This window comes from Eschrichtius robustus, chromosome 5 (genome assembly GCF_028021215.1).
Source record: "Eschrichtius robustus isolate mEscRob2 chromosome 5, mEscRob2.pri, whole genome shotgun sequence".
NCBI classification, from domain to species: domain Eukaryota; kingdom Metazoa; phylum Chordata; class Mammalia; order Artiodactyla; family Eschrichtiidae; genus Eschrichtius; species Eschrichtius robustus.
In genome coordinates, this window is record NC_090828.1 from 10138663 (window position 1) to 10715378 (window position 576716).

At 39.0% G+C, this 576716-nt stretch overlaps 1 protein-coding gene, 1 long non-coding RNA gene, 1 other non-coding gene and 1 pseudogene across 5 annotated transcripts; 2 read left to right on the plus strand and 2 right to left on the minus strand.

The window, feature by feature from the left end:
• Positions 1-433: 433 nt before the first annotated feature.
• Positions 434-240848, plus strand: PID1 (phosphotyrosine interaction domain containing 1). Of its 2 annotated transcripts, XM_068544297.1 has the most exons (4): positions 434-651; positions 100768-100914; positions 129140-129292; positions 238680-240848. In XM_068544297.1, exons 1-4 carry the CDS (start codon positions 622-624, stop codon positions 239154-239156), a joined length of 807 nt encoding a protein of 268 aa, XP_068400398.1. In that variant the 5' UTR covers positions 434-621; the 3' UTR covers positions 239157-240848. The 2 variants fall into 2 exon arrangements, with proteins under 2 accessions (XP_068400398.1, XP_068400399.1); XM_068544298.1 differs by lacking the exon at positions 129140-129292.
• Positions 240849-262739: 21891 nt separating this feature from the next.
• On the minus strand, positions 262740-279871 carry LOC137765071 (uncharacterized). Of its 2 annotated transcripts, XR_011074121.1 has the most exons (3): positions 279812-279871; positions 279525-279723; positions 262740-263182 (listed from the first exon to the last, which is right to left on the minus strand). It is a non-coding gene; the product is annotated as an uncharacterized lncRNA (long non-coding RNA). The 2 variants fall into 2 exon arrangements; XR_011074120.1 differs by lacking the exon at positions 279812-279871 and having other exon boundaries at positions 279525-279797.
• Positions 279872-303958: 24087 nt separating this feature from the next.
• On the plus strand, positions 303959-368451 carry LOC137764588 (large ribosomal subunit protein eL8 pseudogene; annotated as a pseudogene).
• On the minus strand, positions 318574-318647 carry TRNAK-UUU (transfer RNA lysine (anticodon UUU)). The gene has a single exon. It is a non-coding gene; the product is annotated as a tRNA-Lys (tRNA).
• Positions 368452-576716: the final 208265 nt, after the last annotated feature.

Genomic DNA, 576716 nt, shown 5'->3' on the forward strand with positions numbered 1-576716 from the left:
CCCAGGCGATTCAGAGATCCCTGTTGACAGGAAGACTGAGACCCCAGAGGGCTATGGGCTCTGGCTTCAGGAAGTCCCCCCTCTCCAGGCTCTTCCCTCTCCCAGACCCCATCCCAGCCGGGGCTCCCCGGGGGAGCAGGGCCGCCGGTTCTGGCCTCCGCACACTCCCCTCGCCGGGATTCGGCGGCCCCCGCGGCCGGGATGCGGGCTCCCGGGCGGGCGGGCGGGGGCCGGCCCCGGGCATGCTCAGAGCGCGCAGGTCCGGGCGGCGGTGGCGGGGGAGGAGGAGGGAGCGGCCGCCGCCGCCGCCGCCGCCGCCGCCGCCGCCGCGCGCTCGTGGGCCCGGGCGGAGCTGCGCAGTCTTCTCGCAGCTGCGCCAGGACAGCCGGCTCGCGGCCGTGCCCACAAGTTGCCGGCAGCTGAGCGCCGCGCCGCCTCCTCCCGCTCGCAGCCCCCCAGCGCCCACCCCGCGGCGGTCGCCGGCCCCTGGACGCACATCCCGCGGACGCCCACCCCAGATGTGAAGCGGCACCGCAGCCCCTCGCCCCCCAGCCCCTCGCCCCCCGGCGCCATCGACAGAGTCTCGCCAGCGTCTCCTCTGCCAGACCCCGCGGCTGGAAGATGTGGCAGCCGGCCACGGAGCGCCTGCAGGTAAGGGGCACCGGGTGACCGGGGGCCAGCCTGGAGGAGAAGGTGCTCGGACCCGGGGAGCAGAGGTGGCGCGTCTGACCACTGCCAAGGATTTGCCCAGAGCGATCGTGTATGAACGCAAGGATTAGAACCTGATGCTGTCGGCTTAACCCAGCGCCGGGCACCCGGCCGGGGTGAGGGGGGGTGATGAAATTGACGAACGCATTGCTTCGGGCAGCGCAACTTTTGCCTTGGGGGTTAGTTGCCTGTAGGTATATATAACGTTGGACTTTCTGACCAGCAATTTTAGATTGCATTCCACTGACACAATTTACTGGTCTGGGGTTAGGAATTTTGCATCCAGATTTTTTTTTTTTTTTTTTTCCTTTTTGTCTCCAGGAAAGACAGAACAAATGATTTGAGAAAGCATTCGTTTGCCAATATAATTTGGAAATATCAAGCTTGGTTTGGCTTGGTCACGGTATGCTGCTTATTCTATTTTACTTTTTCCTATTTGTTGGAGCTCTCCCCTTCATCTCCCCTGAACCCAAGCTCCCCTACATATTTGAAAATCAAAAGTTAAATTCAGCCAGGAATAGTTATGCCCTGGGTCATCCCATCAAAAGTTTTTCATTGCTGTCTACTGAAATGCCAAACTGCTTTTACTTTGGATTCTGAAGCCAGGGAGATGGGAAGGCGGTCAGAGTGAGAAAGAGGGGCGTTTTCAGAGAGGAGCTCATTCGGTGACACTCGGGACCCCGAAATCACCCTGACTGCAGGGTTTGATTGACTGCCTTCTCTGGAAAATATTCTCAGGAGGAAGGGCAGCTACTCTGCCAGATAAAATCCACTGAATCCTGCAGTTAAACTTTTGGCAGGCTTAGAGCCACACTGTTTCATAGTAAACTTTGAAGAAGTGTTTAAGTGGTAAAATACAGCACCGTTGGAAGCTGAATGCATCTGAAGACTTAGGACAGTGGAGGCCAGGAGGCTTCACTGGCTTTGGAGGTTTCTCAATGAAAATTCAAAGGGCCAAACACAGACTGTCTCTCAGATGCTAGGAGAGTCTAACCTTTGCCTGTGAGTTCTCATACTGAGGATTAACCTGCAGAGGGCATTGCTTTTAGCAGAAATAGATGCCTCACAACCCCTTTCCAAGCCTCCCTGGGCCTGCAGTCTTGTGGGAGTGGGTTCACAGTAAGAGCTTGAGACACCAGGCCAATCCCCTCGGGTCTCAAACAGACTGAACAAGAAAAGAGATCTTGAGCCTTGAAGATAGGGAGGTGGGTGACCAGCCTCCTAACTCTCTCCTTCTCTTATTAAGAGAGTCAATATTGGGCTCTGAATGATTGGCCAAAGGTGATGTACATGTATTTCAGCACTGGCATCAGTTACCAGTTGTACGTGTGCATTTTTCCCTCAGTTCAGGGTGGTGAATTTATTCTAAAGGGAGGAGTGACTGAGCGGGGGTGGAGGGTTTCCCATCCAAGTGAGGAGAGAAGCTCTTGGAGGTCCTTAGAGAGATGAGGTCAGAATTCCTGGGGGTGGCTTTTATGGGCTGGGGATCCGTGCCTCTGCAGAGTTTGTAGATTTTTGTCTCTTGAAGTTATTTCTACCGGCCCGTTTCATGTAGGGACTCCTGTGTGCTCCACAGCACGTGACCCTTGGCAGGAGCTAGCTCTGGCTTGCGTTCCGCATGGCGATCATTCCTCGCTAGAAATGTCCTGGCTCTTCTGTGAAATGTACACATGTGCCTTTGGCATGAGCCTGGTGTATTACAGTGTGCATTTGCAATGCATTTGTTTCATTTTGAAGTGTCAGATTGAAAGAGCAGGGGTTTTTGGCTTTTGAAGGCTCAAGTAAACATGCCTAGTCACTGACTAAGATCAAGTCACCGTTGGAAGATACTTATCGACACAGGGCTTAACTTCATGCTGCCCTAATTTAAATTAGCAACCAGACCTGGTTCTCTTTTAAAAGTATATCTCAAGCCTTGCAATTATAAAAGTGAGCCACATGGAGGAAAAATCTTCGTATTCATGGCTTCTTCCCCAATAGCAGCTTGGCTCTTCTTTACAACACGATTTGTATGTTTTTATTTTTTGCTTCTGGGGAAGGGAGCTGTTGAGGGTGAGGTGGTGAGTGAGTTGCTTGTAATGATATTTTATTTACATTCCTTGGTTATCTTTGTCACTTGGGCTCTGTTTGCTGTCTGGGATTTTTTCTTCCCTTTTTTACCCTCAAGGCACCACCGTATAGGAACATTGGTTTCCGATTCCTCAGTGAATGGGATGCTTAACGTGCCCAGATGTTGTGGCCATGGAAATGGCAATGGAAAGCCTGTTCGATGGGGAAATAATCATGAATCCCAGTCTGTAACGGAGTCAAAGCCCCACCCTCCTTACACAAATCTGTTTAACTTTCTCATACCACCTCATTAGTTTTTTTCCTCATTCATTTTTAATGCAAACATTCTAATTTTGATGAGCTTGAGTGAAGAGAATGCTTCAAGGAAGTGTTCCCAGAGCTTCCTAACAGGACTAAGGAGTCAATTTCTTGTACAAATACCTAGAAACAAAAGAGGTGAGGGAAGAAAAGGACATCTTTCCTTAACTGACTTTATTAGGTCCTATTAGGTGATGCCGTTCAAAAGGTCTGTGGCCCAGGGAGTGTGGCTGAACTTTGTTTAGGCTAGACAGTCACCCTCTAACTAATGTGAGTCCAATATCCAGCTCTCTTGCTCTGGAAATGGCATCTTTGGCCAGGGTGGATTATTGTTATCAAACCCCACTTCTTTGCCAAACGAACGAATGCTGATACTTTCTGATCTGAGGCTTTGCTGTTTGACCCAAATCCAGTACAGGCAAAGTGACCTGTTGCCCCGAGCAGGGCTGAGCTGGGGAATTTCTCATTCAGTCACACAGACTGCGGCAAGTTCACCTGCTCCCCTGAATGTTAAAACTTCTGTTACATCCCACTCGAGCCCTCGCTGGGAGCTTCTGCCATTAAAAATATAATAGGATCAAAGGGGATGTGAAGATTTAAATTACCACCCCAGCTTTTAAAATGGAATAAATATGAATTCTTCCCTTTTTACCTTCTCCTTTGCACAGCAGACTTTTTTCCTTAGAGGGACTCGGGAGAGTTATAAATTTTTTAAGAAGCAGATTTGAAACAGGCTTTTTTCAGAAAAGTGAAAGGGGACTTTCCAGTAAAAAAGGCTAAGTATTGGTTTTTCAAAATAGAGATGAGATTACTTCTGGCCTCGATATTTTACAATTTGCATGGGTTGCCTGATTGTCTTGATTGTTGGGCTGGGCAGAGGCGTTAGAAGTGACAGACTCAAAAACTCAGCAGTGTGGACTCGGCCATAAGGAGCGTGCGTTTCCCAAGAGCGTCTGTCTTCAGGCTGCTGGCAGATACATTTTTTGGAAGCCTAGAAAGGTGGAGAGCAGGAGAAAGATGACTGGAGACTGAGTTTGGAACAAAGGAGATCAATGCCTCCTTGCCTGTCGTGTAGTTATTACAAGGACGGAATGGAGAGTGGTAGTAGAAAGGTATGGAAATAAGTTCTAGCAAATTCTACTTGTGGAGTAGATCTATGTGTGACCATCTTCTCATGAGGCGTTCTATAAAGGTCCTAGTAATTTGCCTGTTTTTCCTGAAATTAAAATGTCTTCATGGCAGCTCCGGAAAATACAGAACTTTTATCGATAAAGCTGGCTTTTGGCTTCTCAGCCTGGACCGTGTTTCCCCCTCACCATTTTTTCTTTTTTTTTCATTCACGTTTTGGTCGATGGCTGTACATTAGAACCTCCAAGAGGGTGAAATGAGGAAGGGTAAGGAGGAAACCAGATCCTGAAGAACCTTTCTTTTAGTTTCTTGTTAAACGTTTGGCTGATAAAAAGGTTTACATTTGTGACTAAATACTATTGAGTTGGCCAAAGAGTTCACTGGGTTTTGAGTAAAACTAAAAGACATTTTTCATTCTCACCAAGAACCTTCTCGAACAACGTATTCATTAACCGAACGAACTTTTTGGCCAACCCAGTATTTGGAGATTTGAGGAGGTAAGAGCACTTCTTCCCCAGGATCATCTTGCCCTTTCTCTGCCTTGTCATATCGGGCAGATCTTGCCTTGGCCTGGAGCGTCGATTGTTCTTGATTTATTTCTCTATCATTACCCCCTTCCACTTTTCCCCTGAGAAGGGAGATGGAAGAACCTTCTAAAAGATCAGCTGGAGACCATTAGACTGGGCCCATCAGGCAGAGAGAAGACCTTGGCAAATCTGACACTTCTCCTGGCAGACCAAGTTGACAGGAGGAAAACAGAGTGAGGCAGATCATGACAACACCAGCTTTTACGGAGCACGCGCTGTGTGTGTGGCACGACGCTAAGGGGTTTTATTTGAATTATCTAGCTCATTTACCTTCCATGACCGCTTTTATCCCCATGTTATAGATAAAGAAACTGAAAGCCAGAGAGTTTAAATGATCCGGCCAGGGTTGGGCAGCCAGACGTGAACTGAGCTGGAATTCGAAGCAGGAGGTTTGCTCCAGATCTCCATCTCCGCTTTTCTGTGATTTAGAAGGATGCGGGTGCTGTTGTTATTAATAAATAGAATGGCAACGGTGGTGGCCTCATGGGCTCTGAGAGGCTACTTTCATATCTCTTGTTGAAGCCGTGTGGTTGCCTGCGTGGACCAAGGGCTACCCTCTTTTTGGTGGCCCAGATCTCTGGGGGAAGTAAACTGCTGTGTCGTCCTCAGGCTGAAATTCCCAAGTGCCATTTAAGAGTCTCTTGAGCTGGAGCACATGGCATTTGTCTGAACTAGAGACCTTGAAACTGCAGTAAAGCCTGATCACGTCTGCAGTCGCTCCCCATTTAGGCCAAAAATGGGAGGAAGGGAGGGAGGAGGTCGGAGAGTTCAAGAGCAATTGCTTAGAAATGAGCAAGAGCTGCTCTTACAGACGCACAGGTTTCTCACTAAATCGATCCTACGTCTTGCTGTTCTTTTCAGCCCTCATAGTTGAGTAAGCACAGAGCATTGGGCCTTATCCTTCCTAAAGAAAACTTGGACTTATCATTAATTTGAGGTCTCGCAGAAGTAACATGCTATCTTCTATCATTGGGTCTTTCCTGGAGTTTTGACAAACTAGAGACCTTAAAAGCTGTCAATAACCCCGATCACTTCTGCAGTCATTCCCCATTTAGACCAAAACTGGGGGGGAAGGGAGGGAGGAGGTCGGAGAGTTCAAGAGCAAAATCTCTACTAAGTGACTTGCAAAATGCTAGTCTTGGGAAAAAAACTCTCTGTCCCTTGGTTACCCATTGCCTAATGTTGACTGTTCTGGGTTATCTCGGAGCGTTAGGCAACGTTTTGCATTTTGTTTGATGTTCCAGATTATCTCTCTCTTCCCGCCTTCCCTCGAACTGACTCCCTTCCACTGTATGAATTTGTCCCGTAAATTGGAGCCTGGAGCGGCTGACACTGGACAGCCCCACGGCTATTGGCCATCAGGCTCCCTTGCACAGGGCTATTTGACTCCTCGAGTTAGCCGCAGTTTAGGGACTCGTTAGTGGTCAGCAAATAAAACCAGTCCAGAAGCACTCAATGGCTGCAGTGTGCTTTGTTCAGCCACCTTTGGGCACAAATCCAAATGGAGGCTTTATCTAAGGAGAGCAAGACGAAATTTTTGAGATATTTGTCCAAAGACCTCCTTAGAGTCTCGTGGAATTTGTTACTATCATTTTATGTTAACTTAAAAAAAAAAAAAAAAGGTTGTGATCCCAATGTAGCTGCTCTCCAGTGATAAAGCATCAGAATATTCACCAGGTCCAAACCCCCAGGGCGAGAACTGGAATAGGATGGTGTCAAGGATAAAGCACAGACTTGCTTTGTGCCTTTGGCAGATTTCAATGCTACCAAAGTCACAGTAGGCTGTCTCACTTAGTACTGATGCCACTTGGTATTTGCCGAGGTATCTTTCCCATGTAAGACAGCCCAAGCCGCCTCCTTCTCCCCTCATGTGTTGTGACTGAGGTCTTAATTTGATAAGGGAGGTTTCAGTAGTGAGAAAAATACCACCTCCTTCTGCTTTTTGAAGCCTATGTATTAGTTGGGTCTTTTATGACTTGCACCCTTGGCTTTCCTAACTGACATGGCTACAAAGGGACCAAGATTCAGATTCAGAGCCTGGTCTCTATGTCTTACTCATTGTTATGGGTTGAGCTGTCTCTCCACAACCCCCACCCCCCACCCCGCCCCACCGACACAGATATGTTGAAATCCTAACCCTGGGACCTGTGAGTGTAGCCTTATTTGGAAATCGGGTCTGTGCAGATGTAATTGAGTGAAGGTGATGTCATACTGGATTAGGGTGAGCCCTAATCTCAATGACTAATGTCCTTATAAGGAGAGATTTGAAGACACAGGGAAGAGGGCCATGCGAAGAGGGAGACAGAGTGTGGAGTTATGCTACCACAAGCCAAGGAAAGCCAAGCATGGCTGGCAACCACCCGAGGCTAAAAGAGTCAAGGAACAATTCCTCCCTAGGGCTTTTGGAGGGAAATGGCCCTACCAACATCATGGTTTTGGATTTCCAGCCTCCAGAATTGTCAGAGAGTACATTTCTGTGGTTTTAAGCCATCCAGTCTGTGGTGGTGTGTTATAGCAGCCCTAGGAAACTAACACGCTAGTACATTCATGAAACCTGCTGCCTTTGTCTGTGTTCTGTCACTGTACTTCCGAAGGCTAAGGTGTGCCTGGCTTTCATATACTGGGACTAAATCAGTGTTTCTGTATAGCATGCTTTTTGTGCTGAGTGTGAATTTGTTTATGGTGGATTTGAAAAATAATGAAAACGGACATTAGAGAACAATTAAATGCTGCTTCTTTCTCTCTCATCTACTTCTGCTCAACATCCTGGGAAAATGAAGCAAAAACTGAGAGGAATGTGTGCCCTGTTGCCAAGGGAGGGCCTCTGGAAGTAAATGTGCTTCAAGAGATAGTTCACGCTGGTACTTAAAATTATGGGCTGGGGTGTGGAAGACAGTCACTTCAAGGAGGATCTCAGTGACACTTTTCCAGACAGGCAGGACCGAGGGAGGCCCAGGGTTTTATTCTCAAACAATCTGGGTTGTCCGTCTCTGCAGGGCCCCGGGTAGCCAGCCTCTGGGACTTGCCTCTTCCCAGCAAGGACAACTGTAGACTGATGTTAGGATCCGTTTCCAGTCAACCTCCAGGACAGCTCCAGAGTATGTCTGGTTGATTATTCGTATCTGGTTGGACATTTTGTTTTGTTTTTGTTTTTCACTTGGTGACCGCATAAATTATTTTAATGAACTATCCATGCCTATGCTGGAACTCACTTTTAAGATAAAATAAACGTCATTAGGAGTCATAGTACTCACTTTTCTGGTTTTTTCATACAGTAGCCACGATGGCACAGACGTTTCCAGCCCTGACGAGGGTAAGGAGCCTGGATCACTGCACAGCTGCTCGTTGGATTTGCATTTCTTAGAGTGAAGAGCCACTCAAGTTTTGTGTTTTTTTAAAAATTTGTTTTATTACCGTATGGTTGATTTACAATGTTGTGTTAATTTCTGCTGTACAGCAAAGTGATTCAGTTATACGTATATATATACGCGCACACACACACACACACACACACACACACACACACACATTCTTTTTCATCATGGTTTATCGCAGGATACTGAGAGTCACTCAAGTTTTGAAAGGCTGCTTTACTTTCCACTCTCTTCCTCAGTAGGGAAGGATGCTACACATGTGAAAGGGAGGGAGAGGTGCCAGGAGAAAGGGGCTCCTTAATCGTTATGCTTTCTTAATAGTAGATCCACCCTGGTCCTTTCATGACAAGCCCTTCCCCATGGTTTCTGTGTAATTGTGGGTCTGGGGATAAACACGCAGATTCTGTAGCCCCTTCTGCCCACCGCATGCTTTGATGTCTTTACATCAGGAGCCGGCTTTCCCTCAGGTGTGTACGGCATCCTGGTGTACAAGCCACCTGTAATGTGGGACAGTAGACACTGCTGTTTACTTTCTGTGTCTTCTGAGAATGCTCCCTCGGCACGGAGCTGGGGGCTGTGGGACCGTGGTACTGATGAGTGGCTGTTGCTATTTTTTTTTTTTTTGCTTTAGGTTTAACTGCTTGGGAACTTAGTGTATTAGTTTCCCAGGGCTGCTCTAATGAAGTACCACAAGCTGGGTGGCTTAAGCAACAGAAATGTACTGTTTCATAGTTCAGGAGGATGGATGTCTCCAATCAAGTTGCGTGAAGGGTCGATAGCTTCCGAGGGCCGTGAGGGAGAATCTTTTCCATGCCTCCCTCCCAGGTTCCGGTAGTTTGCTGCAAATCTTCGGCATTCCTTGGCTTGTGGCGGCTTCACTCCAGCTGAAGCTTTGCATGGTGTTCTCCTCATGTGTTTTTCTCTGTGTCCAAATTTCCCTTCTTATAAGGACACGGGTCATAGCGGATTAGGGGCCCACCCTAATCCACTATGATCTCATTTTAACATAACTAATTATATCTGCAATGATCCTATTTCCAAATAAGGTCACATTCTGAGGTACTAGGGGTTAGGGCTTTTACATAGGAAATTTTTGGGGACACAATTCAACCTATAATACTTAGTGTGGAATTTTTTTGCGGGGGGGGTTATCCCTCATGTACCAAAATATTTCTCCCTACTAGAGCCGACCACCAAACAAACCCACTTTTTTTCCGAGTGGTGGTACAGATGTGTAATGGAGTAAGGTGCACATCCGATACGTGGCAAAGTCATGGCTACTATTTTAGACTTGATTTGATTCAAGAATTACAAAATAATATCTGCTTAGGGTACCAAGAAGTTGATAATCTTGTTCCTTCCCTCATTCTCAATTCTGCCCATGAAGGAAACTCATGAGATCTGTCTGGTAGTTTTTTTCCCGTAATTCTCCCTAGGTTTTTGCAAACACATACAAATTTATAGATACATATTCAGGTTTTTCTCATTTGTTTAAATAATATAATCATTATATATATAAAACTCTGTAATTTTTTTCACTTTACAGAATGTTTCTTGGGTATCTCTTCTGGCCGGTACATGTAGCCCCAACTCATTCCTTTTACTCCCTACATAAAATTTTGTGGTGCAGCTGGACTGTAATTTATTCAGTCCTTCCTGTATCAGGGAATATTTGGGTTGCACCCATTTTTTTCGTTGTTGTTTTCCTCCCGTAAATAATACTGTTATAAGGATCTGCACACTATCATTGTGCTTGTATTTCTTTAGATGGAACTGATAAAATCGGAGTTGCTGAATCAAAGAGGATGCATGTTTTAAATTTTAGCAGCTGTCAGCAAGGGCCTTTTTTGAGAGTTCTGCTTTTTGATCAGAAGTTAATGTGATTTTGACAAAAGTGTAAAGAAATAGTTTGCTGGAGAAAGGATAGTCTTTTCAACAAAACGATGTGGAAACAATCCATATACAAAACAACAAAATCAATAACATCAACAGCAAACCCAAGACTTCAGTCTGTACCTCATACATATTCTATACGAACATTCACCTAAAATGAATCATAGACCCAGGTGTACCATAAAACCATAAAACTTCTAGACAGAAACAGCAGAAAATCTTTGTATGCATCTGTGTAAACATTACTACAGTCAAGGTAATGAACAGATCCACTACACCCAAAAGTTTCTCTGGGTTGGGCAAAGATTTCCTAGAACAATAACAAAAACACATTGAATAAAAGAAAACTTGTGTAAATTGGGCTTCATCAAAATTCTGCTCTTTAAAGATATTTATAAGAGAATGAAAAGAAGACACAGACTGGGAGAAAATACTTGCAAATCGTATATTTATAATAAAGGGCTTGTATCCAGGATATATAAAGAACTCTGAAAACTCAATACTGTAACAAGATAAACAACCCAATTAAAGAAAATGAGCAAATGATTTGAACAAAAAAGTTATATGGATAGGAAATCAACACATGAAAAGACATCATTAGTCATTAGGAAAATGCAAATTAAAAGCACAGTGAGATAACACTGCCCAACTGTAGAACAGCGAAAATTAAAAAGGCTTCAACCGTACCAATTGTTGGCGAGGACGTGGAGGAACCGGACCTCTCATGCACTGCTGGTGGGGATGTAAAATGATTGAAGTCAGAATTACAGCTGCCTGAGCCTGGGATGGGAGGAACTTTTGGGGGTGATGGATGTGTTCAGTGTCTTGATTATGGTGATGGTTTCGTGGGCTTGTACATCTGTCAAAACTTACAAACTTGTGCAGTGTACTACACGTCATTTATACCTAAAGCTGTTAAAGTGTACGTGAAATTTTCACTGTATGCCAGGCACAGTGCCAGGTGTTGGGGAACTAAACAATAATACTAGTTCCTGCTCTCACTTCTGCGAATTCCCTGTAGTTTTTGTGTTCTTTTAACTGGATATTAAAATTCTAGCCCAGAATGTAAATAATGAACTCTATATTTTTCTCAGAGTTCCATTCTCTCCTTTTCAAACACTTCTTTGTTTACTTCCTGAAATGACATTTTCCATCGATCTCAGTTTGCCCAAGGATCTGAGAGAAACTAGTAGTTGAGCAAGAGAAGAAATCCAGGGCAAAGGATGGAACGTTCAAGGCGATGCCTTGGTGGATCTTCCTCATTCAGGATGGCCCCTTTATCCTCCATCCTCCCAGGGATGCATTTCTCACTTCTTTCTAACGTGTTGGTTTTCCAGCTGACTTTTCCAGCTGCCCCAGTCCTCTGGGCCCTTTTTAGCCCTGTATCTTAGCATCTGATTCCTCCCCTAGTGGCCAGTAGACCCAGGAGATTTTGCTCTCCAAAGGGTGAATTTCTGGGATTGTGATCCCTGCAGCTGGTCGGGCCACCTTCTTGCCATTCTTCCTCCTGTGATAGAAAACACAGAGAGGATACATTCTGCAAAACCATTTGTGGGTCTTGAGTCTAGTTTGCGGATGTAATATGCCTAGCAAATATAGGGTCTGGATTTCTTGTGGAACAATTCTTTTTCTCAAGAAGATAGCAACTAAAAAAATTTAGATAAGATGCAACAACTTTACCAATGGCCATTGAACTTTAGTAAAAAGCTATTGAGAAGCATATGAAAATAACTTTAGTTTAGAAAACATTTTTCCCCTCAGGGAGGAAAATTTGAGGAATTTGATTTCATCTCTTTTAAAGGGCAAGGAATAGAAGCCCTTGTTTAATAAATATATAATGAGGTCATGTGGCCTCTTGTCCCATCTGAGGTCCTGTTGAGGTGATGGGGCGCTATTAATACCTAATGGGAAGAGCAGGCATGAACGGTGAGTCTGTCTCCTGGCAAACCAGAAAGTGTGGTCACTCCTGAGTGTGGCGCAGAAAATGCTAGACTTCTGTTCCTTTGTTTACTTCAGGGGTGAAGGAAAGAAATGAAATGGGTCGAGGTGAGGGATGGCAGATGGGTGAGAAAGTCAAGCAGAGGGGAGATTGGGGAGTTGAGGGGGTAAAGGATGGGCAGATGCAAAATTAGGAAGAAAGGGAAGGGGGAGGAGGCGAGCACCATGCCTGGCATGTCTGTGTGCGCCACAATGCAGGTGTACCCATAGCTGTCTGTCACGCCTTCAATGCAGCTGTCGGCTTTGATACCTTATTCCTCTGAGCAAAGGCATCAGATGCTCACACCTGCTCAGTGATGCCGAATGTTTTGGTGGATTATCTGGCTTTCTTGGAAAAACAGTTCTTTTCAGATGAAGAGCCTGGGAACTTTGAGGGGAAAACAAAGGTAGATCCAAAGCCACAGGGGTGAGCAGTAAGGGAGAAATGGGAGGTGATGGGAGAATAAGGTTGTCCCTCGGTATCTGAGGGGGCGTTTGTTCCAGGACCCCCGTGGGTACCAAAATCCGTGGATGCTCAAGTCCCTTATATAAAATGATGCAGTACAGTTGGCCCTGCGTGTCTGTGGATGCTGAACCCGCAGATACGGATGGTGACTGTTATTTCTTTAAGGTACAGATCAGGCTGCCTGTGGCCCCTACAAGCTACTGAATAGTGGAAAGACCATGGGATTTTTAATCACCCACGGATCCAAATCTTGGCTGCTTCACTTATTGGGGGTTACCTCAGGGCCTCTGATTTATATTTTTTCAACTTTAAGATGGGGGTAATAACATTTAGCTCCTGACTGTCAGTTGAGATGTGGGATACATGGTATCTGGCACGTTATTGGGAGTTGGTAAATACTAATTTCTTCCCCTACTTCAGATCCAAGAGTGAACTAGGAATAGCAGTGTAGCATTTTGGAACCAAGCAGATAAGTTTTGTGTTTCCCAAAGTCTGTTCCATGAAGCACAAGCTCAGCGAGCTGTTCTTAATGAGTCTTGCCACAAAGCGTTCAGTCTTTGGATAGGTTTGGGAAGCACCAGGTGAAGCACAGGACTTCTTGTAGCCTTTAAGGTGCCAATGCCCTGTGAGTTTCCACAGGAGGGGAGAAGATAATCCCTATGTAAAAGACCGCCCACTATCCAGGGCACTTCAATATAGAACCTGAACTTAAAGTTGACAAACTGTGGGCCTGAGGTTTGGCTCTAGCTTACAGAAATGTTTCCTTTGGCCCCTTCAGTGTATATAAAAACATCACAAATTAGCCTACAGGATTGAAAAATCAGAGGAATTTCTAAAGAAAGCTGGTCTTTCTGATTCTCTCAAAAACTCGGACAGTCCAACCACCGTGGGCCCAGGTTCTCCTGTAGTGACCACTGACCAGATGGTGCCCCCCTGGGGTAGGGTGTGGCCTCCAGCTCCACCCGGGCCTTACGGAGCACGTCTCATTTATCACATTGCCTGCTGGGCCCTGCAGGTACTGGGGTTGGGGACCCCCATCCAGCTTAGCAACTTCATTTGGCTGGTGAGAGAATTGAATGCCAAGTTCATGTTCTGTTGGAATCAGGACCAGATCCTTGGTCTCATGACTCTTTTTTTTTTTTTTATTTAATTAATTTATTTTTGGCTGCGTTGGGTCTTCGTTGCTGCGCGCGGGCTTTCTTTAGTTGCGTCGAGTGGGGGCTACTCTTCGTTGCTGTGTGCGGGCTTCTCATTGCGGTGGCTTCTCTTGTTGCGGAGCATGGGGCCCTAGGTGCGCGGGCTTCAGTAGTTGCAGCACGTGGGCTCAGTAGTTGTGGCTCACGGGCTCTAGAGCACAGGCTCAGTAGTTGTGGCGCACGGGCTTAGTTACTCCACGGCATGTGGGATCTTCCTGGACCAGGGCTCGAACCCATGTCCCTGCATTGGCAGGCGGATTCTTAACCACTGCGTCACCAGGGAAGTCCCGGTCTCCTGACTCTTAAAGGCCAGTGTGATAAATAATTGTGTGACTAAGTTTATTTGTTTAGCACCATCCATAGTTCTCCCGGCACCACTCTGGGAGCCCACCCTCAGCTCCAGAAGTGGGGTTCCTCCTCCCATTTTCTGCCCTTGAGCACATTGTGGGGGGGGGGGGCCCTCCCACTTCTCACTAAACACCGGTCACCCGGTTCCTACATCTCCCACACCAGGCAACTAAAATTCCTCACTGTTAATGGTATTGGCTCTTTGGGAGCATTTTTACTGCCAAACATTGGAACAGATTGCTTGCAAAAAAGGGGGTAAATTTAGAGGGTGGAGAGTAGTTTTAAATTGAATGGATCTCCACCTTTTCGCCACAGGTTATCAACCTATGAAGAACCATTCAAATGCTATTTTAGGAAACCCAAACTGAAAGACATCTGTAAGGGTGGCAACACCTTTAATAATTAAGAATCCCCTTTTCACCAAAAACACACCCAAAAGCACCTTGCAAATGTTTTCTGATCATCCTGGGGGCAGATCTGCTGCTGCTTTCATTTACCTTCCCAGGTTGCCCCTGTTCTACTTAACTCTGCCCATTTCCTGCAGCATTAGGGGATTCTGATTATTTTTGGTATTAAAAGTACTTGGAATTAACTCAGACAGTGGCTTGAGCTATAAAACAATGAATTAGACCCTCAACCTTCAACCATCTACTCGGTTCATTGAAAGCACAAGTGCTGAGCACTTCCTGGTTCCTTAGTTTTCGGTCATCCCTCTGGGTGAGGCTCTCTAACTATAGGTTTGAGACAGTTCCCTATTGATCTTCCAATAAAGGTTTATGAACTTTATTGATAACTATCCTAAAAATTATTGCACACTCTAATCAGACCCAGAGTTAGATCTGTCTATCATCTATCTATCTGTCTATCTATCTATCTATTCTTCTAATTTAATCTATTCTAATTGAATCTAGCAAAAAAGGAAAGGGATGATTCTGGCTGCAGAATACGAAAGTCCTGGTCAATCTACAAGCTCAGAAAATATAATTACACCTTAAATACTTAACAGAGTTATGAAAAGGTTGACTTTTGGTTAGGAAGGAAAAAATTCAAATGCTTTTGAAGTACTTTTCAATAAAAGATAGTTATGCCTTTGAAACGTTAAAATAAGACTGAAGTAAAGCTCCTCAAATACTAGTCATATCATGAAGGTAGAGATTTAGTTGTACTTGAAAACCTAGACTAAGGACAGGTGCTACCACTGAGCCTAAAACTCCTAGCTCCGAGCTTCCTGGCAGCCTAAGTAAGAAGAGAAACATGATCAGTTACTTGGCCCTCATTACCTAATAGAAGAATACCACTGAGCCTAAAACTCCTAGCTCTGAGCTTCCTGGCAGCCTAAGTAAGGAGAGAAACATGATGAGTTTACTTGGCCCTCATTACCTAATAGAAGAATAGGATGTACATCAGCTCATCTGGAGCCCCAGACATTTTCCTAAATTGAAGACCCTGGAAATTACATGTGGGACATCATAACACCGACTATTGGGCAATAACATTATTTGTAGTTTTTGCCAAAGTTGTCCTTAGAAGTTGAAAAAATAAACAATTCAGTAGGAATGCTAAGACTGTTTATGCAGAATTGGACATCTGTGTTTTTTTCTGCCTGTCTTCATTTCCCATGTTCTGCTAACAGCACCCTGATTTTGCTTTTGGGAACTGTTCTTCCCCTGGTCCAGTGGGGTGACCTCATTCAGAGGGGCCTGGCAATCAGTGTGCCCTCCTTTAGCTGTGGGGTCGATGTGTACCCCAAATGTCTAGATTAGTCAGACAATTTCTCCCAAAAGTGGGAATCCTGAGCAGGGTGGCAGAAAGGCTGAAAGTAGCCAAAACCTGGTAATTCTACTCACCGTGATCTGTAGAAACTCTGTAGTCCTCCTGCGTGGACCCTGGGAGCAACTTGATACCTGTCCTTTCTGAGCTTGGTCCTTCTACCCTCCTTTTAATCCAGTGTCACTCCAATTATTTATTTATTTATTTTTCTGCCCCCATGAGCCAGAGTTGGTACCAATTGCTTGTAACTACAAAACTCTGACTGATATACAGGTAGATTTTTTTTTTTTTGAACCGATTAACGTTCAGTCTTCAAATTCTGTTTCACAGAAGGTGATATGTAGAACAGAACGTATGTGTGGAGGAAAGTGAGGGAGCCATGCTTGAAGGATCGCCAAGATGCCAACCAGAAACCCAGGGATGCACAGATGCCCCTCCTTATGGGTACACCTTCTTTGTAAAATTTGTACATGCTTACTGAAGAATGGATGCAAATATTCCCCCCACCCTGGAATTTCTTATGCATATACCCTTACTTTAGTAAGTGCCACTGAACAAAAATAATCCTAATTATCCTATAGTCCTGGCCCACAGCTTCCAAGTTCTGGCCTGTCACTGGAGAAAGATTTCTGTCTTCGTTGTTTATAAGGGTGTAGCCCTGCTATTGGCATCTGCTACAAATCTTAAGGTTTTTATAACTTGGATGTCATTTTCACCTTCCTGCCAAATCTCTGCACTGAAAAAGCAGAGGGTCATGTTAAGTAATGATGATTTTACTGCATCCAAAACAAAGTATTTTGGTACACATAGTCAAGTGAACCCCTCTTGTCTCTTGTCTCTGGAGCCTGGGGTAGAAATGGTGTCGGGGACACAAACAGCTGTTTTGGCCAAAATAGCTGAAAAGGCATGGTCTCAGGCTGTCTGAGCCTCAGTTCTTGAGAAACATTTGTAATTATTGGTTAAAAATGTGAATGGCTCTGTAAGTTCACTCTAGGACAATGTGGATTCTTGAGCCCAGAAAGTTAAATACCTGCAACTTCGGCAGTCTTGACCTTCTGGGTAGAGAATGTAGTTCCCTAGTTTTCAAGACCTGCTTTGCCACTTTGATTTAATACAAGGCGGAAATCTTCAAAACAAAGTTCTCTGGATCCAGGAAAAGTTCATCTGGCATCAGTTGGCTTGGGCATCTCCCGCCCCCTTCCCCACCCCACCCCCTTGTCTTTTCTCTAGGAGCTCGATGCTTTGTAGAAAATGAATGGCTTTGCAAAAGTGCAAATTTGGGAGAGTGTTGTACAACCAAAGAAAATTCAAATCAGCATTCCCCCTGTGGGAATCCTCTTGGGGAAATTGAAATTATATTTAAATATTCATTAAACAGCCAATATCTGTTTTAGGATGTTGACAGACTGTCTGAATGGTACAGCTCAGTGGTTCTCTGGAAGTAAAGCGGTCTAGAGAATGAAGAATACAGAGTCTAAAAAGCCTGCTAATTGATGTGTCCTGCTCTCTGCTGTGTTAATGGTAAATAGCACAGGCTCAAGGCTGATTTCTTTACTCCTTGGCCCAGAGAACTGGCGTTTTTCTTCATAATGTAGTTGAATGCCCTTGTTGAACAGAGCTGACCCGGGAGATACGTGTGTGCTCTGAACAGGAGGGCCTGTGTGCTGGCAGGGTACCTACGAGCAGGGCAAGCATTCAATGAAAACTTGGAGGGAGTCTTTTGGAAATAAAACTTCATTTGCAGGGACCTCAACTTTACACATGAGGTAGACTTGCTCTGCGATTTGGGGCCACATCTGTGTTTTCTCTCTTTTTTTTTTTTTGACCCTCTTCCTTTCTTGCTTCTCTCCTCCTCCTTTTCCTCACAATTAATGGGAGTGGAGTTCTTTCCATTCCTGAATTTCTTCGAACTCTTTTGCTAACTGCTGAGTCTTTAGACACTTTTTATAGCTTTCCCAAGGGGTGATCATCACCTCTCTTTTCTCCCATCTTCCTGTTTCAGTGACTGTAGGCTCCTGATGAGCTGGAAGTCACAGCTAAATTGGACAAAAACAAATTTGGCTGTGGCTCAAAGCCATTGCTTATTTGGAGGGATTTTCTTTCTTTTTTTCTTACCTTTCTTTCTTTTTTGGCTTATGGTTAACAGGGTATTATCTTTGCATTAGATAGTCATCAAAACTCATTTCTTGGATTGTGGATAAAGAGAACAAATGGGTTCATTTTGCTCTGAGGACTGGAAGAAATTGATACACTGTTGATTTCTTGTAAAATGCACTAAAAAGTCTATCTTGGAACTCAGCAGATGCCTGCTTTTGTCATGTTAAAGGACTGAGGCTATTTATCTTTTTAATTTCAATTATTGGCCCCTCTAGATAGGACATTTAAGTTTGATTTGAAGCTGTTAATGCATCACGGTAAATAAAAATGTGTGCTAGGGAAAATTATTCTTCATCTCTCGCATTTCTGTGGGCATGTCAGACTCAGGAGAATTTTTATGTAGCATAACAATTTCTTAAGTGTTAGCATGTTTTTTTAACTTCACATTATAAATAGGAGCAGAAGTCTGCTTCAGAAATTTAAAACTAGATTAAGGTTGGCCAAAGCAGAAGGCAAAGCCATGGCGCTGTTACGGCTCACATCCTTGGGGTTCTGGGTAGTGGACTGACAGTGGAATAGACTCAACTAAAATGCTCTTATTATGGATGAATAATTCTTGACCTGTGGACCTTGGAACTCACGAGGGTCATGGAATTATTTTAAGATATCTATGAACCTGATGTGCATTATACATTTTCTATAGACTACAAAAGTATACCTTGCCAAAAATCAACTACTTTTCAAATCCTATGTGCTTTATTTAAAGAAATATTTATCTGAAAACATGATTGATTCATAGTGGCTCTTGGATTTTATGCACCTTTTCCATCAGTGGGTACCAAACTCCTCTGTGTGAGTCAGCAGCATTTTGGATTTAAAAAAGATTTTTGAAAGAGTCAAGCACTGTAGATTTCATGAATGCCAGATACGCGGGAAGAATATCCTGACTGGCTGAGACTTGCCACAGTGCTTCTCTTCATGTCCCTTTCTTACAGGCTTTACTTTCAGCAAGTGTTTATTGACCTTTTATTCTTGGCTGAGGGAGCTGCATTAATTTCTAAGGTGGGTCTAAAAAGCGGTCCTGTGCTCAAGGAGGTTGCAATCAGTTAAATACGAAGTTATCATCATGGGGGAGACTTCCATCCTAAGATGCTGTGAAAGGCAAAAGATGAGGGCCTTTGTAATCTGTCCCTTTTTATTAGAAACACGAGTGCTTTCCCTCAAGTCCCACCCAGGAGGATTCTAATATCTCAGGGGTGGGGACTATGGCACACGATCGTCCGTTGCTTGGGAGAGCAGATATTTTCACTGGGCACTTTGCCCTGAACTGAGCTGAGGTTCTGTTACTTTGGCCAGAGGGAATTAGGGCAGGCGATGCACCCTCCCTACCACAGGTGCTAAATTTAAAGTAATAGCAGACGTGGACGATATGGTATCCCCAGATTCTGTTCCCTTTTTAATTTCCCTTAGAACCTTCATGCTTTTCCTCCCCGTGGTTTGGATTAATCACACTGAAATCGACATAGTGCTCTGATTTCAACAGTCAGTTGATGCTCGTCTAATATGGTATCAGATGGTTTTCTAGCCCATCTTTCAATAAAAGCATTTTGTCCAATGGCATGTGTTGAGAATTACAAGAGTGCTAAGAAAGGATGACTTTCTTTGTGATTAAAATAAAAATCGCCATCTGAGGGTTTCGAAGTTTAAGTTTCATGTTTGTTTGGACAGATGCTATTTGGCTAATTTCTTATTTGGGAAAATGTCATTTGGTCAATATTGCATATCCTTTTTTCCCCCTCTTTCTACACGTTGGATGTGAAAAACTTGTATGGAATGAGGCGAAGTGAACTAAAGTGTTAGTGATTAGGCAGAACCTTTTCCTCCTTCCCTCCTGTGGTTGGTGCTTGTAAAGAAGCATCCTTATCAGATTCTAAGGAGCTGCTTTGATTCTTTGGTTCAAGTCATGTACCATCTTCATCTGTCTCCACATCTTTTAATGTGCTGTGGACTATTTTCCACACTTCTGTGTGTTTTGATATCTGATGCCTTTGCCAGTGTCGTTTCCTTAGTTTGAAATACCCTTCTGCATCACCTTCATGCTCTGCCTGGGAGATTACGCTCCTCCCGTACAGATGGGACTGCCTCTCTTCTGCCTTTCCTGATCTCCAGTTGCAATGAATCATCCCCTTGTTTTGGATGTCCACAGTTTGTTCTTATGTCTCACTGATACCCCTTACCTCATTCTAGTTTTTCTTTTTATTAGAATTATTGGTGGATTTCCATCTCCTAAAAGCCTCTAAGCCTTAGAGGTTAGGGACTAGGTCTTTGTTCCTCATCGTATGTCTGATCGCACCTGGCATAATGCTTGGGATATAAGTCTGAGAACACGATACAAGCCCAGTAAATATATTTATTGAACAGTGTTTCAGTGAATTAATGGTATTTTACAATTTGTTTGCCATCTCTTAATTTCTGTGGAAGGAGAATAGAGAGGTAGAACGGTATGCATGCCGTTGTAAGTTGGGGAGGATGGTAAGAGTAGAGCTTGACTTTTGTATTGAAAGAAGGAGGGAGGTAGGGAGCAAGGGAGCAAGGTGGGGAGAGAGAGAGAGAGAGAAAGAGAGGCTTTCTTGTATTTCTCTTTACAGCCAGCTATTAATGGGGAAGCACACAACTGTGTGCCTATATTAAGCTCTTTGGAAAATGTCCTGATCTCCTTGACATTTAAGTCAACGTATCATACATTGTATCTATTTTGTACATAAATTATTGCCTGCTTACTTGCTTATTTTAGGGATATTATCTTTGTTATATTTAATCTCTGGAATGAAAGAGATGTCAACAGTCAGGGCTATTTATAATAGATGATAATCAGTTGAAAATATAAAGTGTAGAAACTGCCTTGTTTAGAATTACTTCTGTTTCTTGGTCATTGATTATAGTGGAGTTTTAAATGGGGGGAATCTGCAGCTTGCTTTTCCTTATGGAAGATACAATGAACTCCAGTTTGGCATCATCAAGAAATCTGGAGGCCTCCAGGATTGCTAAATACATTATTTGTTGTGATAGATAGGAATTTCTCAAAAAAAAAAAAAAAAAAAAAAAGGAAAAAGATATCTCCAAAGGATACAGAAGCACAGGATCCAGCTTGGCTTCCATTGGCCAAATACAGTACATGTTGAGCCTCAAAATAAATAACTATTGTCGTGGATCATATCCCTAAATAAAATTAGAATCTATGAGGGCATACTGACGCAAACAAACAAATAAATAAATAGGTGAGGAAGGAAAGTTCTTCCTTAAAGTAGAAGATCAACTAATAAATAAAGCAGGAAATGGGCTTCCCTGGTGGCGCAGTGGTTGAGAATCCGCCTGCCAATGCAGGGGACACGGGTTCGAACCCTGGCCTGGGAGGATCCCACATGCCGCGGAGCAACCGGGCCCGTGAGCCACAACTACTGAGCCTGCGCGTCTGGAGCCTGTGCTCCGCAACGAGAGAGGCCGCGATAGTGAGAGGCCCGCGCACCGCGATGAAGAGCGGCCCCCGCTTGCCGCAACTAGAGAGAGCCCTCGCACAGAAACGAAGACCCAACACAGCCAAAAATAAATAAATAATCTTTAAAAAAAAAAATAAATAAATAAAGCAGGAATGATAGAGTTAGAAAATCACCATTTTGCAACCATCATAGTAATCATCGGTCCAGGCAGCTATCATTAGTGAATACTAAAACTAGTTGATGGATGTTTGATGTGGAACAGGATGTTTACATAATCTCAAAGCTTCTCCCTACAAATTATCAATTGGAAAAAAGAGAAAATGTCCAAGTTCCAATTATCAATTGGAAAAAAGAGAAAATGTAACTTTTCAGCAGAGAAATCAGGAGGGCATCACCCACCTTAAACAAATAATCAAAGTTTACATCACCCAGAATGGGGCAAACCATTATCATGTGCTTCTTGATACGGTGCTCTGAGAAGGACCACTTGCACACTATTTCTGTCCCAGGAGTGCATGTTCTCCAGAATAACTGCTTGTACTCTTCAAAACTCTCAGTGCTAAGACAGACAAAGAAAGGCCAAGGCACGGTTCCAGATGAGACAACCAAATGCAGTGTGATCTTGAATTGAATCTTAGACCAGGAAAAAAAAAATTTGCATAAAGAATTTCATTGAGATGGTTGGTGATATATAATTTTCCTACGGTTATGCAAGAGAATGTTGTTGTTCTTGGGAAATACATACTGAAGTTTTTAGGGGTGAAGGGGGAATGACTTCTGTGGTCTGTATCTTATTTTCAAATACACAGGAGGGAAGGATGGAGAGAGGGAGGAGGAAGGGGAAGGAGTGAGAGAGAGAAAAGAAGGGAGGGGGAAATAGGAGGGAAAGGAAGAGGGGGAGAGAGGAAGGGAGGAAGAGAGGGAGAAATGGCAAAGGGGAAAAAAGAAAGACAGGAGGAAGTAAATGAAGGAGAATGGGAACATATTATAAAGCAAATGTGGTTCAGTGTTGATGGCTGGGAGAGCTGGTAAAAGGTATAACTATCCTTTTTTCCCCAGCTTTATTATTATTATTATTATTATTATTATTTTATAAATTTATTTATTTATTTGTTTTTACTTTTGGCTGCATTGGGTCTTCGTTGCTGCACCGGGCTTTCTCTAGTTGCGGCGAGTGGTGGCTTCTCTTGTTGGGAGCATGGGCTCTGGGCACACGGGCTCAGTAGTTGTGGCACGTGGGCTCAGTAGTTGTGGCGCACGGGCTTAGTTGCTCCCGCGGCATGTGGGATCTTCCTGGACCAAGGCTCCAGCCCGTGTCCCCTGCATTGGCAGGCGGATTCTTAACCACTGCGCCACCAGGGAAGCCCCCAGCTTTATTATTGAGATATAACTGACACATAAACATTGTGTATGTTTAAGGTGGTAAAAATGTTGATTTGAAACATTTATAAATTGCAAAATTGTACTAGCTACTGCCTCCATCCCATTGTATAGTTGCCATTTCTTTTTTGTGGTGAGACAGGTCTACTCTCTTAGCAACATTCAAATATGTGATACAGTCTTATTAGCTATAATCACAGTGTATAATTAGATCCCCAAACTTGTTAATCTTACAACTGGAAGTTTGTGACCTTTGACCAATCTCTCCCATTTCCCACACCCCCCAGCACCTGGTAACCACCACTCTACTCTCTGAAGGCATAGCTATTCTTGCTATGTTTAGTAAATTTGAAATTATTTTAATATAAAATGTTGAAGAAAAACTCCTATGTATATGTGTCCACGAATGTGGTTTCTAGTGGTTTTGGGGAGCAGTGGTCCCTGAATGTCTGAAGAATGAGGGCAGGGGCTATTCTACTTTGCTTCTCACCAGACACCCAGTACAGAGCCTGGTAGAAAGAAGTAGGCAGTTAAGAAATAATTGTTTGACGGTTGCATGAGCCCCAGGGCCCGGAAGCCCGTCGAGCTGTGGAATATTGATTTTGGCACAGTTGCAAATGCCAATTATAAAGACATATTTTTAGGTTCCTTTGCAGCTAGTTATGGCCATGTAACAAGTTAGTTGTAGCCAGTGGGCTGGACTTACCTGGCAGTCCAGTGGTTAAGACTCCTCGAGTCCAGTGCAGGGGGTGCAGCTTGGCTCCCTGGTCAGGGAGCTAAGATCCCGCATGCATTGTGGCACGGCTCAACAACAACAACAAAAAGCACACAAAAAAACACCCAAAGTTGTAGCCAGTGGGATGTAAGCAGAAGGGATCTTAAAGGGAGGACACCTGCTTCTCTGCCCCTTCTTCCTCTGTTCTGGTGGGAATATGGATGTAATGGTTGGGTGTTGAGAGGCCCTTTTAAACCATCTGCGGGGAGCCCTATGCTAAGAATGGTAGAACAGAAAGAGAAGTGGCTGGCATCCCTGATGCCACGGAGCTGCCGTGCTCACCCGGGGCTGCTTCCTCCAGACCTCATTTATGTGAGAGAGAGAAGTAAACGTCTGTCTTTAAACCACTGCTCTTTTGCTTTTTCTTTCATTTGCAGCTGGAGTGAATCCTAAATGATACACTATACTTTCTAAAAATCATCGCTATTGAATTTTTGCCCCTCTGTGGAGATTTGTATTCAGTTTGTCCCATATACACATTAACTATAGAAATTCTCTGGCCTTTTTTTCTTCTTCTCCTTTCTGTTTTCCCTGAGTGGGGTTTTTCTTATTGTGATAGGGATTCTCTTTCTGTCTTTGAGTGGGTGGGTTAGTGTCTGTGGTTTGGGGTGCTTTTCATGCTGAGGGTGCCCCCCTTTTTCCTCTGTCATGACAAACCTCCGTTTTGCAAATTGCTAAATTGATCTGCAAAGATTGTGAGGACTGGCTTTCCTAGGAGATTTCTTGTCCTGACAGACCAAGTTGGAGACTGGATGTGCAGAGGTAAGCACTTGCAATAAGGAGAAAAAAAGGGAATTTTAACTATTTCCAGTTGCCAAAAACATTTTACTTCAGTGGAAGGATTCGGAGCAGATTTTTAAAGTGCTCCTTGTGCTTGGTGAGTTTCGTTTAGCAAATCTTTGTACTTTTTGGAATCCACTCGTGTTTTTACTTGTTCACTGGACAGTTCTTCCTTTGGAGCTATTGATTGCCACTAAGGTTTGTGGTGCCTTCATTCCCACAGATAATAGATGGGTGTGTGTGCCCACAGGACAACATAAATAGAGAAACTGACTTTCAGCTTGTTTATTGTTAGACTGGTATGTAAGCAATGGGGCTCAACTCCGCAATTACATTGTAGGTGTGTTTCTGTGCATTGAAATTCAGGAACTTGAAAATGAACCCTGTAGGGATGTTGAATGGTGTTCAGTTATTTCCTTTAAAGCATTTATTTTTAAAATGTTGCATGGATGCAGATTGTATTTACTTGCATAATTCCCATAATAATGTTATTTCATGACCTGGCGGCTCTGTAGTTTGAAGCATACTTTCCTTCTGGTGGGCGGGATTGACTCCCGTTGCCCTGGCTAATATAAATCTGAAAGATAAGTGATAATCACCTGAATGTAAAGGATGATATTTGGCATTGCCATGAGCGAGGTCTTCCAGCTCTTTGATTGCAACTAGCCTTGACAAGAATCAGTGATTGCTATTGTATGTAAATTTGTATTTTATTCCTACAGAAAAAAGAGAACAACTAACTTATTTCTATCACATTTTGGTCTGCAAAACAAAACAAAGGAAACACCAAAGGAAACAACAACTAAACAAATGAAAACCAAAACTGAAATGTAGAGGGATGCATGATAGAAATGATTTAAATATCCTCCTGGCTTAAGTGAACCTGGTATGATGGGAACAGGGCAGGACTAGGAATTTTCATGTAAATTTCAGCCCCCCCACTGAGTACTCTCTATATGACCTTGCGGAGGTACATAAACTTCTGGGTCTCAGTTTCCCTATTCAGTAAAATGAGTCTAATAATAGAGTTCTTCTGAAGGTGAAACGAGATCGTATATGTAAACGTGCTTTGTGACCTGTAAAATATGTTCAAGTACTTTTTAGCAGTCGGCTAATTAAAGCAGTGGTTTGTCCTCCCCCAGACCTCCAATACTGATTTTCCTGGCGTGGAGCACCGTAGTTTGTGCTCTAGGTAACAGTAATTATTAAGAATTTGTCAGAATTTGTATGTGATGTGCAAAAATATACTCTGATTAAAACGAGTAGCGTTTCCATATCTTCAGGATTACTACTGTTAGTGGAAACATTATGAGAGGGAAGTTTGGCGAAGTAAAACAAACCTCCTTTTTCCCTGGCACTTAACTATGTAGAGACAACTGTGGCATTCACCAGGAGGCTTGGGGTGTTACAAGAAGCATCGTTTTCACCTTGGCCTCGGTTGGAATAGAGAGGCACTTGTCCAAGAGAGAAGCTTTACGAATTTGTGTGTTCAGACAACACAGAGAAAGAGTAGTGCACAAGACTTGGTCATGCAGAAGAGTTTTGAACAACAGGTGGATTTTTAAGTGCGTCCAGGAGAAGATGCAAATGCCGTAATTAGTTTGGACACCTCTTTTAAGTGTAAAGAAAAACACGCCTATTGGCACAGATGGGCTTGGTTACACGACAGACCTATGTGTGGGATTTTGATCTTAGGCAATTGAAAAGCAAGTAACGCTCCATTTAAATTAACTGAAGCTTCTGGTTTTGGAGCTTTGAAATTTGACAGGATGGTTTCCCTATTTCTCTAAGCACCAAAGTGACTAATGCAACACCAGATGTCATACCTAATATTGCCAGAAGCAAAGCATGGATTGAGGAGGATTTTGTAGGAAACTTCTGATGGGAATTCAGAAAGCAAAGTCTGGGAAATGAGACTCTTCTGAGGAAGTGAGAAAGGAAGAGTACATAGTTTTACATTTAAAAGAGTGGAAATTGCTTTTGCTGATTAGATAATACGTCAAGATTACGAGGATGGAAAGAGATATTTTGTGTTTGCAATAAACACATTGTTTGGGGAATAGAAACTACAAACCAAAAGGGGAAGAGAACTGGTTTTCTTAGAAGAGGTTACATAATTTTGATTGAGTTAAAATAATTTTGAAGGATTGAGTCTTTTTTTTCTTTTTTTTAATGAGGTGGTCTGCAAAGTTAGGATTTCAGGAAAGAGGGTCATGAATATTTGTTGATGAAACAGTCACGCTTGGTAGTTTTGAGGGGCTCCCTACAGGCAGACTTCATCCCCAGTTCTAGTTTTTGCAGTTGTTTGGATGACGATGAGAATCAGGGCTACTTGGTTCTGTATTTGGAAAAAAAGGATGCCAGACTACTTACAAGTGCGACTGGAAGAAGACTACCAAGACTGAGGTTCCTTTGGACTTTGCCGAATGCTTGACGAGGAGTCCTGGGTTCCCTACCCTACATTAAAATCCCAAGTTGCATTGAAATAGTGGTTAAATAAAGGTACGCTAATTTTCTGTTGAGAACTAAAAAGTGACATGTTTTGTTTACACAGTGCTGGTTTTTGCTTTATTTTTCTGTTTGTATTAGAAATGAGCAATTTAGTCCCAGAGAAAGTACACGTGAGGCTTTCTGCCAAGTTCCAATGCCAAACATGAGTCCTGTGATTCAAATATCCACTGTTAACCTCTGCTTGACAAACACCAAGTTAAGGTTTTTTTAACTTTACAAGATCTGAAAAGAAAGCATTAAAATTAAAATGTATCAGAGCTTGGAAAAGTTGAGTGTTACTAAACTGGGCTTTGACCAGTATAGATAGAACTTCGAACTTATACAAGAAAAGATTTTCTTTCCTCTTGGTATTGGAAGAATGCAGATAACAGTGATTGCGATTAATCTAAGTCTCCCTGTTTCTTGTTTTTCTGATTGTTGTCCTTGGGTGACGGGATGTACTGTGAGCAAAATATATCGTTCCGTTCTTGTTTTTCATCTCTCGGCTTTAATATTCCAATGCCACATATCTGTAGAATGCTAGCTACAGAAATGAAAAGATGATATTCACTTATTAGTTCAACAGACGTTTATTGAGCACCTACTATGAGCCAGATACTATGCTGAGCTCATAGTCTTTTTTTAAAATTTATTTATTTATTTATTTATGGCTGTGTTGGGTCTTTGTTTCTGTGCGAGGGCTTTCTCTAGTTGTGGCAAGCGGGGGCCACTCTTCATCGCGGTACGCGGGCCTCTCACTATCGCAGCTTCTCTTGTTGCGGAGCACAGGCTCCAGACGCGCAGGCTCAGTAATTGTGGCTCACGGGCCCAGTTGCTCCGAGGCATGTGGGATCTTCCCAGACCAGGGCTCGAACCCGTGTCCCCTGCCTTGGCAGGCGGATTCTTAATCACTGCGCCACCAGGGAAGCCCCCGAGCTCATAGTCTTGAGAACGCAATAGACATACAAACGTGTCAATCACAGTACATACGTGCTGTAGTACAAACAGAGAGGGGGCAGCTATGAACCCTGTCCTAGATGGGAATGCTCGGTCGAGAAGGTTACCCTAGGCATAGGGAAGAATGTGTTCAGAGCTGCGAACTCAGGCTTGTCCAGACAAGAGTGAGCACATCTCTTGAGGCTGGGGAGTAGGAGAGGGACTGGCGTAAAAGAATGAAAAAGCCAAAGTGCAGCTGAGGCACAATTGGGAAAGGCCTTGTGTGGGTTATTTATGAGCATAGACTTCATCTTTTAGGCATTGGGGAACCACTGGTGGCTTTTAGGAGACAAAGAACTCAGATATATTGGTTTTAGGAAGCTCATTCTGGTTGTGGCTTAGAAAATGAATTAAAAGCAGGGAAATGAGGACGCTGTTGGAAATGGTGCAGAAAAAGAGGGGATGAAAATATCATGTAAAGCAGTGACTGTTGGGGGTGAGGGGGTGGCAGAGGGTTTGAGTGAGAGTTAAGAGGCAGAATAGATTGATAGCAGATTGGGGAGGGAGGAAATGTGGAGGGTGATATTCAGGTCCCTAGCCTGGGCGGTTGAGTGAAAGGTCATGCTGCATATGGGGTCAGCCAGGTTTTCTAGTAGAAGGAGCAGATTTCAGGTGGCAGTGGGATAGGGTGGGGTCAGAATCATGACTTTTCCTTTCCCACCTGTAACTAAATATCTTAGCTTGTGGGCGTGCAGTTTTCAGTTGTTATGTGGAGTGTTCTGAGTCATAGCAAGTGGTGTGAGTTTTGATTTGAGCTGGTCTCTAATTAGGCAGAACAGGAAAACTGTATTTTAGTTGTTGGATTACATTTTTTTTCCACCTCATGATCTAAAGGCAGAAGTCTCTGCCTTTAAACATAAGTGTTTACTGAACAATAGCTCTGTACCTGCCGTTGTGCTTAAGAGGTACCTGTTATGAATTTTTGCAGGTGAGGAAACATGCTTTATAGAGGTTAAGAAATTTACCAAAACTAGTGAAGATGGTATCAAATTGGGTGTGTATTACATGCAAGCATATTCTTATATTTGATTCCTGAAAAATTGTTCAAAAAATAAAAAAGACCCTATTTTAACTGCAGCAGATAAATTGTAAAGTATTTTGGTTCTTATTTGGTCATTAAGTCTGGTCATTTAATCTTTTTTGCCCATATAGGGAAGATAAAGCTTGATTTATGCATTCTGTGATTTTTGTACTACTTAAAAGCTCACCAACTCTTTAGAATGAGACATAGTTTGAGTATCTTTCAGGATTATAATGGAAGAATTGGACACCTTGAAAACCTGTGTTCACGTGAAGAATGCTTTCTTTCTGTTTTATTTGTGCAACACTCAGATTTCCTATGACTAGGTAAACAGTATTTTGTAGGCTTTTTATATCCTGGGTAAAATAAAAATTTTGCCCTTGAATTGAGGGCAACACTAAAACAGACCCAACCTGCCAAGGTGTGAAAAACCGAACCTCCACAAGTTCAAGGCTATTAGTTAGTAATGTAACTGCTTTTTAAAGCAGAAATCAACATTCTTGTTATGATAGAATGACAACAGAGTCCAGAGTCTTAAAATGTGTCATCCACCGTGTTCAGTGTAAAATAAAAAAAATTTTGGCAGGAAAATGCAACATATAGCCAAGAGAAATGGGAGTCAAAACAGACGCTAAGAAGACACAGATGTTGGAATAGCAGAAAAAGACTTTAAAGCAGTTACTAAAATATGTCTAAGGAACTGAAGTTTTTGTTACAAGGAGTGAACAAATGGAATATATCAATAGAGAAATGGAAACCATACAAAGCAAAATGAAAACTCTAGCACTGAAAAGCAAAATATCTAAGACGGAAAATTTTGCTACATGGACTTAACAGCAGATAGAAGAAGGAAGAAGAAAGGGCTAGTGGCCCTGAAAACAGATCAATAAAAGTTAATCCAGTTGAAGAACACAAAAGACAACAAGTGATTGAAAAAAATTAACAGAGCCTCAGCAAATTGTGAGACACATCAAGCAATAAAAGAAACATGTAATTGCAGTCCCCAAAAGAATGAAGAAAGAGGCTGGGGCAGAAAAAGAATTTAACAAATCATGTTTTAAAATTTCCTAATTTTAATGAAAAATATCAACTTATGGGTCCAAGAATCTTAGCAAACCCCAACTAGGAGAAACCCCCAAAAAACTACACTAGAGGCAAATTGTAGTCAAAATGCTGAAAATAAAAAAAATAATGACAACAGTCACAAAAAACAGAGGAAAAGAATCCATTACATGCAAGGGAACAGTGATATGACTCATCATGGACTTCTCATCAGAAATATTGGAGAGCACGAGACAATGAGAATGACTTCATTGGAAGAAAAGAACAGTCTGTCAAACCACAACTCTGTATCTGGGGAAGATCATACTATGTGCCTGAAAACAGAACTTTATGCTTACTTAGTTTGAGAAGCTCTGAATCAGACAAAGTTAGACAGATTTCTGTGTTACATGACTTCTCAGTAAATCGGGAATTCCTACAAAAAGGATATCACGTTTGCCAATTTCTGAACTTTTTTTTTAAAAACATAAATTGTTAATTCACAGAATGTCTCAGGGGATTAGTTTTATTTGTAAAACATTTCTAGAAATGCTAAACTTTGGGAATGGAATTTGATATTATTTATTCTTCATTTTTATGTTCGTGATATTTCCAGGATAAAGTGATTTGGGGATGCAAATCTGTTTATGTCTGTAATAATGAAAATGTGAGGTTTTACCTACCTTGCAATTTCTTCCTTCTAACAGCACATTTTTGGGGGGTTGAATGGCCTTTGGGTTGTTGCCAGGTGAAATATCTTCCAGCAGGGCTAAATTGTTCAATGTTGCCTCTTTAGACTGTTTATCTATAGATGAAAATAGAACTGCCACCTAGAGTTCTCAATGCATATCTTAAGAGTGTAATAGTGCCCGGAATATAGGTTGAGTTGGATTACAATGAAACCATTATCTTTTTGTCTCTGTCTTATGAGTATTTATATGTAGTCTTATGTGGAGTTTAAACATGAAATGTTGTAACTTAATGCTACAAAAAAGCAAGTTGTAAAGGTAGTCCAGAGCTGCATTGTAATTGACTTAAGCCTTCTAGTTAAAATAAAATTTCAACTTCTTGAAAAATTTCATTGCTACTCAGTGACGTGAACCTCTTTTAAGTATACTAGAAAATGGAGCTGAAGAGACCATCATTCAAAAGGTTTGTTTTGAACTTGGTTGTTTTCCTTATTTCCTCTTCCTAAGTCCAGTCACCGCATCCCCAGAAATCTAACATATTCCCTTTCCGTGGCTGACTTTGAGATCTCCATGTGGACCGCATGGAGGCTCCCATTGCATTAACATTGACTGATATGTGAGCTTGTGCTTGTCTTCTTGCTTGTGGCTATTAAGGATATGATGGAAATTTGTCTCTCTCTGTCTCTCTTTCTCTCATTTCCCCCAGAAATTTGTGAATCTCAGTCTCTTTTCTTCCTAAACCAAAGATTCCTAACCAAAGACTCTAAACTTCTTCTCTAGCGGTTCTCTAATTGGTGATCCCCAGATCTTTAGCTTCAATCACTTGGAAACTTGTTAGAAATTCAAGTTCTTGACCCCTCCCACCAATATACTAAATCTCTGGGAGTGGAGCCCAGCAATCTGTGCTTTGATAAGCTCTTCTGGTGATTCTAGGGATTCTGAGGCTCACTCAGGTTTGAGAAGCACTGCCCTACAATAAGGAAGCGTTTTTGAATAGTTTTTCCATCCTGTTTTTTTGCTATCCAACAACAAAGGTAAAGCAGAACTCAAAAGTTCTTAGCGATGGTTGTGGCAGGGTGTTGACTGATCCCCTTTCAAATCAAGTGAAATATTTTAAATAATAGCAATAACAACAATTAGTAGTATTCACAAAGAAATAATAGAACCTAATATTTACTGAATATTTTTCTGTAGGTCAAACCCTCTGCATGCCTTATCTCCATTAATTCTCACAATATTCCTGGGGTCAGTATGAATGTGATTGCTTTTATAGTGAGGAATCAGTTTAGGGAAAAAATTGGCCAAGGTCAAGGTATTTAGTTGGACAGTCAGGATTATGATGCTGGCCAGACTAGTCCTAGAAACAATGTCATGACCCGCTTGGTAATGTTATCTGAGACTTCAGACAGTGTCTATCTCCTCCCATCCCTGCCCCGTATGTCCCCTGTGAGGCTAGAGATCTATTTGTAAATGCAAAAAGTGGAGCCAAAGTTCATGTCTCTGCAAGCTCGTGTGGGTCTTACTCATTTGTGACTTACCCCCTCTCCCAAGTTAATATCCAAAGCTACTTTGATCAAGTAGAGTGAATGTTATACTTTATGCCCTGTGCAAACAAACTTTTATAGCCTGTTTTCTTTCAAAAATTTATCTCATTCTGGAAGTAACCAATTCACTGACCTTTTATCTTTGGGCTCTAGTTTGTGGTTTTTGAAGCTTTCCAAGATCAACTGAGCAATGATGTGGTTTGGCAATTTAAACAGTTAATGCAAGTATTAAGCTGGATGATTCTGAAAGCAATTAATGCTTGAATGAAGCCCTTATCCTGACGAGTTATGCACCCCCTACCTTTAAAAAAACTTTATTGGATGATTAGAGACAGGTTTTCAAATTCCATTCCTGGTAATTGAGGGATTTATTTTACCTCCAAGATATTTTTGCTTTCTGGACCAGCAAGGAAATAGAGAGTTTTAAAGAAGTAAGACAAACCATATTAAATAGAGAGAAAAGCGCTCTCTAAATTGAAATTTAATGTCACCATTTTTAAACATGAAAGTAGAAACTTAAATGAACCTTCAAAGTTACTAATTAATTTGATGCTAGCTCCCACCCCTCCCACTGTGTAGATTCCATTTGGTTGAGGAGTCTAAAAGAAGGACATTAATTAAAATTGGAATGACTAATTTTATTATGTGTAAGTCAGAATAAATTAATTCCAATGTGAGCATAAATTAACTCCACTGTTAATAATTCTGTAGACCTCCTTTCCATGGTTTGCTTCAGTAATGGAGAGTTTATCAGACGTTCCTAAGAATTCAGAAACACTTTTGTGTATGTGGGGAGGGGGTGGGTATTGAAGGGCATAGGAATGTAGAGTGACTTAAGAAATGTCACTTAACTCCAAATTTTACTTATACTAGGGTAGCCTTTAATTTTAAGCAATATATCTGTTGAGAATGGTAAAGTTTCTCCTCATCCTCTTCCTGTGTACCTACATCCGTTCCCCTCTATTTCTCATATCACATACAGGTCAAAACAAATGGCCAGCGTTGCACTTGCCTGAGATTCAAAGACTTTTCCTCTCTTTCTATTGCACAGCAGGTCACTGCAAATTATTGCTACCTCTCCAATCAAAACTGTGTGCTATCTAGAGGATAATGCTTGTTAGGGCAGTTTGCTATGCCAGTATTTTTATGGGACACTCTTAAATGAAATAAATGGTAAGTGGAAGTGTTCACACAACATTTGTTTACTTTTCTTCTTTTCCATCCAAGTCATTCAGACCTGTAGTGCTCTTTTAATGGGTCAACTACCCATTCTGCAATGCTGACTACTGTTGATGACTGCATATTTTCTCCTGAGCCCTTTCACATATTCACTGAATGAGTAGAAGTTTGGATTGGGTTTCCATTTTTGCTCTCTGGATGTAAAGGGGTTCCTAAGTTCCCACAGTGGGTAATTTTCTTCCTTACACATGACCTACCAGTGAGTTCTTCTGTGTGTTTTAATTTATTCATATTAGGGTGAGATTTTATAATATTTCAAAAGCATTTAGATCATCATCTATACTGGGGGTCAGCAACTTGTGTGTGTGTTTGCAAAGGGCCGGGCAGTAAGTATTTGGGGCTTTGTGGACCATAATCTGCCGTAACTACTCTGAGGTTGCAGTATGAAAACAGCCGTAGACAGTAGGGTTGGTTTGTTCTGGACTGTAGTTTGCTGACCCCTGCTCTATAGTAGTAATAGCTTTAGATTTATCTGCCCTGTGACTTGCCTTCCTCCCTTGCAGCCTATTCACCCTTTCCTTCTACTCGAAGAGGATCCTGTGTTTTCCTTCTTCCCTGTCTTTGTTCAAGCTGTCTCCCTCATCTTAGAATGCTTTCTTATCTGTTCAAGGAGAACGCTACTCCTTGAAGGTTCTTAGGATGTGATGGTGACCTGGCTGCAGCCTCTCTTCCTCCCTGATAACCAGGGTGTATTCAGTTGCTCTGACCATCAGCTTCCCCGTCCTCCTTTACCATTCCAGGAGGGTCCCTCCTGAAGCTGCACTCAGAGTAGAAAAGAATAGCCTTCTTAGATAAAGGAGGCTGTTTCTTGGTAAGGGGGGAAGCAGAGGTTTTGCTCCTTGAAACAACTGGGCTTATGAGAGAACCATTTCCAGGAAGCTCTGACTGACTGCTCCGTCTGGAATGGCCTCCCCTGCCCCTCCGGATGCCCTAGAAGTTTTTGGACCTCCCGTCATGAGGTGCCTCCTCCTTCTGTTACTTGCTTTTCTTTGGGGTGCGTTTATGTTAGAGAGACCTCTGTTCATAAAAGAGGGCCTCTTTCTTCAAAGTTTACACCTGAAATGACCCCTTCAGTGACTATTTACATGTACATGGTTTTCTTAAAAGCTGACACAAACTAATATATCCATAGAGCAAATCGTTTGCAGCCTTGTACAGGTCATCTTTGGGGTGATGTATTGCCACCAGCTCTCACGGAATCTTGTTTTAAGATGATATTCAGACTCTTTCCTCCAAAATGCAGGCTTCAGTTTCCACTCCATTGAAGAACTACTGAAGAAGAAATGTCTTCATGTACTTTTCCAAGTTTGCCGTGTAGTGCTTTTTGTGTCCAGCTCACCACGAGCCCCCTTTTCTCTTGCCCTCCAGATACTTGTACACCATCACATTGACTCTCTTTTCATGGAGGCCCTTTTGGTCTAGGTTTCCTCACTGCAGTGACTGTCAGCCAGTTTCCTTGAATGATTTTAACCCCTCATCCCTCTGGCCCATCCATTTGAAGTGCCTGATGGTATTACCGTGTCACTGTCATGAGCTTACCTTGCTCAAGAACAATGCTAATATGGGTCAGCTATTGAAACAGTGGGGGAAGATGATAATGCCAGGGTTCCAGTGGCTATTTCAAGGATTGATGTCAGCATTTAAAAAAAGAAGTGTTCAAAAGTCAGGAACAGTCAGTGAAAATAAATCTTAAACGTCAAATGAAAAAAATTATGAACTTACTAGAAAACATCCGTCTGGCTGCTGTTGGCTAAATTGCATCTTTCCCTCCTACCAAACCTCCATGGAAGCTGCCATCTTCAGACGTCTTGGACTGCAGACTTCAGGGCTTCCCGTCGTGTTGCTCCCCTGAGTGTAACTTTCAGGACCGCAGCCTCTGGGCAGCTCCTCTGCTCTGCCTGCGGCTACTATGAGTAGGGTTGGCGGCAGTTTTGATTTATTTCTCCTCCTGAACTTGTTCTTTTAATTCAGTGGACAGATTCCCTGCTCTCGAGGGCTCCTGCTGCCACCAGGGTCAACCTTTTGATGACGAGGGGTTGGGGGTGGAGAAATGCACCCACGAGCTGAGTGGTAAAGGGGAGCAGAGAAAGCTTGAGGGGAGGGTGTTGAGGTTGGGAGGGAAGAGAAAAGCCTGGGGGAGGGTCAGGCATGTGCGGGGTTGGGGTGGAGGGAAGCTGTTGATTAGAGTATGAAATAACAGTATCACGACAGGTACTTCAGCACTTATAATAAAGCATGGTGTACTGGACCACCAGGATGCAGAAAACTGGACTTGCAACCACTAATAACGTAAAAATAACTGTTAATATTTATTGAGGGTTGTTATGGGTTAGACCCCACGCTAGGTACTCAAAAATACCCAAATCTGTTACAATAAAATGACCTTTCAAAATAGGTCCAATAACATGGCCATCAGAAATTCCAGGGTTGCCTACCTGGTCCTGTTAGTTTGCTATTCAGTAAAAGAGATGAGCACACACCTGTAGTAGACCAACGAAATGTCTACACCTTAATACCTGGAAGTTGAGAATGTTACATGTGTTAGTTTCCTCTTACTGCTGTAATAGGTTATCACACGTTTAGCGGCTTAAAACAACACAGGGTTATTATCTTACTGTCCAAAATGGGTCTCCCTGGGTTCAAATTAATGTGTAGGGCTGACTTCCCACTGGAGGCTCAAGGGGAGAATCTGTTGCCTTGCCTTTTCCAGCATCTTGAGACAGCCCACATCCCTTGGCTCATGGCTCCTTTCTGTCTTCAAAGCTGGTCAAGACCTTCTCATATTGCATCCCTCCGACACTGACTCTTCTTCCTCTCTCTTCCTCATTTAAAAGACCCTTGTAATTACATTGAGCCCACCTGGATAATCCAGGATACTCTTTCTATTTTAAGATCAGCTGATTAGCAACCTTAATTCCATCTGCAAATTTAATTCCCCCTTGCATTGTAATATAACATATCCACAGGTTCCAGGGATTAGGTAGGATCTTGCAGGGGTTGGGGGCATTATTCTGCCTACATCTGCATTACATAGCAAAGGGAACTTTTGCTATGTAATGAATAAGTTTATGAATCTTAAAACAGGGAGGTAATCCTGGATCATCCAGATGGGGCCCACTGAACCAAATGAAACCTTAAAAGCAGAGGACTTTCTCAAGCTGCAGTCAGAAAGAGGTGGTGGAAGGGAAGGTGTTAAATGACAAACATGGCTTTTGATTCAACATACACAATGCTGTTGGATGCATCTTTCTGAGTAATTTTTATTTCATCTCTCTTTTTTGTTTTTCTTTTTTGCCCAAGGACTACAGTGGCTTTCTTTCATCCCTCTTACAAGCCCAAAGTTCAGCTTCAAAATCTAGCAGTCAGAGCTCACCCATCCAACTTTGGATTCTGTACCTGTAGTCCAGCCAATTCCTTGTTGTGTTTCTTTGACGACCCTCAAGGCTGTGTGCACTTGCTGTGTTCTCTTGATTACCTATAAGATTACCTGTCTTGTCTCAAGGTCTCGAATTTTTCCTCAACTTTCAAAGTTAAATTCAAGTTACACCTTTTCTAGGAAGCTCTGGCAACTCTGGGCAGTATGCTGATTTCTCCCCATAGCATTTATAATCTTTGACATACAGTGTTCAGCTTATTAATTAGGCATCATGCCTTATTTTCTGGGTATTTCTTGCATAAGTCTTAGCCCTCCAAGATATACACTTCTTGAGAGTAAAGACATTTTTCTGGATCTTCCAATACCATGTGCCATAGTTAATGTTAAATTCATGTTTGCTGATTGACTAACTGAAAGTGATTCTTTAAAAATAATGGAGACATATACTTGGTGGTAGAGGTTTCCTCATTGCACAGTAGCCATCAAAAATCTCGCGCAAGGGGTACTTTTGGTTACCAAGACTTCAAGACCTTCCATTTCTGTAACTCTTTCCCATCTTGGTCCCCATCTCCATTACCCCCACACCCACCCTGCCCATGTATACATCTTGAACCCATAAGTGATTTAAAAACCCTTGTGATGGCTTGCCGGCTGGCCTGTCACCCTCTGAATGTTCCCATATTACACAATTTATTATTCTCATCCCCTCACTCTTCCTGCATATATAAAATCTCTCCTTCCAGCTTTGAACAAGTAATCTGATTAGAATAATTTGTATTATATTATGAAAAACTGATAGGCCATTTTAAATATTCTGGTTTCTTTTTTGGTGACAAAAATTGTATTTTAAAAATTTAAACTGAGGGACTGTGGTTTGTGAAGAAATCCACTGTCTCCTCTTGCCCTTCTTGTTCATAAGTGTATCTTGGCATTTCTCATCTGAACTCTTACAACTTGGCCTTGTGGATACGTAGAGCACACATTTGTTTTAGTGGCCATGTGATGCTATTAAAAAGTGGACTTCATAAACATATCCTCCAGACCCAATTCAGAGTGATTTTCTGCTGCTTTAGTTTGCATTTCATATTTCACATACTTTTTCCAGCAGTTTCTCTCCTATAAGCATGAGTGTGAGTAGATGCATACACACGTATGTGTATAAATATATATATGCACACTTACATATTTTTGGTGGAGTGTGGATGAGAGAGGATGGGAGGGACTAAGTTGTGACTTCCGTCCCCACGTGCATGGTTAAAGGGGGAGGTTAAACAAGAGATGTGGGAAGTGGGTTATGTAAAATGGCACCCCATGTCTGGAACATTGAGACACATCAGTGGCAACTCACATTATGAAAACATGATTATGTTACCGAGTCCAAGCTCCTACTGCTTGCCGCACAATAGACCAGTAAGTCAAGAGACAAGATGTTGGGGCAAAGAATAGTGATTTTATTCAGAAAGCCAGCAAACTGAGATGGTGGACTAGTGTCCTAAAGAACCATCTTAACTAGGAATGAAATTCAGGCTTCTTTTATGTTAAGGGAAAGGGGAAGCAGGAGGGTTCAAGATTAAAGGGTAAAGGTGGAGTGCAGACTTCTTGGAGCCACCTGGCCTTCAAGGGAAGCACAACACATTTCTTTGTTCTTCTGCTTGCTTACGTAGGCTGGATTCTAAATCTCGTGCAAAAACTTCAAATTATTAGCAGTTATTTTTACTCTACCATTCTTTTCTCTGCTTATTAGCAAGGTTTCTGGGCCAAAATCAAACTCATCTATAACAAGTAGTAGCCATAACTAGCTCGGGACCATGGGATGGGAACTCTTTCAGGGAACTTAATGAGCTATTTGGGCACAAGCAACATTTCTCTAATATTTAACTCTTTATGTGCAGGCCTAGAGTAATAGAGTACATAAGCTAAAGAATGAGGGGGGCAGTTCCAACGTGGTGTTAGTTCTGCTTTTCCTCTGTTACGTTTATGGGAGAGAACTGATGCAAGTTTGGGAACTCACCTGACAGTGTGCGGTTTTGGAGCCACACACATTTGGGTTCATTTATGTCTCTGCTGTTGATCAGCTGAGTGACCTCGGGCAGGTTTTGCAGAGCGCCTGAGCTCCATTGCCTTCACCTGTAAAGTGGGGCTGCTAATGCTTGCCTTGAAGGGTTAGAGAGACCACAGATTAAATACCTGCTCCATGGTGGATGTTAAGTAATTGGCAGCCATTGTTTGGTCTTGAAAGCCAGTGAGTCATATTTTTTGTGATGGTACATCCCAGGATGACTTAATGAGCAAAGGGGTCTGCTTTAAGGAGGACAGGAACATTGGACTGTGAAAATTACAGAAGGAGGCCACATACGGGGCTTGGAGAACAGTTCCCTGTAGACCAAAGGGACAGCTTGGATCTGTTTACTGGGTTCAAGAGCCTGTGTGGTTTATTTGAATAGACCTGGGCCTTTCACGGTTTGGCCTCCTTGGCTGCCTGTGAACTGTGGGCATTTGCCATGATCTCCAAAGTCCTCAAATCCTCTTTCTAGCCACGTGGGTGAACTAAGGTGCGGATATCCTGTGTTGTTCTTGACACTGGGGGTTGGGTTTCTGCTGGGACACTGGCTGGGGTGAGAACACAATGCCTCACACGGCTGGGGTCTCCCCATCACTGGGCAGCCCTCATAGTTAAAAAGATAAGAGGAGTTTACTCGTTTCGATGATTGTCTTACGAGGAGGTGCTGATGAGACTTTTCAGCTTAATAAACATTGCTGAGTGTTACACACAAAAAAAGAGAAGCAAATCAAGAGGATTGATAGCATAATATATATATGTATATGTGCACAAGGGGGCCTGCATATATATTTATTTATGTTTCTAGAGTGTATATGTTTGTGCATGTAAAATATATCCCTTTAGAAATTACAGTGTGCTCTATTTTGAAAAGGAGACTGTGATTTGATATAAAAAAATGAAAAAAAAATTAACTTTTTTCATCCCCAGTAACTCACACAAGGCTTCACAAGCAGATATTACCAAAGCCCCAAAGGTAGCAATAAATTCCTCTTGTTGATTTAAATCCCATTAGGGTCCAAGCTCGTGAAACAAATGTTGAAATCGTACAGCTGACACACCAAACAACTTAGGGGGGCTTTATACCAAAGAGGCTTAAAGAAGTTATTCACAGAAAAACTTCCAATTGTAAAAGAGATAAACAAGCTTTGGATCTGAGTGGTGTTTAATCGGAGTGTGTGGTGAGGGCCAAGAAGGGTTCGTATTGCAAAACACAGGACTTAACTGCAGAATTTCAGCACTTTAAAACCCTAGTGGTCTCTGCTTCACTGACCAAGGTTTATTATTTTTGTCTTTCTTTTCTTTCTTCCCTCCCTCCCTCGCCTCTTCTCTCTCCTCCTTTCTTTCTGATGGTGGAGTGCAATATAGTACCTGCTTCTAGCACCAAATTACAATTCCAAGCACCTTTAATTTACCTGCAGATCTAAAACTCCCTTACCATGTATTAGAAATGATTACTCTCTTTTAGACTGGCACCCTTTCCCAGGCCAAGGTTAAACATTGCAATTACTCAGAGCATTGTATAAGCAATGAATTAAAGTGTCAGAAAAATATCAAATAGTTGGGTGCATGGAGACAGTTGTTTTACTTCATAAAGTCCTAGCAGAGCCTTCTCCCAGCATGCCTCGTGTCTTTATAAAAGTCTTAATATGTACCATATGTGTAAATAGAAGAGCTAAATAAAACTAATAGATCACCTGGGTGAGGTTATTGAATAAAACATCTGCTTTAAGCCAAGTTCAGACGTGCTCTTTGTAGGATCAGCGTGTCATGCTATAGGGCACCTGAAGCAAAGAGGGCTTCTTGCTTTTGAAATTTTGAAGACAAGGTGTAGCTCCGCCAGGAAAGAAGGCACGTATGGGAGAAGTCAGATGGAAGATAAGAGATGCCCACCTGAAAATCTGTGGACATCCTGTATTTGAGTTGTCTGCATGGTGGAACATTTTGATATGAGGAAAATTATACAATAATTTATTTATCACCGTCATTTGGCCATAACGTCGCTTTTAAACATTCCTTGTGTTTAGGACAACGCAAGGATATCCCATCAACTTTCAGCTGGGGTGAAAATAAACATGATGCAAAGCTGCAGAAAATGCAGTGTGACGTCTAGGAGACCACAGTGCCTTCAAGGTTAGCTTGCTGACAGCCTTCTGAGAGCAGGGGGTATTGGAGAAATTTTGTGTTCCAGGGCAAAGGGTGGGTTTTATTGCTGGTCATTCATTCATTCACTGACCAATCATTACTCAGCTCCCACCGTGAGTCTCAGTTTTACTACCCACAGAAACTTGTGATGGCCCTAGGCTGTCCCAGATGACACTGGGACTAGGTTGACAAAGGGAGGTGTCATTTCTCCGTTATTCCACTTTGATGAGACCCCAAGCCACTGCCCCCAGAGCAACAGTCTAGTGTTTCTTTGAGATAAGGTGTATTTCCTGTACCATGTAAGGTAAACAACCAACAAGGGATATGTTCTCTCCTAAAGGAAAATTATATTTTTAACAGGCTTCAAAACTCCTGTTTTGCTTAAGCCAAAGATATTTATGATGATGAGATTTAAGGCACCAACACATGGTATTTCTGTTTATAAAGGGATCTTTCCGTTAATCTCTAAAATTGTCTCAGGAAAACACTACCAGCATGGTTTTAACAGATCCCTTTTTGTTTAAATATGAGAGTGAAAATCTCTATCCACATATGTTTCCTGGGTGTTTATGAATTGCACATATATACACAGAAAGGGAGTACGTGCTCATTAAAGAATATTTTTAAAACAGAAAACTTATCCATATACTTGCACTCAAAGATATTTGTTAAAACTCTTCAGTGTATTGCTATTTGATCTTTAATTCCTCATCATACTCTAAAAATATTTTTCCATATTTGCAATATATAAATGCACATATTAAATAGTAAGTGTAGAATTTAATTAATCATTTTTTGGTGATTATGTTATCTGCTTAAATCTGTGTGAGCCTTAGCATGAAAGTAAATATAAATACAAATTGTTATTAGCAGTTGGATTATTTTGGACTTAATGATTCCAATGACATGAATGATCTTAGAGCTCAGGAAACTCAGGTTTACGGAACCTCACCATTGTAGATTGATGATTGTATCAAGACCATGACTGCTTCTAATAGAAATGCTTCTAACAGTGGCTTAAATAGGATACAGTTCCTCATGTAACAAGAGATGAGTGACTGGTGGTATTGGTTTGCTTAGTTCCTCAACTATGCCATCATAATTGCAGGTTCTTTCTGTCTTCTGTGCTATTGAATTGGGTGTTTCGCCCTTCATCTTAGTGCATTCACCTCTGGGTTGCAAGATGGCTTCTGCAACTCCAGTCATCATATTTATGTTCAGAGATGAAGAAGGAGCAGTACCTTTATGAGGAAAATACAAGGTTTCCCAGGAGTCCCCAGTAGACTCCTGTTTATATCTTATTGGCTGGCATTGTATCCCAAGCCTACCAAGCCTATTAAGCATTTCCAGCCTCTGAAGAGGAAGGCTGAGGCAGAGGGGGATGGATAATTGCTGCCACCCACAGGGTCTGCAACCTCAATAAGTTGTAATTGCTGCTACTGATCTGCCATCAATGAAAATGTAACTGTGCATAGCGCATAGAATGAAGTAGTTTGACTTAATGCTCTCCAGTAGAACTTCCTGGGGTGATGAAAATGTTTAATAATCTGTGCTAGCCAATATGGTGGCTTTTGTCCACATGTGACTATTGAGCACTTGAAATGTGTCAATATTGTGACAGAGACACTGGTTTTTAAATTGTATTGAACTCTAATAAATTTAAATAGTCATATGTGGCTCGGCTAGCGGCTGCCATGTTAGGTAACACAGTTTGTTCATTAAAGTTATTTGAATAATTTTGAGCAGCAATGCTGACATTTGAAAAATCAAGCCCTTCTGTGGTTAAGTGTGATTTTGTAAAATTGATATTGCAAAATGATTATCTCCCTGTGTGTCTGTCTTTATTTTGTACTTAATTATTTTTGCTTTGTAAAGTTAGCCCAAAGATCAGTTTCTCTGACTTAGCACAGATTTCTTTGAAAGAAAATTTCTATTCTGGAGATTGCTCTTTTGTAGCTAAAAAAAAAATGATGCCGCTGCAAATTAAAAAAAAAAAAACTAAACACCTCATTTTTGTCCACGTCAGCACTATGGCAGTAATACTGGGACAAAATGATCCTGAGAGGCAGTTGTTCTAACAATTTGGTTCCTTGCTGTCTGTTGTTGTATTACCTGAAAATGTGTTCCCCCCCCCCATGAAATGGTCCCAATTTCTGAAATGTGTGAGTTTATTTTGGATTTAATTTTATTCCTGGCAAGTTTCATGAGAAAGAAATATTAGAGGAGACCAGGGAGTTTTCAGTATTGGGAGTCCTCCCAGCTCTGATTTCCTTGTATATGTGGGTGTTGGTGGAGGTTCTGGCAGTACTCTTTGGCCAAAGCTCTGATGGAGTGAACATGTCCAAGCTGGAAGGGTACAGACCTCAGATGTGCTAATGGGAAACATCGCTGGAGCTCAGAGTTCTGGAATCTTGGTCAAGTCACGCGGATGGGGGCGGTGTCATCCCTGTTCAGTCTTGTCGGGAAATATGACAGCAACACATCAGCTTAGCCTCCAGGTTAGAATGTTCATGTGCCTTGTAGGTTCAATAACAACGCATCCTTCTCTTTCTGTGATATTCAGAACAAAAGTGATGACTTTCTCTGACATGAAATTCTATACCCTTAAACGAACCATTAAACTAATTCTAGAAAGTTGGGAAGCGTGAGAAGTGCTTGCTTTTTGACTGAGACACACTTCTTGCTGGGATATGGGCCCTGACGTTGTCAGACCTACAGTACTTGAAGGACGATGGCAAACTTGCCCAACAATTAAAACAAGGACTAAGATTCGTATCAGTGTCCCAGCTGAACAGAAGATGAAGTACTGGAGGATGAGTTGCGGTGACTTTAGGAATAGACTGTCTACACAAGGGCGCACAGGGTTAAGGAGAGGCAGAGGAGATAGATAATGAAGCACCAGACGCCAGCATCCATGGGGTGCTCGTATGGCCTCTAGGCCTGAAAAGGGCCCAGTGGAGCCTTGGCCTCGGGAGAGGGGCTGCTGAATAGGACGTATGGCCCTGGATCGAGGCAAGTGGCCGCTGTGAAAACCCCAGCCCTGGAAGAAGAGTGAGAGAATAAACACTGTATCTTTCTCCAGCTGCTTCTCATTTCCCTCCTATGCTTCCCTTTGCCTGGCACCTCTCAGAAGCCTGGGGGCAAGTGAAGAACACAATCCACAGAGGATGGACCGTGGCTCTTCAGGGTCAACAAGAATAACCAACACGTGAGTGTCATGTGGCCAGTGCTGCTGTGTGTGTACAAGCTGCTAAATACTTGCACCTACATTAGCCAACCCCATCCCCTGCAGTCTCCACCTTACTAATGAGAAGATTGAAGCTCAGGGAAGTGATGCAAATTTCCCCAAATCCAACAGTTGGTTAATGACCAAGTCAGGAGTCCAAGCTCTTAACTTCCGTGTTGTGAGAGGGGCCAGGAAGACGTATCAGAAGGTGAAGAAATATGGTAACCAAACCTTATGGAGACAATCATAATCATAATAGTGGGAAGAATGCCCCTGCCTTATGTTTCCAGACGTCATTGCATTTGACCCTCACAGTATTCTCGGGGGTTTAAAAGGTTAGGTATTATTATCCTCACTTTACTAATGAAAAGAGCAAAGGTTCAGGCGAAATGACTTGCTACAAAACTATCTCAGAGCTGGCATGTGAATGTAGGTTTTTTGATTCTGAGTCAGTTGTTGAGGCAAGTTATACCCTATTGCTAATTAGAAGATGCTGGCAACAGGGCAGTTTAATTAAATCAAGCCAAGCAAAACCAAACCAAACCAAACAAAAAACATGTCATACAGACATTCTGCTTAAATAGTAGTGTCCATTTTGCCTTAGGGATCACTGTTTCATTTTGCTCATATTGAAAAGCCCACAGGGACTTCCCTGGTGGCGCAGTGGATAAGACCCTGCACTCCCAATGCAGGGGGCCTGGGTTCGATCCCTGGTCAGAGAACTAGATCCCACATGCCTGCCGCAACTAAGAGTTTGCATGCCACAACTAAGGAGCCCATGTGCTGCAACTGAGGAGCCTGCCTGCTGCCACTAAGACATGGCACAACCAAATAAATAAAAATTAAAAAAAAACAAAAAAGAAAAGAAAAGCCCACAAACCGTGATGGTCCGTTATAAAAGCAGTGAATAGTGTGTGAATCAAAAACAAGAGGAAGGAAAACAATATTTGAATAAATGAGTAGCAATTTCTGAAAAAATAATTTGAAACTTATATGATATACTGAATACCAAAATTCATTCCAGAGTTTGATATAAATGCTTAATGTATGGAGTGATGACCGGGAGATGACACTGTGGAGGTGATACTGTTGTCGGGTATTACAGTTAGTGGATGCCAGGTGCAGTGAAGGGGCTTTAAAAGGGTTACTCCCCACTTCACAGATGTGGAAACTGAGGCCCAGAAACCTGCCTGTGGCCCGTGGCAGACAATACTGCAGCCCAGAGCCTTTGTCTTTGTCATACTAACTCCAGATTCAGTGCTGTTAACCACCCTGGGGTCTTAGGATCACTTCCATCCTGAACTTTAGGACACCATGAAGAAAGGAATTAGCAGTTCCTTTTCTAGAAAACCTGTTGATCTCTATGAAATGAACAACCATGTAGCTGCAAGCCAACAGTAAACCAACTAGGAAAATATTTGCATCACATATGACAGTCAAAGGGTTACATTTTACAGCAAATATTTTAACTGATGCATAAGAAACGGCATGCAGATAAATGGACAAGGGATATGAATTAGAATTAGCGCATTAGAATGTGCTTAGTAAACAAATTGGCAAAATTTTAAGCTTATTAATAATAAAAGAAATGCAAATTAAAATAATAATGAGGTGGTATTTTACATGCCTCAAATGAATAATAGTTTTTGTTTGTTTGTTTTTGGTTTTGAAGACCAAAGCTAGGGAAATTATGAGATCATTGGTGTAGTGGCCATGGAGTTTGCATGGCCTCTTTGAAAAAGCAATTTGGCAACAGTTATGAAGAATCATAAAATTTCCACACCCTTTGACCCAGCAATCCCACTCCTGGGAATTTATCTTGAGGCAATTATTAAAAAGGCAATGAAAGTCATGTGTAAAAAAATATTCATTGCAGTAATGTTTATAATAGCAAACTATTGGAAGCCACCTAAAGGTCCCAAAACAGGGAAAAGATTCAATGAATTATGGGTCTGTATAGTCATCAAATTAATTATGGAAGCTACACAGTAATATAAAGATACTAATGATGTCAATTGAAAAAGGAATGAAAAAATTTATTTATTCTGTGCCTTTAACTGCAATAAAGTCCATATAGAGATTAACATTGAGAGTAAATACAGAACAATAAAAATAATGGATGTAACACGATGGGAAGGTTAGGGGTTCACCTGAGACCTGTGAACACATGAGATGTTTACACTGGCACATGGAGTTCTAGGTGTGTGAAATGGAGTGTCCCAAGATCAGGCTGATCTTGGAAGCCAAGTTGCGGAAAATTTCAGATACCATCATAAAAAGTTTGAACTTTGTCCCTAGGGGCATTGGAAAAACCATTGGAAATGTCATAACTAAATCTGTGTTTGGGGAACTCTGACGGCACCGAGAGCTTCAGAATGGGAGGGATGCACTTAGGAGGCCTTTTAATGGCCTGGGCAGGAGGTAATGAGAGCCTTGAGCAGGCAGGGCAGGGTGGGGATGGAGAGGAGTGGAGAGAGCCACCTGAGAGCCCTTGTCAAGTGCTCAGACGTGGGAATGTGGGAGAGAGAGAAGAGAGAGAGGAGGCTGCCTTCTTAGCGTGGGTGGGCTTGCTATTTAGAAGAGTGGGAAGAGAGGCAAGATTCTGGCTCCATTTTGAATGTGTTGGGAGTATGGTGTCCTGCAGTGCAGTCCTTAGATGGCGGGGATACAGGTCTTGTCCTTGGGAGACAGGGAAGTGGTGGTGGCGGAACTTGGGTGTCTTGGCTTGCGGGCATGGTTGCATATGGAAGAGTGGAGGACGTCCAGGGAATGTTTGCCTCAGGAGAGAAGATGACGGCTGCGGGCAGAACCCTGGGAAGGTCTGAGACCTAGAGATGGGTGGAAAGAGGAAGCAGTTGAAGAAGGAGCAGTTGGAGGTACGTGTGGAAATGGAACGGGGATAGAGTCTCAAGAAAGAGCAAGTGGATAGTGGGGCTGAACAAGGCTGCGGGTCCAGAAGGCTGAAGCCTCACTGGTGGCCTTTGGTTAGGTCATTGGACCTTGGACCGAACAGGTTACAGTGGAGCATGGAGAGGGGAAGGATGGGAGCAGAACCCAGATGACTGAGAGGGAAGAACAAAATGGAGGTGATGAGGCAGATACATGACTCTAAAGTATGCAGGACTTTAAAAGGCTCAGAGATAGAGTTTGCCTGGGACTTGGGGCGTTCCCAGGACGCAGAACTTTCAATGCTCCAATCGGGAAAGTCCCGGACCAATGAGGGCAAGTTGGCAACCCAACCTATACAAAATGTGTCAGCTAAAATATCCGTTCTCTAAGAGCAATTAAACCTGGGTGAGGATACCAGATGTATATACATAATGCAGTTAAGTAGCAACACAAGGGAACAGGCTAAGCTGAGCTGCCAATTTAGTGGGACGGAGAGTTTGGGAATATTTTTGAAAGTATTTTTGGGTTGAAGCAATCTGGTGAAATTCAGGGAAAAAGAAGTTGTTTTTCTTTTAAATTTTTAGTTAAAAAAATCAAGTCAGAGTGGCACAATAAAACCGTAGAAAGGAAAGCACTGGTGTCAACATTGACAGTTTTACACTAAATGGCTTCCCCATTTGAGTTTTCCAGTTACTGTTTTATTTATTTAGTTTTAATTTGACACAATGGGGAATAAAAATCCTATAACCACACCTCATTAATTTGCAGTAACGGGGAAGTGGTGTGCTGTTTGATAAGTGAAAGCACTGAGTTTAAAGACAGAGGGCTCATAGACCCTTGGTCCTAGAAAAGACCCAAGTCATCTAGTGGAGCTGACGGTACCTATGGAATCATTGTTCCCCTGGGTGGGCTCTGACTCCTGCCACCTCCTGGGTACTGGAGTTCCAGACCCCCAATCTCACCAGGGTTTCCCAACCTCACTGCCTATTGGTTCCCTGGAGAGCGTGGGCCACTGGACTCCTGGTTTCCAAGCCCTGTGGGCTTGGGACCAACCTCTGATTCTCTGTGACTCTTTTCCCTCATTCCTTGTACAGTCCTTTTGTTAGCATTCAGGACAAGGTTTGTGAAGCAAAGATGCCCTTCTGTCTGGGGCCTTTCACTTGGCTCCTTGCCACTGGCTAGGTCTGTACAATCCACCCAACATTGCTGGGCCTCAGCTCTCTCTGGAAAAGAGGTTGCAAGATGCCACGTGTGTGGTTTAGTCGATCACGTGAATATAGTGATAAGCGCAGTGTCTGTGCTAATTATTATTATTAGTTGTGTCCCAATTGCTTATTAACCACATGACCTTCAATTCCCTCACCCTCCATTTCCTTACCTACAAAAAGAAAGGTCTGAATTGGTCGATCCCTAGGGTCCTGTCCAGTTCTTGAATTAATGCATTTTTCCTAGTGCTGTTTGAAGCTTGGACCAAGGTGAATAATTGTGTGTTTATGCAGTGACTTGAGAGAATGACTTCAAGGGAAGGTTTCAGTTTAATATATCCTGACATTTGAAAATGAGAATTTAGTTGAGGAAAAAAGACTTCAAGAAGGCTACAAAGAAGGGGATGTGGATCAGATACGTTAATCAAACTCTGGGAAGGTCTGTACAGAGAGCTTCTGTTCAGCAAATCAATAAATTAGGCAAAATTTGGGCTTTTTGCCTGCATCCCCACTACCCATCTTTCTATTTGTTACTGTAGCTCCTTCTCCCCCACTTCTGAGTCTGGCCTGTGCTTTGGACCTTGGCTATCCATCCACTCCTGTCCTCTCCCCTGAATCTCAGGGCTCCGAACGTGGAGTCTGGTTCTGGACGGGGCCCATCCACTCTATCCCAAATCCTGGATCTGTCCTCCAAGACCTGTCTGCACTATCCCACTTTTAGGTAACCATTCTGCCCTCTAGGTAATTACTGACCCTGACCTTGGCCTCTGCTCTGCCCAGTTCTGTCACTGCCCAGGCTTTGTCTTGTTTCTGTTATTGATTTCTAAAGTACCCTGTGATTATAATTCATACAGCTTGACCTTGTGTGGACCTGGGATGAATGAGAACAAAAGGAAATGAAACAGGAGAAGATTGTCAGTGATTATTCTTTTTTATATTTCTTTTATTGTTATGATTCTCCCCCCTCCCACCCCACCCGAAAACAAAATTGTGGAGAAGGTCGTTGAAGGAAAAGCATTTCAGGAGAGAATCTATACAAGTGTATGCCATGAAGTCTTAATTCATCTCTAATCATATGTTTTTCAACCATCTGCTATATTGCAGGCACTGTCTCAGGCCCCTTTTTGGCCATGGAGAGGGAATTAGTACTTTAGTGGAGGAGAGAATAATCAGGTATTGAAAATAAAGGGCTATCAGAGAGGCATGTACACAGGTTTTGGGGTGCACAGCAGAGGAGACAGCCAACTGCCTGCAGTGGGGCTTGGGGAGTATTCTCTGAGCGAGTGACATTTAGGCTGAATCTTGAGGGACATTCTAGGGAGAGGAAACGCTATTGCCAAAGCTTGGAGGAGTGAAGGACTGCCTGGCATGTTTACAAAATGGACATGTTTGGCGTGACTGGAGGGTTCATGAGAGGAAGTAGAAGATGAAGCTGTGAGAAGAGCTGGACCAGGTTTAGAAGTGCCTTAGAATGCTGGGATAAGGGGATTGTCCCGTGGTGAAGGAATTATTGCAAAATCGGAATGAGTTAAGTCTAAATTGATGAGATTTGACTGTGAGGAACTTGGGAAGTAACTACTGATAGTTTCATGTTGGGTATCTCAGTACTGTTTGAAGCTTTTGGAGGTCTCGTTGATAAGACCAGTCATGGTCATCCTGGCTCCTCTCCACAAGCCGCCAGCCATGCCTTGACCTTCTTCCACTGGCCTGGTGCTTGAGCTGGGTCTCATATTTTCTCTCGTAGCCTCCCTGTCTACAGGTGGAAACACCTGTTGCCTTTGCCCCCGCTTCTCTGACTCCGAGGGAGATTAACGAATCTTGTTCCCTTCAGGGCCACAGCCAAAGGAGAGGCTTTGGAGAGATCAGTTCCGACTGTATTTCTTCTCGGTGCTGGTTTCCTCTCCAGAAAGGCACTATCATTAATTAGAGCAAAACGAACAAAGCAAATCCTAAATGGCTGAGCTTCATATTTTCAAAGACCTGTAAGCCTCATCAGCATAAAATAAATTAAATTTGGAGCTTACCTAGTGCAGATGTTCATTTTGATGGAGTGTTCCACGCTTTGCATTTCTATCTGGAATAGAGTTTTCTGAGGTCTTTGCAGAGCTCTGATGGGTCGCCCTGTAGATCCTGGATAGAAATGGGCTCTGTCCCCAGAAGGCTGCTCCAGCAGAGGGGCCAATGGAAAGTGAGCCTGTCCCAGGAGATTGGGATATGGACCTCTGGGCTGTGGTCATATAGTGGTGTTATCTGTTTGCCTATTTAAAAGTTCAGTCTCTTTGTACTTGAGATCTGTACCTTTCACTGTATGTAAATTGTACCTCAATACCAATTCTAAGTAAAAAAAGGTATCTGTTTATTTAAAAAATAACAACTTTCTTCTTTATTTTTAATAAGAAAGTTGAGGTATCTTTTTCAGGAGAGGACCTTGAAAATCAAAGGGACAATGCAATAATAATATCCTTTGTGGCTTTGGGTCAATTTCTTCTATTTTTTTGTGTATCAGTTTCCTCCTTTGAATTGTGGCATGCTAGGTTTTTGGTTTTTACATCTGGGTCTTGTTTCTGGTTTATTTTTTCCTCCATAGTGGAATACTATTTAATGAATACTTTGTAAAAAAAAAAACTGTTTAACGTGTCACAGCAGCAAGAGTCATTAATGTTTAAGAACTTGACAACTTGAGGATTACCCACACATTTTTTGAAAGATCATAATCGAAGACCTTCATCTTTAATTGAAAGCGTCTCCATCAGCTTCCTGATCTTTTCTCTGGGTCGTGTGGTTATTCAGATGCTGGCCATCTTGGTGGTGGGATAGTCTCCTCCCTTGAGGCCCTGTGTTGCTTTCTCATCCCATCGTTTTGGAGCTAAAGCCATAGAAACCCACAAGGGACAGGGATGCTGGCGGCTGGAGTTGAGAAGCAGACTGGCAGTATCACGACTTGAACTTGGAGGAGAAACCATCAGGTGAATATGCGTGTCTCCTGCTCCCACACAGGTGCTTACGGGCGTGACCCCTGGGAGTGGCACCGCATGACAGGCAGTGCATTTGCTGTTAGCCATTTTTACAAGTTGTCTTCGTATTTTGTTCTTCTGCTGCCTCAGATCCTACAAGCCAGGTCACAGGGCCAAGTTTTAACGATTTCACCTTTTGGGAGCTCTTGTTCTCAAAGCCACGTGCCTGGCTGTCAAAACTGAGAAAAGCCTGGTACTGAGGGGCACATCCTCTTCCACAGGAAAAGGGATGTTCTGCTGGCCTCTTCCTGGTGCCCAGTGATTTCCAAACCACCTCAGCAGAGGTGACTCAGGATATATTTTCACTGCTTAGAAACCGTAGTAACGAGGCAGTACAAATGGTCGGCTGTGTTATGGATTACATTTTAACAGGTTGGAGACCACCAGTATGTTACTTGGAGACCGCAGGTTCAACTTTTTAATTTAAGCTTTTCTGATTTTACAATAAAATTTCTCCTGTCATGTCTATGCACATGTTTGGACTTCAGATAAGATGCGTCGCTGGTTAGAAGTCAGCTCTACATGATTTGTTCTGGAATTCAAGCCTGCACCTGTCCATACACATGACCTTGTCATGAGAACACCTGACGGTGGCATGATTGAATGCTCGGTTACATGCCAGGAGGGCCCAGGTGCCCCTGCATAGTCCCTTCCCTGCTCATGGTCAAGTGGTTTTGTGAGAATGAAGAGGCGTTCTGTAATCTAGTCTATTGATTAAATACGCATTTCAGACTCTAAGGCAGAATTACCCTGAACACCACCACAAGTTAAATAAGTCATTCGGGAAAATCTAGTGCAAAACGTTTGACCAGCAGTCTGTTGTGTTCAGTTCAATTCACTTTCACACTTCATAAGGAAAAGACAAGCAATCCAGTAGAGAAGTGGTCAAAAGATTGAAATAAATAGGGTCACAGAAAGAAAGTACAGTTTCCGGTAAACATGCGAGAAGGTGGTCAGCTCATTCCATGGTCAGCTCATTCCATGGTCAGCTCATTCCATGGTCAGCTCGTTCCGTTAAAGAAGTGGACAATGTAGCAGTAGTCAGCCTTCCCCACCGCAGTCTTTCCCCCCAGGTGTCAGTAGGAGGAAGGGATACTCATCACTTTCAGACCTCATTGCTCTTTGTACAACTGTAAATTGCTGCTGTGATTTTTGTTTTTTTTTGGAGGCTTTAGGTGATGTGCCCAGAAAAAGCAGTTTCCCTCCTATAAATTGATTTCACAGTTGCCCCCAACACCTGTACTTTTCTACATTGTTTGTAATAGTAACAACAATGTACCCAAACTGCAAGAAACGACCTCAATATCCTTATGTGATTAGTGAAAGTATGTAGCCATGATTTAATGGAACACTATAGAACTTAGAGAAATGAAAGGGGGTGGAGGGAGTGAGAGGGAGGGAGGGAGGGAGAGAGGGAGGGGGAAGGAAGGAGGGAGGGAGGGAAGGAGGGAGAGGAGAGTGGGAGAGAATGACAGAGAGAGTGATTAGATGTGCTGTGTGTTGCTGTTAGGGGAATATATTCAATATATAGTACGAGAAAAAAGTAAGCTATAAAATAGTAATATGGTATTATCACATTGATAAAAAAAAAAGGAAACAGAAAAGAAAAATCTTCTTATTCTTTAACTGCCCTGAACATTTCTGGAAAGAGCTGCAAAAGAAACACAACAAGTAAAACAACAATAAACACCCTGCTGATAGTGATTGACTCTGGGATTTGACATTAACGTTCAGAGAAGGAGGAGGGGTCTTTTATATTTCACTATCTGCCCTTCTGTGTTAATTCCATTTCCTTTTTTATACTGAGCATGTGGATATCTTTAGTGATAGTAAAACTAATAAAAAGTCCTCCATTCTTTCTCAATCATTCTCTAATAATGCCCTAATCCTTCCCCATATTTGGTTCTAGAATTCTATTTTTTTAAGCATCTAAATACTTGTAGTTTTTTTAATTGACCAAGGCTTCCATAGCCTTCAGATATACTTATTTCTTTTCTCTTTACTTTTTTTTTTTTTTTAACTTATTTCTTAAGAAGTGATTATGTTTTGACTGACCCGTCCTGACGGCTCCCTGGACCCTCCACGGCGGGGTTGGTGGGGCTGTGAGAACACCCGGCTTATTCCCTGGTGGGAGAATCCCCGCTGTGGGTTCTCAGCTGAGAGCAATGGTCGTGAATGTACTCTGAGTCAGATGAGGTGGGTTTGACTTGGCTCTACCAGCTGCTAGAGATATGCCGTTGGGCAGATTATTTAGCCTCTTTCAACCTCTGCTCTGCATCTGTGAAATGGGGCTGTTAATTATATCTCAATAAAGTTGGAAAAAAAATACCAACCGCATAGGGTTATATGAATGACAAGGCATACTACTTACAAAACACTTAGAAGGGACCCCGGAACGTAGTCCTAATCACATCAGATATTATTCTTTCATTTTATGTTTATAGGCAAGTCCACCTCACCTCTACGTTTCAGTTTTCTTACCTTTAAGATGGTTGGATAGAATAAAATGGAACACCTTTTTCAGTTCAAAATTTGATATTTAAAACCCGCATTTCTGGTACACTCTTTTTTTAAAAATTTTATTTAATTTTTAAAAATTTAATTTATTATTTATAAATTTATTTATTTATTTATTTTTGGCTGTGTTGGGTCTTCGTTGCTGCACGTGGGCTTTCTCTAGTTGTGGCGAGCAGGGGCTACTCTTGTTGCGGAGCCTGGGCTCAAGGCGCGCCGGCTCAGTCGTTGTGACACGCGGGCTTAGTTGCTCCGTGGCATGTGGGATCTTCCCGGACCGGGGATCGAAACCGTGTTCGATCCCTGCAGTGGCAGGCGGATTCTTAACCACTACGCCACCAGGGAAGTCCTTCTGGTGCACTCTTCTTTATTAAGTCCTACATGGCTTAAGGTTGTATATAGTTGTTGTGGTGTTTGACAATAAATTTACTGACTTGGTTTTTTGATCAAGGGTCTTTGGCTAGCTTAAGTGATGGCACATTACATGATTTATGGGTTTTTTTTTTCACTGATAAAAATCATACATGCTCTGTACCTAGTCGTGTCAAGAATTTGTTGTGCTGAGGACCAAGAATGGAAAGAAGATGTAATGTCCACCTCTGAGAAGTGTGTCTACCTCTGCCATATGACTTGTAGAATTTGGGGTCAGGGGCTGCCCATAAAATGGACTATGTCAGTGAACATGTTATTGACTGAGAAGGTGGTCGGAGGAAAATTGTGAGTGATTTGTTATTCTCTCGAGGGGCCCTAGAGCTTAAGATGGGAAATTGCCCTTCCCCGAGTCAACATTTTCTCTACCTTTCTGGTCTCTAAGTTTTGCCTTTGTGTTTGGCTGAGATCCTCTGAATTTAACTTTCCTAACTGAAAAAAGCCAACCCTGGAGGCGGATGGATGCTGTGGACAGGTGCATCCCGTGAGAGACATGACCCTTGAAACGGCCGGGGAGCCTGATGAGTTGAACGAAGGCTGTGTTTGGGTCCGGTGTTGAGGATGGGGAGGAGGCTGGCCCCTGCACGCTGGGCCCCCTGGCTTGGCTTATTCATCTCACTCAATTCTCACAGATACCCTGGAAGCTGGGCATTTACCCATGAAGAGTGGAGGCTTAGAGGGGTTCATTTACTTGCCTAAAGTTACAAAATTGGAAAGTCACAGAGCCCGGATCGGATGGAGTCCAGGTCTCACCTGCTGCTTAACTCATATATTTTTTTCTCTCTCCCTCTGGTCTCCTTGGTTAACTTCTTTATTTCAAGAACCCGGAGTAGGTACTTAATCTCTTCCCCTGGTGTCGTTAATTTCTGTTGTTGGTTACAAAGGGGATTAGAGTTGAGAGTGAGTTTGGAAAAGGAGCTCAGGGTCATGGGGCAGGGGGGAGGGGAGATGTGTATTTCCTGGTGGGTCAGCTGGGGTGCACAGGCAAGGAGGTGACTGTGATCTGGGGCTCAGTTGCCCTGCTTCTGATTCTGTCTCACTTGCCTTGCTGTGCTTTGGGTAAGTAACTAAGTCTCAGTTTTCTCATATGTAAAAGGAAATTATATGACCTGTCTAGCAGGGTTTATGTGAAAAGTAAATGGCAAAAGCCTATAAAATGCCCCACGTAGTTTTTGGCGGAAGGCACATGCCCCTACTCTGCTCAAAAAACCTTCAATGGCAGCAATAACTGTGAGGTCCAGCCCTTGGAAGAGAAAACCCTCTGGAATATCTTTGTGGCCTATTCCTATTTGCATTTTTACAAGGTTATCTTTGCATGGAAATAGATTTAAAATAGCACGTTGGAAAGCACACTTCTCCAAATTTAGCCCCCTTTCCAGCTACAGGTAGAACGCAGAGAGCTGCTTAGGGCTTGCCTCCAATTCTTAGTGACATTCTCAGAGGAGTTTCCTCTTTGCCACATGGGAACCTGGGCTGTGTTTCTTTTGACAGAGGAGGAAAAAACAAAGAAGTCACATAACATGTGACAGCTATAAAACATCTCTCTGTGATGGCTTACTGCTTAATCTCTAGGTGAACTTCAAAAAGTTGTCCTTTGAAAGGGAATTATAAATTTCTCCAGAAGAAACTTTTGGACACCTGATTCAAGGGCATTGAGGACAAATCTATTTTAAACTTAACTTACGAAGCACATTGGTATAGGAAAAAAGAAACTAAATAGGTAGAACCCTTAACCAGGTATTTTCTCTTTGTTTTCTATTTTTTTTCCCCTGTAAAATGCAAATTCTAAGAAAAAGAGGCCACAATAAAGGCCTGGCTTTAAAACACAGACTTAGAGGGTCTGGGGTTGTTACACACTAGACTAGTAGGACACCTTCTATATTTGAGAAACTATAAAATTAAAACTGATTTCCAAAGAGTGACCTTGAAACCTACTAAGTTTCATATACGTTAGAGAAATCTTCAGTTATTTTCAGAATTGTTTTCAGCCTCAAGTTGACGAAGATATTCATTTATTAGAATGTATAATTTTCTTAAAATTCTGATTAACCAAAATGTGGTAGTAGTGTCAAACATTTCATTACGATGCTGTTGGAAGGTATGTATAAAGCTGCATTGTGATGCTGTCTTTCTTAAAAAGTTACTTTTCTGACCACCTCATCCATCCCGAACACTACCAGGGTCTGGACAGAAGCATTTGAGAAAGCCCCATGGTCCTCATACCACAAAGCCCGTGCTTCGTACTCTGTGGAGGTGATAGAGAGCTTAGACACATAAATCGAAAATGTAATGTGGTACCATGTGGCTTAGGAACAGAGAAGCATACCTTTCTCAATGACCCATGAGAGCATTTCTCCACTTAAGCTGAGTAGTATAATTTATGTCCATACCAGAAGTAAATGTGATCAATAAACCACTATATTTTACTTACACACTTTAAGAAAATGACAACTATGCAAATAAAGATGTTTTGTTCATCAGTCATCTGAAGGTTTGGCACTTGGAAACATCAGCTTGCCATTTAGACTACTGTTTCCAGAACAGTTCTTGTCCGTGAATGTACTGAATGAATAAATGAGTGAAGGGCAGAAAGAATACAGACATTAGATTATGCAGAAACCTCATTTCTCAGTACTTACATAGACAAAGTGTTACTCTAATTTTGAATCTAGCAAATGCTCCTTTGCTTAATCCTCTGATTTATGGATCAATTTTTTCCCCCCAAACCAGCCTCCCATGTTTGTTCACACATTTTTGTGGTATAATCTCTTTTATATAATCATGTCACTGTCCCCCCACCTCAACTCCTTCCCCCACTTTTGAGGAGAGAATACAACATCACCACAATAAATATTTCTTCATTATTAGGCAGATTGGGAAAGGAGTTTTAGAAAACACTAGTTAATGAAATTTTCAGCAGAGGCTGTCTGTAGCCACAAAAAGCATGATTAAATTTTAATTAAAATATACTTAATGAAATCTTATTGGCTAAAAGTAAATGGAAAAAGTTATTAACCCTCTTTAACTGATTTCACCAAGCTTTTAGATGCCTTGCCTGGAGGGGACTGCCTGACACATATAAAGCCTGTCTGTAGGGATGGATCTTATTTCCGGAGCTGCCATGGTTCACTGCTGGCTTCTAGCGCCATATTGGCATGTGGCATTCAGCCTTTTTTCTCACTTTCTCAACAAATTATCTGCATGTAAATAAACAAAATTATAAGACAAAAAGCTACATTCTTTGAATTTTATTTTTACCTATGCAGCAAGGCGTATTGGAAAAAGTGCCTTGAAGCCTTCTCACTTTCCCACTCTAAGTCTTTTTTGGCAAACTCTTCCTTTTAATCTAGAATGCCCATCTTCCCAATGTCTTTCCATATTTTAACCATTTTTTAAAAGATCATTTATTTCCTTCGGTTTCACTGCCCTTAGGGCTTGTTGTTGTTTGTAGAAGTGGAAAGACAGCACGCGGAGGCACAGCTGCTTCTTTGTAGTCTTTGCTCATAAGAAGGCACGTGTCCTTTCTGCTCATATTCTATTGGCTAGAACTCAACCATCAGTTCATTCCTAATTCCAAGGAATGTGAAGAGACATGGTTCAACCGAGTACCCAGGAAGGAGGGGAAACAGATTCTGGTGACCAGCCAGCATCCCTGCCACAGAGACTATCTAGGCGAAGGTTTGCAAGTGGTTGGCCAGTGAGCCACCTTGACCTTGCTGTTGTATTTCCTTTGGCCAACACAGGGCTTGTAGAAGTTTTAAATTGTAGCAAACACCAAAAATCAGGAGAATTTATATAAATATCTGGCCTCTTGGCTTCTCTTGAAAAATGTGACTCTCTGGCAGTGTTTACTTCTATTCTTGCTTCATTTTTGTTTAGAGTTGAGTGGGGGGCTCTGCCTTTTGAGTGGGCATGCATTCTTTTGTTTGCCATAGCATTTCCTGTTGTCCCTCAAGAAAGCCAAGCATCGGTTGCCCTTATCATCTTATACCAGACCTGCTTCTCTTAATTCCTTCATGACTCCAAGATTGGAAACCAGAACACTGATACACACTCCCAATCTCTGTCTCTATCTCTCTCTCTCGGTCTCTCTCTCTCTCTCTTCTATCATCTATTTGTCTATCTATCTATCTATCTATCATCTATCTGTATTTCTCTATTTTTCTCTCTTTCTCTATCTCATTATACCAGATGGATTATAGGAGACACTCACCTATAACCTAGATAGGTCTAAGATATAATATTCTGTTTGGTTAGGAATGGTTTCAGTGAGTTTATAGAATTGCAATTACTGTTGAGAGGAAGGAAGAAAGGGAGGGAGAAGGGGGAGGAAGAGAAATGAAGGAAACAGTGAAGGGAGTGCATTCTATGATTTTGGAAAAAAAAAAAAGAAAAAACTCTTCTAGGTCTCTGCATAAAAACCTAGCTGCATTCTGCATAAATATGTTTTATAAGCCCCATTTTATTCTATCTAAGATTTGTAATTGGAAATGGGATCTTAATCCTATAAAACTAGAGTGGAGAAATATATGTTTCTTTTTGTGATAATTGTTACTAGGACCAATTGTATGTCCAGAAGGGAAGTGGTAAAAGAGATGAGACATAGCAGTGAGCTGAGAGAAAATCCTTCCCTTCTGACTGAAAAGTGTTTTCATGGGGATTTACGAAGCCCTTGCTCTAGAGATGCGACTGATTGGGTAGTGGTGGGGTGCTTGTCTTTCTACTTTGCGAAGTCATGGTAGAGAAAGCCGGAGTCCGGAGGTCACCTGGCAGACCTCACTCACTGAACTCACAGGCAGAAAGACACAACGAAGCCATCTCCATCAGGAGCCAGATTGTGGTGGTGATTAAAAAAGAAGAACACCGGGAACTGAAGCTTGCAGTTGCTTTTGATCCAGATATGGCTAGAGCTGTGAAGTGAGGGGTGCATTTAGGCACATGATACTCAGAGCCAAGGGGAGTTACTGTGAGTTAATCCTCTGAGCCTATAGATGAGGGTAGTAATGACAACTCAGTCTTAAACGCTGTAGCAGCTTGCTGTTTACTAAGTAAGCCCTGTTTTAAAAACCCGTCGATAAGGGGTAAGGCATCATAATCAAGGTATCCGAGGCTCTAAATATGAAGACTGTTTTCCAGTCCTTGCTGTAGATCAGAATCACTATAGAAGTATTTAATAATTCAGACTCCAAGGTTTTATCTCAGACTTGTATGAAAACAGTTCTGCCTAGCTGGCAGGCAGAGGACTCTGAATTTTTATCAAGTGATTATTATACAACCGGCTTGGTGCGGGTCTGACAATCCACATCTGAGAACCACTGGGTGAAGTGATTTGCCTAAGGATGAATGGCTCATAAATAGCAGATCCAGGTCCAAATCCAGCTGCATCTTTTACTGCAGATTGAGTTCATCTACTGGAGCCAGGGTTAAAGTGTTTGATATGTTTGGTAAGGTTTGATAATAATCAAAGACAGAAAAAAAAGAAACTCATTGTTGAGCATCTCCTATGCTAAAGCAGTATTCATATGTTTTTATTTCATCCTATGCTAACACCGCGAGGTGAGTGTTTTCCATTCACAATTTCCAGATCAGGATACTGAGGCCAGGAGAAGTTCAGGGCCACATTTATGGCCCCATGGTTTTGTTTAATGGAAGAGTAGAATAAAATTCAAATCCAGGTCATCAGTAGGGTGACCCTATAACAATGCCATACAAGTATTTCTCTAGATTTCTGCCCTTTAAATCTTACGTTGACTCATATAAAACATGGTTTTAAATTTTTTATTTATTAAAGTTAATAACTACATTAGTAATAGGAAAAACAAAATTAAATAGAAGAGTTTCTATTTCATGCCTAAGGAGAACCAAGCTATGGATCTCCCAAGCCATTATCAAAACGTGGTCATCTCCTACCTTGCTTCTCAAAGGATGGGCCAAGGATGCAGTATCAGTGTCACCTGGGAGCTTGCTAGAGAGGCAGACTATTGTCAGGTGCCACCCCACACATGTTGACCCAGCATCTGCATCTTAACAAAATCCCCAGTGACGCCTATGCACATAAAGTTTGAGAAATACTGAACAGTTGCTGGAAACCAGATACCTTATGGAGAAATAAACAGGCTTATCGTCTTGTCCCTGCCAATGCAAATGTGAGAAGTGATGGTTGACAGAGCAGAAGCCTGGAGTTAAGCCCAGGAGATGGTTTGTAGGTCAGACTAAGGGTACTGATATAGCAAATAAAAAATTTGATTTGATTGCTTTTGTCGAGTTGTCAGCATATTTATTTAACTTATCATGTCAGGGTTAAAGAGCTAGAATTGGATCCATTTACCTTGGAACATAAAAAAAAAAAAAACAAACATACAGCAGAGTACTTCTTATGTATGAGTGCATAACCAATGCCTTTTGATTGTGAAGAGGTTTATTGTTGAAGTTCTGCTGGGAGAATCTATAAACTGAATTTAAGAGACTTGTCAGGACACAGAATCTATTTAACTGAAATAAGGTTTTTTTGCCCTGATTATTGTTTCTCTATTACTTATATCCCTTTCCTGATGACTCTTAGGCAAAATATAATGAACATTGAGTTGCTAAAAGGCCATATTAATCATCTCTTATTATAGTTGTTAGGACCTTGGTATTTTTTGGTAGTTATGCAAGCAACCACAATCACTTATTAGCAATATTTATTTCTTTAGGCAATAATTTTTAATTTGTTTTTATGAGGAATATCCCCAGACTGTGGCTTGCAGAAGAATCCGAGCAATGGAAATGACTTTGGCAAATAGTTTTTTGTATATACTTGTATTTTTGGTCTGAGTAAGAAAAATCTACATTTCACCCAAAGCACACAGGATCTATTTCGGCATCAGCCTGATAATGAGACAGTAATTGGTGTGTAAGCCGTTCATTCTCCAAGTTTTCTCATGGGGCATAATTTGTCTCTTATTTGTCAGGGATGGGTTCTGGGAAACAACACTCCCTTTCATGATGGGCAGAGCAAATGTTCTAAAACATTATCATAGCTGGGATTAATGGTCCACTATGGATTTATGTCAAGAATGTTAATGATTTGTTTATGAATAAGTGGGCCTGTCGCATGGTGAAACAGTAGCCTGCAGAATTGCTGAATGGACAGTTTGCCTGCAGAGGATTCTTGGAGGAAATAAATACTCTTGCCAGGCCTTTTGCTTCTCTTAAATCGCTACTGTGAATTGACTTTGGGATTTGAAATGGTGGCATTTACCTTACAAAATCCTGGCCTCGCTATTACTGATCTTGTAGCTAAATTCTCTTGGTATAGCACGAAGAAAGAATATCTTTTTAGGATTGAAAGTAATTTGTTTCTGGTAAAATATTGTGAGAAAATAATGATTTAATTAAAACTCTAATTGAGCAAAATCTCTCCACCCCCCTGTCACCAGATTACATGTTCTTTTTTGAAAAGCATGTCAGTCTGTGGAAGACATGAATTTGCCGTAGATTTTAATTGGTAGATGAAAGTCAGTTATTGCCAGGCAGAGTTTAGGAAATGAAAAGTAAATGAAGGTTATATGATGATTTATACACACACATATAGATTGATATAAAAATATATGTGTGTGTGTATGTGTATAGTATGTACGTGTGACGGGTGTGTGTGTCAGTGGCTGGCTTGCGGTATAAATGTTTATGATGTAATTTAATGATGTTTACGTGAGTCACTTTTTAAACATCCACCTTTTTATGAATGATGATGTTGGCTTTCTCTTAAGGAGAAATTTATACAACTGTTATTCTATTTATGTAAAGAAGATAAATTTCTTCTTTTTGCTTTGGGATAGAACTGGTATAGTCAAATTTTTCTTGACTTGTGTTCAAAGGGCCTTAATAACTTAAATAAGGTAACTTTATAAACTTCTGATTGCAGTCTGGGAAGTTTCATACCATAAGTATGACCTAAAAGATATTAACATCTAGGATCCTATATAATAAAAAATGTATAATATTTGTTTAATGAAAGTGACATCTGCATTTACTAGCCAGAGAGTACCTATCAGCTTAACTTGCTTTATCCTTACAGCAGTCCTGGTTTTTCTGTGGTTATAAAGCCATGGAGTCAAGTCTCAAGGCAGGATTATTTGAGTCCAGATCTCATGTTCTTTCTGTTGTATCGTATCACAGGATCAAAATCCATGTAACCTCTCTCCTCGTGTCCCTCTTTCCCCTCTGTACTGCTGTCATGACTGTCATGGACAAACTTACCAAATGCTGTTGAAACAAAACTGTAGGCACTGATGGGCTTCCAGGGATCAGAGAACTCCTTGACACAAAGTGAAAATTTTGTGTAAATCTTGTGCTCCTTGGCACAAATCTAGTTTATGTGATTCTTTAAGCGGTCCGTGATTTCCCCAAAGGTCATTTTTCCTTATACCAAATCATTAACTTAGTGCATGTCTAATCATACTGGAGTGGATGAACACGTGCTGTTTTTCATCATCATCGTTATTACATTTGTATAGTAAACATGATTCTGAAGTTAAGAAACTGATATTCCTAAGTACTCGCTTGTAAGTTGCTCTCATTCCTCTCTAATAATTTACCCTCTATGTAAATTATACTCCACCCCTAACTGGCAGCTTTGGCAATCAGCAACAGATATATAGCCTTGACCTCTTCTGACCGTTGTAAAGTTCACCATCTTAGAAGGGACTGAGTATGGGCAAGTGTGTATTGATCAGGGCACTTCTAGAATTAAGAGAAGAACACGTATGATTTGTCAAATTTTCAGCTTTATTCAATTCCATTTTAATACTGTAATGGACCTTAATACAGTCTATTATCATGAGCCACATGGTTGGATTTGGAATGGAGTTGTTAGCAGAGACATAGTAAACAAATCCAAAGGGTTATGTGTTGAGCATCCACGGTAAACAGGCATTATTTTCCATGCTTGGGGATGAGAGGATGTATGAGGCTTGGGCTGGATGCTCAGGCAGCTGGGTACATCCCTCCATGTGTAGATTGCGAGCAGGGTTCACCTGTGTGCAGGCTTCTTCATATTCCACTGCTCACATTTGCATCCATTGAATGTTAGCAGGTTAACCACTTCAAGGGAAGAACCCTTCACTAGAAATGCTAAATTATAGTAGTATAGTACAATACCTCTGGTATAGAAAGCATATGTACTTATATGATTTATTTCTACTATATTCATATATCTTAGATTTGGGATTTCCTTCCCCCATCCCTTCCACAGGTGTGATTATAATAAAACTGATTCTGCAGAGAGCTACCAACCCATCCCATTACCTTGTAGCCCTACGTTCTTTATCAGGAATTTTTCACCTGGCCCCATCAACCTCAAGGTCTGTCATCTTCTAAGACACTGGCTCTCAAGTATTGGTGTTCATTAGAATCAACAGGAGCTTTTGTTAAAAGTGGAGATGCCTTTCTCCTACTCAGAAATCTTCTATTGTAACCGGCATCCCAAAGGATGCTGATGTAGAATAGCCTCTGTACATGGAGTTTATAGAGGGATGATCAACAGACCTCTGAAACTGGTTTCTGGGTTTGGATTCTGTCAGTTTTCTGGGGACAGGATCCAAAGTTTTATTTAGATTTTCAAAGGGGTCTGAAATCCAAAAAGAGTTTATGAGCCATTGTTCTTGTGACTGAAATGAAGGACATTAATTGTAACCATACACTTGTTACCTTTTGAGCTTGGGAGGTAAATGGATTGAATTCATAGGCAGTGTGATGAAATCATATTCTAATGGGAAAACTATTCGCATAAACCATTTTTTACTTTCAGACTAAAAAATGGACTACTTTGGGAATACGATTTTAGGTACTTTGCCAATAGCCCTTAAAACATTATAATAGTTAATGGCCAGGTGACATTTACAGAAAGATTAAGCTGATGTTATAGATGCAGAAGTACATTACTTATACCTTACCTGAGATGGACTGTGCAGACACCTTATGTTCTTTTAGTAGAACAGGCAACCTGAAAACCCCTTCAGACAATTAGTCATCCCATCCCAATACCCCTGGAAGTTTTGCGCTCATGGCAAACACCTCATTCATTTTCATAGGGATAAAGCGGTAAGAAGGCATTAATAACTCAGAGCAGACATGGGGTTAGTATAGATGAAATAATCATGTTATCAAAGTAATTGACTCGAATTCTAAGAAAAATTCCACTTTGAGGTTCAAAGAGAGAAGCAAATAAAAGCCAAATGGATGCCTGCCCTGGATTCATGGCTTCATCAGTTTTCTAAAACTTGTTGGTAATGAGGACTTTTTGCAGAGTAGTGATAAGAACCTCATATTCTTCAGACATGTTTTCTGTGCTTCCAGACAGTCAAATTAATAAGTAGTTTTTCTTTAGGGATTAGGTGCACTTTTCTCTTTAAGAAATATTTGACAATTGTTCCCTGGAGCTGTCAGGGTGCTCTCTGTGGGTGAAGATACAAATATTTTAACTACCAGCTTCCCTTCGATGTCTCTTCATGTGATAGCAGGTGGCAGAGAGGAAGCACAGGCCTAAAAGTACTGTGGGAGCTGTAGTAATGTGGCTTTGGCTGGTTAAGACAGGAAAGATCTTTCATCTTCAGAGACAGGAAAAAAATGCTATTGAAGCAAACATGAATATGGTTTATCTTTAGGCAAATGCAAATCAAAACTCTGAGATACCTACCACCTAACACCCGTTAGGCTGGTTACTATCAAAAAGAAAAGGAGAGAACAAGTATTGGTGAGGATGTGGAGAAATTGCAACACGTGCACTCTTGGTGGGAATGTAAAATGATATAGCTGCTGTGGATGACAGGATGGCAGTTCCTCAAAAAATTAAAAATAGGATTACCATATTATCCAGCAGTTCCACTTCTGGGTTCATACCCAAAAGAATGAAAGGGAGTCTTTTTTTTTCTTAACATCTTTATTGGAGTATAATTACTTTACAGTGGTGTGTTAGTTTCTGCTTTATAACATAGTGAATCAGCTATACATATACATATATCCCCATATCTCCTCCCTCTTGCATCTCCCTCCCTCCCACCCTCCCTATCCCACCTCTCTAGGTGGTCACAAAGCACCGAGCTGATCTCCCTGTGCTATGTGGGTGCTTCCCACTAGCTATCGATTTTACATTTGGTAGTGTATATATGTCCATGCCATTCTCTCACTTCGTCCCAGCTTACCCTTCCCCCTCCCCGTGTCCTCAAGTCCATTCTCTAGTAGGTCTGCCTCTTTATTCCCATCCTGCCCCTAGTTCTTCAGAACCATTTATTTTTTTTAGATTCCATATATATGTGTTAGCATACTGTATTTGTTTTTCTCTTTCTGACTTACTTCACTCTGTATGACAGACTCTAGGTCCATCCACCTCACTACAAATAACTCAGTTTCATTTCTTTTTATGGCTGAGTAATATTCCATTGTATATATGTGCCACATCTTCTTTATCCATTCATCTGTCAAAGGACACTTAGGTTGCTTCCATGTCCTGGCTATTGTAAATGGAGCTGCAATGAACATTGGGTACATGACTCTTTTTGAATTATGGATTTCTCAGGGTATATGCCCAGTAGTGGGATTGCTGAGTCATATGGTAATTCTATTTTTAGTTTTTTAAGGAACCTCCATACTGTTCTCCATAGTGGCTGTATCAATTTACATTCCCACCAACAGTGCAAGAGGGTTCCCTTTTCTCCACACCCTCTCCAGCATTTATTGTTTGTAGATTTTTTGATGATGGCCTCTCTGACTGGTGTGAGGTGATACCTCATTGTAGTTTTGATTTGCATTTCTCTAATGATTAGTGATGTTGAGCATCCTTTCATGTGTTTGTTGGCAATCTGTATATCTTCTTTGGAGAAATGTCTATGTAGGTCTTCTGCCCATTTTTGGATTGGGTTGTTTGGTTGTTTTTGATATTGAGCTGCATGAGCTGCTTGTAAATTTTGGAGATTAATCCTTTGCCAGTTGCTTCGCTTGCAAATATTTTCTCCCATCGTGAGGGTTGTCTTTTCGTCTTGTTTATGGTTTCCTTTGCTGTGCAAAAGCTTTTAAGTTTCATTAGGTCCCATTTATTTATTTTTGTTTTTATTTCCATTTCTCTAAAAGGTGGGTCAAAAAGGATCTTGCTGTGATTTATGTCATAGAGTGTTCTGCCTATGTTTGAGAGTCTTAGAGATATTTGTGCACCCATTTTTGTTGCAGTATAGTTTACAGTACCTAAAATGTCGAATCAACCCAAGTGTCCATCGATGGATGGGGAGATAAACCAAATGTGGCAAATACATATGGAATGTCATTCAGCGTTAAACAGGAAGGAAATTCTGACACATGGTACAATAGGGACGGACCTTGAGGACATTCTATGAGGTGACGTAAGTCAGTTACAAAAAGGCAAATACTGTATGATTCCACTTACATGAGGTACTTGGAGTAGTTGAAATCATAGAGACGGAAAGTAGAAATGTGGTTGCTAGGGGCTGGGGAGAGGGAAAAATGGGGGAGTTATTGTTTAATGGGTACAGAGTTTCAGTTTTGCAAGATGGAGACAGTTCTGGAGACGGATGGTGGTGATGGTTACACAGCAACATGAATGTACTTAACACCACTGAACTGAACGTGGCTAAGAGAGTACATTTTATGTCACTATATGTGTCATTTGCCACAATTTAAAGAATTGGAGAAAAAAAATTATTTAAGGATGTTTTCACACAATTAAATAATGTCTTTCTTAGTTATCTGTCTCTTGTGGGCCGGAGACACCTTTAATTTTTTTATTTTGTAGTTAAAACTTTTTTTAAATTGAAGTATAGTTGATTTACAATATTGTGTTAGTTTCAGGTGTACAGCAAAGTAATTCCCATACACACACACACACACACACACACACACACACACACATATATTCTTTTTTCAGATTCTTTTCCATTGTAGGTTATTACGAGATATTGAATATAGTTCCCTGTGCTATACAGTAGGTCCTTGTTGTTTACCTACTTTATATGTAGTAGTGTGTGTCTGCTAATCCCAGGCTCCTAATTCTTCCCTCCCGCACCCTTTTCCCTTTGGTAACCATAAGATTGTCATACTAAGTGAAGTAAGTCAGACGAAGACAAATATCATCTAATATCACTTATTTTTGGAATCTAAAAAAATGATACAAATGGACTTATTCACAAAACAGAAACAGACTCACAGACATGGAAAACAACAGTCTTACCGAGACTCCTTTTAAATGAGAATGCAGAGTGCAGCGACTCGGGCCAGGCTGAGGCCTGCCAATGGAGACGCCTCAGTGAGCATTCAACACAGGGAAATAGCCCATTTATTTAACAAATATTTGTTCATTGTCCCTCTATGCTGGGTGTTGGCAAAGGTGTGGAGGATGGAGTAGAGCTCAAAACAAGATTTATCTTTTTCTCTTTGAACCTGATGGTTCTACCAGGTTAAGGATACTTTTTTGTCCAAATAATTGAAATAGTCTAAACTTTTTTGTTTTGTTGGGGTTTGTTTTGCTTTATTTTGTTTTGTTTTTGGTTTGACAGCAGTGTATTTTTATAGTAAGAAATTTATTTCATGGTATAGAAAGGTATGAAAAAGAAAGCAAAATTCATTAAAACTCTGCTGTTAATGCTTTGGGGTCTATGCTACATTCCGTTTTCTATATGTACATATATATAGGCACACGCATGTGCTTACAATACAAGAAACAGGTGATGCATTCTGCTTTGTGATCCACCCACTCATTTGACATATTATCATGGAATTATGTCAAATGCTATAATTCCACAATAATATGATAAGTTTTATGTTTGTATTTTTAACAGCTAGGAAGAAATTTAAGAGCTTGTTAGATGTTTCAGTAAACATCATGCCATTCTAATGGTGGAAGTAAATCAATTCATAAAAAAAAGCAATGTGGTTGAAAGTCCTAGCAGAATGGGAGCTGCGTGATGGGCATTGGAGCTCAGGCTGGTGGCAGAGGCAGCGGCAACTGATAAGCATGGGAAGTTTGGGGCCAGGAGAACATCTAGCAGAGGCCTTGTGTTCTTCTTAGATGCTGAGCCTGTCAGAGTCTGGTTCCGAGTTGTTTATTCATCCCACAAGCATGCCTTGAGTGCTTACCATGTGCTAAAATGTATCCTGGTTTCTGGTGATACTGGGTTGAAAAGACTTTTTCCTTTTCTCAGAGGAGCTGCTGGTGGAGTGGGGGAGGCAGATACAGTCACTCACAGACATGCTACAGTGAGATATACAACAGATAGAGATTTGGACCAGCTTCTCAACAGATACCATTATAGCGTCTATATGTACGGACCCCATACTGATGTTAGTTCAACCATCAACTATTTTCTCAGAGACTGTTTGGTAAAAAGAAAAAAAAAAAAACCCAAGCTTTGGGATACGCTTCCTGGGAACAGCTCTCCATAGGTCTTCACTTGATTGGCCCCAGTAAAGAAGGGAAGGGCAGGTTGATTTGCTTACTTGAGAAGGAATTATAATAGCTTCATAGATGGCCAGGGCCTCTGTTCCCACTGGACCCAGCATGAGTTGGGGGAGTGAAGCAGCAGAGCTACCACTCAGTTCAGTAGCTTCACAAATGAATCAAGTTCCCTTCTCCAAGTTCTCCCCAGTGGTGGAATCTGTGCCTCCTGCCAGAATGAGGAAAAGCAGCATGAGTTTCAAGTTGACCTCCTAAAAGTGTTGATGATAGAAATTATATTTGGGTGTGTGTGTGTGTATAGCGTATGTAGGAACATTTTGTTATTTGATTGCAAAATTAAATTTCTTTGATTATGATATGTGTTTCATTATACAGGCAAGCTCTGATTTGCAAGATACTAAAATACTGTTGATTTTCTTTGATAGAAAGATATCCTTATTTTTTACATTAATTTTTTAAATTCGAAATTTCCTATTTATCTTAAAGAGATATATTCCATGGAACATTAAGCAGCTTCTTTCCAACTCAGTCATGGAGATGGTTTATAGATTTCATAAATTCAAAACTTCCTGTGGAAGCATACCCTAATTAACCTCAGTTGTACTTTATTTTATTATCTGTGTCTTTGTTATTTGAAAAAATTAATTTCATTGTTTTATAGTCAACCGCAAAAATGTGTATTTATTAAAAGTCAACCATGAGCCAGGCAGTGTTCTAGGTACCAGAACAATGGTACCAATACAACTGTGATGGAAAACAAGAGAGTTCATGCTTTCCAGGGGCTGCTATTACCATGGTGGTAGACGTACAGTATACATACCAACAAAAAATGAAAATGTAAAATAACATAGTACAGTAACATACTATAACCTAACATTAGGCAGTGCTGGTACTGCATAGAAGATAAAATGTAGGTAATGTGATACTTAGCTCAGGAAGAGATGGGAGGCCTCTCTGAGAAGGTGCTCTTTGAAACTTGAGTAATGAAAAGGCGGTCGTCTCATGAATATATGGGGGAGGTACATTGCAGGCGGAAGGGACAGAATCTGCAAGGGCTTTGGGTTGGGAACAACCTTGGTCACAGTGTCTAGCACATTGTGAGGGGGCAGGACAGAAGAGGACAATGAGGTTGGAAAAGTAGTCAGGAGTTAGACCTTGTATGCTGCGGCAGGCAGTTTGGAATTTCATCCCGTGAGTGATGGGAAGCTGGTGATGGACCTTAAACAGCAAGCTGACAGATGATCTATTTTTGCAGAAAGAACATGTCTGATTGTTGTTTTGGAGGATGGGTTGTAGCAAACAAACGTGGAGGCGGGGAGGCCAGTTATGAAGCTGCTATACTAAATCTAGAGAAGAGATGGTGCTCTGTCAGGGGGAGATGGTGAGCAATGGTTGGATTTGGGATCTATTTTGAGTATAGATACAATAGAATTATCAATCGATAAGGAGTAGACTCTTGGAGACAGAGAGAACTCAGGAGTGTCTCCTAGGGTTTTAGCTTAAACAAAGAGGCGAATTCACTGAGTTGGGAGGGGGAGATGGTGGCAAGTTTCTCTTTGGGGAAAGAACTGTGTATTCTGTTTTGGCCATATTAATTTCGAGATACTCGTTCAGACACCAAAGATGCTGAGAAGGCAAGTGTATATACACATCTAGATCACAGGGGAGAGGTCTTGTCTAGGCATATATGTTTGAGAGTTATTGGAATATAGCTGGGGTTTCAAACCATTGCGCAGAGTGAGATTTCCTGAGAGAGATTCTGGACAGAGAGATGGTCTGAGAACAGAGCTTCTTTGCTGGATTCTCCTAAACTAGACCCTGAAATGTTGTGCTACCATATCAACTGCTGCCGAGGACAGATGCTGAGAACAGATTATTGTCTTACACTCTGTGAATGTTTGAAAGCTATTTATGCTGCATAAATAATTCCCTAATAAATTATGAAATTTTCAGGCAAAAGCCTCAAGTGTCTTATTTTTGTATCTTCCTAGTACCTTGGGAAGGATAATAAATTTGGAGAGGATTTGTGCCTATAGTTTCCAAAAAATGTTTGTTTGAAAAGTTGAGATTGCTTTCTTAGTGTGCCAACATTTTATAGCCTCCTATTACTTTAAACCTGAAAGCTATCAGGATTTTTATTTGTCATAGGTTGGATTTGCACCAAGAACTCAGAAAAATTTCATTTCAGCTGTTCAGTGCTACCACCACTTTATAACCTTGGCTTTTGAGCCAGAATACTAGATGTTGAATTGATTGAGTTTTTCAGAGTTTTTGTTTTTTTAATAAAAGAAGGAAATGAATTTGAAATGGTAGTACAACAGTCATAAAAGGAAAAATGATTCAATAAATATCAATATTTCATTATTTGAAGAATTACAAAGAAAATGTACAGCTTAGGCTGTAGGCAAGGCATTGGTGTCCTCATACTGCCACTTTATGAATCTCAGAAATAAAGGCAAGATGAATTATATTAGCTGTACTCCGTTATGATAAGAAATTTTTAGTTTGTCATGGTACTGGGTTGTAATTGTTTACCATTCAACACAATGTATTTAACATTAAATGTACATTGTTTCTATAATCTAATTATATTTATTTGACATGTATAATAGCAAATTTTGATTCATCTGTTCCTAATAAAAGAAACATGATTTATAGTGTACACTTACATAAGACAGGTTAAAGCATAACTCCTAATTACTGTTGTTAAGTGGTGCCACATTCTTATAATGTATCTTTTTTTTGTTTGTCTATCCTTGGATTCTTAATTTTGGTGCTTCTCTCAGTTTGCATCTTTTGGTACATTTATAAGAAAAGAAGGAAATGTCGATGCAATATATTCTAAGCACTTGCGATCTATATAAATGACCTCTTGAATGGATTCTTCATTGTTTTTATCAAAATTCTATATTGCTCTGGCTGAAAATAGAAAAAGACATAATCCTGGGGCTATTCATTACAACACTGTGTTAGCAAAAGCCTGGAAATATCTCAAAATCCATAAGGCGGGGACCAGTTTAATAAACTATGGAATACCCGTGCTCTGAGTACTATTCAGTTATGAGAAGAAATTAAAAATTATCTCTAGTACATACTGCTAAGCTAAAAAAACCCACCAATGTGGGGAAGATTGTGTATAGTATCCTATTGTTTAAGGAAGGAATGGAGAAATATGAATATATGTGTGTATATGTATGTATAGCATGCATGTGTTTATATATGTACGTGTTGTGTGTGTACAACAAACAAAACCAAGTTCTTTGTATAAACCAAAGAACTAAAAAAATTGGGTAACTATAGAGGAAGGAGGGACAGGATAGAAGGGCCAGGGATAGAAACTAGAATTTTCTAAATATAGAAAAAATTTGCAAAACTATATAAATATTTTACATAATTATAGATAAAATTAAAGCAGAGTAAAATGTGTATTTTCTAAAAACTGAAGGCAAAATTTAAACAGGTAACTGTTTAAATAAATGTAAATGAGGTAAATGAGGTAACTTTGTATCAAGTTGGTGATTTAACTTCATGGCGAAGAATTATGTCAAATGACTAAAACATTTTCATCTGTTTGTCCATTACTAGTGAGATATAACCAAAAAAAAAAATCTGCAAAGATATATTGAAATGTTTTTATTAATCATTTGTTTTACTAATCTTTTTATAGTAGTTATATTGGCATTGTTATTCTGAGCTGATTCCATGTATATATGTGTATGTGTGTATGTATAATATACACATGTATTTTTACATATATATGTATATGCATATATTCATAATACTTGTATAAGTAATCATTTTATCTAATGTTTCTTATTGTACAATATCGTATACTTTATTACTCATTACTTTATTACTTTATCTTGTGTGTTCATACACTCACACTCACATATACTAACACACACATAGTAGGATATATATTATATATTTCTGTATACATCATAAAATAAACCAAATTAGTGATTATGTTCATGTCACTAAGGAAACAAGATTTTAGTAAATATATGTTTGAAGGATTAAATGTAAACCCTATAATCCTGAATTTGAATTAGAAATATCTCTGTATTTAATGTAATCCTATTTTCATTTCATTTCAAAATTCATATTTTTTTTAGTTTTTAAATTCCTTGTCTCTTAGAGGTGATGACATCTTATATGCCAGTGAACTTGCAAAATGGTTTTCTAAAATTTTCTTCAAATTTTTATAGTAAGCAATATGTGAAAGCCTACGTCCTTCGTCTAAGTTTTTAGAATGACATTCTCTTTCTCTCGTTCTAGGATATCTTTGAAAGGCTCTGTGTGGGTTTCTTTTCTTTTTAAGGGAAATGCCTAAATCATAAAGATTGAGTTAGTAATAAATCATCTTAGGTCTTCTGTTGCTTTAATTCAATTACTTAGTTTGTGTGTATGTCCTTTATTTTTTTTACTTCTTCTGACCTTAACTAGCCATTTTGAAATTACGTTTTGAAAACTCAGAAAGTACAGTATACCCTTGGAATAGCTGTGGGTCTTCCTGAAGCCCAGAACAACAAATTAAATTTAATTCCCTCTTAGAATTTTTCATTAGGCTTTCTGGACCATAGCTCAGTGGCAAGGGACTGGAGATTATTCTTATTATGCATGGAGGTAATAAGTCCTCTTTGACAGTGTCTTTCCATTTCACAACTGCAGTGCCTCTTCACAATATTACCTGCCCTCTTGGGAGGCCATTTTGAAAGTAACATATGGCTTTCCTTTCATTGTGTGAAACGAGTGTTTAATTTGGCTGGGAGAGCAAATTGTACTTGACATCAATTTTACCTGTTTTTATTTCTGGAAAAACCACTCTGAAAGGTCATTTTCCAGTAAGGTTATAATATCATTTTATTAAGTGCATTGTATTTATTTATTACATGTTAATTAAGTTCTTCACACACACACACACACACACACATTCACACACGACATGAGACATAACAAAACAAAGCCCTTGTTTGTAATACTCCAGAGACCTGACTCACAAGAGCAGTAACATTATCATTTGTGTTCACATGGAGTCTGTGAGGTAGACTGACAATGGCTGCAGATTTGTTGCTGTTTCTCCCATTGGGAGATGGGGAGATGAAATCTAAGTCCACCCTCCTTGAATCTGAATTGGCTTTACTGACTTCACCAATAGAACGTGGCAGAAGTGACTTTCTGAGACTTTTGAGGCTGGCTCAGAAGAAGTTCTCCAGCAGCAGATTCTGCCCAGGCCTTTCGGAACATGCTCTCTGGGAGCTCTGAGCCACCAGGTAAGACGTCTGGCTACCTTGAGTTCATCCTGGAGAAACCATGTGCAAGACTTCTAGCCAGCAGTCCCACTTGAACCCAGACTTCTAGCCGTGCCAGCCACGGCATCAGACAAGTGAATGAAGCCTTTCTGACCAGCTTGTCCACAGCTGAATATCACTGAGCCCTGTTACTCAACATCCTGTGGAACAGAAGAATCACCCCACTGAGCCCCTACCAGATTCCCGATTGACCGAATTATAAGATTTAGTTAAAAAAAAAAAAAAAGGATGTTGGTTTTTTTGGTAACTTTTTAAAAAAAAATTAATTAATTAATTTATTTATTTTTGGCTGTGTTGGGTCTTCGTTTCTGTGCGAGGACTTCCCCTAGTTGCGGCAAGCGGGGGCCACTCTTCATCACGGTGCGCGGGCCTCTCACTATCGCGGCCTCTCTTGTTGCGGAGCACAGGCTCCAGACGCGCAGGCTCAGTAGTTGTGGCTCACGGGCCCAGTTGCTCCGCGGCATGTGGGATCTTCCCAGACCAGGGCCTGAACCCGTGTCCCCTGCATTGGCAGGCAGATTCTCAACCACTGCGCCACCAGGGAAGCCCAAGGATGTTGTTTTAAGCAACTAAATGTTGGAGTAATTTGTTATGCAGTAAAAGATAACCTGAATAGAGTATGTACACTGATCTCTTAAATGCAGTTTGAATATGATAAATAAATAGTATATTGAGGAAGCAGCATGGAAGGACCTGGGACATGAAAGTCTAAGTTGCAGTTTCGTTCCTACTAACTTGTGTAACTATGAGCAAATTGACTGATCTCTTTGAACTTTATTTTTTTTCAAATATAAAAAAAGAGAATTGTATTATAATAATAATAATAAGAAGAAGAAGAATGTCTCAGTATAATAAAAGAAAGCACTTACTGAATGGTATTGTACAAGGCACTGAACTAGGTGTTTTAATACATTATTTAATTTAATTTCCACACCAATTCTGTAAATTATAGCTATTATTATTATTATTTCATTATTAATACCAGTTTACAGATGGGAAAATAAGCTTCGAGAAATCAGGAAACTGCTCACATATGCTCTATAAAATATATTTTTCTAACCTCTAGTTTTCTATTATTCTGTTTCTAAGACCCTTTGAATCATCACTTGTGATTTAGTGTCCTATTTGTGAAAGCTCAAGAATTTTTTTTACTGTACCAAAAGAAATTTCAAAGTTGTAGAGTAAAATCAGTTATGTAAAGAGAATGTCAGAGTCTTTAGTGCAGTTTATCCCAATACTGTTTATATATTGGGACAACAGAAAGAACTAGAAACATCAAAAGGTTCCTCTTTTGGTCTTCAGTCATGTTGTAAGGGAGCCACACTTGAAAGTGAGGGGTACACCTTACAAGTAGAAACATACTGGTTACAGCAGTTGCCACATAACGTAGTCCATCAAAATGGATCTTGGCAGAGAGGGGAAAAAGGTACTTCAGTGCCAATTGGTGAGCTGTCTTGTGTATAAAAGAACTATGTCTTCATCTTAATTATTAGTAAAGTATGAATTGCCCCTACATTCTTTGTATTTTTGTGTGTTTTTTTTTGTCCCCTATTTTCTTCTAATAATTTTTTCTTTATCTTTGTACTTACAGTTATAAAGAGCATGTGTTCATGCTCACTGAAAGAAGGAAGGAAGGAAGGAAGGAAGGAAGGAAAACCGCTAATATTCATTGGGTAACTTTAACCCTGTCAGACATTCTGCTAGGTGCTAGCAACCTGTGCTATTAGCATAGCACATATGCTATTTCAGGTTTAAATTTTAAAACACATAACATTTAAATTTTGGAGATTATTTTGGTTTCCTAAAGCCACATGGTAGTAAAAGGTGGAATTGGATTTTGGATCCATCTTCTAAATCCTTGTTTCTGATGTGTAAAATGCCTCACTCTCTCTTGTAAGCCTGCTCTTTTGTTGACGAGATTGATTTTTCTTAGGTTTGATTTACCAATTCTTTTAAAAATCTTAATTCAATTTAAGAGTGCTGATTCACATATTGCATGGCTTCCCTGGTGCTCTGAACCTATTACTTTTGGTTGAAATATTAAGAGTGTCTACATATAAGCTCGTGAATGAACTTGCTGAGTGGGTTGAAAAATACCCCTAAGCCTTTTAGGCCTTAGGTTGCAGGGTGTGCATTAGCGGTTGGACTCACATTTATTCGTGGTGAAGATCTGTTTGAGGCACTGATGGACGTATCATTTTGTGTGATTTAGTGAGGATTGCTGGGCTCTGCACCATGCCAAATGAGCCCTGGGAGAGGAACCTGGATACAGAAGAATTTCCTTCCATTCTTTTGAGGGAGGACGTTCACATCCTTGGGAGGTCCCTCTTCTCAGGGCCCTGGGCCAGGTGTCTGAGTCACTGCCTACCTGCATTTGATACCTGCTAGCAGTTTCCTCTAGCCCAGCTGTTCTGTAGTGGGGGCAATTTTGCCCTCCTTGCAGGAGATATTTGACAACGTCTGAAAACAACTGGGAGATGCAACAATTATCGAGTGGGTAGAGGCCAGGGTTGCTGCTAAACACCCAGCAACTCCAGGACAGCCCCACAAAGAATTATGTGGTCCACATGTCAGCAGTGCCGAAGTTGAGAAAGTGGAGTAGGTTTTCTCAACCCCAATTTTTCATTATTGCCCCCTAAGGAGCCTCTTTAGACATTTTCCGCTAATGATACCCTCCCCATTGAATTTTAATATATTATACAGTAAGTCCCCTACATACGCACCTTCAAGTTGTGAAATATTTATGTCATTGCCTTACATGGGAAACCAATAGCACTGCCATAAATACATGGGGCCAATAAAAATAAAGTGGGAAAAATTAATGAGCAGTTATTGCTTTCTGAAGGCTCTGAGCTGGGAGCCAGTACACTTTGGGCTAAAAAGGAAGATTAGCGTGGAAGAAAGGTATTCAGGATACATGGGCACCAAACCGAGACTTTCTCCTTGATATTGTTTGAAAGAGAATTGAAGTGGGCATAATGCCTCACAAGGTGACTGAATGCTGTATAATGCTGTATCTGTGTACTAACCAAAACCCATCTCATCTCATGTACCCCAGGGGTCTCTCCTACATTTTAGAAACACTGGTCAGGCAAGCCCAGGTAATTTTGTGCCCTTCCCTTTTCTGCCCCTTGACTGTCTACCCAGGCAGTGTCGTCAGTAGTCAACTAGAACCATTTGAGGTTTCTTATTTCCTTTTGTGTTCCTAGTGCCAAGCACCGTGCCTGGTGCACACAGAGCAGCGGCTCCATGTTTACCTGTCACTGGAATGATTGCATGAAGATGTGTCCTCACTGACCGTGCATGGCCCCAGGTAGTCCATAGGTCAAGTTTGTGTGAAGTAGGGTTGGGTCCAGCTCCCTGGGTGTGTGCTGGGAGCAAATGTTCATCTCCTTCAGAAACACCCTCACAGAAACATCCAGAATATTGTTGGGCCAAATATCTGGGCGCCTCATGGTCCAGTCATGTTGATACATAAAATTAACCACCACAGAGTCTTAAAACAGTAGAAATGTATTCTCTCACAGTTCTGGAGGCCAGAAATCTGTAATCCTGGTGTTAGTAGGGTTGGTTTCTTCCGGTGGTTCTGAGGGAGAGTCCACTCCACGCCTCTTTGTTCCCTGGCTTTGGGTGGTTGCTGGCAGTCCTTGGCATTCCTTGGCTTGTACATGTCACTCTAAACTCTGCCTTCATTGTCACATGGCATAGACCCATGTGTGTCTGGGTCCGAATTTCCCTCTTCTTAGAAGGACACCGGTCACTGGCTTAGGGATCACCCTAATCCAGAATAACCTCATTTTAATTTGATTATATATGCAAAGGCTCTATTTCCAAATAAGGTCACATCTGCAGGTTCCAGGGGTTAGGACTTCAAGCATATCTTTTGAAGGACACAATTCAACTCATAGTAGGAAGCAGGACACTCAGCTGGGGATGAGGATGGAGAAGAGGAGAGGTTAACAGTCATATAAGAGAGGGGGAAAGTTGATGATTAAAGAATTGCAGAGAATGCTGAGCAACCTGAACTGTCTGCTTGTGGTTCATGGTCATGAGCTGCATGTGAGGCCAGCCAGCATGGATGTGTGGGTTTTCCAGCCATGTGCATCTCTGTGTGTGCAGCCTTGGCTTGAGCAGAAAGTTGGTATTTTACCAGGGTTGGTTTTCCAAGGGAATTTGATGAAGTGGTCATTAAAGGTGTATGGAGGGGAATTGTTATGATGAGTGACCTTGGATGTTAAGTTGGGTAAGGAAGGCTGAGAGGACATGAGAGGGTGGGTCACAGGGAACGGGTGACAGATGAGTGGGTTGAAGTTCCTGTCTAGTCGAAGATGCTGAGGGTCACAGGTACTAATAAGAGATCACGGTCAGAGACTCGGATGCTTAAAACGGAGCTGTGGACTAGTGGTCTTTAAGTACCTAAGATTTTAAGTACGTTTCCTAAAATCACCTAACTCTTGTTCTAGGGAGGCTCTTTTATTACTTTTAATTATGGTGTTCAGCCTCCTCACCCTAGGCACATTCAGAGGGTTATTCATTTTCATTATAAAAAGTAATCTGTTCATACAGCTGATGCTTGCTATATTTCTCGTCTTCATCATTTAGGGGAGAAATATCTCTGGTAATGTCTGCAAAGATAAATAAAGCAGAGTGTCATTTCCAAGCTGACCTATTGCAGTTCAATGGTTCCGGACTTCTAAATGTAAAATTAAGATGCTAAGGATATTGTAATCTATGAATTGGAATCTTTTGATTATCAGTGGAGATGTCTTCCTCAGAGGAATATTTGGAGATAAGGCATCAGTGTAAGTTCTTGGCTTCACTGTTGTCATTTGTTATTTTATAATGTGGTAGCAAATCTGACTCCCAAGAATACTTCCTGATGGGTAGCTTTGATCTTCTTAGACCCTCCCATCAGGTTCTCATTGACTCCGCATGGATGGCAGAATATAGTATAGTCTTTCCTCACCTGACCCATATCTATTTTTTGAAGCATCATCTTTTGCTGTGCATCTTTTTGTACCACATATTCCAGCCAAACTAGAGCACCTACTGGTTCCTAGACATAAGATTTCCTTCCTGCCCCTGGGTTCTTTCTCTTCCTGTCCTTGGGTCTGTTAACATCCTGTTAGCTCACCTGACCTTCAAGGCCCTGATCAGAAGATGTCTCTTTAATGAGGCTTCCCTTTAGTCTTGTGATTCTCAAACATTAGTGCATATCAGAATCACCTGGAGAAGTTGCTAGAAGGCAGATTACCAGGCTCCATCCCCAGAGTTAGGGCATGAGAACCTGCAATTCCACTGAGTTCCCAAGTGATGCTCATGCTGGGCCTGGAATCTATATTTTGAGAACCACCATGCCAAAGGTTTAAAGTCTTTTTCTTAGTTACATTGACATTTATTTCTGCTAAAGCTTTGTTCTGTCACACTGCAAACATAATATTAGCACATATTTACTGAGCAATAATTATTTATCTAATGTCTTCTCGGTGCACACAGATTATGCACGTTGAAAGATTACTCATTTCCAATAAACCGCAATGTTTACAATACTCAAAATCACACTGAAGAGAATTTAATCTTGGATGAATCAGTCGGCACCTCTGTTTCATGCATTGCCTAAGGTGTATCCTTATAAACGTCAATCATAATTTTATGGTACTCCAGAAAAAATTAGATCATTTGAACTTTCTGTAAAAGCTGATAAAGCAGAGATTTAAAAGAGGAAGGAGACTTTGTATTTGGAACTTGTATACTAAGTGCATGTGGATGTAATTACGGCACTTATTTAGAACTACAGGAGACTTAGCCAGACCCTTTGACCTGGGTCTTGTATTTGGTGCCTATTTGGGCTTGTGCTGGGCAGAGAGGTGAGCGGGGCATGTCCTCTGAAGGGCTATCTTGAGGAGAAGAGGGACAAGGTGAGTCTGGGCAGATTGGGCTGTTTCTGAGCAAAGGTCCTTGTGGTCAAGAAGGGGTCAGCCTTTTCTGTAGCTTTGTGCTGCTCCATTCAGGGCTAAGTCCAGGACAAACAAATGACATACACACAGCTGCCTTTGCTTAAATCAGCTCAACAGACTGTGTTCTCATACAGCCAGATAAAATCTGGCATTTACTTTGTATCTAGCAACCTTTGCTTTTAGGAGAATTAAAAAACAAAAGAAGCTGGGAATCTTGCATGGTTGAGTTTTATAATAACGTTGCATTAAAGGGAAAATATCATTTTAATAGATTAGTAATGAGAATGGTTAGGTTTTTTAAAAGGGGTGCTATCATCTGTATATAAATGGTATAAAAATTTAAGGGTGTCTTGTTCTTTCATCCTCCTTTTGAGTCATGTGTCTCTCCCAACTTACCTTTGGTACTTCCTGTTTATCACTCCATTTGAACGGTTTGACTTTGTAGCTTTGAGTGAGAAGCATTTTCCTCATGGGGCATAAGATCAGGGGCATGAGGAGCCCAGATTTCTGCTCATGTCATAGAAGAGATGGAAGTGAATTAGTTCTGTTTCTCAAGACCAGGTGTGGGCTGATCAGAGCTATGAGGGTCCCCAGTTTGCAGGTTCTGTCTTTGAGGACCAACCAATCTTGGGTCAGTTTTCCACCCCACGCCCCACTTTTGCGTAGGGTTGTCGGAAGCTCTGGACTGGTGTTCCTTCCTTGTGTGAATAGGGTGGGGGCTGAGAACCTTAGGTTGAGGAGAAGCAGAATTGCGCTCAGGGGTGGCAAGAGTTACTGAAGGTCTTGGGACCAAGTGGGGAGTGAATTTTCACCCTCCTTTCCAAGCAGTGCAGACCAGAGGGGTGAGTGTGTGAATGAGCCAGTGGTTAAGAAGGTGACATGCAATTTCTTTGGACGGAGTTTTTGTATCTGATCTTTACAGAGAGGGTCTGGCTTCAGCTTGGGGCCTTAGTCTGTGTAAAGTCTAACTGAGCCTCACCCTGAGTTGGCTTGGCTCTTGGCGTGGTCAGTGCACATGTCCTGCCGTCCCTCCCTCTCCTCACTCATGCCCAGTGTACAGGGATGGGTCCACTTCTCTTTCGAATCTTTCTCTGATGCCTCCAGACCATAAGAGAGTCTTCCCTCCTCTGAATTTTTAGAGCATGTATAGCCTCGACCACATAGTTTGGCTCTATTTGAAACCGAAGTGGTAAAAATTAATTTCCATTTGGGCAATTCAAAATGTCTTTATAAGTGATAAAATACATTTACTTGAGTGTAATGAACAAACATATACGCAAAATGAATGGGATGTTTTCATCCTGGCCACTTCTAGAAAATGAACCATGGAGTTTAAGGCATGATTTCAAGGAGGATTTGAGTAACTGAAAAAGATGGGTAAACAATAAAAGTTAACTGTGAGAAAATAGGATAATCACCAACAAAAGAATTACCTTTATTTTTTTCTTAAAAAATGAATTGAAGCAAATATGCTAAAACCTTTATATACCACTGTTAATCAAGATGACTTTTGAGATCACAGCTCACTGGTTTAGGCTAGACAAGAGCTAATGACTTCCAGGAGGGACAGGACACAGGAGATGGCCTGTCATGAGCAGCCACATGCCTGGCCTTCCCCGCTGTGATATTGTCATTCTCCTGAGGGTAGAGAATCCGAGGGGGAAATCACAACATAAACTCAGGACCACCTCAAGTAGGGGAAGTTCTTCCTTTTCCCCTTAGCTTCTGATAATATAAAAACATACTAGTGGAGGGATTTGATAAAAAGAACTGGTTGGGTAGTCTGATTCAGTGGATGTGTAGTTTAAGAAAGAAAGAGAAGTAAAATGCAGTCCTAATCTCTTTCTTTGACCTCTTTGTTGATGCTGGGGCTGAGATAGGTACCGTGGAGAGAGGAGAAGTTTCCTGGAGGGGACCTGGAGAAGACAAGTAGCCCAGTTTTGGGCATTTTGACTTTTGGGTACACGTGGGCTAAGTTATCAAACTTCTTTGTTCCTCAGTTGTGAGTTCTGCAAAGTTGGTTTAAGCATTTCCTGAGTCATTACGCCTCAAATAGCACCTGAAATACAGTTCAGTAGATGTTAGGCAAGATGATGATGACGATGATGATGATGATGTAAGATGTCAGGGCTTTAATTGGGTAGTCATTCTCCCTGACCCGTCCAATCAGCATCTTTTCTTGTTAATCCTTTTTTTATCAGAGGGCAAAACCAGCAATCTGCAGAATTCACCCGTCAATAAATAGGTCACTAATGCAAATAGGTTACTTGGTGTTTCAGAGAGATGAAAAGAAGAAATGTTGAAATCAGTGCAATAAGGAAAGGAAAGTAACATGATGAAGAACTGAGAAATGAGAAATGAGAAATGAGAAAAGCGAAAACCAAACCCAGAGGAAGGAAAGAAGAAAATAAGCCTAGTAATGAATGACATTAATTATGTAATGATTTGCATTGCAATTATGACTAACTTCCCAGCTCTTGCCCTGAGTCAGGACCTGTGCCCAGTGAAGTGTAAGCACTATAAATGTCCCCATCTACAGATGAGCAGCCTGCAGCTTGGAAGGTTATGTGAACTTCCAAGTTCATGCATCTAGTAAGAGGTGGAACCAACATTTAAATTCAAGTGACCCTCACTGTCGTGGAAGAAGTGAAGCTTCTTAAATGTATTCTTGACCCACTGGCGCATTCCTCCTGGCCCACAGTAGTTTATTTTGCTTCCTTTTGCTAATTGCATGATTAGGAAAAAAGCACGTGAAAATGTCTGTCATACAAAAGAAATATTTAGGTATTTAGGGCTTCTACAGTTCCTTTCTCTTTTTCATGGTAGGGTTGAGTAAAACATTAACAGATGACATAGTAGATGCAGACATCATTCAAGAATTATTGAAGCCAGCCATGGCTTATCTGCAGAATGAATGCTATAGGAAAAGATCTTGTGTTAGTATCATCAGTGTGATCAGTGTCAACTAAAGTTTTTGAAACTTGCCAGAATGTAGGCTTTTGAATTTGAGAACCTGGTTACCTAATAGAAACAACAAATAGCAAAAGCTGTATTGGGAATGTGCGCTGAATCCAGGAACTAAAAATCATATGTCCCCAGGCCAGAGTCTGCTGGGTGTGTGACTCTGAGCTGAGGGGACCTCTGAGCCAAATGGAACCAATTAATGTATGCTTAGATGTGGACCTAAGGTTGTTTACCAAGCCAGTTCACTGGTGGGAGTCAAGTTTTTTTTATCCTTCTTGATTTTAATTTAATTTGCTAATTGTCTTTAAGAAAAAAAACGTTGTAGGAACTTTGGACGAAACTGCAAAAATCCAGATTTTACGAGCATGCTGAACGCAACTTTATAAGGAAATATAAAGTTGTTCTAAAATTATATGCTAAATATGCACCTGCTTTGAATTTGTAGCTTTGATAGATATTATTTTTTGGAACAAGTGCAGGGAGCTGTGTTGTACTTGAGGGGCATGATGGAAGGCAGTGAGCACGGGGTAGTAAAAGCCATCTTAGGCAATCGCAGAATTTCCCTCTCCCCTTAAAAGTCCAGCTGGCATTAGCAGGAGATTTTATGGAAGAAAAAATCTTTCCCAAATGCTCCTTTTGGTTGCAAAAAATTGGAAAGTCCACTTGGGTCTGTTTCCTGAGAGAGGAGATGAATGAAATGTGTGTCATTTGTATCATGCAGTTGTGATACCATGATTATTCATGTTAGTCCTGCAAAAATACCTTTTTAAATAACTCTGAATCATAATATTGAGTGGCCCATGTTTAGGTCAATATTTGATTGAAGGTGGTGAATGGAAGCAATGATAAGAAATGGTCTTATTTGTTTTAGATCAAAAGATAATTTAAGACCAGGAGCCCTCAGAGAGGGATTAGGGTAACATGAGGGTGAGAGTGTATTAGAATCACTTATTTACTCCTTTGCTTTATCCCTCATTCTGTTGTCCTCCAGGATGAAGGTGGAAAAGGTTTGCCCACCGTGTGTAATTGAAAATATTTTCCACTTGATTCTGTCTTGTTTTGAACTACTCTTTCAGGGCTGGTGGCTTATTTTCTTTATTACTTGAAAATATTTATTATCTTCCTGGTTTTTGGAAATACAAAAATGTTGTTCACAAAGACTTGTGATAGTTTTTACTGACAAGCTAATTGACTCATAAACAAGAACAGCCTTACTTAAAATTGAAAAAAATATATATTTAACAAGCAAAGTACGACCTGTAACCATATTAATGAGTCAGTCACTTAAGCTTGTTTACCCAACTTGTTTACCCAGCATTTGCTTGAGTTTCTCAGTATGCAGCCCAGTCAAAAGCAATGAATAAAGCCTGGTTAAGATTGTGGTGTGTGAATGTGTAGTGACTTTGCTGTGAGATTTGGTAGCTTTGAGTAGTGGTTACAAGCACCATGTTCCAGTTATGTATTGCTCTATAACATGTCATTTCCAAAATTAGATGTGTAGATCAATAATGACCAATTATTTTGGTCACAAATCTGCAGTTTGGACAGAGCTCTGTGGGGTCAGCTGAGGCAGTTCAACAAGGGCTAAAGGATCTACTTCAAGATGGCTTGTTTGCGTGGCGGCAAGTTGGTGCTGGTTGTTGGCTAGGAGCACAGCTGGGTTGTGCTGTTTCCTGTCTGCATGTTTCTCTCCTTGGGGCTGTTTGAGCTTCCTCATAGCATGGTGGCTAGATTCCAAGACCTACTGTTGAAGAGACAATAGCTGGAAGCTGCCAGTCTCTTAAAGGTTGAACCAGAAGGACGTAGACCCTTCCTCTTGAGGTGAGGGGTGTCAAAGAATTTGCAGCCATTTTTAATTTATCACAGACCAAATTGGACTACTTATCTCTGCCTCTGTAAGCTATTCACATTCATATCTTTTGGCACTTCTCAAGGTATTGCTTTACCTCTATCATCCTCCCCTCCTTTTTACTTCATGCATTTTCAATGGTGGCAAAAATTGGTTCTTGGAATGGGAAAAAACTTAGATGTTATAATGGGAATATCTCTGCCACAGAATGTAAACAGATTCACAATATACCTATGCTATTAAAATTTCAGGGGGGTGAGGGAGGCAATTAGAGACAAAAAAAGTCTGACAAGGGCTCCTTAAGTGGCTGATTATGTAAGAAACTTTGAGAGACACGGCTTTACTTTCAGTCCAGATCTGTTGTTCTTTCTTCCATAAAGCCTATCCTAACCCAATTCCAGCAAACTTAGTTATTATATACTTATAGACATTTCATTTGTATGTCTGCAGTGTATTTAAACTGGTTGTATTTCAGCTTTTTCTCCCTTATCTGACTATGAACTTCATAATATTATCAAGTACCAATAGAATGCCTGTAATCAATAGTTAGTGAATTGAATAAAACTGAATTAAAGGGAAATTAGGTTTTATAATAGTTTGGGTTCTTCCAGAAATAGACCCTGAGATTTAAGTGCAAGTAGCCTTTTGTTCAGGAAGTTCAGGAAACATTGGTGAGGAGCAGGGAGGTGGGGCAGGGAAGGAGAGGAGGCAGTGAGCTGTGTCATCAAGCTTAATCCTGCGGGAAGTTCTCGGAAATGTGAAAAACCAAGCCTAAAACCGAACCGAAACAAAAAAGTACCCCCAACTCAGAGTTAAACCACTTGTAGGGATGGGGAGCTGGGGTATTTATACTCTGACTCTCTGTCATTCACTGACTGAGGACTCCCAACGATGTTCATCCACTGCACTTGCTTCTGTGGCTTTGGGAAAGGCCCCTGGCAGAGAGAAGCAGGTACTGATGGTGAAGTCACAGGGCAGCCAGACATGGGAAGGCCTTAGGGCTAAAGGCAGGGTACCAGGAGTGTCAGCTGTAGGCTTTCTTAGCACTTTGTGACTAGAATAATAGGAAGAAAGGTGACGAATGGTTTTTATTTGGAATGGGGGAACTCTTACTTTCTCAACGTCAGTCTCCCTGGTTGAAGTTCAGCTCCATGAATACAGGAAGCATGCTTGTCTTATTCAACACTGTATACCCAGCAGAGTCTCTGATTTAAAAAATGAGAGGATTAATGAATAAGTGTCAGAATAAACCAGCACAGGTTTGAGATGTGTTCTTTATTGTGTTCCAGTTCCAGCAAGGTCAGGGCAGGTAGGGCACAAGGTGGTAATGAAAGCTGACAAGTATCAGGTGCAGTTTGCCTTCAACAACTCTTAGAAGATAGAGTAACCACAGGGTAGAATTGCTTCTGCAGGGGGCCAGGGCTGCTTATTGAACCACTGGCATTTTCATGACTGTGCAGCTTAGACTCAGATTCAGATCCACTGAACTCAGACGAGCCCAGGGCAAGTCTTGCCCACTTTCTTTGTCTGGTCCTGAGGCATTTAGCATTACCTTGGGTTCAGGTGCAGTGAAAACAAGTAATACTGACTGGCAGTGGCCAGTGAAATATCTGTGCCCAGATAAGCTTGAAACCATGAAGAGTCCACATGGTGAGTACCTTCTCTTTCTGTTATGGGCTGCATTGTACGTGCTCCTCCCTCAAAAAAGACATGTGGAAGTCCTAATCCCTGTTGCTTCAGAATGTGACCTTATTTAGAAATAGGGTCTTTGCAGAGGTCATCAAGTTAAACTGAGGTCATTAGGATGGGACCTAATCCACTATGGTGTCCTTATAAAAAAGGGAAATTTGGACTCAGAGACAGACATGCACAGAGGGAACGTGACGTGAAGACACACAGAGGAGACAGCCATGTGCCTGGAGTGATGCATCTACTAGCCAAGGGATGCCAGGGCTCCCCAGCAGACTCCAGAAGCTAGAAGAAGGAGGGAAGGATTCTCCCCCCGAGCTGCCAAAGAGACCATGGCCCTGTTGACACCTTGATTTGGGGCTTCTTGACTCCAGAACTGTTAGACAATACATTTCTGTTGTTTCGAGTCACCCAGTTTTCACCCAGCCCTAGGGAAGTAGTACACTTTCTTTTCTTTTTTCCTTTATTTTATTTTATTTTATTTTATTTTATTTATTTTACTTTATTTTTTTTTGAATTTTTTTTTTAAATTTATTTTATTTATGGCTGTGTTGGTTCTTCGCTCCTGTGCGAGGACTCTCTCCAGCTGCGGCAAGTGGGGGCCACTCCTCACCGCGGTGCGCGGGCCTCCCACCACCACGGCGCCCCCCCCCCCCCCCCCCCCCGTTGCGGAGCACAGGCTCCAGACGCGCAGGCCCAGCAATTGTGGCTCACGGGCCCAGCCACTCCGTGGCATGCGGGATCCTCCCAGACCAGGGCCGGAACCCGTGTCCCCTGCATTGGCAGGCAGATTCTCAACCACTGTGCCACTGGGGAAGCCCCTATTTTATTTTTTTGATCAAGACTTTCCTAAGTAATTGTCCTCTCCCTCCCTCTCTTCCTCCTGCTCTTTCCTTGTTTTCTTACATATGCTGCGTTGATAACATAGTTGACATTTGCTTGTGGGTTCCCTGGAGTAAGAAAGGAAATTCCATTCTTTTTTTTTTTTTATTAATTTATTTTATTTATTCGTTTTTTTTGGCTGCGTTGGGTCTTCGTTGCTGCGCATGGGCTTTCTCTAGTTGAGGTGAGCGGGGCTCCTCTTCTTGTGGTGCACGGATTTATTGCGGTGGCTTCTCTTGTTGTGGAGCACGGGCTCTAGGCAAGTGGGCTTCAGTAGTTGTGGTACGTGGGCTCAGTAGTTGTGGCTCACAGGCTCTAGAGCACAGGCTCAGTAGTTGTGGCACACGGGCTTAGTTGCTCCGCGGCATGTGGGATCTTCCTGGACCAGGGCTCGAACCCATGCCTCCTGCATTGGCAGGCCGATTCTTAACCACTGTGCTACCAGGGAAGCCCGGAAATTCCATTCTTAAACCATTTGGAGAATAGCAGAAAACCCCTCTTCAGATGTTTGGACCTTTTGGCTCTTACTCAAGAGGGAGTCGTTTTCCTCATTGAAATGGTTTGCCATCTCTGCCAGGACTGGGTGGAGATGAGCCTTTTCTGCTGTTGTAGTTTGGTGAGACTGGCCTGAGAGATGGCCTACATCTCCTACATGTTGGATCTTGAGGGGCTGCAGGCATGGAGCCCTCCCTTTCCAAGGGAATTTGTGTGATTTCTGTGAACCAAGTATGGCCATTAGTAATGGTTCCTTTGGCCGAGAGCTGTCAGCCTCCTACACGTGAGGCTGGATTGTTATCTGGTTGTGGACTTGGACCAGAGATCATTACCAAGGTGATTTTCAGAACGCAACAGTCTAGTTGATGGTAGTGAGCTCTGGTGTAGAGTCAAGAAATGGAAGGAAGTGAAGGAAGATGAGAACAGGGTGATTTGGGCGTGTGTGTAGTTTGATGGCTTTGTTTTTAAATCCCAATTATGTTGTTTTTCTTTACTCACTTAATCATTCGTTTATTCATTAAATATTTACTTCGTGACTGCTCTGTGTCAGGTGCTTTGTGAGGGACGAGGGTTACAAAGAAAAGACAACCTTGTAAACGGTACATTCAGGTGTTATAGGTGGTATGCACATACTCACTATTGTACAGGTATGGTTCAGGCATAAAGCAGACAGAGAGGTTAATTCTACCTGGGCTGAGAGGTGAGGAGTTTCAGAAAAGCCTTTATAGATGTGATCATAATTGAGAGGACAGTCAACAAAATATTAAAGTTGCTGTCTCCCTCAATGTGGATTAATTTTTGCTCTTTTTAAAAAACTCTCCTAAAGGTATCATGTATAGCAAATGAATTCTCGGTCCTCTGTAGATGACTCTGCAGCGTAGCGCTCTCCACTGACCCCTGATCAAAGCAAACTCTGGTCTTGCCAAAGCTCTGGCATGTCACCTTCCTGACCATTTGAAGCCTGGGCACAAAATTATTTTAAGTTTCCTTCCAACCTGCCAAGATAGTGTTCAATCCTGCATCAACCAAAACATTGTCCTATAGAGGAATTTTGTCTAGCAAAAATGAAGTGAAAATAAAACCAAATGCGTGTAGACATAAATGTCTGTGTGTTCAGAAAATTTATCTGCCAGGTCCTGAGGAGCAAGGTATTTACTGACACCATAGAGCCAAGCATTTCAAATGGGAATGTTTAGGTGCCCCTGGGGCCACACTCAGGGCCTGAATGAAGTCCCTTGGGGGAATGTGAGAAACAGTCTTCGGAATCTTACATAATCTTCACTTCTCTGGGCTTTGTTTTCTTCATCATTGAAATGAGGGAGTTGGTCTAGTTCATCTGGAAGGTGTAGCCTGTATTGCTGGCTAGTTCCTCCCACAGAGTTTCATGGCTTATGTTTCTACATTTATTTATGAGGGAGGATAGGACCAATATATCTCTAAGAAGAAGTATCTGAGAAGGGAGATAGGAAACTGACCACAATCAGATAGTAGTCAGCATTGGTGAAACCGTAAATATCTGAGATGGAAAGAAATAGGGTCTGGAGGAAAGGACCTTTGGAAATGATAGATAATGCTAATATGCACTTCACAACATTATATGTGTATCTCCCAAACACAAAGCATTCTTCAGTGCACTTAGTTTTTAACTGATTAAAAATATGAATTGACTTATGCCTTTGCCTAGGATGCATCACTTTCATCCTACCAACAAGAAAAAGTCAGCTAGTTTATAAAATCATAGCTTCTCTTGAATCCATCAAAGAGCCAGGGTCATAGTACATCCAACCAGCCTGCAATATACAGAAAATAAGGCCTCCAAAAAGCGACTATACATGAGTTATGGCTCACGTGTGGAAGAGGATGGGAGGAAGATGGCCTGCGATACAAGAAGGCAAGAAAAATTCAGCTAAAATTATTAACAATTTTCTAAAGGTCAGTTATGGGCTAGCACAAGAGTATAGAACCCAAGGTGGCTGTATACCCATGGGGGAGTCACACCGTCTTGCAGGCTTCTCTAAACTGACCGCCACTGGGGCTCAGGAGAGGGATTGAGAGGCAGGCTAGAGGCCAGAGCAAGGTTCCCTTGATGTGTGGTTATCAGGCACAAAGCCTCACCTCAGTCTTATCCCTAAGAAGCATAAGATTTCACAGCTAAGGTAGGATGGCAAATCCTACCTGAGGTGAAGGTATAGGTGAAGGAGTCAAGAAATGGTGGTTGAAGGTGAAGACCCATTGTAAACTGTGGAGAGGAAAAGAAAAGATCCTCTACATCTAGGGGAAAGGTGGGAAACCAGCCTGGATCCAGAACAGTAGAGGCCCCTTGCAGCAAAGTCAAGATCATTGAGAGCATGATTTCCAAGACTAAAGGACACAGGACATGCCCTAGAAAGCACCTAGTGTCAAGAAATTTCAGTCAACCTTTAGGGGCAGGGAAGAAGTGTCAAGAGAGACTCTCTCGCTCAGGTGTACAGAGGAGCCTGAAAGCTGAGGGTGGAGCAGCAATATTGAGACATTCTTCCCAGCAAACCAGACCCCACCCTGAAGACAAAGAAACGCTGGTGGAATTGAAGTCTGTACTACAGCAATAAAGCCCAAACCCAGACTATTTCCAGGCTAGACTGACTTGACACACTGCACTAATGCTCACTAAGCTGTAGAAGGAATGTGGTCCATTTCCAGTATAAATGCATTTACTACACACTCTACTGAAATGATGTCTAGAATTCAGTAAAAAATATAAGATGTACAAAAAATCAAGAGAAAAAACAATTTGTCTTCTCCATTGTGAGGAGACAAAGCTATTAGTAAAACCAGACTCAGTGGCGACTTGAGTATGGAGTGTAAAATAACTGTCATTAGTATATCAAAGGCTCTAGAGAAAAAAGTGGAGGGCATACATGAACATATGGGGAATTTCAGCAAAGAGAAACTGTAAGAAAGAATCAAATGAAACTGCTAGAGAAAACAAGAACAAAAAACAGCAACAACAGAATCACAGAGATGAAGACAGACTTTAATGAACTCATCAGTAGACTCGACACAACCAAAGGAAAAATAAGTGAACTTGAAGATAGGCCACTGTGTTGATTGTATTGATTTTCTGTGTCATATTTCATTGATTTCTCCTTTGTCTTTATTATTTGGTTTCTTTTACTCACTTTTGGGTTTCATTTATTTTTCCCTTTTTTTTTCTTAAGTTTGAAGCTGAGTTTATTGAATAGAGAACTTTCTTCTACATTTCTAATCTATTTCTAATATTTCTAATACTAGCATTTATGCTATAAAATTTCCGTTAAGTACCATTTTAGTGGCATCCTAGAATTTTTGATGTATTATGTTTTCATTTTCATTCAGTTCAAACTAATTTCTATTTTACCTCTTGATTTATTCTTTCATCCATGGGTTATTTAGAAGTGTGCTATTTAGTTTCCATATATTTGGAAAATTTACAGGTATTTTTCTGTTATTACTTTGTATAGCTTGAATCCTAAATTTACTTTTTTCGTGGCTCAGCATTTTGTCTGTCTTGGTAAATGTTTTATGTACACTTGAATTCTGTCTTTTGGTAAAGTGGTTTATAATTATCAGTCATGTTAGGTTGATTGATGGTGCTATTGAAATCTTCTATATCCTTACAGCTTTTCTGTCTACTCATTCTATCAATTTTGGAGAGAGCAGTATTGAAATTGCCAACCGTATTTGTGTTTTTTGTCTACTTACCCTTGTGGTCTATCATATTTATTTGCTTCTTCATATTTAGAGTGAATTTCTTATAGGCAGCGTAGAGTTGGGTTTTGTTTTTGATTTAATCTCACTATATCTTTCTTTTATTTGGGATATTTAGGCCATTTACATTTTATATAATTGTTGACACATTTAATTTTAAATCTGTTATCTTATTTGTTTTCTATTTGTCTTATCGTTGTTTTGGTTAACTTTTTCCTCTATTTCTGCCTTCTTTTTTTATTATTCCATTTTATCTTCTTTGTACTTATATATAACTCTTTGGTTTGTTATTTTAGACATTGCTTTATGGTTTATAGTATACACCTTTAACTTATTACAACCTACCTTCAAATGATATTAAACCACGTCATGTATACTGTTAGATCCTTACAATAGTATACTTCCGTTTTTACCTTTTCTGACCATTGTACTAGTGTGGCAATACATCTTACTTTTATATCTGGTAAAATCCCATACCACATTGTTATTATTTTTAGTAATTTTGAATAGTCAAAATTATCTGATAATTATTATAAATTATAGATAATTATTCATTATCTTTGAATGAATTTTAAATTATAAGAAAGAAACTTATTAGTCCATATAGTTACCCTCTTCTCTGCTCTTCATTCCCTTTTATAGATCTATATTTTCATCTTTTCTTTTGCCCAACTGACTTTCTTTAACATTTCTCATAGAAAAGGTCCACTGGCAATGAATTGTTTCAATTTTATTTTACCTTCATTCTATACTCAGAATTCTTGATGTGCTGTGCTGTAATTTTCTTCTATTTTTTCTGCTTGGGGCTTATTGAGATTCTTGTATTTGTGGGTTTATAATTTCCTCAAATTTAGAAAATTTCTAGCTGTTTCCTCATTTTTTCTCTTGTTTTTCCTTATTTCTCCTCTGGGACTCCAATTATACATATATCAGGATATTTGAAGTTGTCCCTTAGCTCCTTGATGCATTTTTTTTCTTCTTTTCTCTCTGTTTCATTTTGAATAGTTTCTATTGTTATGTCTCCAAGTTCACCAATTTTTTTTTCTGTAATGGCATCTGTTAGTAGCACCCACTGTGCTTTTCCCCTTTACCATTATAGTTTTTATCTTTAGAAGTTAAATTTGTATCTTTTTATATCTTCAGTATCTCTACTTACCTTTTGGAATATATGAAATACAGTTTTAATGTCTTTACCTGCTCATTATTACATCTGTGTCATTTTTGGTTGGTTTTTATTAATTGATTTGTCTCTATTATGGGTTCTATTTTCCTGCCTTTTTGCATGCCTGGTGATTTTTGATTGGATGTTAGACATTTTGAATTTTACCTTGTTGGTTGCTGGATATTTTTGTAATCCTACAAATATTTTTCAACAATTTTTGTGGAATTCAGGTAAATTACTCTGAAGTACTTTGATTATTTTGGATCATCTTTTAAAGATTTGCAGGTGGAATCAGAGTGGCGTTTAGTCTAGTGCTAATTATTTCCTACTACTGTGACTAGACATTGAGTACTCTACCCAGCGCCCTATGACTCATGAGTTTTTCCATTCATTGGTGGAAACAGACAATATTGCTGGTTCTGTGTGAGCACCAGCACGTTCATCTCTAGTTCCTTCCAATGGTTCTTTTCCTTTGGTTAGTTTCGTTTCATGTATACTCTGATTAGTACACAACTGAATATTTAAGGGGACACTCTGCAGATTTCCAGAGTTCTCTCTGTGTGCAGATATCTCCTTTTATTTGTCTCCCTGGGCTTTCATCTCTGTCACCTTAGCTCAGGGACTCTGCTGGGCCCTGTTTTTCTCCTCCCTTCATGGCAGCCTGCAAACTCGCTCAAGGTAGTAAGCCAGACAATTGTATAACTTATCTCATTTGTGTCACATCTTTCAGAGATCACTCTCCTTCATTGCCTGATATCCAGTGTCTCACAAACTGTTGCTTCATATTTTTTTTTTCTAGTTTATTTGGTTGTTTTAGGTGGCAGGATCTATTTGGTTCCTGTTACTCCATCTGGATTGAAAATGAAGTAAAAAATATTGATCTTTAGCAGTTTCATTGAATTCAGTGCAATAAGACACTCATACCACCAGGGGCATGTGGGAATAACTTAGAGAACAGATTTCTAAATGCTTATTCCTATCCCATACTTAGTATGTGGAATGACCAGACAATTGGCCCATTTTATTATTACTTCTCTCTATCATTCACTCACACTCTGTTAGTTGAATATTCATAATTTAAATATAGGTATGAGTTAATTCAGCTGTACTTGAATTTTTTTCATGAGTGGGTGGAATTTTTTTTCTATGCTCCTAGCATTTGTCATTTTCCATCAGGGGCTGCAAATTCAAATGCCTGTAAGGGTCAAGCAAGTATAGGAGTGAAGTTGTTAAGGCATAAATAGTCACTGGTCTTTATTTATTTTTTATTTTTGGTGGCGTTGGGTCTTCGTTGCTGCGTGTGGGCTATCTCTAGTTGTGGCGAGTGGGGGCTACTCTTCATTGCAGTGTGCAGGCTTCTCGTGGTGGCTTCTCTTGTTGTGGAGCATGGGCTCTAGGCATGCAGGCAGCACGCGGGCTTGGTAGTTGCGGCGCATGGGCTCAGTAGTTGCAGTGCGCAGGCTCTAGGGCTCGAGGGCTTCAATAGTTGTGGCTCGTGGGTTCTAGAGCGCAGGCTCAGTCGTTGTGGCGCACGGGCTTAGTTGCTCTGCGGCATGTGGGATCTTCCCGGACCAGGGATTGAACCCGTGTCCCCTGCATTGGCAGGCGGATTCTTAACCATTGAGCCACCAGGGTAGTCCCACTGGTCTTTAGTATAGAAGGGAAATCTGGCACTGGGGGAAGGAGGGACCATGGTGATTTGCAGAGGAAAACGCCTAAGTAAATAAGGGCGTTTGCAACAACCAGCTGGAGCTCATTGTTGCCCTGAGGGAATACAAGTTGCTTTTGTAGATATTCTGATCTTTCAAGAGAAGTAGAAATGCAAATTTTAATATGTATCTCAGTTTTTGAATATACTTCAAATTTTGATCATAAAGCAGTCTGTGAATCAAATAAAACTTATTTATAGGCTAAGTATGCCTTCAGGCTGTGAGCTTGCAACCTGTGTTCAACAATAAATTGTTTAACTGTTAACATATACAAAAATAGTTTAGAAAATTACAGAAACCACTGAAGCTAGGGATACAGCACATAGGTATTTTTTGTGTGTGCATGTGCATATGTATGTATTTCAGATCAGTAACAAAAAATAAATAAGTAGATACACACACACAAACACACATACACACACTCCCCTGAGTGAGTCTTTCACAAGCCTTGGGGGCTTTTTGCATACTCTGTGGGCGTGGAGTTATTTTTATGCTTCTCCCACATAATCTCTTGAGAGAATCTGTGATGTTCAAAAGAAATTCTTCCATAATTAAAACTGCATGAATAAATATGGGTGGGTGAACATGAGTATTTTCAGTTAGTTTAATAATAACTATCAGTTTAATAGATATAGACAGACTTTTAAATTTATGAATATCTGGATGTAGGCCTTTAAGCTGTAACTTTTTTGAATATGGCAGTTACTAGGATAATTTGCAGCAAGAAGCTTCATGCCAAATTGGTGTATGTCTTTCTTTTCTTGAAATACCAGATCAACACAAATTGCATTAAAAATTTAATTCTTGAAATAAAATAGTGCAATTTTGTATACGCCTACTAGATTTGGGGAGATTATCCAACCCTGCTTTACTTTTAAAAAGGACAAAAACTAACAAACAAAACCTTTGCACTAAAATGTGTTTAAATGAAAGTTGAATTTAAGTAAAATTTTCTTTTATTCACTCATGTAATTACTCCTAATCATCTAACAAATCATTTGCTGTTTATTTAACAAAATATTTTTCTCATTTGTATGGTTTTTTTTTTGGTAAAAGTGCTAGAATAAATATTTAAAAGCAGAAATCTGAGAATATACATTAAATATAAGCAAAAGATTATTAGATCTAATTTATTAAAGGACACAAAAGTCATCACACCTGTTTCTTTATTCATATGTGGGACCTGAATATACTTGTTTCTTTAAGAGACAAGTGGTATACAATGTAAGGAAACTACAACTGAGTTCCACTAATTCTTACAGAACCCTAAAGTAATAAAATAATTATGCGTAGAATGTCAAAGCCCTACTGATTTTTGTACACTTGTACAAATTAACATTTGTTTGGGGTACTGAGTTTTTTTCCATTAATTCCATTCACCCACTTGTTCCTTGTGGTTCTCTTGAGAACATTTGCAATATTTCTGAAGCTTGATTAGGGCATTACTGAATCAGTAATTTGCAAGTTAAAACTGACCATTTTAGTCAGCCTTCAAAATGCAAAGATGAGCCAGGGATTAAAACCTTTAATGCCTTCCCTCTAATTTCTGTGAAGACAGTGTTCCAGTTATCTTAGAAAAAGAGGAGGCAGGATTTGCCTTCCAAAGAAGTTTTGTATTTTGGATACAGAATCAATACAAAGGTGAGATACACTGGATTTGAATTGGTAAAATATGTAAATCCCTGCCTGCTAAACTGTCAGAGATTAATGTCTGAATAGGAGTAGGAAGCGCCAACTGTAAAATTATACAGGGCATGGCGATTACCCCATCTGCATAATGGGGCTTGATTTAGAGGCTCTATTTTAGGATCGCACATAAAGCACCAAATGTAGAAAGCAGAGCTTTGTTTAATTTGTCCTAGGCAGTGCCCTAATTTTCTACAACACTATTCACGTCCCTTCTTTAAGAATGAATAACACATTTTCTTTATGGAACCCTGTACATCCGTCATTTGGGGACTGTAGCTTTTCCAAGCTACTCTATTAGATTGCTCTTGTGTTGCCTTTTTATGATGCTACTGGATTATGTTATTTGAGGTTGCATTATCTTTATTGCACTTGTATGTCCATGCAAAGAACAAGTGATATTATTTTTGACTGGTCATAACAAGCATTTTAAAGTTGACAGATGAGAAAACTGAGGCCCAGGAAGTATAAGGCCATGCAGTTCTGACAGAGTTGGTTATAGCAAATGGGTCTTGGCTACTCAGCAAGAATTGGGTATTATCGCAGGTATAGTATTCGACTGTCTCTTGAGACTTGGGATTCATCTTATTTTGGCAGTAGCTCAGAGAGCTTTGTCTTAAATATTAATAACCTAGGAACTATAATACTTTCTTTGGATTATTATTTGGTGCTTGGTCATTAAGGCTCAGCCTATTCAAATAACTAAGTGCAAGATTCACTATTTTTTTTTAAAGATAATGTTGCTATTCATTTATGCAGATTAACATTTATGAGCTCCTTTTAAAATTTTTGTCTCCGTTTTATTTTTACAGATGATTTTTTATTAAAAAGTAATTTTGCATTGGTGAGACTGAATTTTGAGGATCATCCAACTCAAGCTCACTTAAGCATAAAAGGCACTGTATTGGTTCATTCTGTCAGTAAGTCTGTGGATAGATCTGAGTCAGATGCAGCTGGATCCAGGGGCTCAGCTTTGTCGTCTGTGACTTTCCATTTCTAAGCTCTCCTGTTGTCTCTGTGTGGTATTATCATTCACAGACGGACCTTGGCGGGAGAGAAGGTCAGCAGCAGCTCTGAACTCTTTACCCCCATTTAGCAAACCTACATATCAACCTCCCAGGTGATTCTGTTCAGCCAATCTTGAGTTTCATCTGAACCAATTCCTTTGGCCAGGTACCTGGGGGTACTCAGATGGTCAGCCTGTGTCCCGTATTCTTTCCCAATGTTAGCGGGTGGGGAATTATGAATGACAGCCCCATTTCACAAAGCAGCATATGGTAGTGGAGAAGTTTCCCTAAGGAAGGGGCAGAAGAGTGTTCTTATCAGAAGCAGCTTTAGCTATTACACTTCGACCACTGAAGGTTTACAAGACAGACTCAGAGTTACATAAAAATGTTAATTTTCTGTAAAAGTGTGTATTGTTGTAGACTCAATGATTCATCACATAACCTACATTTTATTTCCCTCTTTACTTTCATCCTTTCACAGTGGACAAAAAAGACAATGCCATTAAAGAAAAAAACACTTTTTTTCTTTAATGTTTTAAAGACATTAAAAAAAAAACATTTTCTCTATTTCACTTTCAAATATTGTCTTAGCCTTTTTCTTTAGCTCTTCTAAGGAACTTCTCATGTAGAATTGTAGTTGTCATTTGATTGAACAGTCTCTACTGATTGTGAGAAATCTTTCAAGCAGAGGTTCACATTTTATTTCTGTTCCAGCTGTGCCTCTCACAGTGCTGGCTGAGTGGGGGTGTTGAGTAAAGGTGGATGGTTGGATTGGTGAGTGATTACAGGGCAGCTGTCTACCTGGCTGGAGATGCCCAAACTCTGAAGAATTATGTAGTTGAGGTTACACAACACATTGTGTTGAAGTTGGAATTTGAACTCCCTTATTTTCCTATCCCTAATTTAGAGTTAAAGAAAAAAGCTTATTTCTTTTACTTAGCTCCCAGGCAAGGGGGCCTTATATGTGCCCATCTGTAACTTCCAGTCTCTCTGTGTGCCTAGTAATTGAACCATTTGGTTCTGACAGGAATTACAATGGGGACAGGAAGACAGTCTCAGAACTTCTGGGCAGTTTGATTGTCCAACCCGCATGAGGACAGGGCCACTTATAGTGCCATCTTCGGGACCTTCCTGTGTGGCACGAGTCAGGCTGAGTTGAGCTTCAATTTCATGTACCTCTCGTAGAGCGCCAGCAAAATGGCAGCCGAGGGAGAGTGTCCCCACTTGCTTATTACTTTGTCTTCTGAGCCCCTCTCCCTTTATCATCTTCATCCCATAGCTCCAGATAGTTGCTCACAGAGGCAAACCAACTTCAGCTGTCCCTCCCAGTGATCTCTGTTGCTGTTCCCAGACCACTTTGCAACCCTAAACCTGCACCCTCTTGGACTGGAATCAATTAAGAGCAAAGACAGAAACTTCCAGATTAACATGAAGACTTGCATTTATGCAATTAATATGAAGATTTCCTTACATTTAAAAAACTGCAAATCACTACTCCTTGGGAGACCTAAGTGCAAGTCTCTCTCTCATTTGAAAAATATCAGAGCTGGCAACTTTGTATTCTAAAAAGTGGCTTTATCAGTTAGGGTTAAGTCAGAAAGACAGAAGTACTAGGAGATACATATTAAGAGGTTTATTCAAGGAGTTGGTTTATGTGATTGTAGGGGCTGGCTAGGCAAGTTTGAAATCCTTAGGGCAGGCTGTCAGGAAGGGTGGGCTGGAACTCTGACATAGACTGAAATAGCTATTCACAGGTGGAATTTCTTCTTCAGGGAAGCCTCAGCTCACCTGTTAAGGCCTTTAAATTGATTTAATCAGGCCCACCCAGATTATCTAAAATAATCTCCCTTACTTCCATTCAACTGATTATGGACTTTAACCACATTCACAAAGTACCTTCATGGCAGTACCTAGATTAGTATTTGATTGAATATCTGAGCATGGTAGCCTAGCCAAGTTAACATGTAAAACTGATCATCAAAGTGGTCATTTGGAGTTCTAGTAGATTCTGTGTGGACTTGTGAAATGCAGGCCTTGTCCTGATACAGATTTCAAAACCTCTACTGCCTTCATATTGAATTGTATGGGAACTGTTTTTGGTGATTTATATTTAGGTGAATGTACTTGTGTATATATGTCATCATTCACTTCTTTCAGTACTGTGTTTGTTTCACAAACCATAGCAGGTCCAGAAGATCAAGTTGGATGAAGTAGTGAGCAGGTATACTTTATGAACCCTGGTTTACAGATCATTATTTTTACATTTGTGCTGTGTATTTTTCTTTCACTTTATTACCTGCATTACCTTCCACAAATACTCGTTGGACATCTGTGAGGTCTCAGGTGATGTTTTAGGTACTTGGGAGACGTCATTGATTCAAACAGCTTCTGTTTATATGGCACTTATATTCTAGTGGACAGTGAAAGACAATAAAATACACTTCATAGTGGTGATAAGTAGTGATAAGAATAATAAAGCAGGGGAAGGGACTAGACAGTAATGAGTATTTATGTGTACCAAACTTAGCTACATAATTTGTAGGGCCCAGTACAAAATGAAAATCAATGTCCTCCATTCAAAAAGTAGAAAAAAGTGCCATTAAAAGTACTGACAATAAAGCTTTTTCTTTTCTTCCATGAATCTCTCTCTGGAATCATGGTGGTTTTTCTTCCTTTTTTTTTTTTTTTTTTTAAATTTGCTGTTTAATCCTTTTCTAAGTTAAAAAAATTTTTTAAATTTTAGATTATTGACATGAATTTATCATTCATCATTTACTGGACCCAAGTAAATGGGAGGGTAATGGATGGAAAATGAGGTTAGAGCCACTTTGGGTCCCTGAATCATGCATGGGTTTGAAGGCCAAAGTAAGGACTTAGAATTTTTCAGTGAGAAGAGGGGAAGACTTGGGAGACTTTTGGCAGGAGGGTGACAGCCATGGTGGGATTTTAGAAAGATTCCCTTTGGCTGCTGTGTGGCAAGGTTGGAAATGGCAGGACTAGTTTGGAAGCTGCTATAATAGAGCAAACAATGATGGTGCCTGGATTGGGTATATAGATAGATAGTGGTGATTAAACATGGTTGGATTCTGGGCATATTTCAAAACTAGTGCCAACAGGAGTTGCATATAGAATGAATATTTACTTAGAGTCCTGGCCTGGGGCAGCAGTTAAAATGGTCCATTGAGAAACAGCGAATTTTCTAAACTTCTACAGCCAATGCATGGCAGAAGTAGAGAAGGCAGAAAACAGAAGTCCTGTGTGTGTGTGTTTTTCCTCAGCTCTTCTCCTTTCTCATTACCTCTAGAGTTTCCCCAAAGTATCTCCTGTAACGTCCCCTTCCCAACATCTTCACTTATTTTGCTGAATTCAGCATGGATTACATGTCTAGAATCTCATCTGTTCGTATCACTTTGGAAGAACCTCTCAGAGCAAGGTCCTGGTGACTCCACCACTGCCCCATGTTTTCATGGCTGTCTCTCACAGTTTCATTTTGGTGGTATCCTGACAGTTTTTTCCTTCTATTTCATTCGATACCTTTTGGCCTGCTCTAGTAAAACAGAATTCATAAAACAAAGATTTTGCTACTGGGTTTGCTGTACAGTTGCACCCTGTATAATTCCAAATGATTTAACTCTGTTTGACTTATTTTTTTTTTCTGCTTTCCAGCACTTTCAGACCATGCTGAAGTCTAAGTTGAATGTCCTCACACTGAAAAAGGAACCTCTGCCAGCAGTTATTTTCCATGAGCCTGAGGCCATTGAGCTGTGCACCACCACGCCCCTGATGAAGACCAGGACTCACGGTGGCTGCAAGGTATGAGGCACGCGGCCATCAGGGAACCTCCTGGTGGGACACACAAAAGGATGTATATACCCTTAAGGCTCTTGTTCAAAGTGATAACTTTTTTAGGAATGAAAATATCAAACGACTAACAGAATAAGCTCATTGAGTGACGGTAGTCTGAATCCATACCCTGCTTTATTTTTCTTGATGATATAGCACTCTTCATCATTTTGGGGTTCACATAAAGACATAAGTTTGGTATGTGTGAATGAAATAGTAATCTCGCCATATTTTCTTTTTTTTTTTAACATCTTTATTGGAGTATAATTGCTTTACAATGTTGTGTTAGTTTCTGCTGTATAAAAAAGTGAATCAGCTATATGTATACATATATATCCACATCCCCTCCCTCTTGCATCTCCCTCCCACCCTCCCTATCCCACCCCTCTAGGTGGTCACAAAGCACCAAACTGATCTCCCCATAGGATGCAGCTGCTTCCCACTAGCTATCTATTTTACATTTGGTAGTGTATATATGTCCATGCCACTCTCCCACTTCATCCCAGCTTACCCTTTCCTCTCCCCATGTACTCAAATTCTTTCTCTACGTCTGCGTCTTTATTCCAGAACCATTATTTTTTTTAGATTCCATATATATATGTGTTTGCATACGGTATTTGTTTTTCTCTTTCTGACTTAATTCACTCTGTATGACAGTACCTAGGTCCATCCACCTCACTACAAATAACTCCATTTCATTTCTTTTTATGGCTGAGTAATATTCCATTGTATATATGTGCCACATCTTCTTTATCCATTCATCTGTTGATGGACACTTAGGTTGCTTCCATGTTCTGGCTATTGTAAATAGTGCTGCAGTGAACATTGTGGTACATGACTCTTTTTGAATTATGGTTTTCTCAGGGTATATGTCCAGTAGTGGGATTGCTGGGTCATATGGTAGTTTTATTTTTAGTTTTTCAAGGAACCTCCATACTGTACTCCATAGTGGCTGTATCAATTTACATTCCCACCAACAGTGCAAGAGGGTTCCCTTTTCTCCACATCCTCTCCAGCATTTATTGTTTGTAGATTTTTTGATGATGGCCATTCTGACTGGTGTGAGGTGATACTGCATTGTAGTTTTGATTTGCATTTCTCTAATGATTAGTGATGTTGAGCATCCTTTCATATGTTTGTTGGCCATCTGTATATCTTCTTTGGAGAAATGTCTATTTAGATCTTCTGCCCATTTTTGGATTGAGCTGTTTGTGTTTTAGATATTGAGCTGCATGAGCTGCTTGTATATTTTGGAGATTAATCCTTTGTCAGTTGCTTCATTTGCAAATATATTCTCCCATTCTGAGGGTTGTCTTTTCGTCTTGTTTATGGTTTTCTTTGCTGTGCAAAAGCATTTAAGTTTCATTTGGTCCCATTTGTATATTTTTGTTTTTATTTCCATTTTTCTAGGAGGTGGGTCAAAAAAGATCTTGCTGTGATTTATGTCAAAGACTGTTCTTCCTGTGTTTTCCTCTGAGAGTTTTATAGTGTCTGGCCTTACATTTAGGTCTTCAATCCATTTTGAGTTTATTTTTGTGTATGGTGTTAGGGAGTGTTCTAATTTCATTCTTTTACATGTAGCTGTCCAGTTTTCCTAGCACCACTTATTGAAAAGGCTGTCTTTTCTCAACTGTATATTCTTGCCTCCTTCATCAAATATAAGGTGACCATATGTGCATGGGTTTATCTCTGGGCTTTCTATCCTGTTCCATTGATCTATATTTCTGTTTTTGTGTCAGTACCATACTGTCTTGATTACTGTAGCTTTGTAGTATAGTCTGAAGTCAGGGAGCCTGATTCCTCCAGCTCCGTTTTTCTTTCTCAAGATTGCTTTGACTATCCGGGGTCTTTTGTAGTTCCAAACATATTGTGACATCTTTTGTTCTAATTCTTAGAAAAATGCCATTGGTAGTTTGACAAGGATTGCATTGAACCTGTAGATTGCTTTGGGTAGTATAGTTATTTTCACATTGTTGATTCTTCCAATCCAAGAACATGGTATGTCTCTCCATCTGTTTGTATCATCTTTAATTTCTTTCATCAGTGTCTTATTGTTTTCTGCATACAGGTCTTTTGTCTCCTTAGGTAGGTTTATTCCTAGGTATTTTATTTTTTTGTTAGGAATATTTCCTTAATTTCTCTTTCAGATTTTTCATCATTAATGTATAGGAATGCAGGAGATTTCTGTGCATTAATTTTGTACCCTGCTACTTTACCAAATTTATTGATTAGCTCTAGTAGTTTTCTGGTAGCATGTTTAGGATTCTCTATGTATAGTATCATGTCATCTGCAACCAGTGACAGCTTTACTTCTTCTTTTCCAATTTGGATTCCTTTTATTTCTTTTTCTTCTCTGATTGCTGTGGCTAAAACTTCCAAAACTATGTTGAATAATAGTGGTGAGAGTGGGCACCCTTGTCTTGTTCCTGATTTTAGTGGAAATGGTTTCAATTTTTCACCATTGAGAACGATGTTGGCTGTGGTTTGGCATATATGGCCTTTATTACGTTGAGGTAAGTTCCCTTTATGCCTACTTTCTGGAGAGTTTTTATGATAAATGGGTGTTGAATTTTGTTGAAAGCTTTTTCTGCATGTATTGAGATTATCATATGGCTTTTAGCCTTCAGTTTTTTAACATGGTTTATCACATTGATTGATTTGCATATATTGAAGAATCCTTGCATTCCTGGGATAAACCCCACTTGATCATGGTGTATGATCCTTTTCATGTGCTGTTGGGTTCTGTTTGCTAGTATTTTGTTGAGGATTTTTCCATCTATGTTCATCAGTGTTATTGGTCTGTAGTTTTCTTTTTGTGTGACATCTTTGTCTGGTTTTGTTATCAGGGTGATGGTGGTCTCGTAGAATGAGTTTGGGAGTGTTCCTCTGTCTGTTATATTTTGGAAGAGTTTGAGAAGGATAGGTGTTAGCTCTTCTCTAAATGTTTCATAGAATTTGTCCGTGAAGCCATCTGGTCCTGGGCTTTTGTTTGTTGGAAGATTTTTAATCCCAGTCTCAATTTCAGTGCTTGTGATTGGTCTGTTTTTATTTTCTGTTTCTTCCTGGTTCAGTCTCAGAAGTTTGTGCTTTTCTATGAATTTGTCCATTTCTTCCAGGTTGTCCATTTTATTGGCATAGAGTTGCTTGTAGTAATCTCTCATGATTCTTTGTATTTCTGCAGTGTCAGTTGTTACTTCTCCTTTTTTATTTCTAATTCTGTTGATTTGAGTCTTTTCCCTTTTTTCTTGATGAGTCTGGCTAATGGTTTATCAATTTTGTTTATCTTCTCAAAGAACCAGCTTTTGGTTTTATTGATGTTTACTATTGTGTCCTTCATTTCCTTTTCATTTCTTTCTGATCTGAGTTTTATGATTTCTTTGCCTCTGCTAACTTTGGTTTTTTTTTTTGTTCTTCTTTCTCTAATTGCTTTAGGTGTAAGATTAGGTTGTTTATTTGAGATTTTTCTGGTTTCTTGAGGTAGGATTGTACTGCTATAAACTTCCCTTTTAGAACTGCTTTTGCTGCATCCCATAGGTTTTGGGTCATCGTGTTTTCATTGTCATTTTTTTTAAGCATCTTCTGATTTCCTCTTTGATTTCTTCAGTGATCTCTTTGTTATTTAGTAGTATATTGTTTAGCCTCCATGTGTTTGTATTTTTTACAGTTTTTTTTCCTGTAATTGATATCTGGTCTTATAGCGTTTTGGTCAGAAAAAATACTTGATACAATTTCAATTTTCTTAAATTTACCAAGGCTTGATTTGTGACCCAAGGTGTGATCTATCCTGGAGAATGTTCCATGAGCACTTGAGAAGAAAGTGTATTCTGTTATTTTTGGATGGAATGTCCTATAAATATCAATTAAGTTCATCTTGTTTAATGTGTCATTTGACGCTTGTGTTTCCTTATTTGTTTTCATTTTGTATGATATATCCATTGGTGAAAGTGGGGTGTTAAAGTCCCCTACGATATTGTGTTACTGTTGATTTCTCCTTTTTTGGCTGTTAGCATTTGCCTTATGTATTGAGGTGCTCCTTTGTTGGGTGCATAAATATTTAGAATTCTTCTTCTTGGATTGATCCCTTGAACACTATGTAGTGTGCTTCTTTGTCTCTTGTAATAGTCTTTATTTTAAAGTCTATTTTGTCTGATATTAGAGTTGCTACTCCAGCTTTCTTTTGATTTCCATTTGCATGGAATATCTTTTTCCATCCCCTCACTTTCAGTCCGTATGTGTCCCTAGGTGTGAAGTGGCTGTCTTGTATACAGCATATATATGGGTCTTGTTTTTGTATCCATTCAGCCAGTCTGTGTCTTTTGGTTGGAGCATTTAATCCATTTACATTTAAGGTAATTATCGATATGTATGTTCCTATTACCATTTTCTTAATTGTTTGGGGTTTGTTATTGTAGTCTTGTCCTTCTCTTGTGTTTCCTGCCTAGAGAAGTTCCTTTAGCATTTCTGTAAAGCTGGTTTGGTGGTGCTGAATTGTCTTAGGTTTTCTTGTCCGTAAATGTTTTAATTTCTCCATCGAATCTGAATGAGATCCTTGCTGGATATAGTAATCTTGACTGTAGGTTTTTCCCTTTCATCACTTTATATATGTCCTGCCACTCCCTTCTGGCTTGCAGAGTTTCTGCTGAAAGATCAGCTGTTAACTTTATGGGGATTCCTTTGTATATTATTTGTTGCTTTTCTCTTGCTGCTTTTAATATTTTTTCTTTGTATTTAATTTTTGATAGTTTGATTAATATGTGTCTTGGCATATGTCTTCTTGGATTTATCCTGTATGGGACTCTGTGCTTCCTGGACTTGACTGACTGTTTCCTTTCCCATATTAGGGAAGTTTTCAACTATAATCTCTTCAAATATTTTCTCAGACCCTTTCTTTTTCTCTTCTTCTTCTGCGACCCCTAGAATTCGAATGTTGGTGCGTTTAATGTTGTTCCAGAGGTCTCTGAGACTGTCCTCAATTCTTTTCGTGTTTTTTTCTTTATTCTGCTCTATGGTAGTTATTTCCACTATTTTATCTTCCAGGTCACTTATCTGTTCTTCTGCCTCAGTTATTCTGCTATTGATTCCTTCTAGAGAATTTTTAATTTCATTTATTGTGTTGTTCATCATTGTTTGTTTGCTCTTTAGTTCTTCTAGGTCCTTGTTAAATGTTTCTTGTATTTTCTCCATTCTTTTTCCAAGATTTTGGATCATCTTTACTATCATTACTCTGAATTATCTTTCTTGTTTCCTCTTCATTTGTTTGGTCTGGTGGGTTTTTACTTTGCTTCTTCATCTGCTGCGTATTTATCTGTCTTTTCATTTTGCTTAACTTACTGTGTTTGGGGTCTCCTTTTTGTAGGCTGCAGGTTCGTAGTTCCCGTTGTTTTTGGTGTCTGCCCCCAGTGGGTATGGTTGGTTCATTGGGTTGTGTAGGCTTCCTGGTGGAGAGAAACGGAGCCTGTGTTCTGGTGGATGAGGCTGGATCTTGTTTTTCTGGTGGGCAGGGCCGCATCCTGTGGTGTGTTTTCGGGTGTCTGTGAACTTATTATGATTGTAGGCAGCCTCTCTGCTAATGGGTGGGATTGTGTTCCTGTCTTGCTAGTTGTTTGGTATGGGGTATCCAGCACTGGAGCTTGCTCTCGTTGAGTGGAGCTGGGTCGTAGCATTGAGACGGAGATCTCTGGGAGAGCTCTTGCCAATTGATATTACATGTGGCTGGGAGGTCTCTGGTGGTCCAGTGTCCTGAACTCGGCTCTCCCACCTCAGAGGCTCAGGCCTGACATCAGGCCAGAGCACCAGGTCCTTGTCAGCCACATGGCTCAGAAAAAAAGGGAGAAAAAAAGAAAGAAAAAAAATAATTAAAAATAATAAATAAATTAAATAAAATAGAATAAAATAAAATAATTAAATTGAAAAATAATAAAATAATTAAAATAAAAAAATAAGAAAGTAATTCAAAAAGAAAAAGAAGAGAGCAACCAAACCAATAAACAAATCTACCAATGATAACAAGCGCTAAAATCTATACTAAGATAAGCATAAAAATCAGAAACAAGTCAGTCACCGACAGGAATCCCCAAGTCTGCAGTTGCTCCCAAAGTCCACTGCCTCAATTTTGGATCGATTTGTTGTCTATTCAGGTATTCCACAGATGCAGGGTACCTCAAGTTGACTCTGGGGATTTAATCCCTGCTCCTTGATGCCGCATGGAGAAATTTCCCTTTCTCTTCTTTGTTCGCACAGCTCCTGGGGTTCAGCTTTGGTTTTCGCCCCTCCTCTTTTGGGAGGTCTGAGGTCTTCTGCCAGCGTTCAGTAGGTGTTCTGTGGGAGTTGTTCCGCATGTAGATGTATTTTTGATGTATTTGTGGGGAGGGAGGTGATCTCTACATCTTACTCCTCCACCGTCTTGAAGGTCTGTTTTATCTGACGGTCCAGCAGGTCCATGTTAACTGCCAGCAACGTGCTCCTGTGTGTATCCCACATAGTCTGTGTTAAGAAGAGCCTTACTGGAAGAAATTCAGCATAGTGATGAAGAACACAGGCTCTGGGATCAAATCCTGACTCAGCCAATTGTACTTTGTGTCACCTTGGACAGACAACTCACTCCCTTGGCTTCCGTTTTCTCATCTCCCTGCGTGCATCCTTTTTTCGACCCCTGTGATGCCCCAGGGTCTTCAGACCCCTGATCAGCAGCCTTCTGAGTAGCTGTCTGGCCTCCTGCTCCCTGAAGAGCTTCACCACAAAAATAGCTCACTGCTCTCAACTCTTACCATATTTTCTGTATTCCTATGGAACTTTGCGCCTGACAAGAAAAGTCCTGTCCTTAATGATAATTCCTCCCTTTGTATTTGCAGTCTGAATAAAACATATCTTAAAGCTCAAAAAACAAAACCAGTTTCTCAATGGTTGTACTTCCAAATCCTTTGGGAGTAATTTTTACATTTTTGTTTTGCTTCAGCTCTCAAAATTTATGCCAATATCCATGCCTCAGAATCCATTTAAAAAACGTTTCTCATTTATGTAAACCATAATGCTGACATGGAAAGAAAACTAGAAATGTAATGCATAATTTTGGTAAGCTTTTGGCTTCTTTCTCACACAGTATTCTTTTTTGCATGTGTTGATGAATATAGTCATCGGTTTAGAGGTAACAAAGAAAATACGTCTTATGCGTATTTTGTCATCAGAAATTTGTTTTGAGTAGTGAAATTAAGTTAACGGGCAGGAAAATGCATGTTTGCTTGTGGATTTCTTTTATAACCTGTAGGTATGCTCCTTTCCTTATTGCTTTCCAGGTTAAGGAAGCAAAGATCCATTGATCTTTCCTGCTGCAGTGTTCCGTCCCCTCCCCAGTTCTTGCATAGCTGTCGTCCGATTGGAGCCTGCAGCAATCTTGAGTGTGTGTACAAAACCTCACACACGTCCATTCATCCCACAAATACTCTGGGTGCTCAGTGTCTGCCTGGCACAGGAGGCACTGAGAGCAAGACCCCACCCAGCATCTTTATGGGGCTTAACTGGTAGTTGAAGGAGGAGGGAGGAATAAGCACAGATGAACAAACATTGGCTGGTGAGAAAGCCAGTGTGTGAAGAACTTGGAGAAGAATCTGTCAGACAGAAGGAGCAGGAGGGCTAATTCCCAGAGGTGGAAATGGTGTTGTGCATTTTAGACGGAAAACAATGGGTCAGTGAACCTGGGAAGGTGAGGAAGTTGTGGTTTGTAGTGGAGTCTGGCGTGCGTCCTGCTGTAGGGAGCCTTGATGTCATGGCAAGGAGTTTAGATTTTGTTCTAAGTACTATGGAGAAGTATCAGAGGGATTTAGACAAGTGAGTTATATGACTCCATTTGAAAAAGTGTTTTTAAATGGTAATTCTGCTAAGGTGAACTTCCAGCTTCCAGAAAGCAGTGGCCAGTGGCTCTGCTTCAGTAGGAGAGAGTGGACCCACAGAATTGCCTTCAGTCCCATTGTATGCAATGCTTTTGGTGAACTGGTGATATAAAGGAATTATAAAACTACTCATTAAATTTGAAAGTGATAAGAAATCAAATTGGGTTATATTTCCTTTAGGGATTTCCTAAAGTCATTTTGAATTCTGTTCCTGTTGGGAAAAATGGTCCCCCAAAAGCAAGATGAAGTCAATTAGAGACCGGTATAAGGAGAAGTTTGATAAAGTCTACAGAGCATGTTTAAATGTGAGGGAAAATGCAATTACAAAATAAAAAGACCTAGCAATGCAATCCAGATACAAAAGAGGTGTGTGTGTGTGTGTGTGTGTGTGTGTGTGTGTGTGTGTGTGTGTGTGTGAGAGAGAGAGAGAGAGAAATATTTGCTAGGAGAATAAAAGCTATAATATTTCTGACAAGGAATATAGGGTTCAAGATGCACGGAGTAATTTTTTTCTGTGTACTGCTTTAGGTCATGTTTATTTATTTTACTTCTAGAGGGATGCTGAAAAAGAAATAGAAGGAATTCAGAAGAGCATGCCAAAGAGAGTGAGGGTTGCCCTGGCATCAGTCTGTGGGGCTACTTAGACAAAGGGAGGTCAGCAATGATTTCAGCTGGATACAGGGAAGAACTTCTGTGTTCAACGTGAAAACCACTTCCACCGGGCTATAAAAAATTTATAACCTCTTCAGCCCTAGAAATCTTGAAGAGGAGATTCCAGGTGTAGATAATCATAATCCTGGAATCAGGGATCTGGGCCAACACTTCTTGAGGTACTTTCCAGCTTTTTGATTCTGTTTCAAGGAAGAAAACCTCTAATGTATCATTCTTCAAATTGCGTACAATAATCCACTTTACATATTTAAATTTTAATTGCAAACATCCTGGAGTTACAGCCTTTCATTCTCAGGGACAATGTCACCTTTGTGTTCAGAGTCATATTCTTTGGTTTCAAAACAACAAAACAAAGGTAGATTTTTGAGCCTTGAAATTTCTGTTTAAAAATCTTCAGGCCTCCGCCATTTTTTTTTTTTTTTTTCCAGATCATCCCCAGGAACAAAGTGCAGTGTTTCCTCTCTGATTCTTGCGAGTAATTTAGCTCACAAAATGCCAGCTGCAGAAGGATCTCCCTCCTGGCTCAGGCCTGCCAGGAATAATGAGCACAATGTAGCCGGGGCCCAGCTGCAGAGCCAGCATTGGGACCCTTCGTCTCCACACAGTGGCGGTTCTTTTTGCCTTACAGCTCTCAAGTTGTGCTGCATAACTTTAGGTTTGGGGAGGGACAGAGGCGAGGGGAAGCAAAGGAAAGGGGAGTTGAAAATGGATTATGGTTGGCGAGGTCGAGGCCCTGGCAGTTCTCAGATTTCCCGTTTCCCTCTGATCTGTATTCTCCGTGGGTTCTGGTGGGATGGCCCCGCCAGGCTATTCATGTTGCAGGCAGCTGGGTCTTTGTGCATTCTCCTCTACTGCTGCCACTTTTTTTTTTTTTTTTTTTTGGAGTGGAGTTATTTAACTGTACAATCCACCGCATACCATTAGGACGCTTGTTGGAGCTGTTCAGAGTATCAGAGGCTGTGTCAGATTTTGCAGCGGAGACGATGGCTTATCTTGCCCGTCTTCCCCTGCCTAACATGATGGAATCCTAAGGTGGCTTTGGCTTGTTAGCAAACATTTAGTTAATTAATAGTCATTGAAAACCTACTAACCTACTGTGTACATAGAATTGCAGTGAAAGGAATCAAAGTAGGTGTTGTGAGTGAGTAAAGCAATTTATAGTCAAGTAGGAGGCATGAGGTGAGTGCCCAGATAAATTGAGAGTGCTTCCGATACTCGTATGTGTAACAGAAACCCCTGGAGGGCAGATTTCTGGACCTTCTTTCCAAAGATTTTGGTTCAGGCACTCAGCTTACTGGTGGGAACAAGAGCCTGCACTTTAGATTTCATGTGTAATTTACATGAAAGTGGCGCCTGGATGTGCTTTGAGGTTGAGGACCTGAACCAGAGAGGAGGGTGTGGACAGAGCAACATAAGTGACGTAAATGGAGACACGGTAGGGAAGTGAGAGATGTGGGGAAATGGTGTGTGTGGTCAGCTGGCACTGCGGGGGTTAGACTGGGTTTGCCACACAGCTGACCAGGAGGTTGACATCTAAGCAAAGGTTGGGCTCTGTCCTTTTCGCGTCAGATGTGCACCCTTCAGACAGCATGGTGTGTGGTGTCGTGTCCTACAGGAAGTGCTTGTTCTCTTTTGGATTGACTCACTTCCGGGCCTACTCACCAAAGGCCTCAAAGCCTTCATGAAATGGTGATCTGATGATGACAAAAATCATAATAAAATACTAATACTACAGAAATAGATGCTAGTAAAAAGCTAATGTTTATTAGTACAATAAGTAAGCATTCACCTATGTACTTTTCATGGTACTGAGCCATTTAATCCTCAGGACGACTCAGCAGATCAAGTGCCATCTGTAGCCCCATTTCACAGATGAGCTAGTTGAGGCACAGGGAGGCTCAACCTGTCCCAGGGTCCCCAGTGCGTCACTGGCAGAGCCTGGATTTGAATTTCATCACTCTGGCTCCACAGCCTGTGCTCATTCCCACTAGAGTCCACTGCTTCTCAGTGACCAGAGACAGCTCTTAAAACTGGTTGGCTGTTTGTGTCATGTGCATTTAAGCAAGTTTCTCTTCTGCAGGTTTCAGTTTCTGCCTCTTTCATAGGCCTTAACCTGGGTCATTATATCTCAGGCATCCTCTTACCTAAAAGTCCAAGAGTCAAGGATTTACCTTGTTTAATTGAATTGGAATCTTCTCTTTGCTTCTGAAAACCAGAAGGATGAGGAGAGTGTACTAACAGCATCATAATTTCATCCCAGATAAACTGCTTGGATTCTCAAATTTGGTTTTCTTTAAGAAAGAAAGGACAGCCTACAATGAGAAGTCATATGCCTTGTAACAAATATATATGGAACAAACCATGAAATGTCCAATGAGTTCCTGTGCAGCCATGTGGACCCTGTACAACATCCATTCCACAGAGATGGTCCCCAGCTACATGGTGCTTACAGTTTTAAAGCAAAATAGCAGCAATGCCGTAACAAATAAACTGACACATAACCGGAGGTTTGGGACATCTTACAACATTTATGTTTTATTTAAAACTTTTTATAAAGTTTGTGATTAGTCGTCATTTCTAAGAAGGGAAATAACATGGAAGAGAAATACCAAGGGAAGATGTGTGGGGAAAGAGATAAGAAGGAAAAGCAGGAAAATTAGAAGTTATTTACACAGGGCTCCTGTTTGGGTCTCGGTCTGTCTGCCTTTACTCTGGATTTACCTGGTTGTCTTCCTCTACACCCTCTCAGCATCGCTGGGCCGAGCCAGGGTCCTCAGCTAGGTCTTGAGGGATGGTCTCCAGAGGGGATGCTTCTTTTGGCCACCAGGCAGGCTTTGGGAGTTGCTGGTGAATAGGGCTAGTTAAGCATGTGATGTTTCTTTCCAATCCCCTCCCTTTCCGTTCCCTTATTGTTTATGCTGAGGGTGCCTTTGCCTTCATTCTGCCGCTTGGTAGCTGTCCAGCTGCCCCGTCCCTTCACCCTTCCCTGTGGGCCCCACCAGCATCTCACCTGGACCTGCTCGCCACGTGATGCTCCGATTCCCAAATCTCACCTCCTCCTGAGTGAGGCACTCGGCCCGGCATCTAAGGCCCTTGCTGTCTTCTTCCCAATTGTGCGGGCAGAAACCATCAAACACACCAGTCTCTAAGAAGGAGTTAATGATTCGTAAACCGGGACCATTTTCACTTTACTCTCTCTGAGGTTCCTGTGTTCAGGCGTGCCAGTGGTCGTCCCTTAGCTCTCAGAAAGGATGTGGTTGATTTACCGTTTTATGGGACAGAGAGGAGAGTTTCTGAACTGAAGGCGTAGCAGGAAACCCTCAACTTCCTCAACTCCTACCATTTCATGCACATGTGAAATGGCCAGTCTTAGAAGTGGGTTCCAGCGACCCCACTTATCTAATAAGACCTCCCGATTTGAATTTAAATATATTTAAAATTAGCATCATATGTATCTATTTTCTATACTTCTATTTTGTGTTTATTTGATCAGTTGTGTATTTCATTAGAAATACAGTTATGTTTTCTCACTTTAGCTAAAGGCCCATTGTTTTTACACACTAACAGAAGGGAGGAACATTGATTATATTTTCATCCTCATCTAATGCGTTTTGCAGCCCTTTCTTGGTGTAGGTCATTTTGGACATTGTATGAACTCAGTTATGCCAATTATAGAGACTTTCTCCTTGCAAAATAAGTTTCTGATTTAGATATGAAGACAGAATACAAATAAAACAAGAAATAGTGATATATGAAATAAGATTTGGGCCCATGGTCTTTATGGCTTATTTTCCTCTAAATTCAGAGTGGATGATATTTAATTCTAATTTATTTTCTCTTCATTCTTTCTCAGAGTTCCCTGTAAACAAATCAAAGCACAGTCACTTCTGCTTGTCTCCCCAAATGGAGGAGGGTGAAAGTTGATATGAGCTAACATCTGTTAGCTCATATCAACAAGCTTTTATTTTTCTGCAATTTTTATTCTCTGTTGATTTGTAAATTTTCTTTCTCTTTCCTTCCCTTCCCCCTTCCCTCCTCCCTTCCTTTCTTCCTGATTTTCTTCTCTCATTTTTTTCTTCATCCACAAGAATATATTGCACACCCTCAAGATGTTCCAGGCTATTAATAGGGACACAAAGATGAACAGTGGTGTTGGATGCTTTGGGTTGAAATAACAGGAAACCTAATTCGAATTGACTTAAATCATTAACATTTATTTGCTTTTGAATCTGCAAATTCCAGTAGGAGGGAAGAGGGCAGGAGATGTTAGAGAGGGAACAAAAGTGTCCACTACAAAAAAGTTCTCCAGGGGCTTCCCTGGTGGCGCAGTGGTTGAGAGTCTGCCTGCTAATGCAGGGGACACGGGTTCGAGCCCTGGTCTGGGAAGATCCCACATGCCGCGGAGCAACTGGGCCCGTGAGCCACAACTACTGAGCCTGCGTGTCTGGAGCCTGTGCTCCGCAACAAGAGAGGCCGTGATAGTGAGAGGCCCGCGCACCGCGATGAAGAGTGGCCCCCGCTTGCCGCAACTAGAGAAAGCCCTGGCACAGAAACGAAGACCCAACACAGCCAAAAATAAATAAATAAATTTTTTTTAAAAAAGGTCATTCCCTCTTATTAAAAAAAAAAAAAAAGTTCTCCAGGCTTAATGACCTTGAGGGAGACACATATACTCTGCAGGGTAGGGCAATGGTGGTTGAGGAAAATGCAGTGTCCTCGGGTCACAAGGCAAGGGCTGCTTTTCCTCCTGTGTTATGGCCCAGCCCATTCCCTTGAATTCTTCTGGAAGATGTTTCTGTGTAGCAGCCCATTAGTCCAGGTTAGAGCAGAGAAAGAGAGGCAGGATTTCAGAAGAGGTAATGGGTTCAAGCTTATGAAATTTGAGCTGTCTGTGGGACCACCAGTGGCAACACCCAAAGGGCATCTCGTTAAATGGATTTGGAGCTTCTTGGATGTCTTGAGGATGTTCTCAAGGAGAATGGGGCTGGGAGAAGAGGAAGGAATGAGATAGGCACGCCCACACACAAACTTACACATATAATCATGCTTTTTTTTTTTTTTTGACTGCAGAGCTTATTTATTCAATGACTTTTCTTTGGCAGAATCCGGTACGGTGTTCACAGTTTATATGCACACACTCTTCAGGGCTTAAATCCACGACTCAGACATCTCAACATCTTGTACAGGAGAAGGTCTCATGCTGAATTCATTGAATCTAAGACACTTCCAGTTTTACCACCATAAAAGAAAAATGCTGTCACTGATCATTTTATGATGCCATCGACGCCAACACACGTCTCATTCTTAGGGTTGTTAAAACATGGAAAACAATGGCCACCTTAGACTTGGTGAAATATGTGAGCACCAATAACAATAACACGTTGAGCACAACTGGGCGGACCCAGCACAGTTCTGAGCGCTTTTCATGATTAACACATTTAATCTCCACAAGTACCTGGTGAGCAGGGACTATTATGTAATCACGCAGTTTAAGGATGGTAGAGAGAAAGAAGAATCACTGGGAAAGGAGCATTAGGAAAACCAGAGGATGCTGTCCTCCCCACAGGGCACTGAATCACGCCTCAGCCTTCTTCTTCCCTCTTCATCCTACGCACATTGCCCACTCTCCTCACCATCCTGTTCAACTCTCAGAAGTATCAGGAGGAAAAAATGGATATAACTCCAGGGACAGCTGAAGCCCCTGTACATTGTTTTAGGATTGGTCTCTGTATGTGTGTTCAAGATACAGGCTACTTACGCTGCTGCTGCTGTGGTACCTAGTGTGGAGGGATATTTCATTTATGGTTTTAATGTAAACTTTTTGGCCATGAGTCCTAACTTACGACTTTGAATTCTACGCTTTAGTCTTCCCACTGACAGCAGTGGCGACTTCAACAAAGTTCTTCATCCTTCATGAGCTCACTTTTGTTATATGATGACTAAAATCATTTCATCCTGGGAAGTGTCTTTATTTCAGCTGACAAAAGTGTTTAGAATGTAGATTATCGTTCTGCCTGAATGCTTGTTGAGTAGCATGGCAGACTTCTTTAAGAGGTTAATCTTTCCCATGATTGATTTGGCCCATTGAGGGATTCTCTGGGGATCCTTATACCTTCAAACTATTTATTTCCTGCTGCCCCACACACTGTGAGGGCTGTGGCTGAAAATGACCATTTTACTCTAGGGAACCAGATTTGACATTAAAGCTTAACCTTCGTATAATGTCAAAGATGATATCGTCTGGTATTTCCAAATTTGTAATGTCACTGCCTACTTTACTTCTTGCCTTTAAAAACTCTTCGGAAATCAGCAAAGACTCATTAGCGAAAAGTGGGAAAATAATCTAAATGAAAGAAATTATAATATTTTTGCTCTACAATACTATGGAAAACATGCAGTCATTAAAAATTTTGTTGTAGAAATTATGCTGATGAGGAAAATGTTCATAATGTATTAAATGAATTTAAAAAGCTGGTTGCAAAGTGTTATTAGATCCTATTTTTGTAAAATAAAATAAAAATAAAATAATTATATGCAAATATTCATAATAGAAGGATCACACTAAAATATGAACAGAAATGATCCCTGGATAGTCAGATTATAGGTAGAACTTTTCATTTTCTTATTTTTTGCTTTTTTTGCATTTTATAAATTTTCAACAATGAACATATATTACTTTTGTAATTAGTTTTTAGAAGTAATTATTGAAGAAAAAAATTCCTTGGATGAGGAGTTGCCTGGAAAGTTATCTGTAAGAAACTCCATTCTCCATAGAGCATTTGGCAAAAAGCTCCCTCTAAGTCACCAACTTAGACATTTGTTTCTTCTTTCTGCCCAAATCAAAATTTCCATAGCTTCAGGAAAAGTGACATTTTTCCATCTAACTTGTGACTTGTCTGGTGGCAGACGAGTCTGGTCTGTTCAGCATAATAAGTGTAATCCTACTTTTACATGTTTGCAAGGATGGGGTACTGGTTTCCTCAGAGTTGCTTGGTGGCAACCTTAGTATAATACTTAAAAGAGCAGAAATTTATTCTCACACAGATCTGGAGGCCAGAAGACAAAATCAATATCACTGGGCAGAAATCACCATGTCGGCAATTCCACGCTCCCTCTGGATGCTCTAAGGGAGAGCCTGTTCCTTGCCTCTTCCAGTTTACGGTGGCTGCAGGCATCACCTGGCTTGTGGCCACATCACTCCGATCTCTTACCTCTGGCCACACTGCCTTCTCCTCTTCTGCCTGTATCAAATCTCTCTCTGCCTTTCCCTTCTAAGGACATATGTGATCAGAATTAAAGTCTACCAGACAATCCAGGATAATCCCCTCATCTCAAGATCCTTAATTTATCCAAATCTGCAAAGACCCTTTTTCCTTATAACATTTACAGGCTCCAGAGATTAGGACCTAATATCTTTGGGTGGCCATTATTTCATTTACTGTAGGTTCTACCCTTATAAATGGGTAGTTCTAGAAGTGTAAGAACTTTCAGGCAAAAATATAACGTTCATAGTTAATAAGTTGTTCAGGTTAAGTTTATTATTTCTTGAGCCTAAGAAAATTCTTTCATTGGAATTCAGAAAACTACTTAAAAAAATAGAGAAATGAGGAAGGTTGCTCCTATGTTGAGCCACATTTCTTTGTCTTATTTACTTATCAGTATTTCTGAAAAAGAAGAGATATGTTAACATTTTAAATGGGGTCAGCTTTCTCACACAAAGATGTGAGCATTTGTAGTTCGTTTTGGTTCAGCGTAGTGAGCATATTAAACACTGTTTGTAAAAAAAGTCCACAATTCTGCCACAGGGAGTGAGAATAATGTTTTCTCCCCATTCCCAACAAAGCTTAAAGGATAATTTTGAAGATGGTTCGGAAGCTGTCATCAGTGTAATGTGTGTGCCTGAGAGAAATATCTTGTTATGAAGTTATTTTTTCTCTCATGATTTCCTCATTAGACAGTTTGTCTTTGAAACAATTTGTTGGTTTAGTTCTGAAAATTTAATCATTATGTGAATTTAGGGTTCATTTATTCAGAAAACATTTTAATTATTCTGCATGTTTTCCTGGATTAATTCTGTGGATAAAATATAGTTCCTCTATGGTAGACTTCATCTGTTAGGCGACCTACAGAAACACCACACAGAAAACCAATTAAGTTGGCAAAAAGTCATTAATAATATGCTTTATGGTTTGTTTCCAGCAGAGATTGTACTACTTGTTAGAGATGGTTGCAAGGTTATTATAACTTCCAAACTAAAATCTGCTTCATGTAAATATAATGCTTGAATACAATTAATGTTTAAAAGACGTTTTCAATTATATATATATATTTTTTCTACTTACCATTCTTTGTTATATCATTTTTTTCCCAGTGTTCTATTCACCTTTTACATTAGAGGCACCTGTAATGAGGAAGTGAAATGTTAACAGCAACACTTTGCCTGATACTCTAGGGCTAGTTTAATTTATTCTTTGTTAAATGGAAAAATGAGCATTAAATAAGGAAGTATTAGACAGTATAGACTGTGATTATAATCTCATACAAGCCTGAACTTATTTTTGCAGGTGATTTTTTAGCCTCAAATTTTTTTTATCAAAGCAATATCTGCATGGATAAAAGCTTTAAATAATAATGAAAAATGAAACATAAACTATATCTCTCCCTCACACCCTAGCCCTGCTTGAAAGGGAAATTATAATTATTTCAAAAGTTTCTTCTTATATTTACTTTCATATTTTATTTTATTTTAATTTTTTAACATCTTTATTGGAGTAAAATTGCTTTACAATGTTGTGTGAGTTTCTGCTGTGTAACAAAGTGAATCAGCTATATGTATACATATATCCCCATATCCCCTCTCTCTTACGTCTCCCTCCCACCCTCCATATCCCACCCCTCTAGGTGGTCACAAAGCATGGAGCTGATCTCCCTGTGCTATGCGGCTGCTTCCAACTAGCTATCTGTTTTACATTTGGTAGTGTATATATGTCCATGCCACTCTCTCACTTTGTCCCAGCTTACCCTTCCCCCTCCCCATGTCCTTAAGTCCATTCTCTACATCTGTGTCTTTATTCCTGTCCTGCCCCTAGGCTCTTCAGAGTCTTTTTTTTAGATTCTATATATATGTGTTAGCATACGGTATTTGTTTTTTTCTTTCTGACTTACTTCACTCTGTATGACAGACTCTAGATCCATCCACCTCACTACAAATAACTCAATTTCATTTCTTTTTATGGCTGAGTAATATTCCATTGTATATATGTGCCACATCTTCTTTATCCATTCATCTTGTCAATGGACATTTATGTTGTTTCCATGTCCTGGCTATTGTAAATGGTGCTGCAATGAACATTGTGGTACATGACTCTTTTTGAATTATGCTTTTCTCAGGGCATATGTCCAGTATTGGGATTGCTGGGTCATATGGTAGTTCTATTTTTAGTTTTTTAAGGAACCTCCATACTGTTCTCCATAGTGGCTGTATCAATCTACATTCCCACCAACAGAGCAAGAGGGTTCCCTTTTCTCCACACCCTCTCCAGCATTTATCGTTTGTAGATTTTTTGATGATGGCCATTCTGAGTGGTGTGAGGTGATACCTCATTGTAGTTTTGAATTGCATTTCTCTAATGATTAGTGATGTTGAGCATCCTTTCATGTGTTTGTTGGCAATCTATATCTCTTCTTCGGAAAAATGTCTATTTAGATCTTCTGCCCGGTTTTGGATTGGGTTGTTTGTTTTTTTGATACTGAGCTGCATGAGCTGCTTGCATATTTTGGAGATTAATCCTTTGTCAGTTGTTTTGCTTGCAAATCTTTTCTCCCATTCTGAGGGTTGTCTTTTCATCTTGTTTATGGTTTCCTTTGCTGTGCAAAAGCTTTTAAGTTACATTAGGTCCCATTTGTTTATTTTTGTTTTTATTTCCATTTCTCTAGGAGGTGGGTCAAAAAAGATCTTGCTGTGATTTATGTCAAAGACTCTTCTTCCTGTGTTTTCCTCTAAGAGTTTTATAGTGTCTGGTCTTACATTTAGGTCTTTAATCCATTTTGAGTTTATTTTTCTGTATAGTGTTAGGCAGTGTTCTAATTTCATTCTTTTACTGGGCTTTCTATCCTGTTCCATTGATCTGTTTTTCTGTTTTTGTGCCAGAACCATACTGTCTTGATTACTGTAGCTTTGTAGTATAGTCTGAAGTCAGGGAGCCTGATTCCTCCAGCTCCAGTTTTCTGTCTCAAGATTGCTTTGGCTATTCAGCGTCTTTTGTGGTTCCATACAAATTGTGAAATTTTTTGTTCTAGTTCTGTGAAAAATGCCATTGGTAGTTTGACAGGGATTGCATTGAATGTGTAGATTGCTTTGGGTAGTATAGTTATTTTCACAATGTTAATTCTTCCAATCCAAGAACATGGTATGTCTCTCCATCTGTTTGTATCATCTTTAATTTCTTTCATCAGTGTCTTATTGTTTTCTGCAAACAGGTCTTTTGTCTCCTTAGGTAGGTTTATTCCTAGGTATTTTATTCTTTTTGTTAGAAGTGTTTCCTTAATTTCTCTTTCAGATTTTTCATCATTAGTGTACAGGAATGCAAGAGATTTCTGTGCATTAATTTTGTATCCTGCTACTTTACCAAATTTATTGATTAGCTCTAGTAGTTTTCTGGTAGCATGTTTAGGATTCTCTATGTATGTATCATGTCATCTGCAACCAGTGACAGCTTTACTTCTTCTTTTCCAATTTGGATTCCTTTTATTTCTTTTTCTTCTCTGATAGCTGTGGCTAAAACTTCCAAAACTATGTTGAGTAATAGTGGTGAGAGTGGGCAACCTTGTCTTGTTCCTGATCTTAGTGGAAATGGTTTCAGTTTTTCACCATTGAGAACGATGTTGGCTGTGGGTTTGTCATATATGGCCTATGTTGAGGTAGGTTCCCTCAATGCCTACTTTCTGGAGAGTTTTCATTATTAATGGGTGTTGAATTTTGTCAAAAGCTCTTTCTGCATCTATTGAGATTATCATATGGTTTTTATCCTTCAGTGTCTTAATATGGTTTATCACATTGATTGATTTGCATATATTGAAGAGTCCTTGCAATCCTGGGATAAACCCCACTTGATCATGGTGTATGATCCTATTAATGTGCTGTTGGATTCTGTTTGCTAGTATGTTGTTGAGGATTTTTGCATAGATATTCATCAGAGACATTGACCTGTAGTTTTCCTTTTTTGTGACATCTTTGTCTCCTTTTGGTGTCAGGGTGATAGTAGCCTCGTAGAATGGGTTTGAGAGTGTTCCTCTCTCTGCTATATTTTGGAAGATTTTGAAAAGGATAGATATTAGCTCTTCTCTAAATGTTTGATAGAATTTGCCTGTGAAGCCATCTGGTCCTGGACTTTCGTTTGTTGGAAGATTTTTAATCACAGTTTCAATTTCAGTGCTTGTGATTGGTCTGTTTATATTTTCTATTTCTTCCTGGTTCAGTCTTGGAAGGTTGTGCTTCTCTAAGAATTTGTCCATTTCTCCAGGTTGTCCATTTTATTGGCGTATAGTTGCTTGTAGTAATCTCTCATGATCCTTTGCATTTCTGCAGTGTCAGTTGTTACTTCTTTTTCATTTCTAATTCTGTTGATTTGAGTCTTTTCTGTTTTCTTCTTGATGAGTCAGGCTAATGGTTTATCAATTTTGTTTATCTTCTCAAAGAACCAGCTTTTAGTTTTATTAATCTTTGCTATTGTTTCCTTCATTTCTTTTTCATTTATATCTGATCTTATCTTTATGCTTTCCTTCTGCTATCATTGGTTTTTTTTGTTGTTGTTCTTTTTCTTTCTCTAATTGCTTTAGGTTAAGGTTAGGTTGTTTACTTGAGATTTTTCTCGTTTCTTGAGGTAAGATTGTATTGTTATAAACTTCCGTGTTAGAACTGCTTTTGCTGTATCCCACAGGTTTTGGGTCATTGTGTTTTCATTGTCATTTGTTTCTATGTATTTTCTGATTTCCTCTTTGATTTCTTCAGTGATCTCTTTGTTATTTAGTAGTATATTGTTTAGCCTCCATATGTTTGTATTTTTTACAGTTTCTTTCCTGTAATTGATATCTAGTCTCATAGTGTTGTGCTCAGAAAACATACTTGATACAATTTCAATTTTTTTACATTTACCAAGGCTTGATTTGTGACCCAAGATATCATCTATTCTGGAGAATGTTCCATGAGCACTTGAGAAGAAAGTTTATTCTGTTGTTTTTGGATGGAATGTCCTATAAATATCAATTAAGTCCATCTTGTTTAATGTGTCATTTAAAGCTTGTGTTTCCTTATTCATTTTCATTTTGGATGATCTCTCCATTGGTGAAAATGGGTTGTTAAAGTCCCCTACGAGTATTGTGTTACTGTTGATTTCCCCTTTTATGGCTGTTAGCATTTGCCTTATGTATTGAGGTGCTCCTTTGTTGGGTGCATAAATATTTAGAATTGTTATATCTTCTTCTTGGATTGATCCCTTGAACACTATGTAGTGTCCTTCTTTGTCTCGTGTAATAGTCTTTATTTTAAAGTCTATTTTGTCTGATATTAGAGTTGCTACTCCAGCTTTCTTTTGATTTCCGTTTGCATGGAATATCTTTTTCCATCCCCTCACTTTCAGTCCATATGTGTCCCTAGGTGTGAAGTGGCTGTCTTGTAGACAACATATATACAGGTCTTGTTTTTGTATCCATTCGGCCAGTCTGTGTCTTTTGGTTGGAGCATTTAATCCATTTACATTTAAGGTAATTATCGATATGTATGTTCCTATTACCATTTTCTTAATTGTTTGGGGTTTGTTATTGTAATTCTTTTCCTTCTCTTGTGTTTCCTGCCTAGAGAAGTTCCTTTAGCATTTCTGTAAAGCTGGTTTGGTGGTGCTGAATTCTCTTAGGTTTTGCTTGTCTGTAAAGGTTTTCATTTCTCTGTTGAATCTGAATGAGATCCTTGCTGGATATAGTAATCTTGACTGTAGGTTTTTCCCTTTCATCACTTTATATATGTCCTGCCACTCCCTTCTGGCTTGCAGAGTTTCTGCTGAAAGATCAGCTGTTAACTTTATGGGGATTCCTTTGTATGTTATTTGTTGCTTTTCTCTTGCTGCTTTTAATATTTTTTCTTTGTATTTAATTTTTGATAGTTTGATTAATATGTGTCTTGGCATATGTCTTCTTGGATTTATCCTGTATGGGACTCTGTGCTTCCTGGACTTGACTGACTGTTTCCTTTCCCATATTAGGGAAGTTTTCAACTATAATCTCTTCAAATATTTTCTCAGACCCTTTCTTTTTCTCTTCTTCTTCTGCGACCCCTAGAATTCGAATGTTGGTGCGTTTAATGTTGTTCCAGAGGTCTCTGAGACTGTCCTCAATTCTTTTCGTGTTTTTTTCTTTATTCTGCTCTGTGGTAGTTATTTCCACTATTTTATCTTCCAGGTCACTTATCTGTTCTTCTGCCTCAGTTATTCTGCTATTGATTCCTTCTAGAGAATTTTTAATTTCATTTATTGTGTTGTTCATCATTGTTTGTTTGGTCTTTAGTTCTTCTAGGCCCTTGTTAAACGTTTCTTGTATTTCCTCCATTCTGTTTCCAAGATTTTGGATCATCTTTACTATCATTACTCTGAATCCTTTTTCAGGTAGACTGCCTATTTCCTCTTAATTTGTTTGATCTGGTGGGTTTTTACTTTGCTCCTTCATGTGCTGTGTATTTATCTGTCTTTTCATTTTGCTTAACTTACTGTGTTTGGGGTCTCCTTTTTGTAGGCTGCTGGTTCGTAGTTCCCATTGTTTTTGGTGTCTGCCCCCTGTGGGTAAGGTTGGTTCTGTGGGCTGTGTAGGCTTCCTGGTGGGGGGGGACTGGTGCCTGTGTTCTGGTGGATGCAGCTGGATCTTTTCTTTCTGGTGGGCAGGAGCACGTTTGGTGGTGTGTTTTGGGGTGTCTGTGGACTTATTATGATTTTAGGCAGCTTCTCTTCTAATGGCTGTGGTTGTGTTCCTGTCTTGCTAGTTTGGCATGGCGTGTCCAGCACTGGAGCTTGCTGGTCGTTGAGTGGACCTGGGTCTTAGCGTTTAGATGGAGATCTCTGGGCGAGCTCTCACCGATTGATATTACTTGGGGCCGGGAGGTCTCTGGTGGACCAGTGTCCTGAACTCGGCTCTCCCACCTCAGAGGCTCAGGCCTGACACCTGGTCGGAGCACCAAGACCCTTTTGGGATGTCTGAGGTCTTCTGCCAGCGTTCAGTAGGTGTTCTGTAGGAGTTGTTCCACATGTAGATGTATTTTTGATGTATTTGTGGGGAGGAAGCTGATCTCCTTGTCTTACTCCTCTGCCATCTTGAAGGTCCTCCCCCTACTTTCATATTTTAAATATTATGTTTTCACCTATTTTAGAAATCTTCTGGGTATTTTGGTAGATAAAGATTTAGGTCTGTAATAACCCTACCCACTTTCCTTCCTCCATCTTCCTAATATAGTTACTTCTGAAATTTTAGTTTAGTCAATATGTACGTAATAACTAAAGGGTCCATCATTACACCCTGAGGGTATTTTTTTGTTGTTCACTTTTCTTTGAATTAATAATTTAAGTTTAGAGTTAGTATAGTTTGTTCCCCAGTACTGTGTCAGATTTGGCATTTACCTGTGTATAAATATGTTACTAAACTAGTCAATTACAGAGATTCTGTGAATCTTTTTAATCTTCTCCTGGGATTCTCTCTGGTCCTTCTGCACCAGAATAGACTATTTTGTTTCTAGGCAGTCTTCACTGTTATAACTCTGGGATTTCTCTCTCCTGTGGTGGATACTCCTCTGATTTCTTCCTCTTCTTAAAAAAGATTTATTCTCTTATTTTGCTGGAACACGTATTAAGAAATAAAAATTGTGTGCCTTGTGTGCCTGAAAATTTCTTCATTCTACTCTCACCTTTTGGAAAGTTTGGCTGGGTATAGAAATATAAGTTAGATATAATTTCTGCTTAAATTGTGAAGGCACTGCCCACTGATTTCTGTGTCTTCTGTGTCTTGGTATGAATTTTCCACCCTTGCCCCAATTCATTTAATTGGAAAGTAGTGGATCTTTTCAATTTGGAGACTCTTATTTCTTGGTATTTTAGGGACTCTTGAGTAAAATTTCTCCTTCCCCTCCTATTTTTGAAACCATTTGACAAATAAGAAACAATATAGATAAATCAGATAAAAATACCAGCTTTATAAAACTTGCTTTGGAGGATGTGGCTTATATGTGTAGACTCACTGGGTTTTCTCAAGCTTTCAAATCTTTGTTGGAACCCCCTATGTTACTCTGTTCTCTCCCATTCATTTTGTCCTTTTGTGCTTATGACTTAAAAATGTCCGTTATGATCAATTTAGTGGAGTTTGCAGAGGACATAAATATTTAAGGTCAACTTGCCATCTTTATCCTGAAATCCTCTCTGAATTGTTAAACCCTCTCTAAATTGCTAATTTTAGCTGTTTAAACTTCCTTGTTTTATATTTTTATCTGAGATAGAAATGGTGATCCTTAACCTACTTTCAAGTTTAAAGAGATATTTATAAAGTACTTTGAACTTTTCCTAAGAGTAGGGCTGTATAAAGAAAGTACCATTGTTATTCAAATACAGCTCCCCTTGGTTTGAATGGAAAGGTCAATGAACTATAGACAAAATGGTGGCAAATGAGATATAGATGTTAAAGTGGCAATAAATTACCCAGATCATAGAAAGGTCATTAATTGTGCTCTTAAATAGGAACAGCTATTTCTTATTACATCTCTGTGCATTTCAATTCCTGACTACCAGCAAGTAATTATAAAAACCACTGTGACAACAGGGGCAGATGTGTTCCTTGGTGTGCTGGCTGTTCATTTCTTTGTTTTTACTGAAAATATTATACATTCGTTTCTTGGCAGGAGAAATGATGTCTGGGCTTCCGTGCATACTGAGTTCTCTGAGTGAGACATTAGTTAGATTGGCGTTTATGAGTCACCAGTCATCTTTATAAGCCAAATCCGGGAATTATAAAATAATTTACTCAGGAAGTAATGGGTATAAATGAGGTTTTATCATCCTGAGAAACAGGAAAGCTACCTTGTGAGCTAATGATCCTACTGAAATTAGGTTTTCCCCCACACCATTGATGGATGAATCCATTCTCTTTAAAATTTGTTTTTGTGACATTTATGAGCAGTGTTAAAATTCTCATTTGTCACCATCTAGCTGTGCCTATAATATTTGCTAGGGCAGGGAAGGTGCTGTCCATGATCACAGAGACATCTTACTATTAGTCTATTCATGGGATGATGTGAAACAAGTGTTCACTTTTCTCCTTGGATAGCTCACCAGTTCATTCAGAGCTCACCTTGCTTGTGTCCAAAAGTCCCTTCTTTGTTCTCTCTTCCTCATTCTCATTCCAAAGGTGTCCTAAAGTCCTTTCACTCCTTACCCCTCCTTTACAGCCCCATTCCCTACTGGGTCTGGCTGACAGGGAGCATTTTGTTTGGGGTTGGGGAGACCTACAGGGGCTTTCAGGGCCCTCAGCATAAATTTGCCACCAAACAAACTTTTATCTTGAGGATAAAAATTGACTCTTTTCTATAGCAAAAACCTGGTTTATTCATAGCTATGCCAACAGAATCTGGATTTCATTTGTCCTTCTTAGCAAGGGTCACCTCTTGGAAGAGAGGAAGAGCAGGGAGGGAGATAACTCATTCTGCCACGTGTATACTGGAGTCATTCTGAGAAAAAAGAGTCAAAGGAAGGGAATTTAGAGTCCCCTTAGGACAAAGAAAAAATTAGTTTATTCATTCATGAAATGAATTAGTTTATCTGTCACTAAAATCCCTACTAGGGACTTTATGCATTTTTCCTTTTAACTTATGCTTCCTTTTTTTTTTTTTTAGTGAATGAATTTATTTATTTGGCTGTCTTGGGTCTTCGTTTCTGTGCAAGGGCTTTCTCTAGTTGCGGCGAGCGGGGGCCACTCTTCATCGCGGTGCGCGGGCCTCTTACTATCGTGGCCTCTCTTGTTGCGGAGCACAGGCTCCAGACACGCAGGCTCAGTAGTTGTGGCTCACGGGCCTGGTTGCTCCGTGGCATGTGGGACCTTCCCAGACCAGGGCACAAACCCGTGTCCCCTGCATTAGCAGGCAAATTCTCAACCACTGCACCACCAGGGAAGCCCATAACTTATGCTTCCTTTTAAACAAAATAAACATTCACTACTGATAACTATAAATTTATTAATATATAGGATAAATCTATATATTAATGGTTACTGATACATTTATGTATATTTGAAAAATACATAAAATGGAAATTTTAGAAGAATGAGCTAAGTCTGAAATAAATGATATTATATATATATCTTTTTAATTGCAATGGCTTCATATTATCATCAGTTTAGGCAAGTTCTTCTTTAATTACAGTAGATGTAAAACCAAATTTCGAATGGCTTTGATGACTTCAGTAGTCTTTAGCTAACCTTTCAGATCTAATCAGATCATCAGTTTTCACCCTAGAATGAGGTAGAAAAGATCACATGACAGAAGGAGATGGAACAGCTCTGCCATTTTTGTTGTTGTTGTCGTCTGGTTGTGTGTGAATTCTTTTCATTATCTTAAATCCATTTTTGTTGTTGTTGTCGTCTGGTTGTGTGTGAATTCTTTTTATTATCTTAAATCCTGTTTATTAGCAGGAATTTCAGCTGGGCTTTGTTAAAATCAGACTATGAAACCCATAAATTCATGGAGATGAGCAAATGTGAATGGTCATGTTCTGAGTGATCACAAGAGTGAGGTGGCCCCGTCAAATCCTTTTCCACGGTAGAACCACACCCTTGGAGACTTCTTGTTCTGTTTGTGACACTAGTTATCTGACATATGGACTGGCTGAGGGTGCCAGTGTCAGTCTGTATATTAAGCATGAGTTATGTTGAATTTATTTAACATTTTTGAAGAAAAAAGTAACTGTAAATAGAAATTCTAAGGTATACCATCCCTAACCTAAGGGATTCTATTGCATACCTCCCAGGGTGTACTTTGGAGACAAAGGACCTGGAGTAAGATGGGTTCACACTACCTTCCCAGCCCAAGCAAATCACCTTGGTCTAGGGGTGGAAGGTACCAGCCTGGGAATTTTCTTCTGTGGGTGGAGCCTACTCAGGCTACCTGAACTTCCAAAGGGAAATCAGATATGTTAGGACTGTGGAAAGGGGGAAACTGACACAGTGAAACAACAAAAATATGTCTATAGCAAATAGCAAGATGCTGATGTAGAACATTAGATCTTAGGCCACAGGGTGTCTTTTTTCTGCTCCAGTTTTGATTCAATGATCACCCAATAGTCAAATGAGTATTTTAGAGAATGCGGAGATGGTATGCAGGTAACTCTGCAAGAAAGAGGCTCTTGGAACCCATTTTGAAGAGCAGGCATTTCAGTTGGGCTTTGGTGATGGACAGATAGGGGAGAAAAACTGCATGAGAAATCCTGAGAAATTTGGTACAACATGCGTGAGCCTGGAGGACATTATGCTAAGTGATAAAAGCCAGGCACAAAGACAAATACTGCCTGTTCTCACTTATAAGTAAAATCTAAAATAGTCAAACTCGTCAAAGCAAAGAGTAGAATGGTGGTTGCCAAAGTCCGAGGGGGTGGGTAGTGGGGGAAATGAGGAAACATTGGTCAGAGGGTACAGAGTTTCACTTTTGCAAGATGAGTACGTTCTGGAGATCTGCGGTACAGCGTAGTTAACTATAGTTAACAATATTGTATTGTGTACTTGAAATTTGCTTAGAGGGTAGATCTTATCACCCACAAAAAGACAACCTACGTGAGGTGATGAATATGTTAATTAGCATTGCTGTGGTGATCATTTCACATTGTATGCATCTATCAAAGCATCAAAGTTGTACACCTTAAAATGTACAATTTTCATTTGTCAATTATACCTCAATAAAGCTAAAAAATGTTTAATAACATAAGTGCTGAGGTTTTTTCAGAAGACAACTTGTTGCTCTAGTCTTTGCACATGTGACGTGACCATCACCACTGTTTCCTGCCTCCTTCTGAGGGTCCAGGAGAAAAGTGGAGGTGGGTGGGCTGGGGGCTGCTTTCTGCTGTGATTTGACAATGGAAGCAAAAGGCCATTTGCTCTTGTTATCCTCTACGTTTCTAAGAACTTGTTTGCCTTTCTCCAGGCACGTCGTTTCGTTTCTCATTTCTACCGGCTGAGGGTCCAGTGCGTTCTGCAGGGTGCAGTGGGAGGGAGACCCGGGCCCCTTCTGCACAAAGGAGAAGCTTTGCCTGCCTTACGCGGAGGAAGGCGGATGCGTTTCCCTGTGGTCCATCAAAGTCTCTCTTTTGCTCTCTTCCAGTTTCTCAAACAGAACAATGGAGAGCCCGTTCCGTGCAGTTTTCAATGGCCTTGATGTGTATATATTTATAAATTAGCTAAGCAAAGTGCATCATTTATAGAAAGCATAACTCTTGGTGCTGGTTTATGGAGATTCAGTTACCTGTGTAATTGATGCAGATGCGTTAGACCTAAATCCACCTATTCTCTTCATCCCCGTGTAGAAGTGTCAATGTGTCTTTATTGTTATTTTGTTTATTTGTGTCTTTCAGCACTTGAGGACTGACTTACTTTACAGTGTTCTGAGTTCAAGCCTTTGTTCATTTCTCTGCCTTCATTCGGGACATAATATATTTAAGCCATTAGCATCTAACTGGAAACATCAGACTGAATTTAGTGTCCTTGATTTGAAATTCAGTCCTCTGGTAAGAGATAAATATCATCTTTACTGTTAGAAATTAACTTAAATATGTTTTATCGTAAAGAATGATAAAAGGATAAATGATGATGCTTTATTTTCCACTCTCAGGGCCCCTGGTTCTTTTTATTAAAGCACATATATCACCTACTTACCCATACAAATATGCATGGCATATTTGACAGAAATCATTTCATTTTCTCTATGCTTTTGTTCCTGGGACTTCCCCAAATGTATTAAAATAGAACAACTAGTTATGAGAAATCAGAAAAGGGCATTGCCTCATGCAGTTTATTTTACTTGAAATTGATGACATATGCAAAGGTTTGTGATTAAAGAAAAAGGATCATGAACTTAATTTATTAAAGCTCTTAAATGTAAAAAAAAAAAATCCCTCATCTTCCGCTTGCATTTTTCCTTCACTGTTACAAGCAAAGCTTAGTGGTAGGAGACAGCCATTTGTCTTAAGGGAGTTGAATTTTTCTGCTGCATAGACTTTAGTTTATGGCTCATTTCTCTAAGAAAAACATGTTTACCAAAAAGATACGTGATAAGATCTGGCATAGGATGTATGAACCTTCTACTTAATGTTTTCTATCACTGCAGTGTGTAGTTTTAGGTTAAGGTAGAGCTGAGAATTTTGAGCAAATAGTTGTCTAAATTTTCTCAGGGGTCAAACAGTACTAATAATTTCCTTAGTCAATTTATGCCCCTGAAGTTCAGAATAACCAGCCAGTAGATTTGAATCAAAAGAGAAAGTGCCAGTCCTTAGTTGATTTTTTAGTGGAGGGTAAATAATCCGTTATCCTTAATTCACATAAAGAGGCAAAAGAAACTATTTTCGTATGTAGGAAATAGGTTAGGGGGCCAAATCCAAGAGGGAGGAATATTAAATTTATGAAATGATTCTCTATTAACCAGTGAAATATCAGAAAACTCTGTTATATTAGTTATCCACTGCTGCATAAAAATTACCCCCAAATGAGTTGCTTAAAGCAGCAAACATTTATTATCTCACAGTTTCTGAGGTTCAAGAATCTGAGTGCAGCTTGGCTGGCTGCCTCTGCCTCAGGGTCTCTCCTGTGGCTGTCATTGATGGAGCTGTTGGCTGGGCCTGGAGTTTCGTGTCAAAGCTCAACTGAGAGAGGTTCCACTTGCAAGCTCACTCAGGTGGTTGTTGGCAGAATTCGGCTCCTTACAGGTGGCTGGACTGAGGGCATCTGCCAGAGACCTCATTTCCTTGCCACGAGAGCCTCTCCATAGGGCAGCTCTCCAACATGGCGGCTGGCTTCCATCAGAATAAGCAAGCGAGGGGGGGGGGCGGATAAGCAGGACACAAGACAGAGTCTTTTTGTAACTTAAACTTGGAAGTGGCATCTTAGAAGCCAGTCACAACAAGATCCGGTCCACACTCAAGGGGAGAGGATTATACAAGGACGTGAACACTGCGAAGTGAGGATTGTTGGGGCCATCTTAGAAACTACTAACCACATCTGCTGACTGCTCTTCAGACCTTATTCCGTTAATCAGCAAGCATAAATTGAGCTTGTTGTTTACTGTCTAATAATGAGTTCTGCATGTCACATGATTACTCTTTTCCTGCTTTAAAATGTACCCATCCTTATCTTTGGGTCTTCTTTGCTGCTCTGGGTGTCCTTCTTTTAGTTTCTGAACAGTAATTCATTTAATTGCCACATTTTGGAGTTACAAAAAAAAAACTCATTGCAGCGTTGCAGCCGAAGTTCCTTCTTGATTCAATGAGATGCTTTCATTCCCTGCACCACTTCTTTGACTCCCACCCCTGTTCAGTGTTGTTTTGAAAAGCTGGACCTGCTGGAGACTAGCCTTTCTGTAGCCCTAGGTTTTGCTCTAATTATATCCTAAGCATTTTTATATAGAACTTTTGTATCAGGTGCCACCAAGGAGGATGCCACCTCTTCATAAGATAGTCTATTGGGGTATACATTTGCAGACCACAGAGCTCACACTCTGAAGCTATGAAGTACCATAGTTTTTTGAAAGTGAAGGTTCCATCAGGATTGGAGGGAGGTGCCAGTGTATTTTAGGATTGACCAAACTCAACAGGAACCACACTGGAGAGCCCTCCCAGATCCTGGGAAGTAGATATTGGCATATGTGTAACTAGCTAGTCACTGCTGGAAGCATCAGCTAGATTTCTTTTTCTGTGTAACAAAGACAAAAAATAGGCAACTGACTAAGGTGCTGACTGTTTGTGAGCTAATGAAATGTTAACGAAAGTTCTGTATATGAGGTGTGTTGATTTGTCAGTCATCCCTGTCTGTTTGCTATTTGGCTATAAGCATCATGAAAATTTATGATTTCTTCATTACCTCGAAGAGATATCTACACTCCCATGTTCACTTCAGCATTATTCACAACAGCCAAGATATGGAAATCACCTAGGTGTTCACTGACAGATGAATAAATAGAATGTGGTATATATATACATACAATGAAATATTATTTAGCCACAAAAAGAAGGAAGTTCTCCATTTGTGATGACATGGATGCACCTTGAGGGCATTATGCTAAGTGAAATAAATCAGACAGAGAAAGACAAATACTGTATGATCTCACTTACATGTGGTATCTAAAATCATCAAACTCATGGAAACAAAGAGCAGACTGATGGTTACCAGGGGATGGAGGGTGGAAGAAATGGGGAGATGTTGGCCAAAGGGTACAAACATTCCACTGTAAGGTGAGTAAGTTCCAGGGATAATGGTGATTATAGTTAACAATACTGTACTTATACTTGAAAGCTGCTGTGAGAATAGATGTTAAATGTTCTCACCATCACAACGATAACAAGATGGTAATTATGTGAGATGAAGGAAGTGTTTACTCACCTTATTGTGGTAAACATTTCACAATATATACCTGTATCAAATCACCACATCGTACACCTTAAACTTACACAGTGTTATATGTCAATTATATCTCAATAAACCTGGAAAAAAAATATGACTTCTGAAGTCAGTCATAGATGCATGAAACCGTCTATTTTTTTTTTTTTTTTCCCACGATATTCCCTCCTGGCCTCAGTGACTTAGCTAGTTAATTTGGTTGATTATGTCTCATTTGGCAGAAGTGGGAGGTTAAGCTCTACTTTGCTCATGAGATGGTTGTGGGAAAAGGAGTTAGAATTCTATGTTCTGTGTTTTCATCCTGTTTCTTTTCCTGCTGAGAAATAGTGCCCCCTTTGAGATGAGACATGGCAAGGACACAGACGGGGTAAAGACCTTTCTCCTTTGTTAAATGACTATGTGGATGAGGTGTGTTCATTAACTCAGGAAGTTAATGCATGTGTAAGGCCACAGTCAAGGATTTTATCCACCTACTTAACCTGGTCACAAAGTTTTGGAGTCAGAAGCAAATTCTAATTCCACCTCGTGGTAGTTGCCTATCCTTTTTTTTTCTTTTTCCATTATGGTTTATTATAGGATATTGAATATAGTTCCCTGTGCTATATAGTAGGACCTTGTTGTTTATCCATTCCATATATAATAGTTTGCATCTGCTAATCCCAAACCCCCAGTTCTTCCCTTCCCTACTCCCCCTCCCCGCTGGCAACCACAGTCTGTTCTCTATGTCTGTGAGTTTGTTTCCGTTTTGTAGATAAGTTCATTTGTGTCATATTTTAGATTCCACATATAAGTGATAACATGTGGTATTTGTCTTTCTCTTTCTGACTTACTTTGCTTAGTATGATAATCTCTAGGTCCATTCATGTTGCTGCAAATCGCATTATTTCATTCTTTTTTATGGCTGAGTAGTATTCCATTGTACATAGGTACCACATCTTCTTATCCACTCATCTGTCAATGGACATTTAGGTTGTTTCCATGTCTTGGCTATTGTAAATAGTGCTGCTATGAACATTGGTGTATATGTATCTTTTCGAATTACGGCTTTGTCTGGATATATGCCCAGGAATGGGATTACTGGATCATATGGCAAGGAGTTGCCTATCCTGAAGCAACTTAATTTTCTTAGTCTCTCTTACATCGTCTGTAAAATGGGACTAATACTCACCTGGCAAGGTTGCTGTGAAGGCCAAATAAGATAGTAACAGGTAGTGGATGGTAAATAAAATAGCTATTATTTTTCTTGCTTTTATTTTTATGTAGTTTTTAAATCCCCTCAACTCAACTCAAATGCTTTTTTAAAAAGATTTTTATTATTTATTTCATTCATGACTTTTGCTTTAAACACATATTGTGCAGTTTACCATTTTCACCAGTTTGAAGTGTATCATTCAGCGGCGTTGAGTACGTTTGCCCTGTTGTCAATCATCAAGACGGTCTAGTTCCGGAACATCTTCATACCCCAAGAGGACATCTCTACCGGTCAAGCCATTACTCTCCATCCTCTACACCCCAGCCCCAGGCAACCACTAATCTACCTTCTGTCTGTACGAATTTGCCTTTTCTGCATGTTTCGTATAAATGGAATCATACGATATGTGGCCTTTTGTGTCTGGCTGCTTTCACTTAGTATCATCGTGTTTTCAAGGCTTCTCAGTTTTATGTCACGTAGCCATTTCACCAGTGTATGCTGTGTATGAGGGAAAATAATTCAACATGTGTGCTCCCTGAATGGAGGGCAAGAGCAGTGTCATCTTTGTAGGAGGGTGAACCACAGCAACCATTCAGAGACTGAGAAGAAAGAACAGTGGGAAGGATGCCAGCAAATTCATTTGTAAATCAGCTTCCACTGAAACTGCTTCCCTTCCCTTAACACCCCTTCCCTCCATCTTTCCCTCTTTGCTCTCTGGCACCTCTTCACCCCTTTCTCCCCTCCCCCACCCCCTGCTTTTCCCCTTCTCAGTCTCTCTCTCTTTCTCCCCCTCCCTCCCTTCCTTTCTCTCTTTGTCCCCCACTCTTCATATTTTCACTTCTTTATTTCCCGCTTTTGTTCTCTTTGTGTGAAGGTAGAACTAAAATAGGTTAGTACTAAAATTTCCTATTTGTGGGGATTATCCCTAGAGCATAGTAAAATTAATTTACATTAACCTTTGGGATCAGAAAAAAAAAGTCCAGTACAAGAGCTTGGTTAAAAAAAAACAAATGATCACATTTATCTCTTGTAAAGAATAATCTACAGCCATGAAAAATCATGCTTAATTGAGTATTTAATGCCAGAGTACATATTTAGAGATTAAAAAGACTTTTTTTCTTTTTTATACAAAATAGTACTGCTATATCTTCCTCAGATTTTAACAAACCAAATAATTATTATACATAATCTGTGTGCATCTTCATGAAGAAAAAATTAAGGGGATACAATTGGAACAGTCATTGTCATAGTATGGGGCAATTACTGGCGCTTTTAGTTTTCCTCTTTGTGCTTTTCCTGTCTTCAGAATTTTCAACAATGCATATACATCAACCTTTGGAATCAGATAAAAAAGGATAATAAACATTGTTATTGAAAGTGTGCTAGTGGAATAGCTCCATTTTGGGCCATGAAGCCAGAGATCTGTCTTTAGGATAAAGGAAGAACACTCATTGAATGATGGCTTTCAGATGGGATGATTTTGTCTTCAGGATCATTTGACAATATCTTTTGGCTGTCACAACCAGGGAGGTGCTACTGGCATCTAGTGGGTAGAGGTTAGAGATGCGGCTAAAGATTCTAAAATGCCCAGGGTGTCATCCCCCTACCTCCTCACCAACGAAGAACTATCCAGCCCACACGTCAATAGTGCTGAAGAAGAGAAACCTGCTCATCGGTTAGTTTAAATATTTTAAATTAGCTCATTGGATAGTATCAGTAGAAAAGGTCATCACTTGGGTTGTCTTTAGTGGGTATAAAGAATTAATTTACTTTCAAGTAACACTCTGATGATGAAATCAAGCTGTTTCTTTCCTCTTACACCTGCTATCTGTTCGATTTTGTTTTTTTAAATCTGGATCGTGAGAAGAAGCCAGGCAGTATATCAATATTTGAGATTAGCATGTTGATACTGATTTAGGTCATGGAATTCCCTGGAAGCAAGGAATAAAGGTAACTGCCATGTAGAGAGTACTCAGGTCAAGCATAATGAAGAGAATTCTGGCTGAGGGAATAGTGCCACCTGCTGAATTGTGTTTGTGTTTTCGACAGGTTCTAATTTCTGCAGGTTGATGCCTGGAAGTGTTACTTTTAATTATTGATCTGTGCATCTTCTTAAGTAGTTACTGCCAGAATGTTGAACAATATTTAGTTATTATTGGATCAAGGTGTAATTAGAAACAGCTGTGAGCAATTGTATACCATCCAGCTCCTGAAGTAGCAAACAAAATTGTACTTGAAGACCTCAGACTGATTAATAGAGATTGTATCTGGCAGTTAAAACAAATCCATCTCCAGTTTGAATGCTACCAGCCAGTTCCCTTTTACCAAGATAACCAGAAAGACTGAAAAATGCATTAAATGCACCATTTCCAAATATCACCAAGTTGAAAAAAAGAAATTCAAGCACATAGTGTTTGCTGCAAAAAAATTGTCAACGTTTCATCCTTTTTTTCCGAATTTCAGCTTTGAGCTTTACTCTCTGTATATTTTTAAGCATACATTTAAAATCTCCTCATCTTTTGCCCAAGTAACTTTTAAAAAATTCTACAGGGTAGTGCATGCATTTTGATATATCTCTTTCATAACCACATTTTTAGATAACTTGAAAAATTATTTTGAATTACATATTGAATTGGATGGGTCAGGTAATTTGTTGCCATGATGAATCTCTTTATTGCAGTTAACTAGTTTGTCTCATAAAATTATATGCCTCTGTGTAATATGTTAATTCTTGCTCCTAATCAAACATTTAATTACATAATGAGCTTGGATTAATTTGTAACCTGAATCTAGAGCTCATTTGTACAAAATTCAAAATGGTACGGACCGGAGAGAAACTAAGAATTTCTAGCATTTTGTTACAAAGTTTTAGCAATGTATGCCAATCGTAAAACAGAGGATTTGTTCAAGTCCAGAAAAGCATACAGTGATAATGACGGCCAAAACCTGGAATTCTCGTGTTTATTTATTTATTCTGAATTATGGGCTTGAAAGTCAGTTTTGTAATGTTGACCGTTCACTTAATTTCTCTGGGATGGTCACTACCTGTCACATGAGCACAGAGGGGCCAGTGCGTGAAGGGGACTCCCTCTTGCTGAGGTTGTCAGTTGGAAATGGGGGCTTGTGGTCCTCAGACGGTCACTGGAGATGTGAAAGGACCATGTTCATCTTCTAACCCTTTACTCTGTGCGATAAGTATATCCTTCCCTTCCTATAGCCAATTTTAAGCCTTCCTTCTGCCAGGATGTGCATCTTTAAGAGGAGATGATCCTACTAAGTGGCATTAAATAAATGAAAAACAGCCTACCATCTGGATTCCTGGGAAACACAGAAGTTAATACTCAAGGATTGGTTCCAAGAACAATACAGATGTCAGTGTCTGCATTGTTTTTTTCTAAGATTGCTTAACGGGTTTGCTCCCAGACCTCAAGATGACATTACTAGATTATAATCAGCCTTCTTCCTCCTCTCTTCTGGAAATTACTTGACAGTGATTGATTCTGAGTTAGATAAATATTTCATACTCCTTTCAAACTAAGCCGAGTTTTGTTTCCTCTTTCAGAAAATGTTAAGCCCCTTTAAGAACCGAATTTTACTTGATTGACCTTTGTGATTTATTCAGATCTTTGCCGAGACCTTGGTTTTTAATTGCTGAATAGGATTAATTAGTGGAATTCATGTCTGGCATGAGTATTTTGTGTTGCCTTTTGAGAGAATGGACATTTTGCCTAAGCTATAGTCTTATAGGAAATAAATTACTCCTAAAGTCTGGCTGCCATGGTCATTTTTGTGTGTGAAGGGGATTCTTTACTCTTTTCATACTTTTTTTGCATAGAACAATCTAGTATTTATTGAAAGTTTATTTATGCTCAGATGTTATGGGTTGAATTGTATCCCTTCAAAATTAATATGTTGAAGTCCTATTTCCCTAGTACCTCCAAATGTGACCTTATTTAGAAATAGAGTCATGGTTAAGTGTAATTACTTGAGGTGAGGTTATATCAGAGTGGGGAGGTCCTCTTATCAACTGTGACTGCTGTCCTTATAAAAAGGGGGAGTTTGGGCACAGACATGCACACAGGAAGAACTCCATGTGACTGCTGGAGTTATCCTGCCACAAGCCAAGGAAATTCCAGAAGCCAGGCTGGAGACCTGGAATGGACCCTTCCCTAGCATGGCCCTGCTGATACCTTGATCTCGGACTTCTGGTCTCCTGGCCACTGGAACGATAAACTTCTGTTGTCTAGGCCACTCAGTTGTGAGACTTCATTATGGCAGCCCCAGGAAACTAATACATCAGACCTTAGGGACAGTGCCATTTCTAGTTGAGGTCCACTACCTTTTATGAGCGTTTACTTTGTGCCAGAAGCTGAGCTAGGTGTCTGTGACACAGAGGGAATTAAGCCTTCCAGGAGTCCAGTCTTGTGAAGGAAGTGGACCGAAAGGATTTGGGAAGTTCTGTGTCCTTCTAAGTTCATAGTCACCAACTTGAATGGACCCATGAAATTGTCTGAGAAGAGACTAGTTCCCTAATTGACGTACTCAGCCACATCCCGCGGTGACTATTCAGTCTCTGCTGTCCTCCTTTCATCGCCACTGTCCTCCAGTAAAAGAGGACTTTCTTCTGCCTCTCATGTGGTATTTCTTAAAGATGATATTTTTAAAGACTTTCATATATATATATATATATATATATATATATACACACACACACATACATACATACATGTATACATGTATATGTATTTTCTTTTTAAGAAGAAAACAAGAACTTTCCAAAAGGACCAAGTTTCCTTTTCTTGCCTCAACATCACACAGGCGTCACTTTGTCCCTTTCCTTTGTGGCTGCAGGCTTCTCCTCCCTGGACCTATTGCTGGGACCTGCACGCTCGGTAGGGAAAGTTCTGCCACCCTGGGAACACGAGGGCACACGTGTGCCTGCGGCATTCCAGATGGGCTGAGGGCTCTAAAGCTATTGAGACGACTCCTCATCCTGCCCTTCATGACATAGTTATTCAGAGCTTCGATTCACAGTTGAGTCACAACGAAGGTTCAAGTGTATTTCGTGTAACGACTTTTAAGGGAACTGACGTTTATTTTGGTGATAAAGCTGAACAGATGCAGGATTGCCAATGGCTACTTAAGAGCAAAGTGTCCTTGAGAAATATTTCCTTCTTTGTGTGACGGCTTCGGTTTCCGGGTGGAGCTGGTCCATGCTTCTTTGCTGTAATTTGTGTGAGTGATGTTGCTGGTAGGTTGCCATGGTGACTTGAGCCCACTGGGCAGCAGGACAGATTTTCATTGTAAGGAGTGCGAATACGACAGCTCAGCCATGGGTGACACTCTTCTGAGGAGCCGCCTCTCTCATTAGCTTATGAGGCCACTGCATGGGGGCGGCGGGGGGGAAAGTGTCGGGGGACAGACGAGGAAGAGAAGCATTCTGCTTCGTTTCTGCTGCCTATACTCTTAGGGAAGAGACCATGACTCACTTGGGGGATACAGGCAAATCAGATCGTTGTTAGAAATGTGCTTCTTAATAATGCTCTTTGCATAAACTACTCTTCCGAGATAGGAATGAAAGAACACTTTCTGAATAGCTGGGGTTCGCTTTAATCTACTTATGCAGAACCTAACATGTTATCCAGTTGAGGAGAACCTCTGGGCAAGGAAATGAAAATTAAAATATCTCTTACGATGGTGACATTTAGATTTTGTTGTGTAGGCGTGCCTGTGATTGCCAATGTGGAATTTTCAACAAATGAACTTCCCATAACTTCATGGTTTGGTGGAAATAGCATAAACACGGAGGGCTTTGCAGTCAGGGGGGGCTTGTCTTCAAGTCTCAGTTCTGTATTTACCAAGCTGTGTGTTCCCAGACAAATCACTTGCCTTCTTTAAGCCTCAACTTGTTCATCTTTTGAAAATATGATACAAATACCTATCTACAGGGTATTTGTAAGCATCAGATATGATGAACAGAGTGGCTTGAAACATGATAGACACTCAATGCATGGTGGTGATTATTATTATTATTGTTGTTGCTTTTAGTTTAAAAATAAATTGAAATGAAGGAAAGCTGACAGTTTTTTCCTGCAGTGTTCATGTAATATTCGTTAAATAGCTTGGGTTTTCCAACCATTATCATCCTAGAGTAAGTCCACTCTATTCAAATAAAAGCATTCTTTGGCTTTGAACATTTTTTTCCTCATCAAAGATTCTCCTTTGGGCAATGAAAGTAACAAATAAGTCCCTTTGCACATTTCAACTTGAAACACTTGGAACTTTGTAGGGTTATACCGACATCAGAGAGTCTTTCTCTAATTGCTGAGATGCAACAGTTAGTTGAAGAGAGACAATGTAGTATCACTATTTCGACCACTATTTTTCTATTTGAGTTTTCAGAGGAAATTTAAGGGAATGCCTTTCCCTAAACTGGATTTTGCTTTGAATAAGTGCCCTACCATGAGGTTGTAAGTGTTGAGTTTCTTTATCGCCTTCTTGGAAACACCTTTAGATGTTGAGAATAAGTGAGTGACATTTGCGGGGGGACTGGTATAACAGTCCCAATCCATTTACCTGTGGTTGGAAGCTTGTTTAGTAATTTAGTCCCTAACAAAATGTGTAACACTGATGTCCTGGGGGAATGGGAGACACAGACAGAGCCTCTGACAGCTTTCACTGTAGAGGAGAGAGGTGTAATCTCATCGATGGCGCCAACACATCTGAAGGAGGCATGTGACCTTTGAGGAGGATGAACTGCATGGAGGCTAGAGAAAGGAGGGCCAAAGAGGATGTACATGGCACTGTTTTTCCAGACTGAGAGGTAGAGAGAGAGAGAGAGACAGAAAAACAGACAGATAGACAGGTACCATCTGTGGCATATAGGAGTTTTCCAGCCACATGGTGGGTTGTGTTAGTTCATTATACGTTTTCACGATCTAGAACAGTGGTTCTGAAAGCTAAGGGGTGCAGATTTATTTCCCAGGGGACACTTGGCAATGTCTGGAGTCATTTTTGGTCTTCACAACTGGGGAGGTGTTAATGGCATCTAGTGAGTAGAGGCCAGAGATGTTGTCTTCCAATGTGTGGGACAGCCCTGCAACAAAGAACTATCCAGCCAAAAAGCTCTGTAGTGCCAGGGTGAGAAATACTTGGTGTAGAAAAAAACACACCTTCAGAGTGGCGCATGTCCTTTTCACTTACCCCTGCTCAGAATGTCACCTTCTGACGGCTTACTTTGCACTTTGGACACCTTGACTCAAGAAAGGGGTTGTCTTCGCTTGCCCTGCTATAACAAAATACCATAAACTGAGTGGTTTATCCACAATAAAAATGTATTTCTTACAGTTCTGGAGGATGAGAAATCAAAGATCAAGGGGCTGGTTGATTTGGGTGTCTGATGCGTGCTCTCTTCCTGGTTGCAGATGGCTGCCTTCTTGCTGTGTCATCACCTGGTCGAAAGAGTGAGCTAGCTTTCTGGCCTCTTCTTTTTTTAACTTTTTAAATTTTTGGCCGCATTGGGTCTTTGTTGCTGCGCGCGGGCTTTCTCTAGTTGCGGCGAGCGGGGGCTACTCTTTGTTGGGGTGCGTGGGCTTCTCATTGCGGTGGCTTCTCTTGTTGCAGAGCACGGGCTCTAGGGCGTGCTGGCTTTAGTAGTTGTGGTGCATGGGCTCAGTAGTCGTGGCTCGCAGGCTCTAGAGCGTAGGCTCTGTAGTTGTAGCGCACGGGGTTATTTGCTCTGCAGCATGTGGGATCTTCCCGCACCAGGGATCGAACCCGTGTACCCTGAATTGGCAGGCGGATTCTTAACCACTGCGCCACCAGGGAAGTCCCTCTGGCCTCTTCTTATAAGGGCAATTCTACTGATGAGGGTTCCAACCTCATGACCTAATTACCTCCCAAATCCCCCACCTCCACATACCATCACTTTGGGGACTAGATTTCAGCATAAGAATTTTGGGGGAGCACAAACATTCAGCCCCCAACAGGGGTGTCCTAGCTGGTGACTGATAACTTTTAGCCTCCAATTAAAATAAGCTGGCAAACTTGCTCATTCATAAGTTTCTTAAAATTCAAGTCAGTTTTGAGTCCAGTTGGTTTTGGATACCCTGGGAAAAAAATGGAGGTAGAATAATAATAAGCAGGTACAGTTTCTATGCCCATTTTATAGGACAGAAAACAGAGGGGTTATGTCTTAGCGAGCAAGGGAGCAAAGGAGTCACCAAATCCTTTCCCTTTCCCTCCTGGACCCACGGCTAGATCACACTTCCCAGTCTCGTTGGCAGGTAGGTATCCCATATGACTGAGTCCTGACCACTGAAATGTGGGCAGAAGAGATGTATTCCTTGTCCAAGCCTGGCCCATGAAATGTGCAAGTGTTCCTCCATTCTCCTTCTCCTCCTGCCATCCAGATGGAGAGGCTCCAGGTTCTGAGAGGAGGGTGGAGTCACAGGCTGAGGGGGGACCTGCTGCTTGGAGGACAGCTGTCTGACCAGAAAGCTCAGCCTTGGAGAGTTACTGGCTCAAAAACTAAACCTTTATTTTGTTAAGCCTCCAAAATGTTGGTTAAAGAAGTTACTAGCCTGCTCTCACTAATAAGACAGTGAAATAGACAAGTGCAAACATGAGGGGACACTTGGCTTGTGGCCATCTTTCTGGAGAAATTCACCTCAACCGGATGTGCAGAGATACAAAATGAATGACATTTCTGAAGTTGCTGGTGTTTATATTTGTAACACTCTATTTGGAATCATGTTTTAAAATCAAAGCATCTGTGAGGACCTCTTTATCGGTATTTTACACAGTGGGTGAAAGCTTATTTATATCTCAGACCATCATTCTAGTGATTTCAGGCTCCTAAATCCTGCCTGCAGATTCATAAATTCACATATTATCTCCTAAATGCTAAGTGTTGCATATGCGTCTGGGATTTAGCTGAGAAATGTGGAAGACAGAGAATTTTTTTACCAGACCATTCCCAGTTGGTTGTGCATCTCAAGAGCCAAAGCTTATTACTTTCCAAGTTGTAATTTAAGCTTGTTAAATTGCCTCCAGACCTATCGTTTTTATGTAGCATAATGGGAAAAGCTCAGTGCTCTGGCTTCAGATGAGTTTTTTCTTTTAATTTTCTCTCTCCAAAATCCTACATCCCTTGGGGCTGCATCATCATTATTTCATAGAATCTTTGAGCAGGAGCATCTTTTTATGAAAACTTTTTTTGTTGTTTTCTGTTGTTTTTTTTTTTTTTGAGAGCGCGAGAGAGATTTGCCGTTGCATCTGGCAGGTGGTGTGGCTCTTTTTGAGAGTCTTTCAAACTCATGATGTAGTCACATTTTAAGATCTTTGTGGGATGGCTGTAAGGAGAAATTAGGCTTTGTAACTGTGCAGGAAATTGACCTGGTAAACACATTAGAGTTGAGTTATCCTCTATTGCTCCCTTAATAGCACCCGAACAATGTGCAGTCCATAGCCATCTCGGAACCTAGCAGGAGCTTTGTTGCTGAGAGACAGAAGGTTCACATTTTGCTCAATATACTTTAGTGGAGAAAGCCTTCAATGGTATACCAGCTGCCTGTGTGAAGACAAGCCTCCCACAGGCATACAGGCACATGGGGAGATGAGCTTGGCTAGTACATAGCAAGTAGGTAAACGCTCGATGGCCCATATTTAAATATTTAAAGAATGGGATGATTTTCAGCAAAATTGTCTATTCTCATCTTTTATTTTATTTTCATGGATATGAAGCTACAACGTCTGTTTTTACGGCGGGGGGCGGGGGAGAAGGAAAGGGAGAACTGCTTACATGTTTCAATATAGTAGAACCTATATTCTAGGCAGTTTTTTCTTTGATGTTTTCAAGTTCCAAGAGGCAGGTTTTGTAAACTGATCAGATCAAGTTTGATTTGCTTTGTCATTTGCCTCGATAATTGATAGAGAATTTTTAAGTGTGCAGAGGAAGAACTGGACCCAGAATGAAAGCAGTTCTTTTGTGCTGCCTGTATTAGTCAGGACAGAATGTTATGCTCTGATAACAAACATTCCTCAAGTGTCAGTAACCAAAACAATGCAGGTTTGTTTCTTACTTACCGCACATACCCACTGGTGGAGGGCTCTGACTCATGGCATTTTTACTCTGAGACCCCAGCTGCTGGAGGCTCCTGCGTATGGAATTTCACAGGTCTCAGTAACGGGCAGTAGAGCATGGAAAACCATACATGGGTTCTTCGGTGCTTCAGCAAAAGAGGCACAGATCACTTTTGCTCAATTTTATTGGCCGGAGCAAGTCTTATAGCTAAAACCAACCTCAGAGAGACAGGGAAGTGAGATGTCCTGAATACCAGAAGCAGAAACTGCATAGCGGTAAATAGTGGTAATATTTTCTTCATCGTCCCACCCTGAGAGATACACACTCACACATGTAGACATTTAACCCTAAGCCCAATTTTGAAATTGGCCTCCAAGGCAAAATGAAGAAGTCTCATGAGGGGCAATTTTAGAAATACTGTTCAGAATAGGAGATATACAAAGAGTTAGATTCTTCTTCCAACTCAGGAATCTTTTTTTTTTATTGAAGTATAGTTGCTGTACAATATTATATGAGTTACAGTTGTACAATATAGTGATTCACAATTTTTAAAGGTAGACTCCATTTATAGTTATTATAAAATATTAGCTATATTCCTCATGTTGTACAGTATATCCTTGTAGCTTATTTTATAGTTTGTACCTCTTAATCCCCTACATCAGTCGTGCCGCTTCCCTCTTCCCTCTCCTCACTGGTAACCACTAGTTTGTTCTCTAGACCTGTGAGTCTGCTTCTTTTTTGTTATATTCACTAGTTTGTTCTATGTTTTGGATTCCACATGTAAGTGATATCATATAGTATTTGTCTTTCTTTTTCTGACTTATTTCACTAAGCAGAATACCCTCCAAGTCCATCCATGTTGCTGCAAATGGCAAAATTTCATCCTTTTTATGGCTAAGTAGTATTCCATTGTATATATCTTTAGTCAACAGGTGGTGGTAAAGCATTTTGTTTTAGGGGCTATTCCTCCACCCTAGACTCAGTTATGCAGTAGCATAGTATAATCTCTGAGCTGGGAACATTTAATTTAGTCACCTCATTTAAAAAAATAAATTAAATGCAGCTCAGACTAAATTTAGATTTTTTCTTTTATTTTTCTTTCTTTCTTTTTTTTCTTTCTAAACAGCAGGTCAAATATCAGTAATATGTCCATAGATGTGAGACATAGTCACAAGTCTCATTTTCAGGGTCTGTTAAACTGACTAAAGGCAAATATGAAGCATGAGAAAAGGACTTCAACATGTAATAATAGAGAATTAAAGGTGATGCTATCAGATTTACTGCCAGATATAACCTCAGTTCTTTCTTGTTTGTAACTGTTTAGAGAATTAAGATAATCTTTTATCAATTTTTTTCTTTTTCTTCTTTTGTTACAATTAAAAAATTTTTTTTCTTTACCCAAAATAAGTAAAATGTCAGTTGCCTGGGAGAAGTCAAAAGGAACACCATAGCAATAAAATGGAGCCATCCCAGGATAGATGGATAGATTATGATAGGAAAATAGATTGCCTAATATCCATCTACTGCAGCCACCAACAAAAACAAAGCTCCAGACTTCTCTTTTGAAACTCCTCATTAGGTCAAAAAGAAAATAATAAAATTAACTCAGCATGATGCCTGAATGAAAACATTTCATTTTATTTTGTCTTTGCCCCAGGTTTTAACAAACACATACACAGAAAGTCTCTCATGGTATCCTCAAGTCTCTCTGTGATTTATTTACCATGTAGCAGAGTCTGACAGAAATATGACCTGCAAAGGCAGCGTCTCCTGAGGGAAGTTCATTACCTGGAATTGGTCCACTTTGTCCACTAGCATCTTAAAGAAAATAATTGCAAATCATACAGCTGATAAGGGATTTGTATCCAGAATATATAAAGAAATCTTACAACTCTAATACAAAGGACAAATACCCAATTTTAAAAATGGGTAGATAATTTAAATAGCCATTTCACCGAAGAAAATATACAAAGGGTCAATGTACACATGAAAAGATGCTCAAAGTCTTTCAACAGTAGGGAAATGCTAATCAAAACTATCACACCCAAAACAAAACAAAACAAAACAGAACAAAACAAACAAAAAAACCTATCACATCACTAGAATGGCTAGAATCAAAAAGAATAAGTGTTGGTGAGGATTTGGGGAAAGTGGAAACCTTATACTCTGCTAGTGGGAATATAAAATGGTACAACCACTTTGGAAAACACAGTGGCAGTTCCTTAAACAGTTAAACTAGAGTTATTATATCACCTTAAAAAGTTAGAGTTATTTTATCACCCAGCAGCAATTTCATTCTTAGGAAAAAATATCCAAGAGAAAAAAATCCCAAAAGAAATGCAAATATATGCCCCATAAAAACTGGTACACAAATGTTCATAGTAGCATTATTCACAATGGCCAGAAAATGCAAATAACCCAAATATCCATCAACTGATAAATGGATAAACAAAATGTGGTATACCCATAAAATGGAAAATTATTTGGCAATACAAAAAATGAAGCACTGATACCTGCTACAATGTGGATGAACCTTGAAAACATTATGCTAAGTGAAAGGAGCCAGTCACAAAATACCGTATATTATATGATTCCATTTATATGAAATGTCCTAATGGGCAAATCTACAGAGACAGATAGTAGATTAGTGTTTTCCTGGGGCTGGACAGGGGTGGGCAGGTAGTGGGGGAGTGACTGCTCATTGGGTATGGGGTTCTTTTTTGGATTGATGAAAATGTTCTAAAATTAGATTGTGGTCATGGTTGCACAACTCTGTGAATATACCAAAACCATTGAGCTGTACTTTTTAAATGAGTGCACTGTGTGTTATGTGAATTGTATCTCAATAAAGCTGTTTCTCTCTTTAAAGTAACATGAATTTCATCCAGCTCCAATACTGAAAATATAACCCTGCCGGCGAGGGTGTACTGGCTCAGTAGTTTATAATGCTGTCCGGTGGGTTCCAAGTTCTGGTTCAAAGTTGCCTACTAAGGAACTGGTAACAGCTCTTAGCTATTCCAGTGATCCCCTTCTCAGCACCTCTCCCTTTCCATTCCACACCATCCGCACTGAGATGTCTCACTTCTTGCTTCAGGACAGAAGGTTTGCTAAAAGTTCCTAATATTTGCTAATGAACTTGCTCGATGAAGTACAGTATGGAAGCCCTCAAACCTGATTTCCAGGAGTGACTATGGTAGACTTGCTTTCCTTCAATATGCTCTACAAATGCTGGCTGCCTGCTTTACCAGTGAACACAACTGGCTGTGTGATGCTGGAAATATCTAGAGCTTTCTCTAATCTGAGTGCCTTTGGTCTGGGTCTTGGTTTCACTGTAGGGTGGCACACACCCCAGTGATCAATCAGCATTCTCTAGGCACGGTGGCCTTGGGGAAAGGAGTTGCAAAACTCGTTTAGAGGGAAGAGTAACTTCCTGCTTGGGATTCCAGTGGAAAACCATTCAGCCATTGCTGTGTGCCATTGCACACTCTATGTAATGCCGTTGGACTTTTCTCTAGCAAAGGCACACATGGATGTGACTGTTTAAGCCGTTACGCCCAACATTGTATGGACTACATTTATTTAAACATTGTAGACACATAATAAGTTTTGTTGAATTAATTAATAATTGCATAGAAACCATCTCTCTGCCACTTTGTGCAAAAGAGACCTGGATTGTTATAAATTATATAAACTTTTTCATTAACTTTTCAGCTATGGAAACTATTATCTCAGTAAAAATTTACTGTATAAGGAAAGCAAACACTGATTCTCTCAGAGATGTTTATGAAAATTGCATTTTTAAAAGAAATGACAGTCTACCTCTTTGTATAGTTCATTCTCTTACTTCATTCAAGCCTCTTCTTTTTTTTTTTAAATTTATTTGTTTAGTTTTGGCTGCATTGGGTCTTCGTTGCTGTGTGCAGGCTTTCTGTAGTTGCATCGAGCGGGGGCTGCTCTTTGTGGCGGTGCACGGGCCTCTCATTGCGGTGGCTTCTCTTGTTGCAGAGCACGGGCTCTAGGTGCGTGGGCTTCAATAGTTGTGGCATGCGGGCTCAGTAGTTTGGCTTGTATGCTCTAGAGCGCAGGCTCAGTAGTTGTGGCACACAGGCTTAGTTGCTCCGCCAGGGAGCATGTGGAAGATCTTCCTGGAACCAGGGATTGAACCCGTGTCCCCTGCATTGGCAGGCGGATTCTTAACCACTGCACCACCAGGGAAGTCCCCAGGCCTCTTCTTGATGGGACCTTTTTGCAGTCTCCTTCCCTGATTACTTGTCAAAAACCTCAGGGTCCCTATTCTTCTCTATCCCTTTGTCCTTTGTTTTCTCTACAGCCATAATCACTCCCTGTTTGCTGCATATGTATTTCTATATTGTTTATATCTGCTCTATAGAATGTAAGCCTCATTAGGGCAGGACCCTATTCATCTTTTTTGCTGTTCTGTCCCCAGCACCTTGATCAGTGTCTGGCTTCTTGTAGGTACTCAATAAATATTTATTAAATGAATAAACAAGTATCACACACACTCCTCTCCCCAAACTACAGTTTGAGAAGAGAGCCCCACAGAGCTTATAATGAATGAATGAATATGCCTATTTCTCAGTTGTAACTACTCATTACCCAGCTTCCAGAAACCTAGATCATACTGACGAAGTAGAGGGACTGTAGGAGTTTGGAAGGACCTTCTTATTCAACTCCCTTTCCTGACGAGGAGACTGAGGGTCCAAGTGGTGAAGGGACTTTCCCTTGGTCAAAAGAAAGTGACAGAACAAAGACTATACCTCAGATGATGTGGTTCCTACGTGCATGGTTCTCGAAGTTAGAATGTGTAGAAAAACACTAAGTTACATTGGAATGTTTAGCTGTTCTGATATTTACTAACCATAGAGTAATACTATATTTTAAGTATAACCCAGATGTCAGTTGGGGAACCTTGCTCCTTTGAGATTCAGCAATAACTGGCTGAGACCCCCATCGCCCATGTGGTACTCAGAGATTCTGAGGTGTAGGGAGAGGGGGCTCTGTATTCCTACTTTGTCCTAATTAGTTCAAGATCATTGACTTTTCTTGTATATGCTGTTCCTTTGTCACCTCACTATGCTCCCAAGTTGCCTCTCTAGGTATTTTGATAAATCAAAGGAGAAATTATACCATTCCTTTAGGAAGGCAAGAGTGGTTTCCCATCAGTATTGGCTTTAAATAAAGAATAAATAACACGAGGTTAAGCATTTGAACTATTTTCACCCACTGACTACTGCTATTTTAGGGTGTTAACTATTTTAGGGTGCTAAAATGTAAAGGCATTGTCCTGATAAAGTAATACATTGCTCTTGTAGAGATGAATGATACAACAGGAAGTACACTGACTTTGTGGGGATCTTGGCCTTGCCATGTACTCACAGTGTGGTTTTAGACAAATGAATTGATATCTTTAAGCCATAGTTTCTTGATTGTAAAATAGAGAAAATGGTACTTACTCTATGGGTAGTGAGAAATGAGTGAAGCAATATATGTAAAAGCTTTGTTATAGAATGCTCCATGCAAATAATATCACCATTGCCACAGCACACACTTCTTTTTTTTTATGAATTTATTTGTTTTATTTATTTTTGGCTGCATTGGGTCTTCGTTGATGCATGCAGGCTTTCTCTAGTTGCGGCGAGCTGGGGCTGCTCTTCATTGCAGCGCACAGGCTTCTTATTGCAGTGGCTTCGCTTGTTGTGGAGCATGGGCTCTAGGCGCGTGGGCTTCAGTAGTTGCAGCATGCGGGCTCAGTAGTTGTGGCTCACGGGCTCTAGAGCGCAGGCTCAGTAGTTGTGGCTCACGGGCTTAGGTGCTCCGCGGCATGTGGGATCTTCCCGGCAGGGCTCGAACCTGTGTCCCCTGCGTTGGCAGGCGGATTCTTAACCACTGCGCCACTAGGGAAGTCCACAGCACACACTTTTAAGATAGTTCTGTTTCTTTAGAAAATGACTGCATGAATACCCCAAGCTTCCTGTCCAAGGCATTTGCTCCTTAGTAGCTGAAACTTTGAAAATGATATTCCCCCTGGAGTGAAAAAGGTGGTCCAGGTAAAGAAAACAAATTATTCATACTAAGTTAGAAAGCAACTTGAGAAATAGTCTGCCCCAGTTGGATTTTTTTGAGCAGGTAAGTAGAGTTTCATCAAACTGGCTAAATTCTTGTGTTCAAGACTCTTCTGCTGCTGAGATATACCAGATTTCTTTTCATATTTACACAGGTCAACACCTTGGTTTTTTACTGACTCAAGGAAACAACATTACATTGGCAGAGATCCTGCCCTTCTTGGTAGGATTGACACATTTTGCCTTCTGGATATATTGTACTTTAAATCCTTTTATGGTTAATGCTTTCCTGTGAAGAAACAGTGTGTTAACATTGTTTGAATAGAACAGCAAACACATAGGTCGCTTTTGATTGCTTTCTCACTTGTGTGGGACAGATAATGGTTTCTCTTCCCTGTTCCTTTTGCTGTTCCAAAGCATTGCATCATAGCATCTCAAAATATGGTGTCAGTAGGATTGCTTTTCCCCTTCATAGACGAAAGATTGGGGTGTGGAGCTATAAGTGACTTACCATTAGTCTCAGAGCTGTAGTAACAGAGCTAGGATTTTTTTCTTCCCTGTTATAATACTAATGACAACCTCCTGGCATTCTTCTGAGACACACGCATGTGAATAAGTAGACATGAGGATCCCTTGTTAAGCCCGGAGAAATGGAGAGTAATATTCTAGTGCCCCGCTGAAATGATATTGTTTATTGTTACGAATCCTGAGTAGGGGAGAATTTTCAGATAAGCCACCACTTATTTTTCCTTTTGTTAACCTGTGTCTACATTGGGAGGACTAAAAGAGATGGGTGATGTGAAAGAAGGAGGAAATAGAAAAAGAAATTGAACAAATCTCATTTCCTTCCCATTGAATTATCCATGTATTAATTTTCTCATCAAGTATTTTTTGAGTGCTTGCTATGTGCCAGGTTCTGTTTAAGTCACTGAAGATAAAAGGGTAAAGAAAATAGGAACCGATCCAGCCTCATGGAACTTCCAATCTATTGAGAGAGACAGGCAGGCAGTGGATCCTTAAGTGCTCAATTACAATGATTGCAACGAGAGTAAATCCTTGAAAGGAAAATACAGGGTACCATGAGCCCCTGTAACAGGGCATCTCAACTGAGCATGGCAGTTCAGGAAGTCTCCTGAAGAAGTGCTGTTAGCTAAGACTAGAAATCTGGGTAGGAGGTGGCAGGTGGTGGAGGCTTGCTGGTAGAGGGATGCGGAGAGTCCAGGCAAAGACAGGAGCATGAACAAAAGTCCTGAGGCAGCAAGAATCTTGGCATATTTGAGACACACAGAGATTGAAGTGAGAGAGCAAGTGGAGGGAGATGACAGAGATAAGCAGGTAAGAGCCACTGACGATCATTGGTCTTGGTCTTGCAAGAGCCTTGATGATGATGCAGAAGATTTGGACCTGTGTTGTAGAGCAGTGGGAAATTATTAAAAAGCTCAGAGCATACAGGGGTATCAACACTCTGGCTGCAGAGAAAGGAAGGATGGAGAAAGGCAGGGCTACATGAGAGACCTATTAGGAGATTTTGGCAGTAATCCAGGGGAGCAATAATGTTGGCTTTGACTTGGGGGGTGTGGCAGTGGAGAGAGGCATGATAGATCTGAAGGCAGCCTTGATTGGAGGTGAGGCCTGAGGGAGAGGAAAATTTTGGTTATGACTCTTGGATTGGGGCATGGGAGACTTGGGGGTATGACATGATTCCATTTACTGATAAAGGGATGCCTAGAAGAACAATTTTTTTTTCTTGGGGGTGGGCAGCAACACAAGAGTTATCTTTTGGAAGAACTAAGTTTTATATGTGAGCCACTAAAATAGACATCGATCTTGGCTGTATTGATCCAGGGCTCAGAATAGAGAACTAGACTGAAAATATACATAGTTGAGCTGTCCACTTATAGATGGTGTATAAAACCGTGTAGGGGGATGAGGTCATCCAAGAGAAAAGCCAGATGAGAGAAGAGGAGGGCCCAGGTCATGCCCCAAGGAATGGATGCTTGGTCTGTTAAGATGTGCCATTACAAGAGATCATGTCTGGTAAGGGTTAGGGTAGGTGTGACAGAGTTGCAGGCAATATTTAGAGATCAGGAGAAGAAGCTCAGAGAGGAAACTGAGAACAAGGAACTATGGTGGCAGGCCAAAAACCAGGAGGAAGGGATGTTGTGGAAGGCAAAGGAATATGTGTGAGATGTTGCTGAGGGCAGGGGGAGGATGTGGTACCATTAGGAGAGTGGATAACCCAACTCAAACTGGACTGAACACTAAAGTAGAAAGTCTCAGGATGTGATTTTTCTCTAATATCTCAATGGCTCATTTCTAAATTATGTAGAATTCCCCCTGCTGAATATTTCTAATGATCAAAATGATTTATTTTTTTTTGAGTTTCACTTGGAAGCCAGTTGGAAACACATGAAGTGATTAAAAACTGAACTCAGTTGACTCGCCTCTGGATTTTGGGCCACATAAAATCCACGTAGTAACTTTTTATAAATGCTGTTTCAAATTATTAAATTGAAGACCTTGACAAAATAAAATATTGAAAATAGCCTTTCTAGTATTGCTAGATGAAGTTGGGCATGTCTGGTGTGTCTTTTTTGTGAACTAATGTTCCCATGTTTTCCTGATAGATGTTTGAGTCCTGCCTATGAATAGGGCAAAGGGTAAAGAACAAGATTTAGGGATGTCCCTGGTGGTCCAGTGGTAAGCCTCCATGCTTCCGATGCAGGGGGCGTGGGTTCGATCCCTGGTTGGGGAACTAAGATCCCACATGCCTTGTGGTGCAGCCAAATAATAAAAAAATAAAATAAAGAACATGATTTAAGTGAGACAAGATTGGAGCCAGGGTTCCAGATGGCGGAGTAGAAGGACGTGCACTCACTCCCTCTTGCAAGAGCACTGGAATAACAACTAACTGCTGAACAATCATCGACAGGAAGACACTGGATCTCACCAAAAAAGACACCCCACATCCAAAGACAAAGGAGAAGCCGCAATGAGATGGTAGGAGGGGCGCAATCACAATAAAATCAAATCCCATAACTCTGGGTGGGTGGCTCACAAACTGGAGAACAATTATACCACAGAAGTCCACCCACTGGAGTGAAGGTTCTGAGCCCCACGTCAGGCTTCCCAACCTGGGAGTCCGGCAAGAGGAGGAGGAATTCTCAGAGAATCAGACTTTGAAGGCTAGCTGGATGTGATTGCAGGACTTTGACAGGACTGGGGGAAACAGAGACTCCACTCTTGGAGGGCACACACAAGGTAGTGTGCGCATCGGGATCCAGGGGAAGGGGCAGTGACCCCATAGGAGACTGAACCAGACCTACCTGCTAGTGTTGGAGGGTCTCCTGCAGAGGCGGGGGGTGGCTGTGGCTCACCGTGGGGACAAGGACACTGGCAGCAGAAGTTCTGGGAAGTACTCCTTGGCGTGAGCCCTCCCAGAGTCCGCCATTAGCCCCACCAAAGAGCGTCTAGACTCCAGTGCTGGGTCGGCTCAGGCCAAACAACCAACAGGGAGGGAACTCAGCCTCACCCATCAGCACACAAGCAGATTAAAGTTTTACTGAGCTCTGCCCACCAGAGCAACACCCACCTCTACCCACCACCTGTCCCTCCCATCAGGAAGCTTGCACAATCCTCTTAGATAGCCTCATCCACCAGATGGCAGACAGCAGAAGCAAGAAGAACTACAATCCTGCAGCCTGTGGAATGAAAACCACATTTACAGAAAGATATACAAAATGAAAAGGCAGATGACTATGTACCAGATGAAGGAATAAGGTAAAACCCCAGAAAAACAACTAAATGGAGTGGAGATAGGCAACCTTCCAGAAAAGGAATTCAGAATAATGATAGTGAAGATGATCCAGGACCTCGGAAAAAGAATGGAGGCAAAGATTGAGGAGATGCAAGAAATGTTTAACAAAGACCTAGACGAACTGAAGAACAAAGACCTAGAAGAATTAAAGAACAAACAAACAGAGATGAACAATACAATAACTGAAATGAAAACTACACTAGAAGGAATCAATAGCAGAATAACTGAGGCAGAAGAACGGGTAAGTGACCTGGAAGACAGAATGGTGGAATTCACTGCCGTGGAACAGAATAAAGAAAAAAGAATGAAAAGAAATGAAGACAGCCTATGGGACAACATTAAATCACCAACAGTCGCATTATACGGGTCCCTGAAGGAGAAGAGAGGCAGAAAGGACCTGAGAAAATATTTGAAGACATTATAGTTGAAAACTTCCCTAACATAGGAAAAGAAATAGCCACCCAAGTCCAGGAAGCACAGAGAGTCCGAGGTGGGATAAACCCAAGGAGAAGCATGCTGAGACACATAGTAATCAAACTGACAAAAATTAAAGACAAAGAAAAATTATTAAAAGCAACAAGAGGAAAATGACAAATAACATACAAGGGAACTCCCATACAGTTAACAGCTGATTTCTCACCAGAATCTCTACAAGCCAGAGGTGAGTGGCATGATATATTTAAAGTGATGAAAGGGAAGAAGCTACAACCAAGATTACTCTACCTGGCAAGGATCTTATTCAGATTTAATGGAGAAGTCAAAAGCTTTACAGACAAGCAAAGGCTAAGAGAATTCAGCACCAGCAAACCAGCTCTACAGCAAATGCTAAAGGAACTTCTCTAAGTAGAAAACACAAGAGAAGAAAAGGACCTACAAAAACAACCCCAAAACAATTAAGAAAATGGTAATAGGAACATACATATTGATAATTACCTTAAATGTGAATGGATTAAATGGTCCAACAAAAAGACACAGGCTCGCTGAATGTATACAAAAACAAGACCCATATATATGCTGTCTACAAGAGATCCACTTCAGACCTAGGGACACATACAGACTGAAAATGAGGGGATGGAAAAAGATATTCCATGCAAATGGAAATCACAAGAAAGCTGGAGTAACAATACTCATATCAGATAAAATCGACTTTAAAATAAAGAATGTTACAAGAGACAAGGAAGGACACTACATAATGATCAAGGGATCAATCCAAGAAGAAGATATAACAATTGTAAATATTTATGCACCCAACATAGGAGCACCTCAATACATAAGGCAAACGCTAAAAGTTATAAAAGAGGAAATCGACAGTAACACAGTAATAGTGGGGAACTTTAACAGCTCACTTACACCAATGGACAGATCATCCAGACAGAAAATTAATAAGGAAACACAAGCTTTAAGTGACACAATAGACCAGATAGATTTAATTGATATTTATAGGACATTCCATCCAAAAAGAGCAGATTACACGTTCTTCTCAAGTGCACACAGAACATTCTCCAGGATAGATCACATCTTGGGTCACAAATCAAGCCTCAGTAAATTTAAGAAAATTGAAATCATATCAAGCATCTTTTCTGACCACAACACTATGAGATTAGAAATCAATTACATGGAAAAAAACGTAAAAAACACAAACACATGGAGGCTAAACAATACGTTACTAAATAACCCAGAGATCACTGAAGAAATCAAAGAAGAAATCAAAAAAATACCTGGAGACAAATCACAACGAAAACACGATGATCCAAAACCTATGGGATGCAGCAAAAGCAGTTCTAAGAGGGGAGTTTATAGCAATACAAGCCTACCTGAAGAAACAAGAAAAATCTCAAATAAACAATCTAATCTTACACCTAAAGGAACTAAAGAAAGAAGAACAAACAAAACCCAAAGTTAGTAGAAGGAAAGAAATCATAAAGATCAGAGCAGAAATAAATAAAATAGAAACAAAGAAAACAGTAGCAAAGGTCAATAAAACTAAAAGCTGGTTCTTTGAGAAGATAAACAAAATTGATAAACCATTAGCTAGACTCATCAAGAAAAATAGGGGGAGGACTCAATTCAATAAAATTAGAAATGAAAAAGGAGACGTTACAACAGACACCGCAGAAATACAAAGCATCCTAAGAGACTACTATAAGCAACTCTATGCCAATAAAATGGACAACCTGGAAGAAATGGACAAAGTTTTAGAAAAGTATAACCTTCCAAGATTGAACCTGGAAGAAATAGAAAATATGAACAGACCAATCACAAGTAATGAAATTGAAACTGTGACTAAAAATCTTCCAACAAACAAAAGTCCAGGACCAGATGGCTTCACAGGTGAATTCTATCAAACATTTAGAGAGGAGCTAACACCCACCCTTCTCAAACTCTTCCAAAAATTGAAAAGGAAGGAACACTCCCAAACTCATTCTATGAGGCCACCATCACCCTGATACCTAAACCAGACAAAGATACTACAAAAAAAGAAAATTACAGACCAATATCACTCATGAATATAGATGTAAAAATCCTCAATAAAATACTAGCAAACAGAATCTTACAACACATTAAAAGGATCATACACCATGATCAAGTGGGATTTATCCCAGGGACGCAAGGATTCTTCAATATATGCAAATCAATCAATGTGATACACCGTATTAACAAACTGAAGAATAAAAACCATATGATCATCTCAATAGATGCAGAAAAAGCTTTTGACAAAATTCAACATGCATTTATGATAAAAACGCTCCAAAAAGTGGGCATAGAGGAAACCTGTCTCAACATAATAAAGGCCGTATACGTCAAACGCACAGCAAACATCATTCTCAACGGTGAAAAACTGAAAGCATCTCCTCTAAGATCAGGAACGAGGCAAGGATGTCCACTCTGACCACTATTATTCAACATAATTTTGGAAGTCCAGGCCACGGCAGTCAGAGAAGACAAAGAAATAAAAGGAATACAAATTGGAAAAGAAGAAGTAAAACTGTCATTGTAGATGACATGATACTATACACAGATAATCCTAACGATGCCACCAGAAAACTACTAGAACTAATCAATGAATTTGGTAAATTTGCGGGATACAAAATTAATGCACAGAAATCTCTTGCATTCCTATACATTAACAGCGAAAGATCAGAAAGAGAAATTAAGGAAACAATCCCATTCACCACTGCAACAAAAAGAATAAAATACCTAGGAATACACCTACCTAAGGAGGTAAAAGACCTGTACTCAGAAAACTATAAGACACTGTTGAAAGAAATCAAAGATGACACAAACAGATGGAGAGATATACCATGTTCTTGGATTGGAAGAATCAATATTGTGAAAATGACTATACTACCCAAAGCAATCTACAGATTCAATGCAATCCCTATCAAATTACCAATGACATTTTTTTACAGAACTAGAACATTAAATCTCTAAATTTGTATGGAGACACAAAAGACCCCGAATAGCCAAAGCAATCTTGAGGGAAAAAAACGGAGCTGGAGGAATCAGACTCCCTGACTTCAGACTATACTACAAAGCTACAGTAATCAAGATAATATGGTACTGGCACAAAAACAGAAATAGAGATCAATGGAACAGGATAGGAAGCCCAGAGCTAAACCCATGCACCTATGGTCAGCTAATCTATGACAAAGGAGGCAAGGATATACAATGGAGAAAAGACAGTCTCTTCAATAAGTGGTGCTGGGAAAACTGGACAGCTATATGTAAAAGAGTGAAATTAGAACACTCCCTAACACCATACAAAAAAATAAATTCAAAATAGATTTATATAAGACCAAACACTATAAAACACTTAGAGGAAAACATAGGAAGAATGCTCTTTGACATAAATCACAGCAAGATCTTTTTTGACCCACTTCCTAGAGTAAAGGAAAGAAAAACAAAAATAAACAAATGGGACCTAATGAAATTTAAAAGCTTTTGTACAGCAAAGGAAACTATAAACAGACGAAAAGACAACCCTCAGAATGGGAGAAAATATTTGCAAACTTATCAACAGACAGAGGATTTATCTCCAAAATATATAAACAGCTCATGCAGCTCAATATTAAAAAAACAAACAACCCAATCCAAAAATGGACAGAAGACCTAAATAGATATTTCTCCAAAGAAGACATAGAGATGGCCAAGAGGCACATGAAAAGCTGCTCAACATCACTAATTATTAGAGAAATGCAAATCAAAACTGCAATGAGGTGTCACCTCACACCAGTTAGAATGGGCATCATCAGAAAATCTACAAACAACAAAAGCTGGAGAGGGTGTGGAGAAAAGGGATCCCTCATGCACTGTTGGTGGGAATGTAAATTGATACAGCCACTATGGAGGTTCCTTAAAAAACTAAAAATAGAATTACCGTATAACCCAGCAATCCCACTACTGGTCATATACCCAGGGAAAACCATAATTCAAAAAGACACATGCACCCCAATGTTCATTGCAGCACTATTTACAATAGCCAGGTCATGGAAGCAAACTAAATGTCCATTGACAGACAAATGGACAAAGAAAATTTACATTGTACATATATACAATGGAATATTACTCAGCCATAGAACGGAACGAAACTGGGTCATTTGTAGAGACGTGGATGGACCTAGGGACTGTCATACAGAGTGAAGTAAGTTAGAAAGAGAAAAACAAATATCGTATATTAACGCATATATGTGGAATCTAGAAAAATGGTATGGATGAACCGGTTTCAAGGCAGAAATAGAGACACAGCTGTAGAGAACGAACGTATGGACAGCAAGGGGGGTAAGCGGGGTGGGGGGGGCGGATGAATTGGGAGGTTGGGATTGACATATATACACTAATATGTATAAAATCGATAACTAATAAGAACCTGCTATATAAAAAAATTAAAATTCAAAAAAAAGAAGATTTAGGTGAAAGATTTTTTAAATACAGATTAGGAAACAATACTACTTGAATAATTCATACTATGTATTTCCTCTCCTTAAATTCTACTTTGGAAAGTGTAGCTTACAGTAAATTTTTGAAAATGCTCAAATTTGGGGTTGGTTTTATAGAACCTCATTCTTAAGAACTGCATGAACTGAATGAACAGTGTGAATGAACAGCTGAATGAACAGTATAGCTGCTTGTTTTGGTTGATTGGTTGAGTTCTTCGCATAAAAGAGCAGCGTAAAACAAGAAACTGGATTCTCAGTTGGATATAAATTCCAGATATCTATTATTCTTTCAAAGAATTAATATGAGTGCAAATCTAAACTCTGATTTTTTTAATCTCTCAGTAATAACATGTGAAAAATAAATAAAGGAAGGAAATAACTAAATTTTACCTTTCCAGTTAAATTAGGTCTATTATTGTCTAAGAGTCAGGAGACTTGGTATTTATAGCTGCAGCAAAAATTAATGGAAAATACATTTTGCAAATTCTTAGAGATTCTTAAGACACAGGTTCTGATTTCAGGGACTTCACATTTCAATAAGTCAATACAAATAATTATAAAACAAGGAAATAATTTCTATTACAAAGATGGATTTTAGGAACTCACAGGAAGAACGTGGAATGGTATAGGGAAGGATTCACAGAGGATATAATAACGAGAGCTGAGTCACCTTGAATAGTCAACGTGAAGAGTAAAGACTCAGAAGAAGGGGTCGTTTGGCACGTTTAACACGAAGTTGCGTTTAGTGGAATGGAGGAGAATGTCAACGTAGAGAAGACAGATTATGAAGGACCTGCAGGCCAAGTTAAGGAGCTATTGAAGAATTTCAAGCAGTTGCTTAGTAGGTAATTTATGCATCATGGAAGGTCATCTGTGGCAGGGGTTAGAGTGGGGAGCAGGTCTGGAGGCAGGGGGACTGAAAAAGATGCTATTGCAGTGGTCCAGGTACAGTACGGAGGGAGGCAGAGCAAGAGAAAATGAGCAGTGAAAAGACGGCTACACCTCTCAAAAGCATCCTTAAGGAGGGAGAAACAAAGATCTGGATTATAAACTCAAGTTTGTAACTTGTACAGTTCTCTGGAGAAGAGAGAGAAATTTATTTAAAGGAATTGGCTGACTTAATTGTGGAGGCTGGCAAGTCTAAAATATGCAGGGTGGGCCGGCATTATATTAGCATACAGTATTGGATTTTCGTGCGGCAGAGATCCTTGGTATGGAGAGAGAATCTTCCAAGACCACAGATAAAGTGAAACATTGTTCATGTTATCAGGCTGAATCAACTGATTCTGGGAAGGGGGGTTTCATGTGCAGCGGTGGCATCTGTGAGCTGATTTTTTTTAGTTGACTTGCTCCCCTGCAGGTGTGAGGCTTTCAGAGATAGACAGAATGGCTCATTTTTCTAAAAACATGTTAGAAACACTTCACCCCTTCTATTTAAGACACGTGTTTCTAGATGTGAAGTGCATTGATACAGCTGAGTATATTGCTAGGGAAGTTTAGAAGTTTTAGTTGTGAACCCTAACACTAATGGAAAAGTTAATCATCAGAAGCATTTTCTTGTTGGCAGAGAACCTAGGAAAATGTCTGATAGACTCAAAGCTTTTCCGTTATTCTCTACCTTTCGAGGGTGAGATTTTGTTTAATTTTGTTTTGCTGAAAGTGTATGTGGACCAGTGTGAGCTGAGAGCTTTGTATGGATGAAATAGTTTTAGCATTGAAATGATAGATGAGAAGCTATTAACAGGGCTAGTGGACATTTGTGAATCAGTTATCACATGCCATACAGTGGTTGGAGCATTGTACAATTCACTGTCATACAGCTCTAAAGATTTTAGGACCTTCAAACTATAATCTTCTCCCTCAATCACAGCAATTCAAGCATGATATTCATCTTTGAAGCTTTTGGCCAGCTTTTCTCTTTTCTTGCTAAGGTCACTAGAATTTTGTCTCTGACATTTTGAGACAATTTTTAGAAAGATCATTTCCAAGTTATTTCAAATTACTTTCATTCTTATTTTGATGTCATTTAATTTATCACATAATCAGGACTTCAGGCTCACTGCTGTCCTTGGACAGGCTGTTTTAAATCTGTTTTACTTCTCAATCAATATATTCCTTATTAAAAGGCTTAAAGGATTTAAAATAAGTCCATTAAAATTTTTAATCCTCTGTCTCATCTTGGAATAGTATTTCTGTTGTTTCCTCGACATGGAGTATTCAATCTGTGCAGAAAAAAAGATAAGAAAAGGAATTCATTTTCTTTTACTTAAGCTGGGATATAGGGAGTGAAAAGTGGCCCCGTTTGAATTTCTCTGCCCTTATCCCATATCTTTCCTCCATCCTTTTTATGCTTTTTAAAAGGCAGATTTCAAATAAATATACAACGCTTTAACTGAAGATTTTCTGGGTCAGAAAATATCGCTCTATCACTGTATCTTCTTATGATTTAATTTCTGAGACAATAAAAATTCCAGTTTAAGCGGATGTCAGTTCTGTAATGGAGATCCATGGGAGATGCCTCAGTACTTTTATTTGAAATATTTTCTCCACTTGAAGCCCTTCTGTGCCAATATCTGGAAGGGGTGACTCCTCCCCTGCTGCTCGCACCTGCCATTCTGCCGTCTTTCCTCGCTGCCTCAGGCTCCTTCTTGACTGTCCAGGTGAGTCTGGGCAGGGAGGAGGATGGAGGGGCTGCAGAGAGTAAGAGGAGGCCCATCGCACTGACCACCCATCCTCACTACCCCACTGGTATTTACTCCTCACACCCCAGCAAGGACTAGACCATTCCCAAAATGTGATAGGCTAGGGAGTATTTAAGGGTTTTGTTTGTTTGTTTCTTAGATTCCATGGGAATGTAAATAAGATACAATAGTTATGAAATTTTTTGAGTTGAAAGTTCAACCCATACAGAAATGATCAGTTGCCTTTTTTGTCTACCTTATGTTTATTGTTACATGTGTATTATGTATCATTATATATTGTTTATAATACTTATAAATTATATAGTGTTTTTCATTGAGATGTAGGTTTCCTTATTTATCCCATACGGTTAATGTTTTTTTTTCGGTTGTCATCTCTGATTTTTAAAAAAAGTTTTGCAACTTTTTAACTTCAGTTCTTATAGCTTTTTCTGCTCTAATGGCAAAACTGTCCCTACCTGTCTCTGCCCCATGAGAATGCCCTCCCCACTGTTGTAGCTGAGGAATTGCTCCTTGGCTCTGCCTCCCATTTCCTCAGGGAACCCCTCCTCCCTACTCCTCCCTCACTTAACCTTGCCTTCCCCCGGCACAGACTCTTCCGGTCAGGTGGGACTCTCATCCTTGTCCTAACCTCTCCTGAGTTTGGTTCCTGGTGGCTCGTCTTTCCCAGCAGTGGGTGGGTCATCGTCACTCCCACACCCAGCTCTGCCTCCTGGATCTCCAGCCCAGCTGAGCCCCGATCCACCCCCATGTCCAGGAAGGTGCCAGGGCATCCCTGGCATGTGCCAGAAGACCAGGAACAAGGATACAGAGCACGTAAAACCAAAGGATCTTGCTGCTTCTGTCACAGAGCCTCTAAAATCGACCAAAGAGTGTTGCTGTGTTCCAAAGGCACTGGGGTCTGAGCGTGTCTTGCAGGGTGAAACCCAGGCGCCTGCCCAGCAGAGGAGGCAGACATTCCCCAAGATCCTTCCAAGGAACACGAGCAGGTGGAGCATCTCCTCCAGGTATAGAGCAGCTACCTGGAGTCCTTGTTAATAGGTTTTGTAGGATGAGGTAGAGTACTTTAAACAGCTTGGGTATTTAAAGAAAAAAAAAATGAGTTTATAACATAGGACAGCTGCAATGACTGAATCTGCTTTCCCCGATGCACTGCAGTCCTGGCCAGACCATCTATGCAGCTGCTGTTTACTCACCAGATACAGATCGGTTGGATTGCTTTTCCCATCCTTCAAACCCCCAGGACACCAAGCCTTGCCATGGTGTAGTAGATTCCAGCTACTGCATCTGTGTTCTTTGGATGCATGTGCTCTAATTAAACATACAAAATAGGATTATGTCAAATAATCATAAAAATAGATCACACTTCACTTTTCTTTTCATGAAGATTATGCCACTCACCCACCCTCAGTAACTCACCTTCAGTGGTGACTTTGGGGGTGATACTGATGAAGGTCCTAAATCACCCATCGTCTCTCGCCTGATGCCTCCTGGGATGGGAAATATGCATTTGTAGGATCACCGGCAGGAGGTAATGATGCAGTTTGTGTCTGGGGACTGGGCCACGTGGGGTTCAGCACCACCGCCTCCAGTACGTTAATATGCCGACTAGTGTGTGGCTGACACACCGGCTTTTCTACCTCCCTGATTACCTGGAAAATTCCATGTTATTTTTCTGACTCCTTGCCATGAAGACACAAGTGCAGACTGTATTAGAACTCAGAGGTTTCTGCAGCCTGGAGAAGCTTGTATGTGCCCCCAAAGGCGTCCAGTGCCTTCCGTTAAAGAAGGCTCAAAGGATCTCCTCAAATAGGTGATCTGGCTGCCAAATCACCACAATGACTTTCATGATGATTTTTTAGCAGAAAATGATTTTAAGGACTGAACTCCATTGTCTGCATTTATCCCTGTTGAATCAGCAAGACCTACAAGTCTTGGTATTAGCCTCTTCTCATAACACTTTATTACACTGAATTATTAGTATTATCATTATTATTAATTACACTGAATCAACCATGGGATATGACCTAAGCATTTCCTATATACTTTGTCAACATAAAATTTAATTGATAAAAGTGTTCCTTTTAGAACTGTCCCATTTTTTTCTAATACTGTATTGTAGTAAGGATACTCACAGTTTCATTACTCCATTATTAAGTCTGATTTGTGGATTCTCCAGAAAGGAAGAGTTCAGGCTTTTTATTTCCTACCACGAGTAGCAGGAAGATGGACTGACCATCACTCATACAGCAATGCCCTTGCTCTTAAGCATGGACCACACAGCTCTCTCCACGGCCTGGCCCCTAAAGGCCCCCTCCAGCTTCATCATGCCCCTTCCATCACCCTCTGACTCCTACTTTGTGCTCCCTGGTTACCAGACCCAGATTCCTTCATGCCTCTGTGCCTTGGTTTATGCTGTTCCCTCCCCCAGACTGCCTTTCCCTACCTTCTTTGCCAAGACTCCTCCGACTCATTCTTTGTGACTCTGTGTAGACTCCGCTTCCTCCCGCAAGTGTTCCCTGGTCGCCGCAGGTGGGCCCTTTTGTACCTGGGGGACACCCACCCCCATCTGTGTTAGCACCTGCCTCTGCATGCTGAAATTGACCACGTCTCTGTCTCCTCTGCTTTGCGCAGGGTGAGGTCATCATTTGTTACCAATGCCTCAGCGTCATCTGTCACCCAGTGCAGTGGGCTCGTAAGTGGTGGCTTCTGAGGGTGATCACCAGCTGAGCTGTCACGGGAGCATTGACTTCTTCTAATAAACTGAGTTAATAATAGATCAAAGCCACACAATGGAAAGATAATTAAAAAACGTGCTGCTTCTGACCCCTTGGATTTCTGGGTCTAACTCTTTCTCAGGAGTCTAACCCAGCTAGAAAATTTTACATTCAGTAAATACAGTGAAACACATAAAATATTCTTTTTCATTTTTTTCTTTCTTTTCCTCTTTTTTTTTTTTTAAATTTCAAGGCTGTGTACTGTTCTCTTGCCAAAGTCAAAAGAGCTGAGAGGGGTAAAGCATGTGTGAGTGGGTGTGCAAGTTCCATGAGTTTCTGGCCATTTTTGTTTTAAGATGGCATAATTTCATGGCTGTTGAAAAAGCTGTCAACTAAATACTCCGCTGTAGGGGATCTCAAATTTTCACGTGCCAACCAAACACCTGGGGCTCTTAATTAAGAATGCAGATTCTGACTCAGTAGATCTGGCAAGGGTCCTGCTGTTGTGCATTTGTGACAAGCTCTTCAGGGACGTCCGTGCTACCAGTACGTGGACCACATTTAGAGCACGAGGCTGTAGCATTCAGATGGTGTCTCAGCATTTTCATCTGGTGAGACTTTTAAAACAAAATTGTTTCCTTCTGTTTCAAAATGCTCAAGTAAAAAAGCGCCACAGATGATCTGATTATAAGCAACCTGAACAGACCTCATATTGTTGTCTTTCTGGGCTTGTGCAGGACGTTTTGGAGTCTAGGCAAGCAAGCTCATGGCACAGAAACAAGACGTCCAGCATCCTGATGACCTTCAGCTCTTTTTCCTGGTGGTCGGGTTTAGAGGGAAAGGAGGCACATCTCACCATTCTCTCTAGTAAAATTTTACTAAGAGCTAGCTGTTCATTTTGTGGCATTCCCGAAACCAATTTATTGGCTCCCATTTCCATTGGGTGAGGAATAGAATATTCTTGTAGGAGAATATCCTTGTATCCAGATATTAGGAAATCTTTCCCATTTGTTCCGGAAAACCCCTGTGTATTAGTTTCCTAGGGCCACCGTAACAAAGTACCGTAAACTTGCTGGCTCCAAACAACAGAAGTTTATTCTCTCACAGTTCTGGAAGCCAGAAGTCGAAGTCAAGGTGTTGGTAGAGCCATGAGGCCATGCTCTCTGTGAAGCCTTCAGGGAAGAATACTTCTTTGCCTCTTTAAACTTCTGGTGACTCTTGGAATTCCTTGGCTTCTGGCTGCATCACTCCAGTCTCTGCTTCCATCTTCGCATGGCCTTACTCCCTGTGTGTCTCTTATGAGGACCCCAGTCATTGGATTTAGGATACACCCTGAATCCAGGAGGTCCTTAGATCATTAATACATTCATACATCTTATTTGGAAATACATTTCCAAATAAGATCACATTCACAGATGTTGGGGGTTGGGACTTGGACATATCTTTTTGGGAGATACCGTTTGATCCACTGTACCCTGAATCCATTGTGGAATCAGGATGTGAAGGTTGGTGCAAGAGAATAATACATACAAACACCCTATTCTGTGCAGAGCAGAGTGGGAGGTGCATCCTCCCAACCCCCTCCTCCGTGTATTGGAGGAGGGGGGTGGGAAGATGCCAACGCCATTGTTCCATCCCTCCAAGTAACTGTAATGATAATTAAAGAAACAGTAATGAACAGGTATTAGCTTTTTATATGTGGCAGAGCCTGTGCAAAGAACTTTTTTAAAGTTTTCATTTAATCTTTGCAACTATGAGATACCTGTCATTTAATGCTATTACAGATGGATTCCTTCATTTGTAAGCTTTCTTTCAGATAATGGCCTCTATTTATTTCTTCCTCTTTTTCCTACCCACTGATCGAGCTACCTAGCTGTCCAGCCAGCAGTCTTCTGATCTGCTCAGTTATTTTATTTTATTTTTTTTGGTAAGGAATTATTTTTATTTATTTATTTATGGCTGTGTTGGGTCTTCGTTTCTGTGCGAGGGCTTTTCTCTAGTTGTGGCAAGCGGGGGCCACTCTTCACTGCAGTGCACGGGCCTCTCACTATCGCGGCCTCTCTTGCTGTGGAGCCCAAGCTCCAGACGCGCAGGCTCAGTAGTTGTGGCTCACGGGCCTAGTTGCTCCGCGGCATGTGGGATCTTCCCAGACCAGGGCTCCAACCCGTGTCCCCTGCATTGGCAGGCAGATTCTCAACCACTGTGCCACCAGGGAAGCCCCTGCTCAGTTATTTTTATGCCGTCTCATTCCAGAAAGCATGAAGACATTTTTCAAGAATATGGATTATTAGTGCCTGTAAGTCTTGATTTGTCATTCATTAATTACTTAGATAATAATAAGATTTAGAAGCCAATGCTGATTGATGTGAAGGTAAAATATTTCTAAGGCAGTTGGAAAAGATCATTCAATTGATCAAAAATTCACTGTCTACACAGCTTTTCAGTTGCTATCTGATTGCACAAAGCATGATGTATTATTCTCCTTGCATAAAGTAAGTTTCATATTTCACCACCTGCCTCCCTGGCCAATTAGTTACAGGGAAGAAGATGGTGGAAGTAAAAATCTCTTAATTGTATCATTCCTCTAAAGTCTCCGGAAGATGTAAATATATTGTTCACCTGTTTGCCACTACAGAGGAGGGAATTTGTCCTCATCTTTCAAAACAATGGCTAGTTAATAAATGAGTTAACAAGCAGAAAATACATGGAGGGCAAGGTGTTTAGTGCCTTCTAGGATGCTTCACCGTGTCTTAATATACTGAACCTCAGTTGGCCCTGAGCCATCCCTCAGGATTTAGCTGTTTTCTTTTAGTGTTCATTTCAGGATCTAGAATCAGTTAACATCAGATTTTCCTAGAAATCAATATCATAGCGTAGATAGGATTCCAAGATTCTAATTGTGAGCACAGAAAGGAATATGCAGTCTCTTTACTGGTGGACAATGAGAGCTAAACCAGAATCAAATGATTCTAAATGGCTGCTTTTAAAGATGAGAATATGTATCTTGTGCCAGATTACTGCTATTGAAATATTCCATCGCTAAAAAAAATATTCTATGTCGGATTTTCAAATTATTTTGGTCCTAACACGTGAACTTCAATTTATGTGTAGGTAGTAGATCCTTTAGCAAAATAATGGGCAACAGCTTATTTCTTTAGATTCTTCCTTACTTATCCAATCTACACAGATTCCATCGCCTGAAAAAGAGAGAACGCATTGTATAGTGTCCTGCTTTAGAGTAAACTGGGCTCTATCTGCCTGGAGCACATCTGGGCTCCACCTCTCGCCAACTCTGTGGTTTTGGGCAAAGTACTTCCACCCTCTGTGCCTCAGTTATTTTATCTGTCAAATGAAGTTATTTGGAGTCTCCAAGTTATAGAGTGGATGGAATGGTGAAATAAGAAAATACATGTGAAATGGTAAGCACAGACTTGCCCTAAAGCAGCTCCATCCTATAGGAATATAACATGAATCACATTGGTAATTTTAAATTCTGATAGACCCATTAAAAAGTGAAAATAGACAGGTGAAAATAATTTTAATAATATATTTTATTTAACCCAGTATATTCAAAATATTTTTTATTTCAACGTGTGATCAAAATTATTAATGTCATATATTACTTTACCTATCTCTGGCCACCAACACTAATGATTCTGATTCACTTGGTCTGGGGTACAGCCCTGGTCTGGGTGTGTGTGCAGAGCTCCCAGCCGATTCTAATGTGCATACCAAGAATCAGACCAGTGTCCGAGGCAAATCACTTTCCCATACCCACAAAATAGATGTTGCTATTGGCTGTAACAACTTAACAATGTTATTGATAAGAATTGAATATGGTACTGATGATGAAATGTGTTGTAAAATATAAAATGCCACAAGGAGGGAAGAGCTTTTCGTTATTAATAATTATGTCAAAATAGGGAGGGAAGGCAGTCCTCAATGGAATCACCTTCTGAAATTATGCTAAGAACCTAGGCAGTCTTTCCTTTGATTCCACCGACTCCTGTCTTTTCTTGAAAAGAGGTGCTTTGTTGTTTTTTTTTTTTTCTGAAGCTGATGTTTACTAAGCACTATCTTGGTGGCAGGCTGTATGGATAATGGGAAAAGCATGTTTTTAGAAGTAATGTTCATTAGAGGCAAGTGCCAGCTCCATCTGTTTCTTGGTCTGGGTCTTGGTTTCCTTATCTGTAAATGGGATGATTGATACATACAAGGCTCGTCTTTTTTTTCTTAGAATGCACACAGCTGGGCTTTTGTAAGGACTGATATAAATGATGGACATAAAGTATGTAGCTCAGGCTCTGGCCTCCCTCCCAGGCATTCTGCTGGGCCCTGGACATGCGTGTGGTTCTGGGTGACTCAGGGAACCAGCAATCCTTGGTAGCAGTTTAAGTCACTAGTGACATTTGAACAATTATAATAGCTGGCGAGCGCACACTTCCCAGAGCCCACACTCCTGGGCCCTCCTCTCTCACATAGTGACATAGGAACTCTTTTTTTCCCTTTCCATAGATGATATCTCAAGAGATTTGTTCTAATCTATGTCCAAATGGACTGTTTCCTTCTGTCCTGAGGGGAGAGATTGGGTTTAGCATGGCTGAATTGGTTATTCAGCTTTTAACAGCCCGCAGCCGGAAGGAAGCCCTTTGTTGCTGATTGAATCTCCCCTTGGGAGTGCGGGAAGCTGTTTGAGTGAAGTGTGCCCAGATAAGATTGGAGTCCAGGCTAAAGGAAGTGCCCCCATCTCCGTGGCTTATGGAAATTCCTTCCTATTATTCTAAAACTGAGATAAATGTAACAATCGCATGTTACAACATTGTGGGCTTTCTTGCACAAATTTATTTCAAAAGCTTGTTGACCATTAAAAAAAAAAAATTCACCCAGGATATAACCATCCTGTGGGTCCTGGTGACTCCATGACTGGTTTACGAGTTCTGTTTACTGTTTGGGAACTTTGTCAGAGCACTGCACGTGGTTCTGTGGTGCCAGAGACATTTGTGTCTGTGCCTCTATTTTCCTAGGTGAAGAAATTCAGGTTTATAGAGAGTTGGGGACCCACCTAAAACCTTGCACCCATGATATTTACAGCTGGCATTGGTGGATGGCCTCCTTAGCCAGGTGGGATGTGAAATGCTTCACGTGGGTTATCTCATTTCATCCCACCCCTATGAGTTAAGCACTAATATTATACTGATTTTATGGGTGAGTCACTTCTCCCAGGTTCCATATCTAGGAAGCAATAGAGACAAGATAAAAACCTAAGAATTTCAGCAGGGCGTTTCTGAGTGAGCACTGCCTATATTGGGTTTATGTAAGTTGGAAGTTCACTGTGATAATTAACAATTTACTGAGTTCAAAGCAACAGGGGAGATGCCATGAGACAGTTCATGATTAACTCTTAATGAGTGATACAGTCAATAATTGCTATATGAGTTCAGACTAATTTGAGTCTAATGTATTTTTAAAAATCACATAAAACACATAGTTGGCTACTCACAGCTTCATAACACTCTATGTTTCCTACCATGAAGTCAATTCTTAGTCTATTCTTAGTTGTATTGTGAGCATATGCTGCTCACATTAAACATTTCTTGGAAACGTTTACATTTGCAGTGCTGTTTTGTCAGGTTAATTAAAGCTGTCCCACAGCAGTATATGCAGAGGCCATTCAGAGGAAATTTAGTTGAAAGGTTGTCTATAACATAAGCTGAACCAAATAAGTGGGTGACAGTGGCAGAGGATGCGAATTCATTCATTCATTCATACAGATTGAGTCCCACTCATTTGGTAACATTGCTTCAGCAGAGGAAGTGGAAGGATAAATTAGACAGCTACTCAAGGAATTCAGAGTCTTGTAGAAAAGAGAAATAAGCCAGTTAAGGTAGAATTTCTTGAACAGGGAGGTAACAAGCCTAATAAGAAATATCAGTCTGATACAGGAGAGCATCTTGCTGTTGTTTGTGATGCAAGGGTGGGCAATATTTTTAGCAATTGCTGAATCATCAGTCTGGGAAGAGTTCCTTGGTTGGTAAAATCCAGCATATTAGTCCAGACAACTTTCGTAACCAGTGGCCTTGAAACCCAGGTAGTTTAACACAATGAGCCCTTGTTTCTTGTGTCAGCAAAAAGTCCAATATGGATTGTCCACGAGGGGCTCTTCTCCAGGGTCTAGGGTCTCAGCTCTTGCCATCTGGTCACTGTGTTCACCACACCCAGAGTCCTTGGCTTCCTTCCCTGGATCATTTGCATCTGGTTGACAGACAGAGGAAGAGAGAATGTGGACCCTGTGCATCCTCCTAAAGATGACCTACATCAGCACCATGACCACACCTTGCTGCAGGGGGCTGGTGACCGTCCTCTAGCAGAGTACTCAGGTCCAAGAGGGGACCCTTATGTTGCTAGGCACCGGAGTCTCTCCCACACCTAGATTTTTTTTTTTTTTTTTAACAGAAATCTACCATCTCTGCAGCATGTACCCCTGCATCCTTTCATGATGAAAGGGAAAACTCTTAGCCCTAAAGAGGTTAAACTCTGTTAATGTATCTGATGAATAAGGTTTATCCTCCCTGCCTGTCAGACCTGCAGTTTGACCACGGAGGTAACCTCCCTCTTCATTGGTTTCCTTGGTGCCAAGAGACTGGATAACATCTCTGCTACAACTGCAAGGAACTAAAGGATCCTGTCCCCGAGAGATGGCATTTCCACCAGTCCCTTACTGAAGGTTGCCCGGAAGCTGTCCTGTGTTCCAGAGTGCATGGCAAATGGAAATCAGCTTTGCTGGCCTGAATCCTCCCGGAGTGCTCTGTGCCTGGTTTTGCCCACTCTGAGCATCAGTCTTGACTCTCATTGTCAGGTGGAGGGCTCCCTGGACAGATGCTATGTATAACAGAACCGAGAGGGTTCTTTTCCTGTGGAGTCTTTTAAGATAACAGGGATTTGATGAGAAGGACTGAGCCCTCAGTCTGTGAAGAGAACGACACGCATCTCCCTGCCTACTTATAGTCAAGCACCAGAAATGCAGAGCAGCTTCTCATCTCCACTTCGTTTCTCTGCCCTGAGGATAAGGTGAGAGCTCTGCACTAGTTCTGGGAGGAACCATCTCTGCTTAGGGCTTACCTTCCTCCTTGCTTGGAGGCCCACATGGTTCTTTCTCTTGATCAGCTTCTTGCTTCAAAACCCTGATGACTGAGTCTTGAGCTCTATATTAGTGTCCTATTGCTGCCACAAACTTAACCAATTAAAATAACACATTTATTCTAGTACAGTTCTGTAGGGCTAGAATGGTACTCAGCTAAAATCAAGGTGTCAGCATGGCTACATTCCTTTCTGGAGGATCCAGGAGAGAACCCACTTCCTTGTCTTCTCCAGTTTCTAGAGGCTGCCTGCATGCCTTTGTGTGTGTCCCTTCCTCCATCTTTCAGGCCAGCAATGGCTGATCAAGTCTTTCCCATGGTGCTTCACTCTGATGTGCTTCTGCCTTCCTCTTCCATGTAAAAGGACCCTTATGATGACATTGGGCTCACCTGGATAATCCAGGATAATCGTCCTCTTTTAAAGTCGGATGATTAGCAACCTGTGAATCCGCAGCCTGTGAATTCAGAACCTGTGAATATGTTACATTACATGGTAGAGGAGAGTTAACAGATGGAATTGAAGGTTCCAGAGAATAAGATGTGGACGTCTTTGGGAGGCCTTTATCCTGCCTACCACTGGCTCCGCAAACCCCTTTGCTCGTGGTCTTAGACCAACAGTTTGAGCTAAGAGGAGGCATCTGAAGCTGCTGATAGAGAGTCCAGTGTCTAATAGCAGAAAGTCTGGGATTTCTCGCTTCATATCACTATCTTTGTGACCTTGGGCAAACTCTATCTTCCCTGTGCCTCTCTTCCTTGAATTATCAGTTGGACATGATAATAGGACTGCCCTCATAGAATCATTGTGGTTTTAAATGAGATAATGCACACAAAAATTTTGCATTGCATTTAGGCCATAGTTAGAGCTGATAGACTAGCTGTTAGTAATTATTGAATTATGATTGTTGATCACCCAGGGCAGGGTTGTGTCCTATGCAGCTAGCTTCTGCATACACCTGCATTGGCTTTTGCATTCCCTGGGTGACGGCAAAGTTGTTTTTCAAGTTTCTTACAGGGGAACATGAGAACCCTTTTAGAAGTAGAAACTCTGTTTATATTTGTCACCCCGATCTGACACTAGGTATTGATGCTTTTTCACCCCGTGTCCAGTATCCTGTGTTCACACCAGGGAACCTTTTCCATCCTCCCCAAGTTTCTGCATGGGGAGGAAACCCTTGTCAGTCAACTTCACCAACCGCTTGGATTGTGTAAAACACAGACTATCTCTTAGGTAACAGACCACGTGAGGATTTATTCAGTAGGAACAGATTAGCTGTATTTTGAGACGTGTGGATAGTGCAGTGGGTCTATTTGATGGATCAAAGGGCTGTCTAGCTGCTAGACCTTATTCTGTGATGTCAAGCTTCCCTGAGCATCTGGCTTGCCAAGGAGCAGGTAAGTGCAGGGAAGGGTTTCCAACGTGGAACCTTTTGTTGCTGATCATCCCTGGCAGAGAGGACCCAGCTCTGCCTCTGATTTTAATAGTTTTCCATCGCCAAAGCAGGCCTGGGGTAGATTTGATCTGAGCACCGGGGCTTTTAGTGGACTAAATCATCTTGGGGAGTTAAGGGATCTTGGACCTACCTCTTTATGAGTGGGCACAGAGAGAGATTTCTCTAAATTCTGTAGAAGTAGCTGGTGGAAGAGGAGGAATCTGGCCCTGTGTGTGTGTGTGTGTGTGTGTGTGTGTGAATGTGTGTGTGTGTGAATGTGTGTCTTTAAATATTATTGTTGCCTGTGTCAGAAGCACACGAAGGAGGCAGTGATTTTTTTTTTTTTTTTTTTAACCTGAGTTGCATTGTTGTTATATGTGAGAAGCCTGGTTTTTATTCTCTGGGAAAAAATGCACTGGATCATTAGGGAGGCTTCATTTCCTTTGTAGTTTTCTAATTCCCTTTACACAAAATGTTGTCTGATGTGATAAAAAAGAACCTATTTTAACTCGTAAACTAGCACATATAAACATTTTATTAAGCTGTTAACATATATGATCTTACTGTAAACTATTACAATCCTGTTGAAACTGAGTTTGGAGCATAAAATAATTATAATAGTATGATGTTCTAGTTTTATAATATAAGAAGAAAAACTTCTATAGAAGAAAGGAGGGGATTATCATACACCTTCAAATGCAGAAGAGATCAATGAAGTCTTTTCCCCCTATCATTTTATACTCTTTCAACTTGATCCTTTTGGGCAATGAGAGGATATCTTGACCAAGAGGCAGGTCTTCTAGAAGGGAACCCCAAATTTTAAGCTTTGATCAAATGTTGTGCCTTTTCGTGTCACTTCCGCCCTGGCTGACTTTTAACTCGCAGTTGGACAGTCACGTTCAATCAGAGTGCCATTCTAAAATGGGATTTAAATTTTACATTAATGTGCTTACTCCAGGCTTCTAACCAAACGAACTCTCTCACTTCTCTGAATTTTTTATGTATATATTTCTTTTCACGTGTTTAGTTCAACATTCATGGAATCCCACAATAAGTTATGCTATTGGTGCCCTGCCTTCGGGTATTGAATTTCCTGACTCAAAATGGTCGTGTCAAAGCCAGTGGGTGCAAATCTGCCCGCATAATGTGGTTAATATAAACCACATCTGCTGCCTAATGTGTGGGAAGGTAGGGAGTAAAGTAGGAGCCCGTTCTGTGTTTCTACCCGCCCTCCCCCCAACCTCATCCGCTCCCTTACTTCTCTGAATTAAAATTTTCTTCTCTTATAGACACATATTTTAAGAATTCCTCACCTGGTTTCTAACTTACTGGTTTTATAGGGCAAGGTTTGGGGAGTGGGCGGCTGGGGGCTGGAGAGAAGGCTGGTCTTTTAAGCTGTGCCCATGGTTAAAAGGTGATGCGGAAAAGCGTTGACTCCTGAGCATTGCCCAGCATCGTCCAACTTCCCCAGTGCGGCCACAGTGCCCTGGGCAGGAACCAGTCCTCTTGCTGTTTGCTCTGGCAGAAGGAGAGAAAGTTCTCAGAGTCCCTTTAGCATCAGAGAAATGCAGTGGAGCAAAAAGCCAAAAACTGATGATGGAGATTCAGTTGGGTAAAGGAAGAAAGAAAACTGGAAAAAAAGCATCAATGAGGTGCAAGCAAATTGCTCCAGGCTGCCAAAGAAAATAGTCTGTTAACTCCTAACTTGCTCTAAATAGGAAACCTAGTTCCAATAGCAGGAGAGCTGCTTTCAAACAGAATGGAGGAGCGAGCTTTGGAAAGGCCAGGTGAACCTGATCTCAGAAAGGGGGAGAATTATGAGATCGAGGAGGTGGCTGTAAGAGTTGATAATGAATGGAGATGAGAACGTCACTCTTGCATGTGAAACTTTACTTAGGATATATTAGGATCCCAATTTCTTCTCCACCAGCCCCAGGAAACAGCATTTACTAGATGTTTTAACCATAAAGAAGATGTTTCTTCTGAGAGAAATAGAAAATTCGGGGCACTTAGTGGGCACCTACCACTTTAGCAAGTAGAAACTACTTGAACATTTTAATGTTGTTTAGATATGAGTGCATCAGACAAATAGACTTTATTTAAAGGCTCTGAGGAGTCCTGTCTTAAAGAAATGGTTCCCTTTTACAACATTTTCCAAATGTATTTAACTATGATAGACCTTTCCCCCTCCTTTAGGCTTTTGCTTTTTACAGAGGCATTGGTTGGTGAAACAAATTTAGGAGTGCTTGTCTATAGCTTTCATTTTGTAAATGAAGAAGTGGGCCAGAAGAAAGTGTAATTCTCCAAGATTCCTTATTCTTCAAGGACTGAGGTGAGGTTAGAATCCCAGTGTTTTATACAGAACCCGACCATTGTTAGCTGTTGGCCTCTGAGACTGATAAGGGTCCCAGCCCCCAGCAGGAACACTCTGGGTGCCATGCAGTGTAGATTCCTCCTTCAATCAGCCCCTGAAGGATGGTTTTGCACTTTTGTTGGACCTCAAGCTCATTCCTGTGGTAAGAGACCCATGAGACCCTGGCAGTGTAACAACAGTTTGACCTCACAGAATTCCTAGTTCGCATTTCAGAATGATCCAGATAAATTGCATGTTCCATCTAACTTACAGCAAAGGTTTTGCTTACTGAAAGCAAATCTTCTGAGGAATTCCCATTGCTTCCCTTTTCTGTAGATTCAGACCATCGTGGTTTCAACGCAAGGCACATTTTCTTCAGTAAGAATAGAAAGGAGAGCTTTAGGCTTGTTAGATTAAGAAAAGAAAGAGGAATTTATAAATGTTATTTATAGGAGAAAATGTGTTTAGAAGGTGCTTCTACAGAATGGCTTGAAAGAGCCTAAGTAGCCATAACGATTAGTTGGAATCTATTCCTAATTATGCGTCCCTCTTTAAGATGCCATTTTCTTTTTTCAGAAGAACTGTATTTGATGGTGCCAAGTAAATGAATCCTTTTAGGCAGAAAAGCTAGGGTTCATATACTATGTGATTCTCATGCTTTAGTTGGAGATGATTGGCAAAGAAAGAAAGTTAGTGACTTCTAATTAAAGGCATATATTTCCCCTGTAACTGCCAAGACAACCTGAGACAGCTATGTTAGCAATGATTTCCCAAGTTAATATGCTTAGAATTTTGGTCAAAATGTTCTAGACCCTGTTTTATGTCTCCTCTGACTTTCTTCAATGTATTCAGAACTCAGTATTGCCATTTGTGATGGAGAACATTGGACAGAGGACATTTGTTGCTTCTGTGATGATTTCCCACCAAGTCAAACTTCCTCAACTTGAGGTTTTCAGTAAGGCACTTGTATACCAGCAAAAGTGCAGTTTCACACGTAAGGTCAACAGAACTTTGTTTTCCTAAACACTTCATGTATTTCTATCTTGGAAGTTCCTTAAAGGCTGCATTTTATCTTGTAGCAGTGGTAGATTTCAAACGTGGCTGTTTTTGTAGAAAGGTTTTTTTTTTTTTTTTTAATCAAACACTAAGTGATTTTAACAAGCTATTTTCACAGCTGAGTTCCCAGTGCTGGAGGTTTATGGTGTGTTTCATATGTTCTTACTTTGCTTTCCATTTTTGACTTGTTTATTTTTCATGACACATCTGAATGCCTTCTTGTAAGCAGGACCCTCTTCTTGAGATCCAACTGTGGGGTTATTAGTACAAAGGCACGTTACAGGGATCCTTAGTGAGGGGTTAAGAGACACAGTTCAGAAATTATTTTCTTTCCTGACCAAACATATGCATGATGTTTTCCTCCCATGGAGATATAACCCAGACTTGAATTTCTGAAAGATTCATGTACTTAGGACTCCAGGGCTTTTGATATTACCCGTCTGATCCTCTTCAGAGAGCCTCGCATCATTATCTTCCAGTTGAACCACTGGGTGGGAGAGATAATTCTAAAGCTTAAGTCAAGAACTATAATGCAGTCCTGAGTCAGATGTGTAATTGTCAAGCTCTCTTCTTTACATCATGTGGTCAACTTTTAGTGAAATTACCCCATGACATGGACCTTAAGTGGGTGAAACTGAGATGTCTTTATTGATGATATGTTAAGGGAAAATTGCCGAGTGAAGAGTCTTTCTTTTGAGTGAAGGCTCCAAATTGTCTTCACTCCCATTTAGCAGGGATATTGCCTCCAAAACCAATTATTTAGACTAACGCTGACACTGTCCAAAAAGTGCCATCCCCTTTTACTTGATACAATTAGCATATAAAGGAATATATCAGCAAATGCTAGCATTGTGATTTCCTTTCCTAATTCAAATTAATCACAGTTTTTTTTTGTCCCAAAGCAAAAGAAGGAAAAGCATGATATTTCCTTAGATTCAGCCTCTAAATGAGTATCTGCTTAAACTTGTAAGAGTAATTCTAATACAAATATGGCTACTTTGCTTATAGACAATTAAACCATTTTGCTTATAGACAAAATTATAGACTTCACTTATAGGCATTGCTCTATTACTTATATGACTCTTCTCTAACATCATTTGATGTGCTTACAGATTACCCCTGTAAAAGTCACGTATAAGATAAAGCTCATATAATTTACTTTCTCTTACATTGGACTTATGCAAAGATGTCTTCTTCTTCTTCTTCACCTCAAAACTTGGAAATCAAATTGGGTAGAACCAAATAGATCAGAAAATTCCTATAATTATTACACATTTAAGGGTGAGCGGTAACTTTATGGCTACAAATGAAAGATTCTTTATGACTATGCCCATATCCAGAAGAAACATTTTTCAGTAAAGGACTTATGAGTCTATTTGAATTGGGCAAATGGTGGGTGCAGCATGATTGGGGTGTACAGCGTGTGATGTACTGACAGATTCTAATGTCTATAATGAGCATCTTTGTATGAATGGTTGCTGATATGAAAAGAAATTTGCTTATCAATGCAAGAAAAACCATTGGTATGTTAATTTTATGCAAGCATGTCTTTACTTTCTAATTCATGCCTCCCGATAATGGAATTGTAATTGGATTTCTGAAGGAACACGCATAGCAAGCAATTTAAAAGGAATTCGTTAATCAGAAATTACTCCAAATTTGTGCAATAAAAAATGAAGACATATAACCTTTGTCCAGAAATGCAAAATGGGCAGTTTTCCCTAAATGCTATAATTTGAGGGAGGATTACCTACCACAACACGGATACCTCAGTGATGCTTTGAATTTTGCCATTAGAGAATTGAAGAATTGATGAATTGAATCATCTCTTTGTGTTAAGCATTTTTCTCTCGCCTTGGCCTTGAGATGCAGAAATCTAAGATGGGGGTAATATACCAAATCATTAACATCTGTAACTTTCCAAGTATTTTCCATTTTTCTGTCTCTAATAGGGGAAACCAGAGTCTTTCTGGGTTTGTATGATTTAGGGATTAGGGAAGGACACAGAAGAGTAGCTTCTCTGTCCTTTGAAGTGGGAAATGAGAGGGAATCACAGCTCTGAGACTCACTAGCTGTGTGGCTTTGGCATGTGACTTAATTCCTCAGTCATTATTGCCTTCATCTGTAGGATGCTACTATCATTAGAGTGTGGTGGGGATTTTATCAAATAATACATATAACATAACGTGGACAACATAGCACCTGGTCCGTAATAAATGGTGACCTGACATCTTTTTTTAAAAAACAGTACTTTAAAAAATTTGAAGCAAAAAGGTGCCTTTTTTTCCATAATACCAATAAATAATAATAATGTGAGTAAAGAAAATAATAGCAGCTTAACACTTATTAGCCATACCGGGCTATTTGCTAAGGATGTACGTACACCATTTTATTTCATACTTACGACACTCTTATGAAGCAGGTACAATTAAACAATCTCAAATGATAAGCAGAACAGGTGGTTCCTGTGAGCAGGTAATGAGTGCCTGGAAGATGAGAAAACTTCAAGAGTGATAGCTCTTGAATTTTTTCAAGCTTGGTAACTAATTGGACCAAAGATAAGCCCAAGGTTTACTATATGAGAAGGAACTAATATTTCCTGAATTTCATACATTTCAATTAATTTGAAATGCTTATGCCAACCTTGGAAAAGGTAATGTTATAGGTGCAGTAGCTAAGGCTGAGAGAGGCTGAATGCTTGTCTAATAGACACACAGCTAGTAACTGATAGACAGTGACCTGCATCCAGGACCCACTGACTCTGGACCCATGTGCTTTCCTTAGGCCGTGCTGAGGTGCCACTCACAGAAACAAACAAACCAGGATCACGGACTTGGGTTTGGAGATAAATCCAGTTAGAGTCTGTTTCTGTCATAGATTTGAGGAACCATTATAGTGGGATTGGCAAGATGGCTGTTGGATCAGCTCTGAGAGATGTGGATTTAGGGACCATTTCCAGATCAGTGATCCAAATGGCTGGAGGCGTAGCCAACAATCACTGCAAGACTTAGAGGAAAATCTCTCTCACTCTCCATTTCTTTCTGCGTGTGTGTGTGTGTGTGTGTGTGTGTGTGCATGTTTTAGGGTTTCTCAACTTTGGCACAGGAGACATTTTGGCCTGGATCACTCTTTGTTGGGAGGGCCTGTGCACTATAGGATGTTTACCAGTATCCCTGGCCTCTACACGTTAGATACCAGTATCATACTAGACCACCACCACCCAACGTCATGACAACCAAAAATGTCTCCAGACATTGCCAACTGTCCCCTGATGGAGGGGGCAGAATTGCTCTGGGTTGAGATTCACCGCAATGTGTGTGTGTGTGTGTGTGTGTGTGTGTATGAATGAATATTTGTATATGTTGAGGGGATATACACATACATTTACATAAATGCATGCACACATATATGAATTATTGGGGAGAGGAGTGGATAGATTGTGTTAATAGCCTTGATCTCCAGTTCTTCATACCGTCCTATATCCACTCCCTCTGCCAGGTAATTTTACAGTTTCTCTCACTAAAGAGACAGAGTATATGATCCTTTTAATCCGGTTCCTCTGTGTGACTTGCTTAGGTCAACACTGTGGCATGGAATTGATGATTGTAAGTTCAGCCCCTCAGCCTCCAGAGGCCATACCTCTCCCTTTGCCCTCCTACACTATTGCCAGCATCATGAGAAGGCCATGACCATGGACCTAGAGACTGTCATACTGAGTGAAGTCAGTCAGACAGAGCAAGAGAAATATCGTATGATATCGCTTATAAGCAGAATCTAGAAAGAAATGATACAAATGAACTTATTTACAAAACAGAAACAGACTCACAGACATAGAGAACAAACTTACGGTTACCAGGGGGAAAGGGTGGGGGGGGGGAGGGACAGTTAGGGAGTGTGAGATTGACATGTACACGCTGCTGTATTGAAAATGGATAACCATCAAGGACCTACTGTATAACACAGGGAACTCTGTTCAATGTTATGTAACAACCTAAATGGGAAAAGAATTTGAAAAAGAATAAAAAGGAAAAATGAGAAGGCCATGACCAAACTAGCCCAGTGGTCCCATGAGGAGGAGGAGAAACAAGACAAAGAACAGTCAAGGTCCCCTAGTCAAGCCAGCCTGGAGCGGAGCCCTCAGCCAGCGCACAGACACATGAGCACGTTTCACAGGCGCACAGACCCCTAGCTAAACCCCAGGGAGCAGGTACAGGCTAAGTAAATAGTGCTTGTTACAGGCCACTGGTGCTTCTTACATTTTTGTTACACGGCAAAAAATGAAGTGGTATAGAAGGAGGGAAAAGAAAGACTAGAAAAGCAGAGGGAGAAACAGGATTTAGAAAGAACCAGAGGAGAGAGAGTATCACAAACTGTGAGAAGGGGTCTGATAATGAGAAGCAGACCTGTTACTTGGGCATCATTCTTAACTTTGATGGAAAACAGTTGCAGGGGGGTCGAGCACTGGGATTGGAGCAAAAGTCAGGTTATAAGAGAGTGAACAAATGGTGAAGAACTTTAAACAGGATTTGGAGACTGTTCTCACCAAGAGCTTGGCAAGGAAAAAAAAATGGTTCAGAAAGATGCACAAAGAGCTATTCCTAAGAAATGATGTCATGAGCAGTGTATTCTACTTTTATTTTATGCAAGGACATTTTCGGGTATAAGTCTGAGTGATTTGGGTTTCTGGGCATCTCCAGGAGCCCTGTTGGGACCCATGTGAGCTCTGGGTACATAAGCAAAAGGCACTTGTGACCTCAGGAGCCCCCAGTCAGCACTGGGAAAAGAGAGAAGATGCCGAACCCTTACTTGATTGACAGCGCCCTTGGGTCTTGCCCATCGCAGCCCCTAGTCATTTAGTTAAAGGAGAGATTGGATACAGTGCCGCTCAGCTTGGACCACGGTCAAGGTGCCACCCTCCCTCTGGAACCAGAGAGAAGGCATGTGGGACTCTTCAAGGCAACTCTTCACCTGAACCCATGGTGGCTGTCTTTCTTTTTAACTAGTTTCACCTCATCACCGTGTTCCCCTTGTTTTCTCTTTTTCAGTAGGAAAACATCAGGGTTGGTTAGTTAGTTGAATTGTCTAAGCCTCTCTCACACTTTTCCCTTATTTCAGACAGATACTCTCTGTGCTGTGCTGTCTGACTTCCTTACTAGACTGTACATCTCTTAAGCCATGGTTCTATGTTTTTCCATCTTGTACTATCAGCTTGCAGTGGAGACCCTTTGATGACTAGGCAGTAAATAAATGCATAAATATTAAGACGTGAGCTTGAGAATTATAAACTCATCCTTGAAACAAGTAGGAAACAACTTACTGGTAAACTTGTCAGATCGATCTCTCTGTGAAGCAGTAGACACTCATAATGACAAGAGATCAGTATATGCCGGGGTAACTGGCATTAGCTTCAAGCAGGTTGGATGTACGTGGGGCTTCCAAGGCTAGATATGATTTAGCTGCACGTGCAGTGGGGCATTATGCATCTTTAGTGTTTGTTTGTACCAGGTTCATGAAGGACAAAGCAAGTCAGCAGACCCTTGCCACTCACATGTGGCAATAAAAATCCAAAAGGATTCCAGCCAAAAGGTTACCATTGCCAGTCATGGTGAATATTCAAGGCTGATGTGCAGGTTGTCTGACTAATGTGACTATCTGATAAATTTTGGGGAGTTGGTTGATATTTCCTGAAAATGTAAGAACTTATCAGCTTTTTTTTTTTTTTTTTTAAACCACAGGGAGCTTCTGTGATTCTTACTTTGAGTAGATTCTCTTTTACTTATTCATGGCAGTCTAAACACCTGACTGTTTTTAAAGACAATTGCATGTCCTTTTCGCTAGTAAACATGTATATGGATTTTAGTGCACATGTTTTTAGAAAATAATTTAATTCTTATATTCTGGAATAGAAGACTATATTTTATCCCTAACGAGTCATATCATGTTAATTGTGTATAACTGGGAATATGCTTATTTTTGTATTATAAGATGTGTAGTAAAACTCAACGTAGAAGAGAAATAGCTCTTTGGAAAGTCTTGCCCAGGGCTTTCTTTTGTGTAAAATGTACGCAGGAGAAACTGTAGCAGATAATAGAGAGAATGGGTAAACGATACAGAGATGAAGGCATACCAACCAGTTATCAGAGCTTTCAAACCGGGGACACAGTAGAGGGGCCTTAGCAAGAGGGTTTGACATTAATGGATGTTACCAGCTCTCTCTTTTACTCCCATCACTACCCTGATTCCTTGAAAGGTCAAAGCTATTTGGCAGTAACACACTGCCTGGCACGTAGTACATGCTTGATAAATTTTTGTATGGGTGAATCATGTAATGAATGCATGCATGAGTGAATGAATTATGACAACCCATTAACCTACTTTTCTCCCATTTCTTGCCTGTTCCATTTCAGCACTAGTTTACCAAAATACAGCACTGGGGCCCTCCTTAGGATTAATTGCAGAAAAAAAAAAAAAAAAAAAAAAAAAGCACTAAATATTGGGTTGGCCAAAAATTTTGTCTGGGTTTTCCGTAACATGTTATGGAAAAACCCGAACGAACTTTTTGGCCAACCCAATGTTTTTAAGTGGAAAAGGATTTAATACAGGGGCTGAAGTACTGAAAAATTACTGGAAGGGTTGGAGGAGTGGAATTCAGGAGGGCCTGTGCACTGTTGAGTTCAAGAACACTGGTCTAGGATGGAAGGTGGAAGCTATGAGCCACTGACACTATAATTGCCTCTTGACAACCACCCACTTCCCGTGAGGTGGAGATAGACACAGCCAAAGCAGCTGGGCCATGATCTGCACCTTTCTTCCAGGTGTCATGAGAGGGTAGAGAGTGCCAGGACCTAATTCTCATCGGTGCCTGATTCAGTGCCTTGAATGTATTCAAGTATTCAATAAAAGTTGGCTAAAATGAATTTAGTTAATCTGTTATTCCACCGATTCCCGGTTTCTCTTACTTGAAAGTGTTTTTATAGATCCTGTTCTTTCTAAGTTGATTAACTAATTTGATTAGACATAAAATAACAAGGAGGACTACATTACTAGCAGGCTGATATTCGGGGGTTCTGATTGGGGGCCACATGCGAAAATTGTTTGGGGTCATTGTCTTTATTTTAGGGCGATTTGAGCTGAAGGGTCTGGATTGAGTTTAAGCTTTGCATGGTAATTACAGTTGAGATCAGATTTAACTGGGATAAATTAAATAACCTTTGACCAGGAAATAGCAGCAGGAGCTGCTCACGTATGTTGCATATTTGGGGTTCAAAACTGTTTCAACCAAATGCGTGTTTTACTTACCTAGAGAACCATAGGCCACAATCTCGATTTTAACCTCCTGCTCTCATTTATTTCTTTCTACCTTCTGCCCCTATTTATCCACCATGGAGTGCTTTACTGCAGTCTACACAGAAATATAGCTTTTAGTTGCTGATAACAGACATTTTCCAGCTGACAAAACAGAAATCTCCACTGTGGTCTCAAACCTATCTTGCTTTTCTTTAGAAACAAAAGCTCCTTTCCTAGACAAATTACTGCGAATTGGCTCTCTAGGATTTCAAGTATTAAGTGCATCATATTTGAAAATTAATTATGTATTCCATATACGTTTAACATTACTGTTATTAATTAATATGCCTCCTAGCATTTTACAGATTTCATAAAATACAATCTGCCAGAAGAGTTCCCTCCTGTAAAGCATTGGGAAAGCCTTTATGTTTTTACTTAATTAGCGTGACAGTAAGAATTGCTCACTCAAGGGAAATGCCAGAGTCTAGGGATCAAGGTTATTCCAATGCCTTGATTATTACCTTTTCTTTCTAAAGGAGCTCAGTCTTTTCAAAGTTGATGCGACTAAAATCTTAGTAGAGATTAACCCATAGGGTCTAAGTGATTGAGAGGAGATACCAAAATACATTTTATCCAGTGCCTTTCGAAGTATAAAAATAAGCCAATGCTTTTGGTCCATCTTTAAATATGTAGAGCTTTACTGGTATCAGCTAAGTAACGGCTGTAGGCAAAAAGCCAGTGGAAAAGGCATTGATGACCAGCTCTGGCTACTGATGGAATAAAAAAGAATGAAAAACTATGAAATCTCTTCTCTCTCTCCTTCACTCCTTTATTTTACTTTTGAATGTCGTACAAGTATGAAAACCAAGGCTCTTTCTCCTATCTGTCTTCTGTACGCCAATTTGAAGTTAGAATTAAGATGTCAGATGAACTTTCAAGAGGAAAGATTGAGTCTCCTGAGAAAATTATGGGAGTCACCATCGCCAACAATTCTTTGATCCTAAAGGCAAAAGAATTTATTTTGGTGGTTCTAACATTATAAGCTACCATATGGCTTATAAATATAAACAGAAGAGAACCTGTACAAAGATAAATTCCTGAAAAGACAAGAATGCAATCTCAGGCAGTAATCATGGGAAATAGTGAACTGTCTCTTGGTAATTACTCAGGAGGGTGGAAGCACAGGGCTCCAGTGTATTTGTTGCCCCTCTGTTTTTGTTTTTTTTTTCTTTGGTAGTTTACGATAATAGAACACAATTGGAATTAAGAGTTTAGCGTGATTTTAAAAACTACGGTCAAATTCCTATTTATTCAACTGCTGACACTATGTGTACCTAGGCTCCATTTCAGCTCCGTGGTTCCAAGTTTCTTTCTCTAATGATGGAAAGTTGAGAAGGAGAGAGTATTTCTTATCGCTCAGGGGCTCTCATTTCTCCTAGGAGGATGTACTCTGTCCACGTCTTTATTTCATCACTAATACTCTGTTGTCTTATTTCCTTACATTCCTGTACTCAGCTTACTAGGGAGAATTCCTTGTGGCCAGAGCATTGCCTCTTTTCACATTGTATCCTCAGGGCCTGGCATATAGTAGTTGCTCAAGAAACATTTCAAAATGAAGGCATGTATAAGAGAAATAAAAATCCTTGCTGACCTTCCCCAGATGGGTTTTCTTTCATGCAGACCCACCCACCTGTTTCATTAAGCATCTTTATAACCTTCAGAATGGATGACACTTAGAAACTCCCAGAACTGTTTGCAAGAAGCTGTTAGTGAGAGGAGCTCAGTTCTGTCTTTTTGGACTTAGTTCCTGCTCTTGGCCGTTCTCGTGGACCTCCTGGAAGGAAAGGACCCCTCAGCAGCTTCTACTCTGGGGTTTCTGCACAGAGCGAGATTAGACCGATGGCCTCAGAATTCTGCAGCTCTCTTCCATGGGGCAGGCCTTGACTTTGCCCTGTGCATCCAGTAGGCTGGCAAGTAAACTGCTACAAAGCAGAGATGGCTGGCTGGCTTTGAGGCTGGGAATATCTGAGACCCAAATCCCGATCCTCCCCTTGGCTGTGAGACCACGACCATGTTCCTAGCCTCCCTGAGTCTGCCTTCTGTGGCTGCACAGCTATTCTCAATGATATTTTAAAAATTTAAATACAAAGTGAAGACTTGGCTTTTGAATGTATCTTCAGTGTCAATGTTGAAGGTCATGACAAATTGAGAATCAAGGTGTAAAGGACAAAACTTTGTGTTCACTTTCTTTAGTCTTCGCTCAGCTAGGACATCCTGATGTGTGTGTGTGTATGTGTGTGTGTGTGTGTGTGTGTGCAGGCTTTAAGGAGAAAGGGAAACTTGAGAGATAGTATACTTGGTTACCCAAAGGTGACTGTTTCTGAGGAATGTTTTATTGATGCATGATGTACATACTGAAAAGCATGGAAATGGAATATGTACAGTCAGATGTATTTTTACAAAGTGAATGCACTTATGCAGCCAGCCTGGGATCAAGAAATGGACCATTACAACCTTCACGGTCCTTCTTGTCCCCTCCGGTCACTACCTCCCAAGGATGGGCGCTATCCTGATTTCCAACAGCATAGATTGAAGTGTGCCTGTTTTTGAACTACACTTACATGGAACCACACAGAAAGTACTCTTTCCTATCTGGTTTCTTTTACTTAGCAGCACGTCCTTAACAGCGACTCTTAAAATTATGCTGGGTTCCACGGCACCTGATTTGAAGAATGCAGGCATTCTCTAGATCGTGATAGACTTCTTTTTTTTTTTGGTATCAAATATTTGGTGTCATAACTAGATTTTTACCATGGGGGGGAAACACCTCATGTAATTTGATGAGCAGTTATGCAGTGAATTTGATCAACGTTGAGTGTAATGTGATGCCTTAAACTGTGAAACCTTAAATACATCAGCTGTCGTCTTCACTTGATCTGGTAATACTTCTAGTTATTTGAAAAGCTAAAATGCAGTAAACATTCTGACAGCGCTTTGTGGTTGGAAATTTCATGGTAGTCACTGGCTGCCTTTTCAGTGCGTGTTTGTGTATGTGAGTGCATGTGTAAGGGTGGTGAGATGGAAAGAATATCGATCGTGTGGATACGTATGCTCTGCCAATATGAGGTCTGCTACCCTGAAAGGTGGTATTTCTGTTTAAAAGAGGAAACTCTACAAATGTTATGTATAAATCACTGTCTCTGTCTGGCCACTCACAGCAGGAGACTTTAATTGGCATCTTTAGCTAGTGTATCTTTTTTAGCTGTTACCTGGACTTCTATCTCACTCCCAGTAAGGCCTTCAGTTTTTTACAAAAGTGAAATCCGACTTTCTGCTGGATTAGCATTTATGTCATTTAAATTCTCTCTGTTTTACTTTTATAAAACCTCTCAAAGTAATAGAAACTTCAGCTTATAGAAAATACAAATAAGAAATCATCTGAAATGAATTATCTTTTAAAAATAAGGATGTGTTGTTTTTTCATGTTCACTATATTTTTGAATAGGTCCAGAATTTAAATATAATTAAGCAGCTCAAAAAAGTGTGTGGATTGTAGAGTCTATAAAATATTGACTCTTATTTTTAATACTGTTGGTCTGAATAAAATTGTATGATTTTTTAAATAAAAGGCAATTTTTCCCTAAATTGATTTTTCTGAGTTTTAGGCAGCTTTGAAGGTCTCCTCATGCACCCAATAATTTCAAGTTTTCCCGATTCATAGTATCGTAAGGATTAACAGGATTTGGTATAATGCAGATGAACTGGAATTAAAACGAATTTTGTGGTGTGACGAAACATGCATCTAATTGGCTAATTGAAGGACAAAGGAGCTTGCTTGATTGGTGGAATTTGCTTTTCCACTTATGTCACCGGTTCCTTGTGTTATCAAGATGTCACAAATACACATTTTTAAAGCAGTGTTTCTTCATGGGTATATTCTAACTACAATTCGGCTAATGTTTCCACAATAGTCAGTCACATCATCCTAAAGCTTTTAAATGTTCCAGAACCTGAATGCCTGACTGGTTGGCCAGTCAGCTCTCTCTTAGTTGAATTCAATCTAACACACCTTTATTAAACACTGCTTCAAAGCACAAGGTATGGGGCTGGTGGCAAGAATACACAGGTGAATGAGACAGCTTTCCTGAATTTAAAGACTTATGCCCTCATGGAGATCAGAGAAATCTAGAATCAAGCCCCCAGATCTTTCATAAACTTCCTGAAGGACTGGGGAAGTCACATCCAAATTGTGTGATTAAGTTTCCCTCATTTGCATAAAGACAGTACTTGTTTGTTTTTCACAAGGATGTAGAGCGTGAGGCTGAGAGAGGTGTGGATGCAATAGGATTATATGGTGTTTCTAAGCTATGTGTATCGTGAAAATAATCACAATAACATAGATGCAATCATGAGAGTTTATCCACAGAGAACATTTGGTACATTATTTTATTCCATTTTACTAGTTAGGGAGCTTTGTCTTAAGTTCTTTAAAGAGAGAGGTATTCAGAATCCAGAAAATAGAAGGAAAGAGCAAAATAGAAGAAGAAAACATCTTTTTAAGAAGAGGTGACTTGACTTCCTACTGGCATGAACCATCTCCTTTGAACTGCTAAGGAAAATAAAGCATTATTTTTCTTGGGCCATATCCTAAGAGAGAAATGAACTGCTCGCTAGCTGTGAATTACGCAGCTTTAATGCACTAGAGAGAAAATGTGCTTTTCTCAAGTGACTCGAGAGTCAATGCCCTGCATTTCACCTAACGTGCGATGTTATATTAGAGTTTGCTGCAAAGCCCCCATCTTGCCCTTTGTTCTTGAAACGTTTGCCACCTCTGCTCTGAATTTGGTGAACCCCTTTTTTTTTTAATGATTAAAAGACAAATGTGGTGGTTGAGAATCGGTCGCCTTAGCCTTGCTTCACAGTCTGAGTCTCAGCATTTGTTATTAATCAAGAACATAATTATGTTTGCAGCAAGGAAAATAAATCATTTATCATGGCAGGCCAGGATGAGACAGTCCCAGTTCAGATGGTTGTAAACCTACCAGCTGAGTCAAATCATTATCGTCAGCTCAATCATTTTAGGTTAACCTGGAGGCAGTACGGAGAGCTGTCATCACCATCACCAGTTAGAAAGAAAAGGTTTTATTTTTTCCCACTTATTGGCATGATGAACAGTGACAATATCCCATAGAGGTATGCCAAGAGAATATTTCCACTTTGTATGCAATGATGTCCATGTGGGCACTGAATAAATAATAATGATAAGAAGTAACAGGAGGTGGCCAATAGCAGGAAGACGAGCATTCTTTGGCTTCAAGTCTGACCTTGTGCCCTGTTAACCCCCAGATAGCCAGTGGCATGACCAGGGAAGCCAGATAACCTCACTGTGTGTAGGTCTCGTTTAGAGCTCGCATGGAGCAACCACAGTAATAAACACTGGGTCTGTGTCAGCCAGCAGAATGTAAATATTTAAAGGGTCCGATTGGCTGTGAGCTGTTATAAGAGCCTCCTGTTTATGATCATTCACTGTAGTAAATGTTTCCTATTATGCAGACAGCATGTAGTAGGATACTGAACTTCACTGTCTGGCTAAGGGAACACAAAGAATGTAAAAATCTGGCAATCTTGCATTCCTTGGCTACTTCTTCAATATTCAGCCAACCTTTCACTCACATCTTTCTGCCATGAGTGTTGCTCCCATGGCAGGTCCCATGTGGTGCTGGCTTTTTTGAGCTAATGCACATGACCTAGAGTGTTGCAATCTGAATTACCTCTGACTGCTTGCTTGGGCTTTTAAACAGTGGTTGTACTTGAAATAAACATGTTAGCTCTGAACAGATAACCTTCATGTCCCAATAGCTTCCCTGGGTCAATTTCACTTTCATTGGACCAAGAGATCTTTTCATAGCAGAATCATTTCTGACAATCGCCAAGGGATGATAACCCCCCCTCCCACCCCCCCCATATTTTGATTGCTTAGCCAGAGAGATGGTTCTGAATCAATCAAATTTGTTTGCTAGTATCATGCTTTACACTTGTATTTTAAATAATCAACCTTTTGTTCTTCATTTTAATTTTGATTGCCTCGAGTTCTTTGCCTTCATACTAGTGTTTATGTGAACATTGATTCACCTTTTGGGCAGAGGCTCTGAGACTCCTTTTCCTTACCTATCTTAACATTCTATTTGCTGGTAACATTGGATCTCATTTTTCTTTACGTAGCATAGGCACTGATGAATTGCAGCATAGCAAAGTAACCTTCTATGACCTTGCACTCTTGGTCTGGGTATGGTGGTCACTCCATCACTTGGTCAAATGCATATTGGACGAATAAATGATTGACTGGATGGGGCCCGTGTTATCAGAAAATAAGGTGTCAGATTGGATTACGGAAGGGAATGGGTTCTCTGAACCGCAGGGCAGAGATTGTACCTATGGGGCCACATTTCCTCCCAGGTACTACCTTTTCCAAATTTGCCGTCCTCAATGCTCTTTTTTTTTTCTTTTTTTTTTAATAGTAATCTTTTATTTATTTATTTATTATATTTATTTTTGGCTGTGTTGTGTCTTCGTTTCTGTGCGAGGGCTTCCTCTAGTTGCGGCAAGCGGGGGCCACTCTTCTTCGCGGTGCACAGGCCTCTTCACTATCGTGGCCTCTCTTGTTGCGGAGCACAGGCTCCAGACGCGCAGGCTCAGTAGTTGTGGCTCACGGGCCTAGTTGCTCCGTGGCATGTGGGATCTTCCCAGACCAGGGCTCGAACCCGTGTCCCCTGCATTAGCAGGCAGATTCTCAACCACTGCGCCACCAGGGAAGCCCCCTCAATGCTCTTTTATTCTCTTATCTTCTGATTTTTTGCTTCCTGTACCACTGCTTTGTGAAATCACATTAGGATGAAGTCTCTATTCATTTTCAAGACCTTCATGTACATCAATTAATATATATCTATTGAATAATAATTATTGGAGGGCCTATTAGTTTTCTGTGGCTGCTCCAACAAATTACCACAGACTTTGTGACTTAAAACAATACCCATTTATTATCTCACGGACTGTGGGTCAGAAAATCTGGTGGGCTTGGCTGAGCCCACTGCTTAGGGTCTATAAACCTGAAATCAAGATACCAGCTGAGTTGCCTTCTCATCTGGAAGACTTGAAAATGAACCCACTTCAAGGTCATTCAATTCAAAATTCAATTCCTTGTGGTTGTAGGACTGAGGTCCTTGTTGCTTCTCTGGCTGTCAGCCAGGGGTCACTCTCTGCTCCTAGAGGCTGCCTACATTCCTTCTCATGAAGCCCCCTCCATCTTCAAACCAGCAGCAGAGTTGGGATCCTCTTCATGCTTCAAATCTCTCTGACTTCCCTTCTGCCACATTGGGAGAAAATTCTCTGTTAAAGGACTCATGTGATTAAACCCACCTGGATAATTTCCCTTTCTTAAGGTCAACTGGTAAGTAACCTTAATGACACAGGCAAAATCCCATTTGCCCTGTAATGTAACATAATCACTAGAGTAGCACCCGGGAGTGAAGTCTGGGGATTCATCTTAGAATCCTGCTTACCTGCTTAGTAGGTAAGGGGGAGTAAATACCAGATTCACTGCAGAGAAGGTTTTTTTCTTTTTAACTCACTGGCAGGGATGTACATTCCGCTACACAATATCATTCCTCCTTTTCAGTATCACAGCCCACATTTCAGCCTCATCCTCTTTGCTTCCAGAGTCTAAAGGAGGCTCTGAATCTCTTACAGACGTGAGCAATTACTCAGTGTCATGGCAACATTTCAGGAACTCCTGGTCTTGACTGGCAGCTCTAGACTTGGAAGTACAATTTTGAGATGTATTAAAGAATACTGAGGTTTCATGCACATTTTCTGTGAGGTTGAGCTTATAATTTTGTGTTTTCCTCAATTGACTTGAGTATTGCTGAGATTAAGCAGTTTCTCTGAAAAACCAGCTGGAAGTACCAGAATGAAAGTGCTTCTTGATGCACTTTGCTCCCACCGAACTCTCCTCGCTTTGAGAATTCTATGCTATTTTTCCTGAGCTACTTGGAAATTTTTTGTGCTTTTAACTACATGGCCCAGTAAATGCCAACATACACCATCTTCTGCACACATCACACCTTTTGTTTGTCCCGCGTTTAACTTAAAGCGACATGAACTTCTTGCCTTCCCTCGCTGAAATGAATACCTTTCATGGCAGGAACTAAGGTGGCTTTATAAAGTAGAAAGTCTTATTTTGCAATTCAGGACAAGGAGGCTTAGGGGATCTCACATTGCACCTTCTCCCTGCCGCAGTGATTTCATCATGCTGCGGCCAAATGGTTCTTCTTAAAATACCATTTGCATCAGCATGCCATTCCTCTCCCCAGCTCTGCAATGGCTCTCTGCTGGCTGCTAAATCAGCTTAACACCTCCTGGCCAAATTTATTTTTCCCTGTTTTCTAGATTAAAGCCTCTGCTATACTCAAGTTATATCTCAATGTTTTCTCCCATGTACTACTTCGGAATCTATTATATACCTTAGCGCCATACATCTTATGTTGCATTATAATTATGCTTTACATATTTGTTCTTCCCTGCAAGACTGGAAGCTTCTTAAGATACTAACCATGTCTTACCTCCCTTTGTAACTTGGGGGTTTGCATAGGTCTGCCATGTGGGAAGTACTCAGTAAACGTTGGCTGAAATGATTTGAATGTACCGATCCACAGTTTATTTCATAAATATTTATTGAGTTCCCACTGTGTTCCTGCACTGTGCTAATGATGGAAAGATGCAAGATGAATAGATGTGGCTTCTGGCCTTGAGAAGATCCTGGCTTCCAGGAGAAAGACATGGATTCCATAATTCGATGATGAGAGCTCTAACTGAAGTTTGTATGATGTATGAGCACAGAGGTCAAAGCACTTTATTCCACCTGGTGGGATAGGAGAAGGCTGGATAAGCACCTTGGAGGAGGTGGTATTTGAATGTGTCTTAGGATGAGAGGGCATCACACCATGCATCTCGGAGCTAGGATTGGGGATGGGAGAGCCATTCCAGGAGGAAAACACAGGATGCATGAAAGCATGGAGGTGTGTGTAGTGTGTGGTGCCATCAACGTAATGTGCCTAATTTGTTAGGGCCTGAGAGCCAGGGATGAAAAGAAGGCTGTAAGGGGAGGTAGAAACTGGATTAGAAAAAGCCTCAAATGCTTTGAGCTTTGCCGAGTAGACAGTTTGCAGCCCTGAAAGGGTTTTCAGGAAGTAACGTGTTGAGATTAGTATTTCACTTTCTTTGTTCTTTCATACGAGCCACGGGAAGATGAGAATGTGCCAGAGTCTACTACTGGCCAGGCAGCCCGCTGGTGTCATCTGTGCTCCTTGGAGCCTCTGCAATGTGCCCCCTGCAGGATGGGCCGGAGGAGGTGGACACAGGAGAGGACTGGTCCTGCCTTGCCCTCCCCTGTTGCTGGATCTCAGCCCCCGCACTCCCTCTGGCAATAGACTCCTAGGCACGCCTCCCGCGGGGACCCTGCCTCACAGCTTCCACGCCACTGCTCCTTATCCATCTCCTTCCTTTCTGCCTCCTTGTGGCTTCAACCTCACTGCTCCCTCTGGAATATCTGATACAGTTTCTGCTTCGAAATCTGCTTTTTTCCCCTCAAGTACATTTGGGGAACAATAAATACTTGAGAGATTTAATCACTTGGTCCAAGGCTCTGTTCTTTCAACTTCTGGATTTATTGATTCTTGGAAGAATACAGAGAAAGATTTGCCTCCTCTTACTTTGTTACGTTCCACTATGATCTCCACAAATGGAACAACGTGAGATGCTAAAAATCTGGCTCTTGAATGTAAGGGAAGGACAGGAAACATTTAATACTCAACCTTCTTTCCCATGCCTTGAGTGCCACAGGCGCTCAGTAAGTACCTGTGCTTGAGTGGAGAACTTGGGGGAACAAATTTTAAAAACCCAAATGGAACCAGAAAAGATAAGACAGTGGGGTGGTATAGTAACAGAAGGAAAGAGACTCAAAGGAAATGGTTTCATGAAACCTTTTTAGCACTTCCTCATCTTTTGTTCCTCAGAGGATATGTTCTTGGCAACTATTAGAAAACTATTTAATAGAGATTTTTTTGTTGAAAAGAAAAACACCCTCAAATCCTTGAAAAGATTTGTTATATAGGGCAGAATGGAAACAATGAATAGATATTTCAAATAAAACAAATCTTGTAACAATCATGGCAAATGAGAAATGCCCCAAAGGGGCTTTTCTGGAGCTAAAACAATTCCAGGGCCAATCCTGTCTCCCCTCACTTAAGCTCAGGCTCATTCTGGGCTTTGATTTACAAAATTGCTTTGGTTTCTGATTTACAATAACTTAAAAATAAAAACAAAAGTGGGTCTTTTAAATAAACTCCTTTTGGTTATCTTTAATTTAGTTTCTCCCTTTGTATTTTAAACTAGTGTTCCCACAGGTACTTGATATCGCAAACAATACTACCTTGGAAATGTAACATTGCTTGTTTTATTCAATTAATGTTATAAAAGCATTTTTATTTAAACTACACTTACCTCAGCATTTTCCCCAGTTTTCCTCATTATTCTCTGCAAAGTGATATTTTGTTCTTTGCAAAAAAGTTGGGGAACAAGAGTAAAAATTCATTATGACCCGATATCAGTGCACATTTAATTGGGTAACCAGCCAATAAAAAGGATTTTCAAGTTTTGCTTCCTTGGAAAAGCTTAGGTTCAGTATTAACACATTTCCTATTATGCCATGGGAATGGGGACTATTTGGTTGGATCTACATTTTGCCTCTGAAACTCCTAGGGCAGTGTTTGCACAAGTCTTAGAGTATGTATCAATACCACTATCTACAGCATATCTCCTACTCTAACCTTAGGTCTTCAAGTGCAAGATCTAAGCCTCTCTGGGTAGCTGGTTGCAGTCAGCATGGTGCTCTGTGTCATGTAGGTTCTCAGGGTTACTGCTTTGAGGAATTCGCAAATGTATTTTCCTAGAGTTGTGTATGTAGATTTCTCAATTACAGGGGAGGAGTCAGTAGCTTGGGGAAGAAGGGAGTTAAAATATATTTTGATCATAGAGGGTAGGAGGGAACAGCAGATAAACAAGGACAAGCAAAGGTCAAATAGATCATTTGGCATCTGGGAGTTCTTGTTTGTTTGTTTATTTATTTTATTTATCTATCCTTGGCTGTGTTGGGTCTTCGTTGCTGTGCACAGGCTTTCTCTAGTTGCGGCGAGCGGGGGCTACTCTTCGCTGCGGTGCGCGGGCCTCCCACCGCAGTGGCTTCTCCCATTGCGGAGCACAGGGTCCAGGTGCCCGGGCTTCAGTAGTTGTAGCACGTGGGGTCAGTAGTTGTGGCTCGCGGGCCCTAGAGTGCAGGCTCAGTACTTGTGGCACAGGGGCCTAGTTGCTCTGCGGCATGTGGGATCCTCCTGGACCAGGGCTCGAACCCGTGTCCCCTGCACTGACAGGCGGATTCCCAACCACTGCGCCACCAGGGAAGCCCCAACATCTGGGATTTTAAAGGAAAGATATGCGTGTATGCACGCGTTAGAGATGTACATTTGTGAGTTGACAATGTGAACATCTTGGAAGTCAGGAGAGGAGGAATTCTTTCAGAGAGAAGGTTTAGATGACAAAGAAGAGTGGTAGAGAGATGAAGAAAAAGCAGGATTCAGCCACAGAGACCACCCACAGTGGGGGGACTAGTATGAAACAAGGGCAGCATAAGAGAGGATGTTCTGAGAGGTAGGACGTAAAACAAGGATGGGTTCATCTGTAAAAATGAGGACAAGAGAGAGTTTCATGGAGCTCAGCAGGGTGGTCCAGGAGAGTGAATGGGAAAAAGGCTTGGGATCTGACTTTGGGGAAGTGATTGAGGATTGAAGAAAAGAGCCAAAGGATTTTCAGGAATAGAAGCCATACCTGGGAGGATTAAGGAGAGATTGGGTGTTGAGGAAAGAGAGCAGTCATTCTGAAAATTTACTTAAGACATCTAGGAAGCTTGTTAAAAGTATAGGTTCCTGGGCCTTACCCAAAGAAATTCTGATTCAGGAGGCCTGGCATGGGTTAACAGAGCTGCATTTTAAACTAAGCATCCCTCCTGATTCTGAATTGTAGGTGGTCTGGAGACCACTTTTTGAGAAATACTACAGCAGGGGCAACCAGTATATGCTGCTGCTTTTGGAAGTGAAGCAGGGAAAGGAAGGCAAGAGACAAAGCAGTGGGGAGAAGTAACAGCAAGGTGATGCAGCTGCCACCATGGGGGGAGGGATTCTGATTTAAACCCAAAGAGGAAGGGACCAGTGATGGAAGACAAGGAAGATACCAGGAAGGACAGGAACATGTATGAGACCAGTATCCTTGAGTTATTTCTCGGGAAAAGCGGAAGGTCTTAGGAGTTGAGTTGATCTTTGATGAGGGTTGGGTACCCAGTTTGAGTGACAGTGAATGGAGGAAAGCATGAAAATGGTGCAATGAATGGTAACCTACTTCCCTGTGATTGCTGTCTTTGTGACCTTGCACTGTATTGATACATAGCCATCATTTACTTGCTCTTCTTTGTACCTCTTGCACAGTTGTGTGGCTATCTTGATTGCAGACATAATTCAAATGACTTTTTAGTGTTTCATTGCATTTATGCTTCAAAATTCAAACATTTAAAACGATGGGATTTTTTCTGTAAAAGCATCCATCTATAAATCCATCAGTGTTTACTAATATGTGATGGCATAACAGATGAGCCAGGCTTTTGTGAAAAATATGAGTGACTAGATATTATACTAGTATATTTGACTAGAATACTAATATAGATAAAATCTCCCGATGCATATATATTGTGTAATTACAAATTCTATGCTTTTAGCTACATGGAGAGAGAATTTTTAAAATAACAAGTAGTGATTGAACTAGTTTTGTCCCTGTCTTTTCTTAGATTTCCTCAACAGCAAGGTCAAATCATCATGAAATCTCACTGTATATTTTGACATCTATTTACAGGCTACTATAAGTCATTTGTAGAAAGTAGAGCTGTTAGTTTTTTTTTTTTCATAATTTATTTACATAATTTATCATCAAAACCATATTCCTAAAAGCTATTTGATATGCTGGACATGTTCTAGACCAGTCTAATCAAGTCACTTCTACCCTAAATAATTAAAAATAGATAAATGCCATCTAACTCGTGGTATCTATCTAGACACACTTAACTGAAGGATTATGAGGAATCATGAGATTTCAATGTCAAAAATTATTCTCATCTCCTAAATTCATTAGTTGTTTGCATTTTATTTTTACTAATAATACTGAAATTAAAAAAAATATTATGAAAAGCTCCCATGTACTTTGATTTTGTGTTGTTTGCTTCTCATTCTCTTTCCCTTCCCTCCCTTCCTCACTCCCGGTTTCCACTAGTCTCCAATTCTACGTCTGTTTTACTGCTGCTGCTTCATCCTTCTTTCTCATTTAAGTAATATTTATCTCTTGAGGTGTACTTTGCTCTGGGTTTTCAGAGATGGGTCTGTGTCCCAGAAAGCCTAGAAGAGTGAGTAGCGTTGATAGAAATCAACTATCTTAAACAACACTGACTGAACAGACTGTAGCGTTTGCACAAGCTTCTTGCACTGTTTTCATAAACAGGTTTTACCATCAGATGTGCCATTTACAAGCCCTATAAGACCTAAATGTAAATCTTAGTTTGTCAGTCTGTAAGCCCTTGATTTGTGCTTTAATGGTGTCTATTTTGGAGGAGGCTTAAGAACAATGTATTGAATTTGCATGATGCAGGGAAATATTATAGCCCCATGATAGGGGAATGTGTGCTTTCTTACAGTAGTGTGGAAATGATATTGTTTATATGTTATTACTCATACTGATTCTTCTGGGTCATTTTGCAGCCACTAAAATAAGAAATTAAGGTTTGTTGTGTTAAAAACTTATATTCTTTCAGCTGTATTCCCAATAGCTAAAGTCTTTAAGAACCGAGATATTCTGGCTTTCTTCAAAATTGCCTTAAACAATAAACATTTATTCACCAACTTGGGGCAAGTTAACTTCAATTTTGCTTAAATCCAGTAAAAACTTGTTTGGATCTGCAGTAGTGTTTGTTGATTTATTTAAAAGGTGATTCCAGTTCTGTTGTACTGCATGCTGTCTAGACTTCCTAGTGAATATTTACAAGTCAGATCAGAGCAAGTTGTATACCTGTTGTAAGGGGATGGTGTTAAATTTACTAGAGACAGGAGAGTATTGATCTTGTGAGAAGACATGTTTACTCCAAACTCCATCAGTATAGAGCAGGACAATGCGTGAAACCACAACCTAATCCTCTCATTTTTGCATAAAGCTTAGTTTTGCAATAAATTGTCTTTTAAGCTGACTATAGTTATTTGGTCAAATGCCAGCTTGAAGATAGCACTAATTACTCAGTTTGTGCAGATAACCCCATTTCAGGCCCTGCAGTTTAGTTTAAGCACCTTGCTGAGTAGTGCTATCCATGTGACAGCACTGGTGTGATGAAGAGATCTTTTAAACTTGGGTTCCAATTTCGCAAGCGCTCTGATACCTTTTAGAAGCTCCTAATTTTCCCAGAGGATCTTTTTGCACCCTATTACAATCTTTCGCCCCTGATTAAACTCCTGGCTTAGTGTTCACGGTGTGTTCAGCGCCTACATCAAGTTTGGTGAGTATATTGGCTTGAAAACAGCAGAAGCACAACTGCCAAATCCATAAGAATACATGTTTTTAATGTGGCAACTTTAAAGCCACAGCTAAAATGTCAGTGAACCTGAATGTCTGTCACTCTAGATTTGAGGTGTACATTTATAGCTTTATACAAAGTTAGTAGACATCTGGATATTAAACCTATAATAGTACAACTTGTAAGATGTTTTTAAACTCCCATTTCCAAATATATATTATTTTCTCTTATCCTATTATTGTTTACAAACTTTTAAAAAGTATAGAAAAATGTTTGGTTTATAATGAAATAGTGAGCTATATTATTTGATTCCGTGACATTCCTGCTGCTAGATTGATAGACATATGTGCCTTTGCAAATGCAAATTCAGCTGACAAGAGAAGACTGTAACTATTATTTGGTAGATTTATACATGATCCCACAAGGATCACTCTATAAATAGTGATCCTAGCCATTTGAGAATACCAAATAAAAAATTTCAGTATTATGGCTGTTAGAGAAATTAAATTACTTTTGTAAGCATGGTACAGAAAATGTTTCCATTTATTGAGAAATGATGTTTAGAAATAAAACAGGGACTTCCTATAATGGGCCATTACTTATTTTTCACTGGAAGTTCTTTTGCCCCATAGATTTTAATAGTTTCAAAAAGTTGGCTATGGTTAGAAACTAGGAGATGCTGAGAGTTTTCTCATACTGTGGCCTTTCCTCAATACCCTCTTTTTTTCTAGCTATATAATTTCCAAGTCAGAGTTATAGATTCCTCCTGGGGGGGAGGTTAATCACATCAAATAAAACTTAACTTGTATATAAATCCATGTGTGACAGAAAGACGTTTAAAAAACAAGACAAAACATCACTGGTTATGTATATAGAAGCTGTTAAGGAAAGGCCAGCTGGACTCCATCTGTTCTCAGCTTTTTCCCATCTGTAAAATGGGATAATAATAGCATCTACCTCATAGGGTTGTTATTAAATGACTAAGGAATGTAGAGTCATTAACAGAGGGCCTGGTAATTAGCAAGTGCTCAGAAAGTATTAAATTATAACCACAACAAAAACAACAACAACAAGGACTAAACTTCAACAAGGAGAAATACCCTCACTTGCAGCCAGTGTGATACTGTCATTTCATTGTTATGTTGCTTCAAGGACTCTGAAAGGATGGAATGGGCTGTTGAAGGGGGGAATTGTAACTTCCTTCCCCATCAGCTTAGAGACAACCCATCTGCAAGCCCATGGATAAAGCTCTTCAACTCAGAGGTGCCTCTTACTCAGGTTTTTTTTTAAATCATAGTGAAGATGCATGTGAAGAACATAATTTTCTCCTGTTCTTTAGTTTTAGTAATATTAATTTATTTTCCAAGAAATGAACCCAAGGAAATGAAACATTAATATCCACATTGACTTCCCTTGATGGAATACATCTAAAAGTAGACGTAGATTCCTGAAAATCACAACGTATGAAGCATGCAGTAGGGTGCAGAATTCTTTTCACTGAGCTGTATATGGATCGTTCTGGAAGGTTTGTGTATACCTGTAATGAAGAGTCTGACTCCAATTTTTGATGTTTAACTGCTGACAGCTTTTTTTTTTTTTTCTTTTCCTTTTTTATTTTTATTGGAGTATAGTTGATTTACAATGCTGTGTTAGTTTCTGCTGTACAGCAAGGTGAATCAGTTATGCGTATACATAGATCCACTCTTTTTTAGATTCTTTTCCCATATAGGTCATTACAGAGTATTGAGAAGAGTTCCCTGTGCTCTACAGTGGGTCTTCATTAATTATCTATTTTATGTATAGTAGTGTGTATGACGACAGCTTTTAAGTCTTCTCTACATCTGGGAAAGCTGATAAGAAAGCCCAGGTGCTCCCTCTTTTGGTGTCGACAGGAAACCACACTCAGAATCCTCACCTCCTGCCCCAGCCCCTCACCATTATGGAAACCTCAAGTCAGCGCCCTTCCTTGTCTTCTCAAGTCATTGTTGGACCTGCTTTTGAAACCTGCCCTCCCCTCCCCTCAAGGCCTTTTCATACTCTTTTGGTGTGTGTGTGGCATCTTCAATCTCAGCATTCTAACCAAATTTGGGTGGAGGTCCACCCTCTTCCTGCAGTGTGGCCACAACAGTATTGGATATAAGATTTATTATCGGAGCTTCTTATCTGCATTTTATATGTTATTTGTATGCTCTAAATATTGTCAGAAGGACTCTATTATTATTCTGTTATTTCCTTCTGCTAAGGAGGGTATTAAGCCTTTACATGGATTAATGATCTCATTTAATCCCCACAACAGTCATTTAATCCTTCTTATCCCACTTTCAGTGAGAAAACTGAAGCACAGGAAGATTAAGTAACAATCTCAGTGTCACGTAACTAGTAAGTGGCCAAGTTAGGATCTGAAACAGAACTGTGGCTTTGGTACCACTGTACTCTGTTGCCTTCCCTTTCAGATAAACCTAGCATGCAATTTTTGTAAGGCTCTTTATTGGGGAAGTCATCCTTGCATTTCCTCTTTTTAGCCCTCACATATTTCAAAAAGATGATAGCACACATCCAAAGCTCTCTGCATATTGTAGTCTTGAACAAATCCTCAGACCCGGAGGGCAGGGCCTGGTTTAATTGTCTCCCAGGCAAACACGCACAGGTCCTGTGCTTAGCAGGCAACCCACAAATGTTTCTTGATGCGAAATAATATGGAAACGTTTAGAAATGAGTGCTTTCTGTCTTCTGGTTGTTGTTTTTTTTCTTGTCTTGTGAAATTACTGATTCGTGCTTGTGGGTGAAATGCTCTCAGAAAAAATCAGTTTGAATAATAGAGCAGACTTTTGAAAAAAAATTACATACTTAAAGGAATATATCATTTGCTTGATAATGCAGTAATGATCTTTTCAGGCTTGGCACTTCGTGGTGGCTTGTCTTACAGGTAGCTGGAATGACACCTCTTTGTGTACGTGTATGATTTCCCATCCAGGTCGTGAGTTCCGAGAATTCAAAGCCAACCTTTTCTTGAATTCTGTATCACCCACTGCACTAGCAGACCTTCACACGTGGGCATTTCTCAGTAAATGTTGGTTAAGTCGTTCAATAACTATCAAACTATGTCTAAAATGCATAGATTGTACCTTAGGGAAATAGCCACCAGGTGTAATCCTGTTCCATTTACTTTATGCCTATCAACTCCAGTCCTGACAGTATGGTAGGACTATTTTCTCCATTGCCTAGGATTTGTTAGATAGTAAATTCTAGAACTATGACTCATCCCCAACCATCAGTATCACATCCACAGCCATACCCTCTGCAGTGCCTGCCACCACTCTGCCTTACTATTTAAAGAAGAGATATTGGAACCCTTCACTTACTATCCCTTGAAGGAAAGATTCTTTAAAATGCATTCAGCTGCATTTTATATAAACTTACCTGAAAATCCTTTGTTTTTAAAAAGATGGGATACGGGAGAATATTATGTTATTTCTCTACTTGATGCTACATCCCCCTCCCCCATCATCTCACCTCAATCCTTCTCATTAAAGAAAGGAAAGAAATTTTAATTATGTTTTTTTTAGGAATTAAACTTTAAAAGACATTTTAAAACTGGAGGTAGGGTTGGTTAATATGAGAAAGATATTTTTCCTTGAAGAGAAAAAGGACAGAAGACAGGGGGCTTCCAGTAGCATTTCTGAGAGGGCAGCGCTGGTTCGGGCTCCCCAACCCATGGAAAGTACTTAGACTTTGGAGCCAGATGGTCAGGCCCGGGTTGGAATCCAGCCTTAATTTTCCTGAAAGCAGCAGGATCTTCAGAGGGCAAGTTACTTAGCCTCTGTGGGTCTGTTTCTCTTCATCTACAACGTGGAGACACTAATTCTCACCTGCAGGGTTGCTGTGAGGAGACAAATGGATGGTGCCTATGAAGTCCCTGATTTTCAGAATCTGCTGCCAGCAACCCCTCCATCCGAGCGGGTCCCTGTGTCTCACCCCTTCAGTGCCAGACGTCATGGGGGTGAGCTCATGTTCAGACCCAGACACGCTTTTGACCTCAACTAAGTCAGAAAGCTGTTGCTCAGTTTCCCCACAGACAAAAGAGAAACAAAACCACGCTTTCTATCTAAATTCCTATAACTGAAGAAATAACCTAGCAGCAGGGAAACTTGATACCCTGATTTAATTACTTGTCAACTTTTATAAAGGATGCTTGTCCTTCCAGAGGAGATCATCTTGAGTCAAAGCCAAGGGGCGGTAGTCATGACAGCTGGACAGTGTAATTTGGTAAAATATCTTGTGTTTTGCTGCGTGCCGCTCTGAGGAATAAAAGACAAGCCCTGAAGCCATCCACCTCCGGATGCTGCAGAGACGTTTTCCGCAGCACAACTCGACAAGCGACGGTCCATAGAATGGGCTGAGTGCAGAGGGAGCCTTCCCAGCCTTCAGCCTGGGAAGTTATGAGTGCACAGACAGCTGAGTCCCGTTAGGGATTTCAGGGAAGGCTCTGGAACTGACTTTTGTTTCAGAAGGATGAATAGAGAGAGACTATTGTACAAAGTGGAGGAAGCTGCTTCCGGAGGTGGAACAGCATGATCAAAGCCCCAGAGGACGGGACGCAGCACAGCGCGTCCAACGGGGACGACATGGCGGGGGGAGAGGAGTGGGGGTAACATCACAGGGCTTCCAATGTGAGACCACAGCTTGGAGGGGAGATGCATGCAGTCTGTGGAAGGGTGAAGGAAGGTCTTATTTGCCATGCTGGGAGCTTAGACTTTATCCTATAGGCGGGGAGGCATTTGAGGTGTCTCTCATTGATGGGGGAAGGGGTGCAGGTTGGAAGGAGGCAAGGAGACCAGTGACCAGCTAGTAAACTACTGCTGTCCTGCATGTGAGGGACGTTGAGGGCCTGGAGTAGGGCAGTGGGAGCGGAGAGGGTTGTTTCTGCTACAGCGGTTGGCAGGTGGTGGCCTCAGTTTGACAAATGAAGAACAACCGGGTCTGAAGTTGATATGCCTCCCCCATCCCTCCTCATCTGCTACCTGACACATCAAATTCAAACCCTTGCAGGTCTTTTATAAGCCCAACCTTCCTGCAATTACTTTAAACCAAAAAAAAAAACGGAAGAGTTATTTAAAGGTCATTATATGGTGGTTTTAACCACAAAAGGCCCATTTGTAACTTTAATTTAAAAAGACATACAAAGAAAACAAATCTTTTCTCAAGAGGAAATCATGATCTCAATAAACCTTGGAGAAGTATCCTTATGGTTTTAATTCTTTGAATTTAAGGATTGATGTGCATGTGTGTGTCTGTGTGTGTGTACATTGCATGTGTGTATTTGTGTTTTACTTGGATAGGGGATGTCAAGTGGGGAGGGATTTAAGAAATTGAAATGCAAATGGAGCTTCTATTCCTTATGACAGCAGAGACCTCCAGCACACAGCCATGCCAACCATTTCTACATTTTTACAGAATCTCTGTGCAAGATCTAACTGGTCACAAAAGTGAGGAAAACAGTCACCAACATTGCTTATCGTGTATGTTATGTCTACTCTGCTTTGGAAAAATGTTTATTTTTTTCCTATTTCACTAAAGACTGTTCTAGAACTTAACATTATTTGTCAAAAGAGGACAACCCGAGAATCCTGGATCCTTGCTGGAAGTCAGAAGAGGAGTTTCCCTCAGGGTACTCTAAATGAGTAAAAAGAAATGAAATTGGGTCATTTGTAGAGACGTGGATGGACCTAGAGACTGTCATATAGAGTGAAGTCAGACAGAGAAAAACAAATATCCTATACTGACACATATATGTGGAATCTGAAAAAATTGTTATAGATGATCTTATTTACAAAGCAGAAATAGAGACACAGACATAGAGAACAAACATATGGACACCAAAGGGGAAGGGTGGAAGTGGGATGAATTGGGAGACTGGCATTGACATATATACACTATTGATACTATGTATAAAATACGTAACTAATGAGAACCTACTGTATAGCTTAGAGAACTCTACTCATTGCTCTGTGGTGACCTAAATGGGAAGGAAATCCAAAAAAGAGGGGATATATGTATACGTATAGCTGTTTCACTTTGCTGTACAGCAGAAACTAACACAACATTGTAAAGGAACTATACTCCAATAAAAATTTTTTTTTAAAAAAAGAGTAGTTTAAATTGAAAGCAAAGTTTCTGAAAGTCCCGGCTACTTAGCACTCAGCCAAGGTCTTTCTTTCCAAGCACCTTGAGAATGTGTTGTCCATCTGTGCAGGCTGTTAAAGTAAAGTGCAAACTATCAGCGTGGGGCCAGTGATTGGCATCTGGTTATGGCTTTCTGGAGCCTGGCTCACTTAAAAGGCTACTCTAGGCTTTTTTACATTTCACAGTTTTCCTAACCACCATCTGTTTGCTACACGGAATTGCCATATCCTTCCATGACTCTGGAACATTTTCCATTATGCTAGCTTTAGAAAGCTTACATTATAATATGGCTTTCTTTGGAACCATCATCCAAGTAAGGTCGGGATTTTTTTTTCTCTTTAATTATGTTTGACTCCCAGAAGTAAAAGATTAGAATGAAAGATTCTAATATGATCGTGTCCTGTGATCATGACTTTCCAAAATTTCTCTTCAGCAAAGAGAGAATGGCCACAGTTTCAATAATTTTAAGTCATTAACAGTAGTAGGTAGGTACAGCGTGGCTCTTCAAAAACCCCAAACTCTTTTTTTTTTTTTTCTTCTCTGACATGGCAACTTTCTTGGTCAAAAATTGGAGAATTTACAGATTCAGAGAATTAATCCTGAGACAATTATGCTTTGTGGAAGCTGAAAGAAGGTTCAATGCTTACTGCCATTCAAAAAAGTTTCTTGAAAAGCATAATAATTTATAGGCAGCCCAGACCATACCCTTTCCTCTAGACTGCCTGGTAGATACACAAACTCAGCTCATCCAAAACTTAATTCATCATTTCTCTTCCTAAATTGTTTTTCCTTCCGTGAGTGGCACTACGCCCTTCCCACTACTTGACTCACCCAATATCCTCACCCTCATGATCACCAAGAGCTAGTCAATCATGATCAGCTTGACTTTACTTCCCACTAACTTCTTCTCAGCACCTCCACCACCCCCCCCTCAATTTATACCACTGCCTTCTTTTACTCTAACCATTGCTGTAGCCTTTTAACTTGCCTGCCTGCCACCAGTCCCCCAATCCATTCATTCCATTGCAGTAGAAAGTTTCCTTCTCAAATAAAAAGATCTGTGAATGCCATTTCCCTGCTTGAAACTCTTGAAAGGCTGCACCATTGAGGTCAAGCTAGAGTGCTAACATCTTCATGTGACTTACACACCGATCTCTTCTGCACCCTCGACAAGTCCTCCCCCCTCTTTCAGTTCTTCAGACCTCAGCTTTGAATCCCTTCCTCTGTTCCCTTAAGTTTGGGTTTGGAGTCCTCCTCTGAGCCCCATGGCACCTAGTGTTTCCTAGAACATAGCACCTAGCACACTGATTGCAAGGGTCTGTTTCTATCTCTGTATCATCCACTGGACTGTAAACTCTGTGAAGCCAGGGATTCTGCTCCCTGTGAGATCCACAGTACCTAGGAAAATGCCTGGCGCATGGTATTTACTCAGTAAATATTTGTTGAATGAAGGAAATGCCATTTTGGGGGGATGTTACAAGGTGAGATAAAAATGTCATTCAACAGAATTTGCCATTGGTTTATTGAATTGTATTTGCTACAATCCTCATGTGAACTGAAGGCATCATGGCACTTACATAGTAAACTTGTTAGCTGAGGTCATTTGATTTGATTTAGTGTTCAGTTCTTGTATCCCTTAGCATGGTTTGATGAAAGCACACTGAAATTGGATTCAGAAAATGCTTGGGTTCAAGGCCCAGTGATACCCCTTAGCTTAGGGGACTGGACAAATCAATTGACCTCTCTGAGACTCAGTTTCCTCCTGTGAGGTGAAATGTTCCTGAAGTTTACATGTGTGATTATATGTGAAAACACCTCACTTGGTACCTAGCACATAGTAGGTAGGTAGTCAGTAAATGTTAATTTCATGTATTGTCATGAGTGAGAGCTGAAGATACTGACATTTCATCTTGGTCAAGATGCTTCAGTATTTATTACATGAATTAATGTCATTGTGTTTTATATAATTTACCAGTCCTGTCTTAGTGTCCACCTTTTGCTTTAAAAACTAATAATACAACTTAAACCAACTTAACCAAACCCACACACACACACACACACACACACACCACATTTTCATCAGTTCTACTATGTTTCTCATCCATTGCCTCATTTCTCATCCATTTCTCCTTTTGTATCTTATCCTATAGAAAATGCACCGTTTAGCCTCAAGAAGGGACTTCTAAGTTAGCTTTGTTTTGTTTTGAGCTAAGGAATCTTGAAATAATTTCAAATTTATATTTTAAAATTATATTGACACTGAAGAAGGACAGAGTTATGTCCTTACGGCTAATTTCACATGTGGCTCCTTTTTGAAGTATCGTCACTTTTTGGTTTTTGGCTACATACATCACTTTTCATGGATTTTTGAAGCTGTGGGAATGGACTTTTTTTTCTCTGTAGGCATATGTCATGGTTGACAAATATATCTTAAGGACATGATACAAATCAGTGGTAGAAAAAAATCAGATTTAGTCTCTGCCCTCCTGGAGGTCCGACCCCCCCTTTTTTTTGAAAACTTATTCTCAATTTAATTAACTTAATTAATGTGATCAAAAGCACATCTATTGACTTGGCATTTTTATCAAGTCTCTTGGAGAGTGCAATAACACTGAAGTTGAATGAAAATGAGTGGCTGGCAAAGAGCTGTAGTTCTACAACACACACTAAAGAAAACCACCAGGAGAGTTCCCAAATGTGTGTCAGCAGGAGGGTCTGACATCTGGGCATCTTTACAGTACGACCAGTTTATAAATTTGAACATTCATTTAACCAGAAGAGACTCCTTTTTCTCCCCACTAGCACTCACTTGAGTTGCAATCACTACTGATACTGCTTGGTACCTTCTCTGCTGGAAAATGAACAGCCACTACAAGAAACCAAGACAAGTGAAAGAATAAAGAAAGACCATTGAAGAGTTCCTGCTGTGAACTCATCTTTTTCTCTTCCTCAGAATGTGGTGTTTTCTAGTAGCGGATTTGAATACTGTAAAGGTGGTGGGTAAAGATGCTCGATGTGTTTTTATTGATTTCCCAAGAAGATATTCCACAATATTCTGTTGTGTAACTGTCCTGAGATGATGTGATATAGAGTAGGATTGGGAAATAGTTCTCTGGTGCTTAGGTGTCCAGGCGGAGAAGCAGCCCTTGCAAGCCCATGGGAATTATATTTATTCTGGCTACTCTTTACTAAGGGGACACATAGCCATTCAGCATGGCATAATTGACCTTGCTAATTGTATCCTGCCTCGGAGGAAGAAAGGCTCTGCATTTCTAATTGCCTTTTAATTCTTTTGTAAACATTTAGGTCAGCAAAATATCACTGTCCCATTTTCGATGCATACTGAATACTGATTTTAAATATTTTCTGCTCCTATCCAGCTCCGCTCCTATCCAGCTCTTAATGAATACGGGTAGAAAATGCTGTGTCTGTTCTCTGTGCAACAATACTTTTGAGATGAGCATTATTCTCCATATGAATTCTCAAATGCCTTCTCAACCTCTTTCTGGAACATTGAAACAAAAGCCCATAGATAGTTCTTAAGGTTGACCAGTTCTACTGACTCATGGAATCTGAAATATCATTTAACCAGACTCTCATGCACTAGTGATATTTCTAACATAATATTTAGGTATTTTACTTGCTAAATCCTGATATAGTTCCATAGATAATTTTAGTTATCATGGTGCAGGACATTTTCTCACTTAGATTAATTCTGTTTTCAGTGTTTACTTTGATGAAGCAAAACAAAACACAACAAACAAACAAACAAACAAAATGCTTGTTTGCAAGAGGAAGGAGCACTAGACAGAACCAAAGATAAAAAATGAGTCTTTTTATTAACTTTTGTGTTCTTCTGGGTTGGTTTTTTTGTCTATTTCTGGTTTTGCCTCAGTGGTATTCAGCACATCTTGAGGTCAGTAAAAATAATAATTTCTGTCTGTTATGTTAATATTACTTTCCATTTGGAGAAAACATCCTGGAAAAATACTGTGTCCAGTAAAGCCAGCGATTCTTTGGCTGAATAGACAAGTTTGCCTCTTCTTCCTACAAAGGAAGGAGCAGCTCCCCTTCTGGTACATAGGTGATTCTGCATCTCTTTTTTTCACTTTAGGTCATGAACATTCAGGAAATATGGGTCTCTAATATTAGAGTATACTAGAGGATGGACCACTAGGGACGAGATGTGAATTTATTTTAATCATGCTGGCAATGCAATTTATTACCCTGGAAAGTGATTTGAGCAAGGAGTGTGTGAACATCTTTGACTATCAGATCGCTTGGTGTTTGTACTGGGAAGGAAAGAAAAGAAGCAAATCAGGTGAAAAAGATTAATTTAATTCTGGGCTGTAGTCAGAGATAAATTTTTATTTTTAAAGGTGTTTCATTTATATGATATTTTGCTGAGGCCATATTAATGTGCTACATTTACCATTTCAGAGTCCAGTTTCCTAAAGAGAGATCAATTAATTATTCAAATTAGTCTTTCTTCCCAGAGAGATATGTTCAGAGGTCAAAGCCAGGTAGGTAGTGTGCCTAACAGAAGACAGAGTGTATCAGTTATCTATGACTACAATGTTGCTATGTAACAAATCACCCCAAACCCAGTGGCTAGTTAAACAGCAATATTGTGGACATATGTGGCCAAGGGTTTGGCCATTAGTTGAGGCCATGAATTGGTCAGTCTCCCAAAGGGTGGGTCTTTCTCTGTGGCTTTCATACTCCCACAATATTCTTATTCTTTGGTTAATCTGTATTCAGGAACTATGAAAAGGATTCCTAAGAGCAGCCACTGAGATTTCATTGGGAATGAGGAACAACATCTGTGAATAGATACACACCATCACTCAAAATAACCAGACTGTGTACAGAACACAGATAACTTACTTTTTCTGGTTAATTAAGAGTTCACCGGAATTTGAGATTTTTCTGGGTTTGAATTTCAGCTCTTAATGAATTGTGTCTACTTGGGCAAGCCACCCAACCTCTGAGCCTCACCTTGCTCATATGTGAACTGGGAACCTTGACTTACAAGATTAAAGTTGAGTGTAATACCCTATGTGGAAATGCTTTGCACACTTTTAAAGTGCTACAAGTGAATTATTGTTATTGAAACCAGACTGTGTGCCTATAAAAGTTCTAATCCAGCATCTATGGCTATATTCTCAGGCCCTATCCTGGTTTTTAGAACAAAATAGGTAGATATATTGGTGAGTTTACTTGTTTAGCTATAAGCATGGTGTTGTCTTCAATTTATCACATGCTGTATTTCGTGTATTGAACCAAACATGTATTATATAATACAGATAACTTAAAAGACACCAATATTTGGTTTTCTTCTATTTTAATTCTATGAGCAGGAGAAATCAGAGTTATGGTCAGAGTCTACTTCTAATTATCCACATATAGATTAATCAAATGGGGACATACTTGAGGCAAACCTACCTTTTATCTTTTTCCTGACAATATTTTCTCCTCTGCTTATTTTTGAATTCCCTCTTTTCAATTGTGGCTTAGCAGGACACAAGGAAAGCCTTTTAAACATGTTAAATTACCCTTGCTTATCTCTCTTCTTCCTCAGGGAAGGTTGAAGCAGCGAGGTAAGTCACAGGTAGACTGGTGTTTGGCATCAATCTCAGGAGAGCGGCTGTTCTTGAGAAGCTGGGAGGAGTTGCAAAAAGTAGCAGATGTCAGGAAACTAAGTCGCTTGAAATGCTTTGCCTCTCTTCTCCGTGTATCAGGCACCTGTGCAGGGTCTCACAGTTGATTGAAGATTTGTACATTTTGTGGGCATGAGCACCAATCATGAATGATAAACATAAAAGACCACAGTGATGAATTGGGAATTATTCACGGTACCTACTCAGTCCACCATGTCTTGTCCATCATTTTCTAAGAAGAGTCTGGTTTCCTCCCTTCTCTCCGTTTGTACTGACCTCTGTCCTGCACTATGACTTTATCCTTCAGGATAGGTTTCCGGAAAGGCAAAATCCTGACTTTCATATGGACATAAAATGAGCATGTGTTTGGAATTTACGGTCTCATCAATCAATGAGGGAACCAGGCAGAAGTTATAGCCAGTTCAAAAAAGAATCTGAAGAACAGGCTTACAGATAGATGAGGAATATTGAAATGAATGTACAAATGGAGGCAAAATCCGCACCCCGCCCCCCAGAGGGCATGGGAGTTACTCAGATTGCTTCTTGACAGGACAGAATTTGCACAAGAATTATTTTGCATTTCTATCACTTACAGGTCAGAGGTGTAAAATACTCCCTTAGAACCAGAATCCCGGTAACTCAGAGGGCTGTTCTCTAGAGTCTAGACAGCGCATAGTTTTCCACTGAGGCACAGCATTTTTCTCTATGACTGGCTGGTCACATTGTGGTTGACTTTGACCTTGTCCACCAGATTAAACTTCCATGAGCATGGCTTTCATCATTTGACTCACCCTGGCCAAATTTTCCTTGGCTTCGTGACATTGATTCTGTCTAGTCTGAGCTCTTACCAGTCATCAGGTTCTTCCATAATCTCTTACATCTCCAGCATTGCGTGCCACTTTTCTCCAAAACACAAACCCTGCTTTAGTCAGACAATCTTCTGCCCTCCACATGTGCTCATGTTTAATTCCTCAGCCGAACCTTTTGTGGAATCTCTCCTTTTAAACCTACTCAACGCTTTGTTGAAGGCCAGTTCACCTCAACCTCTTTAAACCTTGCCTCTTATGACCCATGTTGTGTGTATGGATTATGTCAATAACAAACAACCCATCACTTAATTCCCTGTTGTTGTTGTTTTTTTTTGAAGTCTTTATTGACTTTGTTACAGTATTGCTTCTGTTTTATGTTTTGGGCCATGAGGCATGTGAGATCTTAGATCCCTGACCAGGGATCGAACCCACACCCCCTGCATTGGAAAGTGAAGTCTTAATCATTGGACTGCCAGGGAAGTCCCAGTTCCCTGTTGTTTTGTATTATCGGGGATCACTTCATGTTTGTTGACTCCGACTTGATTGAAAACACTTTTTAAAAAAAATTTTATTGAGGTATAGTTGATTTACAATATTGTGCTACTTTCTGCTGTACAGCAAAGTAATTCAGATATATATATATATATATATATATATATATATATATATATATATATATATATATATACTCTTTTTCATATTCTTTTCCATTATGGTTTATCACAGGATATTGAATATATTTCCCTGTGCTATACACTTCACCCTCCCCCTTGGCAACCACAAGTTTGTTTTCTATGTCTGTGAGTCTGCTTCTGTTTCTTAGATATGTTCATCTGTGTCATGTTTTAGGTTCCACACATACATGCTATCATGGTATTTGTCTTTCTCTTTCTGACTTACTTCACTTAGTATGATAATCTCTAGGTCCATCCATGTTCCTGCAAATGGCATTATTTTGTTCTTATACATGGCTGAGTAGTATTCCATTGTATATATACCACATCTTCTTTATCCACTCATCTGTTGATGGACATTTAGGTTGTTTCCATGTCTTGACTATTATAAATAGTGCTGCTATGAACATAGGGGTGCATGTATTTTCCAAATTGTAGTTTTGTCTGGGTATATACCCAGGTGGGATTGCTGGATCGTATAACAACTCTATTTTTAGTTTTTTGAGGAACCTCCATACTGCTTTCCATAGTGGCTGCACCAATTTACATTCCCACCAACAGTGTAGGAGGGTTCCCTTTTCTCCACACCCTCTTCAGCATTTATTGTTTGTAGACTTTTTAATGGAGGCCATTCTGACTGGTGTGAGGTGGTACCTCATTGTATGAAAACTCTTTTTTGTCACATCTCACCTTGCACTTTTATGAGCATTTAAAACCCCCCATTATATACTTATTGATCTTGATTACCATCCACTTGTACGATTAAAACAAGAATTGAATAAATGGGGAGAGATGGAGAAATTTTTCATTTCTTAAAGTTGTTCTAAGATGCAGTGGACTTTTTCTGAATCTTAATCCTCATACCTTCCCCCAAGAGATCCCAAAATCTTGATGATGGGTCTGCCTCAACTGACTGGGTTTTCACTACTGGTTTCGCCTTAGAAAGAATATATTTCTCGGGAGCAGTCATTTGTTATTTCATTATTAAGTTCCTTCAAAGCATCTGTTCAATGTATCTATCAACCACAAAATTACATTTCATATTATGTCCAAAAGCAATTGTCCAGTTTGGAAGGTAAAAAGTTAACCTCGGTTGATGTAAAATGAAGTGCATTTGGACTCTGTGCATGATGAGAGGGTGGATACCCGACGCTCTTCCCTCCAGGCTCCTGAGGCTGATGCAGCCCCGGGTGAGGCAGGCGCCCCCCGTGCTAGTTTGGACTATGGCAGATAAGAGAGTACGATTTTTCTCTTCCTTCCTGCAGGCAGAGATTTTGCCTGTTTTATTCACGTCTGTCTCTGCATGCCTACAGTAGCATCTGGCATAGTTTAGATGCTCAGGAAATGTTTGTTTTTGAATGAACAAATGCTTGTTTTTCATTTTCTAATCAGTGTAATATATTTATAGTTTCTGAATTTACAGTTTTTGAAAGTCCTATTTTGGTGGTGTTCAAATTGTTTCCCTTAATAGATTTAGAAACTCAGATAAGAATCCCAGTTTTATGAGAAATGTCCTGTCAAGAAAAAGAGAAGTTAATATAACTTGAGCCAAAGTATGCCATGTGTGTATTACACATTTATATACATTTATGTGCCTCACAGATGTTTTAAACAGAAATCTGTTTTCTTCCTAGAAATGGTCGTTACATATATGTTTACAAATGTTCTATTAGATTTTAGTGACACAAGTTTTTGTTGCTCCAAATCATAGTTGACTAAAATGCCACTTAAAATCATTTACTAATTGCAATGCAGTTTTCACAATGATTATTTTTGGCATCCATAAAAGAATATAAGTTGTTTGAGACAACTTATATTAGTCTTTAGTCTTGGAGCCCTTTAGTAAATACAGTTCCTACTTGTAAAGAAAACTTTCAAATTGCTTAAAGTAAAATTCTGCTGATTTCTTATTCCTAGTCTATGTAGCCCATCGATCTTCTCACGGTACCAGCTCCTGAAATTATTATTGATGCTTTTTTCCCTCACGTCAACTAGATGCCAGGTAACCTCCAGGTAGTTTTCAGTTCAATTTTTTTTTTCTTGTTTGAAATGAACATTTCCCACAGGTCAAATTAGACAATGGATAACCAAGTAAATTTATTTCACGTAGGAAGTCTTGTGGAGGAGAAAATGGCCCAATGCATAAACCTGTCTTCAGAGGAGCAAGTGCTTTATCGATCTCTATTTGTTGAAAAAGAGGCGCTAGAAGCCAAATCGCAGCCATTAGGTAGGAAGGCCCTTGATAGCAAGGAGAAATGGTCAATCAGCTCTTCAGATGGGTAGAAACTTATTATGGAATCTTATGGCTAAACGTGTTTGTTAAAATAAGACTATGTTTAAAATAGAAAATTTAACTGGAGAGTTTCCCCCGTATACAGCATTATAAAAAAGTCTAAAACTTCTTTGACAGGAATGCTCATACGTGAGCACTCTCAGACATATATGCGCATTTTTATGTAATCTTTTTTTCTTGTAACCTCAAGAAAATGATTTCCTGTCTGTACATTTTTTTCTGGGCCATTGTAACCTTTGGAGCCACAGGTGTTAACACATATACATTAGGTTAATTCCTGTTACTGAATATTTTGACATTATAATATTGTTAAATTGCTTTTGCAAAATTATCCTTTGCTAATGGCAGTGGAGGGCAGGAACTAACCAGTGTCCCCCAGACGTGATCAGCAAGCAGAGCCTAAGCCAGAAAGATTCCAGATTTTTGTGGGACTCTGAGCCCACACATTTCTCTGTCCTTCCATTGAGCTGGAGACTAAAGGATGCTTCTGATCTATCACTAGGCAGCTAGAGCTTTTCTGAAGGAAGCTGTTTAGTCTGTCTGTAGACAGGATGGGAAGGGTTTAGGCCGGTGTTACAGGAGGGAAATGTTACCTTCCAATGGCCTAGAAAGCAGGGAGAACGAGGATTTGGGAACTGGAGGAGAAGAGAATCCAGGTTGGACCAGTAAGCTGGGTCACATCAGTTGGTAACAATCATAAAGGCAACCTCCAGCAGCCCTGCTTTTTTTTTTACTGTGAGACTTTACAGTGTGCTGGACGTTTATTCACATCATTCTCATTTAACTTCCTCCTTGTCACCATTCTATACCATAGGTATTATTTTTTATTACATAAACGATTGTTAGTTTCAGTTGTCTTTTTTTTCACTGCTGTGTTCTCAGCCTCCAACAGAGCATAAACATGCAAACATTTGTTAAATGAATCCTCATTTTGTAGGTGAGGAAACCAAGATTGATTAATTTTCCCAAGACCATGCATCAGTTAATTAGCCCAAACTACTTGCTATAAAATTCACGATTCAGATAACAATAAGGATTCAAATATCTTAGGATCCAAAAGGTATTGTGGTTTTTTGCGTATTGATCTGTTTAAATGAAATATACATTTCTCTTAGTTTCCTTTTTTGTTCCTTTTTATAAATAAAATTCTACAGACAGTTTGAGCTTATTTCCTCCACGTAGGAGGAAAAAGGAAAGGAAAAAGGGTTTGCACATGAAGTAGTGATTTAGTTGGACTAGAGTTCCCACAGAGATCAAGAATCGTGGCGATAGTCGGGAGTGTGTGTAGAGAACCCTCAAAGAAAGTTAGAGACTGGGGGACACTGGAGTCAGACCACTGTTTCAGTTGGCTCTCCTGCCTAGTTTCTGTTCAAGCTTTTCTCTTGACTTGTATGCACTGCCGGTCTGACAGGTTTCTAATCTACTATGCATAGCAAATGATTGTTTTCTTCCTAGGAAATATTAGGAGATGCTCAAAAAATTTATGATTTGAAGAGCAGTGATTGACATTTAAGAATGTGATTTTTTTGGTCTTAAGTTATGACTCTTAGACCACTGCCCAGCTTATCATGGTGTCATGACTTATTCCTTAGAGAGTCTGCCATGACTTATATGCAGCTTCACTCTAGTTTGAGATGGGGCACTGAAGGGCTTAGATGGGTAGTGATGGGACAGGTATGTCTCTGCAAGAGTCCTGTACTGGAATATTGTACGCACACACCAATATCCACATAGCACTTAACGAGTATGGCCACAGATTCATGGGACTGTTTCAAATCCACCATTATTTGGTAGGTACCATGCTGTCAACTAAGAGTATACTTACCATGTAAATATTTGGGAAGATGGACTTTTTTAGCAAGGAAACATTAAGGAGCAGTGACTTGATTCAGCATAGCCTAAAAAACTCTCTAGATGTGTATAGTTGCGCTCACTTCAGAATAATGGATTTGCTGCCACAGCAGTTCTGAGCCCTTGATTTCTCAGTTTAGAATTGATGCCGTTTTAGAACTCTGCTGGAGAGGCTCTGCATTTTGACAGCTAGAGAAATCTCCAAGGTTTTCATCAGTCATGGCCCTCATTCTGTGCTGTAATATGTGTGGGAGATGCGAAGCTAATGGCCATGTGCTCTAAAGGGGGATTTCACAGATAGGACTGCAGGGCCTTTTGTACAGTGGGCTGGTTCTCACAATCTCTTGTCTTGCTTCCGGGAATGCACTTCTGTTGAGATTCAGAAAAAGGTAACCTAAAGAAACAGGAGCTGTTGTCTTGGAGAAGTTGTGTAGTCAAATGACTTATTATTTTGGCATTCTTTCATATTTTCCCTCTTCCATAATTAATATTGATAGGATTTCGACTGCACAAGATTAATTATACATAATGTATGCATGTAGATATGAATGTATATATGTTTATATCTTAGTGTGTACATTTTTTCCTAAGATTGTGATAAGCTAAATTGAGTGTTAGAGAATTAGGTGCTTCTGAGAAAAGGCCATTCAATATCATGTCACGGTAATGAAGCAAATTGTTCCTAGAGTTATGTGTGATCTTTGTAGATGACCTCTCCTGTTTTCCCCTACTCTGATGGAATTTGAAAACAGAATGCATACAGTCAGAAAGTTTCTTCTGACCTTCTGAGTGCTAGAAAATTAATTTCAGGTTTTCTGAGATGTTGAACTTGCGAAAGAAATTAGAACATGCTTCTTATATTATCTTATAGTATAGTCACTCGTGCTTATCAGTTATCTGAGCTACTGATAATTGCTCACTAGGTAACACAGAAGTTGTTGAAATGCATTTGGCTGTTTCTGTTTGCTCATGGGTGTGTTTCTGATGTTCTGGAATTGCCTTGCATTTTAAATAAGTGACCAGGGTTGCCATTGTCACCAGTATTACTAGCATTGTTCTGAACATATTGGCCAATGGAGTGAGATGTAAAGCAAGGTGAGATACAAATACTGAAAAGAAGATAATCCTCTGTAGAAGCAAAAAGGGGCAAAGAAATTAAACATGTCATTTACCAAGGAAGAAATAAAAATTGCCAATTAACATATAAAAAATTAATCTTACTTTCAATCAAAAAACAACAGGATAACATTTTTCCTCTGTTAAGCTGGCAAAGTTACTAAAGATGATGATCGCCATTGTTGAAAAATGTCTAGTATGCGTAAAGTGTCTCATACACAGCTGTTGGGAATAAAAATCAGCAAAGTGTTTCTGAAAGGCAATTTTAAAATGTACATAAAAATCTTAAAAACGTTCATATTCATTGCTGCCATAGTTCTACTTCTAGGAATTTACTATAGGCAAAGTGTCTTCTTTTGCATTGCTAATCCCTTTGAGAATCTGATTAAAGTGATGACTCCTCTCTTGGAAAAATGCAAATGTACAATCAAGTTTGCATTTAATTTCTCGGGTCATGTGGTGAGTGCCAAACTCCAGTAATATGACCATATCCTATATTGCAATATTAATTTTGCAGAACACCCACAATACTGTTACTTTAAAAAATTATAAAGAATTCATAAAACAAAAGCTGTGAGAGTTCATATTGAAAGTATGTTTCATGTCTAAAATTATAAAAATAAAACAAAGTAAAATCTTCCATTTATAAAAATTAAAAAATAGCATAGCACACATTATGATTTTAATATATGTCATCAGCCACTGCTTCTACTCTTCCCTTTGACTCCATGGTGCTGGTGGGATTTCAGCCCCTTCCTGCCCTGGTTAGCACCCCTGAGTGGAGCATTCAGCATCAGTCTTTGGGTTGCTTCTCTCCTCTGGCTAGGGCCTTGGAGTTGCAAGTGTTGCTTTGTTTCCTCTTTCCTAACCAGGGGAAGTATATATATAGGAGAGAAAAAATAAATGCCAGCCCAGGATGCATCTAACTCCTCTTTGCAATTGAGAGACCTGTCCCTTTCAGAGGGTCCCTTCCTCTAGGGCAGGAGTCCCCAACCCCCAGGCCACAGACCAGTACCGGTCCATGGCCTGTTAGGAATCGGGCTGCACAGCAGGAGGTGAGTGACAGGGCGAGCGAGTGAAGCTTCCTCTGTATTTACAGCTGCTCCCCATTGCTCTCATTACCGCCTGAGCTCTGCCTCCTGCCAGCATTATGGTGAGTTGTATAATTATTTCAGTATATATTACTATGTAATAATAATAGAAATAAAGTTCACAATAAATGTAATGCACTTGAATCATCCCGAAACCATCGGCCCACCCCAGTACGTGGAAAAAATTGTCTTCCACGAAACTGATCCCTGGTGCCAAAAAGGTTGGCGACCGCTGCTCTAGGGCCAAGGGAGGGTTGGCAAGACCATGTGGGTAGGAACAGATCTTGGTAGTAAAGAGGGTTGGGATATGTTCATAGTGCTATTCCAAAGGGACTCTTAGGTCAGGGGACTCTCCATGACTTAGGTCCATTAGGAGGGTTTTTTAATGAGGGGAAAATCACTAGATCCTATTCCATGTGGCTTCAACTCATTCATTCACACCCAGAAGGAGACTAGATATAAAAGCATCACTCCTCATATCATAAGCAGAAGTAGTCTGCCACCATAGGGCTCACCCTAAAAAGCAAAATCTGTTTTAAGTCACAGTATATGTCATAAGGGGACCTTTTGGTTTCTTTATATCCCCAATCTTAGTATGCAGAGTCTACTGCTTTTTTATTTCCTCTTGTCGTTGTACCACCTCTGGTTGAGGTCTTGGTCTAACAAGTAGAGCAGAGTCTTGAAACCAAGCCATTAAAAACTCTTTGTTCAGGCACTCGAGCCAAGACCGTATAGCGTCTGAATGCAGAGCCTATTTTGATTCAAAGGAGTGATATGAGAGGCCCTTAACAGTTGAGCTTTGAATCCGGATTGCCTGTGTGACCTCTGGCTCAGTGACTTAACCTCTCTGTGTCTCAGTTCCACTGAGAATGATAACAAAATTGGGAATGATAACAGTACTTATCTCACAAGGCTACTGATAGCTATCACTCCATAAATGTTAGATGCTATTATTATTTTTATATTTTGGATAAGGCTCCTACATAAATAATTCAAAGTCTTAATAAGTTTATTTTAACTTAATTTCCTGGTGACATAAAACTGAATATTATCTTTTTTTAAAAAAAATATTCATATTGTGTTTATTTCTTTTTTTCCTAATCAGATTGTTACTTAGTGCAGTACTGGCTTTAATGAAGAGGATTATGCTTTGTTTTGTTTTTTTTCTTGTTGTTTTTTCTTGGGTCAATAGGCCATCCATACTCGGCTAAACTGGGGCCCAAAGTGATTAGGACAGAAATCGCCTCCCTGCCTGCCCTTCCCTAGTGTCTGAGGGTTTCCCATTTGGAGCTGGAGTTGGATGGAAAAGTTTTCTTTGGGTATGTTGACCAGAAGAGAGGAGGGTGGCCTGATGTCTGCTTCTGGTCCAGACCTTTGGCCTGGATTTGAATTCTTTTTGCTGGAAGAGTGAAGACCAGATAAAAATATCAACTCAAGAGAAACCGCATGACTCTGGGTGCAGAGTGTAGCTGTGTGGGTCCAAGTGACCCAGGGTGGCCCAGAATAGGCAGGTGGCCCTTTTCCCGGGTTGGTTCTAACCCCGTATGGTTCTGGAAGCCCATGGCTGAAAGCTGGGCAGTGCCCTTGGCCCGAACGTTGGTGTTCCCTTCATGTACATGAAGGGAACACCAACACTACATTGTACATCTGAAACACATGATATTGTACATCAACTATACCTCAATAAAAATAAATAAAAATAAATGAATTCCTTTTAGCATTCACACACAAAAAAAGCTTTGCAGGAAAAGAATTTTAGGAAGTTGGTGGAGTGTGTACGTTTATGTATTGGGACTAAGGTTTGACTGGTGGGAAAATGTAGCGTCACTCTCAGCTTGTTTAGTTTTTTACTGAATCTGTTTGTTCAATGGAAGGAAACATCGCCTCTCTGCCGTGTGGGTCCTGGTAGGGTGGGTAGGTTTTTTTGATGGAATCAGTGAGAATCAGTGAGAAGCCCATTTTCTCCTTTAGCCCCTGGATTGAACTGCCACCAGGCCAAGCAGACTGACTGTGGACAGAGATGGGTGATGTCGAGTTCGATTTAAGCTGTTGGCCCTTGAGGAAGGCAGTGGAGGCCTTCCTATCACAGAAGGGGCCTCATCTGCCAATTCTGTGATTGCACAAATTCGGGGCATGTTAAGTGACCGTGCTGCGGTTTGCTGCTCTTGGCCTGAGACCCAGAGACTAAGACTGATGTGTCCTGGTGGGGGCAGGGCTGGCATCTTGACTTGGACTTGAGACGTTTGCCGTTTAATTGAAATCTCCTCCCAGCTTCCTGAAACTTCCTCATAGCTGCGTTCAGAAAAGGAAGCCTTCCCCAGCCTCTCATTTCCGCTCCAAACTTGGTCTCCATCTTTTTGTTCCTTGCGCAGCCCATCCAGGCGTGCTGGTGCTTGTGGCACCTTGTGAGCATGTGCGTAAGTTCTGGGAAAAGCACTGACCAGACAAAACAAGACAACACGGCCAGCTCTGATAATAGGGGCCTGACAGTAGAGAAACCTTGAGCAAATCAAGAGAACCACCAAAACAAACAAAACCACCAGCAGCTCCTAACCTCTTCTGCCGGCTCCTGTTCCTTTAAACCAGTGAGTAAGGACAATTAATTTTAAAAGACCCTTAAATATCAGGTTGGCTGTATTTCAGGTTTCCTTGATATCTTCTTTATTTTCTCAGGATACCGGTCATTCATTTTAGTCATTGAATTGTTATTAATTATTATTAAATGATCATTCATTCGCCATTACAAATAGACCAACACCAGAAAGGAAAAGAAACTCTTCACATGAAACTAGCGTGAATTTGAAGAGTTTGAAAATTATAATGCTATTATGCCATGGAAACGTTGGAGGTTAAGGAGAATTAACTGACTTTTTTATTCCTTTAATATTTAATGGGCTCAAGCAGTGTGTAGTGTGCTCTTAGTAATACGACACACATCTCTGCATTCTAGGCGTCTACACTCTAAAGTGGGCTGTTATTATCAATTCCTAGACATTTTTACACAAGGCAAAATGGAGGAGCCTTACAAGAAGCACAGAGAGAGAGTCCTGGGAAAGAGAGGTGCCAGGACCTCCTGAAGGCACAGCCTCTCTGCCCTGAACTCCCTGACAGTTCAAGCCAGGGCACTTCCTGTGCGAGGCTAAGGATGGCCTGTTCTGTCAGGAGATGACGAGCACGAAGATTCATCTCATTGTTTTCCCCAAGTATAAGTTGGTGATGAAGGGGAATCAAGTGTGACTTCCCTAGTCTACTTCCCTTCAGAGACTTCACAACTTAGATTCTCTGTAGAATCACCCTTATGGAATCACTGTGTAGGGTCTGAGAGTTGGCAGTAATTGAGGAACATTCAGGACTATCTCTAAAGTAAGGAGAGGGGATGAGGAGAAGCAGAATTTGTGGGGTGTGAGCAGGGAAGAGACGACAGGTGGTGGTGGAGTGGTGGATCCGACCTGTATTAGTCAGGGTCCTCGGGAGAAACAGAACCAATAGAATGTGTGTGTGTGTGCGCACGTATCTAGATCTAGATCACATGATCTCTATTTACGTGACCCTTGGAAAGAGGACATTCACCTATTTCAATCCAGGTTACCTCTTCAAAACTGTTCATGGCATGAAAGTTTTGGACCACTATGTAAGAATGCACAGGGAGGAAGGAGAGGGCGTGTAGATTAGGCTGTGATGACAGTGTCAATCTCAGTGACAGCTTATCCCAGCATCCCCCAGAGTCAGTCACAGTGGTCTTTTGTCCAGGACCCAGCTGGCCTCTGTCTGGAACATACCAGATAAAGACTAATAGATAGGCTTATTTATATAAAGACCTTTCTTGACTTACAGTGGGGTTCCATCCTGATATACCCATTGTAAATTGAAAATGTCATAAGTCAAAAATGCATTTAAAACACCTAACCTACCAGACATCGTAGCTTAGCCTTGCCTACCTTAAATGTGCTCAGAACACTGACATTAGCCAGCGGTTGGGCAAAATCATCTAAAAAAAACCCCTATTTTATACTAAAGTGTTGACTGTCTCATGTAATGTATCGAATATTGTACTGAAAGTGAAAAACAGAATGGTTGTCTGGGTCCAGAATGGTTGAAAGTGTGTCAGTTGTTCACCCTCCTGGTTGTCTGGTTGAGCAGGGGCTGTGGTGATTGCTGCTGCCCGGCATCACGAGAAAGAATCATACTGCAGGTCTGGAAAAAGAGTTAAAATTCAAAATTTGAAGTACAGTTTCTATTGAATGCATGTCGCGTTTGCACCATCGTAAAGTCAAAAAACTGTAAGTCGAACCATTGCAGGTTGGGGATCCTCTGTGTATTATATATATAATTAAGAGATTTATTCTAAGTAATAGGCTTATGAGAATTCCCAAGAATTGCAGTTGGCACACTAAGACCCAGGAAGGCCGATGGTGTAGTTCCAGCCTGAGTCCAAATCTAAAGACAGGAGAAGACCAAGGTCCCAGCTTGAAGACAGTCAGTCAGAGAGAGCAAATTCTCCTTTACTCCACCTTTTATTCTATCCAGGCCCTCAGCTGGATGGGGCCACCTACATTGGAGAGGGCCGTCAGCTTTACTCAGTCTAAGGACTCACACGTTAATATCCTCCAGAAACAATCCTCACGGACACACCCAGAGTAACGTTTGAGCCAGTGTCTGGACACTCCAGGGCCCAGTTGAGTAGAAAATTAACTGTCACACCACCTTCCTGGTAGAACTAGGAGGGATGGGCTGAACCAGCACCAGCTCTCTCAGTGACAGGGCTTTGTATTTCTGCATGTCCATGGACTGTCCTTTAGGTCCCTTTAGATCTCATCACATTAAGCATCTCAGCCTCCCTGTTGGGCTGGTGATGGAGAGAAAGTGAGAACATGGCATTGGAAGAATAGAATGCACTCAACCAAAAACAAATCAATAAGCCAAGACCCATACGTAAGATCCAGTGAATTTACAGGGAAGATTTTCACCTTTATAAGGAGATACTAAAACAATGAAAGTAATTTTTTTTTAAAAACAGGTGTCCTGCTTTCCTGGCCTGAATCTGTGAGTCATGGTTTCTGTATCTTTGCTTTATGTGTATGAAGTCTCCAGGGTCTAGAGAGTCAGACAAGCCCCTTTGCAAAGGGCTTCAAAAATTATGGACAGGACGTTCTCCTTGTTCTCCCTTTGCTGTCCACACATATGTCCCTTCCGATGCTGTTCACAGGTCTCCACCTCGAGTTGTCAGGCTGCATTTTCTGTTGATCTAGGCTGATGGCCTCCATGGCTCTTTGTTTCTGCTGAGCAAATTGGAGGGAAGTGGTCCTGAATCTGTCTGTTGGATGGTGATTGTACCTTTTCGCTGCTGGTACTACTGAAATAGAATGGCTGAAAATAAGACTCTCTGACCGCTGAGCAGGTGCTTCTTGAAAAATAGCAGAAGAGCTTCTTGCTTTTCCTAAATCCATCAGGATTTGAAATGTTTGCTCCAGTGCAAGTGCACTCTTAAAAATAAATGTACTTGCTGAAGTGGTCCTTCATCTCAAAATGATCCTATGATTCTGCTTCATTCTTTATTCTTATTTTCCCAGTATTCAAAGAGAAACTTCCTTCTTTTTTCTCCTCTCAAGAATATACTCATCACCTGTGACTTTAACAAGACACCCTTCAAAGCTACAATACATAAGCCTCTATATTATAAGTATTTGTTTCTGTATTTCTAAATATTTGGTATCACTCTCCTTTCTTAAAAAGAAATCCAGTAGGAAAATCCTATAGGATTTTTTTTCAATGTGATAATTTTGGTATAGAGACAAATAGCAACAATATTATCAAAGAGTTAGAGAGCAGGAAAGCTATGTTTCCAAGATAAGTTTTAACTAAGAACGTACAATTCTGATGATGCTAGTGATTGAAAATGATCTTTGCATCATGCATTGGTTTCTATTTGGAAACAGAAGGTAAATATGACATTTAAAGCTCTTGAGTCATTACAGATTTGATTGCTAAAGGTATTGCTTGCTTATGGAAGATAATTTAACCTGTCACATGCCCACTTAAATCCCTGGATTTAGGTGCACCAGTACGATTAGAGTAGAATTTGTCACGTGTCACTAAGCTAGATTAATTCAGTCAGCATGAGGGGGTGGATTTTGATCACAAACTTACCCTTCCGAAGATGGACATTGCTTAGTCAACTACATATGCTCATAAAAATCTTTTTATTTTCTACTTAAATTAGCGTTGAGTCAGGGGCACATATACTCATTTATCTTCTTTTAAATTTTTTAGTATGAAATAATTTTAGACACAAAAATGTTGAAAAGTTATTATAAACTACTTCTATATGTATGATTCTAAAATGTTTATTTACTTGATCATTCATTTCCCATCCCCCCTTTCATGATAAGAAATGATGCGCCTGTACTTTGGGGTGTAGTTCCTAGAAGCTAGGGTATTATCTTATATAACCATTCTTATATATCCTTATGTCTATCTATATATATTTATATATAAGGTTACTCTCTTATAAAATACCAAAATCAGAGAATTAACATTTATACAGTACTATTATGTTATCTAAAGTCCTTATTGATATTTTGAAAGTTGTGGACTAATGTACTTTATATCAAAAGAAAAATAAATGATGGCCCAGGATGCAATCCAGGATTACATGACTGGTCTCTTTAGTGTCCTTTAATCTAGAGCAGATTCCCTTTTTTTTTCCCCTTCTGTCTTTCTGACCTTTTTGTTTTTGAAGTTTAAACAGTACCCTCTATTTGGGTTTGTCCAACATTGCCACATGATCAGGTTCAGGTAATTAGCAGGGAGGTCACAGAAGTGATGCCGTGTCTTTCACAGTGCACATTACTTTGTCACTTGCTTGTGATGGGGTCTGCTAAGTTTCTCTCCTGAAAATTGACTACTCTCCATTTGTAATTACTAGGCGTCTTGTGGGGAGATACTTTGAAGTTATATAAATATCCAACTTCTCAGCAGACATTTAGCCCCTTGTTTTAGCGTTCATTGATGCTTATTCTTGCTTGAACCGTCTGTTACTACGGTGGTTGCCAAATGGTGATTTTCTAATCTCATCATCTCTACCTTTATTAGTTTTTACTCATTATAAGAACTTTTCTTCTCTCCCATTAAGTTTATCTATTTATATCAACATTGACTCGTGGAGTCTTACTTATTTTGTGGGTTGTAATCATTACTATCATTATTTATTTTGATGGTCAAATTGTCCTCAGTTTGGTTAACAGGAGTCCCTTTAAAAGCTGGTGCCCTGTCCTTTGGACATATTTCTGTCATTCTTTGAGCACTTTCCTACTTTCTGGCACAGCATATTTCAAGATCATCTCATACTTTTCAAGTGCCAGCTCTGGAATCAACTATTTCTCTAGGAAGGGCTGGTTCCTTTCAGTGGAGGATGATATTTAGAAACCAGGATTTGGGTTTCAGGTGTGTGCCTTGCTACTGGCATGTCACTGCTGCAGAGTCTCTCAGTGGTCACTGCTGAGAGAAATAGGAGTGTGTGTGTGTGAATGTATGCATTTACACACAAGCACACTTCTGTATCAGTGTCAATGTTTACTGCATATACAGCAATATATGAGAGTGTCTGTTTCTTCAGAGCCTTGCCAGCACAATGTGAGCCATACTTTTTAATTTTCACCAGTCTGATAGGTGAGAAAGGCATCTCCGTGTAGTTTTAGTTTGCATTTCTCTAGTTATGAGTAGACCTTTTACATAACAATCAGGTAAGACATATTCTAGGGGTTACTTTTAGTTTTTTACAAAATGTGTAAGTGTTGTAGCTGACCACACATTTTTAAGTATATAGCAAATATTTCCATCATACATTTAAATAGTTGCAAAGGATTTAATTTTGATCAAATTTTAAATACTGTAATTTTAAATACAATTGCTACATGGCTTTTTAAAATGTAGTCAATATAACCTAAATACCAAGCCAGCATCTGTTTATTTTTTATCTTTATTTATTTATTTGTTTGTTTATTTATTTATTTATTTTTTAACATCTTTATTGGAGTATAATTGCTTTACAATGGTGTGTTAGTTTCTGCTTTATACCAAAGTGAATCAGCTATACGTATACATATACCCCCATATCCCCTCCCTCTTGTGTCTCCCTCCCACCCTCCCTATCTTACCCCTCTAGGTGGTCACACAGCACCAAGCTGATCTCCCTGTGCTATGCGGCTGCTTCCCACTAGCTAGCTATTTTACATTTGGTAGTTTAAAAAATATCATGAACAAGCTCTTCTTTAACAATCATAAACTTTATCACATTTCATTCCTGGTCTCTAATAACCCTTCTATTTCCCACAGAATGTCATCCTAATATAAGTAAGTGTATGCTTGAAAGTCTTCTATTTATTACCCTGTGAGATTACATACAGTGTTGGATATTCAAATCAGAAATCTCATCCCGTACCAAACTTTGCTAATAATTTCAGGGAAACAAATAATCAGAAGGCACAAGCAAAATCAGCTGACATCTGGGACTGTCAGTGCGTCTCTTTCAGTCCTTTCTTGCTGCATCAGAGACAATCTAGCCCAAATTAACATAGAAGATACCTTATTCTATATGCCGTTATACTACTTACACAGAATTGTGAAACATCACCGTTTTATACTTCGTTACATAGCCTACGAGACATTTTCCTGGAAGCCATGTGCCGTAACTCCAGCACAAGCAACTCTAGGCAAACAAGTACATCCTACATAAGGTATTCCATAGATAAGGACTTGCCTGCTAGCAAATAGCAGGTCTGCTGTTAACAAATTGACGAGGAGATTATTTCTCTCTTTTCTAGGGTCATCTCCCCTCTCCCTGAAGAAAGGGAGAGAACGGATTTCAGAACTGCTGTTTAATCATCTGTTTCCCACTCTGTCACACGTCCTCTGATATATATCACACACACACACGCACACACATATATATAGGGTTGGCCAAAAAGTTTGTTCGTGTTTTTTCCCGTATGCTGGCTCTAGTAGCACTTACTTGTCTTTAACTTCATTCGAAACAATTTTGTTAGATTGTATTGTGACAGCTGTCATATCAGGGTACATTTAAAAAAAAAACTTACCAAGACTGGTGAGTTTTTGTGTAGCCATTTTAATATTGAAGATGGAAGAAAAAAAGCAACATTTTCGTCATATTGTGCTTCATTATTTCAAGAAAGGTAAAAACGCAACTGAAATGCAAAAAAAGATTTGTGCAGTATATGGAGAAGGTGCTGTGACAGATCAAAAGTGTCAAAAGTGGTTTGTGAAGTTTCGTGCTGGAGATTTCTCGCTGGACGATGCTCCACGGTCGGGTAGACCAGTTGAACTTGATACGATCAAATCGAGACGTTAATTGAGAACAATCAACGTTATACCACACGGGAGATGGCTGACGTACTCAAAATATCCAAATCAAGCATTGAAAGTCATTTGCACCAGCTTGGTTATGTCAATCGCTTTGATATTTGGGTTCCACATAAGTTAAGCAAAAACAACCTTCTTGACTGTTTTTCCGCGTGCGATTCTCTACTGAAACATAATGAAAACGTTCCATTTCGAAAACAAATTGTGATGGGCAATGAAAAGTAGATACCGTACAACAATGTGGAACGGAAGAGATCATGGGGCAAGTGAAATGAACCACCACCAACCACACCAAAGGCCGGTCTTCATCCAAAGAAGGTGATGTTGTGTGTATGGTGGGATTGGAAGGGAGTCCTCTATTATGAGCTCCTTCCGGAAGACCAAATGATTAATTCCAACAAGTACTGCTCCCAGTTGGACCAACTGAAAGCAGCACTCGACCAAAACCGTCCAGAATTAGTTAACAGAAAACGCAAAATGTTCTATCAGGATAACTCAAGACCGCATGTTTCTTTGCTGACCAGGCAAAAACTGTTACAGCTTGGCTGGGAAGTTCTGATTCATCCGCCATATTCACCAGACGTTGCACCTTCAGATTTCCATTTATTTTGGTCTTTACAAAATTCTCTTAATGGAAAAAATTTCAATTTCCTGGAAGACTGTAAAAGGCACCTGGAACAGTTCTTTGCTCAAAAAGATAAAAAAATTTTGTGAAGATGAAATTACGAAGTTGCCTGAAAAGTGGCAGAAGGTAGTGGAACAAAATGGTGAATACGTTGTTCAATAAAGTTCTTGGTGAAAATGAAAAATGTCTTTTTATTTTTACGTAAAAACTGAAGGAACTTTTTGGCCAACCCAATATATATATAAATAATTGACATTTTCAAAAATTGTTTTCTAAAATATAATACATGTGTAAGTTAAAGTATTTCTCTGGTTTGAGTTAGCCTTACAATTAGTATGTATATCCATTGGTCAGAACAACATGAATATATTGCAAATTTTGATAAATAATTATAAGTAAAAGGTAGTTTTATTAGAAAACTAACTCAATGAAATGGATGAGATAATTTTTTAATTGAAATTTTTATTGAGAGAATCGATTCACATGCAGTTGTAAGAAGTAATCCAGAGAGACCCCATATACATTTCACCCAGTATTCTCCAATGATCACACTTTGCAAAACTATAATTTAATATCACATTTCATACAATCCACCAATCTTATTCAGATTTGCCCAGTTTTACTTGTACTCATTTATGTGTGTATGTGTATTTAGCCCTATACAGTTTTCCTACATGTGGAGATTCATGTATCTATCCCCACAGTCAAGACACTGAACAAGTCCCTCACAATAATGACTCATGTTTCTCTTTTATAACCACCCCCCCCCCCCCACCACCACCACCATTCACCTCCATCACTAACCCCCAGTGACCACTAATCTGTTCTCTATTTCTAAAATGTTTTCATTTCAGAAATGATATATAAATGGAATCATACAGTATGTAATCTTTTGGGATATTTTTTTCCACTCAGCAGAATTCCCTGGCGATTCATCCAAATTGTTCCATGTATCAGTAGTTCATTTTTTCTAGCTGAATAGTACTCCATGGAATGGATGTGTCACAGTTAACTGTTCACCTGTTGAAAGGCCTCTGGACTGATTCTAGTTTTGGGCTATTACAAATAAAGCTACCTTGAACATTCACGTAAAGGTTTTGTTTGACCATAAGTCTTCATTTTTCTGGACTACTTGGTAATTCCATGTTTAGTTAGCCTCACAGTACCTCTCTTGTTTCAAACCTCCACTGGCCTTCTATTAAGAGCTCTAGACTTGTAGCCAGTAGATTGGTGTGTTTATTTTATTACCTTCAACCAAATGTTGTCTCTACGTTATTCTTTCTAAATGTTTAGTGCCTTTCCTGACCCATTCCTAATAAGTTGTGTGCTAAGGAAAATGAATTGATAAAGTGCTATAAGGACAAAAATTGGTGACATTTTTTTACCTGCCACCAGTGCTTGTCCCCTGAATCCATTTGTCAGGATAGCACACAGGCAGTGTGCTTCATACTGATTTATCATTTAGAGAATTTTCTCATTGTGAACATTTAAGGGCCTAGAGAGCTCTACTGAATTTCTCCCTTTGTGGTATATTCCACGGATTAGAAGGCAGAAGGGGAGATATCAGACCTGTCTCGAAATAAACTGTTCTTGTGCCACTGAGTAGAACAGTGGTTTAACCCTCCTTGGGCCAGCTCACCAGAAGGGGCCAGATGAGGGAATGTATGTTTTAATGTGATGTCATTTTTATTAAGTGACTTTGTCTTCTGAAGCACACTTCAGAGCCTTCTAGATAAATTGCTTCTGTCTTTGACAGTGACAATGACAATATTTCCAAGCTTCACACATCCAAGAGCCAACTGACAGGACAAATTGCACATTGGGACTGCTTGATAAATGCAAGATGGGACACAGTGTCTCAAGTCACTCTGCATCAGTGGAACTAAGCTGTACTATGAATAACAGAAATAAATCTGTCACTTAAATTCCTAATTGTGAGACACATGCTGTATTTAACAGCGGAAGCAACGTTCATCTCTTTGTTAGAATGCAAAAATAGCACATAATTATTTCTTGATATTGGGTCTTAGTAAATTTGCTTTCCCCCCCATGATATACATTTACATAATAAAAAAGAAAATATATCTTCCAGTAAAATTTTTATTAATATTTTTATAGATTATATCAGCATAACCCATTCCAATACTTGGGAAGAACTGCTAAACAATAAAAAAAAAAAAGTATTATCAATATGTGTGGACTTAGGAAAGCTACTGAAATAAATAAATAGCACTAAACAAAGGCACATGCATAAATGTGCTCCAGAGGATATGCATGTTAGAAAATCTACATTCTACTGCCAGCATTGTTGCTACTACTGGGAAAAAAATGAGTAAGTCTGTAAGCCTTTCTGGGTCATCACCATCCCCTTCAGGGATAACTGAAATGTGCTGTTAAAGTCGGAGGCAGGCTTACCCTAGGCAGCCAGGCTCACCCCCTACCTCTTGGTCAGCCAACCAAGCCTGGCCAAAGAGGTATAAGGCAAAAGACTTTGAAGGATGGCCTTATGGGGAATGCCAACAATTGGTCCTCATCCTTGTCTAGCCATAGATAGGACGGCTGGGTCTCCTCTTATCCTGATGAGGATGAGGTAGATCTGCCAAAAAATAGGCCCCAGAATGGTACCCAAGACTCACTCTGGAGAAGAAAACCGTAGTTTTGATCCAGAATCATCTGGGCTTCTTAGGAATGACTTAAAAGAGCCTGAAGGGCTGAGGAGTAGGACCTTCGAGCTATTGCAATGAGAAAGGATGCCCAGATCTGCGGTGAACTGAGCCCAGGCCTCTCAGGCCGACTGCCCTGGTTAAGGGCTGTGCCAAAGCCTGCTCACCGTGGTGCCTGGCGCCTAGAGCTATTCCACATCTCTTCTCTGGCGTGCCCTTTGACCCACAAAGAGCAGGATAGGGGCACACTTAGCACATGTTGACTATTTACTCTTTGGAATTATTCTTTGAAATAGGGATTGTTTGCTTTGTAAAGAACCATTTCAGAGTCCTTTAGGAATATGATATCTGAATATTAAGTATGCACTCCTGTCACCTTCTTTCAATTATTGATGCTAGCATCATAATTTAAATCCCTGAGCTATGCAAACACATCTCAGGTTAAGGGCAGTTTGACTCCGATTCCAACCTCCTTTTAGAATGTTTAACAAGTCCTGGTAGAGTGCCTGTCACCTTTCTGTGTCCCTGACCAGACCTTGGTCTCAGTGTGGACACTTGAAGAAATGGCCAGAGAGAAGTAGATGATATAAGCATGAAAAAAAGTGTCCAGATCCTCTTCTGGAGAAGAGATTGGAGTAGTGGAAAGAACCTTGGCCTTGTGGTGGAGACCTTCATTCCACACCTTGCTCTTTCAGGGACCAGCTGTGTGATTCAGGGCAAGTATCAGAATCATCATCTCTGCAACAAAGGGGTGGTGTTAGGTTGGTCTGAATGGCCCCATTTAGCTCTAAAAGCCCATAATGCTGACGATATACCTTTGAGTCATTAGGAATTTATTGCAATATAATTATCAGTACCTTGAGTTTGAACACCGGGAAAACTTGCTCTTTGGATCTCCAAGATAAAGGAAGAGACCTAAGAAGAGTAGAATAGATGCTGGGCAGCCTAAAACAACTTATAATTTTACTATGAGATTTCAATGAAGGCAGATTAGTTAGATGTGCCTGGAACACCCTGGGAGTGAAAACACAGGTGTCAAGTGAGGCCAGGCACCCCACCTGTCTAGTCGCCAGGGCAAATGGAGAGTACCAGTGGCATTTTAGCTGCCGGTCCATCTTGTTTGGGAGGCAGAGTCAGCCTTGTATCTCCTACCTCCTTCACTTCCTAGCCCTCACTCACTTTCCCTCTTCCTTGGCACTCTTCCAAAGACATTGACCTGCCTGGTCCTCTACCACGGTAACATCTCAGGAAGCCAAACTACAGTGAACGTAAAGTCTAATAAGCCTTCATGAGACACTGCTTGACCCAAGGAATAGACTCTAAATAGGGACTTTTTTCATCCCAGTTATGCCATATGAGAGGAAAGACCTTTCTGAACCCAAGAGAAGTTTTCCGATTCATCAAAAACATTCCCAGAGGCCCATGCATGTTCTCCTCCCTGACGCCAGACTTGCCTACGTAATGCTGAGTTCTGTAAACTCAGTCGTAAGAATCTTCTATGTAGTTGGAATGTCAGCCCCAACAGGGCAGAGAGTTTTATCAATTTTATTCATTGATACACCTGGTTCCCAGTAGATGCTTAGTGAATGCTTATCAAATGAAAATACAGGTAAATAAATTTAATTTTCAAACCCAAGGCTAATCAATTTCATTTTTTCCTCACAATAACTTCATAGATTTCACTGTACACAGTATTTATCCTTTAATATTGTCTTCATGGCTTAAAGCAGATTATACAAGTTCAAGGTCATGGTTAGCATTACTTCTGTCTTTGCATTGTGGATTGTTAGGTCATTGGCGTATTGGATCCATCCCCACTCTTCAAAGTGCTTAGTGGATTCTTGCTCCTCTGTGACCAGCCAGGAAGGAGTAGATTCAAGCCTACATCATAAATCTCAGGATTTTGTCCTTTCCCTTTTCTCTGAAATGTGCAGATGGGAATTAATGTGAGAGCAGAAGAGCGTGATTCTGGTATTTGGCCTACGAGTAAGAGTGGCTTTTCTTTTTCTCATCTTTTGCCTTGTAACCCAAAAGCTATTGGGATTCCCAGTTATGTTTTCTCCATCCTGTGTTTATATCATCTTATTTTATGTCAGCTGGGGAAAGGAAGTCTCCTACAGACAATGAAAGAGCAGCAAGATCTTTTATATCCCAAGAAAGGCCTCTGGAGAATCTTTGTTCTTGATGTGTCATCCTGGAGAAACCCCATAGTAAACTGAACCAAAGTCAGGCTTCCAAAGTTGGGAAGCTGGGCTTATCCAGCCTGGAAGGTGGAAGACCCCAGGAAAGCAGGTGCTTGGGTTCTTACGTGATCATCCACTCCGTCTCACATCTTCATTTAGGGACCCCGGTATGACCCCTTCCATCTGGCTGTCCGGTGTAAGGTAAGATGAGTCAGGGTCCTAAACAAGGGTTTTTCAGGCCCAGAGTGAAATATGCACTGGCCACCAAGAGGAAGGAACGGAACGGTGCTGTCTCGGCCAGAAGGATGCATGACAGGCAAGCAGGGTTTGTTTTGCATCAGATGAGAAGGGAATGGTGATTCATGAATGGAGAGCTGGCTGGGGTGTTGGAAAACTCATGGGTGGGAAGGAGAAATTCTGAGGACACTGGTGTCACCTGATCTGACGCTGTAAATGCTGCAGACACTCTGGCGGGCCCCTTGGCTCCGTGGCCTCTCTGTATTTTTACACGCCATGAATATCCTCGAATACTTTCTTCAGCTGGGATTAGGCAAAGTCGATTCACACACATTACAAACGTCTGTGTCTGGGCATCAGTTTGTGCCATTGAATGACACAGAGGGAAAAACTTTTCATTTTTCTTTGCTCTGTTTGTTTATTTCTCTCTGAATGATTCATAAGCTTCTTGCCCAAAGCCTGTTTCTGCAACCATGGAAAAGATGCCAGTATTTATTTCCAACGGGTTGTTACTCCTCCTGAAGAATCTTCTTGTCGTCTTCCCAGTCCCTCTCTCCCAGTACCTGGGGAGGTGGCATCTTGAGAAAAATCTGTCTACCATTTTGGACACGTAGGGAACGATTTCGTGACTGTGTTTCTCGTCTGCTTTGCGGCTCTGGAAAACTGCAACCCCTAAGGATGAGGCTCAGAAGGGACTAATTCATGTAGAAAACATTCACTTCTTTCATATTTTCATAGACGGGCAGGATCACAGGGTTTGCATTCACAGACCCTACATTGCTGCACAGCTGTATCCATGGTGGAAGCCCCGAGGCAGCCTTGCACACTGGTCCTGTGTTCTCGCTCATAAAGAGGATGTGCCTACAGAGGGTGTGAAAGCAAGTCTCCCACATGAGGAAGGCTGGCAAGAAGGGATCTCTATATACAGTTAGAGTAAATCCCTGCAAGAGTGTTGACATAAAAGGATACATGGATAAAGCCCTGTATTTCAAGGGTTTCTATTTATTGAGACACATGTACTCTGTGGTCCCATAACCACAGATGGCATGGCTGCATGCACAGCATAACTGAATCTTTCATATTTTGAGATAATTAATTTTTTAAAAAAGTTTTTACTCTATGTCCCTTGAAAAGCAGAGCCATAAGGCACATTTCTATTAAATTATATATATAAAAAATTAAAGAGAAATTCACTTTTTTAAAGCCTGAATAGTTTTTTTTTTTTTTTTCAGTGACTTATAGTCAACAATATGGGTGAATGCCAGACTCTAGAGAACTTAATGGGATCATTAGGATATCTGCAGGCAGGTAGTAAATAATTGACTTATTAGGGGAAAGTGCACAGAATCAGGATTCTGGAACTCGGGCCAGTAAGGGTGATAGCAGGGCTGATTTACAGGGGTCATTCTGAGGGGAGAGTGTCTTGGTACATCATTTTATCATTTTGCATTCCATTTTCAAGGAAACTCTACTTAGAGATTTCTTTTTTATTCCATGTCTAAGGAAACTCTATTCAGATAATTCTTTTCCTGTACTTCTTTAAGAGGTACCAACTTGTTAACATTATTTTCTGTATTTATGTAATCTCATGGGATTTCAGACAAAGTTATCAACTCCCCAAAGGTAACAAAACAAAATTTCATTGACTTCCCAAGGTTCACCCAGTGGTATAAGTTAGACCCTCTGACTCATGTTCTGTGTTGGCCACACCTTACAGGAACCAGAGAGCAGTTCATTACCGGGACTGTTTAGGAAGGTTTGGGCAGGGTTAGTGCATTTTTATCAGAGAAGACTCACCTAAGGGCCTTGCCAAGAGGCTGGTCTTTTCAAGCAGCAGGACTGGAGCTGCCATCACGGGAGAATCGGCGGTTCTCTGGCGTTTCAGATGCATGTTTGCTAATTCTGTGCTTGGAGGAAGGGCATGTCTTTCCACTACAGCCTCTGTGGCCTCCACTGCAAATCCCAGTTGAGAGCAGACCTAAGTCGTGGTGCTCCAGCGAACACTTGGTGTGAACTTTGGCCCTTGTCAATATCGCAGTTGAGAGGCGTCATCACATAATCTGCTCTTAGCCCGTCTCCATATGCAGGTTTAGGAATACTTTGCAAGATGAAGCTAATGGAATATTCAGGATTAGTGCTGGTAGAACTTGTTTATGTCTCTCTTTTCACAGAAAACTTTTGGGAAGATGCCAGAAGTCTGCAGTTCTTTAGATTAAAAATTTTTTTTCTTTGATTTCGTTGTAAATAGATTATACGTGTTTCTGAGTTTTAGAAAACAGATAATATACATATTATAAACATATAATATATAATAAATATTTGCAAAAAGTGTATAATATATACTTATATAAAACATATAAATATATAATATAGTACCTTATTATTTTGTGCTCCGTTTTACCTGAAAAGTTTAGGTTTTTGAATCTTACTTTCTGCAGTTATAAAACAAGAATAAATTTTAAAGAAATGCCCAGGCATGGAAGGGAGTGTCATTTACAAAAGCATGAAACAACAGAATGCTATTCTTTCTTTGGGAGGACCCACTGCTTCTAGGGTGTTCATACAAAGCTAAAATTTCTCTTACAGCCCAAAGATGGGAAAAATGAATAAGTGGCTGAAAAATGAAACTACAAGGAAATGACTCTCATCTAATAACAAAGTGGTCTAGGAATTCAATACCCCAGTGCTACCACCCCATCTAAGGTTCTTGTCTTTAAAATCGGGTTAGTGATAATAATATTCCATCCTGACCTACAGGGTTGTCAATGGATCTAATGCATACAAAGTGCTTTTTACCTAAAGTGTGATACAAATGTTAGTTATTACTATTCAGTGTGTGGCTTGATTTGGCTGCAGATGTATATAAACAGCAATGTGGGACCGTATGCTTGGTGCGTAGTGTGTTGTTTAGGTGATACTAGTGAAACTGGGCCACTAAATAAATATTACTTTCCTAGTAACTTTAGTACCAAGAGATTACATCTATGTATACATTGAACCTCAGTGTTTAAACAATTTTTTTATATAAGTGTCTACATATAATTAAATAGCTTTCATTGTTGTCGTATTAAACTCTTTGAGCTATAATCTCTGCTCCATTCTTCTCTCTAGCACACTTCCAAAATAAAACTTTATTTCCCTTAAAATCTTTAGTTTTTAAGTAATAAATATTTGTGAGAGGAATACATTTTTTTCTTAGTTGTCAAAATTTTACTATTATTAAGTTGTCAAAATTTTACTATTATTAAGTTGCTTTCCATTGGAGGGAACCATCAACAACTTACAATAAAGTTTTTAAAACTCATCCTTTAACTATATCATGATAGAAGCCACCGTATAATTTTTTTTTAAATTGTGTTTGTGTGTGTGTGTATGTGTGTGTGTGTGAGAGAGAGAGAGAGAGATTAAAGCACATCAAAGGAGATTCCCTCCCTCTGAAGAATGTTTCTATCAAATATAACAAATATAAACATAGTTATTTCTAGTTTCCAGGGGGACAGTAAGAAAGAATACTTTTCACATCAAGCGCTAAAACTAGTTTCCTCCATTTGCTTTTCCACTTCCAAAAGTAAAGATGTCATAGAAAGGAAGGAGGTATTGATACATGGTACATCTCGGATGAACCTTGAAAACATTATGCTAAGTGAAAGAAGCCAGACACAAAAGGTCACATATTTTGTGATTCTAATTATATGAACTATCCAGAATAGTAAATCCATAACGACAGAAAGCAGATTGGTGGTTGCCAGGGGCTGGAGCGAGGGGACGGTGGAGAGTAACTGCTTAATGGGGCCTGGGTCTCCTTTGGGGGTGATGAAAATACTTTGGAACTAGACTAGAGCTGATAGTTGTATAGCATTTTGACTGCTAAATGCCTGAAGCATTTGACTGAAGCATACATTTTTAAATGGTTCATATTATGTGATGTGAATTTCACCTCAATTAAAAAAATAAAATTGTTAAAAGTTAATAAAGATATCATAAATACCATATACAGAAAGCACATTTTCAGTAAGTATTATAAGTCAAGAGCCTTATCTTGTGCATTTCCTAACAAAGCCATCTTTAATATGTGACTCCAATCCAGAGTGACAAGGAACTAACTATTCAACCAGTCACCTCCTTGGGGAGTATAGGCACTTGCAGTGTCTGTCTGAGTCATTTTCCCCCTTCAGTGTATTGCCAAGTATTGTCAGTTTCACCTCTGAATCTCCTTCCCATCTGTCCCCTCTGTCCTTTCCCACTACCTCCACTCCTAAGTCAGGCCACCCCCGTCTCCTGGTTGTGCTGATGCCACAACTTCCTGCCTGAGCATTCCACTGCTAGGCAGCTCTCCCCGTCCGTCTTTCTTCCTGGCATCTGTCAAGTCATCCAAGTTCACAACCTCCATCAAATCCAGGTACCCCTTGGACTGTAGACCCTCAGTGGCCTTCCATCAAGAGCAGAGAAGACCTTACTCCTCAGAGTACGTGCAAGGCCAGCTTTCAAAGTTCAGCCTGTTTTGATCCAGCGGTCATGGACCATCTGTCTCTTCTTCATGGCTGTCTTAGGCCAAATGTGAGGTCAGGCCAAAGTGCCCCATGTGCCCAAACAGGTGAGGCCTTTCCCCACTGCAGCCCCTGCCTTCCTGCTCCTTCCTCCTCCTCACCATCTGATTTGCTGGGCTCCCATCTGGGTTTTGAAGCTCTGATGCCTTGAAATCCAATGACTCCCCTCCCGGAGGTGTTCCATGAGCACGGTGGGTGCCGTCACTGGCTCTGCTAAATGCTCAGGGTACTTTGTGGTACCCTTCACCTACCCTTTTCATGGGCTGCGTCGCATCATAGTTGTATCTGTGCATGTGCAAAGGGCTGGTGGTTTGTCCAGGACCACCCACCCGGTGAACTGAGGAGCTAGGATTTATTCGCATCTTCACCTGCCTCAAAGACGGTGCTCTGAACACATATTCAGCTACTTTCTTCCCACTGATTTTGGACCTCTCCATCCTCCCTCTCCCCCATGCCCAGCTGGCACATTGCCATTGTACGTAATAGATTCCTAATAAATATTTCTAGAATGGGCAGCACTTGTGCCTCTTTACTAAGAAGTCATCTTTTTAAAGGGACTAGCCAATGAACTCTTGTATGAGAGATAACCAAAACACAAAAAGATGCAGCAGGACTTAACGTCTGTGTCCTGAACTTTTTGTCTGTGGACTTTATTGTCCCACTAAACAGAAACATTGATTTGGAATCATTGTGGCTAAATGTCCTTGCTCAGTTCTCACCATTTCTCTGGACCTGTTTCTGGTCTTTTTTCCCTAAAATTCATAGCACTTACATCCGTGCCTCTAATTTTGAGCCAAATTACATACTATTTTGTGTTATTTCTTAAATGATTTCTTCAGTTTTATGTGTTTCCATAATGCAGGTGCCCAGTGGTAGAGGGTCTATCCATGTTGACAAGTGAAAAAAAAACAAAAATGAGAGAATGAACATCTTTTCTTGGTATATCATAAACCAATTTTTTAAAGGACACTATCTGAATCACTTGGAATTATTTTTCTTTGCTTTACTATTGCCCGTCTAGCTGTGTGATAAACCAAGGTTCTAATCTTAACCTATCTGTAGATCTTTCATTTTTTATCACTCTAACCAGATGCCCATCGGTTCAAAAATTGCTTAAACATTATCTTGGTGAGAAAACAATCATGTTTTAGGCCATAATTTAAATAGAACAGTTTTTGTGTCCTTGGTATTTGCTAGAAGCAAGTAGCTTAAGTGAAATCAGACATTTAGTGATTTGGAAAGAGAACCAGAGTGGGAGAAAAGTTTAATAAAGATTTTGTTTTTCAGATGCAACATCCTTTTGACTCCTTCTTATCATTAAATTCTGCGTGTGTTTGGTTGAAAATAAACTTCAAGTGGATTTATGGTGTCAAAGAAATGCCAAATTTGGAAAAGATCATAATCATTCATTCTAATTTGAGTTTAAAAGGGAGCTGAGGGAGGGAGAGTAGTTCTCTAAAACTCGAATTTTTAAAGTTTAACCCTATTTTTAAATTTCAGTACCTTTGCCAAGGGGTCAACTTGTTAGGGAGAAAAAATATAAATTCTGATGACAGTTATTCTTTTAGGGAGCACGAAAGATGTCTCTCCATCCTTCCAGGGTGACGCCATGATTGTTTGAGAACATCAGTGAACAACGAGAACCAAGAGCCTACAGCTGACCTCTTCCTTTTTCTTCCTCTCTTCCTTCTGCAGGTGACCTATCTGGGTAAGGTCCCCACCACAGGCATGCAGTTTTTGTCAGGCTGCACAGAAAAGCCGGTCATCGAGCTCTGGAAAAAGCACACGCTAGCCCGAGAAGACGTCTTTCCAGCCAATGCCCTCCTGGAAATCCGACCATTCCAAGTGTGGCTCCATCACCTCGACCACAAAGGGGAGGCCACGGTGCACATGGATACCTTCCAGGTGGCCCGCATTGCCTACTGCACCGCCGACCACAACGTGAGCCCCGACATCTTCGCCTGGGTTTACAGGGAGATTAATGACGACCTGTCCTACCAGATGGACTGCCACGCTGTCGAGTGCGAGAGCAAGCTGGAGGCCAAGAAGCTGGCCCACGCCATGATGGAGGCCTTCAAGAAGACTTTCCACAGTATGAAGAGCGACGGCCGAATCCACAGGAATGGCTCCTCGGAAGAGGTGTCCCAGGAATTGGAATCCGATGACGGCTGAGTGAACTGAGGATGCCCCAGCAAAGGCAGCATTGGTCAAGGAGTTCAAGACGAGCGATGAATAAGCAATGATTCAAATTTGGGATGAAAAGACTGCCAAATTATTGGCTGACCAAGCTTTTTAAATTCAGAAGGGCAATTCTAAATCTAAAGAAATGTATTATTAAAGTAATTACATTGAAATCTGCTGCTGCTGTGACTATGAGGAAGGTGGGAGTGTGGATGGGGAGGAAAGTTCTAGACTCTGTTCTTCTTCTTCTTCTTCTTCTTCTTTTGTTTTCTCATTTTCCAATGCCTCCCTGTAGGAGCTCTCCATGCCGATTTTCAGCGCTCTCAGGCAAATACACTGCGGCTGTTTATTTGATGGACCATCCCAACTTGCCTTATGAAACCCAACAAGAATGTTAGGTGCCCCTATAGGATCCCTAGTTGTGTGGGGAGGTGGTGAGTGCCGTTGCTGGCGAGGAGGCCTCTGGACTAAAGGAACACCTCGGGCTGCTCCTGAGAGCTCCTCTCCCCTGGCTGGTTTCAGATTATCTCCTCAGTAAGCAAATCAGCACAGCCGTAATTGAGCTTTACAACTAACAACCTGATAGTTGGCAGTTAATTCACAGTTAAAGGTAATGCTTTTATTACATAAGTGTATCAAGTAGTACCCTCTTATTGTATTCACTTCATCTATCTTCTTAGAATACTTGTAGCTACTAATAACCCCTTTCCTCCGCCTGCCCCATCCTCCCTCTCTGCCCTTCCAGTCTGCACCACCATCCCTACAGAGATGCAGCCTCACCCTACACTGCAGGACACCAAAAGGGAAGAAAATAACCAAGCAGATGAAAGAAACAATCAAACAGAGTGGGAGTTTCAAACTACCACCACCACCACAGATAGTTTGGAAAAAGGGAATGAGTTATCAGCGACTGAACAAGCTCCATGTGGGCTGTCCTTTCTTCAACCCCGATTTATGGTAACTTATTTAGTCGATGGTCCTTTCTGATGAACCTTTCATGGCAAGCTTCAAATCTGAGTTGGTATCACTAAGGAATCTTTGACCCATCACTCAACACTACACTCGAGTAGGAAACAAATGATATAAACCAGACTTATCTAGAGAACCTATGTCCATTCTAAAGGGAAATCTGACCTTCTTATCTTCCAATTGGATTGATCTCTTAGGGTCAGAGTTGCCAGTTTGTTTGGTATTTCTAATGAGAAATTCTCACTAAGAGAGCGTGAGTTTTCTCAGTTTGATGGATCTTTAAATATCATAAACGCAGAGAGTCAATATTGAATGACATTCAAAGTATTGGTTAAAATCCATGCATTTAAGGCCGAGAGCAGATGACTAGTTTTCCAGGTACTGCTCCTTTCTGAAAGTCTGTTTTGAATCCTGGGAATGATTTTAGGGGCACTAGGACACCTTACAGAAGCCTTAAATGAGAGTTTATTGAATCCAGAGAGCAGTGGTGTCGGCGTTTTGGTCTGTGTATCTGTGTGTCCATGTATGCGTTTGTGTGTGTGTACGTGTGCCCCCGAGTGTGGGTCCAGTCTTAAGGCATGTAGAATAAGCATGGAGTCATATTGAGGGGAATGCACCTCTTGGAGATATGCTTGCTGCTTCACAACAAATGTAAACTACTCTTTAGCATAAATGCATTCATTCTTTAATAAAAAATATGTTTGCATTAATAAAGCTGAGGAGTTTCATATTTTATATGTCGTTCCTTTTTTAAGTAAAGAAACCCTGAAGGACAAAATAGATCAGATTGACTAAATAGGGAATTCTCTCTAAAAATATGTTAAAACTTGGTCATCAATAACCCATTCCTTGACGGTGTTAAAAAAAAATCTTGTTTTATTTTCTAATGCTCTATTTATATGTAAAAATGACTGCCCCTTCATTGAGATGGTAACATGTCAATAATTGAAAGAGTTATTTAGTGTGATGGGCTTATTTCAGAGGTGAGTCTTCTGGAATATTTTACAAATGATGGCTATTTATAAAATCTCACGTGCTTCTTGGGAGAACCTGCACTGAAATCAGGGAAGGTAAACACAGAATAAGTCCTTCTGACAGAACTGGTTAAAAATGTCTCCTTCAAGCCATGATTTCTCAGAACAGCCCCATTAATCAAGCAAGGCAGGTGGCCATGGAGCCTGTACGTCTTGAGCAATGCTCTTCATGGAATCGGTACCAAATATAAAGGCTTCAAAAGTGACAAATACGGGTGCCTGCTAAAGAGAGGAACTCAGAGAAGAATTGCTACCTCACTCCTCCGATGAAAATGGCATTTTCTTTCAAGTTGAACTTTTCTTATTTTCAGGTTCGCTCCACTGTCCTTGAATATGCTTTGAAGAGGGGGAGAAAGAAAAGAAAGAATCCAGCCAGCATGTATTTCCAAACAATGCCACTTTCTTCTCTCAGCAAAATTTGGATTGCAAGTGCACATATGGTTATTTATTGCAGAAAGCATTTGCTGGTATTTTTTTCAGGGTACTAAGTGTGACATGCTAAGTAGTCGACTCTGATAATATTGGCAATAGCTTTTGCTTAGTGATTAGTAAGCAATTTAGAGATAAATACACGAATTCATTATTTTTTTAAACTCTTTGTTTCCTCCCTTTTTATACTCTACTTTCTAGACTGGTGAGCACAAAGCACTTTTGTGTACCTCAACTCATAAGCCCCTCAGATGGCTACTGAAGGTAGATATGGCATTTACTTTAGAGATGAGGAAACTGAGGGTCAGAGACATTGTATAACTTGGCCAAGGTAGCACAGCTCAGATGTGTTTGACGGGCACGAAAGCCCTCTGACTTCTGATCCAGGGCTGTTGCTCTAATTTGGATATTTTATTTCCATTCCTCTTAAAACCCTCTAGTTTATCTTAAATTAGCATCCTAAGCCACTAGTAATAAATATCCTTTGCTATTCATTTTTGAAGTCATTTTTTATAGCAAGAGAAAAAGTTTTAAAAGCAAACAAAGGCCCAAGAAATTTTATTTGAGCACAAATAACATAATATGAGATTTTGCTTAAGTATTTTATTGGCTGTGGTCGATGGACAAAATACTCTCTTTACCCCTAAAACCAAGATGCATGTTTTGTTTTGATTTTCTCAGGACATGTTAAAACTTTGAATCAAATCCTTCTATCACAGGATTCTATAGCAGCCTGTAATTTCAATTACATATTTATTTTTATAATTATGTAAATATTTTTTAAGCCTCTGGGTGTGGAAGTGTCTTTAAGATGAGGACTTTTTTTCCTTTTTGTTCACGTTTTATCCTCAGCTTCCATCACAGGACCGGTCATCTAGGGGGAACTCAGTAAGTTTCTCTTCGCAGGATGGAGGGAGGGAGAGACAGATGGAAGGAAAAGTTACTATGTGAGGCTTTGATTTGCAAGTTCTAGCACAGAATCCTGGAATCCTGGACAGAACCCTAGAGACTCTCTTGCCCACTTTCTTCAAAGGTGAGCAAATGGCTTTTTACTGAAGGAAAACATCATTCCTTACCTAATTCCAGAACGAGTTTGTGGCTGCTTATAGATAGGAGAAGAATGTTCGAAGTGAGCTATATGATTGAAACAGAACAAACGTTATCCCAGGGAAGTAGACAATGTATTTTAAGGCAGCTGCATTTAGTAGATTATGGAATTTTTGTCATACATTTGCTTTGTTTATTTCTGCTGCTGAAAGAGAAGAGAGAGAGAGGGATGGGAGAGGGCGTTTTAATTTTCTGACAGTATGAAGCAGATGAATTTAACTTTTTTCCCTGAATTTATACATTAGAAAATACTTTTTTCTTTGTCCTCTCTGTTTTTTTTCCCACTGTGACTTTCCTCCTTCCCTCCCTCCTTTCCTACCTTAACTATTTAATTATATACATCATAACATCCCAGACTTTCTCTGATTTTAGCAGGGAAGAGCATATATGCTCTGAATCTGAGATCACGTTTTGGTTCATGGTCCATTGATGCAAAATTTGACAAGATTGTCGAACCCTGCAGATGATCCTAAATTGCTCTTATTCATTATTTTTTTTCCAGTCAGATGGAACATGATGACAATTTAATTCTTCATAGCTTACTATTTCTTAGGCATTCCTAACGTATGCTATCTTCTCATCTCCTCGATATAACCTAGACTAAACAGCAGTGAAGGGAAAGATTCCCCTAATTGGCATATTCTTACTGATATTCAAGAAACTTTCCTATTAGCTGCCGAGATTGGAGTAATTTTATGGGATGCATTGTTCAACTTAAGAACTTTGGCTGCTCTTTCTGAAGAGGTGCCAGCTGATAATAGTCACCAGAAAAGAACTATGTTTGTTGCATAAACCCAAGCTTAGAAAGAAAAACAACTGATGGGTAAAGCAAGTTGCGAAGAGAAAGAAAAAATCTAAACCATCTTATTTTGGATATTTACAAATAAACTATATTTGTTGAAAATGAATCTAAAACGTGGTCTTGTACATTTGAGCAAAGCTGGCATTCGCAGAGACATTTGGGGAACTGTTTCTTATGGAATGTCCTAGTAAGATTAGCTTGGATTTTGCTTATGTACCCAAAATTAGGCATTCAAACAGAATCTGAATAGTTTTTTGCTTAGGAAACTTAATGACTTTCACTTAAAAACATTCTCAAGTTCCTACTTTTCAATAGCTTGGCTTAGAGGCTGCAACTAGAAGGTGCTGATGTATTATGAAAATGGAATTAGTGAAGTATTACACGTATTTTCAACTCCTTCATAGAAATTCCCAATAATGGTCCATGCTTTCGTATCTATAACTTCATTTAACAACTGTTTTCTTAATAAAAATGGTTTTATCCCTTTATCTAAGCATACATATTAGACCAAGGTTGAGTCATTTGAAAACATAATCAGATTTGTGAAATAAAACATGACACTACATGGAACCTGCTTGGTTTCAAACCTGTCATTACATGGCCTGACTACCATTTCAGAACGTTCTTTGTCCTTGAGGGGGGGGGAACTTAAGAGAAACATTTAAAGAAACACCTACTTGCAAGGAAGAGCCAAGAGTTGACTCCATTCCAGGGTCACTTTTTAATATAAACTTGGGATCAACTAAGACCAAGGCTCATCACAGGTCTGAGCATAATGGTTCTGATACCAATTTTGCACTGGCAAAAAATCTAATAATAAATTTTATTATGTTCATAATTGGATTAACTTCTTGTAGATGCTATTATGGTTATAAAAACATTTTAATTTGGGAGCTTAGGATGGAATTAGACCTTTAATTAATTCAGACTTTTGCCAAATTATCTATTGCCTTTCTCTATTTTAACTATCTTTCCTAGCCTTTCCTAGGATTTAGAACCACACTTTTAGAAATTAGTACAGTAAAACGTCATTAATTTAGCTGGAACTATTTAAGAGTTTGTGGTTTTGGCCTTGAAAAGCTAAAGTTTTATGCTTATTTTTAATAAGCAAATAAATAGGATGAATTAATGTTGTTGTTGGAAGTGTTTACCTATTGAGGAAAACACTGCTTCTGCATATTCAAATAGCAATTTACCAGACATAGTGTAATTTCAGCACAAGTAGAAGCAGGTCCAGCTGAAAGTGAGACTTTGATTGCTGGTTTCAAGCTATTCTTTTCTATTTACTAGAGTGGGTTCTCTACAAAGCAACAGACGGTTAATGCAATTGTAGGATTCAGAGCCCTTGAAAGTAATAAAATTCTTCTTCTTTAAAAATACGCATTATTTACATATATCTTTACCTTCAATTAATACAAATGTTTGGTCTTAACCATGACCCACCCCCCCCAAAAAAAAAAACCTGAAGTGACTAACTCTTCTTGTTTCTCATAGAAACATAACTATTAAAATCAATGAAATTGAAGTTATTTTCTGATCACCAAGATTTAATCATTTTCTCTTTGTTACTAGGGTTTTTTTCTCCCTTAAATTATCAATATGCTAAATCTTTGTGAATCACCCTAAGAAGCTCAGTAACTCATCAAGATCATATAAAAAGTCAGTTATTACCAATTATGTTTAGTGCTTTGGTTTATATACGAAGTTTAACATTTAATACTTTTTCAGACCAAGGAGTATGTATATGACTTGCAGTGATCCACCACCAAACTACCTGATCATCATGTTTGCTCCGTCTGCGTGGTGTATGAGATTGTGAGGGTGAGAGCACACAGAATGGAGCTTGTGATAGAGAGGACCAGGGGGCAGCACTGGAAACCAGACTGTGTTCCCCTAGCAGAGCGTGTTCCTTGGCACCAGGAGAGATGTCATTTCAGAGTGAGAGGTACCTTTTTACAATCCATCAGCCAAAAAAGGTGCCTTTGTGTAATTATTTTCTCAGAAGGTAGATGATTTTTCTATCAGGGTAGAAACTTTTCTCATAGTTCACTTTAAAATAGCAGCCATGAGTTTTACCCATATCTTGGTTCTTAAATGTATTTTCTTTACAGGCACATGAAATATCAAACGCTGGACACGTACACCACACGTGTCACAAACCAAAAGAGAACACATAAGGACCATCAGCGACCTGAGGGACCATCAATAACTCTTAAGATCACATTTTAGAGACGACCATCTAATCTAAAGTTGCCTAACCTTTAGACTCAGAATTAAAACAATTGTGAACTTTCAGTCATCACATTCTAAGTGCCATTGTATGAAAAATTGTGTTTTAAAGAATCAAAAGCATTGCTTCCTGAGATCCATTTCTTTATTACTCTTGGAGGAAAGGTGTGATGCATTCCACACATTAGGAAGCCTCAGAAAATGGAAAAAGAAAAAGAAAACATTCTGGGGGAACCCAAGGAAGCTAGAAAGCCCTGGAACCTGAAGGTAAAACCTGGCATCACTCTCGTCCTGAGGTGGACCTTATTTCTTCTGTTATCCTGCCCTTGACACAAGCTTTTCCCATGACAGGAAGTGTCATGGCGAGAGTGGGTAATGTCAAAGAACAGCAGCTCCTGAAGAAGAGAGGAGAGAGCCCTGCATCACCCACAATTTGGTCTCAGACCAGCTCTGTGTCCTCAGATCACTTTGTCTTCTGTCTGCCAGGTGCCTCCTGAGAGCACTATATCCCTGAAACACCATGCTAACAGGAAGCTCTCTGGATTACTCTTATTTCTGGGCAAGGAGAAAGAATCAGCTTGTTATCTGAACACAGAAACTCCAGCCCCACCACCCTTCATGGCCTCCAGAGCGCCTATTGTTCTAAAAGTCAAATTTGATAATGCCAGAACTTTACTTAAAATCTTTCCATGGCCTCCTCATTGCCTGCAAGATAAACAAATTAATGTGCCCTCTCCCTCCTTCCCTTCCTGTGCGCCTTCCTTAATTTTATAGGTTAGTATGATCAACAAGCTCCTTCAAGAGCAAGCTGGCTCTCACTTGCTAGTCCAGGCCCAGGTTTAAGCCCTTGTTCTGTGTTGCCCTGGGCAAAGAACTTAATCTTTCAAGGCCTCAGTTTCCTCATCTGTAAAATGAGAATAATAGGCACCTAACTCATGGAGCTGCAATGAGCATTAAACTAGTCAATATGTGTGAAACAACACTGCACTGGCGTCCTGTGAGTGTTCAGTTAATGCCACTATTTGGGGGTTCTCATTTTTGCCTCTTACTCCTTCACAGAGACCTGCTGGAGGGCCTAAAGGGTTCTTTGCAATTCTCCCAGAGGACCAGACCCTGGTCGTTGGCGTGCCCTGCTGCCCTCTTTGCTGAGTCTGCTCCTTCCTGCAGGCTCCTACAGAGTTGTAAAGACACCTGCACAGCTGCTTTGACACAAGGCTACTACTTGCTTCTAAGTTTACTCCACCCCTGATCTCCGAGCTCCTAGAGCAATGCTGTCCTATAGATCTATCCTGACAACGACATATGTAATTTAAAACGTTTTAATAGTCAAATTAACAAACTGAAAAGAAACAGGAGAAATTAGTTTTAATAATATACTTTAACCCAAATATCTAAAATATTATCATTTCAACACATAATTAATACAAAATGCATTAATGAGATATTTCACATTCTTGTAGAAAACTCTTTGGTTTCCAGTATATATTTTACACTCTATAGCACATCAAGTGCTCAATAACCACGCCTGACTGGTGCTGCTGTTTGAGACCACGTAGTCTAAGAGGGTGAGAACTACGGCCCAATGCCTTCTGCATCCAGAGAGCTCATCTCAGTGGCTGACGCATAAAGGGACTTGTGAATACTGGTTTCATTTATAAAACAGTGGGCATGCACAACTCCATTAGGTATGTAAGTGTAATTGTTTGTTAGGACAGTTGTAACAAAGTACCACAAACTGGGTGGTTTAAACAACTATGGCCTCACAGTTCTGGAAGTTAGACGGCCGATGTCAAGGTGTCAGCAAGGTTGGTTCCTTCTGAGGCTGGGAGGAAAAATCTGTTCCATGCCTCTCCTCTAACTTCTGGTTGTTTGCTGGCAATCTTTGGCCTTCCTTGGCTACTGCCCCATTACTTTGCTCTGTGTCTTCATGTTCACGTGGCTTTCTTCCTTTGTGTGTATGTGTGTGTGCGTCTACCTGTCTGTCTCCAAATGTCCCCCTTTAATCAGGACACCAGTCATATTGGATTAGGGCTTCATTTTAACTAATTACATCTGCAATGACCCTATTTCCAAATCAGGTCACATTCTGAGATACTGGGGATGAGGATTTCAACATGTGAATTTGGGGGCTGGGCACAATTCAACCCATAACAATAAAGCAGGTAATAACATCGAATCGTGCTTCAGGGCTCATGGCTCAGAGGAGCAGAGCAGGGCTTGACCTCGGAGTAGAGTAGACCTAGCTCTACTCCAAATTCAACACCTTTCCTCCTCCTGCCCCGGTGCTCTTTGTCTAGGCTTGGTTTCTCTTGGCCAGCCAGAGTTGTGGTTGGGTTAGCCAGGCCAGAGCAGACAGTTCTTTGAAGTATATTTTCATTTAAATGTTTTGAATTCCCTTGTGAAATAAAATTAACATGGTTCTTTAATACACATGCATTTCAAGGAGATGAAATTCCCCTGTAGTTGTCCTTTTCCATCTTCCATTTCTCTATTTTAAGTGTTGCCTTTCTTGCATTGGTGTCTGGTAATCATTGGTTTTGGTTGTCTGCTGAGGGAAATGAGGTTGTGAGAGAAAAGCAGTTTGAGAACCAAAAAATAAGAAAATTTAAAACAGGCAGGATGGCCCTTTCTGGGTGTGACAACATTAGCCAACTCTTAAAGCCAAGTTTTCCAGACCAACCATGGTCTAAGCCAATGCCCTCATGGAGCCCCTTGTGTTTCTCATTGGGAATGGGTGTTTTCCAGACATCTCAGTATGATCCAACTAAAATCCCCACATCCCAAAAAAGGAAGCCTTTGAAGGCCAGATTTTGGGATCTGCCAATAACTCAGGGATTGTGGTACATTTCTGTGTCTGCAGCTCCATATGACTCGTTGTGCCTCACTTTTTCTTGTAAGTGTGTGCTCTGTGCCACACTGAAGAATCAGATTCTGTGTCTTCATTGTAGAGGAATATCTTTTTTCTCCACAATGGGCTACCTTTAGAGGACTTGGGAAACTTTTTCTTTCTCCTTTCCTCTGCAAAATTAATGAGCCTTGCAATTCCTTTCAACTCAATAGTTTTAGTAGTGCTAAAGTTTCTATTTGTTTTTAGGCAAATCCATCTGACACTGTAATATAGCTAGTCTCAGTTGGTGGCTGTCTTTGGTGGCTGTCTTAGGAAATACTTAAGCATTAGGACCTGGGATATGAAGTAATATATTCTAGGCTTTCCTTTTTAGGCTAAGAATATCCTAGGAAAGGAAAATACAGGAACGCACATTTGTAGGTTCTTCCTGAACACGCTGCTGGAGTAAGAGTCAGGTGCGAGATGGTTATTAGCAAGTTATTTCCTTCAGGCTCAACAGTGTCCACTGGTAGCTCTGTGAACTCCACCAAGAGCTGAGTGTGGAGTTGAAAGAGAGAAGAGCATTTTGAAGGAACTCAACTAATGTCTTATACTTTTGAGCATATACAAGGTGCAAGGCACTTTGCATCATTTCATTTAATTCTCACAGAACCCCCCCGTGGTCAGGATTATTATTCCCTTATTATGGACAAAGAGTTGATTTTGAAAATGCTTCAGGAAGTTGGCCGAAGCCCACAATTACTAGGAAGCAGACTTGGGACTGAGCTCAGGGTGCTCAATCCCCAAACCTAGGAGATACCTACATGCTCCAAGCAAACTCCCAAGTCACTTCCACCTGCCACAGTCCAACCACTTGGACTTTGGGTCTCCCAGATTGAGTCCCAAGCTTTTCCAACAGATCCAAGAGCCTTGTGCTAACACCTGAGGACCCAGTGGCTCTGTCTGTGAAGCTGTTGCTGCTCCAGCCACTAGTGACTTCTCATGGCCTCACTTTCAACACTTGTGCCACCAGCAAGCCTCCAAGATGGCTTGTCACCAATACGGTCCCTTTTCACAAAACAAAAATGCTTAACTTGCCCTGCACAATTCTGATGATTCTTTTTGATCCCTTCCCTGGCACCCAAATGTATTTTCTTGGTCCAGTCAGAAAATACACTTCAGTCCTCCTCTCCTTCTATGCACATCAGGAATCTGAACCCTGAGCCTGAATCACATGAGATTTAAATGAGATCAAAAGAGAAGTGAACATCTATTGAGTGCTTACCATGTATCACGTTTTAAGCTTTTTTACTGTTATTTTCTAAAGCTATGCCTTACAAAACCCATATGCAGAGGGAACTATGATTATTCTTATTTTATAGTTGAGGGAAGTTAAGTTTAGAGAGATATTTGCTAAATGTCACCATTCTAGGGAGGTGGTCTGACTCCTGAGTCTGCATGTCACTTCCAGCTTCTCAAGTGAGTAAAGACCCTTAGCTCAGTGCCTGGCACAGGGCATCTTCCATTCAGGTAAGTCACAAGGATATTTCTGTAGCCTGGCTTTCTCCTCCTGCACTTCTATCAGGCCAGCACCTTTCGTCCTGGTAAAGTAAATTACACCTTGGAGCCGACTTCAAAGGCTTTATTTCTCAAGGATGGAAGATTGAGAAGAAAGATCTTCCAAATGTTTTGGGCACATTTACATATTACCTATTTTAATACCATGTGGTGTTCAAGTTTTTTGAGACCTAGAGAGATGAAATGATTTCTCCCATTTTTACTCATAGCTAGACTGACAATTCTTTGTACAGATGGCATCTACCCGATTCTTTGTGCAAAGGGCATCTTCCATAACATGGCAAAGATTATCTCTAAATTGTTGGTGCTATAGGTGTCTATAACACACCATTCTTTTCATTTTTCCTTAAAATGTTTCATTTCTCATCCAAGAAGTTCAATAGGGGAAATGCAAAATCCATTATGAATTAAGGACTCTAGTGTCTAGTGTTATTATCCAAATAAATAGACTATACAGAAAAAAATAGTACTGAAACTGTACTGAGCATAGTTGGATCTTAACAATGGGATCTTTGATTGTTTCTCACTCATTATTATAAATGTGTCATTTCATGCACTGCCATTTAGTCAAATATACCATTTACTCCAATGAATCTTGAATGATAGAACACTAATATTCATGACTTCATTCAATATGGAGACCACTGTATCATAATTACTGTTCAATTTTTAAAACCATACAATTTGGGGGGAGTTCCCTGGCGGTCCAGTGGTCAGGACTTGGTGCTTTCATTGCTGGGGCCTGGGTTCGATCCTTGGTTGGGGAACTAAGGTCCCGCAAGCGATGCGGTGAGGCTGGGGGAAAAGAAAAACATACAATTTTCAGGACCTATTGTGTCGATCTGCCATCAGCATTTTTGCACAAATCAATCTGAGATGGCCCTCCTGTTCTATAGTATTATCTCTTCTTCATCATTATCTTTGATTTCCCAATTTTAAAAGAGAATGCTGATATTTACAACCAGATTGTTATTTCCAAGGGAGATCCCACGACTCTGGCTTCATTCAGTGGCTTTCTCTTCTGTAACTTCATTTCATAATCTAAGAAAATATGTTTATAACAGAGAAGAAAGGAAGTCATAGTCTCAATACATCATCGTATTAAGAGCAAATTTCTCATGTTGATGTGATTTGGGAATGATTGTTCCTTCCAAAATTTTCCTCTTGTTTGCTAATAAGCATGTACTGCCTTTCATATACATATATAAGTATATATTCATATACATATATATTTCATACCTAGGTATATTCACATATATAATATGTATGTATAATCATATTCACATATGATTCATTTAAGAATTATTTCTGTTGCTCTTTAATTCTTTGATTTTAAGGAAAAAAATACAAACACAATATTGGTTTCCCTTATGAAAATTCTTCCCGGAAGACACAATATGGTGTGAGATATTGCACTAACAGAAGGTAATACACAAGTTATTTCTGCTAGAAAATATGCCATCTGGAATAAAACAATTTGTGGAAATGCGTGTCAGTATGATTGTGTTATCCTAGGTTAATGATGATGGTAACTGCATCATCAAAGTAGATTTTTAGTAGGAAATGGAAGAGAATTTGGAAAGAACTGTCATGGATAACCTTTGGTTAAGTTTTCTGGCAAGTGCTTCATGCATTTCAAAGTAAGAGAGACTGAACCAAGACCATGTGGCTGCTCGCATGTGCTAGATAAGATGCAGGGAGAGGAGTAGAGGGAGACTTGGGTATTACTGTAACTGAGAAAACTGTTTCATAGGGTTATCCTTAAATAAACCCACAATGAGCTGACTCACAGCCCTCTGTGCCTCAGTCTCCTGGTTGTCCTCTGGTTCCTCATATACCCACACCGATGGCCTTTGCAATGTTGTTCACGCTGCCTGGAGCAGTGCCGCTACCTGACCACAGTCCCCTAGTCTTAAACCTGTCACCTATGACACAGAGAATACTTCCTTAGCCTTTGAAGGAATGGTCAAAAGTCCCACACTGTACTCTACTTGCGTAGCACCATGTGTATTTTCTTCCTAGCACTTATCATGGTGGTAATTGTGCTTTCATTGGCATGGCTCTACAAATAATGGCTGTCTATTCCCCTAAGAATTGTAAATTTCCTAAGTGCCTACTGCAATGCTTGCCTCTTAGATGGGACCCATAAATACTTTCTGAATGAATTAATGACTTGGTCTTAGAGTATGATGACTGTGGCCTTGGACCACCTTGCTGAGGTTCACCGCGAGTTTCACTAAGCAGCCGAGGCTTGGCTGGTGGGGCAGCAGGCTTTGCTGTCTGCATTCAAGCATGGTCAGTGACGGTGGAACAAAGATGTCATCTGTTTAAACTATCTGGGCTGTGTGGGGATCAAAGTCTGGGGATCAGAATGACTGATTCCTTACTCAACAGAGTCAAAATAACTTCAAAGAGATTTCTTCACGGGAAAGATTGGGCAAGAGTACAGGGGAAGGTCAAAGCCTGGTTGAAGCTCTGTTTCTACCAAATTGCAAATATTTCCAGTTTAGTCATAGGCATGTGCCCAAAGCGAACAGTAATGACTGGAATTACAAGTTATGAGAATAATGAAAGGTCTTGAAGATGGTTTACTGCTTTTTTCTTAGATGGGGATCTAGGGAAGTCCAGTGACTTGCCCACAATCCCTGGGACAGTGATGGGGTCAGGGTTGGAATCCAGCATTCTTTCCATCAGGCTAGACTCCTGCTTCTTATGATAGCAAGTCTGCTGCTTATATGCCTAGGGCCACTCACTCATATGGGCGGCTTGCCCTGCCACCTAGAAGAAGAGAGGGTGACCTAGGCAAGCAAGTAACCTTTTGGGATCTCAGGCTTTGGTTTCACACAATTAAAATAATGAGCCATGCTAGATAATGTCTAAAGTAGCTTTGAACTGCAGATCATTTGTTATTCTACACCAACCCTCTGCCCTTCCCAAACTGTGATTCCTTGGACATCATTTCTAAACCCCAGCCCTGTACTACAGAGTATAATATGGAAGTTCAACATTAACCATAAGTAGTATTGCGTTAGTTATTATACATATTGTAAGTGCTAGACACAGTTCTGTGTAACACATAGCAACTAACTTAATCCCCACTGTGACCTTATGGGAAACACTAACATTTATTTACTCCCATTCTACAAAAGAGGAAACCGACACCCAGAAAACTTACATGTCATCACAAAGGTCTCACAGATCCTAAGTGGCAGGGCTAAGATTCGAACCCAGGCAGTCTGGCTCCAGAGTTCATGCTGACTTGGTTTAGAGACAAATGTACAAAATGGATATCACTTTTCATATTTATTTGTTTATATACCACTCCTTTCCCAAAATGTTTTCAAGTATCTTACAGAGGTACACACTATACCACATACAAATATATATGAATAAAAAAGGGAAAATGAAAATTGATGAATAAGTTCAATGCCAAAAATCTTTCGAACACTTGACTAAATGTGGGCTTAATACTTAGCTTCTAGGTGCCCTAGTGGTGAATGTGAAGAAGAAGAAGAAGGAGAACAAGGAGGAGGAGAAGGAGAAGGAAGGAGAAGGAGAAGGAAGGAGAAGGAGAAGGAAAGAGAAGGAGAAGGAGAAGGAAGGAGAAGGAGAAGAAGAAGGGAAAGAAGAAGAAGGAGGAAGAAGAGGAGAAGAAGAAGGGGAAGAAAAGGAAGGAAAATGAAAAAAAGAATCATGAAAAAAAAGAAAAACAGAATCACCTGGAAACCTCCATCCGTCCGTCTGAGACAGGATTTGGAAAAACGATTTTTAAGTATCTCCACCGAGTTGCAGGATTTTCTTATATATTTTGCAGATTAAGCCCTTTTCAGTTATATGGTTTGCAAATATTTTCTTCCAGTCTGTAGGTTGCCTTTTCACTTTGTTGATTATTTCCTTTGCTGCACACAAGCTTTTTAGTTTGATGTAGTCCTACTGGTTTATTTTTGTTTTTGTTGCCTGTGCTTTAAGTTTCATATTCATGAAATCATTGCCAAAACTGAAATCATGAAGCTTTTTCCCTATGTTTTCTTCTAGGAGTTTTACAGTTTCGGGTCTTACATTTAAAGTCTTTAATCTATTTCAAATTGATTTTTGTATATGGTGTAAGGTAAGGGTTTAATTTCATTCTTTTGCATGTGGATATAGAGTTTAACCAAAACCATCTGTTGAAGAGAGTATCCTTTCCCCATTATGTATTCTTGGCGCCTTTGTCCAAGACCATTTCCTCTCCTATCCACTCTCCAACATCCTCTGTAGTGAAGGATTGCGTCCAACTGCTCACTTGCCCTCTGGCAGCATCTGGTTTTAGCTAATCGGGAACACTGGCCAGAGATTGGAGGTTGGAAGAGGGTGATGTCAGTGTATTAATTCACCTGGCATTTTCCCTGCAGGGTCATCCCGAGCCAAAATAATAAGAAAAAAGTTTCCCAAGCTGTTTTTAGCACTATTATTTTTTATAGGTAAATTCTTTTGGTATTAGATTTCATTTCTGTGTAAGATATGAGGTAAGGATTCGTTTTAATTTTTTCCTATATGGCTACTAGTTGACCCACAAGTGTAAATCCAGTTCCTTCCTACTGATTTGAAATGCTATCAGATATATAGTATATCAGTTTGATTATTTTTGTAACTTTTTGTGATAGGTTTTTATTTTCCATTCTATTGGTTGCTCTCTTTAATATCACATTATCTAACACACTTAATCATCTATTTTGTTACACATAATTTTTTATTCCTTAATTTGAATGATAATGAAATTTGTCAATATTTCATTCTTCCTCCTTTCCCTCCCCCCTTCAAAATTATCTAATTTTAATTGAATATATTATTTTCCTCAGTTTTTACCTTTATATCTTTAAACATAACACTTTTGTCTCTATTACTTGACTTATTGGTTTTTAAATACTCTTTTTTGAGCACAAGCTATAAATTAATTGGAAAGCAGCATATCCATAAAACCTCCATCTCACCTTCTCTCCAACTTCCTCTCTTGGCTTCTATCTAATCATTTTAATTCTGTATTGCTGAGGTTTATTATGTGCAGATTGTTCTATACCCATAATTTGTCTTTGACAAAGTCCTGTAGTTCAGCATATTTAAAGCTCAACTTGAATCATTTTCCTATTATTTTTCCCTTCAAATATATTATTTACCCAAGGATATTTTTAATCAAGAAATTTCTTTGAGAAGAGCTAATGAGAACTTTATTCCTGAGTCCTAACATGTCCAGAATTTTTGTTACCTTTACCCTTGGATGGCAGTGTGTCTTGGTATAAAATTTGTGTTTAATGCTTTCTTTCCTTGAGGACTTTGTAGAGAGTACTCAAATGCCTTCTTGCACTGATTCTCTTCTACACCTGATGTGGAATGAGAAGATGATGTGTGGACAACCAGATTTTTTCTTTAATGGTGATTGGATGTTTTTTTCTTGGCTTCCTAAAGCTTCTCTATTGCAAAGATAGATAACTTGTCCTCAGTACACTTAAATGCAATGTTGACTTTCTATTCCAGTGTTTACTGGGATATAGTGTATGCCTTCAATCTGTGGAGGCATATTTTCTTTTATTTTGGGAAATTTTTCTTTAAATATATCTTTAAACATTTCTTTCTCTTTTACCATATTGGTTTTCTTCTTTGAGGGAATCAAACTCTTAAAATTTTGTCTCCATGTTAATTTTGTTTGATTACCTTTTCTCAGTTCTGTGTTCCCCATGTTTTACTGTATTTTCCTTTACGTTGTTCTAGAACGGACTTAGGATTAGTTTTGTTCTTCTTTTGCTTCCTTTTCTTCAGTTTTATTTCATCTTTTTTTTTTTTTTTGGTCTTCCTATATTTTCCCTAAACCCTTTTATCTCAGATTTGAACTCTTGTTTTATAGAGGCAATAGTTTAAGTTTTTCCCTGTTTTAAGTTCATGACAATACATTTAGTTATAGTATTAATCTACTGCTTAGCAACATAATTCTGGTGGGTCTAGATTCATCTGCTTTTTTTTCTGTTCCTTTTTGTATTAGTCAGCTTAAGCTGCCATAACAAAATACCATAGACTGGGTGTCTTATACAAAAGAAATCTATTTTCTCACAGTTCTGGAGGCTGGAATTCTGAGATCAGGGTGATGACATGGTCAGGTTCTGGTGAGGGCTCTCTTCATGCCTTGCAGACAGCCACCTTCTCACTGTGTCCTCACATGGCAAAGAGAGAGATGTGGCTCTCTGGTGTCTCTTCTTATAAGGGCTCTGATCCCATCATGAAGGCTTCACCCTCATGATCTCATCTAAACCTAATTACCTCCCAAAGGTCCCCTCTTTAAATATCATCACACCGGGGAATCGGGCTTCAGCATATAAATTCGAAGGGACACAAACATTTAGTTCATAACAGGTTTTCTTTTCTTTTGTAATATCTTTATATATACACTGTACCTGTTCATTTTAAACTTTATAGGGAGTATAATGTGTCTCAGTGTTTCTCAAGGTGTGGTTTGCAGACTCTTGGTGGTCCCTGAAAACATTTTTGGGGGTTCTGCAATGTCAAAACTATTTTGATAACACTGCTAAAACCTTATTTGCCTTTTCATTATTTTGACATTTATACCAATGGTGCAAAAGCATTGGTGACTGAAACTGTTGGTCCTTAGCAGGAATTAAGGCAGCAGCACCAATATGTACTGGTTGTCACTGTAGTTTTCACATTGATAAGTTCATGGTTTTAAAAAATTCCTAGTTTTAGTTTTCTGTAAGAATATTTTTAATGAAGCAGAAATAATTGTTAATTCTATTAAATCTTGTCTTTTAAGTACATGTCTTTAAAATATTCTGCACAATGAAATGAGAATTACACATAGAGCACTTCTGCTGAGTATGAAAATGTGATGTCTGTCTCAAAGAAAATAAGCTCCTTGTTCATGGAATACCATCTTTTTTTTTTTTTTTTCCTGTGTCCCCTGCATTGGCAGGTGGATTCCTTTTTTTTTTTTTTTTAATTTTATTTATTTTTTATACAGCAGATTCTTATTAGTTCATGGAATACCATCTTTACATGAAAGAATGAGAGAAAATCTAAGATTATTCAGATTTGAGCATTTGGCAGATATTTTCTCAAAAATAAATCAAGTGAGACTGTCACATGAAAGAAGATAAGTGACAATATTTGTTGCCAATAAAAAATTCAGACTTTCAAGCAAAAATTGGAAGTTTGGAAAAACTTTGCTGTGCCTTTCTGAGCTTTACAGCTTCTCAACACTTAACAACATTTCTGATGAGTTTAATAGTGATTTCGACAGTATGATTTCTTAATATTGCACAATAAAATGAGTCAACAGTTAAAAGATCTGTATTACTCAATGATCCAAATGACCAGTGCATCATGTTCCAAAATCATGCATGGGTAAAAGAGTCATTCAAAGTGCAAATTAGACCAATGGATTGTAAGAAAAGTTCATTGTGGTTTCATATTCCACCCTGAAACTACCTTTTAAGAAACTACAACTTTTCAAGTTTTTTTAGTATTTTTTTTTTTTTTTTAATAAATGTATTTATTTATTTATTTATTTTTGGCTGTGTTGGGTCTTTGTTGCTGTGCGTGGGCTTTCTCTAGTTGCAGTGAGCGGGCGCCACTCTTCGTTGCAGTGCGCGGGTCTCTCACTGTCGTGGCCTCTCTTGTTGCGGAGCACAGGCTCCAGGCATGCGGGCTTCAGTAGCTGTGGCACGTGGGCTCAGGAGTTGTGGCTCGCGGGCTCTAGAGCTCAGGCTCAGTAGTTGTGGAGCACGAGCCCAGCCGCTCCGCGGCATGTGGGATCCTCCCAGGCCAGGGCTCGAACCCGTGTCCCCTGCACCGGCAGGCAGACTCTCAACCACTGCGCCACCAGGGAAGCCCAAGTTTTTTTAGTATTAAAGAAGAATATCCACAATTACTTGAAAAAGCTTATATTAAAATATTGCTCCTTTTCCAACTACATATTGTGTAAAGCCAGATTTTCTTCATATATGCCAGCCAAAGCAACATATCTCACCAGATGAAATGTGGAAGCAAATATTAGAACACAGCTTTTTTCTATTAATCCAGACATTAAAAGATTCACGTCATTGTACAGCAGAAACTAACACAACATTGTAAAGCAATTATACTCCAATTAAAAAAAAAGATTTTTAAAAATGTAAAACAATGCCCACTTCTCACTCATTTTTTCCTTTTTTGGTTTGCAAACTATAGTTATATTGCATTAAAATTCATGTTAAAATGTAATGGGCTTATTATTGTTAATTTTAAATGAATTACAAAAATAAAAGCTCTTTGAGATCCTCAGTAACTCTTAAAGCGTGATGGGATACTGAGACCAGAACACTGGAGATGTGCTTGTGTAGTGAAGAGTGTGGACTCTAGGGCTAGATTATCTGGGTCCACACGCTCACTACCCCTTTCTAGTGATTTGACCCTGGGAAACTTACTCAAACCTACTATGTTATTTAACCTCTCTGTGCTTCAGTTTCCTCATCTCTCAAATGGGGATAATAGGAATACCTAACTTGTAGGGTTGTTGTGAGGATTAAATATAGGTAACAGGCCTAGGATGTTGCCTCGCGCATAGTATGAGCTATATGTATTACTGTGAGATTCATAATATAAATAATCATCATTACCCAGATTTGACTGACATAATTATTCTTAAACAGCTATTTTATGAAATTTAATTAATAAAGTAGCAAAGGCCATGTCATAAGCTAGTGGGAATTCTCCTCGTAATTCAAGGTTATATTTGTGAGTTACTGTGACCTTTGCTCCTTCCCAGCTCACTGAGATGAGCTGATTCAGGCCTCCTCACCAGAGAAGGCCTGTCTCTTTTCTTTCACCTGCCACCTTTGCTAATGGCTTTGGGGTTATTTGATTTACCAGGTGATTCTTCATTCATATCTACTTTCCTGCTTCTCAAAACTTCATGCCACGAGGATCCTCACCCAGTCACACTTTTTACTTTTCTTTGATCTTCACTGAATCTGGCAGCACTTCTTATAATGTGTTTCAGAATTATCAATTTTATCTAGTTTCATCAATGATGGATTTTGAATTTCACCTTAACACTCATTCTCTCATTTTTCTTGCCACTTTTAGGACATTTTCAAGAAGAAAATTGGAAACAAAGAAACAAATCTTTACTCCACACATAAGACTAGGCATCTGTTTTAATATTAGCAAGCTCTATGTTAACACAACTCATGGAGTAGATTATTTTTATGTTCTGAATATGTGTTTGAACTTCTGAAAAGACAGAAACCATAGGGGAAGAGTAATATAAAGACTTTCCCTTATTATTAAATGATATTTGTGGCTTTATACTATTCTCTAACTGAACTAAGGATAATATAGGATCTAAGGTGGTTTCAGCTGCAAGGTCTAGCCACACGTATCCTATGGAAACAGCACACCAAAGCAAACATTTTCTCCTGAAGAACTCAGTTTAGGGAACTTCTCCTGATTCTCACTCCAAGGTTGCCAAGTATAGGTTCCATGTTGTATGTCTCCTTTTCTTTCCCAGAAATCACATCATTCATTTGACCTCAGCCATGTCTCTCCTAGCAAGATATGTATAAAAGATGGAAAAGAAGTAATTTGGAAACATTTAAAAGGGGAAAGAAAAATTGGATGATTTTGAGAAAGGTATTTAATCAAAATAGCTTCCCTCGATTATATACCTTTGCTTTTCTCTGGTTTTTCAGACTTAGTGAACATGGTTTTAATTTTGAATCCTACCTGTTATTAAATGATTTTCCACCAAACCAAAAGAAGAAGAATATGTAATGGATTCCAGATTCGGTGCAGCTTCAAGAAACACAAGATATTTCAGAGCCCTGGGGGATGATGAAATGCCAGAAAGACTTCAAAGCAAACCCGCAAGAAGAAATGCTCAAATTCACATCTTGAGCTCTTTTGGCTATTCTTCTAACTGTGAGAGAGGTCAGCCTTACCCAACCATAGTAACAGGTGAAAAATGGATGGTTAACCTAGCAGAACACTTTCCACTGCTATACTTAGGGTTGCTTTTTACCTCTTCTCCAGCAAATCTAGAGCTAGAACATGATTAACGTCTATTCTTCTATCCTGGATGCAGAATGAGTGCCAAACTGAGCTTTAATCATATTGCTTAATTACTGTTCTCTTCCTGTGGCAGTGACACCTGGTGGGAGGGAGTGTGCTGCAGGCTTGAGGGGGACAGGCCAGGCTGGTAGGCTTCTGTGGACAGTCTTGTTCATGCTTCTTACTGCTGATCATTGGTGGGAGCTCAAGAGAAGTTATAGACTATCATGAGTCGATTTAATTTTTTAATTGGAACAGATGTCAACTAGTCACAAATATGAGACTGATGGCCAACACTATTATTGCAAGAGGTAATGAAACACATGATTGTTTCAACGCTTAGGAGAGCTGGTAAAGGAGAATTTCCTGCCAGAGAAAGGCAGTTTGATTGGAAGAGTTAGATGTTAGCAGGAACCTGCTGGATCATTTCTCTATAAGGGTTCACCCAGAACTAGAACAGTCTCTGTCCCTGCTTTAAAGTGACTTACCATATTCCTCCTCTGAGGGATACTGGAGATTTCTGAGTTTCCAAAAGAGTGGGATTAGAGAATTCAACACTCGCCTTTAGATCCAAAGTCTGCTAATCATGTTTTTAGGGACCTGGCCATGGCATATATTGAAATCCTGTGCTGCTATGGAGGTAACTATGGAAAACAACACAAAGCAAAACTTACAAAGGCAGGAATAGAAGAAGAGAGAGTGGTGTTAGGTGATTTAGGTGGAGGAAGCTGAGTTACAGGAACCTCAATGATAACTAGATGTTCTACAACATACCCTCCCAATGCCCTTGGCCAGGAGGAAAGTGATGGTTCTATGAATTTATATGACTGTGAGTATTGGGACCTCATATACTTGGGTTCAAATCCCAACTCCACTACTAATTAACTCAATAGTGGATATATGGGATCTCTCTGTACCATCTTTACAAATTTTCTGTAAATAAAAACTATTCTACAATGAAACATTTATTTAAAATGTGGTTGGTTCCTCTTACATATACACAATGGAATACTACTCAGCCATAAAAAAAGTATGAAATAATACCATTTGCAGCAACATGGATGCAACTAGAGACTATCATACTAAGTGAAGTAGGTCAGAAAGAGAAAGACAAATACCATATGATATCACTTATATGTGGAATCTATAATATGACACAAATGAGCCTATCTATGAAACAGAAGCAGAATCACAGACATAGAGAACAGACTGGTGGTTACCAAGGGGGAGGGGTTTGGGGGAGAGATGGATTGGGATGTTGGGATTAGCAGATGTAAGCTTTTATATATAGAATGGATAAACAACAAGGTCCTACTGTATAACACAGAGAACTATATTCAATATCCTGTGATAAACCATAGTGAAAAAGAATATCAAAAAAGAATGTATACATATGTATAACTGAATCAGTTTGCTGTACAGCATAATTAACACAACATTGTAAATCAACTATACGTCAATAAAAATAAATAAATAAATTTTAATGTAAAAAATAAATAAAATGTGGTACCTCTTGTTCAAAAAGCAGGACAAGGTTGGGGGACCGGATGAACAAGAACCTGTCTCAGGGAGTCAGGAAGGTAAAGATAGGGTATAGAATGGACTCAGCATGAGCCAAGACTCCAAGTCCTTGGTGCATGCTTCATCTTCCGAATGAACTTCATTTGCAAAACCAAAATTCGCAATTTCCAGATGGTGATTGCAGAGCATGAGCCCATGCTCCTGTGCGACTGCACTGGTCACTTGTCCATAATGATAGCCCTGCCCCAGGTATGTCCTTGGCTTCACCAGCCCTTCCATCATCTCACCAAAGAAAAGCACAGGACAAACCACTATCTGTGATTCAGAGCAGGAATTCTTAATCTTTTTTGTTCCATGGATTCTTTAGGGGAACCTGGAGAACACCTCTTCTCAGAATGCTTTTTAGCACACTAGTACATGTTGTGCAGTGTCTTTAAAACATGTCCCTCCACAATGCATAGTCACAATTTTCTCTGCAGATTCTTGTACATTGTAACCAGCAGCTATAGTAATTCCATGCTCAGTAGTCTTTTTCTACCAAACAGTTCAACCACATGTTATCACATTGGTGATGCAAATATCTACAATGCATTCCAGTACATCCTATTTATAATCATGTGTTGATCAATATTTGGATAGAGTTTAGTCAAAGACCATTCCACAGTATAATGTCCTTATCCGAATTGAGCAACAAGAGCCTTTATGCTGAAAGTTTTTAAAAAGCGAACATGACTCTGAAGCTTTGGAATTTCAATTGTCTTGGAGAGTGCAGAAAAGAACTGAATTCATAACTGGCTGGGTTCCCTCGGTTTGGCTGAAATTATATGATTAAAAAATGAAGAGAGAAGAAAAGAGAACATAAAAGAGAATGAAAATAAAATGAGGTAGAAGATAACACTTCATTTTCTGAAATTTCTAGAGCAATATTTTAAGGTTGAAAATAAAAAAAAATAAAATGGAAGGAATTGCTAAATTTTCAATAGAAGTTAACAAAAAAATAGAGACAATTTTTGCCATCCAAATTAATGTAATTTTATTCATGGTCCACCGAGAGTTGAGAACCTTCTATTAGTGAGCGTGCAAGAAATAGTTCCATGATGGGCTGGCTTGGACAGTCCCACTCCAGTCTCCTCTTGCTCCATGTGCAATGGAAAACTTGACTGACATATCTCAGCATAGTAGAATGAATGGGCTGTTAGGTCATTGACTGCTGGGCCTATAATTCCAGGTGGTGACAGAAGTACCAAAATTACCTCCTGGCAAGGCTGTACAGAAGAACTGTAAAACTTTGTGAGTAAGGTGAGCATTGATAACAGTCTTTTGAACTATCTGGTAAAGTGTGATTATTTGATTGATTGCAGAAGCACAAGCCCAGCTCATTTATGTGCGGGCTCTGCTGTTGAATCTTGAGCCCGTTTCGTTGGCCTTCAATAAGGACTGGAAAATACATCTAAGAAAGAAGATAAAAACTCATTTTCAAATCTTTTCATTCCTTGGAGGAACACAATCTTTTCTCATTCATATCAATTCTTTCATCTGAGGATCATGAAGTGTGACCTCAAATGTTTTCCAGATGCCTAATGGAATGTGTGTTGGAGGAAAAGAACTTTATTTTGTTTGCTGCACAAATTCGGCTCTGTTACTTATATTGCAGAAGGAGACAAACAAATGGGATCTGAGAGTATCTTTTCTACTGTATATCACTTTATATGAAAAATAAAACTAGAAGATATACAGTAACATTAGTCAAAGTGAAAATGTTATCCAGGAAAAAAAAACTTTTATTTTTAATTCTCTCTCTTTGGCTATTTTTAATCCTAAGCATGAACCCTCAAGACCCTTTTTGAAGTTCTTCAGCTAATTAGCTTATTTCTGATTCAATAATAAAATTATATTTTTGTCCCCCTCCCAACCCCACCCAAAGACTTTAGTATTACTACTGATTTATTTCGTAGCCATGGTATCTAAAACACTTTGCTTCTTAAAGTATTAAAGATCTATATCCTACTTACTTCTGAAAGGGCTAAAGGTAGCTAGTAACCTTTATTAGTGTAACCAGGCCACGGTAATTTTTCTCCTTGCCTATGACATGGAATTCTATCTGTCTCCATGAATACAAATTATCTCACTTCTTGCTTATGCAGCTGATGAGGAGATCATGAAATTCAAAGGAAAATCACTCCCTAGTTCTTTGAACTGACATCACTAATTCCCTGTTTCTTTGCGACTTGGCAGTCGAAGTGTAATGTAATATCTTAAGGAGGAGAAATCCCAAACTTACACAAAGTTGACTTTCTGTACTGCCACGATATGACATGATGTCCCTGACTGTAAAACACTTTGAGTCATCTGGTCCCTTATTTACTTAGTAATTCCATTATCTAATATGATGGGTTGTCAGAAAGATAATTTATAGAGTTGTTGGAAACACATTGACTTCAAGTTCCCAAACTACTACATTTTTTGTGCTTCAGGTGCTGAATAAAATGAAAATAATAAATGTGAAAATGGTTCTGACCAACACATGTTGGTGTTTCCTCACTGATTTCCCCTCAAATGTTCTAGCCCAAGTGTTGTGAACTCATTTCTGCCTCTTCTGGGCCCTATTTTAGTGGTTATATTACAAGGAATTCTTCAAAATAGGGCTCCCGATTTAACAGCAGGAAACACCAGCAAGGTGAGGCAAGTAGAGAGAGTATGATGAGAAATGTTTTAATCCTGGACCTGGCTTTCACTAGAACCCAGTTAGGTCACTAGTGGTTATAACCAGCTTAGTTATTTGGTGGTAACACAAGGACAAGAGCATGGATAAGTTATCTAATGCTCACATTAATATCTTTCTAGTTCTTAAGGTGTCCCTGAGGATGATATCATAAGACAATGAGTTTAAAAATTCAGGAATAAGTATTACTACATTCTTCAGTAGAGTTTTAATTTCTTGAAAAAAGTGATTATTATCTTTTATTATTAATATTATTGCTGCTAGTTTTCCAGGAAAAGAAATACTAAGAAATGGACTTCAATGACTATGTCTGAAAGATCCATAGCTATTTTCACCACCATTACAATCAAAACAACAATAATATCGAAACAATAGCAATACTGATGATAGTTGCTATCACTGAGTACCCACTTGCATTAGGCTCTGTTCTGTATGTGGCATTATTTCTTTTTTATCCTGTTATGCAAACAATGGAATAAATGATCAGATAATTTGTGTGCATTGCCAATGACACACAATTAGTTAATGACCAAACAAGCATTTCAACCACGAGAATCTGGTCCACTAGGCTGTTTTCTTCATCCTCTTCTCCATCATGGCACCTTTTTTTGTAGTTTGTCAATGTATCAGCAGAAAAAACATTTTAACTAATGGTCAGGCCTCTCAGAAATCCTATTGAAAATAAAAGCAACAGTAACAATAGGGCATGCCACAGACACACACACACACACACACACAGAGTACCAACCTCAAGAAACTTCCATGGGCAGTCAGGGCTTAGGGAAAATGGAAAGTTATTTTCTCTCTAGAAAAACTTTGTACACTTAACCCCTCAAAATTAATTAAAGCAAGTAAAATAAAGAAAAAAATAGCACACTCCATTTAAAGACAGAGATAAGTTGTAAGAATCTGGATAAGAGAAGCAGATAGAAAGCTTAAATAATAGGATTTCAGATATTTGGGAGGGACCAGTTACTTCCCATTTCCTCTACAAGCAGAAGAATAAGAAACTTGGCTTAAAATATAGCATGGATGCAATTAAAAACTAATAATTAGCTGTGGAATTAAGACCTAGGGAAGGATGTTGATGATGCTTATGGAGTCACCAGTTCTCTTAGCCTTAAAAAAATAGAGAGCTCATTATTTCCTGGAAATAATTCTTTAATACTTGAGAAATAGTGCACCTCAGTGTTTAAGAGTCAGGGTTCTATAATCTGACCAGCCTAGTTTACCTCTTGGCTTTACCATATTTATGAGCTGTGTGAATTAGAACAAGTTACTTAAACTTTTTAAACCTCATTTTCTATGTGTAGACGAGATATATTATCCATAACAAAAGTGTGGATCATGCTTTTAGCACAGTGTTTGGTACCTGCCTAGTATATCTTAGCTGTTATTGCTGCCGTTGTATTTAGACATGGTCTGGCTTGAAAATAGGCTTGTGGGTTCCATTGCATTTCCATACCCCTTCAGGCAAAAAAAAAAAAAAAAAAAAAAGCCATGTAATGGACATCTGTCTTTTTTTGGCTGCCCAGAATTTAAATACTTTTTATATTTGGCAGGAATCACAAGATTGGTACAAGTCACAGGGAGGCAGATAAGCCTTCTCCCAACTTCTTGGTGTTGGAATGGAGATATGTGACCTTGGTTGGCTGATTAAATGCTCCAGATTGGGTTTTGAATATGGAAGAGTGGTGAATGAGAACAGAGGTAACTAGAGATTATTTTCTGGAGCTGTGGTATGATTGACAGTATAGTGGACTCCCGTTTGTGCCTGGGGAATGTGAAATATGTTGTGACAGTAGCCAGTCTCCAGTGGTAATGGCACCTACAGTAGAATCCTAAATACACTATTTTTACGGTGGAGTCTTGGCCATTCCTAGTTTCCTTAGGCTCTTGTCTCTATCCCAAGCTTGGGTCTCTAGTCATTCTAATTAGTCCATGATGTATCTATCAGCTATATCCATAATAATTTTGCATGACAATTCCCCACCCCAAAAATGCTCAGTGACATTTAACATGAATATTTGTTTCAAACTCCTATGAATGCCGGTTGATAGGAGGTTGACCCTTCTAGGCTGTACTTAAGGGGGCTTGACTCCAAGCTGTGCTTAAGTGCAGGTCTGCTCCACATTTTCCTCATCTTCCCTTGACTAGCAGCTACTGGAAGAATGTCCTTCTGATGGTGAGAGGCAAGAATGCCGAAGAGCAGGCCCAACTGAGCAAGCATTTTGCAAGTATATCTGCTAACATTTCATTGGTCAGTGTAAGTCATGTGGTTAAGCCCAACATCTGTGGGGTGGAAAAATATACACTCCCTCTTGTGGTAGGAACTGCCAAGTCACAGAGAGTGGATACTGCAAAGGCTAAGGCTGTGTATACAGGGAAGGGTGAAGAATTGAGGACATTAAAGCAATTGACCACATAGGGGTTCCTCAATATTCTTTCAGCCAAAGTCTTTTGTTTAAACTAGTGCTTATTTCTATTTTTTGAAACAGAGAAAAAAAAGTATATATATATATATATATATATATATATATATATGCACAAACATAAGTGAAGATTTATAGTGCAGAGTTTATTAAGGAAGTGAATTTTGTTTCTTTATAGAGTTTAGGGAAATCTCAGATTATTATCTGGCTTTCATAGAGCTGAAAGCAATGGAAATCTAGAGTCTTCTAGTATTAAAGGATAGGGATCTGTCAGCCTATGATATATGATTGCAACATGATTTATTAAATCATTGCCTGGTTTGAACTGGAACTGAGTACCCATTGAAGGCCACTAAGTGACCGCTGCTGTAGACTAGTATCAAGACATGCATTATCCAAAGAATGCAGGGTGGGGTGTTCACACTAACAGCACTGGATACGTTTAAAAAGAACCATAAACTCAAATTATTATATTCTTGTCTCAAGGCACAAACTCAAAACCGGGAACTTTCTATGACTGCTAAAATAATCTGTTTTATATATTTCAACGCTATGAAAGTATGTAGACTTTCAGACACAAATACATAGCATCTGACAACTAGAAGCACAGTGGAAAAGGCACTCATACCTTCTGATCAGCACTCATACATTCTAACTGTCCTGAAAAGTTCCATTTTCAATGGGAGAAAGATGCTGAGGGAAACCCCATAATGCAAGACTTGAAAGCTGCATGGGTGGTAATTGCAACCATGTGTCCATTCAACTTTCCAGCTTGACCAGTGGGGAAGATTGATTGGTCTTGCAGAGCCCATTAGTAATTGTAAGTTTAATCAGGGGATGACACCAATTAAAGCTGCTGCTCTGTATGTGGTCTTCTTATTAGAACAAATCAGTAGAGCCCTTGGGACCTGGCATATAGCTATTGATATTTTGTGTGTGTGTGCTGATAAAGAGCAGCTTCTCGAGACAAGAGTGTGAATGACTACCTTTTCCTGGGGTTATATAAATCATTCAGCATTGTCCCAGGTAAACATCTTGACCACCAGAAATGTGTTTTGAGTCAATGGGAATATGGAATGGGTATTGAAGGATGGAAAGTTTTATAACCAACTGTGGCCTTATGATAATTACAGATATGAGGACTAAAACGTCAACTTACATTTCCTTCTTTATAAAATAAAACAGGATGTATTCTTTGTTCTTCCCTCTTTGTGTCAAATATATATTAATACACTTAACTAATTTCCCTTTGATTTTGACCCCTTCTCCCTTATTAATGCCAAATATACTTTTGAATAATGTTATTATTTTGTTCATAGGGCATGATATCATCATGGAATTGCCTCATACATGGAAGAGAAATGGGTCTCACCTCAGAATTAGAAAAGGATGCTGGATTTTGAGCAGGATGCATGATCTTCATCTTGGAAAGAAGGTGAGTATGTTTGCAGCTATATGAATATTAGCTAAATTTTAGTGGGAGACTTCTTTTTAAGCATAAGAATTAGGAAAAGGATTTGTAGGACTATCCCATGTGCAAAGGTAGACTGTGGTGGACATTGTCATTTTTGTCTGCCCAGCATCTAAACTTTGAATCATAGAAGAATGATTTAAAAGCTGAGGATATTCAGGGAGCATTTGTGGTTGGCTGCCACAGACTCAAGCATTCAGAAGAGAGGAATGATGTCCGCAGCCTGTGGTAGGATTTTGGACATGTCCTGTATCTCTTGGTCCCTGACTATTTTCCAAGCTTGGTTTTGAACATTTCTATTCATTTTGTGAACTACCCAATATAATTCCAATAAATTCAGTGTCTGATTAAATTAAAATATTGTATATAATGCAAGCTAAGCTATTGTAGTGAAGAATCTCACAAATACGTTGTCTGTCACGTACGAGTTGAGATGAATGTAACTCAGAACTATCAGGCAACTCATCTCCCCAGCCTCTTGCAGGGAATTAGAGTCTGTCTTGATGTTCACGCCTCTAGGGTGTTGTTCTAGTCTTAGTATTTGAAGCTGGATTACTGGCACCACATCCACACCCCACCCTGTGGAAAGGGGAGGAGAGTAGTGGAGGGCAAGTGATATTTTTTTTTAAAAGGAAGGATGTAGAAGTAACAGAGATAATTTTTTCTTGCATTTGATCTTTGAAAATTTAGTCACATGACCACTCAGCTAAAAGGGAGGGTAGGAAACAAAATCTTTAGCTGGGATGCTTTGTGCCTTAATACTATTTGGGAAAGGGAACACTTGCATTGGTAAAATGAGAAAGGAAAAATGCATCCTACGGGATAGTTACAATGCTGGGAAACATGTGGATGGAATCAGTTTCTGTTGTTTACAACTGAAAACCCCTAAATAATACAATCACCTTATAGTTGTGTTAACTTTAAGTTAACCCTCTCTGTAAATATTTGAAACTAGGAATCTGTTTTTGTAGTGAGATGTGATCAATGTTCTCTAGAGCCTCCTTTAACCCTGGTGAGTCTGTCCCCAGTACACTTAAAAGATGATTCTGCTTACAAAAATTTATTTTTTTTCACAATACAACTGTGTAAAAAAGGATTTCCAGCTCATAGAAGATTACTAAATATTAGAATAAATTATGAAAAGAGAGACCAGACTCACCTGCATGAAGGGTTATTTAAAAAATATGTATTCATAAGATATCGTTTATATGTGGAAATTTTAAAAAGATACAAATGAACTTACATGCAAAACAGAAATAGACCCACAGACATAGAAAACAAATTTATTGTTACCAAAGGGGAGAGGGGGGTAGGGATAAATTAGGAATTTGGGATTAACATATACACACTACTATATATAAAATAGATGATCAACTAGGACCTACTGTATAGCACAGGGAACTCTACTCAGTATTTTGTAATAACCTATAAGGGAAAAGAATCTGAAAAAAATAGGTATATATGTATGTATACCTGAATCACTTTGCTGTATACCTGAAATTAATACAACATGGTAAGTCAACCACACTTCAATAAAAAAATTGATAAAATAAAAAAATAAATAAAACAAGATGTATTCTTTGTTCTTCCCTCTTTGTGTCAGTTTGCTCAGGCACACAGGTACATACACATATCATGCCTATTTCTAAAAGGATTTTAAGTGGCTTAAATTTAAAAAGTGCAAGTAAAATTAAAGCAAAAACTACTAACGCAAGAAGAGTAAAAAGAAGAGATAAAATTAATGAAAGAGTGGGAACAGAGGTGGGATGGGAAATCATTAATCAGAATAAAGAAAGCTACTGTAAATGAGCAGAGTCACAGGAATCTTCCTAACTTCTAATCAAAGAGAGATGCTTACGTGCTCAAATGGGTGTGCATGCGTGTGTGTGTGTTTTCTGAAACTATAGTACTGGACTAGATAAGTCATAAAAAAGTCAACCAATCACTGCAGACACCTTAAAAATTTACTCAGATTATTAAAAATGAGCAACCTGGGAGAGTACAAGTGTAGTATAGCAATGAAAAATTTAAAAGGTACCAATTAAACATTTACCTATGATGTTTACTTGAAAAGCTTTTCATTTTGATTTGACATGCTCACCTGTAAATTTAACCTGGTCTGTTGTCAGTCAAACCACCTCCCTTACTCACTGTTGTAGTAGAATCACTGAAGACCTTCCAAGGAGCCTGGAGAATTAGAAATTGCCTGTGTGTGTGGTGTTGGTGAGGGTCTGTGTGTGTACACACATGGACTTACTCTGATGCATTAGTTGGCTATAGAAAGGATATCCAAATCATCAGATTATTTAAGAAATTATGAGAAGGGCAAGAGAAAAATGACCATATTTTCATCCTAGTGATAATTTGTTATGTTTAAGTCATTTTTACATTTAGTTCCATAAATGGGTTTCTACTGGTCCTATTCCACCTTTGATAGGAAGGTACAGTTTGCCAGATGGGGCAGCCCAATTGCAACTCTGAACCAAGCTTTGTGTTTCCCTGATCCCATTTTAATACGAAGTTATGAGTGTTGCAGCCTCAGCTTCTGTTCCTCTCCACTCTGTAATGTGTTTCTTTCACTCACAAGTGGAAGGGTTTGTTTTTTTTTTTTAATTTTTAAAATTTATTTATTTATGGCTGTGTTGGGTCTTCGTTTCTGTGCGAGGGCTTTCTCCAGTTGTGGCGAGCGGCGGCCACTCTTCATCGCGGTGCGCGGGCCTCTCACTATCGCGGCCTCTCTTGTTGCAGAGCACAGGCTCCAGACGCGCAGGCTCAGTAGTTGTGGCTCACGGGCCCAGTTGCTCCGCGGCATGTGGGATCTTCCCAGACCAGGGCTCGAACCCGGGTTCCCTGCATTGGCAGGCAGACCCTCAACCACTGCACCACCAGGGAAGCCCGTGGAAGGGTTTTGAAAGAAAGGAACAGCAAGTTCTTGGTGAATACAGCTTGGCCTTAGACAACATACATGTGCCCACAGGGAAAGTCTTACTAAGAAGTTTTTTAACTGGAGCAAGGTCTTAATTTTTTATTGTGATTTTGTCATTTTGTGGCTGAGAAAACTGGTTTAAGAAGAATGTATGCCTGATATGTCATGGAATTGGGTTATCAAAAAAGAAGACAAAGGCACAGAAGCATGAATACATTTATCTTTCTTTGGATGACTAATAAAGTGAAAACACCATTCAAGAGTAGCTAGATTGTTCATTGTTAAAGTTTTCAGTTGAGTCCTTAACATTTTTGCAAGAATAGCCAAGAGATTGTTACTTTTAGGAAAAGTTCATTTGGTGTTTTCATTTAAAAGACAGGGGTAGAGTGATATGAAGACCTTAGAATTTTAGACTTCTAGAACTTGTCATCTGAAGATTCTCACATGTTCTCAACATTTAACTTCACTGAATTTGTAAATTTGTTTAAGGACAGGTTTTATAGCCAATTTCATCAGTGAACATTCTCAAGAAAGGGGAGTTAAAATATTTCATGTGATCTCTGGTGATTTTTTATTGGATATTCTATTATCTATTACCTAGTCAACTCTCTAAATTATAATACTAATTTTTAAAGGCAAGGATTCTCTTCCCACATCCTCCCTAAAAAGGATTGTGTATATGGTGGCCATATATCTGCAAATAGAAACTAAATAAGCTTTCAGACTCTGCTAGAGTACTTGAAATCTGAAGTATTTGAATCTGAAGTCTGTCTGGAATATTGCAAGTTCCTTCTTTAATGAATTTATGCCATAGGAGTAAATAGTACCATGTTGATTCCTGAAGCTGAAATAGATCAATTCTATGAGCAAGAACATTAGTTTTTGGTTTGAATAACTTTGCAAAGAGGTGTTTTTTTTTTTAACATCTTTATTGGAGTATAATTGCTTTACAATGTTGTATTAGTTTCTGCTGTATAACAAAGTGAATCAGCTATATGTATACATATATCTCCATATCCCCTTCCTCTTGCGTCTCCCTCCCACCCTCCCTATCCCACCCCTCTAGGTGGTCACAAAGCACCCAGCTGATGTCCCTGTGCTATGCAGCTGCTTCCCACTAGCTATCTATTTTACATTTGGTAGTGTATATATGTCAATGCTTCTCTCTCACTTCATCCCAGCTTACCCTTCCCTCTCTCTGTGTCCTCAAGTCCGTTCTCTACGTCTGAGTCTTTATTCTTGTCCTGTCCCTAGGTTCATCAGAACATTTTCTTTTTTTTAGATTCCATATATATGTGTTAGCATACGGTATTTGTTTTTCTCTTTCTGACTTACTTCACTCTGTATGACAGACTCTAGGCCCATCCACCTCACTACAAATAACTCAGTTTCGTTTCTTTTTATGGCTGAGTAACATTCCATTGTATATATGTGCCATATCTTCTTTATCCATTCATCTGTCGATGGACACTTAGGTTGCTTCCATGTCCTGGCTATTGTAAATAGAGCTGCAATGAACATTGTGGTACATGACTCCTTTTGAATTATGGTTTTTCTCAGGGTATATGCCCAGTAGTGGGATTGCTGGGTCATATGGTAGTTCTGTTTTTAGTTTTTTAAGGAACCTCCATACTGTTCTCCATAGTGGCTGTATCAATTTACATTCCCACAAACAGTGCAGGAGGGTTCCCTTTTCTCCACACCCTCTCCAGCATTTATTGTTTGTAGATTTTTTGATGATGGCTATTCTGACCAGTGTGAGGTGATACTTCATTGTAGTTTTGATTTGCATTCTCTAATGATTAGTGATGTTGAGTATCCTTTCATGTGTTTGTTGGCAATCTGTATATCTTGCAAAGAAATTTTTTAAATCATGGTTATACAGTGATTGCTCCCTCTCAGCTTGCCTTCCATATTCTACACTGCTCCCTTCCTGTCTCTCTCTACGTCACCTCCCTTTTCCCTCCCCTACTTTTTATTTTCCCTCCCTCTTTCCTTTTCTTCTTTCTTTACCTCCTGATCCCCTATCCACCTCTCTCTCTCTCTCTCCCTCTCTCTCTTTTTTTCTCCATGGTTAATGGTAAGAAATTTGAAATAAAACTCAGTCAAGTAAGTTGAGGAACAGAGCAATTCATGTCCTGATAGACTCCTATAACTCACATTTCCTGTGAAAACAAGATTTTGTTTCATCTTAATGAAGCAATATGTTGAAGAGTCAGATTTTTCTTTCAATAGGAAATAATATTGCACATCTAACGTTGCTTTTGTAAAATAAATAACAGGTGAGATGACTATCTTTTGAGTGACTTAAAATATGTAGTGGCAAAGGCCAATTTGATCGTATTTATGAGCAGAACTTTCAAAACATTTGCTAATAGAGAAACTCAGATTAGAACTCTAGACCCTATAGCCAAGCTTGCAAGTAACAGGAAGTAAGTTATTAATAGTCAGTAGTGGATGGTAGTCCTACAAAATCTTATGAGAATGACCCGTATGGTTCATTAAAAAGAATTTGCTATCTCCAGTCAAACAAACAGAAAGAGTATACAAAGGTATTCTTTTCCATGAGATTTGGTTAGAAATTATGAAGTAGAGTCAGGCTTAAACTAGGTCATATAAATCTGTAAGCATCCTAAAATAGCAGTGAATTTTTCCACTATAAGTTTGCCTTTCAGGAACGATAGCATTGTCCTCTCTTTCTACCATTGCTCAGCTAAGCATAAAATGACATTCTTAAAAAACAAAACCTTCTTAATGAGCATAGAGAAGGCCCCACTTGGAGAGTCTCATAATGATATTCAGTTTGGATTTCTGAATGCTTTTTTCTTTTTAAAGATTTTTTTGATGTGGACCATTTTTAAAGTCTTTATTGAATTTGTTACAACATTGCTTCTGTTTTATGTTTTGGTTTTTTGGCTGCGGGGCATGTGGGATCTCAACTTCCTGACCAGGGATTGAACCCATACTCCTTGCAGTGGAAGGTGAAGTCTTAACCACTGGACCTCCAGGAAAATCCCAACTGCTTTCTTTTTTATTTTAACAATTGGAATTCCCTACCTGCTCTGTTCTTTCTGGAAAAATCTATTTGGAAGTGCTGTAATTAAAATCAATGCCATGATTATTTGTAATGTAGGGTTTTTGTTGCTGTTCAAGAAGCATCCCTGTTTCATGACTTGATGCACACACCTGCTAAATTATTGACGTAAACATAAACAGTGCTGGGGTTGGGAAGTGGAAGGGTGGGGTCTTACCAACAGAGCTGGCTGGACTGACTACAGGGCCTGAAATCCAACGTGGGGTTGGTAACCACAGTTATGAAATCACTATATAGATTCTGTTTTGAAAGATTTTAGAAAATTATGTATATGGAAGATGAAGTGTTTATATAGTCATTCAAAACATTGTATCTTATTGAAATTAAAGTTATTCAGTGAATAATGGTTTGGTATTTGGAGGGGAGGTAACACTGCTGACAAATTAAAGCCTTTGTTGATTCTGCAGAAAGTACTTCCAGAGACTAATAGGATGTCTTTGTTTTGTATATAAGGCAATTTTTTTTTTTTACATTTTTAAATAAAAATTACTTCAGCAGGTAACATTTTAAAAAATAAACTTTTTTTTTAGAATGGTGTTAAATTTACAGAAAAAAATGAGAATGTATCATATTCCCTGCACCTACTGTCCCTATTAGTGTATTAAATTAGTACGGTATGTTTCTCACAATGAATGGACCAAAATTGATGCATTATTATTAACTCATCTATACTTTATTCAGATTTCCTTAGTTTTTATGCAACATCATTTTTCAGTTCTGGGATCCCATTCAGGAGACCACATTACATTTAGTCATCGTGTCTTCTTAGACATCTCTTGGCTGTGAGTTATTCAGACTTTCCTTGAGTTTGATGACTTTTGTAGTTTTGAGGAGTCCTGGTCAGGTATTTTGACTCAATTGGGATTTGTCTGACATCATTCTCATGATTAGCCTGAAGCTATGGGGCTTTGGGGAGGGTCAGGTTGCTTCACTGTAAAGTCCCTCTTTTATTTTCCTTCTTTCCATACAGGCTTCTTTGGAAGGAAGTCACCAGTTGCTAGGCAAAGCCCACACCAGAGTGGGGAGTTATGCTTGCCTCCATGATGGCATAGTATCTAGAGAAATTATGTGAAATTCTTCTGTATGGGAGATTCACCTCTTCTCCCTCATTTATTTATTTATGCAACATTTATTTATATCTGTATGGACTTCTGGAATTTTGTTTTACGCTTTGGGTTATAGCCCAATACTAAGCAGTTGGTATTTTCAAAAAATTTTTCAATTATATAGTGTGATTTTTTTGTTCGTAGTTATACAATGATATTTCAAAGGTACTTTGGGGGCTCAAAACAGTTTCCTAAGTCAATATGTGAATTTCACATCATAAAGTTGTTGATGGTGCAGAGTATTGTTTATATACTAACTAGATTTTTCCACACCTGTATACTATAGTTTACTTATTGGTAGTATTGAGATTACACAAAAGTTAGAGTGTCAAACATGAATTTAATGTTTACTTTAAAAGCACATTTGTGGACATTAAAATATTTGGGGACAAGGGCATCGCATTTCAATTTGTAAAGATCTTTTATATCTCTACTATGACGTTAAGAATGTTTTGTATGATGCCAAGCAATAGCTTAAGAAACTAAGTTTAATGAACATCAAATAAACAGTCTGCATTAAACGTAAAAAGAGAAAAAACCCTAAACTGTTATCATCTGGGACTGTTGCACTAAACTCAAGATTATCGACAGTTCAAACAAAAAAACTCTCTTGCTTTTTAAAATAAGTGTAATCTCATAATCTCATATTCTATGAGTATAAATAATTCTAATAATTAACTGCAAATCTCAGAAGAAAGTGAGCCATGCCAAGGAAGGACTGAGTATAAATCCTTGTCCTACTAAACCAGATAGATCGTCTCTCAAGAAGAATATTCAGGGCACTAACTGGTTACATGGATCCTCCTAAGATCCATAAGTGGTCCAGGAATTCCTTATCAAAACTGATTGGTCTAAGTCATTTGCCATACTAAGCTGGGAGCCATGGCGAGGGAAGAGCTTAGGTTTCTCTCTCTGGACCTGTGAGGGATAGATCCTAATTTCTTTGACCTCTCAGTCTAGGTATTTATCCTCTTATCCTCCCTCAAAGGATCCACTTGCACTAGGATAGAAATTCCATGAAGGCGGGGATGGAGGGTACCACTTAGTGAGCTAAACACTCAGTAAAATTGTTTGATTAAAGGAATGGATTAATGAATGTATGGATGCAGTACGACCCAATACATGTTTTCTTATTAAATTTATAATGCCACCACAAACAATACACACACACACACACATACATCTGTAACTTCTGTAACTTTCCCTTAGAAAATCAAAACTAACATAGGACAGTGAGAAAAATAAAAACCTTACAATTTCTCAGATTTTATCAGATAAGATAATGAAGAAGTGTAGTTTGGTAATGCTGCTTCTCAAAAAACTGTTCCACTTTTTGTGTTGGTCTAGTCAACTAAAGTGTTGAGATCTGTGGGTCAACAGAAGAAAGTATTCGTAGCACCACAGGAAAAAAACGTCAACTTGTTAGCTCTGCAAGCAGAGGTTACGAACAGGAATAAATGCACTTTTATAACTCGACCAACTCTTCTAGGTCACAGTGCACATGCTTTTGTGATTCACAAGACTTGACTTAGCAGTTCTGAGTAGGAAAATTGTTCGAAGCAATTGTCAAGCACTGGTCCCTGTTACTTCTAAAGCAGAGGATATTTTTATCAAGTCACAAGTACTTTATACAAGTAAACCAGATGCCAGTGTAAAATTTTCCTGGGTTCAAGAATATCCAAGTCAACTGATGAAGACAACAGACATATTTTCATATTAAGCTTTCATAAATAGCTCAGATTCAGCCTGTCTGAAAACATACTATCTGTAGTAATTCCTGAAAAAGATTTTCCAAAGAGGTGAACTTGTTCACCAAATGATTAGAAACTTAGAAAAGAAGTTGTAGCAATAGGGACCTGGTAGTGATTGTTAAAATCAGCTTCATATGTGTTTATATATTTGTAGGGGTATAATAGTTTAAAATGTTGTTAAGGTGATTATTTTTAACTTATCATTACGGAAAATTTCGGGTATATATAAAAAAAGAGAAAATAGCATAATGAACTCCCATATACCCATCACTCAGCTTCAACAATTATCAACCCAAGTCCAGTATGTTTTTTTCTGTATTCCAACCCACTCTCCCCAACACCAGATGATTTAGAAACAAATCCAAGACAATATACTTTTATTAATAAGTATTTCAATATGCATATCTAAAAAGATAAGGACTTCTAAGCCAAACATAAATGCAATAGCATAATCCCACCAAAAATGTAATTCATTAACTTTATCTAAAATTCAAGCCATGTTCACATTTGAGAGGAATCTTTTATTTTTCATTTTACAATGAGATTATATAAACCCAAGTCAGAAGTACCAAACACATTAAAGTTATTTTATTTGAGACTGGATGTTGAAAACGTATTGTTATATGTAATATATACATATAATATGTATACCAAGAGGAATTCACTTTCTAATTATTTTTGCAGAAGATAAATGAAAACAAAACATAACTTTATTACAAGGGTAGAATAAAAAAGAACTGTATGAAATCAAAAACATTAATGCGGACATAGGAAATAGTGAGCATTCCTGTCTGATGATTTTTCCTTCTATTTGTGAAATAAGAGAAGGGATAATCTGCTAAGAATGAGTGGAGATGTGATAGAGGAGAGTAGAGGAGTTTCAAAATGGTCTTAAGTAGATATCTGGTGGAAAATGGGAAATGGGCTCTCACTACATTCTCTAATACAGATTTTCCTAATTTCTCTTAGAATATCCCTGGTTGGAAAATTAAAAGAGCAACTTTCAAAAGTCTTAGACTACAGAAAGAAGTGACACTCATTATAAGGAAGAAAAACTCTTGAAAACTTCATCTTATGGTGCAGTCTGGTTCCATGTCATGGAACAAATATAATATTCTTGATCTAAAACTTCAAATATATTAATAGATGAAGGAAAATGAAAGTGTACTAAACTATTGATCTCACATAAAGAGAACCAAAAGTGAACTTTTCATTTTGGTCTTTGATATTTAGATAAATGTAAGTTAAGGAGCGCTTATGAAAAATTTAAAGGGAACTCTTCAAATTATTATTAGCATAGAGACCCTCACAAACATTGTTTAATTTAAACAAAACGACTAGCAAGAAAAACACCAAAAAAATTCATATGTTAAAAGACAGAAAAAAATATATCCGTGAGCAATTAAAGGAAAAGAGGAAAGCTTAGCACTAAATGATTATAAAAACAAAAGTGAATTGATTAAATCCCCCAATTAAAAGTCAAATGCTCTCAGATCAAAGTACGGCAATTAAATGCTATTTACAAGAGACAACTTTATAACAAAGGCTAAAAAGTTAAGTGTGAAAAATGAGGAAAGCTGTATCAGAAAAATGTAATAGTAGAGTATTACAGTATTAATATTAGGAATGCAGTAAATATAATAAAAATCAATGGGAAATTTTCATTACACTAATTTTTCAAAAGTTTCTCTTATAATTTTAACTAATTCATTTTAAAATGAGTATATAACTACTAAGAAACTTTTTCACAAAAACATTACTGTGATAAAAATTTTTTCAAAATCAAGATGAAATGGACTGAAATACAATACCTACAAGAGATTTTATCATTGCAATCTCAGTTGTTGAAGTAAATAAAATATAAATGAGTTTATATCAGGTTTGAATAATATACTTTATCAGATTGGTATCATAAACACAGATACACATCACTTTTTTCAGCATCCACACAGTATTCACAAAATTTGATTATATGTTAAACCAAAAGATTTGATTATATATTAAACCATTATTATATATAATAACTTATAAATAGCTGCAATTGTATAAAATTTACTTTCGTATCAAAAAGGCCTTAGAAAAAGGTTTACAAGAACCATGACACAAGTATATCCAATGACGTATGCTCAAAAAACCTCAAATCTAAAGTCAAAGAAGAAATAAAAAACTGTGATTTTTTATTGTATTACTTACTACTGTAACACAAATTACCCCCCAAACTTAGAGACTTAAAACAATAAACATTTATTATTTCACAGTTTCTGTGGGTCAGAATTCAGAAGCAGCTTACCTGGATGGTTCTGACTGAAGGTGTCTCATGAGCAGTCAAGATGGGAACCAAGGTTGCTGTCATCTGAGGCTTGACTAGACGCGGGAGATCTACTTTCAAGATGGCACATTCACATGGCTGTTGGCAGGAGGCCTTAGTTCCTTGCCGCATGGGCTTCTCCATAGGGCTGCTTGCAACATGGCAGCTCAGGGGGAGTGAACTAAGAGAGAGGGACAAGCTTTTATGACCTATCTCAGAAGTTACCCCCTGTCCTTTCCACCTTACTCTACTCATTCTAAGTGACTCACTGAGAACAGCCCACACCTAACAGGAGGCAAATGAGGCTCCACTTTTTGAAGAGAGTGTCCCATAGTGAACATATTTTAAAGCACCACACTAAACTGATTTAAATATAATGATTATAATCACATAACATCAATATTTGTGGAATGTAGTTGATGCTTTGTTATTTAATCAGAAAGAATGAAGAAGAATGAAGGAAGAAAGAATGTTTTCAATTCAAGAGGCTAAGAAAAGCAGCTGTAACACATTCCTAGGGAGAAAAAAACAGCATTACTGTAGATCAAAGCAGAAATTAGTGAAGTATATAAATAAACAAAAGACAAGAAATATTGAAATATGTGAACTATTTTAAGTCCCAGTGGTCTGAAAAATCCAATAAAGTGGGATAATAAATGAGAGGTAAAATGAGTAACCACAGACACATTGTATTATAAATTTGAAAGGAGATATAACCAGAAATGTAAAGGTTCTTTTTTTAATTATGAAAGAATATTATATAAAATTTATGTTAATGCATGTTTAAATTTCAGTTAAATAGGCAATTTATTGAAAATACAAATTTGTAAAATTGCTTCAAGAAGAATTTTTAAAATCTGAATTGACATGTAACTATGAAATACATTGAAACTCGTTATAAAAAAGTAGTGTTCTCCCCTCCTTCAATTTTTCTGGGTCCAGAAAGTTTTACTTTGAGTTCTTTCAGATAGTCAGTGAGTTGATTACTCTCATGCCATTTAAACTTTCCAACATAGGAAATCTGAGAAATTTTCAAATTAATTCTAAGAAATAAATAGGACTCAGGTATCCAAAATGACAAGACTGGAAGGAAGTTAATTAATCTGTAGATCAGTTTTAATTATAAACACACATACGATATCCTGAGTGATACCAGAGGTATAGTGGTATAAAAGTGGTGGAAAAACAATATAAATTCGTTGGACCTTTAAAATCAATTCAATAATTTACTACTTATAAGAGGTATATCAAAAACAAAAAGACACTGGAAGGTTAAAGTAAAAGACTGGACAAGTATAAACTAGGTGAATGTAAAAAAACTGCACAAATAACAACAAATAAAATAATTTAACCTAATAGCATTAAAGTTAGACAAGTATAGTTAATTATTAGAAAAATATTTAATAGAAAAATTGGGGAGTCATTTTCTATTGATCAAAGGAAAACACAATAAAGAAAGGATAGTCTTGAATATTTAGAACTGAATACATGGCTTCACAATGTGTAGATTTAGGAGCAAATGATGGTACAATATTCGTAACAGTTGGGGAAGCAATTCAGCGATTATATTCTGAGAATCTTTGAAATGTTCATCCATTCTTGTCCACTTATTCTACTACTCAGAAAATCTATCTTAAGAAAAATAATCCTAAGTAAGAGGAGAAAAAAAATATGTCTACACATAGTATAATGATCAAAAGCATGGACTCAGGGCCAGATTGCCTTGGTTAGAAACCTTGTTCTGCTATAGTATCTGGGTGAATGCTCTGTGCTTCAGTTTCTTCATCTGTAAAATGGGGATAAAAGCACCCATTTCACAAGGTCCCCTCCCTTGGATTGAATTAATATGTAAAGTGCATCTCACATACTGATCAGTATGCAGTTGACCCTTGAACAACAAACTTAGGGGTGAGGAGTGATGACTCACCACGCAGTTGAAAATTCACACGTAACTTCACAGTTGGCCCTCTGTGGATTCAGCCAGCCGTGGATTGTGGAGTACTATAGTACGTATTTAGCGAAAAAAATTTACGTATAAGTGGACCCATGCAGTTCTAACTCATGCTGCTCAAGGGTTAACTGTATATGTGTTTGCTATTATTAAATATCAGTAGTGTTAATACTAATGAGAAAACAACAAGGAAAGAAAAAACTATTCAATATGATATGAGGGAAATTAAGCACATCTATTAAAGGCATGCTGTGCAGCTATTAAAAATTGTGGCTAGGAAGACAACATTAAAAATACTAATGGTATAATGTTAAGTAAAAAGCGAAAACACAAATGATAATGTATGTTACACGACTAACATTATATATACTAGATTTTCTATGCATATGAAAAAATGGAAGTTTATACCAATGCTAATTATTGAATATTGAAATAGGTTATTTATTTACCCATTACTTTTATTCACTTTTTTATTTTCTAAATTTATCTTTCTTGAATTAAAAACCCCAGGCATTTCTTTTTTAAAATTAGACGTTCAGACTGAATGCTTCATAATCTTTCTCATTAAACTTAAAAAAGGACAAGATGATCCAAGTGATTGGAAGAAAATTCAGATCAGGATTCAGGGTTAGTGAAATCATTATTTCTTTTTGGGTGGTTAGACCAGCATTGGAACTGCAACTGCAGAATCAGCTTGGCAGGACCGTCATAATTTCCGGCAAATATGTGTTTACTTGCTCTATTTATTTTTTGTTACATTGTTATAATTGAATTCCTCATACTTGCAGCTTTTAGCTGCCTCAGTTTTGAAATGCAGTTACTTTTTGACTTTTATTCCCACATGTTTGCTTTAGTCTGCTAAGGAAAGGGTTTTAATTGGCTACACTGGAAGCTGATGGCCTCGTTGTATTGTTCCATCTTTCCTTATATCTATGTTCAACCCCACCCACTGTTCAGATACAAAAACATCCACACTTTGGGTGTTTCTGAGACACAAGTTCTGTTCTGATCTGTGTTGGGAGTAATACTGGTTGAAATGCACATCTATTTAGCTTTGGTCATTTCCATGGAGGGCGGGCCTGTGCAGGGACAGATAGCTTTTCATGAGCATGTCATGTGGGTTCCTGGCAGCTCAGCTGAACAGTATTGGCCAAATTTGGATCCAGGGACTGTTCTGTGTCTTTTTTCACTTCAGGTAGAGTGTCACCTTCCCCTTTGTCGGCCAGTGCAAACAGAACTTTTTGTATTCGGCAGGCAGAACTCCAGCTGACCTCAGCATGTCTCCTTGAGATGAACCCTTGTAACCAGAAGAAAATGGGTTCAGCGAGTAGTGGGCACACGACTTTGCATTAAATGGTGTTTCAGATTTTTCTCGAGGTGTGCTTCAATTTGGGCCCCGCAATTCCAGTGATGTGGCTCATCTCCCACTTTATCGATCACAGGCAATTCTGAGTATCTTATAACTCTTCTTTAAAAACTGGCTGTGAATTTAAACAGCTGCCGCACATGCAGGAGGGTGACAGTCAACTTGGCTTCCTGGGAAGAGTGTTGCCATTGTTTCCTGGAGAGGGTTAGAGAAGCATGTCTAATCTAATTGTCTCCCAGTAATAGAGTCACATTAAGACAGTCTTTTCGAATAGAATTCGTTCCGGTTTTTTAAAATATTGCCTTCTGAATAATCTAGAAAGGCTGGCTCACTCCTAGGGCTGTGTGGTCTGAAAAGCGAGCTGGTCCACCCCTCCCCTTCCCAATACTAATTCCTGCCTTTGCTTGCTCTCCTAGGTCCTCTGGGGATGGGTCAGAACAGTGCATTATGCAGATCAAATCCTATGGCCATTTGTTACCCAAGGCTAAAATTTCACCCCTTATTATATTTCTGATCCCAAAATATGTCTGGGCAACTGCAAGTCAACTTCTCTGAGATTGTCAAAGAGCTCGTGCAATAAGTATATTCCAATTTTAAAATGGCAATATTAGATGCCTCAAATGTCAGAATAAGTCCTCTTCTCTTGTTAATTTCCTATGGAAACCTTAAATCACCTTGCAAGTTAGAGTAAAAAATAATAACAATAATAATAATTGAAGTCTAAAATGAGGGTAAAAGGACAAAATCTTAGTTTTTAGCTTCTCCACGATGTTTATCAGCCTAAGCCAGTGAGCAGCCAGGCTCCATGACCTGTGAACTTAAGCTGAATTGGGAGAACTTTCTCAGCAGGAGGTAAACCTAGATACTCTGCACTTACCTTATTTAGCAGGAAATTACACAAATGTACTGACAGGGCACATTAGAAATGTTGTTACCTTCTTGCAAAGCTCAGAAATTTGCAACGGCGGAAGCACCATTCACAAGGTTTAATTTGAATTTCTTTGTTTTCTTTGTCGAAAGTCTCTTAATTTTTATTTCTCAGCTCTCAGAGACTAGATGGAGTGAAGGCTTGATCCAGTGGCCTAATGTCCATACATCCTTGTGAAGGCATATTATTTTGCCAGGGGTGCTGTAACAAAGTACCACAAACTGGGTATTTAACAGAAATCTATTGCCTCACAGTTCTGGAGGCTACAAGTCCAAAATCAAAATGTTGGCTAGGTTGGTTCCTCCTGAGGGCTATGAAGGAAGGATCTGTTCCAGGCCTCTGTCCTCTGCTTCTAAATGGTCGTCTTCATGTTCACATGGTGTTCTCTGCTTATGTATTTTTCTGTCTAAATTTATTCTTTTTATAAGGCCAGTCTTAGGGCCCTTCCTAATGACTTCATTTTAATTGATTACCTGTATAAAGACCCTATCTCCAGGTAAGGTCACATTATGAGGTACTGGGGGTTAGAACTTCAGTATAAAAAATTCGGGGGAACACAATATAACCCATTAGTGAGCATGGTAAGTCCTAGTCTTCTCTTTCTATGACATAAGAGAGGCCTGTGAAACCTGCCTCCCAGGGAAGGTTCCCCTCACCCTCATCTGTGTTTCAGCTAGGGATGGCTATTTCCTGATTCCTGAGTTCAAATCGCTCTTAATATTTCCAAAATTCAGAGCCAAGTGGGCAGTGCTCCCCAAGTCTTGCTGCTGTTCTGTCTCCACACCTCTTGGGCAGGAGTGGGAGGTGTCTTGATTGATTTCCTGATGCTCATTCCCTACATCTTCAGAATGATCCAGATGAATAGTAACAGTTTAACCTGCTGATTAGGTAGCCTTCTCCCTTCTTCAACACAGATGTTGTTTGCTGGAATGAATACCTTTTTTTCCTTACATGCTTCTTTTGATTTGGAGTGTTTCCCAACTCCTGAACCTGTGGAGAAGGCACATGAATCTGAGATTGGTCTTGTCATAATTCCGACCTTGACTCTAAAAGCAGAATGGAATTTGGGATTCCTAGGCCTAGAGTTAAAGGTTTGATCTTGATTCTCACTAATGCTTCGTAGATCATAGAGTACTTGGTGGCCTTCCCTTTTGAAAATGGCATGTATTTTTCTGTTCATTAATGTCTGAAAGGCTCGTATATGGAAAAACGCTCTTCCCTATAATGGATCTTTGCCTTAGCTATATTGTCTTAAGAAAAGCTTAAGAAAAGGCTTGCATATTTTTATGTCAGGCTATAGCCCTATTTATTGCAAAGGCCACCTTCCTTGTCAACATCTGGCTTGGCCCCTGCGGCCTGAGCCTCTACTGAAGTGCTTGGATTTGCCCAAAACAGGTAAGGTCTTAAAGCCACCTGCTTTAGACTTAACATGCATAGCCCTTACTCTATCAAGACAGCTACTTGCCTGTGAACAGAATCACCATCCAACTGCAGTGATCTGCCAAGGTGAGAATTCCAAGTGACACACAACTAAACTTCAACAGTCTATCAGGTCTCAAGAGTAAAAAGTCAATTGCAAACTCAGGTTACCTCCAACTTAATGGTCCAATATGAGTAGCTCAACCTGCAAAGTCAAAACATTCCATTCATGCATTACATACTGAAGTTCAAGGAACAAAGCCATGTGTCTCAAATTCATCTACATCTCTCTATGTGCTATTTTGACCCACAGATTCCATTCCTTCTTCTGAAAGTTTCTGGCCCTCCACAAAAAAGCTGGAGCTTGAGAGGGGCCCAATGAATAGCACCCCTCTTCCTTATCCAAGTTCTGAACCAACTGGGAAATAAGGCAGATGGTTGACCAAAATACTATCTTAATTTACAATAATGCTGATTTTGGAGATTGCGGCATATGTCTGGGGGGAAATGAGCTTTGTCAAACTGAACCACAGAATTTCCAGATTTACCCACCAGTCGCAGGAGGGCTGGACCATCATAGGTATCCCCATGCAGTGGGACTGTCACAGTAACACAGCATGGTGGAACAGACCAGAAGCCACACTTCCTGGGTACAGTGGCTCTGGAGAGCAAAGGGGAAGGAAGTGGGAGGGCTCTACATGTCCCGTTCCTCTCTGGACCTCATCAGTAAGAACTTTCCTCTCCCGGGGAAGGAAGTGGGAGTGCTCTACATGTCCCGTTCCTCTCTGGACCTCATCAGTAAGAACTTTCCTCTCCCGGGGAAGGAGGGAGGTGGGAATTCACAGTGACAGAGCCTCTCTGCGTGGAAGGAGACGTCAGGCCTTGGGAAAAAGAGATCCTGGCGATTACCTGTCAACTGTAAAAAGATGCACAACGTAAAAGCTGAGAATTATGTTTTATTCGGCCGGATTTCTGAGGACCTCAAGCCCAGGAGGCAGCCTCTCAGATAGCTCTGAGGGTCTGCTCTGAAGAGGTAAGGGAGGAGCCAGGATATATAGGAGTTTTGTAACAAAGACCAAATAGTTGGAGCATCAAAAGATCAGTGATAGTTAAAGCAAACCAGATAACTCAAGTTAATAAATTTAGCACTTTTCTATGTCCGGGAAGATGCAAGAATCTGAGCTCATTGAAATCATTCCTTTGATATGCACTGCAGCTATCTAAGGCCATATCCTATGCTTTCCCATCCTGAGTCTCCCCAGGGTGCACCGTTGCAGGTGGCTGCAGGGGCTGAGGGCTTGGCAGTGGGCAGCCTGTTTGTCTCCATCCTGAGTTCCCTCAGGGCTCACTGTTGGGGGCAGCAGCAGTGGCTGAGAGCTTGATGACCGCATCGGATCATCGCTTGTTTGCTGATATGGCAGGCAACATTTTTCATTCACACACCCCACACTTAGCCTTCACCAACAGCGAAACAAATAAACAACAACAAAAAATCTTTTTGCCCTGCACTTTATACTAGCTATTTTCATCTTCCATTTTTGTGCTTTTTGTTTTTTTTGGGATCTCAGGACTCTTGGGCTGTCTTAGATATACAGAGCCCCTGAGTGTGGCACCCCACAGATGTCAGTTATCCGTGGAAAGTGCTGCCATATTCCTTGATCCCTTATCAAAACGCACCTGTGAGGTGCCCCCCCCACCCCGTGCTTCTCACCTGGAGTGCTTCTGGTTGGTATGGTGGGTGCGAGATTGTTCCGTAGATGCACAGTGAAAATGTGGCCCTTCTGTAGGGGCAATGATTTTTATTAGACTATCTGGGGAAAAAATAAAAACAGCAACAGCAAAACCACATTCTCTTGATAATAATGAAATGCATTCCTATTCTGGAATATAGGGCAAAATTTACATGGATTATTAAGTAAACTACAAGGCTTTAAAGGAAATTGAAACTGAAGTTGGTTTCTTTAAGCTATTCTCCTAGTGCCTTCCGAGACACACAGTCACTCTGTGTTGGTGTGAAATGGAGTGTGTGTGGTGGTGGGGGGGGGTGATATATATCATGGTTCAACACTGGGAAAAACACTAAAGTGGTAGAAAAAACAAGGACTCTCGAGTCAGATAAATCTTGTGGACAAAGTCCATTTTCTAGCTGTGACATTCTGCAAGCGTCAACTGAAAAAAATGCACAACCTAAAAGTTGAGAATTATGTTTTACTTGGCGGACAAAACTGAGGACTTAAGCCCAGGACACAGCATCTCAGATAGCTCTGGGGGACTGCTCTGAAGAGGCAAGGGGGAATCCAGGATATATACAGGAGTTTTTGTAACAGAGATCAGGTAGACAGAACATCAAAAGATTACTGTTAATTAAAGAAAACCAGACATCTCAAGTTAAGGAATTTAGAGCTTTTCTATGTATGGGAAGATGCAAGAGTCTGGGCTCACTGAAATCATGCCTTTGATATGCACCCTAGCCATCCAGGGCCAGTATCCTCTTCTTTCCCATCCTGAGTTTCCTCAGGGGTGGCTGCAATCTGATGATTCAATGGTGGGCATTACGTTTCCATCCTGAGTTCCCTCAGGGGTCACTGTGCCAGGAGGGAGGGAGGTAGCTGTAGTGGCTGATGGCTGCAACATCCTTTGTTTAGTGATATGACAGGTGGCCTTTTTAGTTCACACAAGTAACTTAAATGAACTGGGCTCAGTTATTTGTAAATTGAGACACAATTAAATTTTTCCTCCTCCTCAGGTTGATGTGAGAAGGGATTGAGATAATATCCATGCCATTATTAATGCAGCGACTGGCACCTAGTGTGGGCTGCTATTGAGAGGGGACCGTCTCCATCCATTTGTTTATCTATTCATTGGTTTATCCATTCAGCTGATCATCGGTTCACTTGTTTACTCATGAACTCATATCCGTAAATCTTTTAGCACCTATTCTGTACATAAATGCTTTGTCAGCATAATGAGCACTAACACAATTCATTATCAGTGTCAGTAGTGTCCAAGTCCACAGCTGGACGACACTAAAAGCATTTGGCGGTACAGGGGAAAAAAGTAAAAGTCTTAAATATGTCGCTGTTATTGGTATTAGTTATAGAAATTAATAGATAGGAGAGAATGAAAGATTTGAAGGTATTTTCAGAAATATCAATAAATATATAATGTTTTAGAAAATTATTTTTTGACAAATATTTTATGTAATAAAAATAATTTCATATTTTTTATTATATTCAAATGTAATTATTATTACATAGTTGCATTATACAAATATATAATTATTTATTACATTTAACAATATATTACAATGTTTTAATATAGTAAAATTGATATATCATATTTTTGAAACACAAGCCCTTTAGTTTTAGTCTGAATTCTTCACAGATTTCATGCAAATTAGATTCTTCAAGTTCTAGAAGGATTATCATGAATTGGAAAAAGTATAAATTAACTGTCACGAAGGGATGCCGTCTATTGAACCTCGGCACACGGCACGGTCCCAGCGATTGAAGACAGCAGAAGCCAAGGAAGGTGGGCCATCGATCCCAGAAGGCACTGGGGGTGGGTGGGGCAAGGTTTGAGCAACACAGCGTTGGGGGCACTGTAGCAGTGAAAGCAGGTATGCCCTAAGCTCTCAGAAGCACTCATTTAATGCCTTTGCAAAGATGCATTAAACAGAGTAATTAAGTGAGTAGGACTCTGTGAACTGTAGATAGCTCAGGCAGGAGGGGTGGAAGAGGGATCCATTGGCGTTGGCAGGGATGACATATAGCTCCAGAAGATGAAGGCTGGCACGTGATGTTCCTTCCTTGTGTGTCTACCAGGCTGTTACAGATCCAGCCGAGGTTGCATCATTTTATTCTGAGTAAATTATTCAATAGTTTAATTCTTCCTTTCACGTCCTGCACTTAAAACATAGACTAGGGCATTATGTGGCCTTAGGAAAATTGCTTCGTCTAGTTTTAACGATCCAGACTTGAAGGGACTGATCAGGTTTGGTCTGACCTACCTTTCATGGTGCTAGCAACTAGATGAGGGTTGGGAAATCCTATTGAGATCCCGCTCCTGGGACTTCCCTGATGGCGCAGTGGTTAAGAATCCACCTGCCAACGCAGGGGTCACAGGTTCGATCCCTGGTCCGGGAAGATCCCACATGCTGCGGAGCAACTAAACTCGTGAGCCACAACTACTGAGCCCACTTGCCACAACTACTGAAGCCTGCGCACCTACAGCCCGTGCTCCACAACAGGAGAAGCCACCGCAATGAAAAGCCGGCGCACCGCAACGAAGAGTCGCCCCCGCTCGCCACAACTAGAGAAAGCCCGCGCGCAGCAACGAAGACCCAACACAGCCAAAAAAAAAAAAAAAAGAAAGAAAGGAAAAAAAAAAGATCCTGCTCTCTACAAGAACTTGGTTTCTGTGCCCTCTTCTGGCATGTTTCATAGTCAGACGGTCCTTATTTAAGCGGGACCATGTGAGGCGATTGGCAGAAGGGAAACAGACTCTCAGATAATAAACCCTGAGGGGAGGAACCGCCTGGGCTCTCCAGGGACAAGCTCCTTGTTTTAGCAGCTCTGAGGATTCATGGACGGGCTCTGAGGACTGTGGTGGGCAGGCTTCTGGAACATTCTTCCAGCAAGTACAATGACTCAAGTTTTGTGTGATGACTGACTGAGATGAGAAAAATAGACTCGGAGGCTTTAGGGAGGAGTAGCTTTATGCTGGCCCAGAGTGATGACGAACAGTATCAGAAATAGGAGCAGGTGTGGTGGATTGTACTGAAGAGATGGGCTGTGCTGGAGTGACAAATGGTCTTGTCCCGATAGGGGCATTCGCTGTGCCCTTGCCCTGTACCTGCATGGGCCATGCCTCCTGCATTTTAGCTTGCTTAGATCTCACAACCCCTCTTTGAGGTAGGTAGTAGTCGTACGGCATTTTCTTCAGAAAAGGAAAATGAGACATGTGTTCATGCAATGCAATGAATAAAAGGCAAAGTCAGAATTTCAACGCTGATCTAATGAATGCCGGAGAGCCCATTAAGCCATTTCTCTACGTTCCTGTGAATATTATAGGAATTTGTTTGTGGAACACGGGTGTAGAATAGCTGGAAAATTCTCACCCTTGTGCTATGAGGTAGTGACTCCTGACCTTCTAGAAAGAGGTCAAAGTTTTGACAGCATTCAGGGAGGCAAACTTGTATAACGGAGAAGGACAAGAAGGAATCCCAGCTCTGAAAATGACTAGCTGTCTGAGATCGTGCAGTTGTAAAGGAGATAATAAAATAATTTTCTTCATATGTTAAAGATTAATTTATATATTAAATGCTTAGATTCGTGTGCACTGAAATTTTCATATCACAACAGAATAAAGAGTGAAAATGAGAGTGGTTTAGAGTAAAAGCTATTTCTCTGTAATTATTAGTATTAATTCCATATGTATTAGTTAATATTTACTCCTAATTTCAAGTGATAGAAGCTCAACTCAAACTCGCTTAAGTAAAATTCAGAATGACCATGGGCTTCAGGTAAGGCCAGAATCCAAAGGTCAAATAATGACACTCATTTCTCTTTCTCCTACTCTTCTTTGGTTTTCTCTTGGTTGACTTTATTCTCAGGCAGACTTTTGACACGCAGTCCCAGATTAAAACGAGCAGTTCTTTCTCAGTTGATCTAATGAAAGTCATAAGAAAGACCTAACTGGGTCATGGACCTACCCTGTGATGAGAGCCTAACCATGGGACTTGGGGAGAAGGAAATTCCCCAAAGGAAAAGATTCCAGGCAAAGACTAATACACTAATACACTTGAGCCTTATATTTGGCATTTATGCAGGATAAGAGCCTTATACCACCAAGTCTTTGCTTTCTCTAAATAAGTTTGGTATTGGGTATGTGATAAATGGTGTAAATGAAGACGTTTCAGATATACCACCATTTGGGGAATGTTTGGGGCAAGATCATCTTCCTGCATGAGATACTTTATTTGCTTCATATCAGTCAATAGCCAACAAGTCTTTATCAAGCAATTCCCATAACCTAAGAATCCTGTCCATGCACAGTACAAATCAAATCATAGCGCAGTCAATACCACGATAATGGAAATCTCTCCAGACAAGTAAAGCCCAGGCCCCCGCTGCAAGCACACGGTTTCGAGTGATATTCAGTAACACCATTTCAGAGCTGTCCCAGAGCATGTGTTGTCTTTGTAATCAGCGGATGGCAGGTAATCTGTGTGGGGCAGATCTTAAGATGCTTTTGTTTTTGTTTCTTTTTCTTTAGTGTCCTTCATTTGGGTGATTTCACTATTTATTAACAGTCAATGAGATTTTCAGTTGAGAAAGAACATTCTGGCAATAAATGAGGAATACATTGGAGGAAAGCAAGAACTTTTACTCTATCCAGAGTACATGCCATGGGTCTGAAAGTAGAAAATATAAAGTGGCAGTGAGCATCGTGATGGTAGATAAAGTTCAGAGTTCATCGGTGGACCAGGAGAGCTGGGGAAAGTGTGGATGGAGGTCTAGATTGGAGAAGGGCTGTCATGATGGCATGCAGGATTTCATTAACAGTGGGTAGGCTTGTCCTGCCATCACCTCCCCCTCCTTCTCCTGTGACCACGGCCCCTGGGTCTTAGCAGATCTGCCCCAGAAGTTGGGCCACCACCCAGAGTTTCAGTTCTCTTGATGTCCATGTCTGGAAGATGTGCTTGCATTCGTTTTTGCTCATGGGTGTGTCTGGTCTGAGGATTTGCAATAGACAAGGCCATGATGCCACGCTGAGGCGACTTTGAAGAGGAGGAAGGAGAAAGCCATGCATTCTGTGTTTTCATTGCAGGAGTCACCTGGCCATGCAGCACTAGTCCCGAACCTCCTTATTTTTTTTTTTTTAACATCTTTACTGGAGTATAATTGCTTTACAATGGTGTGTTAGTTTCTGCTGTATAACAAAGTGAATCAGCTATTATGTGTACATATATCCCCATATCCCCTCCCTCTTGCGTCTCCCTCCCACCCTCCCTATCTTACCCCTCTAGGTGATCACAAAGCACGGAACTGATCTCCCTGTGCTATGCAGCTGCTTTCCACTAGCTATCTATTTTACATTTGGTAGTGCATATATGTCAGTGCTACTCTCTCACTTCGTCCCAGCTTACCCTTCCCCCTTCCCGTGTTCTCAAGTCCATTCTCTACATCTGAGTCTTTATTCTTGTCCTGTCCCTGGGTTCATCAGAACCATTTTTTTTTTTTTAGATACCATATATACGTGTTAGCATGTGGTATTTGTTTTTCTCTTTTAAAGCTCACTATTTTAAAAACACATGTCTTTATACCATTCCTTTACTCTCTTGAATTAAAATAATAGATTGTGTAACCTACCTACACACAAACATAATTTCAAACATTAATGCCCTAACTCTACTTTGAAGTAGGCATAATTGGAAATTAACTCACAGTATTATATATTTCAACATATAACTGCGTAGGAATGACTATACTTGATGATAAAAAGAAAAAATAAAAGAACAAACTATCACAGCTTTATAAAATGCTCCCAAGGGGTTGGTACTTCTTCCCAGCTGCGAGCCACTGGGCCAGTCCCAATGCTTCCTTTTAGAGATGAGACAACTGTATTGGGGGGGAGGGTGGAGTCATTTCCCCAGAACACATCGGGAGGCAGAACCAGAGCTCAGGTCCCTCAGCTCAGGGCCGTGGCCCAGCATCAGCCCCACTTCCCCTGAAACCGACTCCTGGAGTAGAAGCTCCAGAGACAAGCTTGGCCCATATTGAATAGTCTTCAGAGCAGGAAGAAATAGTATGGGCTTCAGAATTTCTGTTTATATCCATTGGGGTAGGAGAAGGGGCACAAAGAGGGAGGCAGAGATGTTAGCAAGGCTGTAATCAGGCATATTCCAATGACCTTGAGAGTTCACTTCCTTATGTGTTCATTCATTCATTCACTCACTCATTCATTCATTCACCCTGGACTTTCAGGACCATCTCTGCTCCTGTGGAGTTTGTATCCCAGTATAGTATATAATAAGTCAGGAGCTGATAAGTGCAATGAATAAAAGGGGTACTTGTGATAATTACAATTAGGATAATTAGGGAAGAGCTTTCTGTAGAGGGGACATTTAGCTGAATCTTAATAACATGATGGAACCAGTTAAGCTAACATCTGCATTCCAGGCAGGGAGACCAACAAGTTATAAAGGCACTGAGGTAGGACAGAACTTGTCACTGATAAGGGCTAGACTAAAGGCGGTGGATACCATTGTCTGTTGTTTTTTCCTACCAGCATTCCAGAACTATCTATCTCCTCTCCCTGCTCCTCCCCCAAGTTTGAGCATATAACCCAATTTTGGCCATTTACATCCTCTTCCTACGGACTTTGAAACTAAGACCTCTGGGCCACCCTGGGTAGCACCTGCTTTCCCAGAACTAGTTGTACAACTTTCTATTTAACTAAATGAGTACCTCGAGAGCCTTCCAATAACTTATTTTTGTGTGTAAGTTAGCTAGTGCTGACTTCTGTCTTTTTTACAACAGAATTGCTAAAAAAATAATCGCCTGCTATACTTAGGTCACCTTTCGTGGAGATGCCTGTAGATAACTGAGATTTAGCTTCATCCATTAGTAAATAGAAAAGAGTACTTGCACACCATATTATTAGGCAAGATGGAAGGGGTTGGGTCAGCACAACAGATATTAGCAAAATCATTACAATCATTACCAAATAACAATTTAAAGCTAACAATAACCAATTTTCTAGATTTGCTACCACTTTACCATAATGTGGGCACTTTGTAAGCATTGCTTCTGTCAGCTTACTCTATATTAAGTGGCAAGAATTTTTTTAGAACTGGGTCATCTCTGCACTAGACTTGTTTTCTGTGAAAATGCCAGCCAAATAATCAAAGGCAAATTGAATCAATTAAGTGTATAATAGGCCAAATTTATCCTAGGAGGCTTGTCGTGCTCAAGAGATGTTTTGTTTGCATTTTACTTAGCAAAAAATAAATGTTAAGACCATACAACAAAATGTCAGCTGGCTCTTCTTTGGAAGATAACCAGAGGCCCAGTGCCCACTGGAGATGCATGTGGCAGCTAGGTGTGTGGGCAAAGTCTTCCACGGTCTCTGGACATGCTTGGAGTACTTTCAAAGAGAATCACCAGATAAGCACTAAGAGCTTTTTAAAAAGCAAATTTCTAAATCATTATTTAAAGTAATATTTTAACCTACCACATATGCTTTGGGAAGCAGTCATTTGCATACCCATAATTATCACTCCAATTTTGTCTTTTTTTATGGTTTCCTGACTTAACACCTTTCTCTTTTCTACTTCTGTATAGTCTTTTCAAAGCTAAGAACCTCTTTTTCTTTTATTTTCTTAATTTCCTTCTTCTTTGCTGGTTCCCTGGGTTTAAGGTTGCTCTGGGGTATTTTACTGTAAGTGATAGAACAAGGTCTGTTAACTTTGTAACACTTGATTTCCAGTTTCCTTTAATTTTTGAATCTCCAGTAGCATGAATATTTCTCTTGCTAATTTTTAAAGTGGTTTAAATCTTTCTCTGAAAATAAATGTATATTTCCTGAAATAGGTTTTTACTTTATACTTAATTTTATGCCTCAATCAGCCGGTTGTCTTAAGGCTTCCTGCTGTTTCCCTTTCCCCTAAACTTTGCCCTGGTTTCTATCCATTTCTTATTCATCATCATTCTCTCTGTCTCTCTGTTTCTGTCTCTGTCTCTGTCTGTCTGTCTGTCTGTCTGTCTGTCTCTCTCTCTCTATATATATATATATAAAATCCCCTTTTCTGACCAATAAGGCAAAAGGAGCCAGCTGTTCTCAAGTTTTTTCTCTTTACAACACAAAGTTGTTGTGGCAGCAGAGACAGATGTTTCATCAGAGAAGTATTTTGCTGTTGGCATCACCCAGGGCAATGCAGTTTATGTCAATGAGTTCAGTGAATGTAGTTTGGACAAGTGTAGCGCTAAAAGCAATTCAAATCACTTTCTTATATTTTAACATATATACTCCAGAAAAACCAATGAACTAGGTGTTTTTATGTCTATTTCAGAGTGTTTAACTGTAACGCCTAAAAGGTCACTTTTGGTCAAGGTGTCTCAAGTGAGTGATCAAGATTCTGGCCTAGAACTCAGGCCTCTCAAATTGTATTTCTCAAATTGTATTTCAAGGCCCCCTGCTGGGGGCCTTGGACAACATTTGACAGCTTTGTGGTTACATCGTGGCTTGACCACTCATTTAGTTTTGTGTATTTGGGTAAGTTTAGTAACTTATTTTCTGCATCTTATTACTTTCCTGAGGAACTGTTGAATTAGACATGACGTCAATGGAATGCACATAGTATGTGCTTTAAAAATCATGGTTATTTTTATTGTTAGTACCAATGTTAGCTTTAGGATAATGTTTCCCATCACTTGGGGTTACCCAATGCTTTTGTTTAGCAATAGGAGGAGAAACTAAGTTAATTGTTTCCTTGCTCCTGAGGAAGTTTAAATATCGTTAAAGATATTTTGAACCACGATTTCTGGTTAGAAAGTTAGAGACAGAAAAAAAAGAGTGGCCAGAATGGCTGGTACAAAGGGAGTGAAAAAATAGAAGAGGCCAGAGAAGGGGCAGGGAGCTGGACCATGTGTCCTGGTATGTTTTAGCAAAGATATGGCTTTTGCTCTGGATAAAATCAGAACATCGTACATTTTTGAGAAGAGGCACACCATGATACAAGTCATGCTTTTGAAAGGATATCCTTGATCTCCCATCGCCTTTCCTGTGAAAAGGTAAGATACGGTAAGGCTCAATGTTATTCAATATCAGCCTATTCAATATCTCTACTTGGATCTCTAAAGAGCATATGGAGCTCAACCTGCCCTAAACTAAATTCCTGGTTTCTGCCCCCCTCACACCTGCTCCACCCATGTCCTACCTCACATGGTTGCTGGTACTTCCATCCTGCCAGTTGCCAAGGCGAAAAGCTTGGGAGTCATCCTTGAATTCTCTCTTTCTGTCATGCCTCATATAAAATCCATCAGCAAATCCTATGGGTTCTACCTTCTCACCTGGATTATTTCATAACCTCCCAACAGGTTTCTCTGCTTCTATCCTTGGCCTCCCAAATCCAAGGGAAAGGCCTCTGCTATACTATCCTCAGGAGAGACCGTGGGAGATCAAGGATATCCTTTCATAAGCATGACACTTTATGGCACGCCTCTTCTCAGAAATGTACAATGCTCCCATTTTATCCAGAGTAAAAGCCATATCTTTGCTAAAACATACCAGGCCACGTGGCCCAGCTCCCTGCCCCTTCTCTGGCCTCTTCTATTTTTTCATTCCCTTTGCGCTAGCCATGCTGGCCACTCCTTGTTTTTCTGCCTCTAACTTAGATCTTTGCTCTAGCAGTCTAGTCTGCCTAAAATGCACTCTTGTCATCTCAAATATCCACCTAGTTGGTTCTTTTATGTGAGTGTATGTGTGCACGCATGTGTGCATATATGTGTGTGCATAGATACATGTGCATATATGTATACACAAAGTAGCTTTATTGAGATATGTAATTCACATACCATACAATTCACTCATCTACAGTGTACATTTCAATGGCTTTATATTCACAAAGTTGTGCAACCATCACAAAAAAAGACTTCTCATAATCATTAGTAGTCACTCCCTATTCCCTTCCATCTCCAACCCTAGGGAACTACCAATCTGCTTTATGTGTTTATAGATTTGCCTATTATGGGCATTTCATACAAGTAGAATCATGTAATATGTGGCTTTCTATGACGGTTTCTTTCACTCAGCATAATGTTTATCAGTACTTTTCATTACTGAATAATATGCCGCCATACTTTATTCATCCACTCATCAGTTGATGAACATTTGTGTTGTTTCCACTTATTGGCTATTATAGACAATGTGGCTATGAATTCTCATGTACAAGTTGTTCTGTGGACCTATGTTTTCATTTATCCTGGGTTTTCACTTCTCTAAGAGCAAAACTGATGAGGCATATGGCATCTATGTTTAACTTTTAAGTAACTGCCAAACTGTTTTCCAAAGCAGCTGCACTATTTTACATTTTCACCAGTAGTGAATGAAGGTTCCAATCTCTCCCCATCCTTGCCAACACTTGTTATTTTCTGTCTTTTCATTATAGCCATCCTAGTAGGTATGAAGGAGTTATCTTACCTGGTTTCGATTTACATTTCCCTGACGACTACTGACGTTGACCATCTTTTCGTGCGCACTTGCCGACTCTTTGGAATCTTTGTTCTAATTAACACCTTCTCAAGGAGGTCTATCATGAACACCCTGTTAAAAACTTCTACTAGACGCCAACCCCTACATTTTCAAATACCGTTTTTACATAGCCTTTGTCATCATCTTAAATACCACATGATTTATCTATTATATATGTTTATTGTATGACTTCGTCACTTTACTCTGATCCAACTGTGAATACTCAGCAAGAGCAGGAATCTTTGCTTTGATCGTTGATTATATCCTAAGTGCCTAGAAAAGTGTCTGAGAAATAGAAGGCACTCAATAAATATTTATAAAACTAATGAGTGAATGGAGAGAAAAATCAGACCCAGAAGAGACAAGGCAATAATTACGGAGACTGGGTAGAATAACCATTGCTTTTGCCTCATTTTCATAGGTGATGTGCCAGGAGCTTTGCCACTCTTTGGGCTTGTCCACTTTTTGAATTGGTGTTTCTGGACCGCCTTATCAAAAGTATTTAAGGACATGTCTAGAACACATAAGCACCCTGATAATAATTTTAAAAAGATTTTCTGGAAGTTTCTATTTTGTATCTTTGATTCTTTGTACCTGTGACTTGGCTACAAGATGGTTTGTAACTGACAAGAATTTTTCATTTCCATTGAAACCGTACCAAGACTGACAACCTTGAACCATCATTTTTACCTTAGATGTGAGACATTTTATTGATACAGCTAAAATATTCATTACAGGCTATGTTTTAGTAAGGGCAAAAATGGAGATGGAGTTGGGGAGGATGGCACTTATAACCTGGCTATGAATACTAGAACTTAGAATAAAATGCTGTTCACTGACCAGTACCTCTATCTACATGGACTTACAGACATAGTAGCACATGTGCTCAGATGGTGTGGCCCTGATAGCAGCTACGGGTTTCAGTACATTCTTCTACTGCCTTTTGCTTTTTCAAATGAACATACTCCAGTGAACATTGGTGTTTATGTGGAAACACATGCATCCTAAAAATAGTGATGAGTACCATCTGAATAACCATCTTCTTAATAAAATGCTTAATGACTGTTTAATGCTATTAGGGACAAAACATTTCTTTCCCTCATAACAGAGAAAAGATTATGTATAACTGGTTTATTAGTGAGGATACCTTTCATCTTCTATACACATTTATGAGGATAATAGCTTTTTGGGGAGTCCTGTATAGATTTTTAAACATCTTCATTGGCATAATCATGTTTAAGTGCTACTTGAACTGTGAACTCAGCTAATTTATCTATCTAGCATACTTTGCTAGGCTCTTTTGTAAGCATTTCAGTTTTGGCATCAGAATAAAACAAACAAGCAAACAAAAAAACACAGTTGTAATCTCGGAGATGTAATGGAAAAAGCAACAGAGTATTATGGCAAGCAATGTCTTTGGAATTCTTGTTTATAAATAAATATCCACAAAAACATACAATTTCAGATTTCCATGTTAAATCCTCATTCACCTGTGGTCTTGCTCTGATTATCACCATCAACTCTTCAGTATAAACAGTAGAGTGAGAGCTATACTGCAGGATAACCAGTGGAGAAATAGTTACTGATGGGAAGTACTGACCAAGTGGGCATGAAAGTGAATGGTAGAGTTGTTAAGCACAAAACTCAAGGAAGGAAAGACTCGTCAAGCTTCCTTCCTCAGATATAATGTGGGTCTAGATTTAGAGGAACCATCTCACCTCAGTGGTGTAATCCAGCTTTTATCCTTTGTGTCCAATGGAAACACCAAGTTGGAAAACTTTGAATAAACAATTGAATAATTAAGTAAGCACTACAGTTACAAAAGGCACAATGAGGCAAACTTCTCCTATCCTGGGAATGTTTTGCTTTTTCCACTGTACTCATTTGCCATCTGGATAGCTTCCTTAAAGCTTTTAAGAGCACCAACTAAGAAGACATTATAAACAATGTTTAATCTAAATATCTATGTGTTCACATACTTTGTGATTTGAGTGTTGCTATGATTGATGATCAATTCCAGCACTTCCCCATCCCTACCGCTGAATAGTTTTGTCTTTATTCCATAGCGTCTTGACCAGACCCATGCCTGATCAACCAAATTTATTTTTCTTTCTTCCAAGGACTTCATCCTGGTCTTACTTGGTTCTTGAAGTGTGACCTGTCTTTTGAATGGAGGATAAACCAGTCTCCTCTTATCATACCAACAGCAGGAGAGAAACCAGAGAGTTGCCTCACTCCAGTTCAATTTATATTTCCTTATCTCTTGCTGAAGCCAAAATCCATCTAGTCCTGTGGAGAGTAAGGTATCAAACATTATCCTGTAGTGGTCCTAGTATGTTATTTTACCTTTTTCTCTAAGGATGGAATTTCGTGGCAAGATACAGGGGCTGTGATTCTCCAAAAATACTAAGCTTCATTTTAGTTTCTGTAGTCACTTGTCTTCTCTTCATAAGCTTACGGCATTTCTTCTCTTCGTAAGCTTGTGGCTTCACAGTTACTTTTCTCATATTTTCCTTCTTATCCAGTAGTTTAATTCAATGGTCTATGACATATTTCCAAAGAAGGTCTAATAATAGCTCCATCTGACCTCCTCTTTGGTGATGTGAGCTTCCTGCTTTCACATTAATGAGTGGACTCTAAATCCTTTCCACTTGAAACTGGGCTGAACTCAGAGACTCACTTCGAATTCTATCTACAGAAAAAATATCAACAAAATATATGAGATCTAAGATTACAATGAGTAATCGGATATGGTGGAAGTAAGACTGTATGATTCTTAAGACTAGGTCAGAAAAGTCTTAGGGCTTCCATTTGGGTCTCTTGAATGTTTTCTCTCCTGATGTTTCTTCTTGAAACCTAGATTTCTGTTTCAAGAAGGCCCAGATACATGGAGAGAACATGTATCGGTGTTCTGGTAAACAATCCCAACTGAGGCCAGGTTTCTGGTCACCGCTGCATAGTGTCAGACATCTAATTGAAGTAACCTTCAAATGATTCTTGTACCTGGCCGTTTGAGTCATGCCTAGTCAATTGAATATTCTCAGCTGTGGCCCAAACATCATGAGAGGTGAAGAGTCATCCCTTCTGCGCTCTTCCTGAATTTGTGACCACAGAATCTGTGAGCGTAGCAAATGGTTGTTGCTTTACACCGCAATGTTTTATGAGTACGTTTAATGCAGCAATAGATAATTGTAATAGAATTCACCCAAGAACAGAGTGTTCCCATAACAAAAACTTAAAACTTGTCACTGCCTTTGAGATTAGGTTGCAAATGGAAAACGAAAGGGTTTTGAGGCTTCTGCTAAGAAAATTTGGAAGGACGTCAAAGAAGGTATTAATAAAAGCTGGAAGGTCAGTAAAATTATTATGGGAAATTGGAAAAAAGTTTGACAACACAGTTGAGTATTCAAATTATCATGTGGTGATACAGAAAATAGAAAATAAGCCTAAAAAATTCGTGGGTTTCCTAATGAAATTTCCAAGCAGAATATTCAAACTACCAACTTGCTTCTCTTAGTCATGCATCATAAGATGTAGAAAAAGAGAGAGATAAGGTAAAAAAGGAAATATTTAGTTTTCAAGCAAAATTTAGTAGAAAGATAAATAAAACCATGACTTTCTGGGTTGGAAAATTTAATTGATTTTAATTCCAAGCCTCTCCAGATGGCGAAAGATTTTCAAAGTAAGGAAATAACTCATGGCAAAGATCAAATTCAGAGCACTATCAGGAAAATAGTCTTGGAGTAAGGATGAAGCTAATGGTGTGACTGTAGAACCTTTTGTAAACTATAGAAAGGATTTAAGATAGTGCCTCAGGGGTCCTTTCTGATGGCAAAGGCCTCCTAACCATCTAAAGGATATACCTTGCAGACACTCTCTGTTAAACAATCTAAGGGAATTATCCCACTGCAGCTTCACAAGGGGCCCTGGATGAAGAAAGACTATCTCAAAGAGATTAGTGAATGTTAAGGTTTTTGAATGGCTTGAGCAACAAAAGATAATTCATAGAACCCCCACAATGTTTTAAAGAAATTATACTGGCAGAAACACCATTAATGCGGGCTAAAAGTGATATAGAGACAGTACAAAATGAGAAGTTCTTGACATCTGTACTTCCACAGGCAGGAAAGACTATAAAAAAAAAACTACTCTGTCAAATACAGGCTATTATTTAAGGCAAAGGCAGGATGATCTACAGCCTGGAACCAAGATCCTAGAGGACAGAGCCAAGAGACACAGGAATAGAGACAGAACAATGAGTGGTCTTGTTGAGGAAGTTTCCAGTTCATAGACCAGGCAGGCTCCCTTTTAAGTGGCTGTGAAGGACCTAGGACTGCAGAAGGAACATGTGTACTGGCTTAGAGGATTCACCATTTCAGAGTCTGGACCTTACTGCTTTCCAGAGGCTCACAAATTGGACTCTGTGGCCTTGCAGAGAATAGTTTCATTTTCCAGGGGCAGACATAACATTAGCCAAACACGTTCTATTGATTCATAAAATCAGAATTCTGATTCATCCGTTTATAGTGAGAAATCACTGTCACTGGAATTTGAATATTTAAAGACTACAATGGTCAGAAAATTCCCTCTCTACTGGCAAAGTCTTTCCCACAGTAATATAGGGCATCATTTGAAGTCTCCACAGTATGCCGAAATCAGGAAAAAAAACTGTGTATGGCTGATGGGAATTAATTAGATGGGCTGAACACACAGTGACTTCAGGCTTCATCTCATCTTATAATCTCATAATAGAGGTCGTTTTACACTGTCCCCTGGGCTATAGCTCCTTGTCGTTGTCTCAATATCGGCAATGCCTGCCAAAAGGACTTGAACATGGAAACTACAAGGTTAAACATTCCTTCTCTCTATGCTGTGCTTGAGTGGAAGCTGCTACTTTCATTTACTCTGCTTCCAAGGCTCATCATATTCCCCTAATGATGAAAACATTCTTCTTTTAGACATGTCAATAAAATCAGTCAGGCTACACTGAAGACTTTCATATCTGGGGACTATTCTGTATTCTTAAAGTGTATTTGCACTTTTATTTTTCTTTCTGTTTTGTGTACTTCACTAATACTTCACAAGCTTTCATTCTCTGCCTGTCCGTAAAGTTATACCACACTAGGGAATGATTCATATATCTATGATCCATTGTGTCTATGAAGTATTCTGCACTTCTTAACTATTAATTCAGATGTGATATCATAAAACTTTTCCTAGCAGCCTGGCATTCTGTCATTTTTCTTACAAGCCTATACCCGCAAATTACTACTTATTTCTTCCTTAATCAAGTCAACCATTGGTACAGTTATGATACTGGCGTGTCTTACTCTTTGAAGTTGCCTCATTTCATTGTGATTTTGTAATATCTGTAGTGAAGTTTTATTTTCCAAATCCCTTTGTTTACAAGCATTGGAAATCCACTTTCCAGTAGATATTAAAAAGAGGAGTTTACTGTTTTTGTTACAGAAGGCTTGATCCTGGGCCTCAGATTCTGTCACTGCAATGCTGGATAGTTCTGTTCTTTTATTTCATTGATCTCATTTGCCGATACTATAGATGACTTCATTCATGTAGCTTTGGAAGATGATTCTAATGAGTCTCACGTTACATCATCTTTATGGCCTCATATTTTAGAGGAGGAACAAAGTTATCTCTCCGTGTATGCATACATAATCCAAGTTTTGTAACTTGCGCTTATCTTTGAGCTAATTTTTCTTTGACTAGCAGAATGGAATGCTTTAACTGGCCTGTGTAGGCTGCTCATGGATTATTGGAAGGCAAACTATGAAAGCCACACCAGAATCCATGTAATTTGAAGGAGTGGTTTCCCGAAGACAGATTGGACTTTTACTAGATAAATAGTGACTGACACTCTGAGAATGATATTAACAGACAGCCACATATTTATATACATATGCTCTGCCCTGTCATGATTACAAAGGCACTTATGATTTCAGCTTTTGCCCTATGTATATGTAATATGTATAAAGTAATTGTGAAATTATCTGAAAGCATAATATGTGACCAAAACAATGTTCTATTATAGGGATTGGCAAACTATAGCTCCTGGGCCAAATCTGACCTCTGCCTGCTTTCGTAAGCAAAGTCATACTGGAACACAGCTATGCCCTTTACTTTATTGTCTGTGGCTGCTTTCACTCTACAACAGATTGAGTAGTTGTGACAGAGACCACTTAGTCTGCAAAACTGAAAATATTTACTCTCTGGTCCTTTACAGAAAAAGTTTTCCGACTGCTCTTCTATTAGAAAGATGTCCTTGTTCAACTGAGTATAGTAAATCCCCTACATACGAACCTTCAAGTTGAGAACTTTCAAAGAGGCGAACATGTGTTCGCATGTCCAATCACGTAACTTAGTTCACGTGTCTAGTGTACATTTTCAAGTGCATGCATCCTCTAGTGGTTGTGCTTTTGTGTGCTTTACTGTACAGTACTATTGCTGTGCAACATGAGGAGCTTACTAATGAAGACCTGATGGAATTGGAGGCCCAGAGAAAGGACGAAGAGAGACAAGAGAAAGCAGTAACTGAAGAACTGAAGAGATTCATGATACTGGAAATAGCAAGGGGATTTTCTTTATTTGAGGAGGAACTGTTAGTTTTTGAGGCACAGAACCCAAAAGTAGAATATTACAAGAAGTTTGCAGCAGCTGTTCAGAATGTGATCCAGTGCTGCCGTGTCATCTATGAGGAGAAAAAAAGAGCATCACTGGATCGTTTTTTTAAGGGAGGTAGATAGAATTGAATCCAGCCATCAGTGGAACCAGAACCTGTGCCATCAACGTCAGGCATGAGTGAAATTACATCTTGCCCTCTGTCTCCTATTTCTGACGATCCTTCAGCTCTACCATCACCCACCTCCTCTCCCTCCTCCAGTCAGTAACTCTTCTTGCCTATTTGTTCGATGCCAGCTCCTGTATGCCAGCTGTTGTATTGTATTACTGTACTTTTCAAAGTACTGTACTGTAAGATTAAAAATGTTTACTTTTTGTATTTGTTTGCTTTTTATGTATTACCTGTGTGAAAAGTATTATAAAGCTATTACAGTACAGTACTATATAGCCGATTGTGTTAGTTGGGTACCTAGGCTAACTTTGTTGGACTTACGAACAAATTGGACTCACCAACGCACTCTGGGAATGGAACTTGTTCATATGTTGGGGACTTACTGTAATCTCTAGCTAGTAAATAAGACCAGGAAGAGGCAGTTGATTAGTTTAATCATCTGAGTCAACAGAGGTAATTGATACTGGAATGTATCTTACAGCGAATCTATCTTTAGATTCGTCTGGGTAAACTGAGATTAATTCGTTGAGGTGAATATTTGTTCTTTCTCCCTCTCTCATCTTAGAAACGAAGTCTGTTCTGAGACATTTCCAGAAGTAGGGACCAATGGATGGGGAGTAGACATTTCCTGAATATTGCCGCGTGCAGAGGATGTAGAGATACTTCCATTGGGTTTCAGATGATATCTTCAATAAAATCATCTGGGGATGAATCAGAACGGAAATGGCATCTGGAATTTGTCAATTCATTAAATTCCACTTCACCAGTTAATTTCATATCTTAGTCAGCTTGGGCTGCCATAACAGAATACCATCGGATGGTTAGTTTAAACAACAAAAATTTATTGTTATGGTTCTGGAGGCCAAAAGTCCAAGATCAAGGTGCCAGAAAGACAGGTTTCACTTTGAGGCCTCTTCTTCTTGCCTGTAGGTAGCCATCATCATGTTCCTGTGCTCACATGACCTCTTCTTTATGTGTGGGCAGGAAGAGAGGGAACGAGCTCTCTGGTGTCTCTTATATAAGGACACTAATCCCATTATGAGGGCCCCATTCTCATGAGTTCATCTAACCCTTATTATCTCCTAAAATCCCCATCCCCAAATACCATCACATAGGGGCTTAAATCTCCAACATATGAATTGTCAGGTTGGGGGAACACAAGCATTCAGTCCATAACATTTCCAGTGTCAAAATTTTGTATGTAACTGGTGATGATCCATGGTCAGAAAAATGGAGAGAAAATTACTTTAATCATTCAATCAATATTTATCAAACGCATTAGATTTTTTAGTTTTTATCCTTCACTTACACACCTTTCTTGACCTCAAAGGTCCACAGTGAAGCTCAGAATTTTTTCAACCCAATTTGGTGCACGTAGAGAATGATATATTCGTTCCATAATAAAAACTAGAAACTTAGAAGTCAACCTTAATACCTCCTTCTCACACCTGCCAAGAATCGTCAATTTTACATCCAAAGTATATCTCAAATCCAGCCATGTTTGACTATCTCCATCACCAGCATCCGAGTCAAGGAAACCAGGAAACCATCTCTTGTCTTTGCTATTTGAAATAGTCTCCAGACTACTCTCCCTTCTCTCATTCTTATGATTTCCATTTGTTTATCTGTTGGGCAGTCAGAGTGAGTTTTCAAAGCATGTCAAAAATATCTGATTACATTACCTAACTACTGCAAACACTACTTTGGTTGTTCATTGTTCTTCAGGGCTGAGCATGGCCTTCTAGGCCCTGCTTTGTCTGCCTCCACCTGCCCTTGAATCCTCTTCTCATCCTTACTCTCCTGGCACACTGACTAACTTCTTTTTTTTTTTTTTCTAAATAAAGCCACTTCTTTAGTTTTAATTTATTTATTTATGGCTGTGTTGGGTCTTCGTTTCTGTGCGAGGGCTTTCTCTAGTTGTGGCAAGCGCTGGACACTCTTCATCGCGGTGCGCGGGCCTCTCACTATCATGGCCTCTCTTGTTGCGGAGCACAGGCTCCAGATGCGCAGGCTCAGTAGTTGTGGCTCACGGGCCTAGTTGCTCCGCGGCATGTGGGATCTTCCCAGACCAGGGCTCGAACCCGTGTCGCCTGCATTGGCAGGCAGATTCTCAACCACTGCACCACCAGGGAAGCCCCCTGGCTAACTTCTTATTCCTTATCTCCCTCCACTTTCTTCCTTTCCCTACTGTCTTAGTCCACTCAGGCTGCTATAACAAAATGCCACAAACTAGGTGGTTTATAAGCTATGGAAATTTATTTCTCATAGTTCTAGAAGTTGGGAAATTGACAAGACCAAGTTGCTGGCAGGTTCAGTGCCTGGTGAGGCTGAGCTTCGTCACTGACAGTGTCTTTTCACTGTAACCTTACATGGTGGAAGATGCGAGGGAGCTCTCTGAGACCTCTTTTATAAGGACACAATCCCATTCCTGACCTGTTTACCTCCCAAAGGCCCCACCTCAAAGTGCCATCACACTGGGGATTGTTTTCAACACATGGATTGTGGGAGGACACAAACATTCAATCGTATCATGTAACCACTTCTACCTACATTGGAAATTATTTTCCAAGCTCATTCTCAACTCAAGGTCTTTGCCCTTGCAGTTCTTTCTGCCTGGAATACTCATATCTTCACATGGTGGACTTGTTCTTGACATTCCAATCTTGGATCAAATGTCATTATCTTAAAGGTGTCTTCCTCAACTAAACAATCGCTCTTTATAATTCCGGTTCATTTTCCTGGTAGCATATATCTCTTCTTTGTTTTCTTGCTTATTTGTTATTTTTATTTCTTGTCTGTGTCCCTCACTAGAGATAACATGATTGTGTATCCTCAGTGGCTGGAATAATGCAAAACCGAGTAAATGAATGAAAATATTAAAATGAAAACATGATATAGCATTGTCTCCCTCACCTGGTTTTAAAGAAAAAAAAAAATCACACTTTATGGGAAGTCAGTATAATTGAGTAATTTATATTCTGAAACAAGTAGCTTGAGTTGAAATCCCAGCTCTGCCATTTACTAGTTACACCATCTTAGATTCATCCTTGAACCTTTATTTCCTCATATTTTTAAAAAATGGATATAATATCTACCTTGTATTGTTGTTATGAGAATCACATGAGTTATCGTAAGTAACGAACTGAGAATACTGCCTGGTACATGGCCAGCTCTCAGTATTTATCATTAGTCAGAGAGTATATTAAATTAACATTCATTAATTAATAATATTTTATTACTGAATGTATATTAAAATGAATCTAACAAAAGTTTACTGGCAAAATGGCTGAACGTTGTTTGTAATTTTATACTTAGGCAAACTGGAAAAAAACAGAAAGAATCTTTTAAAAATTATTTCAAAATAAGATACAGAGAAAGACCTAAATTGTAACTAAAATATTAAAGCCTAACATTTGTATGGTACTATACTATTTACAAATCATGTGCCCTATGGCAAGTCGCATCATACTCCCAACATCCTCATAAGTAAGTATTATCACTGGTTTAGGGATTGGAAAATAGAGGTAACATGAAGTTCATTGCCTTGCCCGAGGTCCCTACCTCTTGACCCATAGAGTCAAACCTTGAACACAGGTCTCCGGACTGCATATTTAGAACTTTTTCAACACGCTGGGTCTCACACCATTTGTTGTAATATCCATCATGCAGCCTATGCGCACGTTTGGGGCAGCAGCAAAGCAGGAATCCCCCATAAATGAGAAAAATCTTTGGAAATAGATAATTTAAAAATGTTTCAGCTTTGTATTTTGTTGAATTTCCTGTACTTTCATGGTTTTATCTGTTTTCATTTCAATTGATATGTGTGTGCGTGACACCGTAAAATTTTTCAGTCCTTAGACTCTCAAAAGATCCAGAGATACAATCATCTGACCTTTCATGTACCAACACGCTGGCTTGGCAGAAGTAAGTTCTTGGGACTTACATATCAATGATAACTGTTGACACTAGTTTTCTTGGCCTTGAAGATATCTCTGAAATATAGGACCACACATGGAACAAAAATAATGATTTAGTCTTTATATCAACCCATTTCTTGGCTTTTGGTGCTGCTGAGGGCAGTGGGAGGTGGATGTGAGGGGATGAGTGATGAAGGGTTGAAACTAATGACATTTGACTCACATGGCCCTGCACCCCTACATGGAGACTGATCAATTCCCCTAATCTCTCTCATCCTAGCAGGCAGACGCCATCTGATAATAACTCAGAATTCTTTCTCATTGGAGCCAATTCTGAACTGGTGGTCTGGAGAGAAACTCTGTATTGAATTACCAAGTAGTTCCAATGGAATCATTTCCAACAGTAATTAGGGCTGATGGAATGCCCATTTTTAAAAAACAGTATCAAATTCCAGATTTTCCCAAAAAGAAAAATTAGAGCTCAGCTCGCTTGCTTGCATTCCTCTTTTTAAGAGTGTGGAAAGACCTTTTTGCAAGAAAGTAAAGAATGCCTTTATGTTCATCGAGGATGCGTCCATATTCTCTTCACTTCTGTCACCACAAACCTCCCACGGTATTCAGGTTGTAACGGGGAAAACCGAGACATTGAGAGGTTGACAGAGGGTCTCTCTAGCTTAATATATAAAATGGCATCTTGGCTGTGTGGTTCATTGGTGGCTGCATATATCAAAGTTTTGTGAATTTGAATCAAACTCTTTTTAATGGAGAATTATCTCAATTGATAGAGTGAAAAGACTAAGTTATCTGTTGGATAACTCATTCTCATCAAAGGAAGAGATGACATTCTGTTTAGGACGAGGATGAGGTAATGACAGTTGTTTGCAATGAGAAGACCCATTCTTAACTGTTAGTGTATGGCTGGGAAATGTTCTGAGGCATTGGCTTGGTTTGATAATGGTTTAACAATCCTTGATGGAAGCCTAGAAAGTTATATCAAAAGGAGAGGTAATGTGTCACTTAAAAAAAATGACCAGAATCCTTTCTTCTTGGGTTTATCATCTTTTTACTTTTTGTAACTCTAGGATGCTTAACAGTAGCAACTGGATATACTTTACCCAATAAAGACCAGCTGGGGCTGGTAACGCAAGCTGAAAACACATGTATTTGAGAAGCTGATACTAAGATTATAAGCCATTTCTGTTGGCTTGAAAAGAGAGGACCACAATTATCATGTTTTTGAGCCAATTCTCCCATTAAGAAATTTCTTGAAGAAACTGGATCCTTGCTATTTTACTAGGTAAGTTCCAAGTGAACATCCCGTCCCAGATCCTTAAATGCTGTTATCATATAGCTCATTTAAATAAATCTCTCTAAGGTTCAAATTGTCTTATCCCAGGAGTAAAAGAACTACTTGAGTTAATATTTTCTGTCACTCAACACTGGCATTTTCCTTTCTTTTTTCATGCTCTATTGGTTCTGGGTAAGACAGAAGGGCTGAGGATTAATTGCAATTATCATATTCAAGGCAGAAATGCCACCTTACGAAGAACTAATGAGTGTTTATAAGCTGCTTTGCAGATGCATGTGCAAGCATTATATCATGTGAGAGGGAATGAAAACTTGAAATCTTGCTAGATTATACAAATCAGAAGTTTATCCATAACTCTTCTGAGCCCACGGTCCATCTGTACACTGATTTGCACCTTGTGCAGCTCTGAAAGGTGATACATCCTGACTTGCATTGAAGGGGAAGGGTCTGCCAATGCACCCAAATCATGAAAGATTTTTTTTAATGTCTTTATTGGAGTATAATTGCTTTACAGTGGTGTGTTAGTTTCTGCTTTATAACAAAGTGAATCAGCTATACATATACATATATCCCCATATCGCTTCCCTCTTCAAATCATGAAAGATTAATGAAGAGCACACAAGACTAGTCAGGAGGTGATTTGGCAACACAGGCTTTGGTGTTGCACACTTGGACTTGATTCCAGGCTCCATCTCTTCACAGTTGTGTGACTTCAACGACTTCCTTAACTTCTCTGGTCCTCACTTTACTTGCATTAGAGACAGAATAATAGAGGACTCATGATCGCTGGAGCTGGAACCCACACCCTGCCTTCAAAGCCTGGCTCTGCCATGTACTGTGGCCAACTGTGGCACCGTGGGCAGATTGTTTCATTGAGACTCCCTGGCCCTAAGTTTCCTCATCTGTAATGTTCAGATAAAAATAATGCTTATCTTATAGGGTCTTTGTGAGGATTATGTTTATTAGTCAATGCTCTTTATAAATGCTTAACACAGTGCCTTAGACTTAGTAAATGAGCCATGCTTGGAAGCTAATCCAGATATTCAACCTACTAGACTCTGTTTTAGCAAGAAAGAGAATAAGGTGACAATCTGTTCATGTTGGCAGAATCCTTCTTCTTTTAAATGACCATAATATACAAGGTTTTAGGCACCCTGGAGGGCAGATTTTATCAAACTGTCTTTCCAGTGAGCTGGTCTAGAAGGTCTGAGTAACAGTTTTGAATGGCAACTGACCTGAGGATTTCACACTCTATTTTCTTATGAAAACTGTAAGGTTCTGGGAGGGAAAGTAGCAACTCCCATAAATGCTTGAGTGGTGATCCCATTGTACAACAGATTAATTGGGCCATTCATTAATAATATATTGGTAATTGACATGAATTGAGTAAAGATGTTTTTGATTCCAGGCTAAATCGCTTTCCCTCTGTCACTTAATCTTCAAACCACCCTTGGAAATTGCATCCCTCTGTTTTTGGGGGTGAAGGATAAATTCCATAACTCAGTCTACACAGCCTGTGTGGTTTGATTTCTGCAGGCTTCAGTGAAGTTACTGTCTCCTTTTCCACACACTCTTTTCTTTCTTTCATTCATTCATCCATTAGCCTTTCATTCATTCATTCTGCACATATGTACCAAGCACACAGGTGATGCACCAGCAGTGAATATATTAAGTCCATGTTCCATTGGCCCTTATGTTCTAGTGGAGGAAACAGGCAACGAAAATAAACGTATAATGCTATAGAGAAAACTAATTCAGAATTCAGGAAACAGAAAGATTTGGGCATAAATTGAAGAAAATATGGGGGTGAAGCATGAGGCTCTCTAGGTGATGAACATTCTATGCTGTAGGGAATAAAAGCACAACAGCCCTGAGACAGGGGTGGTTGGCATGTTCAGGAGTGGGTGACAGCAGAGGAGGTCCCTGGTACCAGTGTCAAACCCGCTTTACAGTCTAGAAAACCAACTATTAGAGAGGCTGTCCAAGTCAGCCAAGGTCACACAGCTAGAAAATAGAGCCGCACACCTCTGGGGTCTGTGCTCCTAACTTCTGTGATGTTCTGCTGCTCAGAAGTGTTCCACTTCTTTGACATTTAGGGCTCTCCGTGCTGCAGGACAGGGCAGTCCTTCCTTTCCCCCTCAATTCTTCAACCAGTTAACAAAGGCATCTAATTTATTTAAATGCTTCTCAACCTCTTCTTTTAGGTTGCTTTATGTGATTTCTCCTCTGTATTCTTCTTCATTTTTATGATTTTAAACAGGCTTTCCAAATCAACTTGTGGCTGAGGATGGAAGTTACGTGCAGATGCATTGTTGTGGCTTTTTTTCCTTTTTTGCCTATGCAAGAGTGATTTGTTCACTAAAAAAATAGTTCTGCCCTCCATGACCTCATTTGATGGCAACAGTAGTTCCTGTGATAATGCAGAGCTGCTTCTCATGTCTCTTCCATGGATAGATATGAAATATATGAATTTTTTGTGCTATGATACAGCAAACAAAAGACAGGTTTTTTTCCCCTTGTTGCTCCCCCTCCTACAGTTATATCGCTTGATCTATCCATGACTATTGTCAGGTTAAAAATGTCAGATGAAATCAGCCCAACCCACACATCGGGATACATACATATTTTCCAAAAAATTGCAGCCTTCACTTTGGCTAGGTAAGTCAAGCGGGGTGTTTCTCTTTTTGCAGTACCACTGATTGAGTGTGCATGCATCTTGAGCTTCTTCCTTAAGTTATGAGAAAATAAATCCAGTAGATAAAGGGGAACAGAGGATATTTTAAAAAGGGAGAGATTTATTAAGAGTATACTTACTTCATTTAAAAAGTTTAAAACAGATAAAACACTTGTGCAAATGATTAGAGCACAAAGTGGCATATTGATATTCTTTGATGTCTGGGACTGAGGTTTTTCTTACAGTTTTCTTATAAATGGCCCCCTAATGAGTCAGCTAAGCAGATCAATAAATATATCCACTAACTGTTCCTTCTGTAATCCCTGAAAGAGCAATTGAAGATACAAAAATATTACTCATTTTGACTGAAATATGGACATTACTAATACTACAGAATAGACTATATCTACTGTGCTGAGGTACAGCAGTTCCACTGGTGTAAGATTTTAGTTGCAATAGTCTTTCTCTTGTCAATAATCCTGTTTTATTTATTCGGCACCACCTGGCATAAGCCATGTGTCCAACGACTGTACTAGCATGAAAAGCTCTGCTATATTCTTATGCCATAAAATATCGCTGCTCCCAAATCCCAGCAGATCTGTGGTCTGTAACATTCTTTGCAAAGGCTGTGAATGGTTCATATTTTAAAATTGTTCTTTATGTGAGATTCTATTGAAAATCCAAAGATCCTTGCCAAAAAAGTAGTAGTAGGAGACGTAGCAGACACACACGTAATGAGCAAAGCATTTCAATCCTTTTCTAAGAGTATTTACACATTCCAGAGGTAATTAAAAGATACACGAGTATAAAGTCCTTAGCAATAGATATTGATTTTTCAGGAACAGATCCTTAAAGTAATGGAGAAGATGATGGTTTATTTTCTTGCAGACCACTTAAGAGTCATTTTGATGCAGGAAGGTGGAAATGATGTGTTTGCTATTTTGCTGATTTGACTAGATCTAATCAGGTATTGATTCTGAACTCTGTGTAGAGAGTAGACGGTGAGAGAAGCTGGAGGAAGATAATGGGTGAGGGTCTAAGCTTCCTTCAGCTTTCCCACAATGAGCTCTTGAGTTACAAAGAGAAAGTAGCCACTTCTTAAAGGAAAATGTCAATTAATACAATATAAGCTCACGAACTTATAGTCAGTTGAAATTCAAAAGACATTCCCAATTATTTGCTTCTAGATATAGCCACTAAGTCAAATACAGACTACCATAGTTCTAAAGCAGTATATTTTGACTAGATTGACTTATTAATAGAGCATCAATTATTTATATATGAAGCATTTGAAAGCAATGTGTTTTCCCCCAGTTTTTAAATGTAATTTCCACATATGGTTGCATCATAAAGTTATTTATTAAAATGATTCCTGATCCATAGGGAATGAGAAACACCAGGATAAGTACTGTCTATTCGTCAAATTCTCTATTTATAGGCCAAATAAATGAGGTTTTACTATATTGAAAATGACATTAAGCCATTATTCTACTTTCTCTAAAACTATGTAATTGCTCCTCTTTGTAACTGAAGAAGGTATCATCCTCATGGTAAAAATAGGAGAGAAAAAATATATCCATCACTCTAGATTCTGTCTGTGTGGCTACCGACAAAGTCATTTAAAACTACTTATGTAAAGATATGGTACAGAGTGGGATGAAAAGATGTGACAACATTTTCCTAGCCCTGTTATAAATCTGCATCTTATTTGAAGAAGGAATAAAACCCAAGGAGGGCTCAAATTTTGCTCCAAAAATATGCGGCCTCTTCACAAGTGTGTCTCTGAAGAATGTCTTGTTCCATGAAAAAAAAAAAAAAACAATATTGGAGAGATACTTCCCATACATTAAGCTATATTTTAAATGACACCCTGGATTCTTCATCAGGGAATAGGCCTCAGATACTGAGCTTCAGATTCTTCCTGAATAAAGTGGGAAAAGTAAAGTCTTTACAGTGCCTGCTTACAGAGAAATTGTGAAGGGAAATAAGATGATCTGTAGATGTCTTTTTAATTTCCTAGAAGAAAAGCATGTTCATCTAAAATTGATTTTATGGATGCTTTTTAAAAGCTAGTGGATCCACTAAATTCCATTTGACCTGCAAAATTGACATTGGGCCTCCACACACTTACCTGGGCCATCCTTCTTTTTTGACTTTCAACCACACTCAGCTGAGCATGAACCTCAGCTTACAGAAAACTCACCTAGATTCCAGGGAAACCAAACAAAACGAGAAGACTAGAATCAGTATCTTCACATTTTCCTCTAGATTTCCATTGAGTTCATCTAATTTATTTCAAGACAAAGCATCACAGAGTGTTAATATTTGATCATCTAGAATTGTAGTAAGTTCTGCTAGCCACAGAAAAATTGGTGTGTAAAATATAAGTTGGGAGAAAGTTCTAGTTTCTGCCACATAGTGAATGGGTTAACAGGAACCTATCTCCCACTACATACATATAGAAAAGCTAGATAAATTATAACAAAAAATATATGCAAATATCATCTCAAGGGAAGAAATGGCCAGGCCAATATTCCACAGGTTAGGAGAGAAGGCAAAGCCAGAGTGATAGAGACGAAGTATGTCTGATGGTTAGGGACACAGACTCTGAGCCAGAAAACTTGGGTCCAAATCCTGATTGCCACTTACTGGTTCACTCTCATATAAACAGCAAGAACAAATCAAACTTTCAATGATTTATTGGTCAAAGTAGATATCATAATGGAAGTTGGAACATACTATACTTAGAAATGAATGTAAGTGTAAACACCACATACCAAATAGAGCAGGATACAACTGAAGTGATATGCAGGCAGAAATTTCTAATCTGTGCATTAGAAACAAAGATTAACAGTTAATAATTTAAGGATTTAAGTCAAAAAATAACAGCAAAACTCTGGAGAAAAGAAAAAAGTAATAATAAAAATAAGAACAAAAATTAGTGAAATAGAAACAAAGAAACAAGAGAAGATCAACAAAGCTCAAAGTGAGTGCATTAAAATATGGATAAACTATACACATGTATGACAAGATTGAGCTATAAAGAAGAAAATAAGAATATTAGGAATATAATGAACATTACAAGGGGTAATGGGGAAATGTTTTACTATTTTGAGTATATACTTAAACATTCTATGCCAACACATTTGGAATTTGGAAGAAATCAATATTTTTCTTAAAACTTATTAAAACATATATTACCACGAGTGATTCAGGATAACATAGAAAATCAAATGGTCTCATAACCCTTTAAAAAATTCAAACTAATATTCAAAGCAGCACCTATTCCTCCTCCTGCAAAATGTATGCACAAAAATACACACATTAACTAACACAGCAAGCAAAAGAAACACCAGCCCCAGACAGTAAGCCAAGTTACAGCAGATGTTCAAGGAATAAGCAATTCAAATTTGATACAAACTCTTCAAAAAAATAAAGCAAGTGAGAGTGTTTTTTCCATCTCCTTTTATGGCGCTATTATGTCTTTGGAATATTGACAGTATAAAAAGAGAAATTATAGGGCAATCTTACTACGGAATAAGATTCAAATGTCTAAATAAATTTTGACCAACCTTAATTTTGGATGATATAAAGTAAATAAAACACATCAAGATCAGATAGGGTGTGTTCTGAGATGCAAGAATGGTTTAACATTAGGAAACCTACAAAAGTAAATCAACACATGTCGAGATGCCTTTGACTTCAAGTAAGAAAGAAGCCTACAAAAAAGTAGCAAGTGTTATTCCACAAAACAAGAGGCCCAGAGGTTGGGCAGTTTCAGGATTAATTCTGGAGCACCATTGTGTTATCAAGAAACCAGGTTCCACTCATCTTTTCTCTCTGCAGTGTTCAATGTGTAGATGATTCTCTGCATAGTTGCAAGATGGTAGTGGAAATACTAAAAATATTCAAAAAAAGGATGAGTCCCTGCCATACCCTTTTGCCAGTTCCCCAAGCAGAATACATTTTATGTGTCATTGGCTACAGTCACGTCACTCCACCATGTTTAAACCAACCACCGGGAGAGATAATAGAAGTACTATAGCTTGTTTAGACTAATCAAAATTCACTGTAGGAGCTGGGGAGCCATCCAGACCATGAACTATGTAAGCTCCCTATACCTGAACAAAATCAATTTTCTTTTAGTAAGGTAGACCTGGAATAATAGCTTGGGTATAGCCTGCAGTGTTTACACATAAAGAGGAAAATATGAAATCAATTTAGTAGTTATAGCAAAAACAGTGAATGAAATTCAACACTAAGTCCTGAGTAAAAGGAACAACAGTGAAAACCACTTTTAAAAATGGAAAGGGGAAAGGAAATTAACATGATGAATTCAATCCTCCAAAACTCTTAGTATCTTACAATGTATTTCTTTACATCCAGGAACTAATCAAGAATGCCAATCAGTTCTTTTCACTTGTATTAAATATTTTAATGGATATTCTCATCATATATCTGAAATGAAATGGAAAGAACCTGAAATGAAATGTAAGGATTGGCTAGAAAGAGACATTTTTTTTTTTTTTTTTGTGATACATGATCATTTGCGTGAAAAATGTTAAGAGGATATATTGCCAAATTAATATAATGCATAAACTGGCTTAAAGAGTTTCTGGATATAAGATCAGTATACATATGTGGGACACATATATGCCTTTTGTTACATAGCTAAATTAAAAATGTAACTAATGTACAAAAAGATCTAAGTTACAATAGCAATAGTGAAGTATCTAGCAATTAATCCTTACAAATCTTCATGGAGAGAATTATAGAACTTTATTGTTGAAATTGAAGTTCTATTTTCTCAAATTCTTAGGTAGAAAGGAAATAAATATATTAATTTTATAGGATTGTTTTAAGGATTAAATGAAGTAATGTATAAAAATTATTTAACACTGTTTCTTGCCTAACAATTACTCAGAAATAGAAGGTTTTAAATAAATTTTATAGAAATATATTATTATTTTAAGAACCTATAAAATCTCTAAGAGCCCTGGAGTTCCTCGGAGCAATTTGAAAACCACAGGATGGCATTTATATTTTTCAGCTAATCTAAACCAAATCCCACATCCCTTTTCTGACCTAAGCAAAAACTGGACATTTCCTTTGGCTAGGAATTCTCTCAACCTTTATGTACACAGTGTGTCCCATTACCACTTGTCAGCTTGTGTTTTTCTTCTTTTATTTTTATACTTATAGGAATGCTTTGTCTCCTGCAAAAAGAGAAGAAATTCTCCAATTTTATGGATAATCCTTTCTCCTTTTCTATCTCACAAAACGTCTTGTCTTCATTCATTTATTACACAAACATTTTTAAGTGACTGTGTCAGGCACAATCCAGGTTCATGCGGTAAATCAATAAACAAAATCTACAAAATCTCTTGCCCTCATGGAGATTAAGGGGAACAAATATTGAACAATATACCTAAAAAATTAGCTAGCTGTGGCAGAAATTGCTAGCTGTCCACCAGAACTCTATTGCAATATTTTCTGTCTTTCCTGAGTACCGAGGTGCTCTTGCAATTAAGTGTGCTCACTTGGCTAAGTTTTGCCCACATGATACACATGATACGAAGTGATGTGTGCCATTTCCTGGCCAAAGCTGATATGGCCCTCCATATCCTCTTATATTTTGTTTTCTATTGATTGGATACATAAAAATTGCAGGTCCCTAGGGGATGATGGTGCCACAGAATAGAAAGAGCCAACCACTGAATCACAACCGAAAAAAAAACTTCCCTCTTATAAGGAATACTGCTTTGGTCTGTTTCATGTGTGACACAAAATTTATTGTGTTTAGCTCTTAGATACTTTTGGCATAGATACTTTTGGCTTTACACGCTGCAGTCCAGTATGTCCTGAGTAAAATAAATATACAGTATGTTTGAAATTATTAGTTACAAAGAGAAAAATAAATAAACCAACTAACTGAAAAACAGAGCAAGCTCAATGGGCATGGGATGCCAAAGTGTAGGGTTGTTGCAGTTTTAATAGAGTGGTTAGAGTAGTCTTCATTGAGAAGGTGATATTCCAGTTTTGAAAGAGGTGAGGGAATTATTCAGGTAGACATCTTGAAGAAGAACATTCCACTAACTGCAGCATAATGGCTTTAAGTCGGAGTGTACTGGGAATGTTCAAGTCACACCTGATAGACCACTGTTGGTAGAGTTTTTATTCTAAGTAAAATCAAAGGCAATGTAGGGTTACGAGCAGAGGAGTGAGATTGATTTGAAAGGATCATTCTGGCTGTTTTGATGAGAACAGCTGTAAGGATAGACATAGGGAGACTAGTTGTGAGGCTATCACAATAAACTAGGTGAGAGTTGATAAGGATTCAGTCTGTTTTGTTTTTTTGGTCTTTTGTTTTTTTTGGCCATGTTGCGTGGCTTGAGAGTTCTTAGCTCCCCAGACCAGGGATTGAACCTGTGCCCTTGGCAGTAAAAGCGCAGAGTCCTAACCACTGGACCACCAGGGAATTCCCTATAAGGGCTCAGTCTGGACTAATGCTGGAGATAATGATAAATGACAAGATTTTGCATACATTTTGAGAGCAGGACCAACGGTATTTGCTTACAAATTAAAGTCAGGGTATAGACAAAGAGAAGAGGTGAGGAAACTTGGAGGGTTTTGGCCTGATTAACCAAAGTTGTGAATGCACCATCAAACTGAGGTGGGGATTCATTCAAAGATGATGGGGAGGAATTCTGTTGTGAAATTGTTAACATTGAGAGGCCTATTCGTTTTCTATTAGTGTTGAACCATATGTAATTGCTGACATTCAACCTGTATAACTGTAAAAATGGCAATTTTGTATCATTTGACCTGATACAAGTCTGGAGTTCGGAAGAAAGGTCTGGACATCGTCTGTATAAAGGTAGTATTTCAAGCTATGTGACTAGATTAGAGCGCTGTATAGGCCAGGGCTCAATCGGGAACCAGAAACCACATCAAAGATCTTAACTATAGGATGTAACATAAAGAGGATGGTAGCCAGGTATTAGAAAACTGAAAAAGCAAGAAGAAGACACAACTTCAGGAAGCAGTCACCATTCCTTTGCTGGGGAAGCAAAGGGAAGAGGTTGGGATTAATGAAATGTAGTCTTAGAAGAGGGGTCCATGGGACTCAGACCTCTGAGGAGGTGGCATTATTTGCTTGGTGCTTCAGAGAGGACTGATTCCGGCAATATGTGGGGGGGAACCCTACAAACTGGGACAAATCACTGCTACTGGAATCAGCTGTCTCTTCCAGGGTCTGTCTGTCTCTCTTCCACTACCATTTAAGTTTCTTCTCCCTCTTCTCATCTTCCAATTTATCTCTTGCCCTCATTGGCAGAACCTAAATGGGACCAGCTGGCAAAGGAGAATGTGGTGTGCAGAATCCCAAGCTCAGTATTACAAAGCCCAGTATAAAAGAATAGCCTGAAGGTGAGACTCAGGAACTAAATAATCAGCACCGTCACCAAAGAGTGAGTCTAGAGAGCACCCCATGCCCTGGACACTCCATGTGAGAGGTTAGGGAGAATGGCGGCAAAGGAATCATAGAAGGAACAATCAATGGGGTAGGAGGAAAACTAAACGTATGTGCATTCTTGACATCCCAGTAAATAAAGTGCTTTCAAGAAGAGCTGTTTATCAACTGTGTAAAATGTAAAAGATCAAGTAGGCAGTGAACTAAGAATTAGTTGAATTTGTGATATGTCATTGGTGACCTTGGCCAAAGGTGTTTTAATGAGTTATGAGGACAATAAAGAGGGAATAGGAATAGCAAAGTTAGATATTTAAGTATATACAACAGTTTGGGGCGACTGCAAAAGGGAGCAGAGAAATGGGGCGATATTTAGGAAGAGAAGTCCAGTGGAAGGATTTCTTTTTTAATAATGAAAAAACCGGTAGCATGTTTGTATACTAATGGAATGATCCAGTAGAGAAGTAAACATAGATACCATAGAAAAGTAAGGGAATTACTTCTGAAACAACATGCTTGGGATGGAAAGAAGGGATGGAATCAAGTGCATGAATGGGGGGATTTGCTTTAAGTAGGCATATGGGTAGTTCATCTCTAACAACAGAAGGGATGGTGAGTTCATGAGGACAGATGCTAAAAAGCCTGCAGATGTAGTGGTGGAATCTGTCGACATTCTTTCCTAATTGCTCAAATGATTGCTTAAATTGTTGATGTTATCAACCAAGAGTGAAGATGGCAGAGAACATGTGTAATACTGAAGAGCAACAGAGTCCTTGGATGAGGACAGGGCTTTAGATGCTAATTCCTAGAGCCTCAGTTTCTTCATCTGAAAAATGCAGTTAAATAATAATGCCTGTGTAAAATAAGAGCTATTAAATCCCCTTGCAAAATTAAAACTACAATACAGATGTCAAACATTATTAATGAAGAAATCTATACAAAATATAATTGAAATACTTTCTTAGTAAAAAATAGCCATGGATATGTATAGCTTGGAATTTTCCAGAAAACACAATAACAAGAAAAATTATTTATCACTTTCCAATAACACACATTTTAAATCGATCTATTATACACACACTCTCTAGGAATATTTTCTAGCAATGTTTGGGTTAAAACTTAAATCATTAAATTGAAAAATCCTTGAAGTCAGAGCTATCTTGTTAAGTTTTCAGTATTAAATGACAGCACCTCACATATAGGAGGAGTGCAGTAAATATTTTGGAGTAATTACTATAATAATGCTGGTCTGTCAAATACTACTTATGAGAGAGAGGGAGGGAGAAAATTAGAGGAGGAGGAAGAGATAGAGATGGAGATAGAGATAGAGATGGAGATAGAGATAGAGATGGAGATAGACAGAGAGAGAGAGAGAGAGGGAGAGATAGAGAGAGGGAGATGGAGAGAGATAGCGATAGAAGTAGAGAGAGAGAGATGGAGATAGAGATAGAGATGGAGATAGAGATAGAGATAGACAGAGATAGAGATAGAGTGAGAGAGAGAGGAAGAGAGAGAGAATTTATGAGATAAAGCCACATCCTAGGTAGTATTAACACTTCTTTTCTGATGTGATGAAATGTATCCTTATGTCCCTGAAGTTATTTCTAACTCTAGTAACAAAATGCCTGACAACTAAATATATATGAACGTTCTCTCTTCTTTGAGCCATCACTGGATTTAAATTAGATTTAAATTATGGGAACCCAGGTGATCCTGAATAATTACTAATGGGATGAGTTAATACTTCAGGTTTAATTTTTCCATTTAAAACGTCCTCATGGAACGGACAGATTCTTTGTACAGGTGAGTCTTAAATGAGATGCTGAAGGAGATGGCAACTGAGATGAATGAACAAATAATAGTCACTGTTCAAGAACTAATCTGGGAGGACAGCATGACCGTTTTTATGTTTGAACCATGTTAAGCTGTCTTTTCTGCTAATTGAGCTGTCTGTAAACTACATGCTCAATTTTGAGGCAAAGGGACTTTTCACATTTAGTTTGTAATTCTTGCTCTTTTTCTAGTTTGATGTTCCAGACCATGACTATATCAGATCATCCTTTGGAATAAATAAGTTTTTCTTCTGGTGATTTTGAGGATTGGATGAAGGAATTGAAAAATTATTTGTAAGTCTTCTGACTTATTGCATGGCATTGAAGAAAAATAATGTCAAATATCTTTTATTTTTAACAACGTCATTAAAGTATAATTTATATACCATAAAACTCACTCACTTTAAGTGTAGAAGTCAAAGAATTTTAGTAACTTTATAGAGTTGTGCAACCATCATTACAATCAATTTTCATGAATACATGTTATCCCAGAAAGACCACAGCTCCATTTGCAGTCAATCCCCATTCCCAGCCCCAACCCCAGGTAACCACTAAATCTACTCTCTTTCTCTATAGATTTGCCTTTCTAGACATTTCATATAAATGAATGATATACTATGCAGGCTATTGTGTCAGGCTTCTTTCACTTAGCATAATGTTTTTGCGGTTAGTCCATTCTTTAGAGGACTTTCCACATATACTTGAGATTCTTTACAGGTCTCTTCATAAAGAGTTCATAGCACTTAGTGACCAGTCCCTCCCATCAAGAAACTTGCACAAGCCTCTTAGATAGCCTCATCCACCAGAGGGCAGACAGCAGAAGCAAGAAGAACTACAATCCTGCAGCCTGTGGAACAAAAACCACATTCACAGAAAGAGAGACAAGATGAAATGGCAGAGGGCTTTGTATCAGATGAAAGAACAAGATAAAACCCCAGAAAAACAACTAAAAATGAAATGAAAATAAATATGAAATGAAATAAAAAAATGAAATGGAGATAGGCAATCTTCCAGAAAAAGGATTCAGAATAATGATAGTGAAGATGATCCAGGACCTCGGAAAAAGAATGGAGGCAAAGATCAAGAAGATGCAAGAAATGTTTAACAAAGATCTAGAAGAATTAAAGAACAAACAAACAGAGATGAACAATACAATAACTGAAATGAAAAATACACCAGAAGGAATCAATAGCAGAATAACCGAGGCAGAAGAATGGATAAGTGACCTGGAAGACAGAATGGTGGAATTCGCTGCTGTGGAACAGAATAAAGAAAAAGGAATGAAAAGAAATGAAGACAGCCTAAGAGACCTCTGGGACAACATTAAACACAACAACATTCGCATTATAGGGGTCCCAGAAGGAGAAGAGAGAGAGAAAGGACCCGAGAAAATATTTGAAGAGAGTATAGTCGAAAACTTCCCTAACATGGGAAGGGAAATAGCCACCCAAGTCCAGGAAGTGCAGAGAGTCCCATACAGGATAAACCCAAGGAGAAACACACCGAGACACATAGTAATCAAAGTGGCAAAAATTAAAGACAAAGAAAAATTATTGAAAGCAGCAAGGGAAAAACGACAAATAACATACAAGGGAACTCCCATAAGGTTAACAGCTGATTTCTGAGCAGAAACTCTACAAGCCAGAACGGAGTGGCATGATATACTTAAAGTGATGAAAGGGAAGAACCTACAACCAAGATTACTCTACCCGGCAAGATCTCATTCAGATTCGATGGAGAAATCAAAAGGGTTACAGACAAGCAAAAGCTAAGAGAATTCAGCACCACCAAACCAGCTCTACAACAAATGCTAAAGGAACCTCTCTAAGTGGGAAACACAAGAGAAGGAAAGGACCTACAAAAATAAACCCAAAACAATTAAGAAAATGGTAATAGGAACATACATATTGATAATTATCTTAAACGTGAATGGATTAAATGCTCCAACCAAAAGACACAGGTTTGCTGAATGGATATAAAAACAAGACCCATATACATGCTGTCTACAAGAGAGCCACTTCAGACCTAGGGACACATACAGACTGAAAGTGAGGGGATGGAAAAAGATATTCCATGCAAATGGAAATCAAAAGAAAGCTGGAGTAGTAATATTCATATCAGATAAAATAGACTTTAAAATAAAGAATGTTACAAGAGACAAGGAAGGACACTACATAATGATCAAGGGATCAAGCCAAGAGGAAGATATAACAATTATAAATATATATGCACCCAACATAGGAGCACCTCAATACATAAGGCAACTGCTAACAGCTATAAAGAGGAAATCCACAGTAACATGATAATAGTGGGGGATTTTAACACCTCACTTACACCACTGGACAGATCATCCAAACAGAAAATTAATAAGGAAACACAAGCTTTAAATGACACAATAGATCAGATAGATTTAATTGATATTTATAGGACATTCCATCCCAAAACAGCAGATTACACTTTCTTCTCAAGTGCACACAGAAGATTCTCCAGGATAGATCACATCTTGGGTCACAAATCAAGCCTCAGTAAATTTAAGAAAATTGAAATCATATCAAGCATCTTTTCTGACCACAATGCTATTGGATTAGAAATTAATTACAGGGAAAAAACGTAAAAAACACAAACACATGGAGGCTAAACAATACGTTACTAAATAACCAGGAGATCACTGAAGAAATCAAAGAGGAAATCAAAAAATACCTAGAGACAAATGACAATGAAAACACGATGATCCAAAACCTATGGGATGCAGCAAAAGCAGTTCTAAGAAGGAAGTTTATAGCTATACAAGCCTACCTCAAGAAACAAGAAAAACTCAAATAATCTAACTTTACACCTAAAGGAACTAGAGAAAGAAGAAAAAACAAAACCTAAAGTTAGCAGAAGGAAAGAAATCATAAAGATCAGAGCAAAAATAAATGAAATAGAAACAAAGAAAACAATAGCAAAGATCAATGAAACTAAAAGCTGGTTCTTTGAGAAGATAAAATAAACAAAATTGATAAACCATTAGCCAGACTCATCAAGAAAAAGACGGAGAGGACTCAAATCAATAAAATTAAAAATGAAAAAGGAGAAGTTGCAATAGACACCGCAGAAATACAAAGCATCCTAAGAGACTACTACAAGCAACTCTATGGAATATAATGGACAACCTGGAAGAAATGGACAAATTCTTAGAAAGGCATAACCTTCCAAGACTGAACCAGGAAGAAACAGAAAATATGAACAGACCAATCACAAGTAATGAAATTGAAACTGTGATTAAAAATCTTCCAACAGAAAAAGTCCAGGACCAGACGGCTTCACAGGTGAATTCTATCAAATATTTACAGAAGACCTAACACCCATCCTTCTCAAACTCTTCCAAAAAACTGCCGAGGAAGGAACACTCCCAAACTCATTCTTTGAGGCCACCGTCACCCTGACACCAAAACCAGGCAAAGATACTACAAAAAAAGAAAATTACAGACCAATATCACTGATGAATATAGATGCAAAAATCCTCAACAAAATACTAGCAAACAGAATCCAACAACACATTAAAAGGATCATACAGCATGATCAAGTGGGATTTACCCCAAAGATGCAAGGATTCTTCAATATACGCAAATCAAGCAATGTGATACACCATTTTAACAAATTGAAGAAGAAAAACCATATGATCATCTCAATAGATGCAGAAAAAGATTTTGACAAAATTCGACACCCATTTATGATAAAAACTCTCCAGAAAGTGGGCATAGAGGAACCTACTTCAACATAATAAAGGCCATATACGACAAACCCACAGCAAACATCATTCTCAATGGTGAAAAACTGAAAGCATTTCCTCTAAGATCAGGAACAAGACAAAGATGTCCACTCTCGCCACTATAATTCAACATAGTTTTGGAAGTCCTAGCCACAGCAATCAGAGAAAAATAAATAAAAAGAATACAAATTGGAAAAGAAGAAGTAAAACTGTCAGTGTTTGCAGATGACATGATACTATGCATAGAGAATCCTAAAGAGGCCACCAGAAAACTACTAGAGGTAATCAATGAATTTGGTAAAGTTGCAGGATACAAAATTAATGCGTAGAAATCTCTTGCATTCCTATATACTAATGATGAAAAATCTGAAAGAGAAATTAAGGAAACACTCCCATTTACCATTGCAACAAAAAGAATAAAATACCTAGGAATAAGCCTACCTAGGGAGACAAAAGATCTGTATGCAGAAAACTATAAGACACTGATGAAACAAATTAAAGATGATACAAACAGATGGAGAGATATACCATGTTCTTGGATTGGAAGAATCAGTATTGTGAAAATGACTATACTACCCAAAGCAATCTATAGATTCAATGAAATCCCTACCAAATTACCAATGGCATTTTTTACAGAACTAGAACAAAAAACCTTAAAATTTGAATAGAGACACAAAAGAGACCGAATAGCCAAAGCAGTCTTGAGGGAAAAAAATGGAGCTGGAGGAATCAGACTCCCTGACTTCAGACTATACTACAAAGCTACAGTCATGAAGACAATATGGTACTGGCACAAAAACAGAAATATAGATCAATGGAACAGGATAGAAAGCCCAGAGGTAAACCCACGCACCTATGGTCAACTAATCTATGACAAAGGAGGCAAGGATATACAATGGAGAAAAGACAGTCTCTTCAATAAGTGGTGCTGGGAAAGGTGGACAGCTACATGTAAAAGAACGAAATTAGAACATTCCCTAACACCATACACAAAAATAAACTCAAAATGGATTCGAGACCTAAATGTAAGACCGGACACTATAAAATTCTTAGAGGAAAACATAGGAAGAACACTCTTTGACATAAATCACAGCAAGATATTTTTTGATCCATCTCCTAGAGTAAAGGAAATAAAAACAAAAATAAACAAATGGGACCTAATGAAACTTCAAAGCTTTTGCACAGCAAAGGAAACCATAAACAAGACAAAAAGACAACCCTCAGAATGGGAGAAAATATTTGCAAATGAATCATTGGTCAAAGGATTAATCTCCAAAATATATAAACAGCTCATGCAGCTCAATATTAAAAAAAACAAACAACCCAATCCAAAAATGGGGAGAAGACCTAAATAGACATTTCTTCAAAGAAGACATACAGATGGCCAAGAAGCACATGAAAAGCTGCTCAACATCACTAATTATTAGAGAAATGCAAATCAAAACTACAATGAGGTATCACCTCACACCAGTTAGAATGGGCATCATCAGAAGCTCTACAAACAGCAAATGCTGGAGAGGGTGTGGAGAAAAGGGAACCCTCTTGCACCGTTTGGTGGGAATGTAGATTGATACAACCACTACGGTGAACAGTATGGAGGTTCCTTAAAGAACTAAAAATAGAACTACCATATGACCCAGCAATCCCACTAGTGGGCATATACCCAGAGAAAACCATAATTCCAAAAGACACATGCACCCCAATGTTCATTGCAGCACTATTTACAATAGCCAGGTCATGGAAGCAACCTAAATGCCCATCGACAGACGAATGGATAAAGAAGAAGTGGTACATATATACAATGTAATACTACTCAGCCATAAAAAGGAACAAAATTCGGTCATTTGTAGAGATGTGGATGCATCTAGAGACTGTCATACAGAGTGAAGTAAGTCAGGAAGTGAAAAACAAGTATAGTGTAACGCATATATGTGGAACCTAGAAAATGGTACAGATGAACCAGTTTGCAGAACAGAAATTGAGACACAGAAGTAGAGAAAAAACGTATGGGCACCAAGGGGGGAAAGCAGTGGGGGGCGGGGGTGGTGGTGGGATGAATTGGCAGATTGGGATTGACATGTATACACTGAGGTGTATAAAATGAATGACTAATAAGAAAAATAAATAAATAAACATTAAAAAAAAGATTTCATAGCACTTATTTTATTGTGATTCACAGTTTTCATTGCAATTCAGTCATCCTCGTTGGATTGTGAAGTCGTTGGGGCAGGGACTTTATTTCATTCTTTGCAAACAATCGCAATCTAATTTGCTATATAATTGGCACTCAATTAGTGCTTGTTGAGTTACTGAATGAATGATGGAAAAGTTGATTTTTCACTTCTGCCGTTTGCTCCTTGTTGCAGATAGTTTGCTTGGGAAGCACATTAGGAGACGGAATTTATTGTGCAGATGTTTATTAGGGAGTATCCTTGGAAGGGAGGAGGAGGAAGTGGGATTAGGCCCAGAGAGAGATGAGCTGTAATATATGCTCTGTGATAACTTTAGCCAAACCTGCAGGGAGCTCTGAACCTGAAATGGCCTGTCAGGGTTGTCCCATGTTAGGTTGAAATGGCCCGGCCTTTATAATTCCTTTCCATTAGTCGGTCACTGGACCTGGGCCAGCATGTGAAGGGTATGGCCTGGGCCCAGTGGCTTTCTGCAGAGGTGACAGGACATCCTTCATTGTAGGGGACCTGAGCTGTGCAACTCTGTGTTTATTGAGTTTCTACAATTTTTTCTTACCCAAATCTTAGTTAAGGCAATGTCATAATCATATTCTTCTAAGTGGTCCAGATTTTCTATTTTTGTTACAAAAGACCACTGTAATATATGTTAAATTCTGCTGTGCTGCTAAAATAGTATTTTTGTGTATAACAAATATTTTTTAAAGCTACATCAAGTCCTTGTCAGAAATGTTCAATAATTTTAGTTTAAAATTAAGAACAAACGAGGCTTTAAAGACAAACGGATTTTCTAATCATTTTAGAAATATCTTAAAATTTTTCTGTTTCATCTTTTTTGCTAGATAGTTCTTTCCCTGTCAACATATGTGGGAGAAGTTGTTTTGAGATTATTCAAACTCTTGGATGAATAATTTATCAAATTGTCAGCAGCTGTTTTTCTAACAACAGATTTTAATGCATCAGTGGTCTTTCATTTCTTAAACTTTAAAAGTTTTTAAAAATTTGCCAAAAACATATTCATGGGCCTTTTCCACAACTTATCCTGCAATATCAAATTTGGCAGTGGTCTTTTTAGTCTCCCTAAGAACAGTATCAGCACTAAAAGAATTTTTGTCAATATTTAATATTTTATTTTCAAAAAATAAAATTTCCATTTCCTGGCAGCCTACTGACCCTTTGGCTCTCTTTTCAGCATTCACCACTATTAGCTGTAAAGTATTTGTAAGCCAAGAAGGGTTGGGCCCCTTTGTTTGGATTCACATTGTGTGTCATCTGGGGATTACTGGAGGATCTCTCGTTCCTGCTGCTGTTCTCATTCAAAGGACTAATAGTAACGATAGAGTGCTTTCCACATCCTGGTCCTTTACTAGGTATTTTCCAGGAGGTGTAGTTAACCAACAAAGAGAAATTTTCTTCTCCTTGGTGCCATCTCAGTGGCGATGCTGGCCATTTCCTATTTATTCCAAAAGCTCCATAAATTCTACCAACTTGAGGGACTTGTATATATAGGATGTTTCATGTGCATTATCTTATATTAATTCTCAAGTCAGCTTTATAAAGACAAGTACTTCAGTTACTCTTTCAATAAGAAAAACATGAGATTCACAGAAAGGTCAAGTAATTTATCGAGGGTCCTATAATAAAGAAATAGCAGCCTTCATACACTAAATCTGAGGCCAACTCTCTAGTTATCATGTTAACAAAATTTGAGTTGAGGCAGTCGAGTTCCATTTAAGAAAGGTATAAGTAGTGTACTTGTCACAAGCAGAGTGTACATGGAAGAACTAGCACTGGCTAACCCACTGACTGACTTTGAATTGTATTTTAGAGGGTTGTAACGATTATAAAAATAAAAATAAATAAGTGCATTTTATTACTTAACTCAGTCCTCAATTCCCATAAGATCAATTCTCTTATAAAATACTATGATAGGGAGTTATACTTAAATAGGACGGATTGAATGCATACCTTTTTTCCCCCCTGAAAAGTCCACTACAAAGAGAGTAAAGAAACCAAAGGTATTAACTGCACTGGCCAAAAAGACTGGGATGGCATCCAGATCTGCTGTATCCATTACAAGTTCTATTACATCTGCTGGGTCATACAGTGCAAATGGCTGGGCAGCTTGCACAATAGTGTGGATCTGTCATAAGACTTATCTTACTCTGGGCCCCACTGAAACATTCTAAACTAGCCACGTTACAGAGTACCTGGTAAATGATTTGCTTCTTATTCAATATATATGAGTGTATGTTGCTTCCAGAATTCAAACAGTCCTTTAGACATTGTGCCTCCTTCTTAGTGGAAGAAGATACTAGATGCAATAACTTGGCATCTAGTACCCAACTTTGGAGGATGTATCTCAACTTGCCTCAGACCTCTCCAGCCCCAGAAGTTTCACTGAGGTGGCGGGCTGCTTAAATGTTGCTGGATTTATTTCCTACTCTCTGGTTTGCATGTATTTTGCCAGGATATTTGTACTTCCTCCTCGGCACATTCAATCAGCATGCTATCATCAATCTGATGAATTAGCATCATCTCTTGTGCAATGTAAGATGATAAAGTGTCTCTGGACTGGATTATAACATAGAGCTATAGATTTGACGTATCCCCGGAGTAGTACAGTGAAAGGGTATTACTGTCTTTGTCAGGTGAAGGCAAACTACTCGTTGTAGTATATATTAATATAGAGGAGAAAAGCACTCATTAAACCAATAGCTGCATACTTGGGAATAGAGACTGGGTTGATTTGCTCCAGCAAAGAAACTACATCCAGAACATCATATTCAGTTTAAGTTTGCCGCCTGATTAAGTTTTTTTTTTTTTTTTATTGGTTGGGCCTTTGACTACTCTTCGTTGTGGTGCGCATGCTTCTCATTGCGGTGGCTTCTCTTGTTGCAGAGCATGGGCTAGGCACACACGCTTCAGTAGTTGTGGTGTGTGGGCTCAGTCGTTGTAGCTCACAGGCTCTAGAGCGCAGGCTCAGTAGTTGTAGTGCATGGGCTTAGTTGCTCCGCGGTATGTGGGATCTTCTGGGACCAGGGATTGAACCCGCGTGCCCTGCATTGGCAGGCAGATTCTTAACCACTGCGCCACCAGGGAAGTCCTGATTACATTTTCAATAATCCACTTCATTCCTCTTACACATAGGCTAACTATGATAATTGAATGGGGATGTGGTTGGGATCTCTGCAATCTTCCAGAAAGGCAGTTTTGATTTTGATTTACTATTTTGACAGGCAGAGGCAGTTCTAGAGGTTTCCACTTGGCTTTTCCTACTACAATAGCCCCACTTTGTATGTCAGGAAAACAATATGGGGAATCTGCCAGTTGCTGAGTATGTCTTTTGCAATAATGCTTTCCAGGACTAGAAAAATAACCATGCAGTGGGTTTAGCAACCCAAGAGACCTATTGTGAGCTGCATCAAAGGCAAACTCCATCATCACCTGGATTTCGTAGGCCCCTACTCTGGACTTTAATGGACCTTAATCTTATTTGGCCTTAATCTTATGTGAGTCCCTGGAATTAGCATCAGTTAAGCCTCCTAATTAAGCACAGTCTAGTCAGTTAAGTCAGTGTCTAGTAATCTACCCCCCACTCCACAATTTCCTGAGTATTTTCGTTTATTCAGTTTACTGCCCTGTTAAGTTTTTCTGGGTCCCATTGGAGAAGACTAAGAAGAAAATATATGCAAAGTTTTGGCATTGTATCAGGAGATTTCTTTAAGGCAAACCAGGCTTCCATTCAGTGGACTCTGAGTTAGTGAACTGGGTCATGTCTGGAAACTGGCTAAGGCATCTTGATTCTTTTGTGGTGATTCAAGTCAGATTTCTGTTCACAAGGCTGAGAGTTCATCACCTGTAGAAGTCAAGTTAAGACTTCCATAGACTGCCCATATATTTCTGTCCCAGGGACCCCACCAATAACTTTGCAAGTCAAACCATTCTGATTACAGCTTCAGTCCTGGTACCCATTACAGGAACCATGCCCACTTTGTCTCTATAGGTTAAGCCCCATCCCTTGGCTCCTGCCATTCTGGAATCCCATCAGTCCCATGGGATTCACAAACCTCATTTTTACAGCAACATCTCACTCTTGTTCCTAGCTTAAAGATATCATTCACTAGAAAGCTTTTCATGGATTCTGGTGCTCCCCTCACAAATGTATTTCTTAAAACTCTGTGAAGTGGGGTACCTTCTGGAATATCCTGGGACCATGGTTAAAGTTTAAATAAGTAGGTGATGATAATAATATTACTCCAACATTCTTATTTCCCTAAGCTTTTAGGTAGCTTCCTAAATCCTTAGATCCTTTCTTCTTGAGTATACCAAGGAATTTTTGGTATTGCAATTTCATTTAACATAGGCCACTATTGTCTTCAAGAAAACTATTAGAGCCACACCCTGCCAGACTATCTCATTGAATCTAGACTATCTGGATTGTGTACCAAATCAATACATTCAACCCAATCCAATATTTTCAATTTTCCATCATAGTCTATCTTTAGGATACATTCTCATATACCTTATTCAGGTTTCTTCCAACATAAATTGTAAAAAGTTTAAATTGTTTTCATGTTTATGCGACCTCCAGCTAGCTCATACATTATTCCTGTCGTATTAGAGCTTGCTGGGATATGAGTCTGGTTTAAGTCTTGAAACGAGTGGTGGTGAGGGTAAGTCTTAAGGATCATTACTCTCCCTGCAAGTCAGCTACATTAGGACAGTTTAATATGAGTTTTTAAGACAAGAGGGGCTAACGTCCTCAGATAAGAAAGGAAGGGCTGCTCCTCCCATCAACGGTGGCCTGGTGGATTTGAGTGTTCAAGGTATATCTTCATATAATCTCATTGTAATTTTCATGCATCTCATTTTAATTTTCAGAATCTCATCCCTTTCTGATCAAAGCCCTAACCTCAACACAAGAGGCTCCACAAAATTCTGAATTTAATTTGTCCACCAGTAGGATCATATTTTGAATTTGTTTTTCAGAAATTGTGGGCCTATAGCTATAGAAGATAAGGAATTTGTTCAGGCAAGTTATAGGATCTCTCTGGCTCTTTATCTGAACCATGGCCTGGAAATTTTCAGTACTGAGCTCATCTTTTTTTCTTATGCTCCATTTACTGGCTCACTCAGAAGCAATCAACCAACCTCACAGTTTTATACTCTAATTACTACTATAATATTCTATTAAGTTAGCAATTTCATCTTTTAAGGATGAAAGCCTTCTAATTGGCTTTTCATTCCTGGTGACTAGAGGTGATAATTTAACAGCCATTTTGCCTCTGCAGATCATATGACTTCCCATTTGCTACAAGACATAGGTCATTGTTACTTTTATTTTAGAATCTAGTCCCATCAGAGAACCACATCCAGATTCTCATCCTTAAGGCTCTATTTCCCTGGAATCAACTCCATTACCAACAACTGTATCAGTCAGTGTTCAGGCAGGAAAACAGAAACGTCTCTCTGAATTCTGGACGTAGAATGTTTGTATAGAATCAGGAGGTTGTGGTACTGAAGGAAGAGCTGGAGGGGGTGGGAGAGAGCTATCATCAATAAAACTGCCACAAAAATTCAGGGGGCAGCTGCAGAAGGGTGAGGGTGTGGCAGTTAAGATATGTCTGAAGCAGTTGAGTGACACCTGACACTTTTTATACACATGGCAGGAACCAGTCTAAAGCTCATGTCTGCACACACATCTGACCATTCCACCTTCCCAGAATTATCAATTCTGGTACATTTCTTACTTTTATTTATTTATTTTTAAATCTAAGTATAGTTAATTTACAATGTTGTGTTCATTTCAGGTGTACAGCAAAGTGATTCAATTATACATATACATGTATTCATTCTTTTTCAGATTCTTTTCCCTTATAGGTTATTACAATATATTGAGCATAGTTCCCTGTGCTATACAGTAGGTCCTTGTTGGTTATCTATTTTATATATAGTAGTGTGCATATGTTAATCTCAAACTCCTAATTTATCCCCCCGCCCCCCTTTCCCTTTTGGAAGCCATAAGTTAGTTTTCTATGTCTGTGGGTCGTGTGATGGCAAGCTCTAACCTGGACCACACAGGATATGTGACTTTGGAGAACATAGCTCTTGACCTTAAATGAGAATGGTAGTGGTGGTGTGAGCTGACAGCAGAAAATCCTGTATAATGTCTAAAAACAAACAAACAAAAAATAGTTGGGATATGAAAATGTTATTTGAAAGAGACAGCAGGATGCTGTGTATGATTTCCTTAATAGAGTGCAAAATGGAGGTAGAATGGAATCTGATAAGATACTGCTGTTCCTTTTATAAGCCTATTAATACCATTTGGTTTTTTAAAGAATGTGCAAATATTACTTTAAAAAGAAATCTAGGGCAATAGTGTTAAAGGAATATCATTTTTCAGGTAAATTAGAAAATTTTACTGTGCAGATTAAAACATTCCTATGTAGATTTAAAATAATTTTATAACTTTCAAAAGAAATGGAGCATTCTGGTTGGTTGCACCACTATATTTGGTCAAACTTGTCATCCTCAGACCTGGAAGAAACATAATGTCCTCTGATGGCCCACATGCTAACTTGGTATATATTGCATATCAAGGATGTTAGTTTCTTTTGGTGAGGCCATGGCCTCAGTAGGCAGCTCTTTGTGGTAAAAGTCAGGTGTCAGTTTTACCTCAAACATGATCTTGGCTGGCTGTTCATAGGGCTGGGTAGAGAAGGGTGATTTCTTCTGTCCATGGCAAATTCTGGATCTGGCAGGGCCAACATTATTTAGATGGAGATTAAGTGCTAAATGTAACTGTCAGCTTGATATTTTGTTGGAAATCACAGCAAGGAGAGCTTGGCTTTGTATGCAGAGGATATAGAAAGAACTGTATGTGAACATATTTAGATCCTTAAATGATAACTGTCAAAGATTGGAAAATCTTTTTCTTAAACATTCTTTTCGAAGAAGTGATGTTTGGAATGGAATTTATTGAGTTTTATTGTTGTTGAAGGTTTGTTCCTACATATTAACCAAAAGCAGTCCATCCCAGAAATTAGAAGTCTTCCAGAGAAGCAGAATTGCATAATGTATTAAACATGCACGCTTTAGAAGCAGATTCTTCTGGTTCAGGTCCTTGTTCTGCCTTTTGCTAGCTAAATTTCTCCTGAATCGTTCCATTTTAGCATTCGTTTCTCTTTTTTAAAATGAAGTTGATACTCCCTACCTCACCATTTAGGAGGATTCAAAGAACTGATAATGCATATAAATTGCTTAACAAAGTTTCCAGCACATAAAATATTAGCTATCATTTTCATGAATAGGTTTAGGTGATTTTTTCCAAAATACACCACACAAAAGCATGTTTCTAGAATGTGAGGGAGTATGTATGTGTGTACAGTTGAGAACATAGGAAATATCAAATCATAGCATGACAATATTCAGACTTTTAACTCTTGGTGTTCTTTGAAGGGTAGATGATTAGAAACACTGTACAGCTGTTGAAAGGCATACATAAAATTATGTAAATAAAGTCTCTTTATTTCTGCAGAGACGCTAACAATGTAAACAGATGTTGTAGAGTTGCAGCCTAAGAGAGCCGTAAGGGGCAATGGTTTCAGCATCCTTGTGTCCCAAGGCACTGAGAGAAGAATGCTATGCTCATAGAATGCTTCAAACAAATGTTACTCTTATTATTATCATTATCATCATTATAGGACAAAACAAAACAAGAGCAAGAATAAATATCAGAGTTCTCTTAGCCCAAGTTTTTAATTTTACTGATAAGCATATCAGACTTGCTCAAGGTCACAAAAGTGGCATTCCCTGAGTCTGTAATGGAAAGAAGGACTCTCTATTTCCAGTTTTTCCCTCTACTCCGTTGATGATAACCTACTTTATTAGTTTGTTAGGGATGCCATAATAGAATGCCATAGAGTGGGGGGCATAAACAACAGAAATTTATTTTCTCACGGTTCTGGAGGCTGAAAGTCCAAGATCAAGGTGGTGGTAGGGTTGGTTTCTCCTGCAACTTCTAGTTTTGGCTTGTAAATGGTCCCACTGTCTCCTCACATGGTCTTTCCTCAATGCATACACATCCATGATATCTCTTCCTCTTCCTATAAGACCACTGGTCATATTAGATTAGGGCCCCACCCAATGACCTAGTTTAACCTTAATTATCTCTTTAAAGACCCAAGTATAGTTACATTGGCATTAAGGCTTTGACATATGGATTTGGAAGAGGGGGACATAAATCAGTCCATAATGCCTACCCATGAAAATATTATTTTTCTAATATTGTTCTAATGTTCTTCTCCTAAGTTGAAACCTTGCTGGATATGTCTGTGTCCAGATCTATATTTATAGACATGTATGTTAAATGTTAAACCTAATCATCCTATCCTGGTACTCAGAATTCAGGGATCAGGTCAATCTGCCAAACAGAATAAACAAAAACCACATTTTCAGAACAATTCAACATTTTAATTTCAATTGTAAATTATCAGCAACTTTGTTATATTTAAGCGAGTAGGAAATGCATTTCAGGTTAAATGGGAAAAGTTGTTATTTATATTTCTCATCAAGGTTTTATCTTGAAACTAGTTTAACAGTAGTGACAAATGCTTCTCCATAAGTGTTTTCTGCACTCTTAAAGTTTAGTTTTCCAGGTTGAGTCCTTTTTTTCAATTTATTTATTTTGTTTATTTGGCTATGTTGGGTCTTAGTTGCGGCAGCTGGGCTCTTCGTTGGGCACGCAGGCTTCTCTCTAGTTGTGGAACGTGGGCTCCAGAGTGCACAGGCTTGGTAGTTGTGGCATGTGGGTTTAGTTGCCCCGCGGCATGTGGGATCTTAGTTCCCCGACCAGTGATCAAACCCGCGTCCCCTGCATTGGAAGGCGGCTTCTTAACCACTGGACCACCAGGGAAGTTCCCCCCAGGTAGAGTCTTTATCAGAAAAGAGAAAATCTGGATGGGAGCATGATCTGCATGCTTCAAGGAAGTATAGCTGTAGATGGAGACAGAGGTTACAGAGATAGAGATGGAGGTGGGGGTAAGGTTAGAGATAGGGATGGAGATAGACATGGATATTTCATAGATATTTCTGTGTAGGGTTACACATTTTGTTGTACGAGAAAACATTTTATTCCTATCCATGAACCTATATGAAGGCAAATCCATCTCTTTTCACAAACTTATGTCCCCAGTGTAAGACAAAGTATTTACAGAGCCTACTGAGGGCACAGAAATTTCAGGCTCACTTAAAAGGAAATACATGTAAATGGTTTAACTGCTGGGAACCACTTTTTTGCATGAAAGAACACAGCAAGTATTTTCCATAAATGTAATAATTATTTTATATTATAGTTGAAAAGCATAGTGTTTTGATGACTTGATCAGAGCTGACGTTTGGGGGCAGATGTGCCCAGGAACCAGACTGGGGCCCTGTCTCTACAGGTAGGCGGAGCTGCTCCTCCTACAATGCTTGGCTCCATTTTGTAGAACAGAAAACTGAAGCCCAGAGAGATGAGCGGTTTTTAAAAATTCAACTGATGAGGAAGTGGTAGAGATGAAATGGAAGCCAGGGAGCTTGATTCTCACTGAATGAGACAGAATACAGACTGCTCAATGTTCAGCATTGCTATTTTTGTTAGCTACCAGGGGAAAAAAAACAACAAGATATATTGTGATAAATTAAACATTACTTGGATTTACACACTCACATCTCTACAGGCTTGTGGTCATCCTTTGGAGAGTAAGAATGTCTAAGGGCACCCTAGAGGTTTGGAAACAGATGGGAGAGTTTAGTGGACCAATGTGGCTCTGGTGAAGACCACACCAAAATGTTTGATCTGGGGATCCATTGTCTTGGGGATAGAAACTGTAAAGGTAGCTAGTGTACATGGGGTAGCCAGCAAGCAAGTGGTCACCCAGTTATGAGAGAGACCACACTTGACCATGGCCCATAATGGGGATCTTCATATTGGCTTAGAGTCCCACCTAAGCTATAAATTACCACTTATCTCTCATATAATCTAAATTCATCCCATTGAAAATAAACTTCTGAGAAGGTAACTCTGAATCTGGAAATTCTTTGTTTGGCTATGTTGAAAACCTTGGACATTTTCTTATACAGAGCTGTCAGGTGGTACAGAGGTTCGAGTCTCTCCTTGTTCATCACATGCCACTAAAATATAAAATCAAAACCAAATTCTTGGGAATTCCTCGGGAGTCCAGTGGTTAGGACTCTGTTCTTACTGCAGGGGGCACAGGTTTGATCCTCAGTAGTGGAACTAAGGTCTCACAAGCTACGTGGCATGGCCAAAAAAAACAAAAACAAAACAAGTTCTTAGTATCTTTTCCTGAAATATGATCCAATTAAGTGCCATTGATGCTGATTTTTTAAGTCATAGAAGACAGATCTTTATTGCCTAGGTGAACAATGAGAGGAAAGAAAGAACAATGGAGAATCTGTGACCACCTAAAGATACATTTTAGCCCTTGGATTTAACCTTCTACAGTAAAACGTTACTCAGAAAGGCAGTTTTTCACAAAGAACGTTAACTGTTTTTTTTGCCGTTGTTTGTTTTTCCTTTTTTTTCCCCTCTGAGCCACTTACCCTCTGGTGGAGATGCTGGAGAATAATGAGATTGTCACAGACAGTTTAGCGATTGGAAGAAGAGTTCTAGATGAACTGTTGATGGGGAAAAACGAGCATCCATACAGTAACTGGTCAGCTGAACTTGGATGTGATTTTACACACTCTGCTGTTTGCTCCTCTGCACAAGCCATGTAGTGTTTAAATGCTAATGGGATGTCAGCATTTTCTTTAGTATTTAGACAACAGAAATCCTAAAGAGATATTTCTAAGCCTGCACACGAGTTTCCATAGCAATCTTTGGCTTGGAATAAAATTAGGATAAAGAACTCAACATAACTTTAAAATCTCAACTAACCCACAGCAACAGGTTTTACCACAAGACAGACATTTCTATTGGGAATACTGATCTGATTAAGTGTCCACAACCGAGAACTTTATTTAGCGGTACCATCTGCAGCCATAATTAGTCTGAACTTGTGAAAATGAAGAGTTTGACAGGAGATATGACATTCATTTCTGAGAAAGGAGAACTGCCTTATTTTGCATGGATGAAAGCACAGAAATGTAATGAAAATGTATTCACCGAGATGCTACAGGAACTCGTTAGGAGCTTTTAAACAGAGAGAGGGAGAAAACTGGAAAATTACTTGGGGCTGGAAGTTGAGTTAGTAGACAGCTGACTTAACACTTCTTACTACAAGCATAGCTTCTTTTCTGGTTGGAGCCACAGTGGATGACTTTCATGCAAACCCAGAAGCTAGAACTGCCCAAGGATGTAGATATGTTAACCAATTGTTTAAGCCTCCATGGGCACCTGGACCCCCAAGATGCAGACACCTGGGCAGTACTTCAGAGAAACAACTGATGGGGACTCCCCTGTCTCCCCAGGTCTTCTTGATTTTTAATGTGCACCCCTATCACCTGGGAATCTTGTGAAAATGCAGATTCTGATTGATCTGGGATGAGATGGGGTTGAAGTCTGCTTTTCTAACAAGGCGATGCTGGTCCCTACCTTGAGAAACAATCTAGACCATAGGAAATAGGAGAACACAGAGGCTCATCCACAGCCATTCTTTCCCAGCCCTCACCCCAATCGCAAAGTAGGCAAAAGAACACTTTTGTCTTTTATCAGCCTCTTACTCTCTTTCTGGCTTTCTTGCCCTACCTCATTTGATATTTTTGCCATTTTGAGGTTTTCTGGAAACCCAGGGGATGGAAGGGACAAGAGAGTATGAACAGATTGTAAATGGTCATTTGCCCAAGACCTAAAAGAACCCTCTCTAGGGATACTCACAACCCATTTCTTATCCCTTACCTGTGTCTGGGGACATAAATTTTTGTCCTTGGCTTTAATCCCACGTGCCAGAATTCACCAGGATAACACTCTTGACCACTCCCGGTAGAAAGAAATTCTAGCTTTTCTTTCAATATGGAACACTAAATTTAATATATTGTATGCATTAAATCTAGTGTTTGTCTTTAAGATAAACCACTACTTTAAGAAAGACATTCTTTTTCCTTTTAAAATAATGGCTGAACCTGTTATCTAAGACCCTTATGTATTAAATAGATAATCTAATTGACCTTCTACTGGATTGGAATTCAGAAGATCTGACTTTAGTTCCTTACTCCATCTATCACTTATTCTGTGACCTGAGGGCAAAAGATTTAACTTTTCTGGGTCTCTGTTTCCCTATTTTATAAGGTGGAAGTTTGATGAGGTGATTACTGAAGTGTCCTCTGAAGCTATAATTCTAGAGTCCTAGTAAATATAGTAATTGAGTTCATATACTGCAAGAGTAAATTTTACTTTTGTCACCATAGTATATTTTGGAAAATTGTTTAATTTTTGTCCCCTTTAGATTCCACATCCACGTTGAGGGCTTAATTAGCAGCATATGTAGCTCAGTGAGAGATCAGTTCATTCTGGTCTTATTACTTGACCATTTCTTTCTTAGTATGTTAGAAATCTTCCGTTTTGGGGGAGAAATATGCCGGGATAGAAATCATATAGTGCAATAATCTCTGTTAAGAACATTTACTTTAAAAAAATGGCAGCTTTATTGAGATATAATTTACATACCATATAATCCTATAATTTACCCTTGTAAAGTGTACAATTGAGTGGTTTTAAGTATATTCACAGAGTTGTGTAACCATTACCACACTCAATTTTAGAACATATCATCATCCCACGAAGAAAGTGCATACCCATTAACAATCACTCTCATTTCTCCTCAAATCGCCCCATCCCCACCTTTAGGCAACCACTAGTCTCCTTTTGTGTCCCTGGATTTGCCTATTCTAGACATTTCATATAAATGGCATCATACAATAGGTGGTCTTTGTGACTGGCTGATTTCATTTAGCATGATGTTTTCAAGGTTCATGCATATTATGGCATGAATCAGTACTTTATTTCTTTTTATTGCCAAATAATATTCAATTATATGGATGTACCACATTTCCATTATCCATTTATCCATTGATGCTCATTAGGATTATTTTCATTTCTGGTTATTATGAATTATACTGTTATGAACATACATACCTGTGTTTTTATGTGGACATGTTTTTATTTCTCTTAGATGCCTAGGAGTAAAACTGATAAGTCATGTCATAACTCTATGTTTAACTTTTTTTTTTTTTTGGCCATGCCACATGGCATGTGGGATCTTAGTTCCCCAACCAGGGATCGAACCCTGAACCAGCGCCCCCTGCATTGGAAGTGTGGAGTATTAACCACCAGACCACCAGGGAAGTCCCCTTTACGGTTAACATTTTGAGGAATTACTAGACTATTTCCAAAGAGGCTGCCCCTTTTTACGTTCCCACCAGCAGTGTGCAGGGGTTCCAAATTCTCCACTTCCTTGACAACACTTGTTATTGTCTGACTTTTTGACAATAGTCATCCTAGTGAGTGTAAAGTGACATCTCATTGTGGTTTTGATTTGTATTTCCCTAATACAAATGCAAATAATATTGAGAATATTTTTATGTGGTTATTAGCCATTTGTATATCTACTTTAGAGAAATGTCTATTCAGATTCTTTATTCATTTTCAAATGGGGTTGTCTTTTTATTATTGAGTTGTAAGTGTTCTTTATATATTTGATGTACAAGCCCCTCATCAGATGCATAATTTGAAAATATTTTCTCTTAGACTGAAGACTGTCTTTTCACTTTAGTAATGATGTACTTGGAATAACAAAAATGTTTAATTTTGATGAAGTTTTTATTTATTTTTCCTTTTGTTGCTTGTCCTTTTGATGTCATATCTAAGAAACCATTGTTCAAAGTCTTCCACCTATTGAGAACTCCTACTCTTGGATAGAAACATTAAAAAATATATCTAAAATAATTCAGAGTTCCAAAAACTTATATACTAAACACACAAGTTGATAAACAATTTAAAGAAGTTTTGACAGAAGGACAGCTGGCCACTTGGGAAATTTTCATATCCATAGGCCATATGACACTTTGACCATTTCCTCTGTCACATCATTAGGTCAGATTGCAAAAACACATTAAAGATGCTTAATTATTTGGGGAACAACTTATCTCCTAAGGAATATAAGCCAGTTGGAAAACATGCTGAGCTCAAAATTCATAAAGCAGGCATCATGTGTCTTATTTGCCTGTGATTGGTTCATACTGAAACTCTTTATAACAGTATCTAACACTTATTGAATATTTTAAAGAACTCAATTAACTGATGAACAGCTGGATGCTCATTTAATCCTGTCCCTTCTCTCGAAATCTCTTAGACTTCTGTAAAGTGATAACCTATTAATTCAAATTACCAGCATTATATCTCATGGTGCTTTATGTTACCTAGACCAAATGAAATACTTTGAATAAAAACCAAATTTGCTTTCTATTTTTCAAGTATTGAAAGCTTTTCTTCCTAGTTGCGAATGTATGCTTTGATACCCTAAAAGCCAAAAATGGGTTTTCTTTACTCTAAAAATGTTATTATAACATTCAAGAGACAACTAAGCATTTCCTTACAGTACCGTCTGAATGAAAGTTTCCTTTGGCACATGCTCTTCCACTCTTTGCTCCATACCTGTATACTTTACTCATTATAACCACAGTGAACATATTATTTTCAAACAGCATTTTAGGATATTGTCTTTCTAGTACACCGGAGCAAGGAGAGCCTGATATCTACATGGTTAAGAGGGTTACAGATTTGCTAACTGACTTTGCTCAAGGCGGTGATGTCCTATTTTTAGAGATAGATTCAAAGTGAGAGCAGTGTCTGATGATCTCGTTTGTCCTCTGCTTTGCATGATCTTTACACACCTTTAGGCTACACTTCCTATTCGTGCTGAATTTTCTGCCCTCCTACCCTTTCACAAACAGGAAAAGTTATGGCTGTATTCTTTCCTTGGGCTGTGCAATTCAGCCCCTGGCCACGTCTCAGATTTCTTCCCACACTGCTTCCCCCGTAGCTGGCTCTGCTCCAGACACCAAGGCCAAGAGCTTTCTTTCCTCAGAGCTTTTCACTTGCTGTCCCTTCCACTGGGAACACTGTGTGCCTGGATCTTGAGCGTTTGGCTCCTTCTTAACCATAGTCTCAGCTGAACATTACCTCAGGGAGAACTGGTCATCTTAATCGGAGGTTCCTCTCCCTCCCCTTTCCCCCCACTTCACATCACTCTGTCTTATTTTCTTCACGGTGCTTATTTTTGTCTATGAGAATCTATCATCTAAAATCTGACGTGTATGTGGACTTATTTGTTTATCGTCCGTTCCCCCTCTGTTGACAAATGAATAGTTCACAAGGCGGGAATCCTGTCTGTCTTTTTCCCCGGTATAAACCGGTACTTATTACCACACTTGGCATAGTAAGTCCTCCATAAATATTTACTGCATGAATAAATGAGTAAAAGTGTATACTTAAGCAAAGCTTTTTTTTTTTTTCTTTTTTTCCATTCTAGTGTCCTTTCTTCTTGCTTTCCCTTCTGAACTGAGTGAAAGCAGGTTACTTTGGTTTTTATATTTTGTAATAGGTGTGAAAAAACAACCAAGAAGGAAAGCATTCAAAAAGACATGGATGGTGACACGTGAGGTTAACGAGTATCATAATGTCTTCGAGGAGAAGCTCTGGTGTTACTCGTGACCCAAAAGCATTCCCTTGAGACACATTTTTCAATACCTTTAGTCAGGCAAAACTACAGTGTAATAGCAACTTTCCTGATAGGTGGATGATTTGCTTCCATTCTGCTTGTGGTATAATATTCTGTTTTGACATCATTTGGTGCATCTTCTGCCTGTGTTTGAGCCTGGAAACATTGCCTGATGGTAAAAAGAAGGAAGAAAGTGTTCTAGTACTTTGATTGTGAATTTGATGTCAAAAATAAAGACCAGTTGTGACTGGGTTGAAAAGGGATTGAAGCACTAAGAGAAAGTAGATTGCTCATGCCATTTTATTCTGAGGTTGGATCTCATGAACAATTGCATTGTCACTTCTGCACCAATCCGAACCTCAAACTATATAGTTGAATGTGTTGTCATCCTAGATCAACCGGATCTCTCAGAAAACAAGGTACATAAATAAAAAATGGAATAAAGTTGGCCTGGCCAAATAAAATGAAAAGAGACTCCAAAAGTAAAATCTTTTTTCTTTGAAGAACTAGTTTTCCTTGCTTTCCCTGGGGGCACGACTCACTGCCCTTTGAACAAAACAATCATCTTGGCATTCACCTCAGGAGCTCCTCCTAGCACTGAATATTATTTCCCTATCATCCTGAAGCCTTTTCTGCTGTTCTATTCAGTCTCTTCACCAGGATGAGGGACCAGTTGTAAGAGAATTCTGCAGGGGTCTCTTTCATTTCAAAGTGGGAAATGCTTGGCACCAGGGAGCACCATGCTGAGATTGAAAAATAAAATGGCAAGTTATAGGTCTACATGCTAGGCTCTGGGGTTCTGTTTTTGTCAAGGTGGCAGCTGGAGATCAGGGAACAATTTACCTGTGGGCAGGAGGGGTGGAGGGAGAAAGGATGTTCTATCAAGAAGCAGCATGTAAGAGTTTCAGACTTAAGCCATTTATTATGTTCTTGACCACATAGTTTTTTTTAAACATCTTTATTGGAGTATAATTGCTTTACAATGTCATGTTAGTTTCTGCTTTATAACAAAGTGCATCAGCTATACGTATACATATATCACCATATCCCCTCCCTCTTGCGTCTCCCTCCCACCCTCCCTATCCCACCCCTCTAGGTGGTCACAAAGCACCGAGCTGATCTCCCTGTGCTATGTGGCTACTTCCCACTAGCTATCTATTTTACATTTGATAGTGTATATATGTCCATGCCACTCTCTCACTTCGTTCCAGCTTACCCTTCCCATTCCCCGTGTCCTTAAGTCCATTCTGTAGGTCGGCATCTTTATTCCTGTCCTGCCCCTAGGTTGTTCAGAACCTTTTTTTTTTTTTAGATTCCATATATATGTGTTAATGTACGGTATTTGTTTTTCTCTTTCTGACTTACTTCACTCTGCATGACAGTCTCTAGGTCCATCCACCTCACTACAAATAACTCAATTTTGTTTCTTTTAATGGCTGAATAATGTTCTACTGTATATATTTGCCACATCTTCCCTATCCATTCACCTGTCGATGGACACTTAGGTTGCTTCCATGTCCTGGCTATTGTAAATAGTGCTGCAATGACCATTGTGATACATAACTCTTTTTGAATTATGGTTTTCTCAGGGTAATGCCCAGTAGTGGGATCGCTGGGTCATATGGTAGTACTATTTTTGATTTTTAAGGACTCTCCATACTATTCTCCATAGTGGCTGTATCAATTTACATTCCCACCAACAGTGCAAGAGGGTTCCCTTTTCTCCACACCCTCTCCAGCATTTATTGTTTGTAGAATTTCTGATGATGTTCATTCTGACCGGTGTGAGGTGATACCTCATTGTAGTTTTGATTTGCATTTCTCTAATGATTAGTGATGTTGAGCATCCTTTCATGTGTTTGTTGGCAATCTGTATACCTTCTTTGGAGAAATGTCTGTTTAGGTCTTCTGCCCATTTTTGGATTGGGTTTTTTGTTTTTGGATATTAAACTACATGAGCTGCTTGTAAATTTTGGAGATTAATCCTTTGTCAGTTGCTCCATTTGCAAATATTTTATCCCATTCTGAGAGTTGGCTTTTCATCTTGTTTATGGTTTCCTTTGTTGTGCAAAAGCTTTTAGGTTTCATTAGGTCCCATTTGTTTATTTTTGTTTTTATTTCCATTTCTCTAGGAGGTGGGGCAAAAAGGATCTTGCTGTGATTTATGTCATAGAGTGCTATGCCTATGTTTTCCTTTAAGAGTTTTCTACTCTCTGGCCTTACATTTAGGTCTTTAATCCATTTTGAGTTTATTTTTGTATATGGTGTTAGGGAGTGTTCTAATTTCATTCTTTTACATGTAGCTGTCCAGTTTTCCCAGCACCATTTATTGAAGAGGCTGCATTTTCTCCATTGTATGTTCTTGCCTACTTTGTCATAAATTAGGTGACCATATATGCATGGGTTTATCTGTCGGCTTTCTATCCTGTTCCATTGATCTATATTTCTGTTTTTGTGCCAGTACCATATTGTCTTGATGACTGTAGCTTTGTAGTATAGTCTGAAGTCAGGGAGCCTGATTCCTCCAGCTCCATTTTTCTTTCTCAAGATTGCTTTGGCTATTCAGGATCTTTTGTGTTTCCATACAAATTGTGAAATTTTTTGTTCTAGTTCTGTGAAAAATGCCATTGGTAGTTTGATAGGGATTGCATTGAATCTGTAGATTGCTTTGGGTAGTAGAGTCATTTTCACAATGTTGATTCTTCCAATCCAAAAGCATGGTATATCTCTCCATCTGTTTGTATCATCTTTAATTTCTTTCATCAGTGTCTTATAATTTTCTGTGTACAGGTCTTTTGTCTCCTTAGGTAGGTTTATTCCTAAGTATTTTATTCTTTTTGTTGCAATGGTAAATGGCAATCCTACCTCAAGAAACAAGATACATCTCAAATAAACAACCTAACCTTACACCTAAAGCAATTAGAAAAAGAAGAGCAAAAAACCCCAAAGTTAGCAGAAGAGAAGAAATCATAAAGATCAGATCAGAAATAAATGAAAAAGAAATGAAGGAAACGATAGCAAAGATCAATAAATGTAAAAGCTGGTTCTTTGAGAAGATAAACAAAATTGATAAACCATTAGCCAGACTCATCAAAAAAAAAAAGGGAGAAGACTCAAATCAACAGAATTAGAAATGGAAAAGGAGAAGTAACAACTGACACTGCAGAAATACAAAGGATTATGAGAGATTACTACAAGCAACTATATGCCAATAAAATGGACAACCTGGAAGAAATGGAGAAATTCTTAGACAAGCACAACCTTCTGAGACTGAACCAGGAAGAAACAGAAAATATAAACAGACCAATCACAAGCACTGAAATTGAGACTGGGATTAAAAATCTTCCAACAAACAAAAGCCCAGGACCAGATGGCTTCACGGACAAATTCTATCAAACATTTAGAGAAGAGCTAACACCTATTCTTCTCAAACTCTTCCAAAATATAGCAGAGGGAGGAACACTCCCAAACTCATTCTACGAGGCCACCATCACCCTGATACCAAAACCAGACAAAGATGTCACAAAGAAAGAAAACTACAGGCCAATATCACTGACGAATATAGATGCAGAAATCCTCAACAAAATACTAGCAAACAGAATCCAACAGCACATTAAAAGGATCATACACCATGATCAAGTGGGGTTTATCCCAGGAATGCAAGGATTCTTCAATATATGCAAATCAATCATTGTGATACACCATATTAACAAACTGAAGGAGAAAAACCATATGATCATCTCAATAGATGCAGAAAAAGCTTTTAACAAAATTCAACACCAATTTATGATAAAAACCCTCCAGAAAGTAGGTATAGAGGGAACTTACCTCAACATAATAAAGACCATATATGACAAACCCACAGCCAACATCGTTCTCAATGGTGAAAAACTGAAACCATTTCCTCTAAGACCAGGAACAAGACAAGGTGGTCCACTCTCACCACTGTTATTTAACATAGTTTTGGAAGTTTTAGCCACAGCAATCAGAGAAGAAAAAGAAATAAAAGGAATCCAGATCAGGAAAAGAAGTAAAGCTGTCACTGTTTGCAGATGACATGATACTATACATAGAGAATCCTAAAGATGCTACCAGAAAACTACTAGAGCTAATCAATAAATTTGGTAAAGCAGCAGGATACAAAATTAATGCACAGAAACCTCTTGCATTCCCATACACTAATGATCATCACATAGAATTTTAATTCTACACTAGCATGTGGGGTAGAAATGTAAGAAGAGAGAAAATGGAAGAAGTATAAGAGAAAGAAAGAGTAAGCTATTAGGGGGCCATTGGTAGACTGAAATATTCACAAAAAGGAAGACCTCCTGTCCCACACCTCTTAATCCAGAGAATGCACTTTCTGATAAGTCATCCAAAACATATGAGGGAATGTAAGAAATACAATGTTTATTTTTAAAGTAAATTTCTTCAGTTCTTGGAGGAATTTTCCAATGTTTACAAGAATCACTTATTTACACACCTTTAATTATGTAACTATAACCATAAAATCCCTTAAATTAATGTAAAATATTTTAATATAATCATATTTAACTTTTATTAATTGTTCATTATGCTGTTTTGAATGTCTTACTTTTATCACTAATTTCTTCCTCCGACCCTCCCTATGAAGACCTAATAGGCTCTTTTATTATGTCTATTTTATAGATGAGAACATTGAGCCACAGCGTAGATGAGGAACTTACTCAAAATGGTAAAGAAGTCTCTAGGAATAGACTTGCAGATATAAATGTATTAGAAGATGGAGAACATTATTAGATCCAAGAAACTTGACACTGCTACAATAGTATTATATAATACACGGTCCGTCTAAATAAGTGGGTGAACTTTGGAGACTTAGTAGAGTTTGTCCTTGAACTTGGTTAGGCACTAGATTTCTTTTTCTACTTTGATTGGGTTATTAGAAAGTGTTGTTTCTTAGACTACACCACTTTGTCACATTCAGTGAAAAAGGTGGCCATCCAGTTGTTTCTTTTTTTTGTTGTTGTTGTTGTTTTTGGGGAGGTATACTTGTTGGAAAAATAGACACTCAGAATACCCAGTGCTTGGTCACTCCCATTCAAGAGCAAATGGGATAGCTCTTCACTTTAGAAAGAAGGACGCCAGCAGAATTTTTCCAGGGGTTCTAATCCAGGTAGGCTGAGCAGTGAGTGGTTCATTCATACATTTATTCGTCAAATAATGTTTGGATACCTATTATATATCAGACACTTTTCTAAGTATTAGGAATAAAAATATGCATAACATTAAAACCTTTATAACTGCCATAGCCTGTTCCCTTAAAGAGCTCAGTTCACTGAGGAAATGGACTTGGAAACAGGAGGATGATCAGAGACTGAAGAATATGTAATCTTACCATGAGGGACTTCCCTGGCGGTCCAGGGTTTAAGACTTCACGCTCCCAATGCAGGGGGCATGGGTTTGATCCCTTGTCAGGGATCTAAGGTCCCGCAAGCTGCCCTGGCGTGATCAAAAAAAAAAAAAAAAAAAAAAACGCCTTACCACGAGAGCTGGGGTGGCAATGAGAAGTGGAAAGCATTTCAGGTAGTCTGGACTGCATGGGAAAAGGCACTGATGAGAAACTATGTAAAACGACTAGAGATCAGTTAGAAAGGATTCAGGGTGATTTTTTGGAGATGACTTATCTATTACTGACACTAGACATGACATTCCAGGGCCGCATCTGCTATTGTCCTGTTATATATATTCAACACAGCTTCCTTTCTCCAATACTCCCTACCACCCAAACAAACCTGGAACAGCTCCTTCCCTTTCCCACAGCCCCTTTGGTTATAATATGCTATATTCATTCCGGGCTTACTATGAATCAGGCAAAGAGCTAAACACTTTCATTCGTTACCTCATTTATCCTGAGAAAACTTCTACCAAGTGGTTTTCTTTATGATGGCTCTTTCACCAACAATGGAATCCTAAAGAAGAAAATTTCCAAAGACGTCTTAGTTAATAAACAGCTCAACTGGGACTCAAAACCACGTCAATTTAACACTAAAGTGTATGTTCTTAAATTGTCACTCTTCTGCCCCCCCTAAGAAGAAGCTAAGCCTTCTGTGATATCTCCTCTTCCAGTCCTTGTAAAAATGCAAATTGTGACTATTACAGGTGAACGACTTCACAGAGTTGAGTGGACAGCCTTAGTGTTGATGCTTGGAGAAGGCAACAAATTCTCTTTTCAAAAATAAACATGTCGGGGGTTTCCCTGGTGGCGCAGTGGTTGAGAATGTGCCTGCCAATGCAGGGGACACGGGTTCGAGCCCTGGTCTGGGAAGATCCCACATGCCGCGGAGCAACTGGGCCCGTGAGCCACAACTACTGAGCCTGCGCGTCTGGAGCCTGTGCTCCGCAACAAGAGAGGCCGCGATGGTGAGAGGCCCGCGCACCGCAATGAAGAGTGGTCCCCACTTGCCGCAACTAGAGAAAGCCCTCGCACAGAAACGAAGACCCAACACAGCCATAAATAAATAAATAAATAAAATTTAAAATAAATAAATAAATAAACATGTCGGTTATTTCAAACCAATTTTATCTGGTTAAAATAAAAGGGGATGATCCAGGGTAAATATCTTTGTGTGGCACACACCCCAATGAAGAGAAAGGACTCTGCTTCCCACGAGTCCTCTTCACCCACAAGAACACTCATGACAATTTTTATCTCATGCTCCATGTTCTTTATTATCTAGTAGATATCTTCTATTATTCTGCTGTAGAAACATACACATATATTACAGATATAAATACAGATATATAGTCTATTTATATATATATATATATATATATAGTCTATTTTTATATTATACCTTTTATTTTCTGAAAGACATATGCCAGAGACTGAAACAGCAATGATTCACTTTTGGGTTATCTTGCAATTCAAAGCCTCAAAAACTATTGAAGATTTGCGGTCAGCAAATCAGTATGGAAAGAAAAGGAGACCTGAGTCCTGGTTTCAGATCTTCAACTAACTAACTCTGTAGGTGGTTGCTTTGAGCGTCAATTTCCTAATCTATGGGATGTGGAGAATACACAATTTCTAACGTCTTTTTCAATTTCCAGAGTGCAGTCATTCTAATGGTTTAGCGGTTTCCACGCCCTGGTTGTTAAAAAAGCAACTCAGAGGCCTTTCTGTTAGTATAGCTGACGAGCAGTTAATTCTTTTCTTTAACATTGGCCAGAATGGAGTAAGTCACTAATGTCTAGTAAATCTGAAAGAATGAGAAACAAGACTGGTAAATTTTAATGGGTGAGGAACAACCTAGATGATCCAAGTCTGAATGGGTCCCGGAATAAGCTTCCTGGTGGATAGAAAGTAGAATGAGGGCAACAGGGAAAAATATAAAGCTCTGCATACAATGACTCGGTCTCGGTGAAACGACAGTGCTGCCTTGAGTAGCCAGACAGGCAGCAACCCGGATGTCTCCATGTGCCTGCAGAGATACTAAGTAAACTCATCCCTAGAAAATGAAAGGAAAATTCAATTTAACAGAATGACAACTCCCTTTCAATGAAGAGGGAGAAAAGCAGACATCCTTAGGTCTCTCAGTCATATCCTGAGGGGAGGGATATTTATAATCAGTCAAGGCAGTACTTTCTATCTTTAGGCTTTGGAAAAAGTGCAATGTAAATGAAAGACGAGCCTCCTTTCTGTCATGGAGACATATGCTACAATTAGCAGAAGTTGATGGAGCAGTTTGAAAGAAGTTATAATTGACTTGAGCCAATAGCACATAAAGCACGGCTCCAGCTTCTACTGCTACCCTGTCATTATTTGATACATTTCAGGCTTGGTGAACAATTTTGGGGGCCATAAACAAGTACTGAGTTCAGTCTCATTCACTGCAGAGCTCACAAACAGGGTTTATCTCCCTTACATAAAAAATGTTAGACGTGCTTTCTTACCGGGTACAAAGACGTAATTCAGCAGCCTGAGAATACATGAAACTCAGGTTGGCGGCAGATGCTTAAGCAATTCATAAATAGCACCACCACAAAGCCTTCGTTACATTTCAGCCTTTGCATTAAGGTAGGTTCTTGTTATTTTGTGGTGGTTTTAGAAAGTGACGATCATTTCCAAGTTAAGCTTCAAGGAGCACACTGGTCCATCATTTAGTTTAGAGTTCATGTTCAGGGAGATGAATTGATTTACTATTTCACAAACACTGGAAACAAACAAAATGCTTTGGTAAAAACAGCAAATTACAGACTGTTATGGGTGAGTGATTTCACTAAGTTAAATGGAAAGTCTGAGTGCCGATGCCTGGTGAGAGCAACAAATTCTCTTGTTCCATTTTATGGAAATGCTTTGGTAAGCAAACATTTAAAATTATGCTTTTGTATATGCTAACTATGAATAGTCTATCTGTCACTCCAAAATGATTTGAAGTTTACAACATAGGAAATAACAGTAAAATGAATATAGTAGACACAGAATGTGAGAACCAAGGGAAAAAGGAAAACCCAAATGAGCCAACTTAAGGGTTAAGGGAGTTAGTGTGACCAGCTTTAAGTTGGGCATTGAGCTTTCTGGCACCTGGGTAGTGTTTATTCACTGTCTACTCTAGACCCAGCTCTGAACTGGCTTTGTGCTACTGGGGGAAATGCTAAAATGCTGTTAACAGCCATTTAGCTCAAGCCTTCTCTCTTTGTCTATGTGTAAACATTGGGCCATTTCACTCTTTATAAGCACTTTCACTACAAAGAGTGTGATTGCAATAAACCGTGCAGTGCACTAAACACTAAATATGTGTTATTTTAGAAAAATATTTAATTTTTTTCAATGGTTAATACATGACATGGCACGACTTTCAAAAACATAGAGCAGCATGCAGCAAAATGTCCCCCTTACTCCTGTGTACCCTTACCTACCCAGTTCTCTCTCCAAGTACCAGGTCTTTTTTTTTTTTTTTTTTTCAGTATACTTCCAGGAATAATTTATGCAGAAGTAAGTATATACATGTGTGTGTCTATAGTCCATTAATTATTTTACACTAATGGTGGAATCTATATACATATTCTGAACTTTGCTTTTTCCATTTAAATTTACATCCTGAGGAGTGTTCCAACTGCTAGCTGGGGAGCTGCCTCATTCTCATTATAAGACTAATTATTATATCATGGTGAGACAGCACAGTATGGTGGTCGAACTCTGAACTTGGAATACGATTCTCCTGGATTCAAGCACCAGTCCTGTCACTCAATATATGTGTCATCTTGGGCATGTTACTTAACTTCTTGTCTCATATGTAAAATGGGATAGTAGTAGTATTGTACAGTAGTAGTACTGTTGGGAAATCATGTGAGATAGTATATGTAATGTAGAGCACTTAGAATGGTATATGGTTCAACCAAAGACTATATATAATTATTTATTCACTTAGACAATTTGAAATTTTTGTATTGATTTGTATTAATGTTCTTTAAACGTTAAGGGCCATACCTTATTGCTTTAAAAAATTTTTTTTTATTGAGGTATAATTGACATATAACATTATATTCGTTTCAGGTGTACAACATGATGATTCAATATTTGTATATATTGTGAAATGTTCACAACAATAAGTCTGGTTAACATCCATCACCATATGTAGTTACAAAATTATTTTTTCTTGTGATGAGAAATTTAAAGATTTATTCTCTTAGCAAATTCCAAATATATAATACAGTATTATTAACTATAGTCACCAGGCTGTACATTACATCACATGACTTATTTTATAACTGCAAGTTTGTACCTTTTGACTCCCTTCACCCATTTTACCCACCCCTCTGGCAACTACCAACCACCAAGCTGTTCTCTGTATCTAGGAGGTAGGGGATTTTTGTTTGTTAGTGCTTTTTAGATTCCACATATAAGTGAAATCATATGGTATTTGTCTTTCTCTGTCTGACTTATTTCACTTAGCATAATGTGCTTTAAACATTAAAGACCATAGTTTATTACTTTTCTATATTTTATTTTTGTCTTTATCTTTATGATAATTTTTACCATGTAGACATTTTCGGGTTTATATATTTCAAATAGTCAGCTTTTCCAATTATTTTTCCTGGATTTTGTATCTGATTTAGAAATGCCATTTCTACTAGTACAAAAACTGTAATTTCATGGTTCTACTTTTCACACTTAAAATTTTGGTCCATCTGAATTTTATTGCAGAGTGATACAGTGATTCAGTGTTGGTTAGATGGCTAACCAATTCCCTCATCACCATTTACTAAATAATTTCTATTGTTTCTACCGATAGAAATACGCTAAAACAAAATCTTTCGTGTATTTGGTTCTATTCTTTATTTGATCTATCTATCCATTCACAATAAGACACTAGAGTAATCGATTAGGCTTTATAATACAATCATTAACCTCACTCAGATATTACGTGGATATTTTTCCTTGTTGATTTTTCTATATCAACTTCAGAATTCGCTTGTCTATTTTTTTTAAGGCCTAGTCATTTTCTTGGGAAAGTTATAAATTCACAGGTTAAATTAGAAACAGTTGGTAGCTTAATGACATTGAGTTTTCTTATCTAAGATTATGATATATATTTTCTTTAAGTCTTTGGGTACCTAAACAGTGTTTTAAAGTTTTCTTAATATGGGTTTTCATATTTCTTATAACATTTGGTCTTTGATAATTTACTTTCTTTTTTGTAACTGTTGCTTTCATTATACCGACTGGTTCTTGTTTTAATATATGATATAGATACAGCTACCGATACATAGTTTTACTGATTTGATTACTTCTAATGATTTTTTGAGTTTCTTGAGTTTTCTGAGTAAATGATCATATCATCTGCAACTAATGATACTTGTATCCATATCCTTTCCAATTTTTATACCTCAATTCTTTTTCCATTGATAGTGGTTGTCTCAGTTTTTAAGAGGAAATTTTCCACTGCTTCTCATTTTGTATAATTCAGGCCTTTAGTTTGATAAAGACATATTAAAGGCTTATCTTTCTCTTACCATGGTTTAAATTTTTTTCTCATAAATAATGGGTGTTGAAATTTTTACTTTTGAACAAATTATTATAGTGAATTATGTTAATATATTCTTATCAGTGAGCCATACTTATACTACTAGAATAAAGACCACTAGATTATTTTGTATTATTGTACTCTTAATGTGCTGCTGAATTTCCTTCACTAATAGTCTGTTGAGAATTATTTTGAATACACTTTTAGGTGGGTACTTTTTTGACCATTGCACGTATATGAATAAGTTAAATTCCTCCTAGACCTACCATTTTCAGGAGGCTCATGGAAATAAGGGCAATAGCCATGTTTTAGGCTAGCAGAAATTCTTTTATGACGTATAGTTTTATATGAGAGTGAGCTTAGTGCTATTCTTCCCAATCACTCAGATCGGAAGCAGCGGCATTGCTCATCATGCAGAGTATGTCTCCTCTCCTCCATTGGCAGACCGCTTCCTACAAATAGGGTGTATCTGCGTGACGTCTCTTACTGTCCACTTTTCGTTTTCTTTTTTTTTTCCCTTTGGGTTTATTTATTTATTTATTGCTGTGTTGGGTCTTCGTTTCTGTGCGAGGGCTTTCTCTAGTTGTGGCAAGCGGGGGCCACTCTTCACCGCGGTGCGCGGGCCTCTCACTATCGCGGCCTCTCCTGCTGCGGAGCACAGGCTCCAGACGCGCAGGCTCAGTAGTTGTGGCTCACGGGCCCAGTTGCTCCGCGGCATGTGGGATCCTCCCAGACCAGGGCTCGAACCTGTGTCCCCTGCATTGGCAGGCAGATGCTCTGCCACTGCGCCACCAGGGAAGCCCCTCCACTCTTCTTTTATCCTCTTTGTATCAGCATGGATTCAGGGCAGCTTCCACCTCCACCACAAGTCTGCTCTCCTCCTTCCATTCTTCAGTTGTTGGTCTTGCTTTGTGAGCTTTCTCAAGATCTGCATCTGGTCCTCTCTGCTTCTTCAGCAACCTTGTGTGACCTTCCCTTCCTTTGCCTGCCCTTTCCTCATAGTTTGTTCTCTGGTGTGAAAGACGTCTCTTGGTTTCTTTAGTTGTGAACGTATGCACTGCATTTGTTCTCCTGGATGTCTGGTTAACATCATCTTCACCACCATGGTCAAATCCCAAGAGCAATATTTTTGTTGTTATTAAATCCTAATTCTGACAACGAATTTTGGTGTGGGCACATGACCCTGTGAAAGCAATATTTCCTTTTCCCTGTCGCTATGAGAAGCCAAGGCTCATCATTTCCCCTTTTCTCAGTCATATAATATTGTACATTAAAGAAAAAGATTGCCACATTCATCATTAAACAGTCAGCTCTATCTCCATCTTCTGTTCCTTTCCTGCCCTGGGACCTCTGTCAGGGGAGAAATCACCTCCCCTTGTCCTTCTTCACCACTGATCTGGCTATTTCTAGCCTGCATGCAATATTTATAAGATAAAATGTCAGTGGAATTTGATCCAACTCACCCTGTAAAGAATGTCACCAGAAACTGGACAAATACCTTCTCAGGCCCTTTCATGCCTGGCAGCATCTACATTGTCTGAGATGCACGTCTACTCTCTTGCTTTTCCAGAGCTTCCTTATCTTTCAAAGCTCAGCAAACATCCTGTCTTTTTAAAAAAGACTTCTCTGGCTGCCAAGCACACAGAGAAGCCTCTCTTCTCTGAGTTCTTTAATTCCTTCTTTCCTTTCTTCTATGGTGGTATGCTGAGGGAGCTAAAGACATGCATCTAGAGACAGACTGCATGCATTGGAGTCTCAGTTCTGCAACTCACCAGCTGGAGAACCTTGAGGGCTAGGCTCTCAGTGTCCTAACCTAAAATAGAGGACAATTGTACAGTATTTTTAAAAATTGTTTTTAATAATAAAGATGGCTTTATAGACTTGTTATTAGCTTAATTAAATTAACAAATGTTACTGATAGATAGGAAGCATTATGTAAGTGCTAACAGTTATTTATAAATACCTATTTTTTGCATTTAGCATTTAGCACTACTATGTACCAAGCACTGCCTTGAGCATGACTATGTATTTAGCACCACTATGTACCAAACACTGCTAGGTGCTTGAGCCAGTGCTTTTTCTTGGAGGAAGATGTGGTTCCAAAATTCTTTTTTGATAAATTGTATGGTACGTTTATTTTTAAAAATAACTTTATTGAGGTATAACTTTTGTACAAGAAAAAGTACGTATTTAAAGAGCACAGTTTGATGAACATTGGTAGGTGTATACTCCCATAAAACAGCACCACAATGAAGATAACAAATACTTCCATCTCTCTTAAAAGGTTCCTTGAGCCCTTTTGCAGTCCTCACTTTCTTTCATCCATGTCTCTAGGCAATGATCTGCTTTCTGTTCCTATGGATTCATTTGCATTTTTTAGAATTTATATAAATGAAATTATACCATTCTCTTTGTATCTTTTTTTTCCATTTAGCATGACAATTTTGAGATCCACCTAAATTGTTGCATGCATCAATAGTTTGCCCTTTTTATTACTTATTATTATTCCATTGTGTGAATATACCACAGTTTGTTTACTCATTGAACTGTTGATGGACACTGGATTGTTTCCAGTGTTTGGATATTACTAATTTAGCTGTTCTGAACATCCATGTACAGGTCTTTCTGTGGTTGCTTTCATGTCTACTGGACTGAAATTCCTGGGTTATATGGTAAGTATATATTTAACTTTTCATGAAATAGGCAAACTGTCTTTCACTGCCCCTTGTGCCCTTATTCCTCTTCCTCATATAACTTACCAATATTTGGCAAATAGGTGTTGAAGGAATTCCAGGTATAAGGGGAAGCATGCTTCTGTGGCATACAAGAACAAAGAAAACTTTCCAGTTTTCCTTCATCTGTTAGGTCAAAGCCCAAGTAAATCATGATAAGCTCTGTAAGTGCAAGTTACTGGCCCTTCTCATGCACAATTAGAGCCTATGTCTTTCGGGCAGTGTCTGGTACATGAGAGGCTCACAGAATCTGCTTTTTGAATAACTGTTTGAATAAATTAAATTTGAATAAATATTTATTTTGTGGTCAACCTGTATGTTGATGTGTGAATTTGTTCCTGACAAATGAATAGAGTTGGAACTTGCTTTTAAAAAAATAGGTTTTAGAATGATGTATTTATTGATATATGTCCTGTCTCAAAAGATAGCAGTGATATAGAAGCAATTGTGATTCTTATTTTATGTGTTGTCCTTACACTGGGTTGTTTGTGTTATATACAGATGTGTCTAAGGCCCCAAAGTAGAATATAACTTCTTATAATTCTTTTGAAGGCAGTTATTCTATATATTTGTCCACCATAACACTGAATACACAACTAAGGAATGCTCTAGGTTGTCATTTTATGTTTGCCAACAGATTGACTGGTAATATCTATGATTTCAAGGCTATCTGAAATTCATTCATTCAACACTTATTTATTGAGTAAGTACTGTATTGCCAGGTACTATTTTCGGGGATAAGGATACATCAGTGAACAACAAAGGCAAAAGTTCCTGCCCTTACAGAGTTTAAATTTTTGTGTGTGGGGGGTGGCAGGCAATAAGTAAAATAAGTAAATGAAACATCTGATACATCACATGGCAACAAGTGTGTTGAAGAGAAATGAAGTAGGATGGTATGATGATGAGGAAGCAAGCCACATAGACATTGGCAGAGAAATGCTTCAGGCAGAGAAAGAAGCATGTACAAAAGACTCGAGGTGGGAGAGTCCCTGGCAAGGGGCATCTGTATAACATCAAGCAGGCCAGTGTGACTGAAGTCAGATGAAGGGCGAGAGGATATGAGCTCAGGTCAGCAAAATCCTAGTGGATGAGGTCAGGTCTTCTTGGTCAGTGTAAATATATCGGGGTTCTCTCTGAGTGAGCTGGAAAGATAGGAAGATATGAACTGATGAGTGACATAATTTATCGTATTTTTTATCATGATCACTTTGGCTCTAGTGTCGAGAATAGACTGCAGGGCAGAAATAGATCCTTAAGGAGACTGGTTGGGAGTCTATTGTAATTGTCCAAGGGAGAGATAGTCATAACTTGAACTTGGGTGGCATCAGCGGTGGAGGTGAGAAATGCGAGCAGTCAGGTGATGTTTAAAGCATGTTATTGCAAAGCCTGTAGACACTGGGGTGGCAGTGTGGAGTGGCCAATGGGATATACAAGTCTGGAGTTCAGGGGAGAAGTACAGGGTGAAGGTCTAAATTTTGGAGTCAGCATGTAAAGATGGGCCAGGGTGATAGTACCAAAGGAATGCAGTAGTTAGGGAAGATGTCCAAGGCCTGAATTCTGGAGGACTCTAATAATAAGAGGTCAGAGAGATGAAGACAAATCAGCAAAGGAGACTGAGAAGGAGCAGCCAGTCAAGTAGGAAGAACAGCAGAGTTTAGAGTCCTGGAAAGCAAAAAGTGTTTAAGGAGGACAGACAGGAGCTCAAAGCTGAGGTTTTAAGAGATATGGGGATATATGTATATGTATAGCTGATTCACTTTGTTATAAAGCAGAAACTAACACACCATTGTAAAGCAATTATACTCTAATAAAGATGTTAAAAAATCAAATCAAATCAAATCAAAAAAAAAAAAAAGCTGAGGTTTTTAAGGATGACCAAGGGATAATGGTATGGAAGGGCCCATGATGAGCAAAGAGAGTGTCCACCCCGCCTCTGTGGTTGCTAGCAGAACCAGACCTAAGATAAAAAGTCTGGTAGCTCTTGAGACAGTGAGGACTTTATTTTTAGTTGCAGATAACTACGACTGGAGTTGGCTTAATTAAGTCAGGGATGAGTCTTACCGACTCCTACCTGCTATAGCGCTAGAGGAGCAAGCAGTGTCTGCTGGAGCTGTACATACATTTTGATTTAAAAATATGCTATGCATAAAAACCAAGGTGGTGCTTCAACTTACGAATAACACACACAGGTTATGAGTTCCTGGACAACCTGTTGAAAGGGAGAAGTACTGCATTGCTCCCCAGGTTCAAGTCTTACCCTTGTGGTCATGGACTTCAGATGACCTCTTTTGTCTGGTCAGTTAATTTAAGTTACAGAACCTAAACCAGCAAGGAAAGAAGACACAAAATAAGTCTTCTGAGGATGTAAAAAAGATTTCCAAAATTTTAATTGAGTGTTCCTGGGATGTTTGGGAGTTTAAGGATCTCATGTCTGTTTTAAGAGATTATTTTTGGAATCATAATGAATTTAACTGTGGTCTTTAAAAAAAATATTTTTGTGCCCTAGAAGATGTATTCATCTGAAAAGTATAAGAAGGTGTTTATTTTTCGTTTTAATATTATTCATTTAAGAAAACAGCATTTGTGACAGAAATAAAAATATCGTCTAATTCTATGCATTTTAATGTATATATCTCAAATAACAAAGGATCTGGACTTCATTGTGTAAGATACTCCCTTGCTCTGATATGGCACCTTTGTTCCATTTAATTAAGTTTTAAAAAAGTTTACACACATCAAATGTGATATGCTACCTATAAGATACAGTTCCTGATTTTAATTCTCTCTTCAATTTTAAAATTTAATTGTGAAAACTCCAAATCTCCATCAACATTCACAGTAAACAGAAGTAATTCAAGTGTATCTTCCAAAATTTACTACTTAAAATGAAAAAAAGTATGGAAAGAATTTAAAGAATTCCCAGAAATTGCAACAGGGTTGCAATTCTATTCTATGCTAATGAATAGCTCCTTGAGGAAAATCAGCTGTCTTATTAATATAACATCTGGCTTGCATCTTGCGTAAATAAAAACACAAGAACAGGATAGTAGTAATGGAGAAGGGAAGAGGGAGGAAAGAATGGGGGTTTTCTAGCATAATAATCTCTAACAGTCAAGAAATCTAATTAGAAGAAATGTCATCTCAGGAGACTCTCCTCAAGAAAAATTCCACAGGAGAAGGCAAAGCCTCATGGGACCACAACAAAAACAGTGAATCAGGTAATTTAAAAAAAAAGAAGAAGAAAAGACAACAACTAAAACAGAATGCATTGACTGAAGGACTCCATTCAGTCAAAACGGCGATTATCAATGGCTTCTCTGGGGACCATTTATGACTTTAACCACAGAAATTCCATCTCTTGGTTAATATGTTTTAAAAAGCACTCTTCTGTTCTCATCTGCATGATCAGATTTCTGTTTTTTCCTTTGTGCATTGTCAGTCTGGGAGAAGAGAACATGCCTAATTAAAGACATAAACAGAAGCTAATTCTCATTCTATTACATGGATGAGTGGAATGGTTCCTCCTCTATTGGAAACGCCATTTCTGACAATTTTGTTAGCAGTCAGCTTGATATTAAAGTTGAATGTCAATGATTCTCCAGCTAAATCTCGTTTGAGTTTCCCAGATCTGGAAACTGAAGCAATGAATTGAAATTATGTAGTAACATTGACCAGTGTCAAGAAGTAAAAAAATCAAATGGCAAAATAGTAAAAAAAATAAATAAAAATAAAAATGAGACTGAGGGCTTTTGGTGGTATTTGTTCTTGTTGTTTAAGGAATCAGTTAGCTACCTTGAATTTGACAAGGTATACCTCGTGTTACCTTTTATGGTACTTTCTTCCCAGATACTATGGGAAAAAAGAGTGGCAAAGGGAAAGCCAGTTTCTTGTTTCTGTTCTGCTTAGTGAAATTTCCATAATTCTGGAGACATAAATCGGCCACTTAGTAGAGTCACACAAATAAGTCTATGTAACAAAATAGATATATAAAAGAAAATATTAGGAAAGTGGGAATCATTAAAAATGAAAAGTAGAATCAATGACACAAAATATTTATTTCTCTAGGTTTCCTAAAATCAGATACATCAGTGTTTGTGTTGATGAAATTTTTTCTCTGCCCTTCTCCTATTAATCAATTTTCTTTTATTTATGACTTGATAAGAACTTTCATAAAATATAAAGTCAATTAGCATTTTCAGTGATATTTTGGCAATAAGTATTTTTTTTCCAATTGTATGTACCAATTTAGCTAATAATATACCTTTGGAATCCATAAATTTCCACCCACTATTCTGTTTCTAAGAATTTTTCCTAATTGAATAGCTATGCAGAAACATATGTAAGAAAAGTGTTTAATTTACCATTTTTATAATACTGAAGATTGGAAATAAACCAAATATTTGTTTTGAATTTTAATATTTTAATTTTATTGGAGTATAATTAATTTACAATGTTGTGTCAGTTTCAGGTCTACAGCAAAGTGATTCAGTTATACACATACATATATTCATTCTTTTTAGGTTCTTTTCTCATATAGGTTATCACAGAATATTGGGTAGAGTTCTCTGTGCTATACATTAGGACCCCCGCCGGTCATCTATCTTTCATAAAGTAGTGTGCGTGTGTTCACCCCAAGCTCCTGATTATCCCTCCCCTCCATGTTGCCCCTTTGGTAACCATAAGTTTGTTTTTCATATCTATAAGTCTGCCTCTGTTTTGTAAATAAGTTCATTTGTATCTCTTTTTTAAAAATTAGATTCCACATATGAGTGATATCATATGATATTTGTCTTTCTCTGTCTGACTTACTTCACTCAGTATGATAATCTCTAGGTCCATCCATGTTGCTCCAAATGGCATTACTTTATTCTTTTTTATGGCTGAGTAATAGTCCATTGTACATATACTACATCTTCTTTGTCTATTACTCTGGACTCTGGACGTTTAGCTTGTTTCCATGTCTTGGCTATTGTAAATAGTGCTGCAATGAACATTGGGGTGCATGTATTCTTTCAAATTATGGTTTTCTCTGGATATATGCCCAGGAGTGGGATTGCTGGATCATATGATAGTTCTATTTTTAGTTTTTTAAAGAACCTCCATACTGTTTTCCATAGTGGTTCTACTAATTTACATTCCCACCAACAGTGTAGGAGGGTCCCCTTTTCTCCACACCCTCTCCAGCATTTATTGTTTGTAGACTTTTTGATGATGGCCATTCTGACTGGGGTGAGGTGATACTTCATTACAGTTTTGATTTGCATTTCTATAATAATTAGTGATGTTGAGCATCTTTTCATGTGCTCTTTGGCCATCTGTATGTCTGTTTTGGAAAACTGTCTATTTAGATCTTCCCCCCGTTTTTTGATTGGGTGGTTTGCTTTTTGACATAGAGCTGCATGTGCTACTTGTATATTTTGGACGTTAATCCCTTGTTGGTTGTATCATTTGCAAATATTTTCTTCCATTCTGTGGGTTGTCTTTTCATTTTGTTGATGGTTTCCTTTGCTGTGCAGAAGCTTTTAAGCTCAATAGGGTCCCATTTTTTTATTTTTGTTTTTATTAGAAACAAACCAAATATTCTCTTAAGAAGGAATGAGTTACATTTATGGTAGCATAGCCATACCATGGAGTATAATTTAGCCACTATGAAGAGATTGCAGGGTCCAGTCAGCTCCAATCTTTAATTGGCTGCTTGTTCATGTAAATCAGTCCCTCTACAAAGTGTATTGTACTATAGTGTACAACATAAGACATTCACTAGAAAGGAATCTTGAAAGGATATTGTCAGGTATAAGTAGAAATTCTAATACTTTATTCCTACATCTCAATTGAATCACTCCCTGAGTTGATCACACCCCAGCTTAAAGATATCAATACCTACATAGATGATCCACCCAAACCTGGATTCCCATTTCCTTGACTTCTTTAGCCCCAGTACCTTTCCAATCACCATCCCATGGCCCTGCACTAAAAGTGTTATATCCTAGATATTGTACCATCACCACTCAATCTCAATGTCAAATATTCCCTTTCTACTACTCTCTATTCAGCTAGCTCATCCTACTACACCTAATTCTGAAATTTTCAGACATCACTGAGAATGGTCCATACCCATCTCACTTGCCATCTTTCTCAAGACAGTTGAAAAAAATTTTACTCTGAATTTTCCTAACCTTGTTGTCCCTCTCACTTTAATCTGAAAAAAGATCACCAGTCCTGGTCATCCAGCTTGGGATCTGGACAGGCACATCTGTATTTTTTATCTAGTTTCAGACTTTTAATTTTTTTCATAGAAATGACAAAATTTCTATGCAATAACCTCTCTGTGAAATGCGGTTTCTGCTCCTTATCTGGAATCTCTGTAAAATTAGACTTCAGGAGGAATGTGTATATATATATATATATATATATATATATATATATATATACACACACACATATATACATATATATATACATACTCATATGTCTTGGAGTTAGCTGGTTTGTCATATATCATTAAATATATTTAAACATGTACATGTAAATGACTCTAAAATGACTCTAAACATGTAAATACAAATGACTCTAAAACATGTAAATATAAATGACTCTAAAAGAGAATCTGAAACACACACACACACACACACACGATATAGCAAATAAGTAATTACGTTAATGCTGTTAGGAACCAAGATTTTCAGTATAAGGGAAAAAGACATAAGATCAAAATGAAGTAAAAGCTAGTTAATCCTAAATCTGAATTGGAAATAATAGTATGAATTCAGGATACATTTTTATGATTTTTTTGCTTATCTTTGTCCACTAAAAAAGCATGGAAACAATGGTCAATCTGTAGCAAGGATCACCTGTTGAATCCAGATTGTGATTTTTAAATGTCATTTGTCTCCACAAGAAACAGAAACACCATGGAGAATGGCTGATTCCAGGTCTGGGACATAAAATGGACAAGATAAACTGGGAATAGCACGGCAAATGGCATTATTTTATTCTTTTTTATGGCTGAGTAGTATTCCATTGTGTGTGTGTGTGTGTGTGTGTGTGTGTGTGTGTCTGTGTGTACACACACCACATCTTCTTTATCCATTCATCTGTCGATGGACATTTAGGTTGCTTCCATGTCCTGGCTATTGTAAATAGTGCTGCTATGAATATTGGGGTGCATGTATCTTTTCAAATTAGAGTTTTCTCTGGATATATGTCCAGTAGTGGGATTGCTGGGCCATATGGTAACTCTATTTTTAGTTTTTTAAGGAACCCCCATACTGTTCTCCATAGTGGCTGTATCAATCTACATTCCCACCCACAGTGCAAGAGGGTTCCCTTTTCTCCACACCCTCTCCAGCATTCATTAGATGGAAACCTTTATAATGGATGAATCAAGCTGACAACACCCGAATGCACTGATTAATCTTAACCTTTAAAAAGTCTTAAAGTCTTGGAGGGGTGTGTGGGGGGAGAGAACATTTAAAAAAAAACACTACATTGGTTCAAAAAATAACATCCAGAGTACGGAAATTCTACAAGACAAAAAACTTGGTTTCTTCAAATAATAAATTGCAACCAGGAAAACGAAAGAGGGAGAAACTGATAGAATTGAAAGAGACTTATGAGATATACCAACCAAATGCTATGTGTGGAATTTTTTTTTATCCCAATTCAAAAGTATGAACTGTATAAACATTTATGTGACAATATTTATGAGATATTTGGGGGAAATATGAACACTGGGTATTTGAGGATATTACAAGTTTACTGGCGGTGATTTTGTGCAACAACGATATCGTGTTTATGCTTAAAAAAAAGAAGTGCTCTTATCTTTCTACAGGTGTTTTCTTAAATGCTTATAGATGAAATGATATGGTGTCTTGTGTTTGCTTCTAATTATTCTGGGGTATAGGGGAAGTGGGTGGGGGGAATAAATAAAACAGGATTGACAATGTGTTGAAGTTATTGAAACTGGATGATTGAAATTAATGTTTGGGATTTTCCCCTTAAAGTCTGTTTATGACATCCTGGCAGATTTAAAAATTGTGACTGTTTGACTCATGCGCCTCGATACTATGAAACCTTTTAGGGATTATTTGGATCATGATTATGTTGCTGGGTGGCTCTATTTTCCCTCTGTTATTTAAGAGAGGCTTTAATGTCAGTTAAAAAATATCGGGCCATTCTAATTACCTCCAGGAATCAGAATCTGTAATTAAAAGAAACCACTAACATTAGCCACAGAAGTAGATGGATTTTTAGAAACAAAGTGTGAATTAGAGATTAACCCAAATTGCCACATACCAGATACTTTTAAACTGTATCCATTTCTTTGTGCATCCAATGCTTGACATGTTAAATTAGGCTTTTAAAGTGTGTACTTTATTTTCATGGATCACTAATGAATAAATACTTGAAAGCTTATTTTAAGCAGTGATCCAAATTTTGTGGAATAACCATACTCATTTTTCTCTTCCCTTAATATCTGGACTTTGCAAAGCAGAGCAAGTGAAAGGGATTCAGTTTCAATTCTCCTACAGGTTAACCCCTTCCTGTTGCTGCTGACCAGACCCAGAGTCTAAAACAGTTGCCCTTTATGGACCAGGGAGGATTGTTATCGTTCCAGTTATTTTCTGCATCACTGGAAATTATTGGACCTTCTTCTTAAGATGACACCTCTTAAAACAATTACAATGCCCCCATCAGCCAGCATATGCATATGCTTTCCCACCTTGGTAAAAAACGTGTGATAAGCTTTTTAAAAATTAATTTGTATTTTATCAAAGTAGCATGCCTATATACTTTCACATGTCCAAAAGTACTAAAAGAATTTTAACAAAACCCAGTGTTTCCCTCGCCATACTTCCTATAAGTAAAGACCACCAGGAACACACCTGTGGTTGAAAGAGTTAGTTTATTATTCATTGTCATGAGGGAGACCCCACACCATCTGTGGGAAGTCCAAGTAAGAGGGTGTTAATTAAACTCACAGGATTTGAGCTTGTATTAGGTGATTTGAGGGAAGGTTTAAGGAAGTGGGTCTTTGCTCTGGATTGGATGCTATCTGCAAGCAGGGGCAATTCTATGGCTATCATCATAAATTGTATCTTGAAGAAGGGGAGACTAGAGTGAGGCTAGAGCTGAATGGTAAAGAGGCAGTGATCACTCGTATTAAGCAGGAAGGGGGAGTTTGGTCATCCTCTGGCTTGAACAATCCTCATGTTCTGTCTGTGTTCAGATGTGATTATGGAGTGGTCTTGTTTTTGTTTTGATCCATCACAGGCACAGAATGGCGTTGTCTGATGTTGATGCTCTGTGAAGTTTATGTTCGAGGGGAGGACATCATGCCCGCTAGCTCCCAGGTCTCCTCCTCTCTTTCTCTCTCCTCTCTTCCGCAAGTCCCTATCGGAACATACAGATATCCATCTAGATCATATGTGCATATAATCTCATATTGATTTCCTTTTATGTTAGCTCTTTTACACTGCCATCCCACCCCAACTTCTCTTTACCCCCTTCCTAATAGATTTATATTATAATTTTTAGTTAAATGAATATCCAGTGTTTCTTTGATGCCTTTGCAAATATTATTCACAGTCGAACATCCAGTGGATTATGATGTTTTCCTTCTTTACTTTCTGTCTTTCTTGAGATTGAAGTAGTTGCTTTGTTTTTGTCATTTATCAGGTTATCTTTGCACATCTTGCTAATTCTTCTGACCTCCTAATAGCTCCATAAGACAGTTCTCTGTAAGGTCAATGAGATCAGTTGATCTACCCAGACTTTTCTTCTCCTAGAGACTTCTTTGTTCTCTCTGGGCTGGTTTTGCTCCAGGTCTTCTGCACGCTATCATCAGGTTACATCTTATCTGAACTATTGTCCTTGGAATTTACTAATCTGGAGTTTGATGCTGTTTTCTGGATGTTATGCCTTGCTCTTTCTTGATTTACTATCTTGGTGTGGAGCACATCCTCCAGTAATTTGATCAGATTAAAGATGGCATCTCTACAGAGGGCATGGAGTAGACAGCCTTCCACATGTCTGTTCCCTGTGTCACACTGCTCCAGGAATGTCTATGTCTGGGGCACAGTTGTCTCCCTAAGATCTCCCTCCACCATTATCTTGAAGACTTTCATCACTTCCCTCCTGGGTTGTATCTTTTCTGTTATGAATCCCTCATCATCTTTTTTCTTGGTCTGCTCTTTTTTAAGGTGGAAATCATCTTCCAGTAGCCCCTTTAGCAAGAATGTAATGGAAGTAAATGTTTTGGGAACTTGCATTAAGAAAATATGATTTATGCTACCCTGGCAGATGATAGATAGTTGGAATATAGAATACACAGTTGGAATTAACTTTTCTTTGGCATTGTAGAGTCATGATTTCATTGTTTTGTTGTTCCTTTTGTTGCTATTGAGGAGTCTAAAGTCACTTGAGTTCCTGATTCTTTGTAGGAATTTTTTTAAATTTTTCTTTCTAGAAAATCATAGGATATAATAATAATGAAAAAAGGTTGAAATATGGCAAGAATTACCAAAATGTGACACAGAGATACAAAATGAGCAAATGCTATTGGATAAATGCCACTGATAGACTTTCTCCATGCAGTGTTGCCACAAATCTTCAATTTGTAAAAAACATGCAGTCTGTGAAGTGCAATTAAGCAAAGCCCAATAAAATGAGGTCTGCCTGTACTTTGAGGAGCAGCTCTAAGTTGGCAAGTGTGTGTTGACATAGTTTTCAAAGATCCACCAGAATTTTTTCAATCTAAGAAATTTAAGAATAATTCAGAATTGTGATGGCATCTTAAACCACCTAGATCACTGATACACCTATACCCTTCTGAGTGGTCCTAAACACGAACTTGACAAGGAACTTGAGCATCACTCATAGTGTTGCCCTTTACGTATCAGGACAGGACATCAGCCCAAAAGGGACTTCACCCGCTTTGTCAAATGGCCTGACCACATCTGGCTGCAGCGGCAAAGAACTATCCTCTATAAGTGGCTGAAAGTGCCTCTCTTGATTAACCAGTTCACCCAGGCCTTGGACCACCAAAGAGTTACTCAACTGCTTAAGCTGGCCCACAAGTGCAGACCAGATATGAAGCAAGAGAAGAAGCAGAGGTTGTTGGCTCAGGCTAAGGAGAAAACTGCCAGCAAAGGGGATGTCCCCACAAAGGGGCCACCTATCCTTCCAGCAGGGGTTAATACTGTCACTACATTGGTGGAGAAGAAGCTTTAGCTAGTGGTGATTGCCAATGATGTGGATCCCATCGAGCTGGTTGTCTTCCTGCCTGCCCTGTGGCATAAGATGGGGGTTCCCTACCACATTAGCAAAGGGAAGGCCAGGCTGGAGATCCATTCCACAGGAAGAATTGTACCACTGTCACCTTCACACGAGTTAACTCAGCAGACAAAGGACCTCAGGCTAAGCTGGTGGAAGCTATTAGGACCAATTACAATGACAGATATGATGAAATCTGCCATCACTGAGGAGGCAACATCCTGGGTCCAAAGTTGGTGGCTTGCATTGCCAAGCTGGAAAAGGCAAAGGTCAAAGAACTGGCCATCAAACTGAGCTAAGTGTACAGTATTGAGTTTTCTATACATAAAAGTAAAAAAAAAAAATTCCTTCAAAAAAAAAAAAAAAGAATAAATTAAGATCATTTGAAAAGGCTAAATAAACAGGTAATTGGCTGATCCCCAGGATGTGAGGAAATAGGAAGAAAATATATTTATTGAGCAAGAACTATGTGCTCACCACTATGTATAATGTCAAAATGACCTTGTAAATATTATTATCTCCATTTAAAAAGTGGAGAAACAGGCTCTGAGAAATTATATAACTTATTCAAGGTCTTTTAGCTGGTAAAATGAAAAGGGGTGATTTAAACACAGGCTTGTTGAGTTTCCAGTTCATTATTTCCACTATACCTTGAAATTGTCCTAGACTAAAGGAAATTAAAATTTACTATGTGGTATAAATTCCACAAAATGCCTGGTAATGGGATATGTTCCCTACCAGTGAAAATGAACTCTTTGATATGTAACTGAACCCATACCCTTTAAAACTGAAGAGAAAACAGTAGAGTTAACCAATTAAAAGAAAAAGTATTAATTTAGTTGAATAAATTAATAAACATTTACAGAGCAGTTGATATGGGTAAAAGGTAATATAATGGAGATTGCTTCTACTTTTTAATATGTCTTCAAGATGCAAGATACAAATATAAAAGATAGATGTAGATCTAAAGTTTATGTTGATAAAAACTACATATTGAATTACATAAGTTATATCAATGTAAACTAAAAATACCATACACAAAAAGGATATGCAAGCTCCAGTATGAAAGGAAATCCTTGATATATAAACCAAAATTAAATCTCAAAGTTCTATCTAGGTTACAAAAATTTAAATATGTATTTTTTTAATCCTTGGGTTACTTAAGATAAATGATACAATTGTTTTGGGATGATGTTTTCCAGATACACTGTAATAGAATTAAGATATTTGAGTATTATGTCTTGCCTGAGTACTTAAGAATCTAGATACCCTTCTTCTCCTTCAGCCTTTGAAAATAGTTTCTAAAACAGATAAAATAAAAACTTTAAAAAGAAGTCATGGTTGTAGCAGATATGAAGAAATAGGACTGATCATACATTAGATAATGTATAATTTTACTTGAACGAGCTAATTATACAACATAAGGCAGTTCTGACTTGTCTGAACAAACACGTTTTGTCCTTAGTTTGTGCAAACAATGGTAGAAAGCATAAAGCCACACTTTATCCCAGTTGGCTTGTAACTACTATTTTCATTTGCAAGAGGGCTATGTTTTTACATTCTTGGCTCTGAAGCCAGCACAAATTATGTTCCTTGTGATTAAAAGATGATATTGGCTATCCTTCCCTCAGCCTTGGGGCCACCTTGTCTGGGCTATGAGCATGAGACAAAGCTTATACTCACTCTCTTTTTCATTTCACCATAACCAACAGATTTTATGTTCTCAGGAGAAAAATGGTAATTAGTCTCCCCACTAAGTGAAAGGATAATTAGAGATTTCACTGTTTGTTTATTTAAATACCCTTGAAATTTTTATTAGAGAGTTCCTATGGTTTTAGATTGAAATGAGTTGTGATGGTTTTTACTCTTTGTTGATGTATTAGTTATCTAGGTCTACCATTACAAATAACCACAAGCTGGGTGGCATGAACCACAGAAATTTATTTTCTAACAGTTCTGGAGGTTGGAAGTCCATGATCAAGGTGTCAGCAGGTTTAGTTTCTTCTGAGGCTTCCCTCCTTGGCTAGTAGATGGCCACCTTCTCACTGCACCCTCACATGGTCATCCCTCTGTGTGTGTGCACTCTTGGTACCTCTCTCTAAAAGTCCTCTTATAAAGACACCAGTCAGATTGATGAAGGCCCACTCTAAATACCTCATTTCACCTTATTCATCTCTTTAAAGACTATCTTCAAATATAGTCACATTCTGAGCTATCAGAGGTTGAGACATCAATATACGAATTCTGGAGAACACAGTTCAGCCCATAACAGTTGGAATGCTCATTTTTCAAGACACATAAGAGATACTGGAACAAACTAACTTTGGACTTTTTTGACAAAATATTGGCAACTCCACTAAAGGTTAGTTGGTGAAAATATTTCTGAATATTCTCTATGTTTCCCTATTAATTATCAGATACCTATTCTTTTACCTCTTCTTTTGTAGTGGATACAGTCTCCCAACAAGTTTGTCAGTTTTTATTTATGCTTCTGCTCAATTCTTTCCTAATACCATTCCACCATTTTGTTAACACTGATTATTTTTCATTGCACTCATACAGACACTTCTTTAAGATTATATGCATATTACTCTATATATCCCCTCATAGTCAGCTCATTATTTTTATGTTTTATAGCTACTTCACAGAAGTTATTTCCTTCAATGTACAGATATTATCTCTTTCAGTAATAAAAACAACACGGTGGATTCCACTTCCATTTAAGATAGAATGAACATCACTTCCGTTACAATAGCAAGAAAACAATGGATAAACTAAAAATTATACTTTTTTAAAAAGCCACCAAAGTACAGTGGATAAATAGAAGTCTAAATGAACTAAATTTCAGACAGGGCTAAGCCTTTCCTAAAAGAGGGAAGAAGTAGCCACGTTCATACATGACACTTTTGCCTTAGTCCTGGTACTGGCAGAAGCTAGGGAGATACCTAAACAGAGACACTTTTCTGGGCAAAGAGAAATGAGTTAAAGTTTAATTAACAGAATGAGCTGGCATGATAGATAGAAGTCTGGAGAAGCAGAGTGCCAAAATAAATCCCTCATTCTGAAAATTCTCATGCTCTGGGAATCTTGCTGATTTCCCAGTGGGGAAATAGCAGGAGAGCAAAAGAAGATCTTGCATCACACACAAGACTGAAATTTAATCTAGAGGTGAACTGAAACTAACCTATTTCCTCCCAGCTCAAATTCTAATAAGGTTAAAGAAATGATCCCTTCAGAAGGCAATAAGGGAAATTCAAGAGTTGGGCTGAAATGCAAAGGGAGATTTATGTACAGTCGGCCCCTCCTATTGCGGATGTGGAACCCACGGATATAGAGGGCCTACTGTGCTATGAAATTTTATATAAAGGGCTTGAGCATTCCTGGATTTTGGTAGATGCAGGGTTCGTGGAACCAATCCCCCCACAGATGCTGAGGGATGACTGTTACCTCATTTGAAACCAGATATGACTGAAACTAATTAAAGTTTCGGCCTGTGATGATACCTAAGTGGTCAGCCTTCACACTTGCTGGCTGTCAGAGAAAAGTGTGAATTTTGTCAGGGAAAAACAAAACAAAACAAAAACGTACTTTAGTCTCTAGTGTTCCTTTATACAAAATATGTGATATATATTTAACAAATTATGAGATTTACAAATAAACAGAGAAATGTGACCCATAATCAAAAGGCAGACTCATGGATTTCCTTGATTTTGGAATAAACAGAAAAGGAATTTAAAAATAATTATTATGAAGTGGTTAAAACATTTAGAGGAAAGATGGATAACACAGATGAACAGATAGAGAATTTCAGCAGAGAAGCAAAACTCTAATATTAAACCAAGTGGAAATTCTAGAACTGAAAATTAAAGCATATGAAATGAAGAAGTCATTGGATAGAGTTAATACGATTTTGGACAGCAGAAGAAAGGACCAGGACGTCAGAGAGAGGTCAACAGAAAGTCAGAATAAATATAAAGAGACACATTAAAGCAAAACTGTTGACAACCAAGGAAAAAGAAAAAAATCATAAAATCATCCAGAATAAGAAGCGATACCATGTTCAGATGAACAACAATAAGTATGGCAGCTGGTTTCTCAACAGAAACAATAGAAGTCAAAAGACAGTACAAAATAAAAAATCATTAACCCATAATTCCACATCTAACAAAGGGATTCATCATGAAGATAAAATAGAAACATTTTCAGGCTAACAGAATCTAAGAAAATTTATTGTCAACATGTCTGTATTACAAGAAATACTAAAGGAAGATAATCAGAGTGAAGGTCAATGGTACCAGAGGAAAATATGGATCTCCAGGAAGAAACAAAGAGCACCAGAAATGGTGAATGTTGGTAAGTAGTTAACATTTAAAATGGACCACGGATTGTTTAAAGGTAAAATAATAAAATGCTGTGGAGTTTTAAAAAATATAGAAGTAAAATATATGACAGTGACAGCAGAGTGTTCTGACTTCTTAAACTATAAACAGGTGTTATAATTTTATGGTAGAATGTGATAACCTGAGATGTATATTGCAATCTCTAAAAGAATCATTAGAATTATCACAAAATGGTAAATATAAAAAGCCAATAATGAAAAAAATACACAATTAATCTAAAAAAGGGAGGAAAGAGGAAAGGAACAGATAATAGATGTGAAAGATAATGAGCAAATTAGTAAGACAGTAGATTTAAACTCAGTTACACCTGTAAGCACATTAAATGTAAATAAACAAGTACTCCAATTAGAAGGCATAGATTTAAGGAATAGATTAGAAATTACCCAGATATATGCTCTTTATAACAGAAACATTTTAAATATAAAGACATTTACATTGAATGTAAAATTATGAAAAATGTCTATAGATCACGGAAGCACTAATCATAAGAAAGCTGGTGAAGCTATTTTTAATATAAGCAAATAGACTTAAAGATAAGCAACACTATCATAAAAAAAGGTAACTCTTATAATGATAAAAGGGAACTTCAGCAAGAAAATACAAAAATTCTAAATGTGTTTGTATCAAATAACATATTTACAAAAAATGAATCAGTACTTGACAAAACTAAGGGAAAAATATGAAAATTCTACTTGAAACATTCATATCTCAGTAACTGGTAGGCAAATGTCTGTAAGAATTTGAACAACATTTTTAACCAAATTGATCTAACTGACATTAGAACACTTCACATCCAGAATACACAGTCTTTTTACTCGCTCACAGAATGTTCACCAAAGTAAACTTATGCTGGCTCATAAAGCAGATTTCAAATTTCAAAGAATTGAAAACATGCTGATATATATTCTAAGACCAAGGAAATTAAGCTAGAAATCAGTATCCAAAAGATAACTAGAAAATTCCCAAGTATTTGGAAACTTAAAAACACACTTCTAAATAGTCAACGGGTTAAAGAAGAAATCCTAAGAGAAATTTAAAAACATGTTAAACGTATGATAATGAAAACACAGCTTGTTAAAGTTTGCTGGGTACAGTTAGATCTGTGTTTAGTGGGAAGTTTATAGTTTTTAGTGCATTTATTGGTAAAGTACACAAATCTAAAATCAGTGATCTGATTTTCTACATCATGGAGATACAAAAAGAGGAAATTAAACCCAATAAGTAGAAAGGGAATAATAATAAGAGCAAAAAGCAACTAAATTAAAATAAAGATGACACTGCAGAAAATTAAAAACAACTACAAGACCAAAAGCTGATTCTTTGAAAAGATTAATTATATTGGTAAACCTTTAGTGAGAGTGCTCAAGGAAGAGAGAAAGAGAGAGTGACAACAAAAGTAGTTATCTATAATGAAAGATGGACCTCACTACAGATTGCACAGATTTTAAAAAGAAAATAAGGAGCTGTTGTTAACAACTTCTTGTCAATAAACTCAACGATTAGATGAAATGAGCAAATTCGTTGGATCCACTTTATAAAACTAACACAAAAGGAAATGGAAAGATTGAATATTCTTATATGTTGTAAAGATATTACGTTTGCAAAAACCAAATCATTCATTGAAGAAAACTCCAGGCCCAGGTGACTTTGTTAAAGACAAAAATATATCACCAGTAAACATTTTCAGAGACAGAGTGGAAAAACTTTCCAGCCGTGAGACTAGCATAACTCTGACGCTAAAACCCAAGTAGAATACTACTAGAAAAAAACATTACAGGCCAACAACTTTATGATTTTAGATGGAAAAAATCCCTTTAAAATATTGTTAAATTGAGTCCAGAAACACATAAAAAGTGTAATATCTTAATGACCAAGTGAAATTTGTTCCATCAATGAAATATTGTTTGTTGTTTTGGCTTTTCACAAGGTTTTTTTTTTTTTTTCTTAATATTCCAAAATCCATTGGTTCAAATCACAACACACACATACACCGGAATAAATGAGAATAATGTTCAGTTTAATAGATTAAAAACATCTATTTGACAAATTTCAATACCCATTTATGATGAAAAACTCTCAGTAAAATGTAAATACATAGGAATTCTCTTACTCTGATAATGCATATCTATGCAAAACCTATGATTATTATCATGCTTAATGAGGAAATACTGAACATGTTTTTCCTAAGATCTTGAGCAAGTTAAGGATATCTACTCCTACCATTCACAACTAAAATTAAATTAAATTAAATTTGGGCTGGAGTTCTTAGTTCAATAAAGAAAGTAAAAAAAACTAAGTGTCCCTCTACAGATGAATGGGTAAAGAAGTTGTGGTATATATATATATATATATATATATATACATATATATATGTATGTATGTATATATATATATATACACACACACACACACACACACACACACAATGGAATATTACTCAGTCATAAAAAGTATGAAATAATGCGATTTGTAGCAACATGGATGAACCTAGGGATTATCATACAAAGTGAGGTAAGTCAGACAGAGAAAGACAAGTATCATATGAAATCACTTATATGTGGAATCTAAAAAAAATGATACAAATGAGCTTTTTCACAAAACAGAAACAGACTCACAGACAGAAAACAAACTTATGGTTACCAAAGGGAAAAGGATGGGGCATAAATTAGGAGTTTGGTATTAAGAGATACACACTACTGTATATAAAATAGATAAACAATGAGGTCGAACTGTATAGCACAGGGAACTATATTCAATACCTTGTAATAACCTATAACATATATATTATATATATATATATATCTGAATCCCTTTGCTGTACCCCAGAAACTAACACGACATTGTAAATCAACTATACTTCAATAAAAAAGAAAATGAAAGAAGTAATAGGCATGGAAATGAAAAAGGATGAAGTAAAACTGTATTTATTTGCAGACCACATAATTGTATATGTAAAAAATCCAAAATAATCCTCAAACAAGCTACTATCATAAGTGAATCTCATAAAGTCCTGTGCTACAAGGTCAATAGAAAGCATGCATTTCTATATACTATCAATAAGCAACTGGAGAAAACTTTTGAAAATCAAACCATTTACTGTAACATGAAAAAATATCAAATCCTAGGAAAAATATAGAGAGAAATGTTACATCTCTACCTTGAAACTACAAAATATTACTAACAGAAATTAATGAAGGCCTAAATAAATGATTTGGAAGAATCAATATCATTACAGTGTCAATTTGATTCAACGTAATTCTAATAAAAAACCTCAGCACCCTCTGTAGAAATTGATATATTGATTTTAAGATACATGTAATTCCAAAGGATCTAGATAGATAAAATCTTGAGGACAAAGAACAAAGTTAGATTTACTCCACCTGCTTTACTGTGTGATTCGTTTATACATGGGAAAAAGGAGAAGTCAGAAGAATGCTTAGTTAGAGGAGGGATTTTCTGAAAAGGAAAAAAGAAGGAACATTGTGGGATGAACCGTATCAATTTTCAGTCTTGTCCAACTGAAATTAACCTTTTATTCCTGTCTTGGACTAATCCAATAATTTTAAATGAAGTAAGGAAATAATGAATAACAACCATAAGGCATTAATCAATAGACAAGTTTTGAGTGAAATCCTTATTCTCTTTGAAACATATTCCTGGATTACTTTCTCTCTGCACTGACTTGGCCCTTTTTAATTTCCTTTTGCTTCAATGTGAGGGAGAAGAGGAGTTCCTCTAACTTTCTGAACCACTTTCTCAATTGACAGTTTCTAAAGCAAAGTAGGCTTTTGTGAATTTTCCTGATGAAAGCCCAACTGAAGATGAGTTTCATTTATAGCAGACTGCTGCTAGCGACCAGTTGGTGGCTGAATGCAGTATTTACAATAGTTATTATTCAGTTTCCTCAATGAGTAAATTAACTTACTACATGTGCTTTCTCAACAGATAGTCGGGCCAAATATGAAGGCTTCCTGAAAGAGAAGGCAGAGTTTTTTAAGGTTGAGAGGTTCTTGACACATGACAGGTTGAACTATTAGACTTAAGAGTGAGGGCAGAGAGGTAGTTAGTTATTTTGAGCAAAAAATATATTTGAAATTAACAACTAACTAAAACTTATGGAATGTACTGAGGGATTATTTTTTAATGTTTTGTTTTGTTTTTAGAAAAGAGTTTAGCAGAGTTAAAAGTTTATATTGGCCTGCAGCTGTGGAAAACTTCCTTGGAAACTTTTCATTTTTTAATGCATCTCATTGGTGGTGGTCAGATGTTATACATCACCACCAGCACTTTTATGCTTGGTCTGTGCCTATTTGTAGCAATATCCTTAAATCATAGTAATTGGGTCCTTTGTGTTTTCCATCACAAATCTTGTATAAGAGAGCACAATTCCCTTACTTCCACCCATATCTTCCTTTTGGCCATTCTTATCTCAGATTAGACTAGATAACTGCCTCAAGGACATGGTTTGAAAATTTTACTTTTTTTTTTTTTTGGCCAGGGAATATTTACACTTTCATCCCTTCCATGCTACTCTAATTTTTTTTTTTTAAGCTATCCAAGCCTATGTTTCAAATTAAGGATCACATTTAAACATCATGGTAAGTTTTGTGTTTCATTTTTTCATGTAGGATTAATGTTGCTGATATGAATTCTCGTGATCAAATTAAAGAAAATAACTAAATGAAAAGCCTCAAACACTCCTTATCTTGAATCCTGAATAATAGAATCATTTGACAAATCCCATCTAATAAATTCATGTGCTCAGTGAATTCCAAAAAGAGTAATCTATTAAAATAGACGCCAAGTGAGTGTTAGGGATGGTATGTGTTGTAGTATGATTTCAATTTTGCATTTGCAATACTTGCTCATTTATTTTCCCTAGTGGTATATTGTTTTCTCTCTCTGCACTTTGTCTTCAATTAAGACTGTAGAAAAGCTCCTGTCAGACAACAGGCAAAGCTCACGCTTTCTCTTGGAGATCATGTAAGAGGAGGGACAGAAGTAGGGCAGAAAAGTCAAATAATAACTAAAAAAGTAATGCCTTTTGGAGAAGCCCACGCCCATCCCCATGGCCTTGTGCCGTCTGGCATGGGAACATTACTGCAGGGTTGCTGGGACAAAGTGGTTGACTAGGAGCCTGAGATAGGGCTTCTGGGAAATCATGGAATTTAACATTTACTGACCGCCTGGTGAGAAGGTACAGAGAGCTACAGGGAGATGGCAGACCAATAAGAGTCTGGGTTCAGGACAAGGAAGTTTCCACTTGTGAGAATTTGCAAGTGGACCATCAATTGGCCAGGACCACAGAATCCAGCAGTGAGTGGCTCCCCTCACAATCTCAAAGACCAGGACTGACCAGTTCCCCCAGGACTCACCATTCCAGAGAGCAAACCAGACCAACTGCTGCACAGAACTCACCACAGAGGATCCAGAGAAGACCACTGGGAGCAGGATTTGTTTCTACCCTTCATTCCCTGTCGCATGGAACCTTAGCCCTACTTTCCACACACAGCCAGACATCATCTGGAGAGGTCAGGGGGAAGAGATAGAACCACAAAAGACTGCTTTAGACTGAAAAGACACAGAGAGACTGATTACACAGAAGACATTGAGATAGTACACACTGGCAGGTCTAACTTTTTTATTGTTCAGTGGAGTGGGGACTTGTGAAAAATATCAGGACAGTTAAATGAAATAAAGCTACATTTTCTTTGGACAGCTAAGCCTAGCATGAGTGAATTTATGACCTGCCTACATATAAAGAGAAAACAAAACAAAAAGAATTCCCAAATTGGAAAGCAAGTGTCTGTATTATTAATACTATGAGTGTTTGTGCTGAAGGTCAGTAGGATTTTTCTTAACTTTTCTTCTAGTGAGAGGCAGTGCAGCATGGGCTCTGGGGCCAGTTTCCTTCTCTGCAGAGTGAGGCTAAAAATGGTATCTATTTCATAGGATTTTTGTGAGAATTAGAGAAGTTAATGCACATAGAATGTAAAATGCAGCACCTCATTAGTAAGTACTCAATAACTATTAACTACAGTCATTTAGGAATATAAATGAAGCAAATGCTCTAGGAGTTTAGATTAGCATGAAGCCGCTGCAGAGTGAAATGACCCAGGAAGATTTTCTCAGGAATTGGAGCTTAAGCTGCACTTTAAAGAGGGGAAGGCCCATGGGGTGGAGTTAGCAGGAGGCAAGATCCTTCCATTCAATTGAGAGCTAAGATGAAGGGGCTGGAGTAAACAAATGATCTTTAAGAAAAAGACAAATACTGTAGATGTCTAGGTCTTCAACTACTTAGGTACAGACTAACTTCTGGAAGAATGTCCTGCATGTAATTTTTTCCCCACCCGTTTGTCCTCAGAAAGCATGGCAATTCCTAAGATATTTCACCAGATCAGCAGGGGTCCCAGGAAGCTACACCTCTGAAATGGTAAGACTCAGGCTGGATTTGCCCTAGATCATCCTAGGCCTTGGGGTAACTGCAGAAGTTTCCCCATCCCTAGATTTTGTGGTTCTCACCGTACCCCACAATCTGGAATCTTACCTCTGTACATAATCTAGGAGGACACGTCCACAGGCAACCACAAGATCATCTTTTCTGACAATTCAAGGCATGCATAAAAAGGTTAGGAACAAAAATGGAATAAATACATTAAAAATAAGGTTAGGAAGAAAGAGATCTCTGTTGCCTCATGTTTCTTTTTCATCATTTTTAGTCTTTCAAATTATATGCTGGCACATCCTAATGAATATTTATTGAATGAGTGATTGAAGGAGTAGGAAAACAGAAAACAGAGTTTAGAAAACATAGTTCTCCTGAATCCACTATGTTAAGTAGTCCTCAGAGTCAGTTCAACTCACCTTCGTGAATACATACTATAGATATGGTAAACAAAATACACAGAGTTCTGACCGTCAAAGGTCTTTCAGTTTGCTCTGCTTTGGTCTTGGCGCTTTAAGTGGAGGTCATCCACACTTGCAATGAGGTCTTTTTTCTAGGATTCAGCCAGGTGACTCTCTCACTAACCCTCCTGTTCTGCTGCTTCTTGAGTTCATCATCTGCCCGTCCTGTCATCTTTGGTCTACTCTGGTTTCTGATTCACATCTGCTTCGTAATCTTTTTGGACTTATATGTCTCAATTTTTGACTTTGTTTCCTCTGTACTCAGCTGCTGCCTTTAAATGAACATCTCCATTAAACTAGTGAGGAGGGAGTGGAGGAAGTCATGAAAAACAATTTTGCAGGACTTAGAGATTGATCAGATATGAAGTATGAGCATTAATGGCATTAGCACAGTGGTTTGGAGCCTTATCGACAAGAGGATTTTAGTAAAAATAAGGAAAGGTGTTGGAGGTGGGAAGAGATCATGGCTGGGGAGAGACACAGAGAGAGAGAGAGGGAGGAATGAATAATAATCTGATGCAGGGAATGGATTATGTCTCACCTCATATCAATCATAATTTACTCAAACTTTTGATATGCATTAATTCATTTCACAATATTTGTGTGAATTAAGAACTGTCATAACTACTTTATAAAGGAAGACGCCGAGGTTCAGTGAGCTTAATGATTGTCTAAGATTCCAGAACTAGTAAATAATAGATACAGGTTTTATTTCCCCTTGATTGAGTTGACCAGTTGACTCTAAGCTTCTATCCCTGTTCCAGCATTAAGTTACATATACCCTCGACCAATTCAAAGATGCACAAGGCTGTACTGGAAAGAATTAGGACACCTGGCTTCCTCTTTAGTCTCTGCCTCTAGAATATTTGGTCTTATCAGTTTACTTCTTGCTTTGAGTATGAGAATTCTGTGACATGGTTGTCCTGGACTCCCTTATCTCCAAACCCTCTTCCTGTTCTAAGAGTCCAAGATTCATTAAACATAATGTTCAAAAAAAATTATATGTGGAAGAGCCAACTTACAAGACAGGAGAAGGGCTCATCTCCAGGGCTATGAAAGTCTTCCTTGTAGTTCTAACATTGTCAAAATGCTAATAAACTTTAGAAATCCTTAAATAATAAGGAAACTCATGAGAGGTGAATGACTTGTCCCAGATGACACTCCAGGTCAAAGGAAGGACCTGGCACACAACTCAAATCAGAAATCAGAATTTAGAATCCTGCTGTAACCCCTGGAACTTACTACCACTGTTATATTGGCCATCGACATAAAAGCAGCTGGAATCTATTGATATTTGGACTCTGTTTGGAATTCCTTTGTTTCTAATGTATTCTAAAAGTATTTTTTGAAATCTTTCTTAATAATGCAGGACACTGAAAATGTTTTCTGTGGGCTGTTTGTAAATGTGGGTTGTGTGATACACATCTGCAAGCTACATGGTGAAGTAGTTTATGTTCTATGCTCCATATTTATCATTTTCTCAATCTGATGTTTTGGAAAGAAAGGACTGCGTACTGGAGTCTCCATGTGTTTGCCGGTGGTGCTCAGCTTGTTTAAATTATCAGATGTTTTTACTAAATTATAATTATCCTTTATTAAGACCAAAACACTATTTGGCTTGCAGCAAGCCTCATCTGACTGGTGAATCATGAGGACATGTTTTTGTTTCAACAGATTACAGAGAAAGCATTCATTTATAGTCATCAGAACTAACTAACACTTTTGGTATTTCCTGATAGCACTGATAAGTTAAAATTTGCAGCAACTAACAAGGTGTTGATTTAACCAAACTTTGACTGCCTCTAACTTCAAATTTTACTTGTTTTAAAAATCTAATGGTTTTTAGAGGTCGCAGCGGGGGAAATAAATCCATTCATATCCTCAACTGAGGAAGGGTTCTTTAATTGAGAAAAGGCTTTTGTTTTTTTATGAAGACCAGCTTTCTGAGTATATAAACATTGTAGTGGAAAAAAAAGACAAAATCCTCTCTAGTCAGCTCAACTGGCCAAGTGAGTCCTGGCAGTGAACGGACCCCCAAGTCCCAGCCTTTGAACTAACTCTTGTACAAACATGTGTACTTGCAGAAGGCTTTCTATCCCTGTTATGTAGTCTTTATTGCATGCATTTAGTAGACATCTTGAGAACAAACTATAAATAAGCAATAAGTACAAGAGGTGAAAAAGGTGTAAAGTATCTCCCTATTCTTCGGAGGTGAGCTGACAATGACTCCAGTCGGAAGCAATATTGTAAAGGGCCAAAGGGGAAGGGAGAAAAAGTCACAGGACACAGCACAATCACAAGTCTGAAGTGCAGAGTGATAAACATTTTATTTTGCTAATAGATCTCAATTTCTTTAGAAGCACCTATTCTAGCTCAGCAATGACACACTTTTCGAACATAATCTAGGGTAACTTCCATCTCGAGTACCCATTTTTTCGAGTCTACTTCCATCCACTGTTCAATTCCCAGCTCTCTCAGATCTGTGCTTGTGTTGTCCAGATGCTTGTATCCACTGTAGTCCCTTTTGTGTGGCTCAGAAAACATCTGATTTTAAAAGATCTTCTGGCACTCAACCAGGCACCTATCAGCATCCTGGGTGTGTGCTACCACAGACAAAGAACTGGTTCTATTTCTCGTCCCCAGCAGAGTCCTTCCCATGGTTTCCTGAAGAGCTGTGGGCTGGTTCAGGATTTTAGCCGACTTCTGAGGCACCCCCTTCACCCATGGAAAGCTCTGAAATCCATGGGACGCTTGACAAACATAGCTTTATGGGAAGTGGGGCCTGACTTGGCGCTCTGCCACCTAGCTGTGCTACTCTTCCCCTGCTCTGCTATTTTCCGCTATAGCCAGGCAACACTGACTAGGTCATCTCTGCATGTCCCACTACTCTGCAAACTTGAGATATGAAGCCACCTGAGTTTTGTGTTCAGCCTCTCCCCAAAAGGTCAAGGGAGAGTCTCCCATTTTCCCTCCCAGACCCCCATCATCACTAAGTTGGGGAGGCCAGGCATGTGGTTTTCACCCTCCTTCACACACCTTCGTCTTCTTCTTACAGCAACATTTCCAAGGATGAGAGAGAAAACATTTTTGCTGATTTCACATTGCTGGATAGATCTCCATTAAATAGTATTCATTCTTAGGTTTAAGCAGTCTTCATAGAAATCTATGCACATACAGCTTGTCTACCAGAATTAGAGTGGAGGTGGGTGGGGAGATAGAATGAGTGGTGGAGAGAAAGGGCCAACCTAAAACACAGGGAGCCAGAAAAGGAATCCTCCATCGATATTTCACATGACTGTGCTACAATAGTAATTTCTTGGTGTTCAGTGGTTGGGTGACCTTACAGTTTGATTTGCCCGGGAGACATACAGTTTATGCCTTTCTTTCTTTCTGTCTTTTTCTTTCTTTCTTTCTCTTTCTTTCTTTCTCTTGCTTGCTTGCTTGTTTTATTTTGTCATGGTAAGAACACTTAACATAAGCTCTACCCTCCTAACCAAATTTCAAGTGTACTGTATAATACTGTTGACTTCAGGGCCAATGGTATAGAGTAGATCTCTAGTCTTACTAGTCTTTCACAATTGAGAATTTATACCCATTAATTAGTAACTACCACTTGCCCCTCCCCCCAGTCCCCCCTCACTGAGCACCCACAGTTAATAATTTACAAAGCTTTGATCCTCTGACAAACTGATTCAAAGGATATCACACTCAAATGGGGATTAATCCACAGGTACCCTAAGCTCAAATGCTAAAAATACACAGAGACAAAATTTTAGTCTTCTTTCCTACCACATCTAATTATGTATATCTGTCCTATTACATGTGTGTGCATGTATGTAAACATATCAATATTATATACGTAATCAATATCTATTGATTGATCTATCATCTGTCTATCTATCTACCTGTATATCATCTATCTGTCTATCATCTGCTGCTTTATATCTTCTGGTTAAGGGCAATAGAATTCACCCAGTTATGGAAGCCTAGAAATCTGTAGTTATTTTCCTCTGTGTCTTTTCTCTCATTCCCATGCCAAGATTATCACCATGGTCTGTGTATCTTTATTCACTCCTATATGTACCAAAACCTTATCCTGTTATACACCGCTCAAAAACAGATCAAGTTCAGATTCTAATCATCTCTCATTTAGACCATTGGCAAAAGCCTTCAAATTAACCTCTTTGCTTACTACCCTTACAGTATCCTTCCCACAATCTGCCACTACAACAATCTTTCAAAAACAAAAGTTTTCTTATCTTAGCCCCGTGTTTAAATTTTTTAGAACATTGCAAATATATAGGGCAGTGGTTCTTAAAATATGGTCCTGGACCAGCAGCCTCAGTATCTCTTTGGAATGCAACTTCTTAGGCCCTAACCTAGACCTGCTCTGAATCTGTATACAGGAATCCAACAATCTGTGGTTCAACAGGTTCTCCAGATGATTCTGATGTACACTGGTTTAGAAGCTAAAATAGCTCCCTAGACAACTTCACCGAATTGTTTTTTCAGTCTCCTTTGATGCCATGCCAACTTTCTTTTACTCCATTCATCTCCTCACCTTGAGTCACATCTAACTCTTTGCTATTTCTCCAGTGATACTTCTCTATGTTTTGCACATGCTATTTCCTTGTTAAGGATGACTTTTCCCTATTGGTCATCTGCTACTATCCTTTCAGATCAAATATAAGTAGCATCTTCTCTAATTGTGCTGGCCTGGAAGAGGGGCGATGAGGTCAGCAAAATCTTTCCTCTTGCCCTTCTAATGTGGTCCTTCTTGGTCCCTGTGGTCCAGTGGGGTGCTTCAGTTTCACCCCCAGGTTTGGGGATTTTCACATGGTGTCTTATCTATGGAGAGTTGCAAGTTGGTCTTCTTATGAAGGAGACTGAAGTTGGAAACGACCTCTGTTGCTATCTTGGTGACATCACCTTAATCTAGATTCATTCAGTATGAGTCTCTTGCCCAGGACTTTACATCAGAAGCCAGTGAAGTAAACCCATAAATATGGGGAAGTAGCAGCTGTGGCAACATTTGTAGCTCAGGGTCATTGTGGCAATGGTGCTTGTGGGAGAAGCCATGCCAGGTGCCTGTAGCCCAGTGATGCTCAAGGCGGTGGCAATGGCGACCTCACAGGCTGGTTCTGTAGAGTGAATGAGGCTGTGCTTTGTCTGCCTGCTCTTCCTTTGTTCTTGCTCATTTTCTAAGCTTGCTCCTCCAGCCCACCCAGTGATTCTAAGTTTTCATACATCCTTTTATATCTTCGGTCGACCACTTATTTCCTGTTACTTGCAAATAAGAACACTGGCCAGTATGTTGTCTACTCAGTCTTTTAAGATATATACTGTTAGTTTGTTCCATTATTATTATGGTTTATTTACTTACTTTTTAAACTTTTATAGTTAGTTTGGAAATCAGAAATAAGGGAGGAAATCCAGCTTCTTTTTTTTTTTTAACTCTAAATAGCTAGATGTTGTCTCAGTTCCCCTTACTAAACATTCTATTTTTCCCCCATTAATTTTAAGTGCAAGTTTAAATGTATATAAAATCCCAGGTGTACTTTTACACTTAATTCGGTTTCATTCATTGCTCAGTGTATTCTTGTAAAAATATCTAAATTCTCTCTCTCTCTCTCACACACACACACGCACAGACTTTTAAGAATTATTCAGGTTATTCTTATCAGCTTAATTTTCAAGATAGAACTCAACATCATGTTGCTAAATCCCTTACGAATTCACGTAGCTATTTGTATTAAATTGCATTCTCATCATAGATTAAAATCACGAGGATTTGAAGAACTGGCATCTTTATAAATGTTGAGTCTTCCTATTTAAGAGCAAGATAAGCCTTACTATATTATTCTATTTAAAAACAAGGTAAGTCTTTTTGTCTTCTTCTGTAAAGAACATTCTTCTCCATTTCCCTCTCTACCCTCCCTCTTTCTGATTATAACAATGCACTCATGGGCTTTTTAAAAATTATGTGTGTTGTAATCCATCATTGTCATTCTGTCTGATGCTCATATATTCCCCCGTTTGGCCAATGGGAACCCCTGCAAGCCGGTTCCTATGTCCTTTTGACATGGTTCCATTACTCTTTAAACATTGATCCCATTAATCCTTCAGGCTGCATTCCTAGTATGGGTGGGAAGTTGAGTTATGTATGATTAAATTACAGAATGGGATGCAATGAAATTGGCTTCTCATGTCACTTTACCATGTATAATACTGCATCTGATTCCCCGTGCATGTTCCCCAAGACTGTTTTATTCTCTTCTTCCCGAATAGTTTCAGCATATTGCAGGCCTGAGAATACTTCTGTTCTTACTATGATTCACTACATCTAAACATTCAACAATGACACTAACTGTTCATTGTAAGGACCATTGTGACTTTAAAGCCCCACTTGCCTGAGATTTCTCCTGATTTGGGGACAAACTGTATTATGTTCTTTGGATTCTCTGAGAGGTTTCAGTTTTGATAAATTGAAAGATGTAACTTATACTTGTATATAGTGTAGAGATCTCTTTTACAAAGACCGACACTTGGTTACATAGAATTTGATGTTAAATGTTGACCCCCAAAAAACTTTGAAGTGACTATTATTTTTAATTCATTTAAAAATTAGTTAAATTAATATATGCCATAGTTTAAAATGTATTCCTACAGAAAAACTTTTAATAAAAAGCAACTATTCCCTGTCCCATCCTTTCCCACCCCCATCCTGTCCCCAGAGGAAATTAATTGAGTCTGTTTCTAATAATTGAGAAAGTTACTCCAATCTCTCTAAACATGTGTTTAATGCCACTTTTTTATTCATCAATTTCAGATATTCTCTCTTGCCTTTTTGCCTTGATAGAAAAGGATGAAGTGAATGTAAAGCATTTTCTCCTTTCCTTCCTTTCCCCCATATAGGGATATAAATATTTCCAGGTTCTCTATTAGATAAATGTATAACTTTAACCTATACCGTTCTATTAATTTGCTATGGCTGCCATAAGGTACAACAAATTGGATGACTAAAGCAACATAATTTTATTTTCTCAGAGTTCTGGAGGCTAAAATCCAAAAGCAAGGTGTCAGCAGGGTTGGTTCCTTCTGGGGGCTGTGAGGGAAGAATCTGTCCCAGGCATGTTCCTTTGGCTTGTAAATGGCCCTATCCTCCCTGTGCCATTTCTTATAGTCTTCCCTCTATGCATATCTGTCTCTCTGTCCAAATTTCCCCTTTTTATAAAGGCACTGGTCATTTTGGATTAGGACCCACCCTAATGGCATCATTTAATTTGATTACCTCTGTAAAGACCTTATCTCCAAATAAGGTCACATTCACAGGTACTGGGGGTTAGGACTCCAACACATCTTTTTTCGGGGGACACAGTTCATCCCATAACAATGATTATATCTTTATTTCCCATTTCCATCAATATTAGAAATTCCCTCTGGACACTTCACTTTGTAAGATGACGCTGTTAACATCCTGGCCCTTAAGTTCTTCTAAACCCTCCATCTCTCACAATCTGTCTTCTACTTTTAAATCGACAGGGTGACCAAGTTTATATCCTGTTCTATAAACATACTTAAGCCTTTCATGTTATGTCTATAGCTTCACTCCAAAATTTGAAATTCCATAAACAGTATTTTTATTATTATGATCATATAAATGTTATCCACTGTAGAACCAGGTGATATAGTAGGTTTACATTTCCTTTTTGTGTTTCCTGGTTTTCATAATTGATTTTGTATTACCTGCCCTTACCACATTCTGGTGCGTTCTAGAGGTCTTTCAGTACAACCTCCTAACGAGTATACTAGGATCAAGGTACCTGAGTTAAAATCCCAGCTTTAGCAAATAGTAGCCATGTGACCTTAGGTTATATTTAAATCTTTCATTTCTCAATTTATTCATTTGTAAAATGAGTATAATGATGATAGTACTAACTGACTTTATAAGATTAAATGTGTTACTACTTACATAGCTGTTAGAGCTGTACCTGAAACACACTACACTCTTAACATGATTTAGCTGATATTATTATTGTAACTTTTCAAAGAAAGTATCAAATTTCTAAAATTGCCCTATTCTGGACTGAGTTGTGTCCTCCAAAATTTATACATTGAAGCTCTAACCCCAAGGTGACTGTGTTTGGAGATAGGGTCTATAAAGAGGAAATAGAGATTAAATTATGTCATAAGGGTGGGGCTGTAATCTTATACAACTTTTTCTTCTTCTTATAAGAGGAAGAGATACCAGAGATCTCTCTCTCTCTACACACACACACACACATACACAAACACACACACAGAAAAGGCCATGTGACTCAATAAGAAGGCGGCTGTCTTCAAGCCAGAAGGCACATTCTCACCAGAAACCGAATTTGCTGACACCTAGCCTCCAAAAGCCTGGGAAAATGAATTTCTGTTGTTTAAGCAACCAAGACTGTGGTATTTTGTTATGGCAGCCCTAGCTGAACAAGACACTGTCTTTCCCTAGATTTCCGCCCATGGGAAGCCTCCAACGCCCAGCTCCTCGCTGAGCACAGCGCCCTCCCTGCCTGTGGCGCAAAGGACAAGGTGAGATTTCCTGTCTCTGCTCTCCTGCATTGCAGCTATCACTACCCAGACCCCACCTTCCTTATTTTTGGTTTCCTCTCTAATTTTGCAGACATGCATCCTGATAGAGCTTCCTGAAAAAGGGTGTTCTCAGGATAAATTTTCTGAGTCATTGCATGCTGGATATATCTCTACTTTTCCTTCACCATTTATTCATACTTTGGATAAATAAAGAACTCAAGATTGAAATTCTTTTTCCTTTAGAAAATTTTCTCATATATTATTGATAAAATATCTGTTTCCCTTTACTTGATGGGAAATCTTTTTGTTCATTTATTTGCTTGTTTGTTTTATAATCTGGAAACTTTTGGACTCTTTTGTTGTTCCTGTCTCCCAATAATGTATCTAACATTTCTGTATTTTTCATTTTTTTAGCCATTTAATATGTTCTATTAATCTAAAAGTACATAATTCATAGGAGTCAACTTACAGGGGCTCCTAGAGTCAAATTAGTGACAACTTGAATATCTAAAGTAAAAATGATAATAATGTATAACAATGCATTGACTAAAAATTAATAAAGATCCATGAGTCCTTAGTGATATTCTTCTTAGTGAAGAGAGAGAGAGGCAGAACCAGACAATAAATGTAAAAGGAATGATAATATTTGAAAATATCATTTTGCTATTTTCAATATAATAATTGATTCAGACAAGGATTGTTAATGGAGGCTAAAACCATTGCTTGGATGTAAAGTGGTTGTGAAAGAGGATATTTATAGTCTTAAAGTACCACTGCATGGATTATTTCTTAATTACATTACATCAGGGAAGATACATCTTCCCAATAGATATATCTGGTATTCACCACCTTAATTAAATAATCAAACTTAGCATCACCAATATTGCAGACAATATTTTGTATTTCCAAAACCTCTTTATTATTGTCTGATTTTTCTTTTTCCTTGACACTGTTTTGTTTTATTCTTTATTTTTATAAATGTAATGTCTTCTCAAATCTCTCTGAGAATATTAATTCGTATAATTTTAAGATTTCTTTTCTTCATGAATCATCTTTCTTTCCTCCAAGGATATGCTTTATCCATGATAATGGTCTTTTTCTTGCCTCTCTCACAGGTTTTACTCAAATGACTAGTATCTCTTGGTATCCAAGAATGGGGCAATAGCTAAACATGAGCATTGTCGCCCACTTGGGGCTTCTTAACCCAGTGAGCTCAGGCTGTGTAAGTACTGGAAGGTGAGGTTAGTGGCTTCATAGACTTTGAGTTCCCTAGTATCTCTGGGTCCAAGCTTTTCCCAGGTTCTGCAAGGCAGGTTCCTCTCCAACCTGGCTGCAGTGCTGTAAATTGTGGTTTCACCTAAACTGTTCCAGTCAACACTCTTCCAGCAACTGCCCACCTTGCAGACATTTTTGAGTCTTTTTATCCTCAGATGGCCTCTCTCTAGAGCTTTTTATTGTTGTGTTTTATAGCTTTTTTCCTCTTCTACTGTTATTTTTCAGTCAGCTTTTGCTGCTATAACCACCAACCACATTAACTCAGTGGCTTGCAACGTAGATTTATTTCCCACTTGTGTTGTATAAGGGTTCTGGGTCAGCCACTGTTTCTTTTTGATGATGCTGGCTTGGCTGGGCTCCCCATGTCTTCTCATTGTGGCACCCGGGGTGAAGGAACAGCTCGTATCTGGAGCACGTTGTTCTTATAAGCAGAGAACAGGAACACAAGAGGGAGATTGTCAAGCCACGCAGACGCACTTAAAGTCTCTGCTTGGAATGTGGCGTTAAAACTTCCACCCCTGTTCCATTGGCCAAAGAAAATCACATGGGCAAGCCCAAAGTCAACAGGACAGTTAAATATATGTCGTCTAGAGCGAAGCATGGCCACAATGGGGCAGGGATAAATAATTGTGAATAATCAGCCTTTTACTACCAATTTAGTGGATCATGGGAGTGAAGTAGGTAAAAAGAGTACTCAGTCCATGACTCATATGAAATTGGTCATGATCAAGAGGGTCCTTTGAGGAGCTTTTAAATTCTCTTTGAAAGAGATATTTCTTCAAAAGAACATGGAGAAATTTCAATAGTGGGAAACTATACCACTTGAAATATATATAAAGCATGTATGCATGCCCACATTTATAAAACCACTCCACTTTTCATCACCATTGGAATTACAGTGGGAAACACTCAAAAGATCTGGGGAATATGGAGACGTATGTCTATTTTCAGAATACACAGTGATCAGTTAAAAATGATTCAAAATCAGAACCTACCCCACTAGCAATAATTTTGCATCTTTTGTTTATGTTGTATGAAGCTTAAATATTAAACAAAGTTGACAGTTTGGCAGGGAAGCAAAGCTTCATTCTGCATCTGGTTTCTCTGAACAAAAGTATGTAAAGGAAAAGGAATGTGATTATTTTTGCTCCATTATTCTTGGAAAGATAATATCAAATAAATGTTTGAGAGTTTAAAATGATTTTTCCCAGCTTGAGGATATATTTGTTCCTTTTAATTTCTTGCCTGCTTTTATTAAGTGAAATTTATTTATTGTATTTTAATGAGTTTACCATTTTTGGAATGCTTTTATATTATGTACACAGATTATCTGACTTTGTGATAAGTCTCTGAGAAAAAGTATGTTCTTACCAATGCCAACTGCAAAATTCAAAGAAATCATGAAGTTCACAAATCAAAACTTTACACCTTCTCTAATTCCTGCTCTGAAAGAAAATGTGTATTTTTAAACTCTTTATTAATGTATATTTGGGATGCAAAAAAATACTTTTATGTAATAACAGTAAGAAATTTAAATGTAGAGCTACCCCAGGTTTGCTTAGTCCTGATACTATTTTCTCTTGGGAAAGAATGGTAAATTAGTTGTAAATATCCTAAGATAATACTGAAAGCAAATATTATTAGCCCTTTAGCTTTGGAAGTCTTTGTTGATAGGGCTAAAATTGACATTCCTAGTATTTAAAACCCAGTAGATTCTTCAGTAGGTTTGGAGAAAAGAGGGCTGAATAAACATATGAACTTCTAGCATGAGAGAGAGAGAACATGAAATTTGAAAAAACCAAAACCCAAGTTCCAATTTAGAAATTTCTAAAGTCCAGAGATCACTTCATTCACTAAATCCTCTGGGGAAGTAGCTATGGGATATTTGATAACAGCAGAAACAACTCACAGTTTGCAAATCGTTGGGTCAAATCGCAAATTCTGTAAACTTTGAGTTTTCCCTGGAAATGATTGAGGGACTGGAAACTCAGTAGAAATGAGCACCAGAACTTTCTGTTCATAAACACGAAAGTGGGGAGAAGAGTCCGGGATTGTGTTTGTGCAGGGGCACCGGGTCCTGGTCTTCATCCTGATCTGTCTGGCCAAGTGACTTTCACACTTCTCTTTCAACTCTTCTGTTAAATATAACCATTATTGATCTTTTAAATGATCATAATAGTATTTTCAAATGTCCTACATGCTATGTAACTTAATTTTTCATTGCAAATTTGAGTTTTATTTTATAGGAAAATCACAAAGATATGCGGACTCTAGTTTTACCTAGTTCATGGGAGCACCTAGTGTATGTCATTCCACACCGCCCATTGATATCCCTAGTATGTATTTCTTGATGTAGAATGTGCACATGGTTGCAAGCTTAGTCCGTCACAGGTATTTAAGCCAAGCTGGGTTACAACAGGGCTATCATCACATTTTCTCATACACACATCCACTATTCCCCTCAAATGAGAAGATACATATATATTTGAAGTAACCACCATCAAGGAGATAACACTTTCTCTCTCAATTTTTACATTTTCCATCAGCTTATAGGGACAGGGAAACACATTTGAGCTGGCTGTCGACATCTGGTAATTTGTATGGTCTTGAAACAATCACGTTAGCCTCGCAGTAGAGTAATTGAATGCAGACAGCGGCCTCTCACTGCACAACTATGCATCCCCCAGTAAAGTCTGGTTTGCAGAAGGGGATTCTGGCAGCTTCTGTCCAGGATGAAGTGCTTCAGCCGGACTTGTCTGGGTGCTTTGGTGAGTGTGACCTCAAAAACAGGACGGCTGCTTTGGAGGCTAAGGATGTGGGCAAGAGGGCAGAGCTACTGTACTTAAGAAGCATGGACATATATACACTACCAAAGGTAAAATAGCTAGTGGGAAGCAGCCGCATAGCATAGGGAGATCAGATCGGTGCTTTGTGTCCACCTAGAGAGGTGGGATAGGGAGGGTGGGAGGGAGGGAGGTGCAAGAGGGAGGAGATATGGGGATATATGTATATGTGTAGCTGATGCACTTTGTTATAAAGCAGAAACTAACACACCATTGTAAAGCAGTTATACTCCAATAAAGGTGTTAAAAAAAAAAAAAAACAGGGCTTCCCTGGTGGCGCAGTGGTTGAGAATCTGCCTGCCAATGCAGGGCACACGGGTTCGAGCCCTGGTCTGGGAAGATCCCACATGCCGCGGAGCAACTGGGCCCGTGAGCCACAATTACTGAGCCTGCGCATCTGGAGCCTGTGCTCCGCAACGGGAGAGGCCGCGACAGTGAGAGGCCCGTGCACCGCGATGAAGAGTGGCCCCCGCTTGCCACAACTAGAGAAAGCCCTCGCACAGAAACGAAGACCCAACACAGCCATAAATAAATAAATTAATTAATTAAAAAACAAAAACAAAAAAACGAAGCATGGAACATGAAGTTCTTCTTGGAATGGAAGAAAATAGAAGAAGCTTCTGGGTGTGTTTTGTACCCTGCTGAGTCTACCTGAGATCTAGCTTGCTCGTCTATTTCATGGATCACATAGGATAAGGAAAGAGGCAGCAGGCCTATGCTTGTAACACATGTCCACATCCAAATGTCCAAACCTCAGGCTAGAGCTTCTTCAGGTAACAAGTATTTGCTGAAGGCACACTATGTCCTAAAACAGTGCTAGCCTCAAAAGGGCACGATAAAACATAAATAAAATCTGACAATATAGAGTATGTGGCAAACAGAACTCTCATACCCTGGTGGTAGAAATATAAAAAATGGTGCGTACAGTTTGGAATGATTACATCTAGAAAGACAGAAAAGTGCACATGTGCAAAGGACCAGATATTCCATTTTTAAGAGTTTAATCTAGAGCAATTATTGTACAAATAGCTGAGGAAACATGAACAAGGATACTCAATTTTAGCGTCATTTATGCTATATATGATCATTTAAGAAGTTTTAATGTCTACCACTAGGAAATGAAAAAAAATAAGATGGCATTACGAGGTTTGTAAGTAGCAATGTGGATAGATCTCAAAAACAAGATTCTGAGCTAAAAAGAAGTAAGATGCATAAAACAATATTTACATAAGGAAAACTCAAACAGGTCAATACTGAATATTATATACAGATATATTTGTGTAAAAGGGTAAGAACTTATTGTAAAAATGACTACCTCATTAATTATTCTGGTTGTCTCTGGGGGTAAGAAGTTGAATAAGAGTTAAAAGTTTAGATTATTTTTAATGGTATATTTATTTTAAAAATAATGGAACTTTGTACCTGCTAATCCTGTGTCATAGTTCTGTGATTGTATTTATAGCAGGATTTGCACTTTTCTGTATTTTGTAAGCGTTCATTATCCCTGCCTTCATAGTATTTACAATTTAGGTTGGGAACCATGTCTAATATACATAAAACACTTGGAGAATAATCAAGTAGTAAACTCTGCATAGGGTTCCTTAATACAAAAGCATTTCACAGAAGAAAGAGAGGGACCACCAAGAATCCTCAAGATCCTTTCACAAGTTCAAAACAATTTCCATAATCACACTAAGATGGCATTTTCCATTTTTACTTTCATACCCTCACAAGTATACAGTGAAAATCTTCAGAAGATATATGATGTGGGATATTGCAACAAATTGAATGCAGAATCAGATAAGAGAATACAGCTGTCTTCTATAAATCCAGACATTAAAGAGATTTGTGAAAATGTAAAACACTGCCATTCTCAGTAAAGATGTTTTGATTTGGAAAATATAGGGTTTTTTTTCATAAAAATCTGTTGTTTACATTCACATGTAATGGGTTTATTATTGTTATTTTAAGGAAATACATAAATATGTATTTTTAAATCTTCTCAGTTTTTAATTTCTTAAACAATAAATGTAAATAACTATCTTCCATGTAAACAAAAGCTCTTTGGATTCTCAATAGTTTTTAAGAGTGTTAAGTGATCCTGAGACCACAAGGTTTGAGAACTGCTTGAGTTGGATTACAGTTGGAGGTGTTTCTGAAGGAGGTGGAATTAAATTCATCAGAGGGAAGTAAGGAGCGCATTTCAGATAGGGAGAATATTATAGACAAAACATTCTACTGACTAACCCAAGAATCAGGTCAAATTAACTTAGAAAGCTAAGGTAAGGATAATATCAACAGATGGAAATTTGCACTTGAAGGAGAAGCCTAGAGCAAGCTTTTTTAGTAGTAATTATTCAGTAAGCGTTTGTCGTTCTGAAAGTTCTGTGGTAGGCACTGGGATACCCGTGAAGAAGTATGCCTCACTCTCTGTCCTACAAAAACTCATAGTTTAGTGCCTATTTAATTACGAAGAGCTATAATAGAGATAGCTTTCATTTCACATTGTGAAATGAAAGAACCAAGCACATTATCAATTGGTCTTTGATTTCTCCACTAGTATTTTGCTTCCTTTATAAAGGTTTCTAGAAAAATAAAAACCTGTGCAATAGCTTTAGAGAAAGAAATGAATACAAAGTTTCTCTTTGTTGCAGTCTGTTTGTTGTAACCCTTTTAATTACAGATACATGGGCATTGTATCTGTCAGGATAGACCCGCCTAGCTGTGAACAAACAAACCCCAGATTTCAGTGGCTTGAAACACAAGTGTTAATTTCTCCCTCATGCTATGTGTCTGTCGGTTGCAGGCCTGTGGGAGGCTCTGCTCCGTTTGTTTATTCCACATCATTTTATGGTACCGCGGACTCACATGCATCATCAAGGTGCCCTGTGACAGGGGGAGAGAGGTTGGAAAGTCAAGCTCTAGCAATTATTACAAAGTTTTCCTGGAAAAAAGACATATAGCTTTCACTATTTCATTGCCCAAAGCTAGTTTCACAGTCTTGCCTAACTACTGAAAGCGGGGATAGTGGTGGGTAAGAGATATTTCATTTAACTGGAAGTAGAAGTACATCAGATATCAGAGAAATCTAGAATTGCCCACTGCAAGCACTGCTTAAGAAAAATAAATTACAGTAAATGTCTAACTCTATACCAGCTGAATCAAATTCAAGAAGGATATTTCTCAAGCTGAGTTAAATTTCTTCAAGCCGAATCAAACTTCCTATGGTGTCAGTTTTCCCTCTTCCTCAACCCTTATAATGCCATTTTTTGGTAGAGATCTCAAACTTTATGGCAAATATTGGTTAGTACCCATTTGCTGAGTTAAGATGACAGGCTGAGAAATTGTACTTCCACTGCTGAATCAGTCTTGCATGGCAGTGCACAAATACATCTGGAAAGTTGTGTGGAATAGGGCTCTGAAGTCAGATAGACCTAGATTTGGCACTTGGATCTTCTTTTCAGAAGTAAAAGAGCCACATAAAACTGTCAATCCTGATGAATATATTCAGGTTGGCAGGAGACCAAAGTCACATTCTTTTGGATGATCTGTATTTACTGGCTGAGCATATCAGGAGGGTCAGCTCATGGCCTTTTCTAGTGCATTTGGGCAGATAGTACAAATTGCTGTTGTTTTTTGGTTTTATTTATTCTAGGATAAAATGAAATAAAGACTTCATCCAGGGGAAGGGTATGAAACATGAGCAGACCAATATAAGAGAGTTAGAGAAGGGGATCTTGAAAGTCACTTAGTCAAAACACCCATCTGATGCTTGGATCTCGCCTGCAGCCTTCCGTCCAATGGATCATAAGATTAAAACTTCCCAGTTGCAGCAATCATGACTGTCCAGTGCCATTCTGTCTTGGAAACCTCTGACTGCTAGAGTTATATTTTATTTTGTGCCAATGTCTATGATTTAGTAATGGAGATATGCTTGCAGAGTTGAAAAGAACTATGCTATTTGATTCCTGAAAAGATGCATTTTATTATCCCATTTGCTTCTCATATCAACTCCAGGAAGTAAGTATTATTATTAGACAGATGAGAAAACTGAGGCTTGGTGAGGCTAAGTAACTTGGTGAAGGTGACAATATTGAGTTATAAACTGGGAATGGATGAATGATTGTGCTTTCAAATATCATTGTGACAGTGGGAAAAAAACCCATCAATCAACTCTGCTTGAATACAAACACACTTATATGTGACAGTGATTTTGTTGGCAGTATAATATTTTATCAAGAATGTGTGATAATGATCTCAAGTAGACCACCATTGTTTTATCTCCCATGCTACCTTTAGATTTTCTGGGGATAATTACTGTTTCCAATTTTTTGGTAAAGCTCAGTGCTGGCCACGTAAGTGTGCAAAACAGAATTGAAGAATGAGTACATGCATAAAATATTCTTCCTGTAAACCTTAACAAATGGGCTGTGATTTGTGCAGAAGAATTATTTTACTTTAATAAAATCAGAGCCTGCACTTTGTTTGGGGACCATGTGTCCAGGAGAGCAACCATTTTCAACTAAGTATGTATGAAATCATCAAGAGATAGAGTCCGCCCAACTCTTAGGGGTCATTTCTCTAACAAAACATGTCCAAAAAACCAAGCAACCGATAATCAATCAACCAAGCAAACCAAACCAAACCAAACCAAACCAAAACAGAACAAAAAACCACCTAGCTCTGAGCCACAGTGATGCTTTAGTAATTCCATCTATTAACATATTAAACTTTCCTGTGCTGCGTGCATATGGTAGGGGCCCTTTTGCTTTCCCTGAGACATATTCATATATCAAAGATATTTTTTGATATTCCTATATCAAAGATATTTTTTAAAAAGAAGAATGGTGGAAAACGTGAACCTTGGCTTCCCGTTCCTGGGACAGAATCATTTCTCCCCACTGGGGCTTAGAAATAAGATCACTTTGGCTAATTCCCCAGGAAAGCAACAACAGGTGTGGAAGGGACCCACAAAAGGAAAGAATATAACACACGTCTACTTTATTCTGGCATGTGAGGAAGGCTATGGGATTCTCACTTCATTTCTTCCTGTTTTTATTACTTCTAATATTCCCCTTTTCCAAATTCAAGTTTCTGCCATGAATTACATACTCCTAGCTGCTTATATTCAGAAAGGTTTAGGTTTACATTCAATTGTGACTCAAAGTTCTAATTTCATCCAACACAATATGAGCCTGGTGAATGCCTAGATTGTCTGGAGCCTTCTGAGCCTGTGAACTTTTAAGCAGAAACAGTCAGTTTCTTCCTTTGTTCTGGAACAGAAGCACTGTATCCTGTAAGTAAGTAGATAAGGCCACAACTAACCTCTAAAAACATGTCCTTTTGCCCCCTGAATGATGCAAATTATATATCCTCAAAGGCATAGGGCTGTGGGAGTCAATTTAAAAAGTACACAGAATTTTAGTTCTTATCATACTAACACTCCTTTTAAAGGGAAGATGGGTTGAGTTACAGAAAGCTATAATCAAAAATAGAGAAATTTCATTTAAACACTCATTCAAGCAGAATTAGAAAACAAAATGCATTCTGGCACGCATTTGATCTACCTGTAAATTGGTGTTTTTCTTTTTTTCCATCATTTTAAAGATGGTTTTAAATTTTTAAAAGTGATATAACCAGTTGTTTTTTCTTAAGATGACCATCTTTAAACAGCAACTATACATTTACTACATTTACATTCTTCCATTTCTCTAATTCTTATTTCAGATAGCTTTAGAATAAAATCCTTGGTTCCTTCTTTGAATACGTGTACAATTCTTTTGCCTGTATTTTTATTCTTTGGAAAATTTTCTCATTTTCCTCCCTTTCTCTATCATTGTATGCTAAAAAAAAAATACTCTAAGACCTCCAGGATTCATTGATAGGCTCCTTAAAGAAAAGAAAGCTGTTGAAATGAAGAGATTTGTTTTTGCATAAGCAAATTACTTATCTTCTTTATGTCTTTGATTCCTAGTCTGTAATTAGACTAATAGTAGTATCTATCTCTAAGGTTGTGAGGCTTAAATGATTTGTATCAAGTGCTTGGTACAATGCTGGGCTCACAATGAACTCAATAAATATCAGGCTTATTACTAACATTATTTTTGTCTTTGTTATTCAATAAATGCTGTATAAGGTATTGAGCTAAGTGCCATTAAGGATACAAAAGATTAGTAAGACTTGGTTCTTGCCTTTGAAGCAAATACCATCTAGAGGTAAAGATGAGACCTATGCACAAATAGCAAAGACGAATAGTAGAAAATGCCACAAGAGTGTTATCAGTGAAGGGCATGGGGGAGGTGGGGGAGGGGAAACAAGGGCTAGGATTCCTTCCCTTTAGAGGAATCATTGAAAGCTTTAATAAAGTGATGGCATTATTTAGCTGAATCTTGACAGAGTATTAAAAAAAACCTGAGTAGCAGTATTCTATATTATCTATAATTTTTCTAGGTTAAAAATAGTACTTACTGGAGCTGGGCAAGATGGCTGAAGAGTAAGACGCGGAGATCACCTTCCTTCCCACAGATACATTAGAAATACATCTACACGTGGAACTGCTCCTACAGAACACCCACTGAACGCCAGCAGAAGACCTCAGACCTCCCAAAAGGAGAGGGGATTCAGAGCGCCGCCTAAACGAGCTCCAGAGAAGGGCGCGAGCCGCGGCGATCAGCGCGGACCCCAGAGACGGGCGTGAGATGCTAAGGCTGCTGCTGCCGCCACCAAGAAGCCTGTGTGCGAGCACAGGTCACTCTCCACACCGCCCCTCCGGGGAGCCTGTGCAGCCCGCCACTGCCAGGGTCCCGTGATCCGGGGACAACTTCCCCGGGAGAACGCACGGCGCGCCTCGGGCTGCTGCAACGTCACGACGCCTCTGCCGCCGCAGGCTCGCCCCGCCTCCTCCGTACCGCTCCCTCCCCCCGGCCTGAGTGAGCCAGAGCCCCCGAAGCAACTGCTCCTTTAACCCCGTCCTGTCTGGGCGGGGAAGAGACGCCCTCAGGCGACCTACACGCAGAGGCGGGTCCAAAGCCAAAGCTGAACCCCGGGAGCTGTGCGAACAAAGAGAAAGGGAAATCTCTCCCAGCAGCCTCAGGAGCAGCGGATTAAAGCTCCACAAACAACTTGATGTACCTGCATCTGTTGAATACCTGAATAGACAACGAATCATCCCAAATTCAGGAGGTGGACTTTGGGAGCAGGATATATTAATTTTTCCCCTTTTCCTTTTTTTGTGAGTGTATATGTGTATGCTTCTGGGTGAGATTTTGTCTGTATAGCTTTGCTTTCACCATTTCTCCTAGGGTTTGGTGCGTCCTTTTTTTTTTTTTTTACTTAATAAATTTTTTTCTTAATAATTTTTTCCTTATTTTCTATTTTTAAAAATTAAAAAAATTTTTTCTTAATAAGGTTTTTCATATTTTTTATTTTAAAAATTAAAAATTTTTTTCTTAATAAATTTTTTCTTAATAATTTTTTCTTATTTTTTATTATAAAAAATTAATAAATTTATTTTAAAAAATTAAAAATTTTTTTCTTAATTTTTTCTTAATATTTTTTTCTTATTTTTTATTATAATAGATTTATTTTATTTTATTTTATATTATTTTATCCTCTTTCTTTCTTTCTATTTTTCTTCCTTTTATTCTGAGCCGTGTGGATGAAAGGCTTTTGGTGCTCCAGCCAGGCATCAGGGCTGTGCCTCTGAGGTGGGAGAGCCAACTTCAGGACACTGGTCCACAAGAGACCTCCCAGCTCCATGTAATACCAAACGGCGAAAATCTCTCAGAGATCTCCATCTCAACATCAAGACCCAGCTTCACTCAACGACCAGCAAGCTACAGTGCTGGACACCCTATGCCAAACAACTAGCAAGACAGGAACACAGCCCCATCCATTAGCAGAGAGGCTGCCTAAAATCATAATAAGGCCACAGACACCCCAAAACACACCACCAGACGTGGACCTGCCCACCAGAAAGACAAGATCCAGCCTCATCCAACAGAACACAGGCACTAGTCCCCTCCACCAAGAGGCCTACACAACCCACTGAACCAACCTTAGCCACTGGGGACAGATACCAAAAACAACGGGAACTATGAACCTGCAGCCTGTGAAAAGGAGACCCCAAACACAGTAAGATAAGCAAAATGAGACGACAGAAAAACACACAGCAGATGAAGGAGCAGGGTCAAAACACACCAGACCTAATAAATGAAGAGGAAATAGGCAGTCTACCTGAAAAAGAATTCAGAATAATGAAGTAAAGATGATCCAAAATCTTGGAAATAGAATAGACAAAATGCAAGAAACATTTAACAAGGACGTAGAAGAACTAAAGAGGAACCAAGCAACAATGAAAAACACAATAAATGAAATTAAAAATACTCTAGACGGGATCAATAGCAGAATAACTGAGGCAGAAGAACGGATAAGTGACCTGGAAGATAAAATAGTGGAAATAACTACTGCAGAGCAGAATAAAGAAAAAAGAATGAAAAGAACTGAGGACAGTCTCAGAGACCTCTGGGACAACATTAAACACACCAACATTCGAATTATAGGGGTTCCAGAAGAAGAAGAGAAAAAGAAAGGGACTGAGAAAATATTTGAAGAGATTATAGTTGAAAACTTCCCTAATATGGGAAAGGAAATAATTAATCAAGTCCTGGAAGCATAGAGAGTCCCATACAGGATAAATCCAAGGAGAAACATGCCAAGACACATATTAATCAAACTATCAAAAATTAAATATAAAGAAAACATATTAAAAGCAGCAAGGGAAAAACAACAAATAACACACAAGGGAATCCCCATAAGGTTAACAGCTGATCTTTCAGCAGAAACTCTGCAAGCCAGAAGGGAGTGGCAGGATATACTTAAAGTGATGAAGGAGAAAAACCTACAACCAAGATTACTCTACCCAGCAAAGATCTCATTCAGATTTGATGGAGAAATTAAAACCTTTACAGGCAAGCAAAAGCTGAGAGAGTTCAGCACCACCAAACCAGCTTTACAACAAATGCTAAAGGAACTTCTCTAGGCAAGAAACACAAGAGAAGGAAAACACCTACAATAACAAACCCAAAACATTTAAGAAAATGGGAATAGGAACATACATATCGATAATTACCTTAAATGTAAATGAATTAAATGCTCCCACCAAAAGAAACAGACTGGCTGAATGGATACAAAAACAAGACCCATATATATGCTGTCTACAAGAGAACCAATTCAGACCTAGAGACACATACAGAGTGAAAGTGAGGGGATGGAAAAAGATATTCCATGCAAATGGAAATCAAAAGAAAGCTGGAGTAGAAATTCTCATATCAGACAAAATAGACTTTAAAATAAAGACTATTACAAGAGATAAAGAAGGACACTTTATAATGATCAAGGGATCAATCCAAGAGGAAGGTATAACAACTGTAAATATTTATGCACCCAACATAGGAGCACCTCAATACGTAAGGCAAATACTAACAGCCATAAAAGGGGAAATCGACAGTAACACAATCATAGTAGGGGACTTTAACACCCCACTTTCACCAATGGACAGATCATGCAAAAAGAAAATAAATAAAGAAACACAAGCTTTAAATGATACATTAAACAAGATGGACTTAATTGATATTTATAGGACATTCCACCCAAAAACCACAGAATACACATTTATCTCAAGTGCTCATGGAACATTCTCCAGGATAGATCATATCTTGGGTCACAAATCAAGCCTTGGTAAATTCAAGAAAATTGAAATCATATCAAGTATCTTTTCCGACCACAACGCTATGAGACTAGATATCAATTACAGGAAAAGATCTGTAAAAAATACAAACACATGGAGGCTACACAATACACTACTTAATAACGAAGTGATCATTGAAGAAATCAAAGGGGAAATAAAAAAATACCTAGAAACAAATGACAATGGAGACACGACGACCCAAAACCTATGGGATGCAGCAAAAGCAGTTCTAAGAGGGAAGTTTATAGCAATACAAGCCTACATCAAGAAACAGGAAACATCTCGAATAAACAACCTAACCTTGCACCTAAAGCAATTAGAGAAAGAAGAACAAAAAAACCCCAAAGCTAGCAGAAGGAAAGAAATCATAAAGATCAGATCAGAAATAAATGAAAAAGAAAGGAAGGAGACAATAGCAAATATCAATAAAACTAAAAGCTGGTTCTTTGAGAAGATAAACAAAATTGATAAACCATTAGCCAGACTCATCAAGAGAAAAAGGGAGAAGACTCAAAGCAATAGAATTAGAAATGAAAAAGGAGAAGTAACCACTGACACTGCAGAAATACAAACGATCATGAGAGATTACTACAAGCAACTCTATGCCAATAAAATGGACAACCTGGAAGAAATGGACAGATTCTTGGAAATGCACAACCTGCCAAGACTGAACCAGGAAGAAATAGAAAATATGAACAGACCAATCACAAGCACTGAAATTGAAACTGTGATTAAAAATCTTCCAACAAAGAAAAGCCCAGGACCAGATGGCTTCACAGGCGAATTCTATCAAACATTTAGAGAAGAGCTAACACCTATCCTTCTCAAACTCTTCCAAAATATTGCAGAGGGAGGAACACTCCCAAACTCATTCTACGAGGCCACCATCACCCTGATACCAAAACCAGAAAAAGATGTCACAAAGAAAGAAAACTACAGGTCAATATCACTGATGTACATAGATGCAAAAATACTCAAGAAAATACCAGCAAACAGAATCCAACAGCACATTAAAAGGATCATACACCATGATCAAGTGGGGTTTATTCCAGGAATGCAAGGATTCTTCAATATATGTAAATCAATCAACGTGATACATCATATTAACAAATTGAAGGAGAAAAACCATATGATCATCTCAATAGATGCAGAGAAAGCTTTCGACAAAATTCAACACCCATTTATGATAAAAGCTCTGAAGAAAGTAGGCATAGAGGGAACTTTCCTCAACATAATAAAGGCCATATATGACAAACCCACAGCCAACATTGTCCTCAATGGTGAAAAACTGAAACCATTTCCACTAAGATCAGGAACAAGACGAGGTTGCCCACTCTCACCACTATTATTCAACATAGTTTTGGAAGTTTTAGCCACAGAAATCAGAGAAGAAAAAGAAATAAAAGGAATCCAAATCGGAAAAGAAGAAGTAAAGCTGTCACTGTTTGCAGATGACATGATACTATACATAGAGAATCCTAAAGATGCTACCAGAAAACTACTAGAGCTAATCAATGAATTTGGTAAAGTAGCAGGATACAAAATTAATGCACAGAAATCTCTTGCATTCCTATACACTAATGATGAAAAATCTGAAAGTGAAATTAAGAAAACACTCTCGTTTACCATTGCAACAAAAAGAATAAAGTATCTAGGAATAAACCTACCTAAGGAGACAAAAGACCTGTATGCAGAAAATTATAAGACACTGATGAAAGAAATTAAAGATGATACAAACAGATGGAGAGATATACCATGTTCTTGGATTGGAAGAATCAACATTGTAAAAATAACTCTACTACCCAAAGCGATCTACAGATTCAATGCAATCCCTATCAAACTATCACTGGCATTTTTCACAGAACTAGAACAAAAAATTTCACAATTTGTATGGAAACACAAAAGACCCCGAATAGCCAAAGCAATCTTGAGAAAAATGGAGCTGGAGGAATCAGGCTCCCTGACTTCAGACTGTATTACAAAGCTACATTAATCAAGACAGTTTGGTACTTGCACAAAAACAGAAACATAGATCAATGGAAGAGGATAGAAAGCCCAGAGATAAACCCACGCACATATGGTCACCTTATCTTTGATAAAGGAGGCAAGCATATATAGTGGAGAAAAGACAGCCTCTTCAATAAGTGGTGCTGGGAAAACTGGACAGGTACATGTAAAAGTATGAAATTAGAACACTCCTTGACACCATGCACAAAAATAAACTCAAAATGGATTAAAGACCTAAGTGTAAGGCCAGACACTATAAAACTCTTACAGGAAAACATAAGCAGAACACTCTATGACATAAATCACAGCAAGATCCTTTTTGACCCAGCTCCTAGAGAAATGGAAATAAAAACACAAATAAACAAATGGGACCTAATGAAACTTCAAAGCTTTTGCACAGCAAAGGAAACCATAAACAAGACCAAAAGACAACCATCAGAATGGGAGAAAATATTTGCAAAAGAAGCAACTGACAAAGGATTAATTTCCAAGATTTACAAGCAGCTCATGCAGCTCAATAACAAAAAAACAAACAACCCAATCCAAAAATGGGCAGAAGACCTAAATAGACATTTCTCCAAAGAAGATATACAGATTGCCAACAGACACATGAAAGAATGCTCAACATCATTAATCATTAGAGAAATGCAAATCAAAACTACAATGAGATATCATCTCACACTGGTCAGAATGGCCATCATCAAAAAATCTAGAAACAATAAATGCTGGAGAGGGTGTGCAGAAAAGGGAACACTCTTGCACTGTTGGTGGGAATGTAAATTGATACAGCCACTATGGAGAACAGTATGGAGGTTCCTTAAAAAACTAAAAATAGAACTACCATACGACCCAGCAATCCCACTACTGGGCATATACCCTGAGAAAACCATAGTTCAAAAAGAGTCATGTACTAAAATGTTCATTGCAGCTCTATTTACAATAGCCAGGACATGGAAGCAACCTAAGAGTCCATCATCAGATGAATGGATAAAGAAGATGTGGCACATATATACAATGGAATATTACTCAGCCATAAAAGAAATGAAATGGAGGTATTTGTAGTGAGGTGGATGGAGTTAGAGTCTGTCATACAGAGTGAAATAAGTCAGAAAGAGAAAAACAAATACAGTATGCTAACACATATATATAGAATCTAAGGAAAAAAAAAAAAAAAGGTCATGAAGAACCTAGTGGCAAGACGGGAATAAAGACACAGACCTACTAGAGAATGGACTTGAGGATATGGGGAGGGGGAAGAGTAAGATGTGACAGGGTGAGAGAGTGGCATGGACCTATTTACACTACCAAATGTAAAATAGATATCGAGTGGGAAGCAGCCGCATAGCACAGGGAGATCAACTCGGTGCTTTGTGACCACCTAGATGGGTGGGATAGGGAGGGTGGGAGGGGGAGACGCAAGAGGGAAGAGATATGGGAACATATGTATATGTATAACTGATTCACTTTGTTATAAAGCAGAAACTAACACACCATTGTAAAGCAATTATACTCCAATAAAGATGTTTAAAAAAATAAAAAATAAAAAATAAATGAAATTCCAAGCGTAAAAAAAAAAAAAAAGTACTTACTTTAATTTGCATAATCTTTGTTTATTGAGTGAGGTTGTACATTTATCCATTGATTATTTGTATTTGTGTGCCTATGTGACTTACCACTTTATGTCCGTAGCCTGTTTCCCATGAGATTCTATGCTTTTTCTATCGTTTTGTAAAAGCACTCAGTATTTTATGGGTGACAAATATATTATGTTGATAGATTGCTAAATATTGACCCATCCTTGCATTTCTAAAATTAACTCCATTAAATTTGACTGTATTCCTTTTATGTGCTGCCAGATTCTACTTTCTAATTAATGAGATGTTTATATGAGACTCTGTTTCCATTTCAGCAGTGTCTCTAAAGAGCAAGGGTAGAAAAAATATGCATCCTCCTCAAGTTTCCAAACTCAGGTGCCAGACCACTTATACGGGATTTGCAAATGATGTGAAGACCTGTTTGCCTCCTTAGCCCAACATCCACCTTGAAACTTAAAAAGGTCTAGGTTGGAAGCTGAAAAGAGAATTTCTTTGGAGCGTGTTGTTGATATTCGTGACATTTTTTCCCTCTTTCTACTCCCCACATGGAGGAGAGGATAAAGGTGCTTTTCCTGACCTCAGGCTAAGTGAGAAAGGGCTTGGGAATGTGATATCTGTCTATAGCAGTTTGGAAAGTAAGGACTTTTTAGCATATTGTCTTTTCCTAAAAAGCCCAGAGTAATATGTTCTTCCACAACCTGACCAGTTGCCAGGAAAGGGAGGAGTCTCTTTGACCTCCCACTAAATCCGGGTGGAAAGTGCCTGCTCTATTAGAGAACAGAATGATGCTGTGTGACTTCTCTTTTATGATCCAGCCTCCATCTGAATCTTTCTTGTAGGGATACTTGTTCTGGGGGAATACAGCCTTAAGGCTGTGAGGAAGCCTTATTTAGCCCACATAGATAGGTTACTTGGAGAGGAACTGAGACCCCAGCCAAAAGCCCATATTAGTCACCCGACATACCAGTGAACTGCCTTTAGATCCTAACCCCTAACCTTTGAGTCTTGCTGCTGATTCCCAGACATGGAATAGTCTCCTTATGCTGTTTGAACTCTTTGACTCATAGAATCCTTGAGCAACATAAATGGTCATTTTGCACATGTAAGTTTTAGGTCCCGTATTATGCAGTCTTAGTAAGCGAAAGAGAAACACACTTGATTCCTGCCTCCTGAAGACTGAAGATGAAAACCTGAAGCTGGAGTTACATGCTTGCAGCAGAGAAAAGTTATAAATAAAGGGCAATAGGGGAGCCAACTACACAGGCACTGGCAGCCGGCCAAGGGTGTGGGCTCTTTACAATGGGAAGAGGCAAAGAATCCAGCCTGAAAGAGATTCCACCTACAAGGGACACATAGAGAGGCAAAGTCACCCAGTAGAGGGGTGATTGACATTGCACAGAGGTTGAGGGAAACAGCCAGAGTAAGGAGAGACATTAGATCACCCGAGGCAGAATATTTAAGAAGCTCTGATAAACACTGTGAGAAAGGGGTCTTTCTTTCTCTTTCTCTTCAAAGTCTTGAGGCATCGGGACCAGATTCCAAGTACCTCCATCCAGGTTTACTGTATTCTTCACCGCCTCATCTATAAGACTAAGCCGAAATTGTAGCTAGAGAGGAGGGAAAAGAAAGTACGAGATCAAGAGAAGCAGAGAGGGATAGTTGATCTTACGTCCCTAGCTCATGACAGCTTTTCCAACAAGAGGCGTTATCCAAATGAAGAAAGATAAAACTTTAAGAACAGTTCAGAATTATGATTATTACCATGAAATAGCCATTTTGATTATTTAAGTGAGGTTATTCTTGTGAAGAGAAGTAGCAGGAAAGCTAGGAGCCATAGCTACATCTACAGTAGGATTTGAACAGAGAGTGGAGAGAAAGATGCTGCCATTTACTTTCACCCTGTCACGTCTGTCTCATTTATCTTTTGTGGTTCTCATTTTGTTCCATTCAGAGAGATTCCAGGCATGTATATTCCGGGGCCACCAAATGTAAGTAAGTTTGGTGTGGTATGTGAAGGGGTCTCTATCTGGTCACTAAATGAAGGTTGACAAGTTAGTTAAGCATCTAAACTCATCCTGTAAAATGTTGTGAAGGAGATTAGAAATGACGGTGCAAATACTACTTTCCTTCTTGGCACTCCTTCCCCTGAATTATCTGGCACAGGGGTCCCCAACCCCCAGCCCGCGGACCGGTACTGGTTGGCAGCCTGTCAGGAAACGGGCCGCACAGCAGGAGGTTAGTGGCAGGCGAGCAAGTGAGGGTTCATCTGCCGCTGCCCCATTGCTCCCCATTGCTTCCCATCTCTCGCATTATCACCTGAACCACCCTCCGACCCCCGTCCGTGGAAAAATTGTCTTCCGTGAAACTGGTCCCTGGTGCTAAAATGGTTGGGGACCACTGATCTAGCAGCATTTATGCTTGTCAGAGTCACTCTCTTCAATATCACCTCCCAACCTCCCTTTCCTGGTGTAATGGATGCTGGGTTTGAAGTAAGTTGAAGTTGGACCCTAACTCTTCACTGACAATCTTCTAGCTATTTTAAACAGGAAAAAATGTAGTACCAAGCAATAGGTATTTGCAGCACTATTTGGAAGGATTGGGAAAGTAAAGGTCAAGGAAAACTATTGCTAACGTTTAGGAAATCAGGAATTATAGGAATCACAGGATGTTGCCTCCAATTATGTCTGCTGCCTGCTGCTGCGAGTAATTCACAGAACCCCGGGAAGCCATTGGGCTCCTTGGGACTGCAGTCTGTGCACAAGTCTGTCAGCTGCTGCCAGAAGAGAATAATAGCGTCTGCTTCTCTTCTGCCTTCCACTTTTCACAGAATTGTTTCACTTTGGAAGAATTTGTACCAGTATCCAATGAATGAGGGCTTCTGGGAGATGCAGTTAAGGGATTTTAGCCATTGAAATATAAGGGAGAGTTGGAGGGATAGGGATGGTGCTGAGTTGACAACAGTTGTTTTTTTTTTTTTTTGGTTGAGGCATGCGGGATCTTTCCTCGCAGCGCGTGGGCTCTTTGTTGCGGCACCTGGGCTTCTCTCTAGTAGCGGTGGCGGGGTTTTCTCTCTCTAGTTGTGGCGTGCAGTCTCCAGGGCACGTGAGCTCTGTAGTTTGCAGCACGTGGGCTCTAGTTGAGCCATGTGAGCTCAGTAGTTGTGGCAGGCGGGCTTAGATGCCCCGCGGCATGTGGGATCTTAGTTCCCTGACAAGGGATCGAACCCGCGTCCCCTGCATTGCAAGGTGGATTCTTTACCACTGGGCCACCAGGGAAGTCCCCGACAACAGATTTTAAGTGCAGTTGTCTACCTGTCGTCCTTTCCCGTTTCCTTTTTTAAAACAGAGTCCTACTTATGTTCAAGCATCCGCTTCATTCCTAGCCTCAGAAAGCGGTCTTATTTAGTTGACATGACATACCCCAATGATAGTGCGTGGTTTAGGGGTGGGCACACAATTTAGAACTTTATAGTTTATGTTTAGGGGCATGTTTTCATGTCTCAGTCTTCTCCTGAACATGACCAGGAAGCACATAACTTTTCACAGGCATCATTTTGAAACCATGAAGAGACCAGGGTGAGGCTGCTATTAAGGGAAACAGAGAGGAGACAGAAAAAAAATGTTTTAAATGAAATAGTTTTACAACTCTTCATATTATGCCTGATCACTCTGTTACTCCTTAGTATTGTATGTTTAATAATACGTTTCTCTATTGTTCAGGCTACTTCCTGCCCTGGTTTCTGTTACTTGTTGTTTAGAGCATCATAATGAATAAACTTGACTAGGTGTGGTGGCTGCAGAGGCCCCTGGTTGCTCTGCAGACTACGCTTCACAGGCAGCTACAGTTCCGAGTGGACACAAAGTTACATCCCTCCTTACTTTTCCTTTGAAGGAGTCTCTGCCATGAAATCTCCTATGTTCCTGCTGCGTGGACTGAGCTGGAAGAGGTGGATGAGCCCTCAGGGCAAGATCTGATCATCAGTGTCACCAACAGTGAGTGGAAGGGGACCCAGCCATTTATGGAGCGCTTCTGCAGAGGTTGTATGTCACCAGAGCGGTGTGACACTAGAAGCATATTTTTATGGTACATAGAAGTGGTTCAAGGAGATGGAAATGAGCTGACCTAGTCTTAAGGTATTCAGTGCATCCCGGTTTGCCTGGAACTTTCTTGGCTCTAGCACTGAAAATCCCATGTCCTGGGAAATCCTTCCATCCCTGGAAAACTGAGATGATTGGTCATCCCACCTGGGCTACAGTCCTATCTATCACTTGTCAGTCATGAATCCTTGCAGACATGGACTTGCCTCTCTGGGTCTCCATTGCTCATCTGTTAATTGAGCAACCTTGAAAAGTCGGTCCCCAGACCCATCCCAATTCTGAGATCCTGTACTACCTTCAAGGTTTGCTTCATCTGTTAGATGAGAGAATTAGATTCATTGCAATCACTTAGTTCTATCATATTTTACAGACAAGTAAACCGAGGCATGGGAAGTTAAGTGAATTTTTCAAAGTCATTCAGCCGATGTAGGCCTTTGAGGGTGAGAAAACCGAGGCTCAGTTGACTCCAAGCAGCTCTATCCCCACATCATGGAAAAGTTAAGAGTCGAATGGTTATTCCTATGACAAATACTCATGGATCTGAAGCGTTATTCAGCTGAGCTAACACCTCTACATCAGACACACCTCCTCTCCAGGCTCTTCCTTTCGCGGTCACTGATCATATCTACCTTCCATATGACACTATCTTGACTCTGTATGTGGGCACAGACCAACTAAAGTCAATTCCGTGTCTGTGCAAAGAACTCTTTCCCTCTCTCTCCAGGCTTCTCGTAGCTGTCATTTTGGAAAAATAGCAGCACAAACATCCTGCATAATATTATGCTTGTTATCTGGTTGCTCTGCAGACTACGCCTGGGCAACACATTCTGAAAGTTTGATGCACTATTGCTTATTACACTTCACAGTTTCCAATTTTCTTTGATAAACATCACAAATACGATGCAATCTATTAGTGCATTTCACTTAAAAAAACTTTATTAGTCATGATTTACTTTGGGAATGGAAAAAGAAATCTCTCAGTCTGAGATTTTCCCATATTAACTTCAGAGGGGAAAAAAATGCTTTTATTTGCTCTTAAGTTTTCTTACTATGAAACTGGCACTTAATTAGACCAGATTTTAATCTATATCACATGTCCTACTGTTTCTCTGCTTTTTGTTTTTCAACATATGTCCCACAGCTAGCTGTTTCCAGTACATTCTGGTGATGCAAAAAGTCTTATTTTGTCTCTTATGTGAATATCTCAGCCATGCTGTCTCACTTCATAAAAGAGTTCTTTTATACTGAATCTAAACTCCACAAGCCACATGAAACTTTAATTTCCAAGTATTCTATACCTTATGATAAAATCTATCAAATTTTAATGTATTTTCTCCTCTTACTTGTCACGTAGAGTTTTGGTAATGGCTTGTGAATATTATTCGGTAGAGTATTAATGAAACACATTTGTCTGTGAAGAGCAGAGTACCTCACTCTCGTGGCTTAAGTAATAGGTGTTTCTTAATCTCACATAACAGCTTGCTGCGGGTGGTGCATTCCAGGGCTGGGGAGCAAGCATCCATGAACCAGGCTCCTCCTGTCATCCTGTTCTTCCACCTTTGATGATTTATCACCTTTATGGCTGCAGGATGGCAAGTATCTACATTCTCTTGGGCAGTGTCCCAAGCAGAAAAGAAGGTGGCAGTGACAAGAGGGGCTTTCTCTTCTTGTTTTCTTTTGTATCAGGAGGAAAACATTTCCCAGAAACTTCAAGCAGACTTCCCCTTACATCTTTGCCAGAACTTGGTCCCTTGTCCAAACCTACATCAAAAGGAAACTGACTCACCATGATTGAGCTTGGGCTACATGTAATTATGGTGAATATTGCTACCCAGACAGAACTGGGGGTCTGTAGGCAAGGGAGAATAGCAACTGGCATGTATGCCCCTTTGGTTTTCAATTATTCAACCAGGGATTGGCTTTATGATTTTAAGCCTTCTGATCTAAACTAAGCAGATGAGAGGTGGTTAGTTTTTTAAAACGTCTGTAAACTTTTAATTTCATGACTAAATCAATGCCAGTATTTTATGTGCAAAATGTGTTTCGGTTCAGGAGTGAAGATGGCAAGTAAAGAATTAAGGTTCCCCAAATCAACGCTGTTGGCCACTGTGATGGCTTCAGAAATACATCACATATTTGAACTGTCAGTGCTTTAGATTCTTACCAGGAAAACAGAATTGCAATTCTTTTTGATTGTCACACTGAACAGGGGTAAGTAAAGCCTAATAGCTCTGAAGTGCTATGTAAATTCTAGCAGGATGAGGAGAAGGAAAGTAGCTTAAGCATCTGGACATTGGCAAACTTGAATTAAGAAAACACAGGTGATAGACCAAATGCTTTAGATGGTCTGTGACATAGAGTTGGTGGCTTCACGTGATAGCTTTCTCCTCTGCTCTCCCTCTTCAAGTGTGACACTCATCTGACTCATTTGCATTTTGAGCCCAATGGCCAGATGGACTGCCAAACCTGTGTTCAGAATAATCCCTAGTTTTTTGCTGTGACTCATAAATGATCAATAACAACAATAATGAAACACATAGCAGGATGCTCTTTTTGGCAGTCATTCCTTACAATTTCAGGATGAGTGCTCAACTGCTTATGATACAAAGCTGTTCAATTTTGGGAAAAAGCAACACAGGTAAAGTGTGATCTCCTTCTCGGCCTCTTTAGACTCACAAGTGCCAATTCCTTATCAGCTTTATTTTAGAAACTAGCAAATCCAGATATGTTTGTAAATGCATCAAGAATTATACTGTATTAAGAACATTTCACTCTCATAGCCCTGCCTCTGGCAGGACATTGCCTCCCTAGATGTTTTGGTAATTACCAAATCTTAACACTGACCTGCAAAGTGTTCCTCTTCCTCAGCTATTTATTAATTCCCACATTCCCCAAATAAAGGTAAGTCAGTCTCCCACCCCTTTATTCCCTTGGAGACTGCATAGTTTCCTGACAGCCTGCTGTAATCCAGCAAAAAACACATCAGCTTTGTACCTCTAAGTCGTCTTTGCTTCCCAAATTTTGGTGTGTTTCACCTGGAGAGCTTGTTTCTTGGTTCTGTTCCTGGAGATTCTGCTTAAGTAGGACTAGACTGGGGCCTGAGACTCTGAATTTCCAACACTTTCCTCAGTGATGCTGAAACTAACTGTCCGTGAACCACAGCCATGGAGGACAGCAAACTGACCTTCCACCTCAACTTGAAGTGACGTGAAACTAATGAACCCTCATCCTAGGGGCAGAGAAAACCAGTTCCATGTATATGATAGTATACGCATATATAGTTTTATATATATATGATTGGTCAAGGGACCGACACTGTCACACTATTTTTCTTCTGTATCATACTGTATTGCAGGAGGTAGGAACCAGCAGTATTAACATACTAATATATGTTAATATATTAACATACATAATATATATATAACATACATAATATATGTATAACATACATAATGTGTTATGTATGTTATATATACATATACATAACATACATAATATATCTAATTCCCCACCACGTTGATCTTAGTCAGATAAGTCCCAAAGTCCATGGTGAATCATTGGGGCTTCCTGGGCTTATACTGGGAATCAAGGTTACATTTTTACTTCATTGGTTGATAAGTCAAGGAAGAAACCAAGTTCAGGAATAATGTGGTAGACTGCTGCTGAGTGCTTTAAAAACTAAAAATGTATAATATACACACACACATACACAGATATAAGTATGTAAACATATATAAAAATACATATGCACATATATAATCATATATATGTGCTATAATATGTGTATATATATGCATATTCAATCATACATAAAACATACAATATATATAAAATATATATACAATCATATACGTAAAACTATATATGCATATACTATCATATATATATGCTTATACAATTATATGTGTATGTACACATGTAAAATCATATATCAGTGTGCGTATAAACTGTACCAATTGGCTGACAGTGTGTTTGTGGTGTGTATGTATATACACACATACAACTGTATATACACACTGCACACACAATATATAATTACGTGTGTGTATACATATAGACACTTCACATACACAATCAACCCATTAGTACACTTTCATTCACATACATCTTTAAGTGGATGGAACTTTTCTCTTTACCTTCTTGCATTTCTCAACATACTTATTGCCATTGCTTCTTAATTTCCTCTTTAAAGTTGCCTTGATATTCATCCTTTAAAAACATTTTTCAAGTATAAAGATGCCATAGAGTTGGGGACCAGCGTTGTCCTATAAGTGATGTTGCTAGCTAAGCTGTCTCTATGGGGACCCCTAACACTATCAGGGGGTGGCTGCCATAATCCCTATCCAATGTGACTCTGTTCTCTAAATTCTGAATGTTGCTCCTTGTTCAGACCTACAGGAAACATCTCCATTAAAGACATAATTCTGATAGGAAAGGGATGCCCTTCTCTCTAGAATCTCATCAAAGGCAGAACTAGGAGCTCCTTAATTATCTGTTGTTCAGAACATGTGCAAAGAAACATTTTTCCTTAGGGTCCTATGTCAGAGATATGACTGTTATCAACAATGATGTTTTCAACAATTTTCTTAGAGTGGACAGAGAGGTATTTTCATTGGTTTTCAATGTACACCAGTGCCATAAGGCCAAAGTGCAATTTAGTGAAAATGGTTCTATAGAGGAAAGAATTAAATAGAGAATTTCTGAGATTAGTACTATTTTTCTGTTTCCCTCTTCTTTGTGAGAAGTACCTTTCAGCAACAAAAGTGAAACCACGGGTGGGATAGCCCTTAATTTTTCCTTGGCATTTGTAAGGTTGGGCGGATTTGTGTGAAGGTGAATCAGCCTTCTATTTAGGTATATAGATCATCTTGGACTTAAGATGGGTAACATCCTGATAAACCCATGTAAGTTGAAAATATCATAAGTCAAAAATGCATCCAAATTAACATTATAGCTTAGCCTTGTCTACCTGAAATGTGCTCAGATCACTTACACTAGCCAACAGTTGGGTAAAATCATCTAACACAAAGCCTATATTATGACAAAATATTGAATATCTCATGGAATTTATGGAATACTGTAGTGAAGGTGAAATAGAGAAAGGTTGTCTGGGTCCAGAATGGTTGTAAGTCGTTCACCCTTGTGATGGTTTGGGTGACTGGAAGCTGCAGCTCATGCGAGAGAATAGCTGTGGTGCCGCAGATCACTAAGAGGGCAAAATGCAAAATTCAATGGAAGGTTTCCACTGAATGCGTATGGCTTTCACACCATCGTAAAGCCTGTATATTCTTGTCCAGCTGCTCAGATTTCATAAGAGGCTGTCAATCTACCACTTAGCTCTGCTCTCTTCCAAGGGGTTGTCAGGACCTAAGACCCTAAATTGATTGCTTCCCAGTGCCCAGTTCAGGGAAGTATATTAGAGGAGAACCTCCTGGAGAATATGCTTTTGTCTTTTTCTTTAGACTTTCGAAATTCTATATTTGACGCAATAACACCAGCCAAGAGCTACTATTAGATCAAGATGCTGGTAAAACTATTTTAACCTAATAACACTTTTTATTTGCTAGATATTATTTTGTTGTCTAATTTGGAATATATCAATAAGAGCAGAGAGGTCTATTTATTCCACCAGTTGAAGCAGCATTGAGAAGAATAAAGCTGTGAATGGCATCCTTGCAACACTTTAATCAATATGTTCTCAGGATTCTCTCTTTCAAGTGAATCTTTGACTTAAGACTTAATTTGTGACTTGCATTACTAAGTCCATCAAGTGAACTTCTTTTAAGGCAAATAAACTGATGGGAATGAATTAGGAATTTACTAATAATAATTTTATTATGTAACTCCTATGAAACCCAGGGTTCTACATGGCCATTTTTTGTTATGGAATCATATTCATTGAAACTGTAATGTGGTATAATACCTTTAATTGTAGAAATGCAAATCTTTACGTCTTTGAAAAAAAATTCTAAAATGGAAGTTTATTCTTTATGCGTAGTAAGCTTTTTCCCAATCTTCCTTTCTGTCTCAACTTTCCCATATTCTTTTTTTTTTTAAACTTTCTTGCAAATGTTTTCTTTTTTTTTTTTTTATAAGTTTGTTTTATTTATTTATTCATTTATTTTGGCTGCATTGGGTCTTTGTTGCTGCGCATGGGCTTTCTCTAGTTGCTGCAAGCAGGGGCTACTCTTCGTTGTGGTGCGTGAGCTTCTCATGGTGGTGGCTACTCTTGTTGTGGAGCACGGGCCCTAGGCGCTCAGGCTTCGGTAGTTGTGGCATGCGAGCTCAGTAGTTGTGGCTCACGGGCTCTAGAGCACAGGCTCGGTAGTTGTGGTGCATGGGCTTAGTTTCTCCGCGGCATGTGGGATCTTCCCGGACCAGGGCTCGAACCCGTGTCCCCTGAATTAGCAGGCCGATTCTTAACAACTGTACCATCAAGGAAGTCCCAACTTTCTCATATTCTTAAAGGAAACAACAATGACAACAAAAACCTCTCTCCACTCTCATCCTCTCTCTGGTTCCCCACACCCCCCCCTCCCAGCTGTGATGTGAGACTCTCCTTTTCTCTTTTCCCATATAGACACCTCCCCATCGCACTGCTCCCCACTCTTCTTATTGAGGGGCTCCTGGCTAAAGGAAGTCCTAACACCTGACATTTCCCATTGGGCAGAGCAGCCTGGAAACAGTAGTTCTTCCCTACTTCCAACTACTTATCCAAAAAGAAAGCCACTCTGGAATTCTGAAATAATATTTTCCCTGTTGAGCACTTTGCATGTCCAGCCTGCAGGGACGTGTGACTTCAGGGGCATGTGGCTATACAGCGGCACAGGGTCAGACCCTCAGAAGAGACTGGTACTTGATTTAAGGCTCCATTTTTGCCATCTTGAAATTCTCAATAATTGGGCACAAAGGGTCCTGCATTTTCGTTTTTCACTGCGACTGGCAGTTCTATAGCTGGCCTTGCGGACATAGCATCGCTGAATCCTGATGTGTTTGAGTAGTGAGTTAGCAACCAGGTGTTTACGAGAGAGGAAATGGAGCTGGGCTGAAAATTTCAGGAATTTTGGGTTCAAGGGACCGGAGAGAGGGAGGAAGGGAGGGATTTCTCTGCGTCTCTTCATAGCCCCTTCCCACCTGTGCTTGCTTTTTGGTGCTAAAATCCTAGAAGACAGAGTTTCTTTCTCTTCATTCTGCATCTGAGGCTGAACATTCAGACTTTTAGCAAGAATATTAGGATGTGATTGTGTCTTGGGGGACTTTGAAGCTCTGATGAAAGACCCGAAGAAATGTTGGTTTGAATTTATACTGAAAAGGCCACAGAAATCTAGCCTCCTTCAGTACTTATCCTTCTAACTCACATTTTAAAGCACTTAAACATCATAATAAATTCTCCTTAAGCTTCCTCTGCTAGGAAACTCACATTTCAAAGCACTTAAACATCATAATAAATTCTCTGTAAGCTTCCTCTGCTAGCTTCTTCACCCCCAAATTGACTTATAATTTATTTGTGAGTTGAAATTTTTGTTCTTATTTCTTTTTTTTTAAGAAGATACACACACACACATCAAAATCAGAAACATCTTTTGTCTTTGATTTTACAGAAATGATTGGAAACATTGTGCAGAACTGCAGGGCTTATGTAGGTTTTGTGAGTTATTATTTCCAGATTGTTGCGTTGGATCAATGTGGATGGAGAGTTTGTTACCTGAACAGAACTCCCATGAGATTGATATTTCTTGGGAACAGGATCTTGTTGATTTCCTCCTCATGTCCCCACTGTAACACAAGACAGCACAAAAAAACCCACTTCATAATAATTTATTGAAAGCATGATATTTTTAAAAATGTGAATTCCATAAAAAAAATTAAAATTTTTATTATTTTGTTTTATAGTAATATGTACTATTTATTGGTATATATGATACCAATTATTTATGTAAATTACCTATACTATTATATATATAAAATAGTACATATATAATATACTATAATAAATTATTATTAGTAGTTCTATTTCATAGATGGGGACACTGAGGCCAATAAAATTCAAGAGTCTTTTCTAGGTTCACCTAAAATGTTTTAAAAGTTTCTTAATAGACTTGTTTACTAAATATATAACCTAATTATGAATGTATGCTTTTAAATCTGAATCAGGCTGTGGGTTAATAAAACATTTTGTGCTCAACTGTAGAAAATGAAAAGCCAGTAAACAGAAAGAAAACTACACAAATTCACTGAAAAGAACTTATGACTAATTTTATTTGTGTCCTTGAATGAATTAAAACCTTCTGAAAATGTTAAAAAAAAAAAAAAGAAGACTATAACTTCCAAAGAAAAACTTTTCACTGACTTATCATCAAAGGAAGGGAAAATGGAAAGGAATAAAATAGAGAGAACACATCCTCTGAGGTGTTCAATGAGCTCAAAGTCAATCCACACCCATGGGGACCTGCTGTGGCCTCAGTCTTCCAGGAATGTAGGAAATTAAGTAACTGGGTAGAAAATGACAGTAAATGGCAGTTCAAGATGTGCAATGACTCCAGTTTGAAGTCATGACCAACTTGCATTTTAAATATTAATTGAGAGATGCAGATTAAAGCTAGTGAACCTCATCACCTTTATCCATTCATCTGTTGATATGGACACAGGTTGCTTCCATATCTTGGCAGTTGTAAATAATGCTGCTATGAACATTGGGGTGCATGTATCTTTTTGAATTAATATTTTGGGTTTTAAAAAAATTTTTTTATATACCCAGGAGTAGAATTGCTGGGTCATATGGTAGTTCTATATTTAGTTTTTTGAGAGACCGCCATACTGTTTTCCACAGTGGATGCACCAATTTGCATTCTCACCAACAGTGTAAGAGGGTTCCCTTTTCCCCCATCCTTGCCAACATTTGTTATTTGTGTTCTTTCTGATGATAGCCATTCTGACAGGTATAAGATGATATCTCATTGTGGTTTTGATTTGCATACTTCCCTGATAATTAATGACTTTGAGCATGTTTTCATGTGCCTGTTGGCTCTCTAGATTTCCTCTTTGGAAAAATGTCTATTCAGTTCTTCTGCCCATTTTTTAATTTTTTTTTTTTGATGTTAAGTGATATGAGCTGTTTATATATGTTGGATATTAATCCCTTATTGATCATATCATTTGCAAATATTTTCTCCCATTCAGTAGGTTGTCTATTTGTTTTGTTGGTGGTTTCCTTTGCTGTGCAAAAACTTTTAATTAGGTCCCATTTGCTTATTTTTGCTTTCATTTCTTTTACTTTAGGAGACAAATCCAAAAAAATATTGCTGTGATTTATGTCAGAGAGGTTTCTGCCTATGCTTTTCTCTAGGAGTTTTATAGTATCTGGTCTTACATTTATGTCTTGAATCCATTTTGAGTTTGTTTTTGTATATGGTATTAGAGAACTTCATTCTTTTACATGTAACTGTCCAGTTTTCCCAGCACCACTTACTGAAGAGACTGTCTTTTCTTTATATATTCTTGCCTTTTTTGTTGTAGATTAACTGACAACATTGTGTGGGGTTATTTCTGGGCTTTCTATCCTTTTCCATTGATCTATGTGTCTGTTTTTGTGCCAGTACCATACTGTTTGATTACTGTGTCTTTGTAGTATAATCTGAAGTCAGGAAGTGTCTTCTTCTGAAGTCAGTCTGTTCTTCTTTCTCAGTATTGTTTTGGCTATTCGGTATCTTTTGTGCTTCCATACAAGTTTAAAAATGATTTGTTCTAGTTCTGTGAAAAATGGAATACTACTCAGCCATAAAAAACAACAAAATGTTGCCATTTGCAGCACCATGGATGAACTTGGAAGGTATTATGCTAAGTGAAATATGTCCGGGAGAGAAAGACAAATACTGTATATCATTTATATGTGTAATCTAAAAAATACAACAAACTAGTGAATATAACTAAAAAGAAGCAGACTCACAGATATAGAGAACAAACTAGTGGTTACCAGTGGGGGGGGCAAAATAGTGGTGAAGGAGTGGGAGGTACAAACTATTAGGTATAAGATTGGCTACAAGGATGTTTGCACAACATGGGGAAAATAGTCAATACTTTATAATAACTGTAAACAGAGTATAACCTTTAAAAATTGTATTAAAAAAAAAGAAAAACAACCAAACCAAAAAAAGAAAAAAAGTGAATCTCTTTGGGAGAGGAATCCCAAATAATTTATGTAGATATCTTGTCTTTGGGAAGTTGAAGCTGAACTCCCCACTGAAGTGTGGGCTGTGTGTGTATAGTGCCTTCCTTCCAAAGAGGACAGTATGGAAGGGGTGGGAAAAAAGAGTAGCTTCACAGTGAAGACACCTGAGAGACATGACCTCAGCCAGGTAATCAAGGCCAATGTCAGCTGTGATAAATCATGTTGATAGTATGTACCCTTGATATGCCATGATGAGAACATCAGACAAACCCCACCTGTGGGACAGTCTGCAAAACACCTGACCAGTATTCCTCAAAACTGTCAAAACAAGAAAACTTATCAAAAACAAGAACTTTGAGATGCTGTCACAGTCAACAGGAACCTAAGGACACATGACAACTAAATGTAACATGATATCCTGGACAGGACCGTGAGAGAGAAGAAGGACATGAGGTAAAAACTAAGGAAATCTGAAGAAGTTAATAATACTGTATCAATACTGTTTCATTAACTGTGACAAATGTAGGTGAAAGTGTGTATGTGCTGCCAGGAACTCTCTCCACAACTTTTCTGTATATCTAAAACTATTCTAAAATAAAAATATTATTAAAAAAAAATAAACATAAGTTTTACCATATACTTAGTCGTATTAAATTTCGGGAAAGCTCTTGCAATTGAGTCGTTTGTGCTGAGAAACAGAAAGGCATGCTTGGTGAATGTTTCATAACCAGTTCCATGATGATAACCACCTATCAAATGAGAAAAACCATGCTGTCCCATAATGAACCTGCTGCCTCTGGCCTGTGCCTACCCCGGACTGGAGGCTGGGAGCCACAGGTAGTTGGATCAAGTAGGTGGTATCTGATGACTAGACTGTGACTTCGGGTCCCTGGAGCACCCAGCTCCCTCCTAAGTGCCTGCCCTTCCTGAAGCAAGGGCTGAACGAGCCCATGGAGTTTAATTCAGTGTGTTCCGAATGAGTTAACGGGTGACAGATATCAGTGAGTATAGTCCATCACATTAATTTTAATGTATTCTACATGTCTGATGTGAAAGGCTCAAAATGACCTCTCATTGTTCCTAATTAGTGCTCTCAGTACAACTTCTTTATCATTTCTTGGAAGTGGCTTACATTTCCAATTTTAGCAAATATTACAATTTATAATTTTTGATTATATAATTGGGGAATCAAAGGAAGAGATAGCTATATGAAATGATCATAAGTAAAATAGTTCATTGGGCTAATACACTATTTAAACTAAACATTTCACGTGACTTTCCTGAAGACGTGTGAATCACATATCTTCTGTGACAGATGCACATATATATATCTTACTGTTCAAACAGCTCTATGCAACATCCAGGATAAGAATGCTGTCCATGTTGGCTTCCCTGGTGGCGCAGTGGTTGAGAATCTGCCTGCCAATGCAGGGGACACGGGTTCGAGCCCTGGTCTGGGAAGATCCCACATGCCGCGGAGCAACTGGGCCCGTGAGCCACAGCTACTGAGCCTGCGCGTCTGGAGCTTGTGCTCTGCAGCAAGAGAGGCCGCGATAGTGAGAGGCCCGCGCACCGTGATGAAGAGTGGCCCCCGCTTGCCGTAACTAGAGAAAACCCTTGCACAGAAACGAAGACCCAACACAGCCAAAAATAAATAAATAAATAAATAAATAAATAATAATAATAAAAAAAGAATGCTGTCCATGTTAACATCAAAATGTAAAATTAGCTGTGGGTATAAATCAGTAATCTCAATTCTGAAAACAATTCAAAGTTTGTATTTTCATTTGATATTTAAACATATTTTAAGAATTTGCCAGTGCTATCTTGACTCCCATATTGTCATGCCTTGGTTTTCTTTCCAAATTGTGGGAAATTTGTTTTAACCATATTTCTTGTGGCTAAAAGAACACATGTTCTAGGAACCTGAATTTGGTCATCAATATCAACAAAAAAGCATGTTCTCATAACAATTCAACTCTTAGAAGACTGCCCTCACGTTTTCCATTTCTTCCTGTTCTTAATAACTGTAAAGCATGCACATGGAGAAAATTCGCAAAGGTTGTATATCTCACATCTTAATGGTGAGTACATGTGGGTTATATGGGTAAGGATTATTTTAACTTTTAAAACATCTCTTTTCTTAATATTACCTTAATATGTTTTACCCTGAACATATATTACTTTAATAATTGGAAAAATGGCACTATTTTCATAAATCATAAAACATATCACAACTAAAATTTGTTCTGCTAAATATTTACTATTCAGTATATTTTGAATGAGGTATGCTGTGAAGTTGTTAGTTTAATCATAATAAGGTACATTATATGACTGATATAATATGATTATTACTATGATATAGGACAACCTTATTAATTCTGAGTCCGATAATTTCCATATCCACAAGAAGATTATCTTTGCCTTATTTTTAATAAAAGCAGGATTTTCTAAGCAATCTGATAGTATCTCCACGCTTATCAGACAATGTTAGTATACTCAAGAGAATATTGAGCTTGTTGAAATCCTTAATAATCCTCATTTGCATATGGTTATTTTATACACATTTATTTTGTGTACTGAAGAGTTGCCAAAACACTTCAAGATCTCATTATTCTCATACAGTACTTATGACTAAGGAAATGTGACAGGTTGCTTGCAAGTTTTGCCTATACTGTAACTGAAGAACAAAAGGTCAGACTGCTCTTAGGTATAGGTCAGTAGTTGATTTTCTGAGTTCCAGAAAATTCCCCTTGCCTCCAAAATTATCCTTCCCCTCTGCCTGATACCTAGGATTTCTTTTCTACACAGCAATTGCCTTTCATCTAGAGCTATATAAATATATAGTTCAAATATAAATATAAACATCTCAGGGACAGGGTCACACTGAATTAATCATATTAAAGTAGAACTTACCGATGGAAGATTTTCTGAGAATCATATTCCTTTACTAGTTTCTTGCTTTTATTTGGGTCAGTAGTGTATTGAGGGGTGGGTAGAGGTGGGGTCCCTGAAGTAGAGGAGTAGGAAGCACAACAGGAAATACACAATTAAGGAGAAATCCAAAGGAAAATTGGCAATTAGCATAAAGAACAAACAGGCTTCTGCACACACTTAGTTGGTCCTCATTGGTCAATTTGCTCTAAGAATTCAAAGCAACTTCGTTTTTTTTTTTTTTTAACAGTTTTTTAAAAGGTGGTTATAATAATAGTATTTCTTAATTCATCAGTTTATTTTTGGCTGCGTTGGGTCTTTGTTGCTGCGCACGGACTTTCTCTAGTTGCGGCGAGCGGGGGTTACTCTTTGTTGCAGTGCACGGGCTTCTTATTGTGGTGGCTTCTCTTGTTGCAGAGCACGGGCTCTAGGCACGCGGACTTCAGTAGTTGTGGCGCACGGGCTTTGTTGCTCCACCGCATGTGGGATCTTCTCGGACCAGGGCTTGAACACGTGTCCCCTGCATTGGCAGACGGATTCTTAACCACTGCGCCACCAGGGGAGTCCCTCAAAGCAACTTCTAAATAAAGATCGTGGAGCAATTGCGTGTTTATTCACTCCTCCTTAAGTTCACTACAAATAACAAATAATAGAAAGTAACAGAAAAATAATATCCTCAGTGAAATAAAGACATGGCCATAACCCAAAATCATACACTATTTGATGCCTACCTTCCAAATAATGTGAATTCTATGCTAAAACAGGTGAAGAAACTCGGAAACAGAATTAAATTCAGCAGTCATGATTGCCTTGTCACAGAGCCTTTGATTAGACTTGGGAGCTCTAGAGCCACTGTCACCCTTTGGAAGAATTAGGAAGTGTTCTTCTAGAAACCACAAAATTGCAGGGGAAACACAACTGAAGTATCCACACCAGCAACATCATTTTCACTTGACTATGACTCAACCAACTAGCCTAGGGAGGTGAGAGGTGAGGCAGGATAGCAGGGAGCAGATACAACCTGTTTCCTCAAAGATGTTACTGGCTCTTGGATACTCAAAATTGAGGGAACATGTCCTCATGGATCAAAGGAGGGAAAGTGAAGAAAGATGTACCAACAGTGTCTGACTTGATGAGACATTTGGGACAACCAGACCCAGTAAGAGCTGCAGACTCTTCCAGATAACTCCCCTCTCCATGACATAGAAGGAGTCAGCACAGATACTGGGAGGAAAAATATAAAGGAAAAATACATGAAGCAAAAAATAATGCACAAAGCCAAAAATAATATATAAAATACATAAGCAATAGTTGAATGAAACATGAAGTATGAATACAAAGGAGACTTATTTATTAAAAAAGGAAGGAAATTAAGAAAAATGGCATTTCATAGTCTCAAAGTAATAACAGACAACATGATTTATTACTCTATTTTTTTAAAGGAAAGCTCAAAGAAGAGACTCAAGGATTCGACGAAGAGATAGTAAGACAAAACCAGGAGACAAGAAGCAAGCTAGCTGTGCACAAAAAAGTCAAAGAAGCATAAAGCAAAAAATATTAGAGATGAAAAAGCACACTAGAAGCAACAAAAAAATAGAACAAGTATAACTAAAAACTTTCTTCTTGGCCTCTCAAATCAACCTTAAAATAAATAAAGAGCAAAGACATAAAAATCATTATGGAGAATATGTGGATATATGACACAGGGATCCAATATACAAACTGAATAATGAATCTGAAAAAAAATATGCTGAAAGATATGACAGGAGAAAATTTTCCTGAAGTAAATTTTTTAAAATTCACTTTGAAAGTGCACAGTGTCTGGGAGAAAAGTAATTGAAATGGAATGATAAACAATGAGACATATTCTGAAATTCAAGAATAAAAGAGATAATTATATAGGCATGCAGACTGAAAAGTAAGTCACCTACACACACACACACACACACACACACACACACATACACACACACACGGGAAAATAGCAGATTGATTTCAGAATTCTTCACAACTCCATTCACTGCTGGAAAACGATGAGTTAATATTTAAAAAAACAAATTCTGATAGTGATGGGTGTGGAAGGGAGGGAGGGACAGTATAACCAAGAACTTTATACCTAGTTAAGCTTGCATTCGAGTATAAGGGCAAAGGACAAATTCTCAAGCATGGAAGAATTCAGAGTTCAGAGATAAGTATTCATCATTTTTAAATATAGTATTATTGGTAGGTTTAATCACTTTTGCAATTATAATTATAAAACAGAATTTAAATGCTATTAATAATAATAATAATTAAATCATAAAAATCAGGGTGGGCAGTGGGAGAAGCAAAGTATATTTATTCCTTCATTCATAACAGGGAGTCAACTGATATACACTAAAATAATAAACACATGTGAATCCTGATATTGTCATGAACTCCTTTTTTTCTTAAATTTTGGGGACACTTTCAGAAACAGTTATCTCTGATGATGAAGAAAGATGTATCTGCATTTTAACAATTCCTTCACTTTCATTGCAATTTATTTTGCTTCTCTTAAATTCAAGTATAATTAAATGTAAAACCCTGTAAAGTAAAGATAGCAGGAAAAGTTTGATCAGAATTTCTGACCAATCTTTCCATCCTTATTCAGGGGCTGTGGACCATAGTGGTCAATGGCATAGACTCTGGAAACAGGTTTCAAACCATGAATCTACCAACCATTTTTTATCTTCTTAAACAAGCTGCTTCACTTTGCTCTGTTTCAGTTTCCTCATGAGAAAAGTGAGGATAATACTTAATTCATAGAATTTTTCAACAGATGAAAATGTCCAAGTGCTATCATAATACTGATACTGATATCGTAATACTGCCTGGCATATTGTTAAGTGCTAAATACGTCACTTTTATATGCTGTTTTATCTTTGTTTCTTTTAGTTTAGCTAATATGTATATTTGGAAAATAACATCATTATTTAAAAAATAATAAATATTTTTAATCCAGTGAGAGGCAAAACTAGGACACAACCAAATTTCCTGGCACTCAGTCTTCTGCTCTGTTTATTGAACTATGTCACCATGACCCTTCAAGAAAATGTTCTCCAAAATTTATTGGTATATAGCAGTTCAGCATGACTGAGAAGTTAAAAATCCATCACTTCTATAAATATTTTCTTTGATCAATTATGTTTTCTCCATCCATCTGTATGGCTGAGAATTTAACAGAAAATCTGTGCTGAGTTTGGAGTAATTTACCCTTGGATTTGGTACTTTATTTTACATTCTCTTTGCTATGTCACCCACTGAACTGTGATCTCCAGTGTATTTCAAATATGAGAGGTAAACTTTTAGGCAGCAAATTTAATGGGAACTTTGACTACCTTTACCTTCATGGTGTGTGTTTTAAAAGAAAATAATTCAAAAATAACTTAGCCTAGTTCAAGTATTGATTTTTATTAAACGACACTTTGAGATCAACACTAATGTCGAGAAACTTCCATCTGTTTCTCTAAATAGCACGATATCAAATTACTAAATCTTTTTGACTACTGGCATTTCCAGAGCAGTTTTTGAAATTAATTTGGTGCCATCATTCTATTGCTAATTAGATTTGAAACAACTCAAAAGTGCTTGGCATCTGCAGATACCTGCCCATCTTATAGGAAATTCTGAAACTAATAATTGGTTCAGTTGGAACCATATATTCTTATGGGCTAATGGTGTAAATAAGTGATGTCATGGATGTAAGCTTGCTAGACCAACAATGAAACTAATAAGTTTCGAATTACACTGAAATTTGAACAAACATGCCAAACCATTCCCTTCAACGCTGAACACTCTGAAATAGAAGGGTCTTGGCTCCATTGATAAAGTTCAGTTGTACTAATGGACAAAATCTGAAGAGGCACAGTTAATGAAAGAAGAGATTGTGACAGAAGGAAAGAAGATGAAAAAAAAATAACTGTACTAAAACTGCTTCATATCAGTTCCACTTTCTCCACTTTGATAAAAATTTGGGTGGGAAAATTATAACCCAAGGTACATGAGGACCTCTCTGCTTTAGAGGGAAATAGAAAAATAATGGAGAATGGTGACCTTGAGAGAAAAAGTAGAAGACCCGTATAAGAAAACAAAACCTGCGGCATTTGAGCCTTTCACAGGTGGGATTTACATTCTGAGTTGGCTTATTATTATTTATTATTTTTTAAACATTTGAAATGGATGACCTTATTTTTATTTTCTGGAACTCTTCAAACTTGAGTACCCCTATCCAGTGGACATCAAGACTAATAATTTCGGTATCATTTCTAAGAAGGCTACAAGTATTCAGAAAATAGCCAAAGTTCATTTAACTTGGCATAGTTCATCAAGGAATTGAACCAACTTCTGCCTAGGTCTGGAGGTTGTAACTTCTCTAAGACTGTCTGGAAATGTCTATATATAGTTTTCCATCAGGTAGCTTCCTCGAATATCTTTCATGCCCATGTGGTATATTAACAACAAAATAAACCATCCACCATCTCCATGGAAACAAGCACAGATGTTTTGAAATATGCCTACAAAAAGTACCCACCAATGAACAAAACTGTATTTCTCTAATTAATTCAAATATTTCGCTGTCAGCTCTTTCTCTTTGAAGTTGCAGATTGTTTTTCATTCCGAGATTCACATTCTTCCTAATAATAGAAACAGATACGTCTCTTTGGTCCCACTGTCTCAAGATTTAGAAATAAGATTCCTCTTGAAAATCCCAGTCTATGGAGTAATTCATCTGCAATCACCATTTGGTGCTTTTTATCCCCTCAATAAAGGTCACATCATAGTCATATGAACGCCAACACTCTTCTTGTGCTATATCAAGTATTTTCTTCTGGAAGCATTTCTCCTGGATGGGCCAAAATATATATTTCCATTTAATGAGTTCAGAATCTTATGCAGCTCTGTTCTATCAATTATGTAAACACCACCTAACATTTTTCTTACGTTCATCCAACATGCATGTTTCATCCCAAATATTACTGCATGCCAAAAGACCACAGACCTTTTTATTTCTCTTCATTTTATTGTTCATGTGAATATGTGTCTGAAATCTGATATGGGAAATAGATTTTACCTGCCTGGATTCCAGTTTGGAAATGAATTGCATTTTTTTCTCCCAACTCTTAGCCTGCCCTAAAGGGATATCAATCAAACCATAAGACAAGCAGACTGAAGCTTAATGTTGAAAGAAACTACCATATGGATTTATTTGATGACATAAGGGAATTATTTTAGAGGGAGTACAATTTTATTAATAGCCTATTTAGAAATAATAGTATACATTATTGATAATTTTATAAAATTTACTGACAAAATTCACATGACTTTGAATAAACTTGAGTCCCCTAGAAGTCATATGGATGGGGGGAGGTTGGAAGAGATTGAAAGACAATGAAGATTACTGCAACTGGTGAGGATGGAACTTTAATAATGCTGTTCCGTGGGCCAAATTGTAGCTCTCTGGAGAACTTAGCAGTGGGAAGGCAAGATGCTCACACACAGATGCTAAGAGCACCCCATCTCCCCCTCTGTGCCCCCAGAAGAGTTGAGACAAAAAATAAGAGAAAATAAAATCCTTGCCATATCTTCCCTGTGTGCCTGGTTTCTGTGTTATAGAAAGCAAAACAAACCCAAAAAGCAGAAGACACAATTTCAGGTTTCATGAATTTTATCATGTGGTAGGGAAATTGAAATCTAATCACATGAATCAGACTCATAACACTTCTAAAGCTCTGTATTAACAAACACTAATTTGTTTATTAGTGATGCTAAAGTGAGATTAGGGAAGCTTATTAATTATATACTTATTAATTATAAACATATATAATTAATGAGTTTATATATATACTCATTAATTATAAACTCATTAATTATATAATCGTTCTTAAAATTTTTAGAATTTAGTATTATAGTAACTAAATTCTTATTAGATGAAAGTTCATAGTTCTTAGTTAAGGCAAAGTTGTAGCTCAAAGTATTACTTCACTAGAAGAAATCATATCTTCAGAGTTTATAAACAACAGTTTTGGTTTGGGTGGGACAAAGCACTGATGTATATTTATGGAGTTTTACTAATGTATCGTGTGTATAACTCAGAAACCAGAGTCAGTGTTAGTTAGGAAAAATGAGACATAATGCATTTTTATGGAAATTTTACCCATAATTTCAATACTGTCATGATAAAGGAATCCACAAGTTTCTGTCTTTTGGGACATCTGGAGCTACAAGTCATGCCTCTGGATTCGATTTCTTAACAAATGTCTAAAAATTATAAAGGTTGTTATATGACAACTTCCCAGAATTACTAAGTATCTTAGCCTCAAAATTTCTATATATTAAAACTACACTGCATCAATGGCAAACAAAACAAACCCTGGGGATTCTATGAGATTAGGCAAAGATGAAAAACTTCCGTTAGACTTCTAATCATTTGGAATCTTCCCATTTAAAGAAAAAAGGATACAGATCATGTTTAATGTCAAAAGAACCATTTTACAAAGCAGATACCATTCATAATTAACAGTTAAGACTATGTCTTATTCTACATAGTCACATGGTCTAACAAGAAGTTAATAATCACAATTCACTCTAAGTTTGGGGACTGAATTGAGTAGAGAAAAATGGATCATTACCAGATAATTACGTGTGAGTAGATGGAAAGTAGTGCAACCATGGGCACCATAAAGGAAGCTGAAGGACGCTGCCTGGGTGAAGGAAATGGAAAACTAGATTTCTTGGGGAAGAGAAAACTCATCTAGTCTGGCCAGTGTGGTCTGTTATGGTAGTGAAAGTGTGGAAGGTCATAATGGGCAAAGCTCATTTACGACTCTGAATATCAGTGAAGGAGCTAAGATCTAGGGTCTTGAGGGGTCTCTCAAAGGAAGTTGTGACATGCATGTGCACAGAAGTTTTGGGCATTCAGAAAAAGAGGGTCTGAGGACAATACTGATTCATAATGCCACCCACAAAGAATGATGACACGCCTCACATGATCTGGCTGTTGTCTTTTCTCAGACTGTGTCTTCTCTCACCTGGCTCACCCAGATCTGCCACTCTTGCTGTTTCCTTGGGTTACTGATGCAGACTGCTTCTCTCCCAGCTGTCTGCTGGCTACATCTGTCACTTTCTGTGTCTCTTTCTCAATCATGTCTAACCTACCCTCATGTTTTAAAATTGCAACTTGTATGCCCTTTTCCCCTTCCTGCCATTCCCTACTCCTTTTTATTCTCCAGATTCTACCATTTTCTTACAAACTATGTAATTCATGTATTTTTTTTCTCGTTACTTTCTGCTCCCCTGGAATCTAAGCCCCATGAAGACAGAAAGCTCTGTCTATTTTGTTCAGTGACATATTTCAAGTACCTTGCGTATGTTCAACATTTGCCTATGTTCCTTTCATTGAAAGGAACATAGGCAAATGTTGAGTGAATGAAAGGAGTACGTGAATGGATGAAATGGCTGATGATTACATGGTAAGTGAGTGGTGGAGAGAGGACCTGTATTCAAGTTGCTTTCCACCATTCACTCATTAGATGCAGGCTGAGCTATGCCACTAGATGCCGGGGAGAAAAGAGAAGCAGTATCTAAGCTACTTCTGCTGTCCCTGAATACAGGGTTGGCTACAAAATGGCCTTGAACCCTGGATTGTTAGGTTAAGAGTGAAGCTGTATAAAGAATGAGACCTTTGTTCTTGTCAAAGAAAAGAGTTTGGTTCCCTTATAGATCACTTGTAGTCATGTCTTTTTCCCAGCATAGATTGTACTTGAGCCTTATCAGAGGAACTTCTCCCCTGCAACTCCATGAGCTAAAGACATTAGTTCAAGATGCAATAATAAAACTGTCATCAACTGAAAAATCCAAGCTGCTGTTCTGTGCATGCTTTCCTTCCAGTGTCTGCTGTGAGCTGTGTCAGCCTCCGTGCGCTATGGAGGTGATAGTGTGGGTGCTGGGGTGGGCAAAGGACTTAATTAAATTTTTAACCTTCATCACCAGTTCTTTTTAAACTAAGAAAAAAAGCCCACCCAATATGTAATTTGGTATGAATATGAAATATGGGCCTTTTAAGACTTTCTCATATTCCATTTTTGGGACACAGACATAATTATCTTGCCCAGCTGAGCACGCTCTGGAAGGTAAACTAAGTAATGGTACTAGAAGGCATGCATAATTGGGATTAAGCCCTCTGAGGAATGTGATGATGATTTTTATAATTGTGCCCAAATGTGAGTCTCTCTTTATTGAACCAGTAAGCCCAGCTTTCATGGCCTAGATGAATTTACTGTATTATAACAGCTCCGGCTCCCTTGCCAATAGCATTTAAGCCATTTAAGCCATTTGGAGACACTTCAGCCAAGGTCATCACTGGAGCTGGACTTTCACCTAACAGGGAGGTCTAGAGCTTGGATGAGAGAGTAGAAAACAAAATGAGTGGTCACTAATTAAAGCAGCCTTGCTGCGTTCAGGACATGTAACAGGCAAAGGCTCCCAGCCAGGATCCTTCAGCCTATTGACAAAGAGGGGCCTTCAGCACCAGCTTTTCTCCTTATCCTGTTGAAATAATTGTTCCTAGAATTTCTGCTGAAGGTGGTTCCTTTTTCAATAGTGCCCTGTATACACCTTCCTGATCCAAATGAAAATAGGAAAATGTGTTAAATGAAGCAGAGAAGGCTTATCTATCTTCAAACCCCATTTACAGCAACAAGATTATCATACCTCACAGTTACATTTTGATGAGGGTTTTGAGTGAGGAAGTCCTTCTTTCCTATGTACTCCTCATCCTGAGGGATGGAATTAGAAGGAAGAAAGGAAACCAACATGTTAGGGCACTTAGTCCTAACAAGACATTTACTGGTATTTCTAAATGTGTCCAAGAGCAAAGGGTTCAGAGTGGAATTAGGGAAACCAGCCCTGAGTCACACATCTGCAAAGGACAGAGCAGGAAGCTACCTTTGCCCTCACCTTCAAGCCCACCTTTCTATCTTCCCAGGGAGGACTCAAGGAACCCTTCAATTATTCCTCAGGTCTCCACTTTCACCCTTGGCTTAGTTTTTATATATAGGGATGTAAGGCATAAGTCAGAGAAGTGTTGCAGAGTCTAGTGTTGAGAGACAGCTGGTAAAACCTACATGATCAGATTTCTCTGCTGTAGGAACAATTGTGCAGAAAATGTGGGGTTTATTCAAAAAGTTGTGAAATCAGAATAGAGCAAACTATGAAGAGGTGAGAGTAGTTGACAATAAAACTAGAGGGATGGGGCTTCCCTGATGGCGCAGTGGTTGAGAATCTGCCTGCCAATGCAGGGGACACGGGTTCGAGCCCTGGTCTGGGAGGATCCCACATGCCGCGGAGCAACTAGGCCCATGAGCCACAACTACTGAGCCTGCGCGTCTGGAGCCTGTGCTCCGCAACAAGAGAGGCCGCGATAGTGAGAGGCCCGCGCACCGCGGTGAAGAGTGGCCCCCACTTGCCGCAACTAGAGAAAGCCCTCGCACAGAAACGAAGACCCAACACAGCCATAAATAAATAAATAAACCCAAAAGTTTAAAAAAACAAAAACAAAAAACAAACTAGAGGGATGGGCTAGTCTGCCTGCCTGTCTAGGCCGCACATTCTTACTGCTTCCCTAAGGCTTTGCCCAAATTGATGGATTTCTCAGTTCAATTCTAGCCTCTGAAGTTTCATGAAACAGAGATCCTTTTAGTTTGGTAAGCATCCACGCTGGATAATGCAAGTAGCTCCATGCCTTTTAATGGGCTATCAGTCACCGACTCACTGTGAGTTAATTGTAGGAGGTTGCATCCAATGCCCTGTGTGAGTTCGCCTGCATTGGAGGAATGGGAGTCAAGTTTAGATGGGGAATGATTCAAAACATGAAATACATTGAATTTAACCAGAACTGAGTGGAAAAAGTGTTCCCAGCCACAGGAAGGCTCTGTTTGCTTAAGAGTAGCAAAGGTGCACAACACCAGCAGGAGATCTGAGGTCAAAAGAAAAAGTCAGTACATATTTGGTCTAACGATGGTTGGTGGTCTGGCCCAAGAATAGTCTTTCTCAAAGGAGGTAAGAAGATGCATGCCTTCGGGCTTTTCATGGAGCTGCCCTGTCCACAGATTGGGAAGTTGACCCTAAGGTACATGAGACCCCCAAAAACCCCGACCTCAGACACTGGCCAAGCTGCCCTGTCACCTGACCATCCAGCTTTCTGCTCCTTTGTTATACAAGCTTTGCTTTTCTCTCTGTAACTTCAAGCCTGTGCCTTCAGGATCAGACCCCTGAAGCCCACCTCCTTGCTCCAAAGCTCCCCTAAAGTTTTTTCTCTTGTATATGGATCTTGGTCTGCTCTTCTCAGATCCTGAATATGTATATGCCCCTGATTTTGACACACTCACTGTGCTGGGAAACACTCATGAGGCAAACTTTAGGACCTTTCTCCCCCGCCCTCCACACCACTAGAATTGACCATTTCTCAACATCTAAGTGCCAACCTTCCCATGTAAGGATAGAAAACCCATATGCCTCCTCTGCAAGTTTTCTTTACTACAGTTTTCCTTCGTTTTGCAGCGCTTATCACATGACTCCTTAGTCTAGTTCTAAAAGTGCATTTCATGTTTAAATGCACTTTCCTGGCTCACCTGGGAACCAGTGTCCATGTGTAAGTTGTTTCTATGGGGAACTGTCTTCTGAATACAAATTATTGACTTAGAAATTATTTGTCTAATGCCACTTGATTGAAAGTTGAAGGTTATTTCTGTTAGTTTCCTAAGGCTGCTGTAACACAGTACCTGGATGGCTTACAAAACAGAAATTTATTTTCTCATAGTTCTGGAGGCTAGAAGTCCAAAATTAAGGTGTCAGTGGGACTGATTCCTTCTGAAGGCTATGAGCGAAGGGTCGATTCCAGACCTCTCTCCTTTACTTTCCTGGTGTTCTTCCTGCATGTGTATCTCTATGCCCAATTTCCCCCTTTTCATAAGGACACTAGTCATATTGAATTAGGGCCCACCCTAAGGACCTCACTTTAACTTGATTACCTCTGTAAAGACTCTATCTCCAAATAAGGTCACATTCTTTTTTTTCTATTCCTTAGTATCCAGTGTTCACTTATTTAAGACTCAGGAATATCAAACATTTTTTTATTTATTAACTACAGCTCAATAGCAACTTAAGTAATATCAGCTGGCATTTATCAAATGCTTACTTGGATACAAGGCAGCCACTGAGCTAAGTTTTTGATCTCACATTATCTCATGCACATATTTATCTCATTTAATCCTCATAACAACCCTGGCAGACAGGTACTAAAAATATCTCCCCATTTTCTTTTTCTTTTTTTGGAGGGGCAAGGAATAGTGGATACATGTGCACATATAACTGATTCACTGTGCTATACAGCAAAAACTAACACAATATTGTAAATCGACTATACGCCAATAAAAATTAAAAAAAGAAAAAAGAAAAAAAGCATCCAAGCACAGGCAAGATGGTTCTTTGGGACACTAGTCCATCATCTTCTTGGTCTGCAGGCTTTCCAAATAAAGTCACTATTCTTTGTCCCCCTCCCCCCCAAAAAAGTCACATTCTGAAGTTACATTCTAACTGTGGGTTACAATTCCAACATATCAATTTGAGGAGGACACAATTCAACCCATAACATGATCTGTTAGTGATATAGATGTCTTCACTAAAAATTATATATTTATTGATGAAAGAGAACAGCAATCTGTGGAAGGCAGCTGTAGAATTACCTTAACAATAAATTGCCACCTTAACAATAAATAAGAATTTCTCTAATACTTATGTGTAAGGATGGATATGACTCTGCATTTGTGTAGAAGCAAAGACTGTGTAAGCACAAAAAATAAATAGCCACACACTGGAACCATGATAATAGGATGGCTTTTTTTTAAATCATATTTTGAGATTTTCTTATTTGGGGATGCTTTTAGAATATTCTCTGAAGTCTGAATGGGGACAGACAAATTCCTTTCAGTTTAGTATCTCTCAACATGACTGAATGTTGGAATCGCCTGAGAGAGAGTTTAATAAAGCATGGGTATCCAGAGATTCTGATGTAACTAGTCTGCTGTGGGGTCCAAGGACCAGTATATTTTAAAGGCTCCCCAGGTGATTTTATTATGCATCCAGCATCGAGGACCACTGCTCTAGCTTATATCCATGTAATGCGAAGCCTCAGTTATTGAGTGGAGGATCCACTTGCTGCATGTGAACATAAAAAGGGAAACACATTTCCTTTGCTAAGGGAGGAAACGTCACTGTCTCTGCAGCTTGGGTAGGAGGAAGAAGCTGGTGCTTTCAGAACGCAAGAGGTGGCCTGCAGTGCTAACAAATTATAACAAAGGATGTTGGGGCAGATGTGCTTTAGATTGGACTGCTTCTTCTAATCATCGGGTGGAAATTGTGTTCAACAGACCATGTCTGACTATATCAGAGGATGTAGTAGTGCGTGGAATGAATATGTGAGAAGCCTGCCTCTAGGAAAGCCAGAAAAGCATGAGAGTTAAATTCAACACTTGAGATAAATGTGAATAGTAGGGAGACTACAAAACAAAACAAAAAATACAGTTCCTAAGGACTTTACAAGGACTAGACAATGTCTTGGGCCCTTGGGATATAAAAATGATTGCAGCGCAGGCCATGTTGTTGTGGAGCCCTCCCATTTCCGACGGGCAGACAACCACACAACCATAACATAAGGCAGAAGAAAGGATATCATCTGGAGAAATCCAGAGAGGTGAAGAAATGATTAGAATGCTGAGGGAGAAGAAATACACTGAAGAGGTTTCAGAGTCACACATACCTTTGTTTTTATCCTGCCAGTTTCAGCCACTTAGTGTATATACGGCCTTAATTACCTGACCTCAATTTGCACATGGGGATAAGGAAACAAAGCTCAATATGTTGTGCTAAGGATTAGTACTGATGGGTGTGATATGCCTTGTCCAGTTAATGGGCACTCTGGAAGTGGTAGCTTTTTAGCAAACACAGGAAAAGGGGACTATAAAGTTAGCATGACCACATAATGTATTACCCAATTTGGAACATTTTTCAGTATAAAAGGGGCTGCTTTAAAAATCATGCCGCAATAATAGGCTAAACTTGGAAGGTCCTGAGCAACCAAAATATATAGTCACCCTTATAAATGATGCTGGAAAAGACTGCTTCTAGGTGTCACTGACTAGGGATTAAGGGCACAGGATTTGAATCAGACTGCCTGGGTTCAAATCTTGTGTACATCACTCAGTAACTATGTCACCTTGAGTCAGTTAATTAACCAATATGAATTTCAGTTGCTCAATTACAAAATGAAGATAGCAATAGTACCTACTTCATAAATAAGTATGTGCATTAAACGTTTAATATTTGTAATGTTGTTAAGATGAACTATAGGATATAATAAGGACTCAGGAAGTTTTAGTCAATATTATTACTACCAGGAATGGTGAAAGAGTTACAATCAGAAACAGGAAAAGCAGAAGAAAATGGAAGGCAATTGTTGCAAAAGAACTAAAGGTTTCAATTCACCAGATACGGAAACTGGAGGAGTAGTGGTGGCTTTTGAGAGAGTAATATTCTAGAGGAATGGGATCTAAAGACTGATTGTAAACACTTGCAGGAATGGGGAAAGGATGTACCCTGGGACCTGGGATCCTTTTGAGCAACAAAATACAAAGAAACTATAAGGGACTAAAAATAACTGCATGCATGTGCAGTTGGGGCAAATTATGGACAACAAGATACAAAAAGACCAGACACCCAACTGCCACTTCTGAAGAGCTGGGAGCAAAAACAGGGTGTCAGGAGCAAAAGTAGGGTACTGTGCATGCCCCCTGCACTCAACACTACCAAAAAGGTGGGCAGACCACCTAAGCCACCCCTCCAACCTGACCCCTGGACCCACGCCTACCCTCACGCCCCTCTGAGGGAGTGAGCAAGGGAAACTGTTACTTGTTTTTGCTCCCCCCTGCTGCAGCAGGGGGCCCAATAAAGCCTTGCCTAAATTTCTTGTCTGGTCTCTTATCAATTTCTATTGATCGGGGAAGGCACAGAACCCTGGTCGGTATCAAAATGAGCAGGAAAGAAATGAAGTCTTTGCCTGTAGTCCAATCTTCCTAAAAGCTTGACCTGTACGCACTACTGTATTTAAAATGGATAACCAAAAAAGACCTACTGTATAGCACAGGGAATTCTGCTCAATATTATGTAACAACCTAAGTGGAAAGAGAATTTGAAAAAGAATAGATACATGTATATGTATAACTGAATCACTTTGCTGTTAGTTTTCACACCTGAAACTAACACAACATTGTTAATCAACTACACTCCAATATAAAATAAAAAGTTAAAAAAAAAGCTTGGCAGTGAAAAATGGAAGCTGGATGGTTGGAAACTGGAGGGGAAAGTAGAATTGAGGAAAAGAAGTGCCATCTCCTGGGCTTTCTTTGAGACCAGGAGGAAAGTATTAACGGAAGAGTTGGGCTGGAAGTACAGAGGATGGTAGGGGTAACTGATGATCTAAGTTCTTGAGGCAAGGATAGAATCAAGGTCAGATAGGTGGTATCCAACCTTAGAAAGATGTGGAGAGACTGCCCTTACGTTTATTTGCTAGGCTTTTGGTTATTGGAGTGAGTGAACCAAAAAATGGGAGAAGTCACAGAGGCATATTTACATGGAAGCCCACCTTCTCCCCATGGGCTTGATCCCCTGCTGCTCTCCTTGGGGCAGGGGCATGTTCCTCCATAACCATCCCTAGATTGTCTTCATCCTCTCCCTCTACATAGGCAACAGCCTATTTAACTTTCTGTCACCCTAAATGGATACCTAAGTGAATGATACAAACAATAAACTCCCTTGATTCTACATCCTTTAGCTGTCATCTAATTACTCTCCTCTTCTTATATAAACTTATAGAAAATTAATCTAAATTTGACTTAACACCTGGCTACCTCTCATTTGTTTCCAAGCCTTTTTTCCACCTGGTTTCTGCTCCCTCCACTTTTCCTAAGTTTTGGGTAGTTATTTCTGATGGGGCCACCAATGATTTTCACATTGAGAAGCGAATGGAAGTTCCTCAGGGCTCATCTTACTAGACCCTCCAGCAGCATGGCTCTCACCTCCTTCTTGAACTTTCCCAGCATAGTCTCTTGCTTCTGCTTCTACATTCCTGACAGTTGCCTCCTTCTTATTCATAGGCTTTCTTATTCTGATACCTTCTATGTTGCTGTTCCTCAGGGCTCTGTCTTGAGCGCACTCTAAATCCTACCCTATAGTGCTCTGAGTGATGTCATCCACTCAAATATTATCTAATATGGCTCCTGTTAAGTTAACGATTCTCTCAAATCTCTAAGTTTATCCAGAGATTCAAACTCTTATATCTAATCTCTTGCTTAAGAAAAACTCTGGAATCTGAAATCCAGCATCTATAAAACGGAGCTCATCATCGCATCACTCCTTGCCTCCTCAAGTCCCCGTAACCCTGATTTGTAAAACTCTGAGGACAGGTTCTGAGGTCAGAGTGTCTCAGTATGAATTCTGTTCCATCATTCCGTGCCTGCGTGAACTTCTGTAAGCTAGTTAACCTTTCTGTACCGCTCATTTTTCTTCTGAAGATGAAAATGAAATTTAATCTCTTTAAGACGTTGTGAGGATGAAAGGAAAAAATAAAATTCATGTTGAAGAACGCCTGGTATGTAAGTGCTCAATTAATGATGGCTATTATTATTATTTCAATACTGTTATTCTTTCTTTTTGGGGGGCCATTACTGCCTACCCATAACTCAAGCTAGAAGCCTGGGGACATGTTTCTGATTCTGCCTTCTTCACTCTCTGTATCTAATCAATGACTAACCCCCACTGACTTTATTATCTAAGCATTTCTTAAATTTGTCCACTCCTTTCATTTCTGATACTATTCCCTTAATTTAAACCCTCATCAAATATTTTCTGGATTACTGACACAGTCTCCCAAAGGGCCTCCTGTGTTCCAGATGTGTCTCCCTCAAATACATTTTAAATCCAGCTTCCAGCGTGACTAATTTTAAAATCAAATATGACAGAATCACATTCAACTTTCAAACCCTTAGATGGCTCCTATGTCTACCTAAATAAGTTAGACCCTTAGAAAGGTATGTAAACTATGAGTCTGATGTCAAATTCCTAATATACATTCAGGAGTGTCATGGAGTCTTGGACATAAATAACCCATAAAGACTAAAAAGAGACTGATTCAACTGGAACTTCCAAAGAAAGGATGTTGATGGTTGATGTGGAGAGTGTAAGGAGTAACAGCCCCTTTTTCCTTCACTGTCTTCCTCAAAAGGCCCCTTAACTCATGCAGGTATGTGCATGTTTACACACACACACACACACACACGCATGTGCACACATACACACACAAAAACACTAGAAAAAAGAACAGTGAAAGATGATCACTCTTTACCAATTGTTTAAGAGTAGTGGTGTCATTGGGATGGGGGAGGAAGGTTTTGACTAAGAAAAAAAGACAAAAGAAAAGGTTGAAATAAAAAAAGCATTGGAAATATAGGAAAGTTAGCTCACAATAGAAATACAAAAAGATGGTAGAGTGAAGTCATTAGAAAAATAAAGGATGGTAATTTTTGGAATCAGGAGAACTTTTAAATATAAGATATACATAATATATAATATTTAACATAAAATATATAATTATTTTATAAATTATAAAATACATTATATAATGTGTACTATATTAATATACAATATAAAAAAGAAATATAAGAAAAATAGTAGTCAATAATTTTTAAATAGAGTTTGTAAAAACAGGAGTAAGTTATTTAATTATTGATTTTAAATGTTACCAGAACAGAGGAAGACTTAAGTGACTCAATGTAGATCAAGAGAACATGTTGGAGACTGAGATAGGAAAGGAGGGTAAGAAGTTGGCTGACAGTTTTAATTGGCTCATTAATGAGAACCTGAGACAAGACAGCATCAAGATTCATGCTACAGCAGTGCAGGAGTGCAGTGTCTGAGTTGAAAACTGTCCTTTCAGTCAGGTTCTGGTTTCAGGTTTCTGATCTTCAGGTACTGTTAGGGGTTCTAGGGTGGACGCTGAGGACACAGAGAGTACGTTGACTCCTGCCAAAGTTATGAGTCAAGCTCAAAATTGAGAACATACCATGTTGTTGTCTGAATGGCAGTGGAATGAGACCACATGGCAGAGGTTGGGATTGTGTGGAAAACCAGACAAACAGGAAATGCCACGGGGGAAGCTGAGGTCTAGGAAATGGGTGGCCTTGTTCAGGGAGGATGGCAGGGGCAGCTGAAAGGCAGAGGTTTTGCTCCTGGCTCAGAGGGTCAGGAGGTTGACGGGGCTGATGAAGTTCTGATTCGATGACAATAGTACTTTGCTGCTTTTTTTGCTTTTTATGCTACCTTCTACCTCTATGGAGCAGACCTGTGGGTATTCATTCTATCAGAAGGTAATGAAAGGACTGCCAATGAACCCTGTCTTGTTGAGAATGAAAGATTAAAATTATCTCATGTAAAATTAATTAAGGGTAGTATAAGATATTTTTGGCTGCTGGTAACGGTGAGCCTAGAATCTATTTGTTACAGAATCAGTTTGCTCAGCGATATGACAACAGCATCAAGGACCCAGTTCCTTTCCTTAATTCCACTCTGCTGTCTGCACCACACTGACAGTCATCAACCAACTTGCCCCCTCATGTCACAAAATGGCAGCCTGGCCTTCAGGTATCCCGCCCTTAGACAACTGTCCACACACAACCTCACCGGGGGCAGGAAAACATCGGAGCCTCTTCTTACATCTTTTCCTAAAAATGAATAAAACCTATTCCAGAAGACTGAGATTTTTACCTACATCTTGTTGACCAGAATTTTTGTCATATGCTTATTCTTCTATTCATTGTTGGCAAATGACATGGAATCACCGTGATTGGACTATACTAATTGCCATTCACAAACTGGAGTTATGGAGTGAGTCCCATTCCTGAACACATGACAGGGGAAAGTGAGACCTGAAGTAGGAAAGGAAATAACCATCATGTTGGTTGCGTTCGTCTTTGGAGTCTTTCATTGTCATTTGAAATCAGGGAAGAGGATTACATCTGAATTAAACTTCTCATAATAGCTACTCTCACTCATTGCTGTAAGGTTTGACCCCCATATTAGTTGACACTTCATTTGGGTAGGGATTGAGGCGAGTTGGCCTGGCCTGCACTGCCATCCTCATGGGACTTTGCAGCAAAATGTTGGGCCAGGTGCAGATTATTGGACAGTGCCTCCATTGCCAAAACATGTCAACAGTCTTTTCTAGATTGCAAAAGCAGAGATTCAAAGTGAATGCACTTCCAGACGTATGTCTGCAAACCAAGACTGGAAATGTACTTACCTGCAACTATTGGATGGACCCACTTAGGAGGGAAAATATTCCAGGCAGGGTGAGATGATTATATGATGACTGCAAAATGCAGACCAAATGTATATCATTCATATAAACAAATTTAAATAGATTAGCCTGAACACTGTCAAATGTCTAATGATGGCCTAGAATAAAATTATAGTTTCTTGGATTACTTGAACAAGGGCATTGCATTTTTGGTGATTCAAAATTAATGGGGAAAAAACTGTAACTTCATTATAAACTCCAAAACTGCCCCTGCCTTGTGAAATAAAATGTAGTGGAAGTTACTGAACCCAATGTGATTTAAACTTCACTGTGTATAAGGCTTTGATATTGTTTATGCAGATATTAAACTTTTTTTAAAATTCCGGGATATATACTAGGAATTTAATGGTATGGTGTGGGAGTGGGAGTGAGCATGGGGAGAGGAAGTCTTTCTCCTAAACATAAAATACAAATAAACCTTTGATTGATTAATTGTTTTGATTAATTGAACTCTCGCTGGTTGAAATTTGACTTTAGATTGTTCTTATGTTTTCTACTCCATCCATGATTCCACTCTGTTACATCAGAATGATTTCATGAGCCTGTATATATCTCATGGCACGTAACGATGGCCCAGGCACTTCTTTTGGTCTTATAATTTATATTTGATTAGAGTACTTTCATATGCATTGCCTGATCTAATTCTCACAGAAGCTGTATGCATTCAGCAGAGCACAGCTCAATATCCTCTTTTTACAGATGAGAAAACAGAGGCTTGAGTTTAAGTAAGTTTTCTAATAGTTTCACATAACTATTTAGTAGCAAAATTGAGATTTAAGCCCAGGTATTTTACCTCTAAATTCAGAATTCTTTCCATTCCTGGTACAAAAAAAAAAAAAAAATCAAATTTATATTGTCCAGTCCTAAAGCTACGTATTAGTTGGAATGTCCATACAACCCTCAAACCTGTAAGACCATGAGCATGGTTTCTTTGGAATGCAGAAGGGCTGTGATAACACGCTGATGCTCTCCTCTTTTATAAAGTGTGGAAGGATTTCCAAAGGAGAAATCATGGAGACACTTAATTGAAGTGTTGTCTCGCACCACCTCCTACCACTTTCAAAAAAGGACTGGAAATTGGAAAAGTTTGTTGCTTAATATATGTGGAAATGAAAAGATAGCAGCAGATTCATACGGGATTCAGAGCTCAGGCTTTGTCATCATAGAAGCAACTTCCTTTAGTCCTCCTGCTGGCACCCACCTTTGCCCGCCACCCCTGCCACTGAAAATATACCCTGGAAACTAACCTAAAATAGCTAATCTTTGGTTTTATCCTCACAAAATTCAGCTAATAATAGCTACCTTACTGTGCTTTATTTACAACACTCAAAAAATGTAGTTTGAATATTAGAATAAAGGAATCCAAGCAAATAATCTAGCCTGTAACCTTGCAGAGAATAAAGAAGTCATCTGATAGAAATTTCCAATGTATCTACAGACTTACCTGTATTCAGTCCTTCATCCTTTCTTCCTTCTCTTCAGATGCAATAGAAAAGTTACCATTTATTTTCTAACGCTCATCTTTTGGTAATTCCAACTCTACCTCCTCTTGCCTTTTGAGAAACTTCTTTCTGGTCATTATCTTTCCTTTGCATATAGGTTCTTCCCTGTCAACATTTAAACACGGTTATTGTAAACACCTTTCCCTCTTCTCCAGGACTTCCTCGGCTAAATCCAACCCACCCCCCTTCTCTCTGCCACAGCCAAACCAAAGAACCATCTATGCTAAGTGTGTTTCTACTTCAATTTATACAACACAATTCTCAACCCACTTTTTGCTAGTTTTTGCACTCCCCATTTCTCCTAAAACTATCCTTACCAATGATAACTCTATCATTTATGACCCAAAATGAGATGCTTTTGAGAGTGAAAGGTGGGCTACTAATAATGATGCCTTAACAACAAAAATCGGGACTTTCCTGGGCAAACTAGTACTTACAGGGATGCTACATTTCCCTTCTTATCTGACTTGATTACTTGGGAACATTGCACACCCTTTCTTCTCTAAAGCACCCTCTTCCCTATTGTGAAAACACACCTGGTTTTCCCATTTCCTTCTGGTGGTCCTTTTTCATTATTTTGGGATTCCTACTCTTTTGAGCTACTAAATTTTGCATTCCTTAGAGTTTGTTTTAAATCTTCTCCTCACTATCTGCCCCTGTAAATGCTATCCATTCCAATGGTTTGAATTACCATCTAGTGATGTTGAGTCACAGGTGGCACAACTAAAACCCGTAAGTGTCTTTTGATATTCAGATCTTGATATCCTACTTGATATCCTACTTCTTTTGTCTTTCCCACAAGGACTGTAATATTAACATTCCCAAATCTAAAACCATTTTTCACCTTAAAGTCATGCCTTCTCCTGTGTATTCTCTTTGGTACCCTCAACTGACCCATCGTCCAGGTCACAACGCTGGGGATGATGATTCACTCCTCCCTCACTCCCTCCCTGCACATCCAATCCATCAGCAAAGCCTGCATTCCACGACTGAATGTCCCGAACCTTCTCAGTTCACTCTCTCTCCCTGCCACTTCTCCAGTTCAGGCCATCATCGTTTTGCATTTGGACTTCTGTAAGAGCCTCTTATTTCAAGTTTTCCCTTCTTTAAGAAGATTTCCTTAGAGCAGCCAAAACTGTTATTCTCACGTGCAAATCTGATTCGGCCACTGTTCTGCTTAAAATATTTCAAGGGCTCCATGTTTCTTTCAGGATGGAGTCCTTCCTTATCTGGTTTTTGCTTAGTTTCCAAGCCTCAATTTTGCTTTTATTTAGCTTGCCATTACTAAGTGTTTTTACTTCCTTAAAAATGCTATACTCTCTCAGTTACAGATTTCTTATACATGCTTTCCCCCTTATTTGGATCATTATCTTATGTTCCCTACTATCTTTCATCTATCTTGGTTTTAGCCTAAATGTTACTTATTCTACAACCTTCCCTAATTCCAATAAACCGGCTTTAATTTTTTCTCTTATGGAAACTCAGAACACTCTGTACTTCCCTTAATATGGTAATCATCACATTGTAATACAATTGCCTGTTTACTCCCTTTCCTTCCCAACTAGACTGTAAGCACTGTGAGAGTTTGGAATAAATAACAACAACAATATATTATTATTATTATTATAGATATACCTATCCTTGGGCTCTAACAGAAATTCTGGGATCTAATAAGCCTGTAATAAGTACATATTGCTGAATGAATAAATCATTGGGTAAATAACAATATTTCAGTTGATCCCTGAAGGACTGGTAAACTTCAACACTTGAAGTTCAGAAAGACATTCCAAGAGGAAGGATTACATGTAGCAATGAACAGAGTTAGAAAATTTGTGGACATGAATAAGAAGCTGTGAAGAATATTTTTTGATATGAATAGTAAGTAGGCTAAACTGCAGAAGGATAAATGTGGAGGAGAAAGAAACCAGTCAAAAAAAGCTAGTGCAGTAATAAAGGTCAGAAGGAACAACATTTTTGATGAGCGCCTAAATATTACATGGGACCTTGAAAAACATTAGGCTATTATGACAGGTAAGACAAGCCATTCAGACTGATTTTCTGAATATGCCAATGAAAATAAATCAACAGACAAAAGATTCAGATCATTTTATGTGGTTCTATCCTGGCTGACAGCTTGACACACTATTAGAAATTGAGAAAGGACAAGATTCTATTAGTTAGCAAGTGTCCAGCGATTATTGATGCCTTTTTTTTCTATCAGCAAAAGGCCAATGAAGTATTTTTGCTTTCCCACATGGGAGTAAGATGTTAGAAATTCATAGCAAGTGTCCAGCGATTATTGATGCCTTTTCTTTCTATCAGCAAAAGGCCAATGAAGTATTTTTGCTTTCCCACATGGGAGTAAGATGTTAGAAATTCATGGACAGACAGGTCTAGGTGATGGGTTATGTATTTTGAAAGCTGGCTTGGACACAAATGGTATTATTATAGGTTTCCTCACATGTACACACTTCTTCCTTTCCAGAAGATTAAACTAAACCTTGAACAGTAAAGCCACAATTTAAGTGCCTATTTCTATCAGTTACAAACATTTTGAATAACTAGAAATCAATGTATTTTTTCTCCAAGTCACTGAAAATAATTCTAAAACATCCTCATTTTTAGACAATGGGTTTTTTAGGAAAAAGGAAACCATCAAAAAGTAGAAAAGAGAAAATGACCGCCCAAAGTTCCTTCATAGAGAAAAAAGTGCCTGACAGACAACAGACGCTTGTTACACTGCTATTGAAGCAGGAGATGAAACTGATGATAAATTTCATGTGTCTGAAAAGTGATGAGGAAAGGTTTGATTCCTTGGTGTTTTTGAAATCACACTGCACACATTTACTATCAGAGCTCCCCACCCCAACCCCAACCCTCCCAAAAAGGCAAAACTTGACTTCCAAGGAAGCACAAAGAAGGCAAGACAGACCCATCATAACTCTCAGAATATTTTCCCGGACATATTTTTCAGAGGGTCACACCGAATGTAGTCTGTCATCATCATATTTTATAAAAACTGAAAGAGAATGGAATAGAAAATGCAAGCCAGAATCACATATTACAAGGCTAAGTATTGCTCTATAAATTTTTGTTTCAGTCATGTGTGTCTGTTTGTCTGTGTGTGTGTGTGTGTGTGTGTGTGTGTGTGTATGTATGTGTGTGGTTTTACAAGGTCGTAATGCAAAATAAAAGGTCAAATAGATTGCTTTCAGTCCATCATGATCAAAAACATTTGAAAGATCTTGCCCATCCCCAGCTGATGCCCTTGTTCTGCTCCACATCCAGCAGAATGTGTTACTGCCAGAAATTTTCACCTCCACGGAAACATTCCTGTCTGGTGTCTCCTTCCTTGAGCACTAGAGATGGACACTGGCCCACTTTATAACTTGTCTGTCTCTGTGTTGATGAACTAACAGAAACAGATGTGCTTTCTATGTGTCCCTCCTGTGTTCTAATCTAATAATTTTCAGCCACCAGAGACTTTCAGTGAACATGTTTGCAAGGGGTCAGTCCTTGTTCTCAGTGTACAATATAAACTTCCATTAGAGAATTCGTTGTCAAAGAATTTTACTATTTAAAAAATTTTAAGCTTAAGTAGACCTTCATACTGTATTTCTATTCACTGCGTGCCTACTCTCACCCTTTCTTTCCTTATTCCTCCTTTGGCTAGCTTTGGATAGTCTATGTCATTCAGTTTCCAAAGACAACTTGGCCTTGAAAGTTGTATTGGTGCAGCTGCCCAAGCTTTCAAGGTCATAAGGAAGATAAATATACAAATGACTAACAAGAAAACTTTTTAAGCACTTAAGAATTTTAATGTGAGACAGAAACGGCACCATGGCCAAGAGTCCTAGTTTTCCTGATACTGGAGGATTCAGCAAGCTCCCTAATTAACAAAGAAGTTTGATGATTGTTGTTTGGTCTCGTTGTTCCTCTGATTTTACTGTTTAGGAAGGGAGAACTTGATCAGGCCCTTCTGGGCGCTCTGTGGAGCCTGGCAGTGCTGGCTTAGTAGTGACCATCTCAGAGCCTAAGGTCCATCTTTGTGAAGCAGCTCCTGAGCCTGTCTGTTACGGGGAAGATCACACAACCTGGGTATTTTCCTCTGTCTTAGTCCATTTGAGCTGCTATAACAAAATACCACAAACTGGGTAGCTTATAAATCAACAGAAATTTATTTTTTTCAATTCTGGAGCCTGCAAGTTAAGACTAAGGTGCCATCATGGTCCCCTCTTTCAGGCCACAGACTTCTTGTGTCCTCACGTGGCAGAAGGGGCAAGGGTCTTTCTCAGGCCTCTTTTATAAGGACACTAACATCATTCAGAATGGTTCCACTCGCATGATCGAATCACCTCCCAAAGGTCCCACCTCCTAATACCATTACATTGGAGCGTAGGATTTCAACATATGAATTTAGAGGGTGAGCACAGGCAGATCACAGCACCCCCCTTCACGGGTTCTCTGCAGAGGAGTTCGCTGTCAAAGCAAAAGGAAGCCAGTTGGTTTGTCAGACAGTGGCAAGCATCGAGGAGTGACAGACCCCTCCTTCCGTCCGTCCAGTCCAAGAGCTCAATTTTCCAATGGGAATGAATACTGTAGACCATGGAAATAGTCAAAGCAAGTGATATAGAAGTTAGAACGATGAAAGTCCATGTGAGTTGACTTGCCCAAGACATAGGGAATGATTGTGACACTACTTGCACCTGGGTCTTCAATAACATCACCATTCTGATGTTTTTATTAGAACAGCGTGTTCATCTCTGTGTTCTAATAATAACTTCAGAATAGTGTTTTATAGTTTGCAAACAATGCTTACATATATTATTTCACCCTCTCAACAGCACTGTGAAGTAATTAGAGGACTGTTTTATCCAGGTTTTACAGACTAAAGACTAAAGACTAAAGAGCAGAGAATCTGAGAGATTAAGTGACTTAACCTAGTGTGACAAAGTGCCTTAATTTCAAAACTGAAACACAAATGAGAAGCTACATAAAGTGAAATACCTTGCAAGACGCCAACGGAGCAAGGATGTCAGTCATTGGGATTGCAATCAAAAGGATGACAGGTTGATTAAAAACTCAAGAATAGCAGAAATAGGCTAGGGAAAGAGGGAGCCTATGTTGTCAGTGATCTGAGTGTGGGGGAAGCATGTTGGAGAACAAGTTCAGAATGTGTAAGAAAATAAAGAAAATGACAAATGAGCCACATACAGGAGAGAAGGAATGCCAGGTTAGCAGTCACTCAGGTAACAAAATGCTTCAATTATTCAATGTCAGTTTGGATGTCCCTCTACTTCCACGGCAGCCTGATAGAAGCAACCTTCCAGATCAATCCAACTCTCCTGAAGAAATGTCACCGTCTCATGACAGGTGGTTGAGACCACAATTCTACCACTTCTGGGAACTCAGTGTTAATGAGCTAAAGCCTCAGACCTCTCCTGGGTTCAGCCTCACGCAACAGTTGTTATATTGAAAGAACCTCAGGATACCAAAGAAAGGAAGCTGTCCACTGCGTGATCTGCACCACATGTTTGAATTCTGGAGTTGAGTCCTCAACTACCACAGCAGATACTCCCCAGAAGCCATGTCAAGAAATAACAGCAGAAGTTCATTATTTCTAAATACGTTAGAAGCAAAGCTGCTTCTGGGAGTGGATGTGTGGAAGGAACAGGAAGATCCTGGTTATGTGTGTGTGTGTGTGTGTGTGTGTGTGTGCACTTGTATGCATGACTTTGGTGCCATCAAATATTTTTAGCTCTGTGTATGCATTATTTAGAGAAAAATGTAAAATTAACTTCAGAAATTAAAACCAGAAGAGTAGAGGAAAATGAAAGGCAAGGTTAGTGAAATAATTAATCTCAGAGCAGTGTTAGAAATCAAGTTCATGCTGGCACTGGTGTGAATCTAGGGGGTTGTCTGTAAGACTCCATTCTCCAAGGAGAGGGAGATTGGGCTGGTGGGACTTTATTCATTTTCTTGTGGGCAGTATGCAGGGAAAGGGGACCTATTAAGATGTAGAAAACCTACCTTTTTGATTCCCTGTTCACTCATTTACTCACTCCTTTTTTAGTTTACTCAACTAACCAATATCTATTGACTGCCTACTATGTGCAGGCAGATCTGTCTGTATGTGAAACAAGAGAGACAAAGTCCCAGGTCCAGTGAAGCTGACATTCTAATGGGAGATAATTAATAAATAAGTAAATACGTAAACAATATGGTATGAGACAGTGGGTAAGTGTTATGGAAAAATAAAGCAGAGTAAGGAGGAGTTTTGTCTCAAGAAGTCAAATATGGTTAGAATGGTCTGGGAGGCCGAATTCTAAAGAGGGCCCTAAGATCCCCTCCTCCTGATATATATACCTTGGATAATCCCATCCCCTTGATTGCTGGCAGGACTTGTGAATATGATAGGATTTCATTATTGAGATTATATTACATTACATGGCAAAACAGATCTTGTAGGTAAAATTAAGATCTCTAATCAGTTGACTTTGAGTGAATCAAAAGGGATGCTTTCTTGGGTGAATTGACCTAATTAGGTAAACCCTTTAAAAGTGTCCAGGCCTTGTCAGAAGTCAGAAGTCCTCTCCTGTTGGCCTGGAAGAGGCCAACATGTAGTGAACCATCTATGGAGTGAACTGGTTAACTAGGACCTGGGGGGGACCTCTGGTTCCCTTTCTTGGGAAAGGACACTTAGCTCCAGATGAGATCATAGCCGGTGGACACTTTGATTTCAATCCTATGAGACCCTGAGCAGAGAACCCAGTTGTGCTATGCCTGGATTTTGGACCTACGGGAACTGCGAGATTTGAAATGGGTGTTAAGACACAACGTTGGTGATAATTTGTTACAAAGTGAAAAAAAAAAACCAAACGAATACAGCATTATATTAGCAGTTACCGATTTGATTTTGTTTTCCCAAAAGGCAAGCCACCTACCCAAACAGCTTGTAAAACACTACTTACAGATCCCACCTCTCCAAACTTCCAGAATTGCACTTTGAAGGGAAAAGGCAGAGAAGGCAAAGCAACCAGAAGCTCACATGGGACATCTTTTCTGTGATCACACTGGAGAACTCCTGGCAGCCAGGACCATGGCTCTTCTTTGGCACAGTGCCCTCCCCTTGCTGACCAGGCCCTGGCTCTCCAGTTCTTGGGGATCAGTCTGGTCATCAAACATGTGGAACACAATCACGCCACATAGACACTAGTTCCTGACTTGAGGAGGAGGTGAGTTGGCTCCCTTTCTCACACGCTGCTTAGCATAGTGATGTTTTACGGCCCTTTATAACAGCCCATTACCCGCCAAAAAGGGAGGACAGCAGAAAATGAATATTTTATTGGCTCCCATATAGTGGGCATGGCCTGAAGTAAAAATAAATGTTCTATGACATTCATCTTTATAAAATGCATTCTCCCTAACCATAAAAGTGATCCAGCAATTCATCTTTTTAGCTGTCTCTCAGCGGTAATGATAAGTAAATAATTGTGGTCATATTCTTAGATGGTCCTTGTGCTGGGAAAAGTTTTGCTCAGGTAGTCACAAAGGAAAATTATGAAACACTGGTTGGGGATCTGCTTCATTTCAATATCGCTGTGAGATTTTTCTCAGTCAGATGAGGACTGATTTTTTCTTATGTGATAATCTAGAATTTTCTGCAGAAAAATGACTTTTAAAGCCTCACTATCTCAGGGAAAAAATGTATAAAACAATCACTTAAACGTCCCAAATATTAAAAATTCATTTTGCTGTAAATGAGTTGCAAGTGGCATTGAGAGGGTACAAATAACATTGTGTGGATATCACTGACTATCTGGCAATTCCTGTGAAAGGATTTTCCAAGAAGGTGATAAAATAAAGAAAAAAATAGAACAGTCAAGTCAAAGGGGAAAAAGTAATATTCAAGGGGCATTCATATTTCAGGATGGGTCGAAGGTTCAATTGGGGCAGATTTTCATGGTTATCCTAGATCAGATCCACTTATTGAACTCTTCTATACATTTATTAATTTTCACTTGTTTACCTTGGATTTTCTAGATGGAAAATATCAATTATTTGTATTACTTTCTCAACAGCATTTAAAATGATTGACCACTTCTTCCTTGTTAAAACATTTTCTTTTCTCATCTTCTCTCCTTCCACACTCTGTCATTTTTTCCCAACATCTTTGGCTACTCATCCTCATTTTATTCATCTAGAACTTTCTCCTGTAATCAAAATTCAATTTTGAATTTCCTTAGGATTTGTCTTTGAACATATGCACTTCTAGCTTTACACTATCTTTCAGTTTCTCTTACATTTTATCCATTCCCATCACTCAATTACCACTTATACTAGAAATGTAGTTGTAATATAGCTGCTGTATCTCCAGATAGATCATGGTTCCTCAGGCAAAGAAAGGGAAGGGCAAGTGGGTAAAAAAGTTATGCTCGTGTCATGAAAGCAAAGACCTTCCCTGCAGTTCCTAGAAGAGTTTCTTTTATGTCTCTTTGGAGCAATCTGAGTTATTTGACCAACCCTATATATTAATAAGTCTGAGAAGATGTGCATTTTTAGTTGGGCATATTATCACTAAACAAAATTAGAGTATTGCTAGCAATGGAGAAGGGGAATGTGAACATTGGGTAGACAGTGACTCCCAAATCCATGTCTTCAGTAGTGGCCTGATTTTGGAAATCCAAACCAATATGTCAAATGTCTATGTGACATGCTCACCTAAGTACCTTTGAACACCTCAAAATGAACTAGTCCAAAGTGATATTTCCCACTGAACTTTTTCTGCCTTTCATTTTTCTAATGTCAGGAAATGATTGTGTCAATTATCTAGTTAAAGCCAAAACTTCAGCATCATCTTCACTTCTCTCTCACCACTTCCCTCCATCTAAAAATTACCAAAGCCTGGCTCATATTGAATACATCTACTTTTTAAAAATATATTTATTTATTTATTTGGCTACACAGGGTCTTTATTTTATTGGAGTAAAATTGCTTTACAATGTTGTGTTATTTTCTGCTGTACAATTATGTGAATCAGCTATATGTATATCTATATCCCCTCCCTCTTGGGCCTCCCTCCCACCGCCCCCCATGCCACCCATCTAGGTCATCACAGAGCACCCAGCTGAGTTCCCTGTGCTATACAGCATGTTCCTATTAGCTATCGATCATACACATGGTAGTGTATTTATGTCAAAACTAATCTCCCAATTCGTCCCACCCTGCTCTTCCTCCTCTGTGTTCACATGTCTGTTCTCTAAGTCTATGTCTCTATTCCAGCCTTACAAATAGGTTCATCTGTACCATTTTTCTGGATTCCACATATATGTGTTAATATACGATATTTGTTTTTCTCTTTCTGGCTTACTTCACTCTGTATGAGAGACTCTAGGTCCATCTACATCTCTAAAATGACCCAATTTCTTGCCTTTTATGGCTGAGCAATATTCCATTGTATATATGTACCACATCTTCTTTATCCATTCATTTGTCGTTGGACATTTAGGTTGTTTCCATGTCCTGGCTATTGTAAATAGAGCTGCAATGAACATTGGGGTGCATGTGTCCTTTTGACTTATGGTTTTCTCAGTGTATATGCCCAGAAGTGGGATTGCTGGGTCATATGGTAGTTCTATTTTTAGTTTTTTAAGGAACCTCCATATTGTTCTCCATAGTGGCTGTATCAATTTACATTCCCATCAATGGTGCAAGAGGGTTCCCTTTTCTCCACACCCTCCCCAGCATTTGTTGTTTGTAGATTTTTTGATGATGTACACTCTGACTGGTGTGAGGTGATACCTCAGTGTAGTTTTGATTTGCATTTCTCAAATGATTAGTGATGTTGAGCAACCTTTCATGTGTTGCTGGCAATCTGTATATCTACTTTGGAGAAATGTCTATTTTGCTCTTCTGCCCATTTTTGGATTGGGTTGTTTGTTCTTTTGGTATTGAGCTGCATGAGCTGCTTGTAAATTTTGGAGATTAATCCTTTGTCAGTTGCTTCGTTTGCAAATCTTTTCTCCCATTCTGAGGGCTGTCTTTTTGTTTTGTTTATGGTTTCCTTTGCTGTGCAAAAGCTTTTAAGTTTCTTTAGGTCCAATTTGTTTATTTTTGTTTTTATTTCCATTTCTCTAAGGGGTGGGTCAAAAAGGATCTTGCTGTGATTTATGTCATAGAATGCTCTGCCTATGTTTTCCTCTAAGAGTTTTGTAGTGTCTGGCCTTACATTTAGGTCTTTAATCCATTTTGAGTTTATTTTTGTGTATGGTGTTAGGGAGTGTTCTAATTTTATTCTCTTACATGTAGCTGCCCAGTTTTCCCAGCACCACTTATTGAAGAGGCTGTCTTTTCTCCATTGTATATTCTTGCCTCCTTTATCAAAAATAAGGTGACCATATGTACATGGGTTTACCTCTGGGCTTTCTATCCTGTTCCATTGATCTATATTTCTGTTTTTGTACCAGTACCATACTGTCTTGATGACTGTAGCTTTGTAGTATAGTCTGAAGTCAGGGAGCCTGATTCCTCCAACTCCATTTTTCTTTCTCAAGAGTGCTTGGGCTCTTCAGGGTATTTTGTGTTTCCATACAAATTGTGAAATTTTTTGTTCTAGTTCTGTGAAAAATGCCATTGGTGTTTTGATAGGGATTGCATTGAATCTGTAGATTGCTTTGAGTAGTAGAGTCATTTTCAGAATGTTGATTCTTCCAATCCAAGAACATGGTATATCTCTCCATCTGTTTGTATCATCTTTAATTTTTTTCATCAATTTCTTATCGTTTTCTCCATACAGGTCTTTTCTCTCCTTAGGTAGGTTTATTCCTAGGTATTTTATTCTTTTTTTTGCAATGGTAAATGGGAGTGTTTCCTTAATTTCTCTTTCAGGTTTTTCATCATTAGTGTATAGGAACGCAAGAGATTTCTGTGCATTAATTTTGTATCCTGTTACTTTACCAAATTCTTTGATTAGCTCTAGTAGTTTTTGGTAGCATCTTCAGGATTCTCTATGTATAGTATCATGTCATCTTCAAACAGTGACAGTTTTACTTCTTCTTTTCTGATTTGGATTTCTTTTATTTGTTTTTCATGTCTGATTGCTATGGCTAAAACTGCCGAAAGTATGTTGAATAATAGTGGTGAGAGTGGGCAACCTTGTCTTGTTCCTGATCTTAGTGGAAATGGTTTCAGTTTTTCACCATTGAGAATGATGTTGTCTGTGGGTCTGTCATATATGGCCTTTATTATGTTGAGGTAAGATCCCTTTATGCCTACTTTCTCAAGGGTTTTTGTCATAAATGTGTGTTGAATTTTGTCGAAATCTTTTTCTGCAAGTATTGAAATGATCATATGGTTTTTCTCCTTCAATTTGTTAATATGGTTTATCACAATGATTGATATGCATATATTGATATGCACTCCTGTGTTAAACCCCAGTTGATCATGGTGTAGGATCCTTTTAAGGTGCTGTTGGGTTCTGTTTCCTTGTATTTTCTTGAGGAATTTTACATCTATGTTCATCAGTGATATTGTCTGCAGTTCTCTTTTTTTGTGACATCGTTGTCTCCTTTTGGTATCCCGGTGATGGTGGCCTCGTAGAATGAGTTTGGGAGCGTTCTTCCCTCTGCTATATTTTGGAAGAGTTTGAGAAGGATAGTTTTTAGCTCTTCTCTAAATGTTTGATAGAATTTGCCTGTGAATCATTCTGGTCCTTGGCTTTTGTTTGTTGGAAGATTTTATGTCACAATTTCAATTTCAGTGCTGTGATTGGTCTGTTTATATTTTCTATTAATACCTAGTTCAGTCTCGTAGGGTTGTGCTTTTCTAAGAATTTGCCCGTTTCTTCCAGGTTGTCCATTTTATTGGCATACAGTTTCTTGTAGTAATCTCTCATGATCCTTTGTATTTCTGCAGTGTCAGTTGTTACTTCTCTTCTTTCACTTCTAATTCTATTGATTTGAATCTTCCCCCTTTTTTTCTTGATGAGTCTGGCTAATGGTTTATCAATTTTGTTTATCTTCTCAAAGAACCAGCTTTTTTTATTGATCTTTGCTATTGTTTCCTTCATTTCCTTTTCATTTATTTCAGATCTGATCTTTATGATTCCTTTCCTTCTGCTAACTTTGGGATTTTTTTCCTTCTTTCTCCAATTGCTTTAGGTGTAAGGTTAGTTTGTTTATTTGAGATTTTCCTTGTTTCTTGAGGTAAGATTGTATTGCTATAAACCTCCCTCTTAGAAGTGCTTTTGCTGCATCCCATATTTTTTGGGTCATCGTGTTTTCATTGTTATTTGTTTCTAGGTATTTTTTGAGTTCCTCTTTGATTTCTTCAGTGATCTCTTGGTTATCTAGTAGTGTATTGTTTAGCCTCCATGTGTTTGTAATTTTTACAGATTTTTTCCTCTGTAATTGATATCTAGTCTCATAGCATTGTGGTCGGAAAAGATACTCGATACAATTTCAATTTTCTTAAATTACCAAGGCTGGATTTGTGACCCAAGATATGATATATCCTGGAGAATGTTCCATGAGCACTTGAGAAGAAAGTGTATTCTGTTGTTTTTTGATGGAATGTCCTATACATATCAATTAAGTCCATCTTGTTTAATGTATCATTTAAAGCTTGTGTTTCCTTATTTATTTTCATTTTGGATGATCTGTCCATTGGTGAAAGTGGGATGTTAAAGTCCCCTACTATGATTGTGTTACTGTCAATTTCCCCTTTTGCGGCTGTTAGCATTTGCCCTATGTGTTGAGGTGCTCCTATCTTGGGTGCATAAATATTTACAATTGTTATATCTTCTTCTTGGATTGATCCCTTGATCAGTATGTAGTGTCCTTCTTTGTCTCTTGTAAGAGTCTTTATTTTAAAGTCTGTTTTGTCTGGTATGAGAATTGCTACTCCAGCTTTCCTTTGATTTCCATTTGCATGGAATATCTTTTTCCATCCCCTCACTTTCAGTCTGTATGTGTCCCTAGGTCTGAAGTGGGTCTCTCGCAGACAGCATATGTATGGGTCTTGTTTTTGTATCCATTCAGCCAGTCTATGTCTATTGGTTGGAGCATTTAATCCATTTACATTTAAGGTAGTTATCGATATGTATGTTCCTATTACCATTTTCTTAATTGTTTTGGGTTTGTTATTATAGGTCTTTTTCTTCTCTTATGTTTCCTGCCTAGAGAAGTTCCTTTAGCATTTGTTGTAGAGTTGGTTTGGTGGTGCTGAATTCTCTTAGCTTTTGCTTGTCTGTAAAGGTTTTTATTTCTCCATCGAATCTGAATGAGATCCGTGCTGGACAGAATAATCTTGGTTGAAGGTTTTTCCCTTTCATCACTTTAAATATGTCCTGCCACTCCCTTCTGGCTTGCAGAGTTTTTGCTGAAAGATCAGCTGTTAACCTTATGGGGATTCCCTTGTATGTTATTTGTTGCTTTTCCCTTGTTGCTTTTAATATTTTTTCTTTGCACTTAATTTTTGGTAGTTTGATTAATATGTCTTGGTGTGTTTCTCCTTGGGTTTATCGTGTATGGGACTCTTTGTGCTTCCTCGACTTGATTGACTATTTCCTTTCCCATATTAGGGAAGTTTTCCACTATAATCTCTTCAAGTATTTTCTATGTCCCTTTTTTTTTTTCTCTTCTTCTTCTGGGACCCCTATAATTCGACTGTTGGTGCATTTAATGTTGTCCCAGAGGTCTCTGAGACTGTCCTCAATTCTTTTCATTCTTTTTTCTTTATTCTGCTCTGTGGTAGTTATTTCCACTATTTTATCTTCCAGGTCACTTATCCGTTTTTCTGCCTCAGTTATTCTGCTATTGATTCCTTCTGGAGAATTTTTAGTTTCATTTATTGTGCTGTTCATCATTGCTTGTTTGCTGTTTAGTTCTTCTAGGTCCCTGTTAATTGTTTCTTGTATTTTTCCCATTCTATTTCCAAGGTTTTGGATCATCTTTACTATCACTACTCTGAATTCTTTTCCAGGTAGACTGACTATTTCCCCTTCATTTGTTTGGGCTGGTGTGTTTTTACCTTGCTCCTTTATCTGCTGTGTTTCTCTGACTTCTCATTTTTCTTAACTTACTGTTTGGGGTCTCCTTTTCTCAGGCTGCAGGTGTGTAATTCCCGTTGATTTTGGTGTCTGCCCCCAGTGGCTAAGGTGGGTTCAGTGGGTGTGTAGGCTTCCTGGTGGAGGGGACTGGTGCCTGTGTTCTGGAGAATGAGGCTGGATCTTTTCTTTCTGGTGGGCAGGACGGCATCTGGTGGTGTGTTTTGTGGCATCTGTGATCTTATTGTGATTTTAGACAGCCTCTCTGCCAGTGGGTTCTGTTGTGTTCCTGTCTTGCTAGTTGTTTGGCATAGGTGTCTAGCACTGTAGCTTGCTGGTCATTGAGTGGAGCTGGGTCTTAGCGTTGGGAAAGAGATCTCTGGGAGAGTTTTTGCCGTTTGATATTATGTGGGGCCATGAGGTCTCTGGTGGACCAATGTCCTGAACTCAGCTCTCCCACCTCAGAGGCTCAGGCCTGACACCCGGTTGGAACACCAAGACCCTGTCAGACACACGGCTCTCTGAACCTGTTACCCATCTGCAGAACAGAGTCACGGTTAGCACTCGGTTTTGTTGAGAGAATAAATGCATGTAAAATGCCTGGCTCTGAACCCCTACTGAAATCAAGCAGGACCCAGTGGGACTCCTGGACACAAAAGCTTCTGCCCATTTTTTAATTGGGCTGTTTGTTTTTTTGATATTGAGCTCCATGAGCTATTTATATGTTTTGAAGATTAATCCTTTGTCCGTTGTCACAGCTAGATCTTCTTTGACCCACCTCCTAGAGTAATGAAAATTTAAAAAAAATAAACAATTGGGACCTAATTAAACTTAAAATCTTTTACACAGCAAAGGAAACCATAAACAAGATGAAAAGACATCCCTCAGAATGGGAGAAAATATTTGCAAATCAAATACACCTACTTCTTTCTAACCCTAATCCTCTTACCCAGTCCAGGCCACCATCCTGTGTTGCCTAAAATATTGTGATAACCTCTAACTAATCTCTTTGCATCAATTTTTTTTACCTTTACTTCCAGTAAATTTTAAAAGTTTAAATCTGAACTTAAACCTTCCTTGGGTAAAAGTCAATTAATAGTTTCCAAAATTTTTAATATGGCCTAAAATTTCTGTCTCACTGGCCCTTGCTTTTCTCTCCAGACTGTATTACACCATGGCTTACTTTCTCCACTTGAACCATATGGGACTTTCCACAATTGTTTTTTTTAATATGGTATGTGTTGTTTTACTGGTAAACTAGTTATTGTAAGAATTAAACATATACATTATTATAACCAATAACTGTAAATGTTGCTATCCGTCACTTATTGTTATGGTATTCATTTTAACTCATTTGTGACTATCCTCTTATGGGAAGTCTTTATTTATTTTTTTCTTTTTAAATTAAAAAAAAAATTTTATACAATTTTAGAAGTTACACTCCATTTACAGTTATTATGAAATATTGATTATGAAATACAAGATTTTTCACATTCTTTTTAACTATTGTATTATATTCTACTGCACGTTATGCATCTATTATGTCATAATGCACTTAATCAGTGTCCTATTATTGCACATCTAGAATAAATTCCTAGATGAGGAATTGCATATTTTAGTTTTAATTGATCTTGTTAAATAGCTCTCTCTATTTATTTATTTTTTTGAAGCATAGTTGACTTACAGTGTTGTATTAGTTTCAGGTGTACAGGAAAGTGATTCAGTTTCATATATATATATATATATATATATATATATATATATATATATATATATATACATTCTTTTTCAGATTCTTTTCCCTAATTGGTTTTTACAAAATATTGAGTATAGTTCTCTGTGCCATACAGTAGGTCCTTGTTGGTTATCTCTTTTATATATAATAGGGTGTAGATCTTGATGACTATTTTGTTATGAGAAGTATGAGAGGACTTATACTGACTCACACACTGAAATCTCGTAGGAAATACCCCTGGATGCTCCTTCAGATGTTGTATCATCTGTAATCCAGAGTCTTCTTCTCCCTGACCATGAGGCCACAGAGCACTCACCCAGATTTTCTTCCCTCTCCTTCCTTGATTGTTTATGGTGCTAACCTTACCTCACTGCGGCTTATCAGCACATCAGTGGAGCTTTCTCTATCTTGTTTCTTCAGGTTCACAGTCTGGTTCTCTGGGTTTACAGATACTGCTCAAAGTTTCACCTCCAATGTCTAAGTTATTGTGGCATAGGCTGCAGCTGTAAGAGTTAAGTCTTCCTTGATGCTGCTTTATGCTCATTGCCTTAGCTACTGTTTTTCTTCAGCTGGGTTGGTGAGGGTCCTCTACCTTCAGCACTAGCCATGAATTATGTTGAACAAACTTCACAGTTTTGATATTCCATCTTAACTGAAGTTTATGAAATGTTATTCAAAAGTGGTAGACCAACATTTTAACCAATGTCTCTAACTTCAAATCCCTTATTAAATATCATACTGTTACAAATCAAATAACAATTAATAGCAGGCAGTTAAAAGAAGAGTGACCTCTTTCTGACAATAAAATAAGCCATGGGCTATGTGGAATAATATTCTATTCAGTAGAATCCATTTCTAAAGTAGTTAAGAAAACTGTTGACTTTATTATTCTTTTTATTTTAGATAGGAGGAATAAGCTTTAAAATAAAGTTTGTTTTTTTTTTTACTGTTCCAATGTAGTTGTATTTGTAATTTTTCTTTTTTTCTTTTTAATCAGTCATCAATTTTATACACATCACTGTATACATGTCAATCCCAATCGCCCAATTCAGCACACCACCATCCCCACCCCACCACAGTTTTCCTCCCTTGGTGTCCATACGTTTGTTCTCTACATCTGTGTCTCAACTTCTGCCCTGCAACCCGATTCAACTGTACCATTTTTCTAGGTTCCACATACATGCGTTAATATACGATATTTGTTTTTCTCTTTCTGACTTACTTCACTCTGCATGACAGTCTCTAGATCCATCCACGTCTCAACAAATGACTCAATTTCATTCCTTTTTATGGCTGAGTAATATTCCATTGTATATATGTACCACAACTTCTTTATCCATTCATCTGTCGATGGGCATTTAGGTTGCTTCCATGACCTGGCTATTGTAAATAGTGCTGCAATGAACATTGGGGTGCATTTGTCTTTTTGAATTATGGTTTTCTCTGGGTATATGCCCAGTAGTGGGATTGCTGGGTCATATGGTAATTCTATTTTTAGTTTTTTAAGGACCCTCTGTACTGTTCTCCATAGTGGCTGTATCAATTTACGTTCCCACCAACAGTGCAAGAGGTTTCCCTTTTCTCCACACCCTCTCCAGCATTGGTTGTTTGTAGATTTTCTGATGATGACCATTCTAACTGGTGTGAGGTGATACCTCATAAAGTAAAGTTTTGTAATTTGTATATTCCAGATCAAGTGAATAAATTACTTTTTTGAGATATGGAGGAACGAATGACGCCCAGTATTATGCCAAGGTGAAGGTTGGAGACACTTTACTGGCAATACATCTTAACTCTAAGCTAAGAATTTGAGGGTGGGCTGATAAAGAAACATTCAAGGATGCATAAGTGAGGGATTCAATTATAGATTACAGGGTGACATCAAAAGTATTATAAAATAACTTTTAGAGAAAATAAACTATATAAATAAAGATACCAAAAAATTAACATTGAACTTAATGAGATTTTGAGATATTGCTTAAAATGAACCATCCTGACAAGTTAATTTGTGCTGAAGGAGGTATTGATGTTTGTGATTATAAATCTCTGGAGTTTGAACAGAGAGACTATTTGGAGTCCAGACAGAATGTACCCATTGCTCATGCTTTGGGATCCCCATCAGAACAACATGTTACCAAATTGCAAATTCAGTGATCTTCATCTGGAGCTAAATTTCAATTGTTAACTGAGAACAAATAACATGTTATTTTAGCTATTCTCCCTTGGTTATTTGCATTACTGAGAACGTTTTACTTCTTCTCTCACTTATCTCTTCACTTCCTCAACTGGAAATCTTCATGTGCAACTAAGAGATAATACTTTCAGATACTTTTTAGCCATATATACATATACATATCATGGCTCAAACTGTGTTCCTGATATTCTGCTCCAAAACACATCCTCTTGCAGACGTACTCATAACTTCATTCCTCTAGATGCTCAAATTGATGGCCTTATTTTCTCAATTGGCCTTTCTTTTACTTCTAAAACCCACAATTGTTCCATCAGCAAATATTTTTAGTTCTGCTTTGAAAATATATCCAGCGTTTGACCATCCTCCCTCACCCCCACCGATACCACCCTGATACAAGACACCCTTCCTGTTGATTATTACTGTAGCATCCTCTGGGACTCCTGGTCTTGCCTCCCCTGAGCAGCCAGACAAACCCTGTTTTTTTTTTTTTTAAAAAAAAAGAGACAGGGACTTCCCTGGTGGCCCAGTGGGTAAGACCTCCCCTTCCAATGCAGGAGGTGTGGGTTTGATCCCTCGTCGGGAGCTAAGATCCCACGTGCTTTGAGGCCAAAAAACCAAAACATAAAACAGAAGCAATATTGTAACAAATTCAATAAAGGCTTAAAAAATGGTCCACATCTAGGAAGAATATTAAAAATAATAGAAACAGTTCATTTCACTTCTCTACTCAAAACTCTTTATTTCATCATCATCTCACTCAAAATAAAAGGTTTCAGTTCTAACCATGACCTGATCCACTGCTGCTTCCTTGGCTTCATCCGTCCATCCCTAGCCCACTTTTAGAGACTCCAGCCACACTGGGATCCTGTGTTAGTTTAGTTTCTTCTAGAAGAAGACTTCAAGATGGAATAAGATGGACAAGAGATTTATTGGTGGAGATTGTCAAAGATAAGCACATTAATTAAAGTGATGAAAACAGATTTTATTCAGTAACTGCTGGCAGTAGGGAAAATAGATGAGCTCCATTCAGATTTGTACAGGGGTTTTTGAACATTTTTTTAAATTACTTTTTATTGAAACATAGTTGCTTTACAATGTTGTGTTAACTTCCACTGCACAGCAAAATGAAGCAGCCATACACATACATATATTCCCTCCATTTAGGACACTACAGTGCATTAAGTAGAGTTCCCTGTGCTATACAGTATGTTCCCATCAGTTGTCTATCTTATACATAGTATCAGTAGTGTATATGTGTCAATCCCAATCTCCCAGTTCCTCCCACCCACCCCTTTCCCTCTTGGTATCCATACATTTGTTCTCTATGTCTGTGTCTCTAATTCTGCTTAGATTTTAAAGGGAGAGTAAAAGAGAGAGGAGAGCAGGTGCTCAAGAGAGTCAGAGAAGTGAAAAATCACAAAGGGTTAGTTAGTGTAAATGTGATTAGGCCAGCTGTGTTTGTTGGCCGGCAATTATTGAAGTTAAGAATCTATCACCCCACAGAACCTGGGAGGAAGAGGTCCTATTTTTTGATGATAACATTGCAAAGGAATGGCTTTCAGGTCCTTGAGAAAGATGCTTCTGAGTTGTACAAGATACATAGTCACAACTGTAAGCCCTTTCCAGTAAATCTAAGAAAGGGTGATCTGGACCTACCATCAGCTGTTGGCTAGAACAAATAGTAAATGTTCCTGGCAGTGTTGAGTTTTCTCAGGCAGGCATTTTAGTAGGGGGCTGGGGTTATCCTAGAGACACACCTTATGCTGCTAGAAGTCATGCTAGGGTTTGGTCAAATCTCTTCGTGCAGGGGTTTGGACAGTGTTGATATGGGTCTGCAGAGAATTCTGCAGTTCTCAGAATGCCTGAGAATTAAGGGGAGGAAGCAAGAGTAGGTAGGCAGAGTTTTCACACCATGCTACAAGTCTGATACAGGAGAGGAAAGAGAATTGGGTTAGAATAGTGTCAGACTCTGAGTCAGTCTAAGAAAGTTTTGGCCAGGCTGATGGGGAATCCTCACAAGTCCTCAAAGTCCTCAAAGTATAATGAAAGGAGTCCCCATCCCACAGGTCGGGGCCTGCACTCATGCCCTCACCGTGGTCAGTCATTGGCTGGGAGGAGCCTACGGGAAGCGTGGCTTCAGTGTGAACATGGTGGGAATCCAGGGGGAATGAAAGCCGGGGCTGTAGCCAACTATTGCCACCACAGCGGGAAATCCAACCATGGTGTTTTCGCGGCCACCACACCGTCTTACTGTCGCTTGAGCACGCCAGGGCCCTTCCTCTCCACATGCTTTCCTCTGTGTGGAACACTCTCATGTTAACATCCACAGAGCCCTTTCACGTTGGGGAGGACTCAGGCTGTACTCAAAATCCCCCATTCAGGGAAGCCTCCCAATCCACCCTGTCTCAAGTGTTACCCACTGACATTTTATATTCCACTTCCTTGATATATTTTTTCTTCCTGAGCACTTATTACCATTTAACATATCTTATATTTTATTGTTTATTGTTTGTCTCACCCCAGCTAGAAAGTAAAGAATTTGTGTTTTGATTGTGTCTATATTCCCGGCAGGTAGAATAGTATTAGAAACATAGTAGGTGCTTAATAAATGTCTGTAAAGTAATCTCATTTTAATAAAAGCAATGTGACAATAGACTTTTCACCTCAGAATATTCTAGCCTTTCTTCTGTAGCTTGGGAAAAGTGAAGTGATGTCTTCTCATAGATCTCAAGCAGTGTTGGCACTAGGGTTATTTACAGGTTATTTACTTTTTGGCTGTGTCCAAGGTTGGGTTTTTTATTCTACATTTTTAATCTTCAATGCTGCCTCACCAATAAAGCAAGTACTAACCTCCCTCTTGGTGAAACAACTAAGTATCAGATAATTTCTAGAATTGAGACCATCTTGGGAAACCACCTGAAAATCCAAAACGTACTTCGGCTAGGGATCTCATTTTAGGATTATTCCAGGATTTGTCTTCTTCCTCTGATATGGTGTCAGATGCGGGGTGGGGAAGGTAGTTTCAGGATCCTTGCTCCGTTTTACAATTAGTTTGCACTTCTAGGTTTGCTAGACTTTGCACAACCTAGTTTGCTAAGTTGTTAAAAACAAAACAAAACCTACAGAGACCTGAGCAATTATTCCATATACTCTATATTTTATGTCAATTGCTGCTTACTACTTTAGGATCTGTTAATGTTCAACATCAAGGTACAAACTATTGTTCCATCTGGGATTTAGAGAATACTCACATGGCTGACTGGCCAAGATAATTGATGGGAATGAAAAAAACAATCCCAGAACAGTTGGAAGAATTCTTTTTCTTCTTCCTAATTTACAGAATGAAAGACACAGAGAGGAAATGATCTCTGCCAGATGAATGAAGATTAGACAATGACTTCTGGAAGACAATATTTCTCTTTAAGATTTTATTTTCAACTTCCGAACTAGAACTGAACCAAGACAATAAAGTAAGTTTGACATGTATACTGCCAGTCTGTTTATGAATCCCAGTTTTATCACAACACAAATAGATAAATAATAGAAGCCCATAATGCTTGTCTCTGAAATTGTAGTTAAACTGAAGCTCAGTATGCAGGAAACAAAAGATGAATGGTCTTTCATAAACATGTTTTTATAACATAATCTGCTCATATAAACAACTGGCAGTTCATCCTTTGGGGATTCTTGTTAGCCAGGTTTTTCAAAGCTTCAGTGAATGGATTGAGTTTCAGAATTATTTCCCAACTTCGTGCTGTTTGGAGGAAACATCTGTTTACTGTATGTAAATGAACAGGACATTCTGTTCTTTTAGGGACTCAAGAAAGAGCCCTTAAAATAGGCCAGTTTGGCAAATAAGGAAATAGAGTCTCTTCAAAGGACTACAAATAAAGTCTAGCTAGAGAGATTGTAAAGATAGCAGTTATTTATTTATTTTTTTTCTCTTAAAAGTTTCTGTATTTGGATCCAACCAGGAATGGCTATTTCCCTTTGATTAAAAACCTGTGTAGAGCTTTTGGCTCTCTTCTTGCTTCTTCTTCCCTTCTCTTTTGGTCATCAGACAGACTGAAGGCAGAAAACAGATTTGCCTCATGGAAGAAGTGTACAGCAGACAGCGAGGAGAGACGAGACAGTAAATCTTAGTTCGGTTAATACTTCCACATGTCTGGCAAATACCCTTGGAAGGACAGGAGTCCAGACAGTTTGAAGCAGGTACCTCAGCATGTGCCTTCCTTTCATATTCTATTCAGCCTCTTGCCCCAAATTGATGTGCTCGTCTTGTACATACTAATTTTGCCTGAGCTGAGCTTGGCCTGAGGGCAAAAGGCCATCCTTCTGTAGTGCTGGCTGGAGACAGCATGAATAATGCTGCGAGTCAGTCAGATACAACTCCTGTGCAAAGACAAACAAGGTAAGTCTCACCTTACAAATGAATGTGGTTTTATAACTCTGCCGGAACTGGTTGCTTTCTTAAATTCTAACTCTTAGCAGAAAACTAAAAATTAACATCATAGTGATCCCTAAGAATTTTGGGGTTTATTCATTATCCTAAGTATCTCAGTTACTTTTTATTATTTAAAATATAAGTATCTCTGTGTATTGAACAGAATATAGCCACTGTTTTTATACAACAAATATAATGCACTGTTGATACGAAAAATTTATGACGCTTTTCCCAACAAATACTACTGAGATCTAATTAATACCTCCCCATTTTTTTTCCATTTCAAAAGACAGTTTAGGTAGCCATGTCTTAGCATGAGGTTTTACTTATGGTTTCCTTTAAACTAGAGGTAATACATTTTATTGGCACTCTGTCTATTTTATGAATATTTCTAATAAATGTCTCTTGTTCTTCTCTTCCTGCTCTTTCGTGTTCTTCTGAGCTCAGAAGAAAAGCAAGAATTTAACCTTGGGACTTCCCCGGAGGTCCAGTGGTTAAGACTTAGCCTTCCAATGCAGGAGGTGTGGGTTCAATCCCTGGTCGGGGAGCTAAGATCCCACATGCCTCGCAGCCAAAAAACTAAAACATAAAACAGAAGCAATATTGTAACAAATTCAATAAAGACTTTAAAAATGGTCCACATCAAAAAAATCTTTAAAAAAAAAAAAAAGAATTTAACCTTTCTCCACCTTTGTGTTATTTTCAGGACCTCATCAGATTGGACGATGCCTACCTGCACTGGGGAAGATGATCTTCTTTACTAAGTCATTGATTCAGATGCTAATCTCTTGCAGAAACACCCTCACAGATAAACCCGGAAATAATTTTACCAGCTTTCTGGGCATCCCTTTGCCCAATCAAGTTGACTTGCAAAATTAACCGTCACGCTCGGCAGGTCCCTAACAGCAAGTAGGAGACACAAAAGCAAATTTACCACTAAGCTAATGAGACACAAGATACACCAACTCTCACTTGCACAAGGGACCTTCCAAGGCCCTGGACAGAACTATAACAAAAAGTATGGTTCATATGCTCCTGTACAAGTTGTTAATGTAAGATATTTACTTCCGATTGGTCAAGACTGCTGCCTCTTTCCACTTTAATTTATCCTCTTTCATATTCCACCTACTGGTTAGAAGTATTGTAATGTCCAAAGACATTTTTGGGATGTGGTTAAGGGCAAATTAAGTTGAGGTACCTATAGTTTGAGTTTGGCGCTGTGTGTTTATTATGGTTCTCAGTCGACTATTTCCTGGGTAAAGGCAAGATGTTGCAGCTATTCCAAGGGCAGAAATGGCTCTCAGGAATTCTTCCACCATCCACTGCACCAACTTACCAAGCATCTCGTTATGAACATGACTGACCAAAGGTTGTATCGCAATGTGAATGTAAATCACGTCCCTGGCACTATGAAAAAGTAAAAAAAGGAAAGGAAACAAGACTTGAAGTCCACAGAGGCTGGAGTTAATCTGCGTAAAATCCTTCCCGTCATCAGACATGCAGAATTTTAAACGAAGGATTTGTTTCTCATTGATACCTGGTCAAAACAGAAGTTTTTCATGTCAAAAATTTTCAATAATGTAGTGTGTTTAAAAAAATACATGTATATGCATACATACACACAGAAATCACATGAAATCATCTGTAACAGGTCAATATGAGGGAAACTTGATAGAGGTTTTCTCAAATTCAACACAATAGTATACATTTTCATCATGTTAACATTAACGAGTTGCAAAGCTAAAAAGTATGTTTCCTAAAATCTCTGTAATAGAAAAACAAACTTTGATTAATCATACTAGGTAAATAAATTCCCAAGGGCTGCCATAACAAAGTACCACAAACTGGGTGACTTAAAACAATAAAAACTTATTGTCTCCCATCTTTGGAGAAATTCCAGAAGTCCAAAATCACGGTGTTGGCAGGGTCACGCTCCCTCTGAAACCTCTGGGGCAAGATTTTCTCTCTGGACTCTTCTAGCATCTGGTAGCCCCAAATGTTCCTCGGCTTGGAGCAGCATATCTCCAATCTCTGTCTCCCCCTTCACATGGTCTTATCCCTGTGTTTTGGTGTCTTCGCTTGGATACCTCTCATACTGGCTTAAGGGTCCACCCTATTCCAGTATTACCTCATCTTAATTTAACTAATTATACTTGCAACAATCCTTTTTCCAAATCAGATCCCATTTTGAAATACTGGGTATTAGGAATTCAACATAATCTTATTGGGGGGACACCATTCAATTCATAAAATAGAGAAGTGACTAATTTACCTTTTAATTCTCCCCGCAGAAAAAAATGTTCCTAAGTTGTCATATAAAGAGGTGATGAAAAGTACTCAGTCAAAAATATTGCCCTCCCGCTCCCGCCCGCCTCCCAAAAAGAGTAACAGAGGTGTATCAGGCACTTAATTAAGAAGGCAATGTTTTCAAAACTCTTTTGTGTTATTTAAAAAAATTTTTTTGAAATTTGTTGTGATTTCTTTTTTTGTTCTAACAAAATCACGTTTATACCTAATTTTTATTCCTAACTGCATATCCTTTTTTCTTATAGAAATCCCACGCATTCAGAAATTATGAGATTCAAGTCAAACAAAACTTGGATCTACCTCTAGGGGTCAGTACTTTGTTCCTATTTGCATCGGGTGTCTCCATGTTATAATGCTTCCATGGTCTTAATGCTTGGGGCATGAGGTGCTGGATCCTGCCATGCCTGCGCTCATAGACCTGCCATGGCTGGCTTCTACCTCACCACATGAAAAGTTGAGGTCTTTACAAGGTTACGTTATCTATCTTCCTCTCAATTCCTATCACCTTCTTCTACCCCTTGACTCCTTCTCCCACATCTGCCCTCACCCCTGTTCTCTCTGCTTCCACATACTTACTATTCAGATAGTCTGGCCATCATGCCTCCAGGCCCCCAGCCTCGCCACGCCCTTGGCCTGGACGGCTCTGTCCCCAGTTATGGGAGCAGTTATTGCTTTACTTCCCTTAGATTTGTGTTCAAGGGTCCACTTGTCCAAGGGGGATATTTGAGCAACCCCAGCCCTGACCTCCACACCAGCACACCTTGGCTCCTACACAACTCCTTTTTAGCCGTAGCACACAACACCATGGACATACTGAACATTATTAGGTTTTATCAGCGTACACATACCATGCATCGACTTGTGTAACCGGAGACTGTCTCTCACTCCCACTACTGTAAACACCACGAGGCAGGTCTGTCTTGATCACTGTTATGTTGTCTTCCAGAACTGCATAATAATCAGATGCAAATTAGGGGACTGATAAATACTTGTTGATGAATGAGTCATAGATTTTTGTTGCTGTTGTTAAGATTCAACCAGAAATAGAAACCTTACCTTATGTGGGTGTTAGGTTCTCAAATCAGAAAATGAGTTGAATTGAGATGTGATCTATACGGTCTAATCTCATTCTTCTAGTCATACGACACCTGATGTTGGCTGTCAATGGGCTGCTGTTTGCTCTTATTTTTCTTTTAGTGGTTTTCGGTAATATCTATTATTATTATTGTTATTATCATAATCATCATGACTGTGTGTATGTGTGAGTTATGCCTGAAGAGAGGCTGCAGCGGAAGAGGGTCCTGGTCTTTCCTGGGAACCAGGAGTTAATTACCAGAATAAATAATTGTCACTGTTTGACCCCCAGACTCTCACAGAGAGCGGGATTATGGCCCCTCTGTGCTGCTCGTGCTCCCCAGGAGCTGTCTTGTTCAGGATTTGTGTCTGAGCTGCTCTAGCAGAAGCAGTTGTATGAGGCAGCAAGTGTCTCTAGGTGCGGCCCCTTGTTATTGTCCTATTGGCTTGAATCAGCATTAATTGCTTGGAAAATGAAGGTTCCATTTGAAGAGACACCTGCAGGGTTTCTAATGCTCGTTTTGGTACCAATTCAAGCTGCTTCCAACCATGGTTTCCAGAGAATAATTAGGCTTCAGTGCACCGTCAGGTTTCACCATCATTCATAATGCCAAGAAAGAGACATGGTGTCTACTTCTGCAAACACTTTTCATCCTGGTGGAAAGTCGTTCATCTTCTAAAGACTATGACGTAAGACTGAAATGAAAACGTTTGTATGATGAACACCTAGTCTTGTGATTTTCTCAGTTTTGCTTTCTGTTAAGATGGCTTTGTATCAGAAGCATGGATTTTTAATGCCTGTGAAATGAAACACGTTTTGCTTTTATTTTATTTTTACTGTGGTCAAGTTACTTAATTTTCGCTTCTTGTGCTGACCCAGTTAACTTGTGTCAGGTTGTCGGTAGTCTCTGTACTTATTTTGATCCCTTCAACTCCAATTCCAAATATTAATTACCTTTCTAATGTATTATTTTTGACTGAGCCAGAGTGAGATAGGAGCCTGAAAGATTGAAAGTGTACTGTATTGATTGTTCTTTTAAAAAAGGAGGTCTGCTTAGACTGGGGGTGGGTACAGTTCCGATGTTAGCAGCACACAGCACAGAGAATGTAAGGGAAGCACTGAATGAATCCTAGAATACACATAAGGTATTTTGTTTATTTTGATTTCTGTTTATTTTGATTATGTTCTAAAATATTTTTTAAGAAGTATTTATTCCTTTTAAGAATGATCGGTCCTATAGCAGAAAATTAAAAACCAAAAAAATGTCTTCTAGGAGTTGCTAAAAAGTTTTAAAATTTCTTATAGTTTCTAATGTGCAACCACTGTGTTCCAGGCTGAACTAACCAGTTAGGAAGGGGGTGACATGTCCCCAAGACGGGTCTCCTGATTTGGGGGCAGGAAATGGTCACCAGATTGGTTGGGATCCAAATCTCATGCAGCATGAAATTTTTTTTTTTTTCTTTTCTGTTTTCAGTGTGGAAAAGGAAAAGAACAAGAAAAATGGAAGCATAGTGATTATAAGAGGCAAATGCTTTAAACACTTCCTAGAATTATCGATCCTATTCATTCTCTGTTAGGAAAAATTGTCCAACAAAGTTAGAAAGAACAAAACAGTATCTGGTAAAAACATAGACAAACATCAGTGTAAACACTAAAGAAAAGAAAATAGCTGACAACTCAGATCCAGGAGATCTGAGATGGATGGAAGTGTGCCTTTATAGCAGGTGTAGATAAACACTGTTGTGAAAGGGGTGGGGATGGAAAAGGAGAACCTTCAAGATGCCTCAACAGGCTATGTTTTCTTGGGCACATCAGTTTCAGGAAAGAATTCACAAGGAAGAGTCAAGGATTAGGACACTGATTCCATACACCTATCTGTGCCTGTGCCGACCTTGGAGAGTCTTGTGTAAACTCAGGACATATACCCAGTGTAAGAAGCCCAGTTCTAGAAGCATTATGTCACCTGTTTGATAAAAACCCAGGTAGTCATTTAACTGGCTTTAGGCTTTGATCTAGTCTCCACCTAGTCTAGATCTGAGATAATAAGTAATATACTGACATCAGTGAGAGGGAGTGATAACCACCCCTCAGGGCTGTGGGGAAGCTTAAGCAAGATAACTCATATCATACATTTCACACAGTGCTGGGCACAGCTGAGTGTTCAATAAATGGTCATTAGAACAAACAACAAACAAAATGTACCTATAGACAGACACACAGGTACACACACATATTTGTGTGTGTGTCTATAGATATATAAATTCTTATCTTGAAAAGCATATGTTATGAATCAGAGGCAGTCCGACATACATGCCATTTTACATTCACTCATGCTTTCTAACTCAAGGATCCCAGAATATAGACTGCAGTTTTGCAAAATTACACTGATATTCTTTTGATCTGTGCCTATTTTGTAGAACAAATCCTTGTAGGGACCCATGACCCTTTGAATGTTTTTTCACAATCAGCATTTCTCTACCTACAGACCACCAAGAGGAAACAGCACAAACGTGCCCTATCTTTCATACAGATGCAAGCACAGTCTTTTCAACTTATTACGCAATGTGTAATACCAGCAACGTTCGACTGGAGATGGTTCTCATTCCAAATATTTCAGATAGCCAGCAATGATAATAAAAACATATACTTTAGAAAAAATACATTCAGATGCAAGGTTCATCTGTGTCAACATGACTGTCTTACCCAGCTGCCTAATTTTAATGTGATAAAAGTTCTCTGTAGCATTGAATGAAGGTGGAACATGCAAAACAAAGTGTCATGAGAGAAGGTCATCCTTGTTTTCTTTGTGCCGACTGTTTCCAAGTTGTGTGTCTGGCTTGCATGCCCCTAACATCTCCTAAGATCTTCAAGACTTGGGACGCTGTTGGAGTATCATTTTCATCTGTGGCCCAAAGCCACCTTGAGAATTACGCATGCACTATCATCGTCAAGCTGAGGCTGCTCTCAGGGAACCGTGTTCCCACAAGTTGCTTTTAGATAAAATCACAGCTTTTGGAGCTGGAGGGGACCTCAAGGATGCCTGCTTCCAAGCAAGGATATCTTCAACTTCATCTTAAAGCCTAATCAACTGAGGCTCTAAGGAGCCATGACAACTAATTGTAATGTACTGTCCTGGGTGAAACATAAAGTGGAAAAATAAACACAAAAAATAAAACATAAAAATGAACGGAATCAAAACTAAGGGAATCTGAGAAAGTATGGACTTGAGTTAATAAGAATATAGATGACCCTTGAACGAAGCAAGGGTTAGGGATGCCGCCTCCCACACAGTGAAAAAGCCACGTACGGCTATCTCTGTCTCAAAAAGAAAGGAATTGATAAATGACTAACCCAAGGGCAGGAAGCTGAAACAGTTTGGGTAAAAGCAGGACTCAAACCCTAGTTTTTCAGATTCCACATTTGTGATCACTAATCAAGGCCAAAGTTTTCCACACACTTAATTTAAAGATCTGTAAAATGAAAATACAGGTACTATATTTATTGAAAAAAATCTATGTATAAGCAGACCTGCAGAGTTCAAACCATGTTGTTCAAGAGTCAACTGTATATCCATATTGGTTCAATAATTGTGACAAATGTACCACATTAATGTGAGATGCTAATAGTAGGGGAAACTGTGTGTGGGGTGCATAGGAACTCTGTACTATCTGCCCATTTTTTCTGTAAATCTAAAACTCTCCTAAAATAAAATGTTTATTAAAAAAAAATAACATTACTCATTTCTGTATTCAGAAAAGGAATTACAAAACTGACCTTTTATTCTAATTGGTTATGGTCACTTTCATGTTACAAATGCTTAAAATATCAAATGTGCAAATTCCTTGCTTTGCAGTCTGTAATCTCCATCCCTGCTGAAATTATTGATATGTCTGGCCGGAAGGCAAACAGGATCAGCTATGGGCTGACCACACCCAGGACTGTGTCTATGCCCAGGCCCCTGGCATCTGAGGGAAGTGTCTTAACTAAAGATTCTCACACCCTACCAGCTACCAGATCCATTGCTGCCATGACTCCCTGCCCAATAAGCCTCAGCTGGTTTTCCCTAAAACGCGGGCTCCTCATGGGAGTGGGGAAGCCTCCATGGGGGTGGCGGGTCATTTGGACAGGCTGCTCCCTTGGGTGCAAGGAAAGCTACAAGGACTTGGATAATTCTCCTTGTCTCCACATCACTTAACCTGAACTTGCATGTCACCTATTGTCAGGAAATCCTACAACACTACACTGTAAGACGTATGCCCCAGGTGACAATGGAAAGTTGGGGATCTTCTAGCAGAGGAAGCAGAGACCAAGAGCGAGGAAGTGGCTTGTCCCAGGTCACAAAGTCAGCCAGTCCAGAGCTGGAAGCAGAACACAGGTGTCCAGATAACTCCAGTGCTGGGGAAGTAACACCCAGAAGCCCTTATTTTAAAACAGACGTGTAAAATTGACAGTTATGGAGAAGTCGAGAATCGTTAGCTAGTTTTGCTTCTTTTATTGTTCCAGAAAACTAATGAATTACTTTTTGAGATTCCAAGTTAAATCCTCTTGGACTATCAGTTAAAATTTCCTTGAGCTCACAATTATTTGGGGAAAAAAATGACAGCTGGTTTTTCTGTTGATGGTATGTTTTCCAATTTATTCAGCTGCCTGAAGTCTATATAATCCACAAGTCAAATAGGAAATTGTAATTGAAATTAGAAGAGGTTTTGAACTAAATGCTAATGAATATTTGACATATTAAAGTGTATGGAATGCAGCTAAAGCAGGGATTAGAGATAAATTTATAGCTTTAAGTGTTCTTTTAGTAGTCTTGTTTTCCTGAAATATTTTACAGTGTTATCACTCACACTTGGTTTGTCGATGTCCCTACATATGTCTGTTTTCCTCTCTAACGTTCATTTCTCAAATTAAATTTCCAAGAATACTACACTCAGGTAATAATGATGAACCAGAAGCTTAGGGGTTGGTTGAGCAATGAAATACAGGTTAAAGTAAGTATTATTTTTCTTATACTGTGCTATTTCTGATAGTTTTTGTAAGTACACACATATAATTAAGAAACAAGATTATCATTGTCTAAAAACACAGAATAGATTTGACTTAACCTGAAATAATGGAACAAGGCAATTTATTACTGCACAGTTTTACGAAAGAGTCTTATGAGATTTTGTCATGGTTCCTTAAGTTAAATATATTTGAATTTCCATGGTTGCCCTAGATATGCCAATTAAATTCTCCTAGGTATTGTGTCTATCACATGGGTACTGTCCTCAACAGTTGACACTTATAAGCATTTATTTAAAAAGCAATAGCAATAGCAAAAGCAATAGCAATATTCAACCCACAAACACTATTTTCTACAACTTTAAAATATTAAAAACTACCTAGGTGGTAAATATTTATCTTAGGAAATTGGAAAATGCACACAAGAAAAGAAGCCATCTCTAATTCCATCACCCAAAGATAATTACCTTCAGTAATTTGCTTTGCATATTCCAGGTTTTATACATATTTATATTAATTTTTATCAAAGCAACAGGTTAACTATTTAGTATAAAATGCTTTATACTAAAAGCAGATAAAGCATGGATGTAGAGAAGAAACTTATGGAGACCAAGGGGGTAAAGCAGTGGAAGGGGGGCGAGGTGGGATGAATTGGGAGATTGGGATTGACATATATACGCTAATGTGTATAAAATTGGTAACTAATAAGAGCCTGCTGTGTAGCACAGGGAACTCCACTTCGCTGTACAGTAGAAACTAACACAACATTGTAAAACAACTATACCCCAATAAAAATAAATAAATAAAATGCAATGCTTTAAAGTGGCACTTTAGTTAGAATGTGACTTAAAGAAATACCTAGGTACAAATTGTTATTGTATCACTAAACACTAAACCCAAACGTTATACACTAAGGTTTCATTAAGCTTTTCTACTTCAAGTGAAATTTTACATATCAGAGTTCTTGACTGCAAACAGTTAAACGTAAACTTAATATATTGCAAGTCTGTTAGGAACTACTGAGATGGAGAATCAGACTTGAAAAATGACCAGGAACCGAAGAAAGCTAGTTGGCAGGAACTGTTGCAAAGCCATGCCATAGGAGCGCACTGGTGTGGATGCCACAGTCATCACCACTGCATACAGGACAAGATCGTGGCCGCCACCCCATCTGTGCCTCCAGCACCATGGCTTCTCCTGTAGTGCTGCCAGATACCTCCAGGCTGGACCATGAAAAGACTCTATTAGAAAATCGTTCAATATATAAGAGCCAAAGAAATGGAGCTCTGTTTAACAAAGTTAGCTATAGTCTTAGTGGAGCTTTCAGACCATCACTGGTAGATGGAAGAATTAGGTAATTCTAAGTTTTAAATTTGGGGACATGGGCCATGTGGATGAGGAGAGCAAACCTCTCAAAGATTTGAACATAGTGACTATAAAAAAGGACTCAGCAAGTCTTAATATTATGGGGGAAAAATCCTGTTCACGTAAAGGCCCCACACCTCAAACTTAGCTGAGATCTCTGGTCAGTAACTAACCCAAGTCAGCAGCAGGCTTAGTGCCTCTCTAGCGCATAAGTATATTTTAACCCTGGGAAGATCTAATCTTCTAAGGAAACATTTAGGGGAATCAAATGGATAGTATTAGCCCTTTCGTGTTAAGATGGATTCTGTGCAATTCAGCATGTTAAATATTTATATCAAAGATAATATGCTGTGATAGAGTAATTCAAATTAAAACCTGTTTAATTAGGTAATTTATTTGGTTGAAATTTGCAGTGGAAATTTACTACGACATTGAAGCATGCATGTTCATTTAAGAATCACTATCTTGAGAAAGAGAATTGTTCCAATCCCGGGATGAGGCAGAACTTTGTGGTGTGATGTGATCAAGAGCCCTTTCTGGGAGATACTTATTAACCTACATGGTTAAATGCTTGAACAATTTTCTGATAGACATTAATTAGCTCAAGAACCTCTTCTCAGAACAGCTCAGCTGACTTCAGCCTGGTGAAATGCCTCAGGCCCTTAATCACTGTTTATCCAGTCTTGCTGTCTCCTTAACAAGAATCTTAAAAATCCAGCCTAAAATGATTCTCTAATCATTTCTTCCTGCTGCAAAATGCCTGTACTAAGTTGCAATCTTTGAATTTCTTAGAAAGCCTTTCCCTTGCAGCAAAACTTAGACCCAGGCTCTGAATCAATTTGTCTGAGAAGTTACTTTAATATTTATGTTCAATTCATTAGATTGTAAAATTTACCACAGTATTTGATTTTTCTCTCAAAAAGTAGTGCCTAAAAAGAAAATCAGCAATGCTAAATTTATAAGTTTAGTTAAAATTGTTTCAACGAACATGATGAATCAAATTTATAAATAAGACCAAAGAGTTACCACAGACTCCTTTAAAAACTGTTAGCCAAAAATTCGTTGATTAATAAATGAAATAATAAGATTCATAATTTGAAGTTAAAATTTAAAGATGGGTTAGTTTTGGGGATTTGGATTTTTAATAATTAAACATTAATTCTTTTTAAAAAGATTGTCTTCTGAATAATCTTTTCTGTACACAAAGGCCTCCTTCAAAGGCATTGAAAATACTCATATTGATTCCACCAAAACTTGCATAATGAGGGATTCCACAAGGAGCTTGGATCCTGAGAAGCCAAAGTAATAATTAATGACTGTGATGAGAGGTGTTTTCTGTTTTTTGTTGTTTTGGTTTTTTTTAAGGATGCTGTCATGGTTCTTTTAAATGCTACTGAAAGCTTACCATTAGCCTTTTTCAACTATTCCCCCAAATGGAATCATGAAGCAAATCCTTTCTTAAAATTGGTACTTAAATCTCTCCTTTTCAAGCGAGGTCCTCCAAGGAGAAATTCACATAATCAGCTTTATGTCTCAGTTCTATGACTTTTTGTTTTGTTTTGTTTGGGTTTGGTTTTATTTCTTATGCTCACTCTTTCCCACATGTATGGAGTAGAAGTACAAGTTTGAAAACAAATGCACACAATGTATTGTATCTTCGATTTGAATGTCTGGTACAATTAAACTGTACATCCCACAAAGACATTTTTGCTTTTCATCTCCTCACCATGATGTTCCTAGAATTTACAACATTGTAGTCACCCAATAAATATTATACTTGAGTGACTGAATGACATGGAGCAAATTATTAAAAGACGCCCTTAATCGCTTCCATCTTCCTTCTTGCTCTACCTTACTTTCACCCTCACCTGGTTCAGTACATCATTTCCCTCCCTGTAGTTCACCTTAGAGACAAGTGGTACCTAAATTTACTCCTGGGATAAGTATTGGCCTGTAGGGTTAGATGATTTCCTCCAGTTCTAAGGGCAAAGCTGACCTCAGATAGGTCTCAGGGCAAAGCTGGAGAGCTTTGAAGCCAGGTTGAGTCGCTGAGTCAGAGGACGAGGTTTGGCATTTAGAGAGATGGGGATGTAGGAGAACGTAGAGTTGTGGGTTGGGAGTAAGTATCTGCAGATTGAAGTCTGCAGATTCAAGAATTCTAAAGGATTTGGTTTGAGGTCACCCGAGGCCAGAAGAAATAGGCAGGGGAAAGGGATAAACCTTTTAATTTAATGGAATTCTTGGAATCTGGAACAAAGAAATTGCACATCCACACAAATGCATCACTGATGCACAATGGTTGATACTAGGTATGTGCTGTCTGCCTTCTGCGCTGGTATTAAAACAGCATCCCGCCTGCTGGGCACTTTCTGGAAAGCAGGTATGGATGGACTCTGGGAAGAAGACAGCCATCTGTAGTTTAATTCCCTCCTGGATCCCACAGCATTTCCTCTCCCAATAACAAGAACAAAGAAAATAAGATGTAGCATATTTTGATGAATATTGTAATGTGCTTTGAAATCGCATACCAGGGGGTGTGGCGGTGAAGGAATCAAACAAATGCACTACGGAGGTTAAAAAGACCAAATCAATACAATGAAAAAAGCCAAATTTCAGGGTTTTACTGAATAACGATGAATGGTTCTTTATGTGTAATTGAAGCTACATTCACAACTTTTATATGATTAATTTTCTGGAGGGCAATGAAGTAGAGACACCCATTATAATTCTGTTTGAAACATACATTATTAGTCAGAACTGACTACCCTGCTTGTGAGGTCCAGCGCAAAATAAAAAAGTAGGGAGCCCCTTGTTCCCAAACAGGAAAAAAGTGTCATTAGGGTACTGATGTATAAAGATTTCCCTTCTGTGATTTCTCTCTTGACTCGTCACAGTGCTTTGTTTGCTAGTTAAAGTCACTCAAAGTAAAGAAAAATTAAAATTTTAAATTATTAGTATGAATTTTTTAGTTCATCTTTATATTGTGCAAGGCCAGCTTTCTTTGCATATTTTTAGAGCATTTAACTGGTATGTGGAATCATCAAAATGTCACAATCCCTATTCCATAGCGTGTACATGCATATGTATTGCATTCTTATCAGAATGGTGAGAATGCAGCTCAAAATTAACTCAGCTGTTTTTATAGCACTTCTTGACAAGCACACATTCTACCAAAATTCTCTACCTTTGGTTTACTGGTGAGTCAGGAAGGACCTAGAGGAAAAGGGACTGTGGGTTGCTCCATCTATAGGTGGTTAGCTAATATAGGGAAGTAACACGAGGAAAAATGAACATATTAGGATTCCATGGCCACTTGTGTTTCTTAGAATGCATTGCCTTCTTTATGGATTCAAAACAAGTTCTGGTCTGAACCAAAAGCTCGGTGTCTCCCAGCTGTCAGTGTTTCTGCCTACTCAGTTGCAGACATACCACACTTACTTTGTACTTTCTTTGACTCACACTGAGCTCCCACACATTTTGGGTCCACTGGAATTCTGTGCTCTTGGCACCGTGCAAGTGCTATACCGGAATGGGGCAACCAGAATCCCTGGACACGTACACTGAGTGTTTATCCTCTACCACATGTGAGCTCCATCGTCTTATCATACTTCACTTACGAAAGACGAGTTCAAAGATAAAATTGAGAATTTCAAGACCACAAAAGCAAAGCTTTAAGCCAAACGTGGGGTCCTTCTGAGCGCAGGGCCCTGCTCAGATTACACCTTCGTGAAGACAATTCTGTTGTTATATTTAAAAGATAAATTAAACTTTTACTTGAAAGGGAAGCAATAGTAAAGTGTCAAAGCTTGGACAGGTAAGATTCTCAGCACGTTTGCGTATGTAATGCTTTTAATGCATGGAGAAAGGTACCATAGTCATCAATGAGTAGAGGTGAGGAGGAAAGCAAAGTTTCTGCAGTGGATACAAGCATCTCTCTCTTTACTTTTTCCTTATAATTTTACAGGAAAACTAATAATGAATCTTCATGATATTATTTACAGTTTTATATCAGATTTCTAGAAAAGCAAAGTTTGGGCTGCAGAGTGGCACAGGTGCAGATACTTCTAAATATCTGATTTTGGAATATGGGATTGAAGACAAAAGAGACCCTGATGCAAGAAGAGACTGTGTTTTCAAACAGTTAATTTTTTAGGCGCTTCTCTGGCAGAGGAACTCATTTCTCCTTAGAAACGATGTGATAAATACTGACTGGGTCCTCAGGTTAGTCTGAAACAACTATAAGCCTGGTGTTGTGCATGGCGTGTAACATTGACAGTGCAATTTCCACTCAACTTACCCTGTGTGAGCAGGGGCTTCCCTGAGTCCTATCTTGGTTGGTGGAATTGAAGCCTAAGAGGTTCCTCTGATCCCAAAGAGTGTGTTGGTAGCCATGAGATGGTGAAAAACCTAGGTCGTCTGTGGTACTGGTAACTTGCTAAATTTCTCTGTTTATAGAAGAGAGGGGTTTGTGGAAGGAAGAGAATGATCATCTGCAGATACTTAGGAGAACATGTCTTGAGAAGTGCCTTGCAGAATGCTGGATGGACATCCCTTTACTGGATATCCTAAGATGAGTTCCTTCTCCATATGTACCTCTCTCTGGGTAGAAAAAATTAAGGTTTTCATGTTGTTATAGCAATGTAATTTAAAAACCCGTTGCCCTGTGAGCGTTGGAGAAGCTGAAATGTGTTGGCCCTTTGGAATAGTATCTCTTTATAACTTGTTGATAAATCTAGAAAATTTTTAAAAGCCTTAGGGAGATAAAAATCTGACCCAACAACTATATTTCAACAAAACAAGACTATGAAAATTAGAAATGAGAAAGTGATGGTTAAAGGTAACGACCTGTCAATGCTCAGAACAATAATGTTAATAATGATGGCTGACATTTATTTAGGGTTCACTCAACTCGCATAGGCACCATGATTTATATACATTAATTCATTTAATCTTCATAGCAATCCTCTGATATACATATTGTTGTATTCAACATTTAAAAGTGAATTTATAGAGTCACCAAGATGTGAAGTGACTAGACTAAGAAGCTTCTAAGTAGTGAAGGAAAATCCATACTCAGTGAAGTAAAATCCATGTCTGATTCTGGGGCAGCTTGTCTCAACATTATGCTTTATTTTTATGTTCTTATTTTTGACACAGTTACTACATGGTGTATACTCAGACTGTTGACGCTTTGCTGAATATTTAATATGGAATTAAATTTAATATTATTTTAATTCCCAATTTAAATACTACTCAGAAGTGTTAGGCAAGAATCTGTGTTCATTTAAAAATAAAATTTACTGGCATGTTATTAAAAACTATAAAATACTTCATAGCCACAAGATGGAATTAGAGATACTTGGCTACAGTAAAAATTTGGCTTGATCAGAAATGAGAGATTATGCCTTAAAATACTACTTATTTGGGGTTAAAACAATTTAACCCTCCTTTTCCATTTTAAAGCTTTTTTATAGACAAAGAAAAAATATTATATTAGAGATTTTAGTTCCTCTATATCTTATATCATCCAAAGGGTAATGTAAATGAATTTATCAAATGAATGTATTAAATACCATATGAAATAATTTTTCCTATGTTTCTAAATAGCTTTCATTCTCCGTGCCTCTAAAATAAAAAAGTATATCCAACAGCAAGCAAAGTGCTTGATACGTAGTATGTCTCAAAAACGTTTTTTATGAGTTAAATAAATTAACCATTGGATACTAATTGTAACACGTAATAACTGCAAGAAAGGAAGGTAATGAAACCTAGATCAAATGCTTTTATCACTACTTGTGGCAAACTAGAAAGGACAAAATAAAAATATCAAATTGATTTCAGCAAGAACCTGAAATGAAGAAAGAGCGATCTGAGCTGCAAACCACATAAAAGTGACTATTTGAAAGGATTAAGATTTAAAAACACAGAGACACAAGATTATGTAATGGAGTGGAAACGAATTCTCTCCGGTTGTAATGGAGAGTGTGGGAAAATGTATGGAGGTTTAGAGTAGCTTAATTCAAAGTGAATATAGATGCGCAGTTGTTTTACTAAGGAAAAATGGGTTTCTCAAAATAAAAGACATCCTTTATAATTACGGTATTAAACCCCATTGGGGAGTAAGAATGCTGCTCTTATGTTTCCAGAACACCACAGAGAATTTTTCTTGTCTATGCCAAGGACAGTTATTCTCTCTTCAAACTAAATCAAAAAGATTCACTGACAGAAAAAGACCTGTTATATGAATATCATAGATTAGACATTGTCTTCTCTAGTGTTTCAAAATGGATTTAATGGGGGTATGTTTTTTCTTGATATAAAATATATTTTATTCTAGAGTAAAAATAATTTTCAAATTAGTTACAATTAAGTTATGTATCACTAGGGCTTTTATTTTTAAATTTTCACTAGATGTAAGGGATAGACATGCATATATATCAATGTCATGTTTCAGTATACAAAAATTCATTTTTATCGAAGTTTTCATGTGCTTTATGGATCTCAAGTGCCTTATATACGTGCTATTTCTCCATTTTTGTGTTCTTTTATGGTTCATATTTATATTCACAAAAGTAACCTTTTATTTATTGCCTTTTATGGAATTTCATTTTTGAATATGTTAGAAAAGACCTAGTTAAAAGACTAGACTAGACTAGAAAGACCTAGTTAAAAAACGACTGTAGGTCTTTTCTTTAACATTTTGGATCTTGCTCTTTTTTGCCACCATCTTTTTCACCTTTCTTCACTACAACAAAATGGCTTTTAGTTAAAAACCAATCTTCTCCCCACCTCTCTCACTTGTCTGGAAAAGCATTTCTTCTCCCGAACACCTAGAATGGTGAAAGTACATTCCTGCTTTTGAAAGATGTTAGCTTCTAAGTCTAGCAATTTCATTGCTATTTGGAAATTAGCTTGGGGTCTTACAGAATGGGGAAGATTATTTTAAAATCTTAATCAAAAGGGCCAGTGAAATAAATCTTTAAAAGAAATAACCCATTCAAAACCAGGAACGTGATTTGAGAATGAAAATTTACCGTAGTATCCTATGGAGTTGCACGGAATTACAACCAATCCGGAAGGCTTTCAAAGTACATTAGGAAATGTATGCATTCAATTAAAATAAAACCTTGCAGGAGGTGCATTAGGATATGTTTGCAATTTCTAATAGTATAAGAAAAGAGTCAGGCTGGGGTGAGATTCTCAAATTCTATAACCAATAGAGCAAGAATTTCACATCTCCAATCTGTGATTGTGATATTGTAATATAAAAGAAATATATATTTTAGTCTTTGTCCCTGGCTCCTGGCCAGAGTTCCTAAAGCTTTTGTAATTTCTTAAAAGATAGAGGTGTTAGGAGTATCTTTTATTCTGCTATTTGGTCTCTTAAACCCCTTGGAATTTTCTGTGTGATGGGAACATCTCTTGGCAAGCTCCTGGATAACTTCAGGATAGAGGTTGGTCCCAAGAAAGATCAAGCCATGATTAGAAGCTTGGAACTTTCAGCCGCACCCCTCCCCCACCCTCCAGGGAGGGGAAAAGGGCTGGAGATTGAGTTAATAATTGATCATGCCTACATGATGAAGCCTACACAAAAATCTCTTAACTACAGGGATTGGAGAACTTCTGGCTTAGTGAACAGATGCATGTGCCAGGAGGGTGGCAAACACCACCTTCATAGGGACAGAAGCTCCTGTGCTCAGGATACATCTAAACCTCACCTTATGCATCCCATCCTCTGTTATATAATAAATCGGTATGTAATTATTTCCCTGAGTTCTGTGAGCCATTATAGCAAACATTCTATTCATTCTATTGAACCCAAGGAGGGTACATCCGGACAATGGGATATTATACAGTACTAATTTCAAGCCATGAAAACTTATGTAAGAAACTTAAGTTCATATTATTAAGTGAAACAAGCCAATTTGAAAAGGCTAAATACTGTATGATTCCCAACTGTATGACATTCTAGAAAAGGCAAAACTGTGGAGAGTGTAAAAAGATCAGTGGTTGCCAGAGGTTGTGGGAGAGGGTATGGATAAGTGGAGAACAGAGGATTTTTAGGGCAGTGAACTCTATCAAACTCTGCATGATACTATAATGGGGATACATGCCGTTATGTATTTTGTCTAAACCCATAGAATGTACAACATCAAGAGTAAACATTATTGAAAAATATGGACTTCAGATGATAACACGTGTCAATGTAGGTTCAGCAATTGTAACAAATGTACCACTCTGGTGGGGGATGCTGATAAGCTAAAAGCAGACTCCTAAGACGTATATATATGTGTACATGGTAAGATTCCAAGAAAACCCCTGCAGAATGGAATTTGGAAGGCTAAAGTGCTGAGCAGAGATTTCAACAGCTTCCTGATGCTGAGGAATGAGAAATTGAGTCCATCTAACTTTATTCATTTCCTAGTCTGCTCAGGCTGCCATAGCAAAATACCACCAACTGGATGGCTTAAACAAGGAATTCGTTTTCTCACGGTTCTGGAGGATGGAAATCCATGGTCAGCGTGCTAGCACGATCAGCTTCATGGTGAGGCTTCTCCTTCAGGTCTGCAGACAGCTGCCTTCTCACTGTGTCCTCACATGGCAGAGGGAGAGGAAGCAAGCTATCTGGTGTCTCTTCTTATAAGGGCCCCACCTTCATGACTTCACCTAAATCTAATTACCTCCCAAAGGCATTATCTCCAAATGCCATCACACTGGGGTTAGGGCTTCAACATATAATTTTGGGAGAAAAGAGTTAAGTCCTTAGCAATGGGTATTAGTTTCCTATTGCTACTGTAATAATTGACCACAAACTTAAAACAATACAAATTTATTATCTTACAGTTCCAGAAGTCAGAGGTCTAAAATGGGTCTCAGTGAGCTAAAACCAAATAGTCAGAAGGGCAGCATTTCTTCCCAGATGTTCCAGGGGAGGGTCCATCTTCTTGTCTTTTCCAGTTTCCAGAGGTTGTCTGTATTCCTTGGCCCATGACCCCCTTCCATCTTCAGAGCCATCAATGGCTGCTCAAGTCTTCCTCCCACTTCCATCTCTTTCTTCTACCTCTCTCTTCCACTAATGAGAATTCTTGTCGTTTCAGTGGGTTCACACAGATAATTCAGGATATTCTCTCCATACCAAGGTCAGCTGATTGTCAAACTTAATTCCATCTGCAAACTTAATTATCATTTCAATATAACCTAATGTATTCACAGTTTCTGGAAATTAGAGCATGGATATATTTGAGGGGGTATTATTCTACCCACCACAGTGGGTTTGGTAAACAACTCAAGTTTTCTCTCGAGACCTCAGAAGGACTATGCTCTAGGAAAAAAAGGTCAATATTGAAATAGCCCATGCCTACCAAAACCCAAAACAAACTTCAACAGGACCAAGGTGATCCATTAGACCTCTACCTACCTTTCTCAGAAGACAAAGCATTTTTGAAGGAACCACTGTAATTTTTACTCACTTGTCTAGCATCTAATCAAAAATATGAAATATACTAAAATACAGAACAACAAAATGGAAATAAAGGAGAATATAAATAAATAGAAACAGATCCATAGATAATTCATGTACTGGAATTTTTAGGCAGAATATTTAAAATAATTAGGGTTATACAAGAAGATAGAGAAAATTTGGGCAATTCCAGTAGAGACTCAGAATCCATCAAAACTGTCAAATGGAAATTTGAGAGCGGATAAATATAAGACTGAAACTAACAATTTATTAGATGGCTGTAATGAAATTTCATAAACAGCAGGGCAAAGGGCTAGTGAACTGGAAGACATGTCTTCAGAAAGAATACACATTTATGCATGAAGGAAAAATAATATAAGAGGCATTTAGGACCCAACAAAAAAGTCTGACATGCATGTAATAAGAGTTCTACTCTGAAAGGATGAATAGAAGCAATATGTCAATTAAGAAAAACATCAAGTTAAACCCATAGAAAGTAGAAGGAAGGCAATAAGAGCGAAAGATCTAAGAAATAGAAAGCAAGCACACAATAGGAAAAAAAATGTTTTTTAAGATCAATAAACTTGTTAAATCTCCTGCAAGACTGATCAAGAAAAAGATAAATTATCCATTTCACATACATTTGCAAAACTAATTACAGGACTTTATTTTATTGGTTGACTACTGTAAAATAATTCATCCCAAATCTCAGTGTCTTAAAACTATAATACTTTCTTGTTTCTCATATGTCTGTGGGGTCTGCTGGATTTCAGCTGACTGGGCTGTGCTCAGCCAGGAGGCCATGACAAGTGAGTGCACAGGGGGAAGGCGGCGGGGTGGAGGGGTGGTGGGATGAACTGGGAGATTGGGATTGACATATATACACTAATATGTATAAAATAGATAACTAATAAGAACCTGCTGTATAAAAAATAAATAAAATAAAATTCAAAAATTCAAAAAAAAAAACAAAACAAAAACACAAGTGAATGCACAGAGGCAGAAGAATAATTGGGGCCATAATTCAATTTACCACGATTATCTACAACTTTATATGAATAAACTTTATGATGTAGAAGAAATGGACAAATCACTTGAAAAACAAAGGAATTGAATGAGAATAAATAATAAATATGAATATTCCTATACTATTAAATACTTTGAATGGAAAATTAACAATTTTTTTTCACACAGTTCCCGATATAAATAGCTTCACTGGTACATTTTTCAAAAATTTAAAGAAGAAATAACACAAATCTTATATAAACTCTACCAGAAAATAGAATTGGATATAAAACTGCCCAGTTCATTTTTGAGGTTTGCATGGCCTGGATAGTAAAACTGACAAGAACATTGCAAGAAAAATTGCAGGCTAAAATTTCTCTTGAACATAGGCAAAAGTCTTAAACAAAATTGTAATAAATCAAATCCAATACTCTTTATAAGGGATAATATATCATGATCAATATGGTTTCTGTCAGGAATCTTTGCAAGATGAGGCTAGTATTCAAAAATTGATAAATATAGGTCACTACATTAGCAGGATAAAGGAACACACCATATGAGTCTCAATAGACTCATATTAAAAACCAGCAAACTAGGAATAAAAGGAAACTTCCTCATTCAAATGAAGCGTATCTACCAAAAACCTTCAGCTAACATCACGTTCAATGTGCAAATACTAAACTCTTTCTCCTGAAATTTGCAACCAAGTTGAAGATGCTCAAAAAAAAAAACAAAACAAAAAAATGTGGGAACTGACTGGAGACTTCAAGGTAAGGGTGGGAGAAGAGAGAGAAACCTTAGTGGTGACTAGGTTAAACAGGTATTAATACATGTTTTCAAGGAATAATAATGAAAACAGTTCGTAATTTGTAATTTGGAAAGATGTCACAGATATATTAAATTTTTTAAAAGGTTGTTTGCTTTTTTAAAAAAATGTTCTCTTTTGTCAGTCTACTCACATGTGTTAACTGTTTTTTCTTCAATGATAAAAAATTACTTCTAGTGTTACTTTTGGGATGCAAGAATGGAAATGGATGGGGGTTTCTAATTTTTATTTTGCACTTTTCTGTTAAATGTTTGCATTTTTCTAACCCCATACATACTTTCCTTTTACTGTTACTAGTAATAAAGGTGCTTGTGAAGTGAAATTATTTTCTTTGCTTCTCTATACATATCTATAAAACACTAACACATTTTATAATAAAAGGAAGGGGGTTGAAAGGAAGATCTGGAATGATCTTTAAGTTGTATCACTGCTTGGACAGTGCTAGAGCTGCAGTAGTATGGTGTTAAAACTATATATATATATGCACATAGATATCCATATATCTGTATATCTCACTAAGTAAAAGAAAGCAATAGCTTTTTGTTTTGTTTTGATTTTTAGTTTTCATAAAAGGAATTTTATTCAAGGGGTCTTTTACCCCTGAGTCCTTTGAAATCTCTTTCAGAAACCCTGCATTTTGTTCAAATACTGTCAGCCAGAGCTGAGAGTTCTCTGCGTCCAATGTGAATGTTCCTTTTTGATGAGTGAGTAACTGGAAAACTTTGAGAATTTTTTACCAAAAATATTAATTACTTCATCACTGGAAGACTCCTGTATACTTTCATATTCCAGCAAATAGCTTGGTAACTTTACAGGAGCAGGAAATGAATTAAAATCATAAAACATAATAAACATTTCAAATGAGTTCACATCTCTGTGCTCAGCTTGTGGCCATGTGGAACCTTGACAGCTCATGCCAGGAGAAGTGACACCATTCCACCAGCCTCCTGGCTACAAGGCAGGAATGTTGCTGGAATGAAAGACATCAAGGAGCTGAAAACAAGAGCCTTTGCAGATGGAGAACCAGAGAACCTGGGAAGCACGCAAAGAATGCAGTCCCTTAGCTAAATTACCTAACTGGAAATTACTCACCCAGGAGCTCCATCCTGCTGGGAACTCTTGGTCAATCTGTGAAGAAATTAGCAATTAAAAAAATCTCCAGGCTGAACATCTTTTATTTTGAAAGCTTTATAGTCACGAAACTAGAGGAAAAGGTGGAGTGATCCTTCTAGAATCATAATGAATTTGAGTTTGCTTCTTTGTTTCCCTTTTTAAAATGTCTTAACTACTGTTTTTAATGGCTTTTAGAAAATACTTTTTGAGTCAGAGAGAGTCTGATTCAATCCAAATTGTGCTGCCAGATTAGGTATAAACATTATTAGCTCTGTCTCTTATGACATTTTATGAAGTAAAAAAAAAAAAAAAAAAAAAAAAGTATATGTACTTGTTTAAAAGGGAAGCAGAAATAACAGTAAAAGCAGAACAGGTAGTCCTCGTATTTCAAAGGCAAGTTCTTCAAAATATATATACGAGTCACTGTTTGAAACTTGAAACAGTTTTTCTCGCAGAAGGAATGTGAAATTGCATGAAGAGAAGGTTCACAGAAGGAATAGTGCTGTGCTATAAACATTACATATTTTAGCATTTGGGAAAATGTATCCTGGGAATCTCAGTCAAGATGTGCAAGTAACAGAAACCAGCTAGTTGGCTGACGATGAGATGGGAACTCATTAAAAGGAAGCAAGGTTATCTCTTGGAACTCAGGAATGTCAACTGGTGGCATGGGAACTAGGACCAGGAACTATCTGTAAAACTGTCATTGCTACACCTCTGGGTCTTATCTCTACCTCCTGGACTGAGCAGACAGACTTGTGTTGCCCCCTCTGTATACGTACGGCAGGCGGTACATTGTCACCCAGTACTTTGTGAGGCTCATCTACTCCCTTTGAAGAGTCCATACAGGACTGACTGGGTTAGATCTCAGCTCTAATCCCAAACAGCCAGTAATTGGCCAGATTTGGGTCAGGTGTCCACCCAAGATCCAGTGGGATATATGTTTATTACCCAGGTAGCTGGCAGCCTCTGTACCTGTGAGCGTGGCTAGTCATGTGACATGCCATCTGAGGATTGAAGGATGACAGAGAGATTGTGAAAAGATGACCGAGATTCTTACAGATTATGCCTTTAGGAAAAAAAAAAAAAAAGTTAAGACAGTGAGGACAAAGGGTGCTAAAGCAGAATGAAAATATTGGGAGATTGGGATTGACGTATATATACTAATACGTATACAATAGATAACTAATAAGAACCTGCTGTATAGCACAGGGAACTCCACTTTGCTGTACAGTAGAAACTAACACAACATTGTAAAACAACTATACCCCAATAAAAGAAAAAGAAAATGGTAAAAAGAAAAAAAAGAAAAGAAAATATAAATATGGTCTAGTCATGTGACTGTAAAGTCTCGTCCTCCAGGGGCTACAGTGTGTGAATGGAGAATCCATGGCAGGTTCCATTCCCTGCCACCTGCCTCAACGACAGCACCTCTCACTGTCTGTTACTACTTTTTTGTGGAATGATTTATATCTATTGATGGTTAACATAATAATAATAATATTCTATGCCTACCTGAACACTAGAATTGAAGCCCCCTGTGTAACTCTCCCTAATCCTCTCTCCTGATAAAACTCCTCTCCTCAATTTGGTGGTCACCATTCTCACTCACTGCTTCTAGTTTGCATATATTTATATACATATATATATACAAACACACATATTTCAAAGCAATATATAATATTGTTTGGGATGTTTAAAAATATATACAATGGATAAAATGGAATATTTAAGATGCAGAGTCTTACAATGTAATTCCCACAATATCCAGGATTCAATTGAAAATTACTCATCATTATAAGAACCAGGAAAAAGCTAACCTGAATGAGAAAAACTTACCCTCAATACCAAGACCGAGACAGCACAGTCACTTCAATGAGCAATTACACATACATTTGAAATAAATAAAAAATAGAAAGTCTCAGCAAATACATAGATTCTAATGATGAAATATTTTTATGTAGACAATTTTATATTATAATTTTTATAAATCCTTGGTATACAGACTGGAGAGAATATTACCTTCTTTGAAGTTCTTAATATGAAGTATCATTAAATTGCCACAGTGACCTTGATGTAGGTATCCTTATTTCAAAAAAAAAAATTAAAATTAAAATTAAAAAATATGTATACACAGTATTATAGTGAATCTAATTTTTAGTATATGTGCTGCTGAAGTGGGCACTATAGTGAATCTATTCTTCTGTAAGTTTTTATCTTTCAAATTAAATCTGTGAGATCTGTGTGATATATATAGCTTCATTTGAGTCAATTTATCTCTATAATATTGCATTATATGAAGATACCACACTTGATTTATTTTTACATTGATGGGTGTTTAGGTTATCCCACCTTTTGTTATTGTAGACAATACTGTTGAGAACTTTCATGTAAATGTTTCCTTGGGGGTATTCTGCAAGAATGGCTCTAGGGTATATACCTAGAAGTCACATTGCATGAGTATCTTTATATTTGCTAGATCACAACAAATTGTTTTACAAAATCACTGTGTTGAGGCAGTCACTCCACCAGAAATGTATAATAATTTCCTTTAGTGAAGTTTTTTTCAAACATTTGATAATATTACAGGTTTTATTTATTACCGATTTGATGGTTATGAAATCTTGTGATTTTAGTTTGAATTTTCCTGATTACAAGTGAGGCGGAGAATCTTTCCGTATAATTATTAACCATTTAGGTTCACCCTCTCCGAATTGCCTAATTATATTTTTTCCCATTTTCTGTGGGATTGGTTATCATTTACTTATTGATTTGTAAGATTACCTTAAGTGTTCTTATAAACTTTTATACTGAAGTTACATATATATATATATATATATATATATATATATATATATATATGTTTTTAACTTTAAATGAATAGAGTTTGAAAGATTTTGAAGGCTATATAATATTTGATATTCACTCATAAAATCAAACACTTTCATCTTACACAAGCAGATACTGAATAATTTTCCCAAGGATACCTGGACGTTGAGTGGCAGCCAGGTATAGAACCTATATCTCCTGCCCCTGACTCAGGACTTTTCCAAGTCTACCTAGCAGTTATCAAGAACCTGCATAGGCCAAGCACAATTCTAACCACCAACAGTGTCAACAGGAATTCCACAGCCAGCCCTCATCCCGTGACGTGTTCCCCCGACACAGAACTTTCTAACAGGGCAGACAACGCCGGCTACTTGAGGTTCTGAGATATACAATGTCCTTCATCTCCTTGGGCCTCTACATATGTTCCATCTGTCAGAAGCAAAGATCTTTCTCCATCTTTCTGCCACAATTATTTTTATTCTTTGTTCAAGATAAAACCTAATCACTTCCTCATCTGTGAAGATTTTTTAAATTAATTTTTATTGGATTATAGTTGATATACAATGTTGTTAGTTTCTGCCGTACAGCAAAGTGAATCAGTTATACATATACGTGCGTCCACTCTTTTTTAGATTCTTTCCCCATATAGATCATTACAGAGTACTGAGTAGAGTTCCCTTTAAATTGTAGGGATTAGCCTACTTCGATCAGAGGTCCTTTTGTGATGTATGCGCAGCAAAATGTTAAAGATGACCCTACTCTAGCTGAGTCCATTTTCTACTAAAACTGCATCTGCCAGATGTCTGACAAAGTAGGGATAACTTGAAATTCATCGACTAGTTTTGGTTTTTACAACTGCACTAGGTGAGAAAGTGGGCAGAAAGTTCAGTTTATAGGTGAAACTTTCCTTACATTTTCTTGAAGATGACTCCAAAGTGGAGAGAAATGGGGTGAAGGACAGGAAGGAAAGGGGTGCGTTTGACACGATTTTCTAAAGAAAAGAAGCGGGGTAATAGATAGATGCTCAATAGTGGGTGAATGAATGAAGGATGAACCAGTTACCTTTTGTCCTTCAGTGGTCCATTCATACTACCCTTCTTCTCCATTAACCTTGGAAATACTAAACTGTACTCAAGCAGGGACTACACTTTGGAATCAGAAAGGCCTGGGACCCAGCTCTGGCTCTGTTAGTGATGTGGGGCTCCCAACAAGTTACTCAGTGTACGTTTCCCAGGGCTGATCACAAACTTGGTGACTTAAAACAACAAAATTTATTTCTAACTGTTCTGGAGGTCAGACGTCCAAAACCCAGGTCTCAGCAGGGGTACGCTCCCTTCCAGCAGCTCCAGAGGAGAATCTGTTTCCTGGTTCTTCCAGCTTCTGGTGGTTGACAGCACTGCTTGGCTGTGGCTGTATCACTTCAAGGTCAGCATCTTCAAATCTCTCTCTGGTCCTTCTTCACATTACAATCTCCTCTGAGTGTGGTTAAATCTCACCCTGCCTCTCTCCTACAATAACACATAGGATTGCATATAAGACCCACCTGGATAACCCCTGATAAGCTCAAAACTCTGAGCTGGATATGCCAGTCGGACACTAGTGCTCACATTTCCTTTAAGCCAAGATTTGTTGATTTTTTTTTGCTAAACTCACTACCAGGGAAATCTTAATCACGTTGACATCAACTTTAAAATCTTTCATCTGGGCACCAAAAGCGAAAGTAACTGGATCCAATATCTTTCAAATATGTCTGCTTCTTCGTGAACCTTCTCTTTTCCATAGATCAGTTCTCCTGAGATGCTAGTTTCTGTCCCCACAGCAAAAGTGGCTGACAAGGCTTCTGGCACGCTGGGATAAATGCTGACACAGCCTGGTAAGACATGAGATGGAAAAACAATAGTGTGTCACCAGGAGACTGCATCAATGCTGTTTGTTTTGAATTTGTTCAAGACGATCGAAAACGTGTCCTTGTGAAAAACATGCAGGTCCAGAGATTCATGGGTCTGATAAGAGATGACTGATAAAATTACTAACAGGCCCACTGACACCAGCCTTTGAGCATCAAATCCACCATATTTCTCCTTGTACAAGCATTTTCCGTGCTGTGCTCCATGCTGCTAGGATAAGAGAATACAATGAACTCTGGGTGATTTGATATGTTCCTAATGTGCCTCTTTCCTCTTCCATTAACACTGCTACCCTGACCTTCACCTTACCATGAAACTTCTTGAAATAATGATTGAAACACCCTTCCTCAGATGCTTGCTTTCATTGTAGGATCTTGCAGTCTGAATTATTCTACTGATATTACCAAACTGAAGTCAATCCATGGAAATCACCCAATTTAATGCCTTCTCCTAACTCCTTCATCTTTAGCATTAATCTGTCATGTTTTGCCCAATTTCTAACACCTACTTTGTCCCCTCACATTCCTCCCTCCCCACTTTTGTCTTCCATGCCCCCAGCACTGTTCCAATTTTATTCTTTATTCTTTCACTTTTTTCTTTTTTAGTTTTCATCCCTCCTTCTGGAACATTCCTCATGTTGTGACTTTGGTATTCTCTTCTTAAATTTCTTTTCACTCTACCCTTGACACCAGTTCTGTAGTTTCAACAATCATTGCCATTTTGGTTTTAGGCTTATATCTCCCAGCCACTGAAGCTCTATGGTGAAAGGGGGGTTGATGAAAGGAGAGAGATACTTTCTCTAGTCCTGATCTTTTCCTTACACATCCCAAAGCCCCCTGCACAACTCGGCTGTGTATCCTGTTGATATCTCCAACTCAACATGACCTTCAAGCCAGTCCCTTCCTTTCCTCCATATCATTCATGCCACAGTTTATTAACCTCTCAATTAATCTGGTTCAATACCTTTCATTCATCTGTAATTTTTCCCTTCCACTTTCAACCAATCATAAAAATCTGTAAAGTCTATCTCCACATGGCCAATTCACCAAATGTCCAAATCTACTTTTCCAGTCCTCTTTTCTACTGTTTACAGATAAAATTAACATTTATCTCAGCTTACAATGTCAGAGTTCATACATCATTTTTTTTTTTAAAAGAGGATTGAGGGTGATGTTTCCATTATTCCTAATTATCAAGTGTGCTTTGCAAAGATTAAGTGACTTGCCCAATGTCACACCTCTAATAAGTGACATAGTTAGGAGGAGGGCCCAGCTCATCTCATGCCGTATATCTTACCTTTTACAGTATAAAATGATGTTTTCCAGAGGTATTCCAAGCTACAGTCTTGCTCAGTATGTCCTTACAAATATTCTGACAAATACACTCCCTAGTAAAAGCAAACGCTCTCTTGAACCTATTTTGGAATCATTCCCACACTCAACCATTTCCATGCAAAATGTTCTCATCACCAAATCCCAAGCGAATTGACAACTGCTCCATGAAGCCCTTTCTCACCAGAAAAACCACATCCTGTTGAATATCTATGGCTCTGTGTTTACATTGCTTTCCAGGCACATAAGACACAGGACACGTGTCAGAGTTATTTAAGTACTTAAGTCTATTCCTCTTTAGTGTTCAAGTTCTGATCTTGTATCTCTTCATTTCCCACAGAAAAGAAATGCCTATTGCAGGGACTTGACCACAGCAGGTGCATAATAAATCTTGACAGAGTGAATCATTTCTTGACAGAGTTTTGAGTTTCTTGTTTAAATAATATGAAAGTTTAAATCTTTTATAAAATATTTTAGATGTGCAAGAGATATACAGTGATACAGCGCATACCCTTCAACACACTATCCAGCTTAAAAAAGAAACATTACTGATGGAAGTTTTTGTGCATCTGCTACCCATCCACCAACTCCTCTGTTCTGAATTTGATGTGTTTCCATCTGGTTCATTTGGTTTTTACTTTTCATTCTTATTTATAATTCCTTAAATATGACAAATACACTCCCTACTAAAAATGAATTCACAAGGAGGCAGGAGAAATGGGTGAAACACTTCCCTAATGCTCACTAACTCTTAGATCTGCAGTTGGATTTCCATCAGGACAGGCTGGACTAATATTCAGTTGAAGCATAAGCCTAATATTTATTTTTAGTCTAGAAAAACATATATGGTCAGCATCTGAGTTCCCTAGAGGAAAAACAGGAAAATTTTTGTGGCACCAGCTGTTTCACTGTGTCTGAGAAGGCTCCCTTAGTTAGGTCTCTTTGTTCTGTTCCTCACTAATACATTTGTATCCAGAAATGAAGTATCTGTTATTATTTCCTCCTCTATGAGAAATTAGACATGCTACATAATAGAACTTTTGGAAACTTTTTCTTTCTCCTTGTATTTTCAGGGATTTTTTTAAAGTATGAGGACATTTTTAATGGAATTTAAGATACTATTTACAAAATAAATTATGGTAACATTAAGGGATTTTGTAATATATAGGATATAATGTACTATGAGACAATGTGGAATTCAATGCTATATCCAATGTATTTAATTTTAAGTATTCCTCTTTTTCTTAAAATATGTATCTTCTTTTTAAAGGAATATTTTTTAAAGAATAATAATAAGATGAATATCCATGAAGTTAACACTCAGTTTAAGAACGAAATTGTTACTAATTTAATATATCACCTTGCATCCAACTGATTGCCTTTTTTTATAGTATTGCAAATCTATCCCTTCTTTGTATTCCTTTTGAAATTGTTCCAGTTCAACCCCTTCTGTCTTACTTACCACAATTATTGCCACATCTTAATATCTGGTTCCAATTTTGTGCTACTCAAAAATGGAGAGATATCAAGAGTCAAGAAGACAGAGATTAAAGTATCAGTTGCTACAAGGAGTTTGTTTTTAATATGGCTAAGTTAAGTTCTTATCAGACTGATCCTACCACAGATAGCAACCACAAACTCTGGAGAAAGTATGAAAAAAACTACCCAAAGCCACTAGAAGGAGTAGGAAAATTCCGGAGTCAACATTTGAAAGAAGGGAACAGCATGGGATACATTTCCCATTTTATAGCTTTACTGTTAGCATGGAGGCAGGCTACAATCAGTGATATGTGGAGTGAAAAGCTTTTCTAAATAAGCTTCAATATTTTTGATCTGAAAAAAACAGAAGATAGAGTTTGGGGCAACAATAGCTACTGGTAAGTGAGGTAGGGACATCACTACAAAGCAAGCCAGAAAGAGGGCATCTCAAAATTGGTTTATAAACTAGTAAAATTTGTGAGTGAACCCTTAATCATGAATACACAAAGACTCAAAGCAGCCCAGCTCAGGATAAAAGAACGGAACTCAGATTTAAACTGCTAGTTAACTAATGCCACATAATTTGCATTATGAATTCAACAAAGCAAATTTCTTGCTAAAACAAACAAAACAAACATCAACACTCTTGAGGCTCTTAACAGAACTAACTCAATACCTAGATATGATCTAAAATTATTTGACATACAAAGAATCAGGAAAATGTGAGCCATTTTCAAGGGAAAAGACAATTAACAGACACAACTCCAAAATAATCGGATACTGAAATGAGCATTCAAATGTTTTATAGCCGCTATCAAATTATGCTCAATGAGCTAAAAGAAAAATACAATTGCGATGAATAATAAGAGAAAAAATCAGTAGAGAAGCAAAATTATAAAAAGAAATAACTGGAAATTCCAGTCATAACAACCTCATAGGATAGGCTTATTAGCAGAATGGAATCAAAAGAGGAAAGATAAAGCGAGCCAGGAGTTGAGTTAATAGAAGTGATCAAATCTGGAGATGACAGAGAAAAAAGATTGAAAAGAAACGCTGACAGAGCCTCACAGACCTGTGGGATAATATCAACACCTAACGTATGTGTATAATTTGAGTTCCAGAAGGAAAGAAGAGAGAGAATGGTGCAAACATTATTTTAAAATATAGAGGTCAAAATGTTCCTATATTTGGTGAAAGTAATAAATCTACAGACTTACAGAGTTCAGTAAACATCAAGCAAGATAAAGGTAAATAAAACTGTCTAGTCACATCAAGTCAAATTGCTAAAAACCAATTATAAAGAAAATATCTTGAAAGAAACCAGAGAAAAGTGACATATTACATACAGAAGAACAGCTTTTCAGATGAACTTTAAGATTGCATAGAAACTACAATACTGGTATAATGTAGAACACATCTTTAATTGCTGAAAGAACATATCTGTCAACTCAAAATTCTATATTAAGCAAACTTATATTTTATTAATGAAGTTGAAATAAAAACATTTTTAGATAAAATAGAACTAAGTGAAATTTTCTCCAGTAGATAAACACTACAAAATCTGTCAAAGGAAATTTTATGGGCTGACAAGAAATGATACCAAATGGATACTTGGATAGTCAAGGAAAAGGTGAATACCAGCGAAAATGGTAAAATTATGGGTAAATACAGAAGACTACATTTTCCCTTTAATCTGTTTAAAGCACATGGCTCTCTAAAGGAAAAATCATAATATTGTTATGTGGAAGTTATATTGTATGTATTTTAATACATATGACAAATTTTCACAAAGAATATGGGGATGCATGCATGGGTGGCCATATACTGTTGCAAGTTTTCTACATTTAACATGAAGTGGTGTACATTAAGTCTAACTAGACTCTGAAAAACCAAGGATTAAACATCAAAAACGAATGCAAAGGAGTATAATTGAAGAGCAAGTACAGCTTTAATGTAGAATTCTAAATATATTCAAATATTTTGGAAAGAAAAAATCAGTAAAACAACAGTGTATCAGGAAATAGAGGGAGAAACAGAAAACAATAATATGGTAGACCTATATGCAAAAATTACATTAATTGCAATGATCAAAGCTCTACAGTTAAAAGGCAGGAATTGTCAATACTGTATGCTGCCTATAAAAATGCACTTTCAACACAGATAGTTAAAAAGTAAATGGATGGCAAAAGATGTAGCCTGCAAACAGCCTAAGAAGGCTGAAGTGGTCATATTAATATCAGATAAAATTGACTAAAAGAAAAAGAGTATTTCCAGAGATAAAGAGGGACACTTTGTAATGATAAAAATGTTTAATTCTTCAGAGCATATAATAATCATAAAAATGTGAGAATCTAGTAATAGTACTCCAAAAGAATATGAAAAAAATTGACAGAATTCTATAGCAAAATAGGCAATTTTATAAGAGATTTTTAACTCCCTTATTTTGGCAGTTGAAAGGACAAATGCACAATATCAGAAGAAAAAAATAGGTAATCTAAATGATGCTATCAATTGCCTTACCCTTGGTATTTATAAAACATTCACCAACAACTGCAGAATACACATTCTTTTTTAAGTGTGGATAAGGTCATCACAACAGACCATATACTGAACCATAAAACATGCTTCATTAAGTTAGAATAACCGAAATCACGTAGTCTCTTACTAAGATGGAATTAAACTAGAAATACATAATAGTAAGATATTTAGGAAAACAGAATGTAAGTTAAACAATATAAATGAGTCATAGAAAAAAAATCACAAAGAAAAGTAGAAAATATTTCTAACTGAATAATAGTGCACATACATTTCAACATTTGTGAGATGCAGCTAGCTGGATAGAGAGACATGCATGGCTTTATATGTTCTCATCTGGGAAAAAAAACAAAAGAAAAGACAAATTATTATGCAAATACTGAAACTTAGGAGGTCAAAAATGAGAACTACAAGTAAACCAAAAGTAAGAAAATTATTACAACAATGATAATAAAAGCAAACAACAATGAAATAGAAAAGAGACAAATAATTGAGAACATAATCAAAGTAAAGTAAAGCAGTAAGAGTTAGGTTTCATTTTTTAAAAATCCTTATCAAAGACACCATTAAGAAAATTAATAGGCAAGCCACAGAATTGCAGAGAATATTCACAAAACATATCTGACAAAGTACTGGGATCCAGGCTATAAAACATTTATAACTTAGTAACAAATATACAAGCAACCCCGTAAATTTGGGGCAAAGTTCAAACAGACATTCCCAAAAGAAGACATACAAATGGCCCATAAGCCTGTAAAAAAGTTCAACACAATGAGTCATTAGATACATTCAAATTTAAACCTCAGTGAAATACTACTACATAGTCAACAGAATTGCTAAAAATACAAAGATGAATAATACTGATTGTTGTTGAGGATGTGGAGGAACTGGAATTTTCATACATTTTTGGTGGGAAAGTGAAATGTAACAACTAGTTTAGATAAAGATCTGGCATTTTCTTATAAACATAAGTATACACCTACTCGTCAATTCTAATCTTATGCAGTTACTCAAAAGACATGAATGTTCACCAAAAGATTTTTGCAAGATTGGTCATAGTATATTTATCCTAGTAGCCCTGAATTGGAAACAGCCTAGGTATTCATCAGCAGGAGAATGGATAAACCGTGGCATATTCCTAAAATGGAGTACTCTTCAACCATAATAAAAGAGTAACAGGCGAATCTCAAAAACATTATGCTAGGTGAAAAAACCTTTACATAAAGGTCCATACTGTATGTGTGATTCCAGTTATATAAAGTTCCAGAACAAGCATTTAATCTATGGTGGGAAAAAATCAGAAGTTGCTCTTGAGGCGAGGGGGTAAGAATTTACTGGAAAGTGGTGTAAGATAACTTTCTGGGTTGGTGGTAATGTCCTACAACTTGACAGAGGTTTCGGTTACCTTGGTGTGTGTATTTGTCAAAACTCAACATATGTGTATTTAAAATGTATGCATTTCATGGATTGTTTAGTTTATGTCAAAATAAAAAGAAACTGTAACTGTGTGTACACTGAAAAGAACTTAGGGGAAAGTTTAGTGTTATGTTGAGGCATTACATTTATGTACCTCAAAAAATATGATGAATTAATTAGCGGCTAGAGAGATGGAGAAATGGATGGTTATGTGTTAAAACATGTTTAGTAAAATGTTGACGGTATATAGGTATTTACTGGAAAATATTTTTTAACTTTGCTGTGTTTGAAATTTTTCATAATAAAATGTTGAACGAGGAAATAAAATACAAATAAAATTAGATATGAGAAAGACATCTAAAATATAAAATTAAGAATTATAATTATGAGAGCAGTATGGAGGTTCCTTAAAAAACTAAAAATAGAGTTGCCATATGATCCAGCAATCCCACTCCTGGGCATATATCTGGAAAAGACAAAAGCTCTAATTCAAAAAGATACACCCCAGTGTTAATAGCAGCACTATTTACAATAACCAAGACATGGAAGCAACTTAAGTGTCCATCGACAGATGGACAGATGAATGGATAAAGAAGATGTGGCATATATATATATATATATGTGTGTGTGTGTGTGTGTGTATATATATATATATATATATATATATATATATATATAAAGGAATATTACTCAGCCATAAAAAAGAATGAAATCATGTTTTCTGCAGCAACATGGATGGACCTAGAGATTCTCATACTAAACTAAGTAAGTCAGACAAAGACAAATATCATATACTATCACTTACATGTGGAATCTAAAAAAATGAACTTATTTACAAAACAGAAACAGGCTCACAGACATAGAAAAGAAACTTATGGTTACCAGTGGGGGTGGGGATGGGGGAGGGATAAATTAGGAGTTTGGAAATAGCAGATACAAACTGCTGTATACAAAATAAACAACAAGGATATAGCGCAGGGAACTATATTCAATATCTTGTAATAACCTATAATGGAAAAGAATTTGAAAAAGAGTATATATATATCTATAGATAGATAGATATGAATCACTTTGCTGTGCTCCTGAAACTAACACAACATTGTAAATCAACTATACTCCAATAAAAAAAGAATTATAATCATTTCCCAATATATACAAATATTGAATCATTCTGTTGCACAGCTGAAACTAATATAATGTTATATGCCAATTATATCTTAATTAAAAAAAGAATAATAAATCAGCTGATGCAGATGTTGGACAACAGGACTGCAGTGTGTTCGTCAAGTGGGACCGTTAGTAGTAAATCTAGATTTAAACACTCTGTCAACCAATCTATGTTCTCAGGACCACCAGGGGCGTCTGCCTGGGCAGAGTTTACAGTGTGGCTGGGAAACAGCCAGCCATCTCCTAAATAAAAAGAGGAGGTTGGTCGAGCTGCATGTTCACTATTTTTTAACTTAAATTCAGATATTACTGTCCCACGGCGAGGGTGCAGTGAGGGGATGAAAAAAGGCCAAGAGATTGCTCAAAATTCTCTTCCTCCGTATCAGTGGAAACAGCAGGAGTGAGGGCCATGGTTCCACAAAAACCCTGAAGACTTCAGGGTACTGAAGGAAGCTTACTTTCTTAAGGAAACCAGAGCTTTAATTACTGACTTCACGCTGCATTTCTGAGTGACTTGTGTCTATCCCAAATTAATCATGAATTTTGAATAGATAGTAGGAAATCTTGAATAAAGTGAAATAGGTATTTACACAGGATAGGATTTAAATTCATAGCATCAGTGAATGCTACTCGGATTGGGAAACTATGAGAGTAAATTCCTGATAACAGAATAATTATCCTAAAATTAAACCCCAGAGGATGCTTGTCATTAGGTGGTAGAAGGTGTGAAAGGGTTCAAGAGAAAGGAGAACCAAACAGCAGAATATCAAACTAGAAAAGGTAGGAGAGATTTAGAATAAGTATTAAGAGAGATTAATACAAAAAGAGCAGAAAAAAGCAGTGCTGGAATGTGTGAGTAAACAGTTCTTGTTTGCTTACAGCATGCACTGGAGCAAGGAAGTTAAGAAAGGTGACTGTAGAGTCTTAGTGATATATCCCAGACTGGGAAGCCTATAAACAACAGAAAATTAATTCTCACAGTTCCGGGGGCAGAAAGTCCAAGATCAAGATGCCAGCAGGGTCGGGTGAGGGCCCTCTTCCTGTGTCAGAGCCAGTGCCTTCTCGCTGTGCCCTCACATGGTGGAAGGGGCTTGGGATCCCTCTGGAGCCTATTTTTATCAGGCACTAATGCTATCCATGAGAGCTCTAACCTCAGGACTTAAGCACTTCCCAAAGGCCCCACCCACTAACACCATCACCTTTGGGGATGAGGATTTCAGCATATGAGTTTTGGGGGGACATTCAGGCCACAGCAAATAGACATGACATAGGGGAGGCAGATGTTGATTACCTAGAAGTTTTGCCTCAAAAAGGACAAGGCGAGGCTAACCTCCCAGATCTCTCATTCTATCACCCAACAGCTTCCTAATGAATAGGGAGGGAACACAGCTTTTAAAAGGAAAATAACCCCCTGTCACCGTGAAGAAGTGTCTTATTTATAAAGGTTGCGCCAAGGGTACCATATAGTATGCAGCCCACCCAAAGCAATCCTTTTGTGAATGGAAATCTCAGGGCTCACATGTGACTCATTAGACTGCACATGTCCTGAAATAAGGGAGATGGGTCCCTCACCGTCTCAGCAAGTTGCATTCAAAGGGAGAGCAGCCTACGCCTGATCTCTGTTTGCCGTAGCTGCCAAAACACTTTTCAACTTATAAAGGAGGCACTCAGCTGCATTAGAAGTGAATCCCTTTCTTGGAAAATGACATCTCGGCACAGACTGCCAAAAAAGCGGCCAAGACACTCTGCCTTGCCAGGAAAGGGCAGCTGAGGAGCAGAGGGGCCGCCTTTTGCATCCTGTGAGAGGCAGGAGGGTTTCAGCAGTCACGCAGTTAACCTGAATTTACCTGGGGATTTTTAATCAGCACAATCACACTTATGCAACTAAAGTGCAGACCTCCAGGCTGAGGTATACATATATGTACGTATGCTTTGGGGGGAGGAGAAAAGAGTATGTTAATAAAGAAAAAAAATGTAGCCGAAGATGAATTCTTGGAAAACTGAATCCAACAAGCCTTTATTGGAAGGTCACCATATGCAATCCTTGTGTGTGGTAAGGAACATTCGGCCCGGCCTTCTAGTCACTAATTTAATCATGATGGTGGGGCCCCAACATGGGTCTCACCCTCTTCAGTTAAATACCTGCTTAATTAATTGTGCAGCTAATACCTGACACAGGAAGTGGACCCAGAGGCAGAGTTAGGGGGCCAAAAGACTTGTTGAGGAGAAACGGCTTGGAAAGAAAAGGAACAGGAACAGGACTGGGTAGAGGGTGTCATCCCACCTAGGTGAGGACTGACACAGCCTCTGCAGCCCAATGGGGCGCTCCAAGGCCAAGCTTGCCCATGAGACCTGACCTGCCTTGGGCAGAAATGATTGGGATCTTGCTCAACCAGTGTCTGGAGGGAGCCCTGAGCATGAACTGGGATGGATCTTGAATAAAAAACAGCAGGAAGTCATCAGCTGATCACACTCTTCACCAGGAGGTGGTCCTAAAGGGGGTCTTAGAGGTGCACCTCTGTGTGTGCATAATCCCAGAACACAAATAAGGACCATCTGCATCGGCTCCTGCAGAGCCTGAAGAGAGAGAGAAGGCTACCATGGAGCTCCTTAGCTGTTCATCTGAGAGAAAAAAGGACACCCTGACCAGTCCCTGGAATCATAAGTGTACATGAGCTAGAAGACTCTGAAGATCATCACAGACAGAGCACTGCTTCACCACCACTGAGAAGGAGGACATACCCAAAGACGGTCACCGAGAATCCCCAGTTGGAAGAGGAAGGGACAGACTAACTCTTCACCCTGAGCGTAGCTGGGCTTTGTGGATTCAGGGATAGGAGTTCTTAGGGGCTGGGGGCTTATGGGCACAAAACTCACTCTCATCCATTTGTGAGTGATCTGCTCTGCTCGGTGCCTGTTCTCAGTAGGGGAGGCTGTAAACACAACGCTTCCTCGGGAATATGCAGAGTTCTGGCAACTCTGGGAAGTCAAGGATGACAGCCCACAATACCAAAAGACTTCCCATATTTCTCCTCAGGTAAGATTCCCAAGAACTATCGCCACTGGGAAAACTTACAGCCAGGATGGATGGAATCAGTGTTGTAAAGGTAAGGAAGCAACACTTCCCTTGGAAAATACATTATCTAGTTGTACAGAATGTCCACCGATTATTGGTGTTTTGATATCTCCTATGTTTATACAAATTCTTATTCCCAGGGTTACTAGTAAAGTGTGATGAGAAGAAGGCAAGGTCAAAAGAGTTCATCCACATTGATCTAAAATATTCAACAATATTTAAGAAGACTAATGAAACGTAATCTCTAAAGATGGGACTGATCACTTTGAAATGTAATCTCTAAAGATGGGACTGATGGAAAATCAAAAAAAGAGGTGCTTTCAGTTGAAATAGCTAAAATATTATATTTTATCATCACTTTTATTCTACAATGGGTAGGCAAATTCTTGCCCTTTATATTTATTTTTAGAATTATTAGGGAAGAGAAATAGGTCTTAAATATCATGCCTGTTCTGTTGACTTTGGGAATTGACTCAGAAAAATCATCTGGGTTCCAACAGCCATGGGGACTTTCTGAAAGGTAAACGTTTTTTCTATTTCACACCCTTTAATAAAATTTAATACCCTGATGATGGAACCTTGTCCTCAGAAACAACCTCTACTTTGGGGCATGGCGAAATCTGCCCCCTTCTCCTACTCCTGTACCTTTCTTCAGCCTTTTCTTCCTGTTTCTCTTCTACTTCTTGTCTGTTTCCTTCTCTGTCACTGAGTGCCTTCTACATACACCACATGGAAGTGTTAATCCTCATGGGGAATTTGGAAAACAGTAATAATATCCTCATTCTAGTGATGAAGAGACCCAGGCTCAGACAGGCAAAAAGGTATGCCCATGTCTCTTTTCCCCCATCATCACCCTCTGTTTTATTTGCCTTTCTTATTTATCTCTATTTATATAAGCAGAGCAACTAAGTGTATTTTAAAATCTCACTCTGGTAATTTATTTACGTGTCTTCGTGATTAGTTTTTTTTTAACTGATGATGGACATTAGTGATGTGACTAGTGAGAGTAAAAATATCACAACTGAAGGAGGAAGAATTAGAAGAACAGAGGATGAATTGGTCTGAAATGAAAGATATACTCAAGGTAATTAAAAGCTGATACACACATATTGCTAGAGGAAAGAGACACTCTGGAAAGGCTACATAGTGTATGATGCCAACTCTGTGACATTCTGGAAAATGAAAAACTATAGAGACAGTAGAAATGACCAGTAGTTGCCAGGGGTTGGAGCGGGAGGAAGAACTGGTGGAACACAAGACTTTAGGGCAGTGAAACGATTCTGTATGATACTCTAATGGTGAATACCTGACATTATGCATTTGGCAAAACCCACGGAACGGTACAACACAAAGAAGGAAGCCTAATGCAAACTATGGACTTCAGTTAATAATAATGTGCTAATATTGGTTCATCACCTGTAACAAATATACCTCACCGATGCAAGGGGTTAATAATAGGGAGGATTGAAGGGAAACTCTGTATTTTCTGGCCAATTATTCTGTAAACCTAAAACTGCTCTAGAAAATAAGGTTTATAATTTTAAAAAAAAGGACTTCCTTAAAACAGTACCTGGTGCAGGAGGAAGATTGGCCACTGTCCAGATGTCAAAATATACCCCGATTCTGGGACACATCTTAAAATTGCTGGATAGGTTACCTGCTAAATGTCTGAGCCCCAGTGAATAATGCCAGGTGGTTTTACATCATGAACAAAGGACAAAGAGAAACGGTTCTAATATAAATTTCCATTTTTCTCTATTCACTGCAGACGGCGTGCTCCTGCCTTTAAGTCATAGACAGATGGCTCAGTGACAGGCGGCGGGTATTCACATGTGCAGGACTGAATCTCATTACACTCTAACAAGAAGATCATAATGCAGACAATCAAAACCAAGTCTGGCCGATCACATGTGAGAGGCACTGATTTTTTTTTTTTTAAATAAAGGCAGGGACATTTTCATGCAATCTGAGAAATCTGATAAAGAATATTACTTTCAGTATCTTTTATTTCCTTTCTCCCTTGAAAATCTAAGTAAACCAATGCAATTTAAAAGCTAATTTCCAATTACACTACAGTTATTTTTATGACTGTGTTTTCCCCCAATATCATGTAGGAGAGATTACCTCTTTGCTTATTATTAATATCTTGCTAGAAGTTCTTTAAGATGTCTGTTATAAACTACTTTCTACTCTTTAAGACATGTGCGATCAATAAAGAAAAAATAGTCCGCTAGTACCATCATCCACAAACTCACCAAATTTCAATATATAGCAAATGGCGCAGGCCTCTATTTTAGTTTATAATGTAAAGTACATGGTGTGGGACCAGACTTACTTAAAAATACATTGAAAATAGTAGCAATCTCATATATTTCATGGAACTCATTTAATTAAGACTATGCATCCATGCAAGACTGCTTTGGGAGGAGAGGTAGAGAAAAGCTTGCTTGTTTTTTTTTTTTTTTTGAAATTATTAACAACTTTAAAAATTTATCTCTATTTTAAAATGATCACTCCATGTCCTGTAAGCATCCTGGGACAGGTGGAATTTCAAGAAACTCTTTCATGCATAAAAGAGAACAAGCTTAGTAACCTGAAAATTCTAACACTCTAAGTGCTGTGAATATATGTGAAAGCAATTGAATTAATAAATCATAAGGGAGGTAAAGGGATGACGGATGTTTCTCGGTGTAACTGAGGGCTCCAGCAGATATCAGGGACTGATGGAATAAGTGAGGCTGGGTAGACATTGAAATCAGAAAATATTGTTGAGCATCTGTTATATATAATGAGGTGGGGTGGGGATAAGATGGGAGTTAGTTTATACAAGAAGGCAGGCTAATCTGAAAAGTTTTTTGAGGGACTTCCCTGCTGGCACAGTGGTTAAGAATCTGCCTGCCAATGCAGAGGACACGGGTTCAGCCCCTGGTCCGGGAAGATCCCACCTGTCGCGGAGCAACTAAGCCCTCGTGCCACAACTACTGAATCCCGCGCACCTAGAGCCCCTGATCCACAACAAGAGAAGCCACTCCAATGAGAAGCCCACGCACTGCAACGAAGAGCAGCCCCCGCTCGCCACAACTAGAGAAAGCCCACGTGCAGCAACGAAGACCCAACGCAGCCAAAAAATAAAGTCTCTCGAGACACGTCTCACAGAAATGCTAGGTAAAGTGATGAAAACATCATGTCCATTGCATAGCTGAGGTGCCAAGAAAGAAGGAAAATCCCTGTGTGGCAGAAATAAACCACAGAGAAAAAAATGTGAGCCGAGGTACAATTTTCCTGGGAGGGTGGTATGTGTCAGGGAGGGATGGTGACCAAAGAGGGGACTGGACTGTCATTTCTTTGTGCAACCAAGAATAGAGGCCTTCAGCCTGCATGAAACAGGTCATGATTAAAAAAACATCTGCATCCTTGAGGAAAATGATCCCCAAACAAATGTATGCACCCAAATGAGAAGGCAGTGACTAACCTTGTCTACCCTTTGGGGCCATCGGGTGGAAAATGCTCCTCTGAGAATTCTAAAACCCAGCCCTGTCCACAAGCGTGGCTTGTAGTAGGAAAGTGCAAATATCTGTGATCCAAGGACAGAGAATACCAGAAATTTTCCTAAAACTGTGTACAGGTTTCCTAGGACTGTGGAAATACTACTTTTCATTTGGCAGAAGAAAAGGCAAGACTGCTTTAGATCAAAGCCACCAGGATTCCCAGATAGAGCTCTGCCTAAGTTAGGTTCACAATCCAAAATTATAAAACATGCAAGAGAACAAGCCACCATAAGCAAGAAATAGCACATGCCAAAAAGTAGGAGTAGAATCCTGAGATTTTCTGATAAAATAAGTATCCAATAGAAGCTGTAAAATAGATCTTAAATGATTAGAGTTATAAAAGAAGATGTAAAGAACATAAAACAATGGCACCACAACAAAAAAGCAGATTAATTTTTAAAAATGTGTGTCTTAGAAATTAAAAGAAAGCATAGTCATTTAAATTTAATTCTCAAAGAATAGGTTAAATTGTAGATCAGATACAGCTGAAGAAAGAATTAACCTAGACAGTAGCTCTCAGTCTGGCTGCATATTAGAATCTCCGGAAAGTTAAAAAAATTCCAGTCTCCAGGTTATACTCACAGCAGTTAGACCAAAATCTCTGGACAAAGGATCTAGGCATAAGCATTTTTTAAAGTTCCCAGGTTGATTACAACGTGAGGTTGTTCTAGTCAGAGCTGCCTCAGAGACAGCATACAAGATATTGGGTAATGCAAACAGCATGATCCAGAGGAAACAAACACACACGAACACACAAACTAGGTCTGTTCTAGTTCTGCACTGTTTTGAGTGCCTTTTCTGTGCCAGATACCAGATAAAAAGTGAGATATACAAGCGAAGAATTTCAAAGTGCATCTTTAAGTACAGTTACCACAAAATCCAAACCCAACAATGTGCTGCTTGTATAGGAAATTAGAAAGAAGCTGAAATTTAGCTTTACATGGAACAACACTGCAAGAAAGGCGTATTCAGAAATCTCAACTCATTGGGTTATGCGTGTGAAATGTTGTGTGTGTTTCCCATAATTTCCCCCAGCTGTGCTGCACGGAGCCTCCTTGGGCTGCAACCCTCCACAATCTTTGCCCCCTCTGCAAAGGGGGTCCTAGCGGTAATTGAGTTTCTACCTCAACTGGGGCCAGCTCTCCCAAGACCTCATGAGAGAGTCTTTTGGGGCCTCCCCTTTGTTGGGGGAAATAGTCCCACGTTCCCACTGGAAGGGAGGAACAGCCTCCCATGAACACTGAACTCGCCACTTTGCCTCAGTCCCCCTGTAACGAGTCTGGTGATGGAGGAAAAAGGTGGGTGGTGGTTGTGTTCGGGCCTGAACTGGATCCTTTCAGGAAATCCGTGGGAAGATGGATGAACCCAGCGATGATCATTCCATGATTCAAGAATGTGTCATTTTCTGCTTTAGGTCATCCCCTGAGCCTGGGATCACTGGACACATCTCACATCACACTATGTGTGATAACGAGATGAACGATTCTTCACCAGCCCAACCTTAAAAATAAATTAACAATAAAAAATTAATAAGCCTTTTTCTCCTGCCATATCCTTTTCCCACAATAATAATTCGTAGCACCTATTTTTTTTTTTTTTTAGAAAAAAGCATTGTACTTGATTGTTATACATTTCCAATAATCTTGTGAAATTCTTGAAATGTTGAGAAATCCCCACCTCACATTTCAGAATTATTTCTTCAAATGAATTTCACCATAAAGTTTAAAATGCTGTCTTTAAAAACAGAGAGTTATAGTAATATCTCTCAATTCACTAGTTTGCTGTAGCTTATATTGGTTAAGTAATTCACATTAAAGATGATGTGACAAAGCACACCTCATTAGGTGTACAGCTACAGAGCCCTGATGCCTATGATTTTCTGCATTATACTGCCACCCAGTGGTTCATTTTACTATGGTACACTAGCTAGAACAATCTATTTGCCATTGTATTGTTATTTTTTTTTAAAAATCAGAGCAATGATCATCCAGATATTAGTATGTACCAATGATTATTCAGCACTGTTCACCTATCCAACAAAAGCATCATGAAGTTATTTTTTTAAATCACAATTAAAGAGAAAATGCCAATAATTTTATTGACCTTGTTATATTATCTCTGTTTAATGAAATCAATATTATATTTTAAAGATATTCTGATAAAAATGTATAGAATCTGGGAGGTAGAGGGTTGCCTACAAATAATTTCTTTAAATTTGTCATTCTGCATATGAGAAAACTTAAACCCAGAAAGGAAAACATACTATAAGCAATTGTTGAAGGGCTCATTGCTAGTTACTAAGTTCAGAGGAAAACCCCAGGAACAGTAACTCACAGCCAGGGATTTTTCTGTAATTTGGCTTCATTCGTTAAGAAAACTATCTCACCAATTTATTGGAGAGTGAGTCAGGAAGTTATGGAAATAATTAGCAAGATGAAAGAAGCTCAATTATTTTATGGACTAAAATTAAAGGTTCCATGAAATAACATTACGTGTGCGAAGTGAGGTTTGCCGCCTGGAGAGGAAAAGAAAATCTTGGAGACATAAACTCAGGGCAGTACTTCAGCCCAAAGTGAAGCTCATTACTGTCATATAACTAAGATTTTCATTAAAGCCAATGATATATGTCATAGTTGCTGTACTTTTTAGCTATGTGAAAGAAAAACACTCTATAAACCCTAGGAATTATATAGGAAAAACAGAGCTAAGTTGAATTATCTTTGGTCTTAACACCCGATCCCACATTGAAAGAAAAGGAAAGAAACTGCCAAAAACAGTTTTTACTTTTTTTCCCCAGAGCTTTGTATCCATTTCATCACAGTTTCTCAATATAAAAACCTATCTGTAGCAGTTTTCTGAGGTTTTTAGAAATCATGTTTTACTGCTAAATCATGTGTGAAACTGTCAATTCCAACTCACATTCAAAGAATGATCTGAATAGTCTTTTCATTAGAATAATTGAGAAAATATTGTTGAAGTTATTGCTTTTTAAAACCCATTCAGAAAATCCCAAATTAAAATAGATAATTAAAAAAAATAATCAAGTACACAACTGGGTGGGAATGATATTATTAAAAAACAATCCAAATATGCACTTTAAAAAAGATGAGGGTTCCCTGATGCTTATATATGATAACTAAATATGGGGACTAATAGAAAGCGACGTACAGTGAGATCCTGCTTATAAAACCAAGTGTTAAAAATAAGATGCTCTTCCGTAGAAATAAACCTCCTAAGGATCGAGGGAGAAGAATACTTCTCTGGAGATTGACATCATCAGCATCACCTGGGAACTGGTAAGAAAGGTAAATGATCAGCCCCTGTAGTAAACTTCCAGTTTCAGAAACTCCCAGAAAGAAATGGGCCCCAGAAATCTTTATTTAAGCACGCTCAGTAGGTGATTCACATGCACGCTAGAGCTTTAGAAGCAACGATCGAGCCCCACGCTAGACCTCGTTGCTTCCTGTCTTCAGATAGTTTATTCCTAAAGAGCAAAACCTCATGGTTGACACCCATTGTGGCAGTTAGTGTACTGCCTCTCAGCTCCAAATCACCCTTCATCACCCTATTCCGCAGTAAGGAGGTGGGCCCTGTACATGTTCTCCTACGTCGGCTGGCACCAAGTTGTCAGCGGAGCATGTTGCTGCAGGGTGCTGTAGGATGGAGGGGTCTCTCTCTTCCTGGTTGTGGTGTGGCCCTCCGACACCCAGCACTGTCCATGCAGGGTGGCCAGCACTGTCCAGTCAGCAGGACCCCTGACGCCACCTTGGGCATCGTCACAGCAGAGTGCATGGGTACCCTACCCCCCCGTGAACCCTGCACTCCCTCCGCAGCTCTGCAGTAAGTCTTCAGGTACAGCATCTTTCTGTGGACAGATTTTCCCAGCAACCCTGAAGTCCGATTTCTAGCACGTTGCACCTGTATAGAAACTCTGTGACTTCTCTGCGATCCAGTGAGCCATGGCGTGCCCTCTCTAATAAAGACAGGGATTCTGCCTAGGGGAGTGTGGAGAGGTGGGGGAACCTCTTTCCTGGGTGCTCTATCTCAGACCTAGGGGGCATAGCTGCTCCTAATACCTGCTACTTCTATATTCTTCACAGTTCTCTTTACTTCTTCGAGTAAACCAGTCCCTCCTTATGCCAATCCTCTGTTATAGCTATTAGTTCTTTACATTAACATTTTCTTGTTCAAATTACCGTGTGCTTTCTGTCTCTCAGACTGGACCCCAAATGATACACTTAGCTTTTCCATCAGATCCTTCTAGAATATAGGATCAGTTAATGGCTTGTATCAAGTTGCAACTCATGGAGACCCTAAACACATCTAGGTCACGTCAATGTTTAGATATATAAGTAATTTAATTTTTTATTAGGGAAAAGATCTCATAAACCTGTAAATATTGAGTAGCTTTTAACATCATTCAAATTGATCCATGCTGAATCCCTAGCTGCATCTAGAAGTAATAATAATGCCTAGTAGCTACTTAGTGCTTATAGTTTTTAAAGCATTTTCCTATTTATTTTGTGATTTTGAATAAAATTCTTGAGGCAGAAATAACCTTAAGCAGTACCTGTAGTAATTGTAACAGCAGTGTGAGGGGCCTCACCTCACGTGCAGCCATACTGCACCATGCATGGTACCGATGATGAATCCAAATTCCTGGGAATTCCACTCTATCAGAGCTTCTCTTGAGTCTCTGACACAGCAGAGCAAACTTAATTAAACAGTCCTCAGTGACCCTGAGCTCTTAATAAACAGTTCTAGCTTTTATGATGTGCTTTTAGGAGAAAGCAGAGAAGGGATACATTTGTGGTTCCGGGCCCTGTTGACAGAATCCTTGACCTTTATGGGTTTTAATATCAAATAAAAACCTAAAAGACATGACCATCCAAGCTGGGAGAATGTTTAGGAGATCTAACTTACCTCCTTATGTTTGCTTCACATCATTGGGATTTTAGCCTTTCAAATTTTCTAGACTAGATCAAAAATATAATTTTTGAAACATTTTCAGCTAAAGAGAAATGACTTCTCCTTTGGATACTTTCACCAATCTCTGCTAATTTCAGAACATCTTCCCTCTTTCTAAGACATAATAATCTGCCCCTGGAAATAGGAGGGCCAAGGGCTGGGGATCAGGAAAGACCCGTGTGTGGCTGGTATTTAGACCCATATCATGACTCCTTTCCTTTCTCTAAATGAGGGGCTGTATTTTTCTCAACAGCACTTACTACCATGTGACCTACTATATGTCTTATTAAATTTTCCCTTATGTGTCTCTTCACCCTCCAGATAAATTGCCAGATAAAATACAGGCTCCAATTAAATTTGAATTCCCGATCATTAATGAATAACTTTTTAGTATAAATAGGTCTCATGCAATATTTGGGACACACACTCAAAAAAATTGTTTAGGGAATTCCCTGGCGGTCCAGTGGTTAGGGCTCGGTAACCACTTCCACTGCAGGGGGCACAGGTTCGATCCCTGGTGGAGGAACTAAGATCCCACATGCCCCAAGGCTTGGCCAAAAAAAAAATTAAAGTTTAGTGTGTGTTCCATGCAGTATTTGACACATTCTTGTACTAAACAGCAAAGATTTTTTGTATGACCCTAATATTGTGTGATACAAAATTATACTAAAAAATTATTTGTTGATTCTCTGAAATTCAAATTTGAGTGACATTTGCATTGCCCGCACTGCACTTCTGGTCCTCTACTCCCCCTGCAGCTGCAGTGGAAGTTTCAGGAAGACCAGGATCCTTGCTTTGCTGATGTTGTTGCTTTGTGTTTCTTCCTTTTCCCCTATATCCTAGAAACGGGTATGGCACTTAGAAGGAACTTGATGGATATTTGGAATAGAGAGGCTCAGGTTATCCACCAAAATGGTCAATCTGATCCTTATTCAAAGTCCACTTTCCCACAGCAAAAGCACACATGTGATAGTTCAGCGAGGACACCATGCCTCTTCTCTCCTCTGATCCTTTGATCACAGGGTCTCTACTGTCCAACCCATCCTTCCTTCGTTCCTAAGGGAATCCTGCTCTCCTGCTGCCCCCAGACAACGCCTGCTTGTTACCGTCTGCTGGGAGCGGAGTGTGGAGGTTAGGATGGCTACCGAGCTCGTCGGGTCCACACGAGGCTGCGTGAATTAGCGAAACGCTTGGTTCTTTGTGCTTCACTTTCTCCATCTGACAAATGGGGATAACAAGACTTTCCGCATTGTGGGGCATTTATGAAGGTTCTGAATGATCACACGTAGACAATACTTAGCACAGTGCCTGGTATGTTCCAAGCAAAGTAGCAAAGAGTTCTTTTAAATGTGGTAAATATTATTTTAATGCTATGAGTATATGCAAACCACTTATTCAGAAAAGCTGGGCTTTGGGACAATTTTGTGATTGGACACGAATGTAGCCATAAAGCAGAAGCCACCCCCATGAAGGTCATCTCTTAGTCCAGATGTGGGGTGGGTGTGGCCAGGAGGCCGGGATGGATGTGATAAATGGGCTCACGTCGCCCTCTAGTGGTAGCAAGGAGGAAGTGCTGGGGAGAGGAGCCAATGTTCTTGCTCACCTGCCAACACCCACTCAGCTCCACCCCAGGCCAGTGTCTCTGGGGAGCCCCTAGAGTACAAGGAAATGATGCCAGAATACAATCATAAGACGCTCACTGTGCTGGGGAAAGCCTCCAGGCTTCCCCTCCCCAACTCCCCCAAGCCTGGTCCATATGTACTCACGCATTTAGGACCGAGGCAAGAGTCTCCCTCTCACCTCTGAACTTGCCTTCCCAAGCTGAGTTCGGTGCACCTCTTCTGTCCCCAAAGACACTGGGGACGCAGTGATTGAAGCTCGTGCATATTTACAGGGCCCTCTTCTCTTGTGAGATTTTGCCCACGGTCTGGGGGAGAAAGCATGTTCCTCTTAAACCCAGTCAAAGATGGAGCCAGACGCATTCAGATGCCAAGAGCCCAGAGCGCTCAGGCTGCAGCAGGTGAGCCCAGGGGATGGTGAGCCCCGAGGAGGCTCCAGGACACCTGCCTGGGGGGGTGCAGTGGGTCAGGAGGGCCTTCTCTGAGGGGAGAGGGGGATTTGAGGAGAGATCTGTAACATGAGGAGGAGCTGATTAGAAAAGGTGTTTATAGCCTCTGGCCAGTCTCACCAAGAAGAAAAAAGAGAGAACCCAAATAAACAAGATAAGAAATGAAAAAGGAGAAATCTCAACTGATACCACAGAAATACAAAAACCATAAGAGAATACTATGAACAATTATATGCCAACAAATTTGACAACCTAGAAGAAATGGACAAATTTCTAGAAACATACAGCCCACCAAAATTGCATCAAGAAGAAATAGATAATTTGAACAGACCAATCACCAGAAGTGAAATATAATTTGTAATAAAAAAAAAAAAAACCCTCCTACAAACAAAAGTCCAGGACCAGTTGGTTTTACAGGGGAATTCTACCAAACATACAAAGAAGATCTTATATCTATCCTTCTCAAACACTTCCAAAAATTTGAAGAGGAGGGAACACTCCCAAAGACATTCTATAAAGCTACCATCACCTTGATACCAAAACCAGGCAAAGACACCACCAAAAAAGAAAATTATAGGCCAATATCTTTGATGAATATAGATGCAAAAATTCTCAACAAAACATTAGCAAACCAAATCCAAAAACACATAAAAAAGATCATACACCACGACCAAGTGGGATTCATCCCAGGTTCACAAGGATGGTTCAACATATGCAAATCAATCAATGTAATACACCACACTAACAAAAGAAAAGTCAAAAACCACATGATCCTCTCAACAGATGCAGAAAAAGCATTTGACAAAATTCAACATCCATTCATGATAAAACCTCTTACCAAAGTGAGAATAGAGGGACCATATCTCAACATAATAGAAGCCATTTATGACAAACCCACAGCCAATATAATACTCAATGGTGAAACGCTGAGAGCCTTCCTGCTAAAATCTGGAACAAGACAAGGATGCCCTCTCTCGCCACTTCTCTTCAACATAGTGTTGGAAATCCTATACAACATAGTATTGGAAGTCCTAGCCACAGTAATCAGACAAGAAAAAGAAATAAAAGGTATCCAAATTGGAAGGGAAGAGGTAAAATTGTCACTGTATGCAGATGACATAATACTATATATAGAAAACCCTAAGGATGCCACACAAAAACTACTAGAACTAATAAATGAATTCAGTAAAGTAGCAGGATACAAGATTAATATTCAGAAATCTGTCGCATTCCTTTACACTAACAATGAAATATCAGAAAGGGAATGAAAAAAACAATTCTTTTTAAAATCACACCAGAAAAAATAAAATACCTAGGAATAAACCTGACGAAGGAGGTGAAAGACTTATATGCTGAGAACTATAAAACATTAATAAAGGAAATAAAAGAGGATTCAAAGAAATGGAAAGATATCCCATGCTCTTGGATTGAAGAATTAATATTGTTAAAATGGCAATACTACCCACAGCAATCTACATATTTAATGCAATCCCTATCAAATTACCCATGACATTTTTCACAGAACTAGCACAAATAATTCAAGAATTTATATGGAACTATAAAAGACCCAGAATTGCCAGAGCAATCCTGAGGAAAAAACAAACAAAGCAGGAGGCAAAACTCTCCCAGACTTCAGACAATACTACAAAGCTACAGTAATCAAAACAGTGGGGTACTGGCACAAAAACAGGCATATGAATCAATGGAACAGAATAGAGAGCCCAGAAATAAACCCACACACCTATGGTCAATTAATCTTCAACAAAGGAGGCAAGAATATAAAATGCAAAAAAGACAGTCTCTTCAGCAAGTGGTGCTAGGAAAGTTGGACAGCTGCATGTAAATCAGTGAAGTTAGAACACACCTTCATGCCATGCACAAAAATAAACTCAAAATGGCTTAAAGACTTAAACATAAGACATGACACCATAAAACTCCTAGAAGAGAGCATAGGCAAAAGATTCTCTGACATAAATCATACTGATATTTTCTTAGGTTGGTTTCCCAAGGCAATAGAAATGAAAACAAAAATAAACAAATGGACCCTAATCAAACTTACAAGCTTTTGCACGGCAAAGGAAACCAGGAAAAAAAAATGAAAAGACAACTTACAGAATGGGAGAAAATATTTGCAAATGATGCGACAGACAAAGGCTTAATCTCCAAAATACACAAATAGCTCATACAACTCAACAACGATAAAACCAAACAACCCAATCAAAAAAGGGACAGAAGACCTTAATAAACATTTTTCCAGAGAAGATATACAGATGGCCAATAGGCACATGAAAAGCTGCTCAACATCACTAATTATTAGAGAAATGCAAATCAAAACTACAATGAGGTACCACCTCACACTGGTCAGAATGGCCATCATTAAAAGGTCTACAAGTAACAAATGCTAGAGAGGGTGTGGAGAAAAGGGAACCCTCTTACACAGTTGGTGGGAATGTAAGTTGGTAACACCACTATGGAAAACAGTATGGAGGTTCCTCAGAAAACCTAAAATAGAAATACCATATGATCCAGCAATCCCACTCCTGGGAATACACCTGGACAAAACTATAATTCAAAAAGATACATGCAAACGAACAACCCAATCCAAAAATGGGCAGAAGACCTAAATAGACATTTCTCCAAAGAAGATATACAGATTGCCAACAGACACATGAAAGAATGCTCAACATCATTAATCATTAGAGAAATGCAAATCAAAACTACAATGAGATATCATCTCACACCGGTCAGAATGGCCATCATCAAAAAATCTAGAAACAATAAATGCTGGAGAGGGTGTGGAGGAAAGGGAACACTCTTGCACTGTTGGTGGGAATGTAAATTGATACAGCCACTATGGAGAACAGTATGGAGGTTCCTGAAAAAACTACAAACAGAACTACCATACGACCCAGCAATCCCACTACTGGGCATATACCCTGAGAAAACCATAGTTCAAAAAGAGTCATGTACCAAAATGTTCATTGCAGCTCTATTTACAATAGCCAGGACATGGAAGCAACCTAAATGTCCATCGACAGATGAATGGATAAAGAAGATGTGGCACATATATACAATGGAACATTATTCAGCCATAAAAAGAAATGAAATGGAGGTATTTGTAATGAGGTGGATGGAGTTAGAGTCTGTCATACAGAGTGAAGTAAGTCAGAAAGAGAAAAACAAATACAGTATGCTAACACATATATACGGAATCTAAGGAAAAAAAAAAAAAAAAAGGAAGCCATGAAGAACCTGGTGGCAAGACGGGAATAAAGACACAGACCTACTAGAGAATGGACTTGAGGATATGGGGAGGGGGAGGGGTGAGATGTGACAGGGTGAGAGAGTGTCATGGACATATATACACTACCAAATGTGGAATGGATAGCTAGTGGGAAGCAGCCGCATAGCACAGGGAGATCAGCTCGGTGCTTTGTGACCACCTAGAGGGGTGGCATGGGGAGGGCGGGAGGGAGGGAGATGCAAGAGCGAAGAGATATGGGGACATATGTATATGTATAACTGATTCACTTTGTTATAAAGCAGAAACTAACACACCATTGTAAAGCAATTATACTTCAATAAAGATGTTTAAAAAAAAAAAAAAAGATACATGCACCCTAATGTTCATAGCAACGCTATTCATAATAGCCAAAACATGGAAACAACCTAAATGTCCATCAATAGATGAATGGATAAAGAAGATGTGATACATATATACCATGGAAAACTACTCAGCTATAAAAAAGAACAAAACAATACGATTTGCAGGAACATGGATGGACCTAGAGATTATCATACTAAGTGAAGTAAGTCAGAAAGAGAAAGACAAATATCATATGACATCACTTACATGTGGAATCTAAAATATGGCACAAATGAACTTATCTACAAAACAGAAACAGACTCACAGACAGAGAGAACAGACTTGTGGTTGCCAAGGGAGAGGAATGGACTAGGAGTTTGGGGTTGGTAGACGCAAACTGTTGCATTTAGAATGGATACACAACAAGGTCCTGCTGTATAGCCCAGGGAACTATATTCGATATCCTGTGATAAACTATAATGGAAAAGAATATGAAAAAGAATGTCTATACGTCACTTTGCTGTGCAGCAGAGATTGGCACAGCATTGTAAATCAACTCTACTGCAATAAAAAAAGAAAAGAAAAGGCATTTATAGGCTAAGTGAACACAGAGATAAAAGTGTGACCCAAGAGACCCAAGAGGAAATGTGTGGATTTGCTCGAGATTGTGAGACATTTGAGACGACGCTGATGAAGTCAGTTTGTTTAACAAATGCCCGGAGCCCAGAACGATGCACTGAGTGTCTGCAGTCTCAGCCCGTGATCTTTCTATCGCAACAGGCTTCACACAGAATGAACTGTGACAGCCAGTGTTTGGGGAAACCCCTGCCTCTCTTCCGTCCTTATTTCCTTCCTTCCTTCCTTTCTTCTTTCCTTTGAGAGCTACCCATGTGGATATTTGGGGAAAGAATATTCCAGAAGGAGGGGAAAATAAGGACAAATCTCCAAAGGTGGGCGTTGCTTGGTGTGCTTGAAGAACAGCCCAGACACCAGCGTGGCTGGTACAGGGTTTTTCTATCAGATACAGGAAAGCCTTTCTGGGGTCTCCTACCTCTCACACCATTGTTATTTCCATGATACCCATCAAATCTGTGTGAGAATGCAAGACAAATTGCTCAGAAGATCAAGCCATGAGCAAAGACTAATTCCCGTGGTTACTGTTAGGTCCTAACAATAACAAGAGAGCATTTGTGAGGGGAGGATATTTATTTGTTTTGATTGCTTGTTTTTAGTAAGGTCACTTATTTCCCTGGATCTCTGTGACTTTGGGCACTAGGTCATTGTCTAAGCACATTCTGCTCCTGAACGCAATGCCTATGGGAACTGAGGGTGTGGGTGGCTTCAGGGGCAGGAAGCAGAGGAGAACCACTGTCTCTGTGTTGCACGCTTTATAGAGGAAAGAGCTGAATGCCACAGAAACGTTTTCAGATGTCAGGTCCTCAGGACAGAGCCTCTACTCCCTTCACCTCTGAATACCTAGTGCCCAGGGTCTCGTCTGGCACAGAGGAAGACTCAGTAAACTGAAACTGAACTTAGTTGAAGCAAAAAGGAGTATCTTGTTAATCCAGGACAAGGCAGATAATCCAGCTGTGGGTTCCTGGTTAGCGTTTATAGGTTGGAATGTTCTAGGAGGTGTTGATCCTGCCTCTCCCTGCATCTTTACGGAAGCTCTCAAGTACAGCTGCAAGCTAAGCCATTTTCAAGCAGCACAGCTGGGTGTTGGGGCCTGGAATTCTCACCCTACCCACACCTCACCCCCAGTCTCACAGACCCAACCAGTTCAACCCCCAGACTGGTCCAATCCCCACTGCTAACCACCAGCAGATGCCTTGAGAAGACAGGGCTGGTTTGGTTTGGTGGTAAGCTAAACTGGTTTCTGAACTTACCATCTCTCCCTCCCCCTTCCCCTCCTATGGGAAACCTGATCATCCAGCTATGTACTGGAGAAAACAAGTGCCTGCAAACCGCTTGGAGGTCTACAGTCTCTGGTCTGAGCTGTCACAGAAAAACTTGCAGCAGCCAAATGAGTTACAGACACACAGGAAGTGGGACGCTTTGCGAGAGCGGTGGTGGAAATGCCAGGTGTAGTTCATGCACTCACCTCTGGGATGACTGGTAAATGTCACTGCACAGAAGGTTTTAGGTTTTCTCATTACAGTCATTACGTTTCATATAATTTTTCCCCTTCCTGTTGTTCATCTTGGATATTGACCTTCAGTTGGTATTCCTGCCAACACGGAGTAAGAGAAAGAGAGGGGGCCTCACCACACCTGTCCGGTTCTGCCTCTGCTGTTCACTGCTCACCAATCACGGTCAGGTCAGTGAACCTCTTACAACTCACCTTTCTCATCTGGAAAATGGGCTCAGTGAGCCTTCCCCCAATGAGGTATTAAGGACCTATGTGGACATAGGAACATTTAAAAATATGAATTAAAAAATTTTTAATTTCTGAGATGGTATACAATTGTCAAGCATTTCTCTGGCCTTGCTGCCTTGTTTCTTTTAAATTTTTCTTGATTTTAGACTTTTGGTCATATTTTCTTCATTACTTAGAGCCCAAATGATTAACTAAACAAATAAACCAATGAAAATAAAACAAAGATCCCCAAATACTTTATATATCTATATGTGGATCTATAGCTGTATCTATAATTCTAATAAATTTGAAAGATTTAACCTTTACAGTCAAGGTTAAATCACTACAGAAAAGGTTCAACCACTACAGACAAGGTTAAACCACTACAGACAAGGTTAAACCACTACAGTCAAGGTTAAACCACTACAGACAAGGTTAAACCACTACAGTCAAGGTTAAACCACTACAGTCAAGGTTAAATCACTTGCCTCATCATCTGGGCCACAGTTTCCCCAACTGTAAAAAGAGAGGTTTTGATCACGAGACCTCTGAAGCCTCTTCCAGAGCTCAAATCATCTGGTTCTCTGAAGAAGCAGATATTTGGCTCTGCCTGTCACAATTAAATATGGGGCATGCCACCCAGGAAATGATGCCCAGTGATTCCCAGATGTAACCACAGAATTTGCCTGTTTTCAAAATACAGATTCCCAGGCCCAGCCCCAGACCTGCTGAGTCCAATTCTCCTGGGAGGGGGCATGAGAATCTGTATTCTTAAGCAGTATTCCAGATATTCTTACTATCGGGCAGGTTTCAGAAACAGTGATTTTGTGGAGAGCCTCAAAGCGATCACCTTTCAATAGATATTCCAGGGCCTGCCTTGAAATAGCATGGGAAGTTCAAACTAGTTTTGATTTTTTTCTGCCTTTACTTCCTTTCTGCCTATGTGTATATATATATATATATATACACACATCTCCTTGTTAAAAATTATATGACCAAGTGAGAGTGTCTGGGAATTCAGGAATTTGCTCTGATTGTAAAGGAAATTTAAATGAGTGTTTTTGGGGACCTACCCTCTTTGGAGTCTTACCCCCTTATTTCACAAGCTGGTGAAAACACTTCTCATATATAAATGACTGGCATTAAAATCCACACTTGAAATAAGTCTCTCAATTTGTATGTTAAAAAATTCCAGCAGGCAACTGTGTCTGATTCTGTGTTTCTTGAGAAGTTTTGAGATCTCTGTGCAGAGTTAACTGACCAACAGACAGCCCGGTGCTGTATCCTGTGTGACTCTGAGAAATTTACTTAAACCCCATAGGCTCCTGTTTTATTACATGTAGCATGTAGATGAGAATCATTCCCTCATGCCCCAGGGATTATGTGAGATAAGGATGCTTATCAGGTGTTAAGTGTTTCATGATACTAAAAGAATTCATTTCACTGGGATTTTTTCCATTAAAAATGTATTAATTTTAAGTTGTGTTCATAAACCACAGTGTAAGTTATGACATTAAGAATAAAAGTACATTTTCTGGGCTTCCCTGGTGGCGCAGTGGTTGGGAATCTGCCTGCCAAGGCAGGGGACACGGGTTCGAGCTCTGGTCTGGGAAGATCCCACATGCCGCGGAGCAACTGGGCCCGTGCACCACAATTACTGAGCCTGCGCGTCTGGAGCCTGTGCTCCGCAACAAGAGAGGCCGCGATAGTGAGAGGCCCGCGCACCGCGATGAAGAGTGGCCCCCACTTGCCGCAACTAGAGAAAGCCCTCGCACAGAGACGAAGACCCAACACACCCAAAAATAAATTAATTAATAAAAAAAAAAAAAGTACATTTTCTCTTGACTATTTTCTTTCCTCTGCCTGGATTTAGATAAAATAGAATCCAGTTTTGAAATTCAGGCATCCAGTTCAGGGAAAGTGAACTTGTCAGAGTTTTCCCCCCATGTTTTCTCTAGACGAGAACCTGTGGGCATACTAGGCTTGGAAAATGGGTGGAATGGTCTCCCTGCCACACCAGCAGGTGCCAGACACCACTGCTCTGCTCTGGGGTCAGGACACCCTCCCAGGAGCCCTCTCCACTAAGAGGACCTGGGCAGGTCTTTCACAGGGGCTCCCAAGGTCACTGGACTGGTTTCTAGCCCTCACCCACACAGACTTGACCTCCCCTGGTCCTGCCACCTTAAGGGGCAGAGCTGGTCCAAGTCTGGGGTCTCCGTTTCTGCAGAAACTCTCAACTGGCCTTCTCAGGCTGTTTCTGCAGAGGCACTGCCCTCTTCAACCCCCCAAAACACACAGCTCCCAAACCCCCCTTCTTCTCCCTGCATCACACTCACCCCATTGTATGGCCCTAAAGTCCTGAACAAAGGCCAGAGCAGGTTTCTAAAGAACAAAAATGTTGTTTTTAGTAAGCGACTCCTGCCAAAGAGGCTAGAAGGAGAAGAGAACAAGGGTCAAGATGGTACTTTTGTCCTGTCTGCAGGGAGGGGTGACAGATCAGTCTGCTTCACAAAATTCATACAAAACCAACAGAATACAGGTTAATATCTATAGTGAATTGCTCATTCTTGCCTTTGCCCAAAATGAACGCATGGTGAGAGGAGAGGCTCCTGGTAATAAAGGCTGCTAGACAAGGCATGACTATTATTTTTGCTGTTATGTGGAACCTTCCGGGGCTGAGCTTGTGGCTAAACTGTAAGCCGGTCTCCACAGTGCGGACTGCCTCTCCTCCCTGCATCCGACCGTATTACCTGCTGGTGGAGCCTGCTCGCCTCCACGTTTCCTTTGCTGTCCTGCCCTCTAGTGTTTGAAATCAGGTACTACACACGCAGTCCTTCCAGCGTTAAAGACAGCTGGGAATCCCCAAACTAAAAAAGCTAAATGTGACTTTTGGGGTCATTTGGTTACATTTCTTCATTTTAAAATGTCAAAAAAGTCAAGTGAGTTGTTTGGGAGGCAGAAGTATTAGAACAGAAAATTAGTGTCTTATTAAAAATAAAGTCCACATCTTGTGTCTAATTTTGTCAATGTTATTTTCCCTTTCATTTCCTTTCTTTTTTTTCTTTTTAACTTTTTATTTTATATTGGAGTGTAGTTGATTAACAATGTTGTGATAATTTCAGGTGTTCAGCAAAGTGATTCAGTTATACATATACATGTATTTATTCTTTTTCAAATTCTTTTCCCATTTAGGATGTTATAGAATATTGAGCAGAGTTCCCTGTGCTATACAGTAGGTCCTTGTTGGTTATCCATTTTAAATATAGCAGTGTGTACATGTCAATCCCACACTCCCTAACTATCCCTTCCCCCCACCCTTCCTCCCTGGCAACCATAAGTTCATTCTCTAAGTCTGTGAGTCTGTTTCTGTTTTGTAAATAAGTTCACTTATACCACCTTTTCATTTCAATTTGATTTAAGGCTTGAGGTTATTTTTCCTCCCATATTATTTCTTCATGTTACTACTTCTTTTATATTTATTAATTCATCATTTAAACTTATATCAATTTTTTTAGAGTTTTAGATTATTTTCACATTTCGAAGGATGAATACTTGATTCACTTTTGTAAAGAGAAGAAAGCGTAAATAAATGATTTAACTCTGAATTCAGCTTTGGCCATGGCCTTCAAATCTGTGAGCCATACAATGTGAGAGTCAGCCAACTAGATATTTAGAGTATTTTAAAAACTACAATTCATAGAATTTTCTTATTCATATAGATTTACCTTAATAACATCTCCGTTTCAATTACACTGTGGTGACAGTATGTGGTGTAAATATTTGACAGTTTGGAACTTTTTCAGTGTTATTTATGGTCTAATGTCTTCTTATGAACCACTCAAAATTTTAAAAAAATAGTGTGTGATGGGAGGTTTTTATTCTATCTACAGAACCCAAAGGTGGATTCCTATTGAATGTACTTTATAATTTACATTGTACATATATAGCATGTCCTTGTTTATCTTTGATCAAGTTGAATTTATAAGGCCTAGTACTTGGGAACTATTTTCTTTCCATTATTTCCTTTTTACCCATTTAATCTCATATATTACAAAAGTAATGTTTATTTTGGAAAACTTGAAAGCTATAGAAGAACACAAAGAATACATAAATTACATGTAATACAAAAAAAAAAAGGCATTCTGAAATTTTTGAATTCCCCCTTTTCATCATCTAATAGCTATGTGATTACACATATTTGTGTCAATATATGAGAGACAGCATGATTGTTTAATAATCTTTATTCTTTTTGTTTGTTTTTGTTTTCATTTTTTTGAATTTTTGAATTTTATTTTATTTATTTTTTTATACAGCAGGTTCTTATTAGTCATCAATTTTATACACATCAGTGTATACATGTCAACCCCAATCGCCCAATTCATCACACCACCACCACCACCTCCCATCACTTTCCCCCCTTGGCATCCATACGTTTGTTGTCTACATCTGTGTCTCTATTTCTGCCCTGCAAACTGGTTCATCTGTACCATTTTTCTAGCCACATATATGTGTTAATATACAATATTTGTTTTTCTCTTTCTGACTTATTTCACTATGTATGACAGTCTCTACATCCATCCACGTCTCTACAAACGACCCAATTTCGTTCCTTTTTATGGCTGAGTAATATTCCATTGGATATATGTACCACATCTTCTTTATCCATTCATCTGTCGATGGGCATTTAGGTTGCTTCCATGACCTGGCTATTGTAAATAGTGCTGCAATGAACATTGGGGTGCATGTGTCTTTTTGAGTTATGGTTTTCTCTGGGTATATGCCCAGTAGTGGGATTGCTGGATCATATGGTAATTCTATTTTTAGTTTTTTAAGGAACCTCCATACTGTTCTCCATAGTGGCTGTATCAATTTACATTCCCACCAACAGTGCAAGAGGGTTCCCTTTTCTCCACACCCTCTCCAGCATTTGTTGTTTGTAGATTTTCTGATGATGCCCATTCTAATCGGTGTGAGGTGATACCTCACTGTAGTTTTGATTTGCATTTCTCTAATAATTAGTGATGTTGAGCAGCTTTTCATGTGCTTCTTGGCCATCTGTATGTCTTCTTTGGAGAAATGTCTATTTAGGTCTTCTGCCTATTTTTTGATTGGGTTGTTTGTTTTTTAATACTGAGCTGCTTGAGCTGTTCATATATTTTGGTGATTAATCCTTTGTCCATTGATTTGTTTGCAAATACTTTCTCCCTTTCTGAGGGTTGTCTTTTCATCTTGTTTATGGTTTCCTTTGCTGTGCAAAAGCTTTGAAGTTTCATTAGGTCCCATTTGTTTATTTTTGTTTTTATTTCCATTACTCTAGAAGATGGATCAAAAAAGATCTTGCCATGATTTATGTCATAGAGTGTCCTGCCTATGTTTTCCTCTAAGAGTTTTAGAGTGTCTGGCCTTACATTTAGGTCTTTAATCCATTTTGAGCTTATTTTTGTGTATAGTGTTAGGGAGTGTTCTAATTTCATTCTTTTATATGTAGCTGTCCAGTTTTCCCAGCACCACTTATTGAAGAGACTGTCTTTTCTTCATTGTATATCCTTTCCTCCTTTGTCATAGATCAGTTGACCATAGGTGCGTGGGTTTACCTCTGGGCTTTCTATCCTGTTCCATTGATCTATATTTCTGTTTTTGTGCCAGTACCATAATACTGTAGCTTTGTAGTATAGTCTGAAGTCAGGGAGTCTGATTCCTCCAGCTCCGTTTTTTTTTCCCTCAAGACAATCTTTATTTATTCTTAACAATAGTACATTTTTAAAAGTTTTTCAACATTCTTTAATTGAAGGGTCAAATAATATAAATATTTGGTAGCTCTTTAAATATATTCCCAAATTCCCTTCAAACAAGGTTGCATTGATTGTACATGCTGTGTATCACATGTCCATTTCCCCACATCTTTGATTCAATAGGATATTACAATTTTTAAAACCTTACCAGCTAAATTGATGAAAATTGTTCTCCTTTTCATGGACTTGTGTTTCATTAACAGTGAGGTTTACCATTTTTTCATCTATTTACTGCATGCTTTTATTTCTTCATATTTGTAGAAACAATTTACTTTCCTTGTCAATTTTTCTATTAGTATATTCTTGTTTTCTTGTTGATTTAAAGGTACTCTTCATATGTGAAAGATAGTATGGCAAATAACAGCAATGAAACCTATAAAACCGAAGCAGTTAGAAATACAAACAAAAGGGACCAAAATCTCAACCACAGCATAAGTGTTAAATGTGCCCCACTCGGTGTTCAATTATGACATGGCCAGAAATAACAGGACATAGTGGATTTTACTAATATGCCTAACAAGGTTTTTTCTTATTCCTTCTTTAGTAATATCAGTTATCTGCATGTTAGATCTCTGTCGTCTGATCACAATATCTATTTTTTTTCCTTTTTTTGGTTTTAGCTTCTTTTGTTTTCTTCTCCATCTCCAGTTTCAAACAGACTTTCAGCCTTGCTTTTGCCTCATTGGATTTTTGCAGTTGGTCCCTGCTTTTGAAGCATCTAATACTGTTTATAATGATGTTATGCTACTATTTGTATCTTCAGGTTGTAAGGGAAATGGCTAACTCTGCAGTGGCTAGCTATTTCCCTTACAGTGAATCCAGATATTGGTCCAATCCTACAGGCTACTGCAATGTCAGTCATCTCCCTGTATCTCCATCCTCAACACAGGTCCTCACCCCACGCTAAACACACTGGTTTTCTTCCAGCTCTTTTCTGAGAGCCTTTGCACATGGCATTTTAACAGACTTGAACACCAAGGACTGTCAGAAGGGAAAACATTCCCCTCACTTTTCACTCAGCTAGCTCCATCTCATTCTTAAGATCTCTGAAACATAACCCCGTTAGAGAGGAGTCCTCTGATCACCCTCAATCAGGCCTTCCACCTTGTTATTTACCACCTTGCCCTGCTTTTCTCCTACATGATATCTACCACAGTTTGCAAGCACAGGTATCTATGGTACCTGATCTCTTGCTATTCTAACTCTTGTTATGAAAACTCAGGACCCGAACAGACTTGAATAAATTTTTAGATATATCCCTTGCATCCAACCTTTCCCTTCTCACTCTTCAAAATGCAGAAGCAAATTATATTCAGGCAAAATAATATCTCTCACTAAAAACACTCACGAATAGATGTGATATTAAAAGACACTTGTATTAATTGTTTTTATTTACTTTTTTGTTTTATCCCTCTACTGTGAGGATGGGATCTCTTTTGTTGACTGCCGTGTACCAAGTGCCTTGCAAAATAAATACTTGAATGCATGAATGAATGAATGAATGATACATGCCAAGCACACTCTCCTTCCACCACTATAATTTTTCTCAGAACTTTTCCTTATGGAACCAGCAAGCCTTGGTTGGAATACACCTATTTGTATTCTCCTTAATTTTTTAGTAATTATATTTATTGATTTTAGTCACTTCAAGTCTCTGAATAAATGGATTAAGGTAGAAACTGGTAGGGACATGGGTGGAGGTAAGTGCATGGCTTCAGAAAAAATTTAACGTAAATTAATAAGAGGGCTACCCATTTTTATGATCAAGGCATACCTCAGATAGTACAGGCAAGGGGAGGAGAGTGCTGAAGCAAATTATTTTTACCTTCCTTTTTGGGACAGTTTTTTGTTTGTTTCAGAGTTTGATGCATGTGACATGCTGTTCAAGAACATCCTTCTCATCCCATTTCATCAATATTTCAATTAGCAGAAATTCCCTCTGGAAATTAGCATATGGTCTTCTCTTATCCTTATAATATTGCCAGGATTTAGTTTCTTGTTGGTCAGAATGAGCTGAAAAAGAAGCTCAGAAAACACACCTCTGGCATATCTAGTCCGTTATCATGTCATTCCCAAATCTCAGACTTAGGTCTGCACTGAACTTGGTTGAGATGCATTTGTAATTGCGACTTTAGAAGTTATTATTTGGCCTTTCTTATTATCCAGTTGAACTTAAATGGTTTCCTAGATCAAATGTGAAAGATAAGATGACATGATTCACTCCCAAGGGACACTGGCTGACTACACAGATCAGAAGTGACTTTTTGTGGTGTGAAGGTCGAAATACAAATGGAGCTTACACACAGCTGCAGAAGAGGGAATGTAGGCCAGCTGGCTCATCCAGGGGACCCAGAAAGAGGCCAATTGTCTTCCCCCATTAAAGTTTCTAAAAGCAGAGGTCAATTTGGGGTTTCCTTAGAAAATAGTGTTGGTAGAAAAAGAAATCCAAACTGTTAGGTCTTAATGAAAGGTAAACAGAGTCACACTGAAGGAAAGGCTGGGCCCTGGGAACAGGCATCCTGGCGATCTTCGGAGTCATGAATTGGTATTCTGGAGTTATGTTCAGGCCCCAGAGTGAAAGAGCCATTCAAGCAGAAAGGCCAGCTGCAAAGGCAAAAGGTTTTCATTTGGGTAAACCCACATTTTACAGAAGTGTTGAGTGGAACTCACTAGATGCTTTTCCAAAGAACAGTGGTAGTGGAATGAGGCGGATCTGCAAATCTCCTTATGTGACTTGATGTGGGCTGTGTTACAAAGGTTGGAAAGTTGGGGAGCCACCTAAGCTTTCAAAGAAATATTACAACACAGCTGGAAGCTGAGTAATAAGATAGTCTCAGGAGAGAGAAGGGGAAGGCAAAAGAGTCCCCAGATTGGTATCTACTTCATCAGGAACAACTTTGAGAATTATATGGTTCCCAGAAACAATCTGAAGCAATTAAGTCTGCATTCAGAATGTGCAAGTTTGGGTGTATAAAATCACCTGAGGAGATTATTTAAAAATATAGATTTCTGGGTCCCATCCAGACCAACTGTATCAGAGCTGTCTGGGGTGTGGCCTTGTTATCTGTAATTTATTTTCAAGTTCTCCAATGATTCTGTTTTATAGTCAGGTATGGAGATCACTGGTATAGGACATAGAAATACACAAGAAAGTCTTTAAAATGGGGGAACATATTTTTCTGATACATTTTAAAAGAAGAATCTTGAAAAGTTCACATTAAATTGTGCATTCCTTGAGGCCAAGGATTGACTTGTACTTTGTTCCTTGTCCACCAATTTCAAACCCATTTTCTTAAGCTTTTGCTTTCACAAAATGACTCCTTTTCTTAAAATTTTGTCATGATGATTTAATTTCAGGCCATAATGGAATAAAATGGACCAGACTTATGTTCTTCTGTAAAGAACTAGAAAACAAGACAAAATATATAAAATAACTGTTTCTAGATACTGGATTGCAGGCATCATAGAACTACACCTTCTAGAAAAAAACATATGAGGTGAGTCTCATCATAATCATGGCTTTCTGCCTATACATACACACGCTGGACCATGGTACACAGAAGTGACTCCAAGCCGAGTCCAAGCATATAAAACTTGGAGTGCCCAACGTGTAATAAAAAATTACAGGACATACCAAGAAACAGGAAACTGTGAACCGTACCAGAAGAAAAATAAGTCAATAAAAGTGGACCAAAAATGACAGAGATGATAGCATTACCAGTCAAAGACTTTAAAACAGTTATTATAAATGTACTAAATATAAACAAAGTTTTCAAGGAAAACATAAATATAATGATGAGAGAAATGGAAGATACAAAAAGGAATTAAATAGGACTTCCAGAGATAAAACATATAATATATGAAATGAAAATTTCACTGGATATTTAACAACAAATTAAGTGCTGCAGGATAAAAGATCAATGGACTTTAACATACAGCAAGAGCAACTGCTCAAACTGAAAATCAGAGTATAAAAAAACTGAAAAAAAAAACAAAGAATAGACTTCTGAAATGGTGGTGTGAGGAGTTCCATGGATCCTTATCCCGGTGAAACAATCATAACTGGTGAAAATTGTATTATGAAAATAAGTCAATTATTTAATGTCACTAGAAATTTTCCCAAGGGTCTACAGCAAATGAAAAAGCATTCATTCAAGAACATCTACTAAATATTAATAGGAACAGCAAGAGTCTTTGGCATTTGTGCTATGACCGTCCTCACCCCCATTCCCAACACACACACAGACTCGAATCAAGTGTAACAGAAATTCTCTTCTGGGTACTTGTGGCCAATAACATATTACCCCCAGCTCCCAGTCTAAGACTCACCTTGTATTTTGTAGATATATATGCAGATCCTTAAGCAAACATCACGATCAGCATTTCTAGGCATGGCTAGGAAAAAAGCCTACATCTCTCTTCATGGTTCCATGTTAGTTTTGTAAATGGAGAAACAATAAATTATTGCAATAACACTTTTCTCTGACTTATATTTTCTTCCGATACGTAGGCATGCAAAGTTTTTTTTCTTAACCTGGAAAATGTTATTTAGCAAGAAATGGTGTGGAGAATTTGTCCAGTAATTGAAAAAGATAGTCTGTGATCAGTACAGAACTTTCTTTTCAAAAAACTCCTGAATAATTGCAATAAGCACTTTCTTATTCGGAAAATCACCTTTTAAACTACTTTAAAATATGTCCTGATCCTTGAAGAGCCTTGTGATTTCTGAAGAATCAAAACATCATGTTTTGATAGTTGGCATAAGTGAGTCATCTTTGGTCCAGCTGCTGGTGGAATGCAAGGAGACAGGAAAAGGAAGGCGTGTGCATCTAGCTAGTGTCTGGATGCACTCCTGTGGAAAAACTCACCAGGTGTCTGGAGGCTGCTGCAAGTTCCAAATACTTTGGGCAAGACTGGCTGCCAGATTAGAAATGGAACTGAACTCCTTCAAGGAAGCAGAGACAGGATTTATTCAGGTCTCTAGTTTGCCAATACATAACTGTGTCCTGGACAAAAATCCCCATCCATTAGCTGTGTAAACATGTGTCCTGGACAAAAATCCCCATCCATTAGCTGTGTAAACATGAATCTTAGTATTTCATCCCTGTAGTGCTGGGACTCTTGACATGATGACTATTGATGATATATTAAACGCTTTAAAATGAAGCTTGTAAGGTATAAGTTCCTGATCTCAAAAGTTGGAACTTTCCAAAAACATGGTATGTGGAAATCTATGCACATGCAACATAATTCGTTAAAAAGATAATAGATTTTGGAGATATCTAGATAATATTAGTGTTTTTATCTCTGCCTGCCAAGTCACAATCTGCCTACCTTTCAATTTTCTCACCTCTAAAATGGAAATAACATTTGCTGAATTGATTTGTAAACTGCTTTGCAATGTCATGCAAATGTTAGCTAAGGGAAACCAATAGTTTTCAAAATTATATAATTCCCAAGCAGTGTATGTTTTTAGGTAGGTAGTAATGAGAATTCAAAACCAAAATCTCTGAAAGGACTCCCTTTTGCTGTGCTAATTTTTCAATAAATTAATCTCATGCAAGAGAGCTCTCTTCTTTGTCCTGCTTCATCTTTTCTCAGTCTATGGCCTCCCCCTTCAAATCCTTTCCATCATACAGAGGTTGTCATCACAGTATTTGTGCCTTGATTGGGGATTCTGGGGCAGTCAGTCATGGATGTTCCATTGACCAGACACAAGATCAAAGATAAGACAAACTCTCAGCTCCTTTACCTTCACCAAAATTTCTACCTGCCCCTTCCACCCTCCTTCTTCTGGAACACCACATTTGTGATTTGGTTTTGTCTTCACATTCAATTCAAACAGCACTTGTCACATCATAAATTTAGCTTACAGGCCAATGAGGTCAAAACAGAGGTGGTATCACCTGCCTCATATTTTTCATCCAGCTAACAGAATATCCTCAAACTGCTTTCTTAACTGAGGCAGCTGCCCTAATTAGCAGCCCTGATTTTATGATCTTTCCTGGTCAAACATTTTTTATACTACTTTCAGTGGCAAGATTTGATTCTTTTGTAAAAAATTGCAGAATGTAGAAAAATACTATAAAAGATCAAGATATTCTGAGAGATCTTGATGTGCTATTGATGTCCAGATGACATTTTTTTCCAAAACATCCCGTAATTTTGGACTTTAACAAATTATATTTTTATAAAATGATGAAAAGGTCAGATTCCAGTGTATTTTTCTATCAAAAATCAATTACCCATCTACAAGTTCAGATTCCGATCTTAAGGCTACAAGATATTTTCTTTTAAATGTCCCTGGAATAATGTATTTTAGCCTTGAAGCCACCTCCTCTGGTCAGAGGATTGGGTGAACACACCACTCTATACTGCCATGGAGGAAATTGATTCTGTTCTAAGTCAAATTGTGATGAAGAACCTTTAGTGGACACCTGCATATCCTGGCTTATAGCCTTGCTACTTACAGTGTGGTCCAAGGTTTGGTAGCATAAACATCAGCTGGGATCTTGCCAGAAACACAGATGATAAGGACCCACCTCTGACCTACTGAACCAGAGCCTGCATTTTTAACAAGGCCCCCAGGAGCTTTATGTACATTCAAGTCTGACTCCTGTTGGTTTGGAGGGCTCTTTGCATATGAGATACCATAGGAAATTCTCAGAAATTTGAAGTTAGAAAGAATGCTTCATAAGAATTAAAAGTCCTAAGATAACTGGTGATATAAAAAATCATTAAATATATGTTATGTCAGCGGATGTAACTCAATTTTAAACTCAAGTGCTCAGACTCTATACCTCTGGCTGGGAGAATAACTATCATGGATTTTGCCATTAGGATATCACCTAACTCAAATCTTGGGTAATTTACTTCCATTTTTAAAATAAGGAAGTTCTGAAAGAATAGTGTTATATAAATGGAATTTATTCATTTACAAACAAAAATTTATTGAGCTCTTGTTATGTGCCATATACAGGGTTAGTCACTGAAAATGAAAAGATCAATAAAATATGAATTCTGTCCATATTAAACTCTTAGTTTAGTTAGGAAGTCAGAAAAGTAAACAGATTATTAAAATATAATATCATAAATTCCCTTCTAGAGGGAATCACAGGATACTTAAATCACGGGATACTTAGTAGGGGGCCATACAGGAGGAACTCTCACAGTACCATGCTGAGATGGGGTGTTTGTTTGGGGGGTCCACGTGAATAGCAGAAATTTTTAACATTCACAATGAGGGCCACAGCTAGAAAGGTCTTTAGAAATATGAAGGTTGTTTTTTAAAACAAAAAATTCAGGACATGTAAGTTATCAAGTACTATTTTATGTCTGAATACAAAGGAACAGTGTATTTTCAAAAATGTTGCCCTAGAAAATCTAAATATAGTTAATATTGAATCTGGCTCAGTTACAGAATTGTTTTATAGGTCTTTGTCTAGAAAATTGGAAAGAGTGGTGGTGATTTTCTATGTAGAGGGACCACCTTAGTTGAATTCACGGGGTTTGAGAGAATACTGTTTCATTCATTTATTCATTCATTCAATGCAACACATTGATTGAGCCCCTACTACACATTAGACACTGACAATAGTCAGCAAAATAGTGCCTCTGCTTTCATGAGGCCTATAATATAGTAGGGGAGATATACAATAAATTAGTAAATATATGACATGAAAGCTGGTGGTATGTGGTATAAAATGTTAAAAGGCCAAAGGAATAAAGTTATGGGGGAAGCAGTACTATTCTAGGCATGGGTGTCAGAGAAGGTCTCTAGAGAGGAAGTGACATTGACCTGAGAAGAAGCGAGGGAGGGGGATATAGAGAAATCCGGAAGAAGGACATAGCAGGGAGGAGTGTCCCTTGTGTATTTGATGTGTTGCTAGGAGGTCTGGGGTAGCGTGATCAAGGTAGAGAGAGAATAGATGAGAGCAGAGATGTAGCTGGGGTGGGAGTTGAGGGTGGATCACAAAAGGCCTGGGCGGTCATTGTAAAGACTTCAAAATTTACTCTGAGTTAAGACAGGCAGCCAATGGATGGTTTGACCAAAGGAATGAAATATGTTATATACTACAAGGATAACTCTGATTGCTAACGTGGAGAACAGATTGTAGCCTAAACAATGCAAGTAAATACAGAAGATTTTTCAGTATGGAAAAAAATTGCAAGCATGAGCTTTTTACAAGAAAATCACATTTATTGTAAATGCAAAAATACAGACATGTTAAAATCAATAAGCTAAAAGAGCTATCTTGGAAACACTAAGCAAAAGAAAGCTGCTGTGGCTATATTAGTATTTAGAGGATATTTAAATTAGATATTTAAAGGAAGTATTACTAGAGAAAAGACAAGACTGATACCTCATAGTGACAGAAATGCCAATTCCACAATAAGGCATAATTATAATAACAATAAAATATGCTATAGATAAAAACATATGGATGAATATGCAAATCCACAAATGCAGTTGAAGATTTTACTACTCTTTTTAATCAATACTGAATAGAAAAACCTGATAAATTCGTAGAGATACAAAATATTTGAACAACACTATCAAACGACTTCATCTAATTGACACGTATGTACCTCTGTACCCACCATTGCAGAATTCTTTCACATGCACCTGAAACACTTATCAATATATTCTATAAGCTGGACCATATAACTCCTCATTAAATTTCAAGGGATCAAAATCAAATAGAGTATGTTCTTGGACCACAGTGCAGATAAATTAGCGATGTAACAGAAATATATGTGAAAATTGCCAAATAATTGAAAATTAAATGACACATTTCTAAATAACCCAACGATCAAAGAAAAAAAGAAATTGATATATTTAACTATATTTAAGATAGAAGTTTAAAAATATGATGTATCAAAAATTGTGTGGGATGCACTGGAAATGTGATTAGAGGGAAAATTATAGCCATATGCCTGATTAGAAACAAAGTGCTTAAAATCAATGATATAAACTTTAACCTTGAGTAACTAAAAAAGGAAGAGCAAATTAAATCCAATGTAAGGGGGAGAATGAAAATAATACAACCAACAGAAAGATTTAATGAAACATAAGACAGAAAACAACAGAAAAAAATCAACAGACTAAAACAGTTGGTTTATATAACAAACTAATAAAACTAATCAATGCCTAACTAGTTTAATTAAGAAATAGGAAACAGAAATTATAGTATTGATATTAAAATGGGAAACATTATTATATAATTAAAAGGACACAAAAAATTATTTAAAACCTTAAGCCAATAAACTCGACAACTTTGTTGACGTTCCTTTTCAAGGAACACAAATTACCAAAACTGATAGAAGAGGAAACAGGAAATCTGAATAGTCCAATATTTATTAAAGAAGTTAAATCCACAATTAAAAACTTTCCCCAAAGAAGGCCAGATGGCTTTCACCGGTGAATTCTATCAAACATTCAGGTAACAAATAGTAACAATCTTACCTCAACCATAAAAGAAAAAATAGATAGATATATATATTTGACTGCAGCAAGATTAAAAGGTTCACTCACCAAAGGACCCAAATTAAATGAATAGCAAAGCCACAGGCTACAGAAAATTCTTAGTCATACATATACCTGACAAAAGGCTGGTATCCTGAATGTGCAAGGAACTCCCATCAAATGATTGATAGAATTCATCTAGGCCTGGAGTCCTCCCTATGCTAAGTTTTTCAGCAGTTTCTTATAAAGTTAAACATGCTCTTATCACATGACTTGGAAATTCCATCTCTATGTATTTACCTGAGCAAAAAGAAAATACAGAGCCACATATACAAAAATTTTTTTTTGCACAAGAGTGTTCATAGCAGCCTTTTTAAAAAATAAAAAATGACAAATGACCATACAGATACTAGATAAACAAAAGGTGGCCTATTCATAGAATGGGATACTACTCAGCAACAAAAAGGAATGAATTACTGACATGCGGAACAACCAGGATTAATCACAAAACATGTCACTGAGCCTAAGAAGTCAGACACATATGAGTAGATAGTGCATGAGCCCATTTACTTGAACTCCAAAAATAGCCAAAACTAGTCTCTGATGCTAGAAAACAGTACAGTGATGGTCTATGGCAAGGCAGGGGTTAAATGGGGAGGCAGCAGACGGGAACTTTCTGGGTTGATGGAAATGTCCATTATCTCGTTTTGGCTGGTTGTTATATACAGTTGTCAAAACTCATCTCACTGAACACTCAAGAGCACTTCATTTCCTTTAACGTAAATTAAACCTCAATAAAGAAAAACAATTTCCTTTTGTCTCCTATGGAATCTATTCCTCCTTCTTCAAAAACTTGCTCCCCCAGATTCTCTAATACAATTACATAATAAGCAAATAACAACAACAACAAATTCTATTGGTTGACTACGATATAATCAACTTCAGAGTACAGAGATGTCATACTTCTATATTTGTACACATTCTGAGGGTTTAGTAATTTTCGTCTCTCCACACCATGAGACATACAGTGTTAATCGTCTCAAATTCATAGCCACTTTCAAAGGCTACCTTTGAGCTCACTCTGAGCTAATGCCCAGTGGGATTTTATGTCCCTCGCTGAAATGCCACGTCAAGAAGCTGAACCAGAACATAAGTTGGCGCATCAGTGGACCGGCTCTGTCTACTAACACAGACACTATTTAAAACCTATGTTTGAAGTGGCCAATTTAAGCTCTGGAAGGTTGGCACAGGTGGGGCTTTGTTTGAGGACTGCAGAAGAAAGGGGAAAGTATTGTGTGTAAACACGAGGAAATTAGTGTGTTTCTTCTCATTTGACTCTACTGTTTCTTTATAGTTTTTCCCCACTTAAAATATTATCACCAAACCTCAAGGAGGAGCCATCATCACATAGTTTCTCACTGGCTCATCCCTCATTGCAAGCAAAACGAACATAGCAGTTTTCCTGTCGCTTCTTTGCTTTGCTCCCCAAATTACACCTACTATTTCATTGACCTTGGAGGGCATTGGTCAGTGAATCACACAAAACCCATTTTCTACCATGAGCTGGGACTCATTTTCTCTCTCTTCACACAGAAACTACTTTGCTATAAGTGAGGAATTTTGATATTATCTATACTACTTAATTCCTTTTTAAAAAAATGCTAGCATGGGAATTCCCTGGTGGTCCAGGGGTTAGGACTCAGTGCTTTCACTGCGGGAGCCCGGGTTCTATCTCTGGTCAGGGAACTAAGATCCTGCAAACCTGGCAGTGTGGCAAAAAAAAAAAAAAAAAAAAAAAAAAAAAATCTGGTATGAAACATGAAATAGTGTTCTGAGTCCATTAATGCATTTCAACCTATAGTTTGAAAAATATGCTCTAAGATTTTACTCTCCAACGTGGTAACCAGTAGTCTAATATGGCTACTTAAATTTAAATTAATTAAAATTAAATGAAATTAAAATTTCAGTCCTATAGTTGCACTGTGGACATTCAAGAACTCAGTGGTCACATGTGGCTGGTAGTTTCCGTATTTGGTAGCACGGATCTAATATATTTCCCTCATTACAGAAATTCCTATCGAAGAGTGCTCCTCTAAAGCAACTACAATTATACTCACTTTTGAAGGATAAGACAGAACATGTTTATCATCATGGTAGTTCAGGCAGAAAACAAAGTCTCTGATTAGTGACTCATTCTTTACTTTGTTGCACTTACTTAAAATACTGTGAAACACTAAACATTTTTGCTGACTTTTATGATTATCTCTGTGTTGAAAGTCTCATTATTTTTTACGTTGATGTACACATACAAATATAACTACAGGAGCATTCTGAGAATCAGAAGCCAGATTCCATGGTCAATTAGAACTTCCGCTGTGATTCTATGGTACAGAATTCATGGGTTCAGTAAACACTGTTAATATTAAAGCAAAATTGGTTTAAATGATTCTTGAAGGAGGAATTAAGCTCCAAAACTTACATTTATTAAAAAAACAAAAACAAAAACAGTGGACCCAGGGAGTAATTATTAAAAATGTAGTGGTGTCTGGCATCTGTGTTTTTTTACAAACTCTGGATGATTCTGATTTCACCACCACTGATAGGATATATTTGCATATCAGAGTATATTAAAGCGATCTTAAAGATAAAATGTTTCGTGCTGCTACTAATATTAGAGGAGAGTTCTTCTCCTCCATTCTTCATGTTTCTTTAAAGGGGAGGAGACTTCTGTTGCCTCAGAGGGAGGGTAATGAATGGGAAGAACACTTCTGTTCTATTTCATTTTACTACCATTCTCATTTCTCCCTGTGAGGGGAAGAATGACTTTTCTGACGGGTGACATTGGGAGAAAAAAAAAAAAATCAGCTTACATGTCTCAGCCCTTTCAAGATTTTCTATCACTTTGTGAAAGGCTGGTCTCTAAAGACACAGATCTTCTCTGCTGATCAGTCCCATAATCTTATCAGAGCATGTCAGGGAGCCCCTCTGTGATCAATGCTCAAGCCACATTATCAATTCAATCTTATTCACAGTAGGGATGGTATTTGCTCCTCATCCAATTGGTTCCAAACTCAGGAACTTGGCTCTCTCCAGCCCTAACTAACACGATGGTCAGGAATCAAACCCAGATCAGCTGCTTGGACGGCAGCCTGCTCAGCTCTATAGCTTGTTTCTTTCACATCTACCTGCCCTGGTGCACACACACACATCACCACCACTTTGACACATAATTGCTTCCTATGCAAAGAAATGTCTCTCCCTTCCTTTCTCCTTGAACTGAAGAAGAATGCCTGAGGGGTGGGAGTTTCTTTCTCATGGTAAAGGCAGAAGCCACGCTTTGGTGTGTGGAAATTATGGGGAAGTAGTCTTTAGCTCAGTATCAGGAGAGATTTTTCTGAAAGTTAGTCTAGACTCCTTGGAACAGCATTCAGCATCGGTGAACATCTTTACAAGTTCATATTCTGCTTCACTTTTTAGGTTTTCCCTACGGAATGCTCATGCCTTTGGTCACAACAAGAGCTCATATGCATGGAACAGTATGATTTTATAGCTTCTCACAACACCGTACGATTAAGTACTAAATACTCACTGAAATGGATCAAATGGAAATCTGACATCAAATATTCTTATTATTTTATGATGAAGGCAAGATTCTAGTGCCAAGCTTATAGACTTCTAGTACACAGCTGAAAAATGCAGAGTTTTTTAGAACGTCAAATCCTCTTTTCTTCAACTCTTCTTCCTGGAGTAATATTCCTTGTGTCTGAGACCTCAAACAGACTTTCAGTTAAAAACCCAAATTCAGGACCTTTAATAAGAGGTTAACATTGAATGATTGTTAAAACCACGTGTGTTAAAGTTATTCCTGAGAATGAAAATGTATCTTCAAATGTTAATTAATTCAACTTCACAGGAATCCTGACAGGAAATAGAGCCAGTACAGAAAGAACTGTCTCTCCCGACCCCTTAACCCCCGTTCCAAGGGTTTTCCTATGGGAAAATACCAAATTCATTTTATAATGGCTCATCACTCATTGTCAGTTCTTCTGATAGGGCTGTTTTGGTGTTAAATTCACTTTGTGTACATCTTTAACAGCAGCCCAAAGTGAGAGAATCCAGATGCTTTACATGACAGCACTAATAAGACTATGCCCAGAAGGTAAACAAGAGTGCTTCACATTTCTGTGCCCTCTGCAAATGGGTATCAGATGAGAGCCAAAGTCCTTGCAGCAGCCCTTGTGTTCTTTTCCCTTTCAGCTGGAAAAGTCATAGTCTAGAGCAGCAGAAAGTTTTACAAAGCTTATCTGATTTCTGGTTCAGAGACCCATTAAAAAAAAAAAAAAGAGGACATCAATCAATCTATTTTGAATAAGGTCAATACAGAAGCTGACAAGGAGAAGTTGGGTGCAGAGATTAGACTTGAAAAGTAAATCAGAAGCCTCTGTTAGGGACTCATAACATGTACACATGTACATTTAGAATATGTACACAGTTTAAGCGTAGTTGTCCCATATTTGCATGTCATATTTACATGGTACGTATACGCGTTACAACTATATTCTGCATGTCCGTTGTATTCAGAGGTATAATATATGCAGCAATTGGGAACCCAATTTTTTAAAAATGTCAGAAGTGAGCTTGAAATTTCAATTTTTTTCATTTTTCAAGACCAATGAATTCAACAACACCCTTTCCATCACCTCCTCTCCATAACAATGTCATAAGTAATATCCAATTTGAAGCAATTTTCTAAGGATTATATTGAGGCAAAGATGTAAAATACACAGTGAAGTTTGATTAGCACCGAACACATAGTAGCCATGCATTAATTGTACATTTTTTTAAAACATGAAGAGGTGGCCAAAAAGAAATCTATATTAGATCACTTGGATACAGAGGAATATTTTCCATTAAAAATATCTTTGTACTTGGACTTCAGAAAAGTAATCTCTTAAAATTTTTGTACTCTATAAACCCAAAGGTTTCTGTAGTTTTATGATTTATAATAATAATTTTCTCTGTTACTACATAACACCTTACTGTACTAATGACCTCATAATCCAACAATATTATATCAATTACTTTTTAAAATCTCCAATTGAAAAATTATGAACTTGAACTTTAGGAATGGTTCAAATTTGATAAATATTGGTGGGAACAGTTTTTACTCATCTCTAATATAGATCTGAGACATTTTGTTCTAAAACCTATTTGAATTCCATATTAAAAGTAATTTCTTTTCTTTTCCCCTAACATTACAGATTTTAAAAATTTACAAGGGAACTGAAAATTACCTCTTACACTTTAAAAATCAATAAAATTCATGAATATCAAATAAAGTCATAGCCCAAAGGATATCTAATGAATACAGGTTAGGGCATGCTGTTTTGGGACCTGAAAATTAGACTCCAACCACTGAAATAAATCAATAGTAATCAAACTATGATTTGGCAATGATTCCAAACAGTGCAGCTCTAAGGGAAACCATGGAGAATACGAAGATTCTATTTCATATCTTAATGATCTGTGCTCTGCTCCAATTCAGAGGACCTAGTTCAAGTTCCTCATGTGTTTATACTTTACCCTTTAGCTACCAAATCTCCTCTTGGTAAAGGATGTATAATAAATTCCTATTTATTAAGTAAGATGCACATTTCAGTTTAGAAGCATAGCTGGTAGTGGTTAATTGCTCTGGATTTGAAAAGATTTCAAAGCCCAGAGCTTCCACTTATTAGCTGTGTCTGTGTCACATAACGTCTTCAGATTATTGAAAGGACTCACAAAACTTCTCAAACGTATACTCAGTGCAAGGCTGTAATAACATCAAAGGATGTGACCAAAAAAACAACAGTGCTCCACTTTATTTTTTTTTAAAATTAATTAATTAATTAATTTATTTATTTTTGGCTGCGTTGGGTCGTTGTTGCCGCACGCCGGCTTTCTCTAGTTGTGGCTACCGGGGGCGACTCTTCCTTGCGGTGCGCCGGATTCTCACTGCAGTGGCTTCTCTTTGTTGCGGAGCGTGGGCTCTAGGCACGCGGGCTTCAGTAGTTGTGGCACGGGACCCCCGGGCCGCGGACCAGCACCAGTCCTCAGCCTGTTAGGAACCGGACCACACAGCAGCAGGTGAGTGGTGGGTGAGCAAGCAAAGCTTTATCTGTATTTACAGCCGCTCCCCATAGCTCGCATTACCGCCTGAGCTCCACCTCCCGTCAGCATTATGGTGAGCTGTATAATTATTTCATTATATATTACAATGTAATAATAATAGAAATAAAGTGCACAATAAACGTAATGCACTCGAATCATCCCAAAACCATTCCCCCTGCCCCCCATCTGTGGAAAAATTGTCTTCCATGAAACCTGTCCCTGGTGCCAAAAAGTTGGGGACCGCTGCCTTATACTGTCTGATTCTAAAGGGATTATGGATTCATTTTGCATATTTCCTTCAGATTCTCTCAATTCATTGAGGTTAGGGTAAGTTGAATTGTTGTGCAGTCCCCTTTATGCCTGAAGAGTTCACCTAGTCTTCAATAGTGGTCTAGCAACACCTTAGTAGGCACCTGTCTATATCCTCCTTATCATGACATCTTTCTTAACTATCAAAAGGCTGCCCTTCAATTTACCATGCCTAATATATTATTTCTTGCCTAAAAATTTGCTATTCCCTCTGTTTTGAATAACTTGTCATTGGCACATTAGTCAACCCCATTTTATCAACTGAACTAACAAGACTATGAGAGCTTCCTTCCCGTAATCTTTCCCTCTAGTAGCAAGGCCACATCTGGAGCCCACACCACACCAGAGGAGTTCCTTTTATTGCAACATCATTATAAATTGAGTCAAGGCATAAAATATGTGAAGTTTTATTATCATATAGCCAATCCAATATGTGGCTTATATTCTTAACATAATAGAATCCTCATTGGGGTATTCTATTTTGTAATCAAAGTGAAGGAGGAGAAGGGAAATTTACTTTCCTACTAAAGGTTGCTTGAAGTTTTTACTTAATTCCGATTAAACAAATTAGAGATAGGAGCAGTGGAATTTGCATCCACTTCCATAATGGTAAATGTAGACACCAACCGAGAGTCTTATAAAATCCATTTTTATATTTCCTTCAGGTTTCTTGAATTTATCAAAGCTAGGGTAATTTGGAACCAAAGATTCCCCTCCTAGCCATCATGCTCAGAGATAATAAAATAGTAAACATTATACATAAAAACTTACGCTACCAAGGTTTTTGGAGGTGCTGGCAATATCTGTTCATAAAATTAGTCAATTTTTTTGTTTTAGTTTTTATTGGAGTATAGTTGATTTACAACGTTGTGTTAGTTTCCAGTGTACAGCAAAGTGATTCATACATATATATATCAGATATATATATATATAAACTTTATCATACTCTTTTCCGTTATGGTTTATTACAAGATATTGAATATAGTTCCCTGTGCTATATAGTAGGACCTTGTTGTTTATTTTATGTATAGTAGTTTGTATTTGCTAATCTCAAACTTCTAATTTATCTCTCACCCACCCCCTTTCCCCTTTGGTAACCGTAAGTTTGTTTTTTATATCTGTGGGTCTGTTTCTGTTTTGTAAATAAGTTCATTTATATCATATTTTATATTCCACATATAAGTGATATGGTATTTGTCTTACTCTGTCTGATTTACTTCACTTAGTTTGATAATCTCTAGTTCCATCCAGAAAACTCATCAATTTCTCGATAGAATATCTTGCAGTTTCAGTAGTTTCCTGCTTAGGATTTTCCAAATTTATAGCTGTTTAGCAATAAGGGGTTAATTAAGAGTCACAGCTATGGCCCACTCACATTTTTCAATCTTTCATTGGGACCATTTCCCCATTCCTAACCCAAGCAACAAACATCTACTGCTTGATTATACACTTTCGATGTCCCTGGAACTGATTCTGTATTTTTAAATCAGTTCTGATTAGTCCTCAGTTTATATCTTGTCCCTTATCCATTTAGCTACCCCGCTCCAATCATATTTCCTCTAAATTCCATTGAGAAGCCTTTCTAATTAATTATCTCAATCCCTGAATGACCTCAAAGTAGGACTGGCTCGGCAGTCAGCTTTGTACCAAAGGTTCTCTATTCTTCTTTCCTTATCATCCTTCCTCCAGAAAAAAGCTTTAGTTATTTCACTTGAATCTGGGGCCATTTCAATAATCCTGCTGACTATGTCAACTATACCAATTATGCTTTTTTGGATTATTGTAAAGACTCACAAAACTCCACAAAGTATAAGCACATACGGCTTTAGTGGAGGTAAAGGATCTGATTAGTAGGAGAGAGAAATCACAGTCAATCCTCTGGGAAGTCCAAGGCACCTAGGCGCAGCTCCCAAATTTCTTTCCTAGTCACACGAGGTATGCTTTGTCTCTGGATGGTGAACTGCCAAGACACACACAAAATGCCTTGATTTCAGGAAGGTTATAGTTTCATCCAAGAAGGTTGTTGTTTGTACCCCTCTGGCCATGTAGCCAATAGCAGGCTACATGATCAGGTTTAATAACAGAAATTATGATAACATAACAGAAACCAGACACACACAATTAATTTGTACATTTTCTATAAAGAAGGCTGACCAGCTGGTACATGATGCCTCCTTTTATGTTTCAGAATCCTAGCATGGAAATGGATTAATCACATTACATTTTATTCTGGTATGGCCAAGGATTAGCACTGTGGTTCCAGGTGTTCCCCAGAGATAAGTGCAGGTAGAAGTAGACTAGCTGAGATTGTGTAATTACACACTAGCTTTATAACCTATGGAAAATTGCCCAGGTTCATTGTGACTCAATTTCTTCATATTCAAAATAATAACTAAAGTAATATGATTGTGTCATGCTTAAATGCAATAAAGCATGTAAATTGCTATGCTCAGTGTCAGGCAAGTAGTAAAAAAAAAGAAAATTTAAATTAAGTGGCACTCCTATATATTGTGTATTTGCCACGATCAAAGCAATTTCTTAGGCTGGTGATGTCACGCTGACAACTTAATTTGGCCCTGTGACTCATCCCAGCTCCTACTGGAAATTAATCTGTGGGTGAAGTCAGGGAAGAAATATACAAGAAGTCCAGAATCGTGACTTTTACCTACATTTTATCTCCAGCTCAATTCTTTCCCTTCCCTTGTTTCTCCAAATTTTGATTTTATTCTTTTGCTGAATTTAAGTCCATATGTACACAGAACTCTGCTTGCCATACATCTGGAACTCTGTGGAGAGAAGAGGTATCTGTGGATGTATGGGTAGTTCTGTTGTAAACAAGAGATTCAAATAAAAATAATACAGACTTTCTTTTATTAGGAAATAAGGGACACTATCCAAGCCTGTAATCAAAAGGTAATCAAATTTGATTTTTTTACGAGGTACATGGGCGATGATAATTTCTAGTACTCACCCCATTCATTTGTTCATTAATCAAAATTCATGTTGAGTTATATACATAGCCAAATAGGATTTGACATAAAACGGTACGTTCTTCTACTTCTCCCATCTCTCACATGGGGCTGTAGTCCTCCTTTACCCATGTGTACTTATATTTAGATGTCTTGTGAATGGAGTGCCTTGCTTGACCTTGTGGGATAATGGTCTCTAGATGAAATAGGAGCAAACTGGACTGAGGTTCTTTCCATGCCAAGCCTGATGTGTGCCAAACGTGGCAAACCAAACGCACATAAGCAATATGATAAAGTAAAAATTGTGCTGGATTTAAACATTTAGAGGAATTATTTTCAAAAAGTTATTGCTGTGAACCCCTTTTCTCAAATGAAACTTTACGTGGAATTGTAACACGTAAACCACGTACAGATGAAATGCTTGTGGTGGTGCAAGGATTTGAGGCCTTGAGTACAGACTGCTCAAAGGCCCACTCAGGGATTTAGTTCAGAAAACCTTAAAACTGGAGCTACCCTATGAGGTCAAACTCTCATAGAAGACTAATAATAATAATAATAATAATAATAATAATAATAATAATAGTAATGCAGTGTTATCTTATGTCCTGTTCTAAATCACAGAGCTAGAAGGAAACTTAGCAGCCATTGTCTGGAGGTCACAAGCTCACACACCTTTAGCATCATGTATATAACACGAACATGTCCCACTTTGAAGGGGCAGGATGTGGTCCTCACTGGTGAGCACATCACTTGACTGAAACCATCCCAAATCTTTTCTGTTAACATACAAATGAAACATCTGTGACTCTGTTGTAGTGGCCAGTTTAAACCCTTAATTGAGTTCAATCTCTTCCCTGAGTAGACAAGGAACTATAAATCTAGAGTTATTTAAGTGATATGTTTAAAATCTCTCACATCCAAAACCACTTCTGGGACTTCCCTGGCAGTCCAGTGGTTAAGACTCTGCGCTCCCAATGCAGGGGGCATAGGTTCGATCCCTGGTTGGGGAACTAAGATCCTGCATGCCACATGGTACGGCCAAAAAAAACCCCAAACAAACAAACTTCTAACTCCTTCATCTCCTGACTAGAGAAGGGAATCTCAAACTATTTGTGGAGAAAAACCACCTGAAAAGCTTTTTTTCTATTTTAAATCTGTCGGCAACTCAGAACTTGCAGCATGAAAAATGAAAGAATCCCTTGAAAAATGAAATAATAAAAATCACCTACAATGTGGAAGCCCCAATTTAAAAAAAAAATTATTAGAATCAATGCACATAAAATTACTCTTCAAATTGCTTTTGAAGAGTAATAAAATACTCTTAATCGCTGTACTTATCTCCTGAGTGTCCTAGGAGGAGTGTATGGGGACTGGCTTTGGCCCATGGGCCATACTTTCAAGTAACACTGAAATAGAGGACCCGGGTTTGAACTATAGGTTCATTTAGAATTCCTATGCAGGCATTTGCTTATGCTTATCGAGGACAGCACACAATCAACCATGTCCTTTAAACAGTGATCACTGATTTTCATTTTTATCTAGAAGTGTCTATGGTGATGCCACAGATGCCTTAGGAAGGGATTTTGTAAGAATGTCAGACACAGGCTTCTGTTTTTAAAATTGTTATAAATTGGCAACAGATATAAGGTAGGCTGTGATATATCCTGCCCCTTAGAAGTAATTACAGAAATCAGAGTGCAGAAATATGTAACTGGGGTTTCGTCCCCGTGTTCTCTTTTCTTCTTCTAGAAACAACTTCAGTTGGGCCAAAGGTTCCTGATTAATTATAGAGACAGAACAGAATAACTCAGAGACATTTTCAAAAACACAAGGTAACATAATAGCAGTTATTCTTATAATTGCAAAATGTGTTAGTCTTTGTTCTTACATTCAGAGTTAATTTGGGAAACTTCTTCATGGTTAACCAGCAATGAAATTATTAAAGTGAAGCAAAACATAACCCCCCATAATCCTTAAAAAGTTTCTCTTGACTTAAAATTAGTCATTTAAAATTTCAGTTTTTGTATCTTACTGAAATGATGACTCTTGGAGAGGCTTGGATTTTTTTTAATGTAATGAAATATTGGAAAAGAAAAAAAAGGGATTTAAATATTTGGCAGTTGCTTTGTTTCTTCTGCTTGAACAAGAACATATTAACTTGGCTTCTTCTGAAGAGATACTGTGGGAAAATGAAGTTTCTGATGCTTAGAGGAGTATTACACTTCTTGTCTTTCAGAACCTGTGGTTTCTTCTATGGCACCTACGCCTAGAAATGTCCTTCCTCCCAAATAAGTCATTTTCTTCCTTCTCACTAAGAAGTCAGGCCCTTAAAAAGATTGATTTTCAGGAGATCAGACTGACATTCAGATAGCATCCTTAGGAATTCCTTAATGCAGATGTAAAATATGATCTTAACATCTTAAGGACGAGTATTTTAGAGAATAGTTCAAAGACAGTGACTATAATATGTGCTGATGTCCTACTGCAAATATTACAGTCACTCCTCTTAGAAAGCACAGATCTTGAAGCTGGATCATATTGTAATTGGTGCTGCCTGCCTTTCCATCAGTGCCCAGGTGTTGGTGTGAAAAACCTTGAGGCTGCAGGTTCATGTCTTCTAGGTACTCAGTCAAACTCGTTTGGACAAAACTGCCAGTATATTCTGAAACCCACTCTTATCAGTGTATAAGAATTTGAAATTAATCTAATCTTTATTTTTGCCATATATTCCATTTCTCCGTGTCTTTACTTGCAGCCTTTCCTATTTGTGTCTTTCCTGTATTACCATGAAAACATACCTACTGGACTCATTGCCCTTACAATCAATTCTTATATCATTGCCAGATCAATCTTTCATCTTTCTAAAATTTAGATTCTCGTGTGACCATATAACCTATTGCAAAACCCTTCACTGTCACCTCCCACTATTGTTAACTTCAGGGTGAAATCAAATCCCCTTAGTAGACAGTGGGAGAATTTTCTTTCTAGGAACCCTGGTTTCTGCTTCTGCCTATAGTAGGGACTCATAACCATCCTCCATTTAACTAATTCACTGCATTAACCTAATCAATATACCCATAGTCAAGGAAAAAGCTTTTGTCTTAGAGCCAAAGACTGGTGAATGAACACATTTACATGACTTAAGAAAAATTGAAACCTTGAATGTATGTTTCATATACTTTTCCAATAGTCCTAACTGTCTTACATAAGAAGGCTTCTAATGTGTATTTAGTTTGTCAGATTAACTCTATGCTCATCTCTTAGTACATGTTGATTCCTTGGTTTAGAATATATCCCTTCCATGTGTCTGCCCTTCCCCTGTTCTCTACTCCTCATTCTTTGTAAGTGAGCTCAGTCATTCTCTTCCACCAGAGGGACCAGTCTTGTCATCAAGTTATATTGCCTCTTACTGTTTATAGAAGACAATTCTATAGATTCTTTTTTTAAAATTAATTTTTATTGCAATATAGTTGATTTACAATGTGTGTTATTTTCTGCTGTACAGCAAAGTGAATCAGTTATACATGTGCATATACACACTCTTTTTTTAGATTCTATTTCCATATACGTCATGACAGAGTATTGAGTAGAGTTCCCTGTGCTATACAGTAGGTTTTTATTAGTTATCTATTTTATATATAGTAATGTGTATATGTCAATCCCAATATCCCAATTTATCCTTCCCCTTTCTTTCCCCCTTGGTAACCGTAAATTTGTTTTCTACATCTGTGACTCTGTTTCTGTTTTGTAAATAAGGTCATTTGTACCATTCTTTAGATTCTACATATAAGCGATATCATATATTTGTCTTTGTCTGACTTACTTCACTCAGTATGACGATCTCTGGGTCCATCCATATTGCTGCAAATGGCATTATTTCTTATTTGAGAAACATTTTAAGAGCAAACAAGTCTTTCTAAATGTGTATACAGAGTTTCTAGATTAATCCATTCTCCCTATGAAGTCAGTAACTGAGTGTCCAGCAGAGTTTGGTAGCAGAGACAAGCCAGTCTTTAACACTCCTAAGTAGCAAAAGGATGTACTCATCCTTAATGTGCTGATTCAGTCTTCCTAAGTGGAAACAATTAACTTGATCCTGGGCCAGGATTGTGAATTGTGAAGCTCTTTTTCACAAAAGAACTTAATAGTCATCTATCTCAACCTACTTGTACAGTATTACCAATGATCTGCTTTTCAGGCTGTGCCAAGGTGTGCTCAAGGACAACAAATTCCTCTATTCTAAAATAATTCTTGGTTGTAGCTTTTAAAGGTCCCATAAACCCTTTATTCCTTCTGGGAATTAAATATGAAACCATTACATTGAAATAATAGCTTATACTTATTTAGGTTTTACTGCTTATTGGGCACTAGTGTAAGTGGTTTACACAAATGAACTTTGTTCAAGAGCGAAACTTAACAAGACATAAGCGAAAACAAAATAAAATAAAACTCAAACTCTAACTGTACTCTCTGTTTTCATTGTTTCCTTAAATCCTCTAAGTGGGTAGTTTGTGACCCTTCCCTGGAAGGCATGTTGTCTAAGTCCTATACATATTTTTTAAATCACTCTTAGGAAATGCAAATCCTGCAGTAACTTTTAGTCCCAGGAATAGTCTCAATTTCGTAATTAAAATGCTCATCCCTGTTTCATACTTGTCTTCATCCGCATGGGCTGCTATAACAAACTACCTTAGTCTGGGAGGCTTATAAACAGCAGAATTGTATTTGTCACAGTTCTGGAAGATGGCAAGTCGAAGGTCATGGTGTCAGCAGACTTGTTGTCCAGTGAGAGCCTGCTTCCTGGTTCATAGATGGCTGTCTTTGCATTGTCTTCTCACATGGCAGAAGCGGCAAGAGAGTTCTCTGCAGTCTTTTTTATAAGGACCCTAATTCTATTCATGAGGGTGCTACCTTCATGACCTAATCACCTCTCAAAGGCTCTCATTTCTAAAATCATCTCATTGGGGATTAGATTTCAACATATAAATTTTGGGACCCAAGCATCCAATCTACAGTTGTAATCAAAACAACAAATTTCATTGAGAGTTAACCCTCCCCTCTGTCAGCGTTAGTATGAGAAGTCCACATTGGTATAGATGGTAAGGCCAGCCTCCCCTCTTTTTCCCACCTGATACTCCCTTCTTCTTTCTCTTCCTTCTCCCCTCCACTCCAGCTTCTTAGTCATATATCTGAGACTTTCTTTCCAGCCTGCAGTATAGCAAGTCTGGCATAGGAGAAGGAATTAGGATATTTCTCACCTGTGAGGCACAACTGTGAACTACAGTTGGTATTCTCTGAGCAGGAAGAGCTTCTGGTCAGTCTCCTTTAAATGCATTTTCTGGTCATTTCTCCACCATGCACACATCTGACCATGAGAATCATGAATCTCCATCCTCCATTTCTGCCTTGACCCTGTTGGAAGTAGCTTCCTGTTCTTTAGATTTCTTAGGGATAAATGTTTGACAGTGTCTTCATAGAACCTTCCAAAATCCAGTAGCAGGTATCAAACATGCTGAATGGTTTCCGTGAAGTCCCTCTCATTTTTCCCACTTCACCCTAGGCTTTCCAAAGAATGCAAGGTGGCCTAGCACCTTATCTCGACATTTATATATTAGCAAGGATCCAATTGACCTACCTGTGACCTAAGTCAACATAAAATTATAGTTAAGAGTCAAAGATCATATGATATCGCTTAGATGTGGAATCTCAAAAACTGGTACAAATGAACCTATAAACAAAACAGAAATCGAGTCACAGATGTAGAAAACAAACTTATGGTTACCAAGGGGGGAAGGCGGGGTGGCGGGATAAATTGGGAGGTTGGAATTGACATATACACACTTCTATATATAAAATAGATAACTAATAAGGACCTACTGTATAGCACAAGGAACTCTGCTCAGTACTCTGTAATGACCTATATGGGAATAGAATCTAAAAAAGAGTGGATATATGTATATGCATAACTGATTCACTTTGCTGTACAGCTGAGGCTAACACAACATTGTAAATCAACTATACTCCAACAAAAGTTAATTAAAAAAAAGAGAGTTCAAAGTTCACAGAGATCTGGATTTGAGTCTTTGTTCCATAATTTATGAGCTATGTGATCTTTGGCAAGTTATTGAACCTCTCTGTCACTTTTTCTTTCCCAATGGTAAAATCAAATCATCAGTCATAGGACCTACTATTTCGTAGCATTGATGAGAAGGATAAATTATATAATTCAGGTAAAAAGCCATAGCACTCAATTTATTTCAGCTGTCAATAAAAATCACCAAGCTAATTATTACTATCAGGCGCCCCGTCTCAGGAGTGTAGGCTGAACTCCTTAGCGGTTAGCATCGTGTTAAGGCAGTCATTAAGCTTTCAGTCAGCTGGCAGTGTCAGGCAACTGGCACAGTTGCTATAGTGAAATGCAGGGAATACATGCAGAGATGTGAATCTGAATATCCACATCCTGTTACACCTCTCCCTCAAATATTCGCATCTTCACATTTTTTTTTTTCCTGACCTGAAGAGGACATACAAGATGTTTCTTTCCTTACGTCTTGCTTCCAAAATTAGTCAAAGGGAGACAAAAGTTGGTTTACCCAAAAATAAATGTAGGTCCTTTCTATGCTTCTCTTTTTGTTTCTAGCAGCCCAATTTAAAGGTCTGGATTTCCAGATAATACACCAAAGAAATTGTGTATTCTCTGTGATCTATGGTAATATTTTTTTCTCAAGAAGTCTACATAGGTCTGTAAAGAGTATGTTGCTTCAAGATGAATTCCTTTGACTCATTATTTGATAATATTCAGAAATTTAACATGACTGTGGAGTCAAATTCTTGTTACTTTATCTAAGTAAGGCCTGAGACTTGCTTTTGTATCAAACCTGTTATCTGTTTTCTTACGTGATTTTTAGCTGTTGGTGCTGTGGAAGAGCCAGAGAGATCTCTGAAGCAGGTCACTTGCGATGTTATAAACTTTTTAGCACTGTGCAGTACAAGGCATTCTACTTGACATAGTTATGGAAAGAGAGTTCCTTTACATCTTTGCTCCCTGAAAGGTTTATTTTAATTAAAACACACCTTCTGAGTGTAGAAATCATGGGGGGATGTAGAGAATCAGTCTGGCAATGTTTGGTAACTAGGACCCGTATTGGTAGCTATTATTGATTACAAGTCTACTATTTGACACTTTCCAGATTATCCCATGTAATCTTCACCACAATCCTATGAGGAAAATAATATTATCCCTTTTCTATAGTAGAGGAAACCGAGAAATGTCCCACAGCTAGTTTGTGGCTGAGTTAGCATTTGAAGCCTACTAGGTCTGTTTAGACTGTCTTCCAAATCTGCAACTTCCTTGTTAGTGGTGTATTTGCTTCCTGTTGCTGTTGTAACAAATGTAGCTTAAACAACAAAAATGTATTGCCTTACAGTTCTGGAGGTCAGAAGACTGAAGTAGGTCTCATTCTGCTAAAAATCAGAGCCTCACTCCCTCCAGAAACCCTGGGGAGAGTGTGTTCCTCGTGCTTTCTAGTTTCTGGTGACTGTGAGCAATCCTGGGCTTGTGGCTGCATGCCTCCAATCTCTGCTTCCTTCTTCACATCACCTGTCAAATCTTCTACTGCTTTGCTCTTACAAGGACACTTGTCAATGGATTTAGAGTCCACTTGGATAATCCAGGATATGTTCGTCTCAAAATCATTAGTAAGTCCCATTTTTTTGGGCCACATTAAAGTAATATTCACAGGCTCCATGGATTAGGATGTGGACGTATCTTTTGGGGGACACCATTCAACCCACTATCTTCAGCAATTCCATAACCGATTTACATATAGAGTGTTTTAAAATCCACCCCCCATCTCTGTCTTGCCAATGTAATTAAGTTTTGGAATTCAAAGGGCAATTTTCTGCTGACATCCCTGGAAAGCCCCATCATTTCAGTGATAAGTCCTCTGTTAATGGGGTTGACCCAAATCTTGCCCAGTGTCAAGAGACTTCAGGCGCCTCATGAATGACTGCCCATTCCTCTAAGGACTTAAAGTGGCATTGCCTAAATTTCTTTCTTCTCTCTGGTGCATTCTGCTCCTTTTGATGTAGGAGCCTGGAAGGAATGTGAAGCAGTCTCCCTCCCCTGTCCCAGCAAGTTTGCCAGGTTTTGAGTTCTGAGTTTTAAATGCTTTATTTCAGGAGCTTAACAAATCTTAGTGTAGAGCCAAATGTAGAAGTTGCCAGGCACTGGGACTGTGGCTTCCATCCAGTATGCTGTTTTTTAAAAAGGCACTAGCTGTGAAAAATCGCAGTGGTTTAAGCCAGGGAGGCGAGAGGCTTGGGAAAGTTTTCCAAAAGGTGATGGAACTGGAGTTTTTAAGGTGCAAGTGTGAGCATGTGTCTGAGTGAATGTGTGTGTACATTTCACCAGCAAGTGCCAGAGGAGGTTGGATCTGTGCCATTGCTAACATTTCAGGTTTCTAGGTCTTTACCCATAAATATTAAATCTGAATTTTTGGGAATAGGTTCTAAGGCTCTGAGTATTTAGCAGTTTTACAAGATGTCACAGTAAAATTTGACACGTACCACTCTGGGATGAAGCGAGCAAAGTCATGAGCTCTGAGGGAAAGTCCAAGATGTGGGAAGCAGAATAACTGATTTGTGGACACCAAATTCCCTCTTACTATGCTGTTTATTTTTGTATTGCATATATAGTTTTTGTTTTCTGAATATTATGATATTTTGACATCCTAAAAAACCTTTCTGGCTGGGGAGACACTGCCCCTCCTGGGGCTAGACAATTCTTAGACATAGCAAAGGGCTTAGCTGGAGCATGTCTTTGACAGGCAAACTAACCAATTCAGAGCCATACCTTCTCTATGTGTCCATCCAGTCAGGAGACAGTATTCCTTCATCTTAATCATCCCAGGGCCAGGTACCAGACAACTAGAGACTACACCTATAGCCCAAATCCTGCTGAAATTATTCAAACTAGCTAATTCTAAACTCTTTTCCCTGGACTGCTTTGCCTCTTCCTCAGAAACCCCAGTGAATATCATGACCTAAGAACTACTCCCAACTCCTGTCTTCTGCCTCCTGACCACCCTGGTGCTTTCCTGTGTGGCCCCAAATGGCGGGCATGCCATGCTTCTTGACTCTAGGACCTTTAAGTATAATAAGCTTTGTTTCTTTCCTGAGCTTCTTCTGTGTCTTCTCTTGTGGCTGAACCTGACTGAGCATCACATAAAAGAATACAAAACAATCTTCAAGGGAGCAAACTTTTTCTTCTATTTTTTCAAACTTGATTTATATTCGAAGATGATCAAATGTAGATAACAGAACTTAAATACTGAGTGGAGATTTCTGGCTCAGTGTGGCTAGTTTCTGATGTCATGAGAGTCAGAATCCTCTTGGCACTTTTCCTTCTGTGGCTTCTCTGGGCAGATACAACTACTTTTTCACTGGTCTGCAGCTTTAGTCCTCCCCACTTTCAGATCCAATTTTATGCTGCCAGAAAGCAAGGAGGGCTACTGGCATACTTGGCTTTGACATTGATATCATGCCATGATGGGGGCCATAAACAAATTCACGCTCACCTGCCTGATCTTTGGCTTCGCTCAGCCTCAGATTCCTTCTTGTTCTTTGATCAGAGGTCCCCTCACGGACCTGGGCTGCAGAGACTCTTGCTGGTACATACCCGAATGTCATTGTACATTCATAAAGCCAATGGGCTAAATGCTAATTAAGCCACTCGGCTACTTACAAGCCACATACCCACAGACATGTTATCCAGACCTTCCACCTTCATATCTAAAAGGGAGATTGTATAATGTCATGGTGAAGAGTGGAAGGACTAGTGCATGTAAAGTGTTTATTATAAAGACTGGCTCACATAGGTGTTCAATAATTGTCAACTATTATTTTTCTTGTGGTCATTGTTATTCATTGGCACCGAGGTAGCTGAGGTGTAAGAGGGGAAGCTGAGTGGAAACATTTTATGATTCCAACACCCATGCTCTTCAGAGAGGAGAAACGGGGCTACCCACCCCCCCACTGCAAACCAAACTCTGATTGTGGTAGATGCCTGTCTGTGAGGCACGGACATCACGAGAACAGATGTCTATTTGGTGTGCTGATGGATTCCTAAGTGCGTAATGTGGCAGGAAGCATAGCCTGTAGAGGCTGTGGATTAACAGGAATCTCACATACCTGGCTTTAAATAACTACCATCATTTTAGTTTTCCTTCTTTACTTTAGCTAACATTAAATATTTTGTCAAGTAAAGTGCTAGTGGTTATCATTTAATTCATGTCATCCGTCTTCATTACAGAAGAAAAAAAAGGCAGTGCTATTAAAATCCCTTTAACTCTAAAATATTCTTCAAGTTTATGTTCCCTGAGACAGAAATGGTTGAAATCTTTCAAAGAAATATGTAATGAAAGAAAAAAAAAATACGCGAATGTGTTTATTACACTCCAATCCTAGGAGAACTATTGAAATCAGTTCTAAATTGAACAATGATTTTGCAGTGCTTTGAAAATTCTTCTGGGGGAAAATCCACAGAATTGTCTCTCAATGAAGAATGAGGGTGCACACTTTTTAAAAAATTCCATATTAAACAGCTTATTAATGTTTCATTGTAGCAAACTTTTTCCAAAGCAATTTAATCTATTCAAGATATCTCATGATGCAGAAATGTCTTTTCTTTTAGTAAAGAATGAAAGTTAACATCTAACAACTGATGACTAGTCCCAAAAATTATCAGAAGGATAGAACAATAATCATCATTCTTTTCCTGCAAAACCATTTGGAGGAAAATGATAATGTGCTTAATGCCTCTAGAATTTCAAATAAATGAAAGTTTATAGTTTATTACTTCCACCTAAGAAATGCATGCAATGAGACGTAGAAGGATTTGAATCACTGTATTCTGATGTTAAAGACTTTGCTTTTCATTGATGGATGGGGGAAAAGATGGGCAAGGACAGATATGGACCCACCTTTCCTTGGAGCATGGCCTCCCCTCATTACCACTAGAAAACAAGAGCCTGCCGTTTTGGTAGAAACTTTGTCGAAGCTTGCCAATCCAGGATGGCTCAATAGATGGAATGTCATGTAGACCTGGCACAGGCAACGGACACCTGTTTTTGAGCTAAGTCAATAAAACAAGTTTCCATATTTACCTTCTTTCTCAGAGGTCCCGCTCCAGCCTCAGTCTTAAGCTGCCCCTGTGAACCTGGGTCTCAAGGGTGGGGTTTTCTTAATATCTCTATCCTGTCCCCAGACTCCCACCAAACTGCCCTTGCTGTGTGGCAGGTCTTACGCTGGAGAAATTCTCCTGACCCCTTTTCGACTTTTATCATTGGTGCTGGATTCTGCATCCAAGGGAGTTTCTTGGCCTCCCTTTTGGGTCGATCAATGCCCTTAGCTTCTACCCTCTCCAAAAGTAGTGCATGTTTTTCTGGGCTTGGGAGTGGAAACATTTTCTGCCCCTCTCACACTGGCTCAGGGCTTTGGTTGGTAAGACAGGAGGGTCTGGGGAAGTAGGCAGGGCTGTGTCCTGTCCTGTAGTGGCAGTTATCAGCTGCCTAAGCTGAAACAGGACTGTCTCTTTGTTATAGTTTTGTAACGGCTTTGTTAAACAAGCTGCACATATTTAAAGTGTGCAGTTTGATACATGTGACATGTGTATACACCTGTGAAACCATCATTACACTCAGGATAGTGAACATACTAACCACCTCTAATATCCTTTTGTAATCTTTCTCTCCACGCTTCCCTGCCCTGCCCTTCTTTAGGCAACCAGAGATCTGCATTCTGTCAATATAGATTAGTTGGCATTTTCTAGAGTTTTTAGATACAAAGAATCATATAATATGTGCCCTTTAGGGGAGGTGAGTTCTGGCTCTTTTCACTCGGGACAATTATTTTGAGATTCATCCGTAGTGTGTGCATCAATACTTTGCTCATTTTTATTGCCTAGTATTACACCATTGTATGGCTCTGCTGCAATCTGTACACCCATTCACTTACTGAACGGATTGTTTCCAGTTTTGGGCCATTACAGTAAAGCTTCTGCTAACATCCCTGTGCATGGCCACACGCTTTCTTTTCTTTTGGGTTAATGCTTAGGCGTGAAATGGCTGAGTCATATGACAGGAGTAGGTTAACCTTTTTAAAAAATCTCCGTAAATCAAGTAGACGTCAATAAAACATACAGAAATAAAATGTCAATATTCAAAAAACTTTTTAAATACACCCAAACTGGTTTCCAAAGAGGGTGTAGCAATTTACATTTCCACAGGTAGTGTATAGAGTTCTGCTTTCTCCACCTCTGTGACCTGGGGTTAAGCAAAGATTTCTTAGGTACAATAGCAAAAGTACAATTCATAAAATAAAGTATTGATGAATTGAACTGCATAAAATTAAAACTTCTTCTCTTCAGAAAAACTGGTAAGAGAATGAAAAGTCTCAGACTGAAAAAATACTTGCAAAGCACATGTTTGATGTGATCCTATAGGCAGAATATTCTATAGACAGATATAGATAATATATGTATATGTATATATATCCTCTCAAAACTCAATAATAAGAAATAAAACAATCATTTAAAAGATTTGAATAGTTATTTCTTCAAAGAAGATTTGAACAGACGCTTTGTCAAAGAAAGTACATGCATGGGAAGTAAGTACGAATTATGCAAATTAAAACCACAAAGGATACCCACACATCTATTGGAATGACTGAAATTAAAGGAACTGAATTGCTTCACCTGTTGTTAACTTTTCAATTGTGAGGTAATTGTAGATTTACTTAAATTTGTAAGAACTAATGCAGAGAGATCCCCTATACCATTCAGGAAGGCTGCCCCCCGCCCCGCCCTGTGCCCCTCCGTAACGTCTTGCAAAACGATAGTACATTATCACAAGCAGGAAAGTGGTATTGATACAATCCGTAGGCTTTATTTAGACTTCACCGGTGTTGCATGCACTCATGTGTGCATGTATTTAATTCTCTGCAGTGTTATCGCATGTTTAAGTTCATGTGTCCACCACACTAGTCAAGAGACAGAGATCTCCATCATAAGGGTCCCTGGTGCTATGCTTTCACAGGCACAGCCGCTTCCGTCCCTGCCTCCTTCCCTCGCTCTCCTGCCTGTGCTATTTTGTCATCTGTAGTGTTGTTTTTTTTTTTTTTAAGTTCTTATTATCTTCCCATCATCACACTGCGGCTGCCCGAGTCCCCTGAACTTTGTGGTTCAAATTATTGGCAGCACTGAAGGCACTAACAGAGTTGCATAGACAGCTCTTGAGAATTTTTCTGTTTGTGAAATTGGCAGTGAAACTTGAGGAATGCATGGGTAGTGATATCAACCTTGACAAATTTGCTGTTAATAAGCAGACTTATTTCAAATGTGCGCTTTCCACTTGGCTTAGAATCAAAAGTACCTCACCACCAACTGTCACACTTGTTTACAAACTTTAAAATAACATTCTTATCTTTATATGTAGAAAATAAAGGGCTAATCTCCAGCAAGCTATACAATATGAATTAATTTTCAAAACAAATCTGAATTTCTAAAAGGGAAATTAAGTACCATGCAATGAAAATGTTTGAAAGACACGTATGCAGCCTTCCTCAATTCTCGCATCTGAAAGGGAACAAATCTTCCCTGTCCCATTGATGGAGTGACTTTAAAGATGAAATGAAAAACAAAAGGGACATGAAAGCATCAGAAGGTGTTTGCCCTGGATGATATACAAAACTATGATGTTTTGTTGTGATTAGTAATATTTCACTTAATTGTTTCAGGAATAATCACTGTCGTAAATTCCATCTATGCCCTGTGTCTATGGCATGTGTCCATTTACCTTACTAGCCAACATGGGTGATTTCTTTTGTTACTAGTATAGGTAACTTATATTGTTACTGGTTGTATTATTTGCTACTAATTACATTAGTCTCTGTTTCTCCAGAGAAACAGAACCAATAGGACGTGTCTATGCACTGTAATTATATATATATAACTATAATTATATATAATTATATAAATATATGTAATTATATTTATATACTATACTTACATATAATAGGATGTATATATATTATATAATGTATATACTCAATTTTAATGTTTCATATATATATAGATAGATACAGATAGATATAGTAAGAGACTCAATGTAAGAAACTGGTTCATGCAATTGTGGAGTCTAAAATCTGATGGGGGAGGCCAGCAGTCTGGAGATTCAGGAAAGAGTTGCAATTCTAGTCCAAAGACAGTCTGCTGCAGAACCAGGAACAGCTGATGTGAAGTCTGAAGGCTATGTGCTGGCAGAACTCTCTCTTGCTGGGGGATGGAAGCCTTTTGTTCTGTTCAGGCCTTCAAGTGATTGGATGAGGCTACCTACATTACAGAGGACAATCTGTTTTACTTAAAGTTCACCAACTTAAATGTAAATCTCATTCCAAAACGCCTCACATCCAGAATAATATTTGACCAAATATCTGGGCACTATGGCCCAGCCATGTTGACACATAAAATTAACCATCACTCTAATCTTTAGATTCACCTTAAAGGTTAAGTCTCCTGAAGTCACTGGCTCAGTGAAACAGGGACAGAACAATCGAACTTGCAAATTTTTGGAAGACTATACTTGGTTCTGGATGTCCACTGGCCACATGTTTTTACCCAGCAATCCATCTTCATCCTGGTAACTATATCAAGCTTCTGTCACCAAGGCTGACCGATGTCACCTCAAATTCAGGCTGATGAATATCAAGTGGGCAATCCATAAATTCCCTGTAATCCAGTTACACCTCCCAGGACATTTGCTACCATGATCTGTTCCTACTCGCAGAGCACATCTGACACCAAATGTGTGTTTGGTGTTGTTTTTGTTTTTCCCACACCAGCCGATTCTCTAACCCCAGCTAGGCGTCCTACAATTTGATTCAATTCTGACATCTTCCAACTGGAGTCAGGCACGTTTCACAGGTGAAGGGCTCAGTCCCACAAAACTGCTTCCACTTCAAATACCAGTGGAAAATCCTTCGCCTCCTGTGCTTCTGACCTACTGGCTATAAATCAGGGGCTCCACACCCCCCTCTGCTGTTATAATAATTTGCTAGAACAGCTCACAGAACTCAGGAAAACATTTGCCTTTCTGTTACTGTCTTATTATAAAGGATATAACTCAGGAGCAGCCTAATGGAAGAAATATATAGGGCAAGTTCTGTGGAAAGTGGCATGGAGTTCCATACCGTCTTACTTATAGAGTGCCTGGTATGTGCCAGGAATTGTTTTAAGTTCCTGAAACAGATGGTATGATTTGTTCACCATCATTCACCTCTTGCCATGCTTCCCTGCAGGCAGAGTACATGTCACTACCCCCTTGAATGGAGTCCTCAATTTCAGACTCGCTTTGGACAATGCAATACAATATGAGTGAGCATAAATATACCTTGCCTAGGTAGAAGTTTCACATGCATTTGCATGGGCTGTCTCTGTCCCTTTGGGGCTTCTGCCCTTGCTGATGGGACCATCAAGGCCCAGAAGTCTTACCTTTTCAGTGTGGGACTGAAATAAAAAGACATGTGATGCTGAGTCAAGTCCAGCTGAGTCAAAGAGATTCTACTAAAGCCCAACCAACCCACAGCCTTCGTATAATTGAGCAGGAAGTAAATGTTTGTTTCACCAGCCACTAAGATCTGGGAGATCTTTGTCACTATAGAAAAAGTTGACTAATGTAGTGTTAAACCCAGTACTCAATTAAGCTTTATAACAACTCTCTGATGTAGTTTCTATTATTATTACCCACATTTTATAGATGAGACAATTCGCAAACCGAAAAACCAAATAACTCAGAAGTTTATTGGTCCATCAAGCTATTGAGCTGAGGATTGAACTCATGATGGCTGACTCCAGAATCCACTCACTTTATAGCATCTCACTGATTAGACGTGAATAAGAATAAGCAACATGACATTTCAATTTTAGCTGAAGAACTATATTCTAATAGATGTTTTTATAAGTTAAAAATAAGGTGATCATATGTCCCATTTTGCCAGGAACAGTACTGGTTTATGCCTGTTGTCCCAACAAAATTATTAATAGTTTCTCCTTTCATTCTCAATATATTCCAGTTTGGTAAATTACATATCCACCCTATTTAAAGCCCACTTTTTTCCATGATAACATTTTTTCAATCTCCCTCCACTTCATTCTGGCCTTTACTAATCAATACAATAATCCACATGGAGGACAAGTGGCTGGATAGCTTAGGAGAAGCTCTCTCTTATGTGACTTGTCTGCCAACGTCACCAATCCCCCTTATGAAATGTTGTTCTTAGTGATCCACTGAGCAATTGTCTCTATTTTTTTAATTTTTATAATTAATTTATTTTTAAATATTTTTATTGGAGTATAATTGCTTTACATTGTTGTGTTAGTTGCTGCCGTATAACAAAGTGAATCAGCTATATGTATACATATATCTCCATATCCCCTCCCTCTTGCATCTCCCTCCCACCCTCCCTATCCCACCCCTCTAGGTGGTCACAAAGCACCCAGCTGATCTCCCTGTGCTATGCGGCTGCTTCCCACTAGGTATCTATTTTGCATTTAGTAGTGGATATATGTCAATGCCACTCTCTCACTTCGTCTCAGCTTACCCATCTGCCTCCCCATGTCCTCAAAGCCATTCTCTACATCTCCGTCTTTATTCCTGTCCTGCTCCCAGGTTCTTCAGAACCATTTTTTTTTTAATTCCATATATATGTATTACCATACGGTATTTGTTTTTCTCTTTCTGACATACTTCACACTGTATGACAGACTCTAGGTCCATCCACCTCACTACAAATAAGTACAACCTAACAACACTTAGGTTGCTTCCATGTCCTGGCTATTGTAAATGGTGCTGCAATGAACATTGTGATACATGACTCTTTTTGAATTATGTTTTTCTCAGGGTATATGCCCAGTAGGGCGATTGCTGGGTCATATGGTAGTTCTATTTTTAGTTTTTTAAGGAACCTCCATACTGTTCTCCATAGTGGCTGTATCAATTTACATTCCCATCAATGGTGCAAGAGGGTTCCCTTTTCTCCACACCCTCTCCAGCATTTACTGTTTGTAGATTTTTGGATGATGGCCATTCTGACTGGTGTGAGATGATATCTCATAGTAGTTTTGATTTGCATTTCTCTAATGATTAGTGATGTTGAGCATCCTTTCTTGTGTTTGTTGGCAATCTGTATATCTTCTTTGGAGAGATGTCTTTTTAGGTCTTTCACCCATTTTTGGATTGGGTTGTTTGTTTTTCTGATATTGAGCTGCATGAGTTGTTTGTATATTTTGGAGATTAATTGTTTGTCAGTTGCTTAGTTGGCAAATATTTTCTCGCATTCTGAGGGTTGTTTTTTTCATCTTGTTTATGGTTTCCTTTGCTGTGCAAAAGCTTTTAAGTTTCATTAGGTCCCATTTGTTTATTTTTGTTTTTATTTCCATTTCTCTAGGAGGTGGGTCAAAAAGGATCTTGCTATGATTTATGTCATAGAGTGTTCTGCCTGTGTTTTCCTCTAAGAGTTTTAGACTGTCTGACCTTACATTTAGGTCTTTAATCCATTTTGAGTTATTTTTGTGTATGGTGTTAGAGAGTGTTTCAATTTCATTCTTTTACATGTAGCTGTCCAGCTTTCCCAGCACCACTTATTGAAGAGGCTGTCTTTTCTCCATTGTATCTTCTTGCCTCCTTTATCAAAGATAAGGTGACCATATGTGCGTGGGTTTATCTCTGGGTTTTCTATCCTGTTCCATTGATCTATATTTCTGTTTTTCTGCCAGTACCATACTGTGTTGATTACTGTAGCTTTGTAGTATAGTCTGAAGTCAGGGAGCCTGATTCCTCCAGCTCCGTTTTTCTTTCTCAAGATTGCTTTGGCTATTTGGGGTCTTTTGTGTTTCCATACAAATGGTGAAATTTTTTGTTCTAGGTCTGTGAAAAATGCCATTGGTGGCTTGATAGGGATTGCATTTAATCTGTAGATTGCTTTGGGTAGTATAGTCATTTTCACAATGTTGATTCTTCCAATCCAAGAACATGGCATATCTCTCCATCTGTTTGTTTCATCTATAATTTCTTTCAACAGTGTCTTATAGTTTTCTGCATACTGGTCTTTTGTCTCCTTAGGTAGGTTTATTCCTAGGTATTTTATTCTTTTTGTTGCAATGGTAAATGGCAGTGTTTCCTTAATTACCCTTTCAGATTTTTCAACATTAGTGTCTAGGAATGTAAGAGATTTCTGTGCACCAACTTTGTATCCTGCTACTTTACCAAATTCATCGATTAGCTCCTGTAGTTTTCTGGTAGCATCTTTAGGATTCTCTATGTATAGTATCATGTCATCTGCAAATAGTGACAGTTTTACTTCTTCTTTTCCGGTTTGGATTCCTTTTATTTCTTTTTCGTCTCTGATTGCTGTGGCTAAAACTTCCAAAACTATGTTGAATAATAGTGAGAGTGGGCAACCTTGTCTTGTTCCTGATTTTAGTGGAAATGGTTTCACTTTTTCACCACTGAGAAGGATGTTGGCTGTGCGTTTGTCATATATGGCCTTTATTATGTTGAGGTAAGTTCCCTCTGTACCTACTTTCTGGAGAGTTTTTATCATAAATGGGTATTGAATTTTGTTGAAAGATTTTCTGCATCTGTTGAGATTATCATATGGTTTTTATCCTTCAGTTTTTTAATATGATATATCACATTGATTGATTGTGTACATTGAAGAATCCTTGCATTCCTGGGATAAACCTCACTTGATCATGGTGTATGATCCTTTTAATGTGCTGCTGGATTCTGTTTGCTAATATTTTGTTGAGGATTTTTGCATCTATGCAAAAATGATTGCTTCTAGTTTTCTTTTTTTATAACATCTTTGTCTGGTTTTGGTATCAGGGTGATGGTGGCCTCATAGAATGAGTTTAGAAGTGTTCCTCCCTCTGCTATATTTTGGAAGATTTTTAAGGATAGGTGATAGCTCTTCTCTAAATATTTGATAGAATTTGCCTGTGAAGCATCTGGTCCTGGGCTTTTGTTTGTTGGAAGGTTTTAAATCACAGTTTCAATTTCAGTGCTTGTGATTGGTCTGTTTATATTTTCTGATTCTTCCTGGTTGAGTCTCAGAAGGTTGTGCTTTTCTAAGAATTTCTCCATTTCTTCCAGGTTGTCCATTTTATTCGCATATAGTCGCTCATAGTAATCTCTCATGATCCTTTGTATCTCTGCAATGCCAGTTGTTATTTCTCCTTTGTCATTTCTAATCCTGTTGATTTGAGTCTTTTCCCTTTTTTTCTTGATGAGTCTGGCTAATGGTCTATCAATTTTGTTTATCTTCTCAAAGACCAGCCTTTAGTTTTATTGATCTTTGCTATCATTTCCTTCATTATTTTTTCATTTATTTCTTATCTGATCTTTATGATTTGTTTCCATCTGCTAACTTTAGGATTTTTTGTTCTTCTTTCTCTAACTGCTTTAGTGTAAGGTTAAGTTGTTTATTTGAGATGTTTCCTGTTTCTTGAGGTAGGATTGTATTGCTATAAACTTCCCTCTTAGAACTGCGTTTGCTGCATCCCATATATTTGGGGCTGCCATGTTTTCACTGTCATTTGTTTTTAGGTATTTTTTGATTTCCTCTTTGATTTCTTCAGTTATCTCTTGGTTAATTAGCAGTGTATTGTTTAGCCTCCATGTGTTTGTATTTTTTTACAGTTTTTTTCCTGTAACTGACATGTAAGCTCATATCATTGTGGCCAGAAAAGATACTTGATATGATTTTAATTTTCTTAAATTTAGCCAGGCTTGATTTATGACACAAGATATGATCTATCCTGGGGAATGTTCCATGGGCACTTGAGAAGAAAGTGTATTCCGTAGTTTTTGGATGGAATGTCCTATAAATATCAATTAAGTCCCTCTTGGTTAATGTACCATTTAAAGCATGTGTTTCCTTTTTTATTTTCATTTTGGTTGTTCTGTACATTGGTGAAAGTGAGGTGTTAGAGTCCCCTACTGTGATTGTGTTACTGTCGATTTCCCCTTTTATGGCTGTTAGCATTTTCCTTATATATTGAGGTGCTCTTGTATTAGGTGCATAAGTATTTACAATTGTTATATCTTCTTCTTAGATTGATCCCTTGATCATTATGTAGTGTTCTTCTTTGAATCTTGTAATAGTCTTTATTTTAGAGTCTATTTTGTTTGATATGAGAATTGCTACTCCTGCTTTCTTTTGATTTCCATTTGCATGGAATATCTTTTTCCATCCTCTCACTTTCAGTCTGTTTGTGTCCCTAGGTCTGAGGTGGGTCTCTTGTACACAGCATATATATGGGTCTTGTTTTTGTAACCATTCAGCCAGTCTATGTCTTTTGGTTAGAGCATTTAATCCATTTACCTTCACAGTAATTATTGATATGTATGTTCCTATTACCATTTTCTTTATTGTTTTGGGTTTTTTATTGTAGGTCTTTTCCTTCTCTTGTGTTTCCTGCCTAGAGAGGTTCCTTTAGCATTTTTTTTAAAGCTGGTTTGGTGGTGCTGAATTCTCTTAGCTTTTGCTTGTCTGTAAATGTTTTAATTTCTCTGTCAAATCTGAATGATATCCTTGCTGGGTAGAGTAATGTTGGTTGTAGGTTTTTCCCTTTCATCACTTTAAATATGCCCTGCCACTCCATTCTGGGTTGCAGAGTTTCTGCTGAAAGATCAGCTGTTAACCTTATGGGGATTGCCTTGTATATTATTTGTTGCTTTTCCCTTGCAGTAATTACTTCCACAATTTAATTTCCAGGTCACTTATCTGTTCTTCTGCCTCAGTTATTCTGCTATTGATTCCTTCTAGAGAATTTTAAATTTCATTTATTGTGTTGTTCATCATTGTTTGTTTGGTCTTTCATTCTTCTAGGTCCTTGTTAAATGTTTCTTATATTTTCTCCATTCTCTTTCCAAGATTTTGGATCATCTTTACTATCATTACTCTGAATTCTTTTTCAGGTAGACTGCCTATTTCCTCCTCATTTGTTTCGTCTGGTGGGTTTTTACCTTGGTCCTTCATTTGCTGTGTATTTCTCTATCTTCTCATTTTGCTTAACTTACTGTGTTTGGGGTCTCCTTTTCAAAGCTGCAGGTTGGTAGTTCCCTTTGTTTTTGGTGTTTGCCCCCAGTGGGTAAGGATGGTTCAGTGCATTGTGTTAGCTTCCTGGTGGACGAGACTGTGACTGCTTTCTGGTTGATGAAGTTGGATCTTGTCTTTCTGGTGGGCAGGACTACATCTGTTGCTGTGTTTTGGGGTGTCTGTAAACTTAGTATGATTTTAGGCAGCCTCTCTGCTAATGGGTGGGGTTGTGTTCCTGTCTTTCTCGTTGTTTGGCATGGGTTGTCCAGCACTGGAGCTTGCTGGTCGTTGAGTGGAGCTAGGTCTTAGCATTGAGATGGAGATCTCTGGGAGAACTCTTGCCAATTGATATTACGTGGGGCCAGGAGGTCTCTGATGGTCCAATGTCCTGAACTCATCTCTCTCACCTCAGAGGCTCAGGCCTGACACCCAGCTGGAGCACCAAGGCCCTGTCAGCCACTTGGCAGTGAATGTGGCGGTCTGCATTCTGAAGTCAGATTATGAGGGTCTACAATAGCCGTTCAGCTAGATCAGGCAGACTTTGGGAGCACTTTGTCTACAAGGCTGTCTCCAGCAGCTGGTAGCTAAAAGAGTACATCTCCGCATGTGCTGCCAGAATCTTCAACGTTTATATAGACGTCTTCACTGGGTTCAGTCACGGATTCGGTACAGAAGGTCTCAAGAACACCTTAGTCCCTCAAAGTGGTGTGCTTGAAACAGCTCCTAAGCCTGAGGGTCTATAAGCTGCAGGAAGATGAGACCGCCCAGGGCAGCCTGAAAGCCGTGATTCTTGCCACGGATCCTGCTGCTGCCATCGTGGAATCCGGCTTTCCCCGCCGCTCTGCAATGAGTTTTCAGTGAAGCTTTCCCCCTGTGCTGATGAGATTCATGTTACCTGAGCTGCCCAAAGCCATAGAGTGCTTAAATGTTGGGACTGGGGTACAAACCCAGCAAATCTGGCTCCAAGGTCTTTGTTACCTCACCCTAAACACCTCACCCCCACGAGCCACCTCCTGAAACCCCAGTAATTGTCTCTTTAAAAGAACGCTAGGATTCTTATTATATGTGGAACTTCCATGAACACAGAAAAAAAAAAACCAAAGATGGGTCTGGTTTATGATCGTAATACCAAAGATCACTTGTGTTCTCTTCTCTTGAGTTGAGGATCAGTCAAATTGCAGATAACACATTAGAAAAATTTAAGGAAATATGCATGGACAAATGCTCTAAGAAAAGGAAATGCAGGTCATTATTACATAACCCTATTAGTAGGTAAAGACGAATTGAATGGGAGCAGTACTTAACAGAACCAAACTCCTGCAGAACAAGGAGCTAACGCTGGGCCCCATTCCTTCGGTACTGTTTCCTCCTACACATACTTCACTCCAATTTATTTCCCTTTTAAGGAGAATTGTAGATTTACACTAAACACCTATGATAAATTCTAAGACTCCTCTAAAACACATTCTCCAACTTATGGGAATCACTGAAATTTTAATTTTAAAAGCCAGATAATATTTCTTTTTTGCATTGTGTATGATTCCACGACACCCCCGTTTCACATGGTGCCATTTATAAAAGGCAATTAAAATACAATCCTGAGGCTATTATAATTTGAACCCTTATTATGTCAGAAAGTTTCATATTAATATTTTTTTGGAGCAGTGGAGATCTTTTAAAAAAATACTGCATTCTGCCTTGCCTTCTTACATTTATGTCATGCACTGCAATTATGGATATAACTGTTGTCAGCCACTGACAAAAAGCACAGAGACCAGATTTATTGCTCTTGGCTGTTAGTAAATTTTCTGTTTTGGTTTGTCTGCAAGTTCCCTTATTCGTCCTCTTTTTTAAAAAGAAATATTTTTACTAGGTAAAACTTATAGGCCATGGAATTTTTTCCCATCACTTTAAAGATATTATTCCATAGTAGCTACTAAGTCAGCTGGCAGTTGCACTGCCATTCCTTGGAAAGTAATGCATGCTTTTCCTATAGTTACTTTTAAAATTTTGTTTTTATCTTTGATTTTCTGCAATTTCACTAAAATGGGGGTGTATTTTTCTTTTTCCTGCTTAAAATTTGCCGGGTTCTTTGCACTGTGAATTTTTCGCTTTCAATAGATCTGAAAAGTTCTCATCCATTATCTATTTTATTATTGGCTCTGCCTCATTCTTTTTTCCCCTTTCTTTATGGATTCCTTATTAAAAATATTAAAACATTTATATCTATCCTTTATGTCTTTTAACTTCAACTTCACTTTGTATTTTCTCTCATTTTGATTCTTTATGCTGTACTCTGTATAATTTCCAGTTCATTAACTTTTTTGTCAGCTGTGTCCAATTTTCTATTAACTGCATGCATGGAGATGTTTTTTTTTCAATATTCATTATGGAAATGTTCATACATATACAAAAGTGTAAGAATCGCAAAATAAATCGGATATGCCTATTATTCAATAATTATCAATACATGGACAATACTATTTTAAGTGTTTTCTCCATCCCCTTTATTATGCAGTGACTTTTAAATTTCAGCTGTTTTTTTATTCACAGACAGTGTATTCGCTTCTTTTTCAAATTTACCCTGTCATCTTTTATAGCTTTATGTTTTCTACTAATATTTTCAAGTCCTATTCTCTCTTTACTAGGTTACTTCCTTGTTCTCTCATTGATAAGGTATCATGGTAATTTCTTACTACCTATTTGATATTTTTAAGATTAAAAAATATATTATATTCTTTATATTTAGTACTTTTCAACAGGAGGTTTGGTTCAGACTGCCTAATTTACCACAGCTGAATTCAGAAGAGGGAGAGGTTATTTACACAGAGGTTAACAAATTCTAACCCAAAAGAGCCTCAAGATATTTTTATTTTCTTTCATGTCTCACCCACTCTCACCCTTGAAAATAGAATGTGTAAGGACTTTGTGTTTAAAATACTGTGAGATAACATATTCCAAGGGACTGCATTGTCCAATGTTATTTGGAATTTTTTAATAGAGAGGTAAAAAGAAAGAGCCAGGTTTTTAGTATAACATTTTCTTAGATTTGGGTTATTTCCTGCTAATAAGCAGCTCAGTATCTAGAATGTGATAAAATATATGTACTTAGCAGAGTAGTTGTTGCTATATTTAGTAGTTATTGTTGTTTTTATTTTAAAATTCACTGAAATTAACACAACACTGTAAATTAACTATACTCCAATAAAAATTAATTTAAAAATTAAATAATCAAATCATTGAATATGAACCTGTATTTGTCAGTAGGCATAGTACCTTGTAAATTGTCTGACATTTTACAATGTCAAGCATAAAAATGTTTGACATTTTTTAAACAATACTTTCAATATCAAATCTCCTCTTAGTTTCAAGTTATAATTATGTAAAAAAATATGTAATTGATTTTTCTAGAAACTGTAAGCACATAAAGGAGAGTGTTAACATTTGTTTAGTGCCCAATACATTCAATAGCTTTTACGTTCTGTTCTGACTGATGAATTGCCTGAAGTGTTCTCTTTAAAATAAAATAGTCATAGGAAGATAATTCCATTATCTATTAGCAAACAACTTACAGCTATGGGAGAGAGGAAATAACCCTTATGCATCATTTTTGCCACTCCTAGCCTACTACATGTCAGAAAGACTGTCAGATACTTAACATGTTAGTCCTTGATCATGTCAACAGGTGAATATCTCCCTTGCCAACCCTTGTTCCCACAAGTTGCTTTCACCCATGTCACACAACTTGTAAATGATAAAGTGGAATTTTATCCTTTTACACCAAAGGGTGTCTCAGTTAGGGCTTGCATTCAGCTGCAAGGGAAAATCCAATTAACTTGTGACTTAAAGGAATTAGGAACATTCTTTTTTCTAATATAACAATAAATCTAGTGGCAGAGGCTGTTAGTATGGGTTCAGGGCTGAGATCTCTTTGATTCTTTTCACTTTTCCTCATAGTTGCATGGTAACTATTGCAATTCCCATCATCACATCTGCATTATAGACAGGAGAGAAAACAATACTTCCACACTAATCCTTGTGCCTCATTCATTTCACAGAAGAAAATCATATGGCCATACCTAGCTGAAAAAGACTCTAGGAAGAGAATTTTCTAAGTTACCAGTCTCAAGAGTTGAGAAAGGCAAGCTAGAAGGGAATTCAGGTGGGTGCTTGAGAGCCAACCTACATTTTTATGCCATGAGGCATACATTTTTCCATTAAATCAAGCTACCTTACTTAGGCATAATGCTAAAGATCTTAATTTAAGGCAAAAAGTTTTCTCCAATGAAAATCAATAACAATAGAATTTTATTTTTTTACTTCCAGTTTTATTGAGATATAATTGACATACAGCACTGTACAATTTTAAGGTGTACAGCATAATGATTTGACTGACACATAACATAGAATGATTATCACAATAAGTTTAATAATGTGAATGTTTCTACCTTCTGGAACTGACTCTTTTGTCTATTGTTCTTTACAGCTTTTGGCTCTACCTTCGCCATACTTAACCCTCTGATGGCCATGTTTGAAAACAGTTTAACACATTTCTCAAAAATCTGGATAATTATAAAATATAGAGAAAAAGATATTAGAAGTATATAAAAGAAACATAATTTTAAATGTTAGTTGTGTTTAATGACTCTTAATTGCCTAGACATATATCAGTTTAATTTAAATTTCAGAAGTGACTTTAGGTTTTGGTTAAAATAGGTGTCTAGTTTCTTGTGCAGTATTTTATGAAACAGAGAGGATGTTCATATCTTAGCAGCTTTCTTGCCATGTGGATATACTACCTTCTTATAATAATTGGGGTAATCAGAGTTCACAAATTTGTAAACTTCATGGATAATTTCCAGCCAACTCAACTTAGCTCAGAAAACATTTGTTGAGCCCCTCTTAAAGGCTGATCACTTTTCAAGCTCAGTGGCAATTAGCCTGCTCATAAAGGATGTGGAAAGCAGCAATTCATGAAAGAGTTCCTGGAAGAGCAAATGTCTAATCTGAATCTTGAAGGATGTGAAGGAAGAAGCAGCAGCATGACTGAAGATATGAAAATTTGTTTAAATGATAAACAGAGGGAACTGATATACCCCACTCAGTTAATGTCTTCCAGAAACAGCCTCACAGAAACACCCAGTAATAATGTCTAACCAGACGTCTGAGCATCTTGTGATCCAGTCAAACTGACACATAAAATTAACCATCATAGCAGTTAACTTTATAATATGGAAGAATGATCTGCGATGTACGCATAATGGGAGAAAGCACATCATAGGGGTCAGGTGCTATTATAGAAGCTGCACTGAATGTGCTAAACCAGCAACTAATATAGGGATGTTGTCCTCCATTAACCACAGCACATAGGTCCAGGAAACAAAAGTTAGAAATAGGAATGGCATCTTTCATGTCTATTCTGTAGTTGTTTGCCAGGGCTGCCATAACAAAGTACCACATGCTGGGTGGCTTAAACAACAGAAATTTATTGTCTCAAAGTTTTGGAAGTTAGATAACCAAGATCCAGGTGTCTTCAGGGTTGGTTCCTTCTGAGGGCTCTGAGGGAGAATGACTTTTACCTGGCTTCTGGTGCTGTGCTAGCATTTTTTGGTGTTTTTTGCTTGTAGAAGCATCGCTTCAATCTCTGCCTTCATCTTCATATGGTGTTTTTCCGTGTGTGTCTGTGTGTTTCTGTGTTCAAATTTTACCCTTTTATGAGGACATCAATCATATTGAATTAGGGTCATTATGTGTAAAGACACACAAAATATCTGCATTGGATACTCCTAATCAACCACTTATAAGAAGAAAGAAACTAAGTGACTCTGTGTATGGTACTTTAAAGTATTTTTGTAAGACTAAGGAACATCATGATGTTGGTTGGTTGCTCCTACTGTCCCTGAACAAAGTGGTGAAAGATAAGGATGAGCTCAGGAATTTGAATTTCCAGGACAAGTGCTACCTACATGACCCCAGAGCTTCTAGGTGTTCCCGGAGGACAGTCTTATCTCCTGAAGCCCTTGGACTAAAATTGCTGAATATCAAACACAGAACCTCATCCTGCAATTGGATGAATTACAATGTAAATTGAACTCCCAGCCTCACAGGATGTCTACTTTTAAAGTGAGGTCATTGACTGGAAAAGAATAAGATCCTATAAGTTGGGAGGGGATACGTGGGAAGACTCTGATAAAGCTAGGGACATTGAGCCCCTAAATTTGTGAGACTTCTTTGCCAGTGGCAAAGTCTTCCCTACACCCAGGAGAATTGGCTCCCCATCCGCAGCAAAAGTGTCTTCCCCACCCACAGCAGTATCCCCCTTCCCACCTATCTGAAGAGATTAACCCTGCATTGCCTGAGGAAACCATAATGACCTCCCCTGTGGCAGTTGCCAGGTAAGAGGGTGCTGAGTCTCCTCAGGACCCACTGCCACCATCCATCCCTGCTTCTAGGCCTATACTTTGACACAAGTCTAGCAGACTCCTAAAGGTGAGCTACAAAGTATGCTACACTTCAAAAGAAGAGTATTCTAATTTATACAAGCATAAGTCAGGGAAACATGTGTGGTAATGGATATTAAGGGTGTGAGATTTAAACCAACAAGGACCCTGTTCGGCTCCTGGACATGGAAGCCGTTCTGTCCCCTGTTTCTTCTTTGTAGGGGATAGACTCCAGCCTCTATGATCTTCCCTGAGTTCCAAAGGGCAAACTGCAAATCAAGGGAGGAGCAGGCAAGACACAATAGTGCAGCCCTCGAGGAGGATCCTGGTTCCACCGCAAGGGATACACATAATATCTTTGAGGTCTCTACAGAACTAAAATCCCCAACAAATAAAAGATGTTAGCATTCTTCATTCCATATTAAGGGAACCAGAGAAGCTCTTCAAGAGACCACCTGAGCCCAGATTAAAGGAGTGCAGGCCCTGCACACAACCTGCACACAACCTTCCTGCACTTCCTGCACAGGAGTGCAGGAAGGGTGCACACATCCTTATCAGCAACCCCACTGCCCTTGAACCATTGCTATAAAACTCCTCACCAAATCCTCTCAGGTTGGGACACACAGTTTTTCAGGGCACGGGTTCACTGTGTCCCCCTTAGTCTGGCAAAGCAATAAAGCTATTATTTTCTACTTCACCCAAAACTCGTCTCCGTGATTCAATTCAGCACCGGGGCACAGAGGCTGAGTTTTTGGCATCAGGATGATGGTAGAAAAAAACATAATGTTGAATTGGTCAGAATTTATCGATATGGGCTCACTAAGCAGAGAGTCTACATTTAATGTTGCAGCTGAGTGAGTTGGAAGGGGCTCTAATAGTTTGGTTGGTTGGCTAAAAATTGACTTAAAAATTGGTCCATTGTGAGCAAATTGGAAATGCCTGACCTCCCTTGGTTTAGTGTAGAGGAAGGGTTTCAAAGGCTTAGGGAGATGGGAGTGTTAGAGTAGATTAGTCATTTGAGACCTAATCACTCACATGGGAAAGCCCAGAAGATATATCTTTCACCAATACTTTGAGAAATAAATTTGTGAGGGGAACCCCAGCATTCTTGAAGAGATCTATAATTGCTCTTCTCTGTAGACCAGAACTTACTGAGGGAATTCCAGACACTCAATTGGAAGATCTAAATGCGATGGGAGTAATTGATCCTTAGGATGGCAGGCAGCACTCAACAGCCAAAAACAGAGTGGATGTAGTTACCTTAAAGGGCAACAGAGTTAAAGCAGAAATCGCAGTAGTCTGACTCACACAGACCTATTGTGTTAGGTAGTTAATCATGGTGTTCCTAAATGTGAAATAGATAGGAAACCTCCTAAATTCTTACTTGATCTGTATTTTTAAAGGGTTCTAGATCAAGTGAATAAAAGTCTAACTCAAATTATAAAAACAGAGAGTCCTGACCCCCTCAGTCAATTCCCAGATGTGAGTCAGTATAAATCCAAAACCCCTTCAATGAAGGGAAGGCCAGATCCCCTCCAGAAAGGACCCAATACACTACTGATACTGTATACTGTTGATCTCTCTTCCAGTCTTTCTACAGGAGGAAACTATAGTCTTTTCCCAGAGTAATCGCATACTGGAGAAAAGGAAATAATCAGATCTTTCAGGGACTACTGGACACTGTTCCTTAACTGAAACTGATTCCAGGACCCCAAAACGTCACCGTGACGCACAAGTTAGTGTAGGGGCTTATGGAGGTCAGGTGATCAATGGAGGTTTCATTCAGGTCCATCTCCTGGAGAGTCCAGTGGGTCCCCAAACCCATCTGTGGTTATTTCTCCAGTTCCAGAATGCAGAATTGGAATAGGCAGCATACAGAATCCTCCACACTGGTTCCCTGATCTGTGGAGTGAGGGCTATTTCAGGGAGAAAGATCAAATACAAGCCATCAGAATTGCCTCTACCTAGAAAAATAGTAAATCAAAAGCAACCCTGTATCCCTGGAGGGATACATATGGCAGGGATTAGTGTCATCATCAAGAACCCAAATTTTACTTTTTAAAAAAAAAATTATTTATTTATTTATTTATTGGCTGTGTTGGGTCTTCGTCTCTGTGCTGCGGGCTCTCTCCAGTTGTGGCAAGCGGGGGCCACTCTTCATCGCGGTGCGCGGGCCTCTCACTATCGCGGCCTCTCTTGTTGCGGAGCACAGGCTCCAGACGCGCAGGCTCAGTAGTTGTGGCTCACGGGCCTAGTTGCTCCGCGACATGTGGGATCTTCCCAGACCAGGGCTCGAACCCGTGTCCCCTGCATTGGCAGGCAGACTCTCAACCACTGCACCACCAGGGAAGCCCCCAAATTTTATTTTTTAAAAATGTCTTTAAATGATACTTTTGTAAAATACAGTAAGTATTTATTACTGAGAAGCCTTAAAGAATACATTTTTGTGGGGAAAAACATCTTTATTGATAAATAGGTTACAGTGAAATAAATAGAGTGATAATTTTTAGGGGAATAAAAGTAGAATCTCAGTCTCTCTCCAGCCCGCCTCTAGCTCTCGGCTCCTGCCTTCTTACTGGCCGCTTTGGATGATGAGGACTTGGTGGGAATACCAGGCTTTCCCGAGCCTTTAAGGGCCTCTGCCTTCCTGGCCAGTGGTACAGGCTCCATCTTGGACCCACTGCCCTTGGGAGGAACAGGGGCCTTGGCTTTGAGCCCCGCTCCGGCCCCCTGGGCAGCAACCTCTTTAGGGACCTTGTTCCCCATCTTCTTTTTGGCTGGGGAAGCACAAAAGGCAAAAAACTACAGAGTCTTTTTAAAAATTATTAGATAAAATGGACCCCAAATCACTCCATTATAAATGTTTCTAAATCTGTCACGTATCGTGATTATCTCAACACATCCTGGTAGTAACAGTTTGCAGACAGGCGCTTAGCACAGAGAGGCACTTGGCAGGACACTTTGATGTCACTGCTGCAGGCCACTGCCTGCCTTTCGCATTGGCAAATACCTAGAGGAGAGGCCAATGGGGATTCAGGGCTCACCTGCATGCATTTCCCTCACTCTGGTCCTGTGCCCCAAGTGCTGACGACACTCCTTGCTCTCCAATCTTTCCCAGCAGCAGGTTTCTGTTTTTGCTTTTGTTTTTCAACGCAGTTTTTAATTTTTCCAGGGGGAGTATGAGTTGAATACCACCTATGCCATTTTAATTCAAGGGAAAAGCCCTATTACCTTGTTTTTAATGTTTGTTTTTCTATTTCCCTTCACTCACTGCACCTTCTTGAGGACAGTAATCAAGCTTGCTTTACTTTAAGGTCGATAAATGACTAACTGCAGCTTGATTTTGTGAATAAATGTTTATTGGAATACAGTCATTCATACCTTGACTGTGATTTATGACTAATTTCATTCTACAATGGCAGAGGCTGTATGACTGGCAGAGGCTGTATGACCTGCATTGCCTAAAATATTTACCAACTGCCTCTCGACCAAAAACCTTTGCAGACCTCTGCTCTATTTCATCCATATTTTCCTGTAACTCCTGGAATTTTCAGACATTCATGCAGTCATGAATCAAACATTTATTAAAAGCTGCCTAGGTACTAGGTACTGAGCAATATTCCCAAGATACAAAGATAAAAATACAATCTTTTTTATATGTAGTATGTAATGTACTGTGCACAATAATTTCTGTTGACTGAGTGTTAAAAGAGAGTTCTGAGTGTAGCATTTATTATTTTGGGTTGAAAGTGTCGTTAATCTATTATCTGAGGTCTTGGTGTTATTATTATGATTTTATTTCTGATATTCTCAGACAGAGAGGAGGTCTAGAACATTCAGTTTGCTCATGTGGTCATTCCAAGTCATGTCCACCATTTGCTCTTATCATCATGATGAGCCTTTATTTAAATACATATTTATATGTTTTCACTGAAACAAATACAAATATTTCAAAGGCTGCACATTTTTTTGTTAAATATTATAAAAATATATAAATGTTTTCATATCTGTCTGATTGCTGTTAACAGAATCCATTTTTTTCTTCCAATGTTCAGATTAGAGTTTCTCATCTTACTAATAAACATTCAAATAGCCATTGTGATGAGGTAGAACCTTTCCCTGCTAAAATTGCTTTCATTTGCATGATACATTTCTTCATTTCATAAACTGTTTTAAACTGAGGATATATTATTATCCAAACGATCGATTCTTAATTTTTTTGAATCATTTAGTTCCTTTACACTCTTTAGAGTAAGATTATGCTCTGGAATCTAAACCTGTCTGTAGTCATATCACAAAATAATAATCACTCCCAGATAAACGATGGGACCAACCTGACATCACATAAACCAAAAGCAGACACATAGGTCTCTTGTGTCCTCTGGAAGTATTTTATTTTCTATCACTATCAACAGGGCTGTCACCTAATAAATACACATAATGGGAGATTCATGAATCACTGTAGCATGAAGAAGTATTTTTGTAGCAGCAGGAATGCAATTAATTGAAGTTTCAGTAATATCCTGGAAGGAAAACAAAACAAAACAAAAAAACCTGAAGTGACATTTCTCAGGCAAGCCTACATATGTATGTAATTCTCCAACTTTTCTATCTCATGCTTAAAATACTTCCCAGAATCCTTAAGAATTTGATCTGAGTCTTGTTCTTGATTCCCTCTAGACATCTGAATGTTTCTTCTTCTTGTCTATAAAGGTAGCACTTTAACTCCTACTGATATGAAATTAATAATAATTTCTATGTGTTAAATTTTCTAACAGCAGCATGGGAATTATCTAGAAGCTTGGTAGAAATACAGACTCGCAGGCTCTGTCCTGGACCCACTGAATTGGAGTCTGCTCATTTAACAAGATCTGCAGGCACCTGGTAGGCACATTGAAGTTTGCAAAGCCTTGG

Coding starts and splice junctions, on each gene's coding strand:
- PID1 (XM_068544297.1), top strand. CDS start 622: ATGTGGCAGCCGGCCACGGAGCGCCTGCAG. Junction 652..100,767: donor CGGCCACGGAGCGCCTGCAG/GTAAGGGGCACC, acceptor TCTGCTTTCCAG/CACTTTCAGACCATGCTGAA. Junction 100,915..129,139: donor GGACTCACGGTGGCTGCAAG/GTATGAGGCACG, acceptor TGTGTCTTTCAG/CACTTGAGGACTGACTTACT.